The 576,716-nt window shown below is 45.0% G+C and overlaps 1 protein-coding gene across 3 annotated transcripts; it reads right to left on the bottom strand.

Annotated features, from left to right (window-relative positions):
- Positions 1-144,356: 144,356 nt before the first annotated feature.
- Positions 144,357-421,031, bottom strand: GULP1 (GULP PTB domain containing engulfment adaptor 1). 3 transcript variants are annotated; one of them, XM_054972475.1, is made up of 13 exons: positions 420,942-421,031; positions 309,597-309,723; positions 267,577-267,638; positions 251,868-251,929; positions 204,458-204,529; positions 197,047-197,145; positions 188,353-188,469; positions 187,236-187,328; positions 166,513-166,737; positions 161,661-161,799; positions 156,596-156,690; positions 155,185-155,195; positions 144,357-147,183 (listed from the first exon to the last, which is right to left on the bottom strand). In XM_054972475.1, the coding sequence occupies exons 3-13, from the start codon at positions 267,602-267,604 to the stop codon at positions 147,162-147,164; spliced, it is 963 nt and encodes a 320-aa protein (XP_054828450.1). In that variant the 5' UTR covers positions 267,605-267,638; positions 309,597-309,723; positions 420,942-421,031; the 3' UTR covers positions 144,357-147,161. The 3 variants fall into 3 exon arrangements, with proteins under 3 accessions (XP_054828450.1, XP_054828451.1, XP_054828449.1); XM_054972476.1 differs by lacking the exons at positions 155,185-155,195; positions 166,513-166,737 and adding an exon at positions 193,278-193,415 and having other exon boundaries at positions 161,661-161,724; XM_054972474.1 differs by lacking the exons at positions 155,185-155,195; positions 166,513-166,737 and adding an exon at positions 193,278-193,415.
- Positions 421,032-576,716: the final 155,685 nt, after the last annotated feature.

Here is a 576,716-nt window from a genome sequence, read left to right on the forward strand (position 1 = left end):
AACTACTTTTATGTAACCAATATGCTTCTTAAAAAATAAACTTTTATTTTGTTTTGTTATATCCCAGAGTAGCAGTCATTGTTATCTCCCATTCCTATCCTCAGGGCCACGTAGAACCACGAAGGAGCCTGATGCATAAACACGTTACCAAAGGGAAAACTTAAATAAAATATATTGGAATTTAGGCTGATTCCAGATGACTAACCTTAAGGCGTTTCATGCTGCCCTCGCACGAGGAAACGCGATATTTCGCATTTTCCCCGTCGCGATCCGGAAGAGGGCGGCATGAAACGCCTTAAGGTTAGTCATCTGGAATCGGCCTTAATATTCCTGGTGGCAGCTAACTACCCAGAAGGTGTGAAGGGAAAGATTAAAGCAAAATCCACCCTAAAGAAAGTGAAGATGGCACTTCACGGTCTAGGACTCGCATACCATCTCTCCCCATATATGCCTGTGTTTTAGTTACAGTTTTCCACTGCCACCTTCTGGTTAATCCCTCTTTAAAGCTGGTTTACCTGCCATCAGCAAGAGTTAAGTTTGCCAACCACCAGGCAGGCCTGGAGTTTTCCCAGAGTTACAACTGATCTCCAGACTACAGCGATCCACCCCCCTGAAGAAAATGGCAGCTTCGGGGGGTGAAATATAGGGCATTACATCCTCATTGAGCTCCCTCCCATCTCCAAACTCTCCTGGCCCAAAGCCAACCCAGAGTTGGCAACCGTAATAAGCACTTGTGTTTTTTCTGTGATTTCTCCAATTTTATGGAATAGGCACCTTGAGGAGGGGAGGGGAATACCATTCGTGGAAACTTTTAGGAGTCTCTGTAAGACTCTTTTATTCACAAAAGCTTTTAAGAAAGTGTAGGTTGCTGGTATTTTATTATTATTAGGTTTTATTATGTTGGGGGGGGTGAGGCTTTATTGGTTTTTGATGTTTTGATCGTGTATTGGATTTGAGTCCAGAGGCACCTTAGAGACCAGCAAGATTTTCACGGTATAAGCTTTCAAGAGTCAGAGCTCCCTTTTTCAGACTACAGCTACACACCAAAAACTATCCCGATTGTGTACACCTCGAGTCATGGGGGAAATGTAGGATATAAATTTTTAAATACATACATACATACATTTTAACACTCTCTTGGGTGGGAAGCCTGTATGTTCCTCCCACATGCAAAGTTTATTCCAGCATCCCCTCCCTCTATCAAGGTTAGGGTTGCCAGGTCCCCCGACTCCCCTAGTGGGAGATCAGGAGCCTGGCGCTTACCTTGCTCTGTTCCTGGGATTCAAATTTCACATGCGTGCACAGTGCGTGTGACCTCCTAGCTTGCTCAAGGATGTCACTTCTGGGAAGTGACATCATTGCACGGGTCAAGGGGGAGCCTGGGAATGCTCCCATGCTCACCAGGAGGCTGGATTGGCCAAAGTACACCCCCCGCTGGCCAAGTAAGTAGGGATGGGGGGAGGTGGGAAAAGGGGATCTCCCACCCTGGGCAGAGGAATGGCACCCCTAATCGAGGCGAGGGGATAGGCAGGTTTCGCTGCAGCTTGAAGAAAGGAGACCCTGTTAGCCAAAAGTACCGTGCCCTTCTCCCATAGCTACGGGCATGCATAAAGAGACAGATCTCAACTCCAAGTGGAGAACAACAAAATCCACAGGGCCTGTTAAAGACTAGCAGCTTTCTTTGGTTTGAGGAAAAGTTTTTCTCAGCATGGCGAAAGTTATACTTCTTGACTTCATCCTTGGAACTGACTGCAAAAAGAAAGAGAGAGAGAGAGAGAGAGAGAGAGAGAGAGAGAGAGAGAGAGAGAGAGAGAGAGGTAGCTCCGCCAAGTCCTTTAGAAAAGCCCTTAGTCTTGCTGAAACCAAAAGAGGTTTCTCTGTCATTTTAAAATATGTTCCCCTTCTGGTTGAGGATGAAGCTGAATAGATATAAGTATTTTTTAGTGATTTATGAACTAGTAGGAAAACCTTGGATTGGGAGTTTCAGCAAAACAGCCCTCTTCCAAAATGATCAGGACTTCGAGAAGTTTCAATAAAGGCAATGTTTATTCAGCAGGTTCACCAAAGCTCTGACCTAGCCATTATAAAGGAAGTCACACCTGTGAAGTTTATGCCCACCTCAGAATTTTTCAAAGGACAGAAGCCCCATTCTTTGCTACCACATATTCAAAATGAAAACACTAGTCAACGTTGTGGGTTATGCTAAGGCTGTATTAATAACCAAGACTAAACTGCAAATAATCCAATTTAACTTTACATTCAAATTCATTCATTTGGACATCCTAAGCAGCTCCCTGTGGGTTTGGGGAGACCCATTCTGGCCCAATACCTTGCTTTCCCGAGCCTGTACACTAAACACGTGCTGGGAGTTGTTATTCAATAACATCATTCCCCTATGTTGGTCAGCAGGCAAGTTCAAATGATGACGCAGAACATCAAGAAAATTCTCCCCTCCTCTCAAAACACTTGGACTGGTCTGCTCACGGTGTCTGATTGGGTCAGCTCTCACCTCACCTAGGGTTGCCAATTCCAGTTGGGGAGATTCCTGGAAATTTAAGAGAGGAACCTGGGAGGGTGGGGCTTGGAGAGGGGAGAGACCTTAGGGGGGTATAACACCACAGAGTCCACCTTCCAAAGCAGCCGTGTCCTCCAGGGAAAATGCTCTCTGTAGTCTGGAGGTGAGTTGTTATTCTAGGAGATCTGCAGGACTACCCCAACCACAGATGCATCACGGTTCTTACCCATCTAAGGCTCTCAGCAGGCCAAAGTCTAGACCTATTGTTAAGCCTCGTGCATGCCAGCCAACTGGGTGAGGATTTTGAAGGAGTTATCGATACAAGTGCTGGTTCTGCAGAGCAGATATTTGCCATGAGCTTTATACACGGGCTGCTTCCACACACGTTGGATAATCCACTATCAATACTCTTTAGTGAACATTTGAAACTGATTTTCCATGTGTGGAACAAAAAATCCACTTCCAAAGGATTGCGAAAGTGGATTGAAAGTGCATTATTCAACGTGTGTGGAAATGACCATGGTTTGGTTGGAAATGGGTGGGGGGGGGGGAGATTTTAACATTAGCCAAATGGTGGAAGCAAGGGAGAAAGAAACCAAAAAATTATGCAAGGTTCAGTTCAGAAATAAAGTTTTATATTTTCCCCAAATTAAAAAAAATAGTCCTTAAGCCTAATTTTGATGGAGTACCACTGATTTCAAAGATTGTGTACCATTTGCCATAGCCTGGAGGTTGGATCAAACCTTGCTTTCACTGATGGAAAGCAGCTGCTTCAGTGCAAGAGAGTTTCACCAGTTTCCCCTCCCTAAGCAGACCCCTACTTTGCCCCCCGCCAGTTCTCCCTAAACACTCCCTATTTCTCATGAGCATTTCGGGGCGTTTAGTGGGATACAGTGGATGGCGGAGGAGGGAAATTTCTATTCCATCACCATCAGGAAGCTCTGATTATTATATTTTAGATATAAGATACGGTAGAGCTTTCACCAAAGGTAACACAAATCCCAAAATTCCATGGTGCATGGGAATAAAAATTGGGGTCACAATAAATGAGGAAACATAGGAAGGGTCATAAAAACAATGAAACAGAGTGAACCGCAGGAAATATTCCACCCTGTGTTTAGAAACTGGAAGGATTTCACTCCATGTGCTTCTGAACTTCTTTTTCCAGAATTCATGTCACTGGGTAATAGTATGAAGTCACCCCATAATCTGATTGCTTTTACAGGAACCATAGTGAAGCGTAATATGAAAAACAGATTTCTAACTAGGCTTGAAGGGCTAAAATAATACTTGACCCAATACTTTCAGTTTTGGCACTATAATCCTTTTTCCTGTCAGCAAAACCAACCTGGTCTTACTGTCACCAATAGTAATAAGCAATTCCCCCCCTTAGGAGTAAAGGCCGCAGCCAGGTCTATCCTGTTGCTATGCAACCTCATTTGGAGATTCGCCTGAAAAAATTATTCTCCTCTAGATGGCAGCATTCTTAAAGATCAGCTACACGCAACCCCCCCCCCCCCCGCCCAATGTTTATTTTAATTTTTTTCTTTTGCAAGTGCGTGGGGAAAGAAGGAAAAGTTTCCCCCACCAGGAGGAAAATCAGCTTCAGGATGGCTTTTACCATGGACAAAATGGCAGACAAAGGCAAGGAAAGTCCTGTCTGTCGGTGTCCCACACCATTCCTTATTCAAACAATACCAGAGGTTATATTTGCCAAAGGGAAAAAAATGTCTTTTAAATTGAACACTGGGGTGGAGTTGGGCTCAGACCTTTCATTTCTTAAATGGATAAGATTAATGTACTTCATTTATACCCTTAGTGTGACTCGCTTTATCGAAACATGGACAGGATTGTGTTGCAAATTATTTAAAATCTGAATTAAGTGAGACTAAATCGGGGCTGGATAGCGTGCTTTCACTATGCTAGAGCAATAATGCAAAGTTGTGTGGACGAGACAATCCAGTTGCAAATGATTGCTATAATTCAACGACAACGCAAACTTCAACACTGTGGATACAAGAACCGGTTATACCCAAGGACTGCTGTCTCAAGAAATCACAAGTGAATTCTAGTGACCAAAGAATAAAGCTGTGGATCACCACTCTCGAGGCATTTGTTTGACTATTATTGTTCATTAGCATCTATATACCCTTAATTTTCCTGCCTATGGAGGTGACAGCTCCAAAAACTTATGAGCAATATATACACAAGCAGGGTTCATATCATGCTTTAACGTAAATCAATATTTGTTAGTCAGAATTCTCCTCCCTGGCTGAAACAGGAATAGTACAAGGACCAGAACTATGAAGTAATATTTGTGCACATTTAAGGTTCTATACTATAATAAATCATTATTCTAGGACTAGAAACAAAGCCTGTTGTAGGAAAAAATACAACAGGCTCTAGAAAGGGGAGGGTGGGCAGGCAGGCATTCGCTCCTCCTCCGTCACTGATTCCAGCTGGTGAAGGAGGGGGGGCATTGTCATCTGCTCCATGCCTGATCTGCCTGATCTTGGCCATATGAAGGTGGGCTTTGCTACCTGCTGCATGCCTGATACATGCCGAGTAAAGGGGGGCATTGGCTCCTGTTCTGCACCTGACTACAGCTGGGTGAAAGGAGGGGTGGCCATTGCTACCTGCTCTCCACTGGGTGAAGGGAGAAACGGGCATTGCCTCCTGCTCTGCGCCTGATCCTCTCAGGTGAAGGTGAGTGGTGGGCTTTACTACCTATTCTGCTCCTGATCCCAGCTGGGTGAAGGGGGTGAAGGCATTGCCACCTGCTCTGCTCCTGATTCCAGCAGGTTGAAGGGGGGCAGGCATTGCTGCTTGCTTGGCTTCTGACTCCGGCAGGGTGAAGACATGGTGGGCATTGCTGCCTGCTCAGTGGCTTATTCTGGTAGGTTGAAGAGGGCGGGCACTGCCACCTGCTCTCTTCCTTATCCTGGCTGGGTGAAATGAAGAAAGGCATTGCCTCCTGCTCTGCACCATATCCCAGCTAGGTGAAGGCATGAGGTGGGCATTGCCACCTGCTCCACTCCTGATCCCAAATAGGTGATGGCGGGAGGTGGGCATTGCCACTTGCTCCGCCACTAATACCAGCTGGGTTAAGGCAGAGGAGGGCATTGCCACCTGCTCCTCTCCTAATATGAGCTGGGTTAAGGCGGGGAGGGTATTATCACCTGCTCCACTCCTGGCCCCAGTCAGGAGAAGGAGGGTGGGCATTGCCATCTGATCTGCTCCTGATCCCAGCTGGGTTAAGTTGGGGGGTGGGCATTGCCACCTGCTCTGCTCCTAATACCTGCAGGGTTAAGACAGTGGGTGGGCAAAGCCACCTGTTCTGCTTCTAATCCCAGCTGTGTGAAGAGGGGGTGGGCATTGCCAAGTGCTCCACTCCTAATACCAGCTGGGTTAAGTCGGGGGTGGCATTGCCACCTGCTCTGCTCCTAATAACAACTGTGTTAAGGTGGGAGGGGAAATTCCACCTGCTCCACTCCTAATACCAGCTGGGTTAAGGTTGGGGGTGGCATTTCCACCTGCTCTGCTCCTAATAACAGCTGTGTTAAGGCGGGGCGAGGGCATTGCCTCCTGCTCTGCTCCTAATACCAGCTGGGTTAAGGTGGGTTTGGGCATTACCACCTGCTCCACTTCTGATCCCAGCCGGGTGAAGAGGGGCAGGCATTGCCATCTGATCTGCTCCTGATCCCAGCTGGGTGAAAGGGGGATAGGTATTGTCAGCTGCTCTGCTCCTGATCCCAGCTGGGTTAAAGTTGAGGTGGCATTGCCACCTGCTCTGCTCCTAATAACAGCTGTGTTATGGTGGGAGGGGAAATTCCACCTGCTCCTCTCTTAATACCAGCTGGGTTAAGGCGGGTGGTGGGCATTGCCACCTGCTCTGCTCCTAATACAAGCTGGGTTAAAGCAGGGGGTGGGCATTGCCATCTGTTCTCCTAATACCAACTGAGTTAAGGTGGGGAGTGGGCATTGCCACCAGCTCCGCTCCTTATACTAGCTGGGATAAGGTGGGGAGTGGGCATTGCCACCTGCTCCGCCACTAATACCAATTGGGTTAAGGCAGGGGGTGGGCATTGCCACCTGTTACGCTCCTAATAGCTGGGTTAAGAGAGGGGGTGGGCATTGGCAACGGATCCACTCCTGATCCCAACTGGTTCAAAATGGGGTGGGCATTGCCACCTGCTCCGCTGCTGATACCAGTTGAGTTAAGGTGGGGGTGGGCATTGCCACCTGATCCACTCCTAATACCAACTGGGTTAAGGTGAGGGGGTGGACATTGCCACCTGATCCGCTTCTAATTCCAGCTGTTACAGTGGGGGTGGGCATTGCCACCTTCTCTGCTCCTAATTCCAACTGGGTTAAGGTGGGGGTGAGCATTGCCACCTGCTCCACTCCTAATATCAAGTGGGTTAAGGAGGAAATAGGGCATTGCCACTTGCTCCACTCCTAATACCAACTGGGTTAAGGCGAGGGGGTGGGCATTGCCACCTGATCCGCTCCTAATACTAGCTGGGTGAAGGCAGGGGGTGGGCATTGCCAGCTGCTCCACTCCTAACATCAGCTGGGTTAAGTTGGGTGGTGGCCATTGCCACCTGCCTCATTCCTAAAACCAGCTGGGTGAAGGCGGGAAGCAGGCATTGCCACCTGCTCCCATCCTGCTCCTGGCCTGGACTTTCCACCATGGCACATTTTCTGGAGTCAGAAGTTAAAAAGCCAAAGCTCAAGGAAATAGAGATTGGGGTTACAATGAAACACCCTATAAACATATATAGATTGTCAATTTCAATTCCATATTACTCACAGTACATATCTGTTACAGTCCATTACATACAAATAATCACATAGTCCAGTTCCCAGTTGTATTTGCCATGTATAAATCAATCATTATTCAATGTTATGTCCTTTCTGTTTTTATGTTGCCTTTCTAGAGCACACAGAATCGCTTGGCAAGAATCGTATATGCAAGCCGCTTGTCTTCCACCGATGAGGTGAAGTAGAAGCAGTACTTCAAAGGTGTTGGCTACGAGCTTTGCTGGCTCTTTTGTTATTGGCTCATTACGAGTCTTGTCTTCCTCTGGCCAATTTTTAATTTCTTCCAATAAATCTTTTTCAAATCCAGGCTTCAGTGTACTCATTATGAGTTGGGTACAGAAACAGAAAGGACATAACATTGAATAACAAATGATTTATACATGGCAAATACAACTGGAAACTGGACTATGTGATTATTTGTATGTAATGGACTGTAACAGATATGTACTGTGAGTAATATGGAATTGAAATTGACAGATCTTAGCCCAACACTTTAATCATTACACCATACTGACTCTCTCAAATTACTGCCCAAAATCAATAGATGACAATATGGCCCCTTCCCGGCATGCAGCTACGCCGCTAAAGCTGGGGGCCATCAGTTGCCGCCCTGGAAGGGGGGAGGGAGGCAGCACCCCCCCCTTCCTATCAATCCAGGGTTTGGCTGGGAGGGCAGAGACAAGGGCCTTCGGAGGATGCTCCGCCCTTTCCAGTCGCAGGTGGGAAGAGGCACTCGGCCTGAGCAGAGCCCATCTCAAGCTCCCTCAGCCGAGCTCCTCTGAGGCTGGTTTACCAAAGGCCCTCCTGGTTATGCAGTGCTGGCTGCCTGGGAGAAGCTGTGCTATTCCCCTGCTTGCTCCCTTCAGACTCCAGGAGGAGAGCCAGGGCCCAGCGCCAGGCTCAGGGGTTTGGCAGAGGTTTTTTCTTATTTACATTTGGGGCCTGTTGTCCATCAGTCAGGAGGGCTGAGGCAGGGTGATACCAACGAAACTGAACTTGGTTCCCAGTTCCCAGTTCCTTATTCGCAGTTCCTAGTTCCTTATTCGCAAAGCCAAAGAAAAATATTGCGGGGAAATTGAAAAGCTCTGAACTCCAAAATGAAGTTTGGAGGGGCACATATTATACACATCCAGATTCAGCAGACTTGGCCCTCTAAGTGGACCTATACTGGGTCATCCTATGAAACCCAGATCTTGAGTTAACTGCTTCAAACTAGGGTGACCCCAGAACAATTCAGTAAGAAGAAAGGGGCGGCAGCTGCACCATAAAACATTTTTTAGATCACCCCAAATCACACAGCCCTGAACTCCAGAGATTGTCTCCTACAAGAGGACATGTGCTGGTTCTGATCCAGTCTTTATATCTGAAGCTCAAGCTCAAGCTCAAGCAAGCCTTTATTGGCATATATAAGAATATACGATTTTAAATACAGAAATGAGTCCATACAGAATGAGATTAAAATTACAGATAGGAATAGGGCAGCAGTACAGCAAAATCAGTACAGAATATTACTTGTCAGGGTGTATAGCTACGGCACTGTAGAGAAACTTTGCTACTATTTCAGTTATTTCCCCATCTGGGTTGTCAAGCAGAAACTGAACCTTAAAATCATCAGAAAGCTCCGAAAGTTGGGCTAATATAGGATGTAGAAGATCCCGGCGTGGCACCAGATAATAAGAGCACTGGAGAAGAACATGGGAGACAGTTTCAACACAGCCCATCAAACAAGGACAACACCTGCTATAATAAGAAATCCCATGAAATCTAACAGATAAAATGGCTGAAGGACGAACATTAAATCTGGCCAGAGAAAAGGCTCTACGTAGATTGGGAGCCAGGAGTTGGTAAAGGTATACTGCTGGGAAACTTACATTAGGAAAAATCCCCAAGTTTAGGGGAGAACAAGTTCTATTAGCACAACTACATAGAGTTTGTAACTCTAATCCCCCAAGACTGCATTTTATTTTTGAGAAGGCCTCAGACTCAGACAGCAGGGATAAAGAGTCTATAAACAAGTTCAAGGAACTTATTTTAGCTTTAATACAGGCTGACCAACTAGAGTTGGCAAATTCAGATAATGGCCAAATCCACATTCACTCATTACCCGCATGTTTTCCGGATATCTTCCGTTTGCCTCCAATCCGCGACTTTTTCTTCTCCGTTCACATTCCCACCTCCAATCCGTCTTTCTCGCGCGTCCCCGCGGTCACACGGCTGCTTGATATCCGTTTTTTTGGGCGGGACCTTTTCCCCCCGCCCTTTTAAAAAAAAAAATGGCGCACTTTTCCGTTATAACGGACATGCGTAATAAGGAAACATAACCAATTCGAAATATCAACTGAACAGTGCAACACGATTTGTCCGCATTTTATGGCGGGGGTTTTGAAAATATTATAAAAGGGGAAGTGTCTGGGAAAAAACTCTTGGTGGGTTTGAGTGGTTGTTTGGTGTGGTTGGAGTTGGTGGTTTTGGCGTTGGTGATTTTTGCGATGGATCCTATTCTGGCTCTCATCGGGCATGTTCTATTGATTATGATTGCATGCCAGTCTCAGATGCTGCTGGCCTACTGGCGGTACCGTGCCCAAAGACGCAGGGCTGTTGCCAGATTCTTGTCCAGCAATTCGTTTGCCACCTTGGCCATGACGCGTGCACGAAGATGGCGGCGCCAGCACCTACACCAGTGGTTTTTCCTGGCAGAGATGCAGGAGCCGAGGCAGCATTGGGTATACCCACGCAGCACGGATTGGTGGGAGAACATCGTGCTGCGACATTGGGATGACCATCGTTGGATTCGCGGTTTCAGAATGTCTAAGAGCACATTCTTGGAGTTGGTCACCGCTCTCCGTCCAAAGCTTCAGCGACAGAGAACAACCCTTCGTTCCCCAATATCGGTGGAGCGAAGAGTCGCTGTTGCAATCTGGTGGCTTGCAAGTGGAACCAGCTACCAGGTGACAAGTGACTTATTCGGACTGGGGAAGTCAACGGTTGCATCGGCGGTCGTAGAATTCTGCCTTGCCATCGAGCTCCAGCTGCTTTCTCGGACGGTAGTCTTTGGCGACTCTATTGGCCAGGTATGTTTTATAGTGAACTAGCATAATTTCGTTATAACAATTAACCTGTTTTTTTAAAAATTGCTACTAGGAAACCCCAATAAATACCCTCTTATAGACAGTGCTGTCCCCCTCCCCTCTGGTTCCACTGCAAAAAAGGAGCTTTTGGACCACAGGAGTCATTGATTGCGCTGCGTGTCATGCCACATTAGTGTAAAACTGGATGTGCAATTCTTTCCCATACAGTTGTGGAAAACTTTTCAAACTGCAGTAAACAGCTTCATGATTGTGCCCGTGGGACCTCTATGGTTTGTCTACTAGTTCGATCTTCATGCTAGCTGAATCTCATCATAACAATTCAACCATTATTCGAATTCCCATAAAGGGAAATCCCAATACATCCTCTCTTATTGCCAGTGTCCCCCCCCCTTTTCTGGTCCCATTGGCAAAATTGAGCTTTTGGACCACTGGAGTCATTGTTTGCACTGCGTGTCATGTTATATTAGCGTGCAACTGGCTGGACAATTCTTTCCATTTTAGTGTGGATAACAATTAATAATGAATTTGACAGCTTTATGAATGGCCCTATGGGACTTCTGTAGTGTGTCCAATTGCGCAATGTTAATGCTTGGTGTCCCTCACTCTCAACAAGCCCTCTGTAGAGAGACCACAGCATAGATTGTCGTTGACGTCCCAAAGCCATCAATCCGAGAACTACAGGCTACTTATTTTATTTTATTTACTCGGTTGAATCGGATCTGCATGACGGAGCAGAGAGAGACAATATCAATATCTTTCTGTTTTTCAATGAACAGAATGCCACTTTTATGGCTGCAATACAAAAAAAGGAATGAGTGACTGAATGATGCTACCATGTAAAAAATCCCCTCTCTAGTCCATGGAAAAATGTCGTGTACATATTGAATTGATGGACATGGCACAACCTAATAAATATTATTCAACAATGAATGTTCGCATTTTTTAATGTGCATTGCGTTCTAACATCGATGGCAACTGTCTTTGAATCAATTGACATGAGAGAAAGGACCGTTCCAAAATTGATTGGATGAGGTTTGATTTCTATTGGGGGTTTCAATGCATGTGAACACATTTCTTAACATGTTTTCGACCTCTCAAAAATAGGTGGATTACAGCATTAACCACTATCAAAGCATGGTATTGAGCAGTAAGGTTTGCTGTTGCACCGTATTCTGCTTTAACTGTTGCAAAAACACTTAACTGTGCTTCCAAGCAGTTCGCTGAATGTTTTTGAAAATTTGTCTCTTCCCCACCCCATCTATTCCAACAGATAATGGATGGCTTTCGGAGGATGGGGTTTCCTCATTGCGTGGGAGCAGTGGACGGGACACATATTGCCATTTGTGCACCCGGTGGCCGCCCAGAACAATATGGCAATAGAAAAAACTACTCCTCGATACTGCTGCAAGGGACTGTGGACCACAGAGGAAGATTTGTGGACGCAGAGATGGGGTGGAGTGGCAAAAACCACGATGCATTTGTTTTTGCCCACTCCGCCCTGTGTTCTGCAATGGACTCTGGCGCACTGATCCCCGGAAACCACTACATGGTGTTGGATGGGGTTAGAATTCCACCAGTGATTTTGGCTGACGGCGCATATCCCATGCGCAGATGGCTAATGAAGCCATATGGCCGAACAGCAACCACGGCAGCACAGCGAAACTTTGATCGGCACCTTGCTCGTTGTAGGAACGTGGTGGAAAGGAGTTTCGGTCGATTGAAGGCTAGGTGGAGGTGTCTCTCCCACAGGCTGCAGATAAGAGAACAAAATGTTATCGCTGTTGTGACTGCATGTGTGGTGCTCCACAATTTGTGCGAGAGCAAAGGCCATCCTATAGTGGGCGGGGGTGGATGTCCCGCACCTGTGCTACTGTCCCAACAGGAGGAGCAAGAGAACGTTGCCAACACCAGGCACCTGGCGTAGGGCAAGATGGTCCGCGATGCCCTTGCAAGACACATGATGGGAGGGATGGCCTCACGTTGAGGTTGCTGGTGTGTGTTGGCCAAACTTGAATACTGGTCCCTCACATGCAAACAAGGCTCAAGAAAAAAAAAATTATTAGGGTGACAAACATTCTTCCTTCCCCTTCACTTAAAATAAATCTCTCTTAATTTTTTAAAATTAGAAATAAAATTTTAAGATTTGACTGGGGGCATGGTATGGAAGGTGGGGTTGACTTGCCCTCTGAATTGAGATCTTTCCAGTGTGTTCACACAGTATGCTGCAGTTCGGTGCAACAACAGAGAAAACAACTGATATTCAGAAAAAGGCAGTCTTAGGCCGATTCCAGACGGCCAGAAATAGCGTTTTGCCCGCGCTATTAATCGCTTACCGGCCACGCGGGTATTTTCGCCTCCATCCGCTTTGTCTCGTCTTCATCCGTTCTGTGCCGTGCCGTTCCGCCTCCGCATGTTCGCATGGCCAAGAGAGGGACCCCGGGATTGGTTCTCTCCTCCCCGGCACAACTGATGTGGGGGGCCTTCATTTGTTCGCATCTCGAGGTTTTTTTTTTTTATTTCTTTCCCCCCGTTTTGCGCAAACGCGCAAACGCGCACATGTGCGAAGCCACGGCATCGACGATGCGGTCAATGATTGGTCCGGGAGATTCTCGCAAAGTACATTGGTCGATGGTTCCACTCTAGATTCTCAATTGCTAATCTGGTACGTGCTGACTGTTGGACCCTGAAATGGCGCCCGGGAGAGACCTTTTACTCGTGATGGCACAGGTGGTGATTCTCCTGCTGCAGAACACGGTCTCACTTTGCCATGCGCATCTGCAGCACATTTTGAGGCGGAGAAGGGCTGCCCAGCTGATTTTCCACAGCGAAAGATTGGGTGCAGCTTCACGTAGGTCAACTTTGCGAGGGATCCGTCTGCGGCAGCAATGGTATGTGCTGGCGGACACCAGAGAGCACAGAGACTGCTGGGTATACCCCCGGAGCCAGGACTGGTGGGAGCGCATAGCCCTGCGTGTATGGGACGACACACATTGGATTCAGTGTTTCCGGATGAGCAGGGGGACCTTCAATGAGCTGGTGGATGCCCTGAGGCCGACCCTGGCACGCCAGTCCACCAACATGCGTGAGCCCGTGTCCGTGGAGAAGAGGGTGGCGGTGACGTTGTGGTGCCTTGCCACTGGGGCATGCTACCGCGTTGCAGCGGATCACTTCGGTATGGGGCTGTCCACCGTTTCGGATGCTGTGCTGGAGGTCTGCTTCGCAATTGAGAAGCAGCTACTCTCGAAGACAGTGTGCCTCGGGGACGAGGTCGGGAAGGTGAGTGATGGCTGCAGGAGGGGCAGGCGGTTTGCGCAGGCTGGAACAAAGGTGGTTTGTGTTGTTTTCCATGTCCCCGATGGTGCGCTACTGCGCATTTCCAATCATGCGTGTTTCTGGTCTCTGTTTCAGATAATGGATGGGTTTACAGCGCTGGGGTTCCCTCATTGTGTTGGGGCGATTGATGGCACTCACATCCGCATCGGTCAGCCCCGTGGGAAGCCGGACCAATACGGTAACCGAAAGAACTACTCCTCCATCTTGCTGCAGGGTACAGTCGATCACACCGGCCGTTTTGTTGATGCAGAGGTGGGTTGGAGTGGCAAGAACCACGACGCCTTCGTCTTCCGCAACACGGCTCTCTGTGCTGCAATGGACAATGGGGCTTTTGTGCCTGGGAATCCTTCCCTGACAGTGAATGGTGTTTCAGTGCCACCGCTGATGATCTCGGATGGTGCTTATCCAATGCGCTGGTGGCTGATGAAGCCGTACGGAAAATTTGCTGTCACACCACAACAGAAATACTTCGACCGCTGCCTGGCACGGGCCAGGAACCAGGTGGAATGCAGTTTTGGTCGTCTGAAGGGACACTGGCAGTGCCTCCTCCATCGGCTGAAGGCCAGAGAGGAGAACGTGGTGACCATTGTTACCGCGTGAGTGATCCTGCACAACTTGTGCGAGGCCAAGGGACATGCAGTGCTTGGGTCACTGACGGATCCCACGCCCTTGACAATGCCCGGGGATGGACTGGAGTATGGGGAGAACGACAGGGGGATGCTTGATGAGGGGAAGAGGGTTCGTGACGCGATGGCTGAATTCATGTATTCCAGATGCGGACGGTGATGCCCTGGCTTTCTTTGGGGGGAGGGAAAACTCATATCCCAAAAGTGCCAATATTGCAAGGAAAAGTTTGTCCTGCCAATAAATGGTTGTTGTTGCAGTCGAACATTTTTCGATTTCCTTGTCCATTCCTGGGTGCGGGGGGAATGCAGACCTGGCAGGTTTTGGTATTGCCGCCTTTGCGCACTAAGTTGCATCCCTCTGCTACTGCGCAATAGCAGGCGAATGCGCGCTCCGTGCCACCACACGTTTTCTGGTGGGCCCCGCCATGACCGCTCCTCCTTTGGGGGTAGTGTTGGGGGGTGCTTTATGCGGGTCACCGGCAGTTCTAAGCCGGTGACTACAGAAAGTGGCAAAGCCGTATCAGTTACCCCCTTCTCTGAGTCGCTTGCGTGTTCCGCTTTGCGGAAATGCGCAAATGCGGCGATACACTCATGCTGGCAACCCTTGGGTGAACATTCTCGGGGAGTGAGGGAGTGATCGAGATAACATTAATGAAAAATACTGTACGCTGCTGCACTATGGGGGGGGGGGGCGCTGCCGCGGACCTCGGTGGAGGGGAATGCTGGGGGGCCGGCAGCAGCTGCCCGGCTAAGCGGAGCAACGGGTACCTGCACGGATTGCCGCTTCTAAAGTTGCGCATGCGCAGTCGCGCTTTCGCTCGTTAGCGCATATCCTTACACTCGCAGCTAAAAAAATGGCCGCCAGTAAGGGCTGCTACTGGCGGGATCTGGAGGTCGAGGCCCTGCTTGACCTCCTTCTGCAGAGTGGGCGTGCCAGCCGCATCATGGGCAGCCACCACCTGCCCACGAAGGCCATTTTCTCCAGGGTTGCCCGACAGCTGGGTGCGAAGGGTTGGCCCAGGACCGCGGACCAGTGCCGGTCCAAGTTCAAGCGCGTCAAGGCCGACTTCTTCGCAGCCCTGGAGCAGTGGCAGGGCATCCCAAGAATGAGCGCCAGGCCGCCGTTCTTTGTGGAGATGCGACGGCTCTGGGAGGCGGCTGGCAGGCCTAGCTGGGAGGACCGGAGGCAGGCAGGTAGGTGGAAGGGGGGTGGTGAATTGATCTCGGCCTGGTTGCAGTCTTGCCCTCCCGTTGGCGTTCTTTGCCCTGCCACATATTAGGGTATCAGTGGTGCTCTGTTGAGGCCCCCAGCACTGCCATCAATCCCCGGTGGCCATTCCAGAGAGGCCAATGATGCCCAGGTGGCACGCAGACTTCCAGGTGGCACGCAGACAAAGTCACAACCCCTCCCCCCCCGTCTGCCAAAGCGGCCCTGTGAAGAGTGCTCCAAAGAATGTTTTTTTAAGAAATAGCTGCCCCTGGGTCAAGTAGTTCTTATCTCTAGTAAGCGTTTTTAGGATTGCACCTGCAATACTGTGCACACATACTTGGAATTAGGACCCATTGAACTCAGTAAGACTTCAGCAAACATGCACACAACTGCAGTCTGAAGACAAGGTCACAACCCCCCCCCCCCCCGCGTCTGCCACAGCGACAGGGTGCCTTGAGGTGCGGAAGACCATTGTGCCATTGCATGCCAGCTGGGCACCAGAGATACCAACAACCCGCCCCAATCTCTTGCAGCTGCGATGAGGGCGAGGGCACGCCCCAGAACTGCAGGGCAACCCGAGGAGGTGGCAGAGGCGGAGGAGGAGGAGGCGGGAGAGGCCAAGGAGGAGGAGGCTGGTGAGCGTGGGCCCAGGATCCGTGAGGAAGAGGCGGAAACTATGGAGGAGGCGCATGGAGGTGAGAGGTGCTGCACAGATGATGGCAGTGAGTGCTGCAAGGTTGAGGGGGGTGGGGTCTCTGGCCCGTTCACTGATCCATCACGCCCCAATCTCTTGCAGCAGGGCAGGGGGAGCAAGGGATTCTGCCAGCCGAGCCACCAGCAGGCGAGGAGCTCGTGGGTCATGTGGAGGAGGAACAGGAATGGGAGGCGCCACCTCCACAGGGAGAGGAGTGGCTGGTGGAGATGGAGTTGGAGGGACCTGCAGGTGAGCGGTGAGCGGTCGTGCCGACATCGCCGCAGCTGTCCCGCGGCACGGCACAGTGCTGCGGCAAAACGTGTGCCAAGATGGGGTGGTGGGGATTGAATGGGGGGAAAGGAGAGGAAAGCGTGTGTGGTGTGGGGGTTGGGGCCCACGTTCTCACCCTCACAACGCCTCCTTTCCCATCTTGATTGCAGATGCACGGGGGCACGAAGGCCGTGGTGTTCCTGAGGAAGCAATGGAGGGGGCGGCCAGGGGCTCGGTCGTTGCCGGGCAGAGCGGGCAACCACCTTCCGCCGCGAGAAGGCCAACAGAAGAACTGGGTAAGAGCAGCTCCCGGCGCACCCTCCAGCCACCTGCGCAGCACCACAAATGGCCGTAATGTGCATTGTGCGCATTTGTGCGCAGCTGTTGTGAACCAACTGTTTTTATGTACTGTTAACAACAGCATATGTTTCAAATCTATTTATTTAAACGAAAGATCACTTGAGTACAGAGGCCCGCCCCCAATGCTGGATTAACAGCTGTTACCATCTTCTCGCTGTCCACAGTGTCAGCCCCTGGCGAGGGGACTCCCGCCACCATGGAGGAGCCCATGACGAGCCGAGTGGCGGCCCGTACACCGGCTTCCCAAGAGGGGAACAGCAGCATCCTTGAAGCCATCAAGGGCCTGGAGGGGCGGATGATGCTCTCCTGTGAGTGAGTCCATGACTGCCTTTCGGGGAGGCCTGAGCTCACACTGAGGCAGTCCTCACCTCTACCACCGAGCGACAGAGAATTCCGCACGCAGCTCTCTCCAAACCCCGGTGGTGTTAAAGGAGCGGCCACAGGATGGCAGGTTCCTCCCGGCATCTGCCAACTCCACTTGTGTTGGCAAGGGACAGACCGCTCCCTGACAGTGTGTGGCTTTATTAACCACTGGAGAACAAATTAGACACATGTGGCTGCATCTGTCCATGTGCCTAGCTTGTTTGCAATCTTAGGTTTTCCCCGGCTCCCATTTCAATTTAAATAACCCCCCCCCCCTTGGATGGGAGGCCTTCACCTATGAAGAGAGGGGCAAGGAATTCTAGGCATGATGGGGATGTGGGGGGGATGCGGGAGAGTCCCAGGCATAAGAGGCAGCGATGGAGTGTGGCGGGAACAAAGGACAGCAAGGGAGAATGGCCGGGAGTTCCAGGCATCAGGGGCAGTGGGGAGCATGGGAGGGAGGCCAACACATGAGGGGCTGTGAGGAGAACGGCGGGGAGTTCCAGATGTGAGGGGCAGAGAGGGGCACGTGCGAGAGTCCCATGCAGATAAGGGAGTGAGATTTGAACTGATGCATATCTTTGTTTTGTCAACAGTGAACACGCTGCAGGGCAGGATGGACACCGTCGAGCGCCTCCTGCTCTACCAGGGACGGAAACACCGGGCACTCGAGAGACGTGTGCGGGCCTTGGAGGGACAACTGTCCGCACTAATGCCAGCGGCCACCGAGCAATGATGGGACTTTGGGGGGGCGGGGGGTATCTGTTAAGGTTGAGTTTGTTCCTGTTCAGTAAAAGTTAAAGTTGAAAACAACGGTTTGATTGTCCGTGTTTTCTCGATAGGTGGAGGTGTGTCTGGGGTGGTGGGGTTTTGCGGTCTTCTGTCCGTGGGGGGGGGGGGCTGGGGGAAGGTTGGGCAGAGCTGAGGAAAAAGGCAAGACTCGTCTACAGGGTTAGCCGATCCCTGGACCTGCCCACACAGGACCGCTTGGGGACACCCTGCCTTGGCTGAGGATGGGGGGAAGGTTGCCGGATGATCGCCCCCTCATCCACCTCCCCCTCATTCAGCGCTGGAGCTGTGGGGGCGTTGGATTCAACCACCAGGGGTGGCCGCTCTGGAGCTGCTGCTAGCGGTTGCTGCATCCGGAGCATGGCCTGTCCAAGTGTTTGCAGCGTGCTGACGGCGGCACGCATCACCTCCAGGTTCTGGCCCCAAGCATTCTGAAACATCGCCTGCTCCTGACGGGTCACCTCCATGAACTCTTGGCGCCACCTCTGTGCCTCGGAATGCTGCCTCTGCCGCTCGGCGATATCCTCGCGGTGCTGAGTTTCTGCCTGGCTCATAATCCTGTCCGCAGCCTCAGCGCCACCGTGGGCCCTCCGCTTGCGGTTCCTTATTGCTGAAAGTCGTGTCCCAGGGGACAGCTGGGCCGGATTTGGCGGAGGGCTGCCTGGGGGGGGGGGTGGAGAAACAGCCAAGAGGTGAACACAAGGCCCCACCATTCCCCGGCCATGGTCCCCCCATCAAGCCCTCGGACCCCGAATTTCCCAGGCGTGCGGCATTGCAAGTGTGCAGTACCTGAGACGACGACGCCTGGCGAGGGCGGGCTGTTCTCCTTATCCAGATTGTCCTCCGTGCTGCTTCCCGAGGCGGACTCGTGCTCATCTGCGAAAAAGGCAACATTGTCAGAATGCACTTTGGGTTACCGGCAGAGGGCATGGCTGCACCGAATGCTTCCCGCCAACATGTGGGTGGGTGCCTGATGAAAAACACCATTGCTTTGGAAGAAGAAGTGCAGCTGCCACCGTTCCCTCAGAGCCCCAAGCAAGCTGATGCCGCAATTCAGGCCCACAGCGGGAGACGCATCCCAAGTGCATGCCTCGAAAGAGCACCACAGTGCTCTTTCTTGCCGTTCCATTTGCAGAAATCAATGATCAGCCCCGAGGATGGAGCACGCTCAGATAGACAGCCACTTGGGGGGGGGGGGTGAACTGGAAAGTGTTTGGCCATTAGGCCGACGCATTAGCAAATCTCATGCCATTATCTATTGTGGGCCACAGATTGAGGTATTGCTCCGGTGGCCACACTATCCTGTGCTGGATGGGCTACTCTTGGACGTGTTGAGAAGAATCAGTATCCCAAGCATTAATTTGGCACATCCACAACATGGAAACAGCTTTGCATGACACTGCATGGCTGTCCCCCCGACACCCCCTTGCCTCTCCTCAGCCCTGGTGCACCTGACCTTGCCACAACTCAGGCAATCGAAAACCAACACCGGTGGTCTCCTGCACAATGTGGACTTTCAAAGTACTCCCTGGGAGCAAGCCAGAACAAGCCAAACAAGCCACCATCATCGCTCCTGGGATTGCAGCCGCTTTTATTGGCCATGTACTGCCTGTCCTGCGCTTAGAGCCGACTCTCAGTGCGCCATCGCCCCAGAAACTTCAAACTGTTTTTGCCATCCCAGCGGGGTTTTTGGTGCCATCCCCCCCCCCCAGGACCCCCTGCAGTGGTTTCCCGACAAGCCGGCAGCAGCACGAGCACAAGCGTGTGTGACTGTGCCTGCGTGCTGTGGTGTCTTGGCCGACGAGTTCCCCCCCCCAAAACGCCCGTCCAATCGGGACACCAGTCTGCGGGGCAAAGGTCAGCGACACCTCCCGGGGTTGGATTCTCTGGGAGACAAAATGGCGGTCGATAATAAGGCCTCAAGTATTCAGTTCAGGAGGGTAGCACCAATGCAATTGCGCAAATGTGGAACATGGGGCCGGACACTGCTGCACGCCTTGAGGCTGATTGTGCATCTGCGTGCATTTGTGCATTTGTGCATTGGCGCGGTTGCGCAAATGGCGCCAGCCCCTTCTTTTAGGCTACATTGTGGCCTCAGAGAATCCAAGGGCTGTGTGCCTGACCAGCGGACTTCCCGGGGCCCCCCCGGACCCCCAGCAAGGGACTGACCGGCGTGTGCCCTGAGCCAATAAACAGAGCACCCACGCCCCACAGAATCCCAGGGTGCATAACTCGACCCAGCAGAGCTGCTGGCGCGCCCCCCCCGCCCCCCCGCCCGGGAAAGCACGGACCATTATTGCGGCGGATTCCCAGACCAGCCCAAGCAATTCCCGCGCCCCCCTCGCCTGTTCCCCCCCCACGTACCCGTTCCCGCCAGTCCACTCAGGGTCGCATCAGGATCTCCACCGCTGTGCAAGTGGTCATCGTCCACGAAGCCACCGTGCCCTGGGAACAGAAGTAGGGCCAGCCTCGTCATATTGCATGCTTTGATTACACCCCCGAAGCACCACCCCGGCAGCAACCGCGCTTGGACCCGGGCCCCCACCCACCTGATGGAAAGGGGGTCGATGTCCTGAGATCTTCCGCATTGATGGTGACGAGGTCATGGCTGAAGAGCTCCTCCGAGCCCTCCTGAAGCTCCAGAGGGCCTTCCCGGGCCCTGCCCTCCACCTCCAGCACTATACTCCGAGCCAGCCTCTTGGGGTTAACGCTTGCATCCCCCCTCAAAATGCTGTCCAGCTCTCTGAAGTACGGACAGGTTGTTGGCACGTTCCCTGAACGGCCGTTGTGGGCCATAACCTTTTTGTACTCCAGCCGCATGGTTTTGGTCTTGGTGCGGCACTCTGTAGCCGACCGCTTGTGGCCCCGCTCTGCCATCTGCCTCGAGATTTTTTGGAAGTAGTCCATGTTCCTGTGGGTGCTTCGGAGAGCTTCCTGTATCTTCTCCTCCCCCCAGAAGTGTAGCAGATCCACAATCTCTCTATGCCGCCAGGACACCCCCCGCTTCCCAGCCACATCCCCTCCACCGGCCATACTGCTCCCGACAAGGCGATATTGCTCTAGCACAAGCGTGTGTGACTGTGCTCGAGTGCTGTGGTTTCTCAGCCACCGAGATTCCCCCCACCCGCCCGATCACCCGTCCAATGGGCACGCAAGTCTGCGGGGCAAAGGTCAGCGACACTTCCCAGGGTTAGATTCTCTGGCAGACAAAATGCCGGCCGTTAATGAACGCTCAGGTGCGCATTTCATGAGGGTTGCAGTAATGCAATTGCGCAGATGCACAAAATGAATCGAAAAACCACGCACACTGATCATGATTATGCTTTTGCGCATTTGTGTAAATTCATGTCCGCAGACGCGCGATTGCGCAAATGGCTCCTGCTTTTTTAAAAAAAAAATGGCGATATTGTGGCTGGCCAGCCGGCCACCCGGAAAAGGGGAGTTCCTTTTCCCCCATGATGGATCGCCATGCTGCGGCAAAACCCGCCATGCCGTGTTCCCACTGTCCGCTTATATAGCGCGACGGAGCGCCATGGACCGCAGGTAAGCGGGGATGGCAACTTGCGGGTTTTAACGGGTCTTACCGCTTGAAAAGCGAAATCACTCGCTTTAATTTTGCCCATCTGGAATCGGCCTTAATTTTTTTTTTTTTTTGGGAGGAGAATAACAATGACATTATTTCACCTAGCCAATGACAACTGTGTTCCTCTTTAAGTTTTAGAACACCTTTTTCTGAATCATCAAAGCTAGTTTTCTAGGAAAAGAGGGATATTCAGATTGGGATGGCTTAACACATTAAAGAAAGCCACAACTTCCAGTTCGCTAGATGTACTTTTAAGACCAATCCACTTTATTTTAGAATTAATCTACGGGTACCAGAGTTCTCTTTGTCCGGTTGTATCTGACCAACAGATCTTTGGTTTTTGAAAGCTGAAACTGCAGCAATCTTTGTTAGTCAGAAAGGTGCTTCTTGATCCTGTACTATTTTGAAACTATACCCCAGCAATGCAAACTCCATGATCCATTGGCAAGATGCAGCAATGGTTAAACATCTTGGAGGATATAAACTCATAGATTGTCATAAGTTGCTAAGTACTTGATGGAGCGCAACACACAACACATTAGATGCAACTTGAAAACACCACATAATCTGTGGCTTGATTGTTGTTATTGAGTTGACAATCATTCTGACTCCCACTAAAAATCAAATTACATTTTCTCACTTCACATCAGAGAATACCTCGTTTTCAATTTATTATTTTTTTAAATGAAAAAACAAAGGTTCCTTATTTGGCAGATGGCATGGAACATGGGGTGAGGCTTGACCACTGAACTGAGATCTACGCTGTGTGTAGAAATTTCACTCTTAACTTGCAGTGATGGAGTCCTTGAATAGGAACACATGTTTTGATCTGCCCCAAAATCAAAACATGTTCATGATAAAAATCAATTTTTCCATGGGGTGCTTTTAACAGAGAACAGCCCCTTTAATTTGCAGCCGTGAACAACTTGAGGAAAAAGGGGGAAGCAATGCCATACAACCCATACCACATCCACTGACTGATCCAACCTGACCAGGGGGAAGCGAGGGGTTGAAAGAATGGTGAGGAGTGAGAGGGCGAAGGTGGGGATCATGGAAACCCGGAAGCAGCACACACGGTGCCCATAAGTGTGGTTGAGGGGCTGTCAGAAATAAACCGCCATCAGCAGCCTGGATCAGGAGTAGCGAGGCGCAAAGCCCCTCCAGGTTGAGCCGCTGCAGGCATGGTTCGGTGGGAGGTGGGCGGGAGTTAGGACCAGACCCCTTGTTGCTCTGGATTCATGCGTCCTCTGCAAGGACTGAAAAGGAGATTGTTGCAACAAAAAAAACCAAAATTGAGCCTGCATTGATGGTGTCAACAGAACTTTTTTTATGAACATGAACAAATCAACAATTGCGGCTCTGCACTTGGAGAAACACCAAGCCATCAATTACATTATCACAAATGCAATGATGAAACGTGAAGTTACAACATGTATGTTATTCAAACTTTAAATTTCAAAACTTCAAGAGTTCACACTGGCGAAAAATGGTATTAACAAAGCCTCGACATCGGATGACACGGCACAAGGTTCAGAGGGTCAACCTATCTCTAGGTTTGCCAACGCATGCCCTTTTGGTGTTGGACTGCTTGTTTGAGACAGGCAAAGGGTCTTGTGACAGCTGTGCATTTTCTTGCGCATCAAAGTTTTGTTGACGCTGACTGTAAAGCATGTCTCCAAGTGCTTTCAAAGTGTGTACCACATCAGTCATGACAGCAATGTTTTGTTTCCATGCTTGAGCAAAATTCTCACTTTCTGACTTTGCTTGTTCCAAAAATTCTTTCTGGATCCGCTTCTCATCTGCCTTCCACTCACACATGACCTCTCGGTCAATCCGCCACTCTGCGAGATGAGCATCGTGTTCCTGCCGAGAGCGGTTCATCATTTGGTCAGCCACTCCATATAGCGCAGCGTTCCGCCTTTTCCTGTTTCTGATTTTGCTTAACCTTGTCCCCGGAGACAGTTCTGCCAAACATGCGTTCCCTCCCCCTAAATGTGTAGAAAAAAAAGTGTGTTGTTTATCCACGTACAAACATTACACCACAGCCAGTTCTTGTCACAAAGCATTACATTAAGCATTTTGATGTTAGAATGTGATCCACACTGGCCCCAAGTAAGGAGGAAATAAGCATGACAGTAACACTGTGATTCCGTGTGCCGCAATTGAAAATAAAATTTTAAATGACATGTGTCAGAAAATTAGTCTATGCATAGATCGCCATGTACACCTGTGGATTAATCATCATAAGCTGTTGGGCTTTGGACACTAAGCATGTCTGAGAGGCTCAATTCAAGAATGCGCTCCACACAATTCTGTGGTGGTGTGGAGCTACCATTTTTACAAGAATAAATTTGTTTTCTGAGATGAGGGAAATCTTGTTGCTTAGGCTTTGTGAGGACATCCATCTTTGTTTTTCATACTGCCCATGAAGAGTCCACTCACCATTATTGTCGCGTAAACGATGGGCCAATGGAAGGTCAGATTCACTGTCTGCGTCATCCTCCACATTCGCACTTGTGGCATCGTTCTCTGCAAATCGAAGCGCATGACATAATGAGCACTTTAAAAATGCATAAATTGGATGAAAGAGTACACAATTTATCATGGTTTCTGCCTCTTCTGGATGTCTTCCATTATCCACCAACACCCGGTTTGTATCATGAGGGTGTTACTAGATTACGGTTTGAAGAACGATGTATATGCAAATGTTTTATTCTCATGGAGAACAGCAGAGGTGGAAATTACACCATTTTTTAAAATCTCCACTTCAGCTTTCTGTCCCAGAGGTTATTGATCCATGTGGGCGCTGAAACCCCAGATATAAAATTTCCTGGATTTGGAAATGGCTTCCAGGCGGAGGGGAAAACTGGAGGTCTGGAAGACTGGAGTACCTTAGTTCTTCTAAGGAAACTAATCTGCTCTGTGTCATAACAATTGTTTCACCAATTTACCATTTACCTTTGACTTGAAAATATTAATTATAGTTATTATTAAATGGCCATTGTAAAGGGAAAAGATCCATCCAGATTTGCTCTTAATCATTCCTCCTCCTAAACGTGTTATTCAATCAGTGGAGTCATATTTAGATTCCTGTTGCTGATACTTCCTGTTCAGCGATAAATTCTGATATTGCCATCCGTGGATGTATCAACACATATGTCTTTCAAGCACCCATACAGTATCACAGTATCACAATGGAATGTGCCAACGCTTATATTGAGACGTGATGGTGACCTGACTTTTGAAGAGGCAGGATCACATTTTCATGGTTGGCTGTATTCCCGACTAACAGAAACCATGTCTTATCTGGGTTGGTTTTCAGTAGATAAAAAATCACAGTGTCAGGGCCACACACAATTTCACCAAATTACTGTTATTCTTTTCAGTTTTAGGGAACTAAAAGAGACAATATCCTCAAGAAGTAATCTCGATTCTTAAACACAGTTTTGGCCCTCTATACGAACGCTCAATACTCACCCTTGTCTTCCAGTCCATCCAAGGTCCGGTCAAGGTCATCATCAGCTACATCAGTGGACGATGTGGAGTTATGTTCTGGTGGCACAATGAAACAAAACATGTTATTAGCTGAGAGTGATGGTGAGTATGCTCACATAAAAAGAATTTTTTGCGTCACTTTTAGGTTGTCAGGTGTGCACTTACGGTCAGACATGGGCGTTGGCGAAGAACTCCTCAACAGGGCAGAATCCACGGTCACCAAATCATGAGTAAATAACTCTTCTGATCCCTCCATGACCGGCTCCGGATAGTGCGTCTCCCGCCGTCCAAGATCCAAATTTAAGCTTCGTGCGATTCTTTTTGGTTTTACACTCACATCACCTCTTAGGATGCTGTCCAGCTCCCTAAAATATGGGCAGGTAATCGGTGCGTTGCCCGAGGTGGCATTGTGAGCGATCACACGTTTGTACTCCAAATGCATAGTCTTTGTTTTATTGCGGCATTCTAAGGCTGTGTGATGATGGCCACAGGAGGCCATCATCGATGCAATTTTCTGGAAGTTGTCCAGGTTCCTGTGGGAGCTCTTGAGGGCTTCCTGTATTTTCTCCTCTCCCCAAAAACATAGCAAGTCCAACACCTCACATTCCCTCCATGTGGCAGATCTAGCTGTAGTAGGTGCAAGGGCGGTCATATTCTCTAAAGTGATCGTAGTGCTCCTCTCCCCAAAAAATGGATGTTAAATAAAATTATTCCCTTACTGCTTCCAAAGGAGGCGCAAATACAATGATGTGATCCCCACTCGCTCTGCAGCCGACTGGAACAAAGTTCTCCTGCCGTTTGTTCAAGCATTTTGCAGACCATGCGCAAAACACTCTAACGGCTCCCATTCGATTCACCATTAGTTTTATCTATCTTGATATATCAAAATTTCGTTATGACAAAGTTTTGATGAAAAGGAAGAAATCGATAGACCTTGCAGAAGCCCCTGCGCTGTCATCTCTTTGGGTTGGGGGGGAGGCATGTTAAATTATGAACTGTCAGGTCGGTGTCCCAGCAGCAAAATTGCAATAGCCAAATTTAAGCAAATGCCGGGTTTTGCAACAAAGATGGGGGATGATTATAGATTTGTTGCAGTGAGGAATCAAACAGCATTCCCCGTGTCTGTCCTCCTGGCCATGGGTTTTTCTTTTTTTAAACGTGAAATGAAAAATTGAAACATTTGAGCGGGAAAGAAAGGCATTCGCCAGAGTTGATTTCCCTCTTTTTTGCAGATGAGCACGCCCTATTGGACAAAATTGAAACGACTGACCAATGAATGACCAGTAATTTCGTGCCGTTCTGTGGCCGTTGGTTGCTCGTGTTCAGTGTCTGCAAAGCATATTTCTGTAATATCGATCACACACGATAATGGCTGGACGGGCGAAAGGAGTCTTCTGGACAGATGAAGAGGTGGAGACCCTTCTGGACCTCATTGCACGCTCAGGTAAAGCTGAGCGTGTGATGAAGAGCACTCATTTGCCTACCAAGCTGATATTTCACAAGCTTGCTAGGCAAATGAGTGCTCGGGGTTACCAGAGGACCCCCGAGCAGTGTCGATCAAAATTTAAGCGTGTGAAAGGGGATTTTTATGGGGCGCTGGAAGCTTGGCAGGGCATTCCTCGCCAAAGCGGAAAGCCCCCCTATTTCACCAGTCTCATGCACCTCTGGGATCTTGCCGGAAGACCCAGCTGGCAGACCCGAAGACATGCTGGTAAGAACCTTTTTTCTGATTTGCGTTCTCTTAGTTATACTTAAAGGCTTCCCCTAAGCCTTTTTCAGGATAAATCGGTTCCCCTTAGATCTGTGATTGTTCTCTTATCTTTCCTTTTTATTTTCTGAAGTGCCGAAATATAGATTAAGTGTCAAGGTGTGCTAGCGGACATTAGAGACAACCAAGTATTAGAGAGTGGGAGAAGTTGAGTATGGCTGTAAATCTTTGCTTTCTCAGTTATGTGCATGCAACACATGCTTTTCCCTCCACATCAATATTCTTGGGGGTTTTTTATCAATGAAAAGGATTACTGTTTTGTTTGATTCTGAATGGCTTCTCTGATGCTTTGATTGTTTCCTTCCTAGCCATACTTCGGGGGAGAGTTGCAGCCCATCGTGCAGGGGAGGGAGAAGAGGAGGAAGCACAGGGAATTCCTCCACAATCACCAGGGCAAACCGCCCCTGAGGACACGGCGCTTCCAGGGTCAGATCAACCCTCTGGTAAGCATACTAGTAGAATTTCAACTCTGTGGAAGTCACAAGACACATGGGACAACATTGTAATAGCACATTGCTTTAGCATGGCTCTTCAGAACATATGTTGCGCTGTTAATCGACCTTCATTTATTTTTCAAGCATCGTATTTAATAAAATAGGTTGTGAACGTGTGGTACATTGTGCTGTTTAAACATGCATCTTCTTTGAGTATTTGCTTTCCGGGTATTTAAAATCAACAATTACCCATACATGCTGTGAAGCATCATTGACAGATAATATTTAATCATGCAATTTATTCTGATTTTTTCAGTGCCCGTTTTTCTTTTAACATTCACAGTTGAAGAGAGCGGCCAGGGTACGTCAGCGGATGATGTTCCCTCTACAAGTTCTCAGAGACACCCCCCCCCCAGCCCAATCCAGGAAGAGAAGTGTGGATGACATTCTCACCGCTATGGAGGGCATGGAAGGAAGACTGGGCGCCTCCAGTAAGTATTGTTGTGACAGGTGTAATCAACCCTTCACTTCAAAGAGTATAAAATCTATCCACTTCTCCACCTCTCCACAGTCACCAACTTGCAGGAGAGGATGACCACAGTGGAGGGACGTTTGAGAAGACTGGGTCGAAGGGTGACCGCCCTTGAACGGCGTGACCGCCAAACGGACAGTCCGGCACACACCTGAGTTGTCTTGATCCATGTAAATATGTGTTGATTGTTGTAAAAGGATGTAAATAGTTGATAATGGTTTTAAGTAGTTGATGGAGTTAATGTTACGTTTAAACAAAATAAAAAATTGCCTTTCTAAAATGATTTTGGTTTTCAAAAATTCAATTATTAAAATTTTTCTATTGTGACATCAAATTAATTTCTAGTGCTGTTTATTGGTGTTATGTTTGCAAGTCTATGGAAACAAGCCTGGGCAGCAGTTAAGAAGAAAAGCAATCATGCATCTTACTGTTTTAACTGTTATGAAAGTCATTCTTTGACATACCCTAGCCAGTGCCCCATGGGGGGGGGGAGGTGTTTGGCCAAGTGGAAGCAGGACCAGGAAGCATTTTAATAGGGCCAATTTTTTCTTCAACGTCTGCCTCTGCATAGCCTTCCCTTGCGTCCCGGAATACAAGTTTCAGCATACTTGGTATTTAAAAATAATTTTTTAATTTAAAGTAACTTGATTTAGTCAACTTATCAAGTTTTTTTCAGGACAACAATGTTTGCTTCAAATTCTGCAGAGATTCCTTCAAGACTGTGCGTGCGATTCTCAAATTTGTTTTTCCCTTTTTTTTCTGCATAAAATTTGGTATAACAATATCACAATATAATGATAAAAGGGTGTTCTCTAAATCGCAGTATCGGGGATATAGCAATGACTACACACATATTACGACCCCTTCTCATGGCAAGAATTAACGGACTGGAGCCACGTCTGTATATGGCGACTTTCAAAAATAACTATCGGTGTTGAGCGATCAGATGCCTTTTTCTTTATCCTTTACCTCGAACGCTCTATTTAACGTTATTTCGATATCGGACTTAGAAAAATTAAAAAAAAATTTAAATTCTATAAGGGCCATTGGAAGGACAGTCACTCCCCACCTTTCTATTTATAAAAAAACCAAATCATAGTTAGATACTGCATGATTGTTGGTTTTAACACTGCGAGGTCAAACAGAACCGTTCACAAACCACGAAGCACTTGATGGTTGGAACAGCCAATAGGAACTCTTGGAATGGCAGAAAAAACAGAGGAGGGAAAGGTTTAAAAAAAGACCCGCGAAAATTGCGGATTGCCCGTTCACGTCCACCGTGAACATCCCGCCTAAAACCCGTGCCTACATATTCGTGTAATATGCGGATGAGATGCGTTTGGCTGATCAGGTAATGTGACCGCGGCTCAGGATTGCGGGGAGAATGCGGGGAAAATGCGGAAAAAAAGGGGTAATGTGGATTTGGCCAATAGATGGTACTAGGGGGATCAGAATTAAAATGGAGTCTTAACCAACATTTGATGGATCACAATAATGTATGGATCACAGTAAATCACACAGCCCTGCAATCCAGAAACTGTCTCCAAAAAGAAGACATGTAGTGGTGTGAATTCAGTATGTATTTCTAGAACTAAGGCTTACTAGTTCACCTTTCTCCCAGTACCTGGGGATTAGCATCCCAAAGAATGCAATGAGATTCATAAACAACAAGCAGCAGCATCAACAGCTTTCCTTCTCTCCAGTCTTTTCAGCTAGCCCAGTCTTTTATTATATCACCTCTCCAGGTCATGGTGACCTCTTTTTTGATACACATCTCCCATGAGCCTTTGCTAAACATGCAAATTAACACCGCCCTAGGTACAGCTCAGTTATCTGCTAGGCTGGTCTATCTATGAATTTGCAGTCTAGATCCTAGGCCCCAAAGACTTTTTCCAGTGCAGGCTTACATAAGAGCCCTCTGCACCCCTAAATCCTCTTTGGATTACCCCGAATCACACAGCCCTGAATTCCAGAGACTTCCCCCCTGCAAGATGACATGTGCTGGTTCTGATCCAGTCTCTACTTTATGATCTCAGGCCTACTATTTCACCCTTCTACCAGAGCATTGTATGGGACATTGCTGTGAATAAGCAACTGGGAAATGAAAGAGGCTTGAGTGCCCCCAAATCATCTTTGGATCACCCCAAATCACACAGCCCTGAACTGCAGAGACTGTCCCCTACAAGACAACATGTGCTGGTGCTGATCCAGTCTCTAAATCTGGAGCTGAGACCTACTATTTCACCTTTCTCCCAGAACCTGGGGATTAGCATCCCAAAGAATGCAATGAAATTCATGAAGCTGAAGTTGGTTCCCAGTTCCCAGTTCCTTATTCGCAGTTCCTTGTTCCTTATTTGCAAAGCCAAAGAAAAATATTGTGGGGAAATTGAAAAGCTCTGCACTCCAAAATGAAGTTTGCAGGGGCACATATTATACACCTCCACATTCAGGAGACACAGCCCTCTAAGTGGACCTATACTGGGTCATCCTACAAAACCCAGATCTTGAGTTAACAGCTTCAAAATAGGATGCCCCCAGGACAATTCAAAAAGAAGAAAGGGGCGGCAGCTGCAGCAGAAAAAAAACTTTGGATCTCCCCAAATCACACACCCCTGAACTCCAGAGACTGTCCCCTACAAGAGGACATGTGCTGGTGCTGATCCAGTCTATACTTCTGGAGCTGAGGCCTACTATTTCACTTTTCTCCCAGAACATTGTATTAGAGATTGCTGTGAATAAGGAACAGGGAAATATAAGAGGCCTCTGCACCCCCAAATAATCTTTGGATCACCCCAAATCACACAACTCCGCACTCCAGAGAGTGTCCCCTACAAGAGGACATATGCTGGTGCTGATCCAGTCTCTGGTTCTGGACCTAAGTCCTCCTATGTGGCCTGCCTGGAAAAACCTTGCATTCGACATTGCTGTGAATAAGGAAGTGGGGAAGTATAAGCCCTCTGAAACCCAAAACAATCTTTGGATCACCCCAAATCATACACCCCTGAACTCCAGAGACTGTCCCCTACAAGAGGACATGTGCAGGTTCTGATCCAGTCTCAACTTCTGGAGCTGAGGCCTCAAATGTGGCCTGCCTCCAAGAACCTTGTGTTAGACATTGCTGTGAAAAAGGAACTGGGAAATATAAGATGCCTCTGCACCCTAGAACAATCTCTGGATCACCCCAAATCATACACCCCTGAACTCCAGAAACTGTAACCTACATGTGCTGGTTCTGATCCAGTCTCTAGTTCTGGACCTAAGGCCTCGAATTTGGCCTGCCTCCAAGAATGTATTAGACATTGCTGTGAATAAGGAACTGGGAAATATAAGAGGCCTCTGCGACCCCAAATAATCTTTGGATCACCCCAGATCATACACCCCTGAACTCCAGTGACTGTCCCCTACAAGAGGACATGTGCTGGTGCTGATCCAGTCTCTGGTTCCAGAGTTGAGGCCTACTATTTCACCTTTCTCTCAGAACCTTGTACTTTATATTGCTGTGAATAAGGAAGTGGGGAAGTATAAGCCCTCTAAAACCAAAAACAATCCTTGGATCACCCCAAATCACACAGTCTGAACTCCAGAGACTGTCCCCTACAAGAGGACATGTGCTGATCCAGTCTCTGGTTCTGGACCTAAGGCCTCGAATGTGGCCTGCCTCCAAGAACCTTGTATTAGACATGGCTTTGAATAAGGAAGTGGTAAAAATATAAGCCCCCTGCACCCCCAAATAATCTTTGGATCACCCCAAAGCACATACCCCTGAACTCCAGTGACTGTCCCCTACAAGAGGACATGTGCTGGTGCTGATCCAGTCTCTGGTACCAGTAGGGTTGCCAACCCCCCTTGATCTCCCAGCAGGAGACTGGGGCCTGGCTCTTACCTTGCAGGAGCTTGTGTGCATGCGTGCAAAGCCCGCCTGCGCTCCTGCAAGCGTGATGACGTCACTCTGGCCCCGTTTGGGCGCAGATTGGGCCCGTTGTGGGCCCGTTTTGGCATGGATTGGGTCCATTTTGACGTGAATTGGGCCCATTTTGGGCCCCTGTGGAGCGTGGGAGTGTTCCTGTGCTCTGCAGGGGCCCACAACGGGCCCAATCCGCGCCAAAACGGACCCGATCCGTGCGCCCCTACGGAGCGCAGGAGCGCTCCTGCGCTCCACAGGGGCCCCGATCCAGGCCCAAACAGGCCTGATCCTGGGGCGCACAGCTCCGCAGGGGGGCGCACATGAGAGGTGCGCGCGCCCCTGCTGGCCAGGTAAGTGGGGGTGGGGGTGGGGGCGAGGGATCCTGGGGGTCTGGCAGCCCTAGGTACCAGAGTTGAGGCCTACTATTTCACCTTTCTCTCAGAACCTTGTACTTTACATTGCTGTGAATAAGGAAGTGGGGAAGTATAAGCCCTCTGAAACCCAAAACAATCTCTGGATCACCCCAAATCATACACCCCTGAACTCCAGAGACTGTCCCCTACAAGAGCACATATGCTGATTCTGATCCAGTCTCTGGTTCTGGAGCTAAGGCCTCGAATGTGGCCTGCCTCCAAGAACCTTGAATTAGACATTGCTTTACATAAGGAAGTGGCGAAAATACGAATCCTCTGCACCCCAAAATGAATTTTGCAGGGGCACATATTATACAATTCCATCTTCAGAAGACTCAGCACTCTAAGTGGACCTATACTGGGTCATCCTGCAAAACCCAGATCGTGAGTAAACAGCTTCAAAACAGGATGCCCCCAGAACAATTCAAAAAGAATATTGGGGCGGCAGCTGCAGCAGAAAAAACTTTGGATCTCCCCAAGTCACCCACTCCTGAACTCCAGGGACTGCCCCCTACAAGAGGACATGTGCTGGTGCTGATCCAGTCTCTGGTTCTGGACCTAAGGCCTCCTATGTGGCCTGCCTGGAAAAAACTTGTATTTGACATTGCTGTGAATAAGGAAGTAGAGAAGTATAAGCCCTCTGAAACCCAAAACAATCTTTGGATCACCCCAAATCACACAGCCCTGAACTCCAGAGACTGTCCCCTACAAAAGGTTCATAGTAAACGCCATTGGCATAGAAGGCAAAGGATTTGTGGGAGGCCTCGATGTTCACAGCCACAGGGCCATGCTTGTATAGAGCAGCCTTGAGGGCCGTGGCATTTCCAGATTCCACACTGAAATAGCCAGAGACTTTTGCCATCAGTTCTGCTTGGCTGCAGTGACAATAGCCGTTCTGGAAAGCAAGTACAATAGAAGGGGGTGAAAAAGCTCCTGTAGATCTGGCTGTGATCCTGCAGTTCAGAGATTCCACCTGATTTTTAAACTGCCAGTGCTGGGTGCAAGGTATGAATCTAATGGGCTACCTGGGGGATCATAATTCCGTAGGAGTGCAGAGAAGCTACAGGTTTACCAGATCCCTAAAACAGTGATTTCCTACAGGGTGGTGCCCATGGGCACCGTGGGACTTGCCAATATATTCCCAGTATGTTTCCTGATGCCTAGTTGGTTATTCCCCAAAGTGTTTTCCTCCACTTCACAGAGGTAGGAGTTGCTTCAGAAGATGCCATCTCCCTTTGCATCTCAAGGGAGCACCAACTCAAAAACAGCTGTCTCCATCACAGAAGGATGTTTGGCTAAACAGCTCCTGTTTTGTAAAACCTCCCAGTGTTTTGTGATTAGACACAGCCATTTTGTGGTTGGTCCCTTCACTGTGGCAGCCATCTTGTTATTGGGCCTGCTACCTGTTCTCAGAATTGCCAAAGTGTCCACAGTACGGTTGCTTGGGCTGGCCTAGCAACCAGTGGGCGATGGGAGACCATAGCGGGGAGTCTGTTTTACCACAGAGTTTTGGCCAATTCCTATAGAGGTATGACATCAGTTTTGAGTTTTCCCAGAAGTGATATCACACTAGTAGCAGTTTTTATAATTTTTTTATTTTATTAGGGTTGGGAGGGGGGGCGGACTTGTTCTAAAGAGAAAACAAGAGGTGGACAAATTGTAAGTCCTAAGCATTGGATACAGAAGGGTGTAATAACTCTGATTAAATTGCACTGTTTTGGACAGATATGTACGCACTTGTTCCCAGATCACATGACTTTAGTTTGGAACATCCGATGCTGTGTGGCATTGTGGTTAGAGTTTGAACTAGGCCTGGCGAGACAAATCTCACCAGATAGTCCCTTCTGAAACAAATCTCACTGGGCAGTAGGGCTGCCGCATGCTTACTTTGGATGGTCATTCTCCTACTGAAGACCTCCCCTCCCTCGCTTCCACGCCTGGCAGGAAAACAGTGGGGAGTGGCAATGACACTGTGCTAACATCCCGTCCAGGCAAAGCCTCAGATGCAATGTCAGCGGATGCTCTAGAAACTGTATGGGATTAGCATAGAGTTTCTAAAGTGTCTGCTGACATGCTGACATCATGTCCAGGTTTTTGCCCTGATGGGATGTCAGCCTATAGCAGAACGTCAAGTCCAACTCTTGCCCTGTCCCCGAAGCTCCCAGGCACGCCGGGTGGTCTGATATCCCTGTTAGGTAACTCTGGGGCCAGTCACTCTCTATCTCCCTAACCTACCCTACAGGGTTGTTGCAAGAGGAGGGAAGGAAGAACCGTGTGTTTCTCAGCTTCTTGGGGGAATTGTGAGATAAAAATGTGTGAGGGCGATCTAGTCACTGGTGGACTCACCTGGCCCGGGTAAGGCCCATAGGACTCTGTGCTCGGAATGCCACCGTGTCTCATGATCCACTCGAACACATACCACTCCTCGCCGCCATCACAAGCATGGTTTCCAAGGCCCCAGGAGCAATTGATCAAAGCTTGCTGAGACAGCCGGAGTCAGTACTCCAGTACTTAGGGAAAGGAAAGAAAAAAGATTCCTTAGTCAGGCCAGCACCCAAATCGCCAAAGTTCAATGGACAGATCTCCAGGGCCGTTGCCAGATGGCTTGCCTGAAGCCGCTCCATGCTGCAACATTGTGGATCGTGCCGAGGAAAACACGAAATATCGTGTTTTATCGCGCGAGAAAAAGCGATTGTAATGATTCCAAGTAAATGTGTGCATGTGTCTTTAAATGCTTGGTTTGAGCTAGGTGAAGAGTGGGGGTGAGAGAGGGAAGAGTGAGTGATATGATTGGTTGATGACTGAGAGTGTGGGCGGAGTGAATGCAGTTTGAGACTGACAGTGCAGGGAGAAAGGTTTCAGTCAGAAGAAAGCAGGCTAGCTGTGTGCTGCCTGAATATGTTGAAGTGTTTTATGAGAGAAATATAACCTGTGTGGAACCTGAACTGAGCATGTTTGTGAAAGGACACTCAGTCAGGGAAAGAGAGGCCAGCTGTGTGCTGCCTATATTTGAAGTATTTGTGAGAGAACTATTGAGTCTAGTGAAGGAGGCTGTGTGTGAAGCCTTAGAAGAGATCTGTGTGAATGAGTCTATAGGAAGTTACTTTAAGAACTAAGAACCACTTTTATGAAACCAATACGCTTCTTGAAAAATAAACATTTATTTTGTTTTGTTATATCCCAGTGTAGCTGTCCTTGCTATATCCCATTCATATCCTCAGGGCCACACAGAACCACGAAGGAGCCTGACGCTTAAACACGTTACCAAAGGGGAAATTTGAATAAAATATTTTGGAATAATATATTCCTGGTGGCAGCAAACTACCCAGAGGGTGTAAGGGGAAGATTAAAAGAAAAATCTACCCCAAAGAAAGTACAGGTCATAACAAGTGGTGGCAGAGGTGCGATCTCAAACATCCTGAGGAGAAAATATTTTAAGTGGGATATAATAGCCTGGGAGGAGGGAATATTCTGAGAGAAAGGCATTCTGAAGGGACAGAAAGCCAAAGAGAGAGAGTGTTCAGTTAAATCCTATGAGGAATATAGAACTGTTATAAAGGAAAGAGACACAGAGAACTAGTAGGATTTATAAGAGAGAGCATAATCTGGTGAAGTTTAGTAAAATTGTAGAAGGAAATACAAGTAAAAGAGAAAAATGGCAGAGTTTATGGGGATGAAAAAGGAGGCTCTGATTCAGAAGTGCAGTGAGTTAAATTTACCTCATGAGGGGAAAAGTGTAGAAGAACTGAGAGTTATACTGATACAAAGCAGTGTGGAGCCTAGGAGTACTGCATCTGAGAGAAACCCTGAGGGAATGTATAATCCTAGTCCAGAATATTTAGAGTTTCTAAGAGAAAAAAACCAGCTTGAGAAGGAAAAGTTGAAAGTTGAAGCAGAACAAAAACAGCTTGAATGGGAAAAGCTGAAAGTTGATGCCGAACAAAAACAGTTTGAGAGGGAAAAGTGGAAAGCTGAAATGGAACTTAGAGTTCAAGAGATGGAAAGACACACCAGTTTGGAAGCAGAAAGATTACAATTAAAAAGAGAGAGACTTAAGAATGGGGACCAAAAGGAGGGAAACACTGAACCCAGAGCTGATTTACCTCGAGTTACCCCAAAAGATTTTATGGTGTATGTGTCAGGAGAAGATCCACAAATTTTCCTGTCCACGTTTGAGCGATCTGCTCCTAACTGGGAAATACCAGACACACAATATATGAAGTATTTACCCAGCTTAATTAGAGGGGAATTGGCTGAGATCTACAACACATTTCCCTCAGATAAACCTGTTGTTTATGCCGAATACAAAGAGGCAGTATATGACAGATTTAGGCTAGGTGCTGATTACTTCAGAAAGAAGTTTAGAAGCCTAGTGCCTCAGAAAGAGAAGTCATTTAAGTCTTTTAGTGCCAAACTGACAGACTATTTTGATAAATGGATGTCATCTGCCAAAGCTAACTCTAAAGAGGGAATAAGGGATCTAATGATTTTGGATCAGTTTTTATTTCAGCTTCCTTCAGAGATCAGACTTCTGGTTAAAGATAAACTTCCAGAGAATATCAACCAAGCATCAGAGTGGGCAGATAGATTAACACTTAATAGAGGAGGATGGGATTGCCGTGAAAAGAAAGACTGTTCTTATAAACCAGAGTTTAAATCAAGTAAAGGACAAGAGGGAGAAAGGAAAGGAACATATGAGAGAGGTGAGATTATAAAAAGTCAGGATAAAAATATAGAGAGAAACCAAGATGGAAACTGGAATGTTTTATATGTGGTCTGAAAGGGCATTTAGCTTACAAATGTCTAAAGAACCAACCCAAGCAAACAACACTTGAGCATGTAAGGAGGGTCACTAGAACTGACTCAGATGATCAGAGTGATGAAGATGATAGAAACTCCAAAAGCTCAACAAACACAAATGAAACTCCCAGTAAGAACACTGCCTTACCCATAAACACTGAAGAAACAGTCTACTTGTGTGGGGTAAAGACAGATAAGGTTGCTCAGGGTACTGAACTGAGAGAGGTGGTACAAGTAAATGGGAGAGATACTTTAGCCATTCTAGACACAGGAGCCTCAGTAACACTGGTCAGAGAGGATTTTGTTGATAAGAAAAACCTGATTCCAGATAAACAAATATCCTTGCAAGGTGTGTGGAGAAATTCTAAAAGAGTGCCACTAGCACAGCTAAAAATTAAATGGAGAGGAAAAGAAAAAGATTTTCTTGTAGCAGTTATTAAAGAACAGAAAATACCGGTAGTATTAGGAAGAGATGTAATGGGAGCAAAAGCAAGAATTCAAATATGCACTGACTCCAATGATTTGCTACAAGTTGAAGCCAGGGGAGCAGAAAACAAGCCCCTAGGTATCCTAGCAACAGACACAATTGATACATTGCAGGAGGGAAAGAGAAAGAGACAAACTCCTGTTAGTATTACTGCTGAAATGTCCCAAGAAAAAGGAGGAGGCATAAATAAAAACCCTGAGGAGTTTAAAAAAGAAATTATGAAGGATCCTGAGTTAAAGGACATAAGAGAGGAGGCCAGGCAGAATGAGAAGAATGCAGAAACAAACATTTTTGCATGGGAAAATGAGTTGTTACAGAAAAGGGTTACTAACCTAAAGCTAATTTGTGAAAAAATAGATACGTCACAGCAAGAAAACTCTTATCTGGATATAGAAAATAGAATGCCAAAAAAGACTCTAACTAGCCAGAGAAACCTCAGATTTCAACTAGAGTCCTTAGAGAAACAGAATACACAAATTGATGAAGAGAATTTAGAACTCAGAACAGTTGAATCTTTGAAGAGTATGAACCTCAAGATGGCTCAGTTACGATTAGAAAACAAAGAACTGGAAAGGGAGAAACAACAGCTTCAGAAAAGTCTAGAGCTTATGAAAACCTCTTTTAAGAAGGCTAAACGTTTAGAAGTCAGTTACCAAGGGCTGCAGAAAGCCCTAGAAAGCAGCAACAAAAAAATGCAGCATTTAGAAATGGTGATTTATTTTGCCTTTGTTGCCTTTTTAATTGTCTTTCTACTAACGTACAGAAGCTATCAGTCAATTAGAAACAGACTTTATGTTGGAGGAGAGAAGCAACTTGATAGTAAAGTTGCTGAACTGATTGAAGACAAATGGAAAGTACTAGAAAAGCTCAGCATGTGCAAAAAACAGTATAAAGAGTTAGGAAACTTCTTAAAGGATGCTAGCCTTCTAAGTGAGTCACCCAGTGCATCAAACATGAAGAGAGCATGTAAAGAACTGAGCTCAAACCCTGTTCGCAAGAAAGAAATAGACTGTTTAGGAAAGAACAGAATATTGATAGAGAAACAACCAGAAGAAGCAAACAGCGACCTAGTAGAGAAGGCCAAAGCCGAGATGACCTCAGCCCAGCAGTGGAACATCCCAGAGAGCGAGATGACCTCAGCCCAGCAAAGGAGGGACGCAACTTAAAGAAACCCAAGACGTTAAACCAAAAACCACAGAAGAGTGAGAAGTGGACTTAACTGGAATTGCAGAAACAATGAAACATTTCCTAAGCCAGAGGAAGCTGCACACAACTCTTGTGGAAAAGAGACGTGTTCCGCTTAAGGAGAAGGGGGGGGGATTTGTAATGATTCCAAGTAAATGGGTGCCTGTGTCTTTAAATGCTTGGTCTGAGCTAGGTGAAGAGTGGGGGTGAGAGAGAGGAAAGAGTGAGTGATGTGATTGGTTGGTGACTGAGAGTGTGGGCGGAGCGAATGCAGTTTGAGACTGACAGTGCAGGGAGAAAGGTTTCAGTCCGAAGAAAGCAGGCTGGCTGTGTGCTGCCTGAGTATGTTGAAGTTTTCATGAGAGAAATATGACCTGTGTGGAACCTGAACTGAGCATGTTTGTGAAAGGACACTCAGTCAGGGAAAGGGAGGCCAGCTGTGTGCTGCCTGAGCAGGTTGAATATTTCTGTGAATGAGAATCAGAGAAAGAGAGGCTAGCTGTGTGCTGCCTATATTTGAAGTATTTGTGAGAGAACTATTGAGTCTAGTGAAGGAGGCTAACTGTGTGTGAAGCCTTAGAAGAGATCTGTGTGAATGAGGTTATAGGAAGTAACTTTAAGAACTAAGAACTACTTTTATGAAACCAATACGCTTCCTGAAAAATAAACATTTATTTTGTTTTGTTATATCCCAGTGAAGCTGTCCTTGCTATATCCCATTCATATCCTCAGGGCCACATAGAACCACGAAGGAGCCTGACGCTTAAACACGTCACCGAAGGGGAAATTTGAATAAAATATTTTGGAATAATATATTCCTGGTGGCAGCAAACTACCCAGAGGGTGTAAGGGGAAGATTAAAAGAAAAATCTACCCCAAAGAAAGTACAGGTCATAACAGCGATATTTCGTGTTTTCCCCGGCACGATCCACAACATTGCGGCATGGAGCGGCTTCATGCAAGCCATCTGGAAATGGCCCAGGTTTATTAGTTGTTGCTATTGTACATTTAGGGGCAAACCCCACAAACTGTGCAACTAATGGTGTGCACAGACAGGATGTATGTGAATAGAAACAGGACTGTAGGTTAAAAGCTCCTTTGTATAGTGAAAAACAGATACCAGTCAGGGAAACTTGGATCTTTTCTTTGTTATGTTAGTTTTGTATGTGCGGGAACATTTTTCACAAGGAAGCATTCCACTTCCCTTCCCCATGGAAGTCTAAGTCTACAGCGTTTGTGGCTTTTCAGTTTAAAAAAGAGAGAGAGAGATGGGGGTGTCTATAAAATTATGCCTAACAGAAAAAGTAGTGACACAGAGAGAGAGAGAGAGAGAGAGAGTGACAGAGAGAGTATTTTTCTCCCCCTCTCATAAAGCTGTCACTCTGGCTCAAACGAAATGTCATATCTTATGTGAACGTTTGTCCTGACTCGCTGTCACACTCAAGAATGCAGTCGATAATTTCAGATCAACAAAAAACATTTTCCAACACAAAGCAGAATTAGGAAGTCACTACCCCAAGATGTCGTGTTGGCTGCTTACTTTATATGGCTTTAAAAGGGATTTGTGGAGGAAAACTCTCTCAATTGTTATTAGCCATGAAGGCTAAATGGAACCTCCATTTGGGGGGGGGGGGGGAGTGTGGCTATGAATGCTAATTGCTGGGGAGGGCTACTACTGCTGCTACTACTACTACTAGATTTATATACTGCCCCTCAGGACAACTTAACACCCACTCAGAGTGGTTCATAAAGTGTGTTATTATTATCCCCACGACAATCACCCTGTGAGGTGGGTGGGGCTGAGAGAGCTCTGAAAGAGCTGGGCCTGACCCCAGGTCACCCAGCTGGCTTCAAGTGGAGGAGTGGGGAATCAAACCCGGTTCTCCAGATTAGACTCCTGCCGCTCTTAACCACTATACCAAACTAGGGGCAGGGGGTTGGCCTTCGTGTCTTCTAATTGCCCACTGTGGGAAAGAGGTTACTGGACTAGGCAGACCTTTGAACTGATCCAGCAGGGTTGGTCTTATGTTCTCCCATGAGCAGCCTGAAGGGGAGTATGTCCAGAAACAGGTTCACCTGCTATCTGTGAGAGCTAGACTTGAAAATGTTCACTCACACACACACAGACATCCCTTATGAAGGCACGTAATGCAACAATTTTGCTGAAGCTGCTCTGGTCTGGACAGTGTTCTTCCTCTCTTCAAGCCTCTTGACTCTCACCTTGAGGAACAGAGCCCCTTCCAGGGCTCCAGTGGTAGCAAAACTCCAGCAGGATCCACACACGGCCTGGTCTTTGACAGGGGTCACAGCACCTTCCTTGGTGGCCAGGGAGAAGTAAGGACACGTGTTAACGCACCACTGTCACGATCTAATTTTTAAAAAAACAACCCTCCCCTAATTACACACACACATTTTTTCAGTGTGCAAATGGAAGAATGACATGTTTCTTATTCTTAAGCTAATAGGCAAATATGCAAACTGAGGCCTGGTTTTAGGATCACCAACTGGCCTGGTGAAAAACATCCTGTCCCTTTATAGAGGATTAATGGGATGTTATTTACTTGGTGCTAAGATTTACCTCCATGCCATGAAAAGCTTCAACTGCCATTTTCTATCAATTGTCTCTAACTTCTATAAATTAAACCTCGTTTTTGTTATGTGCCTACAAGTGGCCTCCAACCTATGGTGATCCTGTGAAGGAAAGACCTCCAAAACGTCCTATCATTAACGGACTTGCTCAGATCCTGCAAACTGGAGGACGTGGCTTCTTTTATTGAGTCCAGCCATCTTGTTTTAGGTCTTCCTCTTTTCCTACTGCCTTCCACTTTTCCCAGCATTATTGACTTTTCCAGAGAATCTTGTCATCTCATGATGTGACCAAAGTACAATAGCCTCAGTTTTGTTATTTTAGCTTCTATGGAGAATTAAACCTCTAGACAGGACATTTTTCACTACGTGTACGGGCTACCCTACCTAATGAGTACACATGCAAAGGAATAACATGGCAGAACCACAGGAATAGATTATCGTTTTAGTAGCCAGTGGTAGATCTGTGTGTGAACGAGTGAGCAACTGGCTCCATGCAATGGGAAAAAGGGCATGGAGGGAAAGGACTTTCTATGTGCAGGGAATTTTCTAGCATAGGTGCACATACCAAAAGGTACCCCTGTATGATCCGCCAAAAGCATCTGAAATTATGTCATCAATGCTACCTTCTCCAATCAGTGCCACCTGGTTTCTCAGAATTTATGAACCAGGTTTTTCATTTTTGAGCAAGACAATATTTTTATTGTTAAAGAAATTTAGGACCAGGCTGAGAACCTGTACCTGAGACGCTCGTATGCTTACCATAAAGCCTCCAATCCAGACTGTCTGGCAGGCTGAGGTCATTATAGCTCTGCGATGGGAAAGACCACCCATTATTGGGTCCGCCAGATTTTAACCTCCCCCTTAGCACTGCCATCTCCTCTGCGGTATGATCAGCCAGGTGGTTCACTTGGAGTGGATGTGCCTGGGAGGAAACAAAAAGGGAGCTGGAGAAATCATCGGCTTAAGACATGAAGCTGATTCAAGAACCACGGTGCTGTGGTGGCTAGAGGACTGGCCTGGGACCTAGAAGAGTCTGACGTTCAGTCCCTGTTCAGCCACAAAGCTCACGGGATGATCTTGGGCCAGTCATTCTTAACCTACCCGCAAAGGTTGTTGTGGGTATAAAATGGAGGCAGGGAGAACCACATACACGGTCCTAAGCTTCTTTGAAGAGTGGCAGATGACTCATATGATAGCAGCATCCTTTCCCATAACACATCCACTCATCCCACTATCGGCTTTGTTCCCAGGTTCTGCAGGTTTATATCGTAAAACCTGCAGAACTCATTTGTCCAGAAATGACAGCAAGACAAAAGAAATCAAGGCTGGTTCTCACATTGCAAAGTCCGTGCGGCCACTCCAAGCCCTTTGGATCAGCTGTAATGCCCGGGCACGTCCAGCCTGATCCAGATTAGGACCACGATGCTTAAACCTTTCCCTCCTCATGCCCCTTTTCTGATCTGCCTATTCCAGAGGACCTGCTATTCCCCTACTGGTGAAACTACTGAAGGCTATAAATCCGTTTGGGTCCTGTGACCCTGGGAATCAACTACCTGAGGTTGAGAAGGGACCGCTGGGGAAAAGAGAATGCAGCACAGATCCTAGGCTTACCGGTCCCCTGGTGAGAGTGAGGGGTCCCCTGTTTTCACCCTCCAACCCATGCCACCACTCACCTGGCCGGCGGGGGGAAAGGCACGGGAACGGGCCTCTCGGGTGCGCTCTTGGGGCAGTGTGACAACGTCACTTCCTGGGAGTGATGTCATCACGCCAGCCATGCTTCACAGTGAGCTGATTTGGGCTCCAAATGGGACCCATTTGAGGCCCAAAGCAGCCCTCTGCAAAGCCCGCACACACTCCTGTGTGTTGACGTCGCCTGGAAGTGATGTCACCAAAAGTGGTGTCATCACACAAGCGTGGGGGTGGCCGCGTGAAAGCGAGTGCCTTGTACTCACCCTCCCACTGGGAGAGAAAGGGGACCGGATAACCCTAACGGATCCAGTGTTCTTGTCCCCATGGATCATTGGGACCCACACTCATGATTCTGACCCCTTTTGTGGGCTTTTCTGACCCCTTTTGCCAGCCAAAGCTGTGTGTGTGGAGAAGTGGCTGAACTTAACAAAACTGGGTCTTGCTGTTTCTCATCCCTGCTGCTTCCGGTACCTCATGTTATGAATGAAGTTGTGCTTGCCTTGAAAACCCTGTGGGGTTGCCATAAGTTGGCTGCAACGTGATGCCACTTGACACACATGCGCGTGCACGCATCTCTGATGCATCTCTGATTTCAGCATTATTAGGCATCACGTTCTTCAATATCCTAGGCCCATTTTAATTCCTGTCCCCATGTCTCTGTACCACTGATCTGTTACCAAATTAACAATGATCTACATGAATGGATGAAAGAACAAACGAATAAATGAAGACGGCAAAGCTGAACTGAGACTCTCTCTACACAAGACATCTTATATGGAGACGTCAGGGCCAGATCTACGATTGCCAGCACCCAGGGCAACCTAGTCAGGGTAGTTGCGCGTGCGCATAGTGTGCGTGCGCTCCTGGCGCTGCGTGATGACGCTGGGGTGCCTCCCTGCCCCCACGACAAGCCGGCTGTCCTGGCGTGCCGCGGAGCTGGCAGCGGCGGCAGCACGAGTGGCTTGGAGGCTGCCTGCACCGTTCACCTGCCCCGCAGGACAAGAGGCAGCCGGCTTGCTGCGCACTCCTTGTCCTGGGGAAAGGCAAACGGCGTGGGCGGCCTCCCAGCCACTCGCGCTGCTGCCACCGCCCCCAGCTCTGCAGCGTGCCGGGACAGCTGGCTTGCCACGGGGGCGGGGGGAAAGGTGAATGGTGCAGGCGGCCTCCCAGCCTCCCGGGGCAGGCAAAAGGCAGTGCGGGTGGCTGGGAGGCCACCCACGGTGTTTGCCTTTCCCCAGGCATGCTCCTGGGGCTTGCAGCTGCGCCTAGCGCTCCTCTTTGGCAGCGCCGGGGGCAGACTACCCCCCCTGCCCCCCCGTTGATCTGGCCCTGGGAGATGTTCACGTTTAGGGAGATGCAGTGTTAGCCAGGAAGAGGGCTTGTAGATTTCATCTTCATCTCTGGGAAGGCTCTATCAATTTCACCTCTCTTTCAGAGAGGGGAAGATGAAATTAACAAACCTATTGAGGAGCAATCTCTGCCAGCTCTGTCTTTTTAAACTACTCTTCCTGGCTAACATTGCCTCTCCCTACCCTTGAGCGTCCCCATGTAAAATGTCTTGTTTAGGGAGACTCCGAGGGGAATGCAAGGCTCAGATTGACAAAAGCAATCAGAAGTGAAAAAAGCAGCCGCTTTCACTCTACAACCTGGAACCTGATACTGAATAAATACAGGGCCAGAAAAATGCCCCCGCCCAATCTTTTGGTTGGCTAGACTTTAATCTGAACTCTAAAGAGATATGGAGAGAATGCTCTTGTCGATATTTTGGTTCAAGCCATTTACCTATCTATCCACTCCCCCCACCCTTTTCTCCCAGACCTCAAAGCAACCTAGAAGGCCGTCCTTACACCCGTTCCCAGTCTGTCTGTACAACAACCCTCTGAAGTAGGTGTTAAATGACTGGCCAAGGAAGCTTCTGGGATAAGAAGGAATTGGAATTTAGGCCTCCAAATCCCAGAAGATTTTTGTGAGTATAAATAAGAATCCAGTTTTTCCCAGGGGGAAGAATAGTTAGGATAATGTCAGTCTGCATATTCTCAGAGACATTGTGAACTGCCCTTGGGGCAGTTTACAGAATGGAAAAAAAGTTTACCTTGTGTGATTCCTGATTCAGAAACCCAGTTGGAGAACCTAATCCACTTAGAGAGAGAGAGGACTCTCTCTAAACTGGAGAAATTTGGACTGGATGGCCTATTTATAATTGCACCCCTTGGAGTGGCTGAAGCTATCTGCTAGAAAATTCTCCTGACCTGCTATGTGAATAGCTTTTAGGGTCACCCACTGTTGGATTGCCCACTCTCAAATAAGGAGGAGCAAGAAACAGAGAGACTGTGCTTCTTATCTGTTGAAACAGTGCATGGACACTATACTCGCAGAGCAGATTTGAACACGCTTGCCGCAGACTAGGGGGAGATACACCTGCCAGGCATACTTGATTGCCCTTCATTCAAATACACTGATGTGGAGAAAAGCTTCCTCTGGGGTCAAGTTCTCTTAAACTTGGACTTGTCAGACTATGGCATTCCAAACCTGATAGTCTGCCTCACTCCCTTCTGCACGAAGACAAGGTCTTTTGATTTCACAAGTTTTATTGTGAAAGACAGCATTCAAGTCCAGATGTACATATTCCAGGATTAGAGATCCTGGACGAGCAAAGTATTGCTAAGAATGAAACAGAGTAAAGGTTGTTACATTTCACACTCCCGGAGCCCAGCCTCCCCCCCGAGTTCAAACAGCAGAACTTCTCAGAGGAGCGCTGAGCTGGCCAAGGTCGAGAGAGCAGATAAGACAGTATCCTTTCCCATGGAATCGGCTCCTTGCAGGTGTTGCCTGGAGGGAAAGAAGACTAAACACTACAGGATTAAATATGGCGTTACTTAGGTTAAAACAGTTTCTGACATTCTGCCCCCCTTAAGACCCCTCTCCCCCCAGTTTGTTCAGATATGCTTGATGGAACTGCTTAATAAGTCTGGGGGCTTTCACATGGATGGACTCTACCCATTCTTTGTACCCTTCCTCAAAGTCCTTCCAACGAACTAAGTAAAACAGTTTGTGATATCTGATTTTAGAGTCCAGGATTTCATCAATTTCGTAGTGCACCTGGTCATTGATCATGGTGGGAATAGGGGTGGCTGGTGATGGATGCCATTTATCTGGTGCGGGAGCCTTTTTTAAGAGGCTGACATGAAACGTTCGATGGACGTGGCATAAGTTCTTTGGAATATCGATTTCTACAGTCACCTGATTAATCACCCTTTTAACAGGAAACGGTCCCAAATATTTTAAAGCAAGTTTCTTGCTGGTTTGATCCATCCTAAGGTTCTTTGTGGATATGTATACCTTGTCTCCTGGGTGCAATTCCCATTGCTTTGCACAGTGGCGATCTGCGTATTTTTTATAGTCTGCTTTTGCTTTGTTTAGAGCGGTTTGGATGGCTGTCCATTGTTCACTGAGGGTAGTCCACCATTGATGCAGATCTCCCTTGGGTTGTTGTCTCTCAGGCAGTTCAAAGGGGAATGCTTTGCCATCGTAGCCGTGTACAATTTTAAAGGGGGTTTCACCGGTTGAACTGTGGACTGCGTTGTTATAAGAGTATTCAGCAAAATGAAGAAGCTCCGCTCAGTTGTCTTGTTGAAAGTTAATATAGCAGTGGAGGAATTGCTCTAATATTTGATTAGTTTTTTCCGATTGTCCGTCACTTTGCGGATGGAAAGCGGAACTGATTCCTTGTTCTATTCCAGTTAATTGTAGTAGCTCCCGCCAAAAGTTGGCAACGAATTGTCTGCCGCGATCCGATATCACCTTAGAAGGAAAAGAGTGCAGCTTCACAATGTGTTTCATAAATATTTCAGCTAGTTTCTTGGCGGTGGGAATGGTTGTACAGGGGATGAAATATGCTTGCTTGGAAAACAAATCTACCACCACTAAAATACAGGAGCAACCCTTGGAGGGAGGTAAATCTGTAATAAAGTCCATATAAATTACTTCCCAGGGTCTATTGGGGTTTTCCAGTAGTTGTAAAAGTCCCAGTGGTTTCCCTTTTCTGGTTTTGGCACTTATGCAGGTTGGGCATGAAGAAACATATTGGGATACATCCTTTCTGATCCCAGGCCACCAAAATTGTCTCTGTATTAAGTGGAGGGTTTTTAGGTAGCCGAAATGACCCGCAGTGCGGGCATCATGACAACGCTGTAGAATGTCTATTCAGAGACTGGCTGGTATATACAGTTTATCTCCTTTAACCCAGTCTCCCTCTGCCGTTTGAGACAATTTTGCTTTGGGCGCTCCCTCCCCTTCTTTTTCCACCTCGCTTTTCACTTTTGCTCTCCACCCCTTTTCTTCTGCTTGAGTTTGCGCAGTTTGGCTGCGAGTAGTAACCACTCCTCCTAGTTGGTGGGGAGTGAATACTGTGTCAATGGTTTCCTCCCTCTTGCTCTGATGTTGGGGCATGCGTGAGAGAGCGTCAGCTAAGAAGTTAGTTTTCCCCGGTAGAAAGTTGAGGGTGAAATTAAATTTGGAAAAGAATTCCGCCCATCTGAGTTGTTTGGCGTTAAGGCGTCTAGGGCTTTTTAATGCTTCTAAGTTTTTGTGATCAGTCCAGACCTTGAAAGGGTGCCTGGCTCCTTCAAGCCAGTGACACCATACTGTGAGAGCCACTTTAACACTTTAACAGCCACTTTAACAGCAAAGGCTGCTACATTCCAATGCCGTTCAGATTCAGAAAATTTTCTAGAGAGATATGCACATGGTTTGGCTTTTCTGTTTTCCCCCTTTTGCAGTAGCCCTCCCCCTATTGCCGCATCGCTGGCATTGACTTGTACTATGAATGGGCGATTTTCATCGGGGTGTTGTAAAATAGGCTCGGATGTAAATTTAGCTTTGAGTTTGTCAAAAGCTATTTGGCATTGTGGGCTCCAGTCTAATTTGGAGGTGGGTTTTCTTGCTCGTTCCCCTTTATCTTTAGTTTTGAGGAGCTCCGTTAGTGGAAGGGCAATTTGAGCAAAACCTTCTACGAAGTCTCTATAGAAGTTGGCAAATCCCAAGAAAGATTGCAATTGTTTTCGAGTGGAAGGAGTTTGCCAATCTTGCACTGCTCATATTTTGGCAGGATCCATTTTTAGCCCTTGCCCGGATATATGGTAGCCTAAGTAATCCAATTCCGTTTTATGAAACTCACATTTAGAGAGTTTGATAGGGAGCTTGTGGCACATTAAAGTGGTCAGCACTTCTCGCACCAATTTTACATGTTCTTCCTTTGTTTTCGAGTAACTCAACACATCATCTAAATAAACGACCACTCCTTTATATAAATATTTGTGCAATACTTCATTGATCATGGACATGTATACAGACGGGGCTCCAGATAAGCCAAAAGGCATAACAAGGTATTCATATTGTCCTAATGGCATATTGAACACCGTTTTCCATTCATCTCCCTCTTTAATTCTTACATGAAAATAGGCATCTTTCAAATCTAATTTGGAGAAGATCTTACCTTGTGCTACGACGTTGAGTAGGTCTCTGATGAGTGGGATGGGGTAGGCGTTGGTTGTAGACACAGCATTGATCCCTCTGAAGTCGGTGCATAGTCTTAAGCCTCCTCCATTTTCTTTACGAAGAGTACCGGAGCTGCATGAGGGCTATTAGCCGGACGGATGAATCCTCTTGCCAAGTTTTTATCAATAAATTTTCTTAGTTCTTCTCTCTCCAATGGACTCATGGAATATAGTTTGCCTTTTGGCAGACTTTCTCCCGGAATAATCTCAACGGCACAGTTGGTAGCCCGATGAGGAGGAAGACTGTCGGCCTCCTCTTCACTGAACGCTTGTTTCAGACCTCTATATTCCTTGGGGATGCAATTCAAATCCTCTTGAGTTAGAAGGGCTACATCTAATTGTGGTGGTTCAGGCCTTCCCCATTTGGGTTGCCAATAATGTTGAGTGCAATAGTTAGTATTGAAGTCCACTATTCCCTTTGTCCAGTCTATGTGAGGGTTATGATCCCATAACCAACGACTGCCGAGGATAAGAGGGTATTTGGCAGCTTGGCTGATTACAAAGCATCTCCTTTCCCAGTGGTTTTTCATACCAGTGGGTATGGGTTCGGTTTCTAACGTCACAGGATTCGTGTTGGATCTGTCCATTTGTTCAAAAATAATAGGATTTTCTAGTTCTCTAGTTTCCAGACCCAATCTGTTTACTAGGGCTGGAGCTATAATATCTCTGGAACATCCTGAATCAATCAATGCTTCTATGCAAATGTGCGTTTCCCTTTTTGGGTTTGTTAATATCACGAGTAGAAACAATATAGACCCTTTTTCTCTCACCTCGTTTTGGGTGATTTTCTTTTCAATCTGCCGTTCGGGTCTCTTTACGACAGATCCATCTCGTTTCCCGACTGGGGGCTGTGCGCTTCTTCTTCACTCTCAGGGATTTGAACTTCGAGTTCCATTAAAACTTCCTCTGCTTCCAAGCCTTTTTCCGGTTGAGCGTGTTTTGGCATTCCTCTTCCTCTGCTTGCTCTTGGAGCGGGGACGGGACGGAGTGGGGGCGGTGGTTGCCTGTATGCATGTAGGGCATTGTCCCGCAAAGTGTCCGCTTCAGCCGCATTGGAGGCAAAGTCCTTGTCTCCAGCGAGTGTCTCTAGCTCCACGACTTGGGGGGCCCGCGCGACCCCCTTTGGGTATTACTGATGTTCTTCTTGCCCCTATAGCTTGTTTTTGTTCTACTAACTGTACTTGTTGTATGTGGTTTTCGACTTCACAAGCTAGTTGGATCCATCCTAGAAGTGTTGGTGGATCATCCTGTATTAGGGCTCGATCCAGCAATCTGGGATTCATGCCCCCTTTAAACATCACAATTTTAGTCCCTTCTTCGCAGTGGGGGCATTTGGCTGCCAGCTGCTGGAATTTGGCCGCGTCATCTCTAATCGGTTGAGCACCTTGCCATAAAGTCTGTAATTCTGTGCGGGACCGATCCTCTTCAAGTGGATCTTCATATTGGCATAGCTTGCGCTTGTGTTGGCGATGGACCCACGCCTGATCCTGGCATGGACTGGGTACCCACTGATATTGGGTCACCAGCCGACACTTGCCCTTGTGCTACTGCCGGCACTTGCCGTAATTGAGAGAGGCACTCTCGCCTCTCTCTGGCCTCGTACCAACTCACCGATCAGGTAAATGGCTCGAGCTAATTCCTCCTCCATCGCTCCCATCCGCCCTTCCATCCGGCAGTAATATTCAGCGGCTTCTCTGGTAGCCCCATCTTCCCCTCTTTCACTGGGTTCCATTGAGTCCGGAGGGATATAGTCCGTGGGCCACGGCCTAACTGGCCCCTCTGCACCTCCGATCGTTCTCCAATCCTGGGTTATACTTCTACTATCAGAAGGCTGTGTCGACCCTACTTCTATACCACCTTGTAAAACTTGTTCCTCCTCAATAGTCATGCTGGCCAAAATCCCTTTTGTTAAGCCAGTAATTGCCGAAACCCCAGTATCCAGCACCTGGGTTCGATATTCCAACTGCTGAGTGTCCATTACCTGGCTTCAATATTCCAACTGCTGAGTGCGTCCACGCTCCCAGTTTTTGGCTGAGTTCACATCTGTATAATCCCAGCTCATAAGCTCTTGTCAGGTGGTCTCCCAATCCTGGAGATCCTCTGCCCCCCCGGGGTCCCACTCTTCCAGGTGGCCAGCATCTATATCCCACTTATACCAGGGCTGACTGCTGGCCCGTGTTTCTTCCGGAGTGCGTGCTGCTCTCCTTAGATCCCAGATGATGCTGGGGCCTTCTGGCTCCGTCAACCCGACGGTGCGTCTCACATCAATCATTGACCGGGAAAACATCGTCCCCACTCTCCTCTCCCTTGCCTCTCGAGGCCGGGAGCCCCACTGCCACGGAGTCGGCAGTGAAATCAATTGACTCTGATCGGTAACTTCTCGCACATTCGGTTGTGCACCTGCTATGGCCGGATTGGCTTGCTCCACTCTCCCTACGGGCACGGATTCCGTCTGGTTGGCGGGAGCTCCTTCTGTAGGAACTGCTGAGGGCAATTCGGGGGGGGGTATTCCGCCTGGATTCGGAGCCTCCCCCGTCCTCTCACTGGAACCAACGGTATGGAGACATCCCCCTCCCATCCAGGGTCGACTAGATAAATCAAGGAGTCCTCGGTATCCATTCTCCCTGGGTTGCAGACTCCAAAAAGTGATTCTTAGCAAAATGTTGGACTATGGCATTCCAAACCTGATAGTCTGCCTCACTCCCTTCTGCACGAAGACAAGGTCTTTTGATTTCAAAAGGTTTATTGTGAAAGACAGCATTCAAGTCCAGATGTACATATTCCAGGATTAGAGATCCTGGACGAGCAAAGTATTGCTAAGAATGAAACACAGAGTAAAGGTTGTTACATTTCACACTCCCGGAGCCCAGCCTCCCCCCCCGAGTTCAAACAGCAGAACTTCTCAGAGGAGCGCTGAGCTGGTCAAGGTCGAGAGAGCAGATAAGACAGTATCCTTTCCCATGGAATCGGCTCCTTGCAGGTGTTGCCTGGAGGGAAAGAAGACTAAACACTACAGGATTAAATATGGCGTTACTTAGGTTAAAACAGTTTCTGACAGACTTCATCCATATAAGCCCTCCATCCTGTCAGAGAATCATCTGCGTTCAGCGACACTTGTGAGGTGGGTGGGTGGGTGGAGCCAAATCGGGTGTCCATCATGAGATTTTACTGCTTGGTCCACCAGTGTAGAGACTGGAGAATGGATCTGGGGGTGGATAGCCGCTTGTACGGGCTGTGAATCTGAGGATGGAAGGTCCTGACAAACCAGTTTCAAATTGGGTGGTCTTTGTTTGCCATAAAGGGCATGAGAGTCAGGAATGCCGTAAAACCTAACAGTCTTTGTATGCAGTTTGCTTGTTTGAATCTGCAGCCCAGGACCTTGTGAAGGTAAAGAAGGTGTCTCAACATGACGTTGTGCAAATCTCGCACGAGAAAACGCAATCTTCTGGGTTTTTTGCACAATCTACTGGGTTGTTACGGGCAGAGGTAAGCCGTGTGGAAACGGCCCGTCTTGAGTGGGAGAAACTTGGTGAACTGGGGAGTCTAGAACTGCCCATTTTGATGTGCTGGGGAGTCTAGAACTGCCCATTTTGCTGTTATTTCTCTAGATTTACTTGGAGACCAGCAGGTGGAGTACTACAGACATGTGGTGAAGATGTTCCTCCCCAAACTGTGCTAGTAAAGCCAGTCATTGCAATATGGGAAAATTGGGCAGCCTTTCTCTCTGACGTGTCTGCTGCCATACATTTCATGAATACTCTGGGGGCAGAGGCGAGACCGAACTGGATGACCATGTACTGACCCACACTGGAAACCAGGGAACTTTATGACCACTTTATTTATTGAAACATGAAAATAAATGTCTTGTAAATTCACAATAACAAACCAAGAAAGAACATTGAGCAATAGAAGAACATCTCTGAGGACAACATACAAAACTTTTTGAAACTATCAACTGATTTAATGCTGGAAGGTCCACAGTAACAAACTAAGAATTAACACTGAGTAATGGAAGAACATCTCTGAGGACAACATACAAAACTTTTTGAAACTGTCCACTGATTTAATTCTGGAAGGTCCAAGAGAGAGTGGGAACCCCTTGACTATTTTGTTCTCGAGAACGTAATGAGAGAAAATGCTGTCAAAAAAAGGAGGCGGAATCTCCTTTATGGCATCTTTTGACAGCAAAGACTGAACTTCTGCAAAAAGCAGAGGAGAGAAGGCAGATCGGTGAGGGTGGAAAGTTCGGGGGAACTAATCTGAACTCCATACAGTATGCCTTGAAGTCGAGAGAGTCCATGACTCTTGAGTGATTGCTCCTATGCCTAGTGATTGGAAACTGGGCTGTCTGAGGATGAGGGGAGACAGGTTGTCAAAAACCTTTGTGGAGGGTCCTGGCTTAGGGGAGCAAGAGCTGTCCCTTGGCTTGCTCTTGAAAAACTTCCTAGGAGATTGAGAGGAAGAGGAGAAGGAAGAGGGATGAGCACTTGGAGAAGAGCAGTGAGGTTGGTGAAACCATATTGAGGGTAGCAATTATAAGGAGCATAAGGCCAAGAAGGAGGTCTGCTTCTCTTTGGATCAGGTGAAAGAAAATTTATACCCCAAGGACATGGCAGTGACTTTATCATCTTTGAACTTTTTAATGGCCTTATGAGGGGTGGAAGGAAGAAGATCTGGGACGATTGGGAGCTAGGGCTGCAGGCATGAGACAAGAATGGCACCTGATGACAATTGGAACAGGTCTGGCTCTGGCAGTGCAATCGGAAAGATGACCTGCAGTATTAATTTGCAGTTTGCAGAGCCACAGTGATTCCCCCTGGAGGACCAAGGAAAGCCTTTTCTTTTATTAGGGAATGAGGTCAAGGTAAGCAAGTATTTTTCTGAAAACGCACCTTGCAGCCGTCTCCCCTATCTAAAGCCGACTGGCGTGCCTGCAACCATTTCCCCTCTCCAACCCCCACCGCATTCCCTGCACCTCAAGCCGGCAGGCGCACACTGCGGCCGCTCCCCCTTCTAACACCCACCACCTTCCTTGCACCACAAGTCACCTGGCGTGCTTGCTGCTGTCTCCACTCTCCAACCTTGGCCCGATGCACACGCCGCCCCCTCCCCTCTCCAAACCCTGACACCTTCCCTGCATCTCAACCCACCCAGCACGGCCTGCTGCCGTCTCCTCTCTCCAGCCCCCGCTGCCTTGCACCTCAAGCCACTCAAGGTGCCCGCTGCCGGCTCCCCTCTCCAACTCCCACCGTGCTTCCACCTGGCCGGTGCATGCCACTGCTGTCTCCCCTCTCCAACCCCGGGCACCTTCCCTGTATCTCAAGCCACTCAGCGCACCCTTCAGCCATCTCAACTTTCCAGCCGCCATTGCCTTCCCTGCACCTCAAGCCGCGCAGTGCGCTCTGCTGCAGTCTCCCCTCCCCAACAGCTGCTGCCTTCCCTGCACCCAAGCCTCCTGAGGCGCCCCCTGCCATCCTTCCTCTCCAACTTCTGCTGTGCCTCCAGCCACCCTGCGCGCCCTGCTGTGGTTGCTCGTCTCCAACAGCTGCTGCCTTCCCTGCATGTCAAGTGGCTCGGGTGCCCCCTGCCATCTTCCCACTCCAACCCTTGCTGCCTTTCCTGCACCTCAAGCCACCCAGGTCAGCTGCTGCCGTCTCCCCTCTCCCCTCTGCAAACACCACCACCTTCCATGCACCTAAAGCCGCCCGGGGCGCCTGCTGCCATCTGCCCTCTCCAACTCCCACTGTGCCTCCAGCTGCTGGTGCGTGCCGCTGCTATCTCCCCTCTCCAATCCCCGCCACCTTCCCTGTATCTTAAGACGCTCACCGCGCCCTGTAGCCGTCTGAACTCTCCAGCCGCTGTTGCTGTCCCTGCACCTCAAGCCACCCGGTGCGCTCCGCTGCAGTCCCCCCTCTCCAACAGCCGCCACCTTCCCTGCACCTCAAGCCTCCTGAGGCGCCTGCTGCCAACCTCCTTCTCCAACCCTTGCTGCCTTCCGTGCACCTCAAGACGCCTGGGGCAGCCATTGCCATCTCCCCTCTCCAACACCCGCTGTGCCTCAAGCTGCCCAGTGCGCACCACTGCTATCTCACCTCTCCAACCCCTGCCACTTTCCTTTCACCTCAAGCCGCCCGATGCACACACTGCCATCTTCCCTCTCCAAACCCCGACATCCTCCTTACACTTCAAGCTGCAGGCACACCACTGGCATCTCTCCTCCCAACTCCAGCCACCGTCCCTGCACCTCAAGCCTCCTGAGGCGCCTGCTGCCAACCTCCTTCTCCAACCCTTGCTGCCTTCCGTGCACCTCAAGACGCCTGGGGCAGCCACTGCCATCTCACCTCTCCAACAGCCGCTGTGCCTCAAGCTGCCCAGTGCGCGCCACTGCTATCTCACCTCTCCAACCCCTGCCACTTTCCTTGCACCTCAAGCCGCCCGATGCACACACTGCCATCTTCCCTCTCCGAACCCCGACATCCTCCTTACACCTCAAGCTGCAGGCACACCACTGGCATCTCTCCTCCCAACTCCAGCCACCTTCCCTGCACCTCAAGCTGCCTGAGGCACCTGCTGCCACCTCCCCTCTTCAACTCCTGCTGCCCGCAGCCATTTCCCCTCTCCAAACCTCGCCGCCTTCCCTGCATCTCAAGCCACCCATTGCGCCCGCAGTCGTCTCCCCACTCCAATCCCCCCCGACACCCTCCCTGCACCTCAAGCCATTCGATGCACCCTGCAGCTATCTCCCCTATCCAGCTGGTGCCTTCCTTGCACCTCGGTCCACCTGCAGCCATCTTCTCTCTCCAACCCCAGCATCCTCCCTGCACTTCAAGCCACTTTATGTGCCCAGCAGCCATCTCCCCTCTCCAGCTGCCGCCTTCCTTGCACCTCAAGCTGCCCAGTATGCCCACTGCCATCTCCCCTCTCCAACTCCTGCTGTGTCTCCAGCTGCCCAGCGCTCTCCACAGCTGTCTCCCCTCTCCAACCCCCGCTGCCTTCATTGCACCTCAAGCTCCCAGTCACAGAATTGCATGACGCTGCACTCAAGTTGCCCAGTTCTGCCCAAATGGGGCAAAGTGGGCGGCTGTCCCCTTATCAGGGAGTGGGCAGACAATACAAGGACTGGCTGCCCTGCCTCTCCCCCCATCGCAATCAGGGTGCTGGGGAGGAGCAAAGCCAGGCCTGGCCAGTCTGCTCTCCCTCTGCCCAGATAGGGATGCTGGGGAGGGAGCACAACCAGGACCAGCCACTCTGCCCTCCCTTCACCCAGATCTGGATGCTGGGGAGAGGACAATGCCTGGCCTGCCTGGCCTGCCCTTTCTAGAGATCATTGTGTTGTTTCTCCACAAAGGTTTTGTTACTAGTTATACACATTATCCAGGCCACAGAGGTCAGCTCCAGGTTAGGAAATGCCTGAGGATTTGGGGTGAAGCCCGAAGGGGTGGCATTTGAGGGCTAGAGATGAGCAGGTTAATCTGCGGTTAAGTCCATCCTCCAGAGCAGCCACTTTCTCTCTGGATGTGATCTGTGGCAGTGGAAGGTCCATTTTTGTCCCTGGAATTCTCCAGCCACCCCCTCGACGTTCACAATTCAAGCTGGAAACCCTTGGTTCCTCCTGGTTTGCCCACTAAGTACTTCCTGTCCCAGCTACTCTTTGATCACTGAACTAGGATCTGTTGACACCTTAAGTAACCCTCCGAATCACTGCCACCATTAGCTGGTATCTGAACCATGGAAGAGATCTCGCTCCACTTCAGTTCTTTTTTTTTTTAAATAAACAACTTTTATTAATTATAAACAGAAACAATAACAATAAACATTAAATTGCAAATACACGGAGTAATATATTGGTTATACAAGCTTGCAGGTTTCGAAGAAAAACATTTTAAACACTTGCTTACTATAATTTGTAGTTCATATACCACAAGAATAAGTCACAGTATATTGGTATAGTTGGTTTAGTTCATAGTGCTAGACTTTCAATATATCTTGGTATAGATGGTTGGGAGGAAGTGTTTCAGTTTCGTCAATGAAATTTTAAAAAGACCACCATTTTTCATAATAGATGTCGAGGAATTAGCCGATAAATTGTCTGTTATTTTATCTATAATGAGCTGATTCCACACTCTGGAGTACCAATGGTTCAAGGAAGGTGGAGACTGGTTTTTCCAAAAATATGCTATTGATGATTTTGCTATGGCAAGTAGATTAGTAATTAAATATCGTTGAGGTGGTGGCACGTTTACCCCTTGCCATAAATGCAAAAAAAATAATTGGGGCTCCAGTGGTATGTCGTAGTTCGTTATTAATTTTATTTGCTTTAGTATCTCCTCCCAGAATGTTTTGATTTGGGGGCACTGCCACCAAAGGTGGGCAAATGTGCCTATACTTCCGCATTTTTTCCAACACATTTTGAGTATTTTGATGTGATGACAGATAGCTTTTTAGAGGTTAGGTACCAACGTGTTAAAATTTTAAATGACTGTAACTTTATATTTATTGCTTTTGAGTTTAGAGTGGGAGATGACCAGATTTCTTTCCATTGATCTTGAGAGATTTGCAAATCACAATCTTGTTGCCAGTTTTTTTGATATGCATATTGTTTTGGCTTGTGAAGCTGTATAATGATTTTATATATTTTTGAGATCAGCCCTCTTTTGCGGTGAGTATTCGTGTCTAAAAGTTCTTCAAAGTGCATTTTTGGAGCCAGTATTATGTCTTTTAGGTGTATTTTGTTTTTCATGTTGGTTAGTTGTAGGTATGTAAACCAGGGGATGGAAGTGTTCAGTTTCTTTTCTAGGTCAGTTTTTGTTACAAGGCCCATGGTTGATGTTATGTCTAAAAGGCGTATATTTCTTAAGAATGCCCATTGCTTACTATTTAGAAAGTTGCATCCTGGTGGAAACCATTCTTGGAAGAAAATAGTCGAGTACCGTGACACTGGTGGGAACAGTTTGTCTTTGTAATGATCCCATAATTTTAATAGGCCTGTCCAAAATGTGTTATTGTCAGTTTGAATAGGTCTGAGGCGCTTTTTGCACCATAATATTTCGTGGATCGACAAAGGGGAGTGTACTGTTTATAATACTTGTGACCAGATTGTTTCCTCCTTAGATCTTAGAATTTGGAGTATGATGGAAAGGTGGATTGAGTGTGCATACAATTCAATGTCTGGGTATTTAAAACCCCCATTATGAGGGCATTGTCGCAGTATATGGAAAGCAATTCTGGGTCGCTTGTGATTCCATAAAAAGTTATTAAAGATTGTTTGCCATTGTCTCAGTGTTTTTTGTGGTATCGATACAGGGATGATGCGAAAGAGAAAAATCATTTTGGGAAGTAAAAAAGATTTGATCAAGTGATATCTGGAGTACCAATTATGCTGTTGTTTACTCCATGTCTGTATTAGTTTCTTTATTTCTTGAATTGTTTGCATATGGTTATATTTCAGTAGGTGGTCCAAATTAGCTGGGATGTTAGTTCTCAAATAAGGAAGAAATTTAGGGTTCCATTGGAATTTGAAGTTTGAAGAGAGCTTGATTTTATTTGCTTGCGAGAGATTGATTGGCATAAGCATTGACTTTTGTATGTTGACCCTCAGGCCTGAGATATGTGAAAATGCATCAAGAGTTTTTTGTAACTGTGGTAATGAAGTATCTGGTTTTGTGATGTAGAGAAGCATATCGTCCACAAACATGCTTAGTTTGTATGATTTAGATGCAATTTTGACACCATGAATTAGTGGATCATTTCGTATTTTGTTAGCCAAAGGCTCTAGTGCTATCGCAAATAAAAGTGGCGACAGTGGGCACCCTTGTCTAGTTCCCCTTGTAAGATTTATTTCCAACAATGATGTATTATTTACCTGTACTTTAGCTGTAGCTTGTGAATAAATGACTTGAAGGGCTTGGCAGAATCTGGGACCAAAGTTCATATGTTGCAGCAAGTAGTGTAGGTATGTTGTTTCCAGGGTATCGAAGGCTTTTTCTATGTCCACTGATGCTAGTATTAAATCTGATTTTTTGTGTTTATAAGTGGAAATTATGTTTAGGGTTTTGTGGATATTGTCCATTATGTCTCTCCCAGTGATAAAACCGGACTGATCTGGATGAATATAATCTTTTATTATTGAGTTGAGTCGTTGGGTCATAACGGCTGTAAAAATTTTATAATCTTGATTGAAATGGGACGGTATGAAGCTGGATTAAGGTGGTTCCTACCTGGTTTTGGAATAATGATTATATTAGCTTCTTTCCATGAGGGGGGTTGATTGTTGGTATTTAATAGATAATTGCATGCTTCAGTTAGCAGTTGGATTATGGTTGTGCAAAAATTTTTATAAAATTCCGGGGGGGAACCATCGGGACCTGCTGATTTGTTGTTTTTTAAACCCTTAATGGTTGATTGTAATTCCATGTGAGAAATTGGGTTATTTAACAGGTGATGGTGTTCTTCTTTTAGTTGTTTGATGTGCTTTGAGTTAGCTAAGAATTTTTGTATTTCATTAATAGGGGGGTTAGATGAGGTATACAGTTTAGCGTAGAAATCCTTAAAGCAACATGTAATGTCTGTTGATTTGTGAAATATTTTTCCTTTTTTGTCTTGAATTGCTTTAATAATGTTAGATGCCTTTTTATCTTTTACTTTCCATGCTAGTAGTTTTAGCTGTTTAGGTGAATGAAACTAAAATTTTTGTTTTAGGTACAATAAGTTTTTTTGGATTTGGTTAGTTTCTACGGTCTCTAGAAGTTTGCGTTCGTGTAATAGTTTGCGGTAAATCTTATTGCTTCCTGTTTTTTTGTGTTGTTTTTCCAGAGAAGAGATATTGTCCAATATTGACTTTTTTTGAAGTTGTTTTGCTTTGTTTACATGGGCTGAAATTGATATCAATTGTCCTCTTAGGACTGCTTTGAGAGTGTCCCATCTAATGTGGGGGAGTATTTCCGGTGAATTGTTAATTTGTAGGTAGTCTGTAATAGACTTTTCAATTTCCTTGAAGGTGAGTTCTTTTTGTAATAGTGATTTGTTAAATGTCCAATGTCTTTCAGGCCTAGTTTGGGAGTTTAAAGAGAGTACGCATGAAATCCAAGCATGGTCTGAAGTAGTGATATTGCCAATTTGTGTATTAATTACATTGTTTTTTATGTTTTCAGTTGTTAAAATGTAGTCAATTCTTGCGTATGTTCTGTGTCTAGATGAGTAATAGGTGTAGTCTTTTTCAGTTGGATGCATTGTGCGCCAAATATCCAGTAAGTGGTATTTTTTCAGTATAGATGGTAATTCTGTGTCCTGTTTTTCCCCACTTTTTAGATGTTTAGTTTTTGATTTATCTAACTTGTAATTGCTGACATAGTTAAAGTCCCCTCCTATAATCGTTTCTCCCCGTTGGAATGTGGTCAGTTTAGTAAGAGTATCTTCAAGAAATTCTAATTGATTGGAGTTTGGGGCGTATATTGAACCTAGGGTTATTGGTTATCAATTGTGCCTTTTATGAATATGAATCTTCCCACAGGATCTATTAAAGTAGATTCATGTTGATAGTTAACTGATTTAGATATTATTATCGAAACTCCCGGGGATTTTGATGATCGTTTGGCATTGTGTTGTTGTTGGATCCATTTTGCTTTTAATAACGTATTATTAGAAGAATGGAAGTGGGTTTCTTGAAGGAGGGCTATATCGACTTTTTGCTGTGCCAAAACATTCAAGATTTTCTTTTGTTTAATATTGTTGTTAAGGCCTCTCATGTTGTAAGATAGTATTTTAATATTGGTTTGCATAATTAGATGAAGTAATTTCAATATATATTATAATATACCTTGATTATATAAATTTAGGTTCCGTCTGACAGATACAAATTTGTTTAAAGAGATGTAGGTGGCTTTCTTTTCCTTTGTTTGTGGTTGGGTTTGTACAAAGAAACAGGATGCTAGAGCTTAGCACTTACAATTTAGTTAGTATTAAATGAACTTATGTTGCTTAATGACACACAGGGTATTTCAAAAATGCTTTAGAAAACTCAAAACTATTAACTTTGTATATAGTAGTTAACAGTAATTATAAACTAACAATATATATATATATATGTATATAAGTTATAAGATCAAAGTACACATTCTATAATTAAAAATAAATATGCATCAATTCAATATATGGATAACAATCTCCAATCTTAATATTATGTTTGTATAGTATATAGTTATTTAGCACTTTGTTATAACACTCCTCAAATAACAGTAAATCTTAACTCAGCAAGTAAACTTAATAGAATAAAGATAACAGTTACAAAGCTATTAAAAATGCTGGGGAAAACTCAAACTGATAGTATTAACTTTGTATATTTACAATTTTTATAGATTTATAATTTTAATCAAAGTAAATATATATGTGTGTGTGTGTGTGTGTGTGTGTGTGTGTAGTATATATATATTGTTTTTGTTTTATTTTTATTATTATTTTCTTTTTTGTCACAAGGCTTTAAATTAATATATAACATATTATAACATATATAATATATATGTTATGTTATTATATAATGCAATATAATGCTCCACTGATAACAATAAATCTTTAACTCAAGAAATAAACTTAATGAAATATGTTATTATTTTTTATATTGATAAACTCTATATTTCTTGTTTCCCCTCTCTCCCACCCTCTACCCCCACTCCCTTCTCCCTCAAACACAAAGATTATTATATAATGCTATAAAATTCTTGATACAAACTAAACCTCCCTATACCCTCCCACCACCCCCTCTCCTTCCCCTTCCCCTTCCTCTCTTTTAAAATCCCTCACTATTATTTAATTAAGGATCTTCTTTTAACTAAAGCTTCACAACGTGTAATACAGAAATTGAAATCAACTATTGTAACTTCTAACAGATAAATTTGCTCCACTTCAGTTCTGAACCTCCAGGTGGCAGCTGGAGATCCCCCGGAATTCTATATGTGACCTCCAGGCCACAGAGGTCAGCTCCCCTGAAGAAAATGGCTCTTTTTGTGGGTGGACTAGATGGCATTATAACCTGCTGCAATGAAGAACCTCCTTAAACCCTGACCTCCTCAGGCCCCAGCCCCAGCCCCAAATCTCCAGGTAGTTCCAACCGAGAGCTGGCAATAGGGTGGTCTGTTTGAGGTTAGGAAATGCCTGAGGATTTGGGGTGAAGCCCGAAGGGGTGGCATTTCAGGGCTAGAGGTGAGCAGGTTAATCTGCGGTTAAGTCCATCCTCCAGAGCAGCCATTTTTTCTCTCGAAGTGATCTGTGGCAGTGGAAGGTCCATTTTTGTTCCTGGAATTCTCCAGCCACCCCCTCGACCTTCACAATTCAAGCTGGAAACCCTTGGTTCCTCCTGGTTTGCCCACTAAGTACTTCCTGTCCCAGCTACTCTTTGATCACCGAACTAGGATCTGTTGACACCTTAAGTAACCCTCCGAATCATTGCCACCATTAGCTGGTATCTGAACCATGGAAGAGATCTCGCTCCACTTCAGTTCTGAATCTCAGGTGGCAGCTGGAGATCCCCCGGAATTATATATGTGATCTCCAGGCCACAGAGGCCAGCTCCCCTGAAGAAAATGGCTCTTTTTGTGGGTAGACTAGATGGCATTATAACCTGCTGCAATGAAGAACCTCCTTAAACCCTGACCTCCTCAGGCCCCAGCCCCACCCCCAAATCTCCAGGTAGTTCCAACTGAGAGCTGGCAATAGGGTGGTCTGTTTCAGGTTAGGAAATGCCTGAGGATTTGGGGTGAAGCCCGAAGGAGTGGCGTTTGAGGGCTAGAGATGAGCAGGTTAATCTGCAGTTAAGTCCATCCTCCAGAGCAGCCATTTTCTCTCTGGATGTGATCTGTGGCAGTGGAAGGTCCATTCTTGTTTCTGGAATTCTCCAACCACCCCCTCGACGTTCACAATTGAAGCCGGAAACCCTTGGTTCCTCCTGGTTTGCCCACTAAGTACTTCCTGTCCCAGCTACCCTTCGATCACTGAACTAGGATCTGTTGACACCTTAAGTAACCCTCCGAATCACTGCCACCATTAGCTGGTATCTGAACCATGGAAGAGATCTCGCTCCACTTCAGTTCTGAATCTCCACGTAGCAGCTGGAGATCCCCTGGAATTATATATGTGATTTTTGGCATACTCATATGAATTTGTGACCAATTTTTTTTGCTTTAGGGCAAGTCCACCAAGGATGATAAAATGTTCCTTCATGTTGCTCACGTTTCCAACATTTGTTTGACGTCCCTTTACTCATTTTTGCTAATCTATCAGGAGACATATACCACCGATACATCATTTTATAGAAAAGGTCTTTAAATGTGTAACTCAAAGTAAATTTGAGCCCCTTTACCCACATATTTTCCCACTGGTCCATTGGTATATTATACCCAAAATTTTTAGCCCATTTTACCATATAATCTTTCACAGATTCTTCTTCCATTTCAAATTTCAACAAAAGTTTATACTTTTTGGAAATAACAGGTTCTTTATTTGTACAAATCTCTTTTTCAAACTCTGTCAAAGACCTATAATTTTTTATCTGACTTAAACCTTTCGAGAAGTTGAGCTTAGAAAAACCGTTAACGTTAATAACCTTTTGTGTTTTCAATTTGGTAAAGCTCTCAGCTTTGTTTTGCCATTTAATAAATTGTATGTCTATTAAGAAACCACAGGCAAGAAGATTTGTTCACTTTGCTGTGTTGAGAGGCCTCTGGAAAGCAAACTAGAGAGTAGCAAGTATTGCATGGGCTGGGGGCATGAAACTCAGGTGGGAGACCAACCTCTGCCTTCAGGTGGGCCTTCAGCTGTATGCTCATTCACCTTTTTAGGGTCAAACTGTATCTCATCTTGGAGACCCACAAACATTTCAAATTTTAAGGGCATAGTCTGGGGATTAAGACCACAGTGCTGGGTAACAGGGTTGGGGGTTACTCTTTCTTCTTAATGCCTTTTCTCTGTTATCAACTCTCCCCCCCCCCCATTGCCTTTTCAGCTTAAGGAAAGAAGGCAGGTGCCCTCTTTGAGATAACCCTGAGCTGATGACATGAGGCGGCTCAAGTTTGCCATAAGCCCACGAGGTCCTGCTGTGGTCCTGGGGCTCCTTTTGCTGGCAACCAGTGGTGGCTATGGACAAGACGACTGCTGTGGCTTTTGCCTGCCACCCCCACCCCGCACTCTGCATTGGTTTGGGTCAGCCCCATGAGCCAGCTGTGCTAGAACAGTTGCAGCTGGTATCTTTCTAAGTTGCCTTGGAGACCCCTAGATTAAAAGGCAAAGGGTAAATCTTTTGGATATATCAGTAAACTCCACAGTAAAGGGGCTGCTACCAGGGGAAGTGGAGAAACCTTGACCACCCTCTTTCCTATGCCTTTCCCTCTTGCAAGAAGAGCGCTCACAGAGGCACACTGGTTGAATTTAGCACAATGTGATGTTTTCGCACAATGGAGAAATGAGCAAAGGAGAGGAGATTTGGGCTGTCCATCTAAGGAGGACTGGGAGCTTTTGCTTCTTTCCGTGTAAGAGGCCACCTGCTTCTCCTGACAGCTCAGAATTGAGTGTGTTTACACCAACCTTTTGGTTAAATGAAGAGTAATCGCCATGAAATTGATGAATTGCTTGATTGAACAATTAAAGACAATTTAACTCAACCCCCAATTTAATTCAACCCAACAATTTAATTCAACTCCCAAACATCTGGACTTGCGTGGCAGTTAGACTGCCATTATTTTCTTCACCCCTGTGGAAAACAGCGGCCACTCCTGAAAGCGGAGACTGGACCAAAAAGCGCAGCTCTGTGAAAGGGGCGTCTTTCACGCGTTCCTGCCCTAAGTCGCTGTCCCTACCCAATCCAAATCTGCCCCTCTTGCCGAAATGCCAGACTTCCCACCACTCCCCTCCACCCACTCTTAGAACCACATTTGTTCTTACCCGCCATTTACTCTGCTGTCGAGTTTTCTCTCTCCTATAGACAGGCATTTTCGTGCCTGTCCTATCAACCCTGACTCGGTTAAGAGCCTGTGGCTGACTCCTGTTCAGTTCCTAACGGCCGTTTGAAGCATCTTTCACAGTTCTCCATTGCCATGGATGCCGGAACCCCGGAATGGTGACATCAGTGCCTGGAGGTTCCGTAGTTCCACCAGCTGGGCAGAAGAGGCTGATCTCTGGGGCCGGAGGCACCATGATGATCTCCGGACCTTAGAGTTGCAATATGGCTGTGAAAGGCTGGTGCTCAGCTCCACTCTCCCTCCGCATTCTGCATCCTTTCCTGTCTTCTCTCTGATGAGTGCTGGACCCACAAGTTGCAGCTTATGGCTGTTTTGCAGAGAGGAAATCACTACAGAATAAGTCATGGACAGCAATCTGCAAAAAATCATGGGACAAACACAGCCAATTGCAGCTGCCAATGCAGAGACAGCGTCCTGATGCCAAGGAGTTCCTGCTGACATGTGGAGCAGCAGACTACAGGCAGGGCTGAGGGAGGAAGACTTCATCCATTGCCATCCACGATGGTTGGGCAGCAGGATTGGGGAGGGAGGACCACCGGAGCGCTCCGCTAGATGTCTCTCTCTAGAGCGGAATTGTTGGAAGGCAAGGAGAGTGCAGAGCCTGGGACAGCCACAAGAGAACGTCCAACTGTACCTTTACTCAAGAGCTCACTAAGGAAAGACAGCTGTCTGGGAGACGGGAGGCACAATTTCAATTTCTAATGGGGGCACGTTGGCCAAAAGGCAACACTCCGCTTCTGCGAGGCAGCAACAGGCCGAAGGGCAGCAGATGAAGAGGCAGAGGGTAGACTAGAACCCACACCTCAGGTACCAAAGACAGAGAAGCAGCAAAAAGCAAAGACAAACATGACACAGGGAAAAATCTCAAGTGTGACCGGAGGTCAAGCAGGATGTCAGACTATGGATTCCCAGTTATCTAGAGTTCGTCTCCCCCCTTCTGCCAGAAGCACAAAGATTCTTGGTTCCAAAAGGTTTATTGAAAGACTATGCTCAAGATTGCAGGTGTCCATATTCCAAAGGCCCAAAGACCCTTGGCTGAACGAAAGCTTTGTTGAGAATGACACACAAAGTGAAAGTAGCAACACTTCAGGCACCCATTCCCAGCCTCCCCCCTTAGTCCTGTCTGCGAAGGCATGAGAAGACGCGGACATCAAGGTCGTTGGCCGGAACGGGCTGATAAGGACTCTTCGCTCCCATGGAAATGTGCGGCCGCCCTGGGCGACACCTGGGCCTGGAGGGAGGAAAGCTAAACAACTACAGATTATAGCATAAGTAATATGGCTGTGGTACTGACAAGGAAACTGACACTCTGACACAGGACCCTCTCTTTTTCCTTCCCATGTGGAGACTGAACACTGGGGCCTTGGATCCTCTGAGCTGGGGCCTTTCCACTGTGCCATCCTTTCCCCGGTGGTCTCCCCCTCCCAGCTCCAGATACCAGTTGGGCAGTGGCAGGGATGGTGAGGGTCGCCAAATGTGCAGAGAGTCCCTGCAAAAGGGAACGTGGGGTTTCCAGCTTGAGTTGTGAACCTCCAGGTGATGGCTGGAGATCTCCTGGAATCACACCAGATCCCCAGGCCACAGAGATCAGCTCCCCGGGAGAAAATGGGTGCTTTGGTGGGTGACGGCATTAGAACATGCGGAGTTTCAGCTCCTCTCTAAACTCTGACTTCCCCAGACTCCATCCCCATCCCCAAATTTCCGGGTATTTCCTAACCAAGAGCCAGCAATAGGGTTGCCAGTTTCAGGTTGGGAAATTCCCGGGGATTTGGGGTGACGCCTGAAGAGGGTGCAGTTGGAGGAGAGGCTCCTCTTCTCTGATTTCTTGGGCTCTGCATGATGGAGGAGGGAAAGGCCTTTACTCTGGACCACGTAACCTACAACCCTCTCTCTTCAGCTGCCCTCAGAACATCCCTTTGGTGGGAATCTGGGGTGTGTTGCACGCAGCCTAAACGACTTCCGATTTGGGGGATAAATAAACGCATAGGTCTCATGGATTCAGAGACTCCCGCTGCAATGAGATCACCAAAGCTTTTTAAACGGCAACACATTGTTAGTCTGTCAGATGTCACCGGGCTCCTGTTGCGATCTTGCTGCTACAGATGAACACAGCTAACTTTTTAAAAAACACCTAACTAAAAACATGGGAGTTCTGCAGCATCCCGTGTTCCAGAGCACTTTGCCTATTGTAGTCTGTACAGCAACCCTATAAGGAAGGCCAGTATCAGCCCTGGACATGTGCTGGTTGTGATCCAGTCTCTGGTTCTGGACCTAAGGCCTCGAATTTGGCCTGCCTCCAAGAACCTTGTATTCGACATTGCTGTGAATAAGGAACTGGGAAATATAAGAGGCCTCTGAACCATAAAACAATCTTCGGATCACCCCAAATCACACAACCCTGAACTCCAGAGACTGTCCCCTACAAAGGGACATGTGCTGGTTCTGATCCAATCTCTGGTTCCAGAGTTGAGGCCTACTATTTCACCTTTCTCTCAGAACCTTGTACTTGACATGGCTGTGATTAAGGAAGTGGGGAAGTATAAGCCCTCTGAAATACAAAACAATCTTCGGATCACCGCAAATCACACAGACCTGAGCTCCCGAGACTGTCCCCTACAAGAGGACATGTGCTGGTTCTGATCCAGTCTCTAGTTCTGGAGCTAAGGCCTACTATGTTGCCAGCCGGCAAGAACCTTGTGTTAGACATTACTTTGAATAAGAAAGTGGGGGGGGATATAAGCCCTCTGCCCCCCAAAGTGGTTCTGGTGCTGTGACCTCCCTTTTCGGCTGCCTCCAAGAAGCTTGTATTCGGAACACTTTCTCTCTCAAAGCAGCCCTGGTCTTGGGTCTGCTCAGAATTGAAGCCTGGACTAGAGTGTTAATTTTTATGCACTTTCCTATAATTCCCAGTCAGATATACTATAAAACCAGCACATGTCCTTTTGTAGGGGACGGTCTCTGGAGTTTAGGGGTGTGAGAGTTAGGGTGATCCAAAGATTGTTTTGGGATGCAGAGGGCTTATATTTTCCCCACTTCTGTATTCACAGCAATGTCTAATACAAGGTTCTTGGATGCAAGCCAAATAGGAGGCCTTAGCTCCAGTACCAGAGACTGGATCAGAACCAGCACATGTTCTCTTGTAGGAGATGGTCTCTGGACCACATGTGTAATTTGGAGTGATCCAAAGATTGTTCCGGGGTTCAGAGAGCTCATATTTTCCCCAGTTGCATATTCATAGCAATGTTTAATACAAGGCCTCATGTCCAGAACTAGAGACTGGATCAGAACCAGCACCTGTCCTCTTGTAGGGGACAGTCTATCCAGGGATAGGGGTCCAAGGGGCTACCTCCCGCCTGCCGTTTCAAGTGCTGCTTACAGCCACTCAGACCCCTAGCAGGCCTCCTGGAAGGATAGCCCTTAGCCCTCCTGTTGAGACTCACCGGTCTCCGCGTTCTTTTCCAACCTGGGGGACTCTGCACACACTTGGTCAGACACTCACAGACACAAGGCTTACACAAAAGGTGTTTATTACTTCAGAAGAATGTGTGCAAGTAGCAGGAACCACTCTACTCAGACACAAGCAAAGGGCATTTAAAACAACAAAAGCCTGTCTGTTGTAACTATAGCTGACTAACCTAAACATAAAGCTGGCTAACTTAGCATTTCTCTGAGGAAAGCTTGAGGCTTATACTCACTCACATACTCCTTAAACTATACCAGGCAGGTCTGGTCGTCAGGCCCGGCATAGAGCAAAAATCTCCCTCATGCTGATGGAAAAGTCGCCTGGAGCCACCTGAGGGCTGGGAGGAGCCAACCTCCCCCTCTCAGATTCCTAGCCAATCAGAGCTGCCGTCAGTCCGCGTTGCTAGGCGGGAACTGGGATAAGACTCCCTCGTTTCTCAAGGCCCCCCCTCTCGGCAACGGCTTGCAGGTGCAGTTAATTAGCTGAGCCAGACTTTCTGCTCCCAGGATGCTAAGCTAGAACTGGGCCTGTGGGAACTTAGAAGCCTGAACCAATACAGGCAATGGACTTAAAGGGGCTCTGCTAGACACAGTCTCGGAAGTTCAGGGCTGTTTGGGGGTTCAGAGGGCTTATACTTCCCCACTTCCTTACTCACAGCAATTGTTTCGGGGTGCAGAGGGCTTATATTTTCCCCACTTCCTTATGCACAGCAATGTCTAATACCAGGTTCTTGCAGGCAGGCCACATAGGAGGCCTTACTCCAGAACCAGAGACTGGATCAGCACCAGCACATGTCCTCTTGTAGGGGACAGTCTCTGGAGTTCAGGGGTGTGTGATTTGATCCAAAGTTTTTTTTCTGCTGCAGCTGCCGCCCCTTTCTTCTTTTTGAATTGTTCTGGGGGCATCCTATTTTGAAGCTGTTTACTCAAGACCTGGGTTTTGTAGGATGACCCAGTATAGGTCCACTTAGAGTGCTGAGTCTTCTGAAGATGGAATTGTATAATATGTGCCCCTGCAAACTTCATTTTGGGGTGCAGAGCTTTTCAGTTTCCCCACAATATTTTTCTTTGGCTTTGCGAATAAGGAACAAGGAACTGCGAATAAGGAACTGCGAATAAGGAACTGGGAACCAACTTCAGCTTTGTATGAGATTCATAAACAACAAGCAGCAGCATCAACAGCTTTCCTTCTCTCCAGTCTTTTCAGCTAGCCCAGTCTTTTATTATATCACCTCTCCAGGTCATGGTGACCTCTTTTTTGATACATATCTCCCATGAGTCTTTGGTAAACATGCACATTAACACCGCCCTAGGAACAGCTCAGTTATCTGCTAGGCTGGTCTATCTATGAATCTGCAGTCTAGATCCTAGGCCCCAAACCCTTTTTCCAGTACAGGCTTACATAAGAGGCCTCTGCACCCCTAAATACTCTTTGGGTCACCCCAAATCACACAGCTCTGAACTCCAGAGACTGCCCCCTGCAAGAGGACATGTGCTGGTTCTGATCCAGTCTCTACTTCTTTAGCTCTGGTCTCCTATTTCACCTTTCCCCCAGACCTTGCATTACACATTGCTGTGAATAAGGAATTGGGAAATATAAGAGGCCTCTGCACACCTAAATACTCTTTGGATTACTCCAAAACACACAGCCCTGAACTCCAGAAACTGTCCCCTACAAGAAGACATGTGCTGGTGTTGATCAGGTCTGTACTTCTGCTAGTGACCTCTTTTTTTTGGTGACCTCTTTTTTTAATAGGTTCTGGGAGAAAGGTGAAATAGTAGGCCTCAGTTCCAGATGTAGAGACTGGATCAGCACTAGCAGATAAGTGAGCTGTACCCATGGTTGTGTTAATTTGCGTGTTTTTACCAAAGCCTCATGGGAGATGTATATAAAAGAGGTCACCATGACCTGGAGAGATGACAAAATACAGGACTGGGCTAGCTGAAAAGAGTGGCGGGAAAGAGAGTTGCTGATGCTACTGCTTGTTGTGTTTTGAACCTCCTTGGCTTGCTGGGGCTGCTAATCCTCATGTTCTGGCAGAAAGGTGAAATAGTAGGCCTCAGCTCCAAAAGGAGAAATTGGATCAGAACCAGCACATGTCATCTTGTAGGGGACAGCTTCAGGAGTGTAGGGCTGTGTGATTTAGGGTGATCCAAAGGTTTTTTTTGGCATGTAGAGACTTCTTATGGTTCCCAGTTCCTTATTCAAAGCTATGTCTAATACAAAGTTCTGGGAGAAAGGTGAAATAGGAGGCCTCAGCTGCAGAAGTAGAGACTGGATCAGCACCAGCACATGTCCTCTTGCAGGGGGCACTCTCTGGAGTTCAGAGATGTGTGATTTGGGGTGATCCCAAGAGTATTTAGGCGTGCAGAGGGCTCTTATGTAAGCCTGTACTGGAAAAAGGGTTTGGGGCCTAGGATCTAGACTGCAGATACAGAGATAGACCAGACTAGCTGATAACTGAGCTGTACCTAGGGTTGCGTTAATTTGCATGTTTAGCAAAGGCTCATGGGAGATTTGTATAAAAATAGAGGTCACCATGACCTGAAGAGGTAGAATAATACAGGACTGGGCTCGCTGAAAAGATTGAAAAGGAGAAGAGCTGCTGCTGCTGTTTGTGGCTTTTGAATCTTTTAGGATTCTTGGTGATGATAATTCACAGGTTCTGGGAGAAAGGTGAAATAGTAGGCCTGAGTTCCAGAAGTAGAGACTGGATCAGAACCCGAACATTATTTGGGGGTGCAGAAGCCTCTTATATTCCTAGTTCCTTATTCACAGCAATGTCCAATGCAAGGCTCTGGGAGAAAGGTGGAATAGTAGGCCTCATCTCCAGATGTAGAGGATGGATCAGCACCAGCACATGTCCTCTTGCACGGGGCAGCCTCTGGAGTTCAGTGCTGTGTGATTTGGGGTGATTCAAAGAGTATTTAGGGGTGCAGAGGCCTCTTATGTAAGCCTGTACTGGAAAAAGGCTTTGGGGCCTAGGATCTAGACTGCAGATACATAGATAAACCAGACAAGCAGATAACTGAGCTGTTCCTAGGGCGGTGTTAATTTGCATGTTTAGCAAAGGCTCATGGGAGATTTGTATAAAAATAGAGGTCACCATGACCTCAAGAGGAGGTACAATATAGGACTAGGCTAGCTGAAAAGATTGGAAAGGAGGAGAGCTGTAGTTACTGCTTGTTGTTTTTGAACCTCCTTGGACTCTTGGGGATGCTAATCCCCAGGTTCTGAGAAAAATGTGAAATAAGAGGACTCAGTTCCAGAGGTAGAGATTTGATTAGAACCAATAAATGTACTCTTGTAGGGGACAGTCTCTGGGGTTCAAGGCTGTGTGATTTGAGGGGATCCAAATATTTTTGGAAGGTGAAGGGGCCTCTTATGGTTCCCAGTTCTTTACTCACAGAAATGTGTAATGCAAGGTTCCGGGAGAAAGGTGAAATAGTAGGCTTTAGCTCCAGAAGTAGTGACTGGATCAGAACCAGCACATGTCCTCTTGTAGGGGACAGTCTCTGCAGTTCGGGGATGTATGATTTGTGCAAAAGGGTGGTATGATCCTTGAGTGAATGAATCATGAGAGTTGCTCAGCTCCTCAAGGGGATTCGATATTGTGGGGATCCCCTTTGAGGTCGCCAGGGCCTGCAGGGGGCGCTGTCGCCAGCGTGGTCCCTCCCGGCTGGCTGATGCCACGGGGCCCGGGCCTGGGGCTGCCTCCTGCGGGCGGGAAAGGGGGTTAAGCAATCACCCCCCCTTTGTGCCCCTGCAGCCCTACCCTGCTGCTCTAAAGAGGAGGGGGGTCTGCTGCACCCGCTTCCCTCTCTCTCTCACTCCCTGTTCACTTGCCCTGCTTCTCTTGCCAGAGCTGGCGTCAGGTTCCTCCCAAACTTTTCCTGTTTGCTTGCCCTGCTTCTCTCGCCAGGGCTTGCGTCCGCTTCTCCTCTCTCTCTCTCCCTGTTCACTCGCCCTGCATCTCTTGCCAGAGCTGGCGTCAGCTTCCTCTCAATCTTTCCCTGTTCACTTACCCTGCTTCGCTCTAAAGACCCTGGACCTCCCCTCCGCTTTCCATCAACCACCACGCGCACACCCACACACACCACCACCCCCTGCTCTCGGCGTTCTGCCCTTTTATTCCCCCTTTCCGGTTCCTCCCCCCATCCTCGCCTTGCCTCGTCTGCTGATGGGCGTCTCCTCCTCTGGGTGCAGTGCGCGGCTCGCAGTCCCGCCCTGCTCCGCCCAGTCCTCCACCTCCTGGGCGAAGCAAAGGGCTGGCTGGCCCTGCCCACTGGAGCCGCTCGCGCTGCGGCGCCAAGCGTCCGCTGTGCCTGCTGGGCGCCCCACCGCCGGGCTGAAGTGTCTCCTCTGTCGTTGCAGGTGCGTAAGGCGGGGCGAGCCCAGCCTCGTCCCGACACACCTCCCCCTCGGCGCCGGGATGCCATCGGGCCGGTCCTGCTGGAAGATCCGCGACATAAAATCGGCGTCCATGTGCCGGGGCCCGGCCCTGTACTGGATAGAGAACCTAAAGGGGAGGAGGGAGAGATACCAGCGTAAGACTCAGGGGTTGTGGTCTTTCATTCTATGCAGCCACTGGAGGGGAGCATGGTCCGTTAACAGGGTGAAGGGGTTATTAGTCAGGTAGTACTGGAGCGCACCTATGGCCCACTTAATGGCGAGGGCCTCGCGCTCCACAGTGGCGTACCGCTGCTCAGGGGGTTGCAACTTGCGGCTCAGGAATAGCACTGGGGCAGCTCCCCTGTCTCGGTCCTGGGTGAGGACGGCTCCCAGGCCGGTGGCCGACGCGTCAGTGGCTAGGGTGAATGGCCTGTCGAAGTCGGGGTTCCAGAGGGTCGTACTCATGGACAGGGCTCCCTTGAGGTCCTGGAAGGCAGCCTCCCGGCCTCCCGTCCATCGTACCCGGGTGGGTTCCCCTTTCTTTAAGCAGTCGGTAAGGGGAGCCGCCCTAGAGGCGTAGTGGGGAATGAACCGGCTGTAGTAGCCCAGGAGGCCCAGGAACCGCCGCAACTGCCTCTTGGAGTGGGGCCGGGGTACCTCCGCAATAGAGGCCACCTTGTCGGGTGGGGGCCGTAGTCGCCCTCCTCCCACAATGAAGCCCAGGTATTGCAATTCCCGGAACCCCAGGCGGCTCTTCTTCAGATTGGCCCGCAGCCCGGCGGCCCTCAGGGCCTCCAGGATGGCTTTCGCGTGCTGGACGTGGGAGGCCCAGTCCGGGCTAAAGATGATGATGTCATCTATGTAGGCGAGGGCAAAGGTCCGGCAGTGTCCCAGGACTTGGTCTACCAGCCTCTGGAAGGTTGCCGCTGCCCCGTGCAGCCCAAAAGGCATCTGCCGGAACTGGAACAGGCCACGGGGGGTGGCGAACGCCGTCTTCTGGTCCTCCGGGCGGACGGGGATCTGCCAATAACCTTTGGTGAGGTCGAGGGCTGACAAATACTGGGCTGCTCCAAGGTGGTCCACCAGGGTATCCGCCCTGGGCATGGGGTACACGTCGAATGCCGTGACCTTATTCAGTTCTCGATAATCCATGCAGAACCGGGTGGAGCCGTCCGGTTTGGGTACCAGGACTATGGGGCTCCGCCAGGCGCTGCGGGATGGTTCTATCACCCCAAGCCGGAGCATGTCGTCCATCTCCCGGTCGACAGCCTCCCACTGCTTTCGGGGAATGGGGCGCCAGGTGGCCTGGGCTGCCTGGCCCGGTGTCGTCGGGATGGCGTGCTGCACCATGCGGGTGGACCCTGGCCGGCGTGAGAACACCCCGGGCACGCGGGCCCACACCTCCCGCAGCTGGGACATTTGCAGGGTCGTAAGGCCGGGGTCCACCTGCGGGTCTTCTGCTTCCGGGGCATCCAATGTCCACGGGAGCTCGCCCCCTGGCAGTTAAGGAACGAGAAACTGTGAATAAGGAACTGGGAACCAACTGCAGCTTTGTATGAAATTCATAAACAACAAGCAGCAGCACCAACAGCTGTCCTTCTCTCCAGCCTTTCAAATATTTAAAGAGAGCAATCATGTCCCCCCTCAACCTCCTCTTCTCCAAACTAAACATTCCCAAGGCCCTCAGCCTTTCCTTGTAGGGCTCAGTCTCCAGACCCCTGATCATCCTCATTGCTCTCCTCTGCACCCTCTCGATTTTGTCCACATCCTTTTTGTATTGAGGCCTCCAGAACTGCACACAATACTCCAGGTGTGGCCTGACCAAGGCAGTATAGAGAGGGGCTATGACCTCCTGCGATTTCGACGCTATGGCCCCTTTGATACAACCCAAGACTGAATTAGCCTTTTTTGCCACCGCATCACACTGACTGCTCATATTCAGTTTACAGTCCACTGTTACTCCAAGATCCCTTTCACATATACTACTGCCCAGAAGTGTATCCCCCATCCAGTATTTGTGCTTCCCATTTTTGTGGCCCAGATGTAATACTGTGCACTTGTCTTTGTTGAATTGCATCCTATTCACAGCTGCCCACTTCTTCAGAGTATTCAAGTCTTGGGTGTTTGCTACCCCTCCCAATTTGGTATCATCAGCAAATTTAATGAGCAGCCCTTCCACTCCTTCATCCAGATCATTGATAAAAATATTGAAAAGTACCGGGCCCAAAACCGAGCCCTGCGGCACCCCACTGGACACCTCCCTCCAATCTGATGAAACGCCATTGACCACCACTCTTTGAGTGCGGTCCTCCAACCAGTTCCCTATCCACCGAACTGTCCTATAGTCTACTCCACAGTCTTCCAGTTTGCCCATCAGAATGTCATGGGGGACCTTATCAAAAGCTTTACTGAAATCCAGATAAATCACATCAACAGAGTTCCCCCGATCCAGTAAGCTGGTCACTCGATCAAAGAAGGAAACCAGGTTGGTCTGGCAGGATCTGTTAGGAATCTAACAGGATCTGTTAGGAACCCACAAACAGGATCTGTTTGTGGGTTTTGTGTCGCCTGCTTGCCTTTTGATTATTGGCCATATTTGTGGGCTTTTTACAGATTATCCTGTGCTGGGAGTGACCATTTTGAGTGTGTCTCACGTGGCCTGCTTAGCCTCCTTGCACTGGTGGCCATTTTATAGAGGCCTCTACAGGCTGCGCAGTGTTTGGGCTGCCATTTTGGGGGTGCTGTGTTCCAATTGGGCTTTGAAGCTCTCAAAGCAGTTATTTTACATTACATTACACGTCATGTATACAATTAGGCAGTGGTGCCCATACCTAACCTTCTTTCATCCGAATAGCATAGGATTTTGAGATGGGTCCTGGTGGGTTCTGGAGACTGGTCCTGGTGTTTAGGTTTTAAGGCAGTGCCCAGTATTGCCTGCAGATGGAATGGTGCAGCTTGTTCCTCGGGTTTCCTCTGAGCTATGCCTCCAGGGAGGGCTATTGTTGCTTGGCAACCAGGTGGATCACCCCCAGCATCTGGTGAACCTATCACCAAGTGGCCAGCAGTCTCTAGGCTGGGGTACCAGTTGGTCTGTAGGAGTTCTGCCTGAGCTGATAGATCTCTCCCACAGTTTCGGTGAGCCAGTTTGGTGTGTGAACCAGTTTGGTGTAGTGGTTAGGAGCATGTGACTCTAATCTGGAGAGCCGGGTCTGATTCCCCACTCCTCCACTTGAAGCCAACCGGGTGATCTTTGGTCAGTCAAAGCTTTGAGGAGCTCTCTCAGCCCCACCCACCTCACAGGGTGTTTGTTGTGTGGGGATAATAATGGCATGCTTTGTAAACCACTCTGAGTGGGTGTTAAGTCATCCTGAATGGTGGCATATAAACTTTTCATTATTGTTATTGTTATTGTTGTTATTGTTGTTGTTGTTGTTGTTGTTGTTGTTGTTGTTGTTGTTATTAAAAAGGCAAGGGTGGTCCCCTGTGCAGGCACCGAGTCATTGCTGGCCCATGGGGGGACGTCGTGGTGCAGCATTTTCTTGGCAGACTTTGTGCGGGGTGGTTTGCCATTGCCTTCCCCGGTTGTCTGCACTTTGACCCCAGGGGTCTGGGTGCTCATTTTGCCGACCTTGGAGGGATGGAGGGCTGAGTCGGCCTTGGGCCTGCTGCCTGAACCCGGCTTCCACTGGGATCGAACTTATTATTATGGGTGAGTGGAAAGTTAAGGGGCTTGCCTCACACCCAGTGGCTGCCATTAGACAGCTTAGGCGCCTTTTGGTTCGCCAGTAAACCTCCAAGTTTGAAGTAAGCCCGGGCAGTTTTCGGGGTCACACGACATTAATGGTGGGCATGGGAGTTAGATCTTGAGCGTTAGTGCAGTGATGACTCAAGTCCTTAAGGAAGGGTCTGATTGACTCCGCATTAGCCACGGTGGAAGTGATGGCCGAGCTGCTACTTCTGTTTGTTGGGATGTGGGGTCCTTTGCCTCACTCTTGGTCATTCACCTGGGAGTAAGAAGCTGGGCTTCCCAAGGGCATAGCCCTTCCATTACAGGCCCCACAGATGTGCATGCAGAGGCAAGGTGGCCCAGTGCGCTCAAGGGGAGGAGCAGTCCTCCACCTCACACACTTGGGTTATAATGACTTTGGCTGTGGGGTGTGCCCATTCCGGTATAGCCTCAGGTAGATTGGCACACATAAGCATGGTGGCCTCATGAGCTGTAGGGGAAGAGCAGCCTACGTTTCATGTTCGGGTCAATCACTTGGGTGGTATGACTTTGGCTTGGAGGGTATGGCCATTTCCTTACAGGCTCACACAGGCTTGCAGCACCCAGGCAAGTAGTGGCCTGATGGTTTGAGGGGAGGTGCGGACCTCTGCCTCATGTTCTGGTCATTCACCACGTGGTGATGACCTCGGTTTGCTGGGCATGACCTTGGCTGCAGGGCATGGCCCTTTCATTACAGGCTCACACAGACTTGCAATGCATAGGCAAGTAGTGGCCTGGTGTGTTGATGATTGGTCCATAATGCTTCCGTGTCAGTGCTGTGGGAAGCTTGGGACTCGTTAGCCCTTGAGAGGGCTAGACGAAAGGCTAACAGAGCCATAGAGAAAGCTTTTGGGGATGGTATGGGCCTTTATTTGCCACACCTCCACATACTCGGTTGAATTTGCCAACCTCTGCTGAGGTAATTGGGGTTCACCTGGCCACTAAGGGCAAAGACATCATCCTCAGCAGGCAATAAAATTTTTATGGAGGATTTGCGGCAAGGGCTCCGGTTAGCCTTAGGCTACCAGCGGGGTCGCTGGAGCCTAAGCAGAGGCTTGGCCCTGGCATTGGCAGGTTTGAGTTTGAGATAGGGTGCGGGCCGGTGAGCACCCTTGGCACTTCCTTGTTGGTGAGAAGAGGGGCCTGCTTGAAGGGCTGGTACTGCTTTGATGCCTGCCAGTTTCAGGGGCAGGATGCCTTCAGGAACCCCTGTGTGCAAGTCCTTCCCTCACTGCTGTACAGCTGAGGTGTTCAGGAGCTTGAAAGGGGGGTGACCAAATTGCCTGGCTGGCCGGGTCCGCACCATCCATGGATGGGGCTCGCCCAGACAGGTCAAGGTGGCGGTCCAGGGTGGTCCCCGTGGCTTGACCTGTACTGCTTTAGGCCCTTGCCACTGTTCTGGCTTGTTCTAGTTGTATGACGTTAATAAAGTGGCCCTTATATCCAAACTTGGTGTCTGTCTCTTCATTCCGACTAGGGTGGCAATTATCCCCTCATGAATGAACCCTTATCTTGCAGTGCCATCCTAAGCAGAGTTATACCCTTCTAAACCCATTAGACTTAGAAAGGGACAACTCTGCTTAGGACAGCACTATCATGTACTTAAAAAAGCTCCAGCACAATTTGTCTGAAATGGATTGGCTCTTAGAGTGATCTGAGAACGGAAAGCCTCTTGGGAGACTCTATTGAGATTCAAGTATACCTAATAATAACAACAACATTCAATGTATATACCTCCCTTCAGGACAACTGAATGTCCACTCAGAGTGGTTTATGAAGTGTGTTATTATTATCAAAGTGTGTTATTATTATCACCCTATCAGGCGAGGCAGGCCTGAGAGAGCAGTGAGAAGTTGTGACTGACCCAAAGTCACCCAGCTGGCTTCAAGCGGAGGAGTGGCGAATCAAACCCGGCTCTCCAGATTAGAGTCCTGCTGCTCTTAACCACTACACCAAACTACATCTATTGGAATGCAGAATTCTTTTCCATTTATTTATACATATGGCCATTTTTGTGGCATTGGCTGCCCCGCTTTTTAATCCATGGATCATTCTTTGACATTTTCTAATAACATAAGAAATTCGTGCTGAATATCCTCCAAATATGCACAATGATGGGATGCCATTTTGAGACGTCCCATCTTTAGGTACAAATTAGCCTTTCTATTAAGACAGAAGAGGAGATCGCAGCACAGTTCCCATAGTTAACGTAGGACTTTACTGTGATCTGCATTCCATTGTACCATTTACAGTTTAGCAAATCTGGCATTCTTCTGAATCTATCCAATCAATAATAACTGCTGGTCTGACTGAATCAACGGCAGTTTGTACATGTCCCATTTTGCGCAACTCCACTGGAGCTGTAGTTTTCCATGCACAAGCTCAGCATCATTTATTTGATCTGACTGTACTCCTGGATGGAAATCAATTTCTCCTACCGCACAGGGGTACAAAGTGACTGCAAGACAGAAGGAAACAGAAATCCACCACTACAGCTCCTGCACAGCTGCTCAACGTGGTCCTTGAGCCATGTGTCAAACATCAAAGGCAAAACAGGGTGAGGTGAGGTGGGGCTCATCAGAAATCGAAAAAGGCCTGTTTGCCTGACAAACACGTTCACTGTGAAGCAGGCCCAGGTTTAGCTTTCACGTCTCTAGATTGACATCACTGTAGTAGACTTTGCATATTTGAGTGGCAGAGTTCACAACAGAGCAGTACCTGATGGATTGGAAACAGCAAGATTATAGTCCTTGAAATCATGTGTTTGCAGGCCAGCGCGGAGAATGGGAGGAGAGCTTGGAGGCAAGGCGACAAAATACACCAGACAACCATGATGGAGTTAAAATAGGCCACGACTTTATTGACTATGGCTCACAGAGCATTGGCGCTGCATAGGGCACCGATCCGAACATGGGCTGACCCGCCTGCCAGCCGATGACTGCCATGCCCCTTCAGACCCCTGCTGAGAGGGGGAAACCATGGGATGATAATTAGGGGGATACCACCTGGGTATGCACCCCTGTATGGATCCCCTGCCACCTGGGAGTGAGGCAGACCTGACAGCCCCCAAGCTGGGCATGCACCTGCCATGCCCCACTCCCCAGACCCCTTACGGGGATCCCCATAATGAGGAAACAGAGCTCACGGGCACTATTTCCCCCTGAATGGATCAGTGCCCAGTGCCCACACTGCCTGCTCTCTCCAAAGTTGTCATGAAAGGGAGGGCTGGGTGGGATGCCAGCATGAGCCAACTGTCGAGGGGCAGGGCTGCCTCCCTCTTAAGAAGAGGCAGCGGACCTGCACAGAAAGTGCGCGTTCCAGGTCCTCAGCCCTCTTCCCTGCATCTCGCAGCCCGGGCCAGCCCGATTTTATTGGCTGGCCTAGGCATTTGAATCTGGGCTGCACGGGCTCTGCTCCATTGAAGCTGCTCTGCTCCATTGAAGCTGCTGAAAGCCGCCTAAGAAAGCACCCTAAGATGCTGGCCACCATGCATCCTGCCCTCCTCCCGTGAGGTCAGCAACGGATCCCCCCAGCTAAGTCTGAGAGTCTGCATTTCCTAGAAACCTCAACCGGTCCACATGTGAACTAGGCTGCTGCAGAGGAAGAGAATCTGATAGTGCTGAATGAAGTGTTTATTTGTCCAACTTAGCAAAAGTAAGGTTAGCTACTGCTGGCCATTTTCTGGAGAACTTGGGCACTGGCAAGATTATGTCAAAGTCCAGCAGCAGAGTTTATTGTATGGTTTGTCTCAAAGACCTCGCATAAGCAATAATAACATTTGATTTATATATCGCTCTTCAGGACAACTTAATGCCCACTCAGAGTAGTTTACAAAGTATGTTGTTATTATCCCCACAACAAAACACCCTGTGAGGTGGGTGGGGCTGAGAGAGTTCCGGAAAAGCTGTGACTGACCCAGGGTCACCCAGATGGCTTTAAGCGGAGGAGTGGGGAATCAAACCCGGTTCTCCAGATTACAGTCCTACCGCTCTTAACCACTACACCAAACTGGCAAGAATTGATCACATAATGGGTGGTGGAGGTGGAGAGTGCCCTCAAGTCATAGCTGACATATGGTGACTCCCCCCTCCCCGGCAGGGTTTTCATGGCAAGAGACTAACAGAGGTGGTTTGCCATTGCCTGCTTCTGCAATCCTGGTCTTCATTGGAGGTCTCCCATCCAATTACAAACCAAGGCTGACCCTGCTTAGCTTCTGAGATCTGATGATATCAGGCTCACCTGGGATATCCAGGTCAGGGTGATGACATAATGTAATTTTATGTTTTGGGAATGTAAAAAGGATTCAGAAGTGCATGAAAATTGCCACATTATTCTAATAGAACTCAAATGGGGAACGTGAAATCTGTGTAATTCAATTATGTGGTTTCTAGCAGATAGCTTGCAGCACACTCCAAAGCAAATAAGAATGATGGAAAGCATGCTAGAGCTTCCTACATTAATAGGCATGGATATGTTTTGAGGATGTTTGCCAAGCACGGATACAGCAGCGGTCATACAAGGAAAGCCAAGCTATTCAGTGCTATGCCCTGATCTATATAGCCCTGGCAAGCCCGATTTTGTCAGATCTCGTAAGGTAAGCAGGGTTGGCCTTGGTTAGTTAATTGGATGGGAGACCTCCAACAAAGAGCAGGGTTGCAGAGGCAGGCAATGGCAAACCACCTCTGTTAGTCTCTTGCCTTGAAAACCCTAGCAGGGGGTTGCCAAAGTCAGCTGTGACTTGAGGGCACTCTCCACATTGGTGCTATTGAGTTTTTTTACTGTTGAGACAGGTTACCTGCTTGCTGTGCTCACCTGCATGATGACTTAGGTGCATTTTCCAAAGTTCAGTTTTAAAATGGAAGAAAAGGTGTACATCAAGCAGTTGAGGGCAGATGTCGAACGCTCTAAATGAAAGCATTTGCTGCTAAAACTGAAATGAAATGGCATTAGCACCATACTAAGGTGAGTGATATCCTGACTTGGATGTTCCAGGTACTTGATCTCATCAGATCTCGGAAGCTAAACAGGGTTTGGCTCTTGTTAGTACCTGGATGAAAGACCACCAAGGATGTCCAGGGTGGCTGCACAGATGTTAGCAATGGCAAACTACCTCTGAATGACTCTTGCCTTGAAAATCCTACAGGGTTGCCATAAGTGAGATATGACTTGACAGCGCAAGAAAAGGAAAGAAAAGGGAAAAAAAGGATAGTGACATCTTTCTAAGCCCATTGACTGAGGAAACTGTAAATAGCACTAAGCATACTTTGGCATTTAAACAAAATGAAGCATTCTGAACCAAGAAATAAAAGCTGAATAAATGATAGAACTGAAGACAAAGATATTTTCTAATTTTGAATAACTTACATTGTCCTCCTACTACTAACAGAGAAGTTCCAAAATATACACTAGACCTTTCATTCTTTTCAGCCAACCAATAGCAAGTTGATTCAGGTCCTCCTCTGACTTCGGTGGTTTGATCAGCTATGTCCCCACTCATTTCCAAGCCTGTAAGATTGGTAACTCTCTAGATACTAAATTAAGTTCCCATTTCCCAATAGTGTGTGTGTTCATATGAAATGGTCAAGAAAAACACAAAGCCTTGATTCTGGGTGGACAGAGAGGACTATTTGACAAGCCAGTCTGTTGTAGTGGTTAAGAGCAGCAGGACTCTAATCTGGAGAACTGGGTTTGATTCCCCACTCCTCCGCTTGAAGCCGCTGGGCAACCTTGGTTCAGTCACAGCTTCTTGGAGCTCTCTCAGCCCCACCCCACCTCATAGGGTAATTGTTGTGGGCATAATAATATCACACTTTGTAAACTGCTCTGAGTGAGCGTTAAGTTCTCCTGAAGGACAGTATATAAATCAAATGTTATTATTGTTATTAAGTACTAATTTGCCTCCGTGTGGATGGTAACCTCATGGGCAACTTGCTATCTGTAAAGGCCTGCCAAGTGGTTAGGAGAATTTTATCATACATCCTCAACCAGTGTTATTTGCCTTTCTCGGTGGGTCTCAAGGCAGATTACACAGAACAAGTCAATACAATCAACAGGATGGGACATCCAAATAAACAATGCAATAAAAATAGAACTTGTGTCGGGTCTGCTGCCCACAGTCCTTCCATGTTGTTTTTGCTTGCTGTACTTTTCCGGTAATATTTCCTGTGTGAGTGTTAGCAGGAGCAGCTTGGTTCCCGAGACAGCCTTATCTGAGATGGCTCACCACAGCGGCCTTGGGACAGCTCCTTTCACTTTCCCACCTTCTGGACCAGCTGGGTAGACACCGAGGGTGGGGGATGGTTTAGAGGGTTTGATATACTGTAGCAAGCCCCTAATACGTCATTCTCAACAAGAGATCTATGTACAGCCAGAAGCTTGCTTTAGCCTTTGGATAACCTATGGACACTTGTACTTTCTGAATATATAATCTCTCAATAAAGAACCTTTGACTCAAGAGACCTTGGATTTCTTGCTGCAGGGGGTGGGAGACGAAATCAGTATCCTGCTTTCCATAGACTGACAACTTGTAGAAATCTGGAAGAAACCAGAGGTCAGAAACAGAACGACGCAAAGCATATGCATCAACATGACACATTGAAAAAACCAGGAACTTGCTTACAGCGATAGTACAAACTATATATAGTTTACAGTCCCTAACCCTTTACCCCAAGCTTTTCTGAATCATTTTGTTACAATATAGTCCTATTTTCTGTGCAAAACCCCCTCTTGAGTAGCTCAATTTTGCATAGTTTGCAGAAAGGCAGGAGAAAGTGAAATCAAAGAAACGAGACTTCTAAAAATTTCCCAGACCTCTTGGTGCATTGTTTAAGAGGACAAAGATGGACCTTTTCTGAGGCGGTTGCCATGTTGTGCTTTCAGTGGCTTTGTGGGCCAGTTACCTATCTTGTTCTGCAGGGCAATGAAGTCAATTTTGTCATTTCCCCGCTTCCCTGAACATTTGGATGGCTGTGCATGTCTGGCAAGGCTATATAGATGGCTAGTTTGCTAAACATTTATGTGGTAAACTACCCCTAGAGAAATGGGGAACACATTTTATCTGATGTTCCTTGTATTTGTTAACTGGAAACAGATATCCTCAGATACTATTGGCGATGTCCTATATGTTTGCACAGTCATCAATGCGTAAAGAGCCCCTGGCAGAAGGTTAAATTATTCTCAGCACATTAATCTGTCAATCCCTCTTTGAATAATGGGGGCTTTTTTGAAGGTTCTAATTGCTCAGCTTTTCCTTATTTTTACTATGCTGTGTTATGACTCATTGAAGTGTTAGCTAACCCCCTACCCCTCCTACAAACGCGGCCTTCTTCTTGATTTTCTTCTCTGTTAACTTCTTAAAAAATCACTGTAGAGATCTCTACAGATACTCCCCCTCCCCAAGATTCAAAGCCACAAAGAGGAGGGGGAAAAACCTAACTTTTGTTTTATTACACGAACTGATCAGAAATGAACAAAACGTTTCCTGCTTTCCGTCACAGAGTCACTGTCTGACATATGAACGCATTCTTTTTCTTTCTCTTGGGAACTCCCTGGGCCAAAAAAATCTGACTTTCAACATGATTTTAAGTACATATAATAGAAGCTTTATTCTGCTTATTTGCTGTCAGTAAGAGTATTGTAGCCCATGCAGAATATTATGAAAATCACCTTTTTCTTTAATTGGTGTGATTGTTTTCTCATTTCATCCCTTTTTCATTGTCAGTGTTCCCGATCCCTTTGTTTTTTTTTACACCATTTAATTTGGGCCTCTGCCTGCTGATTGGCAGGCCAGGGAACGGGCACTCAGGCGCATCCAGCCCTGGTTGATGATGTGACTTCTGGTGTGACCTGGAAGTGATGCATTGCACCATGGCCGATTCTTTAACAATCAGTCCAAAACCTAGCAAAAACACTATCTTACGGACTACTAAAGAAAGGGCCCTGGTGCAACCCCCTCTTCAGGGCCACACCAGAAATGACATCATTGACTGGGTCTGGTCAATTCCCCTGGCCTGTCTCATCCCACCAATCAGCTGGTGATTAGCAGGCAGAATCTCACAGTGCCGGGAGATTCCCACCATCGGAGCGTACCTGGCAAGGCTATTTAATGTCATTGGATGCAGAAATAACATAATTGTGTGAATTTAACAGGTAAAAAACTCAAAGCAAGGAAACAGAAGATGGCATGAAACTAAAGCCTTGTGGGTTTGATTTGCACAACGGAGATTAAAACAAGAGATTTTCGAGCTCGGATGGTGGGGTAACAAAATTCAGTAGCGGACAATATCTTACCCGAAACTTTGCAGTGGATTTACAACACATGTTAAAGCACTGAGCCATAGCTCAGTGATAGAGCATGTGGGTTGCATACAGAAGGTCACAGGTTCAATTTCTACCTTACCCGCTAAATGGTTCTTAGAGCTGAGAAAATCTTCCACAAGAGACCCCGGAGAGTCACAGAGCAGACAATACTGGATTAGATTGACTAATAGCTTGTCTTGATATGACAACTTTATTTATTACAAAGGAGTTTGTATTCTTCACCGAGGTATTATCTTCTCATAAGAAAGTCATGAAGATTTCAAATCCTATTAGAAACTCAGAATTCCATTTTAAAAAGCCAAGATCTAGCAAACCCCTTTCTATGTAGACAACAGACTACAGCTCTGCCAAGTAGGCCCTGGGGCTTTTTTTTCTGTAGATTAACACCATTGATCCTCACAGTGTGGCAAACTCTTTTCAGATTTCTCCAAGCTTCAAATGCAACATGCAGTTTGATGAAGAGGAAGGGCTGGCTGCCAGGATCTCTTCCATGAAGATGCTGGCAGAAGACTTCTGTTTTAGAAGTCTGTGGTCCAAATATGCAAAGTGTAGAATTTTCCCATGAACCGTAGCAAATCTGAGCTTGCAGTAATATCTTTGTTACATTTTCCATCATTATTTGGCTTGGATTTTCTTCCCAGTTGTCTGGTTATTTCTAGTTTCCAAAATAATAGTTAAATAGATTCAGTTCCAGTTTTCAAATAACTGTTGGTTTGTTTACAGCTTCAGCTCCATGTGAATGCTGCTTCACAGGGCCTTTTTTCTGGGAAAAGAGGTGGTGGAACTCAGTGGGTTGCCCTCGGAGAAAACGGTCACATGGCCGGTGGCCCCGCCCCCTGATCTCCAGACAGAGGGGAGTTTAGATTGCCCTCCGCACCGCTCAGCGGTGCGGAGGGCAATCTAAGCTCCCCTCTGTCTGGAGATCAGGGGGCGGGGCCACCGGCCATGTGACCATTTTCAAGAGGTTCCGGAACTCCGTTCCACCGTGTTCCCGCTGAAAAAAAGCCCTGCTGCTTCACATGTTATTCTTCTGATATGGAGATTAACCTTTCTTTCAGAAATAAAGTGATGTTTCTTTTCTCCCTAATGCATCCATCATAGTGTCCTTTTGGCAGCTTGTAGACATATTGAAGAGATGTAAACAGACCCAACCTCTTTTTGCTTCCATTATCTGTTTTAGCAAGCAATATAAAGCTTTTTCAAATGGTGATTATTGAACTGATACTCTCTGGAGAGATCAGTTGACTGGAGATAATATATATATTTAAAAGTACAAGCTTGTTCTTGCTTCAGGCTTTGAAAAAGCAGCAACAACCATTCAACCAGGGCCCAAGAGCCATTCATATCAGTCGGCTTTTAAATATACCTCATACTGTGGCTACACTTATCTGATTCATGCTTGTGACTGATAAATAGAGGAGATCTTTATTGGAAAAAAAACCGAGTTGGCAACTCCACACAATGTTCAGAAGATTAGAACTGCCACCGTTTCTGTGGTGGAGTTTTGTGATATGAGCTTTAGAAAGTTTCTTTTTAATAGAACCAGAATTTGTGTATGCTTCCATCAACAAGCGATTGACTTGCTGTTGACTAATCCAAGCAGGCACCGGTGGTTTTCATGGCAGCAGGCGCGCTATCAAGAAATTAATGCTTCACATCTGCTTATGATTATCGGCAGCTGTATGACTGGCAGAGGCACTTCCCCTTCTGCTGCCATTCAATAGTTTCCTTCTTGTTCAGACACTCCTGATTTCCCTCTTCAAAGTTCCTTCCTGAACCAGGACTTCTGCCCATATCAGAGACAACCACATCCTTTGGGATGGTTGTTGTGGATTTTCCGGGCTGTATGGCCGGGGTCTTGGCATTGTAGTTCCTGACGTTTCGCCAGCAGCTGCTGGCGAAACGTCAGGAACTACAATGCCAAGACCACGGCTATACAGCCCGGAAAATCCACAACAACCATCGTTCTCCGGCCGTGAAAGCCTTCGACAATACATCCTTTGGGAGTTGTTCAGTTACACATGCCAGAAAAACATTTGCCCACATGCAATCTGTCACAACAGCTCTCAAGCCTGCCATGATGATGTTTATTGTACAAAACAAAATGCTTTTATCAGAGACTAATTATGTGCTTCCTATAGTATTTTACTGATTTATAGCTTATTCTCTCAGCCCCTTCTCAGTTCTTCTTGTCTGCTTGATTTGTTCGGGTAGTATATGTACTTGTATTTTTGCCCTTGTACTTTACCTGCTTTGACTAGTCTTTTGTTTTTAATAGTGTCTTGGTGAGAAAAACTTTAAATAAATAAATACATTTCTGCCCTCTGAGGGCTGTCTGGGTGTTTAGAGGCCAATCTTCTCCTTAGATCTAGTTCATAATGGATGATGCCTGTGTATCAGTGATTTTCTGACAAGAGGTCCATTCATGTGTATTTGGAAGAGGACATGGATGAAGTAATTCCTGGCTCCTGCCAAGTATTTTAAGAAAGTGGGTGGCCACCAGGTGAGGCTTTAGGACACTTGAGAGCTGATTGGCTGTGCAGATTCCACCACTTCACAAGAATCTTCACTGCGTGACTGAAGGTAAACTGTAGAGATGGTAGAGAATATCTTAAAGCTATATCTTCATTTTAGAAGGCATCCTGCTAAACAGAGCTTCTGCCTGAAATGTTGGAGGGTTCCTGTTAGTGTTATGCATGACCTCACTCCCTGACCTTTTGTGGATTGGCTCCACCTCCTGCAGCATCCATTTTGTGGTTGCGCCTCCTGACTTATGTTGGAATTCCACTGAGATGGATAAAAGATGCACCAGCTATGTGTGGAACATGCTGGGAGAGAACACTCAATTGGTAGACCGTGTATTACAGCCATGGGGGTGGGGTGGGTCTGTGTGTGTGTGTGCATGTGCCAATGGTACCAATTCCCACTTCTCCCTCCTGGCCCAACTTTCCTTCAGCTTCTGACTTCAGTCTTCTTTCACCAGCATTTTGGTCACTGCTGAGACTGTGAGCACATGTGAGTGACGAGGCCCTGAGCTCACCCACTCCCCTTTCTCCCAGCTGCTTCCCAGTAGGGTGGCCCTCCTGGTGGCAGGAGGGACCTGGCACTGACCTCATGCCTCGTGGGTGCTTGTTTTCAAGTGCACGTAAAGTCAGCACTTGAGTGATGACGTCACTTCGGGGAAGTGAAGTCATCACGCTGGCCACAGGCATGCTTCCACACTTCATGTGGGGCTAATTCTGGCCTGTCTGTGGCCAAAATTGACCACAGAGAAGCACAGGAGCACGCCAATGACCGATGCAACAATGTCACTTCAGGAAGTGATGTCATCACACCCCACCGGGAGCATTTCCGGTGCATGCTTTCCTGGGTTGCCTGCTGATAGCAGGTGATCTCCTGGGAGGCTTGCCACGTTCTGCCAATCACCAACGATCAGCGGGCAACGGGGCATACTCTCAGGAGATCACCCACCACCGGCAGGCAACTGGGAAGCCTACTTCTCAACCTGGCCCTGTTAGGAACAGAAATCGCTGCTGCATGTTCTCTGTGTAAGCTTCTTGGTGGGGGGAGGGGTCTGTCCTAATGGTACAGCATGATTGTCTTCGCAACTGTCTGAGGCCGGGGCAGAACACCGGCCCACATGCAGGCCAGACGGGCCCACCCACTCCTCCCACCCGTGGTCAGCTGGACACCCAGAGAAGAGCCCAGCCAAGACTAGGGTTGCCAGGCGACCCGTTTTCACCCGGACAGTCCAGTATTTTCTTGGACTGCCCAGATGAAATGGAATGAAAGTACCAGACACTTGGCTCCTCTCTTGCACTGATCTGTGGGGACAGAGGAAGGGGCAGGACCATAGAAGGAAAGCAGACAGTTTGCAAAGACCGGAGCAGTTGCAGACCTAATCAAGTGCAAGGAAGTAATTTACAAGCTCCAGAGCAGTTGTTAAGCAACCAACTCTCTGCAATGAATCCACCTCCTGTCCAGCATATCTCAGCTTCTGCAAAGTGTATCTCAGCCAGTGCAAAGCATAGTTCAGATCAGCAAGCTCAATTACAACCTGTACAAGCAAAGCTTTTCTACTTTAAAAGGGGAAACATTTCTAGTCCACAAGAAGGAGGGAAAGAGATTGACAGCTGTCCGCAGTTTGAATTGGCTAGGAGTGCTCTTTGCTCCTCCATTGCAAGGGTTTGATTGGAAGGAAGATGTGCCATTTCCAGGAAATTAATACAGAGGAAAAAATGTGCTTGTGTTGCATGGCTGGTAAGCATCAGAACTTGAAGAAAAAATAATGGATTTTTTCAGGGAGGACGTTTCATTATTGCAAGCATCTTGGATTTGTGTTACCATTCTAGATAATCGAGGTAATGATTCGAAACAGCTATTTCTATGTTTATTTTTGGCTCCTGTACTTTGTTTTGCACAGCCCTACTTGTGTTGCCCTCTGAGAGTTGTAGTTCGGGGAATAAGAACATGCTTCTTGTATGCCTTATGGACTTTAATGTAATAATGTGGCTTCCCTGCCCATCCTTAGCTGAGCTCTAGGGGATTTTTGGTTTTGTTTTTTATTAAGGTATACAGAGTTGACCTGAAGTGCCACCACCATCTTCTCAATTAGATTTCTTACACTTCAAGATTCTCCATCCCTCAAAACAAGCCTCCTTTAAACTCCTGCAGGTCAGGGGCACCCCGCTGCTGCTTTCTTCCCGTTCTCCACAGTGCGGCCCAAAGCATCTCTCACCATCTCTGCTCCTCATTTCCTCCTCACAACAGCCTTGTCAGGGAGGAGATGCCAAGAGGGAGGGACCAGGGAGCTTCCCTCTGGCTGAGCATGCTGCTGGATGCCAAAGGCTCTGCTGAGCCCTCGAGGCAGCTTCCCTAGACACAGCTTCACACACACAGTTGTGTGTGTGAAGACCTCCTCCTCCCTCCTCTCCCCAGCACTGCAAGACCCCTGCCCATCCACGATGATAGCTGGGGGCAGCATGATGATGTCACTTCTGGAAGTGATGTCATCAAACCAGGGCCAGGAGCACATGCATGCAAAGATCATTCCTCATGTGAGTACTGACCCCCTTTCCTCTGTATCCAGTATTTTTGTAGAGACCACCTGGCAATGACCCGTGCAAGGGGAGGTAGCGATAGATCCAGTGAAGGTCTCCCAACACCTTCAGAGGAAAGTGGCAGCCATCCCCAGAAAATACTGATGGAGCTGTAGGAATCCTGGCTGCGCAACAGACAAAGGGGCACCAGCTGTTGATGTCATCAGCTGGCGCCACAGGGACGCAAGTATCACTTGCTCCTGGGAGGCCTCCTGACAGCTTACAGGCTCCAAGGCTTTCACAGGTGGGAAGTAGGCCCCTCCCCAGCCCCTGACCAAGCCCAAGAGCCAACCGTGCCTGGAATCAGTCCAATATGTCTGTTTATGCCTCCTGTTCCCTTGACTTCAATCATTTATCATGCATGTTATTGATTTTGTAGTGTGTTATCCGCATGGTCTTGTTCAAAGGGTATCAGTGACACCCCTGAGCCTTCATTCTCCTCTGGCAGTTGTCCTTATCCATCAGAGTGCTGGATTCACACGAGGCAGAAGCCACTACCACAGAACATCTTCCCCTGCTGCATTTCAATGCAGGAAGAACATGCACAGGGCTAATGGCGCCATTCATTCTCAACCGAGCATTGCTCTGATAGCACGTGAATTCATTCTCAACCGAGCATTGCTCTGATAGCACGTGAATCAACTAGCATTATGCTAGTACAGCAAGCATAGAGGCAGCTATCCATGCATGTGGGAGCTGATTCACAACATATTGTGTCAGGGCCAGGCGAAAGGAAGGCAGCTGTTACTGAACATGCGGGCTTAATGGCCAGTCTGTGTTCCAGATCCAGAAATCAGGTCATGTTCACTTACAGAACAGCTGCTGAATGCAATCAGGATTGTATCGGGGTGTATGCCAAGAGAGGAAGAAACTCAAATTTGGGAAGTGGATGACATGAAGCAGCTGCTAAAACATGCTGTTACACTGGAAGAACTGATGCCACTTTAGAAGTTAGCACCGTCTTTGGGGATTTCCATCCACATCCTCCGGTTCTGCTTCTATATTGGTACCGATAATGCCAAAAGTCTACAATACATTTTTCTTGCAGAAAAACTGACCCCCTACCCCAAAGATTGCTCCAGGAGTTTTCTTCCCTACATCAGGTTTACATCTGGGTTACAACTGGATGTTCATTCAGAACTGAAGGCAGATGGAAGACAACCGTGTCCTGCAATTCAAAGCAAACAAAAGTGAATTCTTTTTTCAGTGCGTTACCCATGCATGGCACTCAATGAGCAATACGCTTAATAAGATAAGAGCAGAACTTCTTCGCCCCAGTCACCTCGATCAATTATTCAAGCACAGAGGATAATTTGAGTGCATGCTGTGTGTTAATGCAAGTTCTTTTGAGAGACAGAGGAGGCCAAAACTGATTCAAGGAGATTTCGAGTGGAATTATGGGATTATTATTCATTTGTAAAAATATTATGACAGGATGCATGGACTGGGGTATGTGAGTGCTGTGCAAAGTGCCTGTTGGCAAAATATCACTGATAACCTTCGCTTTGTTTCTTTCAAGATGACTTGGAAATTTCTCAGGGTACTTACAGGCTTTTGGGACGAATGAAATGATATGTCGGCATTGTTCACATCTTAGTGAGAAAACTGCAATTCGGCTCAGCTGTCTATTCATGTCTCACCCAAGATTATTCTTCGGAAAGACTCGAATTTGGCTCTTCCACTGCAGACCAACAAGGCTCCATACCTGAAACTATTTTCGGAAGGAAACAGAACTCTATTCCTTCACACAGAGATGATGTAATGATGGCCATTTTAGAGTGGCTACTCAATTTTCCTTTTATAATGTTTTTGAGTATTTCCTGTGTCCAGTTAGAAAGTGGATCTAGAGGAGTTAACCATGTTAGTCTGTAGTAGCAAAATAGTAGAGTCCAGTAGCACCTTTAAGGCTAACAAACTTTATTGTAGGATAAACTTTTGAGAACCACAGCCCTCTTCGGCATATGCATGGAAAGTGGAGAGGCCAGTCTTATGATGCTGCCACACAAATAGTCACCATTAGGGGTGTGCACATGAAATATATTTGGGATTCCTGAATATTCGGGTAAACCCAAAGAAGGAAAAAGTTTTGGAAAAAACCCTGAAATCCGAAGTGGCATGCCACTTCGGATTTGGGTTTCTAAGTCACTTTGGTATACTCCATAAAGATTTGGAACATACTGAAGTGATGGGGAGGGGGGAAGCTGACCCCCACCCTTAAACTCCCACTCCACCCTTTAACCCCATCTCCCCACCCCCACCCCACTTACCTGGTCAGGCTCCAGCCATTAATGCCATGCTGGCCAGCTGGCTGGCAGAGAAGGCCTCCCCTGCCGCTGCCATGCAGCCCCGGTCGGCATGGCCGGCTGGCGGAGAGGGCCTCCCCTGCCGCTGCCATGCAGCTGCGGCTGGTGCACACGGCCAGCAGAGAGGGCCTTCCCTGCTGACGCCGCAGGGCCTCCTCCTCCAGCCAGTGCCAGGTAAGTGGGGGTGAGGAGGGAAGGGTAGGGAATGAAAAAGTTTATAGGGCCCTGCTGCTTGTGAAAGGGCCCTTTAAACTTCACCCCCAGGGGCCCTGAATTTTCTCAAAGCATTAAGAATGCTTCGGGAAGCATGCTGGCCCCAATTCAGAAATACCAAAGCATTCCGAATCGGGCCCGATTTGGGTATTTTACCCAAATCGGATGCCTGAAGCGCACTCCCCAGTCACCATATTTCCTGAGTCAAGAACTCATGACCCCCTGCTCCCATAGAAGCAAACCAATAGCTTCAAGAAACAAGTACTAATATAGCAACATTGCCAGCTGCTCCTACAGAATTCCCTGGTAATGCCACTAACACCTACTGGTCGTGAGTCTCAGTGAGAAAGGTGGACTATAAATGACGTAAATAAATAAATAAATAAATAAATAAATAAATAAATGATGCAGCATGCCAGCAATATCCTTCCTTGTGTGTAGAACTGCATTTGATGGCAAGTATCTTACTACTCTGTGCACAGAAAACACTTTTATTTTAGTTCTGCTCTGTTCCTGCAGCCTCCTATGGTTGCCAACCTCCAGGTGGTGTCTGGAGTTCTCCCAGAATTACAACTCATTGCCAGACTACAGAGATCTGTTCCCCTGGAGGCCATAGCGACTTCAGAGGGTGGGTTGTGTGGCATGACATCCTTGCTAAGCTCCCTCCTTTACCAGGCTCTACACCAGAATCTCCAGGAATTTCCCAACCTGAGGTTGGCAACTCTCCATCTGAGGGTGTAGGATCACAGCATCTTTAACCTCCTCCTCAAGCACTTTGACACAATTCTGTTAAGTAAAATTTAAGATTCCCTTTTCCTTTCTTTTCTCCACTCCTTTCAGTTTTCTTGCTGTCTACTACAAAGTTTTTTAAATACAAGACAAGGAGAACAAAACAAAAGCGTCACATGCGACGATCAGTATTATTATTCTTGTTATGTTTATGGTTACTGGGATCTTGGTGAGAAATGTGGACAATATATGAATAAATAAAAAATAAAAATGGTTGTTGTTGTTGTTGTTGTTAAGCAAAGGTGTTTTAACAGTGCCTTGTATTAACATGCAGGAAGTTTTTAGGGGAATTAAATAGCAGAAAGTGTAGAGTAGAGATGGACACAAACCAAAATATGAACCAAATTTTGTCACGAACCAGGCCATTTTTTGGGTTCGCAAACTGGCGGTTTGTCAGGGCACATTTTTGACAAACCGCAACAAACCACTATAATTTTTAGCACTGTTTGTTTGGTTCATTTTTCAGATTGTCACTGCAGACAGCCTGGCGCTGATCAATCAGTTTCCTAGGCAATGGGGGAGGGGCTTTCTTGCATACCTTCTGCTGCCTCAGAAGTGACATATTCACGAACCAAACAAACTGGTTTGCAAACCGGGCAATTTCATGCTGGTTCATGGTTCATGAAATGCGACAAACCACAAACTGCAACAAACCTCCATTTGGTTGTTGTGGGTTTTCCGGGCTGTATTGCCGTGGTCTTGGCATTGTAGTTCCTGACGTTTCGCCAGCAGCTGTGGTTGGCATCTTCAGAGGTGTAGCACCAAAAGAAGCTCCATTTTTCAGGTTTGTGCCCGCCTCTAGTAATGAGGTTGGGATGCTATCACAGAAGTACAGAAATAAACTTCCCATTTCAACCACACAACTTTATTTAAAAAGAGGACTGATGCATTTTAAAATGCAAGATACATGCTTTTAAGATACTGAAAATGTATCAACTTAAATATTAAGAGGGAAGGAAAAATATAGTGGGTTGGATCCACCTCCTCCCCAGGCACAAGCACAATTCATTTCTGCTCATGAAATGGGTGTGGGGTCTACAACTTGAGTGGATTCTCCTCTCCACCATTCCAAGTCTCTTCCAACGGGTTCCCCAGCCCTTGGGGACAGCTTTTCTGGGAGTACAGGGGAGTGCAGCAGGAAAAGGCGGGCCGGGAAATATCTCTTCTGCAAGTGGTGATGCATTCATGGTTCTATGGACCTTGCCCAATAGATGTTACTAAAGCAGGTCAGGGTAGTATCCCGACAGCATTTCCTGTGATGTACACAAGACCATCTTCACCGACACCACTATTTAATAGTGAAATCACTATGAAATCTTTCATAGTGAAAGAATAGAAGTTGTCTGCATTTTCTGTAAATGAAAACTATTCCACTCACAGGAAGATAGAGATGGAATTAAGAACTGGGGGTGTAAATGCTGACACTTGCGCTGAGTTCTATATACCCTCATTTTGTTCCTTTTCCCAGCGGGTTTGGGCAATGGAAGAGGATCCTGAATATCGAATTTATCACTCTCTCCTACCCTAACTTTTGTGCATGCCAATACCACCTTGCCTTTTGATTTTGGCACGTAGCAAGAAAAACATTCAAAATAAAACATAGCGCAGTGGGAGGAGAAGAACCTGGACTTTTCAAATAATAAAACATTTTCTTGATTCACTGTTTTAAAGTAGCCTAAGCAGAAAAATGTTCTGGAAACAGGCTGTTATTGTCATGCAGTTCAAAATCTCATTTCCCAGCAAAGGGAAGCAAGCTGAGATCTCTGCAGCCAAATTCCTTCCTAATGTATCTTTCCCCTCTCTCTGCTATTGTCCTAACTATCACCACCATGTGAGTGGCTACCCCATTTTCTCTGAGGGTGAAAGGGTTTTTTTTTTCCTTTTAAAAAGTGCTAGTGTGGTGGGAACAATTGATGTAAACCACAAGATGAAAACGGCCCCTAGATTCAGCGCCGGAAGTGGGCCTGGCAGAAATCCCCCACAAGTTTTAACCTGACACATGATTGCCTCCTCAGTCCATGAACTCAGTCCCCTGAGTTTCCCCAACTTACCTATAGCCTTGTTGCCAACCTCCAGCTGAATTACACCTGATCTCCAGATGACAGAGATCAATTTGCCTGGAGAAGATGGCTGCTTTGGAGAGTGGATTCTATGGCATTAAATCCCAATGAGGTCCCTTCCCTCCCCAAACCCCCACCGTCCTCTGACAGCAGTAATTTCTCGCTCCCTTTGTCCTTTCTTTGGTGGTCTGGCTCTCTGGTCATTGCCAAGGCAGCCATAGGAGCAGCTGCCCTATTTCTGTCTTTGCATCTCTCTGAAGAACACTGAGGCATGTAGTTTTCTCAGAGAGAGAGAGAGAGAGAGAGAGAGAGAGAGAGAGAGAGAGAGAGAGAGAGAGAGAGAGAGAGAGAGAGAGAGTTGCCACCGTCATCTATGAAGAGGAGATAGGAGCTGCAAGAAGGAAAGAAACAGCCCTAGAAGAGCCACTGCTCTTAAGCGGAGGCAAGCAGATGACGATTTAAGCCAGAGAAGGATTTATTTATTAATTGCTTCTATTTACTTTTATTTATTTACTTTACTTTATTTATTGAAGTATTTATTTACTTTTATTTACTTCATTTATACTCTCTCCCCAATGGGGGACCCAAAGTGGCTTACCTCATTCTGCCGTCCTCCAATTTATCTTGTAAGGTTCCTTAGGCTGAGAGTGTGAGAGTGGCCAGCAAGCTTCCACAATACCGTGGGGATTCGAACCTGGGTCTTCCAGATCCTAGTCTAACACTTTAACCACTACACTTCAATGGCTCTCAATTATCATGCTCACTCTTGTACCAGAGCATTGTTAGTTGCCCTGGGTTTATATTTCAACCCAAGGGATTAAGAGTTTGACTGGTGGCACTAGAGACCACCCTTATGGGGGAGCGCCTGCCTGACCCCGCTTTAACTACCATGAGTAATGGGCACTCCTGCCAAGATTGGCCTTTAAAGAGAACACCTTGGTGGCCCTTGTACAGACATCTCATCCCCAGTCTCCCAAACTTGCTTAGTAGATCAGCAACATGCCTGGATCCACACATCCACTGCCCCCTCCCCTCCAAAGAATGTTTCCTTGTTCCATGGATTGTCTGAATGTTGCATTACGTCTATGGTATGGCTAAGCATGGCTAAAGCTATCCGGATTTCCCTGGCTTTGCAAACTCCAATTAAAGATTAGGAAATCTGACCAGCATTCAGTGTGGTTAGACCCAGTGCAGATGTAAGACCACACAATGATTAAAGCAATCTATGGAAGGGTGGGCAATTGTGTGGGTTAGAGCCAGAGAGGACTCCTGTCATTTTCCCAATCCGTTCACCATGTTTAGGAGTTTGAGAACATTATATCTGTACCAGGCCAAACTTTATTGCCAGCAGAATTGTACATATAATTTATAATATTTGTTCCACGAATGAATCACACTGAAGAGGAATGCCACTGTATGCTTCCCGCAGTGATTTACACTGCACTTCTAATAACTATGTCTACTGACGGCAACACTTTTTACAGTATAGAGTGTAGCCAGCAAGTGAGGCCAACATCACCTTTCAAGGTCCTTCCTCATCCTATTTAACAGTCCAGGCATTTCCACAGTTGGCGCCTTTGGAAAGAAGTGCCTAGTGTAACGGATGGTGAAATTCTGAATGTTTTCCTAAAGCAAACCACGCTCAGCCCCATGGGTGACACTGCATGGCATTTCACAGCAGGGATGTTAGAATAACATCCACTGATTTAAGAGCTTTGAAGGAAAAACTAATCAACATAGCTGTGGTTATTTCAAAGCAGTATGTGAAATCCAACTCTCTCCACCATCTCTCAGAGCACATTTTCCAGTCCAGATGTTTCGACTCCTACACAGTCCCCCAGTTTTTATATCCTGTTTCCTAGTAGGACACGGGCTTCGGCCTTTTCAGCAACAAGTATTAACGATCTGTAGCTGACCCTTCAATACAGAATGTTTGTGAATGTTCCAAGACGACTTATCGTGGAAAGATACACGTTATTGTATGGGGTTTTGGCTTTGGGTCTCGGATGTTGGAGACTGAAGTCCTAACCCGCTAGCTATTAAGCCCCTAGTATGGCAATTTGGGCAATTTACTGATTTGCAAATGTATCTCTGAGATGTGGGCAGAGTAGATCACATTGGACTGATCCTGAACCTTCAGGCTATGGCAGGAAACAAATGTAACAAAATGCATGAATAGTAATGAAGCACACAAAAAGTTTGATTTTAAGCAAAACTGATTTTTAAAAAAATCTTTTGAACAAGAGTGCTAGAAAACTATCCTAGGAAAAGATTATCAAATCTTTGAAAAGCAGAGACTGTAAAAGGCCTGGATACTTTTCAAGCGTGTCTCATTTTTTGACAACGAGTCAAAAGTAGCACAAGGCCAAATGAGGCCAACTGGAGAAGGGAGAAAGTTTGGATTAGAGGCTTCCTGTACGTGAAACATCTGTGCAGCAACGTCAGAGATGCTGTGACTGCCAGCTCACCTCCAGGTATTGATGAAGTGGGTTGGACTCTGCTTCCATTCAGTGTTCTGGGGAGATCTGGTAATACAGACACCTTGTTTAAACCAGACCCAAGAAGACTTTACACCTATTCTGTCATGGAAACAAGGGCCCAGTTTGCAGGACATGAGATTTCATTACAAGGAAATAAGTAGATGTTCAGGTTTGTGACTAGGCAATAACAAAACTATTAGATCATAGAAACAGCACAAATGGATGAAACCATGCAAAAACTGAAGAGGAATATAATGCAAATCAGGGCTCATTTGGAGGCAGAACGCGCCGGAATGGCGTTCCAGTAGATCTGAAAAGAGGTCACGTGGGTTTTGGCCCCACCCATGTGATTCCTTTTCCTCCTGGCTGTCCTTGTCTTTAGCAGCAGGCAGCAGAGTGAGTGCAAGCCGAGTGGGGGCTGGGCTCCAAAGGAGCATAAGCTGCTTTGGATTCATTCTGCTCTGCTGCTTTATTTTCATTTGTGACTCGTGAGAGAGAGTGTGCGTGAGTGAGTGAGTGAGTGAGTGAGTGAGTGAGTGAGTGCAAGCCGAGTGGGGGCTGGGCTCCAAAGGAGCATAAGCTGCTTTGGATTCATTCTGCTCTGCTGCTTTATTTTCATTTGTGACTCGTGAGAGAGAGAGAGAGAGAGAGAGAGAAAATGAGCGAGTGAGCGAGCGAGTGAGTGCAAGGTGGGTGGGGCTGGACTCCAAAGGAGGGTAAGCTGCTATGAATTCATTCTGCTGCTTTATTTTCATTTGTGACTTGTGAGAGAGAGTGCGTGCGTGTGTGCAAGCAGGGCTGGCTTTCCAGAGGAGGGCAAGCTGCTTTGAGTTCATTCTGCTTTAAGGAAATAGCTGGAGATTTTTGGGGAAAGAGGCCTGAGGGGTGGATGTTGCCTTCTGACACACTTCCGGTGATGTCAGGGGGTGTGGCATATGCTAATGAGTTATGCTAATGAGTTCCTGCAGTTCTTTTTCTAGGAAATGACCCCTGATGTACATAAAAAGTCAACTGATAGCCCTCCTCAACAAGATACCACATCTTTTCTCGTGGCTTATTGCATCACACAGACTATTTTCCTTCTCACTTTCCAGTAGTGTTGCCAATTCTGGCATGGGAAATTCCTGGGGAGTGGTGCCTGGGGAGGGCAGAGTTTAGGGACGTCACGCTGGGCTGCCAACATCCAAGTGGTGGCTGGAAATCTCCAAGCATTACGAATGAGCTCCAGGCCTTAGAGATCACTTCCCCTGGAGAAAATGGCTGTTTTGGGAGGTGGGCTCCATGGCCTTATACCCTGCTGAGGTCTCTTCCTTCCCCAAGCTCTGGCATCCCCAGGCTCTACTCCCCAAATCTCCAGGAATTTCCCAACCTGGAGTTGGCAACCTCAGTGGGCTATAATGCCATAGAGTTCACACTCCAAAGCACCCAATTCCTCTAGGGGAATTGATCTCTGTAGTCTGGAGACTTGTTGGAATTCTGGGGGAACTCCAGGCACCACTTGGAGGTTGGTAGGCCTACCTGCAAGGGGCTGTCTCATCAACTTTCTACAAAATGGACCAAGGAAGTATTTGGTTTTCTTCTTCTTTTTGCTGCCTTACAAATATGCCATTGAAATAGAGCATGGGGAATTATGGTTACCAACTTCTAGGCGGGGTCTGGAGTTTTTTCAGAATTACAGCTCATCTTCAGACAACAGAGATCTGTTCCTCGGCAGGAAACAGCAGCTGCCCCATGGAGACTCTGTGGCATCGGAAACCTGAAGATGAGCAAGGACAGACACGGAGTGGGTGGAACCGCTTTAATGTGATATGAGTTGCAGCCCAGATTTCCAACTTGGCAAGTAGATATTTGGTATACAATGCTGCAACAACACTGATCAAACTGTTAACAGGACATAAGAAGCGGTAAACTGATTGTTAAGCCCCCAATCCAAAGTAAAAATCATATAAGGATAATTTCAGAAGCATCCATATTTATGGATCCTAAGTGGGATTTCAATTCCTCCTGTCATTTCCACTGGTATTAATATTTTTATTTCAAAAAGTTTGTGCAGTCCTTTTCCTTCCGTATAATGAAATAAACCAGCCCACAGAGCCAGATAATTTACTTTATTTGATTGTTGCTCTGCAGGAAATGTTGTGTGTCCAGCTGCTGGCATGGCCTGTTTGATCACGGACAGTTTTCGTCTCTGCTACGGCAAAGGGCCCCAGTGGCCGACGTTTTTCGATCTCCAAGAAATGGGTGCCGCCATTACTCCTGCTTATTTGTAACTCCCTGCTTCGTTCTTCTCTCTCAGTTCCCCCAAAGAGCATCACATCCTGAACACGTGATGAAAATCAAAGCAAGAAGACTGGATCATATTCCAAGATAGTTCTGCAAAAGTTTATTGTTTTAGAGCTCGACTAGAACAAACGAGGAGGTGATAAATTTATCTGAAACCAGCAGGGATGTAAATCTGGCTTAACTTTGCACACTGCAATCAAAAGAGGTTGGGAAAGCTATTAGGACAATGCAAGCTTTTTCTGAATACTTTTCTTTTTAAAAATGGTAGCGTTTTTAAAACAGTGTTAAAAAATGTCATTCAGAGCAAACAGAAACCACAACTACCACATCTCGCAAGGATCACAGGATTCTTCTAGTGGTCCAGTTAAGTAATCATATTGCTGCTAAAAATATTATTTTCCCCAATCTGGTGTGGCCAGAGGCACTTCTGGCAGAGGAGAAACCTGGGAAGACTCTGCTAGCTTGCTAAGAGCAGTTGTATATGCTTAAGGCTGACTTTGTGTCTTCTTCTCCTTGCAGGTACTTAAGTCTGCATGTGGTCAGAGGTGTGAGCCTTTGGACACAAGCCAAAGGGCCCTTGGCTCTTAGTCCACTTTGTGGTCTGGGACTAAGGTTGCCGGTCCCCCCTGGGGGAGGGGGATCTCCTGCTCCCCCCTCCTCCTGCCCCCACTTTGTATGTGCGTGACCCAGAGAAGACCAGGTAGGTGCCAGGCCTCCCATCTCCCGCCTGGGGGGGGGGAGAACCTGGCAACCCTACTGGGGGCATAGCCAGACCAGTGCATGAGACATACTCAGGGGTCATTTCTTAGAAAAAGAGCTGCAGGAACTCATTAGCATAACTCATTAGTGCAACTCATTTGCATATGCCACGCCCCCTTATCGACACCAGAAGTGCATCATTAGGATAACTGATTTGCATATGCCACACCCCTGACATAACCTATCCTGGCTTTTTTGGACCCAATCCTGGCTGCTGCTGAGCAGAAGAGTGATCCACCACCCATCAAGAGGCCCAATCCTGGCCATTTTGGGACCAATCCTGGCTGTTTGGGGCCTGATCCTTGCCGTTTTGGGTCCAAATTGGGCTATTTCAGCCCCATCCAGGCCGAAACAAGCCCCAAATGGCCAAAAATCAGGTGAGCGGGGCCACCTGACATGTGACCTTTTTGAAAAACTACCGGAACTGCGTTCCTGCACGTTCCCCCTCAAAATGAGCCCTGGTCATACTCATGATGTGTTTGTTTCCTTTGTCTTGTTTGTTTAAATTATGTTGCTTGAATTGATTCTCTTGCAAATTTCTGTATATTGCTATGGGTTCCTTTGGGGAGAAAAGCAGCATATTTGGCTTGGGAGTACCGAGTCGCACACCTCTAGAATCTACATCTACCTCTGTATCTATTGTCCAGATCTTGTGAGGTTTGTTAGGGCTGATCAGAAGCGGTGTTAGATCAGCAATCTTAAGCAACATGTTGAACTGCTGGGTCTCCTGGGTCTATCATATTGAGAACTACAAGTCCCAGAATTCCTTTGACATAGGCAAGAGGGAGAGACATCTGGCGTTGAAAGGCAAAGTAAAGCACCATAAGACAATGGGATCCAGTGCTGCTGCTGCTTCTGGTAGTATGTGCAGGGCTAAAATATGTGTGTTCGGGTTGCCATCTCTACCCTGGGAAATTCTTGGGGATTTGGAAGTGGATACTGGGTACGGTGTGGTTTTTGGAGGGACGGGACCTCAGTGGGGTATAATGCCATAGATTCTACCCTCCCAGGTGGCCATTGTAGATTCTTTGCACAGTGCTAATGGCTGGAAGAAGCTGAAAGACGTTTCACCAAGTTAGCAGTCATCAAAATCTGCAGGTGTTCTACAACGGGCAAGAATGGTTAAGCCACCTGGCCAACTCGTCTGCTGAGTGTGAACTTGCAAGAGAAATTGACTTTGTCAACTAGTTCCTGATTTTGCAATAAAAAGAAAACGAAAGCTTTAACTAGCCTAATATTTGCAGGTATGTTGTTTTATTAGTGCATTAGAATTTTTTTTAAAAAGACATTGACAGGCTGATCTCTTTATAAGAGACCAAAAGTTACAAAATAGTCAGCAAACTTGTAGGACTTTCAAGGTGTTAGTATGAAACAAAAGTTGTAAAAGTGGCATTTCTCAGAAATGTAGACTAACAGTAATTTTGTAATTAGAGCCAGTTTAGTGTAGTGGTTAAGAGCAGCGAGACTCTAATCTGGAGAACCAGGTTTAATTCCCCACTCTTCTGCTTGAAGCTAGCTGGGTCACCTTGGGTCAGACTCACAGCTCTTCCAGAGCTCTCTCAGCCCCACCCACCTCACAGGGTGATTGTTGTGGGGATAATAATAACATACTTTGTAAACCACTCTGAGTTGGCATTAAATTGTCCTGAAGGGCATATATAAATCAAATCTTATTATTATTTTTATTATCATTTTAAAAACTTTTCATGGTTCACAAGATTGTATGTATGGGTTGAGGGACTTTGGTACTGGTGTGTGTTTGGGGGTGCATTTTGCCTCCCAAAATTATGCTTGGGCTCTGCCAGGAAACATAGAATCATAGAGTTGGGAGGGGCCATACAGACCATCTAGTCCAACCCCCTGCCCAGTGCAGGATCAGCCTAAAGCATCTCTGACAAGTATTCATCCAGCCTTTTCTTGAAAACTGCCAGTGAGGGGGAGCTCACCACCTCCCTAGGCAGCTGATTCCACTTTTGAACTACTCTAACCGTGAAAAAGTTCTTCCTAATATCCAGTCGGTACCTTTGTGCATGTAATTTAAGCCCGTTGCTTCGGGTCCTACCCTCTGCTGCCAACTGGAACAGCTCCTTGCCCTCCTCCAAATGACAGCCTTTCAAATACTTAAAGAGAGCAATCCTGTCCCCCCTCAACCTCCTCTTCTCCAAACTAAACATTCCCAAGGCCCTCAGCCTTTCCTCGTAGGGCTCAGTCTCCAGACCCCTGATCATTCTTGTTGCTCTCCTCTGCACCCTCTCGATTTTGTCCACATCCTTTTTGAAGTGAGGCCTCCAGAACTGCACACAATACTCCAGGTGTGGCCTGACCAAGGCTGTATAGAGAGGGGCTATGACCTCCTGTGATTTCGATGCTATGGCCCCTTTGATACAAACCAAGATTGAATTAGCCTTTTTTGCCACCACATCACACTGACGGCTCATATTCAGTTTACAGTCCAGTCTTACCCCAAGATCCCTTTCACATATACTACTGCCCAGAAGTGTATCTCCCATCCAGTATTTGTGCTTCCCATTTTTGTGGCCCGGATGTAATACTGTGCACTTGTCTTTGTTGAATTGCATCCTATTCGCAGCTGCTCACTTCTCCAGAGTATTCAGGTCTTGTTGAATTTTAATTCTGTCTTCTTGGGTGTTTGTTGGCAGATGCTCATCAAGAGCCAATGGTGTGATGACTGCAACAGCTCTTCTGCTCCCACGCTTGCCTTCTAAGTGTATACTCTGGTGACTCACAGCAACACTGGTAGTTTGTGATGGACTTTGTGTGGGTGGTTAGAATGGAAATTCAAACAAAATGGTGCTGGGCAAACCCTCATTTTTTTTTTAACAGAGGGGGAGTCAATCTCAGTTGTTTCTTTCTTTAGGGACAGGAAAGGTCAGAAGAAGCATCCTTCACGTCTATGGAGGAGGCAAACACCTAAATTTCTTCTCCAAGTTTAGAATACCAAATACCCACTCTCCCATTTCCAAGCTGGATCCAATGTACCAAGAATCCTCCAAGCTTTTCCTTTTTTGTTTCTAAATGTAGACTTCTACTAGCACGATTTTCTGCAGCTTTTGGTTCTGTCTGTCATTTCTCCTGCTGTCTCTGAATGATATGCACATACGCAAATTGGGGGGGGGGGGGGTTGCAAAAAAAAAAGCAGTCTTGAGGTCTTCCTACGTATTGTCACAGTGATTACTTTTCTGCAGTGTTTTATCAGTGTGCACACATGTTGGAAGCACAGACGGCTGAGAAAGATACAAATGCATTGGAGGACACTGCAGTGACTTTCTTCAATTAGTTTTAAAAATTAGAATTAACAAGGGCTGGAACTCTGTGTATAGCAAAATAAAGGAACAGAGCTGAAAATATCCATTCCTCTTAACTCTACAGTTAGCTGTTTATCTTTGCAAGACATCACATCAGATACAGAATGTGTTGTTGCCTGCTTAATTTATTGCTCTTGAATTGTTAATTTCTCTCTCTTTCTGCCACAAAAACCAGGACTGCATTGGCACCAATATTTCATGAAAGCTTGTTTCTTAGTTTGTGTTTGGGGATTTCCAAAAAAAAGTTTATGGTCATATCAGTCTTTTCATCTGGCCTGGTCACCCCCACAAAGGGAATGAATCTTCATCTCCATTTTTCTTCCATAGCCAAGTGCTTCATCAACAAGAAGGAACATTGGCACTGTTTCTCAGTCGATGTCTGTAATGATAATTGTGGAAAGAGAGCAAATGAGGAGGATCTGTTACCTTCCACTGCTCTGTGGCATCTGTAATGATAATACAAATACATTTATTTAAAAGGTGTGTAAACCTGTGACTCTCCTATAATAGTTAGTACTCAAGCCAGGGAACAGCAAGAAGAGAAGGAGTAATACAACATACCTAGTTTCTGCTAGAAAACAAAATAACATAAAATGCCTGCACAAAAGACACAATACCATCTAAGTGTTGGAACAGAAGTGACTCACCATGCCTTAACATTAGGGTGTGTGTGCTATTTCCCTCTTTTCTCTAGAACTAGGCTGTGTATATGTGTGAGGCCTCTCTCTGTCTGAGTTAGAAGCTTCTCTCTGACTCCTTCTCTTTCTGTGCCTTTGTTCTCTCTCTCCAGCTGGTCTTGCAAGAAGCAAGATGATTCTGCAGAGCTCTCCTGTATAAACATACCAGAGACTCCCCATGCTCTCATACTCCCTCTCACAAGCAGCCAGATTAGCTGACCACTTGTAATAGAGAATAGGTTAGTTTAAGTTTTGATTTTTCCTTTGTTACTACAAAAATGCAAAGGAATGTGAATCAGTTTCAATAAAAGTAAGTTTTATCAGTTGCAATATACTGACTTGGAGAGTATTTAACTGTGCATGATTCCATGCTTTCCTAACTGGGAAACTTTGCTACAATAACTAAAAAATATCCCTAATACCAAGCTTCTAAACCTGTTAAATTATCCAATCTTTCATACCTTTTATATGTCCCCAAACAGTTCTGACTTACAGCTGTTCCACAGTGAAAGGTTCTTCTCACACTTTCTGGGAGGCTGTTCCATGGTTTTTCAGCTGAACGTTCTTGGCACAGTGTTGCTGAGGGAGTCCAACTATCTCCCCAAGAGAGACAGAAACTTATTATTAAATTTATTATTAACCATAATTTCTAGAGGTGTGCATCAACAAAATCCCAAGCTGCAAAAATCATGAAAAAAAATTGTTTTTGAGCCTTACTTGGGACTCTCTGGAACAGAAATGTTAGTCTTTTTTAAAAAAATTATTTAGAAATAGAAGTTTTAAAAAAGCAATAGCAATAGGAAGTGCATAGAACCTTATACAGAATGCATTAAGCTATAATAGAAAAATATATAAAATAGATTTGAGTTGCATAAGAAATATAAACATAATATATAACAAAATTGAATATCATACTTTTGCAGCTCTACTTAAACATTTTATATTCAGCAAGAAATGCTACTCTTGGCTGATTGGTAGTCACAAAGACCCTCCCTCATTAAATACAGGTTTTTTCCAAGCTCCAGCGTTTACTAGCAACGTAGCATGAGTGCACATTTCACTTGAAACTGTATTGAATCTCAACCTTCCAATCAGATTGTTGCAAGGGAGGGGCAAAGAGCACTCTCAGCCAATCCCAGCGGGAGCTGCTATTCTGCTTCCCCCCCCCCCCACCTCTCCTTGTGGGCTGGAGAGAGACTTTTTTTCCTTAGGAAACTGGAAACTCCTAAGGTGGGAGGGGGCTTGCTCAAGGACCTGTAGAATTTGAATGCTTTGCCCAATTTGCTTGAAACTTGAGGGTGCTTTCAAGGACAGGCAGAAGGCGACCACCTGTAATTTTGGTGACATTTGGTTGAACAAAGACGACTCCAGCCTCCCTGGAAGTCCCCATAGGAAATAAGGGAAGTAAACAATGGTGGCTGGGGGTGGGGGTGGGGGGGCTGCACAGAAGCCTTCTTCACTTGCTGAAAGGAAACAAACAACAAACCACAACAAGGAAGGCAAATGAAGAATTTACAGTAGAAAGGTAAAAAAATATTGTCGGTCTCTGTAAGAGAGAAGTGTAGCTGCACAGAGAGGGCCTTATTTGAGGAAGTCTGTAAAATTGTTCAATCTGCTTGAAACTTCGGGGAGTGGGGTAGAGTCTTTCTACACAAGACATCTTACACGGGGATGCTCAAATTAAAGATCTTGCACTTGTTCTCCCATTGTGGATACACCTGCACTGCTAGGGAGACAAAGTATCCTTGACCACACAGAAAGTCAGTTCCTTGTGTAAGACGCCTTGTGTAGAGAGACTCTTAGATTAGAAGGAGGACTATGTTCTGTGTGATATTGGTGCTGTTGAGTACAAAAGCAGCTGCCCTTGAGACTCCAATTGGTCCCCCCTCCTCCACTGAAAAGAACAGCCATGATAATAATGAAAACGGGGGGAAAAAACTAATGAATTTTGAGTCCGACCTGGCAGTGTCCCACCAGAAAACTACACAGTCATGATAAACATTTCACTTAACAGCAACAGGTTTGAAAACATCACAAAAATTTTCTGGATGCACACTCTTATTAATTATTAATAATATATTGGTATTAATTATTACAGGAAGAGTTATGTCTCAGTGTGATAGTGCACAGACTTTGCATACCAGGTCCCTGCTCCAGTCCCTGGCATCTGCAAGTAGCAAGTGATGGAAAAGGCCTTTCTTGGCCTGAAATCCTAGAAAGCTGCCATCAAACCAAATAATACTTAGGAAGAGGAGCCTGGTTCAGGATATGCCATCTTGACAGGGACTTTTGAACTCCCACGTGTGCTGCTCTTTGGTAAGAGTTTGCAAACAATCTTTATTTGTTGTATTTTTTTTCATCCTGCCCTTGCTTCAAGGAGCCCACAATGGTGTATAAGGTTCTTCCCTCCTCTGTTTCATCTTCACAACAAGTTCATGAGGCAGGTTAGAATGAGAGAGTAGCTTCATTGTACAGTGGAGCTTGGAACCCAGGTCTTCCAGATCCTTTTATTGAGGCCAACTGAATGGACACAAAACATTCCGCAATCTTTCGAGTTTCTTTTATTGAGGCCAACTGAATGGACACAAAACATTCCACAAGCTTTTAAATTTCTTTTATTGAGGCCAACTGAATGAAAACAAAACATTCCACAAGCTTTCGAGTTTCTTTTATTGAGGCCAACCCAATGGACACAAAACATTCTGCAGGCTTTTGAGTTCCAAATGCTTCCTCGGGAAGAGTTGCAGTTTTTAAAAAAATAAAAGAGAAAAGCTAGAACCTAGTTTGACATTTTAATTACTACACACTCTGCCCCAGAGGAAGGAAGCCAAATCCCAGCCATGTAAAAGCTCAATTAACTGGTGAGCTACTGATGGAGAATATGAAGATGGTAACCAGAAATGTATGCATTGTAAACCCATACTGTATCAAACTGAATGGGCTGGCACAACATTGTCTGCATGTTCTCTGTTATATCTGAGATTCAAAGAGAGGAATACTTGGGCTCTAGCATCTGCATATCCAAAAATGACTCAATACGATTATTTTACATAGGGGGGTAAATTGCCATGACTTTGCCTCTGTTGCATTCGTGAGATTTATTGCAGTCACAAACCACACCCAACATTATCCAATTTATAATTAATCATTTAATCATTTAAACTTTCACAGAGGTTCATGCTATGGTTAATTAATTGCCTGACTTAACTGCATGGATAGTCATTGATAAAAGAGCTTCTGCTCTAGAAGATGAAAGGCACAGGGATGTGCATGCACTTTGCAGCAGACTGATTTGGGTCTCAAATGGGTCTCAAAATAATGCTCACGTTATTTTTACCCTTATGGATTTATTGATGGTGGAGAGTGCCCTCAAGTCATAGCTGACTTAGAGTGCCCCCTGGCAGAGTTTTCATGGCAAGAGATTAACAGAGGTGGTTTGTCATTGCCTACTTCTGCAACCCTGGTCTTCATTGGAGGTCTTTCATCCAATTACTAAGCAGGCTGACCCTTCTTAGCTTCTGAGATCTGACAAGGTCAGGCTCACTTGGGCTATCCAGGTCAGAGTTATGAATTTATTACAGGCAGAAAAAGCCTGAAGTGAGCAGCCTCCACCACATATGGGTGGCACCCTAAATGTTCTCTCAATACTTTCCTTTTTGAAAATGCACTGTTAGGGACGAAGTTTGCTGTCACGCATTGTCACGGGGACAGTTCAGGCCTGCGACTCTCTAAAACAACATGCATCGTCTTTGAAAAAAGGTTTTTGATTCAGTCCAGCAACCTCAGAGCAACCATTTCAAGAATCCTCAGTCACGCAAGAGACCATCTTTAGAACCTGATGGAAAATATCTTTGGAAACATTTTTGGCTTGGTGAGCAGAGTGCGCTAATAGACATCAAACTCAGGCAATTAATAATTTGCTTTGAAGAGTGTCCATGAGCAACAGTCAAGATCAATGCGGTCACACGAGCAGATGCTGGTTACTGTCTCTGTCCGTTTTGATCGACATAACTTGTTAGCAGTTGGCAGATCACCTAAGCTGTTTTTTAAAAAAATCTTAAAGAAAATATGGCTACTCCTCCATTCCAATTAACGCAGCCAGAATATTCATTCCGTGGAACATTTCAAGAACTGTTGATGGAATGAATACGTTCAACAGCATATGTTAAAAGCTGTTATTATGAAATTGTAGCAGGTTCACAAAGAAACACTTAATATTTTTATTGTCTTATGGCCCTAAACCTCACAGAAAACAGGTCAGCATCTCTGCAAGTTTAATCCTATCGCATTCTATTACTATTCCGTTTTCATTCTTCCCTTTCTTCCAAGAGCTCAGGGCAGTAAACAAGGTTCTCATCACCTCACAACATCACTGTGAGTTAAGTTAGGCTGAGTACGAGTTACCCAACAGGACTCATGGATGAGTAGGGATTAAAATAGGTGTATTCATAGATCCTAATTTGATCTCTGTCTCTCATTTGGATTAGTCAAGGTACTGAGTTCCTTAATTGCAGGTTGGAACTAGCTCCATTCACAAGTGACAGTCAAGGCAAGTACAACCCATGCATAGCGTATCCTTGATTTTTTCTTTATACTTGCATTGTGTAATCCTCATGTTACATTCAATGTATGTATAGCTGAATATGTGATTGAAATTGCACATTTATCCAGGTAGTGGCCCTGGGTTTCATTTGTAAAATGAAGGTGCATTGGCTTGTTCTTACAAACAAGTATATCATGAACATGTGTGTCAGTCTATGGAAGGCAGGATACTCTAATTTCATCTCTCACCCCTTGCAGCAAGAAATCCAAAGTCTCTTGAGTCAAAGGTTATTTATTGAGAGAATATATATTCAGAATATGCAAGTGTCCATAGATAATCCAAAGGCTAAGAGAAGGTTTGGCTGTACACAGAACTCTTGTTGAGAATGACGTAATAAGGCTGGTTACAGTATATCAAACCCTCCAAACCATCCCCCCCACCCCGTCTGCCCAGCTAGGATAGAATGTGAAAGTAACGGCTCCAAGGTCGCTGCGGGGAGCCATCCCAGATAAGACCATCTTGGGAACCAAGCTGCTCCTGTGAACCTGCAGACAAAAACAAATACAGCAAGGGAGGAAAGCAAGATGGAAGTGCTGTGGGTCATAGTCCTGACAATGTGGGTTGTATGTGTATTGACTGAAACATGTCTACAGGCTACTGTGTACACAAGAGTCCATCTCCAAGTCCATTAAGAACAGAGCCCAAACTCCACAGATGTTTAAGCCTGGCTAATAAAAAACTTGGATCAACAACAGACTTTTTGGAGATTCGCTGGTTCCATACCTTTTCTGTCCAAAACTTACCTTGACAATAGGAAAGGAGGACACAGGGGAGGCCTTGGAGGAGAAGACTCATCTTAAGGTAGAGCTCTGTTGCTGAGAAACGGATCGACGGCTAAGAAAATCAGGACTAAGTCTACTGTGTGGCAAGACCCCTAATTTCACCTGATGGATGACGCAGCTGACAAAAGCCCGTTCAGTTCCACTGGTGATTCTGCAAACAGCCTTCTCACCCCCCCCCCCCAGCTCCCCTGGCAACCTTCTCAGTTACATAAAATGAATGGGCCAAGGAAGTCAGTCTTTTTAGTCCTTGCCAGCACTGCTATCAATGAAAACTGCTTTGGAATGGGATAAGAGTGGTGTGTTTTCTCAGAATAAGCTCTAACACGGGCCAAGTTCCGGGGCAGGGGGGTGGAGAAGGAGAAAATAATGAAAGTTTCAAAACACAACACACATTTATCGAAAATAAATCTCTGTTATCTTTTATACACGAAACAATTCAAGAAGCCTGTATCCTGTCCTGAAAATGTCTTGGACGTTTGCAGATTGTCTCTCTGAAGGAACGGTTCTCTGCAGAACCCAACCTTCAATCTGGTCTTGCAAGATGCAAAGCTCCAACCCAGCCATAATCTGCCGCTTGCCTTGACCCCAAAATATTGGGGGTGAGGGGTTGTGTGAGCATTATTGTTGAGTACACTCTCAAGGACTCTTGAGAGTACTCAAAAAAGATATTACAAACCATTGATGTCACTCATTTGTTTTGGAACTCATTGACATGCCAGCAGTGGCTCTTTTGGGCACATGCCCGTGCTCCGGAAGGTAAGACCATTGCCCTGTAGGGCTTGTGGTTGAGAGGTGACCTTGCCTTGACACAGCCACTACAAGGACTGGAGGACAGTATAGGCCTCATACCTGGACGTAAAGGGCCTAACCTTTCCAACAAAGCTCCAGCTCTTCTCCACAGCCTCTGCCTTCTCATCTCAGCATGTGGGTGGCTTAGGATGGCATTGTAAAATATATTGAGTCTTGATTAAATTGCTATAGCAGTTTCCGTTGGCTTTGAGGATGTCACTGAGTATCCATTCATTTAGTTTATTTATTTATTTATTCAATTTATATACCGCCCATCCCCAGGGAGCCCCATGGGGAGCTCCATTTAGTTGGAGCCCCATGTGGAACATGGCAGCCCCTCTTACCCCAAGAAGGCTGTCCAGAGCTTGGAGTGGGAAGTACAGTCGAGGCGCATGTTGCTCCTTCCAAATGATGGGTACAGTGAGGCATAGGAGAGGCGGATAGCAGAGAGACAGGCCTGCTCAAGGAAGAACGCACATTGTCAAACAAGGAGCACGTCAGCTTTCTGAGCAGCTTAAGAATCAAAGTACAGCTGAGGTTCCACGGAGCCAACAGGTCTATTATGCGTTGGCATACAAGAAATGTTATTTGCAGTTGTAGTGTTTTCACCCTTGAGGCCTCATTTGGCTGTGGCTATAGCTGGCCTCTAATGCCAGTGTTCCTTGGCTACATTAGACTTCTGTTCTGCATTACCACCACGCATGTGGCACAAATCACACAAAAGTAGTTCAAAGGTGAACTTAAGCTTTCCAGTTCCAGAACCCTCAGCTTTCCAGAAATGTAAGAATGTGGATATATAGAGGTATATAAATTTAAACAAGCTGAATTATTTTCTTCTATGTCCCTCATTCTTTCTATCTAACTCCACCCTTCCTGCAAAGAGCTCAGAGCTCTTTCTCCTAACAGCTATCCTGTCGAGTTGGGCAGAGGAAAGGGGCTGGCCCATAGTCGCCCAGTGTTTTGTGGCTGAGTTATGGTTGCCGGCCCATGTCTGGCAAGTAGCAGGAGCTTTGGGGGGTAGAAACAATGGTACACTTTCTGGCAATTCCTAGAGCTACACTACATCACTTCCAGGTTTTCTGTAAAAGTGATGTTGTGGCACACAAAGTATTCTAGAACGCTGATTCTCAACCAGTGGTTCCACGTACCCCTGGTGGCACACGGATGTAGTCTAGGTGGGACACAGGGCTTTCATAACAATTACTTAGAATTTGCTCTCCCTCACTTCCATTGTTCACCTGCAACTGCAATGTGTCATCTCCTGCTGACCCTACCTGCCATAGATTATCCATCCCTATTTTGGCATTCTGTAATAATTATGTCTTTCTTGGAAAAAAATGGGCTAGTTGTTTCTATTAGAGCTGACAGTCCCCCGGTGGGAATGGGAGAGCCCCCACTTTCAACCTCTGTTCCCCGACCACTCACCTGGTTGACGGGGGAAACGGTGCAGGGAATGGGCCTGGGAGGCAAAATATCTCTCTAGCAAGCCTACAGCAGACTCGCTGCCGGTGGGCCAGACGATGTCACTCCCAGAAGTGACGTCATCGTGCTGGCCGTGGAAATGCTCCTGCACTTTGCTTGGGGCCAGGAACATGCCTGCGGCCAGTGTGATGACATCACTCCCGAAGTGACATGGTCATGTTGGTGCTGGGAGCGCACGTGCGTGCGTACCAGAAGGGTAAAGGGACCTGGCCTGGTTTGTCTCATGAGGGATGCGGGTTCTTTGACAGAGTGATTGATGGGACATAAGATAAGAAAGGCTGAGAACTACAGTCCAGCTCGCATGCACACAACAACACACAACGACACTCCCCTATTACTATATAACTGGAGGAGAAGAACAACGTGTTAAGCAAGCATCTGTGTTCAGCTGTTCATCAGTTTTTAAGTTCATTATAATGGCACCAAATTTGCACAGCACCCAGTCTTCCCTCTAATCTAATTAGCTTCTCAGTTTCAAGCAGATAGAACAAAAGCTGTCAGTTGTACAGATTTCCAAAATAAGTCCCGCTGTACACAGCCGCACTTATCCCTACTGTTGGTAATTGGGCTGAGTTAGGCCAAACAAGGCCTCTAAAGTAATTACCGTATTGAATGTTATGCATTGTTAGCTTCAGATGATGTCAAGGTTCCTAACACACTTCATTCTCATTGGTTACATTGCCTGCACTTAACCCTCATTGGGTACATTCATATGCGTCTTCATTGGGTACCTTCTGAAGGCAGCAGCCAATCGGTCCTCTCAAATAAAGACCAATCAGTGGCCTGTCTATCTTATACACTGTATACAGTTAATGCAAATGATGGTATTGTAAAGTACATGTTCTTATTGGTTGCTAGCTGTTCGTGGGGCGGGGTTTCTCTGTATATATTGAGGGCTTCTGTTCAGTCAGTGTGTGTCTGCTGTTGTCTGTCTGTTCTGGCTTGCAATAAAGAACCTTGTTTTGGCTGAAATCACTCTGGGCTGCAATCATTCTGACCTTCAGGCTCAGTACACAATACCTACTGATTTCTAAAATGGTGACAGCCTATAAGGAGAGCTCCGAACCAGGCATAGGCATAATTTCCTCATCTACATTCATTTCATTTTCCTATTCTTGCAAGAAAAAAAATCTCTTTCTAGTCCCAAAGAATGGGTGAACTGGGAAAAATGGAGGAGAATGGTAGCTCTTTGCAGCTTGGATTGGCTCTGTGCTCCTCCTTTGTAAGGGAAAGAGGAGTTCTCTGATTGGAAGGGAGAGATGTCATTGTCCAGGAAATCAATAGATTGGCTGGGAGTGCTCTTGCTCCTCCCTTGTAGGAGTCTGATTGGAAGGGAGAGAGGCCATTTCCAGGAAATCGATGTGGAGAAAAACGTGCTCAATCAAGCCGCGTTTTGGATTTTTGTCACCGTTCTGGATAACCAAGGCTTATAATTCAAAACAGAGATTTCCCGGTATATCTTCAGATCAGAAGTTTCATTTTGCACCCCCCCCATTCCTATTTAAATCAGAAAGCCTGAAAGATCACATGGTTGGTGGTTGTTGCCTCAGTTCCCAAGGAGGCCCCAACCATCTGCTATTTGGCAAAGGATACTGTAGATACTTTTCTATGTGACCTGTTCGTAGAAAGCTCCACAGAGCCACTGCCACAAGACTTCTCTCCCACTCAAGACAACTAGTCTGGTGAATGCTAATATATCATTAAGCAAAGTGATCGTGTGAAGGTTCAGCTACTTACTGGAAGGCAGCGTGGCTCTTAGGGATAGACAAGGAAGGTTTTTTGAGGGGGGGATGAGTAAAACAAAACCCTTCACCATTGATCAAGTAGGGATCAGTGCTAAAAACTAAAGACTGAACAGGAATTCCACTCCTGGGCCAAGAGAAACGCTGTCCTTTAAATAATATACCCAAAGCAGCAGCATTGTAAGCAAAATCTACGCAGCATTTAGGAGTAAAAGTCCCCCGGGGGTCGCAGCTATGGCCTTTGAAGAAGTATTCAGGCAAGCAGAGAAGTCTCTATGGATAGAGGGGGAGTCACACACACTGCTTGCACTCCTCCCCCTTTAGAAAGTGCACCTCGGAGTTTATCTTTCTAGCTCTCAAGTTGTAAAGTTTCGCCTTTGGCAGCCAAGGAGTGGCTCTGCCCCAATCCCCAAATATTTGTTACTTTGCCTTAGATATTAGGTTGGTTCCTTCTCACCCCTACAACTAAGAGGTACGTTAGGATTAGGACCCAGACACTTGGTCCTGCCATTAGTTTTGCATAGTGTGGCTCGCCTAGATATCAGGGGGCTGCTTCCTATCAAAGCCCAGTGCAAACCTTGCCAGGAAAAAATGAGGCAGAAGGTAGAAAAGCCTGGAGACAATTTGGAGAAGTATTTGCAAATGCAGGTTGCAGAATCCTTCTCAAGCTTTAGATTAGCAGTGCTCAGTCTCTGGGAAGGCTTGAAAAGAATTGCTCTCCCTGGGATGAATCGGGCCATGTACCACACTGGAGGAGGTGTGTACCTGTCGCAAAGGATGCCAGTGATACTTTCCAAGTATCTTCGACAGACCAGGCAGCTCGCCCCCTATCTTTTGACTTGTGACAACTACAGTGATCCAGGTAATGGTCACCTCTAGGCTAGACTACTGTAACGCATTCTACACAGGGCTTCCCTGGAACCTGATTCAGTGGTTACAAGTGGTCCAAAATGCGGCAGTGCGGGTCATCACCGGAGTGCCTTGCACTGCACATACAACACTGGTATTGCACCAGCTGCATTGGTTACTGGTGGAGTACCGGATCAGATTCAAGGTTTTGGTTCTAACCTATAAAGCCCTATGCGGACTGGGACCGGCATATCTATGGGACTGTCCCTCCCTGTATGAGCCCTGGAGGATGCTTTGATCCAGTGATGAACAGCTGCTACTGGTCCCTGGCCCCAGGGAGGCCCATTTAGCATTGACCAGAGCCAGGGCCTTTTTGGTCCTGGCTCCAACCTGCTGGAGTGCTCTGTCTAAAGAGATCAGGGCCTGGCTGGATTTGCTATCCTTCCGCCGGGCCTGTAAGACAGAACTGATCCACCAGGCATATGGTTGACACGCTGGGCCTCCCTGCCGGCCACCTAGAGATAGCCATGCCCCTACAAAGGGTATCTACCACCTAGCCTTTGCCATATATTTCTGGAGGTGGTTGGGTGGTGGTTGCTGGTGAAATCTGCTGCCACATGTCTTTTAAAATCTGGTGCTGTATCACCTGTTGTGTGTGTTCTTTTTTTAAAATATTTAAGATATTTAAAGTATTTAAAGTATTTGTACTTTATTTGTACCAAACAATTTGTACTTTGTACCAAACAATTTGTACTTTGGTTTTTAAAGTATTTGTATTTTATATTATTGTATTAACTGAAATCCGCCCTCAACCTGCTGATGCAAGGAGGTCGGAAAGAAATTGAATAACATAGACAGACAGACAGACAGACAGACATAGATAGATAGATAGATAGATAGATAGATAGATAGATAGATAGATAGATAGATAGATAGATAGATAGATAGATAGATAGATAGATAGATAGATAGATAGATAGATAGATAGATAGATAGATAGATAGATAGATAGATAGATAGATAGATAGAAATCAAGTGCTGGTGCAGTGGGTGGCATAGGGAAAAGGATGGCCGTTTCCACACAGCTTACCTTGTTGTGGAAAATAGCGAAATCTTGCACAAAATCACACGAGAAGACGCTGTTATCGCGTCTTCTTGTGCGATAACAGCGTCTTCTCGTGTTATAACAGCGTCTTCTTGCAAGATTTCGTGCAAGATTTCGCTGTTTTCCACAAGGTAAGCTGTGTGGAAACGGCTGATATCCGGTGAAGTGAAAGAGGCAGGGTTGGATCCAGTGATGGCACAGTCGGGGTGGAGCTACGCATGTCACATGTGGTAATGTGGCAAAGGTGTGGTCTAATATGCAAATCACTAATTAATATGCACCATGTCCCCTTTTATTACTGCCAGTGTATAATGTACAACTAACAATGATTATTTCACAGTTTCCGCTTATTGCACCAAACTGCTCATCATCCCAGTTGTTTGATACAGGCGCGATTGCTTTCTGATGTAGCCTCAAAGTAAACATTAATTTATTAAAGCAACATTTAGTTTGGGGACTGCAGATTCTGTTTTATACTAATGATGTTGTTTATACTAAAGAAACATAGTTGTGGTTTTGTGGTGATCATTACTGTGGCAAACATATGTGAATATGTTTCTGGTTGTATCCGCATTTGAACAAAGCTGTCTGTTCACAAGCTGTTCCTTCCATCTTTTTATCTTTAGCTACTCATTAAATACTTGTAATTAAAGCTGTGTAGATTTAGGTAGACTTAGGTAGATAATCAGCAAAACCAGAATTTTAGAGATTTCCTTCTCTGTATCTAAACTTCCAAGAGGAGAGTACTTTAAGTTTTTAGCACCATACATATGCTTCCAGAGATTTTTAAAAATATGTTTTAAAATATTTTTTCAAAGGTCTTTGATCAGTTATAGATAAAATCAGCATTTTCCAAGTTTTACAAATCTGTGGAGCAAATTCTCAAGCCTTTGGCCGTTTCCAGACGACTTACCTGGCTCCGGAACGTTGCGCCAACTTGTGAGGAAAACGCGAAATATCGCGTTTTCTCGCGCGAGTTTTGCGTGACGTCATGCGACGTCGCGCAAAACTCACGCGAGAAAATGCGATATTTCGCGTTTTCCTCGCAAGATGGCGCAATGTTCCGGAGCCAGGTAAGTCATCTGGAAATGGCCTTTGTTCGGTTTTTCTGACAGTCATTTTATACACTAACAGCCAAGTCACCCAGTGGAGATCAGCTGTAATTCTGGGACGTCTGCAGGCCCCACTTGAAAGTTAAAAAAAAGGAGAGAAATCACGGTACAAAGGAGAGAAGGTTAAGGAATAACCACTGTGGTAATTTAACTACGACTACAATTTAATCAAAGTTCTTTTAGGAAATACAACTATATCTATATACTTCTTTGTGTAAATATACAAAATTGCCTTCTCATCATACACCTATTCAAAAACTGCTAACGTTATCATAACCAATTGAGATTCACAAAATTATGTGCAGCCAAACAATTTTTTAAAGGCTTGCACAAGATAGGCACTTCAATAAATTGCTGTCTTCTGCACAAAACAACTCCCCAGAAACAGTCCAAGGGTGAGTGTTTGTCAATTGCAAAAGGCACAAAGGGGAGCCAGCTGATTGTAAATCCCGTTTCTGCCAAGATCTTCATCAAGTGTGTAGCCGCATCCCAAACAAATCTCATATGATTGCACGTAAACAGCATACCATCAAACCCCCATTTTCACTGAGCCTCCACATTCAAGCAGCCTTATTCCTTAATCTCCCCCCCCCCCCGCCACACACACACACTGGAAGGTTAGCAACCCTGCCAACAAAGCAAAGAAAAAGACCGAACTGTCTACATGAGGACAGGAAGGTCCTCTTTCCCCCCATAATGTTCTGCAGGGACTGCACCTGACGTCAACCTCCAGTTAGGGCCTGGAGTTCTCCCAGAATTACAGCTGCTCCCCAGACAACAGAGATCAATTTGGCAGGAGAAAATGGTAGTTTCAGAGGGTAAGCTCTATGGTGTACCATCAATTCTAGCTGAGCTCCCTCCACAAATTCCCACCTCCACAGGCACCTCTCCCCAAATCACCAGGAACTGTCCAGGCTGCTGTTGGCAATCCTATAAGAATTGGAGGCTTCCCTTTTCTCTTGAGGCGATGAAGAAATCAAGTTACATCTCATCTCCTTCCAGGCTGCCCAGTGTCTCCTGTCCGCTGTGGCCCAAACTGGGGTTGCCAGCCTCCACGTGGGACCTGGAGATCTCTCAGAAGTACAACTGCTCTCCAGACTACAGAGATCAGTTCCTCTGGAGAAAACAGCTGTTTTGAAGGGCAAACTCTATTGCATTTTACTTTGCTGAGCTCCAGCCTCTCTGAACCATGACCTCCCTAGAGGTCCCTGAACCTGTACCTCCAAGTTTCCCAGTCTGGAGTTTGCATCCTTAGGCCAGACTGACTTACAGGTCCGTGCTTTTAAGATACTGAAGCAGTGAAAACCCCATTCTTCTGTAATACCTCCTAAAAGTTAATTCTGCTTTGCAGCTTCTTCCTGTTTGGGGCCTGAAAAGGTAGGAGCGCTTCCTTCCTGAATCATGCTGTCCTTCCGCTGGCCGGACAGACTAAGTAGTGAGCTCTTGCAGTATCAACTTCACTCACTGCGAGAGATGCTAGTAGGGCTACCAGGTCCCCCAATGGAGGCAGGGGATCCCCTGCGCCCAGCCTCTGCCCCCTGCTGCCTCTCACTTGGCTGGTGTGGGGGGGAAGCCCAGGAGTAGGGATGTGCGCTTCGAGTTTCAGAAACCCAAATCAACCCCGAATCAAACCTGATTCAGGTAGATCTGTGATTCCTAAATTGGCTCCAACAGAGCTGGCCCGATTCGGGAAACCCAAAGCAGAGCAACCCAAAGCGATTCAGGTTGCTTCGGGAAGCTCTGTGAAGCCCTTTTCCCTTTCTGCGGCAAGAGGGAAGAAGCTTCAAAGAGCTCTCTTTCCATGGCTTTCAATTGATGGGAGGGAGAAGAGGGGAGTGAGAGAGGTGGGGGGGGAGAGGATTTACCCAATTTTTTTTCCTGCTCTAGGTAAACCAGAAGTAGGAAAACCGAATTTTTTGGGGTGGCACACCGCTACCAAGGAGGCAAAAAAATCTCCTGGGCCAGTGCACAGCAGGCATGTTTCTGGCAGTTGCAACAACATCATTTCCTTATATGACGTTATCGTTCCCAGGGGCGGGCATACTCCTGTGATTTACAGCGGCCCAAATTGTCCCCTGTGAAGTGTGAGAGCATGCCTGCTGCTAGCTGCAATGACATCAGCTCTGGAAATGACATCATTGTGCCCCACCAGGAGCCCCATCATCATGTCCTGCCAAGAAGATCTTCAAGGTAAATGCCAAGTCCGCCCCCTCGCCAGGAGGGTAAGGGGACCTGGCAACCCCAGATGCCAGGCCTTCCACTATAGCAGGCCTCTAGGCAATTCTCTTTAATGCCTACCAGTGACTTGAGCACCAGAAGGAGAGATTGGGGGGAAGGAAAATTGGGAGGGAAAGATCTGGTGTGCCTGCTTTGCCCTGGTGCAAAGCAGAAGTGAGAAGGGACAGTCTGGCATTTCCCAAAGACTGTACGGTAAAACTGTAGTTTCTGCAAAATGTAGAAGCATCCCTGTACTAACTTCATTTCTGGCTAGGCTTGCCAGCCTCCTGCCCCCACCTACTGCCCCCTGCCTCACTCACCTGACCAAGCACTGGGGTGGGGGGAGAAGCATGTGCACATGCTCCAGTGCTCCTACATCATACCAAAAATGTGAGTGCGTAGAAGGTGAGATCCCTGCTGTCCTCCCCAGCTCTCTGCAGCCCCGCTTGGGCCCCGGGGGGGGGGCCTGATAACCCTACTTCTGGGTGCACGGGGAGTTACGTCAGTACGTCAGTTCATCGCTGGCCATATCAGCACATCTACAGCAAGCACCTCCCGACCCAGACAGCAGGTCTCCTGTCAGCTACCAGGATGCAGGAGGGAACTGGCAGCCCTACTAACTCCTCATGATCTTGTGACCTTTGGCTCCCTGGGCACAGACTGGCTGGAACCATTTTGCCACTTCAAATTTTCTTTATATACATAACAATAAAAAACAATATCTTAAAGGGACAGTAATAGAGCTCACACTCATAGACTCAAAGAGGCCTCTTAGTGATGATACTTTAGCATTTCCCTTTCTGTTAGAACTGCTACAAACTGACGCAACCCCAGCTCCTAAGGGAGAGAGCAAGCCCGTTGCAAACAGGCTGTCTCCGCCAAGCTCAACCGGCCTCATCAACAGCTCCTCAGCCTGACCTGAATTGATCTACAGTTTATTGGCTCCTTTGGCTCATGACTGCTTCCAGGCAGCAGTTTCAAGACACCCACTGCCTCGTCTGTAGTTAGGGTTGCCAGCTCCTGGCTGGGAAATTCCTGGACATTTCAGGGTGAAGTTTGAGGAGGGGAGGGACATCAGTGGGCTATAATCCATAAACTCTATCCTCCAAGACAGCCATTTCCTCCAGGGGAACTGAAGATCAGTTGTCATTCTAGGAGATCTCCAAGCCCTACCTGGAGGTTGGCAAATCTGTCTGTTGTAGTCAGAGTTCTGGACTAGGAGCTGGGTGATCCAGATTCAAATCCCCACTCTGTAACGGAAGCTCACTGGGTGACCTTGGCCAATAGGGTTGCCAGTCCTGTAGTGGCAGGCGTTAAAAAATAGCTATCAGGCCTATGGCATCGTATCACTTCCAGGGAAAATCCAGAAGTGAGGTCACTCCTGTCTTGAAATCTTTGGAAACTCTATGGTAAAACCATAGAGTTTCCAATGATTCCTAGAGAGGACATAATTGCTGTGATTCTCTTGGAAGTGGCCTCATACCATCACCAATGTGCCACCCTCATGCCCCTGCCCCTCACTTTCCTGCTGTTGCCAGGCCAGGTATAGCATATCCCAGTGCAACCAACGTCACAGGGTTGTTGTGAGGATAAAATGGAGGACAAGAGAGTGACGTACACCATTTTGGGCATCCACTGTGGAGAAAAACATGGTATAAATGAAGTCAATAAAAAAATTAAAATGTGCGAAGGAAAGATGTAGGTGTCATCTGCATATTGGTGCCACCTCACCTGGAGGACTTTCCCCAGCAATTTCAAGTAAACATTGAGAAACATGGAGAGGCAGAAAAAACCCTGCCAGGAACCTTGATTGGCTGCCCCTTGTTTAAAGCATAATCTGGCTTTCCCTGTTCTCTCAGCCAATACAGAACTAATGGCTGCTTGTTGTATTAGAACGCCTTCTCAAGCTGTATTCTTAGTGTAAAAAGGCAGAAAGGGAAATGGTACTACTGTCCATTTAACTAGATGTTAAAATATGTGCTTCGGGGGGAAACTCCACTGCAGTCTGCTTGTCACTCTTCCCCTGCCCTGATCAGTTTCTTTCTGGATACAGATGGAGATGAACAAGATGCCTCGGCTTGTGTCGGGTCCTTCCCTAAATAGTGTAGTCTTACCAAGACCGGGGGAAGAGGAGCAGTGGGGGGATTCTCTCTCTGTCACTTGCAAAAAGCCTCTGCTTGGGTTTTCTTCCAGGAGCTCAGGAGGTGGATGTAACGGGAGGCAGGAAATCCAGGGTGGCTCTTTGCAAGAGAGAAAGAGAATCTGTGATGCAATTCTCCGCTGAGGAGAAGAGCGGTGGAGGGATCCTCTCTTTCCCTCTCTCGCCTGCAAGAAGCTTCCCCGGATTTTCTGCTTCATGTTACATCCACCCCACCCCCACCCTTCACTCTGGGAGGAAAACCCAAGTGGAGAATCCCCACCCCCACTCTTCCCCCAGTGGAGAATCACATGGAGTGGCTGTGTTTTTAAGACTACACTACCCAGGGAAGCTTGAGGAACCGGACACGTGAAGAACATGTGTCGGGAATCTTGTGTAGTTTGAATCAAAGCGTTTTCCACATGGAGGTGAGGTATTGTGGAAAGATGGCTGCCTGGAGTCCAGGTTTGGCACCTATGGCCTTGATGGACCTCCCTGGTGGAAACCAGCCCATTCCAAGATTTTTTTTCTGTATTTTTTGTTTTCTCTTTGTTCACACTGCATCATTTTAAATTGTATTTCAAATAGGATTGGATGTACATTTATGTAAATTTTTAATGTAGTTTGTACTTTTTTGTAAGCTCTTGGGGTCCCCATTGGTGAGAAAACCAGAACAAAAATCCCCTAAATAAAAATTAAATAAATGTTTTTTGGCATAGGGGTGACAGCAGAGAGGAGTAGGACTTGACTCTAAGCCAAAAAATTGCATTCACTCTTTGTGTGTGTGTGTGTAAAGGGCTGTTGAGTTATAGTTGACTTATGGCAACCCCTGCTGAGGTTTTCGAAGCAAAAGACTAGCAAAGGTGGCTCACCATTGCCTGCCTCTGCATATTGACCCTCGTCTTCCTGGCAGTCTCTTATCCATGTACTAACCAGGGCAGATGCTGGCTTAGCTTATGAGATCAGGCTAGCCTGGACCATCCAGGTTAAGACTGTACCTGTACAAAACCTAAATGGCCCACTGGGTTGTCGTTACACTCAACTGTCTGTACTATGGCTCCAATGGGAGACTAGGGAGTAGAGACATGAGGGGCAGCCATTGGCGTCAGTGTGACATCACTTCCAGGAAAGTTGGATGTGACATCGTGCTTCTCTAGGAATCACCAAAAACTCTATGTAAAACCATAAGAGTTTGCCACGAATCCTAGAAAGGACTGATGTCACTGCCAGGGGAAAGCCAGAAGTGATATCACACTGTCAACACAACAGACTTTAAAAAATTTGTCCCCTGCCACCTGGGAAATGCCTGTTGGGGCCTGGCAACCCTGGGCCGTTTCCAGATGGCTTACCTGGCTCCGGAACGTTGCGCCATCTTGCGGGAAAAACGTGAAATATCGCGTTTTCTCGCGCGAGTTTTGCGCGATGTTGCATGACGTCGCGCAAAACTCGCACGAGAAAACGCGATATTTCGCGTTTTCCCCACAAGATGGCGCAACGTTCCGGAGCCAGGTAAGCCGTCTGGAAACGGCCCTGGTCTGAAACATTACGTTGTTTGGGCCATTAGACCGCTGGAGTTTCTGCTCCTCCCCTTTCCCCACTCCTCATTCTACTTCTAAGCTTGACCTGCTCCTGAGATGATTGTTTGCTTGGTTTAACTATAGCTGGAAGCTGAGAGATTTCACAAAAACAGCTGGACATTTTTTATCAAGCAAAGGGCAGTTTACAGTTGGCTCCTGTCCATATGGCCTTGGCCGTTTCCGATTTAGCCTCTTTGGCAAAGACCTTCTGGACACGTTGCAGATGTTCTGGCCTCTCCTGTTGAGTTCAGCATTTCTGTTAGAAGCCAGTCATCCTCTTGGCTTTCTCACATGCAGACACATAAAACCTTCCTCTGTCTAACTATGTAGCATAAGGGTGACTTGTGGGTAAACTTAGCAAAGAATGGTGCAGATACAATCTGGCAAAGAACAGCTGCAGTGAGGTTAATTCACAACCCATTTGTTATTGGAGAGACGGAAATAAAGGAAACACAGTTTGGCTTTTACCTCAGGGCCAGTCGAAGGACTAGCACACTATTGATTCAGCATGAACTTGGATTCCAAATACTCTCCCCATAGATACCGGCATCCTTATGGCAAATATCCCATTGCCCTACCAGCACATGAATTGGGGTCCTCCTGTCACAGTAGTTCTGGGGGAAGGGCAAGGGGAAACCAGAGGTTCTGTTTCCCTGAAGCCATGTAGCTATTGTCTGCTCAGAAACAATTGCCCACAGGCTATCACCTGGTACCTGACAACACCTGTCTGAGGCAGAATCTGACAAGCCCCGTCTCTCTCTCTCTCTCTCGCTTGCTCGCTCGCTCGCGCGCGTGCGCGCGCGCGCACACACACACACACTCACAGAGTAATAGCTCATCCAGCTAAATATGCAGCCTGGCTTGTCTGGGAGCAAGTATATACGTATATATAACCTGGTCCTTTTATACCTGAGTGATTTGAGGATGGCAGGCTCTTTTAACACCTCAAGTTCTAACTTTATTTTGGAAAACATAGGATGGAGGGAAGATTCATATAATTACTGGAATGGGAAAAGGGGAGTGGGGAAGGATTTCATACATACAGGAGAAGACAAAACAGAACTAAAATGATACAGAAACCAAATGCAACTTGAACAAACTGCTTCCCTCATGTAATGGCTTACAGATCACAGATCCCAAGTCAAGTTGGCTTGATGTGGGTCTCTCCTGCAAGGGACCTCTTTGTTCTTTACTTGCTCCTGGGAAATGCAGCTGTAACTTCCTCTCAGGGTTGTATCAAATTTGTTATAGACACATCCCCTTACATGGATAGGAGATCTTTTCCAGCTCTGGTTGGTGCTAAGCTAGGGCTGGCAGTAGAACTCATGGGAGACTCGCCTGTGGTAATAGTAGAGCAATAACATCCCTGGCAATAAGATAACATCACTTCCGGCATGCCTAGAAGTGACATCACTGTATCATCAGTGACTCTCTAGCATTCAGCCAAAACTCTATGGTTTAACTATAGAGGGTTTTTTAAAACATTAAGACAATTAACCATATAGTTTGAATATTGCTAGAGGATTGCAGTTTGACTGACTGCTAGAGTATCACAGTGATGTCACTTCCAGTTGTGCTGGAAGTGATGTCATCATGATATGATGCCACCAATCCCTGCCCCCCCATTGTTCTCCCAGTACCCGAGCTGTGGTGGGAAGGTCAGCAGGAAACCCTATCCTTCTCTGTAGGACTTTGTGATTTGTTGTCCTATTCTTGCTGTTGCTGGAGACCCTGCTTGAATGCCTAGCCCCACATGTGAGGGAAAGCCCCTGCATATTTCTACAATAATTTTGCATGAGCTTGCAACATTTTTTTGGCTTTAGATAGTCATATTATTATAACTATAGTTTCTGATAGCTAGAGGACTGACAATTATTGGTGCTGTGCAGTTTTCTGGCGTCTTTCCTCCTCCATTTCCATTATATCACTACAGAAGATATAACAACTCAAAAATGTGTAAAAGCAGGGACTGAAAAATATCCACCGGGGAACATTCTTTTAGCACCTTCCTTCCCTGGTGCTCTGAGCAGGAGATCCATCGTTTCTGATATTGATGTTCTTGTCGGCTCCAGTTACTGGCCTTTTTCTACTGTGTAAAGAGAATGTTGGCCTGATTACTTCTGCCAGGCTGTTTAGGGAATTGAATATTTACAAGATTAGTGTACTGCCAGATTGAGGGCAGTTGGCGGGGAGAGGGTTGGCCTTAGTTGTTTATTTTCCAAGTTTCCGTCCAAAACCGTCTTATTGAGTCCAGCTGCAAAGTCAGCTCTTACAGATGGAGACCACAGTCCTTTCAAGACTATAAAGTGGTGTTTGTTAGGGCAGCTTAGACGGTCAAATCATAAGGCAGAAGATGAGAAACGTGTCTGGGCTAAGATTTTCTCGTGAAGAATAGTGCAATCCTATGCAGTCCTGATACCCCCGGAAAGCCCAATCTCACAGATTTCAGAAGCTAAGCAGATCTTGGTTAGTCATTGGATGGGAGACCCCCAAGGAAGCCCAGGGCTGCAGAGGCAGGCAATGGCAAACCACCTCTTTAGTGTCTTGCCTTGAAAACCCCACTAGGGGTTGCTGTAAGTCAGCTATGACTTGAGGGCACTCTCCTCCACCACATGCAGAGTTAGTGCAGTCTGTGCCCATTGAAAACAATGGAGTCACTGTGTATTTGTTAATCACAATATACGTAGAATATGCTGTGAGAGCTGGGGATAAAATCCTTAGTAAAGAGAAAGCCCATCTGTTGCTTGAAGGCTGCCATAAACAACGAGCAGAATCAGTACAACAGTTGTGAATGGTTTTGCTCCGCTGTTGAGAAAACTTACGATTGTGGTGTTTACCTAACACGAGGCCGACCCTTTCACCTTGATGACCATTGGCTGTTTTGCAGGCGGTGTTTCTGAAGGTGTTTCTAAAGGTACCAGAATTACTTATAGGAACGGGACATTCATCCTTTTCTGCATATGAGCCTAGAAATACTGCCGCAATTATGTTTTCTTGGAGACTCAAGCTGCAGTCCACAAAACACAGATGCAAGCACTATGTTCTTTCAAAATGATAATGCTTAATTTAGGATAGGTTTCATAGAGACACGCTTGTTTCTTGCCGAATGCAATATCCACTGGGGATTTATCAAATAGTTTACCGTGTGATTTAAAAAAAAATTAAACACTATATGGCTACATGGTGTATATATTGCTAAAACATTGTGACTTTTACCTTTCCATATCTTTTAAAGTGCCCTGACCTGGATAGCCCAGGTGAGCCTGATCACTTCAGATCTCAGAAGCAAAGCAGGGTCTGCCTGGGAGACCTGCAGCGAAGATCAGGGTTGCAGATTGGGGCAATGGCAAACCACCTCTGTTAGTTTCTTGCCATGAAAGCCCCACCAGGGGTCGCCATCTGTGACTTGAGGGCACTTTCCACCACCACATCTTTTAGAATAGTCAAGGTTGGGGTCATTACCAAAGAGTTCGGCAACCTGGCATTTCCTCCCTGGATGGATGGCAAGACGAACTAATCAGTGGCTGCTGATGTTGAGTGTGGAAGTATTCATCTGAACTATGGAGTTTCATTGATAAAATGGTTTGAAATGGTTCAAAGAAACCATTGGCCTTTTTTGCTTTTCATAATACCAGATACTGCTTATGAATCTAGAAAGATTTAAAAAATAGTCTCCATGAGGTATTATTTGCATTTATTTCAATTTTCATGGATATATTCAGGTTTTGGATATCTTGTTATGATTGCCTGTCTATTGTCTAATGAGAGGGTGGGATGGTGTATATTTTAATGTGTAAATTGTTCTCTTTTTTTGTGTGTGTGTGGGGGGGAGGTCCTTGTTCCTCAAGTTTATTTCATTTTGTGGAGTTCTTGCACAGGTGTCCACACACCCACGTACACATATGCACATTTCTTTTTTTAAAGCAGAATTCACGTGAGTCAAGGACATGTGTGGATAATGTGCATGGGTAATTATATCATGTTTTAACCTCCCACCCAACCTTCTACATCTCTAAATAAAGAGCTGGAAACAGAGAGAGGCCCAAAGCAGGTGGAACCGAGGTCTTTTCTCTGTAGCAATAGTCAGTCATTTGAGGGAAGGGCAAAACAACCCTGGTAGGTGGTAAAGCCAGCCATGTTCATCTGTCAAGAAGAGTCTTGGGCGTCATTTTCAGTTCTCTCGGCTGAAATGGAGCTGGTAGTCCTTAAGGTGATGCAAGACTCTTGGCTGTTTTTATCTAACTCGAGTTTCCCCTCGCCCTGCTTCTTGAAATCCTAAGCCCTTGTTCTTTGACTGAAGCTGCTGCTTTCTTGTCCCCTTCCCACCCTTCACAATATGTCATGGTTGGCTTGGTGTTTCTAAAGGAGAAAACAGGCTGACTGCACCTCTCCCCTCCCTTGCCTCTAGTCACAAGTCTCAGCACTTGGAGAATAGATGGGACTTAGCCAAAGGACGAAGGACGAAGGACTGACTCTTGCAAATGGTGCCAGTTTGGATAAGGGGCTGTGCTTTTGCATGAGCCTCATTTGAGTTCGGCCATGTTGGAATTAAGAACGTAAGAACACTGCTGTTACTCAACACATATCTGTGTAGTTCAGCTTCCTATTCCCCACCAGACACCCCCAGAAATCCTACAAGCTGGGCATGGATGCCAAAGAGCTCCCTTGTTGCCCTGTAACAACTGGTATTCAGGGTACACCATCTCTGGACATGGAGTTTCCATTTGGCCATCATCACTAAATAAACAGCCAATGACGGTCCTATCTTCTGCAAACGGGTCCAATCCCCTTTGAAAGCCATCTGAATTAATGGCTTTCATTAGATCGTGCAGCCAAGAAGTTTATTCTCGGAATCCATTTCCATGGCTAAACTCAGCTTGGATTCATGTCAAGTGATAAAACAGAAGAATGCAGCCACGGGACGTGTTTAAAATGCCTCTCCCTCCCTCAGTACACGTCCCTAAATACTCAACCATCTCAGATCAGAGGGCAGCCTCTCCTGTTTGCCACTGGAGACTCTGAGACATCGACCCAAAAAAATAGGGGGAACATTTCAGACAAATCTGCAGCCCCCTCCGGGCATATTTTCCACAGCTGTTTTGTGAGGGGAGAACGCCACGCTGTGGAGCAAACTGAGTTGCAAAGCCAGATGCGAAGAGATTTGCACATGGCTTGATATCCTCATTAGGCAGTACGTTGCCTGCCGTGTTTGATAACAAAATTGACGTGAAGTTTGGCACCCATACCTTGTACAGGGAACACTGAAAGCAGCAGAGCGGAACCACGTTTCAGAACAACAAACAAATGCGAACAAAACAAGGATTTGAAGGGCTGTTCGTATAGAGGATAATGTGGAGTTGTTTTTCACTGCCCCAGAAGGTCAGACCAGAAGAGTTTTTGGCTAAACATTAGGGAGAACTTCCTGACAGTTAGAGCAGTCCCTCAGTGGAACAGGCTTCCTTGGGAGGTGGTGGGCTCTCCTTCTTTGGAGGTTTTAAAGCAGAGGCTAGATGGCCATCTGGCAGCAATGCTGATTCTGTGAACCTCGGCTGATCATGAGAGGGAGGGCAGAATGGGTTACATCAGTACTTAGTTCTTACAGCTCCCTTCCACAATGTCCAGGGTAAGGCCGATCACCACCTTGGGGTCAGGTAGCAATTTCCCCCAGGCGAGTTTGGCTGGGGATCCTGAAGGTGTTTTGCCATCTTCTGGGCATGCAGTAAGGCTTGTTTGGGTGTGTGTGTGGGGAGGTAACTGTGAATTTCCTGCATTGTGCAGGGGTTGGACTAGACGACCCTAGAGGTCCCTTCCAACACTATGATTCTATGACTACAACACATCTTATGCCTTCATATGTCACATAAAAGGGAAGTCGATTTGCACCTCTGGCTACATTTCCAGCTGTGTACCTGAAATGGTTTGAGTGGACATATAAAAACTGGTTCATGACCCAGGCTCTCTGTCTTACTGTTGCCAACCTGCTATACTGATCACTTATATTATGAAACCGTCTCAACTGGCTTTGTGCTGGACCGGCTCCAGATCACTTTCTCGTCCACATCCGTTTGCTGATGTGGGAAGTGGCAGGCATGTTGGTGGTGGACCAGTCGTCCAGATGTGCCCAGCTCCCACAATGTTTTTCTTAGCAGCATGTGAATGGCTGGATCCCACTATTTGCATTCCTGAGCTACTCAATGTGTATGTGAGGGGGGGGGGATCACTTCCTCTTTACCACACACATGGCTCTTGTCCGTGCAGCAGAGATAAAAAGCAGCGGCTGACTCACCAGCAAGCGGAGTTGGCACCCGGGGCCGGACGGAGTGGAGGCGGGGAGAAGAGTGGAGGCACAGCATCCATCCCGCGAAGGTCCAGCCGCGTGGTCAATGCCATTATTGTCCGAGCATCTGAAGCAGCAAGTTTCACCCTCTCAACCCTCCGCATTTTCAGAGCTATTGAGGGGGCTCTGTCTCAACTTTATGGGTTGGTGGTTTTTTAAGGCATTGGGCTGGATCCCAACAGGGTGAGCAGGCCTGTGAGTGGCTCACCCCGACAGATCTGGAGGCAAGGGTCGCCAGGCGGAGCCGGCGATGGAACAGCACCTGCCGAGGTGCCAGCGGGAGGCTGGCGGGTGATGCATCGTTTTGGCAATAAGGCCTACGATGCCAACGAGGATCCAGCCCAGATGCCAGGCCAATGCTCCATACAGCTGTAATCAATAAAGTTGTGGCCATTTTCTAACCCACGCAAGTGTCTGGTTTGCTTATTGAGCCGTAATGCAGTTCAGCATAGCCCCTAGGTGACAAGTCACAGATAGGAAGGGAAGCAAAGGAGAAAGGAAGGAAAATGGAGCCTGTGTTTCGGTAGGAGCACGAAAGGAGCATTCAGTCCCTTTCCACCAGGGTGCAAATACGTAGCCTTGATCCGAGGAGCTATGGCTTCATTTCAGAACCAACACTAATGTTCAGAGGGTGGAGGATTTTTATACAACCCTACTACGACTGTGCCAAATCAGAATACAGAGAGCAGCTGAATTTTTGAACACTTTCTCGCCTCAGACTGAAAAACAGTTCATCAGGGAAAAGGCTACGGTAAAACTCCCGTCCACGTTAGTTTCCCCCCCACTAGCAATTCTATCTGTCTGTTTTGATTTCCTAGAAATGCTGGAGTGTGTGCTTTTTCTAAATATGTAGACCAGCTCTCCAGAGCATATAGAAGAGGTGCCTTCTAGGATCTTCCAGACAGCACCTTGCTGATGTGCAAAACATGGGAAGCCATGCTGTTGGTGTTGCACAGCTATCCTAATGCAATCATGTTAGCAGAGTAGCTTAGTCAGTGCAGCTAAGAGTGTAAACGCATGCGATTGAGATAATAAACTTACATGGAGCCTGCTTTGTTTTAGTAAGGAAAATAAGAGTCCTCTTATTTTAGGAACTCCACTTCGGAGAGGAAAGTGAAGAGATAGTGTCTACTCTATCTATCTAAGCTAGGATGCCAGTGGATACAGGAAGCATGTTTTGCCTCCATGGTGGCAAGATGGAGAAGAGCAAGCAAGTGAGGGAGAAGGAGGAAGGAAACCCCTGAGAGGAATAGGATTTCCAGCTCTGGATTGGGAAGTATCTGGAGATTTGGGGGCTGAAGACTGATGGGGGTGTGGTTTTGAGGAGGGCCTGGAGCTCCGCAGGTTATAATGCCACCCTCCAAAGCAGCCATTTTCTACATGGAAACTGATTTCTGTTGTCTGGAGATAAGTTGTAATTCCAGGAGATCTCTAGGCCGCACATGGAGGATGGCAACCTTAGCGCCAAACTACAAGTGACAAATTGCATTATGATGCACATGTGAAGGGAGTTGTAATGTTAGCCGGGAAGCTGAGTTTTAAAAGAGTTTGGAAGGCTTTGTCAATTTCCTCTCTCTACAGAGCCAGGGAAGATAGCTGCTCAGAGGGTTTGTTAATTTCCTCTTTGCCTCCCAAAGACTCTGTCAGTTTCACCTCCCCTTCTAAGAGATGAAGAGGAGATAATCAAACCTTCTGAGCAGCCATCTCCCTGGCTCTGTAGAGAGGGGAAATTGACAAAGCCTTCCAAACTAACATTGCGACTTCCTTCACATGTGCGTCCTTGTGTAGCTTGGCTCTTAAAGAGGTGCAATCCACATATCATAGGGATAGTTCCAGTAGGAAGGTGGGATACACAGCCCCTGACCTCTATACCTCTCTGTCTCTATTGCATGTCCCCCTCTATAACCTGAGAAAAGGGGAAACGTAAAGTTCTTCACTGCCTACATATCACAGGCCAGGGAAAATAACAAACAAAAGGAGAGTAAAGGCTATATTTTTAGCAGTCTGTGTTTCTTTGCTCTGGTTTAGCTGATGAAGGAAATGGTTGCATTATTGATAAGGGGAACAGATGGCTAATGGAAACGGGTGTGAAGAATAAGACGACCTGTGCCAACCAACACATCTATCAGAGTGCCAGTTTTTATAACTTATGGCAGAGGCAGGTGTAGCTCAGCAAAACCTTGCTTTGGTTCATTTTTTAAAATCTATTATTTATTTATTCATTTACGTCATTTATAGTCCACTTTTCTCACTGAGACTCAAGGTGGATTACACAGTATAGGGTTAATACAATCAGCGTCAAGTACATTTCAATACAATACCCAGGGCTTTTTTTCAGGGGGAACGCGGTGGAACGGAGTTCTGTCACCTCTTGAAAATGGTCACATGGCTGGTGGCCCCGCCCCCTGATCACCAGACAGAGGGGAGTTGAGATTGCCCTCCGCGCCGCTCAGCAGCGCGGAGGGCAATCTAAACTCCCCTCTGTCTGGAGATCAGGGGGCGGGGCTACCAGCCATGTGACCATTTTCTCTGAGGGCAACCCACTGAGTTCCACCACCTCTTTTCTCATAAAAAAGCCCTGATAATACCACAAGGTAAACAGATACAAGTTTAAAAGACATAGCATCAGCAAGGATCCAAGACAGAGTAGAAAAAATACTGGAGCAAAACATAATCAATTCTAGGACTAACATTAGACAACATGGAGCGATGGTTGTACATAGGAGTACATATTTAAAGCAGCGGATAATATATAAGGCAAAAATAGTGATGAAGTCTATGATCCCCAACTCGTTAGTGAAGCACCTGAGACCCCATCCCTACAATACAGCCCTCCCATTTGAGTAAAAAGCCTTCTTGAATAGTTCGGTTTTGCATCGTTTATGGAAAGTCAGGAGAGTGGGGGCTCTTCTGACTTCCTCAGGCAGGTCATTCCACAGGATAGGGGCCACCACAGAGAAAGCCCAGGTACGGGCTGCTGCTGAGTTCACCTGTGTGCAGCCTGGCACCTGCAGGAGACCCTGTTCAAATGAGTAAAGCTGCCATGGAGGAACATAGGGAGGGAGACGGTCCCGTAGGTATGCCAGACCAAAGCCATGAAGAACTTAACTAATACCTTGAACTCAGCATGGTAAACGATGGGTAGCTAGTGTAGGACTGTAGGATGGGAGTAATGTTCATGCTCCTGCTTGCTCCTGATAACAATCAAACTGCAGCATTTTGCACTAATTGGAGCCTCCTAGTAAACTTAGATCGGAGGCCAATGTATAGAACATTACAATAGTCAAGCCTTGATGTTGCCATAGCATGGATCCAAGTGGCCAGGTCAGCCATGTCAAGATAAGAAGCCATCTTCCAGGCTAGAGTGAGGTTGTAGAAAGCATTTTTTGCCACTGCCTTAACTTGTTTTTCTAGTAATAACGCTGGATCCAGTATAACCCCAAGGCTTTTAACTGAGTCTGCAAGGGTCAGAGGAACTCCATCGAAAGTGGGGAGTACAATGCCCTTCAAGATCTCTGCCTTCCCAACAAGCATCACTTCAGTCTTGTCTGGGTTCAATTTCAATTTGTTGTTTTTCAACCATTTCCCCACGGCTGTCAGGCAGCGATCTAAGATTTCCACTGAATCCTGTGGGGACCTGGATAGTGAAATATAGAATTGGGTGTCATCTGCATATTGATGACATCCAACTCCATAGCTGTGAATGAGTTCTCCTAAAGACTTTATGTAGAGGTTGAATAACATGGGAGATAAGATTGTGCCCTGCGGAACCCCACAAGATAGTTCCCATTCTGGAGATAGCTGATCTCCAATGACAACCATTTGAGTCCACTCCAAGAGAAACAATTTAAACCAGTCTAGGGCACATCCTTTGATGCTCATTTCTGTTTCTAAATGCCTCAACAGGATGGCATGGTCATCAAAGTATCAAAGGCTGCAGACAGATCCAATAGAAGCAGTAAGGAGGCATGGCCTTTGTCTATATTCAGATGGAGATCATCCACTAATGCTACTAGTGCTGTCTCTGTCCCATGCCCTGGTCTGAAGCCTGATTGGAAAGGGTCCCGAGCGCTAGAGTTATCCAAAAAGGTCTGGAGTTGGTCAGCTATTGCTCTCTCAATCACTTTACCCAGAAAGGGCAGTATAGAGACCGGGTGATAATTGGCCGCATTATTTTTGTCTAGGGATGGTTTTCTAAGTAGCAGATGGATAACCACCTGTTTGAGCTGCCAGGGAAAGGTGCCCTGAGTTAGCGATTGATTTACAATTGGCCTCAGTGGCTCACTTATGTGATCCTTACTTGAAGTTAACAGCCAGGATGGGCAAGGTTCGAGTGCACAAGTAGTGGCTTTCATAGACATCAAGATCTTGCTAAGATCTGTCATAGCGATTTGTTCAAAGCAGTCCAAATGTAAGCTGGATGGTGTAATTGTCATTTCTTCTATCTCGCTTGCATTGCAGCTAGCATCTAGATCAGAGTGTATTTGTGCTATTTTATCAGCAAAAAACTTAGCAAAGGCCTCACAGTTAATTGTCTGTTCTTGGGACTGTAAAGGTTCAGATTTAGGGGTTAGGAGGCATCTGGATATCTTAAACAATTGGGATGGTCGTGAACTAGCTGGCACAACAGTTGCCGAAAAATAACGTTTCTTTGCCGCTTTCATTTCCGCTTCATAGTTCCTCCAGTGGGTTCTGTAGCATATTCTATCTGCTTCTGCATGAGTTTTTCTCCAACACCTTTCTAAACGTCTTCCAACCCTCTTTAAGTCAGCCAGCTCCATGGCGAACCATGGAGCTGGTGTCCATCCCAAGGGCCGGAGCGGCCGATAAGGAGCAATGGTGTCAATGGCTTCAAGGAGCTTTGCGTTCCACGTTCCTACAGCAGCTACTATGGGGCATGTGTCTGGGATTCTAAAATCCCCCAAGGCATTTTGGAATCTAGAAGGGTCCATGAGCCTTAGTGGGCGAATCATTTTAACTGGACCCCCTGTTTTGTGGGGAGTTGGGGCTATATTAACTTTTGCCATCGGCAGATGATGGTCTGACCACGGTTCAGGCCGAACCGCCAATGTTGAAACAAGGTTTTCCCTTAAAGGCTCAGTGCAAAATATTAAGTCTAGTGTGTGGCCTCTTTCATGTATAGGGCCTGACAGTATCTGAGAGAGGCCCAGGGTTGCCAGGAAAGCTATAAATTCCTGAGCCGGCCTGACTTTGAACACTCAGCACGGATGTTGAAGTTCCCCAGAACAGTAAGTCTAGGTGTCTCCAGCACCATGTCTGCCAGCAGCTCTGCCAACTCAGAAAGGGGGCTTATGGGGGAGCTGAGTGGTCTGTAAACAAGCAGGATACCCCCAGTCTATCTTTAATTTCCAGAGATAGGAACATGCAGTCAATACCAGCTATAGCTTGTACTGGAGATCTACAGAAGTTGAAGAACTCATGAAGAATAATAGCAACCCCTCCTCCTCGGCTACTATAGTGAGGTTGGTGTAGGACCACATAGCCAAGGGGAGTTAGTTGGGACAGACACACCTTGTCATTTTCCTGCAGCCATGTCTCTGTTAGGCAAGCCACATCCATTTTCTCTTCCTGCCAACACCCCCGCAATGCATGCAACCTTGTTCCTAACAGATCTGGTATTGCATAGGATTAGTGTAGCAGGGGGGTGGAAGTGGCCCCATTGTCAGCAGGTGGAATCCTAGAGAGGTTGGATAAGCAGCGAGCATTACAGCTCAATGCTGGGTGCCTTTCATGAGTCCTGCTCCCATATCTACCAGCTCCCAACTGCGCTGGAATAGTAAATTTGCCTGACATTTTCTACCAAGCAAATAAGTAGTATGTAAGAAGCTCAGGATTGTACCCTACAACCACATATCAGAATATCACACATACTGCTGGTCTCAACTCAGACAACAATTTAGGGCTACAGTCTCCATATATTTACACAAGCAGTGTTGATCAGTTGTTGCAATCGTCTCAGAAGCAGTTTCTTCTCCTCTCTTGTCCTCCAACTCATTTAGCTGATGGCTGCTCCTGGGCTGCACTCCCCAGGCTAAGAGCTACGGGCCAAGAGCCCTTGTGCTCTCACCCTTTGGCTCACACCTCTCTGCCCAGTGCCCCCTCGAAATAGCTCTCCTAGCTTGCATTACCTGTGGGAAGAGAGGAGAAAGCAGGCTGGAGCTAGGCCTGTAGCCAAATGGCCTACAGCTGCAGATCAAAGGACTGTCTTGCAGGCAGCCAACCAGCCCTCAGAGGGGTCTCCTTCTGAGCAAAGCATCCCTGTGTCCCTTCAGCAACATCTCCTCACAAACAAGCAATCCTCTCTGCCCAGTGCCCCCTTGAAAAAAAAATCTAATCAAAGGAAACTATATGCGCATGCCTTACTTGTCTTACACATTTCTGGAATGCTACAATTTTACAACTCTTAAAAAAAAATCATGCCCATCCTAAAGACTTTATTTTTTTAATGACAAGATTGCTACAAAGTTTTCTCCTGCGGCCTAGACAATCTTACTAATTCAGAGGGAATCTTCTGTGGAGACTCATTGAATTCCAGATGTCTGTGACAAAAGGTTAGCTCCTCCCTGCCTTAAAATGTTAAGTACATGAGGTATAAGACCTCTTCATTAAAGCTTTAGGAGGGGGGAAACCACAGAGGTCTACAGGATATTGTAGGGAATTTAACAGAGGGCATTTTTAGGAATCTCGCGAGGACTAGAAAGCCACATTTTTCTATCCCTAATCGTTCTTTGAGAATGGTGGTGTCTCCATCAGCTCCAGGGAGGCTAAACAGCACAGGACATGGTTTCTTTGAATGCTTCCTTTCCCTGCAGGCTCCGTTTAATTGTTTCCATATAAAAATAACAGCAAAAGGGAGTTTTAAAAAAATAGCAAATATTCACATTCCGCAACTTTTCTACAGGGAATAAGGGGAGGTTTGCAAGCCACAGCTGAATATTCTGGTATCCTTCAGGGAGGTGACCTTTGGGATGTTCCATGTGCTCGAATATTATGTAAACAATTCAGAGAGGGTTTCCCCCCCCCCTTGCAAAATCCATGGTAGAGCATCCGCTTTGCATGCAGCAGCTCCCAGATTCAATCTCTAGCATCTAGAGGGAAATGAGCATGCTTGATCCTTGTCAGACCTTCTGGAAGAGAATTTCATTTTTTAAAATCAGAAAATATTGCTCAGAAGTGGCCATTGTTGCAGTGGGCATCTTTCAGCCCAAGTTAAGCATCTTTCCCACCACTTGCTGAATCAGGCAGGACAACAACAACAACATTTGATTTTTATATCGCCCTTCAGGATAACTTAACACCCACTCAGAGTAATTTACAAAGTATGTCATTATTACCCTCACAATAATCACCCTGTGAGGTGGGTGGGGCTGAGAGAGCTCTGAGAAGCTGTGACTGACTCAAGGTCACCCAGCTGGCTTCAAGTTGGAGGAGTGGGGAATCAAACCTGGCTCTCCAGATTAGAGTCCTGCCGCTCTTAGCCACTACGCCAAACTGGCTCTCCTTCTACTATCTCCTGCAACACTGCCAAGTGTTTTTAGAAAATGGGTGGGGCCAGATGGGGGCTTTTATCCAGCAAGACTTCTGACTGGCCACTGGGGATCTGAGTGGCTGTGCAGGTTTTTAAGGAGTTGCCAAAGGATCTTCACTGTGTGACTGAAGGTAAGTTGTGTGATTGCTGGAAAATAACAATATGTTCATTTTAAAAGGCATCCTGTTAAACAGAGCTTCTGCCTGAAATGCCATAAGTTACTATTAGAGTTATGCATGACCTTTCTTCTTGACATTTTGTGGTTGGCTTCACCTCTGTCAAGTTACTTTTCTTTCCTACTCCTTATCTTGGTTAGGACAATAAACCGGCATTGTGTTTTGCATCTGTCTTCTCTCTCCTTCTCCTCTGGAGACACACTGAACTTTGCCTGGATACAAACACCTAAACAATCAACCCAAGAGGGCTGTTTGGGTATGCACATAATAGGATACAAGCATCCTCTAACTGAGAGGCCTGTTTGGGTAGCAGACCCAAATATGTATCAGTTTAAAATGGATGTGGATTGCATTTATATTTCATCTTTCATCATGGAATCTATGATGGGACAAATCAGGTTCCAATGCAGCCTCCCAGACATAGTCGTCTCAGACTTGCTTTGCATCAACAAGGCTTCCGGGGCGTCCAAAGTTGTGCCCTAGGGCCTTACAAGCTTCTAGGAAATCAGACAAAACTGACTGAATTACCTCTGAATCCTACCCCTAGGAAATGTTTCTAGCATTCTCTGACCACAACATGAACCCATTATTGAGAAGAGCTGTTTTTTCTTGTGTTTATTCTTTGATGATTCTCTGTTGCCAAGGTTTCTGGAAGTCCAGACTGAATCTTAGCATGCCCTGTGGCTTTGAGATAAGTCCAGAGCATGATTTTCAAGGCCAACAATGCTGCACTGTAAGATCTCAGGCAGACCTTGAATATTGCCAAACAAGAACAAAGTCCCCTTTGCTGTCATTCCATCAGCTACAGCCCAAGGGTAATTCTAAAGAGCACAACAGAGAATCATTTCTCCAACGCGCACTCTGCGCCTGCTCCTCCAGCTCCTTGGCACAATGCAGAAAGGTGATGGCAGGTTATTTTCCAACTGGAGTAATGCTGAGATAAATTATCAGCTGTGTCAAACCAAATCAGCCAGCCACCAAACCCATCCACTAGTTGGATTAAAGATTTTTAGTCATTGGGACATAATGCCATTAAAGATATCATAAATCCAAGCGCTATGTATTACACTTGCTCTGACCTGGATAGCCCAGGTGAGCCTGATCTCGTCAGATTCAGAAGCTAAGCAGGGTCAGCCTCGGTTAGTAATTGGATGGGAGACCTCCAACGAAGACCAGGGTTGCAGAGACAGGCCATGACAAACCACTTCTGTTAGTCTCTTGCCATGGAAACCTCGTCAGGGGTTGCCACAGGTCAGTGGTTACTTGAGGGCACTCTCCACCACCATGTATTACACTTATCACAAACCAAAAAACACGTCATCTTGCTGAAGGTGCATTTAGATAAAATGAAAAAGACTCCAAAATGGTTTTGTACTGGAAGTGTACCTCTCAAAAGAATTTATAATAAGAAAGCATTCGTTAATTTTGATGAGTTTGAGCCCTGATTGCTGCAAAGGCACTCCACCAGCAAGTAGACCCTCCTGCCTAAGGAGACATTGATTGATGCCACCTGAATTATGAAGTAGTAGCAACCAGATGAACACACAGAGTTCCAGGTTGCTACTTATCACACCCCGCTGAAGAGGAGAAACTCTAAAAGGCCTGAGGAGATTCTTCCCCTCTGATGGAAAGCAGTTGCTCATATAGGGACCCAAGGAACTCCGTCATTGTATGCTGTGGAATTACTATTCCTCATTCGATGGCTAGGCCTGAGCTGACCTCCTGGCATAGGTATGTCTATCTGAAAAAGACAACCTACCACGAGGCTCTCAGATAGCTTTTGTCCATTCAAGAAGGGACGGCCCTTCTCATGTCCAGATAGTAACATCTTCACTCTAGGCAAACTTCAGATTACAGCAGACAGAGAGCAGAACCGGTCTCTATCCAACTACAAAGAAAAATAATGGGGATACCAAAGCAGGATCTGGCTGTAGCCTCCCATTATCATTATGTTAAGGAGAACTTAGGCAAGGAATTCAGGAACTCTGTGGACACTAAGCGCGAGGACGGTTTATTTATTTAAAAATTTGTACGCTACTTTTCTGCTCAAAATCGTGTCCCCAAGTCAGTGAACATCAAGTGTAGTCTTCTCGCAGATGGCTGTTCCAGATGGTGGGGGGCATCATGGTGAGAGACCGTGCCCTAGAGGAAGCCGGTTGCACTTGGCCAACAGATGGTCCATCTGACCTAATCTATCAAGGGGGAGTATGGCCAGGTGAAATAGTCCCTCGTGATACTAGTAGCCATACAGAGGTAAGCACTAGCACTTTAAATGGACTTCAGAAGCAAACTGGTAACCAATAAAGCGGCTTGAAAAGTTGCATAATGTGGGTTGCTGTGTTTTGCTCCAATTCAGCTTCAGGGGCAGCCTCACATGATGGCACTTAGAGCTAAACCAGACCAGATCGCTCCTCCCAGGGTTTGTTAATAATTGACAGAGCCTTCAAGGTAATTAACAACCTCTCTGCAGAACGATCTTTGTCAGTTCTGTAGAGAGGTGAAATTAAGAAACCCTCGGAGGAGTGATGTAGCCGGCTCTGTACAGAGAATCCTCGTGTAATTCGTCTTGTGTGGTTTAGCTCTTAGGAGCTCCCTGATCTGAATAACTTGGTATTCCTGGCCAACATTAGAAATGGTCAGAAAGTCCACTAAAGATTCCATTCCAGAAACCACCCAGAGCCATGCGATTTCAAGTATGGGTCATTTTTAGAGCCTTCCGCCCTTGCATAAAGGGGAAGGTAACACCACCTGAGACCTGAAAACATGATCTGATCATGGCAAAGGTTGTAACTCCAGCGCCTGAATCAGATCACCAAGAAACTGCCTGGCAGGAGAACCACTGGTGTGAGGCAATGAAAATCACAGCTTGGGCTGGGTTGCAAGCCAACACTATCCCAGCTGGCCGCCTACCCTGTCATTTGGAAGAGTAACCACCACGCTTTCAAACATGCTGCCTTTTGCTTTTGGTTAACCTTAAATGTACAGTTGTGGGCAGTTTCCTGATAGTGACTGATTGCACTCAGGGGGGCCACGGAATCCTGTGCACTTTGATTGTAAACTTAGAGGCCTTTGCATTTCTTTTGCAAAGCATTTTTGCTTAGTTGCTGATGAAAATTTACTTTTTGAAAGAACAAAGGAACGAACATAACTAACATACTGGGGGAAAAAAGCATACCTACTGAAATATTGACATTGCAGATTTTGCAAAATGCATCTTATAATGCAAATGAAACATTCCTTATTTGGGAAGAGGGCAAAGGAAGAAAGATGGAAACACCCAAAGGCATCATCATTCTGGGAGTTAGGCTGCATGAAGATGGGTGTTGCGCAACATCCCTTTGTTACAAAGGGTCCTAAGCATAATGCACAAGCCAGTTAGGTATGCAAACAATGTGCAGGGCATTTCACACATGCTTACTGAAGTTTAGTAATTATTTTAAAACTGTTGGCACATAGTAAAGTTTTGGAAGCATAGGTGCCCCTTTGAGAGTCTCTCTACACGAGACATCTGACACACTGAAGAACAAGTTGAGATGCAATGGTAGTTGGGAAGGGTAGTTTAAAAAGACAGAGCCAGCTTTGAAGGGGCTGTGAAATGCCAGAAGGGAAACTTCAGCCCATTAGAACCCCTCCAGGTCCAAGCCCAGCTCTGGAAGGTAGCTCCAGGCCATTTCCTTTCCTTGCTGCCCTCTGCTTGCAATCCCACACAGTTTTAGACTGGAGAGGGGAAATTGATAAAACCTTCCAGGAGGTAAAGTTGAAATTAACAAACACTCTTAGGAGACAAGAGTCTCTGCTGAATCTGTCTTTTTAAACTATGCTTCCTGGCTAACATTGCGTTTCCCTACACTTGATGAATATGCGCTGAGGTGTCTCGTGTAGAGAGACTCTGAATCCTTAAACATATTTTAAAGGATACAAGAGATCTTTTAGCTTGAAAGAACAACCTTTGCCTTCTTTATAAGAGGCCTAATTAAACAATTTATTTTTCATCTTAATTTATTTTTCATGAAGAGAACTCTACAATTCCCATCAAAACAGTCAAACATTAATAAATGGAAGGACTGAAAGCACCCTGGGTAGCATTGCCCTGTAAATCAGCTGCCGCTGAGTGTTGGAAGGGTTTTTGGAGAAGCCCCCTCCCCCGACCAGAAGCAAGGATAATTGATTTTAAGTATAGAGACAGTATCTTCCGAGAAGAGTAGCCACCCTTGGTGATTCAACACCCCCCTATGTACTAGCAGTTATTGGCCAGACCCCCCTAGGTCTCAGTCCCTTCATCTGTGAAATGAAAATTATAGTCATGTAGTTCAGAACGTTTTCTTTTTTTTAAAAGTACATTGTTAAAACATTGTTTAAAAGGATGGATAAATTTTAATGAATCCACATGGAGTGTGCAGATGAGTACCAGTCCACACTAGCTTGTTTGTGAACAACTTTTATGTTAAGGGCCATTTTACCACTGTCACTGGAGACAAGCTATGCACTTGATGTCTCAAGCTGTAGCACAGTGGTGAAGGGGTTGGGTTGTGGACCAGCACTCTGCTGGTTTGACTCCTACTGCTGCCATGAGCTCTGCAGGTGGCCTTGGGTAAGCTGCTGTCTCAGCCCCAACTCTGCAGCTGTATGGTGGGGATAATAACAACACTTTGTTCATTGCTCTGAGTGTGGCATTAATCTGTCCAGAAAAGCCGTATATAAACACAAGTTGTTATTATTGTTGTTGTTATTCAAGTTTCAGTAGTCCCGTAGCTGAACCTTGATTTGTTGAACCTAGCAATAATTCTGTTCCAGATATCTCATTACACACTGCCTGTGAAGTTATATGCAGAAGAATCTTGTTTGCAATGCCACTAACAGTTCTTTTCATGCCTGGAAAAGTTTTTTTTTTTTAAGGTTAATGACAGGATACGTTAAAATATATCACACCATCTATTTTGGCCAAAAGTTTCCCAAAGCAATGACACACTTTTTGAAGCACTGAATACAGCCCTTTTTTTGGCTTTGCTTTAAAACAGACATCCTCTGTGAAAATGTATACACTGCAGAACGTGAACAATAAAAGTTTAAAAATAACTTCAGCAATAAAAAAGTGGTGGAAAAATCTAATTTTTGCTCATGCAGTACCTGTGGAGATTACAGACTCAAATTCATGCCTTGAAACATGAAAGTGAACACTTTCTGAGGAAATCAAACACAGGAAAAGTACTTTATTTAATTAGAAGAAACAAGGCCTTGGAAATATGAAAGATGCCATGTTTATTTTATCAGTAAATCATATTGTAGACAAGTATATACCCCAGTCCAGGAAGGACTACATTCCTGCACAAGCAGGCACCTGGGCACTGGCCCCCTTCTGGTTTGGGGGGTTTCAGGCATGAATTCTTGGCTGGATCCCTGCCTTTGGCATTGGTTGATTAGGAGTCAACAATACTGACCAGTAGCTTGGAAGTTCCAAACCATCAGGTGGGCAGATGGGAGCATATACCTAACTCTGGACCGGAGCAGATATTTCTTACAAGTAATACACACATTGAGGTGCTCCACTTACCTTAGCCCTGCACTAAAACCTCTGTGCAGACAACCCATCTGCATGTTCACTCATCATGCAGGTAAGGAGAGCCGGCACGATTGTGCTGGCACGATTCCTGAGTGCACAACCGGGTGCAGACCCTCGCCCCATGATCAGAAAAGTACCAAAAGCAGCATTGCTGACCACAGGAAGGTGACATATATACGGGCGCTTCGGCTGTTTCCACATGTCCTTAAAGGGACGGCCCACTCACCAAACGCTGGTGGCTTTTCCCCTCCACTCCAGGTATCCCTATTTTCAAAACGGTGGCAGGCTGTTTCGCTTCTGTTTTTTCTGTGCCTTTTCTGGGAACGCACTTTCCACGGTCCCCGAAAAGGCACCAAAAAAACAGAAGCCAAACAGCCTGCAACCATTTTGCAAATGGAGACGTCGCCAGTGTTCCATGAGCGGGCCATCTCTATAAGGACGTGTGGAAACAGCCTTCCTCTGTGCAAATCACTCGGTAATCCCCTCCACTCCAGGCATCCCTATTTTCAAAACGGTGGCAGGCTGTTTGGCTTCTGTTTTTTCGGTGCCATTTCTGGGAACGCACTTTCCACGGTCCCCGAAAAGGCACCAAAAAAACCAGAAGCCAAACAGCCCACAACCATTTTGCAAATGGAGACGTCACCAGCGTTCCATGAGTGGGCCATCTCTATAAGGACGTGTGGAAACAGCCTTCCTCCATGTGTTCGCCCTGTGCAAATCACTTGGTAATCACATGAAAGTAGAGGGCAGGGCCATTGCACTTGACCTGCTCCACCTATCCATACAGTGAACAAACGTGGATATGAATGATCAATCTGTGTACCTGGGTTATACTTGAGGTCAGGGCCGGCGCGCCCATGGAGGCCAGGTAGGCGGTGGCCTCGGGCGCGCGGGCACTGGAGGGGCGCTGGAAGGGGTGTTGGGGGGTGGAGACGCGCGCAGCGAAGCTGGCATGACTTGGCTGCAGCTACTGCTGCAGCCAGTCAGCCAGCCCCTTGCTGCCACGACCGCTGCCACACACCCCAGCCGGGCGCAGCCTCTGTGCGCCGCTTGAGCCCCGCTGCCGCCGCCACACTTCCCAGCCGGGCGCAGCCTCCACGCACCGCCCCAGCAGCGGCTCGCAGCTTCTGCTCCCGGCTGGGGCGTGTGGGGGCGGCGGCGGTGGAAGCACGGGGCTGGCTGGCTCCGTTGCGTGCTCCTCCGCCCCAGCCGGGCGCAGAAGCCGTGAGCTGCTGCTGGGGTGGCGCACGGAGCAGCCTCCGTGCGCCGCCCCAGCCCCGGCTCGCAGCTTCTGCGCTCGGCTGGGGCATGTGGCGGCGGCAGCACGGGGCTGGCTGGCTCCGTTGCGTGCTCCTCCGCCCCAGCCGGGCGCAGAAGCCGTGAGCTGCTGCTGGGGTGGCGCACGGAGCAGCCTCCGTGCGCCGCCCCAGCCCCGGCTCACAGCTTCTGTGCTCGGCTGGGGCATGTGGCGGCGGCAGCACGGGGCTGGCTGGCTGGCTGCAGCTACTGCTGCAGCCAGCCACCCCAGCTCTGCTGTGCACTCCTCCGCCCCAGCTGGGCGTAGAAGCCGTGAGCTGCTGCTGGGGCGGCGTACGGAGCAGCCTCCGCGCGCCGCTCCAGCAGCAGCTCGCAGCTTCTGCGCTCGGCGGTCCTCCACACGCCGCCCAGCCCCCCTGCGGCGCGTGATGACGTCTGCAACGACGTCATCACGCAGTCCGTGGCGCGCCCGCGCGCACACGCCGCCGCGGGCGCCAAAACCTCTGGCACCGGCCCTGCTTGAGGTTCTGAACAAGGGTAAATGATTTCAAACATATAAAAGAAAGATGGCTTCTGATTTTATATTCACTTTTTACATATTTAGTATCTGTATTAAATCAAAGTTCTGTTTTACAAGGCAAAATTATTTAAAACATTTATTTGAAGCAAAATTAAACACAGTTGAGATTACATAGAAATACAAATTTCAACCAAAGCACTAAACCTTTTCATTAAAAACGTACTTCTGTATTGAATTAATTTAGGCATTCTTGCATTGATTATCGATCAGACAGAACCGATTTAGCAATTTGCAGAATCAATTACAATAAAAATCAGTAAAACAAAGATTTCTTAAAATGTGCAAATATCTTCTGAGTGTTTTGTTACCGTCGATAGTAAATGGACCCTAAATATATGCTTATTATGTAAAGCTTTTGTTTAAAGTACAATAAAAAATACAAATTCTATTTGTTTAAAAAAGCCATTAATGTGGCTACTAAACATCCTCATTGTACAAATTGCAAAATACTATATGACAAACAAAATTATAGACTTCTTTCTATGAAACATGGCCTCCTCTACTTATTAATGATCTCATATATATCTATATCAACAGACATATAGGGCCAGGATTCAAAGCAGGCTGTGGCACACAGTGGCTTTTGGGGCCTCCTTTTCTACTGCCGCTCCTACAGTGGTACGTGATCCTGCTCCAGGGTTTGCAACCCAAAGGGTAAGACCAGGCATCTTCCTATGCGCATCCTGAAGCATTCTATGCTTGTACGCAACTGCCATTGGATCCTGGCCATAGACATAGATATACATGCAGGCTGTCCAAATGATAAAGAAGGAAGACTTAACACAACGCAGAACGGGAAAGACTCACGAGGAGCCACATACCTAAGCAGGTACCTAAACTAGTAAAGAATCCCTAGTGCTTTGGCCATCTGCTTAAGTATCCTCCAAGGTTGGGTCTTAGCTTCAAGGTAATAATACTGCATAAATGTATTCTATTTTCTGTGTAAACCTCGCAATAAAAAGGTCAAAAAACTATATTTTGCAACCCAAGTACCAGAAAACTAGTTCTTTCCCCCCCACAAAAATAAAACCGCCAAAATAACATCTTACATTTCTTCTCTGATCCCTCCTTCTGCCTTTAGCCTTTTCAGTGAAAAGATAAGGATCCTGACAGGAGGGGGGAGCTTTCCCAGGAGTGAAGGTTGTATATTTTGATCAACATTGAGAATGAGTATGGCAACAATGGAAACACGAAGCGGATCAAGCGAATGCAAGAAATGTGCAAAGGACAATGTTCTCTTATTGCTCATTTAAAGGCTAGTGAAAAAATATGCATAGAAATGGCAGCAATACGCTGGCTCTCGGCAACCAGTTTCTGTGCTTGGTGACAAGCAACGATGAGCTAATTCACCCTTCTGATAAACTCCGCGCGACGGATCCTGTTCATTTGGATCTGAGTCTCGCTGTCCTCTGTGGGTGCTTCCTCCCAAGCAAGAGGGGAGGATTGCAGAGTAATCTTCTTCGTAGCAACTGTGGCCAAATTGTTCACCTGCAATTGTTGCTATAGGATATCCAACTAGATTAGTTTCCCGTTCATTCATAATAATTATACGAATTACGGTACGCAAAGCAGAGTAACCTTCCTTTATTGACGCTGCTTAGAAGGCTGACAGTGCCACCCTAAACAGGACTACACCCTTCGACATCTGTTGGCTTAAATGGACTTGGGTGTAACTCTGTATGGGATGGCACTGTAAATCCGATTTTCTTCAATGCAGAATTGAATCACGTGCCTTGAGAATATTCTCTGGGCTGTTAACATCGCAACGCACGCAATCACAACATTCCAGAGGAGGTCTGACTTCAGAAATCTTGGGCTTTCCTATCACAATTTAGGTAAATCATATTCAGGAGCCATGTATAAGGAGACGAGCTAAAGAGATCTCCTCATGTATGCTATGAATTAAACCTCCCTGAATTCAACAGGACTTCCAAGTAAGCACCTTAAGAAGTGGGCTGTGAGGTCCCAATCCTAAACATGCTCAGGTGCCCAGGCATGCTTACATATTAACATAAAGGAGAAAATAGACCATTCCTTATCGCGTGATTGCCACTTAAAAATGTACTTGTTTGAAAGAAATTCCTACAATTACAAGCATACTTTTGACTGTGAAGCAAACTTAGCATATCAAACCAGACGTGCTCAACATTGAACATTTTCAAACATTACTGCTATGCTTGTTTGAAAATAGTGATTGATTTAAAGCATTCAGGTGTTACGATAACCTGGTATGTTATTGTCCAGTCAACCTAGCAAGTGCATTCCAATCCAGTGATCCCGATGCACACGGGGGATGCTTCCATTTGCTTCGACACCAGCAAATGTTGTTCACACACAAATCCAGTTACAGAGAGGAAAGGGGCCATGTGAACAGAGCTTCTTGCAGTCATATGCAGCAGACATTCCAATTTGGGGGTCTCTAAGTGATGGTCTCTATGAAAATTAGGCAACTGTTAATTAGCGTCCAAGTGAGGCAACTGTAGTTTAAAATGTTGCTGTTTCCAGTGAGGATCTCAAAAGATATTGCCTGCCAACAGAAAGTGGTACAGATGGAAAGAAGTTCCCACAGCACCAAGTATAGCAGATGAGCAGCATGGCGTCAAAGAGATTTCGTATACAAGGGAGGCTCTTTACATTTGTACAGGGCTAATACTGGAGCCTATTTGGAGTTTACAGAAGGAAAATCTCACAAAAAATTAACGGGTTGAAAAACAATTTTTGGCACATTGACAGGATTTTTTTTTTTGTAAAACATTTTTCAAACATTTTTTGTAAAAAAAATCGATCATACAATTATTCCAAATTTTTGTTCTTGCATCAGCACCTGCTGTCTAGGGGATCGAGACAAAATACGGTGCCTTCCAGAGTTAGTCCCATTTTGAACCCCTCCTGGAACAAAAGAAAGAAAAGAAGGAAGAAAAAAATGGATCAGTGACAAAACAATTCAGTTCTGGGGGGCAACCCTCCCTTGTACTCAAGCTTGTATGTGGGGCTGGTTCCAGGGGTTCCCCTAGGACCACCACTAGGCCCCCCTTCTTGTTCTCCCACCAACCTGCCCCCACCTGCCCGTGCATCCTTCCTTTGCTCGCTTGCAAGCTCTCCTACCACCTGCACATGTCCTTTCCCTGATAGTGCCAAGTGGTGGGTGGGTGCAGCTAGGAGTGCCACTGCCACTGCCATCGGCAATACTGATGCTTTGTGCACCATTTTTTTCTGATTTGGCAAAATTTGGCTTTCCCAGATCACATTAAGGAATCCTGGATCCGATTCAGGTATCCAGATTTTTAACCCAAGTAAGTTTGGGGTAATTCGAGTAAATTTGGAGGGTCTTTAGAGGACAGTCAGGTGTAGGTTTCTTGCAAATTTGGTGAAATTTGCTTGAAAAATGATCCCCCTCCAGCCCCGCAGATAGCCCTGGGATTGATTTCACCATAGGGAATAATGGCCAAATTAATCTGAATTTCTCTGAACCACCCAAACTGAATCAGAGAATCAGCCCTGAATTCTGGGAATCCCAAATTTTCTGGGATCCTTGAATCCCAATTTGGGGGGGGGGGGTGTTGCACATCCCTATACATAATGTGTCTGGTGAGAAAGTTGAGATCCCTTTAGTCAAATCCACAGACTTCAGCACCAACATCTATGACCCTGAAGAGGGGAAGCAAAGCTGCTATGATGCTTTTAAGAAACTGGCCTGAACAAACATGACAACACCCTGTGGATGTCCAGCCACAAGCTGTAGACTGTTCATTGTGGGACAAGCTGTGAGAGATGTTAAGACCACGGAGAGCTAAGCCGGGACAAACCAGGGTCTTGGGGCCTGCCTGTGGAACCCTTCAAATATGGTGAGTAGATAATATAGTATATTTAAATAACAACATAACCAATGCCTCATATAATTTAGCATGTGGTACTGAATGATGAAGATCAATTAATTAATTAATTAATGTTAGAAATTGCATTTTATCTTTAAATGCAGGCTACGTAATTAATTAATTAATTAACCATGAAAGAGGAAGTACTAGAGAGACAGAGTCAAAGTCCTGAAGATCAAAGATAGAAGCTCAAATAGGCACAATCCAGTTTGTCCACTGACCCGCCAATTTTAATTGTTTTGATATAATTTTAATGTTTTTATAACGTTTTTACTATTTAAAACTGTTGTTAAACCGCCCTGAGCCCGTCTGACGGGGAGGGCGGTCTAGAAATGTGATTGAAGAAAGAAAGAAAGAAAGAAAGAAAGAAAGAAAGAAAGAAAGAAAGAAAGAAAGAAAGAAAGAAAGAAAGAAAGAAAGAGTAATATAAATGTTGGGGCCTTTCAGCCATGAGCGGTCATGGGCCAGTTTGTGCCACCCTCCCCAGTTCCCATGGCCATTCTAAGAGATCTTAAGATCACAGTTAAACAATTGTTTACGATGCTTTGACAATGTAGGCCTGAGAGTATGCATCTAGGTTCTTGTGTACATCTCCAAACATGCATTTTTGCATGTAAGCATTTTTATAGATAATCTCATTCGCACATGCTAGTGTTTTCTGTATAATTTTGATTGTTTATTTAATGTGTTCAAGGATAACTATAGTGATTGTAAATATAATTCTTAAAAATCAACATTGAGTGATCATTGTCTGGGATACAAGGTCTTCACTAAGACCTGGAATAAATAAACGTGTGACTTCTCTTCAGCCAGAAGGTGGCTGGTACTTATACTAAATGATCATTGAAGAGATGGGTTATTTTTCACACTGCCTCATTAGTTGTTAATGTGTTGCTTTAATAAGTCAAAGTGACCAGAGGTTTCCATGTGCCTGTTTTAAGTAATCCCTCCCCCCACACACAGATAGGAGTAATCTCTTCTCTCGCTGTTTTTAATATCTAACCCAAATCATAGGATGATGTCAGAACAGTGTGCCTCCTTCTGCCCCTGCCATTCAATTATCGGCTGCAGAGGTGGCACAGTGGGCAGGCACCATGGGAGGATATTGTGTGTATTGGGTATTTACAAAGAGATGTGAAGTGGCCACATCAAGCTTGTCCCTAAAACATGCATGCCCCAAGATATGGACAACGTGAGTTTTTGAAGAACTATCTTGGAACAGCTCTTTGACTATGAAAGTCATCTTTTGAAAGACCGAACCTCTTTTCGAAGTCTTGTAAAGTCTTTGGCATGCAATGCAGCGGCTGGAATTCACCCAGTTTCTGTATTCATCACTTTTAATGGGATGGATCCAATGACTCCTTTCCAGTAAGTTCCTCCATTAGAAGAAGGCTCTTCACTTAGTGGGAGAGAGCTCTTTAATCCAACATCACATATTTTATCCAGTAATTTTATGCAGAATTGGATCTTTAAATGCTAGTATTATTGGTATTAGTATTATTAGATGCTTTAGGCTGATCCTGCACTGGGCAGGGGGTTGGACTAGATGGTGTGTATGGCCCCTTCCAACTCTATGATTCTATGATTCTATGGTCCTGAACTACTGGCCTTGCCCAGCTAAATTAAACTGTACATGGTAAACCTACCTAGTAATTTATATCAAATCGAAATGATTCAACAGGATGATTCTCAGATTAAGATTTCAGTTCTTAAAATTCTGTCTAACATGAAATTTAAAGCAACCATCCAGGTTCAGTCTAAGGAATTATGTGGGAAGAGTCACAGTAGGACTTCGCCTTGAGGGAGGTGTTTTCCCTCCATAACTTCCTAATTGAGAATGAAATCCTCTTTAATATTTAAGATAGAAATTTAGAATAGATTATTTTTGTTAGGTTGTCTTTACTTTGAAAATTTCAATCTAATAAATAAAATTGAGAACAACTGAAAGCAATTATCAGGAGAAAATCACGAAGGCTGCTCCAAAACTAGAGCTAATCCCAACGCATTTCTTATTTTATTGCTGTAGGAAATGCTTGTGGGATCTATCTCTTGCAATAGGAAATACACTGTAATTAAAAGGCACACACCCCATATAAGAAGATACTTAAAGATGATTAATGTTTGTAGTATAACATGCCTTGCCTTTTTCTTTAGTGAAATCCCTTCAGACATTTGTGACTGTTAGGTGAAGAAGATCCATTGACATTCAAGCAGAAATATAAACAAATGTAGGGTAGTTCTGTTTGGGCAAGATCTTGCGCAACACCTAGTAGTTTCTATCGTCTATATATAGTACCTAAAAATTGATTGCACAAGATCCTGCACAAACACGATCCTGCACAAGATCCTATATGCAAAAATTCTGTGCTGGATTCACCAAACTGTTGTCTTTTCTAGTAGTTAAGGCAAATCATCTATCTGGGCAGCATTGTTTCAAAAAACTCACACCAGTATGTGAATCAATTAATAATTCCTGCTTGAAATTAGAAATGGCTTTAAATACAATTAATATAATGTAATATTAATGTAATATTAAACATGATGGTACAATCAACGAGGTAATTCTTTCCCTGGCAGAAATGATTTCATAGCAGTTTCATAATGAAACAAAACAGGGTGGGTCACCTCAAGAGTAATACACACCCATTGTGGGTGGCCCAGAAGGGTCTTGTCCATTCTGGTGTCCAATGTATTGTAGGGAATGTTTGAATTCTTTTTGTGTGCCATTCCAATCAATGCATCATTCATAGGATATGCCTTTTATGCATACTCTTTGTGCGTGAATGCTGGGTGCGGCTGTGTGAAAGAGGCACTGAACTATAACTTTCCCTGCATAACTTGCCAGTCCGGGCAAGGGCTTTTGGGCAACAACCAATGATGGGTGAGTATGTCTGAACTGAGATGTAAGGCAAGAGCCCAACAACACATGGTACCCATTAACCTTACTTACCTAAGTTTATAAATTCCTTGCTCAGCTATGTAAGTACACTGACTGCAAGGCGTAGGGGCCAATCTTTTGCAGAAGATTAAAGAGAGACCTATTTAATTAAACATACACTCTTTGAAAGAACTGGCAATTAGTGTTGCTAAGGAAAAATCTATTTCAACATGTCTGGCCCCCTGCATAACGGTGATGAAGAACGCCTTGCATTGTTCCAGCCCCTATAAACAATGGCAATTCGTCACGGGAAATAAAGCCCCACTTTCTGCCAATGAGATTTGAAACCCTTTCTGGTAAAATCTTCTTTTTAAAGGCTTTCTTCTTGAGTTTAAAAAATGCAACTAATTTCCAAGCTGGCTTCTTGCCTCAGCAAGCTTCTACAAAGGTCTATTCTATATGCATTATGCTCTGCTGACGGACTTGGATGGTCCTAAGACCACACAACAGAGATTTATAAAGCCAAACAATACCTATCTTCAAGAGCGGCTGAGCATGGCCTCTTGTGGCACTGCTTCACACGGTGATTAGATCTACATGGTTCTGCTCTGAGGTCCGCTGTCTACTGTGTTCTGCACAAGAATAATGGGTGACCCAATTTGGTAGAGCCCAAAGAACTGTGCAAGCAGTCCTTGTGTTTTATCCAGGGCTTTTTTTCTGGGGAAAGAGGTGGTGGAACTCAGTGGGTTGCCCTTGGAGAAAATGGTCACATGGCTGGTGGCCCCGCCCCCTGATCTCCAGGCAGAGGGGAGTTGAGATTGCCCTCTGTGTCACTCGGCGGCGTGGAAAGCAATCTCAACTCCCCTCTGTCTGGAGATCAGGGGGCGGGGCCACCAGCCATGTGACCATTTTCAAGAGGTTCCGGAACTCTGTTCCCCCACGTTCCCCCTGAAAAAAAGCCCTGGTTTTATCCTACATATTTCATATTTGATCTTTCAAGCAACCTTCTTATGGAGGACTTTGATTATCTGAGTGAATTGTTTGTTGTGACCTCTAATTTCCTCCCTTGTTTTTAAGTTTCAGGAAGTATTTCCCTCCACAGGAGCTATGGTGGGACATGCGTTTTCATTCAGAGCACCACCTGTGTTCTAATTTGAAACAAAAATGCCGCATTGTAAAAAAGGCACCTGACATAATATTAATTTTGGATAGTTCAAAACAAAACAAAAATTGCATTTTAATTTAGCATACAAAAAAACACCCCACGGTTAGCTGAGGCCAATGAAGTTATTTTAAATATTAATTTCCCCAAGGCCACATATACGTGAAACAACCGTGTCTTGTGGAGTATTCACCTGTTGCAAGGGAAATCTCCCCTGTTGGTTTGCTTTTTATTTTATTTTTTTAAATTAAGCTTGTCATTCCTTAAGGAAAAGAGGGAAAAAATCCCAGAAAACAGGAGGAGGTACATTTAAGAAAAGATGCTCTTTCCTGACTTCTGCAGCTGATGGCTTTTTGCACTCAGTAAGAGACTAGACCCCCTTTATATCAGTAACATCAGCAGAGCAACTGAGGCCTCTTTCCTCCATCTGAATGGTTGAAAGTTAAACTCCATTTGTGCATATTCTATATTTTGTGGGCAAATAAATCCAAACGCTACTGAAACACCAACATCGCTGTGTTTCAATATTTATGACAGATGTGTCACTGAATGTTTGTTTCGTTTATTTAAACTGTATTGTTCAAATAAGCTGTAGTAACTATATTATGGAATTTTTGTAAGCTTCTTGACACTCTTTCAGGGAGAAAAGCAACACAAAAAAGCCCAAATAAATTAATAAAATGCATTGTTGAATGTGCAAATGTTACATAAGGTAACATAACGCAGAAGTGGCCCCCAGTTCTACTGTAAAGGACTTTCACAACGTGTCTTTAGGGAGAGGAAAATATCGTTGTTCTAGTCATTAGTGTTCTAGAGACTACAGAAGCCAAAGGAAAAAAAATAATTCTAACAGACCCCCCCCCCACACACACACATACACACTTTGGGGCTCGTTTCTACAGACAATGTTAAAGGAGTATTTTTAAACACATCTAATTTTGCCATATTAATGATCTTGGATGCCTCCCTGAAAATGGAGGCACAGGTCACAGCGGTTGACAGGTCCTTTTTTCCATCTGCGGCAGACCAGGCAACTTGTCCGTTATCTGTCAACCTGTGATTAACTACAGTGATCCAAGCAACGGTCATCTCTAGGCTAGATTACTGTAACTCGCTCTACACGGGGCTGCCCATGAGCCTGACTTGGAGATTACAGCTGGTACAAAATACAGCGGCGCGTGTTATTACAAGAGTGCCAAATAAGGCACATATAACACCGTTTTTACGTGAGCTGCATTGGTTGCCAGTGGAGTACCGGATCATATTCAAGGTTCAGGTATTGACCTATAAGGCCCTGTGCAGACTGGGACCAGCGTACCTACGGGACCATCCCTCCCCATATATTCCCCAGAGGACCCTCCGATCAGGGGACAAACAGCTGTTGGTGGTTCCTGGCCCACCTAGCCTCGACTAGAGCCAGGGCCTTTTTGGTCCTCCTGGCTCCCACCTGGTGGAACGTTCTGTCTGCTGAAGTCAGGGCCCGGCAGGATCTACTATCCTTCCGCTGGGCCTGCAAGACAGAGTTGTTCCGCCAGGCATATGGCTGAGGCTGGGCCTCCACCAGCCTGAAAAAAAAGAGATGTATAAAATCTTAACCCTCCCTGTGAACGCTGTCCACCATCCTGTTTTAAATGTGTATGGATTTTATTGTATTTTAATATGTTGTTTTTATTATATTTTGTATTTTAATATGTTGTTATCCGCCCTGAGCCCGCTTGCGGGGAGGGCGGAATAGAAATTTGGAATAAATAAATAAGTAAAATATTCCCCCCTCAAGCTGGAACTGAACTCTCTAGGTACAGATCTGAGAAAAGATCTTTTAGAGCCCAGCAGAAGCCAGAGACTGTTGCTGGCAAAGTGGCCAAGGAGGAGGAGTTTTATGGTGGGTTGGGTGCTTCAGGAAGAGCTCATTTTTACTTTGGTTATATATTACAGATACTGCATAAACTGCTCATTCGAAAGGCTAGCCGTCTCTCCGGGGATTACAATTTTGCCTAAAACTGAGGACTGCAGAAGTATTTTCCTACTAAAAACCAACACAGCCTGCAGGTGGCGCTTGCCTTTTCACGCAAGAATGGGTCTTCTCTCCTCCATCCACCCACGAAGCAGAAGCTCTACCTGAGCCCTAAAGACACCCATAAGATGCTTTCTCCTTAAAAAGCACGTAGGAAGAATTGCCTAGATTGGGCACCCACACAACTGGGTGCCAGCAAAGAATGCGTATTTTCCACACAAGATTATCTCCCTGGAGAAGGGAAGATGGAGCACCTGGTCCTCTAGCAAACAGAAAGGACCACTGTGGCCACTGATACACGAACAATGGGCATTGTGACAATGCAGGGCCTGTAAGTCAGAAATGATATAATCATATCCATATTTTTATTTATTTACATCACTTTGGTGTAGTGGTTAAGAGCAGCAGGACTCTAATATGGATAGCCGGGTTTGATTCCCCACTCCCCCACTTGAAGCCAGCTGGGTGACCTTGGGTCAGTCACAGCTCTCTCAGAGCTCACACAGCCCCACCCACCTCACAGGGTGATTGTTGTGGGGATTGTTGAGTGGGTGTTAAGTTGTCCGGAATCGAATGTTATTATTATGATATAAATTGAATGTTGTTGTTATTTTTTATTATCATCATCATCTACCTTTCTTGCTGAGACTCAAGGCAGATTACACAGTGTAGAATGTATACTTTAAAATGTGTGTGTACATTGAGACACAGTAGAGTAATAGTCAAATAAAAGTGTTAATACCTCCTAGAAAGAACCAGCAACCCTCCCCCCATTTTTAATCTGATGAAAACTGAAAATAAAAGGGGGGCGATGAATTAAATGAACATTGCAGTGAAGAGAAGATAAATATAAATATTTTGTTGTTGAAGAATAATAATAATATATTTTAAAATATAACAGTTTCAATTTCACATATTTTGCATGAGATAAACTGAAACTCATGGAAAACAATATACCAACCATCGTTGACGCTGCACGCCCAGGGAAGCAGAAAGATAGAAGAGATATTAGAACATTAGGCAGATTGGTTAACATTATTACATCCCTTAGTTAATTACAATTTTCATACCTAAACTGAACATTAAACTCAGACAATATGAAAGGTATATTCAGCTGAGGCTCTTTTTCTATTTTGTTGTGTCTGCCAAGAATGCAGCGCTTTTTTAAAAAGTAATGCTTTTTACTGATCAAAATCTACTAGAATTTCCCCTTTGAAAGAGGTTGTTCACCTTGTGTTCATCCCTTGTGCACTGATATTTTGCCCAAAGATATGTTTAACTTCTGGTTTCGCTTTGTGGAGTGCTCAAATTATTAACTTTGAAAGTGTTTATATTCTTATGAATATAATGTCAGCCACCTGATGCAGCTGCTTCCATGTTTGTGGTAGGACAGCAGATGGACTTCCACCTCCCACTCCACACACACACACCCCTTGAGCCAATGCTGCCTTGGCTTCTTTCGCTTCTGCTCATGACCAGCAGTGACTGACAGCTGGGGAAGAATTCATGGAGGACATGTTGGAACAAGGAGCAGGCTCTCAGCAGGAATGAAAACAGGCGGTCAATAGCCAATTAAATGGATCAATAGCCAATTAAAACAGGAGAGATGGGGCAGGCGTGATGGACGTATCTGTTAGATAAGCATGGGTTTGTTATGCCTTTGGGTTGTGTGATGGGGAACACACTGAAGGAAGCTGCAAGAGGCTAAACCAGGCACAGGGACAGTGTCTTTGTTCTGAGATGCTTTAGGCTGATCCTGCACTGGGCAGGGGGTTGGACTAGATGGTCTGTATGGCCCCTTCCAACTCTATGATTCTATGAGCAGGATGCTGAAATGGTACATTAAAATAGAGTTAAGGATCGCAGCAATGCCATGTTTGCATGGATCTGATCAGTTCTTGCACTACTTGAGTGGTGGCTAGAATAAGCATGAGCCACACATAGATTCTGCTTTTTTCTTTTTTGCAGTGAGCATGTTCTTCCTCGACGATCTGCATAGGATTATATTTATATTGCGGTACTGAAAATCATACTCCTTAGTGTAGTTCTCATGAAATCAACTCTGCTTCCCTGAAGGAAGCACAAACAGGGATCTCAGGCCCACTTCCCTTCAGTAAGAGCTTAGAGAGTAACTGTGGTAAATGGCAGAGCGTAAAAACCTCTAGGGAAACTGAGAAACTGCTACCTTGTAGATGTCTGAAAAGCTGTTAATGACTGAATTCACACACGCCCTCCCTCCCGCGTTGGCAACATCAAACATTTCACGGGCTCTGATCACAGTGCCTGCTGCATGATCTAATTTCACTCTTAAAGAGTTCAGCATTTATACAGTAATGGAAACAATTTTCTTGCAATGGTAAATATTTGATCACCTGCATCTCATCTAGTTTGGACTGAATGTCTGGAGGGAAATCTCCGGCTCCGCAGCTAAAAGGGTCAAATGGTTCTGCTCCAAAAAGGTCTCTCTCTAAAAAGAATAAAAAAGAAGTTAGCATCATACAAGAGGTATGATTGTACAGATATTCGGACTGAAACCACCCTTGACTGAGTTATGTGATTCATTTCTCTGAAGATACCTGAAGGAGCTTTAGAAAGCTCATGCCCTGGAAATCTAGTGGGTCTTTTAAGATGCTACTGGACCCAAATCTTGCTTGTCTACTTCAGACCAACATGGCTACCCACCTGAAACTAACTTTTCTCTGAGTTTTTCTAGAACCACAAGGTGACTTTAAGTGGGGAGTGAAGGAAGTTCACATAGATAAGTGCTGCCACATAACCCTTTCACCGCCAGTGTTTCTCAAATGTCCTGTATGCTTCCCACCATTCTCTTCTGTGTTAAAAAGATGCTTTGAGCTAAAAAGTTATTAGCCCTCCTTTGGGTCAGATGCAGCTTGCCCCCCAAAACAGAGAGAAGAACAGAGGAAATCTGCAGTGTGTGTGATGTGATCCTTAAATGGCAAGATGACTGGAAAGAATGCTGGCTTAGAAGAAGTCCAAAAGGGAAATAATTGCTGCCAATGATATCTGATATTCCAGAAGGTTGGAGAACACACCTCTGAAGCACTGTGCCCCATTTCTCTCAAGAAGCAGCCGCCCAACTGCGGCTGATTCAGCTGTCCGTCAAGTCTGCTTTTTCTCCCATAAACAGACCGTCCCTTAGAGTTCATCTCAAGCCAATTACAGGGGCTTGAAGAAATCTCTCCACAAACCACAGACTCCTTTACAATAGGCTTGCTGGTAATTCAGAAACGGAAGCATACGAGAGCGATCCTTCTACTCACAGGTGCGAAACAAACAATTATTCTAGGTAGTAACTCTCAGTTTATTGATTTTTGGTGACAACTGTTTTTTTAAAGGCAAAAGAAAGCTCAGATGAAGAGGTGAGGCCTTGGCTTGAGGAGTATTCTCTTCCCAAAGAACTGAGCCCAGCTCAGACAAAGTTCTTTAAAATGGGTGGCTTCTGATCACCTCTTCAGGAATATACTATGGAGTGGATCTTCTTGACCTACGCTGTCTTAAACTATAGGATGGTAATATCAGAAGAACTTCCTTCTTCCACAGGAACCAACGCTCAGTTCCCTACGGAAGGTCCCCTTCTAGTTCCACCCTGCCTTTGTAGGAGTGGTGATATCGTCTGTCGGTGGTGCGACTGCTTTGGAACACTCCCTGCAAATTCACAGCTAGGTCTTGTTTAGGTGTAAGGCAAGGGCTATTGAATCCCCCCTCACAGCTCTAGCCATTATCCAATGCTGTTTCCATTCTCTCTCTCTCTCTTCTACTGCTGCAGGATTTGCTGATGTTTAGCTTATTGTTTGTTATTGTTTTATTTCTAAATAAATTATGCATGCATGTCTAAGATATCATTTATAAGATATCATCTCCCTATATTCTGGGAAGCAAGGCAGAGCATCTCCCCAGGTAAGTAAGAACAAGCAGACCAACATGCGGCCTACACTCGTTATTTTTATCTTTGTTGGGTTATAAAGGTAAAGGCAGTCCCCTGTGCAAGCACCGAGTCATTACTGACCCATGGGGGGACGTCACATCACAACGTTTTCTTGGCAGACTTTTTATGGGGTGGTTTGCCATTGCCTTCCCCAGTCATCTACACTTTACCCCCGGGAACCTGGGTACTCATTTTACTGACTTCTGAAGGATGGAAGGCTGAGTCAACCTTGTGCCGGCCCTGAACCCAGCTTTCACCAGGATCAAATTCAGGTCATGAGCAGAGCTTTGGTTGCAGTGCTGCCACTTACCACTCTGCGCCACAGGGCTCGTTATTTGTTGGGTTATAATGCAGCCTAAAGTGTTCTGCATGTCTCTGGACTAAAGGCACTGAAACTGCAGGGTTTCGGGGACCCTACCGCACCAAAACATAGGCAGATGGGAGAATCAAAGGATTTATGCAGGGAGCATTCCAAGATTTCCGTACATAGAAAATTAGGAGTGGGGAAGCTTTTATCAACTTCTTTCACATTAGTTTGCTCTTTTCTTAACTAGCATATCATGTTTCTTGAAAATGTTTTAACTTCAACCTCCACTCATTTTTACTTAAGGAACGAATCTGTGCTTTCTCTTATATTAAAAAGAGCATTGCCTCCCAGGCTGTCCAATACTCTCTTTTGCAACCCACATACATTTCTCATCACAATGTAATTCACAGTGTAAAACTGCGTACACTCAAACAGGAATGTGAGGGTGATTGTTCGCAGGCGCTCCCAAGACAGAAATCAGGTTCTCTGCTATATGCCTTTTTCCAACCACAACAATATTGCAAGAGGTCTTTGTAAAACAATGTTTCATGTGTAGTTATGATGGATTCAGAAGATCACGGTTTAAATTTGACACAGCGCTTTCCAACTTCATTTTAAATAATTTTAAAGCGATGACTGTATTTTCTCAAATAATGATCCAACTAGAGCATATTGTAATGGGAATGCACATTCAGTAACGCAGGGACCTGTTAACGGAAGCAAGATCTGCCAGAAAACAACAGTAGTTTACATTTATACAACACGAGTTGAGCATTCAGAGTTCCTTTTTGAGCAGTCCTTACAACAACCCTGTAAGGTAGGCCCAGTATTATTAGCCTTGTATTATAGACAGTTGGAGAAAAGATCACTAGGCTATTGGCAAACTCGTGAGCTCCCAGCTGAAAAGAGAGGTGAACCAGAAACTCCTGGGCTTAGACTCAGTACCTTAATTTATGGGGGAGAGACCCTAAATAGGTCTACTTGGAAGCAAGTCCAATTTTATTCAATGGTGACTGGGAAGCATTCTTAGGATCACAGCCTATCTTTATTTTCCTAACAGCATAAAAGTGCTTTGCAGGATCATCGCTGATCTAGTTCTTGTAGCATGGAAAATCCAGGCCGATTCCAGACGGCCCCCTGCCTTGCGAAACATCGCGCGTCATTGCGCGTCGTCGCGCAGAAAACGTGAAATATCGCGTTTTCTCGCGCGAGTTTTGCGCGACGTCGCGCAAAACTCGCGCGAGAAAACGCGATATTTCGCGTTTTCTGCGTGACGACGCACGACGTTTCGCAAGGCAGGGGGCCGTCTGGAATCGGCCCCAGAGTCTAAGAAGTCTCCAATCCTGCTTTGAAAGCGACAGATAATAGTTCACGTTGGAGTACAGAAGATCCTGCAGGGAGCAGCGAGTTCCAGCTAGGCAGGAGTAGGGGGGGTACCTTCTTTGAAAAGCGGCTCTTTGTTGTTTCTCCGCAGAATGCTATTCTTAGGTCTTCCTTCTAGAACTTTAGAGAACTTCTGAACTAGCAAGGCAGCTCTATGTTTATAATGTTACTTTTAATCAGTTCAGAGTCCTGACTGCACTCTGACAACAGTCCAGGACTAAGATTTCTAAAGTGGTTCTTCTTCCAGCAGTTATTTTTAAAAAGAGGCTTATTTAAAGCCCCATCATGTCGACTCGTTCATTGGGGGTTCTGGGATGTGTTCATTCCCGAGACTCTTCATTCAACAAGTAACAAGCGGACATTATGAGCACGTAGCACAAATCCTAATCTCTGGGCCCACTGTGGCCTATAGAAAGGTTTCAACAGATGAGCAAGGGGGGGAAGAAAACACCCGCCAATTTTAAAGCCAATGCATAAGATGTCATTCAGAGCTAGAATGTAGTTTCCTTGATCTATTAAAGGCTTTTCATTTTAAAAACCATCCACCCTTATGCAACTGGTTTGAACGCACATCAAAGACGCATCTCATCAGGAGTGTGAATGCCTACAACTGCAGACTTTGTTTCCTTCTCTATCAGCTACTACACAACTCCCCTGCTTATTTCCTTTGGAGGTTACAAAATTGCCAGAGATTTTCAATGATTTCCTTGCAACATAAATTGTACCTTTGCTTTGAAGATTTCATCACAAAGTTTTGGGGCAGTCTTCTTGAGAGATAGTGACTTGCCTGTTTTCTTTGGCTAGAAGGCATCACACGGAGCAAAGGTAGGCCTGGATTAAGCACCTCCCAGGACAGTCAACAGGAACCAGCTGAGCAGATTACTGTCCCCAGAGAGGGACAGGCATATGCTTTGAGATTTCCTAGGCACCTGTAATCCGGTATCGTCCTTGTATGATGTCTTAATTACAGGCACTTGAATTAATGGTGATAAAATGTTAACATATTTCTAAATGATGCAGCAACTCTTAACTACTACCACTTCTGGGATGCTTTGAAGCAGAGGACAACTACTATTAAGGTTGAAACAGTTTCTCGGACTGACTTTTTCTAAACAAACCATGCTCATAATATTTTCTCAGGTCACAAGAATATGGGATAACCACTATTTTTTTCTCTTTTGTATGGGAGCTAATCAGAAGAAATGGTGAGACATTAGCCTGGCTGAAGGTCTGGAAGAAAAGGGTTTCAATTACATTAACTGCTGGTATGCAACAACCGTCAAGTGACGTCACTGCATTAAGTCCTCTAGTACGCGTCAATCAATGTACGTTCGTTAGCAAGCGAAAGGGGAAAGGGTGGGGAGAAAGCACATACAATTAGACTTAAAGAAAAAGGAGGCATGGTAATTAGCACAGAGAACTAGTAATTCCAAGCAAAATGACACTGACATGTGTATAACAGTTTTGCAGCGAAGTTACTTACTACTTGAACTGGCTCCTACATCAAAGCATCAGGTGGTGCAAAATGAGGTGGAGAAACCCTATAATTGTTCATTCATTCACTTAATTTATACCCCACCTTCCTCTCCAATGGGTACCTAGCGGCATTTTCAATTGTCCCCCTCTCCTCCATTTTCCCCTCACAACAACCCTGTGAGGTAGGTCAAGCAATTGTTCAAGGTACGGTGCCCCAAAGCTGCATTTGGCTTGGCATAAAGATGCAAACAAATTGTCCGTGCTGTTTGGAAGAAAGAAACACCCGACGTAAGCGAAAGATTAGGTCAAGCATTGCACAACTTACTGATCTCTGCAGATCTACTGGGTACTGGTGGAGGCTGTGTGCCATTGCGAGTAGGTGTTGATGACTGGGGGGACATGGGAGAAAAGGGAACCATATCAAAGATGTCAGTGGAGGGTGATTTAGGTGTCACACTGCCTGCCTACAATAAGGACAATAAACATTAGGGTAATATTTCATATGACAAAAATCAAAATATTGAACTTTTTTTTTTGCATGCAGAAGATAACAGCTACAGCAACAAAGCAGAGCAGCATGCTATAACAAAGAGCCCACACAGAGGAAACAATTTTTACAGCCTGAGGTTTATGAGACATGCTGAAGTCTGCATACATACAACCCAGATTATTGCTCTGCACATTTTCATCATGTCTGGTGTACCCAGAAATAAATGGCTTTTGGACACAAAAGAGTGAGAAAAAAACCCATCAAGAGTTCTGAACAGAGAGATAAAATGCCAAAGATCCATTTAACAGGTCAGCAAGTTACAAATCAAAACGCACAGGCCTAACGTCTGAAATTAAGAGATATAACTTCAATTTCATTTTAAGTCCATCCAGTATAATAATAGGATTAGAACTCTGACAACTTGATGGAGCAGCTGTTCTAAAAACTGGGCCATTCTATGATAAAGGAGTCACTTGAATATCAGCAGGTTAACAGCAATGAATATATTCAGTCCAAAATATTATTTTTACCTGGCCACACGGTTCTCTGCGCTAAATCAAACCCAATCATTTTCACTTGCTCAGCAAAATATCATTTGCTATTAAATTCCTTTTGAGTAACAATCATATCTGAGACTCATTTTATCTTTAAGCAACACCATTCTAAACACAATATTATAATGCACAAGAGGTTGACGGATATTCAGCAGAAAAGCTAAGCAAGGTAAAATACACCCTCTTCGCAGGAAGTTAAAAAAATAACCTTAATTTATCAACATTGCAGGAAGCATACTTCCCAAACTCAAAAAACCTGAATTGTCTTGCAAATAAATCTCCAGCCTGGTCAGTCTGAATACAAAAGGCAGAAGTTAATGCCACGTTTTCACTGATGAGGGCCTCCTTCTTACCATTCAGGGCTTGCGCGTGGGCTCGTTTTCTATTGGTGGTTAGAACTTCAGTTGGGGTTTAGAGTATATTTCACAGTATTCACATTTTACAAAAATCTGCCCTTTGCACTATGTTTACCATGACCCACTATAGGAGTGTACTTCGAACTTTTTGAGAATCTATCCAACCTAGCCCCACATATATGATAGACATTTCTTAATGACGTCTGTATCTCAAATAAAATTAGCAAAATAAACCCCTCATGGGCTACAAATGTAGGTACAAAAATAATTATTTTTTTCCTGGTAGTTTCCCACAGGCTCCTTAGACTGATAATAGTATTCAGGTATTAGACTGATGTTGTGAACCTTGAAAAAGATGTCCAGACAGTAACAAGGATGCCCCGGCTACAGCTAGGCTACTCTCAATGCATGAGGACTGGATCCTGAGCTATGGCCTTTGAATGGGGACCTGCACTGTTATCCCACAGAAGCTCAAGTGCAGAAGGCTCTTCATCTCACCCATCGGCTCTTGGAGTCAGTCATCTTTAAGTGACAGTAGATTACTGGACTTCATAGCATCTGGAGAAACAGGAATTTGACTGGCAGGCCTATGTTCAATTCAGATTCGTTTTCTACAGAATGGATAGGATCATGGTTAAAACTAACAGTGAAATCCAATGCAGAGTTACTCCAGTCTAAGCCCATTGATTTGATTGTACAAATACAGGAATTTTGCCATATTTGTCTCATTCCCAGGAAAGGAGCTAATGTAAGCTGCCCAATTTGCCCGTGTATATGAATACAGTAAAATCTATTCTCCTTTAAATATTTTGTGAGAAGAAAGGTGGCCTGATATTATGCAGATGTGAATCTTTAGAACTGTTTTATATTATTAGCTCCATGTATTTCTAATGAAAGCACTTACATTGTTTTGAAACCTAAAAGTGCTGGCATCTATAGGTATATTGTTTTTAAGCCATCCTTCCTCCGAGGAACACATTTTTGACCCATCCTTTCTCCAAGGAACACAAGCCAGGTTGTTCTCCTCCACTTTGCCTTTGTAACAACCCTGTGAGGAAGGCCATTTGTTTATTTGTGTACAAGGATAGCCAGTTTGGTGTAGTGGTTAAGAGTGCGGGACTCTAATCTGGAGAGCCGGGTTTGATTCCCCACTCCTCCACTTGAAGCCAGCTGGGGGACCTTGGGCTAGTCACAGCTCTCTCAGAGCTCTCTCAGCCCTACTCACCTCACAGGGTGTTTTGTTGTAGGGATAATAACAACACACTTTGTAAGCCACTCTGAGTGAGCATTAAGTTGTCCTGAAAGGCAGTATATAAATCGAATGTTGTTGTTGTTGTTGTTGTTATTATTATTATTATTATTATTCAGAGTGGGGATGCAAATCTGAGTCTCCCAGATCCAGGTTGGACACTATAACCACTACACCACGCTGGTTCTCCTTAGGCTGAGAGAGAAACTGGCCCTAGAACTCCCAGGAAACTTCATGACAGAGTAGAGATTTGAACTCAGATTTCTTAAGATGCATGCAGACCAAACAGATCTTAAATGGAGTTTTATCAGTATTATGACTATAGACTCAGTTATTGATATTTACAATAAATTAATTTTATGTATTTAAAATATGTATTTACATATTTACACATGTATTTATATACCATATTTATAAAGGGCCCACACTTAAATACAAATAATTCTTAAATATTAAACATGCGCAATTCTGTCTAGGCTGCACTCAATGGTCAGGATGCAAAGAATCATTAAAATGGTGTCTGGAGTCTTAAATTAATTTTTACTTAAGCTTTTTCTTTTTTTGTTCCCTTTGACCTCTATCACCACCCATTATGTTTAGCTGCTAATTTCGTTGATTTATGATGGGATCTGCTCTTAATCTTTATAACTCAGCTCCTCCCTTTCCCCTTTACGCCGAGAATTTACTCTTAAAAGATCCATGGAGGAATTCACACCATATTCCTGCCTCCCTTTCACTTATAATCTTCCCCATAAGAAGAATTCTCAGTATGTTTTTCTCTTCACATACCTGAAGAAGTGAGCTGTGACTTATGAAAGCTCATACGGAAATAAAAGTTAGTCTTTAAGGCGCCAGTGGACTTTTGGAGTCTGAAGCTGCCTTTAGATTTTCCTTCACGTCAGCACCTCTCTGTGACACTAGAAAAAACTGAGGGGGACTTTTGGAAACCATGTGGGAGATATGTTAAGATGGTGGTGACAGGGTCATTCACTGAAAGAAGTTGCCAAAAAAAACCCTCACTGGGCAGAGCTTAAGTAGTTCTGTGGTTTGTGTCTGGTATAACTTATTTCCAGGTCCTTCCCAGTTAGCCACCGCTGGGAGGATCACTGGCAGCCAGAAGCAAGCTGCTGTCCCGTCACTGGAAGGTTTGCTGAGCTGGGACCTTTAGCAGCAACGGCAACGAGTCCTGGCTCTCCCAATGAGGGCCAAGCTACAAGTGACGAGTGACACTTGAACGGCCAGTGAGCAGACTCACGCGTATTCCTCCCTCCCTTGGCCCTGAATCTCAGCAGGCTGTGTGAGTGGCACTGGCAGAGCAGGAGGGGGCTACCTGACTCAGTTTCTCTAGGGCTGTTTTTAACATCCCAGCCAGTCCATTTCTGCTTACTTAAGTCAATGTTCCATGGATTCTAACACAGAAGTCTCACTGATCTCTGAACATGCTTTGAGGAATACTATGAAAAACTACCAAGGAAGATAACAGGGATTACAGATCTTTGGAAAGTGAAACAAGTCAGTATCTAAACGTCTTGACCGAAACTTTTGGAGAGAGGTTTTCATTTACATGTTGCAAATAGCTACCTACTCTCTCTTTTTCACTCTCTTGAGCACATAAATAAATGAGAATTGATTTTAAATAAAGCATGATCTTTTATTTTCAAAGAAATGCAAACTGGTGATACCCAAAGGAAGCATTTTTATTGAGTAAACCCATGCACAAAGCCACCATGTTTGCCAAGTACAGCCAACCGTTAATTGTAAATGAAAAAAGCAAGTTGTATCAGCCCATTTTTCACAATCAGGAAGCCTGCTGCAGCTCATCTTTGAAATAACAATGGGCATTCTTCATTTTGCACAGAGTTAAAACGAACTTCAATAACGCAAATTAAATGCTCCATTTCTCCTACTGATCTCCCATGCTTTCAGTGAAAAAAGGTGCCAATGCTCATATATAAAGTTGCACTGATTTCCACTCATCCCCCCGCCCTCAGGATTTGGGACATCCCCCCCCCCCCGCCCCGGAACCCGTGAGTACTGCCACAAAAGCCCTGGGAAATGTATGTGTCCAATTAGGATTCAGAGATTATACCTTTCAGATTGCTAATCTGAAGGCAGGAATTTGTCTTTCTTTTTATACCACGTAAAGCACCAGTGTAAATAAAGCTGTAATTATCATCTACCAACTGAGATAACAAAATAAATTTATTTTGAAGTAAGCAACCTTGAGCTCAATGAGACTCTTTTTCATAGAGGAATTTAGGTGCAAAAATCTTATTTACTTGGCCAGCATGGCCAACCATCACAAGTCATTTAGCACATGACTGTCAAGAGAATTCTTGAAATGTTGGAAACATACAGTATTATCTTTGGGCTATGACACAAAAGGTCAGAATGCCTCCATTAAGTGTATCTGGTCTGTCCTTTAACTACTGTACAAAATGTAGCACTCTGATACAATTCATACACAAGAAAGAAAGAGATGCTGGAGGGGGGAAAAGGAAAGAACTGGTTGAGCCCAGCTGGGTTACGTGAGGTCTCGGAATGCTGAATTCATGGACTGGCTTTGGAAGACCACTTTTGGAAGGGGGTGGCGTTAACAGTCCAGATGAGTGCCTGGAGCCAGGAGAGCTCATGGGAGTGAGTGTGATGGAAGAGATATCTAAACAAGGAGCGGCATCTTCAGTGCTACACCAGAAAAAGGAGGAGGGTCTTTGAAACAAGTGGAGGTCATAATCAGACTTTATGTGCAGCAGCTGTAAAGGAATCACAGAAAGAAATAAAAAGATATTCTAAGGAGTGATCGTGGTGAGAGAAGGAAAAGGGAAAAAGTTCTTTACAGCAAAAGAAAAGACGGTTTGCAATCAATATAAGAGCAAAAATTAAAGGATTATTTTAAAGAAGAAAAAAAAATCATATCCCTCAGCAAAGATGGGATCCAGTAGTGATAGAGTTTAACACAATCATTGAAATAAATGACATTTTACCATGTTTGCTGTGTTCATAAAAATTCCTGCATGTACTACATATATTTGCAAATCTTCATATCTGTAACAGGTTTACACCAAGTCGGCAAACATGGCTGGGTGGTTAAAGTACAGGCCAGTATTTTGCTCGATTAATACAACTTCATTAACTGTGTCTCTCTCAACAGCCATGAATACAAAACAAGTCCTGCATTGACTAGGCTGCCTCAGCTCCCTCCATTATTGGCAATAGGGTTGCCAGCTCCAACTTGGGAAATTTCTGGAGATCTGGGGGGTGAAACCTGGAGAAAGTGGGGTTTGTGGAGGGAAAGGACATTGGCATGGCATAATTCCAGAGAGTCCACTCCTGAAAGTAGCCATTTTCTCCAGGTGAACTGATCTCTGTGGCCTGGAGACCAGTTGTAATTCTGGGAGATCTCCAGCCACTACCTGGAGGCTGGCAACCCTAACTGGCAAATGTACAGTGTACAGCTAACATTTCACACATTAAGGTTCCATAAGTAGAAACCGTTATGTATCATTTGTAAGCACATGTGTGAATATAACCGATTTTTACTATAAAAATTAGACATTACCCTAGTGATAACTTATCCTCCCCAAAATCATAAATTCGAGGGAGAGGAATAATAAACAGAAAGCTAGAATCAAACAAGGGCTGATTCCAGACGACTAACCTGAAGGCGCTACATGCCGCCATGTTCCGGATTGCGACGGGGAAAACGCGAAATATCGCGTTTTCTCGCGCGACAAAACACGATATTTCATGTTTTCCCCATCGCAATCCGGAACATGGCGGCATGCAGCGCCTTCAGGTTAGTCGTCTGGAATCGGCCAAGCACAACAGTCAAAAGTTAGCTGTATTACTTAAAATTACTATACCACCAATTACTGCATTATAAGGAGAACGTTCTACCTGGGGACAAGAGTACCTTCTGTCCTGTTAGAGGCTTTAGAGGGTTTCTATGCTCTGCCCTGCCCACACATTGAGGCCCAAAGGGTGGCCATATCCAACCCGTGAACTCTTAAATGTGTTCACAGGCAGAGGGAGATACCCTATTATCCCTGCAGGCAGGGCTTTTTTTCTGGGAAAAGAGGTGGTGGAACTCAGTGGGTTGCCAACACAGGGGGCAACTCCTGGAGGGAGGTTGGTGCCCCTGGTACCACATGCGCACGCGCAAAGTGCACACATGATTCCAGGACCGCGCAATGACGTCACTTTGGGGCTGCTGGAACAAGGGGAGGAGTTTCTTAAAGTTTAAATCATCCTCAGGGGAAATGGTCGCATGGCTGGTGGCCCCGCCCCCTGATCTCCAGACAGAGGGGAGTTTAGATTGCCCTCCGCACCGCTGGAGGGCAATCTAAACTCCCCTCTGTCTGGAGATCAGGGGGTGGGGCCACCAGCCATGTGACAATTTCCAAGAGGTTCTGGAACTCCGTTCCACTGCGTTCCCGCTGAAAAAAAGCCCTGGCTGCAGCAAAGTTGACGCCCATGATGAGACTTTGGCTTTACAACTGATTGGATTCCAATTCAAAAGCTTCGCTACTTTTGTTTTCTTTTAAAAGATGCTATTTCACAAGGCGCTTGCTGCCAATGTATAGCCTCACCAAGGCAATGTCTTGCTTTCTTTGTAGTCATTGCATCTGTTGGCTTAGGGCCTGAAAGATCAACCGGTGGATTTTTTTGCTGTTCACCTTCATTCTAACTGGGTTTCAACTTGGGTATAAGACTGGGAAGGTGCTTTCCTTTAGTAATCATAATTAGATGAGCTCTGTGAGCTTGGCATAATATGATTTGAAGCAGAACGATGAAAAGAGTGTAACAGTCAAGCAGGCGAAAACAGTGCGGCTTTCAATTTCAAGAAAGCAATAAAAATGTTCCATGGGCAAAAAAGGGGGAAAACTTATTATAAAGGCTTATGCTATTGTGTAATATGAAAGTTCAATAGACTGCTATAACAAATTGAACTATTTCCATTTTCTGACAATCTAATATCTGACTATTTTGAGACAGGTCTTTCTACCTATTGGCTTAGTTCCACCATGATGTTTCTGGCAGGCTGGAGGGGCATTTTGGGGTACATTCTGGGCTGCAGCAGGGAGACAAGAAAGTCAGCACTGCAGGAAGAAATCCAAGGCCAACTTCCTCAGTCGCCTATGGCGAGTACAAAATGAACTTTGAGGGAGCTACCGGGTAGAAGGGTGCAGCTGTGTACGTATCTGCCATCAAGTCACATGGCAACCTCAGCAAGGGGCTTTCAAAGCAAATGAGAAGCAAAGGTGACCTGGCATTGCCTTCCTCTGCCAATAATTCCTTGGTTGTCTCCTGTTTAGGTACCGATCCTGCTTGGCTTCCAAGTTCTGATGAGATTGGCCTATACCACGCCATCTTCTCTTCCCTTCCCTTCCTACAGCTATTGATACTCATCTCCCCCCTTATCTGAGCAGAGAGGCACTGCTTCAAAATTCCTCTATGAAAAAAGTTCGACGTAATTCATTAAGTAGGCTAACATCTTTCCTTTAATTTTTTTTTAAAGTTCTACAACATGCTATGACGTTCCTTCATCCTTAAACCACAGAAATGGCACCAGAGGCATCTTAAAAAATCAAAAATAACTAAGGAATTTATTTACATTAGTGGGAAAATGTTACATGAAGTCAGGAGTTGAAGTTTTTTGAGTTAAAAGTTCAACATATATACATCTAGATTACTGAGTTTACATTCAGAACATGCACAGACTTCAGTTTTTAGGCTCTTCACTGTTACTGAAGGCTTCTGTTGTTAGGCTTTGTTTCCTTGGTTTCTTCCCCAAGCACTTGAGTATTCTTTCCTTCTGGGTCCCTCTCTGCACACACCAGTGCTACCCTCAACTGAATCTGGAAGTCCACCAAACCTGACCAGGGATTTCTCCTCCTTGTTTCAACTGGGAAGGGAAAATCTCTTCTCCTTAGATCTCCTCTTACTTCGGCCCATTTGGGAGTCTGTCCTCACTACCCAAACCTCCTGCCAACTTTCTCAGTTCTCCTGCTGGTGTTGAAAACTGCTTTCCCTGAGGACTCCGTCACTCAACTCTCCTCAAAGAATCTCTCTCTCTGCCAGGACTGGAAAAAAACCCTCCTCTCTCAGCTCAGACTACCCAGTCAGATGCCCTGGAGCAGCCACTCGAATCTCTCTGACTCTGAGAGGGACTGACTCTTAACAGTCCTGCAAATGTGTGTATTCAGCCCTTCCAGGCTTCTCTAAAACATGTGGTCCATCACACATGCCTTTCCTCTTCCTATCAGAAAGTGGATCATTTCTGAGACACTTTTCAGTTTTTTATTTTGTGAGGTAGCCAACAGGCAGCAACTCCTCAGCACTTTATGTAGCACCATCGTATTTTCTATGTTTTCCCTACTTACAGATATAACTTCTGTGACACCTCCTATACATTTCTTTGGGCACCAAAGATATAACTGGATGTGTGCCTTTCTGCAGTTCCCAGAGTTTTAAAAATTTAATTCTCAGATAGATAGCGGCTCAATCTGGATTATAACCATACTATGAGGGAAGGTGTGCTAGGCCACCCCATTTTACCATTTTCCTAACCTAACAGGCCTTGAGAGCTGCTACACTCTGTTGGGGAAACTTACATATATCCCTACCAGTACATGTACATTTCCCCGATGGGGCAAATAGTGGCTCCCTGTAGCCAACTCAAGTCACAAAATAGTCCTAGGGATCCACTCACCCTCCACCCCCATCAGTTCTAATCTGAATTTGGCTCCTGTGTGTCAGATCATTAGCTCTGGAAATGCACTTATCAGATTTGACACTAAGGAAAACAGCAGATAAAGAGATGGAAGAAAGGTTCTAAGGTAATGAATCCATACAAAAGCTAATAGTCCCCATAGTGAGTTCCCTCTTGGAAATAAAATGTGTTTTAATTGTATATGGTTGTAATCTGCCCTGAGCCTGCTAGTGTGGGGAGGGTGGAATATAAATCGAATAAATAAATAAATAAATAAATAAATAAATAAATAAATAAATAAATAAATAAATAAATAAAAGGCTTCACAACCAGGACACCAAGATTTCCCTCCTTTTTTGAACCCTTTATGGCAACAGGCCTTTCACATAGTTTCAGCCTATGTAATACAATGAAGCTGGGTTGGGAGACAGGCATTCTTGGCCTTTTCCGTCTTCTCTTAATTAGGACCGGGTGCAAAACTCCGCTTAATCTAAAGTCTTATGGAGACATAAAAAGAAATTACACATGGAAGTAATTATTTGGAAAAATTGTACTGCCCTCAAATAATCAGAAAAGGCGTCTGATTTAATGCCAAGTCAGAGCCAAAAAGGGAACAGCACACAAAGAGCAATGAAAACACTAGTTAGGAATCCAAGGGGCTAGGTATAAGAAATAGGCAAAATCTCTGTACCAAACCAAACAATCATATACCATGCAAGCAGTTCAAACACTAGCAGAAATTGTGCTTGTGCCCACAGAATTCTAGAACTCTTTGTCCCTGAGCAACTCAGTTAATGTAGTTGGACTTTTTACTTGTAGGAGGCTTGAGTAAAGCAGCTCAGTTCCAAAACTAATGATGGAAACCACGTTATAATAATCACATAGTTTTGATAATACCTCCTACATAATTATTCAGGAAATAAAAACAGTATTAGCCTATATTACAAGCAAATCCACTCCTAATGGATACATGTTATAATGATAAGTGGCTTTTAACAGCAAAGAGAGTTTTGGAAGCATTTTTTTTCTCTCAACTGAAAACATCTGAGCTCAATTTGTAGAAGATCAGAAAAGAGCATAAAAGAGAAATGAAAATATTTAGCACTTTCTCTTGAAAGTATTTCTGCCACATTAATTTAACATTCTCCTTTTACAGGAGAAATTTAAAGATAGAAAATATCTACATTATATTATAAAATGTTTATGTAAACTTGTCTTTTGATGGACAGAAATATATTCTAGTACAGTTAGTGACTCAGAAACCCGAAAGATCATTTTGAAAATTGAATACTAAGACAATCCTTTGGTTGTCTAAAAAGATTATGACTACATGAATTCAAAGTGTAATCAGTAATTTCCAAAATTGTACTCAAAGAATGTGTCATTTGTGTATCTGTTCAACCTTTAAACTTCACTGAAGACCAATTTCAAACTTCACGTTATCCCCACCACCACCCAAACCTGTTTATAACACTTTCTGTGGCCCTTGGCAATCCAACCCCAATGTCTATGACACTCAGGGCTTTTTTTCAGGGGGAACGCGGGGGAACGGAGTTCCGGAACCTCTTGAAAATGGTCACATGTCTGTTGGCCCCGCCCCCTGATCTCCAGACAGAGGGGAATTGAGATTGCCCTCCGCGCCGGTGGCACGGAGGGCAAGCTCAACTCCCCTGTCTGGAGATCAGGGGGCGGGGCCAACAGACATGTGACCATTTTCTCTGATGGCAACCCACTGAGTTCCACCACCTCTTTTCCCAGAAAAAAAGCCCTGATGACACGGATGCTTAAATTTCAAATGAGGGTTTAAACGCCACCTGAGAGATCTCCTCCATGACCCAAAGCCACAGGTGATAGATATGAATATCCAGGGGTGAAGGAAGTTTATTCTCTGTCTCGCATTGGTTCACAGACTCCTGACATAATATTCATACACATAGTCCCAATTAATTAATATGAAAGAATATCTGTAATCTTAATGTAGGAAGTCCACATTCCTTTTATGGGATTTTCTGACAAAATTATCGATATATTGAATGTCCACTGCAAAATACGCTGTCTCCCTCTGCTGAGCAAAATGTTTGTCAGTAAGGCAGCAAATTATTTTTCTGGTTGCTAATGCAATATCTTATGCAATAATCCTTACATGCTTTAGTGTTCTAAAACAGGGTGCATTTTTTTGTGACATGATAAGATAAACTGCCTGCCAGCAGTTGCCAAAAGCTGAACTCCTGACTTCACCCACGGCATGGGGAAATCTGGTGGGCTTTCTTGTGGGAGGATGAGACCTCTCATAAATATCTCTACAACAAAGATATTAGAAAGCCCAAGGCACCTATCTTTCATGGCTTCGCGTTAATAATCTCGCTGAGAGCCACTTCATATAGATACAAATGAAGCCCTGGATACAGTTTGGTCAGCTACTGCTTCCATTTGGGTTAGGCTCTGGGGAAAGACTTCTGGTCCTCCTAGCACGTTTTTCTTGTATGCCAATATAACCAGCAACTGATTTCCAGTCCCATGAGCAAACTTTTTTTTTTTTAACTGGTGGACCACAGGAAGAGACATGAATTTTTCCTCTTTACTCTAGAGGGAACCCTGACCTGGATAGCCCAGGCAAGACCTATCTTGTCAGATTGCGGAAGCTAAACAGGGTTGACCTTGGTTAGAAATTAGATGGGAGACCCCCAAGGAAGACCAGGGTCATTATGCAGAGGCAGGCAATGGCAAACCACCTCTGTTAGTCTCTTCCCTAGAAAACCCCAGCAGGGGGTTGCCATAACTCAGCTATGACTTGAGGGCACTCTCCACCACCACCACCATCCACTCTAGGGGAGGGTCTTTGGCTTTGCATCTCCTTTTGACTTTCTTATTCCATTTGAGAAAACAGGCAAGGAAGACAAATCATGTTGGCAGTCACCAAACTTGTGAATGTATGTGGAATGGCATGGAAGCAATTGTGTGATCACCAGTAGCTGGCAAAATTTTGTGTAATGGGTGTAAATATATGGGGGTATATAAATTGAATGTTGTTGTTGTTGACTCTCCCCTTCAAGAGGGAGACTGAGCCCAGAGCAGGACTGGGCTAGGTGCTGGTCAACTGAACTTGTCACCTCTGCTCCAAGGAGATCCAAGTGTCCACATCCCAATACTACTAAACCGTCATGGTCAGAAGGCGGACATATTCAGGACTGCAGAACTAATAAATTCTTTAACTGAAGAAGCACGACTCCCTAAAGGGATTATCATGGCATGGAGAAATCAGGCGGGTTTTTTTGGCAGAGGGATTGTATCTCTTTACAACAAAGCTAATCTATGGTGTCATATATAAAAAGCACCAATACTGTCACTGAATTCTAGTACTTATGTACCACTAGAATTACTAACGTAACAAATTAAGTGCTTTGTCTTAGCTAGCTTGCCCCCATTATCCAGACTTTCTGTTAAAAAGAACAGTAAAAATTTCTCTTAAATACTGGTTTCCATTAGATCAGCAATTTCATTATAGCTAGAGCAGTCCGCAGATCTTGGGTCTCTTAATGTTCCTAAAAGGCTTTGCAGTAATAGGGTATTTAAAAATTATGTGAAAAGGAAGGCCATTGAATTAGTTATGAATTTGTTGGCAGAAAGGTATTGTGGAAGACCGAAGACTCTATCTATTAGCAAATGGTCACAACACACAAGACACAACATCTATTTCAAAGTCTAAAATTTCATGGAAGGATAGAAGAAGGCAGGTAGATCTCTAACACCTTTCACCTTTAAATATTGGTTGAAGAAGCATCAATATTAATAAATTCATCAAAAAGACTGCGTATGAAATAAATGCACTGGAAAAACCGGTGCTGGAAGAAAAGAGGTAAACTGTTGGTCCTTCCCTGCTCCCTCGAAAGAACGTAACTTGGCCCTCAGAAGAGAACTTCATATTTGATAGGAGGGGGATCTGAAGAGAATGGACCAGAACTCCCTCGGCAGCCTCTTTCAAAAATCCTTCTCAAATAAGACGATCAATGGAACTGAAGTACTTTCCTTCTGCCCACAATGCAGCCATGGTTCACTCGCATGAAATTCACATAATAGACTTACAGTGAATTCCTTAGCAGAGTTACTCCAGTCTAAGATCACTGATTTCAATGGGATTAGACTGGAGTAACTCTGTTTAGGATTTCAATATAAATGTACTAAAATTCTCAGCACATAAAGCTGTTTTGTGTCAACTGTACTTTTGGGCTGAAGTTATTAACAAAGCCATTTTTTGAATGAACCATTTCTTATGAAGTGTGTGTGAGAAAGATAAAAGTACCTTTCATCTTGGCAAGATAGGACAAATCACTCTGGTCTCTACTTCTGATAGTATAAAATTGTAAAACACAAAGCAGGTTATGATTCCAATAGTCACACTCAACAATTCACGCCTCTTTACAAGTCATCAGTCACTGGAAAAGTGCAGTTCAAGACAAAAATTGAATACATAACTAACTGTTGAGGTTTTCAGATAAATTGCAAATGGGATTAAAAGCATTTCGATTTCATCTCCCAGGTAAATATCCTCAGGGAATCGATATTGAGATTACTCATGAAAGTCTAGGATTTCAACGGAACAAATACAATTGTAAGGCAGCGATTTACATATATCTTAAATCAAGGATATATTATGTATGGAGGATTTGTGAAAATTCTCTTTCCGAGAAGCACCAATTCCCTTACAATGATTTACAGAGTTGATTCCCACATTACAGAGTCCATGGCTCCCCACCTTGTGTCCTGCATAAGAGTCACACATGAGTTTCTTGATTTCCATGCAAGGGGGGGGGGCTGATTCAGAGCTCCAACCCCCCTCTCCCCCGCTTTCCTGACCAAAAAGAGGATCTAGGAATGCCAGTTTGGCATAGTAGTTAAGATAAGCTAATCTTAAGTAGTAGTTAAGATCAGCTAATAGTAGTTAAAATCAGCTAATCCAGCTAATCTGGAGAACCGGGTTTGATTCCCCACTCCTCTGTCTGAAGCCAGCTTCTTGGAGCTCTCTCAGCCCCACCCACTTCATAGGGTGGTTGTTGTGAGGATAATATGGCCCCTTCCCGGCATGCAGCTATGCTGCTAAAGCTGGGGGCCATTCGTTGCCGCCCTGGAAGGGGGGAGGGAGGCAGCACCCCCCCTTCCTTTCAATCCAGGGTTTGGCTGGGAGGGCAGAGACAAGGGCCTTCGGAGGCTGCTCCGCCCTTTCCAGTCGCAGGTGGGAAGAGGCGCTCGGCCTGAGCAGAGCCCATCTCAAGCTTGCTCAGCCGAGCTCCTCTGAGGCTGCTTTACCAAAGGCCCTCCTGGTTGTGCAGTGCTCGCTGCCTGGGAGAAGCTGTGCTATTCCCCTGCTTGCTCCCTTCAGACTCCAGCAGGAGAGCCAGGGCCCAGCGCCAGGCTCAGGGGTTTGGCAGAGACTTTTTCTTATTTACATTTGGGGCCTGTTGTCTATCAGTCAGGAGGGCTGAAGCAGGGTGGTAGTGGCAAAGTACTGCCCCCAGCCCTTGCAGGCCTCGGGCCTACCTAGGCACCTCTCTCCTCCTCCCCCCATTATACTTTATTGGGAGGACTTCCAGCATCAGCAGTAGGCTTGGCTGTAGGCCACAGGGGTGAGATGCAGCCATCTGAAGGGTGCATTAATTCATACTTTATTGCTACTGGCCTAGCAGGGTGGATGCTGGTAGCCCCCCTCCCCCGTCTAGGTTTTTTCCTTCCCCTGCCGTTACACTTACTTGGGAGGGAGTATTGCCAGCGGCAATAGCTTGGCCTAAGGACTTCAGGCAGCAGGGGCCATTTTGTGGGAGGGCTTTGCAGTTTATTCAGTGGGGTGCAGCCATTTTGAGAGTGGCACCCGGTGGCCTGCTTAGCCTCCTGGCAGTGGCGGCCATGTTGTGAAGGCATCTACAATATGCAGAGCTCTGGGAGGTGGACATTTTGAGTGTGGCATTTGTGTGGCCTGATTTACCTCCTGATTACTGGCAGTAGCAGCCATTTTAGTGGGGCTTTTGCAGTTTATCCTGTGGTAAGGTGGCCATTTTGAGAGTGGCACCTCTACTTAGCTTCCCAGCAATGGTGGCCATGTTGTGAAGGCATCTATGATATGCATAGCACCAGGGGTGGCCATTTTGTTTGTGGGCTTTGTGTGGCCTGATTTGCCTTTTGCTTACTGGCAGTAGTGGCCATTTTTGTGGGCTTTTTGCAGCTTATCCTGTGCTGGCAGTGACCATTTTGAGTTGTCTCTCTTGACGGCCTGCTTAGCCTCCTTGCACTGGTGGCCATTTTATAGAGGCCTCTACAGACTACACAGTGTTTGGGCTGCCATTTGGGGGGTGCTGTGTTCCTACTGGGCTTTGAAGCTCTAAAAGCAGTTATTTTACAGTACATTACATTACATTACATTACTGTATATTTCCATCATGCCACCCAAAAAGGCTAGTAGACCTCCTAAGGGCAAGCAGCCAGAAAATAGGCCTCCTGCAAAGCGGCCCTGCAGAGTCTTCCCTTGAGGATGATGAAGTGGCCAAGGGGAGGAGGGAAATCCTGGGCTATCAGTGTCTCTCAGTCAGGAGTTCTGAAGCAGGGTTAGGCCCAGCCCCTGCAGGCCTCCTGCCTATCTAGGCCTCCCTAACGGTTTTCTCTTTATTTGGAGAGTGTACTTAAAGCAGCAGCAGCAGTGAAGGCCTGGCTGAGGCTGGGGGGGGGGGGCAGCAGGGGGGCTTTCAGTCATCTGAAGAGTGGTTTGCTGCACGCTTTATTTCTACTGGTGTAGCAAGGCTCTACAGTCCCAGAGTGGTGACTGGTTAAACCCCTCCTTCTTTTTCCCTGCTCAGTTTTGCAGCCTGGGTGGCCTAAAGAGCTGTTTTTTAGGTTTTGTCACTCAGGCCTCCTAATGACATGCTGTGTTATTGCATCTGCTGAACTCTGCAATGCTGTCACGCAGGGCACTGAAGTCTAAGATGTGATCTGATCTTTCTACTAGATTAGCACAATTGATGGCCGGTAGTGGATCTGGCCTGGGCTGCTGTAATCCAGTCAGGTTGAGGTAACAGTGGATGATTGACAAGGTAGGTAAGTCCAGAGGCCCCTAGTGCTTGGCTGTGGGGGCTCTGGCGGGGAGGGGGTCAGGCAACAGTCTCCTGACTCCCATGTTCAGACTCCTGAGTTGTATCATCTTGGGTCTTGCCTTCGAGTTTCGCAGTTTAGCCATTGGGCTGTTACTTGACTCAGTCCTAAAGGGACAGCCATAAAGGGAGCAGCATGTTGGGGGTTAACTTTCCTCTTCAGGAAGTGGAGGAGAAGGATGAGGCGAACCTGAGGAGGGAGACAAGTAAATGAGACTTAAGAAGGTTTACTGCACCTGAGCCAGTCGGCTGCTGGCCAGCCTTTATGGGAGCTCCAGCAGCTGGCGGGGCACCGAGCCTTGTCTCCAAGGTGTTGGCACCGAGGAGTTTTCTTGGAGTCTATGCTGCCTTGGGGCCCAATGGCTTCTGGGTTGACACCTAGAACTGGTGTTTCCTTGGAGTTTCTACTGCCTTGGGACCCAATGGCCTCTGGGTTTAGTTCAGGGGACTGGTAGGCTGAGCAGTGGCCCATTTACCAGTCAGTATGGGAGTCTAACTATAAATCATATATGATTGGAATATTCCAGTCCTCGTGGGAGTTGGATTGTGGGGGAGGGAACTAGATAACCCCTCAACTCACTTCATGTATACAATTAGGCAGTGGTGCCCATACCTAACCCTCTTCCATCCGAGTGGCATAGGATTTTGAGATGGGTCCTGGTGGGTTCTGGAGACTAGTCCGGGCGTTTGGGTTTTAAGGCAGTGCCCAGTATTGCTTGGCAACTGGGTGGATCACCCCCAGCATCTGGTGAACCTATCACCAAGTGGCCAGCAGTCTCTAGGCTGGGGTACCAGCTGGTCTGTAGGAGTTCTGCCTGAGCTGATAGATCTCTCCCACAGTTTCGGCGAGCCAGTTTGGTGTGAGAGCCAGTTTGGTGTAGTGGTTAGGAGCATGTGACTCTAATCTGGAGAGCCGGGTTTGATTCCCCACTCCTCCACTTGAAGCCAACTGGGTGATCTTGGGTTAGTCAAAGCTTTTGGAAGCTCTCTCAGCCCCACCCACCTCACAGGGTGTTTGTTTTGTGGGGATAATACTGGCATGCTTTGTAAACCACTCTGAGTGGGTGTTAAGTCATCCTGAATGGTGGTGTATAAACTTTATTATTATTATTATTATTATTATTATTATTATTATTATTATTATTATTAAAAAAGGCAAGGGTGATCCCCTGTGCAAGCACCGAGTCATCGCTGACCCATGGGGGGACGCACATCGCAACGTTTTCTTGGCAGACTTTGTGCGGGGTGGTTTGCCATTGCCTTCCCCAGTTGTCTGCGCTTTGACCCTGGCGGGCTGGGTGCTCGTTTTGCTGACCTTGGAGGGATTGAGGGCTGAGTCAGCCTTAGGCCTGCTGCCTGAGCCCGGCTTCCACCGGGATTGAACTTATTATTACGGGTGAGTGGAAAGTTAAGGGGCTTCCCTCACACCCAGTGGCTGCCAACAGACAGGCACCCTTTGATTTGCCAGTAAACCTCCAAGTTTGAAGTAAGCCTGGGCAGTTTTCGGGGTCGCATGACATTAATGGTGGGCATGGGAGTTAGATCCTGAGCGTTAGTGCAGTGATGACCCAAGTGCTTAAGGAAGGGTCTGGTTGTCTCCGCATTAGCTGCGGGGAAAGTGATGGCCAAGCTGCTACTTCTGTTTGTTGGGATGTGGGGTCCTTTGCCTCACTCCTGGTCACTCCATTCTGTTACAGGCCCCACAGATGTGCATGCATAGGCAAGGTGGCCTAGTGTGCTCAAGGGGAAGAGCAGTCCTCCACCTCACATACTGGTCATTCACTTGGGCTGTAATGACCTTGGCTGCGGGACATGGCCGTTCTGGTATAGGCTCAGGCAGATTTGCACACATAAGCATGGTGGCCTCATGAGCTGTAGGGGAGGAGCGGCCTCCGTTTCATGTTTGGGTCATTCACTTGGGTGGTATGACCTTGTTTCACAGGGCATGGCCCTTTCCTTACAGGTTCACACAGGCTTGCAGTGCCCAGGCAAGTAGTGGCCTGATGGTTGAGGGGAGTTGTGGACCTCCGCCTCACATCCTGGTCATTCGCCGCGTGGTGTTGACCTTGTCTCACAGGGCATGGCTCTTTCCTAACAGGCTCACACAGGCTTGCAGCGCCAAGGCAAGTAGTGGCCTGATGGTTTGAGGGGAGGTGCAGTCCTCCGCCTCACATTCTGGTCATTCACCGCGTGGTAATGACCTTGGTTTGCTGGGCATGACCTTGGCTGCAGGGCATGGCCCTTTCATTACAGGCTCACACAGACTTGCAATGCATAGGCAAGTAGTGGCCTGGTGGGTTGATGATTGGTCCATAATGCTTCCGTGTCTGTGTGGCAGGAAGCTTGGGACTCGTCAGCCCTCAAGAGGGCTAGACGAAAGGCTAGTGCCCAGGCTAGAGAAAGCTTTCGGGGATGGTATGGGCCCTTATTTGCCACACCTCCACATACTAGGCTGAATTTGCCAACCTCTGCCGAGGTAATGGGGATTCACCTGGCCACTAAGGCCAATAAAAAATTGCCTGCTGAGGGAGCAAGGGCTCCGGTTAGTCTTAGGCTACCAGTGGGGTCGCTAGGGCCTAAGCAGAGGCTTGGCCCTGGTGTTGACAGGTTTGAGTTTGAGACAGGGTGCGGCCCGGTGAGCACCCTTGGCGTTTCCCTATTGATGGGAAGAGGGGCCTGCCTGAAGGGCTGGTACTGCTTTGACGGCTGCCAGCTGCAGGGGCAGGCTGCCTTCGGGAACCCCCGCATGCAAGTCCTTCCCTCACTGTTGTACAGCTGAGGTGTTCAGGAGCTTGAAAGGGGGGTGACCAAATTGCCTGGCCGGCCAGGTCCGCACCATCCATGGATGGGTCACACCCGGAGCTTTGGGGCTCGGCCAGACCGGTCAAGGCGGCGGTCCAGGGTGGACCCCGTGTCTTGACCTGTACCACTTTAGGCCCTTGCTGCTGTTCTGGCTTGTTCTAGTTATATGAAGTTAATAAAGTGGCCCTTATATCCAAACTTGGTGTCTGTCTCTTCATTCCGATTAGGGTGGCGAGAATAACATTTTGTAAACTGCTCTGAGTGGGTGTTAAGTTGTCCTGAAGAGAAGTATATAAATCAAATGCTGTTGTTGTTATTTGTCCCATGTCACAAACAATTAGGGAAACTCACAAGTTTTTATCTGGGTTTCCAAGTGGTTATGGGGAGGGGGATCCCAGATCCAACCTATGTATTCCATAATGTGGAAATGGGCCCTCACAGGTACCTTTTTCTGCATTTCATCTCCCACCAATAGCTCACAGCAGAGAGAAAAACCCTCTCTCAGCACATACTCTGGCACCCATTCTCCATTTTTACATGATAATCAGTCCAAGAGTGTATTGTGAGCTTTTCTTTGCAGGAAACTTCAGGATCCCTTTATTTCTTCAAGCTGCCCCTTCTAGGAACAGACCTGCTGTCATGTAAGTAGACAGATTTGGCCATTAAAGTTGTGGCCATCACTACATCCTCTGGCACTGACTCTACATTTTAATTACTCATTGTGTAAAGAAGTATTTCCTTTTGGCCAGAATCTATTGCCTATCCACTTTATTGGATGTCCTCGGGTTCTAGTGTTTTGGGAGAGGAAAAAAGTTCTCTGTTCACTCTTTATACAGTGAATAATTTTATAAACTTCTATCATGACCCTTCCTTTTCAAAACTCAAAAGCCCCAGGCTCTTCAGCTTTTCCTCATAGGAAAGGTGCTCCAATGCCATAATCATCTTGGTTGCCCTCTTCTGTACTTTTTCTAGCTTTGCCATGTCCCATTTGAAATACGGTGACCAGAACTGCACAAACCACCTACAAAATACATTGTTAGGACAGATGTTTCAGGCCATGTTTTTAAGGCCAGCTATGTCATAATCACCATCTGTTCACAATATCATAAGCCCAGCTATCAACAACTGGATGCCTTTGACTGGGCAAAAGAATGAGGAATCAGCAACGGTTGCAAGAAATCCCTGGGAAAGGCGACTGCCTAAGGAAAAGCCAGAACTGATGCTAGTTTAGATACTGGTTCAGATGGATAGCAAATGGATTTGGAGGAGCCTGGGGTTTGTGAATGTGGAAACTGTATCTCTGGACTGCAGAGTCAGCACTTGGTAACAGATATGGGAGGGAAAGAAAGGTCATACCACGGGGACAAGCATAGCACATTATCTAAACTGTTATGGTTTTGTCTTGCACAAACAATCTCCACATAATTACTCTGTCTTCCAGATGTAATAGCACCATTTATAACACAGTTTATTATATTCTCAAAATATCACTGAAGAGATACTAAGAAGAATGTCAAAGTTCTGATATATTTTTAGCAATATGCATAAAATTCTTATATTCCAATTCACCAAACAGAAAAGTAAAAACAACTAAACCAACTGCTTGTTTCATATTTTTGATATGAAATTGGAACAAAACAGAGCTTTCTTATATTGTATCTCAATAAGTTTTTGAATTTACTCAAGCTTATAGCTACATATCTTTCTAGAACTTCAAGTGGAATCACAGTCAGTGTTACTAGTGAGTAGAGGGAAATGTAATACTCTGTGCATAATGTAAGTAATTCATATTTCACATTGGTGGTGGACAGGCCATTCTCATAACATTTCAGAGAAGAATTACATCAGCGTTCTAGTTTGCTTTTAAAGAGAATCTTGGCACAATTCACCTGTAGTCTAGAATTACAGAACAACTCAAATTCAGTTGCGCCAGGGTCAGCAGTCCCTGCAGCCCTGAACAATAATTGTTACTGAAACCTGAAACCAACTTAGAAGATAATTTGAAAGCCAGTTTGGAGTCTGGTCCTCAAGTGCAACATCTGAGGATTTGGAAGGAAGCCCCAAAGCATTTAGAGGTTAATATATTTGGGGAGAGTTCTATGTTTTCCAATGTGTGGTAGTACAGCTACCTCCTCTTTCTGTGAGGACATAAGCCTAGGCGTGTGAGTGACCTCCAGTCTAATAACAAAAACTCTCAAAACTCAGAAGGAATTGTGGAGCTAGATCCTTGGATCCACAAATCCTGAATGCTGAGACCACAGTTACATCGTCTTAGCACCTTATAGGCCAGAAGAACTAGCAAGTTCAAATCCCACCTTTGCGAAAGAGATGAAAAAAAGACCTTTGTTAGGAAACCAGGAGCTGAAATGACCATTTCTGGCACTATAAGTTGTAGGAGGGGCTTCAGAAAATGCCCCAGACCTATTTCTCCCCAGTAAATGCCCCAGAAATGGCCAACATAGAATCCCAGGTCTGGCATCTTCTTGTTCTGATATTACTTCCACTACAGAGAAGTCAAATGCTGAAGCACCAAGAGCACAGCATCTCCTCTTTTTGATCCTCTGGTGCCTTAACAACTGAACTAGTGTGGGACACTAGAGACTTGGGAAAAGTATTAATCAAACTGTAGCTTCATGCACATTAGCACAGTTTTTGCTGAACAGCTATTGAAGAAATAAAGAAGGAATTCAGACACAGAATGTGGCAAAAACCCAAAGAGTGGTAGGACCCGAAGCAATGGGCTAAAACTACATGCGCAAAGGTACCGGCTGGATATTAGGAAGAAGTTTTTCCCGGTCAGAGTAGTTCAAAAGTGGAATCAGCTGCCTAAGGAGGTGGTGAGCTCCCCTTCACTGGCAGTTTTCAAGAAGAGGCTGGATGAATACTCGTCAGGGATGCTTTAGGCTGATCCTGCACTGGGCAGGGGTTGGACTAGATGGCCTGTATGGCCCCTCCCACCTCGGTGATTCTATGACCACTAACTCCTTCACTGAGTAATGTTCTGTGATAGAAGCACAAGGAGGGGAGACCTTCCCTGTCATCTCCTCCCGGTTGCAAATCAAGCTGCTTATTAAAGTTTTCTCGAGCCTTCTGTTGGAAACCAAATGTTTTGCTATTATAGATTTTTTAAAAAGATTTACTATAAGCAATTGTATAAGATCTATGATTAGGTTAGAATTAGATCTCGCTCTTTATGACAGTCCATAAAGTATCTCATACTTGTAACCCTTCTTTTAAACCACCTTTCCCCCTTTCCACAATTTCTTATTCTAGCAGAGACCCTTCCCCAAATGTATGTCACACATCATGATACTGGTCACACATTATTAAAATCAGTAAATTTAATACCTTGTTACATGAAAAATAACAGAGCAGACTTCCTGCTCTGGCCACAGAGAAGACTTCCTCCAGGTCATAGGATAGTGAAAATGGTGCTGGAGGGAAGCCTAAAGCCCACCCTCCCTTTCAGCATTTGGAGTGGCACAGAGCAACAGAGATGTTTTTAAAAGGGTGGTCCCTATGAGAACATGTGACTGAGGATCTCTCTACACAAGACATCCTACTGGGAGATGCTCAAGTGTAGAGAGACGCAATGTTAGCTGGGAAGTGTAGTTTAAAAAGAGAGAGCCAGCGGAGATCACTCCTCAGAAGGTTTGTTAAGGTCATCTTTGCCTCCCTGAAGGCTCTGTCAATTTCACCTCTCTCCACTAGGGTAGTTTAAAAAGACAGAGCCGGCAGAGATTGCTCCTCAGAGGGTTTGTTAATTTCATCTTCACAGAGGAGGAGGTGAAATGGACAGAGCCTTTGAGGCGGCGAAGATGAAATTACAAACCCTCTGAAGCGCAATCTCCACTGGCTCTGTCTATCCTCCTATAGAGAAGTGAAATTGACAGAACCTTTGGCTCTGTGCTTCCCAGCTAACACTGCATCTCCCTGCACCTAAGCATCTCTGTGTAAGATGTCTTGTGTAGAGAGACTGTGAGAGTTGGGTACTTATTACCCACTCATGTCACATGTAATGAGTATTTTTGCCTTAGGGGAGCATCCCCTTCATCACTCCAGCCCTCCCAACCTGAATGGCTACTTATCTGTGTGAGTCCTGTGAACCTGGAAATGAACTTTCCGGGTGTTGGAAGGGGAGCCAGGAACAGGGAGCAATGAAGGAAAACTCTGTATTATGTCCATGGAATGATTAGATACAGGTGGCTGTGTCTGAGGTGGAATAAAACTTTCCCTCCTGTTAGTAAAATTAAAATATTTATAGACAAGTTTCTTGATCTTGTGAAGAGACCTTGGTATCTTACATCCTCCAATTTCACATGTTCTGGGATCGACAGAATAATAACATAATAATAATAAAATTTGATTTATATACCACCCTTCAGGACAACTTAATGCCCACTCAGAGTGGTTTACAAAGTATGTTATTATTATTATCCCCACAACAATCACCCTGGGAGGGGGGTGGGGCTGAGAGAGCTCTGAGAGAGCTGTGACTGACCCAAAGATCACCCAACTGGCTTCAAGCAGTGGAATGGGGAATCAAACCTGGTTCTCCAGATTAGAGTCCTGCTGCTCTTAACCACTACACCAAACTGGCTCTCTACAGAATCTACAGAAGAACCTTTGAAGTTCTTAATGTAACATTGTTATAAAGTTACATTGAGAAAGCTGCTTTGAGAGAGCTTTATTTGCTGTTCTTGAGAAACAGAATATAAACGAGTAGATAATAAGTACGAGAGACAGACAAGAGTGTGCATATGAACATGTATATGTGTATGTTTGTTTATTAATAATTATGTAACACTCAGAAGATGTAGATGTGTGATGCATGAAAATAGAGGGAAACGAAGAAGGCCAGAAGATACCCAAGAGGAGAGGAGCTGGCATAGGAGAGAAAAGATAAGCCACATGGAATTCTTAGCAAAATGAGTGATAGTTCAGGAATGTCCCTATTACCCTTACCCAGTCAAGTACCAAACATGCTAAAGATGCGGGCGCATGATTGTGACATCACATTTCAACCAATATCACCTTCTGCCCATGCCATAAATCATTACAAGGTTGCTACTCCTTCCCTTCTCCTTGATGCATGACATACTTTATGAATTATCTCTTGATTCACATGGATTTCGGTGTGACCAGATTTGGTCACAAGTTAATAGTTTTAACTGAATGTGCAGTTTGGTTATCACTGAGGAGACCACAAAAATCTGAAATGTGGACTGTCACGGAAACAATTTATTAACCCAATTATATTCACTTTATCAATCACTGTTAACTAAGAAAGCTTCTCCATTCATCTAACGCTAAAATAAATTTAATTTTTTATGATTTTTTTTATTCCTTTTCATGAGGAGCAGGATTTCACAGATTAAATATAAACCATCACTGTGAATTAAACAAGAGAAAGCTGTATACAGGACAAAAAAAGGGGGGGGGCAAATAATTTCTTTGTCAATATTAATATTAATACACACAATTAAGAACAAAATGATTTAAAATGGAGCTATAAGCCTGCAAGGGAAAAACTAAGCTTTAAATAAAGAAGGAATAATTAATAATATAGGAATTTCAGGATGAGATTCCATTGCACAGAGAATACTTTAGGATTTTAGAAGTTATCTAGGTGCATTCTGGAACATTTAAAGAAAATCCACGATTTCCATATATTTGCCTCAATGGAATGGATCTGGTACAATCACCAGAAAATAACCGTTTAAACAGGGATCCCGGTCATTTGCTTTCTAAAATTCCGTGCCATCCGCTGCTGCTCACAGAAGTTAGCATCCTCTGAAGAACCCACATTTGTCCAATCCTGATTCTCAAACAGTGAGATGACCACGGGATTTGCACAAATGCTCACATGGAACCCCAATACAAATACGCTTGCTGGACATGTTAGGAGAAAAGTTATTAACAAGAGATGCATTGCCCATAAAAAGCAGACAAGTAACCGTATGTTTGTGACAAACAATTCATCGAAGAAAGTTGGGCGTTTCCAAATCCAAGGCTGATTTTCCAGGCAGTATTAAAAAGATGCCAACACTCCACCGTCCGAAATTGAAGCCCTTCCCTCCGATTGCTACTATGCAGGCACTCTGCAGTTTACTCAATAATTAAATGAATATACTCTGCCTTGAGTCAGAGGCAATTTATCTGTTCTTCTTTAATAAATTCTAGCACTGAAAAGAGCTGTCCGGGCTGAAGCCTGGTGAGCTCCGGCGTGGACTAACAGTGCAATCTGAAGCAGAGTTCAATGGACTTAGAAGGGTGTAAATCTACTTAGGAGAGCACTCAGATCTATTTGGGCACGCAGGGAACTCAGGTCAAACTTGAAGTTCTTCCCATCTTTAACTAAGCTTAGGATAGACAAAGAGGACAGATGCATTCAACAGCATTAAGCATAAAGATAATGGATTCGTGATGTGACTTTGAATCTTCCTCCTTTTGTCAAGTTGTCACAATCTTAGAGTTACTTAGCCTTAAAATCACTGTGTTAGTTAAGTTAATCAGAAAAAATATTTTGCATTTATTATGAAGCAAGGGGATGTTAGATACGCTTGCAGGAGCATTTCTAGAGGGGGAAAGCAAGGGTACTTACTGGTGATGAATTTACTTGGGTTATCCTTAGTTGGTTCTCTAAATCTTGTACTTTGTTTTTAAGCTCCATATTTTCTGTTTCTAGTTCTTGAATCTAGAAAAATACGTGTTTGAGAGGATATGCAGATTAATGAACCAATGTTATCCCCAGCAACCACAAATCTCCAAAATGAATCTAGAAAAACAAATAACCACGATGTAAAAATCTGGGTCATTGTTCAGTAAAGATGTTTCCATGAAATACGCTCAATCCAGTACGCATAACAAATTCTATTCTATATAGTCTTTTACTTATTAACAAATACAATGCCAATCATGTGTGACCAAACAAATCTGAATTCTGCAATGACATCGTGAGCCTAGAAAGAGCAAATTCTATAGAAGCATTAAATTGTTCTCTAAAAAGCAAACCTTAAATTCTGCATAGAATTGGGGGGTGGGTGCTGAACCAGCTTAAAATACTTGTTTGTGGGCTGTCAAAATTGTTGACTGATACAAACGAATCATTCCTATTATAGGAATATCATGCAAATGTAACGTTTAGGCATCTTCCCACATAAGGACGTGTTTGACTGCAGCTGAGTAAGCTCACAACTGAAAGTATTCAACTGGTCTGTAAAATGGTGCCTGACTTTTGTCCTCATTCATTCTGTTTCCAGTGTCACCAGTTACTGTCCGGAAAACTGAAGCCCGTCCTATCTGGCCAGCTCATTTCAGCTCTTGCTTATTTCCCACCTTTGATTTGGACATTTTCCCATCAAAATTTTCCAGCATTTTCAAGTTTATCTTTGAAGCTATAAAGCTTCACTATCTGCTGCTGACAAAATCCAAAGTGAGGATTCTGTGGCTGCTCTTTGGGAGCAATTCAATGAATTTCGTACTTGCGTACATGAACATAAAAGCTATGCACAACTTAACCATAATACTGAAATCATTCACCCGTAAGCAAATTAAAACTAAAATTATTTGAATAATGTATGGGTAACTTAATATATTTTGATATCTCTTATTTTACTTCTGTCAATAAATATTCCATAATGTTGGATGTCACTTTTATTTTGCTTAAAGAAATCTAAATAGTACATTATTTAAAGTAAGAATAAACCTCTGTAACTTACTCTTTTCTGTAACCCTGCAATCTGTTTTCTTGTTTCTACGTCCTTTCCACCTGATTCCAGAAATTTCCTGTAAGCCAGGTCAAATGCTTGCCCAATTGTTAAAGTTATTTCTTCAGCCTTTACATAAAACAAATATTACCATTAGTATGTTAATCTATTCTATGTAAGAGAGGAGAAAAGACCTGTATTTATTAAGAACTTACAACTTTAAGGATTGCAAAAAAATTTGATGCAAAATTGATTGCAAAAAAAATGCAAAGTCTTATAAGTTGTTGAATTAATGAAGAATTAATTATCCATATGATAATATGCATGTTGTTTATCAATATTAATCACTCCAAGATACCACCGTGCTTTTATGCTGGCTAGATTTAATGTGCTACCATCGGCATGGGTGACAGGAAGATACAAAAATATTTCATCTAACTGTAGATTTTGTCCCTGCTCTAATAAGTCAGTTGAATCTCTGGCTCATACGTTATTCCACTGTAGACTTTATATACAGGCACACCTGGATCTATTGAAACCTGTGTCGATTGATAAAATACTGTTTTCCGAACAGTAGACCCTCAGAATTCTATTGGCGGCAGTTGATCAAAACCCTACTATATCTGTAGCCAAGATTCTATGCTTTGCAATGAAAATAAAGACAGAGATTGTATCTTAAGCATAAATTGCTTGTGAAATGCTCATCTGATTAACAGCTGTACTAGACAGCTGTCAATGTATGTATGAGGAAATAGTATTGATGGTGTTTGTATAACTTTTCTGCCTGTTTTTTCTGCTTCTGTATGACTTCTGGGCTACAATAAAAAAATGACTGACTGACGAATGACTGTCAGGCCTGCTATCCGTAGCGACTCCATGTTGTATTCAGATGTTTACTCATGCTGTGATTTTCCAGTGTCTTTCTGCCCACAGGTTCGCAGCCAGCCAGCTGTGTTCCCAGGGAGGCAGGAAGGCCTTATCTACTGGGACTAGACATTAACCTTGAAGGAGGAGGATCTCTAGCCTTCCCAGGCTCCGACTGTAGCAGGGCAGTTCTGAGAGACGCTTTGATACATTGCCTTTTGTAACTAACAAGCCATTCTCAACGAAGCTTCATGGTCAGCCAGAAGCTTTGATGCCTTTGGACTAATTATGGACACTTGTACTTTGAACGTAATCTTTCAGTAAAGAACCTTTAGATTCAAGACCTTGGATTTCTTGCAGCAAGGGGTTGGGAGATGAGTTCGGAGTAACGAATTCCATAAACTGACAATGACAGTGGAACGCTGAAGAGTACTGTGTGACTTTTATAAGTAGCTATAACTCTGGTGAATTTTTGGGCGGCTGCCTTGAAAGTTAGTGTGGTGTAGTGGTCAGAGTGTCAGACCAGGATCTGGGAGGCTCAGGTTCAAATCTCCACTCGGCTGTAGAAGCTTGCTGGGTGACTTTGGGCTGGTCACTCTCTCAGCCTTACCTTCCTCCTAGGGTTGTGAAGATTAAATGGAGGAGAGGTGAACTCTGGGCCCTCATTATGGAGAAAGGCATGTTATAAAGAAAGTAAATAAAGTAAGTATACTTCAGAACAATCTCAGTTAATAGTAGATCTCAAACTCCATGCCTGATATCCAGAGTGGAACTTCTCCGGCTAAGACGTACTTGTTGTATTGCTTATTGCCATCTAGTTCCACTGCTCTGGCTGGACTGTTTTCAAGACTGCACTCCAGACTGTTTTCGAAATTCTTACTTTAAAGCATACCAGTTGGTATTAAAGCTTACAACTGGATGGTGGGGTCAAATTGACTTGGAGAAGTCTGGGAAAAATGAACAAACTCTTGCTCTGAATCTTCGGTAAATCCTTGTATTTTGTTTGCTCATCCCTGACATTGTCAGTTGCCCTATTGCTACAAGAGACGAATTACATGAGGACGTGCACGTGAAAAGAGTCGCAATGTTAGCTGGGAAGCTGAGTTTTAAAAGAGATCAGAAGGCTTTGTCAATTTCCCCTCTCTACAGAGCCAGGGGAAATCCCTCAGAGAGGGTTTGTTAGGCTGAATCCACATGTACTGGCATAGCGCTAAACTGTTGGAATGCCAGCGTCTTCCTGGCGCAATTTCTCACATCATCGTGCCATGAGAGTGGCATCGTGGCGCGATGATGTCAGAAATTGCGCTAGGAAGATGCTGGCATTCTGACAGTTTAGTGCTATGCTGGTATGTGTGGATTCAGCCTTAATTTCCTCTTCGTCTCCTGAAGGCTCTGTCAGTTTCACCTCTCCTCAAGGCACTCCCCCCGCCCCAAGGTTTTTTAAAAAAAGCTTTATGGGCCCAGAGGGAAAACAGAGGGAAAACAAGCCTGAGTCTTGCCCCCAGCCTCTGCAGGCTCATCAGCACAGTGCCAGCGTGCAGAGGAAATGTCCGTGCTTCTAAGTATTCTGCATGATCAGGAACATTTGGAAACGATCCTTAATCACAGGGAGGCAGCATATGCACGGGCACTTCTTGCACACACTGGCACTGTGCCGACGGGCTGGCACATCCACAGAGGCAGCGGTAGGGCAGTGTGCTCATGTGCTCAGGAGTGAATATAAATGGTTGAAGCTTTGCAATTGGTTTGTCTCTGTATTACATTTCCTGATGCATAAGTATCGTTCACTCACAGACGTGTGAAATGAAATGAAAGTGTTCTCACAGAACAGAAACCTGGACTGCTGAGTCGGAATGGCTGGTTTCAAACATGATGCAAAGCACAGTTTGCTGAGAGGTGAATGAGCTTGAGAGATCCCTGGGCTTGCATGCTCCTTCCTTCCACTTTTTCCTGTCCTCACGCACAGTAATATAATTAGTTATTTGCAGGTTTGCAGTAGACCTTACTCTGCTATATTACACACAAGCTATGGTTTTGTGGGGTGGGTGGGTCAGTAATTTGTTCCCATTTTGGAATCTTGGTTTGCACAGCTGATTCAGAAGACAGATTGCTGGTTTGGATGCAACAGCAAACTACGGTTTCCAGCAATTCCTGAAATATTAGTCTTGCCACGCACTATGAGGAGATTGCAGAAACCAGAAGATTTCCCCAGCTCATTCACACAATAAGCAAACCATGGTTTGCCATTAACCAAGACAGTGTCAAGCAGATTATATAACATGGAAATATGTTGTCATATGGATGGCGAGATGGGGATATTTTCTTTTGCCAAAGAACAGCAGTGCCTGGAAATTACGGTTACCAGATCCCCTTCCCCTCCCGGTAGGAGGGCAGGGACCCAGCACTTACCTACCTGGTTCTTCTAGGATCATGCACATGCACGGCCCCACACCGGTGCAATAATGTCACTTCCAGGAAGTGATGTCATTGTATAAGTCTGAGGAGCACATATGCTTCGTAGCAGGCTGATCTGAGCCCCCAAAAGGCCCAATCCATCTGGTTTGGGGCCCAAATTGGCCCACTGCAAAGCATGTGCACATTCCTGCATGATGACATCAGTGACATCGTTGTGCCAGCCCTGGGACTGTGCCCGGGAGACCCGTTCCCCTCCTTTCCCCCCAGTGGCCAGGTAAGCTGGGGGAGGGGGAAGGTGGGAGTGAGGGATTCCCCTCCCCCACTGGGAAAATGGGATCCCTACTGGAAGCAGAGGGAGAAGGAACAGGGGGGACACAGAATATTTAGTACAGACATAAAAAGAGGGCAACATTCAAATACTATTTTTCCTATTGCACCGAAGTTAATTTTGGCAGAGTGAGTATGCAGCAATTACTACTGATTAAAGGAATGCTTTATTCAGGATCTAACATAACTGATAGTCAAAAAAGAGACAGATCTAGCTACTTTGCTAGCTGAGAAAGAGTTCTTGAGAACTCTTGTTCTGAGAAGAAGTAGGATATTGCCCTGAAAGTTGCAATCTGGAGACAGACAAGGAATGGCGTTTATCAGGAAAGAAGTTACTGACTTTGCATTCTTATCTAACTAGCCTTTGCTGCCCTCTTCAGGATCTTCTTATTTCACACCTACCGTTAACTCCTGCCCAACTCTATAAACAATCCAAACCAGCCTACAGTGAACTGGAACAGATAACCTTTTCTCTGTTTCAGAACATGGCCTTTTCTTTATGCCTCATACTACATGACAACAAAATTCAGTCTGGGCATGCTCACAGTTTGCATGCATTACATTGTAAAGTAGGATGTAGTGAAAAATAGATACAGGTCCCTTACACATGCTGGGTGGCTTGTGCATGCACATTTGGACTTGGGGAGTAGCCCTGGTCGGGTACAATAGAAGGGATTCCTGCTTCAAGGAGAGACTATGGATAGTGGTCCCAAACTGGGGCTGCACGAGCACTAGCATGAGTTAGAAAGTTTGAAGAGTGCTGATGTGTTACATGGTGCGGAGAGGAAAAAAAGATTATGGTTTTGTTGCTGGATGGGTGAGGGAGGGAGAAGTTTTTAAATGGCAATTTCAGATGCAATGAAGTATGGGAATCGGAGAAAAGTAGTCTGTATTGTCCCAAGAAAGTATTACCAGTCTCAGGCCATTTCCACACACCCTTAAAGGGATGGCACACAAACGGAACGCTAGCAACGTCTCTGTTAGCAAAATGGATGTGGGTCATTTGGCTTCTGTTTTTCTCGGTGTCTTTTCTGGGACCGCGGAAAGTGCATTCCTAAAAAAGGTGCTGAAAAAACAGAAGCCAAACAGTCTGCAACTGTTTTGCAAACGGAGACATTTCGATTAATGAGGAAAGGCTGCCAGCGTTCAGTGAGCGATCCATCCCTTTAAGGGCATGTGGAAATGGCCATAGTTAAAATCCATTACATCACTGATATAAATTTGTAATCAAGTTGGCTTCAAAATATGAACTTCTGCTTTCGTCTCTCCCATCTTTATGAGAGTTACAAAACAAGCCAACAGCTCTTCTGCAGAAAATATGGTATACTTACACACTTTTCACTGTCAAAGACGTAGCACAAATGCTTGTTTGATTCCGAGTCTTTGCATATGAAAGTGAATATCCTTTTGTCGGTTTTGTCGTCAGCACAAAACGATATCCTATGGAGCTGGCAATTGTGCTGGACTTCCTGTAAATAACAGTCATGCAATTAGACTTAGTGTTGCATTTGGGGATCGGATCACCACCTGGCACAACCAGACACAATGAAACCAGACACAACTGTGTGTGTGTGTGTGTGTGTGTGTGTGTAAAGTGCTGACAAGACTTATGAGAACCCCCACTGGAGCCTGCGAGGCAAGAGACTAACAGAGATGGGTTGCCACTGTCTGCCTCTGCACAGAGACCCTGGTCTTCCTTGGCGGTCTCCCATTCAAGTACGAACCAGGGCCGAACATGCTTAGCATACAAGATCTGATGAGACTGGGCTAGCCTAGGCCATCCAGGCCAGGGCATTTGGGGATCAGATCACTCCATAGGCCAGCCAAAGGCAACAAAGCCAAACACAATTTTACTTGACAAAATAATGAGACAACCTACAATGCTTGTTTTGTCTAATAATGATTTTCCAACTTGTACACACAGCAAAACTGGAGTCTTAAAGACCAACAAGATTTCCAAGGTATACTCTTTCAAGAGTCAAGCTCCCTTTGTCAGATACGTGATGAAAGGAGCTTGACTCTTGAAAGCTCATACCCTGTACTCCAATCTTGCTGTTCCACTGCAGACCAACACAGCTACCCATCTGGAACTATCTTCTTGTACATAAATTCTGATAAGCTGCTTGGCTAGACCTGGCTGCAATGCGCACAATTATCTGGGTCCAACAGCCATGCTAGTCAAAGATGCATGTTCCTCAGCAAACCTTGAAAGGGCTCCAGCTCCATTTAAAAGACCCATTCACTGAATCACAGAAGAGTGATTGTGAGAACTGAAATGTCACTTTCTCAGATAAAAGGAATGAGATTTTTAAGTAAACAGTAAATAAGGGTTATCTAGTTTCATTTTCAAATTTTATTCAGAGGCATGTGAAATAATTCATGCATACAAAAACACACCCCTATTCTTCTGAAACCACTCCAATGAATACTGACTGCAGAATATCTGTGGAAGAAAAAAATGGACATGTGACCTGGAATTAAACTATCTTATGGTCTACAAAGTAGTTGGAGTGGTATCTTCTTTCATTCTCTGGGACCACCCGGCTCAACGACTTTAAACCAAATGGCTTCCAGCCATCTATGTCTCATTAATATGCCTGAACACTGCAGCTATATGCCCTGCTTCGGGTGCTGCCGCTTCCTGAGATTAGGGGGTGGCCATATTGTAAGGAAATGGTTCAGAGCGATGCTTTGGAAAAGGGATAGGGAATGTAGATTATACTACCATATCTGTTGCTGCAACTATGCTTCTACTGTGTAGTTCCCCTGTTGTTCAATATTTCATACTGAATTGCTTATGTTTTGTTTCAGCATTGTTTCAGCTCTGTATTGGAATTCTGCTTGTTTTCAAATTTCTTCAACCCATACCATATTCTATTGTTTATTGAATGTCCCAGCCATGGATCATATTGACTTACATGGTGTAATCCATCTTGAATCTCAGCAAGAAAGGCAGACTATAAACCATGTAAATAAACTTAAAAAATAAAAACAAATACATCCTCCATGTATGTGAATATGTCTGTGTCCAGCATCTGAGGCTCAGCCCCTGGACTTACCAGGAGGAGGGGACCGGAGGCAGTTGGGGGACAGCCACCCAGCCACCCCAATGGGCACCCAGGACCAGAGCAGACCAACAACTGAAGGGGGAAAGAGGCATCCAAAGCCACAGGAGGGCAGAGAAACACCCAAGCCTCAGTGAGTCAGGCAAGACAGGTGGAAGCCAGCTAGCCCCACCCTCTGGTGGGGGACCAGGGAGCCAGGCAGTGAGAGTGAGGACCCCCAGGAGGGGAGCAGACCTGAGGGAGGAGGCTCAGAAAGCAAGGGCAGTCAGCCAGCAGCCTCACCAGTCAGGGAGGAGAGGCAGCCAAAGCAGCACAGAGCCACACTCCAGCCTGCAGGCCAGCTAGAAGGCAGTAGCCTGGTCCAGGCAAAGCTAGGAGCAAAACAACCCCAGGTGGGGCTGCCTGAGGCACAATACAGGAAAAGCTTGGCGGCCAGCCAAGGAGGCACAGGTGTGCCTGCCCCAAGCAGCTAGTTCAGTAGAGAAAGCTTGGCAGCCAGCCAAGGAGGCATAGGTGTGACTGCCTAGAGCAGCCTGTAGAGCAAACCCAGGTGCAGCTGCCTGAATCAGCCAGGGCCGTGGCTAGAGTGCAGGAGGGGGGCATGGCTGACAGGTGGAGCAGGGAATTGGTGAAGGGATAATAGGGAAGTCCACCCACAGGGCGGGGTGGGTTGTGTAGGAGTGTGGAGGAGTTTAGGGAGGAGACAGAGATGGAAACTGAGCGGAAGGAAGATGAAGGGGAGAAGGAAGAGTAAGTCCAGAGGAGGGAAGGGGCCAGCTGTCATGGAAGGCAGCCGGGACTCTGTCAGGTTGAGCGGGCCTGCGAGAGGATTGAGAGGATGCGAGGGTGAGGTATACCCCCCCCTTCCACAGAGCAGGAGCCCGCATAATCCCTGATGGTTTAATCAATGGTTCATGCTGCACCTTGATATCCTATTACCAATGCCATAACTGTTTCTTCTGTTCAATTCTTCCACAGAATGATTGCAGGTGTTTATCTAGCAAACTGTAAAAACTTTCAGTCCACATGACCTTGTATACTGTTCACTCCTGTTCATTGCTATGTCTTGCTTTCCAGTGGCTCAACTTGATAGTGCAAGTATGCGAGATGTTCTCACACAGAGTGTTTGCCAAAATCATGTTTATTGTTGGGAGGGGGAAGGAGCAAATGTAGGTGTTAAGAAGAAGGGTTTTTCCAGATTCTTATTCCTGTCAGTTTCTACTCTTGCTGCTTAGATGCTTACCTTGCTTCTGAGTAGACCTAAGGACATATATATGGAAATGATTTGATTTCTGAATAAAACCATTTAACCAAGAGCCTGGATTTCTTGCTGCAATGGCACAGGGATCCGTCTACCAGATCCTGTCATCCGTAGCCTGACACGTTCCTCTGTATTTGTGTTGAATGTAACGTAAGAATTACTCAACACATGCGTTTAAAAAATCAAGTGTACACTGTTGACCGATTGTACATACATTTGATTTAAACTTATGAACAGGGCTTGACAAACAGCAGATCAAGTGGATACATGTACACTGTAGTAAGTTACCACTTGACTAAGTGGCACTATCTCTGAAGATACCTCTTTTCTTTCAAAGCAAGCACAATAACATCATAATAAACAGTCTACACTCCACACGGTTCCCAAGAACTTAAGATCATTGCAGGGGAGGAGAAGGAACCAGCTAGTCTTAGCATCTTGTTTCCTTGACAGGGCAAACAAACACCCTTGGAAAGCACATGACAAGGGCTTCCCCCCTTCTGTTGCCTCCCCAGCAACTGCTGTCCAGGAGCATAAAACTTCTAAACATGGACAGTCTGTTTAGTCCAGCACAACCTACAGGCATTGACAGACCTTGTTGTACAGGAATCTGACTCATTCCCTTTCAGAGCCATCTAAGCTAGCGGTCTCATCAAACTCCGGTGACAGCAAATTTCATAAATTACTTACACATTATGAAAAGAAATCTTGTTTTGCTTCTCTGTGTGAGAACATTAGAGAGTGGGGAAAGGATTTTTTTTAAATGATCCTTACCTTTGTTTTTGGATCTAGGATTTTCACTCCATATATTGAGATTTGTAACTCAACCTTTGGTGTTTTTTGTCCTTCAGATTTCTTGATATGTCTTGCAAACTGAAAATTTAAAAAAACCAAATAATTATGTAAGGATATGTATAATATAATTAGGTGCTACTTTGGGGAAGATTACAAGTTTTCTTTTAAAGTTTTCCCTCACATTATTTGCCAAGGTGAGGCCTTCCTAAGGATGCCACATCCGTCAGAGATAGGGCTATTTATCAAAAAGCTCATCAGACTTTTGGGGTGATAGTTTTACAGAATTCTATTTATTCTGATACACTCCAGATTTCAAAGCTATTTTGCTTACATGAATAGTGAAGACTGTCATTTTCTTTAGGTATGTAGTTAACAATGTTCATTTCAGATTTACGAATACCAGGGATTAAATAATTTATTCTTCTATACTGTATAATTTTTGTTGTTGTTCCCGGTCTTGAAAATTTATACAAACTGAAAAGTAAGCTATACATTCTTTGAAACAAGGAACAAATAAAGTAATAAAAATCTGAATATAAAAATCACTGCCTTTTGCTACAACCCCAAGATGCATCACCAGTAAACAGTAACCTGCAATTACAGTCAATTTTTTATTTACCAGGGTTGTATATGTCCTCAGGCCAAAGTACCTGAGAATCACAGCAGATGCACGATCTGGATTTGAATGTGAAAACAGCAGCTGCAGAGCCCTGATTAGAATTGTTGACATGGTGCAGGATTAGGAGGCAGGTTTAACTCTTTCAACCCTCTGGTTCCCCTAGCTTAAATAACCCTCCTGTAGGTGCTTGTCTGTATGAATCCCTCAGTGGGGCAATTAGCATCTCCCAGGGGAAAGGGCATTTGAAGTCATGAAAATGGCATGGGAGGAAAAAGGTTACCCTGAGCCAGCAGTCCAAAGCAGGTGCTGCTGAAGCTGCTATTTACCAATAGAAGTTGCATAAGGGTCCCATCCACAGCTCTTTTGGCATCCCGCCTGATTTGACTCTCCAAATAAGGAGTTCCCAATGTGACGCTCTTGGGTGCCATGACGCCTACCAACTCCTTTTCTGGTACCCACCCAAGGGTTTTTAGAATGTGGGTGGGGCCAGCTGGGGCTTTTACTCAGCTGGGCATCTGACCAGCTGTGCATATTTTAAAAAATATTCAGGTGATAGATGCCATCAAAGTGATGGCTTCATTCTCTCTCTCACTCCTCCTTCACAGTGTATTTTTTAAAATTAGCCTTCTCCCTTTGGGCTTCCTCTGTGTATGTGTGTGGCTCCACCTCTCATGGCAGCCATTTTGTGGTTGCATCCACCACATGGTATTCGAATTCCAAAGATGCTCTTAGGCTAAAAAGATTCAAGCATCTGCTCCATATTACCAGAATGAATGGACTGCCACCAAAGTCTTCAGCAATGGTCAGAACACTCTCAGTAGTTATGAGATAGGTGCCTTAACTGGAAGCATATGAAACAAGACTACATGTATTTCATATATTCCAATAGCAAAACTTTTATAAATGGCTCTAAGGTCAGCTGGAAGTCCTTCACTCATAACACATACATACATGTTTCAGAGATTTATTTTATTTACTTAAATGTTATTATTATTACTTCATTTATACCCTGCCTTTCTCTGCAACAGGATCCCAGAGTGGCTTACATCATTTTCCTCTCCTTCATTTTATCCTCCATTTTATCCATCTTCTATGTAAAGGATAATTTGGCCCCAAGCTGTGATTTATTTGTGACTTTTTTCATGGACAAAGTCTCTAAGCTCTGCCTGGAGAGGAGGTATAAAAGTTGAACAAACAAACAAATAAAATAGCCCTGTGAAGTAAGTTAGGTTGAGAGGGTGTGACTGGGCCAAGGTCAACTGGTGAGGTTCTATGATAAAGCAAGGATTTGAACCTGAGCCTCACAAATTCTAGTATGATACGCTAAACAATATGCCACAATGGCTTACTGGGGCAGTGATTATATAGTTAACAAGCAGAAGGACAGTGGGTTCTAGTGGCATTCATCCTCAATCAAGTGTTCAGTTTGGAAGGCTGGCTAAAGTGAAGCTGCAAAGGAACTGAAAAGATCTGAAGCTATCAGGTCTGAAGCGTAGGGACTCCTAGGATCGTGTTTGAAATTGCAACAGTTCCTTCCCCTACATTTCGCAGTAATCTCAGCCTTTTCCAACGGATCTGTATAAAGCAACAGTACACAATGATTTAGGGTCTGGCGATATTACGAATCCACTATGGATTGCTGATGAGCGGAATTCAATTTAGCCTGCTTCTGACTAGTGGGGTCTACAAGGGAATGGCCATGACTTGGTGTAGATTTGATGCTGCAAGGCATCTCAGGTGGCTTACTTGACTTGTGACCTTGGAGTGCTGCAACTGGTCAGAGAAGACAATCCCAAACTGGAGGGACCAAGGGTCTGACACAGTGTAAGGCAACTCCATGTTCTGTATCTTACAACTGCACTCAGCAAGGTTTGAGGTTTTCCTTCAGACTAAAGAACTGTCATCCAACTGAAATGGCTCTAAGGAGAAAGGCTCCTTAGGCTGGAAGAAGGCTTCAGACCTTGCTAACTGGTAGGATACAAGCCCATATATTCATATTCATTTGAAAACATGCAGAAATCCACATGGCCACCACAAAGTGAATGCTTGTGTGGTCAACGTTTTGCCATTCTTGAATACAGTACATCTGTTCTAATTTTTTTTCAAACGATAAAGGCACCATTCTATCTCCTTCACAGGGGAAAAGAAAAGTAATCACCAACAATGAACGTTTGTTGCACTTTGGGGGTCAGGGTAGACTTACAGAGGTTCATTAGAAAATGCTTTGAGAACACAGATTTAAATACACTTTTGATTGGAATCCCAGAAAATATCATTTCATAAACAAGAACAATGTACTCAACTAGGATATTCTGGAAAGTGTTTTATATAACATGCAAAAAAAAAATATTCTCTAGACTCCCCAGACATCCTTAGCAACTTTGGTGGGTATGATTTATACTCTCTCCCCCGCCCCATACTGACACAAAGAAACAGAATGCAACCCAAGTAAAAGGAAATCCAAACTGGTGGCCCACCATAAAGAAGTTGATAAAGTAATAAAGATGTATTGTTTAGTAATCTAAACATTGACGGACCCCACTATAATCCACTGCTGGTTAGCAGAGACAGAAATTAAATCCTGAGAGAAAAAACAAAGGGAAAATTAGGTTTGCCAACAGCACTAGTTTTGACTATAGAACGTTGGCTCCACCTAATGGCAAAAATAAAGTTGTAGAGCATTGTACGCTATACACAGCTCTTGGTGTACTGGAGGCTAAAGTGAGAAAACAGACACGAATCAATCCTTTGCTAGTTCTAGCTTGCTGAAAGCTTGCTTCTGCAACTAAATTATTAAGGAGCATTTCAACTGGGCACAATTTCAAGGCAGCTCTAGTTAACCAGGATATATTTGAGACAGAATTGCCCACAATAGACCAAACAATACTTCACTGAGTGCAAAACATCTGTAGTGAATAGCAGACTGAGGCACACAGTTATGTCCCAAAACACACTCAGCTATTTGATGAAACAAGGCCTTGAAGTTGGATAACAACCCAGAATACAAGTTGAACTGACCCCAAAGCTGTATTAGCTTCCCTACCATCCACAGCAGCCTAAATGTTTTAAGCATGTTTCATTCCCTCTTCAATTAATTCAGCTTTTTAAAAACTACTGTTGGGGTTTCATGAAACTTTGATTAGCATTTCTATTTTGAAAAGGGAAAGTGAAGAATTTTTTTCCTAATTAAGAATGTACAGCCAGGGATACACTTTCACGTTTACCATTTAGAGTGCTCATGGAGGGCATGCTTTAAGTGAGATTACAGAAATATTATGCTGAATTAAAGATAATTGAAAAGGGATGTTTTTTTTTAATTTACCAAGTAATGGTTGAACTGGAGATCCTTCTGTTTTCCCATGGGCTTTCCTACCTCCCCCCAAGCTCCTTCCTTCCTTCGATAGTTTAAGATAAGATTTCCAGCCTTTGTTGGTCATATAGCTTCTCTCATCCTCATCTTTTTGCGTGGAAAATTAAATGAATCTAACCATCTGCTCTAAAAGTAGACTACACATTTAAATTAGGCATAGAAAACATGCAGTATTGGCTCGGGGCTAACATAGTTCCCCTTTGTTTCATGATGGACCAATCGATATGTACCTTTTAAATATTATTTTAAAACAATTTTAGGTTGGTAGCTGTGTTGGTCTGCAGTAGAAAAGGAAGATTTGAACCTTAAAGACCAACAGGGTTTCCAGGGTACAATCTTTCGAGACTCAAACGTATCTGATGAACGGACTCTTGAAACCTTATTCCCTGGGAATCTCATTGGTCGTTAAGGTGCTACTGGACTGGAATCTTGATTTTTAGTAATATAATTTGCACAGCACACCAATATGAATAGAAAGCGCATGTCTCATGGGTGCTGCAGAAACTTCTTTTCAGAGATCATCTGTCAAAAGAGTTTTGGTACCTTTTTAAAGCATAACTAAAAAATTTCATTTTAACTGTCTTTCTGCAGCTTGGATAAAATTGGCAGGACAAGGGGAGTTTTTTTAGCTCAAGCATTTTAACAATCCCTTGACGCTGATATAGTCCAAGGAGACAATGATAGCAAAGGCAGATGCTTAAAAAAAAATCTTATGCGCCATATGTAATTTTTTTGATTGGGAAATGCTTACTGCTTTTCTGCTTCCCAAAAGTAATCTATTAATATAGAATCAATTTGATTCAAAATAATATTCACACAAGCACACAAGAAAGTCCAGTATTTTATAAAGTTCTAATTTAATGTAAAAAAGATGAAACTATATTGCTTATAATAGAGGGATGGATCTGTAATGGCCCTAATGCTACAAGGTCTCTCAGGGCCGAGCCACAAGTGACGAATGACACTTGAACGGCCAGTGAACAGACTCGCGTGTACTCCTCCCTGTTCGCTCGCGCTCCACTCGATCACTACCCTTTCAACTCAAAACTTCCAGGCCAGGGGAGAAAAAAAGTAAACTGAACAGTTGACACCTCTTTATTTCAATAGCTGAACTAAGCCATCAAATGAGCAGGAGGGGGGCGGTGTCATTGACATATTTTCTGTGCCTTAAAGGCCTGTTGGAATCTTGACTGTGTAGGAGGTCTAAGACAGAAAAACGTAAGTTTGCTTGTCAATTCCTCAGTGAAGCCCCAGGTGCTACATTTTGAAGGCCTGATTTTGTAGCTCTGCCCCACACAACATTCTTCCCATCTACCCTCAAACCTCTTTAGCATATAAATTAGAGCCATCCCTAAGGTCCTACAGAAAGCAAAATGTGAAGCAAATGATGAAGTTTCTTCCTCAGGCTAAACTTCTAAGGAATTTCTAAAGAAATAAACGAGTTTTTCGCAAGAGTAATAAAATGTCTTAGGGTCCATGGATCCACACATCCCACAAATTGTGTGCGAAGCCATATTACTCTCACTGGAATCTGAGCAAATTGAAAGGGTTGTGCCCACGTACTGAGATTTTCCTGTCTCCCCTCCCCAGTATGCCCCACATACTGTTTGGGGGGTGGGTGGGTCATCTGTCTCCCAGGAATAGGGTTTTTTTTACATGCTGGGCGCCAGAGGAAGAGAAGGCAGCAAACTGTTCTAGTGTTCAGAGACCTAATAATTTTTATAAAAACTTACTATCCGAATAAAACCCATTTCTCTAAGTGTGGTGGAGAGTGCCCTCGAGTCATACTTGACTTTTGGCGACCCCTGGTGGGGTTTTCACTGCAAGAGACTAACAGAGGTGGTTTGTCATTGCCTGCCTCTGCAACCTTGGTCTTTGTTGGAGGTTTCCCATCCAATTACTAACCAAGGCTGACTCCTGAGCTTCGAAGATCTAACGAGATCAGGCTCACCTGAGCTATCCAGATCAGGGTAGGTGAGATGTAATTATGTAAAATTCACGCCATCAAGAAAAATACGGACGTTCAGAATAGTAGAAAGTAGAGACTGGAAAACGGACTCAATGTCCATAGTTTTTCTGGCTTGATCAATACTGTTAATTACTAAAGGAACCTATGTCCTTGTCACATTCCTGAGAGAGCCTTTCAAAGCTTCTTTAATTCCGCAGTTCTAGGAGACTGAAATGCTCTCCCTCTGGTTGCTGAATATTGTCATTTTCGTGACAGAACCTTTGTTGATATGGGTGATCTGTTTGTCTTATGCCGAGAGCAGAAGAGCATGGTTGGTACTCAATGGCTCCACAGAAACCCTGTCCACAAGTTAACAGTGATTGTGCATGCAGTGTGTGTACAGTGTATGGGCACCGAGTGGCACTCCATATTTAGTCAGGTACTTCTCAGTTTCACTTGTAAGGTGAACACACATTGGTGCTTTCATATAAACAGATGTGTGCACATGCAGGCAGGATGTACATTCACCGTATCATGTGAACAGGGCTACTGTGGAGGATAAGCAACTAGAGGAGTCAAAGAGGGTATACAGCTCATCCTGTAACAGTACTGCCCATATCCATGGGGACAGAGGTGGCATCTGAGGTTGTTGCAAGGTCTGCTCTCTGTTTACATTGTTTTTCTTTACAGCCTGTCAAATATATGTCTGCCAACTGAAGACTCACCTTGTGCACCTGATGAAGTGGGCTCTAGCCCATGGAACTTATGCTGAAATACAGACTTACTTACTCGATACACCAAAATCCTTGTTTATTTTTGAAGTGACAGATTAACACGGCTACCTCACTAGAACTAGTATAGTGTGAAATACATGTGTAATGTTCTCCCTTGTGCAATGCCTGCCAAGTTAACACTTAGTTAAATGTTTAGAGGCTAGCATTTCAGAATATTTATGGAAGTCAAGATCTTGCTCTAAATTCTTTAACTACATAACTGTAAAATGATACAAGCATTCATATAATCACTTATGGTGGTCATTATTTATTTATTTATTTATTTATATAACAAAATTTATATCCTGCTTTTCTGCCCTCATAAAGGCTATCAAGGCAGCATTTATGGAATGCTTGTATTCTTATTATACCGAATAGTGCCAGTATTTGAACAAGATGTATGAATTTAGTCCCAGAACATTAAGGGATAATCCTGTTGTTAATTAATTGTAATGTTACTATTACAGTATTTATTAGATCATTCCAGTTTTTGGTTGATATTAGTTTACATATTGAAGAAAGGCTCAGCACCTTATATAACAATTCTGTGATGAAAATACAGCTGATTAAAATCACAAAACAAATAATAATTAAAATCACATTACAAGAGCTACCAAGGTATGTTTAGAACAGATCAATCATTGCTTGGGTTTATACAACATTTGAAAAGTCTTTCCTACCTTAAGCTTTCTAACAGCATCTCTCACAACTTCAGTACCTTTGGGCTGCTCCACTTCTGTACTGCCAAGAAACTGAACATATTGTAATTTGTGAGAAAAGTAATGAAAACCAGTTTGCTTTTTAAAATGCCTTTGAAATAACCCATCAGCATTTTTATTTGCCAACAATCAATCTCTGTAGAATTGCAAAGTATCGAGAAATGTAAACACCATCTATCAGATTAAATAAAAAAACATTTTATTTATCTAAAATACCATTTTACAGCCACTATAGCCCAGTGTTCATTTTCATAATTAAAATAAACTCCTACTCTGTATCATTACCATATTGGAAATGTTACATGCAACTATTAGGAATGGAAGAATTAACAACAGTTGATAAAAGGATTTTACCCCCCTCTAAATAAAAACCAAGTTCTCCCATATGTGGAGGCTCTGTAATAAAGCACAGAAAGTCTAGAGAATAGTATCAGATGTGGTATATCTGAAATATCCAGAATTAGTTTACCTTTTAGAGCTGTCATTTTCTTATTGAATTATATAAAAACAATCTATATATCTATGTAAGCAGGAGTATTAACTTTGCATATAGTGGCAAGAATTCTGGCAAAATATTGAGGGACAAACTATATAACCCAAGCAAAATAGATTAGTTAGGAAGGGTTTGAGAGGTAATTAGAATGATAAAATTAACAGTTTCAAAGCATAATAACAAGTGTCAATTCTGGAAAACCAGTCAGAAATTGCTGCTGCAGCCAAAGAAAATGAGTTGGTATATATATGAATCATACTAGAGTGTAAGAGTAGTTATTGTGTAGTAGTTATTGTGTAAGATTAATTAAGAGTATAGGAATTATTGTGTTTAATGTATTCCAAATATGTTGAAATGTTTGGTAGCAGGGCTTTTTTTCAGCAGGAACGCAGTGGAACGGAGTTCCGGAACTTCTTGAAAATGATCACATGGCCGGTGCCCCCCCCCCCGATCTCCAGACAGAGGGGAGTTGAGATTGCCCTCCACGCTGCTCAGCGGCGTGGAGGGCAATCTCAACTCCCCTCTGTCTGGAGATCAGGGGGCGGGGCCACCAGCCATGTGACCATTTTCTCCTAGGGCAACCCACTGAGTTCCACCACCTCTTTCCCCAGAAAAAAAAGCCCTGTTTGGTAGTATTGTATTTTGTATTTTTCTAAAATAATTTTTTTTAAAAATCAGGTCATGACTGAGATTTGGCCCTTCTCCATTACTGTCACTTGGAGAACCACAAAATTAACCGCCCCAACCCTCAAACTTTCTGTACCAGTACAGAACTTAGTGCCGGCACATCATCATAAATCATGGTGTTACTGGAACAAACACTTTGGGTCAAGGCAAACAACTGAAAGGCACACGACGGCTCACTGTTACAGGACTTGTAGCCCTGTTGATTTCAGTCAAAACAGGAATGTTTCACTAATGCATGCAGCTTTGAGTGGCAAAGGCCCAGTACATAGATGCATATGCACAACAGCCTCATGGGCTGCTCATAGGTGTCCAAGAGGCACTGACAGAAAGGCCTGGTGGCTTTCCAAGCTCTTGGCCAGAGGGCCCGTGGGCATCATATCAGGTTCTACTCTGCCACCTCCCTCTCTGCTGAACTGTATTGCTGTACATTCCCCAGCTCAGTCAACTAAAAACAAAGCCACACGGAGACAGAAAGGGTTGTGTTGCACATGACACTGTGTGACAGGATGACATTTTCTCTTCTCTAGGACCTCCCTCAAAAGTTAGCCATTGCATCTGTTATGCCGGGGTATGGGTGTGAACAGAATGAACTGTTCTGGGTAAAAAAATTAAACTGCTGTTTTTGCATGGACAGAACCTTGGAATGGGGACCATCTTCGTGGTGGCGGGTGTTGGCAGAGTTCAGGAAGTAATTCAATCCACACTTCGGAATTTCAGTCAGTCAAGCAAGCCTTTATTGGCATATATAAAAATATAAAATATGCCGACTGACTGACGGCACTTCGAAATTTGTTTTCAGTGAATGTACTGCAAAAGGGTTTTTGCAAAAGACAGTAACAAACTGCAGGCTATTAATGCAACAGTGAGGCCTTCAGAGCACAAACACATACTAACACACTGCAGAGAGGGAAAAACAAGAGGTAGATTGAACTGCAACTAGGGGTGTGCACTTCGGGTATCCGATTCGGGTTTTTAACCCAAATTAGGCCCGATTTAGAAAGATTCAGAAATACAGAAGCAGAACTTCCTGAAGCATTTTGTGTCACTTCGAAAAGCTTTGGGGCAGCCGGCAGCAGAACTTTACTGGCTGTTTGCATTTGCAAACAGCTGGCAAAGTTCTGAAGCAAAATCAAGCTTCCTGCGCTTTCTTAGGAGAGGGGAGGGGGGAGAAGGAGTGAGTGATTCACTACAACCACCTCCTTCCCCCTCCCATCTTGTAAAAACAGGAGAGAAGCTTGAATTTGCTTCAGAACTTTGCTGGATGTTTGCAATGCAAGCAGCCAGCAAAGTTTGTAGAGATTCCTGCCTAATTTACAAGATGGGAGGTATGAGGAGGTTTGAGTGACCAGACTAGGAGTACAAGGGGGAGGAGGGAGGGGGATCAGGGAAGGGAGGGGGGAGTTAGGAGTGTCCAATCCCACTGCTGCATCCTCCTTCCAGCCAATGGATTCTCTGGAAGGAGATGCAGCAGGGGATTTAAATTAGAGGCTGGCCTTTGGGCCAGCTTCCATTCTGTTCCTGGCCTAGAGAGACTCCCACTGCTGCTGGTAGAGACTCTCTGTCTCCATTTTGGCTGGACTGACTTCACCTGACTGACTGACTGACTGACTGACCGACCGACCGCCCGCTGGACTTCAGGACTGATGAGAGAGTCAGTGACTCCCTGGGTTTTCTCTAGGGGGGATTTTTTTTGCTTGTCTGGGTGGGGGGGAAGGGTAGGGATTTTTTTTTAAAAAAACCTTAATTTAAAATAATCTTTAATTTTTTGGTGGGGTGGATTCTTACCTGTGTGTGTGTGTGTGTGTGTGTGTGTGTGTGTGTGTGTGTGTGAGCGGCTTCTGACTGGGGCTTCTGACTGGGGGGGGGGAGGCTGGTCTTTATTTACAGTTTTAACTTTTCGGGGGTGGGTTAACTTTTTTTCCAGCTGTTGTTGTTGGTGGGGAAACTGTACCTGTTGTTTGTGTTGTTTTAAAGTTCACTGTTGGGGGTTTGACTTTTTTCCTGCTGTTGTTGTTGGTGGTGATGGATACGGTTCCTGTTTTGAGTTGTGTTGTTTATAAGTTCACTGTTAGAGGTTTAAATTTTTTCCAGTTGTTGGTGTATGTGTGTGTGTGGGAGGAAGCTGTTCCTGTTGAGTTGTTTGGTTTAAAAGTTTACTGTTGGGGTGTACAGAGGGAGCTTGCTTGGGGGTTTGGGTTTTTTTACTGTTGTTGTTTGGCAAATTTGGCAAATTTTACAGTTGGTGTGCTGTTGGTGTTTCTTAGAATAGTTGGTGTTTTACCAACTATTTTTTTGCTGCTGCTTTTGTTTTGTTGGTTGGGTGGTTGTGTTTGCAGTTATAGCAGTGTTTGACAAGTTTACTTTGGGTTTCTCAAAGAAAGTAGATTTGATTTAAATAGTGGACATGTGAGGTAGGCAGGCTAGTGGTAGGCTTCTGTCATTGACTAATATTTGCCTTCTAAAATGAATTTTTAGGAAACGAAGGCTAGTTTCCCCCATTAAATAGGTTTTTGTAGGAGAAGAATCAGTAAGAGTTAGGTTGGGTTCTGTTCAAATATAAATAGGCTACCCAATAGTAGCCCTTTAACTAGGATTTCCCTGCCCGCCTCTGGCACCCTTGGAGCCAGGCTGGCACATTTTTTGGAATAGGCTTTCCCTTAATTTGGGGTTTAGGGCCAGCTTGATTCCTGAAGAGGAATTCAGCTGTTTGGTGTAGGTTTAGGTTCACACATAAATGAATAGGGCCCTTCAAAAAGATTTCAGTGACCATCTCCAGTGACAGAGCCAAAAAAAAAAAAAGTTTAGAAATAGGTAGATAGATGATAAATTTATACTTTGGGCTAGGCTTTAGGGTTTATTTTTAAATCAACTTAATAGCTGGTAGGTAGTGTAGGCTCAAGGGGGGCGGAGCATGAGTGAGAGGAAAGCTGAGAGGGGCCCCAGGGGAAAGGCTAGCACTAAGTCCAGAGGGGTGGAGGGGAGGGGGAGTGCTGTGGCTCCCCCCCCACCTGAGCAGAGGAGGCCCCCCTCTGTGCTGCTGCCGTTCACCAGCCTGGCTTCTGGTGATAGGAAGAGGGTTTGCAAGGCCCTCTTTCCTGAGGCATCTGCTGGAGGGCCACCCCCAACCCAGGTGTTTGAAGCAGGAGCTGGCACTGGGCGGGGGCCTGCTGCTGAGGCTCCCCCTTCTCCAGCGGTTGAGACCCAGCTGCTGGAGGAGGGGCAGCATGTGGTGTCTCCTGGGATGGATGTCAGACATCCATCCTGCTCACCCCAGGGACCCATCGGATGTTGGAGGAACTGCAGGAGGAACCTCCTGCTGGGTGGTCCTCCCCTGTTTTCTCTGAGGCCAGCAGCAGGCCCCTCATGGCTGTGCAGGAGGAAAGGGTACTGGAGGAAGAGGAAGGGACTGTGGTGGAAGAGCTCACATCTCTGTCCCTTCATCCTCATCACTGACGTGGGGATTTGAGGGACGGCCTTGCAGTGGCTTGTCTCATTTCTCCACAGTCAGGGACAGAGGGTGGCACTGGGGGATAGGTTGTCCACATGCCAGTCTTTGGTGTGTGGTATCCCTCAGGGAGTGATACTCTCTCCCCTGTTGTTCAATCTTTATATGCGCCCCCTCGCTCAGCTGGTGTGGATGTTTGGACTGGGTTGTATCTGCTGATAGGCGATCGATCTGACTCTGCCCCTGATGCCCTGTTGAGAGCTTAGGAGGCTGTGTCTGGATCGGTGGCACAGAGCAGGATGAAGTTAAATCCCGCAAAGACGGAGGTCCTGTACTTGTGTCAGTCCTTGGCAAGTAAATCCCCAATTTCTCCACATCAATCATACAGGTGATTTGGTTGAAGTAAACTTTATTAGAGATTCATCAGGTTCAAGGTGCTCAGACAGTGAAATTGGCAGAAGTGATGTGTAGAGGAAAATAATGGTTAGTTACAGAGGAAAGTCCTACTCCCAGTTTAGTAGCCCGGTAAAATTCTGGCGCGAACACCAGAGACAAAAAGTAGCAAAGTTTAGACTACGATATGCAACAATATCAAGTGAGGAATGAAATCATCATTCAATGAAAGGCTCCCAGAAGTCTTCACAGTTTCAGACGACTACTGGGCAGCATACAACCCCCTCCAATGGCATGTATAGCTGGCAGGCATACATGACATACTGCTTCTTCAAAATAGAATCCTCCTCTTACATGGGTCCAAGTTTGTGAGGGTAAGCTTTGTGAAATTTGAGAGTCAGTTTTGGGGCGCTCACATCAGAGGCTTTCACCCACTCTTTTTGCCCCTCATCAAAATGCATCCAAAGTATTAAGTAACACAACACCCCTCGTTTTAGCTTTGAGTCCAGTATGTCTTTGATTTCATAGTGCTGCTGTCCATTCATGAAGGGGGGGGGGAGTTCCATGATGCCATTTATCAGGAGGGGGAGCTTTCTTCAGGAGGCTGAAATGGAAAACCAGATAGATATTTTTTAAGTTCTTGGGTAGTTTTACTTCCATTGTTACTTCATTTATGATTTTGATAAATTGAAAGGGCCCCAAGAACCTCCAGTCTAGTTTCTTGCTTGGTTCCCCCCCCCACCCCACTCCAAGTGTTTAGTAGAGATGTATACATAATCTCCCACTTGTAATTTCCAAGGAGCTGATTTTTTTTTTATCAGCATATTTTTTATAATCCTCTTTGGCTTTTTCAAAAGTCTTTTTAATTATATCCCATTGTTTTGTCAGTTTAGACCACCACTCTGGTCCCGGTTGCTTGGTTTGTGGGGTCTGGGTAAAGGGTATTGCTGTGCCTTCATATCCATGAGCCACAATGAAGGTAGAGGCGCCTGTGGATGCATGAATGGCATTGTTATAACAATATTCAGTGAAAACCAAAAATTTGGCCCAATTGTCTCGTTGATAATTGATATAACATCTCAAGAATTGTTCCAGTACTTGATTAACCCTTTCAGTTTGTCCATCTGTATTGGGGCAGTAGGCGGAGCTGAGCCCTTGCTCAATCCCCGCCACTTTCAATAGCTCCCACCAGAAGTTGGCAACGAATTGTACTCTGTGATCTGAAATTACCTTATCTGGAAATGAGTGGAGTCTGACTACGTGTTGCAAAAACAGGGTGGCCAGTCTCTTTGCTGTGGGAATCTTGGAGCAAGGGATAAAATGGGCTTGTTTGGAAAACAAATCTACCACCACCAAAATTACAGTTTTGCCCTTCAAGGGGGGAAGATAAAGTCCACTGAGACCACTGCCTATAGTTGGGAGGGGGTTTCTCGGGGCCGCAACAGTCCAGGCGGCTTACCCCCTCTCTTTTTCCCCATTAAGCACACTTGGCAGGCAGAAATATACTGGGAAACGTATCTTTTCTTGCCTGGCCACCAAAATTGCCTTTGGGTTAAGTGCAATGTTTTCAAGTATCCAAAACGTCCAGCTAACTTAGAATCGTGACATTGTTTTAACACTTCCCCTCTTAGGGTGGCTGGAATGTACAATTTCTCCTGCTTGTACCAGCAGCCTGATTTGCCATTTTGCAGTACCTCTTTGGGTATAGCATCCCCCTCCTTTTTGGTCTCCTTGTAGACTCTCTCCTCCCAGCCTGTGGGAATGGTGTCTTGTTTCACTGATTGGGCTTGGCTTCTAGTAACTACAGCCCCTCCCAGATTGGATGGTGAAAACACAGTGTCCACTACTCCCCACCCCCTTTGGCTTTCATGTTGAGGCATGCGTGATAATGCATCCACCAGGAAATTAGATTTGCTGCGGAGGTGCTTCAACATAAAATTGATCTTGGAGAAGAACTCCGCCCACCTCAAGTGTTTGGTGCCAAGCTTGCGCTGCGTTTCTAGGGCTTCTAGATTTTTATGATCAGTCCATACTTCAAAAGGTACCTTGGCTCCCTCTAGCTAATGTCTCCAAGTAGACAGTGCCAATTTAACCACATCAGCCTCTTTGTCCCAGATCGCCCAGTGGCGTTCAGTTCCAGAAAACTTTTTGGACGCATATGCACAGGGGTGTAACTTCCCCTCATCGTCAGCTTGCAACAAGACTCCTCCCATGGTAACGTCACTCGAGTCTACCAGCACAACAGACTTACAATTTTCATCTGGGTGCTGTAGGGCAGGTTCTAAGGTGAACAACTTTTTCAACTGCTCAAGATTTTCAACTCCACCATAGTAAGGTTTGGGGATCATCTTGTACTAGGGCCTTGGCTACTAAATTGGGGTTCAGCCCGGCTTGGAAAACTTCTGTGTTTATTCCCTCTGTCCAGTCACGCACCTTCGCTGCATACTGTCTGAACTCGGCGGCGTACTCACGCATGGATCGGTGGCCTTGCCTCATTCTCTTTAGCTTTGTCCTAGCCTGCTACTCTTCCAGAGGATCTTCAAACTGGGCTCTCAAAGCTCTCACGAATGCATCGAGGTTCGTCAATTCAGGGGCTTGGGCCTCATATAGGGTAATGTACCACTTGGCCATGGCACCTCCCAATCGAGAACCCAGACGAATTACCCGACTATGTTCATTCTGGAAGGTGTGCCCCGACTCTTGGAAAAATTCCACAGCCTGCACGATGAAGAATCCCAGCTCCTCAGGGTCTCCATCAAATTGCGCTTCTAGCTTCCACCACCCCTGTGGCTGTGCAGGAGGGACACCTGGGCTCCCTGGGAGCAGCACCAACGGAGGGGGCAGCGGTCCCAGGGCAATACTAGCGCTTGTGGTCCAGCTGGGGCCCTGGGGCGTAGGGGGCTGGCTGGTTGTACCCCCACTGGATCCCTCAGGGGCAAGGCAACTGACCTATCAGGCACTTGCAGGATACCAGTTTGCAGTCTCTGGGCCCTCCATGGTGGGATAATTTCCTGAAGTGCCGCATCTTCCCACCATGGCAGTTAAGACCTTGTTCGGGGTGCTGGCTCCAGAGAAATGTATAGGGACTTCTGCAAAATGTAAGTCCTTGGCAAGTAAATCTCCAAGTTCTCCACATCAATCTCACAGGTGATTTGGTTGAAGTAAAGTTCCTTGAGGGGTGCCCGAGCTCTCTTGTCGGTTCATCTCCATGGCCTTGTAATAGTCCTCCAATTTCAAAGCGTCCAGACTGGCAGAGCGGGATCGGCACCCTTTTTCTTCTTTGTTTCGAATCCCGTGGGATCGAGGCTCCTCGAGGTTCCTCCTGTGTCTCAATAGCCCCCATGTCTCCTCCTCCCTGAACAGGGTATCCAGCCGGGTCATAATTCTCGCTCTGTCTTGATAATCCAGTGAATCCCAATTTGAGCGCAGCCTCTCCATCAGCCGCCTCTGCTCGGTGGCAGGATCAGTCCCCCAAAGTATGCAGTTATCTCGCCTGTCACCTAGGCGTATTCCTGGTTCGTGCCCAGTGTCCCACCAGAGGTCCACTCTCTCTCCTATCGGTGCAGCCGCACCGAGCCCATGCAGTTAAGTAAACTTTATTAGAGATCCATCAGGTTCAAGGTGCTCAGACATTAAAATTGGCAGAAGTGACATGTAGAGGGAAAGCAGGGTTAGTTGTAGAGGAAAGTCCTACCCGCAGGTTAGTAGCCCAGTAAAATTCTGGCATGAACACCAGAGACAAAAAGTAGCAAAGTTTAGACTACGATATGCAACAATATCAAGTGAGGAACGAAATCATCATTGTTCTCATGGCAGATACAATTCCGTCTAGCTGCATCTGCCCCCAAGGTCAACGGCTGCTAAAGTGAAAGTATTTTACTTCAAAGGACAGATAACACAGTGAGTGAGCTTCTAAACAACAGGCAATGAAAGGCCCTCAGAACTCTTCACAGTTTCAGAGGACTACTGGGCAGCATACAACCCCCCCCCCCCCCCGGGCAGGTATAGCAGGCTGGCATACGTGAGAACTTGGGACGTGGGCTGTTGGAGGAGGCGATCCATCTCCAAGCCTTTGAGGGGGCACCACTTGTACCCATACCATCAGTCAGGAGTTTGGATGTGATCCTGGATTCCTCCTTATCTATCTGTGTACAGCCATGCCATGATTTTTTTATTGTTATGCCACTGATGCCACAGTATATTGAATGTTTAATGCTAACCTGATGTATTCTCTCCTTAGTCATGTTCTTTCAATATTATAACTGTTATTTCTCCAGGCCCTCTAACCAGGATGGGCCTCTCATGTTAGCTCACAGAACTATCCATCTCCGAGCTACAGATGACCTTGGAGACTCCAGATGCCTGCTACTTTGCCCAGACGCTAGGAACCTATTATTGTGTACTCACTGTTTAGCCATAACTATAAAGGGTTCTCATAGAGTTGTGCACCAAAATCCTGACAGTTGTTTGAGAGCGGGAAAATCAAGTATAAGAATGTTTATCTGCTTTGCCTTGTCACTTCTACCAAACTCTGTGATGGAGTTCAGACCTGAACTGTAAAGATCCTAATAAAAGCTTTTCTACTGGAATCAATGTGTGTTCACTGGAGAGGGGCTGAGGGGTCTACCTGCCAGGAACTGACAGGAGGCCCAGATCGTGACGGTTGCCCGTGCTGCTTTTTTTCCATCTTCAGCAGACCGGGCAGCTAGCCCCCTATCTCTCAGCCCTACTCCCTTGAGTAGGGAGTTGGACAGCTGGGTAGGCAAGGGCACCGTCACCATGGGATGCATGGTGACAGATGGTGGCCGCAACATGAGGGCAGAGGCACGGCAGTTGGGCCAGGAGCGCATTTACTGTGCAGCGCGCAAACTTGACCTAGAGGTGAAAGCTGTGCTTGGGTTGGGCTCCCCAGGACCCTGCAACTCGGGACCTCCAGTATCTCCTGCAGAAATGTCGGAGGCTCACGAGTCACTTTTCGCGCAGTGTGAAGTCCTCTCACAAACTGCGCCAGAAGCAGGCCAGGGCAGGCGTGCCGGAGCATTGCTGATCTGTGACATAGTCACTAGCTGGAACTTCAGCTGTGCCATGCTGGAACGCTTAGTGGAGCAGCAGGCTGCCCTCAAGGTGTGGCTCTCAGAGAGCGATGCTTGGAGGCAGGAGGGTGAGTTCAGCCAGGAGGATTGGCTCATCATCACCCAGACAGTGGAGGTTTTGAAACCCTTCAAGGACTTCACTGTGGTGGTCTCGTCTGACACAGTGACCCTGGGTCTGATCATCCCTCTGGTGCACATGCTCCAGAGTTCAATGGCCTCCTTTGTAGACCCAATGCACCATGTACAGACATTGTTCCAGTGGTGTGCACACTTGTGAGAAGGCTGCAGCAGGGCATAGGTGCCAGGCTAAAACCTCTCACAGAGGGAGTCGTACATGTTGGCGACCATGTGCGACCCGCGCATTAAGGGCACTTTCACCGAGTGGGATGGGAACCTCACCCAAGCCAGAGATGCCCTCTGTGCACGGATGAGGCGTAGGTAGGCCAAGAGGGGCTGCTTGTCATCAGAAGGGTGGGCAAGGGGCCCAGCCCGCAGGTCCCTCTCACGCCCCTTCTGAGTAGGCTCCCCCTACGGCCACTGCCAGGATGTCCATGGAGATGGAGATGCTCTGGTGAGCCCTCGGGCCCTCTGGGATCATGAGTCGTGTGAGAGAGGATTTGGTGGAGGCAGTGGTCAGGGACTACCTTGCGGAGCCCTGTGAGTTGCTGTCCACTGATCCGCTGAGCTACTGGGCCAAGAAGGAGGCCATCTGTCCAGACCTCTCCCTTGAGGCACAGCGGCTCCTCTCATGCCCCCCAATGAGCATGGAGAGCAAGCACGTCTTTTCTTATGTGGGCGATGTTGTCAGCTCACATCGCTCCCACCTTCTCCCATGGAGAGTCGAGTAGTTGGTCTTCCTGAAAGTCAAGTCTCGGCTCTTCAGTTTCTCAGGAGCGGGCTTCCAGAGTGAATGAGGTGAGCTCTCTTTGTGGCCTGCGTCCTCTGCATGTCTAGGACCTGGGGAATCGCGCTCTTCCCTACATTAAATGTAGAAGTAGAAATCCAGCAGGCGGAGGGTGGAGCTCAGTGGCAAAGGGAATGCACCCTGCAATTTGGCCTCCCCCTGCCCCAACAGGGGAAAAAGGCAAACCAAAACTGTCCCAGCTCCTGTGGGCACAAATTTATTCTGATAAATGAGAAAACAGGCCCCAGAAATGTTCATTGCCACTGGAGGGAGAGACAGGTTAGAGACAGGTTAGGTTAGGGACTCACACAAACACAGCAGGAAACTCAGAGAAGCAGCCAAACTAAGCTATGCAGCTGAGGAGAATGTTGTTAAATGTTGTTGTTAAAGTTAAAATGTTCATATTGAAGGGGTGAGAGGGGTTAGTAGGAATGGTGTGGGTGGGTGCCAGCTGATGATGACGGCCACATTCCAACACTGCCTCACAAGCAGTTTCCAGTTCAGCCTGAAGCTGGCAGGGGGTGGGAGTGTGTGTGTGTGTGTGGGAATCCTTCACAACTGTGCTCTGCGAATGTCATTGTGTTGTGCTTGTGGCCAGGTACTGTTCTGCTCTGTGGTGTTTCACCACTGGCTGAACTGAGAGCCCAGCTGCAGGAAATGACAATGGTTCTGCTGGACTAAGTTGCAAGAATGTCCCCCAGTTCAGTTTGGTTTGGGTGGAATGGATGTGTTCATGCTGTGTAACTTAAACACAAGAAATAAAATGTTTTGGTAAGTAATTCAGTGTGTGTGTGTGTGTGATTCTCTGATTTGATGATAGCTGTGGTCCTATCTAGGAGACTGTTGTGATGTGATACTAGTGTAATCATTTGCCTTTAATGTTGTAACTAAAAGCAAAAAAAAATTTTTTTGAACCTAACTCAATGTGCGTGTGACTCTCTGTTGTGAAGGTTTGTCCTCATAGAGAACAATAGAGTGTGGCTGGCCAGCCTGCTCTGGGGGTGGTGGGGAATTTGGGGGTGCATGTTTGTGGCTCAGGTGTGCTTTCCCAGGGATGAGCTTGCACTCGGGCGTGTGCCCTCCGCTGTGGCACCCCTGGCCTGTGCATAATTGCCCTGGGAAAGACAGTTTAAAAGTTCTCATCCTAGAGAACAGTGGAAAGTGGCTGGCCAGCCTGCTCTGGAGTGGTGGGAAATTTGGGGGTGCATGTCTTTGGGTCTGTGGGCCTGCTGGGGGGTAGATTGAAAGGGGGATTATGCCTGTGGCCATGGATGCCACATTCCACGTGTTCCTGCTGTGGGAGTCTGTATTTTACTACAACAGGACAAGAACCAATGGAGAGTGGCTGGCCAGTAACTGAAGGGGTCGTTAGTTTTTTTGGGAGGAAAAGGTGTGATTCTGAGGAGCTGCTTGGGGTGTGTAGTAGCCAGACTGTGGCTGTGGCCATTGGCAGCCACAATCTATGTGTTTTTGCTGTGTGGGAGTATTGCCCATAGTAGAAATAAGTGGTGTGGTGGGAGAACCACCTTTGGGCGGGGCATAACATACCCCCCACAAAGTGCTATCTCCCTGAAACTTGAGGAGGGCATGGTAGGACAGGTAGGAGCAGGTCCCCGGGAAATTGGGTGTATTTTGCTTGCAAAATGCCACCCCAAGCCACCCAGAAAGCCCCCTTGTTTTTTCCCCATAGGGAATAATGGAGAGTGGAGGAGGATGGGGTACCTTCTTTGGGGGCCATAACATGCTTTGGCCCCAAAGTCCAATTGTTCTGAATTTTGCGGGGGTAGGGAGTCGTTAGAGGAGGGTTAGGAGAAGGTCCTCATCAAATTTGGTATGATTTGTAAAGAAAATGGCGCCCCCCCCCCCCCCGGCTCCCAGAAATCTGGAAGCATGTTCTCCATTGAAACTAATGGCCGAATCTTTACGAAGCATACCCGAATCATTCCGAATGGCACTGCACACCCCTAACTGCAACAGAAAACATTCAATAAACCCTAAGCACTAGAGAATGCTCCATAGCTCCCCGTAGGCTACAAGTGGACTAAACTACTTTTTCTGCAGTATTTACAGTCACTAGACTCCTAGCAGGCTGTTGCTTTTCCAACAGCTGGAAACAAAACATACTATATTCTTGCAAGAGATTACTGTAGATTCAGAAGAGGTGATGGGAATGCATTATAATGAAATAAAACAAAATGGCAGCGTGCATTTCTTTAATGTATCCCAAATTATATTTCCATAAATAAGGAATCAGTATTAAATAATTACAATTCTTCCAGTCATCTAAAGTGCTGGGCATAATGAAGACATAATGAGCTGGAGCCAACAGTTGTTTTCATTGGCAAAATGATGACATAACAGTAGAACGACACTATCACAGGCAGAGGAGGGGGAACAATATTTGCTGATTCCCCCTTTTCATTACAGACCCCCTTACATGCTGTGAACTGCTTGTGAAAGTCCTCTGACCTCTAGATGAATTCTGGGGTGTTCAGAGAGCTCCTGAGACAGGTGTGTGTGTGAAAGTCTTGTTGAATGAGCTTTACTCTTCTCACAGTACTGTGGATCCTACCTATTTACTTTGACACAGATTTTATCAAATCTCGACAATATTTGTGGCATCACAGACAACGGGGTACCATTCAGTCTATAAAAATAAAAGATGTACAACACCTTAAGCTCAAATACTATTTCTATGCTGTTGTTCTGGGGAGGTACAACAATGCTATGAATTATGTTTGGGAAATCAGATCTCGGGGGGGGGGGGTGGTAATAAAATGCTCAAATGGCAACTGAGCCAAAGATGAGTTTCCTACCAGGAGATAAACATTTGCCCAAAGTGGCAGAAAAGGCAAGATGGATGACTATTTGGATAACCAGTGCTGGGCAATAAAGCATGGGGGTACATGCCCTCTAACATGATTGGAAGGTATGCCTAGGGTCCCACGGCATCACTTTCAAACTTCAGGATTGGGTGGAAAGAAATCCAACCATCTGGGGCAGAAAGGGTTAAAAGCAGTAGGAGTCTTGTCAAAGTCACACAAGCTTCCCCAAGTTCCAGTTGACCTGCATCCATCCCAACAGAGGGGATCTGAAGGTAACATCTATGTCTCTAAGGTTACATTAGAATTAAGCATTTTTATTTTCCCTTTGTTAGATCTGCCACAGCCTTTGGTGGTGGCAAAAAACAGAAAATACTGCAGGCCAATAGGAATTGCCCTTCCTGACACACGCACACTCAGACCCCCTTGTGGCTCTAACATTTTCTCTCTCTGTTTTCTTGATTTGTTTGATTAAAATCAAAGTCAACATAACCACGCTCTACAATATTTAGCCATTTATTGTGATCCTATTTCTCTCTAATTTTTCTGTCTCAAAAGATTAAAAAGACTCCCATTTTGTATGCCATATTCAACATTTACAAAATCTATCATGTGCACGTCAAATTCTGGGGTTTGTTTTTGCCAAATTCAAATTAGAATAATTTAATAACCTACAACCTGCATTCCAGCTGGCTCCGTTTCCCCAGCCCTTCTTTTATTATGCCTCTTCTTGTGCCTCCAAACTCAACAAACTGGAGAAGGAGGCCCAGAGGCAAGATGCAACGACTGAGGAGGCCACTGCTAGCAGCCAATCATCTCACCTCGGAAGGCCTCCAAAGAAGATCTCATCTGGCAGATAGCTTCAGAAGGGACCAGTTGGTCCCTTAAATATCCATCTCAGAAAATTCTATACACCATTTATATTATCATGCCTTTATCTAACTCTTTTTAACTATTCACTCCACCCACTTACACAAGAAAAATTGCCAAGGGTAGTCTTGGTTTCTACAATCATACATAGGGGCTTCTTTCACTTCTGAAGATCTCTTAATTTGTCGAAGGCTTTCACGGCCGGAGAATGATGGTTGTTGTGGGTTTTCCGGGCTGTATTGCCGTGGTCTTGGCATTGTAGTTCCTGACGTTTCGCCAGCAGCTGTGGCTGGCATCTTCAGAGGTGTAGCACCAAAAGATAGAGATCTCTCAGTGTCACAGTGTGGAAAAGATGTGGCAGGTCATTTATATCTACTCAGGAGGGGTGGGACTGAGCTGAGTCATCCTGTAAGAGTTTCCCAGGGTGTGGAATGCTAATGGAAGGAGGCTTCACTGTATCCTGAGGAGGTTCTTTTGCATATGGATTGGTGCTTGATGTGCTAATCTTCTCTGAAGGGCTATTGTCGGGTGTGGAGTGTTTTGTTAGCCTGGTGTTTTTCAGAACTGGAAACCATGCTCTGTTCATTCTTAAGGTTTCTTCTTTCCTGTTGAAGTTTTCCTTATGCTTGTGAATTTCAATGGCTTCCCTGTGCAGTCTGACAAAGTAGTTGGAAGTGTTGTCCAGTATTTTGGTGTCCTGGAATAAGATACTGTGCCCTGTTTGAGTTAGGCTATGTTCAGCCACTGCTGATTTTTCCGGTTGTCCAAGTCTGCAGTGTCTTTCATGTTCTTTTATTCTTGTCTGGATGCTACGCTTTATGGTCCCGATGTAAACTTGTCCACAGCTGCAGGGTATACGGTATACTCCTGCAGAGGTGAGGGGGTCTCTACTGTGTGGAAAAGATGTGGCAGGTCATTTATATCTACTCAGGAGGGGTGAGACTGAGCTGAGTCATCCTGTAAGAGTTTCCCAGGGAGTTTCCACACTGTGACACTGAGAGATCTCTATCTTTTGGTGCTACACCTCTGGAGATGCCAGCCACAGCTGCTGGCAAAACGTCAGGAACTACAATGCCAAGACCACGGCAATACAGCCCGGAAAACCCACAACAACCATCGTTCTCCGGCCGTGAAAGCCTTCGACAATACATCGAACACCTCTACGGGGAGGAAACATTCCAACAGACCCGGAGATTGGAAACACTTCGGAACAAGAAAGCACATCTACTCTGTTCTTTAACCTTTCTCCTACGCTGCAGGGACACAAGAACCATTCCATCTTTTCTCATAACAAAAAGAATCTTCAAAACCACACAGGCAAACCGCATTTATGACCGTCTAGAACAGGCCCTCTTACATGAGAGAATCCACACTACCCGCAGAGAACTTGCTGCCACAGACAAGGAGCAATTTTGCCTGCATATCAACACCAGCCATAAAATGAGAAGTCAGGATTGGGACAAGGTCGATAATCTCACCTACAGGAAGATGGAACAAGTTTTTACCAACCACACATCCAGACAGAAGCAGAAGTTTAACAAACTACAGGAAAAAAGACAGACAAGCCCAATGCTCGACAATGCATGCATTGTCATCAATCTGACAGACCGTCAACTCTCAGCAGGAGAAACCTCCATCTTGGCAAAGGGAGGAAACTTTGCAGTCACCCCCACCAGAATTCCTGTGGAAGACATCATTGCAAATGTAGAAGCTGCCATTCGTCATCTACCTGAAGAGGAAGCTGAGGAAATAAGAGGAGAGACAGCCAGGATTCTACGAAAGGCAAAGCTTCCCACCAGCAATATAACACGCAAAGAGAAAAATGCCATCAAGACCCTCAATGCAGATCCAGACATCATCATTCTACCAGCTGATAAAGGCAATGCTACAGTGATCATGCAAACAGAGGAATACAAAAAGAAAATAAAGGAACTACTGGACCCCTCCACCTACAAAAAACTAAAACGAGATCCCACCTGCAAAATCACCAGGCTAACAAACGCGCTGATCAAGAATTCCTCACTACATCCCGATACGCACAGAAAACTATGCAAGACAGAAGCACAGCCACCTAGACTATATGGACTCCCTAAAATACATAAGGATTCAGTCCCACTCCGACCCATTGTGAGTGCCATTGGTTCACCGACATATGAATTAGCTAGACATCTGGCAGATCTCCTGCAGGACCACATCGGGAAAACCTCGTCTTACATCAAAGATTCAGCAGATTTCATCAACAAAATCAGTTCTCTGAAACTCAATCCACAAGACATACTGGTCAGTTTTGATGTTGTATCCCTGTTTACCAAGGTTCCAGTAAAAGACACTATTGCACTTATTAATCAGATTTTCCCAGAGGATGTAACAGCCTTATTCCATCATTGTCTGACAACCAGTTACTTCCAATGGGATAACGAATTCTATGAACAGATAGATGGGGTGGCCATGGGGAGCCCTCTCAGTGTCAGGTTCAGTGGGTATATGAGCTGTACTGTCTCCATTTTCTAATGCTTCTAGTGTTTAAGTGCTTTCCCCACAGGTGCACAAGTTCCCAAGCAGACTTCTCACCGAACGAGACTGTTTTGTCTAACAACGTTCCACCCAAGATTGGCCTTGAGAGAGTCCAGCTTCCCAAGTCTGAAAGATGTTGTTTTGAGAACTGTGGGGGGAGGCTGGCTCAGCTGGGAACTGTTACTTTGTACCTCATGCTTTGCTCTTTATTGGTAACAATGCTCTTGTACCATCCTGGATCTCTTATTCAGGACAGTGGACTATAATGGGTCATTTCTACAGTAAAGTTTCCTTATTCAAACAATGGACTCTTGTTTGCTTGTAGAAGAGAACCTGTAAGAAGGATATTATTTAGCCACAGTCTGACACTCAGCCCAGTTATAGCAAACTTCTACATGGAACATTTTGAAAAAACAGCTCTAGAATCAGCACCCCACAAACCTAGTGTATGGTTGCGGTTTGTGGATGATACATTTATCATTTGGAGCCATGGGGAGGAAGAATTGATGGGGTTTTTGAATCATCTCAACAACATCCACCTGAACATACAATTCACAATGGAGAAAGAAATCGAGGGAAAACACCCATTCCTGGATACCTTGGTCATCCGCAAAGCAAACTTTCAGTTAGGTCACAAGGTCTACAGGAAACCAACTCACACTGATCGGTACTTACACAAAAACTCCAATCACCACCCCCGACAGAAAAGAGGCATAATGAAAACATTAGTGGATCGTGCAAGACGGATATGTGAGCCACACTTTCTCAATGAGGAAATTAATCATCTAAACCACGCACTTCAGGCAAATGGCTACTCCAGAAATGAAATCCGAAGAGCAATCAAACCCAGGATGAATCAAACAACCAAGGAAAAACAGTCTCCTACAGGAAAAGTGTTTTTGCCATATATCAAAGGAATTACTGATCAGATGGGAAAGCTTATGAAAAAGCATAACCTCCAAGCGGTATTCAGACCCACCCGAAAAATACAACAGATGCTACGATCAGCAAAAGACAGTAGAGACCCCCTCACCTCTGCAGGAGTATACCGTATACCCTGCAGCTGTGGACAAGTTTACATCGGGACCACAAAGCGTAGCATCCAGACAAGAATAAAAGAACATGAAAGACACTGCAGACTTGGACAACCGGAAAAATCAGCAGTGGCTGAACATAGCCTAACTCAAACAGGGCACAGTATCTTATTCCAGGACACCAAAATACTGGACAACACTTCCAACTACTTTGTCAGACTGCACAGGGAAGCCATTGAAATTCACAAGCATAAGGAAAACTTCAACAGGAAAGAAGAAACCTTAAGAATGAACAGAGCATGGTTTCCAGTTCTGAAAAACACCAGGCTAACAAAACACTCCACACCCGACAATAGCCCTGCAGAGAAGATTAGCACATCAAGCACCAATCCATATGCAAAAGAACCTCCTCAGGATACAGTGAAGCCTCCCGCCATTAGCATTCCACACCCTGGGAAACTCTTACAGGATGACTCAGCTCAACCCCACCCCTCCTGAGTAGATATAAATGACCTGCCACATCTTTTCCACACTGTGACACTGAGAGATCTCTATCTTTTGGTGCTACACCTCTGAAGATGCCAGCCACAGCTGCTGGCGAAACATCAGGAACTACAATGCCAAGACCACGGCAATACAGCCCGGAAAACCCACAACAACCATCTCTTAATTTAATTTAAAAAGTACACCTTCCAACACCGTTATTTTAGCATTCTAGAGACCTAAATTTTTGCATATTCATTCACTTCACACGATAGGGGTATGAGTTTTGTACATACAAAGCCAAATGCAATCGGTTTGAATTATAGTTTATATTGTTCTGTGTAAAGGGTCTGTACAAAACAGCAATCCTAATATTGTCTACAAACATGTCTCACACTTAAAGCAAACCAATTTTTGAATAGAAAAGGCTCTCTAGATTTGTGATGGGCAAGTGTTTAGATTTTTTTCACTGAAATACAATGAATTCTTTAGGTAGAGTGAAAGATCCAGAGGAGTTAGGCATGTTAGTCTGCAGTAGCAAAATAGCAAAGAGTCCAGTAGCATCTTTAAGACTGCATCTGACAAAGAGAGCTGTGGCTCTCAAAAGCTTATGCTACAATAAAGGTGGTTAGACTTAAAGGTGCTACTGGACTCCTTGCTATTTAGGTAGAGTGGATCCTATTTTAAAGGTATCAATGTACACATCCTAACGGTTTGTGCTACTGAACATTCTGGGGAAGAGCCAGAGAGCATCATCCCGACACTCAGGTCAATGAGCCTTTGTACCATTACAGCAACTTGCAGGAACAAACTGAAAGCAAGTGGTAGATGCACATTTGCTACCATCTCATTATGATAATCGTTATGACATACTGAGTTGACAATGTGTATTATTTTTGCTCATTTTCATAAGAAAGCCATTCTGCAGTTTTCATTGCCGTACAAACATGATACAAAATCAGAATTCGCTCTTTACACATGGATAATTTAGATTTCTAGTGGCCTTTTTGTTGGCTAATGGCAACTGCATTTGCCAGTGGCAACTGTAATGGTATTTCACAGGCATTTTGGAGACTGCAGAAAAGACTGCTTCCTCCCTTACTGTCCTGCCCTCCCGTTAACATCTGCCTTGCAAGCACTGCGCTCTATGCCCCTACCTCCAGAGGTGAGGCTGGAGGCAACCAGAGACAGGGGTTTTTTTTTAGTGGTGGTACCTTGCTTGTGGAATGCCCTTCCCCTTGGGGCTTGCCTGGCTCCTATGTTGCTTCCTTTTAAGCGTTAGGCCAAAACATTCCTGTCACACAGGCTTTTAAATAAGGAGATCATTTAACGCTATTTTAATCTGGAAACTGGTATTCTAAGCAGTGTGGGGTCTGTTTTTTTTTTAAACTATGTTTTTATTCTTGGTTGCTTTTTTAATGTGAGGTTTAGTCAATGTCTTTTATTGTTGTGTTTTTATTATTTTTATTTTGTAAGCCACCTCAGGCAGGTTCCTGGAGAGGTAGCACAATTTCTTTCTAAAACAAACAAGAAAGCAAGCAAGCAAGCAGGCAAATCAGATCTTCTGAGAGTGGTGTTGAGGTTCAAGTGGGAGCAAAAAACAAATGACTGTACTTAAAGATGCTGATTGCGCTCACTAATAACAGCAGAGTTATCTGGGTAATACCCAAAATCAATTTCCAATTACATGACATTGATTTTTTTTAAAATTTAGCTGGACTCAACTCTGGAACAATTAAAACTGTTTTACCAGAACATGACATGAATCCTTTCTCTTCCAGTAGAGAGCACTGCAGGATATTCTGCTCAGAGTCTAGAAACTGTTTTCTTATCCCAAACTTACAAAAGTATCCTTGAGATTTCCCAAGGACTTTTAAAATGCCTTTGAATCATTGAATGGTTAGAATGCTTAGCACAGAAGTAAAAACAAGGAACCTTAGGGCACCTTCAAGGCCATCAGGTGGAACACTTTTTCATGGGCTAGAGAACATTTTGGCAGATGTGTGATGTGTTCTTTGACAGATAGGTAATACCAGCACAGATACAGAGAAAAAAACTTGGCAACAGTTGAGACAAAAGGCCATGAATTGCAGGAGGTCAAGCCAGCCTGGAACAAGAGTAGAGTATCTCCTGACTCAACACGACAGATAAGAAAGTAGTTGGAATATTACACAGAAAACTTGCTGTCAACGAGTGATAAATGGGCTCTTCTCTTTCTCATCACAAAAGTTAGGAGGGAGATGATTTACAGCTAAAAGAAAGCTAAACATCCCCAGCCTTGTAAAGTTAAAATAATGATATATATAAAAAGCAGAGTTCTTCTTGGAAACCAAAGCTGGATGCCGAATTAATGGATTGTTAAGAACACAGGTTGAAAATGGGTATTGCAGATTTGTTTGCTATAGTCTGAGATACGTAAACACTGAAAGAAGATATATTTTATATATCAATTTCTCCAGATAGAAAAATGAAGTTGGTTCATGAAAGCTACCACCTTGGTAGCTGGCTGCTGCTCTTCTCAGCTGGACTGGACTGAAGAAAGAAGCAAATTCATAGACTCATAGAATCATAGTGTTGGAAAGGACCTCCAGGGTCATCTAGTCCAACCCCCTGCCCAACGCAGGAAATTCCCAACTGCCTCCCCCACAACACCTCCAGTGACCCCTGGTCCATGCCCAGAATATGATAAAAAAAACTTCCAGCATCCCTGGCCAAACTGGCCTGGAGAAAATAGTTTCCTGACCCCAAAGTGGCGATTGACATAACCCTGTGCATGTAAGAAAGAGCCACAAGAATTAAGCACTGATGTAACCCTTCCTGCCCTCCTTCTCATGGTCTGCCCAGGTTCACAGAATTCTTCCTACCTAATTTCAGTGTTTTGTCTCCCCCTAACCAGATATGCTCACATAAGCCTAAGAACATTTTTCTCTCACCCTTCTTCCCAGGAGCTTGGGGTAGGCATATGTGATATTCCCTTCCCTCTTTTATCCTCACAATGCTCAGGTAGTCTAGACTGACAGTGGATGAGTGGCCCAAGGTCACTTAAGAAGCTTCACAGCAGAGGGAGGGTGTAGACATGGGTGTCCAAGATCATAGTCTAAAACTTTAACCACTGCCACACACTGGCTCAACGGGGTTTTCAGCTTGGTTTGTACAATCTGAGTTTCAATGGGAATGTCTAAGCCAGGGAAGAAGAATGCCTGAAAGTCAACTTGGTGAGTCAAAGCCGACACAGGCCCTTTACACACCTATGAATTAAACTGCTATTCAGGCGCATTCGCCGCAGTCGCAATGGCTTCAACATGGCACCCCCATGTTCCACACTGTCTGAGGCAGTTTCAATCTAGCATCTTGTTTTTCATTTTAGGCTTTGAAGCCTTGGTGCAGTTTTGGGCTTTTGCGGGCTTTGCAATTCACATCATACTTATTTAAAAAAAAAAAACTTTGAGCATGTGTAGTAACACTGCAGTGTTGACCCACCCACCCCTCCCGGAGTTCTGGGGGAAAACATGTAGTTTTCGTGCTTGTTCCACTCTCATTTATTTATTTTTTAAGCCAGGAAAGGATTAAAATGCTGCTGCTTCATCTCCTCAGGGCAGCTTCCCTGCCGCTTTGTTTTCAAAGGCAAAACACTGTGCAAAACGCTTGGTTGCCTGAAACATGCCTGGGAGGGAGGGAAAAGCAGCCATTTAACCCTTTCCTGGCTTTTAAAGCCAGCGGGGAATAAGCAGCAATGTTAAAAATCGTTCCTGGCTTTAAAAAAGAAGCCAGTGGAGAAACAGCCTTATGACCCTTACTTCGCTTTACTGATAAAAATGGTGGGAAAGGAGTTCAGGGAGCTGAGGAGGGTGGGAGTGGTTAATTCCACACAGACCAATCAGCTCCCAAGGAAATGGAGAGGAAGGAGAAAAACAGAAGGAGAGTATTGAGTTAGCACTGACATTAATTGGGCCAGATGCAACTCGGCGGCGGCTTCAAAATAAAATCGCGGTATGTCCACAGGGGGGAAAACTGGAGATACCGCGGACAAACATTGGTACTGTGTCCCATGACTACCTTGCAAGTGTGAAACTTTTGCAAACATGGGAAGCCGAATAGATAACTGAAATGCTTTAAAGTCCCAGTGTGAAAAGGTCCACAGATCGGACAAAGATCGGACTGAAATATGTCCACAAACCAAGGGAGAGAAAAGTAAGGTGTACATCATCCTAGAAAGAATGGAGACAGTTATGGGTAGGTGAGAAGCATCACTGTAGGCATTGGCTGCCACATTTAAGCAGGAAAGCTACAGTGCTTGATCACCAGGACATCAAATCAAACAAACCTATTGTGTAAAGTTATATATCAATTGGGGTGTGTGTATGCTGTTTTACTGGGGAGGACCTCTGCAAAGTAAAACTGTCTCTGCAGCAAAGATGTTACAGAGCCAAGATGGCAGCCAGCCTGGAGACATGGAACTCAGCAGTGTCAAACAGCCTTCAAGAAGGGCCAGCCAGAGGCTCACTGGAAGTTCATTACTGAAAATGATAGCAAAAGCTAATCCCTGTTTGTTCCCACCGTCTAGCAATCTGGGGCACACTGCTTTTGAAAATGGCAGTTTCTGTTTTTTTTGCCAGTCATAGCTGAAAGCAAAAGCCACGATAGATCTTATATTTGTGAAATGACCTCACCTTGCTTGAATGTAATTGTGCTAGAGTCACAACCTGGTGGAGCAGTGATGCCCATTTTCCCCATAAATCAAGAAACCACTGTGATTACTTCAGAGCTAAAACACAGCAAAGGTTAACCTTCAAACTGTCAAAATAACTAGGTAGCTTACTATCACTGCATGTATGGAAGGTGTCATTCTCCATTCTTATCTGCTGTTATGGTTCTTTCTGGCCCCTAGAGGGATTAGTCCCAGGGTAGGGTTTGGGAAAGGGGGGCGCACTGAGGAAGGAAAGGGAGTTGAAATCGTTCCTCCTTGCTGCTCTATATGTGCAGCTCTGCTCTTATCACTCTAGCCTGCCCCCCCCCTTCACAGCTGTACAGATCCTGTGACTCCAGAAGTTGCAAAAAACTGCAGCAATGGAGCGAAAGATGGGAAAACCCTGCGTGCCTTTTCCATATGGATGCTACGACCCTGCCAACTGCGTTTTTCTTTTATGCTGAGATTAATCTTAAATGACACGTTCCAAGTTTTTGTGCAAAGGAAATACAGGTTGCTTCTGCTAAAACAAAAATCTCTCTTAGAATCAATACCCATTACAGCGGCACTACAATATTTTGCTTCTGGACGGATTTAAGATAAAAGCTCTAGAAAAGAGTGAGTCAGGGCCTGACAGCAGTCGTCAGAAAGCCCATGATTAACAACCTCTCTCATTTGCTTGGCATCTGTTAAAATGACAGCTGTAAACCTTTGTGAAGCTCTGACAGACAGGAGTTAAACCTTCCATGAATCAGTTTGACATTCCCAGGGCTGCAGCTGTAACTTCATAGGGGAAGTTACCCAGATCTTATCTTTTAACTGACACTGGTAAATTGTACGCAACTGTAGCTGTATACAGTTCCCCCATCCCCTGTGCCTTTCCAAATCTTCCAACAGATGCATGGATCACCAAATTAATGCTGATTGGTCAACTGTTTCTTAGCTGTTCTGATGCTGCAGGCAACTGATTTTTTTTACAATTTATTTTAACAACACCCCTCCACACACAGATATAATACAAATATGCAAACATCAAACAGCACATTTCTAGAAGAATTTGTTTGTAAGATATAATTGACCCTAGACATTTAATACACTCAGCCATCTGACTACCTACCATTTAAAAGCACCTCCTGAAAGTGTATCTGATTTCTTTGATATCTGCTTTTTAAAAGCGGAAGCTGCTGAGATCAGTTTGCTATGTCACAGGCGGCCACCGGCCAATCTTGGCAGTACTTGCCTGGCTTCTGCTCCAAACTTCGAGAACCACAACCATGGAAATAAAGTTATGGGTACCCAATGGAGTGACTGAAGTCTGGAAGTAATACGCATGCTCTGCCTACCTCCTGATCATAATTGAGCTGCGGCAGTCTGTACCAACGGGGATCTCCGAGTTGACTCTGAGGAGAGTCCAATAAGAGCGCATTTCGGTACTCTTGCAACCATGATGTGAAGCCAAGTGGCCAGATCAGTCATATCAAAATAGGCAGCCATTTTCCAAGCTAGACTAAGTTGGAAAAAGGACCTTTTTGCAGCTGCATTAACTTGCTTCTCTAGCAGCAATGCTGGATTCAGTATAACCCTAAGCTCTTAACGGAATCAGCAACGGTCAACTGAACCCCATCAAAAATGAGAAGCACTATGTCCTTCAAAATCTCTTCCTTCCCAACCAGTATTACATTGGTCTTGCCTAGGTTCAATTTCAATTTGTTTCCTTTCAGGTATTTGCCCACAGCTGTCAGGCAGCAACTCAGGACCTCTACTACCTCACCAGGGGATTTGGATAGCAAGATATAGCATTGGGTACCATCTATATATTGATGCCATCCAATTCCATAGCTATGAATGATTTTTCTTAAGGGCTTTATATAGAGGTTGAATTAACATGGGGGATAACACTGTGGCCTTTAAAACCCCGCAAGATAATTCCCTGAAGATAGCTGGTCTCCAATAGCAACCTTTTGAGTTTGTTCCATGAGGAATTAATTAAACTAGTCCAAGACACATCCTGATACCCAATTCTGCCTCCAAATGTCTCAACAAAATGGCATGATCTACTGTATCAAGGCTGCAGATAGATCCAAGAAGGGCAACAAGAAGCTTAGCCTTTGCCTACTTTCAGACAGAGGTCATCCACTAAAGCTGCCAGGGCTGTCTACACTACGTTGCCCAACTGAACCAGACTGAAAAGGGTCCAATACACAAGAGTTATCCAAGAAGACCTGTAGTTGGTCTGTTAGTGGTCTCTCAACCACTTTGCCCAGAAAGGGCAGATACTAGACTGGGTGATAATTGACCACAGCATCTTTGTCTAAAGATAGTTTCTTTAAGTAGCGGGCAGATTACTGCTTCTTTGTGTGGCTTTGAGTCTGATAGACATAATCTGGAAAGAAGGCCTCCCCTGAAAGGTTTAGTGCAAAAGATTAAGTCCTAGGTGTGCATTTATGTCATCGTGGACAAAGGTATGAAAATTATTTCCTTTTTACTAGAGCCAACACACTCAGAAATGATTACTAGTCCATCCACAGCTATGCTCAATGGCTTGGCAGTACCCCTCGATCAAGCCTTCCACAGATACTTGCAAGCAAGGGTGCAAAACTCTGTACTGCTTTACGCTCCAACCACTGGACTTTCTGGTTTTCATTCAGAAATAAAAATGAATGCTACTCCCCCATACTCAACTTTAACTTCTGCAACTTCATGAACTTCATTTTCTTTTGACAAGATAGAGTAGCAGCAAATCAGGAAAAACCTCTGCTCTTTGAATAGAGAACCTTAAAAACACAGCAATTCTTTTTGACTCTGAATTTCAGCAAGTCTTTTGGAATACATTTTGAAGTCACTAAGAGCCAAACTACAAGTGACGCCTTACACAGGTTGGACACTTGTCAGCTTACCTCAAGTTTTGATGGGAAATGTAGGCGTCCTGGTTTTACAGCTTGGCTCTCCATTACAGCTACAAGACCAGGATGCCTACATTTCCCATCAAAACTTGAGGGAAGCTGACAAGTGTCCAACCTGTGTCAGGCATCCCTTGTAGCTTGGTTCTGAAGTCTTGATTTTTAGATGGCATCTGGGAATACGGGTTGCAATTCTGTACATGTATAGGCTGCTTAAATCCCACTGAAAGCAACGGGATCTCAGTAGCCCAACTGCATGCAGGACTGTACTACTCAGATCCTAAGGCAGTTGACCCAAATGAGCTTGGGGAAACACATCGGGGGCAGGCTTAATCTTCTGTTCCGGGATGTGACCACAAACCAAATCCCCACTAGCTCTTTTTTTTTTTTAAAAAAGGGAGGCCCACTTCCTGACCTCTTGATATCGTATCTAGTTTGGACCTGAATCCCTGCCAAATAGCTTCAAAGGACCGTATTTATTATATGCTGACGGCGTGAGCCCATGCAAGTTCAGTATCATTCAGCTATTAGGTGCAGGCTCCGAAGCAAATGCCGGAACGGAGGCAGTCACTGTGGCTGCATTCTAACATGGCTGGAAGTTGGCTGGTAGATCTGCTGTTTCCAGATGTTTCAGAACAATGGGATCACCACTGCCTATGACAGTGAAATTCCAAACACATCCAGGTGGCTGCTAGTTGAAACAGAACACCAAATTAAAAGCTGACTGGCTTTATCCAGCAAGACAACTTTTACAATGGAGGAACTGGTAAATCCACTTAATGGAGAGAACAAAGGAAACTTGTATTTTGTCACAGCAAGAGAGGCATTCATTGTCCAAGAGGAGTGACATGACCATGAGAGCTAAGGGACATTTATTTGAAAGAAGCTACAATAGGGGAGATACCTCACGGAAATTGTCTTTGCTCCTGTCAATCCAGAACTGGTAGAAACAATCGAGCATGTTCTTTTCAGGGTGGATAAAAATCAATGATTTTTAAAAAAAATTTAAAAAATCAGATTTTTTGATTTAAATCGATTTTTTTATTTAAATCGGATTTTTTTTTATTTAAATCGGATTTTTTTTATTTAAATCAGATTTTTTTAAATAAAATGCTTTTTGAGGAAAATATATTACCATCCAAAGGTTATTCCATCATGAACTAAAGATTAGTTTTTAATTATGTAGAATAGGGCTGTATATGTTTAATTTTTTTGGTAAATAAATTCCATTAATCCATTCACAATGTCATGCTCTTCCAGAGGTTTTTGTAAGATTATTGGGCAGTTTCTCTGCTTACAAGATATTATCACAGATGCTTGGTTTTGCAGTTCTCAAAACTGAATTTGTGTCAGCTCAGCAGAGATCACATGCCTCTTCTTCACAGCAAAAATGTTATAACATGAACAGAGTTGAGAAAAAGACCTTAATCCTATTGTTCTACAAACCTATGAAGACAGAATCAACCCCTCCAGTGCTAAGTTTCAAGAAGTTCAGTGAATAGAAACAATATTTTTCTGATTGTTTGGAGTGGAATAGATCTGCACAAGAAGAAACTAAGTGTGAGGAGGGAGGGGCAAGCAGTACAAAATGAAAGTGAAACTTTTTGAGCACAATACTGCACAAGTCTTTGGATCTTTTGTGTGTATGACCTGAGGTTTATCACATTCTTTCCTTGGAGGAAAAAACCTATAATGGCAGCAAGCCGTAAAAGAGACCCAGTTTGGGAATACTTTAATGAAGTTCCTTTACCTATCGGTAAGGCAGGCATCTACTTGCATATTAAAGTTATACCAGCAAGAATTAGTCTTTATGTAGAAAACTATGATTTAAATCAAGCCTTAATGACTAGTGATTTAAATCGTGATTTAAATCAGTTTGATTTAAATCAAATCCACCCTGGTTCTTTTACATTGCCACCAATATTAGCAGGAGATCCAAATAAAGTACATCACACCAATTATTGCCACCTATCACAGCAGATCTAATAAATTTTATTCCGCTCTTCTTTTAGCTGATTGCTGTAATACAACTACTGCCAAGGCAGCAAGATTTTGCGCCCTGGTTAGTCTAATCAGATAGAATATCACAAATTCTTTAAAGAAATTTTAACAATATTTTACAAAGATTATCCATTTGTGTATATTGTTTAATTTCCTAGACATGTTTAGATATGTAATCAATGTATCTGTTATATATTATTGTATATGTTGCCTTAAATTCTGATCATGGATCGTAATAATAAAACTTGATTTAATTAGTTTTCTTGTCCTGGAATGAAAGTTTTTTTATGATCTGTGACACCATTTTCTTTCATAGACAATTATTGATTGTTCTTAAATTCCCTATGAAAAGTGTATAAAATAGAAAAAAGAAGCTACTAAACAGCACATGCTCATCGTGATGCACATATACGAACATTATCCTCATGAGAACACAGATCCAATGGGACAGGAAATGAATGATGGATTCCCAGAGCTGACTGGGATTTTTCTCTCTCACTCAGACCAATTTCATGGAGAAGAGCAAAATCCAAGTAATAAAAAGAGAACCCACTCTACTTACTGGATCAGGGAACTAAAAGTACACCAATTTTGATTCTGCAGGCTGATGCCTTTTCTAACATCATAAAACAACTGGCAAGTTCCGATGAGCTCTATTCCCCCAAAGTCCACTAAATTTACAATCCTGTGTTTAGAAGCATGAGAAAAGCACACTCCTGTGCTGCCACACATTGAAACACAATCTGAAAGTAACAGAAAGAAACCACTGAAATATTTTTAAATGCTTTTTTGGCACCCAAAGGACTCATTTTGAAGGAGTTTTGTTACACTGTTGATTTCATTCAGAGACCACAACAAACAAATGTGCTTCTCTCGGGTGCCCAAATTTTAGAGACATGGAGGTGTGCATCCATGGCTCTTAAAAAAAATGTCCCTCATGTTCAATCTCTACAGACAGCAGGGAGGTGGGGAAAACCTCAAAGTGCAACCCTGCCCTTTGACTGGTCATCAAGATGCTCACAGCCTGAGTTTTGATCCAAAGTTAAGTCCACTGGACCGAGTTCACAAGCGAAGTCCACCCTAGTAAGATTTTGTGATTTTCATGTATTTTCACTGGTATGTCTACAAGCAAAAGAGGGGGATGAGGGGAAGTGCCTGAATTCAAGGGGATGACCCAGTAAATTCTAGAGGATGAGGGAAGAAAGTTTGACTGCATCTCGGTCCCCTTACGCAGTAGAAAAAGGCGTAACGGGAGAGAAGTAGGTAGCCAAATGTCCAGTGGGGAAATAAGACGTGGCCTCAAGGAACAAGATGTTTGGGCTGTGCACTGTCAGAAGTTTATGGCATCAAAGACTCTAGGTCTGTTTTCACACATGTTGGACAATGCGCTTTCAATGTACTTTAGGAACTGCAACTGGATTTTCCTGTATGAAAGTGCATTATTCAACATGTGTGACAGCAACCTAAGAGGACTCCAGGTTCTCTCAACCAATTTATACATCAGATAAAACTTTGTTAAGCTTCTTGGTTTTTTTTTCATTTCAAATAAGAATACTTTTAAATTGAACTTTAAAAGTAAACATTTTACACTGAGCAGTTGTACACAGTGACAGGACAGATATAAATATGTATAAAATACAACCAGCCAACAGACTTGCCCCCAAGAAATACCAGTACAGAAAACTAAGCCTTGCTTTACTGGTATAATGTGGGTCCGGTGTCATTACAATTCATTGGCAATTTTATTAATGTTCCATTAGGTCATTGCATTTCTTTTCTTGTTTTCACATTCCATTGAGGGTGGAATGCGATCGATTAAAGCTAACCCCCAGTTTTCAAATGATCTGGGAAATAGCAGCCCTATACCATCTTTCTGCTTGACAGCAAAAAATGGATGTATCATAAAATGTTCTCAGGGAAGTGACAGGACACATTATGATAACATGCTGGGAAAGCTTTTCTGTGCCGGTGGCTACATCCTTTTGATGAAACACTAATTCATCATAAGCATCATAGGAGTAAGTCAGCAGAATGGGGCTTCGGGACTCTTTCCCAACTTACCAGCAGGAGGGAAAGCCTGTTTGTTTCTCTTCGCATATCCGTTACGTAAACCGGAACCACCTCTTTACTAAGCCATCACTCAGGGTCAAACCACACAAGACAAAATACACTTGAATTACACTCAAATATACTCAAATTACAAAATACACTTGAATTACCCGTGTAATTCCAGTGTATTTTGTCTCGTGTGGTGAGACCTTCACTCACTACTGGTTCCAAAACCTGCATTTATTATTATATTTTATCTGTGTCCCAAACTAAGTACATTGCCCTGAGCTTTGGAGAATACATTCCTTGTCTCGTGGCCAGTATTTAAAAATGCTCTTCCTAAGTCACAGCGTCCTTTAGTATCAGAATACACTTCCAAGTCTCTGTTGATTCTTAATTCTACTCCTTCCTCAGCCGAGGTCACCTTATTGTTCCCGCTTCCAACGCAATTACTATTACTGGCAAATCTCGTAGTAATCCATCTACTGTACCATTAGTCAGAACAGCTGTGTTATCTCCCACTTTTAGCTTATTGATTTTCCTATAAACCAGAGAGGTGAAAATCATTTCCTTTAGCATTATCTCAATACTTAGTTGCCAAATCAACTTTCCCTGTGTTTTTTAAAAACTTTGACAGTGGATTACAAATGCAACACTACACCTGAAAATGTCTGCAAAATACAGGATCGCATATTCTGGGCATTATTATTTCATAGTTTACAACTAAATTATCCTATAACTGGCAACATTGCCTGCTTCTGTGGTTTATTGCTGTAGGAAGACAGCAGTGCCACCATCCGGATTTGTATTAAAAAATTGAAGGACACCTGTCCAGCGATGCACCTGATCCAAATCATTTTAATGATCCTGCAACAAGTTATGAAAGAGTACAGACATTAGAGGTTGAGAATAAACAGAATATCACCAATACAGCTCTCTGCCCATGTTAGCATTTCTCATCTAAAACCTATTAACTTGGCGATGAGGATCTTTGTTCCCCTTATTCTGACCTATATTTTGGAGCTCCCCTGAAATCCCAGGGCTTGCTGAAGCCACAGGTTCAGAAGAAAAGCATTTAAAAAAAATAAGAAACGAGAGAATCATAATCTGGCTGACTGCAGATAAATGGCAACTGCAAATGGAAGCAGCCTGTTTCCATGAATCATGGATCACTGTTCTCAAGACCAATTTGGCCATGACTCCCCCAAGACCTTCCTGCCTAGGATGATTTCCAACCAAGGCTGGCAGGGTGATAACCCAGTTTATCAGGCGCTATGACCTTATCATGAAGGCTGAAGTATCAAGGAGGGCTCGTCTCCTCCTGACACATTTGCACTTCTCAGTTCTTGATACGAAGTACTGGTGTTCTTTTTTCCCACCAAGGGAAAAAAGAGGTCCCAGCCCATAACATCACTCTGCAGGAACCCCATGAGGAACTCGAGCCCTCCTAGAAACACCCATCTTCTAGAAGGCAGGTAAAAAGTGGCTCCCTGAGGCCCACCATTTTGTGGTTGGTTCTGCTCCCCAAACTTCTCCCACTGCAGACATGAAATAACCAGATCCTTTCTTCAAAAGCAAGCAGAATATGAATTAGTTTCTCCCGTCTTTTGAGCCATCTCACCACGTCCTTCCTTCCCTCCCTGCATCTTAGCTCATGCGCTGCTCAATCCTCTGCCAGTGGATTCCACCTTCCCCACAGCCTCTCCTCCATCCCTCACATTGCTAAGGAATTCTTGGGTCTCCATGACTCTCTCCTCCTTAGGGTTGCCAGTTCCCCTTACCCTTCTGGCTTACAGTGCTCCATCTTGTTCTTCGTGTTTGTGTAGGAAGTGATGTCATTGTGCAGGGCCCAGAAGCACTCCTGCACTTTATAGTGGGCCACAGCAAAGCACAGGAGTGCTTCTGGGGTAGCACAATGATGTCACTTCCAGGAGTGATGTTGTAGCGCCACTCCGGGAGCATGACTGTGAGGCCCCTGAGGCGAGTGGTGGAAACCACCTGGGATCCCTCCTCCTCCTCCTCCTCCCAACTGTATTTTTGCATCCCTTTGGGGGGCAACACAACCTTTCTCTGGCCACTAGGAAGGCTATTTCCTTCAAATAGCCATGAAGGAGTAACGCATTTTCAGAGTAGAGTGACTGTAATAGGACACTAGTTTAAAGTTTACTACAAATGTACACTAGGATTTTGCAAACACCCCCCAACCCCATGTTTAATTGGATTGCTGCAAGTAAATTGCTACTAAACTGTTTTATCATTTTATTTTTCTTTGTTATTCCGCATTTTGGTTAGGACAATTAAATTATGTTAGGAAGAATCTTTTCTGTATATTGTGGGCCAGAGTCCCACTCCAGCCCTATACATGCTACTGTTGAAACATATTGGAAGTCTTCCCTTTCAAATCAACCAATTTACCACCTTCTCTACTAGTCAAACGTACGCCATTGGAAAGAACTACAGCTCCCACTGCTTGAGAAACTTCTTTTTCACTGAGACAAACAAACATAAATACTTCCCTCTGCTATTACAACTGGTAGGATGCTGGACTAGACGAACGACTGGTCAGACCCAGCAGGCTCTATTTATGTACTTATGTTCAGGTATATATGTAACTTTGCCTGTAGAAAAGTAAGGCATTTCTACTTTTACATTGTATAAATATGCCAAATAGTATAACTGTATATTCTCAGTTATGTGTGTTACACACATACTCACAAACACACACAAAACATTTATAAAATTCTGGACATTTTGCACTCCACTTTTTCCTTGTTTCAGAAAGGAACCAATAAGTCCTAAGGTTAAGAGCCAGTTTGGCGTAGTGGTTAAGAGCAGCAGGACTCTAATCTGGAGAACCGGGTTTGATTCCCCACTCCTCCGCTTGAAGCCAGCTGGGTGATCTTGGGTCAGTCACAGCTCTCTCAGCACCACTTATCTTGTGGGGAGAGGAAGGAAAGGAGATTGTAAGCTACTTTGAGACTCCTTCGGGTAGTGAAGAGTGGGATGTAAAAGCAACTCTTCTTCTTTTAAGGTACAGGAAATAGGTAAAATTGTTGTGACCAACAATCACAAACTGCAGACCAGTGCCGAATGGGTAGAGGAGAGCTAGGGTGGCAAGGTGACAAAACACACCACACAACTGTGATGGAGTTGAAAAGGCCACAACTTTATTGATTTACAGTTCACGGAGTATTGGTGCTGCACAGGGCTCGGATCCAAGCACTGGCTGACCTGCCTGCCAGCCTATGACTCCCACACGCCCTCAGACCCCTGCTGAGGGGAGAAACCATGGAATGACAGTTTGTGGGATACCACATGGGCGGATACCCATGTGTGGATCCCCTGCCACCTGGGAGTGAGGCAGACCTGACAGCCCCTGAGCTGGGCATGCACCTGCCATGCTTCACTTCCCCAGACCCTTTGAGGGGATCCCCATAATAGGGAAACTGAGCTCGCAGGTGCCCAATGCCCAAACTGTCTGTCCGGGGTCTGCAGCCCAGCCCCTGGACTTACCTGGGGAAGAGAACGGGAGACCCCCAGGAGACAGTGGCCCAGCATTCCCAGCAGACAGCCAGGCCCAGAACCAGCCAGCCACAGAAGGAAGGGAAGAGACACCCAAGCCTCAGAAGGGGCAGGCAGAGGCCAGCTAGCCCCACCCTCCAGTGGGAGTCCAGGGGGGCAGGCAGGGAGAGTGGGGGCAACCCAGAGGGGGCCAGAGCAGACGGGGAGGGCAAAAACAGTGGGGACAGACAGCCAGCAGCTGGCCAAACTGAAGCCTTACCAGCCAGGGAGGAGAAGCAGCCTCAGCAGCTCAGAGCAACACCCCAGCCTGCAGCCCAGCTTGAAAGCAATAACCTAGCCCAGGGGATGTCAGTAGCTAAGCAACTCCAGGTGGATCTGCCTGAGGCATTCTGTTGGAGAAGAGGGGCAGCCAGCCAAGGAGGCTCAGCTGTGCCTGCCTTCAGCCATCAACTCAGTCAGAGAGGCTGGACAGCCAGCCAACGAGGCACAGGTGGACCAGCCCAGTGCTTCCAGCCAAACAAGCACAGGTGCAGCTGCCTAGGCCAGCTAGGGCCAGGGTTAGAAGGCAGCAGGAGGGCGTGCTTGGCAGGTGGAGCATGGCAAGGCTGAAGGGATAAAAGGGAAGTCCACCCACAGGGCGGGGTGGGTTGAGTAGGAGTGGTGGAGTGGAGTTGGAATGGAGCAAGAGAGTGAGGGGGAGGCGAGGAGGAAAGTGGATGAAGGAGGAGATCAAGGGGGAGGACTGGATCAGGTTGAGCAGGCCGGCGAGTGGACTGAGAGGGAGCCTGGGTGAGGTATATCGCCCCTCCTTCCACAGAGCAGGGTCCTGCAGTATCCCTGACACCCCTTTGACGTCAGGGCCAGGCATGCTGGCGCCCTGCCCAGTGGTGGCCGCAGCAAGCCCTTACACTGTCTACCCCACTCCAAATGTGTGACGAAAGGAAGAGCTGGGTGGGATGCTAGCCATGAGCCAAGTGGTGAGGGGCTGGGCCAGCTCCCCTCAACAAGGGCCGGTGGCGGACTGTGAGGAGTCCATGCCTCCCAGGTCTGCAGCCCTTTCCCTGCCCCTCGTTGCTCAGGCCAGCCTGCTCTGATTGGCTGGCCTCAGCTTTTAATCCATGGTGGCAAGGGCTGCCCCACAGAGACCACTGGGAGCCCTCTCCACCCTCCAAACGTGGCGGTCACCATGTACCCTGCTCCCACCCCCTTGCGGCCAGCAACTGAATCCCCCAGTTGAGTCTGGGGGCCAGTGTTTATCCAGAGAGTCTGCAAACTTGGTAACTTACTAGCTACTAATGCAAAGAAAGTGAAGGGCTTGCTGTAAGACCCTCCCTTACTACCATGAATTACAATCCCTCTCTGAGTTCTATAAGTAGCACAAATGAAGACATACAACACATGACAAATTTAAGTGTATGGCTAAATGAAGGTGCGTATGTCTGTAACAGCATTTACAACTGTGAATGTGAGCTGGGCTTCCAGCCACATTTGATCACTTTTTGAGTCCTAGTCTTTCTGAATGTTCTGTTATAACATTGTGAGTAGCAAGATTATGTTTCATTATAGGCCATGCAACTTACACAGATGCTTCCGTACTTTTTTAGCCCTGTGCAATCAACCATACTGCTCCGCTAAATCTCCAGTGAGCGAAAGGTTTTTGTGAAGTCTGAAGGGAATGGGAAGAAAAAAATGCTCATATTAAATGTGATGGCATACCCCAGGCAGGATCCATGCAGTGGCAATAATTTAAAGGGTAATACACAGAAGACTCACCGGAGGCCTGACCCATCTCCCAGGAAAATGAACTGAAGTGGGCTTGACTGCAATTAGATCAGGGCTAGGCACAAAGGACCAGCAAAGCAGCACTGAAGCTTTCAAGAACTGGCTATTTTATAAATTTATGTAACATCGATCACAGCAAAATATATTCTGGGCCGATTCCAGATGGCCCTCCCCATTGCGAAACGTTGCGTGTCGTCGCACAGAAAATGCGAAATATCGCGCAAAACTCGCGGTATTTCGCGTTTTCTGTGGGACGACGCGCGACGTTTCGCAATGGGGAGGGCTGTCTGGAATCGGCCCTGTATCATGCACTAGAATCCACACTCTTTGCCAAAAGGATTTCACCAAAAATGCAGAATCTGTATTCAGAGCTTCTGCATCGCACATTTCATCCATTTCATTCTTCCTCAGAACCTCAGAAGTATTTTTGCAAAGTTGTGTTAACTATTTGAAACTTCTGTAAGATGTTATACAACAGTTGTGACATATTTAATAGATAAGAGTACTTATCTCACTGCAGGTAGCAGTCACTAGCAAGTACCAAATCTGTAGTCAGTATTAGAGCATACCACCTCAATGATACCTACTTGGGTGGAATAATGGCAAGTTTTGTCTGTACTCTACATATCTAATAGTATCTTTTGAGTTTTGAAAGTCTCCAGGAGCAGAAACTGAGTGATGAGCTTATCTAGGAGCCAAACTACACGAGATGGCAGACACGTGTTCCTTGCGTGTTGGGTCCTGCAAGGTTCCCTGAGTAGTGTAGTCTTACAAAGAAAAGCTTCTAGATGTAATTCTCCACTGGGAGAAGAGCGATGGGAGGGATTCTCTCTCTCTTGCAACAAGCCTCAGCTCAGGTTTTCCTCTGGGAGTTTGGAGGCGAGGGGAGGGGGAATGTGACAGGAGGCAGAAAATCCAGGGTGGCTTTTTGCAAGAGAGAGAGAATTCCCCCCACCGCTCTTCTCCCCGGTGAAGAATTGCATCATGGATAATCTCTCTTGAAAAAAGCTGCTCTGGATTTCCTGAATTCTGTTATGCCCCCCCCTCTGAGCTCCCCAGAGGAAAACCCGAGCCAAGCCTTTTTGCAAGACAGAGAGACAGAATCTCTCCCATTGTTCTTCCTCTGATGGAGAATTGCATTAAGTGGCTGCTATTTGTAAGACTAGACTACTCAGGGAACATTGTGGGACCTGCCACACACCCGGGCATCTCACGTCATTTCCCTCTAGGAGGAATGGACTTGTGCAGTTGTGTACAATTAAAATCAACACAGTGGAGCATCCCATTAGCATCCCAATTACATGGCAGCAGACTATTTGAGTAAAAATTTTAAACACAGTTTCCCACCAGGGCACAGTTTTTATTGAATTTCTTCGACTCATGTACAACACTAAATTTGCAGCAGAATGTTCAGTTACTGTGCAAAATCATCAAAATCATGCAACATAATTTAAACATTGCAAATTAGAACATGGACTTTCAGCTGGAGGTATAGCAGAACTGTTTTCTGCACAAAGTATCCACTACCACTGGACTATCTAAACAGCCTAGCCACAGCCAGTTAAGTGACAGGAATACAACACCTAGAATTTTGTCATACTCACTTGTCCCAGTGGAAGCAAATGGACACAGAAAAACAGAGAAGTCACATCTCAACAAAGATTTACAGTGTTTTGAGGTTATTTCTTACTGGTTTGGGCACGCAAGCTAGAACATTAAGGAACTGTGAAGCAACCCCTGAGCATGTTTCTCTTGATGCAAGGAAAATGCCATAATGAGGGGTCCTTTCAGAGATGATGAAGGCCACCCCCATCACCAGGACATTCCTTTCCATGCTTTCAACGTCTAATCAAGGAAGGTATGATCCAGTCCAAAATGCACATGGGGCACACTCTATATATTAAGTCTGCACAATAAGAATTGGCATGACTACTAGGCAAATCTAGGTGATCACACAGGGCACCAGAGTTACAGGGACACCAAAATGCTTGAAATGAGTGCAGGGAGTGCTGCTTTATACTGAGTAACACTATAGGCCTATCTACCTGGGGTCGCCAAGAATATGGAGAAAAAAATTCTGTCCCTTTAATACAGGTTCAGTGGAATGCCTTCTCACTTTTTTCTTCATTGAACTGGAGGAAGGTATACCAAAGTCATAAATTGTTGATTGCTTGATTATACTGATCATGTTCGAGCTGTGTACAAATCTGTAACTTCTCAATGCAATATTCTTTTATGCACCAATCTAGGCACTTGCTATCTTGCTTGCAACACACTTAGCTGGATCTGAAGTACCGCAAGTTCACGAAATGGGATTTCCTCCTCTAACTTCTTGACAGCTCCCTAAAATTCTGCTCCTAACCATCAAGGGAACTTCACAAAAGGGTGACGTGTATATGTGTGTGTGGGGTGGGTGGGTGGGTGGATGGGAATCTGCAGTGAGTGTGGTGCATTACCCCAAACCACCCTCTTTTTCTGCCAGTGAACATGCCATTCCACATGCATATATGTTCTTATACCAATGGAAGAACACCTTCAAATTCAGCCCACTGCTGAAATAATGGTTAATTTGTATACCGCTTTTCAGGACAGATAGCCACTTAAAGCAGTGAACAAAGTCAGTGTTATTATCCTCACAGTGCAGCTGGGGAGCTGGGGCTAATAGAAGTGGCTTACCAAGGGCCACCTGGTGAGTTCATGGCGGTAGTGAGATCTGAACCAGCCAAGTGCTTCATGACAGCCCAACTACATAACTGCTATGCTACATCAGCATCCAAGAAAACACAATCAAGTTTTAAGGGGCCAAACAGAGAAAAAGGATAGAAATAGCAGGGCATGAAGCAGCAAAAAATCAAGGACTGATGGGATTAAAGGTAGTTTGAGCTCTGGGCACTGTAGGAAGCTGTGCAGCATATCCATTCTTCTCAGCAGTTCCTCCTTAGGCCTTCACTGAGATGGCTGCAATTCTGTGGAATGGCCCTATCTAAAAGGTCAGGAAGGATCTTCAAAAGGCTTTGTTATAAGCTCTGGAGGGCTTAGGACAGCAGTTACAGGTGGGAGATGTTATATCAATTCTGGACTGATTTGATCGATTTGATCATTGATTTGAATGGGAGAGTTAAGTAGATAATTTGCAAGGTTCTGCTTATAATTATAATTTTGTAATGTAACAAAAAATCTATTTATGCTATAAATAGCCTATAAAACTAAGCATAACCAAACAGATTTTTATGTATATTGGCCAGTTAGGTCCTTAGCTAGCTTATTGGGCTACGACTGAAAATAATGCCTAACTGCAGGGAAGACAGTGAGTTTTAAAGTTATGTGATGTCTACTTTGCTTATTTCTCACATGAGTAGAATACACTTAGAAAGCTTCCTTAGAATAAAATATTGCTTTCATGTGAACTTCATCTCAACAGCGCTGCACTAAAAATGTCATAAAATTATATCACTACAACTAAATTCAAATGTGAACCTGACGTTGACTCCTAAGTCAAAGAAATCATAACAGTAATTTTTGTTCAGTATTCTCTCTTTAACTGAAGTGCTACAGATACTTGTATGGCATGAACTATAATACCGATTTTGGAATGCACAGTCAAGATTGGACAACATTTAATCTGATGCTTATACACTGTGAAAAGCCCAAAGAAATTTCAGTTTAAAATTATATATGCATTTCTTACTGCTGAAATGTGCCTTTAAATGGTTTGTAAATGACAATATGTGGCCAAGTAGAATGTTTTTTTAATCAAGTATTTTAAACAGGATTATTTTCCCCATTGATTTAATTACTTACTAAATCTAAAGAAATTAAAGGGACACCTTTGAATTCAGCCCACTGCTGAAATAATGCCTCCAATAAACTTTGTAAAATCGGCCCACTACAAAGTGTGGAAGCGATCCCGGGCACTGCGCGATGGTATCACTTCCTGGAAGTGACGTCATTGCGCCACCCCCCAAAGACATCACAAAAGGTGAGTTCCAGGTCCCCCCTCTGGCCGGGAGGCTAAGGGGACCTGGCAACCCTAGTGGTGCAGGCCCTGCTAACATCTGCATTAGATTACTGCAATGCACGTTACCACGGGGTTGCCCCTTGGAGACTTTTATGCAGCTACAGTTGGTGCAAAATACTGAGGCCAGAACGTTGACTGGAATGGGTTGCTGGGATTGCATCACTCTGGTCTCGTTCCATCTACAAAGGCTCCCAGTTTGCTTCCAGGCCCAAGTCAAGGTTGTAGTATTGACCTTTAAAGCCCTATACAGCTTGGGGCCGGCATACCTAGATGCTTGCCTTCTCCCACATAAACCTACCAATCCACTCTGGCCATCTTAGGAGTCCCTGCTTTGGGTGTGCGAAGCAGCTGAGGCTAGACAGGTGGCAACCCGAGAAAGGGGTTGCCACCTGTGTTTCCGAAACTCTGGAACCCCACCCCCAGGTAGATGCACCTGCCTCCCGCTTCAGTTGTCTTCTGCCAGTGGGTGAAGACTCTTTTGTTCCATTTGGTTTATTCTCATCAGCTCTTATTGGCCATCCTTTCTGCTTGTGTTGTGTTTGTGTGTTTATATGTTTTTACTGAATATTTTAAACGCTGTTTTAATGCTTTAAATGTTTTGATGATTGTTGCCTTGGGGACAAATGTTTGGATGGAAAGGAGGCATAGGGAGGCATGTTTTAAACACAAAGTGAGTTCGAGAGCATTCCTAGGCATGTTGACTTAAAAACAAGTCTCACTATGTTCAGTGGTGCTTACTCCTAGGTAAGTATGCACAGGATTGCAGACTTCCAGTGTGCTCCTAAACAAAGTTATACCTCTATGAATCCACTGGAGTTGCTGGGCTTATAAAGGTGTAATTCTGCTTAGGATTGCACCATTAGACTATCCCTTCAGCAGTTCATAACATATATGCATCTAATGGAGACCTCTCTTGAATCTCCTCAGCTATTTTGCTGAAGAGCTAAGGCTGCTCTCCCTTCTAATATGGCTGGAATATCTAAAGTGGTGTGTTTGCATTAGATAAAACTTCATCAAATGGACAGTAAAATTCAAATGTAACTACTTAAAAGAACAGTGATGTGGCAGTGTGAAATGTTTTTAATGGCTTATCTGTATGTTGTCACTTGTACTTCATATAATTGGCACCTGGGGCTGCCAATTCTGGCTTGGGAAATTTGTGGAGATTTGAGGGCAGAGCCTTGGAGGAAGGAGTTTTGGGAGGGGAAGGAGCTCAGCAGAAATGTGATGCCACCGAGACTACTTCCAAATCAGCCATTTTCTCCAGGTAAACTGATCTCTGCAGATTAGTTGTAATTCTGGGAGAACAGGCCCCACCTGGGAGGCTGGCAACCCTACCTGTACCCTTAATACACACACTTAGATAAAAATCTTTAGTCGTACATGGATTTGCAGGCTCTTCTAGAATTCCCACTTCTCTAATCAACAACAAGCTTATCTGCAAGATTTACATTTTATTGGCTCCAGAAAGCCTTTTTAGAAGTTCAGGTTGAGGAGCATTCTTTCAGTTTTCCTAGAGAGAAAATTGAAAATCTCTGCTCAGCTGGAACGTTAGAGTATCTCTGGTGAGGGGAAACTGAAGCTTTTACACATATTTTATATTTTACATTGCACATTATATTATGCTCCCAGAGCCACAGTTGGGAAAGAAAGAAATCCTTAATACCAAAACCCCATTTGTGGGACCTAAATGAATATATTATTTGAAAGCTAAATTTGTTTAACCAGTTGCTGTTTCCTGCCATGGAGCCCAAGCAGTATGAATTATTACAAGGGAATACTCCTAAATGTATCTGAATTTGGCCTCATTGACGTTACCCACCTTGGAGCATCTATCTGGCCCTTGTCTATTTCTGTGTTCAGATGACTTTTTTTGTGATGATCTTTCGTTTTAAACAAATATGAAACATACGATTTCCAGAAATAGTCAATATATCATGAATATTACATGGCTCTGGAAAAAATGGATTTTTTTCTTTCAGAACTTGCTTGCTGCTTTGTACGTGTGAAAAAGCACACAAACGTCAAAACTCAACCTTATTTTCAGTAAACCTATTAATATATTTTCTAGCTGTTCTACAATAAGAACTACTACACACTGATGCTGTTTACTTACTGTCCCTTTTCCAATTTGTTATAGCCCAGAATCATTAAAACCAGTTCTTTTACCTTTACCTAGAGTTCCACCAATCACTTTCACAGTGCAAGACTTGTATGCCGAAAACTAGAAGTTCCAAATATGCCAGGTAATCCTATCAGCAGTAGTCCCCTCAAGTCCTGCTGACAGCAGTGGGCCTTGTCAACACTACACTGCAACCAACGCAGTGTTGGTTCTTGACAGCTGTACTACTGCCAATGTCACATTCTCCAGCTTTCTCATTTTTGTGGACTGTGATTTTCAACCAAGATGTGTTTTTTCAATGTATTTATATTTTTGAAAAAATAAATCATACAACACAATTTCAGTAATAGTATAACAAGATCATCAAGGATGAGCAGTTGAAGAAACCGATAAGCTATGTTGCTAACTCAATGCCAAAAATATTTTTAAAAGCTTGCTAGCTTTTAAAGAAACAAGTTATTTCCTGCCAACTGTTTCTTAATTGGAGCTGAATCAGGGCTGAATTCTATGCAGCCCCAGAAGATGAGGCTGAGGGAAATGGTTTTGCCCACATGCCCCTTTCCTCAACAGCCTCTGTGAACCTCAAAAAGGGATTATTGATGGACTTAAGTGGAAGAAAGCCCAAGTAACAAGGGCCAGCTGCATCGAGGGGAAGAAAGCACGAGAAAATCTCCCCTCAGAACTTCTCCCCTCAGTGATTTCACCTTCTTGGCGTGGCCACTCGTATCATGCTTGTCCCCCAACCCATGAAACCAGCTTTCTGAGACTCACATGAAGCCAATGGGGAAGGGGGATACGGGAAAACTTTTTTCTAGGTAGCTCTTATGCTGACGCTGCATATAATTCAGCCGTCAGTATCCTGAGAATCTCACCTTTGTTTCTTTTTAAGAACAACAGTTGTTAGGTTAGTGAAGGGTGAACTCCCTTGGTTCTGATTTAGAGCTGGTCTAATCAAACCATGTTCATTTGGAGAATGGTCTGCTTTATGCTGAAACTGACCGGGTCAGACCAATGGCTTCCCTGCCCCATCTGCCTCAACCACTTCATTGTGCAAACTGAATGGAGCAATACAGTGAGCTGCTTCTTGCTTCAAGCTCTAGACTCTACTACAAACATGAACAGATGTGTCCAAGGTCACTAGAGAAAGGGAAAATGTCATCCCCAGCTGGCTGCAGCCGCATACAGGGTATGCATCACATTGCAACATCAAAGAACTGACTCCTCCTCAGCAGATGAAGAGGACTTGGATGATGCTGAGCACTGTGAACATTCCAGAGTTGAGGCACCACCCCCACCCCCAAAAGCCTCCTTTGTCAAGAGACTGAGTCTGCTCTTTCATACTCATACACAGCCCTGCTCTCCTCCACAGACTTGGACCCAGAACCTTCCACACCAAATTCTGCTGCAGTATCTCTTCCTCAAGGCACACAAGGCTAAGAACCACCCTATCCCCTTTCTGTCATAAGCCGCCGTGGCACCTTTAAGAACTGGCAGCCTCCTCCTGCGGCGGGGCTTGCATCTCCACCTCCTTGCAAGAGAGTCCACTCATAACCTTTGCTGGAACAACATCTAAGCTACTGTACTGTTGGCTCCAGCAACAGCAACTGATTCACTGACCTCAGCCTTCAGCAGAACCAGGAGCCCTCCATACCATGCTAAGTATGGGGTGGAAAATGGAAATGAAGACAGATGGTGCTGGAATCAAAAGGGACCTGTTTGGGAAGGATTTATTCTGTAATGGATTTAGGAAGGAGATAGACTCAGGAAATTTACTGTTAAAGTCTACCCCCATCACTATTAAGGATGTGAATCTTGAACTCCTGTGAACTTGTGGATCTCCTGACAAAGATATGTAACCTTTCATTAACATTTGCCTCCATTCCTGAGACTGGAAAGTAGCTAATGTCACCCCCATCTTTAAAAAGGGTTCCAGAGGAGATCCAGGAAATTAGAGGCCTGTCAGTCTAACATCAATACCGGGTAAGTTGGTGGAAATCGTTATTAAAGAGAGAATTAGTAGGCACATAGATGAACAAAAGCTATTGAGGAAGATTCAGCACGGGTTCTGTAAGGGAAGATGTTGTCTCGTGAACCTGTTAGAGTTCTTTGAGAGAGTGAACAAACATGTGGACAAGGGGGAACCAATAGATGTTGTCCACCTGGACTTCCAGAAAGCTTTTGATAAAGTTCCTCATCAAAGGCTGCTAAGTAAGCTCAATAGTCATGGGGTAAAAGGACAAGTCCTCCTGTGTATCAAAAACTGGCTAATGAATAGGAAACAGAGAGTGAGTATAAATGGGCAATATTCACAGTGGAGGGTGGTCAGCAGTGGGGTACCGCAGGGCACAGTATTGGGTCCGGTACTTTTTAACTTGTTCATTAATGATTTGGAGTTGGGAGTAAGCTGTGAAGTGGCTAAGTTTGTGGATGACACTAAATTGTTCAGGGTGGTAAGAACCAGGGACGATTGTGAGGCACTCCAAAGGGATCTGTCGAGGCTGGGCAAGTGGGCGTCAACATGGCAAATGAGGTTCAATGTGGCCAAGTGCAAAGTAATGCACATTGGGGCCAAAAATCCGAAATATAAATACACAATGATGGGGTCCAAACTGGTGGAGACTGACCAAGAGAGAGATCTTGGAGTCGTGGTAGATAACTCACTGAAAATGTCGATACAGCATGCGATGGCAATAAAAAAGGCCAACACTATGCTGGGGGTTATTAGGAAGGGAATTGAAAACAAATCAGCTAGTATCATAATGCCCCTGTATAAATCAATGGTATGGCCTCATTTGGAATACTGTGTATAATTCTGGTTACCACACCTCAAAAAAGATATTATAGCACTGGAAAAAGTGCAGAAAAGGGCAAATAGAATGATTAAAGGGATGGAACACTTCCCCTATGAAGAAAGGTTAAAGCGCTTGGGGCTCTTTAGCTTGGAGAAACGATGATTGAGGGGTGACATGATAGAGGTTTACAAGATTATGCATGGGATAGAGAAGGTAGAGAAAGAAGTATTTTTCTCCCTTTCTCACAGTACAAGAACTCGTGGGCACTCAGTGAAATTACTGAGCAGTCAGGTTAGAATGGATAAAAGGAAGTATGTTTTCACCCAAAGAGTGATTAACACATGGAATTTACTGCCACAGGAGGTGGTGGCAGCTTCAAGCATAGACAGCTTCAAGAGGGGATTGGATAAACATATGGAGCAGAGGTCCATCAGTGGCTATTAGCCACAAGGTATAGATGGAACTCTCCATCTAGGGCAGTGATGCTCTGTATTCTTGGTGTTTGGGGGGGGGGGGAATCAGTGGGAGGGGTTCTAGTGTCCCTTCCCCACTGGCAGACCTCCTGATGACACCTGTTTTTGGCCACTGTGTGACACAGAGTGTTGGACTGGATGGCCTATTGGCCTGATCCAACATGGCTTCCTTATGTTCTTATGTGGAGAAAAGTTTCAAAGTATGTGGATAATGCCTAGTCAAGTCTGAGGAACCAAAGGTTCCTAGTGGTCAGGCTGTGTGCCCCACACAGCTGACTGCACTTTTCATCCCATGGTTAGTTATCATCTATTCCACTATTATTTATCATCTTCTATCCAATAGAAGGTGACATGATATAGTCAGATCTTGGAAGCTAAGTAGGGTCGGCCCTGGTCACAACTTGGAAGGGAGACCTCTGGGGAAGACTAGGGTTGCTTTGCAGAGGAAGACACTGGCAAATCACCTCTGCTCTTTACTTGCATTGAAAACCCCTTGATGGGGTCACTGTAAATAATTATGACTTAACAGCACACACATACATATATTCCATTGGGAGGGGAGGGGAACCCTGGATCTGAGCCGCACATTTAAAAAGAAAACCAGTAAACACAATAATCTTCATTACCATGCTTTTCAGTGACTAAGAAAAAAAATACTAAGAAACAATAGCCTGATTCCATGAAAATCTTTTAACTTTCAATTATAGTTAGCTGCTCTATCATACTCCAGAGTCCAGAATGAGCAAAATCTTACTTTTCACTCATTACCTACTTATCTTTATTTGTTGAAGTGCTGTGATGTGAAGGCTCCTAAGGCTGCGAAATCCAGGTTGGGAAATTCCTGGAGATTTGGGGGCAGAGCTTGGGAAGGGTAGAATTTGGGGAGGAAACTCAGCAGGGGGTATGATGTCATACCCCGCAAAACAGCCATTTTCTCCAGAGGAACTGATCTCTGTAGTCTAGAGATTAGCTAAAATTCCAGAGGGTCTCCATGCCCTACCTGGAGGTTGGCAACTTAACTGTTGGGCAGTTAACACACAAAAAGATACTATTCTTTTAAACCTCCACAAAAACTGTCATTGTGCATTCTTTCTGCTTTTCTGTATATATTTATCTTCATGTTGAGAACCACAGGTGCAACTGAGAGCCAATAAAACAACTATGAATATTACCAAAAAATCTCACTGCGTTGCTTATTGGAAGGAAAACTGGTCAACAGAACAAACTCTAACCAGGAACAACAACAACAGTGCTTATATACTGGTCTTCTAGACAGATGAGTGCCTCACTCAGAGCGGTGAACAAAGCCCATGTTTCTATTATCCCCACAATACAGCTGGAGAGTTGGGGCTGAGAGGAGCGGCTAACCCAAGGCACTATCTACCACACTTCTTTTGAAACCGTCTTACTCACAACCAGAGTAAGTGATGTGATGTGGTGCTGTTATCAGTATTAAGAAGAACTATCATCCATTGTCAGGGTGGCCCCTGCCATACTTTGAGGAGTTCAGGGGCGGGGGGGGGGGGGTACTGTTGCAGACCAGATCTGTGCCCTGCTTTAAAAGTGCCAGTGCAGTCTTGTGGGTCCAATGCAGAGTTGTGTGTGTTAATCCTGCCTGAGAAATGTTATCTGTGAGAGAAGCTCTGAGAATGCGGTTATCTGTGTTACCCGGGAGACAAAGAGGATCCGCGGACCTAGTCAAAACTATAATGTTGTTTACTTTCATTTTACTTTCTGCAGCTTATTAGAAGTGAACTTAGAGCTTAGTTTCGGGAGGAGTAGAGTGGGTAGTGCCTGAAGGGGTGGGTAGTGCCTGAAGAATTTAATTTAACAGGGGGAGGGGATAGCCATTCCTATCAAGAAGGTTCTTCTGTACTGAACTCTTCTTAGGTGATCAATAAAAGCTTTAACTCATGCAATGAAGTTACTTGAGATCTAAGTTGGCAGTCTCTGACACCCATCTGCAGTTTTCCCCCATGTAAGAAGGCGGGCGGCGGCGGGGCTCAAAGTCTCTGGGTTTCACTAGTAAAATAAACTTCCTTAAGTCAAAAGCTGGTTTACCTATCTTTCAAATCATGTATACAAGCTAATTTTGAAAAGGTCCCCCCCCACGGACCCCAGTTCAGACAACAAACGGCAATCAAATTATTTTGTTGAGTCCCAAATCCTTGGACCGTCAAACCACATTTAGTAGGTCTTGGTTTTTGCAGAAGGAAAGCAAAATCAGAACAGATATTTGCCAGCTGTCCTAGTAGGCAAGAACAAGTTAAGCAAGCAGAATTCATACCTTTGCGCTGTAGGGAATGTAGTGCTTTGATAAAGCCTCAGGAGTGTGCATCCACGTTTTGTCTGCAAAAGGGGAAAAAAAACACAATTCAGCCTTATTCACTGTCCTCTTATGATCCTCTTGCACGGGCATCTGTCTTTTAATTACGTCCTTGTAGAAACTATCACTTTAAAAGTTTTCCCCAACAGCAATGACAAAACATTATGACATATAATGACATAAACATAATATCGCAGGGACTCTCATATCCATACAGTATTCTTTCACTGTTCTAAGAGGTTCATATACACCATCAAAGAAATCTTTCAAACAAAAGAAGCATGCCCACATCTGGGAACTCATGTCATAATGCCCCTGGTCCGAGTGAATTCTGCTGTTTTATGTTTTTACAGTTTGCATTTTTATCTGTTGTTTTAGAATTCTGAATTGCCTGTCACCTTGAAAGGCAGTGCAGCAATGGAGAAAACCTTTCAAACAAGGATTAGGTGCTCCCTCACTCTTGTCTGGCAATAACAGGGTATCAATGAAGTAAAGAAGTACACACGTGTACGATAGACAAGCACTGTCTTCCCCAGACCACATACAGGGAGTGGCTTTTGAAAGGGCAGAATGAAGAAATGGGAACACACACCTTTCACCATTTCACACACCCTGGTACGTGACTGGGTGGGGTGATGGACAGGACCTGGAAGCCTAACCGTGTGATCTGGCAGACAAGGAGCTTGTTCACCATGTGTTTTTGGGATGCCAGCCAGTGGTGGGTAACCTCTGAGGGCTTGCCACCTCCCACGGATCACTGGCAGATTGGCAGGCAAGGGGGCAAACCCCTGGGAGTTTGCCCACAACAGGCAGGCATGTGGGAACCCTACCTGTCCTGCTGTCTGCTTGTACGAGACAGGTCTGATTGTGTTATTTTCATGGGTAACCAAAATTAGTGTTAGCTGTGCAGTGAACATGCAAAGGTTCCTTTAACACTTCCATTTTAACCCGGTTGTTATCCATTGCTGCCAACTGCGTTGTCAGAAAGGACGCTGGGTGTCTAAATAGTAAGTGAATCTTTTTATTTTCTTTTTTAAAACCTTGCCTTTAGACTTTTAATCCAGCTCCTCCTTATGTTACCTTAAACTTTTACCTCAGGAGGGCTCTGGTCACAACCAGCACTCTTCTTATTTCCACATATCACAAAACTTCAGGTGTTCTCTAGTTTACTTAGGCTTATTCTCCGAGAACACCTTCCTTTTGAGGATTGAACCGCACCGCTAACACCACCCGTGTTTGTGTGAACTATATAGTGCTGCCTTCCTGACTCCCTCAAAAACGTTTTTGCTGCCACCAAAGGCTTTTGCCTTAGACCTCCTTGGTTTAACTGGTAATGTAGGAAGACTTTGTTACAGATACGACAGAACAGCCAGCATGTGAGGGTGATTGTGACATTAAAAAAATATCCTTTTTTGCTTCAACAAAAATAGAATTTATTTATAAGGACATAAACATGATGGTTGTTGTGGGTTTTCCGGGCTGTATTGCCGTGGTCTTGGCATTGTAGTTCCTGACGTTTCGCCAGCAGCTGTGGCAGGCATCTTCAGAGGTGTAGCACTGTCTTTTGGTGCTACACCTCTGAAGATGCCAGCCACAGCTGCTGGCGAAACGTCAGGAACTACAATGCCAAGACCACGGCAATACAGCTCGGAAAACCCACAATAACCATCGTTCTCCGGCCGTGAAAGCCTTTGACAATACAATAAACATGATGGTTGAAAAGTACTGGAAAGAGTATTGGTTTCAGAATAGTTCTTAAGCTTGGTGGTTTTAAAAATAGTTATACTTACTTAAAGGTATATTCATAGAGCTAGTCACAAAGACTAATTTTCCACACACGTCTTCACTAACAGTATAAACTCTCATCTCATTTGCAAAGACACAGATTCACTCAGGCTTTCCCCCTAGAGTTCCCAGGTGCCTGCCAGTGGCGGGCAAACTCCTGGGGATTTGCCCCCTTGTCCGTCGATCGCCCAGCAATCAGCGGGAGGAGGCAAAATCCCAGAGCTTGCCTGCCACTGGCAAGCACCTCAGGAGCATGTACTGTGCATGCGCTCCCACCCATTGGGGCAGCTGCGGTAGCGTCCCCGTGCTCTGTTTGGGGCCAATTTAGGCCCCAATTTGTCTGAATTTGAGTCACGTGGAGCGCAGGAGTGCTCCTGCGGCTGACGCGATGGTATCACTTGCGGAAGTGACGTCATCATGCTGCAGCGAGAGTGCGTGCACACGCAAGGATTCAAACGTGGGTGGCGAAAGGTAAGTGCCAGGTCGCAACCCTCCTGCTGGGAGGATAAAGGGACCTGGCAACCCTATTTTCCACACAGCTTGCCTGACCTAGATAGAATGAGCCTCTTTCAGGCTTCCATACAGGTTGCCTGACTTTAAATAAATAAATTCTTTCTATAAGATACACACAGACAGCTCAAGCTCCACATAGATTTCCTGATTTGACCAGAATCCCTTGGCTGGTTAATTCTCTCTCAGAAACACACAGACACAGGCTCTCTCAGATTCCACATAATTTGCTTGATTTGCCCAGAATGGACACTTTTCTCTCAGTACTCTGACTAAAAACAGCCATTCACTCTGTTCCCCACATGGTACAGCCACCAACTAATCACATTATGCTTCAGTCACCTAGCCAGCCTCTCTTCTTCTTTCCTCAGAGGTCTGCATTTAAACTCACAGTAACAAATATTTTAAAACCCCACATTAACCAGCAGAAATAAAATATTCAAACTTAATTATATGCAAAACATTATAGTCATGCTGTTGTGCGGGGGTGGGGGTGGGGCTGGCTTCTTGAGCTGCCACCCACAGTGACATATTGAATCCTATATAGAGCCACAAGGCAGATGACATGAGTTTGGTCTTAAACAAAATGGTTGTCTTGACTTGCTGAAGCCATGTCTGGATTTAGCTGAAGGCTCCTTGGCATAGGACACTTTGCTCTATCTATGACACACACAATCAGCAGGTTGAAAATGTGATGCCCGTTGGAAAGCACAGGACCCTTCTCCAAGGTCAAAATCTGGACTCAATTTAACATGCCGCAGAAGCCTATTATCCTAGAAACTATCCTATAAGGCAGAGCTCAGCCCCCCTCTGGTGCAAGGAGCCTGGCACTGTGGAAACAGGTGAACTGCACCAGCAGAAGGCTCTTTACACTGGAGGAAGAGGACTAACCATTCGTGGAACAGAAGCTTTGGGGCCCAGTCCGTGTCTCCCCATGAATTCCAGCTACTACATGAAAAGGCTTTTCAATCATCTCCATGAAGCCACTGAAGACGTGTGAAATTCCAGTGGGGACCTGAATATTAAAAATAGCAGTTTCAAGAGGCCTTCTCTTTACAATGTCCATGCAGAGAAAAGCAAAAGAGAAGCAGAAATGGAGGTGGGGGCTGGCTGTTGACATAAGGGACAGCATCAATCGAGTGTCTGCCCCAACATAATGTAGTTTCAATGCAACAGGAAGGCCTGCTCTGAAATTCAAGACCCCCCGGGGCGGGGGGGGGGGGACTACATTAAGAAGTTCAGCTGAAGATTATGCAAAGGAATTTGGCAGTGGGTGTTTTCAATTTATTGGATGAATGAGTTTCACAATGAAATCCAGAAGACTGTGTTTCTTCACCCATTTCCCCTAAAATTAATTTTAACAGGTCTTCACAGCCCATCACTTATTTGTTTGTTCTGAAATAATATACAAAACTCAGCATGCCAAAACAACAACCTAAAAACAACTAATATTAAGATTACTTTGGCATTTCATAAATATAAAAAATAGAAATAAAGTACAGTAACTTAAATGACACCTTTAATAATAGCTAGCAAAAGATATAAAGGCCATGTTAAACCCCTATGGAGCCCAATCCAAAACTGAGCAATCCAAAGCTGTTCAAAACACATTTCACTTTTCCACTGAGATACTAGGACAAAAACAGGCTTACTTTGGTTGTTTTATGCCCTATATTATGGATTGAGATTTTATGTAAATGTTTTGCCCAAAGTATGAAAAGGGCACACCAGTAAAAGGACACAGGCAGCCCCATCTTGTGCTGCTACCTCAGTTATTGAGGGATACGCCCAAGCCCCCCTCTCCCTCCAGCTACCCAGTCCAGCTCAAGAGACAAATTATGCAATCCCAAAGTTGTCTTATGTTACTAACATATTAGTTGCCATTTAAATTTGGAAGAACAAATTACACAGACAGCTTTAGCAGCCCACAGGCTTTCCCCTCACACCGTATTAATAGCTGGGCCTGGCAGGTTCTCTTCAGAAGATGCTCCAGAAAATGAGGCTTATTTGACCCAAAGTGCAGGACTGGACTTCAGCACCAATGCAAGGGGGCAAAATATCATTTTATTCTAGACAGCTGGATCAAGGTGGGTTTGCGCTGCTGATATTGTTAGATCTAACAGCAACATTCGATACGGTCGATCATGACCTGTTGATCCACCGTCTTGCCGATGTGGGGATATGAGGGATGGCCTTGCAGTGGTTTGTCGCTTTTCTCCACGGTTGGGGACAGAGGGTGGCACTGGGGGAAAAGTTGTCATCCCACCATCCACTGGTGTGTGGTGTCCCTCAAGGGGCAATACTCTTCCCCTTGCTATTTAACGTATATATGCGCCCCCTCGCCCAGCTGGTACGGAGTTTCAGACTTGGGTGCCATCAATATGCAGATGATACCCAATTGTATCTGATGATGGATGGCCAGCCTGACTCTGCCCCAGATGTCCTGGAACGTGCCTTCGAAGCTGTGACTGGATGGCTGAAGCAGAGCCGGCTGAGATTGAATCCCATGAAGATGGAGGTCCTGTATGTGGGTCTGGGGTCCATGGGTGTGGGACTCGGCAACTTGTCCCTTACTTGTCGACCCATGACCTTACGACAGTGATCCAGGCAACGGTCACCTCCAGATTAGACTACTGTAATTCGCTCTATGCAGGGCTTCCCTTGGGCTTGATCCAGAAACTGCAGCTGGTTCAGAATGCAGCTGCACAAGTGGTTGCCAGAGCTCCAATCATGGCACATATAACACCCATCCTCTGTCAACTGCACTGGTTACCAGTTGAGTACCGGGTCCAGTTCAAGGTTTTGGTGTTGACCTATAAAGTCCTATGTGGACTGGGTCCAGCATACCTTCAGGACCGCCTCTCCCCATATGTTCCCTGGAGGTTGCTTTGATCAGCTAATAAGCAGTTGCTGATGGTCCCTGGCCCCAGGGAGGTCCGTCTACCAGAGGTCGTCTGGCCTCTACCAGAGCCAGGGCCTTTTCAGTCCTGGCTCCGACCTGGTGGAACTCTCTGTCTGAGGAGACTAGGGCCCGGCAGGATTTGTTATCTTTCCGTCAGGCCTGCAAGGCGGAGATGTTCCGCCAGGCATTTGGTGGGGGCTAGGCTGTCCTCTTGCTGGCCACACCACTGAAGACTGTCCACCACCCATGCAGGAGCTCATAAAGTGTAACACAGGTCATTATGTAAGAACTAAGCCCTGCGCCTAAAATGCTGAATTTTAATACTTATACCCGCCATCTGAGAAATTTTATTGCATATGGAATAATGTTTTAAAATATTTATTTATAATGTTTTTATTGTTTTAAACTGTATGGGGCTGACTTATGACATCAAATCTCAGAAGCTAAGGAGGGTCAGCCTTGGTTAGTGATTGGATGGGAGACCTCCAGCAAAGACCAAGGTTGCAGAAGCAGGTAATGGCAAACCTCCTCTGTTAGTCTCTTGCTGTGAAAACCCCACCAGGGGTCACTGTGAGTCAGCTATGACTTTAGGGCACTCTCCACCACCACTAAGTCATCATCCCTTTTTACAGGTGTATATATGCCATCCATGTTATTTTGACAATTCAACTTCATCAAGATAGGAGTGGGGCACGTATCCTTTGATGAGATCCTTTATTCTTCTGGTCAGATCTTGTTTTCATTCTTGCTCTGCAATGCGATGGAAAATGCCTGGGTGTTGGCTTGTTGGTCTCACTTGGAAATAATTCACCCCAGTCCAATAGCTATCCATCTTGCTGTGCTGTTTACTTCATCTTATATCCAAACAACATTTTGGCACAGTTTTAATACACTGAATGACTTCGATAAATCACGACTATTCAAGGTGGCAAATCATCTCTTGGCATTAAGGCTGGCCGTCAGCTAATCATCATGAGCTAGAGAATGGCATTTATCCATAATGCTGACGACTGTCTGTGACCTTTCTATTCTATATCTTCATTTGCTTTTTTGGCAATTTCTTAAATTTGTTAATTACCTGTGGACACTATACTTTGCTTGAATTAGTCATACTTCAAAGAAAGGTCAACAGACTATGAGATCTATATTTGCCAGGGGCAAGAAAAAATTCAGAAACCTTGTACAGGATTTACAGGTGAAGGATATTTTGCATTTATTTCTAGGGCTATTGACTTGAAATAAAGACACCCCTCAACCCCTTGAAATGATGGACCTCTGTTGGACGACGTTGCAACTTCATATATTACTGCCGGTGGCATATATTACTGCGGGTTCCACGCTAAAAAAAAAAAGACTCTAGGGAAATTTCACATATTACATTAAAGACTTGGCACTGGGCCTTAATGGTCTTTTCATGGAAGATATAGAAGGTGGTAGGATCATTCCTGGAATACCCTCAGTTCACACTTAACTTATCAATATCTTTCATCAAGCCTTACCATGGTACATGATCATCCTAAAACAGAAAATGAAGTAGAACATGAAAAGGAGAAACATACAGAAAATATTTAGCTAAAAATCATACAGCTTCTTCCGATTGCCAAATCAGAGTCCTCATTTAAGATTAGTTACTGGTAGACATGGGCACGGAACGGGAAAAAACGAACCACGTGGTTTGTTCATTTTCACGGAACACGAACCATGAATTAGCCAAACTTGAGCTGGTTCCGAACCAGTTCAAGGTTTGAGGTTCGAGGGAGCCCAGAACGGGCACCTTCACACTCACAGCCAAACTAAACAAGACTTTCCCAATGTCCAATACCCACCAAATTTGCAGGGGACATAGTCCTCGCTGTCCTCTAAAGCGCCCCCCCCCCAAGTTTCAGAGGGATTGAACCTTGGGAAAGGCATGATCCATGGGTCCCTCCCTTTCCTGTCATTTTCTCTTCACAGTGGCAAAAATGGAACTCTCTGGTGGAAGCTACTTTGAGGGGCTACAAACTGACCTTCCCAATGTCCAATACCCACCAGATTTGCAGGGGACATAGTTCTCATTGTCCTCTAAAGACCCCCCAGATTTCAGAGGGATTGAACCCTGGGAAAGGCATGATCCATGGGTCCCCCCCCCTTTCCTGTCATTTTCTCTTTGCAGTGGCAAAAACTGGAGTGTCTGCTGGCAGCTACTTTGAGGGGCTGGCCCTTTTCCTGGCTAGATGGGCCAGAGTGGGAGCTCTCTAGTTCACACGGACAGCTGCCAATCAAGTGTGGAGGCCTCAGATTGGGGGCAACCAAAAGACTGCCACCGTTGCCTGGGTGATGGATTGAATGGCACAAAGTGTCTGGCTTCCCGGACCAGCAAGGGAACGGAACGGAATAGTAGGAAAAGTCATTTGTTCTGTAAAAAACGTGGACCCATAGAAAGTGTTTCTTTGAAAATGAACCTAGCTGTTCTGTTCGGAATTTTGTTCCGTGGTTCGTTTCATGCCCATCTCTAGTTACTGGGCTTCTCACAGGATCTAAGGAGTGGGGGGAAGCAATGGCGCAGTGGAAAAAGGAGTTGTTTTATTCCAATATACTGCACCTACGCATTTTGCTGACGCTTCTTTAGAGGGTGTGTATAATAATATCAAGTGCTTTTCACAGCAACACTTTCTCTTAAAAACTATTGCTGGGAAAGCACCTGATATTATATTATATTATTATACAGACCCTTCCTGAAGAAGCATCAGCGAAAAGCACAGGGGCAGTATATTGGAATAAAACAATTTTTCCCACTGTACCACTTGCTGTTGTTCTTTGTTCCATACTTTGTTCTAGGAATGGCAACCAGCAGAAGTCTTGGGAAGGGGACAAGGGAGGTGCTGTCAGTGTGATGTCACTTTCAAGGAAAACCTGGAAGTGACATCACAGCCACCTAGGAATTGCTGGAAACTCTATGATAAAAACCTGTGTGGTAAAACCATAGAATTTTCCAGTGATTCCTAGAGAGGTGTATCAGTGCTGAGTTTTCCCTAGGTCATACCATTGGGGGTTTTTTTGGGTTTATTTTTCTCCTTCTGCCTCTTTGAGAGGTGGTAAGGAGAACAAGTTGCCAGTAGGACATCTTGTGTGAAACTAGGATTTCTAGGTATCCCACTACCTAAAAACCGTCATCTTCTGTCAATGGGGGCTTAAATCATATTCAATCTGTGTTTCCCAAATTTCTGATGGCCAAGACACACTTCACTCTTACATCTAAATAGGTTTACTTTTAAAATGTAAATGTAAGAGTCCACTGATCTCAGAGAAGGCCACCCTCCTATGTTTTTGCATGAGTCATATTCTGGGTAGCCCTCCTCTGAGAGCACATCATGTTGCTGTGTCTATATTGGTAGTGGTAGGCCATTTATTTTTAAAATTTCTATGTTGTGTCACCATTCCTCTCAAATATGGGCTCAAGGCAGATCACATAGATACAACCAAATCTCCACAGTAGGGCCTCGTAAACATATCTAAATTACTACACCAAGAAGGACTGACCGACCGACCACGGATGGCTTGAAAATGCATGCCTCCTTCAGACAGCCCACTCTGAAACCGAGAGTATATCTTTTAAGCAAAGGCTTTTCTGAAGAGGATGACCTTGCAGGTCTTACGGAAAGCTAACAGGAGCCACTGGTTCTTGCTTCAACTGGGAGCCAGTTCCACAGCATCAGGGCTACAACCAAAATACCTCTAGAATGGTTTACTACCTTGTTATGGGAAGTGACAGTAAAGAGAAACTGAGAGTATGAAAAAATTTGAAGTTCATACAGGGAGATTACACAAGACATGACTGTCATATTTAGAAGTCCAGGGCACTGGATTCTGGAGCAGTTCCAGCTCAGGGTTTACATATGGCTCTGGGTAGGCTGGCTAGGCAAGCTGCTGTGAAGGACTCTCGTAGGGTCCTTTTCTTTGTTTCTTCTGAATAAAGTTATAGTTGGTTTATTCAAGACAACCCTCAGCATATTCCTGAGAGATTGCAGTATCCTACAATGGCCAAACTGATCAATGCCACCCACTTGAGTTCAGATGGGAAGTACGCAAAGTCAGAAGAGTGAACTATGCAGACTCACCACCATCCCTTGTGGATAGTTCAGTTGGCTGCAAAGGACACTTAAATTCATCTCACAAAATACAGTTTAGGACTTACTGAGTTAGATCAGACATTTATTTCCATTAGTTTTCTCTAAGCTGGAAGGCAAATCACCAAATGCACGACTAATTTAGGGACATAATGGTGGTCAAGAAAACATTATTGAAGATTAGTTCTGTAATCTGGGAAAAAACTGATTGCCTTTCATGACCCTTGAAAGCATATTATGCTAGCAACAAAGCTTGCTGGGGGAAAAAATATAACAGGCTCTAGAAAGAGGAGGGGAGCAGGCGGGCAGTGCCACCTGCTCTGCTCCTGATCCCAGCTGGGTGAAGTCGGGGGGTGGGCATTGCCACCTGCTCTGCTCCTGATTTCAGCCTGGGTTTTCTGCCACAGCAGTGCTCTCTGGAGATGCACAAGGGTAGGAAGTGAGTTGTCTAGGACACGCTTACTCTTTTATACAGTAGGATACTCTTTAAGGTCATACATTGTTCCAGTCTTTCCTGTAATGAGGTGTGGAATCTGCCTCCCTTATTAGTAACCTTATATTATGAAAACAGGCTGTGGTTCAAGTGTTTCTAACAACTTTTAAATAAATAATATAGTTATCAGAGAATTAGGATTTCACATGATGGAAAAAAACTGTTGGTATATTTTAGTCTTCAGGTATGCATGGATAATTTCTCCAACTAACTATACCTGATTAAAAATAATTAATATGTAAGTGTTTTCCTGTCAGCATTCCGAGCAATGATCCACAGAGAAACAGAAGCACATTCTTTTGCCAAGATACTAAAAGCCTTATCTTTCTTGCACAGAATATCTTATTCTTTTGCAAAGTAGCAGCCCTTTATAAATGGATTTATCTGGTAGCTTATTAAAATGACAACATGTTTTTAATTTACTATTGGCAATAACATATTCAATTCCTTGCTAATAAGGCAGTAGCCAGATTTTCAAAGAAGCTTAACAATATTCAGAGTTTCAGGGGCTTGCATTGGCAAAAGGAAGTAATGTTTAAATGACACAGTCACACACTTCTCTTCCAACACAGTGCAATCCTAAACAGAATAGTAAAGAGTCCAGTAGCATCTTTAAGAAAAACCAACTTTATTGTAGCATAAGCTTTCGAGAGCCACAGCTCTCTTTGTCAGATGCATCTTTAAGGTCATCAGATGCATCTGATGAAGAGAGCTGTGGATCTCAAAAGCTTATGCTACAATAAAGCTGGTTAGTCTTAAAGGTGCTACTGGACTCTCTACTATTTTGCTACTACAGACTAACACAGCTAACTTCTCTGGATCTAATCCTAAACAGAGTTACTCCAGTCTAAGTCCATTGATTTCAATGGGCTTAGACTAGAGCAACTCTTCTTAGGATTGCACTGTTAGAAATATTTCTCTACAGTTGTTGTAAGTATGAAGATAAAAGGCGCCATCAGCTACCATTCAGTATATTAACTTGTTTATGATGAGAGCTACCTTAGTACGCATGAGGTGCAATCTAAGAAGTTCTAGATTCATGTATCTCCTCAGTTACAAATTCATTGGCTGATTTTTTAAAAATGTTCTCAGGTTCTTGTCTCTTTTGGTAGCCCAAGGTATACTTCTATCAATGAATTCCATCAGAAGTCCCTCAAGGACCGTGGAATTAAAGCTCTAAGACCCCTAATCATCCATAACAACCAGCTGCTCTTAAGCTTAGTCAACAGAGATGCTGCAAATTCCTGTTGTGACATCACAGCAAGTCAACCAATGGCAACACATGAAATGCATGCAGATAAAGCAGAGACTGGAGAGAACACTAAAGAAGTCTAAGGATAAAGGGAAAAATGAAGTGCACAGACAATCACAATCCATCACACTTGATGGCTTTTCCCAAGGGCAATAAGAGACTAATCTTTTTGCGCATGTGCGCACGCACACACACACACACACCATTTGATAAAGCAACAAAAGCTATTGGAAGATCTACCGACATTAATCTTTTTCTTACAGATCTCTGCATTATAAGAACACCCAAATCGGAGTGGGAAGAAACCGAGTTTTTATACACCATGCTTATCTAAGCTCTCTAACTGCAGTCCAAAAGCAATCAAAACAGCCAAACTTTACAATACCACCTAAACAGAGTTTTGTGAAAACATGCAGATTATTAAACTTTCAAATGCAGTCAAATTTGAATACACAGTCAAATCTGATATATGAAACACAAATATTAGCAGAGATGGTAACAGCTTATTTGGATTAGTTACCCCTCTGCAAAGTTAGGCATGTTGTTTGAACCAAAGAAGAAACCCAAAAGAAACCAAACTGGAGTAGAAATAGACAAAAGCAGACGACCTGAGACAGGGGTCAGTGGAGGAGGAACTAAGAGCCAAACTAAAAGTGACGTCTTACACAGGTTGGACACTAGTCGGCTTCCCTCAAGTTTTGATGGGAAATGTAGGCATCCTGGTCTTGCAGCTGTAATGGAGAGCCAAGCTGTAAAACCAGGATGCCTACATTTCCCATCAAAACTTGAGGGAAGCCGACTAGTGTCCAACCTGTGTAAGACGTCACTTGTAGTTTGGCTCTAAGAACTGTGCCAAGGAGAGTGTTCGCCACACTGCTCTTTAGAACTCTCTAGGATGGCTTATCCATTAGAACGGCTTGCAGCACATTTATTTGAACTGAATTGTTTAGTTAAAACATTTTTATCACGCATCGCTCTGCAAGAGAAAGGTGTGTCCCATTTTTCAAAGGGTTTGTTGTTACATTAATTATAATTGGGTTTTATTATGTTCAGTGAGGTCGGTGATATTCCTTTAGGAGGGATCAGTGGCTTAGAGCATCTTGATGTAAATACTGGATTTTATGGTTATCCATGACACAAATTTTACAGTGAATGTGTTCAACATCAAAGGTACCTGGGTTGTTGACCTGCAGTTTGGGTGAGCTGATCCCATATTTGTTCAGTTCAGTGGCAAACAGCTCAAATGACTTGTGAAAAGTTTTGGGGCTGCATACTAGCTATGTGTGCTTTTAGTTGCTTCAGCATGTGAAGGCAGCCCAATGAGAGAAGGCCTGGCTTATGACCCTGTTTGTGGCCTAGTAGGAAGTGCAAGGGCTTTTCTGGAACAGGCCAACCTCCGTTACCGGTCTGAGATCATGAGGAAGATGTTTTGTCCAGTACAATCCTGGTTCTTTCACTTTCAAAGTTTTTTTTTTTGTGGGGCTACTCACAGTACTGCACAACTTTATTTTTACATATTTTACTTTATTTTTTTAAGATGTGAAAAGCATGCAATAATAACATAATTAATTACATAATTAATTACATAATTATTACATTTGCCCTTCAGGACAACTTAACACCCACTCAGAGCGGTTTACAAAGTGTGTTATTATTATCCTCACAACAATCACCCTGTGAGGTGGGTGGGGCTGAGAGAGCTCCAAGAAGCTGTGACTGACCCAAGGTTACCCAGCTGGCTTCAAGCGGACAGTGGAGAATCAAACCCGGTTCTCCAGATTAGAGTCCTGCTGCTCTTAACCATTACACCAAACTGACAAGAGGGAATACAACACCCATGAAGCTTTCCAAAATCGCACAAGTGCAAAAACCCTCTTATTCCAAACAGATCGGCAGTCATAATGATGGAACAATAAACAGTAAGGTTTTTTCAGACAATAATTTGGCAGCAGTTTATATTATTTTTATTTATGAATGACTGATTCAACCAAGAATCTACACTTACATTAAGCACAAGATTAATCCCAGATTGTAGAAAGAAAGCTAACTCTGGTTACTTCATACTTTTAACTGGGATTAGTGCCCCCCATACACACACGCAAAGCGCAAACGACTACCACATTTCCCCACCACCCTCAGCTTTTTCAGGATCATGTGTGCTCTGTTTGGTGCTACACTGACATTTGATCAGTCGCTGGCCTCTGTGATTTCTATGGGATCCATACATTTTTGCTTCTTCTATGCTAAAGGGTATGGATGTAGCCTAACACCAGAACCATTTAAAATTTGCAAGCTTGCTCAGTATTTCCCATAGGACGCTTACAAGGAAATATCATAAAATCATGGCCTGAGAGATGCGTCTTCTCTTCCCCCCTCCTTTTTTTAAACCTCCAGCTTAACGAAGAATTCTGGAAGACTGGAATGCTTGCACTTTGTTTTGTGTTATTTCATCTGGTCCCAATTAAAATGCATTACAGGGCTTTGCTTTGGACTGATGTGGCTACACGCAGTCTGTTCCTGTGAAAGCTTTGCCTTAACTTTCTGGCCATCCTTCCAAAATCTGTGGGTAGTTTGCAGTACTATTCAAACCTGAAGTGTAGAATTATATAACAAATGCGCCTACACAGTATTGTTGCTGTTCTGAATTTGCACTGTAGAAGCAGACAGAAATGGGAAGCCAGGCAAAATTCTCAGCGCTTACACAGGCTTCGATCCAGAGAAAGGCAAATAGAAGCTCTGCTCGTGGAACAGGCCTTTGACACTCCCCCGTTGTGCTGCTGGCCTTGCGCTACCCAAAAACCCATTCCTGAAAGGTCATCATGATTCCTGTTAGAGATGGCATGGGTGGGGTGCAGTGAGAGGAAGAAATATGTAGAAACAAAAGTGCCCTCCTCTTGCCACGAGGAGGTGGATCCAATCACTAGCATTTCATAAAATGGACCAGAATTATTACTTCAACATTGCAGCCTGCAGAGTAAGCCACTGAGATAGTAGTGTTGCCACTGAGAAATTCATCTTAGCTAGCCACTATAGTGTATCAGCTTTCATACAAAAATCTCTCCACGTGAACCACAGCACAAATACCACTCCAGATTCCTCAACCACAGTTAAGTGACTGGGTCAGAGAATTGTATGCTCTGTCCCCCAGCCCTTACTATGATTCAAATTCCTCACTTTTTCCAATTGTTATCCTCACACAGTGCTAACCATGTACATTTTTAACCAGGAAGTGAAGCCAGTTGTACAACTCCACTCTAAACTAGCATCAGAGCGTCACGTGTGCACCACTCCAAAGTGGTAAATTCACGTAAGGTAAAGCTCATGCCTCAATAAAGTTGGTTAGTCTTAAAGGTGCTACTGGACTTTTTACTATTGTGTAAGGACTTTAGGGTCCAGTAGCATTTTAAAGACCAACTACAGATCCAGGGTATGAGCTTTCAAGAGTTAAAGCTCCCTGGGGGTTCCCTGGGAGCTTTGATTCTTGAAAATTCATATCCTGGAAATCCAGCGGGTCTTTAAGATGCTACTGGACCCGAATCTTGCTCTTCTACTACAGACCAACACAGCTATCCATCTGAAACTACAAGGACTTTAATATCTCAAGACAAATAATTATATAAAAAGTGGTTGTGCTTTGACCAGATATAATTCTACACTGTGCAGTCACAGAAGTCAGGAGTGCCATTTCCATTACTGTCAACAGGCAGTATGATGGACAACATAAGGACTGCACATGGAATATCACTACTTTACAGATACACATCTGGAGGAAAAAATGGCATGTCTAAAAGGCTTTGTTCCTTGTTTTTTAAAGAAAACAAAACATTAAAGGGATCTTTCTTATAATTCAAAGACAGCAAAGTCCACAAGCAATCTCATGAACAGAAATATAAACATATCACTCTGATGGGGGAAGAGGTTTAAACACGAGTTTAGGGGGGGTCTACGGAACACAAGTTTCAACACACACTTAATTTCTGTGCACGCAATTGGAGTGCAGCACATTCTACTGTTAAAAAGGATTTCAATGGGAACAAATAACAGAATGAACCAACAGCAGTAAAAAAGAAAGACTCTGCTTTTTCTAGATGCCATCTGCTTTATTACAAATGCAGGAAACAGAATCTGAGCTTCAACACAGACACTCAGAATCCCACTCTAAACAGAAGTCTCTTGATAACATAGGACTCATTTTAAAAGCAATTCTTTCCCCAGTTTTGACACAATTTGTCTGTAGTACTAAAATGAGGACTTTTATTCATAAACAATGTCTGCTTTTCCAATATAACAGAGATGTAAGGGATAATAAAGGCAAACCTCAAATTGATGCCAGATGGGAGAGTTTATTAATAAAAGCCCACTGCCAGATGCCTTTCAACAAAAACCTTCTTACAGAATAGTCAGAGTTGCTCCTGATTTAAAAGGGTGCTTTCCCAGAGTTCAGCTTCCATGCTGAATGTTTCCCAATCCCTTTGAACCCACTCTTGGAAACTTGCGGGGTGGCATCCTTTTATGGATCAATTTGCCATCCAGCGACACTTTGAGGTACGCCTCTCCTTGACTTCCTTGGTTCTCCTTTACTTTTTGTTTGTCCAGCACAATGCAAGTCAAACTGGGCTTACCTTTCTTCCTGCTAAAAGCACGATTCATGTTGAGAAATCACCCAATATGTGTGCAATTTAATCTAGAAAGAATACACATAAGTACAATTAAAAAGCATGTTAATTTTGCAAATGATACAAAGTTTCAGCTGTTAATGACACAAGACATTTTTTAAAAAAAACTTTGGAATTAAATCCAATTAACCTCTACTGAAGACTTCTGTGTTTTCAAAGTTAATTAAGTCTGCAGTCTCAAAACAGCAAAAACAAACCAACCCCAAACTGCCATGTTAACCATACTTAACTTGAGAATGACACAATGAATTATGTGGGATTTAAGTAAACATCCACAAGATCAGGCTGTGAATCTGAGTGCCAAATTTTGCAGTCTCAAACACATACTGATAAGCTCTTTCAGACAGAGGTTAATAGAAAGTGTACTTTTATCAACTGACAACAGTCCTCAAGCAATTACAAAGAAGCATGAAAATATACATTCTACTATATAAGCGTGTTCCAAACAACTCACTTCCTACCTTGGTGTGCCTCCAGAGGGTGCTGCTACAGCAGGAAACCAAGGCCGGGATCAGGAGCGGAGCAAGTGGCAATGCCTGCCCCTTTCCTTCACCCAGCCAGGATCAGGACCAGAGCAGGTGGCAATGCCCGCCCTCGGCCTTCACCTGGCCGGCATCAGGAGCGGAACAGGTTGTAATGCTCCCCCCGCCTGCCTTCACTTGGCTGGGATAAGGAGCGGAGCAGGTGGTAATGCCCGCCCTCATGCCTTCCCATGGCCAGGAGCAGAGAAGGTGGCAATACCCGCCCCTTGCCTCCACCTGATCAGGAGCAGGCGCGGAGCAGGAGGCAATGCCCGCCTGCCCTCCTTCCCCTTGCTAGAGCCTGTTGTATTTTTTTCCCACAATGGGCTTTGTTGCTAGTCTTTGATATTTATGCTGTTAGACATGAGCTACCATCTAGCATGTGCTGAACTTTCCCACTTTGGATGGCTCTTGGCCAATATGAGCAGTACTGCAAGTGGAACTATTGTACCTGATTTAATTGGAATTAGCTTTCATTTACTAATGGCAATTTACTTAAAATATTTATAAGTAACACTAAAATACTGCTTGGTAATAAGTTCTACATACAATATTCAGGCCTTCTAGATGGTTCTGGAAACTTCTTCACCTAAACAAATCTAATTATGACCTCTGTTTCCAATAGGAAAAGATGACAGCAAATCATTCTAGATGTTTAGGTAGCCTTCATTCAAGTTTGCTATTATATCGATATGATGGCATCCTGGGACTGCACTAATAATTTTAAAAGCAACTCAAGTAGATAATATTCAATAATGGGTGGTCAGTCCCCCAAACTCCTTTTATCAGCGTCAAAGCACTAATATAAACAAACCAAAATATTCATTAACAATAAGCTGAAATTTCATGTTGGTTTAAATGCACACAAACTACTTATTATGCACATAAAAAAGTTTATTATTCTGGAAAACTATTTAAAATTTTTGATTAATTTGAAGTCTCGTTTTTAAACGGTTTTAACTGTGACATGCAACATTTGTGAAAACCTGGGTACCATATCAGAACCATGTAACTGGAATTCATTAGCTTAATAGTTTACACAAGGTTTAAGATTAAAGTTCTCTAAGGAATGTAATATCCCAGATTGCTAAAGGACCATAAGATCAGCTGACAGCAGTCTTACTGTAAGTTCATTAAAGGTAAGTGGAAAACATTTTCTATATTTCAGGAAAAGTACAGCGGGTTCTCAACATTAATGAAAACAGACTCTGGCTTCAGCAGTTCAGTTAAAATTGTGCATGCACGCACACACAGAGACAAACACATCAGTATGTTGTCCTTGTGTGACACCTGATGAGTTGTAATCCATTCCCCTAGCATTGAGAGGTAGGAGTAAGGGAGGTTTTCCATCTGAGTTGCATGCAGTTCTGTTTGATGCACCATATCTTGCACAGATACCTGTCCCACTCTTGAGAGCGTCTATCAATTGCCCATCTTATTCAAGCCAGCTACCTTGGATTCCTCCTTATTCTCTGCATAGTGGTGGAGTGCTGTCTTTCCACATCCACACTAATCCTTCTGCCACAGTTGTGATGAGAGAGAAATGTTCAATTACCAACAAGCCAAAAACCAACTCTACACAAAAGTGCTCACTTGCAAAAAACAACCACCTAGAAAAGACAAAACCCCAGCTATTTCAGCCACCAACAAGGACTGACATTAGAAATTCCTTCCAGGGCTGCTTCCATGGCACCGCCAAAAAGAGACGACACAAACTGCCTGTTCCTTTGGATGAGATGGGGCTTTATGTAGGCCCAGTAGCCACATCTCTGCAGAACTCTGGAAAGATCTCCAGCCGAGCTGCGGATGATCAAGGCTCCAGTTCTCAGCAGTTTGAGGCAGATGGTAATTTCTGCCCCCTGGGTGGGGTGGGGATTCTCCCTGTGGCCTTCATCCTGGAAGAGGGGACTTGTAATTTTTAAAAGTGTGCTAAGTTCTGAAACAGAATAATCCAAGAAATAAAGGCAACAAGCCCAAGACGTTACACAGGCTTGTGCACATACCACAACGCCCCTCAAAATGCACTGTAACTGCTTCACTTCAAACCCTACAGTTTTGTCACCAAATCCTCACCCAGGACCATCACCCTAAACTTTTGTTGTCATTTCAGACAGCTAAAGCTCCTCGGTCCACAACAAGGGTCCCTAACATGGTGCCCATGGATACCATCGTGCCCACCGAGTGTTTTTAGAAAGTGGGTGGGGTCAGGTGAGGTTTCGGCCCAAGCAGGGCTTCTGATTGTCCACTGGCAATCTGATTGGCTGAGAGGATTTGAAAAACTTTGCTTCAGCAGCAGCTGCCGCCACAGCACAAGGATCTTCACTGTGTGACTGAAGGTAAGTTGTATGTAAACAAGAAAATATTTTGTAAACTGTATGTTCATTTTAAAAGACATCCTTTTAAGCAGAGCTTCTGCCTGAAATGATGAAGAATCACTGTTAGAGTTATGCCTAACCTCACTTTATAGTTGGCTCCTCTTTTTATAATTGCACCTGCCACCCTGTATCAGAATTCCAAAGCTGCCCACAGGCTCAAAGAGGTTGGGACCCCTGGTCCACAAAATCCAGTCAGTAGATCAGAAAGGAGACTTCTAACTGCCCCCTAGACAGGGCTTTTTTTCTGGAAAAAGAGGTGGTGGAACTCTGTATTACCACAAGTGCGTGCACAAAGCTTGTGCGCGCTCCCAAAAATGTGTGATGACGACACTCCCGGAAGTGATGCCGCTTCCCAGAGGTGCTTCCTGGAACCCAGCACAACGCATTACGACGAGATAACTGTTAGTAAGCTTGGAAAATTACACTATTATGAGAAAAGGTTTTTTCCTTTCTGTATCCTCTACAAAAAGTGAAATCTCCCATTCCTTTCCCCAAACATTTCATTTCTTTGGAATCATATTTTAAAATATGCAAGGAGGGGGCCTCTAAAAATCCAAAACCCATCTCACAAAACTAAATTCTAACAAATTTCCTCTGCCAGCGTAGAAAAAAAAATCCAAAATTCTTTCTCAAAATGCCACAGTCTGAAATTCCTAATCTAATGAATATTGAATTCTCAAATTTTCAGGGAGGGTTTTGCTTTACTGGAGCAATGCAAAATTAGATACTCAACTTTAGCTGCATTAGATTTATACTTAGTTTAAAATGGCTTTTTTGTTGTTGCCTGCCAACTCTACCTTACCAATGGCTAAGCTGCTGTGACATTGTGAAATGCTCATATATATTCCAATGTCCCAGACAAACAATATTCATAAAAACTTCCTTAACACCCATATGTCCACTGCAGTTTCAGTGATGTTAATCCGCTGAGGGTGGGGAGAACCATTTGAGTTACAGCCATTAAGACATAAGAACACCTATATGCTGAAGAATATATTGATGAAAGACTGGGACTTGGACTTGGACACAACTATCCATTCCTAGCATAAAACTGGAATAACCATAACTGATATTTTAACTAATACAAATAACCATAATTGATATATTTAACTAACACAGAACAGATTGCATTCATAAGCTATGGGAGCCATAATAATGTCAACTTCAGTCAACAAAAGAATGAAAGCAACACACACGCATGCACAGCCCCACCTACCCCCATGAAAAGAAAGCAGAATAACTAGGGTTGCCAGCCTCCAGGTAGTGGCTGGAGATCTCCTGGAATTATAACTGGTCTCCAGGCCACAGAGATCAATTCACCTGGAGAAAACGGCTACTTTGGGGGGTGGACTCTATGGAATTATGCCATGCCAAGGTCCTTTTCCTCCACAAACCCCACTTTCTCCAGGTTTCACCCCCCAGATCTCCAGGAATTTCCCAATTTGGAGCTGGCAACCCTAAGAATAACTCAAAGCAGCACACAGGACCCCACAACCCCATGAAAAGAAAGCAGAATGAAGTCAAAGCTGCACACATACACACACAGCCCCACCCACCCACACCCTCAATGAAAACTGAATGAACTCAAAGCAGCACACACATACACAGAAACCCCTGAATGAATGGACTCAAAGTAGCTTAGCCTTCCTCTACAGAGCCTCTGCCGGCTCCAGTTTGCTCTCTCTCTCTCTCTCTCTCTCTCTCTCTCTCTCTCTCTCTCTCTCTTACTCACAGAGGAATGGAAAGAAAGCAGAATGAACTCAAAGCAGCTGAACTTCCTCTGCAGAGCCCATGCTGGGCCCCAGCTCGCTTGCTCTCTCTCTCTCAATCACAGAGGAATGAAAAGAAAGCAGAATGAACTCAAAGCTGCTTAACCTCCTCTGCAGAGCCCGCACTAGGCCCGAGCAGCATCTGCTTGCTCTCTCTCTCTCTCATTCACTCAAGAAAGCAGAATGAACACAAAGCAGCTTAGCCTCCTCTGCAGATCCCGCAAGGCCGAATGAGGAAGGAATCACGTGGGCAGAGCTGCCGGAACGCCGTTCCAGAGTGTTCCCCCTCAAAAAAAGCCCTGCCCCTAGATATAGGAAAAGTATAGGATATGAAAGCTGGACAGTGGTGATTGGTGTTGATGACAGAGGACAGTTTGGAGGTCTTTCATTCATAGGGTCACCATAGGTTTGAGGCAACCTGACAGCACATACACACACACACACAGGTTAGGGTCAGCACGCTAATAACATCGTTCCCTCAGAATGTGAGTGAATGAAGTATCCATGAAGTATCCATACCATGACATATCCATCCATACAAACATCTGGGATCCAAAGAACCGCACGCCCACTTAGGTTGCTGAGGCAGCTTTCAATAATGGATTATTTATTTATTTATTTTTACTTATTTATTTATAGCCCCAAGGATCTGATATTCAAAGAAGAAAAGTAAGAATTCTCACAGGATGTGCCTCAAACCCTTGGTTTCGCATAATCCCGACTTTTATTATTTGGTATTTTAAAGATTCCCAGGTGTTAAAAGAATGTTGCTCAACTCGCAGTGAAGTCTTGCTCTTCTAAAGTGCATTCCTGAGAAACTTTAGAAAGGTGCTTAGGATAGTACAAGTTGGTCGCATCTGAAAATTCCTGCTCTACCACAAGAAGGATCAATTATCCTGCCAGAAGCAACAGCATATTCTAGAAGTGCAAACAAACAGCCCAAGAAAATGGCACTAGCATTCACTCTGAGTGCAATACTAAAGTTATACCAATTCCTGCCCCTTCATTCAAATCATTTTGTATTAGAATGGCCTGATTGGTAAGCATATTCATTTCTAAGGACTTATGCAGAATATATAAAGATGGCGTTAATTATTATTGCGGCAAAGCCAATGAAATATGGAATAGATCCATGAATATTTCATAATGAAAGGACTCTGTTGCCTGCATTTATTAACAACATGTGTTTAACAAATACACTTCCCACTAACTGACTCATCCATGGCTGTGTGACCTTATAAACATTCAAAGTTAAGTTTTCATCCATTCGGAAAAAAAATCTTATTAATATCTTCTTTGGAACACTACCCTAAGTGACATGCCATGCTCAGAAACCTTTGAGTAAATCATTCTTGCACTACTATTTAAAAATTGTGCTGCATATTTGCTTTGGGGGATCCAATTAGCCAGATATGATACAATTGAGATACAAGACCGATCGTACTATACAAAAGCACATAAACGTCACAACAAAGCTGATTTTTGTAAACAACAGCAACTGTCATTTAACTGCAGAAAAGTGGGCTGTAACGGAAACATTATTAAGATTAGCTCTGGATCCACCCTGGAGAAACAATTTCATGCCTTATTGATTCCATATGCATACAGCTTGACATTGATTACCAGAAGCTGGGAAGAGAGGTTTGCTCTACGCATACGCAGAGTAATCTTTGCTATTCAGACGTGAATGGAAAGCAGAAAATTTACAGATAGTGAAATATTGTTCAATTACAAAAGTTGTCAGTATCACAGATATTAATTTGAACCTTAAGTTTGCCTTACCAAAAGCTATTCTCATCCTCTATTCTAGGGATCTCCAATGTGGTGCCTGTGAGCGCCATGGCACCCACTGACACGTTTCCTGGCACCTGTAAAAAAAATTTAGAAAGTGGGTGGGACTGGGTGGGACTTTTGACCAGCAGGGCTTCTGATGGGACACTGGAGGTCTGATTGGCTGTGAAGGTTTTTGAAAAAAGTTGTTTCAGCAACAGCTACCACCACAGCACAAGGGTCTTCACAGCATTACTGTGCGTGCATGCAAGATAATATTGGAAACAGCATGCTCATTTCAAAAAAATGTGCTCATTTAAATGGAGCTTCTGCCTAAAATGCTGAAGAGTTATTTTTTACAGTTATGTATAGCCTCGTTCCCTGACATTGTGTGGTTGGCTCTGCCACCTGAGGCAGCCATTTTGCAGTTGCACCCACTACCCTATGTCAGAATTCCAAAGGTGCCTGCAGGCTCAAAAAGGCTGGGGACCCCTGCTGTATTTTTAAAAATCATATTCATGAGGATGAGAATAGCTTTTGGTAAGGCAAGCTTAAGGTTCAAAATAATATCTGTGATACTGACATCTTTTGCAATTGAACAATATTTCACTATCTATACATTTTCCGCGTTCCGGTGATGTCTGAATACTGCCCGATTACACTGTAGGTTTGAAGTATCTTGCTTAATAATATCTATGTAATTCCAACACTACAAAGCTCATGTTGCAATGTGACCACTGAGAAATACTCATGAAGTTCTTAGATTCATATACCATCTTAATATAGCATACACCACTTAACAGTTAATATACTTAAATTTTGATCCAAGACATTGAGACAGGGTATAAAAGATCCTGATCTAATATAATCCCTCATAATTACTTTGCAAGGCAGGTGAGGTTTAGAGATGTATGGATACATCCCACCCTCCTTAACAACAATAACAACAACAACATTCAATTTATATATCGCCCTTCAGGACAACTTAACACCCCACTCAGAGCGGTTTACAAAGTAAGTTATTATTATCCCCACAACAATTACCCTGTGAGGTGGGTGGGGCTGAGAGAGCTCTGAGAGCGCTGTGACTAGCCCAAGGTCACCCAGCTGGCTTCAAGCAGAGGAGTCGGGAATCAAATCTGGCTCTCCAGATTAGAGTCCTGCCACTCTTAACCACTACACAAAACTGGCTCCACAGCTACACCTTGTCTTTTCATATGTTGACACTGTGAGCCTGTTTTCTCCATTGTCACGGGTGGTATTTGTTTCTTGTATTTGTTTCTTTATATCATTTTGACCCTGACCTAGCTAGCCCAGGCGAGCGTGATCTTGTCAGATCTCAGAAGCTAAGCAGGGTCAGCCTTGGTTAGTAATTGGATAGAAGACCAACAAAGACCAGGGCTGCAGAGGTAGGCAATGGCGAACCACCTCTGTTAGTCTCTTGCCATGAAAACTTCACCAGTGGTTGCCATAAGTCAGCTATGACTTGAGGGCATTCTCCACTACCAATGTCGTTTATACGTCAAATGCAAGTCATGTTGAGATACGCATTTATACAGATTGAAAAAAATAGCATGAAGAAGCAGAAAATAGTATAAAATAAAAATTCATTTACACAAGGGAGAAGCAAATGTGGTTTGTCCAAGTTCAACAAGCAAAATGAAAAACGTGACAGCAATCCTACAGTGTGATCTTATGCAGGATTACTCCAATCTAAACTCACTAGATTAATTCTCCATAAGGCTGTACAGCTAATTAAGGTCAAGATAAGCTGCATTCAGATACAATAACCATGTGTTGTTTTCACAGGAAGGAGTCTTTGTAGTCCTCGGGATCATGAGTAAATATTATAATTTATATGCTGCCTGTCTTCCTCGTGGGGACTCAAAGCAATTTATCGCGTTTTCCCCCTTTTACTTTCTTATCACAACAACAGCCTTGTGAGGTACATTATGAGAGATTATGACAAGTCAAAGCATCCGTGAACTTCCACAGCAGAGTAAGAAATCCAATCCCCGTCGTCTCGGGTCCTTGTCAGACACTCTAACCATTATGCAAGCCATCTCTCAAGTGTTCTGTCCCCTCCTGCAGATTAGTAATTTTAGACTTCTTGATTCATGACACAGCACTGGTCTATTGGCCAAAAATGGCAAAGTGAACCATAAAAGGCTCACCAGCAAGGTAAAATTAAAAATAAAATCTGCATTTCAAAATCAATATAATTAAGACAGATTAAACAATGTGTTTTGACTTGCTGTCTTAATCAATGAGGCCATTACAAAATTTTATAAACAAACTTCCTTTATAAAATATATCCAAAAAACATAACCAATACATGAAGAGTTAAAATATCACACATGAACTGTTCAGTGAATCATGCCCAGGCAGCAATTCCCCACAGGCTTATTTCCAAAAAACCTTGGCAAAGACTAGATTGCAATTCCCGTTTAAGAGTAACTCACTTAAGTTATTGGTAAAAAGATTTATCTCCAAATTTGCAAGGCCCTCATACATGTATCTCAAGTCTAACAGTTGATAAAAAGCCTGCACATTGCTAAAAAACATCTTATATAAGTCAAATCAAACACAACATGATCCCCAAGAAATTGCAATGCATTCTACTATGGTTTGTTCTCTTGCCTACTAAGATGCAGGGCTTTTTTTTCAGGGGGAACGCGGGGGAACGGAGTTCCGGAACCTCTTGAAAATGGTCACATGGCTGGTGGCCCCGCCCCCTGATCTCCAGACAGAGGGGAGTTGAGATTGCCCTCCACGCCGCTCAGAGGGCAATCTCAAGTCCCCTCTGTCTGGAGATCAGGGGGCGGGGCCACCAGCCATGTGACCATTTTCTCCTAGGGCAACCCACTGAGTTCCACCACCTCTTTCCCCAGAAAAAAAGCCCTGGTTCTTCATAAAAATCAGCTGCTGAGATTGTAGCTTCATTAATCAGATTGGAACATTGGGGAAATGACTTTTGAACCCTTCCCCTGAGGAATACATCCTTTCCTTGGAGGAAGTTAAATCACATTGGCGGAGGTGACTTTCAGTGGAAAAATGGCCCAACGTGAAAAATCCAAGAGGCTTCTCTCTCCCGATGCCAATCTCTCCCTTCAAGCTGCAGCCTCTTTTATATTTTATACAACCCAAAGCCACCCCCTCCGCACCTAAATAATTATGGAACTACACATAATATGCGGTTCTGCCTCAAGGGAAGATGTGGATCCAGGCGATCTCTCATGTATCTTTGTACTGAGGAACCTTAGGAAAACCCAAGGTACATAGACAAATATAATAATATACAATTATAAAATATAAAATGTGGCATCCTCTTAATTTGGCATCTTAAATGTTTTACTGTTAAAGTGTTTTAATGTTTTGATATTCACCATTTTGGGGACCCTATTTGGGTGGAAAGATGGTACAGAAATGTTTTAAATAATTTGAATGATAATAAATACCTTGAACTTCTGAAGTATTATGCTACCAGAATTTTGTGAAAACCTACAAAATTGAACGTTCCATTCCGATTTTGCCTCTCAATTTACATAGCAGTACTGAAAAAATAAACTGGAGATTTCTGGAGCTGGAATTAACGTTCTTGTAAACAAAAACGCTATTTCAGAGTTCTGGTTGAACCTCAGCGCTTGGTCATACGCTTGGATGCACGCTGATAACGGAAGCCCGAACGGAGAGGAAACTAAAGTAGATCACAATAGCAATGATTTCTTTTTATTATTATTATTTATGTAAAACATTTCTATCTCATTTTTCCAAAGCAAACTCAGAGCGGCTAACAACAAGAACAAAAAACCAGAACTATGGTATATTCATAACAAGATAAAGTTAACACTCCCACCATAACAACAGACACAAAATTACCTTCGCATGAACCTCAGCAAATCATCAGTTTTACCACTCGCATTTTGAACTTCTGTGCCATTACTTGCTAAATTTGTATCTCATCCTTCCTTTCAATTTAAAAAGGTCGTTAAAGATGCATCTGCTTTTCAAAACACAGTTCAATTAAATTCACCATAAAATACACAACCTATAACTTGGAATCTTTAACAAGTATAATCTAGTTCATTCTCTTGATGGCGCACACTTCATCTTGTAATTCCTAGTGGGTTGGAGGTGAGTCCAATTGTATGCAGGAATGTTTTCTCTCTAATTCTCTACTGTTCATTATGCTTCAATGGGGATGGCTCATTTCAACAAAACATGCAGGTAGCCAATCTAACAGAAAACACCCATCACCTTCCTGGCCAGGCTAGTAAAGACAGTCCCCCCTCCAATAACAACAGCTGTCACATCATAACTCTCCCTATGCACATCTGAAGATGTTTAATTTGTAACTTTATTACTTACAAGTAGAGATGGGCATGAAACGAACCACGGAACAAAATTCCAGATGGAACGACCAGTTCGTAGTCAAAGAACCACGTGTTCTGTGGGACTGTGTTTTTCCGAACCAAACCAACTTTTCTTACCATTCCATGGCTGGATCGGACACTTTTGACGCCAAACACTCCCTTGCCTAGGCAACGGTGGCAGTCTTTAGGTTGCCCCCAATCTGAGGCCTCCAGGCTTCATTGGCAGCTGTCCCTGCCAACTAGAGAGCTCCCAGTCTGGCCCATCCAGCCAGGAAAAGGGGGGGAGGGTTAGAATCTCCAAGGCAACTGAGGAGATGCGCCTTCAGCAACCATGGTAACACCAATCTCTTCCTCCCAAACCATGTTAGGCAGGTTATTCTGCCAACCAGAGTGCTCCTGTGTTGTTCAATCTTGGCTTTTTCCATAAATAGGGGAAGCCCTGTGATTCCTGGTTTCAGTTTCTGAGTGGGAGAGGGAGGAGAGCTTTGTGGCTTGGTGGCTGGCTGTAGTGGGAACTTGGATCTTTGGCCCTACACTTCTGGAAGCTGGAAAAGGGGGTGAAAAGCCTCTTTCCTTTTCTCTTGCTTGCTGCTTTTTCTTACTGACTGGGGAGGTGTTTGGGGAAAGGGTGCTTTCTCCCTTTCTTCCCTCCATCCCAGTCTAGTGTTAGGCGTTTGAGTAGAACTGTGGTCTTGCTTGCCCAAGATTTTTATTTACTTTTATTTTTCTCCTTCTCTGCTTTTTGGAGGCTTTGGTTTCTGGGGGTTTGTGGCCTCCCTCCCCGCAAGGGAGCTTCACTTTTATTTGCTTTTATTTCTCTCCTTCTCTGTTTATTGGAGGGTCTCATTTCTGGTTTGTTTTGTGGGTCCTCGCCGCCCCCAGGGAGCCAGACTTTTCTGCTAGCTCTCTCTGTGCACTCGTGTGGTGTAGTGCAGTTTGCCCTTTTTCTGCACACCCCTTTAGTGCCCTTTAGTTTTCTTTTGTGCGCCTCTGCAGCAGCCAGTGCCAGTGACTGGGTGGTGTTTTGGGGGGGCTCGTGCCTCTGGTGCGCTGACTCACACCTGCACGGGGTTGATCCACTGTCTCTGCTGTGCACACCATCAGTGCCCACACTGTTTTTTGTTTTATGTTGAGCCCCTGTCCAGCTAGGGACAGTGTCTGGTGGAGGTGGTTTGGGGGGCTGCCTGCTGACTCACAACTGTATGGGTAGCTGTACTATCTGCACTGCAGGCTCCCCACTTGCTTGCTTCTCTAGTGCAGCTCGCATTTGATGTGCGCATGCACACTGTCAGTGCACACACTGTGATTTATTTGTGAGCACCTGTGTAGCCGGGGCTAATGACTGGGTGGAGGAGGGTTTTGGGGCCAGGGGCTCTTGCCCACTCACAGACTCACACACCTGCATGGTGTTGCTCCACTGTCTCCACTGCGCACACCATCAGCGCCCACACTGTTTTTTTTATTTAGAGCCTCTGTCCAGCTGCGGACAGTGACTGGGTGGAGGTGGTTTTGGGGCTCAACACACCCAACCCCAGTGTCAGGGCCGCTTCTTGCCACATCACTCCCTCACTGTTGAGTTTGTCCTCTATTGTCCCCAGAGGTTCCTCTCTGTTTTGGGCTTTTGTTTTACTGCACCACTATGAAGTGTTCCTTGCAAAGCAAGACTGGTCGTGGTGTGAAAAAGGGCAGAATACGTGGCCCATTGGAGGCTGGCAGCAGCAGTTCTGGGGGGGGGGGGGCGGGATCTGTCCGACAGCAGAGTCTCTCGCTTCTGATCCATCCACAGAGCCTGTGGCGGAGGCAGAAGCGGTCTCTCCTATGCTGCCAGGAGTGGACCTGGTGAAGCTGTTTGCGGAGGAGGAGGGATCTGAGGAGGAATGGGCGGGGTTTGGATCATCATCCCAGTCCTCTGCCTCGGAAACTCCAGGGACTCTCCCTGTCTGCAGCACACCCCCTACTCCCTCGTCACCATCTAGCTCCACGTTGCGGCAGTAATTCCTTCTATCTCCTCCCGAAGTATCACCTGCCGGCGCCTGTTTCGACAACTCAATTTGGAGGCACTTTCAAGTCCTTCCCCACGACCCTTGCTCGGCGTGGTGCCGTCACTGCGAAGTGCTAGTGTATAAGGGCACTGACCCCAAGCACCTGTCATCCTCTGCTCTCCGCAAGTATGTGCAGAGGCATCACCTGAGCATCTCACTTCCGCCACTACGCGAACCACCTGGTGGGTGGGAGAGGAGTCCAGAGCAGAGAGAATGGGGAAGGGAACGGGAGTCGATGGCCAGCAAGAAGACTGGCCATGAGGGTGCTGTGAGTGGGAGTGGTACGGCCAGGCAGGCTACCCTCCAGGAGGTTGTCCCCTCCGGGTCTCTAACAATGCCTAGCGTAAGGGGGAGGGCTCAGGTGGCATGCACTGGAGCAGTGGCGGAGATGGATCGCATTGGGCAGACTCCCGTTATCCATCATGGAGGGTGTGGGCTTTAGGAGGCTGGTGCGTCGATTCGCTCCCTGGTTCTCAATGCCATCACGGAGGACCATTGGCCAGCGAGTCTTGCCTGCCCTCTACCAGGCTGTGAAAGCAAGGGTTGTGAGGGAACTGAAGGGTGCCCAAGGACGGACCGTCAACTTCACAGCAAACCTCTGGAGCGGCCGTCATCACGGCTACCTCAACATCACAGCCCGCTGGTAGCAACCGGAGGATCTCCGCTGCCCCAGGGAGAGGTCGGATCCCCAGGAGGAGGTGGCCCCCTTGGCGCTGGGCTATAGAGTGCTCCTGCTGCAGGCAAGGGGGGGTGGATGAGGATAATACATGCAAGAACATCGCAGCTACGATCTACGATGTTCTAACCTGCTTGGGGTCCCCATTATGGAGAAAAGTTTGGGATAAACCAATATTTTTAAATTATTTCATAATGCAGAAAGCACCTCTTCCTAAAAATAAACTGCAATTGTTCTCATGTTTACAGTGCAACCTTATGCACATTTACCTACTTTCAAAGTAAGTTTCTAGGCTACCAAAATGAATCCACCAAAATGAATCTGAAGGCAACATGCAACATACAACACAAGGTCAAATCAATGCAACAATTATGCCCAGTTAATTAGAAATTAGTTAGCTCCTTGGATGTTCCGGATTTTGTAATCAGACAATGCATCTGCATGCACGAAACAGACATTCAAGCTCAAAACCACTGCAAAGACCTTTCAGACATGCTACTTGCCAACATATATTGCTGCCTCTTAATGAGTTGTGAAATAAATGGCGATGCATTATGCATTATCCCTCGGACGTTACAACTCCAAAAGATGCACAAAAGCCCAACCGTGAAAAAAAATAGACATTTGAAATTATTTCTATAATTTCTCATATAATGTTTCAGTGGAAATTTAGTTTTGAACAGATACAATCTCCATAAAGTCTTACTGGGAAAAAGAGAGGATCTACCTGTGATGATGTTGGTATATGGTCGCAAGCCTCCAGGTGGTGGCTGCAGCTCTCCCAGAATTACAACTGGTCTCCAGGCCATAGAGATCAGTTCCCCTGGAGAAAACAGCTGCTTTGGAGGGTGAACTCTATGGCATTACATCCCACTGAGGTCCCTCCCCTCCTCATACCCCACCGTCTCCATGCTCCAGCCCCAAATCTCCAGGAATTGCCTAGCCTAGACCTGGCAACCCTATGTTGGTGTGCTAGCAAGAAAAAGAGTTGAGGGCGAGGGGAGAGATTGGAATTCTGCATGGCCAGACACACCAGGAAGAAGCACAGCACCAATGCTTCAGCAGATCACCACAAGGGAACTGGCACCGGGTGCCTCATTCTTGAGGAAAAGCTTAGCAAAAAGACAGCATATGCTGGGCTCATCTCATAAGGCACTGAACCGCCTGCCTCTAGCTTTAAATCACATCATGACACACACATGTGTGTATGTGTAGGGGGGGAGAATTGGCTTAGAAGCCAGCAGACAAGATCTTACTTCATTGAGCTGACCTGCCGAACAGAAGATTAGGCAGCTTGATTAAATTATTTATGGTAATTCATATTTAAAAAATGATGTACCGCTTCTGTACCCTATTAGGATTATTAGCGTTTTTAGCATTATTAGCATTTTTAATTCCTTGAACTGGCATGCAATAAATCCTTCAGTAATTATTTAACTCTATTGCCCCCAGTGTAATATAGGATGTAGGTACTGCAAGGCTGCCCAGAGAACGGTGACTAGGGTTACTAAATTCCAGAGGCCTTCTGGGCGCCATGCCAACAGGGGGTTAATAAGCAGCATACCTCCTCTAATCAACCATCTTGCATATGACTGCTGAGTGTGTTGAATGGCCCGGAAGTAGCCTTTTGGGGTCTAGGAGAGAAGCAGCACTAAATAGCAACTACATTAAAAATTAACTTAAGTTGTATATATTACATTGAAGTCAACCTACAGTATTGGTTTTTCCCTGATTTGATAGACAGGTCTGGCAAATCAGTGTTCTCAAAGAGGCTTCTACCTTCCTTCCTGTGAGGTTCTCTGTCTGACATTTTATTTATTTACTTACTTCATTTATACCATGCTTTTCTCCCCAAAGGGGAGCAAAAGTGGCTTACATCATTCTACTCTCCTCCATTGTATCTTCACAACAACCCTGTGAGGTAGAATGTTGCTGGCCCAACGTCACCCAGCAAGCTTCCATGGCAGCATGAGGATTCAAATCTGGGTCTCCCAGATCCTAGTCCAACAATCTAACCACTATCACCACACTTGTATGCACAATTTTACACAGGATCCCATCTTTAGAAGATGAACAGGTGTGGAGCATTCCAGGAAGAGGACTGTCGGACATACTCATTTTCTACCCCCTACCAGACTAAGATGCATCCACGCCCTTCAGGAATCAACAGTTGCATTAGCAGAAGAGAACTGCTTGTTCCAATGGTGATAGGAGCAGAAGAATTCTTGAAGGCTAGCTACTGGGCAGCAGAAAGTAATTGACAGTGATGCTGGCAGAGGATCTCTCACAGAAAACGACAGCGTCACTTCAGCTAACCGTGGTTAGAACTGAGCAGAAAAAGGCAATGGTAAACCACTTCTGCTCATTTGCTTACCTTGAAAACCCTATGATGAGACAATCCAAAATGAAAGAAGATATAGAGCTGAAAGAAAGAACCCCCAAGTCAAGTGACACTCAATTGGCTACTGAGGAAGAGCCAAGGACAATTACAAATAGCGCTATACAACGATGGAACTGGATTAAAGCCGAAAGGACATCCAGTTGCGGATGTGAATAGATGCCAAAGGAATGTCCAAAGCTGTGTGACGCACATAATAGGAACATGGAATGTGAGAAGAAGTATGAAGCCAGGTAAGTGAGAAATCATGAAAACAAAAAATTAAACAGTTATACATTGCAATCCTGGGTGTGAGTGAATTAATATGAACTGACTCAGGACATTTTAAGTCAGAAAACCACAAAATCGTTTGCTGCGGAAATGTCAAACGCAAAAGAAACCGTGTTGCTCTAATAGTGAGGTGAGAAAGCACAAGCTGTTAAGAGCTACAACACAAAATCTGACTATTAACAATCAGACTTCATGGAAAGCCTGTTAACATAACCATCATTCACGTTTATGCCCCAACTACAGATGCTGAGGGAGAAGAAATCAAAAACTTTTATGCAAGTGTCCAAGAAGAAATTGATCATATACCTAAACAAGATATGCTAATAATCATAGGTGACTGGAATGCAAAAGTAGGAGACAAAGCAAAATCAAACATAGTTGGAAAAATTTGGACTAGGATCACAAAATGTTCATTGCTAACACATGCTTCAGGCAAAAAAGACAATTGCACATGGGGAAATCACCAGTTGACCAATACAGGAACCAAATAGATTACATAATTTGAAGCAGGAGAAGCTCTATTCTCTCCACTAGAACAAGAGAAGAAGCTGATTGTGATACAGATCATGAGTTGCTAATATCAGATATTAGAATAAAACTGAAGTGAAACGCTAAAAGAATCATAGTGCCAAAATATAAGCTAAATAATATTCCTGAAGAATTTAAAGACCATGTAAAGAACAGATTTGCAATTGATCGTGAACCATTGATAATAATCAATGAAAGGAAATAGAAGACAAAAAAGGAAGAACAAAATACTTATTTCACAAGATTTGAGAAATCAAAGGGAAATTCAAGCCACAGCTCGGGATGCTGAAAGATCAACATGGAAATACAGAATCTGATCAGGACAAAATAAAGGAAAGATGGAGATAATATGCTGAAGAACTATACAGAAGAAGTGGAAAGATGGAGAGATGCCTTTGAAGAAGAATCTTTTGCTGCAGAACCAGAAATCTTAGAAAATGAAGTAAAAACTGCACTCAAAGCAATTGGGAGAAATGAAGCACTTGGAGTAGATGGACTATGAATAGAGCCATTTATGCTACAGAAACTGAGTCCATCAAAATCTTAACAAGAATCTGTCAACAAATATGGAAAACAAAACAATGGCCCAAAGACTGGAAACACATAGTCTACATTTCAATTTAAAAAAAGCAATGCCAAAGAGTGCAGCAATTAATTTCGCATGTAATCAAAATGATGCTCAAAGTTCTACAGCAAAGACTCTTACCATATATGGAACAAGAAATGCCAGATGTTTGAGCTGAATTCAGAAAAGGAAGAGACAATAGAGATCACGTTGCAAATTTACGTTGGCTAATGGAACATACAAGGGAATTTCAGAGGAAAATCAGCCAGTGTTTTATAGATTACAGCAAAGCTTTTGACTGTGCAGATCATGGAAAGCTATGGAGAGTTTAAAAAGAAATGAGGGTACCACAACAACTGATTGTTTTGATGCGCAACCTGTAATCTGAACAAGAGGCTACTGTGAGGACAGAATATGGGGTAACAGAACAATTTCCAATTGGCAAAGGTGTTAGACAAGGATGCATATTATCTCCCTACCTGTTCAACCTCTATGAAGAGCATATAAGGAAAGCTGGATTAGATCTAGAAGGAAGTGGAGTGAAAATTGGTGGAAGGAATATTAACAATTTGAGATATGCAGATGACACCACGTTACTGGCAGAAAATAAGGAAAACTTGAAACGATTACTGGAGAAGGTTAAAGGAGAAAGTGCCAAAGCAGGACCAAAGCAGGATTACAGCTGAACATCAAGATAATCCAAACTATGGTATTCCCCATTGTTGGACAGTGAAAAAAGCTGATAGGAAGAAAACTGATTTGTTTGAAATGTGGCACTGGAGGAAAATTTGCAGTTACCATGAACAGCTAAAGACAAATAAGTGGGTTCTAGATCACATCAAGCCTGAATTCTCCCTGGAAGCTAAACTGAGGCTATTGTACTTTGGCCACATCATGAGAAGACAAGATTTTGTGGAAAAGTCAATAGAGCTAGGAAAAGTGGAAGGCAGTAGGAAAAGAGGAAGACCCAAGATGAGATAGCTTGACTCAATAAAAGAAGCCACGTCTTCCAGTTTGCAAGATCTGAGTAAGTCTGTTAATGATAGGACATTTGGGAGGTTTTTCATTCATAAGGTCGCCATATGTCAGAGGCGACTTGACGGCACGTCACACACACACATCCTGTGCAGCAGGAAGATATTGCCACGGGGTGATTTAAATGAAATGAAATCTTTGCATGCAGGCTTGGTTTTGCTTCAGTGAGAATTTAACCAGGTTCTACATGATATATTTTTGTATTAAATTTTAGGAAAGGGTTTTCAGAAGCTTCTGGTGCCTTAAAAAAAGGCAAGAAAGTAAGAAAGAAGCAGCACAAATAGCCAAACATTCCTTGAAGTTCTTGCAGTGCGGCTAAAGGTGTCCATGCAGATAAATGCAGACTCACGGAGATGATAATGCCAGGAACTGTTGTTGTTGTTTTTAAATTCAGCCACAGAGGGACAGAACCGTACCATGCCTCTTTAATTTCAGATCCTTTCTTATAAGAACAAAGTTCAAATTTCACATGTCTTTTGCAAACAGACAGATACTGGTGGGGAGTATTTTAAAATCGGCTTCTTTCAAGAGACATAGTGATTTTGCCATCTAAGTTACTGCACACTTGAGTTGGTCCTCATTGGTGCTGAAAAGACTGAAAATATTTCTGCCACCACATCTCCCGTCATGACTAGAATTTGTTGACACCTTAGGATCTTAAATTTGTCACCTTAGGATCTTAAATTTGTATCTGGGCCCTCAAACGGGAAATATTTTGTCCCAGTCCTGCTGGGTATTTATTCTACAACTAATCAAATGCAGGCATTACACATATCATTTAATTAACATGTCAGCTTTTCCTTAAAAAGAAAGCATCACTATCGTGGGCAGGTAATTTCCTCAACACCACAAATGTGAGTATTGCACATTGCTTATGTAACCCTCATGAGCTAGTCGGTCTAGCCCAGTAGGGTGGAGTCAGTGTCTTGAGCTGGGAAGCCAAGGTAGAGGCTGGTGACTGGGGAACTTGATAAAATGTTCCAGGCTCTTATCACCTTGAATAAGGTAATGGGAAACATGTATGTGAAAATTAATGAGTAAGGGCGGGCTTTAATGGGTTGTCATGGCAAGAGATGAACAGAGGTAGTTTCCCATTGCCTGCCTCTCCTGGTCTTTGCTGGAGGTTTCCCATCCAATTACTAACCAAGATCAACCCTGCTTAGCATGTTAATTAAATGATATGTGTAATGAGACATGACTCACCTGAGCTATCCAGGTCAATGCTGGCTTTAATGCAGTTTAGAAATACTACTGGAATTGTTATTACTGCAGGGCTGTAACTTTTAAGTCGAAGACTGAAGCCTGGGTTCCAGTTTATTTTTATAATCAAGAGGACTGTATTAAGGGACTCTGGCATTGATGGAACCCAAACGTTAAACTTTGCTCACTCTGAAGTGTTACCAAGAAACAACCAGTTGTTCAAGTGAATTCAAAGACCCTATTTGCTGGAAGTTTCTGTTCTTTGTTATACATGTGATAAAAAAATCTATTTGTTTTGTCATGACTGTTGACTTTTAAAAAATTCTTAACTTACAGTTGCCCTGAAAGTTAGAGGTAAGTGTGGATAAGCATTTGTTCCTTATTTAGCCCCATAGAAACCATAAAGAAAGAGGATACATTTATATCCCCGCTAGATGAGAGGCTGACACTTTTACACATCAAAGAGAAAAAGATCTTCTTGACCCAAGGCAGTTGCAGTCTGAAAGGGGAGGCCACAATGGGGAAGGTGATGGTGGTAAAGGTATGGGGAAACTACAGAGGTGGACCAGATCTTCATGAGTGGAGTTGAGGTGAGTGCAGACGTTGCTGTTCTGGAATCTCCAGCCAAAGCACGACTTTTTTTGTACTGAACACCACACAGTGCAATTCCTTTTGCATTCTTGGCATATCCCTTGAAGTTAAAGTCAACTTAGAGGTAAGTGTGGACAGGCATTTGATTCCATATTTGTACCTCACGATTGTTTATTTTCTTAGAAAAACAAGATGCAACTGTGCTGGAAACAAAAGAAATTTGTAGTTTGCAAAAAAGTAACAAAAAAATTGGCATTGACAAAAGTATCAGATATTGTTTGTTTATATCACACAAACTGGATTATCAAGTTTTTTATCAGGGTCATAGACAAAAAAAAAACCCTTGTAAACTTCTGCATGCTGCTTTATGAAACTTTTTAAATGACAGCATTCCTCGCAATTTATTGCTGTATCATTTATTTTATTTAAACTATTTACATGCCCAGCTTTCTCCTGACCAACTCAAGACAAAATACAATAAAATTGTATATAACCACAGTTAAAAACAAATTAAATACAAAAACAATAAATAAAAAATACATTAAAACTATCTCTTGTAGGAACATAGCCCATCATTGGATAACCTCAAGAGAACCTAATGTTTAACAATATCCATTATATCTATTCAAAGGGCCTACTTGAAATAAGTATGCCTTGAAATCCAGAGAAACCCACAGGGAGTGCATTCTCGTTTGACTAGCATTCTGCCGTAATGTAAATTATATTTGGCAACGCTTCCTTTTTGAGTTAAGAACAAATCCATATCCAATGCATGGAGAGAGAGAGCAGAGAGAAAAGGAATTGTTATTTTTGTTGAGGAGCCTTAGCTGTTTGCTTTGAGAGGAAAATTTTTGAAAGTTGTTGCCAGATGCCAAAAATTACAGAAGCCGAGTTTAGATTTTTCCTAAGAACAGACTAACAAAACAAAGTACTATACAGAATGAATTTGCAATTTAAATTATGTTTGTACTTACTCATTACTTATTTCTAACAATCCTTAAACAGACAGCTACTTACTTGAATTCCAAGCAGGCCCAAGTGCTAGAGAACAACCAATTGATATGCAATAAACTGCTTTTCAAAATCCCCCCAGTGCCTTAGATGGTTTGCTATGAAATGGGGAGGGTTGGTTGCTACTAGTACAGAAACACAAGGCTATTCCTCTCCCCACAGCCTACAGAATGAATTCTTTGGCTCTGTGAGCTAATCAAAAGTGAACTGAATTCCAGTAATACAGTGGGCTACTAAAGTTTGTCTAAAAAGTTTTCAGATGCAGAGTAGGCATTACCACAGTCTGTCTTGTTAAACGTAACACAGCTGGGACTGCTACAACTATATGCCATGTTGGCTGATTCCACACATGTTGGATAATACACTTTCAATGCACTTTATCAATCATTTGAGGTGAATTTTTTGTTCCGCACACAAAAAAATCCGTTCCAAATGATCTATAAAGAGGATTGGAAGTGCATTATCCAACGTGTGCGGAATCACTCCCCATCTGGTAGAGGTGCGCACTGGAAAAGTTTCTGTTTCAGTTTCAGATCTGGAGGTTCTGAACTAACTATGAACAATTATTGTTTTTTTCCAGCTGCGGCACTGCCAGCTGGATCTAATCCATTTCATTTTTTCTTTCTTTGCACAGCAGGCTTCCAGTGTCATGGGTCAGGCCGGGGTGGCATGGAGCAAAGCAGGCCCAGGCACCAGCCCAAGCAGCACAGTCAAGATTTGTTCCAAGGTTGGGGCACAGAGTCAGGAAGCAGTCAGTAGTTTGGTCTGAGGGACAATCCATATAGCGAGCTCTGGAGGTCTGAGGATCAAACACCAGCACATCTGAGGGGGTGATGTAGGCAGAGTCAAGGAATGGCCCAGAGAGTCACAGGAACAAGGCAAGGTCCAAGGCAGAGGCCGTGGCAACGGAGGGATTCTGATGTGTTGCTTCCACACCTGGCAGTTCCTCTTGGTTGGTTTTTATAGCCATGTGCTGAAAGGCCATGTTTGCAGCCGGCTGTTTGGGAGTTATCCTGCAGCTACTCATTGTTGCCATCAGCAAGCGGCTGGTGTTGGGCCAGGAGGAGTGCACTGTGCCTCCTCTCCTGTAGCTCCATTCTTGGCCTTTGTCTGCAGTGCTGTAAGAGTGTGGGAGATCCTGGAGGGCTGGAAATGACTGGCTGAGCTGCTGGCTTGTGGCTGGCTGTGAACCCCGATCAGCCTGCAGCTTCTTTTCCTACTTGCCAGCTTCTGCTGAGGAGTCCTCACTGTCACTGAGCCCTGGCTGGCCCATGATATCCAGGCTGTTTTCATACTGAATGGCACCAAAATCACACAGAACGTTGTCCTCTCTCTAAACCATCGACTCGACTTTTTCCTAAGTTTCAATGCACACACAACAATGGACCCTGAAGAAGGCGAGTGTTGTTGGGTGCACATGGCGACAAACTGGCTGGCTAAGGGAAAGCAGGGCGGCCGCAGCAGCATCAAAAACAATCCTGCTTTATGTTCACTTTTTTCTTTTTCTATCGTGCCAATAAATTATTACCTTTAGTGCCATGCTTCCTTGGGCATCTGACAAAGAGAGCTGTGGCTCTCGAAAGGTTATACTATAATAAAGGCGGTTCGTCTTAAAGGTGCTACTGGACTCTTTACTATTTTACTCCCAAGGAAGTGTCTTTAGAATTGTAGCCTATCACTGAAGTCTTCTGGGGCTTTTATCAAGTTTGACCAAACAAATCTCCTCCCCTTGCCCCCAGCAGCACTCTTCTTCACAACAATCCCAGGTGCCCTGATGGCAGGCGTGTGCGCTTGTATGTGAGAGACAGACAGACCAGTGCCTGGGTAGCGCTGCAAAACAAGCCAAGATGCACCCCAGCAGGTCTACTCAGATTTAAGTCCCATGTTATTAAATAGTGCTTACTCCCAGGGAAGTGTTTTTCAAATTGCAGTCTATGATTAAAGTCTCCCCCTTCCAAATGCTTCCAAAGCTGATAGGCGAGGAAGGGTCTCCTCTAGCAAGGACCTGATCGGCAGGGAGACAAGGCCACTGCCTGGGTAGTGGTGGGAGAAAGAAAGATGAACATGTGCTCATTCCCCCTTCCCACCAACAGAGTTAATTAATAACATAAGGGCTCTCTCCCCTTGGGATCCAATTGGTGAACGCTCTTCAAGAGTACAAGATGCTCCTGTGTGAGCCCAGTGCCTACTGCTGCTGAGAGGTATACAGCAAAAGAAAACACAAACTCTTTGGTGGGAGTGTGCCATTTCAGATGTAGTTCACAGTTCTGGAAGCTGCTTTAACAAAGTGAAATAATTTCTGGCTCTTCTTTTCCCAGTTTTGCACACCCTATCATCTGGATTCTTTCACATGCTTCGGATATATTTTGTCCAAGTGATTCTGGTCGGGATTCAAATGGGGATGGAATTGTCCTTAATTCCAATTCTAAATTTAATTCAGGGATACATGGAACGTGTAAATGAAATACTATACAATAATGTTAAGAGTTCATTATATATAAAATAGAAAGGACACATCAATAACTTTTTCAAAAGATGCATTTACAGAAATAAGAATTGGTTTGATTGTTTCTTTACAAGTTATTAGATATACCTCACATATTACTCATACAAGCAAGAGTAAATACACTTGTGTAAAATCCACTTGCAAAGCACAGAGGTGGCTACTTTATTTATTGCCAGGTGGTTATCTGTTTATTGTAGCAAAAGATTAAATCTGGTTGTTGTTTTTTTAATTTCTGAATAGCTTGGATTCTTTGACAGGATTTTGTAGTGAGAGCATTTTCAATGGCTTCCTGAATGCAAAGAAAAGCAGTGGTCTATAATATGCAGCTGGGAAGGTGCTAAGGAACAGTTAAGATCACACACACAAAACCTTCTGTCCATCGTTACTAAGGATAATGCAGGAAATCTACATTAGCAATCAAATCAGTAAGTATGCCAAAGGCAGCTCCAATAACTCCTTGAAATTTCGAATGGATTTGCCAGGTTCTATAAATCTTTGCATTTCTGGCAGTATTCTCATGAGCCAAAGTGCTGATCCAGATTGTAGGGGTTGCGGGGTGGGGGGGGAGAGGAGAAGACAGAATCAAAGAAAACGGGTACCTATGCAGATATACACAATTGAAGTAAAGCCATACAAAGCAGTAGAGCTACTGTAAGAATGATACAATAAATCCTCTCTGAAATTAGAAGCAGGACTGGGGCGTGTGTTCATGTTGGGAAGAAGGGCTTAACTGACAGGAGATATTACTGATACAACCAAGTTCTTTAATACCAAATTTGCTCAGAGTCACAAATAAATGCCGGCTAAAGACGTGAATGGTGACAAAGTCACACATGAATTGAATTGACAATTCGTTTGAGAAATCCATTTCAGGGACTCACTTATCTGTTAGTCACCAATACCACCCTTGGTACTGAACACTAACATGGGGGCTGATGTGGATTATTCTTCTGAGTACTACACATGGACTCACAAGGACTGTTCTTCGATTCCTACATCCACCTGACCAACCTTACCTCACGATCACATACACTCAGCAGCACTCACTCAAACTTTTTGAGTTCCCTCAAAATATCATGAGTATCTTTATCCTTTTCCTTTACACAAAAGGTCTGGACAACATGTCCTTGCATTTCTGCAGTTTCCCAGTATTCTCATCTGTGGTGTCAATGGTGTTTAAACAACTTGTGAACATGTGGAACTTTCTTCTCAGGGATTTTTGTCTGTCTCCTCCTGTCACTCTCCTCTACTAGCAGATGAAAAACTTTTCAATTTAATCTGGCACTCCCTCAATGATCCCTCCTTCCTGCCTATGTTTTAGTTACTGATTTGTCTTTTTAAATGCGTGTTTTGTTTTTGCTTTTATGAATTATTTTTATTATATCTTTTTCTAATAAAATTCTTTTAACTGTTAGCTGCTCTGGTGGCTCTAGACAGAAAGGCAGCATACACATTTGGTAAATAATAGACATGTAAGTGTGTGCATCCCCCTACCAACACCACCCATAACAAAGCTATTCCCCACCCATCCCCAGCTTGCTTGTGTAAAGTCTGCACATCCAACTACAGGTTCTGGAGAGGGCAGAGCAAACTGCGCAAAGACAGGAAAGAATACCAGTTAAACTGCTGAATTTTCTCTCTCACCATCTTTTCACTCAAACTATCATTTTTTTTAATTAAAACGTTGGAGACATCCAGGGATTTTTTTCAGCAGGAACGTGGTGGAATGGAGTTCCGGCACCTCTTGAAAATGATCACATGGCCGGTGGCCCCGCCCCCTGATCTCCAGGCAGGGGGGGGAGTTTAGATTGCCCTCCGTGCGGCGCGGAGGGCAATCTAAACCCCCCTCTGTCTGGAGATCAGGGGGCAGGGCCACCGGCCATGTGACCATTTCTGCCAAGGGTGATTTAACCTTTAAAAACCTTCCCCCTTGTTCCAGCTGACCCAAAGTGATGTCATTGTGCGGTCCTGAGTTCCATCACTGAGTTCCACCACCTCTTTTCCCAGAAAAAAAGCCCTGGAGACATCTATATCATGAGTCTGCCAACTGCCATCTAATCTGGCCCCTATCAAACCAGAAGGGGGGAAATCTTATTTGTGAAAGTTGATCAAAGAGTTTAAAAGTAATGTTCACATATCTCAGCACAAACTGCAATGCCATGCAGTTACCTGGCATACCTGGCTTCGTAGAGATTTCTGTTGGTTTTTTGGTTTTTTTTATCCTACAGGGTAACATCTCCGAGGAACAAAACACTATTATCTAGACAATTATTAAAAAGAAAAAAAAGTGAATGAGAAAGCATTCTTCAAGCCCTCTTGCAGTCTCTGAACTCACCTTCATTCCTCCTCTATTTAGTTAGTTATACTTATATTCCACTCTCCCTGCAAACAGGCTCAGAGCAGATCATATCACTAAACACACTATAAAGATAAAAACAAGGTAGTATAGCATTAAAAACTGCAAAAGTACAATTCAGTAAAACAAGCTGTGCACATATTGCACAAATCCCTCAACATCAGAAAATCCTGTAAAGCAGGAAGGTGCTGAATCTTTATGTGTTCGTTCACCTTTTCCCTCTGTTTTTCTTCCTATCTCACACACTCCCTCTCCGAAACAAAAGCCCGACAGCAGAAATAAGTTGCTTCTGCATCTTGACCCCAAAAATGCCCTAGCGGAACTCTGCACGTGTCTAGGCACCGATACCTGCATTTCTGAAGGGGATTCTGGCACAGAATATGCTCCTCTAGTAGATGCCAATGAGGATTTTGAATGCTGGGTTTGTTCAAACTCATGAAAGCAGCAGCTGAAAGTAAATGATCCATGGAATGGCAATCTTCCGCAGTACCATTATACTTTTATAAACAAAATTTTTAAAAATCCACCATGCTAAATGCTAAAGTGAGTGCAAAATGACAAAACTACGTTCTAAAAGCTCCAAGTAATTTATATGCAAGAATAAACTACTACATTTCAGCAGTTTGAGGGAGACTAGGAGGTGAATTAACACTCACTACTCATACTTTTAAATCTGCCTTTCACCTGGATGCCATATGCATCCATATGCAGCTGGCAGGGAGAGCTGTGGTCATCGAAGGCTTATACTACATAGGAATTGGATACTTTCACTGCTACAAACTAATACGGCAAACTGACTGCACACCAAAAGGAGATGTTTACATTTCCAAGCAAAGGAATGTTTTGACTGCCTCCATGCTAATTGCATTCTGTCCCCTTGTGATATATGTCCCCTTCTTTCTCCCCTCTCTCCCCTCCTCTTCTGTATTTGACCAGTTCGGATCATGCATCTGACGAAGAGAACTTGATTCTCGAAAGCTTATGCTACAATAAAATTGGTTAGTCTTAAAGGTGCTACTGGACTCTTTTTGATTTTGCTACTACAGACTAACACGGCTAACTCCTCTGGATCTATATGCATTTTGTATATGCTTAAAGAGGCCCTCTTCTTTCCTTTTCACCACATTCTCCAGAGGTTGATCATTAGCAAGTCGAAGGGCTTAGCTCTGGCAAGTCATGCTCAAATTAAACCACCATCATGGGGATTAGGGAAAGAATTGAAGAAAACCCATCATCAGAGATCATTGTGGTTTGTTGCCAGGTATGCTTCATGTGCCATTTAGGATTTCCAGTACTATACTGACTGAATTTTCAAGAAATAAAGGATGTTGAACCTAGAAGATCTAGAAAGACTGGCAGATTGTCACCAAAACAACCAACAGTATGCTTGTTAAAAAACACAGCATATTAAATGTTAATTATTCCTTAAATTACTTGCAGTCAGTGTTTCTTCTTATAGAAATGATTCTAGAGTGAATGACATTGTGATCTCAACAAGCGTGGTGAACTCATCACTTGAATCCAAGACCTCTGGGACAGGTACCAGTTTTCTTCCAAGAAGACCATCTCTTTAGAAACTGACAGGCTATGACGGCTGCATTACTTACACCCTACAAACTTTACATATTTTTAAATGCTCAAAAAGCCTGCCAGTCTATGGGGATCAAAAAGCTTTAGTTCCCAAAAATTCAGACAGTCCCCGGACTAATTTGAAAAACGGGCTATAACTGAAAGTGTGAAATCAGATAAAATAAGGTTGATTAAAATTCCCACAAAGCCCACAATGTATCTGACCCCCCCCCCCCCACTTTCTTTTACTCTACTAATTTGTAATCCTGAAAAACACCTATAAGGACTGATATCTTCTGGTTTTATTTGCTCTTTCCCTTACAGAATAGTAATGTGAGTATTCTGAGCTTTGAGCATGGAAGGGTGGTAGTCTAGGCGACTACTGAACATCTTTCTATTCTTACAATGCTCTAAGCAGGATTGACAGGAAATATGACTTCAATCAGCAAAATGTAGTTGTCCAAATGACAAAAGTGAATAATTATACTTTTTACTATTGTTCGGACTTCTTGTATAACAGTTTTTAGATCTGCAGTACAAAATTGGTTCATAGCGAGAGATTTGTGACCCCAAAAATGGGCAACTGGTTTCCAACAAGACTGTAAACAGCACGACAGATAAAGCAGAACTGAAAGATCATCACACAGAGTAGTGCAGGTTGTGTTTTCTCCCCTTTTTGTCTTCCTCCACCACACAGCGTGCCTAAATATAATTCTCTGGTTGAATGGATTTCAGAAAATATTACAACGTTTAAATGAAATAAAGTTTGAGGATGGTTTTTAAAAGTGCCTTAGCATACAGATTGTGCAGAAGGCAAGGTGGTCTTTTTCTAAAGTGGAAACACTTCCTTCTGGGGAAATGTCTAGCAGAGCCCCTTTAAGTTCATTGCCTGTATTGGTTCAGGCTTCTAAGTTTCCACAGGCCCAGTTCTAGCTTAACATCCTGGGAGCAGAATGTCTGGCTCAGCTAATTAACTGCACCTGCAAGTTGTTGCCGAGAGGGGGGGCCTTGAGAAACGAGGGGGTCTTATCCCAGTTCCGGCCTAGCAACGCGGATTGGCGGCACCTCTGATTGGCTAGGAATCTGAGAGGGGGAGGTTGGCTCCTCTCAGAGCCAAAACACGCGAGAAGAAACACCTAGGTTCAGCACGTGTTCTCTTACCTCAAGGTTTGCCGGGATCTGTAGGCGTCCTGGAAGCTTAAAGTTTAGCATTTACAGAGCAGCAGGAAGGGAAATACAGGCGCCTGTATTTCCCTTCCCCTTCCTGCTGCTCTGTAAATGCTAAACTTTAAGCTTCCAGGACACCTACACTTCCCAACAAACCTTGAGGTAAGAGAACAAGTTTAGCATTTACAGAGCAGCAGGAAGGGGAAGGGAAATACAGGCGCCTGTATTTCCCTCCCTGCTGCTCTGTAAATGCTAAACTTTAAGCTTCCAGGACGCCTACAGATCCCGGCAAACCTTGAGGTAAGAGAACACGTGCTGAATCTGGGTATTTCTTCTCATGTGTATTGGCTCTCAGCCCTCAGATTGTATCACGCAGCTGCCACCATATCCAGGGATAGGGGTCCAAGGGGCTACCTCTCGCCTGCCGTTTCAAGTGCTGCTTACAGCCACTCAGACCCCTAGCAGGCCTCCTGGAAGGATAGCCCTTAGCCCTCCTGTTCAGACTCACCGGTCTCCGCGTTCTTTTCCAACCTGGGGGACTCTGCACACACTTGGTCAGGCGCTCACAGACACAAGGCTTACACAAAAGGTGTTTATTACTTCAGAAGAATGTGTGCAAGTAGCAGGAACCACTTTACTAAGGCACAAGCAAAGGGCATTTAAAACAATAAAAGCTTGTCTATTGTAACTATAGCTGACTAACTAAAACATAAAGCTGGCTAACTTAACATTTCTCTGAGGAAAACTTGAGGCTTATACTCACTCACATACTCCTTAAACTATACCAGGCAGGTCTGGTCGTCAGGCCCAGCATAGAGTAAAAATCTCCCTCATGCTGGTGGAAAAGTTGCCTGGAGCCACCTGAGGGCTGGGAGGAGCCAACCTCCCCCTCTCGGATTCCTAGCCAATCAGAGGTGCCGTCAGTCCGCGTTGCTAGGCGGGAACTGGGATAAGACTCCCTCGTTTCTCAAGGCCCCCCCTCTCGGCAGCAGCTTGCAGGTGCAGTTAATTGGCTGAGCCAGACTTTCTGCTCCCAGGATGCTAAGCTAGAACTGGGCCTGAACCAATACAGGCAATGGACTTAAAGGGGCTCTGCTAGACAGGAAAAGAGTGTCAAAACTGAGTGTAGGTGTCACATTTCATGATGCTAGTTATATCTTCCCCATGCGTGTATGTAATGTATATATGGAATGAAGCAGGCCCAGGCACACTTGTCACATTTGACAATCCTACAAGAACATTTTGAACGAAGCCAGCATTGTGTAACGGTCAGAGTGCAGGACTAGGATCTGTGAGAACCACTTTCGAATCCCTTCTCTGCCACAGAAGCTTGCTGAGTGACCTTGGGCCAGTTACACACACGCAGGCTAACTTACCTCACAGGGTCACGGTGGCAATAAAATATGAGTGAGGTGAATGATGTTATCGACCTTGGGCCCCCACTGGGGGGAAAGATGGGGCATAGATGACGTAAATAAATAAACAAACAAAAATTCACATATACAAATATTTTCTGAACAGAAAACAGAAAGTTTACGTTAGCCCTAAGAATTCACATTATCCTAGTGAAGTACCTTTGGAACATAAGATATTTTAAACACGAAGATGTGTGTCAGGCTTTGGCATGGGTGTGGCTGTGCAGAGCGCCGGTGGGCCTGAACTACAGCTCCCAGGCACGGACAGGGACAGCACAGGTTCCAGCTCTGTGGAAGGAGGGGAGGTATACATCACCCTTTCCCCCTCTCTCCCACTCGCAGGCCTGCTCAACCTGTCCAGCTCCTTTCTGCCTCTGCTTCTTGCCTCGAACCCTCGTCGTCGTCGTCCTCCTCTCTCTCTCTCTCTCTCTCTCTCTCTCTCTCTCTCTCTCTCTCTCTCTCTCTCTCTCTCTCTCTCTCTCTCTGTGTCTTCCTCTCCCTTCGCTCACATACTCTCCTAAACCCTCCACTCCTTCACTAATCTCCTCTCTCACCACTCCTACACAACCCACCACGAGCTCCCTACTGAGCCTGCCTTTATAGGGCTTTCTTCCAACTTCCTCCCAGGCTCTGCCCTATCCCTGATGCCCTCCAGCTGGATATGCCCTCAGGTGTTTCCTCTCTCGTCCCAGTCTCCCTGCTCTCCTATTCTTTCTTGCAGGGTGGGGCTAGATGTAACCCAGCTGGTGGCACCCTCAGGTGTTCCTCCCTCATTCCTCCCTGGTGCCTTATCCTTTCCTGCAGGATGGGGCTGGCGGGGCCTTTCTAGGCAATGCGGCTTAGCCGTCTCTGCCTCTGCTCACGAGGAGCCACCCTGGCCTCCTGGGTTATCCCTTCCTGCAGGATGGGGCTGGCAGGGCCTTTCTAGGCAACGCAGCTTGGCAGCCTCTGCTCATGAGGAGCCACCCTGGCCTCCTGGGTTCTGGCCAGTTCCACAGGGTAAACTTTGCTGCTGGTTCCCCTAGGACTTGGGTAGGGGCGTCTAGCCTGTTTGTCCTGGCGTCGGCGTCCCAGGTAGGCGTGCGTGCCTCTTGCCCTTTAAGGCTTGGCTGGGCAGCACGTGCCTGGCTGGCTTCTCCAGCAGGCTCCTTTCCCCCCTCCCTCTCCACTGGCTGGAGCTGCGTCAACTCCTCGGGGCTCTCTGTGCCTGCTGCTGGGGCACCATCGGTTTGCAGGTAAGGGGTCTGTGGCAAGTCTGGGGTGCTGTCACCCCCAGACAGATGCGGTTATGGAAAACAAAAGCGATAACAGCAGGTTTAATGCGGCCGATTTAGATTCACTTCAGCTGTAGATATATGAGATCTGATCATGCTGATCAAAAACTGATAGGTTTGCTTAAGGAAGAATAGCATTGAATCTGGGCCTTGTACTAATTTAGAGACTTGACTCTGCCAGCAGAAACAAGTGCAGCCCACAGTCAGAAAATGAGTATGTGTGTGTGTGTGTGTATCTATATAGATTGTGTCCATGTATCTATATAGATTGTGTGTGTCCATGTATCTATATAGATTTTCAGTGTGCGACTTCCATTTCTGTTGCACTACAAGCAGTGCGTCTTCAAAGAGAGACGCACACTCATATAAATCTTATTTTGTGATTTCCCATTGCTGAACCCCACATTACGCTGCGCAGTACTGTTAGAGATCCCCTCAACTCTAGGAACAGATATTTCAAGGAATGTAGGATCCAAAACAGGAAGGGAGAGGAGGGAAAGTTCCACTCCACTTTGCAGTTTTGTGGATCCAAGCCACTCAAAATAAATATCAGAAGATTTTTTTTTCATTCAGTTAAAAATCGTATTAATTTAAAAACCATATTCATTAAATATATCAAGCTGTCCGTTGTATGACTGCCCCCATCTAGAGGATGGGTGCTGCTTGCTTCTTGGGGTGCTTACTAATAAATTTTTTTTTTATTTTTGCCCAGTCAGGCCCACCAAGGCACCTAACAGTGAAAACAAAACATTGTAAACATATCACAAAAACAATTAGAAGCAAAACTATACACCTATTAAAAGCATTTAAATCAGTAGTTAAAACACAGGGTTGGAAGGAGGGATCTCTGAGGGAATGCCAGAAGGGTCCAAAGGAGGGATCTCTGAGGGAATGCCAGAAGGGTCTTTGCCCACTGGTAGAAGAATAATTAGCCTAAACAAGCTAAATATAGAAGAGTTATCCAATTGCATCATCCGGTGAAGCCAAATTTGGCCTCCATTAAATGTGCATACACCCAGAGGGGCCAAAATAATACTGTGCAGATGGGCTCACTTCCTGGCCTCTTCACTGCCTTTTCATAGAATCATTATCTCATAAAATCATGGGGTTGAAAGGGACCTCTAGGGTCATCTAGTCCAACCCCCTGCATAATGCAGGAAATTCACAACTACTCCCCCCCCCAACTGCCACAGTGACCCCTTTTCTAGAACCCTGAGCAGTGGGTGTTTGTTATTTAGTCCCTGACTTATCTCAATTGTGAAAGAGGCTCCAAATAATTTTGTTCAGTACTTTCAACTTTTAATGATGTAACCTTGATTCCTACAGTACAATCCTTCATTGCTTGCTTGTGCTTCATTTTAAAAGAGGTCTTGCTATTTTTGTTTTTTCAAGCATCCTTCAACAGAGCACCTTCTATCATTTTGCAAGACATGGGAAGCCGAATTGATTAGAAGAAATTATTTTAAGTTAAAGTAATATAGATGCACACTAGAGGCCGTCCTTCCTGGCCCATTTCAGCTTTTCACTTTTGCTAGGACACTAAAACGCAGGAAGCAAGTACCACCTCTGATCTTTTAAACGTTCGACTCCTTAGATAAAAAGCTTCAAAAGGATTGTGTGGTGGGCTATCTTTTATTTCCACAGTATGGAATATTGAGCTTCTGTGCTTCAGAACAAATGTCTGCTGGCTAGAACAACGCTAATAAATCACAGGAGCCCAGAGGTGGCTTACACAGTGGCAGTCAGCTTGTCAATTAAGCCCTATTTGTAACTTTCCTGTTGGACCAAGTTCATTTAAAACTCCTAAACAGAACATCACTGGGACTGTGAGCAGCATTATATAAGCAAATAAAAACCTGGAAGGTCAATTACATTTCAGGACCTGACAGCTGTGTCAGGGGCTATAAATTCAGGGCTATTGTCCTGATGGGACATCTTCTGTTAATAGCCGCAAGGAATCCCAGGGTGGTCTGTCTTCACTCACTGTGTCACTCACAGTCAATTACCAGATGGGGATGCAGGATACCTGAGGAGGGCTTGTGGTGTGTCTTTTCTTCCCTCCCTCTTTATAAGGCAAAATAGAAAGGCGGCAGCCAAACCCCAAAGACTTTGATTCAGTGATAAGTACAAACCAGGCCTTGATCCTACTCAGTCTAAACAGAAAAGCCCTTTCCTCTTACAGTCTTATAAACACAAAACAGAACTGCTTTCCTCATGCCAACCAGCCACCCACCCACCAGCTCAACTTGCAAAGCTGCAGGCTTTGCTTAGTTAAAGAGTTGGAACAGTTCCCAATTGTGCCTTCACCTGAGATGACCACTGTCAGCCATTGGAGAGGCTACCAATTCCCCCCCTCACAATCAGGCACAAGCGACGGCACTGGTTGCTTTTCACAACGAACCACCTGTTCTGGAATCTTGGGGCTCAATTGGTTCACCTCTAAAGATGAATTACTTTGTCTTCAGAAAATCAAAGATTAAACCCCTGAGAAAAACATCAAAATTTGATGCTGGTGCCTGAGAAGTTGAAGCCTTTCACCTCTGAGCGACCTAAAAACGTGACTGGCTTGGTAAACCTGCATCTAGATCAGTGAATTATGAAAACCAGAACAAGTATTTTGCTACCATTTGGGAAAGGGGTTCTCCAAAGTTATGTGATTCACCTCTTTTATCTGCAAATTAACTTCCCTCTCCCTTCTGCATGTTCAGAAACCCCCTCTAATGGCCATGATGTGGGCTGCAGCTCCCTGCACTTCATTTAATACTGTTCTAGAAAGTTTGTGATCTACAGGGGCATCTTTCTCAGTGATTGCAGGAATGTTGGAATCAAGATGATTCTTCTCACTGGATACAGAGGAGGATTTTTACCAGCTACAGTGTATTTCAGACCAGGAAAGAAAATTCATATGAGATTGTGGCTATACCTTCCAAGAGAGCATCATAAAAGCTAACTTCCGCTTTCAACAGCTGGAGAAGCTATTGCTGTATAAACCGTTTTAATGCACTATCTATAAAATTGTGTTTTAGCTACTCTGAAATAGCAATTAATATTCCCTGCATTATTCATCTCTGTTTTACGGCCCATTACTGTTCACAGAAAGCCATAAAATTTATAACATTACATTTACAATTCAGACTGTTTACTTTCTGTATTTAAGAATGTCCTCTAAACATACTAGGATCATTTTAGGATCATTTTGGATGACCACACTGTTCTTTGGTACCAGCAATCATTGCTTTTTTTGTTTTTGTTTTAAAGGTGCTGGTACTCATAATAAGGTTGCTCCAATTTCCAATTCCCACCTCAGGATACAGGAAAGGTGCCAGTACTCAGCACTGGCATACACCACCGTAAAAAAAGCCTTGCCATCAACCATATTTCAGAAGCAAATGCCGCTAGCCTATGGCTGCAAACTTTTAGAAATAAAAGCAGGTAACTAAATAAATCCTTATCCAATCAGTAAAATCTACATAAGTATTTGGGAGTAATCATCTTACACAAATCTATTTTACAGTATTATCTTAATCTACAACTAAAAGGTTCTGTGTACTCCAAAAGCATATTATACATTCTATTAAAATTCCTTTAGAAGACGGCCCCTTCCAGCCAGATGCAGAGCAGCTTGGTCAGGGGCTGCGTTTGCAGCCCCATTAGAAGGGAAGGCTGACTGTGCCTTTCCCAGACATCCAGGGCTTTGCTGGGGTGGGCGGAGCTTAAGGCATATAACCCCTTCAACAGGCAGTTGCCGCGTTCGCTCAGCCCGCCCACCCTCCCTTTTGCAGTGCAGGAATTTTTTCTCTTCTCCTAATTGGCTTTCAAGGTGTGTGTGTGTGTGTGTGTTGGGGGGGGGGGTTGCCTACCTTGCATTGCGGGATGTGTTTAGTTAACTGGTTTGGTGGAGCTGTAAACAGTTTGGCCACTGGCAGGTTAGGATGGAAAATGAGCAGGCCGGTGACCCCCTTGGTACATCCTCATTGGTGAGGAATTGGGGTCTGTTAGGAGCGGCTGGTGGGCTATACGGTAGCCAGCTGCGAGGGCAGACTGCCATGTGGCTCCCCTGTACAAGTAAGGCCCTCCTGCTGTACGGCAAGGTGCTGCAGGCTTGGAGGGGGGAACCATTTGCCTGGCTGCCGGGTACAGCGATGCATTTGTATGTCTCACCCCTGGGGCAGTGGGGAGCTCGCCCAGACAGATCAAGGTGGAGTTCCAGAGCGACCCTAGGGCTTGACCTGTAGCTCTAGTTAGTTAGATCCCTTGCCGTAGTGACATATGGTATTCAATAAAGTGGCTCAATTTTATTCCCAAGCTTTGTGTCTGCCTTTCATTTCAGTGGGGGGGGGGGGCAATGTTTCTATCAGTCTTTGGCAGGTAGGTCCCCAAGCTCTCCACAGCAAACACACAGGTGTATTGGCTGAAGTAACTTTATTAGAGAGCCATCAAGTTCAAGGTGCTCAGGCAACTGGATTGGCAGAAGTGACGTGGATGGGGTCAGTAGCATTCGTTAGAGGGAAGGTTCCCGCCATCAGGATAGGGGCTGTTAAAGTTTGGGCGTGAGGGAGTGGGGGGGGGGGGAGATAGAGAGGAGAAGCTAGGTTTAGGCTACAAAGAACAAAGAATGAAATCATCTCAGTTCCCAAGAGGGATACATTTCGAGCCGGCCGCAGCCGGCCTTCAAGGACCCTTGCAAGAGGGGGTGGGGAAAGAGAAAGTAAATACTTGGAAGATAACCTACTGGCTTAACATCAATAAGGAACTTCTCATGTCCTCAGAGGACCAGTGCATAACACAGAATACATTCATGGCAGATAGGCAGACAGGCATATATGACAGTTTCCTTCTCTCTTTCCTCATCCAGTTGTAATGGGGAATATTTGCTTAAATCTCTCTACATTTTTCTTACACATGTAAGATCCATAATATGGCGATCTCCTCCACAGAACTTTAAGACTCTCCACAGATAACTATGCCCAAGTTTAAATACATCTCTTATTCCAGGGCAGGTAAACAAAACAGAAGTTGCAGCTGACTGACAGAAATTCCATTTGATTTTTTGCCCCAGAGAATTCCCTACACAAAATTATTTACTTCAGTGTACAAATATTATTTACTATCATCAGGAAGGTGGGGGGGGGAGTACTTCTTTCAGTTCAAACCCTCTCATGTTAATTACTTATTTCAGTAGACCAACCAGGTAGGTTCAAATTACCTGTGATCATGCCCAATACAGGCCAAAAGACTCCTCAACTTCTTCCCTCAGGAAGATATCAAAATGCCCAATCTTTACAAAATGCCCAATCTTTACATCCAAACACGTTAAGGGAAGAGAGAATGATGAAGGAAGTAATAAAATGAGAGGAGCAAAACAAAAGTTTATTTCTAGAATTTAGTGGATCTATTCATGCTAGATATAATGAAGCTCTAGACAGCTGTTGTAGCACAATGGTTAAGTAGCTTGGCTGCAAATCAGCAGTCTACTGGTTCAAATCCCACTACTGCCATGACCTCAGTAGGTGGCGGGTAAGCCACTCCTCTCAGCCCCAGCTATATTGTGGGGATAATAGTAACACTTACTTGTTCAATGCTCTGGTGGGGAACTAATCTATCTAGAAGAGCAGTATATAAGTGCAATTATTATTATTATATATTCAAATAATGTTGCAGTATACAAACTTTGGTATTGCCATGATATTATTATTTTAAAACACACATACAATCTTCACCCACAAAAAACACCCCCCAAACACCATAAAACCTTCAGGTTGCAGTAGCATAGATCAATATTGCCTGATCAGCTGAGTCTAGACAGGACAATCTTTTAAAAGCATCTGGAAGATGCCTTCCCTGCTCAATTATACACCTGATTTTGTCAACAGGAACTACAGGTCAAAGGGCACCTGAAGAATTTTGATGCAATCTGGCAGAAGAAACTTTAAAATACTCAAGTACAGGTAAATCAATCCCTCTACAATATCTGTAACTCAGCACAGGTAGTATTTAGCTGCTGCTAACAAGCTAGCAGGATCTTCCACGCTTCTCCTGCTCATGCATCTTGGCCAAAATTGTAGACTGGAAACTGGTCTATAATTGGCCAGCAGATGTTTTAACAAAGTATCTCACGATAGCTTCCTTTTAAGTTTACGGAAGTGGACTTCCGTAAAAGATGTATTTATAATTCTAGCAAGAGAAATCGTATTCTTACCCTGGCAACAGCCAAGAAGGGGAAGGATCTCCTTCTCAAACCCAAGGATCGTCCTGACTGCTTCAGGCAAGGAGATAAATCTGAAACTACTCCAGCAATATTGACAAGTGGCTACTTTCAATATCTCGGGCATATGTTAAACTTGTGGAAGCAGTTGAAATGGATGAGAGAGCTTTTATCAGTTAAGAAACTAACTTAGCACACCAGGCTATCAACCTACTCATATATCTTTTTTAGCAGCTTGGCTCTACCACAGAAAACAAGATTCTACAGATGCCATGTTGGCAGATAAGAATGCTTTCTTTGCCATCATCGCTACCATCTCTTAGGCCTGTAAATGGGCTCCTTTTTTCTCTCAAGTATCCCATTTTTTCCTCTCAGCTCCCTTATGTAAGGAGAGATGGGTGCCTTCTAGACCAATCGTGAGTACTTTAAGAAACAAATCTGTCCAGAGCCTTTAGCAGCTTGTTATACCTTGTCTCCATGGGCATCCACAGAATCTTTGTTGACACTCCTAAACTCACCAGAAACCAACTGGATCCCCTAGGCTTTGGAGGAAAGCCATTCTAAGTGGATTGCTATCCTTGCGAGAGGGAAGTGCAAGAACTAGCCATGCTGTCAGCAGACAACAATTTGCCAATTTTAAAGGCTTTGTTTCAATCCACTCACTCTCAGTTGCACCATCAGATAATTCCTCAGCGCAAAAAAGTAAATCCAGAATATGATCTTTCTCCTGGTTTCGGATCAATATCACTTGAGATAATAGCATGGTTGTCATGGCAGGTATTAAGCCCTTAATACACACTGACTAGGGGTGCCTCAGCATGGATACTGAAGTCTCTCAGATCAATCATTCTGAGGGTTCCTCAAAACTAAATTTCAGGACACCTCCACTAGATCATACAGGGAATCTATTAGGGAGCTCCTCTTTCCAAGTAATTTACAGAATGATTCCTTGACAACATATCTAACAACAGACTCTAGCATACTGTGTTTATGATGATACCAGTGTAACTGACTGAAACCTAGGTATTTTTCAATATCTTTTTAATAAAATTGATGTAGTTCCAGCTGAAAAACTATTTCAGAACAGTTCATGGCAGGTCATATAAAAAAATTCTGCAGGGGTTCTGCATCATTAAGACTTATATACCAATTTCTCTTCCAAAATCCAAAGCACCGGTATGTTTTCTCTCTAGTAAATAAACTTTTAGATTTGACATTAGATTTTTTGAAAAGTGTTAGCCGTTAACAGCAGCAAACAGAAAAATAAAGTATTGATTCAGCAAGCTCAAATATCAATAAAATAAGCTAGCGCATCAACCAGGCACCGTTCAAGCCTTGCTTTAGACTACAGAACTTTTAGAAGGAAGAACATAGCAAAACAGAAACGATCAAAAAGAAGGGGAAAACCAACTGCAGACATTTATGACCATAACCAGGTTATGTTAAAAGTCTTTAATGGACTTTTTCTTTACATGAAAAAAACTTCAACATTGTAGAGCTGTAGATTTTTCTCACAGTAGAGCCCATTAAAAGTTACATTGTCATTCCAATCTGTTGAGCCACCAAAACTCTTTATCTCTGTCCAACTGTTTAAGATTGTAAGTAAAAGGCAAACAGAGATTGATGGCGAAATGTTTAACACAGTGGCCCAAATTGATATCCCTACCAAAAATGTTTATTTGCACATCAGTCACAATATGACTAAAATCTGTAATAGTACATATGGTGGATCATCCTGATTATGGAAGACAATTTCTTTTTTATAAGACAGAATCATAGGCTCAGAGGAAATTTGTATGGTGGGATGGAAAAATTCATTTGCTCTGGACAAGTCCCCCGCATTTGGTTATATAAGCTTTCAGGAGGCGAACATCTCTGTGTGAACTATGGGAATGGCAATGGGAAAGGACAGGTCTGCCTAGCTCCCTTCTAGAGGAGCAGGGACATGAGATTCACAATTCTGCAAATAATAAATTATTAAAATAAATTATTCTATTATTTTATTTTATTATTTTAATATCAATGGAAATTTGCCCTTTGGAGCATTTCTTTTTATTGTGGTATCACAAAAAAGCTTTTGGCATTTTTGGTTTGTTGACTGATTTGCTTTTGGTAACTTGGATGTTTTCTGTCTAAAAGCCTTTGTGTGCTCTATAAACAACCCTAGAAAGTACAGTGAGTTGAGAGAAGCTGAGAGAAGACGAGTGAATTTGCCTCCTATCAGCACCAAGAGTCCATTTTAGCTCAAATTACTCTCTTCTCCTGCCCCATAAAACCAGCTTCATTCTGCTAGCATCAGCAGGCCAAACAAATATGTTTCCAGCCTTCAGAACTTCAAATGACTGAGAGCAACCAGTGGAGCAGGACTGTGACTAATTTCATCAACCTTAATGAGAAAAACAGTTCCAGAAAGAAGCCAAATTTCACTCTGTATCTGTCTATCATTCAAGGCCTCTTCAGTGACCACCAATTATCATTTGGTCATGAAAAGAACCCTAGCTGAGAACAAGTCTGACAGACCCAGTAATATAATTTGGACAGTCTGAAATAACCACAGAAAATCCTGTTTCACTGAGGTAATCAACAAGGCCTCTAAACACGTTTTCTTCATGCTCATATAACTCCCCTATCTATTTTGGAAATATTCCTAGACCCTGGTCTAACTTTCAGACCCCAGTTGGGCAAACAAGTAGAATACTTGACAGTCCACTTGTCCTCTCCCTTTCCAAGCATGGAAAGATTTTTTTTACTCAAGCTTCTTACCCTATAAATAGGCCCGGAATCTGTCCCCAAATAGAGCTTTTGCCAGGGCATTGCTTTGTACACTGTGGAATGCCCAGTCTGTACAAATATTCCAACTGCTCTTCTTTTTTCGATTATTTGTGGCCTGGACACTTGGATCCCTACCATGGGAACTGGATCATTGGCTGTACCTGCCTGGATAGGTAGATTTAGCCTCTGTCTCTTTATACTCCTACCTCCCATGCTTGCGTAGAACATATTCCACAGCCTTGAATATTTGTCTCTTAATAAGAGATTCCTAGCATTGGGTACTTGGTATTATTTTGACTGCTTGAGTTTGCTAATTATCTAGAGCCAAGCTGCATGACTGATTCCCTTCGATACACTGCATTTCTCATTTTACTCTGTCAGAATTCCCTCCAAACTTGTAGAGGCAGCAGCTCCTTCAGCATAGGAAGGTGACGGTGAACAAAGGACGGCTTGCCGCCTCAGGTTCCAGCTATTTTTGTATGGACTAGGAACAGCTGGGAAGGAGGCAACATTCATACTGACACATGCCTAGAGTCAACAACCGCAAGAGGCAACACCGGGGGTCTAACCTTTCTATTCATCTCAAGTGCAGTTGCCTGAGCAGCTATCATCCTTCAAGACACTAGCAGCCACACTGAGAGGTGATGCATACAAGTAAAGCAAACCACTTGTAATAGTTTCCCTAGGGTTAAGACATCAGCACATGGAATAGTCTCCGTCACAATTACCTGCCTAATGCAATGCACTATGGGTTCCCCATGAGATTTTAAAGAGCTCTGAGGGTCAGAATCTGGCCTGGAGAGCAACCTGGATTGATAATTAGGTGGCAGTGAGGAAAACTGACAGGAACAAGATGGTTTGCTGTTTTAAAGTGACCAATTATATTCACTATATTCATGGATATATTCAAAAAGGCACACACAGCTAAGGTAAATATTGAGGTAAATATCAAACAGTTCAAGTCTGGGGGTGGGTGGGAAGGGATACCTTTTTTCTGGCAGGATTATAACATATAAAATACAGCATTCTGCTACAAGACTCAGCAAAACTTGCCGATATATTGTAGCACCTCAGTTACTCCCAGAGTAAAAGTTCACCAAAGAGCTGGTCTTTCCCCAAGATTTAATTCCCACTTTTGTTCAACTGAACCTCGTCTTTCCCTCACAACTCCCCACTTGCAACCCTCAAAACCCAGCTAACAACTCCTCCCCCCATCAGATGTTAACCTGCTTCCCAGCCCTCAGCTCCTATTGGCTGGTTCAGAGCACCAATCCACTCTCACTGGCTATTGTGTTGCTAGGCTACATTTCTGGACTCTGCCATACCATTATAGATCTAACTCCACAGACCACCCAACACCCCCCATGAATAAAATGCTTTTCAAACAAGAGAATTCAAATATTCACTGGTCAATTATTCAAGGTGATTCATTATTTTGTCAGGGGATTTAAACAAATCCTGTAAGCTTCCACACGCACACAACATTATGATTTCCAAGTCTACTACAGTATAGAATTTGTACAACTGTATAGAATTTGTACAACAAACATTAAAAAATGGTTTAACACCAACTCTTACCGTGATGAGTCCAACCAAATATTCACCAAGGGTTAAAGTAGTTACTGGCTTTCATGGGAAATGTATCACTTGTTCATCATCACATGTCCTTTGTCTTCTGTTTTCCCCGTTTCTAGCATCAGATATGCTGAAAATATCAAATGGGAAAAGTCAGCCAAGCAGTTGGAAGGTCACTAAAACAAATATATTATTCTGATTTTGTTATCCTTTCCTCTCAAGACGGAGGATGCGAGGGATTATTAATTGCATTCAGTAGGATCACAGTAGTTTCTCACACTGTAAACATAAGGCAGTTTGCAACACTTAACACACCCTTGGTGTGGGTATTTTTTCCTGGATCTTGCTTTTCCAGCTAACATTAACAGGGCAAAAAGTACATTTTCTGCACCGTAGGTGATCTACTCATATTAACTTTCTTTAGAGGTCGATGTCAAGAATACAACCACTGGGCCCTCAATCTCTTTTAGAAGAAAAAATATTGGTCATAATATATCTTGTCATGTCTACAGCGACACTATTTATTGTGGAAATCTAGAGAATATCAAGCTATAAATTAAGCTGAAATGAAAGCCACTTACAGAATTTCAAATAAACTTTTATATTCATGTGGGAAAGAAAAATACCAGACTCTTAACACCATTTTAAAACAGGATATCACATCATCTATGAACACATAGATTTTTACTGTCATGACAAATATACATTAAAGTAATTTAGTGTAATCCTTCAGTTTGAGTTATGGATGGTTTTCCATTTATGTTGAAGATACCCTGACGGGAGTCTACAAAGATATAGATAATAGACTTTATTAATGGGTAGTTAATAGAAAATTCCACCTATCAAAAATTATTAGGAGCAGCCCAGACAAAGTAGTTAAGAAAGGAAGCTACAAGGCCAGAATGCTAATTCGCCAGCTTGTTTTATTACCAGAGTTGAAGAGTTCTTGAAAAGGGTGGAGATGTGTGTTAATTTGGCACTAAAAATATTCCCTCCACTCTAGACTAAGGCAACCCAAATTCTGCAGCAAGAAAAGCTGAATTTTGTTACCTACATACAGAGATCAAATCTCTCACACTTTCTTCCCAAACCACCATAGCTTGTTCTGCAATTTTAAATTTTATTTGTTACATTTTTACTCTGCCTTACTACATGGATCCCTCTCCTCCTCCATTTTATCTTCATGGCAATCCTGTGCAGATCAGGGTGGATAAAAATCAATGATTTTTTAAAAAACAAAAACAAAATTAAAATCAGATTTTTTATTTAAATTGGGTTTTTTTTAAATAAAATGTTTTTGAGGAAAATTCTATCTAAATATAGTTTTCTATTTAAGATACATTATAGTTCAAAGGTTATCATCAAGAAATAAGGATTAGTTTTTAATTATGTATATTCATGCAATGTTTAGCTTTTTTGATAAATGAATTCCATCAATCCATTCACAATGTCATGCTCTTCCAGAGGTTTCTGTAAGATTATTGGGCAGTATTTCTATCTAGAAGATATCATCACCGGTGCTTGGTTTTACAGTTCTCAAAACTGTGAGTTTGTGTCTGCAGAGATCACGTTTCTTCTTCAAAGCAAAAAGGTTTGTCCGGGGATGAGCACCCCAAGCGCACCAGACTTGCCACAGATCCTTTACCTGAAGACTAAGGGCACCCCGGCTGCAGACACAGAGAGCCCAGGGGAGGCGACTCAGCTCCAGCCAGCAGAGAGTGAGAGGGGAAAGGAGCCGGCTGGGGAGGCCTGCTAGGAGCACACAGCCCAAGCCCAGCTGAGCCCCAAAGGGCAAGAAGCACACAGGCCTACCTGGGGGGGGGGGGGGCTGAGACCAGGACAGACTGGCAAGAAGGCCTGGCCCAAGCACTAGGGGGAACCAGCAGCGACCTCCACCCTGGGGGACTAGCCAGAACCCAGGACGGCACCTCATGAGCACAGGCAGAAGCAGCCAAGCTGAATCACCTGGAAAAGCCCTGACAGCCCCACCCTGCAGGAAAGGATAAAAGAGCAGGGAATGAGGGGGGGAGGAACACCTGAGGGGGCCACCAGCCGGGTTGCAGCTAGCCCCACCCTGCAAGAAAGGAGAGCAGGGAGAGACTGGGGTGAGAAAGGAAACACCTGAGGGCATACTCAGCTGGAGAGCATCCGGGACAGGGCAGAGCCTGGGAGGGAGGAAGGGAGGGGGAAGATGGGAGAAGCCCTATGAAGGCAGGCTCAGGAGGGAGCTCGTGGTGGGCTGTGCAGGAGCGTGGTGGAGTTTGGGGAGAGGGAGAGGCTGGAAGAAGTAGGAGTGAGAGAGATGAAGAACAGGAGGAAGAGCAAGCCCAGAGGAGGCGAGAGGCTTTGGAAGGGGAGGAGAAAGGGGAGGCAGCCGGGACTCTGTCAGGTTGAACAGGCCTGCGAGGGGACTGGGAGGGAGCGAGGGTGATGTGTACCCCCCAACCGTTCACAGAGCAAGAAGCTGCACTGTCCCCGATGGCTTCCCAGAATCAAGGTCAGGCGTGCCAGCGCCCAGCATAGTAGCACCCATGGCAGAACCTGACAAGGTTATAAACTAAACATACACAGTGGAGAAAAAGACCTTAATTCCATTGTTCCTTTGCACATATTTGTACACACAACCAATCTCTTACCTCTTAAGTGCTGTTTCAAAAAATTCAACGGCTAGAAGACTGTTGGGAGTAGAATAGATCTGCCCAAGAAGCTAAGTGTGAGCAGTCATTATGTAGAAAAGAATGAGTCTTTATGTAGAAAACAATTATTTAAATCCAGTCTTGCTGACTAGTGATTTAAATGGTGATTTAAATCAATTCGATTTAAATCGTGATTTAAATCAATTCGTGATTTAAATCAATTTGATTAAATCGTGATTTAAATCAATTCAATTTAAATCAAATCCACCCTGGTGCAGACTAAGAGACAGTGACACGTCCAAGATCAACCAGCAAGTTTCACAGTGATGATTTGCCAGTGGAGAGTGAATAAACACAAAATAAGATGGGAGCAGCAGAGTTGTCCAAGAGAGATGGGGGAGGGGATGGTGTACAGCTGTTGAGCCAGAATTTGTTTTCCAGGAAAGGAGAAAGGAGGAAGAAATTCCTCTGGATGGGGTCAGGTCAGAATGTGGCACAAATGCCTAAACTGTAGAGTTTATCTGGTGGATCAGTTCTTCCAGATCACACTCGACAATGATTCAATACCGTTCTGTTATTTTAACAAAATAATTGCTGTTGCCTGTGTTGTTTTAAAAGGCAAAGCAAAATGTTACAGTCCCAAAGTGTCTCGTTTTGATTGTTTAAATGGTTCAATGACACTTTAATATTCTGGAGTTTAACAAGAATCCAATTAGGCTCTCTCTCTCTCTCTCTCTCTCTCTCTCTCTCTCTCTCTCTCTCTCTCTCACACACACACACACACACACACACACACACACACACACAGCTTTCCTATTCAAACAAATTTACTTTCATTTTCCCCAAACATAATTAAGATATATGAAGGATACGGTCTTTACAGAATATAAACAATCGCTAGCAGTAAGATTCAAATAATTCAATATTTCTGTAATACATGAAACAAGTTTTTAATTAAACATTTCATTTCCATTTCTAGATAAACCAACTGTTGCTCTGCAGCTGGAAGCACTACTCAGTGTAAACTTACGCAGAGTTACTCCATTAATAGACAGTAGGGCTGCCAGGTGTCTGGTCTGCACCCAGTCCAGTAGTTTGGGGGACTGTCCAAGGGAAATGTTCCCCAAACACCTGGTCCCTCCTGTTTCCAGGCAGCTCCTGAGTGCTGCCACCAGCCCAGGGAAGTGGCCAGCAAGTCTGCTCAGCCTCCTATGCATCGCCAGTGTCAGGTTCAGAATACTTTCAGGTATGCTAGTGCCAAAGAGACACCATTTTAATCCTTTCAGTATTATGAGTGCTTTCTTCACAGGTGCCAGGATGTTCCCAGGCAGCTATCTCCCAGAGGAGGAATGTTTTGGCTACCGCTGTTCCAGCCTCGAAGGACTTTCGCTTTCCGAGCTTCAAAGGGATTGTTATGAGAACTATGGGGGGAGGTTGGGCCTGCTGGGATCTGTTACTTTGTACCTCATGCTTTGCCTGTCATTGGTAACAATTCACACGTACCATCCTGAATATTGTATTCAGGCTCGTGGACTATAATGCATTCTTTCTTCAGTAAACTTTTGAAAACAACGGGCTTTTGTCTGATTGCAGAAGGTAGTCTGGAGTAAGGACATTATCTAGCCACAGTTCTGACATTTTGTTACCAATCACTTTCCAATGCCTAAGCCGGATCAGACGGACTCCAAAGCAGTCTCAGTCAGGGACCCTTTGTTTGATCCGTATGCCTCCCCCGGCTCTCAAGGATTGGAACCTCAAGGACCCGTACCAAGTGGCAACGGCTCCTCGGTTACTACGCTCTACACCCTCGCTCCTAGCAGTGCAGATACCCGGCCTAGAGCTACAGCCGAACCACTGTTTTCCGTACCCACCCCGACGCAGTGGGGCGCGAGACCAAGGGAGACGAGGGAACGAAGGGCTAGTACGGTGTTCACGCAATCACAGATGGACAGTCGGCGAAGTTTAGAGTCGATACCCGAGCATGCCAGCAGCCAACCGTGGCTCTACTGGAATAGGACAACCGAGCAAACGGAGTGGGAGACGTCCCGCCGCGGTGTCCTAAGCTGGGATTATTCAGAAATTACCCCATGGTCGGGGCAACCGGATGTAAGTGAGCACCATTGGATGCAAAGCAGAACTACTGACATTGACTCTGGTATTTCAGCGGTCACTGGTTGGCGAAAGGGATCTTAGCTGCAAGATCACAAGAAGAACAAGGCATGGAAGAAACTTTGCCTTGGCAACAGACGAAAGCCACGAGACCACATGCCGAATATGTGCCGTCCTCGCAGGCTACTGGATACACGGAACAGGAGGGGGAAAATCCCGACAGAGTGCAAGTTTTGGAGACCAGACTAGCAAGCATGGAAGAAAGTTTAGCTCACGCCGTTCACCTTCTGTCCATACTAGTGGTAGGGGACGGTGGGCGAGAACCGCCAGCTGGACTACCAGACATCAGTCAAAGTTTGTCTACCTTACAAAGCCTGGTGCCCCGTCCTGAGGGCCCAATTCAGCCGTGGCCGCAACAGCCAGATGAATCTGGAGATTCGGAGCCTGATACCGGGGTAGGACCCTGTCCAGAAGACCCCTGCCCGGAAGACCCTTGCCCAGAAGACCCCTGTCCTGAAGATCCGGTCGTGCCAGATGACGATGGAGCCGGCGGAGGAGGTGGGGAACCAGAACGTCCTACGGGGCCCGCTTCCCCTATAGTACCACCACCCAAGAGAGTGAGCTACCAGTTATACCGAGAGGGGGCACGCCGCGAATTATCCCGGGGACGAGCGAGACGGGAAGAGGCACCACTCCCCGGCCACACCAAACGCCGGGGCTGAGAGGGCCAATCCCAGGAGGAACTCCGGTACCTCTTCAGCCTATTTCTCCTCACCCATCCCCGTTACGACTGGCACCCCAAGGACCGATTCCCGCTCCTCTGTTACCAGCGCCCAGATTGCCGGTGCCCCGGGGCACTCCGCCAGTCCAGCCAGCACCTTTCCGGCCAGCGCCGCTACAACCCATACCTAGAAGGCCTCCCCAGCCGATCCCGGGGGGGCAACCTCCGCCTCAGCAACCTCCGTTGCTACCCCCGCCAACACCGCGACAACCTCCGTTACCACTCGCCCCGCTCGACGTCTACCCGATGCCAGCACCAGCTCCCAGACATGAACTTCCCATGGGCTGGGTGAAGTTGGAAGCTACCTTTGATGGAGACCCTTCCAAGTTGGGATTCTTTCTAGTGCAAGCGGTGCAATTCTTTAATCGATGGGGACATCTTTTCGGAAGTGAGGCCAGTCAGATCGAACACCTTGGATCGAGACTCCAAGGCAAAGCTGCAGACTGGTATGTAGGACTTTATGATATTGGTGCCCCCGAATTAAATACTCTCCAAGGGCTTGTAGATGCACTCCGAGCTCAATATGAAGACCCTCTAGAAGAAACTAGAGCCCGGACTGAATTGCAGTCTATTAGGCAAGGCAGTATGTCGGCTAGAGACTATGTTACGAAATTCCGACAACTGGCCGCTAAATGCCCAAGGTGTGAAGAATCGACCAAAATAATTTTGTTCAAACAGGGCTTAAACCCCAAGCTGTTGGATAGAGCCCTTATGCAAGATAATCCTCCCACTCTTCTAGGATGGATCCAATTAACTTGTGAAGTTGAAAACCGCATGCTAGAAGTCCGGTTAGTGGAACAACAGCAACATACGGGACAAAGGCGCTCCTCAGTTCTTGTCATAGGAGGCAGAGGTGCTGGATATGCTACTCGCGGCGCGAGAGATGCTAGATGGCAACAAGGGTTGTGCCTGCAGTGTGGCCAAAGTGGTCATTTTGCGGCACAATGTCCGTACCAGCCTGTGCAAAGACCTTCGCTCCAACTAAGACGTCCAGCCCCCGCAGCCTACCCGGCGCCACCGCGCCCAACACCAGCTCCTAGAACAGCGAGAGGCAAAGGAGCTCCTCGGAGAAACCCTCCCGAAAGAGGCTTAGAGCTGGAAGAAGTTATGGAATATGATCCAACAGCTCTAACCGGGGAGAATCCAGAGAGCCCCACCTCGGGAAACGAAATGGATCTGTCGTAAAAGGACCCAAACGGCAGATCAAACCTCAGTCAGTTCCTATTTCGAACAGACCCCAAGGGTCCATACTCTTCATACCGGTAACCTTAGTGAACCCAGACAGAAAAATGCACATCCGTGTGCAAGCTCTGATAGACTCGGGCTGCTCTAGAGACATTATTGCACCAGCCCTAGTGAATGGATTAGTACTTCCTGTTAAAGAATTGGAAACGCCTGTCATTTTTGAGCAAATGGATGGCACTAACATGAATCCAGTCACTACTGAAACCACTCCGGTCATAACCGGCATGGGACAACATTGGGAAGTAAGATCATTCGTTATTAGTGCCACTGCCAAATACCCCTTGATCCTGGGAAGCAGATGGTTGTGCAATCACAACCCCTACATCAACTGGGCAGAGGGAAGCATCACGTTCACCCATGATGCTTGCAAAAGTCATCGTTGGGATCAAAATTGGGGTAACAATCCTACCCTCACTGAGCCTGCTCTCCTCACCCAGGAAGAAATCAACCAAATACCCAAGCAATACAGAGCTTACACCCAAGCCTTCACAGAGGAAGAAGCTAATACTTTACCTCCTCATAGGAGGACGGACTGTGCCGTGGAAATTTTACCAGGCGCCTCGCTGCCCAAGGGCCGTCTATATACCATGAGCCCTAATGAAAGGGAAGAACTCTGCAAGTTCATTGACATCAATCTTCAAAGAGGATTCATTCGACCTGCTAACAGCCCACATGCTGCGCCAGTGCTCTTTGTCAAAAAGAAGGATGGGGGCTTAAGACTGTGCACGGATTTTCGGGGACTTAACGCTGTCTCTTCCAGCAACGCCTATCCCATCCCGCTCATCAGAGACCTACTCAACGTCGTGGCTCAAGGTAAGATCTTTACGAAATTGGATTTGAAAGACGCTTACTTCCATGTTCGTATCAGAGCAGGGGACGAATGGAAAACCGCTTTTAACACGCCCCTCGGCCAGTATGAATATTTAGTTATGCCATTTGGCCTGGCCGGGGCCCCCTCGGTTTTCATGTCCATGATCAATGAAGTACTGCATGAATTCTTATACAAAGGCGTTGTGGTGTACCTAGATGATGTTTTAATCTATTCAGAGACTGAAGAGGAACACGTAGAACTTGTAAAAAAGGTCTTGACCACTCTAATGTGTAACAAACTGCCCATCAAGCTATCTAAATGTGAGTTCCACAAAACAGAACACACTTATTTAGGCTACTGCATCTCCAAAGATGGCTTGAAAATGGACCCGGGCAAAGTACAAGCAGTACAAAATTGGCAAACCCCCGCTACCCGCAAAGAACTACAATCCTTTTTGGGCTTTGCCAACTTCTATAGAGAATTCATTGCGAACTTTGCTCAAATTACACTCCCTCTAACCGAACTGTTAAATGTCAGGTTCTGAATGCTGTTATGTATGTCTTTGCCTAACCGACTCCATATTTAATCCTTTCAGTGTTTAAGTGCTTTCTTCACAGGTGCCATGGTTCCCAGGCAGCTATCTCATAGAGAAGGATTGTTTTGGCTACTGCTATTCCACCAAGAACCGGCCTTGAAGAACTTTCGCTTTCCTGGCTTCAAAGGGATTTGTTTGAGAACTATGGGGGGAGGTTGGGCCTGCTGGGATCTGTTACTTTGTACCTCATGCTTTGCCTGTCATTGGTAACAATTCACATGTACCATCCTGAATATTGAATTCAGGCCAGTGGACTATAATGAACTAATTCTTCAGTAAAAACCCTTTTGGAAACAATGGACTTTTGTCTAATTGCAGAAGGTAGTCTGGAGTAAGGACATTATCTAGCCACAGTTCTGACATTTTGTTACCAATCCTCTTTTCCAATGCCTAAGCCGGATCAAACGGACTCCAAAGCTGTCCCGCTCAGGGATCCTTTGTTTCACCCGTATGTCTCCCCCGGCTCTCAAGGATTGGAACCTCAAGAATCTGTACCAAGAGGAACCAGCTCCTCTGTTACTACGCTCTACACTCTCGCTCCCAGCAGTGCAGATACCCGGCCCAGAGCTACAGCCGAACCACTGTTTTCCGTACCCACTCCGACGCAGTAGGGTGCGAGACCTAGGGAGACGAGAGAACGGAGGGCCAGTACGATGTTCACGCAAACACAGGTGGACAGTCGGCGCAGTTTGGAGTCAATACCCGAGCATGCCAGCAGCCAACCGTGGCTTTACTGGAACAGGACTACCGAACAAACAGAGTGGGAGACGTCCCGCCGTGGCGCCCTAAGCTGGGATTATTCGGAAGTCACCCCGTGGTCGGGGCAACAAGAAGTAAGTGAGCACCAGTGGGTGCAGCTTCAAAGCAGAACGATTGCCATTGACTCTGGAATATCGGCAATCACTGGTTTGGCGAAAGGAATCTTAGCCGCCAGATCTGAAGAAGAACAAGGAGTGGACGAAATCATTCCTGGTCTACCGAGGCCACGTACTGAATATGTGCCCACCTCGCAAGCTACTGGTTATACTGAACAAGAGGAAGTAAATCCTGACAGAGTGCAAGTTTTGGAGACCAGACTAGCAGACATGGAAGAAAGCTTAGCCCACGCAGTCCACCTGCTATCTGTACTCGTGGTGGGGGACGGTGGACGCGAACCGCCAGCTGGTCTACCAGACATCAGCCAAAGTTTATCAAACTTACAAAATCTTTTGCCTCATCCGGAGGGCCCTATCCAACCGTGGCCGCAACAGCCACCGGAGACGGGGGATTCTGATTCTGTAACCGGTGAAGGACCCTGTCCTGAAGACCCGTGTCCAGAAGACCCCCGTCCCGACCATCCAACCATTCCCGTGGACAGAGGAACCGGAGGAGGAGGTGAGGAACCTGGACCACCCCTGAGGCCCACGTCCCCTATAGTACCTCCACCCACGACCCAAGTGAATCAGCTGCCAAGCCTCCCGAGAGGGGATCCTCCGCGAATCATCCCTGGGACGAGCAGAATTGGAAGAGGGACAACTCCCAGGCCACACCAAACGCCGGGGCCGCGGGGGGCTATAGCGCCTCTCCAACCTATCTCTCCTCATCCATCCCCGTTGCAACCGGCACCCCAAGGGCCAACTCCTGCTCCTCTTCTACCAGCGCCCAGATTACCAACTCCTTGAGGCCCACTGCCAGTGCAGCCGGCACCCTTACGGCCAGCGCCGCTACAACCCGTACCTGGAGGGCCTCCCCAGCCGATTCCGAGAGGGCCTCCCCCACAACAACCTCAACCTTATCCTCATCAACCTGCTATTCCACCAAGAACCGGCCTTGAAGAACTTTCGCTTTCCTGGCTTCAAAGGGATTTGTTTTGAGAACTATGGGGGGAGGCTGGGCCTGCTGGGATCTGTTACTTTGTACCTCATGCTTTGCCTGTCATTGGTAACAATTCACATGTACCATCCTGAATATTGTATTCAGGCCAGTGGACTATAATGAACTAATTCTTCAGTAAAAACCCTTTTGGAAACAATGGACTTTTGTCTAATTGCAGAAGGTAGTCTGGAGTAAGGACATTATCTAGCCACAGTTCTGACATTAAAAACCAAAGACAAGGGGGACCAAGCCAAAAAACCGAGTGCCAAATTGCCTTGGACACCCGAATGCCAAGCAGCATTCAACCACCTCAAAACACAGTTTGTTTCAGAACCCGTTCTGCAACACCCCGATGAAAATCGCCCCTTTGTGGTGCAGGTCGACGCCAGTGACACCGCAATTGGAGACGTACTTTTGCAAAGGGGGGAGGACGGAAAACTCAAGCCCTGTGCCTTCCTTTCCTGAAAGTTTTCTGAGGCAGAAAGAAATTGGAATGTTTGGGAAAAGGAGGCTTTTGCTGTAAAAGCAGCTCTCACTACCTGGAGACATTGGTTAGAGGGAGCCTGTCATCCTTTCGAGGTTTGGACGGACCATAAGAATTTAGAGGCCCTACGCAGCCCCCGAAGACTAAACGCCAAGCAGCTGCGGTGGGCGGAGTACTTTTCTAAATTCAATTTCACGTTAAACTTTTTACCGGGCAAAACTAACTTTCTGGCCGATGCTCTATCACGCATGCCCCAGCACAAAAGCAAAAGGGAGGAGACAGTAGACACCGTCTTTTCGCCTACGCAATTAGGGGGTGTGGTGACCACACGCAGTCGCACAACCCAATCCCCCCAACCCGATCAGGGGTGGAGAGTAAAACTGAAAGCTGAAGTGGAAAAGGAGGGGGGGAACGTGCCCAAAGACAAACTGCACCAATCCGAACAAGGGGAATGGCTTTGGGGAGACCGCTTCTATGTACCCAAAAGTTTAAGAAAGGAAGATTTACAACGCTGTCACGATGCCCCTACGGCAGGACACTATGGGTACTTAAAAACACTTCATTTAGTACAACGTCAATTTTGGTGGCCAGGCATGCGCAAAGACATTTCCCAATATGTAGCATCCTGCCCCATTTGCCTCAGTGCCAAATCCCACAAAGGCAAACCACCAGGACTATTGCAACCTTTGGAAACGCCAAGCAGACCGTGGGAAGTAATATCTATGGACTTTATTACTGATTTACCCCTCTCCAAGGGACACAACTGTATTTTAGTAGTAGTGGATTTATTCTCCAAGCAAGCTCATTTTATACCTTGCACCACTATACCTTCCGCTCGAAAACTAGCTGATATCTTTCTAAAGCACATTGTAAAAATACATTCTTTTCCGTCAAAGGTGATTTCGGATCGCGGCGGACAATTCGTTGCCAACTTCTGGCGGGAGCTTTTACATATGCTGGGTATTGAACAAGGTTTAAGTTCAAGCCATCATCCTCAAACCGACGGACAATCCGAAAAAACTAATCAAGTATTAGAACAATTCCTCCGCTGTTATATTAATTTCCAGCAAGACAACTGGGTCGATTTGCTCCCAATGGCAGAATTCTCATACAATAACAGTGTGCACGCCTCCACAGGAGAGACTCCTTTCAAAGTAGTTTATGGCTTCCACTTCAAACCCTTTCCGTTTGATGCGCTCCCTCCTCCTACTTCAGCATCCCGAGACGTCACCGAATGGTGGGGGGAAGCAGCTCAACAATGTACTCAAATTAGAAAACACCTCGACAAAGCCAAACAGGATTACAAAAAGTATGCCAACCACCACCGTGCGGCTGAATGGGATTTACAACCTGGTGATCTTGTCTATCTTTCCACAAAGAATCTGAAAGTAACCCAGACCAGCCGCAAATTGGCTCCGAAATTCCTCGGACCTTTTCCTGTTCGTAAAGTAATCAACAAAGTGACTGTTGCCCTAGATTTACCAAAGAATTTACGCTATGTACATGATACTTTCCATGTCAGCTTGTTGAAACGAGCTCCTCCAGCAAACCAATGGCACACCTGTGCCCCTCCTATTCCAACTCTAATTGATGATCAGACCCATTACGAAGTACAGCAAATTTTGGACTCTAAATTAAAACGAAATCAGCTCTTTTACCTTATCAGGTGGAAGGACTTTGACTCTGGGTTTGATGAATGGGTGAACTCTGTGCATGTACATGCTCCTAGACTAGTCAGGGCATTCCATAAGCGCTATCCACACAAACCTGGGGGGGAAGCATCTTAGAGGGGGCAGAAATGTCAGGTTCAGAATACTTTCAGGTATGCTAGTGCCAAAGAGACTCCATTTTAATCCTTTCAGTATTATGAGTGCTTTCTTCACAGGTGCCAGGATGTTCCCAGGCAGCTATCTCCCAGAGGAGGAATGTTTTGGCTACTGCTGTTCCAGCCTCGAAGGACTTTCGCTTTCCGAGCTTCAAAGGGATTGTTATGAGAACTATGGGGGGAGGTTGGGCCTGCTGGGATCTGTTACTTTGTACCTCATGCTTTGTCTGTCATTGGTAACAATTCACATGTACCATCCTGAATATTGTATTCAGGCTCATGGACTATAATGCATTCTTTCTTCAGTAAACTTTTGAAAACAACGGGCTTTTGTCTGATTGCAGAAGGTAGTCTGGAGTAAGGACATTATCTAGCCACAGTTCTGACAGCTAGGGAGAGTGGCCAGCCAGATTGTGCAGCGCTGCCCAGGAAGATTGGCCAGCCCACCCAGCCTTGTGCATGGTGCTGGGGAGAGTGACCAGCCCGACCAGCCTCCTGCACGGCACCCAGGAGTGGCCAGCCAGCCTGCCTGGAAGTGGAGGAGGCACGATGACATCACTTCCAGTAGTGACATCATCACACCAGGATGGGAGAGCGCACACATGAGTAAAATTCAAAAGTCCCACGCCCATCCCTGTGCCTGAGGTCCAGTATTCTTCTGGACCCCATCTGGCAACCTTAATGGGCAGATGTAATTTTACATAGGATTTACTGATTCATAAGATAATTTGTAATAGAGGTGGATATAGGGAGGCTGGCCAGAATGGAGCCAGGGATCCCAGTCCTCTGGGGAAGAGGGAAATATGGCGGTGGGACACGGTCAAAGTGGGGAAGATCATGGAGATACTGAAAGGCTCGGTGCCCTTCTAACCTACGTCCCATCCTGAGACACGCAGGTGTTGGAGCTAGGGAAGTAAATTCCCCTTCGACGCTGATGTTGTGCAATGCCAGGCCCATAAACAATACAACCAGAAGAACCCTGCAGGATACCTTTGCAGCGGCTAATATGGACCTGGGATGCGTGACCAAGACCTGAGTGAGGGACAGCGAAATGGTTGTCTAGGGTGAACTGACCCCCCCCCCCCTTGATACTCGGTTCTTCATCTGTCTTGAACGGAAAGCTGTGGGGGAGGTGTGGCAATCCTTATCCGAGAGGCTTTCTCCAGGCCACTCCCCATCCCTGAGATCTCTGGCATTGATTGTGTAGGACTGGTGTGGAATGCCGAAGAAAGTTTAGCTATCTGCTTGGTGTGCCGTCCGCCCAGTGCACCAGCAGATACCCTGCCGTGCCTGCTAGAGGTGGTCGCTGGGTGGGCCTTGGGGTATCCCAGACTGATAGCCTTGGGGGACTTCAATGTCCACACTGATGATGCTGCCTTGGTGCACGCTGTGGACCTGATGTCAGCCATGGCAACGCTAGGACTTTCCCAATTTGTATCGGCTCCCACACATAAAGCAGGCACCACGCTAGACTTGATTTTCGGGGTGTGGTTGGATGTGGTTTTGGATAGGGTAGAGTTGGTGCCATGGTCAGACCATGCGGTCTTGAAGGCTCAGCTGGGGATGCCATGCCCCCCCCCCCCCTGCAAGGGCAGGGAGCTAATTTATGCTCGCCCATGGAGACTCATGGATCCAATTGGTTTCCAGAATGGTCTGCAGGAACCGCTGCTCCATGGCGGTTCATTGGATGAGCTGGTGGAGGACTGGCAAAGCTGGCTCTCCAAAGCCATCGACGAAATCGCACCCTGTCGTCCTCTTCGCCCCCACAGTCACTGAGCTCCCTGGTATATGGAGGAACTTCGGCAGAGCTAAGATGACTTGAGTGCATGTGGTGGCGATCTCCGGACGAAGAGGCAAGAACATCTTATAGGTCGCTTATGAAATCCTGTGTGGTGGCAATGAAAGCTGTGAAGAAGGAATTCTACACAGCTTCCATTGCATCAGCTAGCTCACGCCCAGCTAAATTGTTTAATGTGGTACGTTCATTGGTCTCCTTATTTGGTGGAGACCATCAAAATTTGAATTCGGCCATTAGCTGTGAGGCTTTTGTGAGCTTTTTTGCTGATAAAGTCCTGTCTCTCCGCCATGATCTGCCGGCCACAGTTAACACAGTATGTGAACTAGAGGCCCCTTGGCCGTCTTCAACGTTGGTGTTCGATCATTTCAGCCCTCTCTGTGGAGGAGGTGGACAGGATCCTGCAGGTGGTGAGGCCTACCACTTGCCTCCTGGACCCGTGTCCATCGTGGCTGGTGAAAGCCATGTTGGTGGACTACGGGACTCCTTGGAGGCTATTGTCAACACATCCTTGGGCTCCGGGGGTTTTCCCGGGGCACTAAAGGAGGCTGCGGTGAGGTCCCTGTCAAAGAAACCATCACTGGATCCCGCTGACCCACTCAGTTACTGCCCAGTCTCGAACCTCCCATTTCTGGGTAAGGTGATTGAGCAGGAGGTGGAGAAACAGCTGCAGAATTTCCTGAAAGAGACCTTGGCCCTGGATCCCTTCCAGTCCGGCTTCCGCCCGGGCCATGGGACCGAGACACTGATGGTCGCCCTCACGGACGATCTTCGCAGACACTTGGATCGAGGTGGAATGGCGCTGCTGATTTTACTAGATATTTCAGCAGCATTCAATTCGGTCGATTATGATCTTCTGACCCACTGCCTCACTGACATGGGATTTCAAGGGACAGCATTACAGTGGCTTGTCTCCTTTCTCCATGGTTGGGGACAGAGGGTGGCGCTAGGGGAGAAGTTGTCATCCCACTATCCACTAGTGTGTGGTGTGCCATAGGAGGCAATACTCGCCCCATTATTATTCAACATCTATATGCACCCCCTCGCCCAGCTGGTGCAAAGTTTCAGGCTTGGGTGTCATCAGTACGCTATCTTTTGACCTGTGACTTAACTACAGTGGTCCAGGCAATGGTTACCTCTAGATTAGACTACTGTAATGTGTTCTACGCAGGGCTTCCCTTGAACTTGATCCGGCGGTTACAACTGGTCCAAAATGCAGCAGCACGTGTCATCACCGGAGTGCCTTCTAATGCACACGTTACACCGGTATTGTGTCAGCTGCATTGGTTACCGGTGGAGTACCGGATCAGATTCAAGGTTTTGGTATTAACCTATAAAGCCCTATGTGGACTCAGTCTGTCGTATCTGCGGGACCGCCTCTCCCTATATGAGCCCCAGAAGATGCCTCAATCCAGTGACAATCAGCTGTTAATGGTCCCTGGCCCCAAGGAGGCCCGCCAAAAGTTGACTAGGGCCAGGGCCTTTTTGGTCCTGGCTCCAATCTGGTGGAATGCTGTGTCTAAAGAGACTAGGGCCCGGCCGGATTTGTTATCCTTCCGCCAGGCCTGCAAGATGGAGCTGTTCTGCCAAGCGTATGGTTGATGCTGGTTGGGCCTCCCCACCAGCTGACTAGAGGAAAACATGCCCCCCTACCCACCCAGCCTGTTAAATACTTTGGAGATGGTTGGGTGGTGGTTATTGGAGAAATCTGCTGCTGTGTGTTTTAAATATTTATGTGGTTTTATTGGCTTTAAAGTTATATGTATTTTAAATTACTATACCAATTGTAATCCGCCCTGCTAATGCGGGGAGGGAGGAATATAAATTGAATTAAATAAATAAATAACATTTCTATACGGCCACTCCAGAGCACCTGCTTGAGGCAGCTTCACTTTTAACTAAGATCCTAACACAAAATAACATTTCAAGCACGTATGATCTGTTGAAAGGAAGAAAAAACTAGCTAGCCAAATCAGCATAATGATCTTAGGCATTCAGTACATGAGCCCTGAGCAGTGGAACCGTTTATGGAATTAATCCTGAAGGAAGAAGCTGCAGCCAGGATAAAACAGTGCTGAAGAAGACACAGAAATTAACAGAAACAGCAGAGGTGAAATGGGCTCAGTTCGAGGTTGGGTGTCACATACAAAGCCCTTCATGGCCTTAGTCCCTCGTATCTATGGGCTTGCTTCTCTCCCTGCTTCACTCTCCCTGGCAGCTTCACTCACCTGAGCAGGACCGTCTACAGGTGCCACCATGCAAGTGGGCAAAACTCACAGCTGCGTATTCCCTGCAGTGGCCCCCAACTTACGGAATGGCCTGCCTGAATAGGTCAAGAAATCTGCTCTCCTCTCTTTCCGCAAACTATGCAGAAGCGAATTATTCAGGTGGGCTTTTTACACAGGTAATAGGCTGTACTGTAAGGGGATGGTTCAAAGAGATGCTTTGATGAGGGACAGGGACTGTAGACTATACTAATGTGCACTGCCTGTTACTGTAAGTATGTTTCTATTGCATTGCGTCCATGTTGTTGAATATAAGTCAAATTACTTATGTTTGTTTCAACATTGTCTCAGATTTCTGCAACATATACTTTATTTGCATTGTTATCAAATGTCCCAGCTGTTGATTGTATTGAATTATACAGTGTAATCCACCTTAGTCTCAATAAGAAAGGCAGACGATAAATAAAATAAATATATAAAAATAAAGGTCTAAAAGAAACATTCACACACACAAAAAGAAACTATTTTCTGGGAGAGGATTAGCAACTGAGCTGGATTCAGTCCTAATGATTCAAAGACTAGTTTCATCCTTCCATGTTTGGAAAATGAAGCAAAAATCTCACTTCTAAACAAATTGGCAGTTTGAAGACAAAATGGAGGTAAATCTACAAGGTACACTAAAATATGCACAACACAGAAAGCACCCCCCACCCCTACACACAGTGAAGTTGAGTTCAAACTTTGGTTGTGAGCAAATGTCTGACAACCAATAGGAGATTATGGGAAGGGAAGACTTACATTTTCATTGTCATTCAGACGCCATGATATCACTTTCATTGGTTTTTAGTGTGTCAAGTACACCAGAAAAATGGGAAAACAAACAATTCCCAAAATTTCATACATGTCAGTTAGATCTGCACTGACCTGGATAGCCCCAGGAGATTTGATCTCATCAAATCTTGGAAGCTAAGCAGGGTCGGCCTTGGTCAGTAATTGGATGGGAGACCTCCAACAAAGACCAGGGCTGCAGAGGTAGGCAATGGCAAACCTCCTCTGTTAGTCTCTTGCCTTGAAAACCCCAGCAGGGGTCACCATAAGTCAGCTATGACTTGAGAGCACTCTCTACCACCTCTAATAGGTATTACATCTGGTTCTTTCAGTTCCAGATGCCTAGTGAAAAATTAATCTTATTTTGCATTGTGCTAACAGCATCACAAACTGACTACTGCTTTTAAGCATTTTATTTTCAGCTACAGCCCATTTGAACTCACAGGCTGTCTTACTGAATCACTCTTTCGAATTCACTTCTATGCCAGAAATAAGTAGCAATGTTGTGATCTACGCAAACTGTGTGTTCCAAAAACTGAATTGACCCAGCTCATCATGCCAATCTTCTGTCATGGTGAGGCTCCTCATATGCTCACAACAGACGACCTGTTCAGAGTTCAAAATGAGCAGCATTTGGAGTTGTTTTGCATCTGAGCACCTGGCAGTATTCAGCAGGGCATTTGGCCAGGCAGCCAATGCAACCACAGGCTCACAGTTGACCGAATTGTTAGGATCACAGTTACAATTCCACGCACATGAGCTGCTTTCCTGCTGTTCGTCAGGCTGGCAGGTGGTAACTGTAGCTTATCGGGTCAAGCTACAATTCACAGAATTGCACAGAATTGATGGTCCAACTTAGAAAATTCACCAAACACACGGTTTGGAGGATCAGGCAGCCAAAACGGGCACGGAAGAAATACTAGAAAAAAGATGCCTATCTTTCTCCTTGTCCCAGCAGCACAGAGAAATCAATACAACCAAGGAAAGCACATCCAGTTTGTGTTCTTGGGGAATGGTTGGGTGGAAAGACAGCAGAAGGAACTGGAAGGGGGTCATTTTGAAAGAAGGAAAAATAGTTTTCCCTTTACAACTGTTTCAAGGGTGCCGCTCAGAATTTTTTATCAAGTAATACTTTCAAACAGAGGCACAATTCTCCCAGATTAGAATTCTTTTATTCAGAGACAATTAAAACTTACTCAATTACTGTTCCCCACTACTTGGTCTCTTCGGTGCTACTGGACCTGAATCTTGCTCTTCTACAGATCGACATGGCTACTCACCTGAAACTGTTCTCCTCTGAGTACTCTTGGTAAGTCCAAGCAATTCTGTGGGTTCTCTGAGAGTTTATAATTGCAAGCGAAGAACAACGGGATAATGAATGATTTCCCTTGGCACTCATAATATATTATCTGGAGGATCTGCCAGTAGAATGGCTGCAAGCATTTCCCTTTTCCTGCCTTTCACCAATAGCATCTTTGAAGTTCATATTGCTCTTAAAACCCATTTTTAAGGGGAAAGAAAAACCAAAATACTATGAGAAAGAAGCTTCCCTTCGTTCCACTCTGAGAATCTACTGAGCAGAAGAGAGTTTGTTTTTGTTTTAAACTTTGTGAAAGAAAATAAGTTTATTCCTTTGAGATTTATAAATGTGTGCATATAATAAATTAGTTTGTATCCTGAAGGAAAGCATATTTTCTTGTTGCCCTTCCACCAAGCATGCCTGTGCAAAAGAAAAGCCTCATCTCAAAAAAATTAAAAAATTAGAATCTCTAATTGTTGTTCCCTTATTTATCAACAGGCTTGTTTAAAGAACAGTGATATGCCAAAAACATCCATGTTGTATTTTGTTTTTTTTCAAAGTGGAAGAGATCAACAAGTGCACACCCGCACCCATATTACGGGGTAGCTTAGTATAACGTGTAATTTATGGATGATATTTAAGAGGCTCCTGCATTTCACAGACTTTCTGTATCATAAACAACTTCAGACATTTCTGTTTATTCCGCCCACGGAAAGAGTCAGTTTTATTAATGGCACACCTCTATCTCACTTGTTTCCATCCTGTTTTTGTAACCCTTTACCATGTACTTAACGACATATATCATGGAGCTACCATGTATGAATGCTGTTTTGAAGGATGGAGAGGGGCTTCGGCACCTCACGGATCTTAAGAGTTTCATCATTGTGACAGATTTAATCCTGATAGATCAGCAGTGCCATGTTACATTGCCTGTTTAGCAACCTCAGAGCGTGTCTACTGGTTTCCACACACATATTTCATTGGGATTTCAGGGTGTGTGGTGGAATGGGTATTGGGCTCCAACCAGAAGGATCAGGGCTTGTTCATCTAGGAAGTTAACTGGATGTCAGGGTCAAACTAGAGGGCATCCTGCTCGGAGTGAAGGGGTGGCTGCCCAGTTCAGGACCCCTGCCAGAAATGGAAGATGGAGCCTTTAGTGGAGTGATTTGGAGGCACTGATCCAGGGGCCAAGCAAAGGAAAAGGAAGGCTCACTAGTATTTGTAATAAGTGATTACAGAGATCCATACTGCTGGCCCCATTTGCCAGAGGCAAGAGTAGACTGACAGGGCAGGATCCTCACTCATCACCACTAAGGACGTTGTGTTCCAGTACCAAAATATGACTCTCGGATAGAATCAATCTCTCGGTCTGACCTATTCACAGGGAGGTTAGTAAGTCATTGTATGCCCTGAGATGTTTAGAAAGAGGACAGTAGACCCTTACTTCATGTGTACCATGCCTTTCTTCCCAATGGGAACCCAAACAGGTTTACATCATTTGCCTCTCCTACATTTTATCCTCACAACAACCCTATGAGTTAGGTTAGCCTGAGAAAGTCTGACTGGCCCAGCGAGCTTCCATGGCAGAGAGAGGATTTGAACTAGGGTTGCCAGGTCCCCTGATCTTCCTGGCAGAAGTGGGGACCTGACATCTTCATACATCCTCCCAGGGCCACACAATGACATCTATGGAAGTGACATCATCGTGCAGGGTGGGAGCTCTTCCCATGCTTCACAGCGGACCAATCTGCCCAATTCAGCCTAAATCTGCCCGACTGGGGCCCAAATCGGCTTATTGTGAAGCACGCTCCCACACTTCACAGTGAGCCAATTTTGGCTCATTTGGGACTCAAATCTGCCAGCTGCAAACCACAGGAGTGCTCCCAGGGCAGTGCGGTGATATCACTCCCAGGAATGATGTTGTTGCGCCACCCTGGGACCACGCCTGGGTGGTCTGTTCCTGCACTTTTCCCCTCAGCCGGCCAGGTGAGTGGTGGCGAGGGGGCAGGGGATCCCCACCTCCACCAGGGGACCTGTGATCCCTAATTTGAACTTGGGTCTCCCAGATCCGAGTCTAAAACTCTAACCACTACATCACAGTGGCTCTTCGGTATTCACAGCACTAGATAGTTAGAAAATATGCAAGGGTGTCTGAGATTAGCATAAGGGTGGTAACTTTCTAACAGGGTATTTCAAATTGCTTTCTGTCACAGTTGTTGGTGGGTAACAAGTGTCTGAAAGAACATCGAATTACTGGAGGTCAACCAGCAACACTTGGTACCAGAAGGGGCACATGCAGTAGGAATTTGCCCTACACATTCCTGTATGGAAACACAAGAGCTTGCTATGGCACAGTCATGAACGTATTTGCACCTTCCATTTCCCAACGGGACCCATTTTGTTCACATCGCTTCCATTTTACTGTCAAGACCTGTTGCCTCCAAAGAAACAACCCTCTGGCCCACACAGAACAAGAAGGGAGCGGTCTTGGAGAGGAAACAGGACGACACATGAGTCAGTCATGCTTGAACTGAGTGGGCATCCCAGGTGGCTGCCTAGACTTCAGCCAGTGCCTTCCATTCAGACTATTAATCAAGGACCTCCCAAGACCTCATTGTGTCTGTCACCATTAGCAGACCATGTAGCTGCTAGCATTTCCATTCCCTAAACAAAGGATTCATGCCCATATTTGGGCCAGCCACTGTTTTGTTTCCTGCCTTTGGACTTCATCCAACAATTCCAATTTGCACAGTGTAAACTGATTACTAAACCTCAATTCTTTGCTCCAGTTAACCCACCCCCACCATAGGAACACGTCTCTTTCTTATCTGGAATGATCCCTCCCCTTCTTTGGAAATTATTTCCAGGATCCAGGACCACCCTATCTCCCCTTTATCCATTTAGAATGCCTATGCCCCCCACTGTTGCCCTCTCTTCTCTTTCCAAGCCAATGGGAGGGAAGAATTGGCACCATCTCTAAAGTCTGGGTCTAACTCAGAACAAGCTCCATCACTCCCTACTATTCCTCTTTCCCAAACACAATCAGTCAAGGGGAGGCAGGGATGAGCATCAGGGAATCGTTCTGTTTAAGACCTCTCCTTCAATGCCACCAAGAAAGAAGGGGAAGGTTGCTGTCATTAGTATCAAGCTTCACACGTTCATTTTATAAAGCACTATGAACATACTCACATGATCTTCCAACAGACCAGTGTCTGTAATTTAACCTGAGGCCTCCACTGTAGAAGAGCCACCTTCCCGTGATATGGTTCAATACGGAAATTGAGGGGCAAGGCAGTGTGCCTTCAAGGCCCGGCCATGCTCACGGAGACATCAGCAGCGGCACAACAGAGCCTGAGCACAGAATGAGGCCAAGCTGAAATGAGTTTCCTCAGGCCTGATGTATATAAAGCTCAAAGTAATTCATCTGAACCAAGCTCAGAGTTCCTGCCTGTTGTATTTTGAGCCTTGTGCTTTACTCGAGCTAGCCCAATACATAGTATTGCCCATCTCTAATCCTACCAGCCCATTTCATGCTCTACAGGACAAAAACATGTTTTGCAAATGCCTGATTTTCCTGCAAATTAAACTAGGAAGCCAACTTAGTTATAGATTTTATGCTTTTTGATTTGTTATTTACACTGAGGATTGACTAGTTATTATGACTGAACTACAGTGCCAGGAAATTGAAGAATCATGTTTCTCCTCTATGGTAGACTAACTACCACGTTTGAACAGTCAATCCTAGCAGTCTGACACAATCCCTCTCCTAAAATGTCTCTGTGCTGATGTCTCTGTGCTCACTGGCAAACTTTTCTGAGAGATACTAAAGTTTCCTCTGAGGAAAGAGCTGGAGCTTCAGACATAACACTGAAACAAAGAAATGTCACCTGGAAGCCATACATGACCGCTGAGACATGCCTCTTACCCCTTTGAACATTACAGCAGAAATGCAAACTACAGGTGCATCCATTCACACATCAGCTCTCCTTACTTCAGCGTAACACGCACTGCCATTCTTAGCAAATCTAAGGACTTGACATTTACACTAGTTATTTTTTTCCAGTAAGCTTGCTTTTCTTCTATGTAGGCTTGCCTGTCTTAGCAAGAGGCACTGCCACGTTTCAGATGTAATGTCAAATCATGTTACTGAATTGCCAAATGAACCTCTGCTAAAATGCTGCCTCCCTATCATCAATCAACCGTTTATTCTGCAGTGCAAAACCTTAGTTTGATGTTCCACCCAAATTACTAAGCTACGGTTTGTGCACCCATTTCAAACTGGGATTGGAAAACGTGGTCCCTCAAATGCATCAGCAAACTTAGAGAGTGATGATTTTGAAGTTCCAAAGCAAGCAAGAAAAACACGCAATTTCAAGCAGCCTCTCAGATATGGAGAGTAAGAGAAAGGCCTGGAGACCTAATCTAGAAGTCTCAATACCCAGAAAAGCAGCCAATGAGGCTACAACTGGGCAATGAGAAACCACTTGAACACACAAAGCAAGAATGAAGCTGGCACTCATATTTAAGCACAGTAAATCAAGTCAGTAAAGCCTCTTAAAAATAAAGGTTTAAACCTTCTTGAAGCCCCAAACTTTCACCTCAAGGGAAAGACTATACTGTATTACAACAACACGCGGCATTCTTGTTTGTGCTTTGAGAGTGTTATATGAAGGACTGGATAAAGAAAAGGAATGTGCTATATCTTGACATCCCCTTGAAAGCTATCGTTTCTAAGCATTTCACAGACGAGTTCAAGGAAGTGGCATATTTTACAATACTATGAGGATATATGAAATGCTGCAGTGAACATACAATGATGAGAATAATCAAGGGTCACCAACAACATCTTCCAGCGAGAAAGCCATTCTGCTCTCAAGAGCACGGCAACTGCAGCCTCCAAAAACTTGAAAGGGAGAAAATGCAAAAATGAAGGTAATTTCTGAAACATTAACAGAGAGAGAAAGAGGTAACCATAGAACTATGAAGTGAATATTTTATTGGCTAAGAGAGAGAGGCACTGGTGGAATAATTAAATTGAGATTTGGGAGCCAACACCTACACAGTACCACTGGATCACCAAATCAATATTTAACTGTATTTATAACAATGTTAAAATGGGCTAGCTAGCCAGCATCTGTAACAATTGCTTAGCTTTTGCCTGGACTGTACGTAGGGTTCTCAGGTGCCTGCTGGTGGCGGGCAAACTCCTGGGGATTTGTTCCCTTGGCTGCCAATCTGTCAGCAATTGGTGGGAAGTGGCAAGGCCCCCCAGAGGTCGCCCACCACCACCAGCAGGCTCCCCAGGAACACTTGCAGCACATGCGCTCCCACAGAGATTGACGATGTCACTTCCACTTCCCGCTCTTTGTTTGAAGCCAACTTTGGCCCCAAATGGGCCGAATTGGCACCATGAAGAGCACAGGAGCACTCCTGTGGCCAGCTCAACAACGTCACTTCTAGAAGTGTCGGCATCACGCAGGTGCCGGAGCATGTGTGCACAAAGACAGAGAACGTGTCCAGCATGAGAGCCAGTCTGGTGTAGCAGTTAAAAGCGGCAGGACTCTAAACTGGAGAACTGGGTTTCATTTTCCACTTCTCCACTTGAAGCCAGCTGGGTGACCTTGGGTCAGTTACAGGTGCTCTTCTAGAGCTCTCTCATCCCCACCCACCTCACAGGGTGATTGTTGTGGGGATAATAATAACATATTTTGAAAACCACTCTGATTGGGTATTAAGTTGTCCTGAATTATTACTGTCCTGTTATTACTATATTATTATTATTACGTAAGTGCCAGGTCCCCTGCTCCCACCAGGAGGATATAGGGACCTGGCAACCCTAACTGAACAGTAAAGCTCCTCTGTCCTAAATTTCTGTTACATGACATTGTGTGTTTGGCGGGGGGGGGGAATGTGCTAACAGTATTATAAATATTAAAGCATTTCAATAAGATACTACTGCACTCATTTTGAGCTAACTTCTCCATATCAACGATGGAGCTGTTTGATCAATAATTCCCTCCTGCAAACTAGACTAGACTAGTAAGAGTTCTGGAGGTTCTGGGGTCTCCTTTGCTGCCCTCCTTCGTATAGTTTAGTTTGCTATATTTTATCGATTTTTACTGAGAAAGGATGTGGTTGGGCCTGCAACCAGGCAGCAGTCACCTTCTCACTTGCACAGTCCTGACTGAGGCTCTACTTGCCTCCATCACTGCTTCTTTAATTTCCTGGTAAGGACAGGAATTCCTCTCCCCCTCTTCTCAACTGTCCTAACAGTTCCCACTGAAGAACCACTTCACTGCCCAACAACGGTCTTTCTGACTCTAGAGTCTACTTTCTGCGGCCATCATTGCAACATACCAAAACTGTCAGCCAGGCCAATAGTCAGCAAGAAGCTGGCTGAGTCCTCAAGAGCCTGTATCAACCTGGAAGCCTATGGCCAGATGGCCTCTACCACACCCAAACTGGATAGGACCCAATAGATGCTACGCTAAAACCAAACCCAGCTATCAATGTGCTGCCACCCAGGATCCTTCTTCAAGAAGGGCTTAAAGTCATGATACAAGTAGCCAGTAATAAATCTTAGTATAGGACATGTGTGTCAGTCCTTGGCAGGTAGAATCCCCCAGTTCTCCACAGCAAACACGCAGGTGTATTGGTTGAAGTAACTTTATTAGAGATTCAGCAAGTTCAAGGTGCTCAGACAAGTACATTGGCAGAAGTGACGTAACTGGGGTTGGTGATGTTAAGTTATAGGGAACGTTCCCGCCATCAGGATAAGGGCTGTTAAAGTTTTTGGGCGCGAAAGAGTCAGGGGGGTTGTCAGGGAAAAGCTAGGTTTAGACTAGACAGAACAAAGAATGAAATCATCTGAGTTCCCAAGAAAGATATATTTCGAGCCTGCCGCAACCAGCCTTCAAGGACACTTCTGGAGGCAGCAGGGAAAGAGACAGTAAATACTTGTGAGATAACCTATTGCCTTAACATTAATAAGAAACTTCTCATGCCCTCAGAGGACCAATACAGAACACAGAATACATTCATGGCAGATATGCAGACAGGCATATATGACAATGTGAGAAAGAATCTGTGCTCCTCCAACACACAATATCGAGACCAGACTCTTATGTGGTGGCCTTCAACATGAAGCTCTTCTAATCATCCTTTCCAAGTGCCATTCTGACACTCTGCACATGTCCTTCATTAAAACCAACATCAACAGATTACTGCAATGCCCCCCTGTATAAATGTAGTTTCAACCTTGGCTGAAGACAATTTGTCCCATGATCACAATTATAAATGCATCCCCTGTCACAGAAAGCCACAGTAAATCTTGCTTAATAGCACAGCCCGGGCAAAGGTAAAAAGATAATTTTACCAGATGACTAACAGCCTTGTCCTTCAGACAAGCGTATCACTGCAGCACACAAATTTAGCGCCTTCCAAACAATTAAAGAAGAGGAAAAAGTACCTATGGCATTTAAAAGAACACCAGCTCATTCCTTCAGCCCAGCTTTCAAAGGATTGGGAAATAAGGTCTTAGTGGTTCAATTCTGCTAAACTCACCCAGGGCTTTTTTTCTGGGGAAAAAAGCGGCGTGGAGAGCAATCTAAACTCCCCTCTGTCTGGAGATCAGGGGGCGGGGCCACCAGCCATGTGACCATTTTCAAGAGGTTCCGGAACTCCGTTCCCCCGCGTTCCCCCTGAAAAAAAGCCCTGAACTCACCCAGTCACCCTCACCCATCTTAACAGACCGATAGTCTATAGTGGTTGCTTCGGATTAGTAATCAAGCATGACCCCATATTTACTCAAAAAAGGATGACCCTGAATATAAAACAACCCTCCCAAATAAGTTATACACAAAAAGGATTTTTTTTATTACTGTAGACACAGTTGTAACCGGTATGTGAATGTAAGTTGACCCCCTTTTTTCTTGCTGGCATACCAGAAAAAAACAACTGGTCTTCCTTTTGAGTAAATACAATATTATTAGAAAGAGTTAATCCTACTTCTTCATACTTGGCAAAAGACAGACCAGAAGAATTTCCCTACAAGCAGATCCAGGGGCCCTGCACCATTAAGTCTATCCTATAAATATTTTTTTTTAAAAAAAGATGCAAGTATCAAAAAGTGCTGGACTGTAAATATTTAGATAATAAAACGAAGCCTATTTTTACCACTATTTGAAGGTCAGGGGGAAAAAAACTTTAGTAAATGCTTTCCCATTCCAATTAGGATGAACTTATGCGCCTCATTCAATAGGCCTACCAGTATTTTCCATCTGGTGTTTGTTCCTGCCTAACCCTAATTTCTTCCACAAGCAGGGATGACTCAATGCACGTAGACAGATGTGTTTGTCATAAGACAGTTGCTGTATTCTCCAATTGGGTAAATTCTACCACAAACGCTCTAGGGCTTCCCAAACGTTAACGGCTTCCTCTGGAGTCTATAGCTGTTTACAGAATTGTTTGTCCAGTATCAGCTATGGCTCAGGACAATATGTGCAGTAAAGCAGTATGAAGTTTTTCAACAGCGTCACTGGTTTACCAAGGTATGGGCCTTTGTGAGAAACAATCAACTGTATTTACTCAAAAGGAAGACAACTTTCTTTCTTGGCTTTGCCAATGAGGAGTGAGCGTCATCTTCTGTTTGGGTATATATCTGGGGGGCATTCTCTCTCCTCTGTTACCTCACAGCCTTCTCCAGAAGCTGCAGATGCAAAGAGCGCCTCCCCCCGGTCGGTTTGCTGGCCTGCTTGAAGTCAGCAAGCTGGTGGGCTGGTGGGCCCACTACATGGTAGCCACAGAGCAAAAGAGAGGAGTGTGCTACCACGACTCACACAGAACTGACTCATTGCAGTCAAGCAAGCCAGAGGAGGGGAGGGGGAGACCTCTTTGTGCTCTGGTTCATAGAATCACAGGGTTGAAAGGTACCTGTAGGGTCATCTAGTCCAACCCCCTGCAAAATGCAGGAATTTCCCAAATACCGCCCCCCCCCCACAGTGACCATGTCCAGAAGATGGCAAAACTCCATCCAGGATCCCTAGCCAAACTGGCCTGGGGAAATTTGCTAACTGACCCCAAGGTTACGATCTCCTTACCCTGAGCATGTACGAAGGGGCTACGAGAACTAAGCACTGATATAACCCTTCCTGCCCTCCTTTTCATGATCTGCCTAGGTTCACAGAATCAGCATTGCTATGAGATGTTCATCTAGCCTCTGCTTTAAAACCTCTAAAGAAGGTATTATATATTGAGATTAACAGCTCTTTATCTCTTTATTGGAACCTGGAAGCAGACAGGCTTAACAGTAACTAATTTATACTTGCTGAAACCACAACTACTTTTAACAACAACCAATACAAGTAAGCAGCTAGAATCCTTCATTTGCATGAACTATATACAAAGTAACTACTTGCAGCACAGTGATTGGACTATAAGGCAACAGTTATGATTGGCTGTTACCGGCACAAAAGACCAATAGGCCTCAAGAGCTTTCCTTCCTAATCAAGCAATACATAACAGGAGAACCCACCACTCTCGAGGAAGTCTTTCCCACTGAGGGACCGCTCTGTCAAGAAGTACTTCCTAATATTTAGCAAAAACCCTTTTGATTTAATTTCAACCCGTATCTTCTGGATCATGCCAGAAGATACAGGGGTAGAGAGTGGAGTCTCTTAAATTCAGGGTTAGTCTTTTTCCCCCTCTTTGTTTGTTTTTGCAGAGGGAGGGGATTTTGTTTCCTACATTCAGGGTCATCCTCCTTTTGAGTAAAAACAGCATTTACTGGTATACAACATTATCTTATGTGTCCTATAATTTTGCAATACAGTAACCAGCAATGTAAAATTTCTAAAAATTCTGAAACCATAAAAAAAAGCCCTGGGGGATGTGTGGGTGGGGTTTGATTTGGGGATGTCTTTAAATATACTTGATATTTTATCTATTATTGTGCAGCTCTAACAACATCAAATGCATTGTTTATAACTTAATTAGGATACATCTATACTAAAGGATAAATACCCTGTTTTCTACAGGAAAAACTACAAATATGTCCTGTACTTGAGAGAGGGCTGCAAACTGTTGCACCTATACTACCTTTTGTCCTCCAGGAAGGAAAAATTAAAAGTTTTAAACAGAAAGCCTATTTTGTAGAGAACAAAAAGTGTATTGTTTGAAAAGAAACATTCAAGCAGGTTTAGCATTTTTCAGTATAAAGTTAAGCTTTATACTACGGTTGCCAGGTTTCCTTACTCTCCCAGTAGGAGGGTACCTGGCACTGACCTTGAAGATCTTCCTCGTCACTTCCGAGAATGACATTATTGCGCTGGCCATAGGAGTGCTCCCACATTTCTAACAAAAAATGTGACAACAGGTACAACATGGAATTGATAGTGATACCTCCAGGAACCACCATTGATTTTTTCCGTAGAGTTGTGGTGAATCCTAGAGCTGCCAGCCCTGCTTTATACCACTGAAAACACTGAACTCTTCAATAGTATATAATCATCATACATGTTAAAGCATATTACTTGTGTACAAAATTAATCACATTTAAACAAACATATCCCTGAAAATATATGTTTACATTATACATAGGAATTATCATGACCTAATGCTGTAGATTGTCTTTATGTAAAAACCTTCATATTCAGGGTTGCTAGGCTGAGCCTGGCAACCAGCAAGAGCGGAAGGAGGCGGGGACATGGGGAGTCATGTGACATTGCTGAGGGCACAACCTGGAAGTCACAGTGGTAAGCTCTAGGAACCACCACAACTCTACAGCAAAACTCTATGGTGTACCTGTTGTCACATTTTTTTGTTAGAAAAGGGGGCTCTGGCAAAGAAAACAGAGCAGCCCCTGGCTAAATGAGAAGGGGCCTCAACATTGCTCAGAAGGGACCTGATACCTCTTTAAGAGAGGTAAAAACAAACAAAAGAGCAAAATCAGGTAACGAGGATGAAGGGAACTGATATTTGGCCCAAAAAAATAATTTGAAGGAGAGCAAATCTGGAGAGACAGCAAAAAATGGATGGACATCATGACAGGACAAAAATACCAGCACTGATTAAAGCAAACTCACTAACAAAAAGGCTGACACTTATGCATAATTCATCCTTAAGAATTTGTAATTTGCTTAACAAGAGAAAGGGGAGAACTTTCCAAATGCCTTAGAGTGGAATCAAGTCAGGCTCAGTAACAATGTTTGTTTTTTCTTTAAGTAGTTTCATTTTCAGTAAAAGGTACCAATAGTGTCTCTGTTTCTTTATGTACATAACAGTATAATCCTCAACTAGGCCTACTCAACAATACTACAGAAGTCTAGTCAGTGGAGCTTTCTCCCGGGAAAGTGTTTTTAGGATGGCACTATCCAAGTAGTAGCGGTATGATGACGGTGTGACAGGACTATTTCCCTGACAATGAATAGCCATCAGTTTTTATCGCTGCATTTATTTTGCGCCCAAATTTCCTGCCCCGTGGCGGCAGCGGCCTGTGGGCAGCTGCCACGTCTGCAGAGACTACAGCAACTTAAATCATCTCATCTCACATATTTTACTCCAGGCTTTCCTCAAGTTTTCACTTCCACTGCAAAGCATAATGTGCTGATTTGGGCATTTTGAAGACTGCTATGGTGATACAGCAAAATAAAATGGATCATTAGGAATTAACGTATGAAAACAAGAGGACCGATTACTGCTCAGATATGGCTATCTTCACACACAGGAAAACCATTCAAGCAATTTTATGGCACAGCAACTGTAATAAGGGAGAGATCAATATTTCATTATGAACAGTGAATTCAACAGGGCTTTACATGAGCGCTGCAGAAAAGAGATTTTTTTATGCCTTCATAACACTTGGTTGCCTCAGTCACGAGTCCGACTCATCACAAAAAGAAATCAAACAGTAGATTTCATTCTGTAAGTGCACAACTCTAGTAATTCTCGGTGATACCACATCATTTGATCTGAATTGGTTCTATATTTCCAAATTTAGTTCCTTATTAATATTATGATTATGACACATTAGGATGTCCTAATGTTGATGGATATAGCACTTAACTTTTGATGTTGTTACGCAATGGACCTTGAATTTAAAAGTCCAACTTCAAAACGTGCCTATATAAAAAGTTACTCTGCAAAAAATACCTTATTTGGGTTTTTTTTCTAGGCAAGGCGGACATCCTATTCCAAATTCCTGATGCTTTTTTCCCTCTCTCTCTCAAACTGGTCAAATGACCAGTGAAGAAGCTACCTACCTACTCTGTGAGTATCTCAGCCACATTGGTAAGACCTAAAGACACGAGTTTCTCTCATCCAACTGTGTACAGAAAGACCTACAAGAAAGAGGCATTTCTCTGCCTGTGAGACTACTCGACTTGTAAGTGTGACTTCCTGGTGTCCATTTTTGCAGAAGGAAATTGCTTTAAAAAAAGTGGTTTCAAGTTGAGCTTCCTTTCCTGGAGGTCCAGACTTCAGGATCACTGGAGCCTCTATGACTGTTATGCAATGAACACTTACAAGGCCCAACACAAGCAAAAATGGAAAACTCCAACATTGCCCACAATGGAGGAATGGTGGATAAAAGTTTTGGAGTTTGCATCAATGGCAAAACTTACTCCACTGGTTAGAGAAAAGACACTGTCTACATTTTTGGTTGAATGGAAGCCATTTACAGACTTTTTACATGAAATAGATAATAATGATTTGATGATATCTGGATTTATGGATTTAAGAATCATGAACAATAGAAAAAAGAGGGCTCTTATGTTTAATATAGAATAAGCGAGACTGTGAAAACGATATTGTTGGGGAGAAAATTGGAACTTAATTTGTAGTTTAGTTTTTGTCATTTTCTTTTTCTTACCTTTATAAAACAATACTTTTATTAAATAAATATTTTTTTTTTAAAAAGAACCTAAAAAAAAGAACCAATGTCCAATACAAGAGATGTACCTTCTCAATTAACAGGAAAATGATGTAAGCTGTCAATTACTTCTCTGTTTTATTTAAACCTTTGCAAGCTAAAATAATTTTCTTATGTAACAGTACATTCTGCACACTTAACCTATTGCCTCAAAAAGTGGCGGCGGGGGGTGGGGGGTGGGGGGAGATGTTTGTTAACTGGGATCCTGATTCCATAGGAGTCAACAGAACACACTGAAATTACATTAAAATTATACAGCATTCAACTTCAAACTATACATTTAAATGAGAAACAGATGCTTATCTTTACAAGCAGCTGTTTGGGTTGCATGCCAATTACATCCCAAGAGCAGCTGTTAAAACATAAGATTATATACACATCTACTAACTAGTGAGAGCAGTTTTTAATTTTTTCTGGAGGCAATCTATGATAGCTTGACTTTAATCTTAAATCAGTTCAAGTTTCCTAACGGACTTGCCAAGTCCTTGATTCCCAAAATGCTCAATGAGTCCCACTTCCTTCTCTGCCTCCAAACTTCCATTTATAATTGACTTCTCAGATCCAAATTCTAATTACTGTTTCACTAGAACATCCATTACGAATGTAACATGTCACTGTGACCAGAAATTTAGTAATTTCAAAATCTCTAAACTTTGCTTTCTTAAAGACTTACAGCAAAGCTTTATTGCCATTTCCCTAACAAAGTCACATGGAACCATGTTTTCACAAATGTATTCACCTGGCACATGTGCTTGTCTCCCATTCACATGAAACTACTACCATGGATTAACTTCTGTGGATCCCCTTCTCTTATTAACTTTACTTTCAAAGGTATTTTAATTTCCACTGGGGAAAAAATAGTTGTGTGAACTCATCTGTCAGTTCTGAAAAACCAAGATCTTGGCTTGCAAAGCAGGCCGCTCTCTCACTCTTCCACTTCCATCCAAAACAATCTTGGAACCATGACATGAATGCAAGTGTCATGTCCCAGTCTGGGCTCAGTGAGAACGAGGACACCTCAGGAGGAGAGGGGCTTTGTGTAGCCAGCCAGGACTCCTCAGGAGAAGAGGAGTTCCATGTAGCCAGCCCTGACTCAACAGAGGACTGTAATCAGGAGCCGCAGCTGCTGGCTAATCGGAGCTTACAGCCAGCAGCTGAGGCAGAGCCACCAGTACTCTCCAGCCCCAGCACCACAGTGGAAGCTCAGTCAGGGACTGCCAGCACCACAGGGGAAGCCCCCCAAGTTTGCCCACGCCTAAAGAACGCCGCAAACAAAGGCAGAGGCTGGAGTGGTGGCGCAGTGCTCATCTCCTGAACCAACGCCAGCTGCTGGAGAGCGATGAAGAGGAGCAGTAGGAAGGAGCCCCAGAAGCTGGCTGCAATCCACGCCTTGCTATAAAAGCGGAGCTGAGAAAACTCACAGAAAAACAAGGCAATTTCCGGTCTATACTCAGAACAAAAAAAGTGGCAAGCCACCCGGAAAATGGAAAAATATCTCTGTATATAGGCATGAAACATGCAAAAATACCATATGACAAGTGTGTTCAATACATGTACAATAATAGACAATTAAGATTCTTGAATGTATCATGATTATATACACTGTAATATTATTGTACATGTACTGAACACACTTGTCATATGATACTTTTGCATGTTTCATGCCTATATACAGAGATATTTTTCCATTTTCTGGGTGGCTTGCCATTTTTTTTGTTCTGAGCTGAGAAAACTAGCAGGCGTGGAAGCAAAGTGTCAAACTACCTGCAATCACGCTGTGTAACTTGCTCATGCCTGCCTTTGGATCTGACACTATTGGCAACTGACCTTGGACTGGACCTGACCTGGCTCTTGGACTCTAGACTCACTCCTGGCGTTTACCTCATGCTCTGACCATGGACTGGACTTGGCTTTTGTACCTTGGATGCCCCCTGGGTTTTTGTGTGAGGGCTTAGACTTGGGACTACCAGCGTGGGCAAGCCTGGCCTGTGACAGCAAGCCTCAGATTGCTGCAACATCACTTACACATTGATTGATGTCATTCCTGGGTGGTGCGGAAGTGTTCTAGAGTGCAAGCACTGTGCAAGCGAGGCAAATGTTCCTAGCAAGCCTCCACCCCCCACGTGACCCTTCCATCCCCTGCTTTGAGCCCCAGGGGACGAGGCAACCTTAGTAGTAGGTGATCTGAAAGATCTCAAGCCAAAAAACCAGGAGAGCCACTGTCAGTCTGAGTAGACAACATTGACTCTGATGGTCAGTGATTCCTGACTGATGACCTGATTCCTCATAAGGCAACTTCACGTGTTGAAATTGGGTTTGGAAAAGGTCAAGCTACTTTGCAATTTTTAAAAAAACAAAAAAAAGTTGTTATATCCAGTTTTGAACTCAGTCATGAGGAGAGCTCCCACTGTTACTTCAACAAAAATGTATCATGGTAATTTATCTTCAAGATCAATTTCTGATTGAACTTCCTTTATTCTTTTGGTGTATATAATTATCCAAGTCCTTCCCGTTACCTAATTCTGTGAGATTTGCTTTCTGTCTGCTTTTTCTTAAGTTTGCAAGGGAATAGACAAACTTTTGCACACATTGGGAGGAGGAAGGGGGGAAACAACTGGTTGAATGTATATCTGAATGGAGAAAGATGTATCATCATTGCGTTACTCCCAGTAGACTGCAACCCTGATGTTTACTCCCATCCACAACATGACACAACTTGAACTGGATTGATGTGCATTTTGGCAAAGCCTAATGTGCAACATAAACAGGCAAAAAAAACCCCCACCCCCTTTGAGACTCCAGCCTGCTCTTTCTATGTGCATATCCAACATTTACTTCTTCCGCTCACAAATAAACACTACCGCAAGACAACAAAATGGAACTCAAACAGTGGTCCAACTAGCAACACTTTACATGCAAAATATCATCACCACACCCCTGTCTGCCACTACAATGCACATCAATTGTTGCAATTGCTTTTTCAGGGAAAACCAGAACCTTGCATATGCCCAAGCTGTTCACAAAAGGCCCACAGTAGACTGTGGCTACCAACATAATACAGCCGGAAAAACAAGAGCTGCATAGAAACAAATAAACAAGCATCACCATTTCAAAGAACCTTGAAGACTCCTTCCCTGGCAATAGGAAATCTCTTCAGAAATTCATCTGACTTCCCCAGGCGCTGGCTATACCCTTCCAGGTAATTCCTCATAACAATTGCAATGGTACTATTGAACAGTAACACGTCTATAATAATGTTTTAATAATGCAGTTGATCTGAACTACAACAGCATCAGTGCTTCAACGAGAATTCCAATCCAAATGGTCATGAAAAAAGCATTGCAAGGACTAGGGCAGATCCAACGATCTGCAGATGTAAGAACCTCCCATATTTCCATCCCTCCAGTAGTCCCTTCCAGCTAAGGGTCCCATTCCCTCAGTGGGGACAGGCCATCCCTGTCCGCTGCTCCCACTCCTGAACAATAGTGGGAGAAAAAATCCCACAGCATCATATGTGGTGTCTGGTTAAAAAACAAACAAACCTGGAAGTGTTATGAGTAGCTCTAGGAATTGCTAGAAACTCTATGGTTTTGCCTATAGCACTTCCTTCTTTTTTTTAACCAGAAGTGACATGATGCCACAGCTGGTTTTGTGCCCCCTCATGATGCCACAGCTGGTTTTGTGCCCCCTCATATCTCAACCCTCCCAACAGTTGCCAGCCACCGGTGAGCAACCCTAGTTTCAATCCCAGGAAAGTAAAATCATGGGAACCACAGATATGGACTGTCATGTGGATCAGGAGTAGGCTTCCCAGTTGCCCACTGGTGGTAGGCAATCTCCCGGGGGCTTGGCCTGTTGCTCACCAATCGCTGGCTATTGGTGGAAGGTATCAAATCCCTCGGTGATCACCCCTCACCAGCAGCCAACCCCAAAAAGTGTGTACTGGGTGCACTCCCAGTAGGGCATGACGTCACCTTCTGAAGTGATATCACTGTGCCAGCTATGGGCATGCTCCCACACTTTGCTGGGGCCAATTTTGGGCCCAAATAGGCTGAATTTGCCCAGTATAACGTGTGGGAGCATGCCTGTGGTTAGTGTGATGATGTCACTTCCTGAAGTAACATCATCGCACAAGCACCGGGAACACTGCACACAAAGAGAAAACTCCATGGAAGCACCAGGTGGGCATGCTTCCTGGAAATTCCTGGAAAGAGCAGGGTTTGAAGAGTGGAGAGGCCTCAACAGGTTATAATGCCTGTGGTTAGTGTGATGATGTCACTTCCTGAAGTAACATCAACGCACAAGCACCGGGAACACTGCACACAAAGAGAAAACTCCATGGAAGCACCAGGTGGGCATGCTTCCACACTTTGCTGGGGCGTATTTTGCCTTGAAAGGACTGAATTTGCCTTGTGCAATACGCAAGAACACACTTGTAGCTGCACTGAAGATGTTACTTCCCGGAAGTGATGTCATCGCACAAGTGCCAGGAGCACACATGGAAAAAGACAACTCCCAGGAAATACAGGAAATACCCTCCCACCAGGAGGGTATAGGGACCTGGTAACTGTAGTCAGGAGGAGCTGTACTGAGGAGAGGGGTGGAGGTTAAATAACCCTCCATTCCCTCTTCCATCGCCAGGCTCAGAAAGGATTGTTGCAGGGAGGGGGATCATGGGAAAGATCAGCAATCATCAGGATGTTGCTGAATCTGTTGATGAATCTCTGTTGATGAATCTCGGGATTAGGCTTCCCAGTTCTGGGCTGGGAAATTCCTGGAAAGAGCAGGGTTTGAAGAGTGGAGAGGCCTCAACAGGTTATAATGCCATAGAGTCCACACTCCAAAGCAGCCATTTTTCTAGGAGAACTGATCTCTGTCAGCTGGTGATCAGTTGTAATTCCAGATCTCCAACAACCACCGGGAGGCCAGCAACCCTACCCAGGATCCAACCCTCTGAGTGGCTTTTGAGTGTTTGGTACTCCCCTCTAACGGACAACCTGAGACTCGGACTTTTCAGGGTGAAACACTCCAGTATTATGCTGAAGTGTTTACACTCTACTAAATAAAAGTCCAGAGGCACCTTAAAGATTAACAACTTTTATTTCTATAAGAACATTATTGAGTCACGCTCAGTTCCTTGGCTATAAGGACATCCAACTGAAAATATAACTTAAGGCGAAAAATTTCAAGGTGGGGGAAGGGTTAAGGCAATAAGTGAATTACATCACAAACCTTTCAAGGATAAATTTGTGTGGGCAAAAAAAGCATAGAAAGGTAAATGTGAATCCAGTCATAAAACTGGACTCTCTCAAAGTGGCTTTTTGAAAAAAAATAAGGAAGAAACGTGCACCTGTTGATCCTGTAAGAATTTTAGCTACATTGTAATTCCACGTCTTTTCCTGGTTTTTGTTTTTATCTCTTCTACAATCTTAGTTCTAATCTTAGTTCAATCTAATGTTCTATACGTGGATGTGTTATATGGCCTACGGCTACAACTATAAACCAAACCAATGCCACATTGACGGAGTGAATTGCATCACAAACCTTTCAAGGGTAAATCTGTGTGTGGGAAAAAGATGAAGAAAGGTAAGTGCGAAACCAGTCATAAAACTGGACTCAAGACAACTCCCACTCAGAGTGGTTTACAGAATATGTTATTATTATCTTCACAACAATCACCCTGTGATATGAGTGGGACTGAGAGCTCCAAGAAGCTGTGACTGACCGAAGGTCACCCAGCTGGCTTCAAGCAGAGGAGTCGGGAATCCCAGGGGTCATTTTGAAGGGGAACACGCAGGAACGCAGTTCCAGCAGTTCTCCAAAGAAATCACATGTCAGGTGGCCCTGCCCACCTGATTTTTGGCCATTTTGGGCCCGTTTTGGCCTGGATTTGGCCCAAAATGTCCAGGATCAGGCCTAAAACAGCCAGGATTGGTCCCAAAACGGCCAGGACGGGGCCTCTGATGGGTGGTGGATCACTCTTCTGCTCAGCAGCGGCCCAATTCTGACCATTTTGGGGCCCTTTTCAGTTGTTTTCAGCTCCCTTTGCCATTTTGGGCCCTGAATGGGCAAGGATTGGGTTCAAAACAGCCAGGATAGGTGATGTCAGGGGGTGTGGCATAGGCAAATCAGCTATGCTAAGGACACACTTCCAGTGATGGCAAGGGGTGTGGCATATGCTAATGAGTTGTGCTAATGAGTTATGCTAATGAGTTCCTGCAGCTCTTTTTCTACAAAATGACCCCTGGGGAATCCAACCCAGTTCTCCAAATTAGAGTCCTGCTGCTCTTAACCACTACACCAAACTGGCTCCCCTTCCCTCCCCCACCCCTGCACTTTGTGCATGTTTCATCATATTAAGACAAGTCTGATATGAGAAGGAAAATTAACAGCAAATTAAAGTTAGGTCTTCTTTCTGATAATTCTGTGTTTTAAATATTGTAGGATGGGGGGGGGGGAAGAACCCTATAAATGTTATGTCAATAAAGATTTTCTTACAGTTTCAAAGGTGAAGGATTCAAGCCAATTTTACTTCATGATAACAAGGAAAAGATTCAGATGTTTATGTACAAAATTTACAAAGTTAAAACAAGATTACTTTAGCAGTCTGTTCAGCAGTTTTTATTATTGCTAGAGAACTTGGTTCTTGCCCGTATTTTATTTTACTTACAGATGCAATATGAAAAATAGTTCAATTTGCAGTCATTTTGAATCAGCGTGCTATATTAGGATATATTGCTTTTAATTTTCTCAAATTTACATACAGATCTGGGTATATGTGCAATATTACAATAATTGTAGACAAAGTGTTGAAATCAGAGACAGGATGCCAGCAAATTTAAATGGGTAATATGTAACGGGACACTGAATAAAATTAATCAATTCTTGTTACAATGTCACATCAAAACTAATTTTTATTTTGTGAATATTTATAGAGGTAATCAAGTTTGTTTTCTTTCAGCCACAACTGAGGGCCAGATCCCTACAACCAAGAAACAAACAAGGAAGCAGATTAAAAAACATTCAACATCCTGGCTTACAATCAAGTACTGCATAGAATAGACATCTGCAGGAAAACATGCACAAGAGCAATTGTCCATATCTACAACCAGATTTACGCTAAATCAACATGTCCCGGCATTGCGTTAAACTGTCGGAACGATAGCGTCTTCCTGGCACGATTTCTGACGTCATCATGCCACGAGAGGAATCGTGGCACGATGATGTCAAATTGTGCCAGGAAGACACTATCGTTCTGACAGCGCTATGCCAGGACGTGTGGATTCAGCCTTACCAGGTTGCCTGCCATGTCAACCTCCCATCTCCACTGCTCTGGTCCCTGTCCTCAACCAGCACAATAGCAGGCGCAAATCACACAATGTTGCATGACGCTATTCACAGTACCGTACGAGGCTCTGGAAATTCCCTCAGTCTCTATGATAAAAATCATAGAGATTAGTTGGAATTCCTAGAATGTCACATGCCATTAACTGGAAGTGATGTCACAGCATCGTGAAACATCATTTCCCTAGTCTCCAACCCCCAAAGGCTTCCAGCTGGCATCCCTATCCTCAACACAGTGCATGAAAATCAGGTACCCTTGAATTTGAGAAGATAAAAAACCAAAAACAGAATACATAAAACAAGAACAGCGTATGCATGCAGACTCTCTCTCTCTCTATATATATATCACAATATCTATAAACCACTACCAAATAAGGCAGAAAAACTGCTAACCTGAGCAAACGTTGCACTTTCTCAATCAGGGGTATCAGAGTTCTAGGCAACAATAGCCAACAGACCTCAGAAAGATTAATTCCACTCTTTAATCCAGGCTCAATATTTTCCTAATTCTTGGCAATAGACCATGAGTGAGATGCTAACAGAGCGGTACAAAGAATCCCATCAACATGATTCAGGAGCCAAGGAATTTGAAGCATTCTTTTCCCCCAGATTTATACATAACTAGGGACAAAACACGTAGCATTTGCCCCTAGAACAAAGTATTGCTGGTCTCTATGGATTTAAAATATTGCTTTAATTCCAGCCACTAAACGCTATTACCAAGATTACAGAAAAAGCCCTATAATTTAAAACACTCTCAACCTGTTACCTAAATAGCTTGTTGCTATTCACCAAGCACAGACATCCCAGGCAGATACAAGTCAGGTTCAGGAAGCCAGACAGAATTCTAGCACAAGGACCACCCGTCCCTCACTTACAATCCTCTTTCCAAGCCTTGCTTTCAGTGTTCCTGCCTGCAGTGGTTGTGGGCATTTTCAGTGGTGGCACCTCACTTTTGGTATGCCTTCACCTCACCCTTGAGGCTTGCTTGGTATCCGCTCTGTCCTTCTGCCTGTTCAGCCTGTTAACAGAGTGGTTCCATCTGTTTCTATGGTCCGCTTCAAAATTAGATTGCAATTCTATGGGCTATTTGTTGACTAATTAAAATATTTATATCCCACTTTTCCTCATGGCGGCTTACAAATCACAAATTTAAAACATGCTGAAATTACACCACCTATATATCTTGCTTATATTTTCTGATGTAGCTTAAATCTATTATTCTGTATTCTGTTCAAGATTCTTTATGCACTTTCAAATGTCTTTTTCTTCTTCTTTTAAATAAAGTTTTTTGAAAGAGAGAGAAAGGAAGGAAGGAAGGAATTACACCCCCAAATAACCCCCTCATCCCTAACAGGTAACTGCAGTCTACAGCTAGCTAGCAGAATGTTCTCGCAGCACCTCCTAATAATGCCTAGAGAGGGTATGCATCACCTTTTCAGGGAGTCCATTGCATGAGTGGGAGCTACAGCAGAAAAGGTACACACTCCAGGGTGCCAGACAGGTAACTGTAAATAATGGAAGAACCTGAAGATCAAAACTGGCACCCAGGAAGAAATGATCAGTCCTTCAGATATGTGGCCACCAAGCTGTGAAGAGCCTTAAAGGTCAAGCAGCACCTTGAATTGAACTCAAAAGCAAACTGGCAGAGCAAATGGAATTATTTTAAGATGCATGAGAAGTATTTATACCCTGACAACAATCCCGGACAATAAGAAGTCTGCCACATTCTGAATTAGCTGCAAATTTTTGTGTGGTCTTCAAGGGCAGCCCGATGTAGAATGCATAACACTAATCTCACCCAGGAGGTTACAGAGATGTGGATCAGCGTGGGCACACGAGTCGGGTCTTGGAAGGAAGAGAACTAGAGAGCCAAATGCCGCCGACAGAAGGCACGCCTGGCCAACCCACTTTTCAAACAATAAGGCAGGATCGACGAACACTCCCCCAGCATTTCACCTGCTCTGCCAATGTCAAAGGTCTCCTCGAACCTGATGCAAGTGAATCCAATTGCTCTAAAACAGCAGACTTCCTGATCAGCCAACACGCCGGTTCAGAGCCAGGATGGACGAAATCAGGAGACTCGGGTAACGAAATACAGAGCTGGGTGTCAACTGGTTGTTGACGACGCCCGACCCTAGAGCTCCAGGCAATCTCATTTCAGTGGCCTCGTGTAGAAACTGAACAGCACAAGTGGAAGAGCAGAGATGGGTGGGCACGCCACAGAACAAACCCCAATATGCTGAGTGATGCTTTCATACTGATATTTTATGTCTTTTTAACTATTTTTTTTACCTTGTGAGCTGTCTCTTCTAACAGCACCCAAGATTAACTCAAGAAGTTGTTTTCAATGGTGGGACTTAAAATGCTGAAACATTTTAAGTTAAAGAAGGTACTTCTCAAGATGCATTAACAACTTCCCATTCTAGAAGAGAATTTAGTGACAAGAACCCCAAAATCAGACCTATAGTATTTACAAATTAAGCTGCCTAAGCCATTCTTTTGCAGAGAAGAAAAATAATTACACCTATAATAAAAATTAAAGTTTCCAGACAATGAAAGATTTGTGCAAAACAATACATGGAGTTTCTTTCAATGTAATTTTTTTTAAAAAAATCATTGTCAGAGATCAGAAGTCCCGTTTGTACAACTCTCCTTGACTTCAAAAGGGATCCTGCAACTTCAACAAACTGAGAAATCTCCCTTATCCTAAAGGTCCTGGTTGAAGTCATTGACTAGGAAAACCTATTAGTCTTATTTTCTGCTGTTAAATCTTAGAAATACCTTAATTGGTTTATCTATGCAAATCAATACCCACAGTACTCAGCTCTAAATGTTCCAAATTACTATCTTAAAATAGCGGCTCCACAGTAATTTACTAAAATAACTTGTGTGTGTGGACTGGCAGAAGCATTGAACGCTCAGCAGGTAGCTAAGAACACCTGAATTCCCCTGTTGGACCAGGCCAAGTTCCGTCTGGTACAACTTCTTGCTTCCCACAGTAACCAGAGACTCGACCTCACAAATCAGTCCCAAAGGCCATCTACCTCTTACTCTTTGCAAAACATCTGTATTTGTAACTGATTCCTTTTCCTCAAGGCTGCCTGACTGCTGCCCGTCTCTTTAGCAGCAGGAAGTGGATGCAGCAGCCGGGCTGCTGGGGCTGGCTTTCTAAAGAAGAGTAAGCTGCTTTGATTTAACTTGCTTTACTTTCAGTCGTGGCTCTTGAGTGAGAGAGAGAGAGAGAGAGAGAGAGAGAGAGAGAGAGAGAGAGAGAGAGAGAGAGAGAGTGCTTGCAAGTCGGGCTGCTGGTGTAAAGAAGGGCAAACTGCTTTGATTTAACTTGCTTTACTTTCAGTCGCGGCTCTTGAGTGAGTGAGTGAGTGAGTGAGTGTGTGAGAGAGAGAGAGAGAGAGCTTGCAAGCAGGGCTGCTGGTGAAAAGAAGGGCAAACTGCTTTGATTTAACTTGCTTTACTTTCATTCATGGCTCCTGAGAGAGAGAGAGAGAGAGAGAGAGAGAGAGAGGGAGAGGGAGAGGGAGAGAGAGAGAGAGAGGGAGAGAGGGAGAGGGAGAGGGAGAGAGGGAGAGAGAGAGAGAGAGAGAGAGAGAGAGATGTTAATTTGTTCGGACAACTGTATGAATTTTTTTTTTAATCCACCTAAACAGGCCACCAAGTGCTACAGTAGATGTTTCTGCAAACCCACAGATTTGCGGGAAAATCTTAAACTTGAAAGAAGCGGGAATACAACGTAATTTTAAAAGTGTTGCCATCTCATTAGACTACCTCATGTAGGGTTACCAGGTTCCCTAGGGGTCAGACCAAGGGACAGGGGTGTGTGTGCCCACTAGTGTTGGGGGCCAATTTTTATCAAATTGGCCACACGTGTGGGGGGGGGGGCGCTTCACTTCCTTGGCATGCTGGGAATGATGTCATTCCTGGCACGACAAGGAAGTTCTCCAGACCACATAGGAACATGCTCCGGAGCTCCCAGGCCCACTCCCTGCACCTTCCCCCCCCCCGCCAGCCAGGTAAGCAGTGGGGGGGAGGCAGAGGTTGGGAGCAGAGGATTCCCCACCCCCAATGGGGGAATGGGATTCCTAACCTCATGAGACCTTGACAGTCATCTTGGATTGGTTAGGCAACCACAGACATTGCATTTAGACAACCTAAAATGGCTGCCAAGATCTCTCAAAACTGCCTCATGAGATTTCAGTCATTTATTCTATTTGGAACCTGAACTGAGTTGGAGGACAAGATAGGATAAACAGGAAGATTGAGGGAGAGGAAGTGTGAAAAGCGATAGCAGAATTTTTGTAACTGCACTCTGCTGCCAATTGTAAGTCCTCTACTACCATTTATCCACACACATTTCAAGAAACAAAACACAGCGATTACAGACGGAAAATGGGTTTATTGTTTATAGAATAAGCCCATGACACACATCACCTTCTCAAGGCTGAAATGTGTAACATTTCATTACATTAGAGAGCTTTATATATTTTCAGCACTGATTGTTTACAGAATAATTATTTGTTTACACTGCCTACGAACTCTGTAAAGACCCCCTTCAGCTCCACAGAAGACGGCAACCATTTTGAACTTTTGTGGGATAGTTTTCAAGCGTATGTTTTAACCAAAAGAACAAATACAGGACACCGCAGGCAGAAGAGAAGCTTCCCCAATGCGTGAGCGTGGAGTAGGATTGTGGTCATGATCCTTGTTTTTTTTTTTAAAAAAAGAATGGGTTACATGCATGTTTGTGTTATCATCTATGAAACGCTGATGAGCACAGTACCAAATGAACCAGAGTAAATTTGTACAACCACACTTGGTTTGCAGCAAACGAACATGCTGAATAAGTCTGCCAGCAACAGGGAAACGGGCTTTATTAGAAGCAGAAGTGAAGATACCGATCACTTTGCCAGAGTAGTTTTAAAAATGCCACATACTATCAACTCTCCATCGCTGAACAAAGGAAGCAAGCTGGATGACTTTGCTAAGTACACGGTTCACTGTATTGCACCAGAACCAGAAACACATTTCTTAGCAAGTATCAGATACATCTCTCTGTTCCTCTCCCTTTCCTGCCAAGGAGTATTGAGGATCCTGGTAACTCTGATGCAACGCTTTATGCAATTTTGTGGCATATATCAGAGTCAGTTCAAGTTGATTGACACTTACTTTGGGTTAATAACTTCTATCATATATGTCGCTGAACATGTCCTCTCATATTCATGATATGAGCTAGATTGGTGGTAATTGCTTGATGCCCGGGGTCAAAAATATTAAATGCGTAACCACACCAGCTGCTAAAAGATTCAGCCCCCGTTAACTCAACAACCTGATTATTGCCACAGTCAAGGAGACAGGACCCGTGCCACATCTATCACGATTGCATCCTGTTCAAAATGCCACAGCACGCTTAATTTTCCACCATCCTCATTACTTGTATTGAACTGCAGTTAGCCATAGACAAAGCTTCAGATACTAACCTTTCCATTTAAAAATTATTTTCTCTAACGTCCCATTATTGTTGTCCGCTTTAATCCATGCCCGTAGCTTTTCCATTCAGACTTAAAAACAAGACAATTCTTTGTGATGTCTGCAAAACGTATTGCTATTGATTTAGAAAGCTGTACTGAAGCAGAGAAAACTTGAAACACTGACTCAAAAATCTTTGGACTTTTTGTTTGGCAACAGCATAGCATGATTTGAAAACTATGCTAAAATGTTTTTCAGAACCATTCAATTAAAAGGGGGGGGGGAGGCTGTACAGTTTAGAGGTATAGGAATTGTTTTGTTTCCTTCTTAATATATGATTCTCTCCCCAAGCAGCCAGCATTCCACCACATTACTGGGGCCAAATTCAATGAGACACTAATAGTGTCATACTAAACAGTTAACAACCATCTTAAAATCCATTGACTTCAGTGGACTTAGATGGATGTAACTTTACTTAGGATGGCAATATATGAGAGCTAATACTGTGTTGCTACAAAGACAGAGGAAGGCAACTTTGTGTTCTCATGGTGATTAATCCTTCCCCTCTTTGTATTTTTTTAACCTTGCATCCCTCCTAAAGAATGGCTATTTGCCCTACAAAAGGAAAAATGCTTTTTCCAGTAGAACAAATGGAAGCTCTGGAAAAAAGGGCTAATGTCTCTCCAAATCACAGCCCCAGATGAATCAGGCATTTTATTTAAAAAGTGCCCAGAAGATCCACTCCTAAGACAATTCAGTCTTATACCTCATCTACAAACACAGAAAAGCAAGATGGTAGGACACTGGCTGAGGTAAAGTCAGTGTACCAGGGCAGCAGAGGAAGACCACATACTTAATTCTCCCCCCCCCATGTAAAAAAAAAAAAGAAAGAATTAAGAACAGCTTATCAGAAAGGAAGACACTATTGATTTGCATATTTTCCACTTAAAGGAGATTAATGTAGAGCTGCCAGTCCCCAAGTGGGAGCAGGAGATCCCACTCTCCCAGCCTCTGCCCCCCCCCCCGCCACTTACCTGGCCGGCAGGGGGAACAGGCACGGGAAATGGACCTGAGAGGCAGAAGACCTCCTGGGCAAGCGCACAGTGGCCGTGTGCCCAGAGGGCATGCTCCCATGCTTCACAGGGGCCAATTCTTGCCCCCAAGAGACTGAACTGGCTCAGCTCAAAGCACAGAAGCCAGCCCACCGCTGGTGTGATGATGTCACTTCCCAGAAGTGATGTCATTGCGTTGGTGCTAAGAGCATGCATGCACTTTGTGTGCAAGAATACAGACCTGACAATCCTAGATTAATAATATAAATAAACTTTGAAAAATGTGTTTTGCAGTGTGAATGCAGTCTACCGTTCATTCTACCACCTCTGCCCTCTATCGTCTTATTATTGCCACCTCATTCTGATCCATGCGGAGACCAGACCTAAGAATGCCAAAGAAGACAACCTGCAGCCAGGCTATGCAGTGGGGGGGGGGGGGAGGGTGTCTGATCACAATAGCTCCCATCTGTTTGGCATGCAGAAGGTTCCAGGTTCAATCCCCGGAACCTCCCTCTAAAAGGATCAGGTGGTGAGTAATGTGAGAGTAGACAATAGTAACCGTGATGGACCAATGGTCTGAGTCACTATAAGGCAATTCCATGTGTTCCTGTGTTCACTGAGTTCTATTGAACTCAGTTCTATTGAACTGTGTTCACCTCCATGTGTTCACTGAGAGCTAAGCTACAAGAGACGAATTACACGACGACACTCGCGTGAAGGGAGTCGCAATGTTAGCCGGGAAGCTGAGTTTTAAAAGAGATCAGAGAGCTTTGTCAATTTCCACTTTCTACAGAGCCAGCAAAGATTGCTGCTCAGAAGGTTTGTTAATTTCCTCTTTGCCTCCAGAAGGCTCTGTCAGTTTCACTTTCCCTTCTAAGAGGCAAAGAGGAAATAAACAAAGGGTCTGAGCAGCTGTCTCCCTGGCTCTGTAGAGAAGGGAAATTGACAAAGCTGATCTCTTTTAAAACTCAGCTTCCCAGCTAACACTGCGACTCTCTTCACATGCACGTCCTCATGTAATTCGTCTCTTGTAGCTTAGCTCTGAGTTCTATTGAAAAATTAAGGAGGATACCCCTGACCAGGGGGAAGGAAGCCTAACTGAATTCCAGACATGAGGGCAACCAGGGACAAATTCAACAAATTCTTCAAGAATGCCTTTCAAGTACACATCATGAATGCCCTTCAATCACTACAATTCATCTCTATGGGAAACATGAGAGTCCTACAAAACCCAGTCTCTTGTACTGGGTAGGGGGAGGCAAAGGCCACAGAAAAAGGCCCGATGGAAGGATGGATAATGATCCTATTCTGTCATAGTCATTTTTCTGATTGCCAAGACAATTAATTATTGATTTAAAATTCTGCTCCCAAAAAATAATCTCAGAAATGGATACAAACAAATCAAAATACAGGCAGAAGAAAAGATAATGTTGCATTTTCAGCCTCTATTCTTCTCCTAGGAATAATTCAATCCTTTCCGACACTCTCTCTTTCAAATGCAGAATCTCCTGGTTTCTGGGGAAAAAAAACTTCTGAAGCTCAATTAGAGTACAGAGAAAGTAATGACATTTGACAAGAGAGGGGCCTCTGCTACCAAAATGGAAAACTGAGTTATGAAACCATCTCCCAAGAAAGGTTTACGCTTGTACAATTTCATAAATGAATAAACGACATATATATATTTTCCGAAGGCTCTCATGCTGCACTGCTGCAAGACCTTACATTTTCTTCATGCTAAACTAATCTAAAACTGAGTTCAGCAACTAGTTTTGCTGGTGGGCGTTCTAATAAGGCAGACTTCCCACCCACCCCTCAAAATGACGTGCTGCTGTATCCCATTGCCTAAAATGCTACTTCTTCAAACTTTCTTCATATATTGCTGCCTCCTAGTTTTAAAAGCACAGAGGAGAGATATTTTTAAGGGAAGTTCCTTTGTTTTCCCCACCCCATATAGCTAATGAAAATTTTGGATCAACCATGCTGCTATATCTTAAGATACCAGCTACCAGAACAGACTGGAGTTCCCAAAGCTGATAATCCTTAGGGTATTCAGACTGGTGCTGGATTTTCCCCTTTTAATTTAACAGCATGAAGAGCAAAGAAGTACAGCAAACCAGGTGCGGTTTTAATGTTGGATTGGGATAGCAAGGAAATCAGGAAGTTAAAGGCAAATGAATTTTATTCTTCTTGTGCTGAAAAGGGGTTGTTTTTTGGCAGCTCAACAGAAAATCCACCTTTCAGTAACTACTTTCAAGGCAAAGTGATAGAAACTGCACAGGCCAAAGCGTTTAAAGAAAAAAGACTTCCACAATCAAGAAGGTACGCAAAAAAAAAAAAATCTATCCAGTGAACAAGAATTTTGTCCTAAAATCTCTTAAAGCTTCACCACTTCACTTGTAAATGGTGGAAATTTCCTGGAACAAGTATTTACCAGGTACTCTCATTAAGTAAAGTGCTAAGGACAAAACTAGATATGCCCCAGAAGGTATCTCATTAGCCTCTCTCGTAGTTTTTATAGAAGAAAAAAGCAGTCAGCAGGGGGTGGGGGTGGGAGATTCTGATCGAGGCAACACTACTGAGGAAATAAAAAGTTTTTGTGCCTCTCCTGATGCAAACCCTGATCACGTGAATTGCTTTTTGCTTCATTAGCCAGGGCTTTTTTTTAGCGGGAACGCGGTGGAACGGAGTTCCGGAACCTCTTGAAAATGGTCACATGGCTGGTGGCCCCGCCCCCTGATCTCCAGACAGAGGGGAGCTGAGATTGCCCTCCGCGCCGCTCCAGCGGCGCGGAGGGCAATCTCAGCTCCCCTCTGTCTGGAGATCAGGGGGCGGGGCCACCAGCCATGTGACCATTTTCTCCTAGGCAACCCACTGAGTTCCACCACCTCTTTCCCCAGAAAAAAGCCCTGCTCTTAGCATACCCATAAATTTTAATGTTTGTAATAAATCGCACCTCCCATACTCAGAAGCAGAGAAAGAAGATGGCTGCCCATACACACGTGGCCCCACCTTGTTGAATGGCTGACCCGAGGCGTTCAGGAGGCTCCCATGCTTCTGTTGTTCAGTAAATTATGTCAAACACAACTGCTCTTTACATGTTTTTTTTAAATATTCAGGAATGATATTTAGATTATAATTGTGCACTATGATTTAGTGTTCTTCAGCTTTAGTCTCGTTTTTGATATTAACCATTTGTGGTCTGTATCACAATCAGCTTCTAGTCTTATTTCAGCAGAAAGAATAGAGCTTCTCCATTTTCTCCTTCTGATTACATAATCTATTTGAGTCCTGTATTGGCCATCTGGTGATGTTTGATTAATATTGTGCAGTCAGACTTTGTATTGTAGCTCGATTGCTTGTGCCACTTCTTGCTTCGCTATCAAAGCGATACCGTTTCTTCTGTGTTTGTCATTTCCAGATTAACATACTTTCTAATTTTCTGACTGAAAATGTCTCAATCAAGTTCACTTTAGTTCACTCACATCCAGGATTACTATGTTTAAACATTCCATTTACCACTTTGAGCACACCTTAAGTCATACTACTTATATTCCATCTTCGTATAACAGGTGTTGCACAGCATTGGACTTCCATTTTTCATCTCTTCACATCAGCAACTGAATGTCCTTTCAATTTAATCCAGTTGCATTATTATTTATTTAAAATATTTATTAACCATCTTTCCACCAAAAAGGTGCTGAAGGCAGCTTACAATATCATTAAGAACCGTGCTATTCACACTTGTTCTCTGTCCTTCTCCAGTAGCTACGTGCCTTCCGAACTGGGGGCCCTGTCTTCCCACACTTCCCACAGTAGCTACGGGCCCTCCGAACTGGGGGCCCTGTCTTCTTTTGTTTTGGGTCTGTCTCATCACAGGGTTTTCAAGGTATGAGATGATCAGAAGTGGTTTACCATTGCTTTCTTCTGTGCAGTACTAACCAGGGTTAGCTGAAGTGTCACTGTTGTTGTCTGTGAAAGATCCTCCACCAGTGTCACCTTCCATTACTGCTGCTGCCCTCAAGGACCTCTCTGCTCCACTATTGGAACAATCAATTCTCTTCTGCTGATCAGCCAGTTGATTTCGGAACAGGGTGGATGTATCTTAGTCTGATGCCTCAGCTTTGACCATTCCACCTTGAGTTACTCCGCAAAGAGTTTAGACATTTGACAGAGTCTAAACCCCATGATGACATCTGATAGTTGCTTCCAAATTCATTCAGAAAGGCATTACATTTGCATTACATTTCCTACTTCTTTGTGTTCTCTACAATTACAGTATAGTTTTGACAAGAGGCAACAAGACACAAATGGTCAGAAGTGCCAGCAAAGGCAAAACCCCTATCCTGTTCTTATTTTCAAAAGTCAATAAACTGAACTAAAGTATCTGATGAATCTAAATTAATTACTTGGAAGATTGATATGCCACCTCTCCAGAGAACTGCTTGAGGTGCATCCACCAGTAAGAACAATTAACATTAAAATTAAAGTAACACATCCAAATCAAATTAAGCCGGTCATCAATAAAACCAATCTACCAGCCCCCAAATCTAGCGACACAAGAGCACAAAAGCAGCAGAAGAGCATAAAACCTCTGGTGCATTGAAACGGTCTTAGATATGAACAGTTTGTTTCTGGAAATGAAATGCATTTATTGATGCTGGAGGAAGGCGACCATCACAACAGGATTTACTCGCTTGAGAAATGCACACATTTCGTCTGTGGTAGGTTTAAACTTTAAATATTAATGGAGGCATGACTGTCTCCAGCACAAAACCCCGGAGGGTTCATGACTGATAGATACATTTAGCACTGGCCTTATAATGTAGTACCATCAAAGAGAGGAATGAATATACGTACAATGAACACATCAAAAGTTGACAGAGAGCTGGAAGAGAATAGCCAATACATCACGGAAAAATGGAAAACAGAACCAAAATCTCCTTGCACGGTATGGCACCCAGTATTTATTTAGGGTAACTTCTCTGCAACTGGGTCTGTTTTATTATGAGAAAAGACTGCTGGAAACGAGAGCCCTGCAATAGGACACAGTGGCAAGTGGCATGAGAGGGAAGTAGATGATCAAAGTGGTTTTAAGCAAGGACAGGTTTGCAGGCTGGGATATTTTTAAGCACCCGCTGGGACCTTCCATCTAACAAAATAAATTAGTCAATCCAGACCAGCAGAAGTTGTCTTGAAGTGTCAAGGAAAATCCCTTTGAAGGTCAAGCTGAGCCTGGAAGCAGGACCCTGCAGAGGAGAACTAGAATAGCTACCGATTCTGATGTAACAATGTGATATGTTTCTAATGAGTGGTGTGATACTAGGGCTGCCATTCCCCCACCTGGGGCAGAGGATCCCCTACTCCCAGCTCCTCCCCCTGACTCCACTTACCTGGCCAGCGGGGGAAGGGGTGCCCCTGGGCGCCCCTGGGCAGTGCACCCCCATGCCCCACAACGGGCCCATTTGTGGCCGAATCAGGCCTGGGGGGGGGGGATTCAGCCCTTTGGCGAGCAAGGGAGCGCATGCCGGGCCACCCTTTGATCCGCATGATGACATCACTTCCTGGAAGTGACATCATCACACATGCCAGGAGGAGATGCAACAAAGACTGCAGAGGGTTAAGTGCCAGGCTCCCAGTCCCCCGCTGGGGGACTCAAGGGACCTGGAAACCCTATGTGATACTGATGTAATAACATGTTGCAAGAGTGCAGGGCCAGGATCTGGGAAATTTATGTTCAAATCCCCCAATGTGTCCTAAGGCCTGCTGTGAGATTCTGGGCCCTCACATTACTTCAGCCTAGCCTATCTTTAAAGTTGCCATGAGGTTTGAGTGACAGGATATTCCAAGGAATCTGACTGGGTAGCAGGAGCTGAACAGAGAAAGACTTCTGAACTGGATGGTGGGGAGAGGGGAATCTGATTTCAGGCCTAGCTGAGAGGAGTCAATGATGACAGTTTCGGGATTCAGCCCTGACTGACAGCAGTATAACACAGACAGAAAAACTGGGAGAAAGTTGGCAAGGAAGTTTGGAAAATAGGCACAAACTCCCATTCAGGCCAAAGATAAAGGATAGATCTCTAGTGAGAGAAGAATGTCCCTACCCAGTCAAACAGGAAGTTAGCTCTGAAGAGTGAAGAGATCCTTGGTCTGATGTGGTTAGAAACTGCCTTTGGAGACCTTAACAGTCAGTTAACAACTCAAGACTGGTGTTTCAAGAAAAGGGTTTTGGGTACTGGAAAGATGTCACGGGCCTTCTGGAAACCAAAAGGAGTAAGAGAATACTCAAAGAAAGTGTACTAGAGTGTTTGGGAAACTACTGGAACAAAAGCCTCTGAACATAAAGATTTAAGTTAACTGTGAAGAGCTTAAGAAGCTCTCATTAGTCCAGAATCTAAAAACTAAAGTCTGGGCATGTACTGATTTTACCTCAGAGTTATCTATATTGATTTACCTCAGAAATTTTCCTCCCATTTATGTTAAATAAAATATTTTATTTCTGAATTTAAAAATGCCATTTAAGTTGTTTAAGTAAAAAAAGGGGGGATCATAACTTCTTCCTTTTATCTTCTTATACCTACTCACCATTCTGTTATGCCATCATATTGTGTTTGAGTTCCTCCTCAATTCCCGTTTAAGTAGGAAGCTAAAACTGCATTATTTTTCCGGTTATCCATCACGGGGAGTGGGGGGTGGGTGGGGAGCCCACGCTTGTAATACTGAATCATCCCCTTGATCAGGATTATAGATAGGGGTGTGCACTCGAAAAAGAGTCGGGTTTCCCAGCTCGGGTTTCCCCAAAGCAGGAAAACAATTCAGGATAAGCCAAATCCCAAAGCAGCAAGCCGCTTTGGGATTTGGGTGTTTAAAGCTTCGGGAATCTTTACAGAGCACACCGAAGCTCAAAGCAGCACTTTTCTTGTCGTTTGCAAAGGGCAAGAAAATTGGTGCTTTCAAATGCGCACTGCTTTTTTCAGCTGATGGGAGGGGGAGGAGGGGTCGCCTCCTCCCCCTCCTATCAGGTGAAAAAAGCAGCAGGGCAGGAAGTTTGAAATTTTTCTTGCTGTTTGCAAACAGCTAGAAAAGTGCTGTAGCTGCTGCCGCTTTGCCCAAAGCTTCCCGAAGTGATATGAATCGCTTTGGGAATCTTTGCTTCAGGATTCCTGAATCGGCTCAGCAATGCTGGGGCCAATTTGGGAATCCCGAATCTTTTCCAAATCGGGCCCAATTCAGGTTAAAAACTTGAATTGGAAACCCAAAGCACACATCCTGGGTTATAGATAGTCCATAATTTGAAAGGAACGTCCTTATATTCAATTATGCCTTATTTTAAAAAAATCATAGCTTCAAATGTTTACATGCACTTTAAGTGACCTCCAAATACATAAAAAACAGTTGAAACCAAATTCCTAGATTATTATCCAGCTATACCAGCCCGCCTAATCGATCTTGGTTTTTTTCAACAGCAAATGAAACACAACAAACAATTTCCCAGCTCCGGTTTACATGAATTTCCCCAAAACAGAAGGTCCACATAGTCAACCGTTCAACGTGGCCTTCCTTTATCATGGTCATTTATCAACTTGATGGAGGTGGCTAATTATATAGGTACATGTGAATTGTATAATTAGGTGGCTAATTATACAGGTACATGTGAACACATGAAGCTGCCTTATGCTCAGTTACACCATTGGTCCAACTAGGTCAGTGCTGTCTACTCAGACTGGCAGTGGCTCTCCAAGGGTCTCAGATAGAGGTCTTTTCATATCACCTACTACTGATTTTTTTAAAAAAGCAGGGAAATGCCAAGGATTGAACCTGGGACCTTCTGCCTGCCCATCTGATGCTCTACCACTGAGCCACAGCCCCTCCCACAGATAGCAAATCTTTGTCAAACTTACAATTAAAATTATCAGCAGTTCTTAAGAACGTGGGATGAGATGCAATCATCACCAACCATCACGCAGCACTGTCTACATGGGAAGAGAGGCAGAATGACAGTTCCATTTATCAAGTCCCAAGCAGAGGTGTCAGCCAGTGACAGCACTCCTGAGTTTTTATACCCGAATCAAATCTCATCAGCAATTTTGTCCCAGACAGAGAGTGATGAAGTCTGGTGCCAACATGAAAAAAATAAAAGCAGAAGGGAAAAATAAAAGGCGGGAAGGAAAGGAGCCTGAAGCTATCTTTTCAGACCAATAAACCAGGATTTTGCTCAGCAGTTGATCATGTTATTAAGCTGTAGATATTCAAAGGCAAAAACAAAAAGTCACATCAGCTTCCATTTTCTTTTGTCACACAGCAGTTTTTCTTGACATCTGCATAAAGTTTCAGTAGAGAAAAAGGAACCGTATACAACAATGTTTCTTTCTCTCCAGACATTTCTTCCCTTTTATCAAATAGTTGCTAGCTTTTTACAAAGAATTTAATTGCATCATCCTTTGTCTCCTTCCTCTGTTTGGAGGGCATCTTGTCTTCTGTTTGGCTTTTAAACCATGGCAAAATAACGCCTTGGAAACCTTTGGTGCAATGAGCTGCTCTTGGTCGGGAACAAGTTGCTAGAAGAGTTACTGAGGCCTGTGAGCTCTCGATCATGTACTATTCCACAGTACAAACAGAAGATACCAAGAAAGACAGAAAATGGGCTGATTGTATATCTGGGGTAGACAGTGGGGGATGGTGGCAAAACAGTTGTTAAAGACAACCTCCCTGGATCCCTGAAATGGGGGATTATAAACCAGTATCTCATCTCCCTTTGGCTAAGATGGGCTTTGACCAGTACTGGACGGCACAGGTTCTCTCAGCTCAAATGTGATTTCTGGCTGGGATTTAAGACCAAACTGTCTTGGTCTCCCTGGTCAACGGCCTTCACTAGGAGACACATATGCGGAATATAACCTTAAAGATGCCGTAAAATGCCTCAGTGATTTTCAGTACCATGGCAGTATCCTTCTAGATCGGCCATATAGATTGGCAGTAGAGGGCACTGCTTTGTAGTAGTTTCGCTCCCAGGAAACTACTGCCTTTCCTGTGGGAGCTTCTAGTGAGTTCCTGCAGAACTCTCCTGCAGAACTCCAGAAGTTTAGAGAGCATTGCCATCAACATGCCGGGGACATGCAACTTTATTTCTTCCAAAAGCACCCACAAATTCAATGAGATTGAGTGGCCCTGTTCTATATGTACATCATGACTTTGGTTTTATTACTGTACTGTTGCTTTAAAAGTGTATTTCTATGTTTTATTCTCTTCATTCCAAATTTTTAAACTGAAAACAAAAAACAGAATAGGCATTTTCTAAATAAAAAGGTGAGGCAACACAAGCAGTCCACCTCCCACCCTGGGTATGACCCATACATAAATGAAGGAGCAAAACTGTATCTCATTATTAGCCCAATCTAGTCCGATCTCAGAAACTAATCAGGGTGGGCCATGTTTAGTACTTGGATGGGAGACCACGACACATGTCCAGGGTCACTATACAGAGGCGGGCAAAGGCAAACAATCTCTGAAATCTCTTGCCTTAAAAACCTTACCAAGTCCTGATAAGTTTGCTGCAACTTGACCATACTCTCTACAAACACTGCAGCTATAAGTGAAAGCATTAGACTACATGCATAAGGAGTCATTTTAAAATGCCTACAATGTGCTTCTGTTAAATGGAATTTCAAGAGATGTGTAGGAAGGCTTCAAGCAACCACCTGCAATGATCTCCCAAGCACAAAATGCTCGTATTGTGGGCCGTTTCCGTCCTTCATCAACGCACCTGGATCATACTGTGTGGCTTCCTAGCACTATGCTGGAGCTGTTATTTCTTAATTCTATACTGAGGTGGACAACAGCAGACTTGCACACTGTGCTGCTCTTAGCAGCTTCCCTCACTAGAGCTTTTAACCCTGAAAGAGAAGAAAAATCCCTTATTGAATAAACAGAAGTGATGCTTGATTCAGCAGGCCTTGACTCAAAGGTGGAGTAGACTGCTTTGTATCACAAAGTCCCAGGTTCACACTCTGGCATCTTCACTACAAAGCGTAGCAAGAGCTCTCTCTGCCCAAGGTCATGAAGAACAACTGCCAAGATGATTCTGGGGTACGTAGTAAAGCAAAAGGGAGATGAAGGCCCAACGGACTCTCCCCTCCAGTGTTCTCCAGGGAAGAACCAGCCCACTCGCTGTAACTATTCATGACTACTAGATGGACAAAAAATGTGTGTTGATTGTAACAACATACGTGTATTTAAATGAATAAGTTCTTTTCACTTCTTTAAGTATCGCCAATTATTCTAACATGCTAAAATATTCCTCCGTTAAAACATATTTTTTGTGGTAGGTTGTTTGCAGAAATCTGTGCCATTAATAATAGCCTTTTGCTGTGTTCAATGTGTTTGTATTTTATACAAATCAGACAGTCCCCCCACCTCTCTTTTTGTACACATAGAAAAGGAAAACTGCAGCACACTCATGACTGCTGGGTGGGCAGGAATGCCCCACTCCCAGACCACCAAGAAAGGAAGCTTCACAGTAAGTGAAAACAAATCTTCCATTCTCCGGTGGTCAAGCAGGAGTGGGACATTCCTTACTATTGGGACATAACAAAGCAGAGAGGGTTAAATAAGTTTCCAGACTCAGATTGTGCGCTGCAGCACCCTCCTTCCAAATTCAGCCTCTGCTGAAGCTATCTTATCTATCTTATAATGTTTGGTGGACGAATGTACAGACTTCCAGGTGGCTGCCTTACAGATCAGTTCTAAGGAGGGGAAAGATCTATAAGCAGCTGAGGTGGCTGCCCCTCTTAAGGAGTGCACCTCAGAAGGGTCCAAGTCTCATGCCTTGTAGGCCAGGATAATACATCCCCTGATCCACCTGCTCAGAGTGGAAGTGGAAACTCTTTTTCCCATAGAAGACTTTCTGAAAGATACAAACATGGATTCAGACTTACAGAAATTTTTGGTTCTATCTATATAGAAACTCTAAGCAATGCCATTCCTTTTCCATCCTATGCTGGGGATTTGCGCAAAAGGATGGCAGATTAATCTCCTCCTCCCTATGAAAGGTAGAGTTGACCTTAGGGATGAAGGTAGGGTCTGGCTGCAGAACTACTCTATCTCTATGGAAAATACACAATTCCTTATCTACTGATAAGAGCATTCAGCTTGGATACCCTTCGTGCCGAAGTAATCCCCACCAAGAATAGAGTTTTAAAGTTTAGTTCCTTTAAAGGGCACATAGCCATAGATTCAAACGGTTCTTTAGACAAAGCCTTAAGTACCAGGTTGAGACTCCACGTAGGAAACCTATGAAACTGTGGATGGTTTAGTAGGGTAGTACCCCTAAGGAACCTTTTGACATGCGGATATTGGGTTAGGGATTTTCCCTTGCTACATCCCCAAACCGCTGAGATGGCAGCCATCTGGCTTTTCAAGGTGCTAGTGCTAAGACCCTTGTCTAATCCTTCCTGTAAGAAAGCTAGAATTTCCCTAACTTCTGCCTCCCCCAACACCAAGTCTGGAACACTTGCCAGGTGTTATTGTAGCTACTGGTAGTGGATTTCTTCCTAGACGCTAATATGGTCGAAATCACCTGCTCTGAATAGCCTAATTTCCTGTTGGTTGCATTCAATTTCCAAGCAGTGAGACTGAGGATCTCTGCCTGTGGATGCAGGAGATGCCCGAGTCAATAGGTGAGTTGTGACCGGCAGATGCCAAGGTTCCATGGTCAACAACCTGATCAGGCCCTGAAACCGTGCTGTTCTTGGCCAGTGAGGCACTATTATGATCACTTCTGCCCTCTGTTCTATAATCTTTTGAATGGTCCTGCTCACTAGCTGAAGTGGAGAGAACGCATACAGTAGACAACATGGCCAGTCGCAATTGAGGGCATCCATGCCAATGGCCTGAGGGTCTTTTAGTCTGGACACAAACCTCTGAACCTGGTGATTTTGATTGGTTGTGAAGAGGTCTATGACGGGCATCCTCAATATGTCACAAATCCCTCTGAAGATGTCCTGTTCAACCTCCATTCTGAATGGTCTGTCTTCCCCCTGCTCAGACTGGACAGTCACCGTGAGGTGTACTTTGCATGCAATGGCTCTCTGGTAAGGCAGACGAAACCTCTGGAGCAGTCAGGTATGAAAATATGCCCATTGAAGGACATCCTGACACGACACCATGACACCTGCCAGCTGTGCCAGGAACATCAGGTCCTGCTGACGGTTCTCGAGGATTTGGGAAATCATTGCTAGTATCTTTTGTTGTCTCTCCAGGGATAGGAACATCCTGTCCATTATTGTGTCTATCAGAATGCCCAGATGGACAATCTTCTGGACTGGTACTAGGTTGCTCTTATTTAAGTTGATGACAAAGCCGTGCCTCTCCAGGCACTCGGTGACTTTCGTGAAGTCCCTCCTTCACCTCTGGGGGATTGAGGGGTGGAAAGGCAGGCAGAAGAGCCTGCCTTTCAGATTGCAACCCCCCACACTTGATACCAGGGTGAGGCCTGCCTTAGATGCCATCTCCCGTTGTCCTCCCGCCGCCGAGGGAAAGGAGAAAATGGCAGGCAGCCCCCGGGAAAGCGGTGGTAGAGGAAAACTCAAAAGCGCAGGAAGAGAGTAAAGTGCGTCCGGAAGGGCTTCTTACCACCCTTCCTGCCGCGCAGTGTCCCTCTTCCTTCACTCGGATGGAGGCTCGGATTCCAGCCGTGGTCATGCAGAGCTGCAGGTGATGCCTCCTCGGCCCCTGCGTTGCTCCACCACACACCCTGAGGTAGAAAAGGAGGAGGCCCTTCTGCCCGGGTCAGAGAGAAATGTGCAGGAGCCCTCGCGGGAGCCATGGAGACTAAGCAAGCCCAGTGCATTGGCTCCGCAAATCACCGTCGCAATCCAAGGGGAAAGGGGACACTGAGAGGCTTGCCTTTCCCCTGCGAGCTTCTGGTGCCAGGATTACGCACTTGCACAGAGAGCAGCAGTTGACGTCCTGCACCCAGGCAGGGCCAGAAAAAACTGCCGAATTGAGGGAAAGCCCCTTTCCATCCAGGATCAATCAAAAGTTGACTGACTCTATGCTAGAGGAGGAGCTCCTTTCCCAATAGTAAAGAATGCCCCACTTCCACTTGACCACTGGAGAAAGGAAACTATCATTGTAATCCTAACATCACTTCCCTGGAAGTAAGCCCCATTGAATAGACCAGGGTAGGATTCTGGGTAACCTGAATAGGATGGCTCACTGTGTTGACCAGTCCAGGGTCTCAGACTGGGAGAGGTCTTCCCCAACCCCTGCTAACCTTCACAGAGTTCTGCAGTTTGCTTCATGCAACATCCTCATGTTGGAAAATTATCCTTTATCTTCAGTTAGAATATTATCCCTCATTTCTTTTCTTTTTTTTTAATAAAAAAATTTAAGAAGGTCTGCTTCTGTTACAAACACAGCATGTGCTGCAATGGCCAGTACGAAAAGCAGTCTTAAAATAAAATTATTGACATTTTCCCTTAATAATCACCAATATATGTATGAGAGGAAGGAAAAATAATACTTTACTGCAAGGCCAAGAGACCGTACTAGAGGAAAATATTGAACCAATATTTTGTGTGTTTATGTGTGTGTGCACATGCACGCAAACATGCACCTCGTCAAGTTGCAAGTGACTTATGGTGACCCTCATCAAGGGGTCTTCAAAGCAAGTGAGGAACAGAGGTGGTTTGTCATTGCCTTCCTCTGCAGAGGATCTTTCCTTGGTGGTCCCTCATGCAAGGGACCACCAGGGCCAACTCTGCTTAGCTTCCGAGATCTGACAATATAGGACTATACCATGCCTCATTCCCTCCCAATTAGACATATACCACTTGAAAATTACAAAGGTTCTCAAGATGGTTTACAAAATGACATGCAATCAATAAAATTGCCAAAAGTACCCACTGTAACAAAGCTACAGCAGGACGGAATAGGCCTTGTGATCGCAACTGCAACCCCCAAATTAATATTATTTGTGAAAGGTACAAAAATTTATTCTAGATTGATAACTACTATGGGGGATAAGAGAAAACATAGCTGAATAAAAAATATCCTATAGCTCTCTGTGTCAAGTTGCAATCATTGTCTATTTTTGTTAGAATTTACTCATAAATCTCAGTCCAAAATGCATTTACTGACAAATAGTATCGCAACCCATTAACTCAGATGTGAAGCACAGATCGCGGGGAAGGCAGGGTATAAATATGATAAATAAATAAATAAATAAATCTGCATCATGTGCTTGTGTTTGCTTAAGTGTGGTAATAATACACAAGACTTTCTCCTGCACTTTGGGATTTTTAGCCTAAAAATGTGTCTGGTATGACGGGAGTTCCCAGCAACTCTGCATAAAAGAGCACTTCTTGGATTTAGTTACTTACTCTGGTGTAAGTAGATTTTTGTTCCCATGCTGTATTTAGTTTGTTTCTATTGTTTCAATTTACATATTGTTAAAAGCTTTGGATCCAGAAAACAAAAAACGGGTCTTTGCTGACTCCCTCTTCTCATTGCAGCCCCCTGTGCCCCTTGAAGAGCTATGCCTGAGAGTTGGATCACTCACAACAGAGAAGAGCACGGGATGCGGCACAGGGGAGATGCAACGGGAAGGAGAAAAATGGTGGCAAAAATAGCTTACCCAAGCAGAAATATTCACAACAGGAGTTACTGAAATAAATAGAAGAGAAGTTCAGATTTAATTCATTCTAGGCTGGAGCCAGCAATCCTTGGGGACAAGGAATCTTCCTGTCCAGAGTCACATGTGACCTCAGGGAAGTTGATTCCTAGAGTCGCAGACTGTCCAGGTTGGAGGGCCTAAATGAAGGGGGAGAAAGGGAAAAACTGTCCTCTCCTCCCATCCGCTCTACTCAATTGATAGAAGAGTCAAGAAGAATTATTTTGTCACCTTTTCCCTTCTCACTGCAGTCTCCTGAATCACATGGCTGTTGTTCCAAGCGGGTCATACAGCCGTGGGAATCAGTTTACTTTGGGTTAGATAGGACTGCTGGGTGGAGGGAAGCAAGGGAATTTGTCAGAGCTTTCCACTGATGGATTATTGGACTCAATCCAATCATAAAAATGTTTCTCCCTGAATTAGAAGATAATGGAATAAACAACAAATATTTAAACATTTAAAACATTAAAATAGGATTTAAAATGCATATACAAATACAACGAAGAACATATAGACATATAAACACACAAACACACACAACCAGGGAGGAGGCCTGTTATGACCTGTACTTTCTTTGGGGTAGATTTTTCTTTTAATCTTCCCCTTACACCCTCTGGGTACTTTGCTGCCACCAGGAATATTATATTCCAAGATATTTTATTCAAATTTCCCCTTTGGTAACGTGTTTAAGCGTCAGGCTCCTTCGTGGTTCTATGTGGCCCTGAGGATATGAATGGGATATAGCAATGACAGCTACTCTGGGATATAACAAAACAAAACAAACTTTTATTTAGTCAAGAAGCGTATCGGTTTCATAAACGTAGTTCTTGGTTCTTAAAGTTACTTCCTATAACTTCATTCACACAGATCTCTTCTAAGGCTTCACACAGTTAGCCTCTTTCTTCAACTCAATATTTCTCTCACAGAAATGTTTAAAACTCCTCAGGCAGCACACAGCTGGCCTCCCTTTCCCTGACTGAGTGTCCTTTCACAAACACGCTCAGTTCAGGTTCCACACAGGTCATATTTCTCTCATGAATAATTCAGTATACTCAGGCAGCACACAGCTAGCCTGCTTTCTTCTGACTCTCATTCACAGAAATATGAAACCTGCTCAGGCAGCACACAGCTGGCCTCCCTTTCCCTGACTGAGTGCCCTTTCACAAACATGCTCAGTTCAGGTTCCACACAGGTCATATTTCTCTCATAAAACACTTCAACATGCTCAGGCAGCACACAGCTAGCCTGCTTTCTTCTGACTCTCATTCACAGAAATATGAAACCTGCTCAGGCAGCACACAGCTGGCCTCCCTTTCCCTGACTGAGTGCCCTTTCACAAACATGCTCAGTTCAGGTTCCACACAGGTCAAATTTCTCTCATAAACACTTCCACATGCTCAGGCAGCACACAGCTGGCCTCTCTTTCCCTGACTGAGTGTCCTTTCACAAACATGCTCAGTTCAGGTTCCACACAGGTCATGTTTCTCTCATAAACACTTCAGTATACTCAGGCAGCACACAGCTGGCCTCCCTTTCCCTGACTGAGTGCCCTTTCACAAACATGCTCAGTTCAGGTCCCACACAGGTCATATTTCTCTCATATACACTTCCACATGCTCAGGCAGCACACAGCTGGCCTCTCTTTCCCTGACTGAGTGTCCTTTCACAAACATGCTCAGTTCAGGTTCCACACAGGTCATATTTCTCTCATAAACACTTCCACATGCTCAGGCAGCACACAGCTGGCCTCTCTTTCCCTGACTGAGTGTCCTTTCACAAACATGCTCAGTTCAGGTTCCACACAGGTCATATTTCTCTCATAAACACTTCAGCATACTCAGGCAGCACACAGCTGGCCTCTCTTTCCCTGACTGAGTGTCCTTTCACAAACATGCTCAGTTCAGGTTCCACACAGGTCATATTTCTCTCATAAAACACTTCCACATGCTCAGGCAGCACACAGCCAGCCGGCCTTCTTCTGACTCCCCCTTTTCTCTCTGCCCTGTCAGTCTAAACTGCATTCGCTCCGCCCTCACTCTCAGACATCAACCAATCACATCACTCACTCATCCGTCTCCTTCACCCCACTCTTCACCTATCTCACACCAAGCATTTAAAGAGTCATGCACCCATTTACTTGAAATCATTACAAGGCCAATGAGAGTTTACTGGGGGCGTACCAGACAACGCTTCCGGCGCGGAACTTACCCGCGCCGGCGTTTGCGGGGCTGCAAAGCAGGAAGGAAGGCAGGACGGCTTTTCTGCCGGCCCAGCCCAGGCGCACGGCTCCGCAGCAGGCTGAGCTGGGTGGGTTTGAATAGCACAGCCGGCCAATCGGAGTCGCCGCCTGGGAGCCAATGGGGAGAAGGCAGTCAGCCAACCTGAAAGGGGAAGTTTTCCCTCAGGTCCTCCCCAAGGGTTTATAGGGCTGGGCCGGCTTCCGTAGCTCAGTCGGCTTCGGAGCAGCGGTCCCCGCCCACCCTCCACTTGAGGACAGTTAGAAGTTAATGTAATAGTTAGGATAAAATTACTGCAAGATTACGTCTGTATGAGCATTGAGGTTGCGCTTTTGTTAGCATTAATTGTCACAACTTGTTGGCGGTTTGGGCGTGGGGCACCGATCCTGTTGGGAAGAACAGTGCCGGCCGGCACTGTGTTCCCATAGATGGGGATCCCCATAAGGGATCTTGGACCAGGCTTGGCAGTGGTAAGCCCAGCTCGGGAGGCTGACAGACCAGGCCTGTGTTCAGGTGACGGGGGAGCCACACAGAGGCTACCGCCCAGTGTGACTCCCTTAACTGTCATCCCATGGTTTCCCCCTGCAGCGGGCCGGCTGGAGGGGTGAGGGGTCATCGCCTGGCAGGCGGGTCAGCCGATGCTGGGATCCGTGCTCCTACGCAGCCATAGCTCCATGATTCTGTAACCAATAAAGTTGTGGCCAATTTTCTCCAAAGAAGCATCAGCGTGTTCTTTCCTGCCTAGTGAATTCCTGCGATTCAGGCTGGTCCCGCAAACAAAAGTCTTCACCCGCAGGCGAAGACAATGACAGCAACAGAGTCTGGCTTGTTCCCATTCCCTCTCTACATGGTTTGGCTTATCTCTATGTGTGTTATCTATACTGGGCTATACATAAATACAAAGATTTTAAGTTACTGGGCTGATGCAAGATCTCACTCCTTTCTGAAAATTATACCTGCCCTTTCTACTTCTTTTAATTACATTTTTTAAAAACCAGTGAATCTGCACTACTATCCCACTAAATTACCACAATATGTGACTTTAAAATTGAAGCTTACGAAATGTTTATACTGCTTACAAATTAGAATAAAATATTCTATTGTTCTTTTCAGGTATTTTAATTATACTATCAGTGATTTTTTTAAAAAGTAAGTGCCTGAATGTGTGAGACCCCTGCTAAAACAGACGGCACTTAAACTCAACTTTGAAACATCAGTGATCTAAGGAAGACTTTCAGGCACAAAACTGAAGCAACTGTGTCCACTCAACCACACAGATTACATGGGATTTCCATTAAACTAAAAGGTTCTGCTCCTAGTGACACAGTCCCAGGAAGTCTGACTACTTTTTACTTGCTATTTCCAAAAACACATAAATCTAAAAAGACAGTGCTCTGAAGTTCTGAGATTCATCTTCCAAACTTTTTCACTCTCAAAAAAGCAACTCTCTGGAAAAAAAAGCAACGGGTTATGTAACATGACAAATTTCTCAAGCATGTTTTTCATGTCAGCAAAGATACTGGGCAGCTTCTTAAAATGTGATGTATTTCACAAAGAGTGCTCAAACTGAAGACAGACCATCAGGACAGATATAACTTTAAGGACACAAGAAACACTGATTTTGTCAGAAGCATACAGTAACAAAACTTGTGTGTCTGAATGACTACACTTATCTTTCATCCACATGGCGCTGCCATAAAGGATTCTTAGAGTGCATCAGCGCAGCATCTGTCCATGCTTGAATTTAGATAGTCCAGCATTAAACAAGAAGATTAAACATGGGAAGCAGAAGTGCAGCAAGATTTCAGTAGTGTGACAGATTCATAGGAAGGCTGAAAAGGCCACTGCTGATCATAGTCAAGAAGATACGCCACATGCTGCTGACTCTCTGACAGGAGGGCCATGTAAACGCCTTTATACTGTCTTGCTTACATTAATATTCTGAATCTACATCCAGATCGGAAGCTGCAAGTGTCAGAGCCAACCAAGCAACCACAGGAGAGAGCAGCCGGTAGAAATCTCACCCATTCCCAATTGCTAAATACATTTTTTTAAAAGTATTAATTGTGAATGCAACTGTAGGAATTCATCTGCTGTATGAGGAAGCCTGCCTAAATCTTTGTGACAGGTATCGCATTCTGTTCCAGAATAAGTTAAAGCTTCATAAGTTTAACAATCTACAAAGCGATCTGCAAGCAAAGCCCAATTGCACTATGTGAGATTTGCACCAATACATAGCCCGAGGAACATGACACGGCAGATCTGAAGGAGTTTAGGCACAAGTACTAAAGTCAATGCTACGCAAGAACAAGCAGATCCAGCCTGACCATTACCGCAGTAGTCCCATTGGTACTGTTTCCAACTGAATAAATGAAGTGAAATAAAATACCAGAGCAGCCCTGTGCTTCCTGGAGAAGGCAGCAATTAGCATTAGTGCTTGGAAATAATCCCAGCGAGTGTCACGCTGTCCTTTTGCAGGCAAAACAACTCCCACAGGGCGGGCTCCTTCATGTCGGACAATTTGCTGGTGTGGAAATCACAGTCAGGATTAACAACTGCCGGATCAGACATCCGATATTTCAGTGACAGATCTCCTTACTTCAAAACCTCTCAAGCAGCGCCAAGCACACCGCCCCACTCGGCAAGATGTCACTCGCTGGCAAAGCAACGTGCAATCAAAAAATAAACAAGTGAAAGGAAAGGCGCCTGACGGGCCCATTTGATCACAGAATACCGAGTGCTCCAGAGACCGGGATGAGCGACAGGGCAGCAAAATAACTGAGCACACGGCAGGTACCTTTGCGGGAAATGGTTTTCAGACCTCTGGCTGGGGACTAGACATGGTCTCCTGTCACAGTGGAGAGTGTGTTTTGACCAAGCAAGCACTCGGTTCAAATCTCAGTTTTGCCATGAACGCATTAGGCGGCCTTAAATACATCTCTCTTAGCCCCAATTCCATAATAAATATGGACATAAAAAACTTACACAACTGTTATAGGAATTATTAATAAAATAACTAGGGACCCACATCATCATCATCAATTTATTTATATACCGGCCTTCATCACAACTTAATACCACGCTCAGAGCAGCTTACAAAGTGTATTATTATCCTCACGACAATCACCCTGAGAGAGATGCGACTGACCCAAGGTCACCCAGCTGGCTTCAAGCAGAGGAATGGGGAATGAAACCCGGCTCTCCAGATTAGAGTCCTGCCGCTCTTAACCACTACACCAAACTGACTCTGAAAGAGTCTCTTTATATGGGGAGGAGCTGGCTGGCACAGTGGCATGCTTTGCATGCAGGAAGTGCCAGGTTCACTCTCCAGTGTCACCAGTTAAAGGGATCAGGTAATAGATGATGCGAAAGACTTTGACTTCAGATGCTGGAGAGATGCTGCCCATCTGAGCAGACAAGACTAACCCTGATAGACCAAACGGCCTGATCCACGACAAGACAGCTTCAACGGTTTCGTGATCTTCACATGCATCACTGAAAACCTCTGCACTGGATGGGAGGAGAGGAATGGAGCTCTCTTTTCCCCCTGCTCCTTACCTTGCTATGAATCTCTCTGCTTTTCTGTCCCATGACTGCAGCGCATGGTACAGAATAGTAGCTTAGATAGGCAAAATACCTGAAAACCTTCTGCTTTGTTCTGTCTCTGAAATGAAGCAAAAACTGAAATAACGAAATCTGAAATCCATCAAAAAGGATCAAGCAGCAAACAACAAAAAAAGTATTGATCTGGTGGGTTGGGCAGATGAATGTGATGGGTGACGCACACTATAAACCTGGTAGCACACTATTCACACAGTGTCTGAGGTGTTCTGCCTTGCTAGCACTTCCTTCCTTCATGGGCCGGGGAGGCAGTGCTTAGAAATAAGGATGGTTGACGTGAAGGCACTGCTCTCTTCTCTACCAAGACAGGGAAAGAAAACATGCCAGACATTTTGACTTAGACAAAGTCGTCGCTTCTCCCCCGTCCCGCAGCCCTCGCTCATCCCCCTCACAAAATTATCCCCTCTTGCCCAAAGCACAGCAAGGCGATTCAGGCCAGAATTAAATGCGATCCTGGCATTACTTTGCACTCACATGGCGGCACCTGGTTAAGCTGGCCTGCTGCCTATGCAAAGCAGCCAAACAGGCTTACCAGCTGGGTGGTATTACTGGCATGCTAATTAAGCACACAGAGCTGCTACTACACAGGTAGGAATCTAGTTTAATGAGGTGCTTTGCGAGGGCAAAATCCCACAAGGCAATGCTTTCGCTTCACAGCATCACGATTAAATTCAGCCTTGTTTGCCGTGGCTCTAGCGCCACCAAGCAAGCTTAGACCGTCTCCCTTCAACTATTGCAGCTGTTCTCTCTGCAACTGTTCGGTTTCCAACTTCTGGGACTTTTAAAAGTCGCTGGCCTTTTCTATAAACAACATTTAAAAACATATTCGCAACCCGGTTTGCCTCAACAGAAGTTGGTCTCGTCATCTTCATGCCTTCCCTGATGAGACCCAGTCGGTATTCTGGCCTCTGCTGGGACAACGGCAGAGCCAGGGAGCACGGCAGGCAGCGATGGCCAGACAGCATATAAAACCTTGCTGAATCAACTAACTTCAAACCATGTTTCTGAATCCTGGTTTGAGGGTGGCTTGCTAACTGCATGTAGTTTAATGCCACCCCAGTCCCACGTGCTATCCAAACCAAGCCATCAGTTGTAAGCGATCAATAAATGACAAACGGAGGTTGCGCTGCTTTCCTAGCATACATGCCTGCCCTAAGTCCCGTTCATTTACTCTCCTCGTCGCCCACTGCAGCTGACAGAAAAGCCAAAGCTGAGCCATCTGGAAAAATATCTCTGAATAAAAACGTGCTCCATTGTCTTCGGCAACCACAGTTCCAGCTATTCTAACACTCTTTCTCCAAAATGATCCACCAGGTCCCTTTGGGAACTCATCTCTCTTTCCAGGGCTTTTTTTCTGGGAAAAGAGGTGGTGGAACTCAGTGGGTTGCCCTCGGAGATAATGGTCACATGGCTGGTGGCCCCGCCCCGATCTCCAGATTGCGCAGAGGGCAATCTAAGCTCCCCTCTGTCTGGAGATCAGGGGGCGGGGCCACCAGCCATGTGACCATTTTCAAGAGGTTCCGGAACTCCGTTCTACCGTGTTCCAGCTGAAAAAAAGCCCCGTCTCTTTCCCAATATTATTTATTTGTTTATTTACTTACAGTTCACCTTTCTGAATGAGACGCAACAGCATGAGTTAGTACAGTCATTTTCAAGGACATTTTCAATAAACAATGTAATAAGATCTATAAATGCAAATTTGCCAGGATTTAAAAAGCGCAGAAATCCAGTACAGAATTGAAGAAATACTGAAATTGAGCATAACCCATTCTAAGACTGATACATTAAACAACACAGAACTACCCATTACGACCATACCCAAAGCAACAGAGAGCACACAGTAGCACATAATACTAAAGTCTATGATCCCTGTCCTCCTACTGATGCAACCCTCTGGACCACTTCCTTGCAGTACAGCCCTCCTGAGTAAAAACTCTTTCTTGAATAATTCAGTTTTGCATCATTTGTGGAAACCCGGGAGAGCTTTCCTGACCTCTTCAGGTAGGATGTTCCATAAGGTGGAGGCGACCACAGACAATGCACCTATACGGGCAGGTGTTGATTTTGCCCATGTGCAGGGGTGACACCTGCAGAAGGCCTTGTTCAGATGGGCGAAGCTGCCATGGTGGAACACAGGAAGAGAGGCAGTTCTGCAGACATGCCGGATCAAGGCCATGAAGAGCCTTGTAATGTGATAGCCAATACCTTGCAACTGGTATGTACCTAGTGGAGTGACTGCTGAATGAGCGTAATATCCATTCCTCTCCTAACGATAGCTGAGCTGCAGCATTCTGCACCCACTGGAATCTCCAAGTTAGCTTAGAAAGGAGACCTATGCACGATGCATTACCATAGTCCTGTTACAATGTGATGGATCCAGGTGGCCAGATTGGCTGGGTCAAGATAGAGGGCGATCTTCCAGGCTAGACTGAGGCTATAGAAAGTAGTTTTAGCAACTGTTTTAACTTGCTTTTCTGTGAGACGGGTTAGGCTGAGAGGGTGTGACTGGCCCAGCAACTTCCATGGCAGACAGGGGATCCAAACCAGAACCTCCCAGATCCTGGTCCAACACCCTAACCGCTACGCAGTGCTGCCCCCTTTCTGTTCAGAACTTCCCGTGTTGACCCATGAATCCATAACTTACAGCCCCAATGACTACAATGTTGTCTATTAGGAAGCATCACTTGGTACTCCCGCATTGTCTCATACCTGGAGAGGAAGATATAATTCATGCTGTACATATTCAGCCTCTTCTAGGCGACATCAGACCAGTTACAGTTTTCAAGGTACTTGGTTTTTATTTTAAAGCCTAGAGACAGCCTATTTCAAGGAACTCCTCTGTTTAGGATGCCGCACACATCCACTGTGATCTGGAGATGTTTTCCAGTCTTGCTAGTGTCCAATGCTATGACAGCAAGACCCCCCCATCTACATTATTAAGCCCCCTTCCACAAAATCTCCCATCATACTTTGCTTCTAGAAGTCTCCTCTAAGGTTCAAAAGTAATTTGACATTTCATACTGTGAGCTTTAAAAATATATATATTATTAGATATAAGAGCTCAACCCAAAGAAGCCAGGATTCTGCTCTGAGTGTTTAAATATGGTTGAAACAAATTTATTTTTCTTACTTGATTTACAGTCTGCCTTTTTAGCTGAGAGTCAAGGCAGATTACAGGATATAAAGTGGTTACAGCACAGGACAACTAATGAAATAGGAATGAAATAATGAAATGGGATTAAGAATTACAATAAAATGGAAGTAAGAATTACAGAATTAGAAATTAGAATTAGAATTAGAAAAGCCCAGTAGCACCTATACCTTAACACAAATTTTGTTAGTCTTATAGAAGCTTAGGGATGCCATTCCCCCACCTGAAGCTGCAGAGGCAGCTTCATGCGCTCAAAGCTGCGTCGATGCAGCATCTGAACTGGGGGTATGTGGGACCAATGGAAAGAACAGGACTGCTGTCCACATCAGAAGAAGTGATGCCAGGAAAGGGCACCTGTTGCGGTGTGGGGGAGCAGGAAGACCTAGAATGACCTCGGAAAAGTCAAGCAAAAGGAAGAACGCATTTTGCAAAACGTTCTCCCCACCCCACACACCCGCACCCAGATAAAATCAGCACTATTTAAATCTTGTACATTCGAGTGACGGCGGGACCTATGAGTATTATTTGCTAACTTTTCCATTTTTTCTTTTTTTTTCTTTTCTGGGAATTTAAGAAAATGTTGGATTCAGAAATACTGATTTAAAAGGTGTGGTATGATTACACTGTGTAAAGTGCTGTCAAGTCAGCTTACTGATAATACTCTCTAAAATTAAGTTTAATTATGTTATACCTATGCTGTGGTGAGCCAGTGCAGTGGTTAGAGTGTCCAAGTAGGATCTGGGAGACTCGGGTTCGAATCCCCACTCTACCATGGAAGCCCAATGGGTGAGCTTTGGGGACGGGAAAGCTGGGAAGACTGGCAATCATGGGATCCAACTCAGTGACTGCACTGACATCAGTGTTAATTGATACAGTAAAGCACTGTTAACCAGCACCTGCTTAACTGGAAAGCTTGGTTAACCAGCATCCCCCGAACCCTATCCAAGTTGCTTGCATGCTGCTGCCCTCTCGTCTGTGCTGAGCGGGCAAGTATTTGGGTCACTTGGACAGAGCGGCAGCAGAGGAAAAGAAGTTCTCCATGGGTCCCAGCCAGCTCTACAGCACGGCTGCCACCCCCTCGACACGACTTTCCTTTTACCTCCAGGCAAAAGCTTTATTCATTGGAATAACCAGATTTGGCTGGATCAGGGAAAATCCAGCTTTTCACCAAATCCCGGATCCAGATGGCGCACCCTCTATTCTCTAGCTTCAGAAAGCAGCCAAAGACTATTTTATTCAGGATAGCTTTTTAAATAAACTGCGTTTTTACCTTTTGTTTTTACGGTCTCAGTTGTTTATATTTTAATTTTAATTTGTTTTATATTGTAAAAAAACCCCTTGGTTTTGTTTATATTTTATACTGTAAGTTGCTTTGAACTCCTTTTTGATGGAAAGATGGCTAATAAATATTTTAAATAAATATATATATACTCTGAGCCAAAAACAGAGATACACACAGAGAACCTGCCTTCCATATATAAATCAAGAATTGTGGGCACAGAATGGATGGACGTTCCTCAATATCACCAGTGACACAGGCACAGAAAGCCTCTCCCCTGCATATACTGCTTTCCTTGGATTTGATACCAACCCCAAAGGAAAATGCTGCAGATACAACCACTGCAGCCACACAACAGGAGCCTGGCTGCGCCCTGCTTGAGCAGATAGGCTGCAGTGGGGCCCTTAGAGATTGCCAGGTGAGTTCATTAAAAATAGTGGACACACTTGATAAAAACTGGTCAACCCTGGGGGGATCACATCGCGCCGGACAAGGCAGCCTGCCAAGCAGGAGGCAAAGAAAGAGGCAGGTCCCGAAGTGCCAACACTGCCATGTGCGTCTCACACTACACCAACACTGGCAGGTGGCTCCGCCACCAGACAGGGCAGTTTAGTGATTCTGTGGCCCTCGGCAAAAATCATGGATGCCCTCCACACCTCCTTTAATCCCATACAACTCACTGATTTTAACCTACCTTGCAGGGTTATTGTGAGGACAAAATGGATTAGGTAAGAATGTTGTAAACCCCTTTAGTAGGGAGAAAACTGGGGTACAAACGAAGCAAATAATTTAAACCATTAGAGGACACACAGTAATCCCCCCATCCACCTCCATTCCTCGTCCTCTTCTCTGGAGTCACTGAAATTGGGGCTTCAGGGGAGAAGTTGCTGCTGCTGCTTACCAAGGGAGGGAGGAAGGCAAGGGGTAGAATGAGAAAAACAAGACTAACTCCCGGGGGTGAAAATTGCCCTCTGAAGTGATCTTGGGAACTGCTGCACTGATGGCGGAACAGTGGCAAAACCCGCCTCCCTCAGTCTGGTCAGCCATGACGTGAATGTCACCATGTTTGGAATGACTGTTATAGAGTATGATGGGGATTTAAGTTCTTCTTCATGCTCCCTTCCGGCACTCGCGTGGCCTGCCAGCTTTTCTGCAGCTGCCTCCCACGGAAACACAGAAAGAAAATCTGTCTGCTTTTTCCTAGATGAGAGCCAGAAAAGGCAGCCAGCTTGGAGGGGGTGGGTGAGGCAGGGCAGGCAAAGCAGCTCCCCAAGCGAGAAGGTGAACACACAACACAAATGACCGGAAGTTAACCGCCCACCTCAGAGTCATTCCAGCATTTCCATCCTTCCCCACCCAAGAAGAAAAGATGAAGGTTTCCCCACTCAAGAAACACAGTAGGTTTTTTTCCCTCTCCTTGAAAGGGAAAAGGACAGTTCATGTGTTGAGGTTCTCCCCCATACTACAGTAGTAAACATAAACAAGAAATATTTAAAAAGAGCTTTAAAAGTTTCTTTTTAATGAGAGAAGTAATTTGATTTAAACCATACAGATGCACAAAGATAAAGGATGGAGACATTATTTTAATTTATATTGCATTTACAGAGACATCCATGTCTGCTAGACATTCATGACAACAACCCCAAACGTATTATGTTTTCCCACTCTATCATCAGGCCAACGGATAGTTTTATTCATGAGTGAAAGTTCTGCAAATAAGAGATTGACGGATGTTTCGGAAAGCGTTCTGGGCTAAAATTCAGTTATAGCAGAAAAGAACATGCGCTCAGTGTCAAATGCGATGATAAAGCCATTATTCATCATTTGGGAAAAAATACGGTATTTACCTCACGTTTGGGAAAGGAATTTTTTAATACTAAAATGTAGTCAACCCCATTACTAGTGGTAGCAGTTTACAAAATAGTATATCTTTTCAGGATGGGTTTTTTTCATGCATAAACCTGCCAGCACATATTGTATTAACACACATTCCGATCGAAAACAGTGATGCTTATAAAATTTAAAGGAGAAAAAAATCAGATGGTGCTGCATCAAATTGTCTCTATCCTTACGCAAAACAGCAGCACAATTATTGCCCCTTAAGCCAAACTCGCTGCCGTTCTCACGCTGTCATCCGAAGCAGAGTTATACCGCTCTCAGTTCACTGAAGTCAACGGGCCTAGAAGGGAGTAAATCCGCTCAGGACGGCACTATTAATACCACAGTTTGTTGTTATGAGGACACAATCATCACTTCTTACGAGGACACAACCAAGCACAGGGAAAACACTTTATATAGAGTAGAGTGCCATCAAGTCACAGCCAGCTTATGGCAACCACTGGTGGGGTTTCCATGGGAAGAGACTACCAGAGGTGGTTGGCCATTGCCTGCCTCTGTAACCCTGGCCTTCGTTGGAGGTCTCCCACCCAATTACTAACTAAAGTCAGCCCTGCTTAGCTTCCTAGATATGATGAAATCAGGCTTACCTAGGCTATCCAGGTCAGAGCAAAACCATGCCCTCAAGTCATAGCTGATTTATGGCGATGCCTGGTGGGGTCTCATAGCAAGAGACTAACAGAGGTGGTGGGCCATTGCCTGCCTCTGCAATCCTGGTCTTCGTTGCAGGTATCCCATCCAATTACTAACCAAGGCCAGCCCTGTTTAGCTTCCAAGACATGATGTGCTATCCAGGTCAGGGTATATTATACCACAGACATAAAAAATCCTTTAAAAGCCACACCTGCTCGCCCATTTTCCAGAAACATCTGGCAGCTGCCAGGAAAGAGACCAATGGGGACCATGGCGCCTATACCCCTTCATGCTTACTCAGAGTGTTTTATACAATATTGTAAAAGAAAAGGGTTTCTAAAAAACAAAATTAAGTACACGTCTACATCTAAATCCACAATGTGAGAAGCTGAACCAGCCATGAAAGTTGTATTGCTAATTCAGTCTCACGATGACAAAAAAGCCATCTAATTTGAAAAAGCACTTTGCTGCCAATATTGGAATTTAATTTAAATGATGTTCTTTTGGGGGTCTAAAAATACCACTGTGATAGTGGCTCAAAGAACTCTTTGGGGATCCATATGATAGGATATTTCTAAATCTCTTCAAAATTAGTCACTGTAGCCCCGAATTGTCAGCACATTGAAAACTAGCAGAAGAAGACTCTAAGCTATTTTTCTCCTTAATTAAAATTGGATTTCTAAATCTGTCTAAATCTGTTCTAAATCAAAGTCACATTTAGATTAAAACTGCAAAAAAGTTTATTCTTCTGCTGCTGAATTTTACATCTGATGCTTCTGATCATGAACAAATGTATTAAAAATGTTATATGTGTAGATTAATGATGAAAAAAATCCTGGTCAAAAGCTCCATATACAATTTTTATATAGAAGTGGTGGCACAGAAGCAAGCGTTCTATATAAAATAACAGAATAATGGAACTGATTTAAAAAAAACTGCAAGAGAACAAGGCGTGAACCAAGCTGGGAGACCTGCAGTTCAAACAAGAACTTTTGTAAATCCCTGAGTCTTACTCATTTCATACATGGGCGGGCTTCTCCTAAGAGTTCTAAAGAGGCCTTTGGTCAATATGCACATAATATGTACTTTTGCCTTCCATTTATTAATGGCAAATGTAATTCCTTTGATTTCTGCTCTAGTCACTTTCTTTTTAAAACAATTATTTTGGAGTTGCACATAGGGTTGCCAGGTTCCTATACCCGCCTGACCGGAGAGGGCGCATGGCACTTACCTTGCACCAGTGGTGAGGTCTTCTTCACGAACGCATGCTCTATGCCTGTGTGATGACATCACTTCTGGAAGTGACATCATCATGCCAGCCACAGGAACGCTCCCGTGCTCCGAGCGGGGCGAATTCAGCCCGTTTGGGGCCCAAATTGACCCCAAGCGAAGCACAGGAATGCTCTCACAGCCCGCGCGACATCATTTCCAGAAGCGACACTGCCACACCTGTTGGGAGCATGCGCGCGGTGCGTGTTCCTGAGATGCCTGCCGGTGGGGGCCAAACTTTGGGAGCTTGCCACCTCCCGCCAACCACTTGTGGGTAGGCGGGCAAAGTGGCAAACCCCCGGGAGTTTGCCCACCACCGGCAGGCACCTGGGAACCCTACCAGCAGGAGAGAGGGGACCTGGCACTTAGCTCATGCCTTCTGTGTGTTTTGTCTTTGTGCGCGCACTCCCAGCACTTTTGTGATTTTGGCCTGAAATTGTGGGCCAAAATTGGCCCTGGCGAAGTGTGGGAGCACATTCATGGCCAACGCAACAACATCACTTCAAGAAGTGACTTCGTCGCACCCCGGAGGGAGTGCATCTGGTGTGCGCTTTCCTGGTTTGCCTGCTGGTGGCAAGCGATCTCCGGGGGGCTTGCCACCTCCAGCGGGTCAAACCCCTGGGAGATTGCCTGCCACCAGCGGGTCACTGGGAAGCCTGGTTGCAGAGACTGGTCTCTCTAATCAATATAAAGTTGAAAATTGCAGAGGAGATATGCAAAACCCATAAAAGCATTAGACTTGCTTAAACACATGGGTATTCACACTTTTAAAGATCGGTTTACTGCTGCTGTTTGTCCTGTCTGCTGTTTTACCTTCACCATTTTGTTATGGTGGTTATTGGTTCAGGACTGTTATGTCACTTTGCAGCCATAGCTATAAGAGAGAAAATCATGTCTACCAGTCCTCAGGGCACATGTTCTGCCCTTCAACAACTTCTAGCCAATCAGATTATGCCAAGTGTACTTGTTACTGTAAGGTAATGTAAGTGCCTATAAAAGCTTTGTTAATACCTCAGTTCAGGGTCTTTGAACTTCACTTCTTAGGCCTATGCCTGTATGTAAAACTTGTTCTGGTTTAATAAATTCTTTTTGGCCTTTTGACTCAAAGTTGTTTCCAAGTTCAGCTGACTGGGATAGACAGTGTCCTCTCAAATTCTCAGAACAATTTCCCACCAATTAAGACTTGTTTCCTTTCCTCTGAATGCCTCTGTCAGTGTGACACTACAGACACAATTACATATGGTCAGGACTTTTTTTCTGGGAAAAGAGGTGGTGGAACTCAGAGCCAAGCTACAAGTGACGCCTGACACAGGTTGGACACTTGTCAGCTTCCCTCAAGTTTTGATGGGAAATGTAGGCGTCCTGGTTTTACAGCTTGGCTCTCCATTACAGACCAGGATGTGCCTACATTTCCCATCAACATTTGAGGGAAGCTGACAAGTGTCCAACCTGTGTAAGGCATCACTTGTAGCTTGGCTCTCAGTGGGTTGCCCTTGGCGAAAAGGGTCACATGGCTTTTGGCCCCACCCCCTGATCTCCAGACAGAGGGGAGTTTAGATTGCCCTCCGTGCCGCTTGGCGGTGCGGAGGGCAATCGAAACTCCCCTCTGTCTGGAGATGAGGGGGCGGGGCCACCAGCCATGTGACCATTTTCAGGAGGTTCCGGAACTCCGTTCCACCATGTTCCAGCTGAAAAAAAGCCCTGCATATGGTTATGTTCCATTGTGAATGAGGGCAGACAAAACCCATGCAGAGTGAGAGCAGTGTTCCTTGGACATATGTCCTTGGTGACCCTGGCAAAACAGAGGCCAAATCTGTTTGGGGCAAGGGCCTTCAGGCTTTCTAGATTAACAAACTCTTTGGCCTGCTTTTGCAGCATCCCTCCTCAGAAAGAAAGCTACCAAAAGGGGGTATTTTTGATGCTGCCAATATTTTTATAAAAATTACCACTCCTGTGGTTCAGCCTTAATTGTCTTATTATTACAAGCTCAACTAACCACAAGGCATTTTTTAAAAAATCATTAAAAGCCACTTAGAACCAAAGCTGCCTTCAAATGCAAGAACCATAAAAGCATTAGACATGCTTCTCTGCACAAAAATCACCTACTACCGGAAGCTGTTCTTTGCATTTTTTTTTCAAAATAGGCATCATTATAGACACGTATAAGGCATATTTTGGCCATCTGGTGCCAATTTGCAAATTAAAACCAATAAAGACATTTCACTGAACTAAATCTATTGACTGACTAGTCTGCCTTTTCAGTGATTCAGTGATCTATTTTTTTAAAAATAAAATATATCATTCAGTCATGAACAACTATCTAAGAAAACATCTGTAGCAAAAACAGGTTTGCAAATCAATAATAACAGAAAGCCCAGTCATCAAACATGTTGGCAACAGCAACAACAACTCCATGTGCTAGTGTGAAGCATGTGCACTGCAGAAACAATCTTTTCAGGGCTTCACAAATACAACAGAGCCAGTTTGGTGTAGCGGTTAAGAGTGTGGGACTCTAACCTGGAGAACCGGGTTTGACTCCCCACTCCTCCGCTTGAAGCCAGCTGGGTGACCTTCAGTCAGTCACAGCTTCTCGGAGCTCTCCCAGCTCACAGGGTGTTTGTTGTTGTGGGTGCAGAGGAGTTAGCTGTGTTAGTCTGTAGTAGCAAAATCAAAAAGAGTCCAGTAGCACCTTTAAGACTAACCAACTTTATTGTAGCATAAGCTACAATAATAATGATAACACTCTTTGTAAACCACTCTGAATGAGTGTTAAGTCATCCTGAAGGGCGGTATATAAATCAAATGTTATTATTAACATCTGCTTTCCACATCATCTACCTCAGATTTTCTCAAGCTAGGGGCCAGGGGCCACCAGGATTCCTCAAGGGAACCTCACAGAACCAGGTTACCTCACAGAACTACCCAGAGACATGTTGACTGGCTGCAAGGAAGGAACAGTTCACAACCCTAGGAATTCTAACTGGCTGAATGGCATTAAGGAGACAGACTCGTAACAGTGTTGTCGCCATTGAACTAATTACCTCCAATGCAAAGGATATCAGTACAGAGATAGACACACACACACACACTCCACGCACACACAAACAACAGTAACTACATGATGCTTCTCAACAGAAGCAACTGAAGCAGGGTGCATGTTATGTTGATCTTTCCCTTCTTCTATTAAAGCTATGAAAAGTTTGGCCAGACCCCTGCCCACTCCCTACTTGGCAGCTCCCCACCACGGCAACTATGTCATTTACTGTTTCCGGGACACGGTCCTTTCCAATTAAGAGAGTGAGGATGTTATGGAGCAGGAATGCAGGAGAAGGAGTGCACGACTGCTGGCTCTGGGAGAAAACGCCTCTCTCCTGCGTCTTCTTTCTCTTGACATTTGGACCGAGTGGTGCTGGAAATTCAATGAAAACAGCAGCCTGATCAGGACCGCAGAAGGGAAGGCCCTCGTTTTCCAGACCCCACCCCACCCCCCAAAACGGGGACATGAAAACACACACACACACACACACACACACACACACCCCATGGCAGCAGCAGGAGCAAGCGGTGCAGGGATGGGTGCAAACCGTATCCGTGCACTCCCGTTTCCATGCCATTTGCTACTGCTGCTCCTCACCCTTAGTCTTCACACACACACACACACACCCCGTCACTGCCATGCCTGCACAAAAGTGCAGATGTGATAGGACTGCATCAGGATCGCACACTCTTTCCCTAGCATGCTATGCTGAAGCACGGCGCAGCAGGGAAAAGGGGAAGGCCCTCTGAATGGCTGAAGTGTGGGAGTGAACTTCTATAGGAGCAGCATTTTGTGCTACTTGAGTACACTGTCCAGCCCATTTGTGTCCCATTACATTACAACTTCCTACTCCTTTTGAGATAAAGAAAAAAAAAAGTTGGTTGTTGGGGGTTTTCCGGGCTGTATTGCCGTGGTCTTGGCATTGTAGTTCCTGACGTTTCGCCAGCAGCTGTGGCTGGCATCTTCAGAGGTGTAGCACCAAAAGACAGAGATCTCTCAGTGTCACAGTCACAGCTGCTGGTGAAATATCAGGAACTACAATGCCAAGACCACGGCAATACAGCCCGGAAAACCCCCAACAACCATCGTTCTCCGGCCGTGAAAGCCTTCGACAATACAAAAAAAAAAGTCATTGTAATGTGCAAGGAGTGTGCATGTTATGTGCCATCAAGTTGCCTCCGACCTATGGTGACCCCCCTATGAGTGAAAGACCTCCAAAACGTTCTATCTTTAACAGACTTGCTCAGATTCTGCAAACTGGAGGACGTGGCTTCTTTTATTGAGTCAAGCCATCTCGTTTTAGGTTTTTCTCTTTTCCTACTGCCTTCCAATTTCCTAGCATTTATTCCTAGCACTATTATGAGGAGTAGATATGAGTTTATTCTAATACATGCACACCAAGTGGGAAGCTGAAGCATATGGAAAATAAATTAGCACTTACCACATTAAACTATTTAATGTGGTTTTCCTTTAAAGATTCAGTGTCCATTTATGCATCTGAAATGACTTGTGAGGGGCACAGTAAATGAGACTATACTCGCTTACATCCAAGTGCTCAGGCTTAGCTGTGCATTTTCCACAGCAAATAGAATCAAAAGGTAGTAATATGGGAAGGGCAGAGGGATATGGAAGTTTTAATTAATTAAACTGCAAGTTTGCAAAATATTTTTTACTTGCAAACTAAACATAGGTGGAAATTTGAAGAATGCACAAAACCCTGGCTGTTTCCACACGGCTTACCTTATTCTGCAAAACAGCGAAATCTCGCGTGAAATCTCACAAGAAGGAAGATGCTGAGGAAGATGTCTTTGCCCTTAGTGGCCAGGTGAACCCCCATTACCTCGACAGAGGTTGGCAAATTCAGCCTAGTAAGTGGAGGTGTGGCAAATAAAGGCCCATACCATCTCCAAAAGCTTTCTCTATGGCTCTGTTAGCCTTTCGTCTAGCCCTCTCAAGGGCTAACGAGTCCCAAGCTTCCCGCCGCACTGACAGGAAGCATTATGGACCAATCATCAACACACCAGGCCACTACTTGCCTATGCATTGCAAGTCTGTGTGAGCCTGTAATGAAAGGGCCATGCCCTGCAGCCAAGGTCATGCTCAGCAAACCAAGGTCATTACCACGCGGTGAATGACCAGAACGTGAGGCGGAGGACTGCACCTCCCCTCAAACCATCAGGCCACTACTTGCCTGGGCACTGCAAGCCTGTGTGAGCCTGTAAGGAAATGGCCATACCCTGTGAGCCAAAGTCATACCACCCAAGTGATAGACCCGAACATGAAACGTAGGCTGCTCTTCCCCTATAGCTCATGAGACCACCATGCTTATGTGTGCCAATCTACCTGAGCCTATACCGGAACGGCCATGCCCCGCAGCCAAAGTCATTATAACCCAAGTGTGTGAGGTGGAGGACTGCTCCTCCCCTTGAGCGCACTGGGCCACCTTGCCTCTGCATGCACATCTGTGGGGCCTGTAATGGAAGGGCTGTGCCCTTGGGAAGCCCAGCTTCTTACTCCCAGGTGAATGACCAGGAGTGAGGCAAAGGACCCCACATCCCAACAAACAGAAGTAGCAGCTTGGCCATCACTTCCACCGTGGCCAATGCGGAGTCAACCAGACCCTTCCTTAAGGACTTGGGTCATCACTGCACTAACGCTCAGGATCTAACTCCCATGCCCACCATTAATGTCATGCGACCCCGAAGAACTACCCGGGCTTACTTCAAACTTGGAGGTTTACTGGCAAACCAAAAGGCACCAAAGCTGTCTGTTGGCAGCCACTGGATGTGAGGCAAGCCCCTTAAGTTTCCACTCACCCATAATAATAAGTTCAAACCCGGTGGAAGCTGGTTTCAGACAGCAGGCCCAAGGCCGACTCAGCCCTCAATCCCTCCAAGGTCAGCAAAACGAGCACCCAGCCCGCCGGGGTCAAATCACAAACAACCAGGGAAGGCAATGGCAAACCACCTCGCACAAAGTCTGCCAAGAAAACGCCGCAACGCGACATCCCCCCATGGGTCAGCAATGACTCAGTGCTTGCACAGGGGACCACCCTTACCTTTTTTAATACTAATACTAATAATAATAATAATACTAATAATGATAATGATAATAATAATAATTTACATACCACCCCTCAGGATGACTTAACACCCACTCAGAGTGGTTTACAAAGCATGCCAGAATCATCCCCACACAACAAACACCCTGTGAGGTGGGTGGGGCTGAGAGAGCTCCCAAAAGCTGTGACTGACCCAAGATCACCCAGTTGGCTTCAAGTGGAGGAGTGGGGAATCAAACCTGGTTCTCCTGACTAGAGTCACACGCTCTTAACCGCTACACAAAACTGGCTCTCACACCAAACTGGCTCACCGAAACTGTGGGAGAGATCTATCAGCTCAGGCAGAACTCCTACAGACCAACTGGTACCCCAGCCTAGAGACTGCGGGCCACTTGGTCATAGGTTCTGGGGGTGATCCACCCGGTTGCCAAGCAACAATAGCCCTCCCTGGAGGCATAGCTCAGAGGAAATCCGAGGGACGAGCTGCCCCATCCCATCTGCAGGCAATACTGGGCACTGCCTTAAAACCTACATGCCGGGACCAGTCTCCAGAACCCACCAGGACCCATCTCAAAATCCTATGCCACTCGGATGGAAGAGGGTTAGGTATGGGCACCACTGCCTAATTGTATACATGAAGTGAGTTGAGGGGTTATCTAGTTCCCTCCCCCACAATCCAACTGCCATGAGGACTGGAATATTCCAATCATATATGATTTATAGTTAGACTCCCGTACTGACTGGTAAATGTGCCACTGCTCAGCCTACCAGTCCCCCTGAACTAAACCCAGAAGCCATTGGGTCCCAAGGCAGCAGAAACCCCAAGGAAATACCAGTTCTAGGTGTCAACCCAGAAGCCATTGGGCCCCAAGGCAGCATAGACTCCAAGGAAACACCTCGGTGCCAACACCTTGGAGACAAGGCTCGGTGCCCCGCCAGCTGCTGGAGCTCCCATAAAGGCTGGCCAGCAGCCGACTGGCCCAGGTGCAGTAAACTTTCTTAAGTGCCATTTACTTGTCTCCCTCCTCAGGTCCACCTCATCTTTCTCCTCCACTTCCTGAAGAGGAAAGTTAACCCCCAACATGCTGCTCCCTTTATGGCTGTCCCGTTAGGACTGAGTCAAGTAACAGCCCAATGGCTAAACTGCGAAACTCAAAGGCAAGACCCAAGATGATACAACTCAGGAGTCTGAACATGGGAGTCAGGAGACCGTTGCCTGACCCCCTCCCCGCCTGAGCCCCCACAGCCAAGCACTAGGGGCCTCTGGACTTACCTACCTTGTCAATCATCCACTGTTACCTCAACCTGACTGGATTACAGCAGCCCAGGCCAGATCCGCTACCGGCCATCAATTGTGCTAATCTGGTAGAAAGATCAGATCATATCTTAGACTTCAGTGCCCTGCGTGACAGCATTGCAGAGTTCAGCAGATGCAATAACACAGCATGTCATTAGGAGGCCTGAGTGACAAAACCTAAAAACAGCTCTTTAGGCCCACCCAGGCTGCAAAACTGAGCAGGGAAAAAGGAGGAGGGATTTAACCAGTCACCACTCTGGGACTGTAGAGCCTTGCTACACCAGTAGAAATAAAGTGTGCAGCAAACCACTCTTCAGATGGCTGAAAAAACCCCCACCCTGGCCTCAGCCAGGCCTTCATTGCTGCTGCTGCTTCAAGTACACTCTCCAAATAAAGAGAAAACCATTAGGGAGGCCTAGATAGGCAGGAGGCCTACAGGGGCTGGGCCTAACCCTGCTTCAGAACTCCTGACTGAGAGACACTGATAGCCCAGCATGTCCCTCCTCCCCTTGGCCACTTCATCATCCTCAAAGGAAGACTCTGCAGGGCTGCTTTGCAGGAGGCCTATTTTCTGGCTGCTTGCCCTTAGGAGGTCTACTAGCCTTTTTGGGTGGCATGATAGAAATATACAGTAATGTAATGTATTGTAAAATAACTGCTTTTAGAGCTTCAAAGCCCAATAGGAACACAGCACCGCCCAAATGGCAGACCAAACACTGTGTAGCCTGTAGAGGCCTCTATAAAATGGCCACCAGTGCAAGGAGGCTAAGCAGGCCACCGTGAGACACACTCAAAATGGGCACTGCCAGCACAGGATAAGCTGCAAAAGCCCCACTCACTAAAATGGCTGCTACTGCCAGTAAGCAAAAGGCAAATCGGGCCACACAAAGACCACAAACAAAATGGCCACCCCTGGTGCTATGCATATTATAGATGCCTTCACAACATGGCCACCATTGCCAGGAAGCTAAGCAGAGTTGCCACTCTCAAAATGGCTACCCTACCACATGATAAGCTGCAAGAGCCCCACTAAAATGGCTGCTACTGCCAGTAATCAGGAGGTAAATCAGGCCACACAAATGCCACACTCAAAATGGCCACCTCCCAGAGCTCTGCATATTGTAGATGCCTTCACAACATGGCCGCCATTGCCAGGAAGCTAAGCAGAGTTGCCACTCTCAAAATGGCTACCCCACCACAGGATAAGCTGCAAAATCCCCACTAAAATGGCTGCTACTGCCAGTAATCAGGAGGTAAATCAGGCCACACAAATGCCACACTCAAAATGGCCACCTCCCAGAGCTCTGCATGTTGTAGATGCCTTCACAACATGGCCGCCACTGCCAGGAGGCTAAGCAGGCCACCGGGTGCCACTCTCAAAATGGCTGCACCCAACTGAATAAACTGCCAAGCCCTCCCACAAAATGGCCCCTGCTGCCTGAAGTCCTTAGGCCAAGCTATTGCTGCTGGCAATGCTCCCTCCCAAGTAAGTATAAGTGCAGGGGAGGAAAAAACCTAGACAGGGGGAGGGGGGGCTGCCAGTATCCACTCTGTTAGGCCAGTAGCAATAAAGTATGAATTAATGCACCCTTCAGATGGCTGCATCTCACCCCTGTGGCCTACAGCCAAGCCTATAGCTGCTGCTAGATGTACTCTGTCCCAACCAAGTAAAAAAAAGGGGGGGGGGAGGTGCCTAGGTAGGCCCGAGGCCTGCAAGGGCTGGGGGCAGTACTTTGCCACTACCACCCTGCTTCAGCCCTCCTGACTGAGAGACAAGAGGCCCCAAAGGTAAATAAGAAAAAGTCTCTGCCAAACCCCTGAGCCTGGCGCTGGGCCCTGGCTCTCCGCCTGGAGTCTGAAGAGAGCAAGCAGGGGAATAGCACAGCTTCATGCACAACCAGGAGGGCCTTTGGTAAACCCGCCTCAGAGGAGCTCGGCTGAGCGAGCTTGAGATGGGCTCTGCTCAGGCCGAGTGCCTCTTCCCACCTGCGACTGGGCAGGGCGGAGCAGCCTCCGAAGGCCCTTGTCTCCGTCCTCCCAGCCAAACCCTGGACTGAAAGGAAGAGGTGGTGCTGCCTCCCTCCCTCCTTCCAGGGCGGCAACTAATGGCCCCCCGCTTTAGCAGCGTAGCTGCATCCTGGGAAGGAGCCATATTATGTTTGGTCTCAACAGTTTTTTTAAAAAAATCTTCCCCTGGAACTTTATTTCTTTTCATTTCAGTCTTCTATTCACCCAAACATGTTGCCCACTTAACTAGCCACAAATAAAATATAGCTTTATTAATTAAGATATACTTTTGTCAAAAACCAACTTTGCTTCTCCACTGGAAACTTATACTCATTTATGGGCCCACAGGCAAATCTTCTGATGAATGGGATGCTTACTCTGGCTCTTACGGAACTGGGACATTGTGAATAAAGTCACTGAATTGCCTTTTAAGAGAGACTATCATTCATGTGGATTCAAAATGCTTACTATAACTTTTGTGAAATAATCGTTTGGGGCCACGGATAACAAGATTCAAAGTAATAAGAAAGATGCTAGTGTAATTTTATGGTTAATTTCATCTGACAAAGGGTGTTTTTACGCTCAAAAGCTCGTATCCTGTTTATCTAGTTGATCTTTAAAGTGCTACAGGACTCGAATCTTGCTCTTCTACTGCAAACCAATATGGCTACCCACCTGAAACTATCTTCATTGTTAACATTCCTCTAAAACAACTCCTTATATTAATGCCTGCGTCAATAAAAAGTCTCAACAGAAGTCCAGCAAGTATCAAGACTCAGGTGCAATAAGCCCTTATGGAAAGGCCTCAGATATCAGGAGGACACATGAACCATCAAAACATAATGCTATTTCACAACTTAACTAGACTTGTTTCTCCAACAAAGGTCAACTTTCTCTACCTTACCTACTTTTTCTCCATTAATCACCGTACAGGGCAAGTGACTGGTATCAACACTAAGCAGATACTCTTTTAACCGAGGTTTGATTAAAAAGACAACCATAGCTAGTTTGGATATGAATGTGATGAATAATCACTGTTAAGATAAACAAGGGAAGAGAGGGCACAGGGCTTACTGCCCATTCTAAATCTGTAGGCCTCAACGATTCGTGTGTGTGTCCACCCCAGTTTAGTGCTACCAGGTCACCTTACCCTCCTGGTAGGAGACAATGGGGCCCAGCACTTACCCTGATCTCTTCTCACGCGCACAGTGCTCCCAGCAGGTGTGATGATGTCACTGCTGGAAGTGACATTATGCACCCATCGGCAGGCATGCTCCTGCATTTCACAGGGACCAAGCATGGGAGCATGCCCATTGCTGAGCGTGATGATGTCACTCCCTTAAGGAAGTGACGTCGTCACAGCCGGCAGGAGCATGCCTGCTGCATGCTGGCCTGGGAGGTATTTTGCTTCCTGGGCCCATTCTCTGGGTCTTTTCCCCCCACCAAGCAGGTGAGTGGGGGGGGCAGAGACTGGGAATGGGGATCCTGCCCCCACCGGGGGGGGGGAATCTGGCTGCCCTAACCCCATTCGTAACTGGGACTCAGAGAGTTCTACAGACTGCGCCTCACTCGGCTATTGATCTTCACTGGGGCAACCCAAGCTGAGTTGCACCAGGCCCATAATCACCATTTTCTTTTGTATTTTACTTTTTAAAAACAAGTAAAGCAGGACACAAAGGTGTAGAGAGTTCTAAGAAAAAAGTATGGGGTAGGGACAGAAATATAGACATCAGTCGTTTTCATAAATGCTGATGGGTCTGCAGTTAACAGATAGTGTTAAAGGTAAGACTCAGTTTTAAAAGACCAAGGACTGCTGTCTTAGGCATACTGTTGGGATCACAAAGAAGACAAAGGACAAGAAGATCCCAAAAGACAATTCTGGTAAAGGGGGCAACTGATTCTAGTTTTGGGTCAGTAACTGAGAGCTAGCGTCATGCAGCGGTTAGAGTGTCTGACTAGGATCTCAGGTGTGAATCCCCCTTCGGCCACAGAAGCTTACGAGGCAACCTCCAGTCTAACCAACTTCACAGGATCATTGTAATGATAAAATGGAGGAGAGGAGACTGATGTAGGCTACTCTGGGTCTCCACTGGGTAGAAAGGTGGGGTATAAATGAAGCATATTAAAAACAATGTGCCATAAAAATAAAATGTCACAAAATCGCTAGTTAAGTAAGACGGAACAAAGTAATGAAATGCAGACTGCTTACAGAAGTGTAATTAGCAATAAGCAGCTTTTTACAAAGATCAGTTGTGATTAAAATGTTAAAAAATACAATGATTTAAAAAATTAACCTGCTGTACTGACTAAATCATCACTCTTAGATTTCCATCAACCTAAGACAAGCTGTTACTATAAAATCTCTCCCAATATAACTGTAAGTACCAACTCTGCAATTAAATAATTGTACACACAGTCAGAAATCCCACTGGTACATTTATAAATAATTTTTTGAGGAGTCTGAAAACTACCATACATACAAAAGGAAACCATCAGATATACCAGTGTGAATATACTGGAAATGTAACATTTATAGAGTATTCAAATAACAATATAATGATATATCATCTATGTTTATGTGATTAAATGCTTGGCAATAAAATGTAATCCCAAAATAATTGTGGTGCTTAATACAAAATGATAAACATGAACCATGAGAAAATGCATCACTTTTTGCTTCTCTTGTAGCAAAGCTATCCAGCTATCCTTATGAATCTTCAATCAAAGCAAGGATACAGCCCTGTAAGATTTTTACATCTTTCACAGCAAGGGAAAGATCACAGAAGAATGATGTTGTACATATATTCAGTACAATATATATATTATTTTTATCATATGTTCAGTCACCACTTCATGAGGGAAAAAGAAATGTCAGTCATGACTCTACATTATTTAAGTACAGCTTGGCAAAAGAAAAAAAAACGTTTTAGAAAACATGTTAATAGAACAACAATGGTACTTGCTGAATTGAATAAAAACAGTGCTTAAATGCAGTTTATTAAACTACTAACAAAAATGCCCCTCTTGATGGGCACGGTGAAACACCAAATAAAGATCAATTATACTGCAGGTGTCAGTTCCTGGCAGGTAGACCCCTCAGCCCCTCTCCAGTGAACACGCATTGATCCCAGTAGAAAAGCTTTTTATTAGGATCTTTACAGTTCAGGTCTGAACTCCATCACAGAGCTTGATAGAAGTGGCAAGGCAAAGCAGATAAGCATTGTTATACTTGATTTTCCTGCGCTCCTGCGACTGTCAGGATTTTGGCGCGCAACTCTACACGGGTCCTGTGAGAACCCTTTATAGTTATGGCTAAACAGGGAGTACACAATAATAGGTTCCCAGCGTCTGGGCAAAGTAGCCAAAACAGGCATCTGGAGTCTCCAAGGTTGTCTCTAGCTCGGAGATGCATAGTTCTGTGAGATAACACTGTCAGAGACTCTAGCCAACTGGAATGCCATAGTCTGACAAACACGAGAGACCCCTCCTGGCTAGAGGGCCTGGAGAAATAACAGTTATACTATGGAAAGAACCTGGCTAAGGAGCGAATACATCAGGTTAGCATTAAACATTCAATATACTGTGGCATAGGTGGCATAACAACCAAACGATCACGGCATGGCTGTACACAGACATGGCAGCAGGGGCCTATGGGATGAGTATCGCTTTGTACAGGAAGCCGTGCTGCCTTCTCCCCATACAAGCTGATTCCTACCAGCTGACATCAAGCTACCCAGCACACGGGCAAGAAGCAACTTTTGTCTCCTTCCCAAATAGTGAGATGAATATGGGCATTCAAGAGGCAAAATCACATACTTCCAACTACTGGCACAAGCCTCATGCGAGCCCAGAAATTATATGACAAAACTGGAGACTGGCTACGCATACCTTTCCTGGGCTCCAGTATCCCACCCCTCCACCAATTCATAGTGTCTTACAGAATCGCAAGGTTGGAAGGGACCTCTAGGATCATCTAGTCCAACCCCCTGCACAATGAAGGAAATTCACAACTCCCTCCCTCCCACACCACCAGTGGCCCCTGCTCCATGCCCAGAAGATGGCAAAACCCCGTCAGGATCTTTAGCCAAACTGGCCTGGGGGAATTGTTTTCAGGTCCCATAGATAAGAATATCCTTGCTTAAACTCAAACTAAAAGATTTCTGACTGTAGAACGCATTGTGAATGTATACTCTGAATAACTGAACAATTGAGGAGGAACACCCTCTCCCCCGGTGGGAACCAGGGGCACAAGTGGAGAGTCTGATTTATTTATGTAAGCATAGCATACTTTAAAAAGAAGTACTAATTTTATATTCCATCTTGTCAATATAAGATTAGTAAAATGTTTCCATAGGACTTTATGGTCTGGGCAGCAGGCATCAGGAGCCCCCCCCCTCCACCAGTTCAGCATTCTTTTGTGCTCTTTGCAGAGGTGGTTCCTGCCTCTCCAGCAGTGATGAACAGCTGTGGCAATGATGGCACAGAGGGAAAAGCTCAGGGTCAGTCAACTGGTGTAGCTGGCCATTCTTCTGCCATTACAGGGCAGAAGGAGCCATGAAAGAAATGGAAACCCATCCTTTTCTCAGAGACCAAATAGCACAGCTGCCACAAAAAGTGGGATAATGGTCTGGAGCTCCAGCAACATATTAATTTTTTAAAAATTATTTAATTTATACCCTGCTTTCTCTTCAATGGGGATCCAAAGTGGCTTACATTATTCTTCCCGCCTCCATGTTATCCTCACAGCAACCCTGTGGGGTAGCTTAGGCTAAGAGTGTGAGACTGGCCCAAATTCACCCAGCAGGCTTCCATGGCAGAGCGGGGATTCGAACCAGGGTCTCCCAGACGCTAAACCAGCACTCTAATCACTACCTCACACTGGCTGTCTCACACTACGCTGGCTCTATGCCAAAGGAGTCTTCCATAGTATGCCAACATAAATTCCCACTCTGGACACACTCAGACGTGGGAAACAGGTTATGAAATGTCTCTTTCCATCTGGATTAGTTAGTGCCAATGAGGGGGAAATTAGGGGGGCAAGCAGAGACCCTCCTCTCTTCCCCGACTATAGATGTTAGGCCATTCCTCTGATGTTTTGAAGATGCAAATGTAACTTCAAGGCAGGGTGACCCCCATCCCCTCACTCACATTATTTGCTGCTTTGACTGCAGTTCTCTTTGTGAAGCATTCTCAATACATTTCTTAGTTTAACAATATGCAAACTTATTAATGTGGGCTAATTTCCCTTTTATCTGATGATGATTACAGTCGGTTTAGTATTTGGTCTACTGCCGTACACAGATACCCCCAGCCATCTCTTCTCCTCTCCGCCCCCAGCGGGTTCAAAGGCAAAAGGGGGCATCAAAAGATCCTTCCATCCTGCCAGACTCTAATTTAATTCTATTCACAGGTCTAAAGACTCACATAAACTCTTATCCTTAAGCTTTCCCCCACCCTATATCCTTCAGCTTATCCACAGCTCCCATGAATTCACGCTTAAAGTTGCCAAAAAATACTTACTGTCATTTTTCCTTACTTCAAAGAGCTCTTCTATATAAAGAACAGCACAGCCCTCACAGAATGAAATACCTACCCAGCATATTCTGATGACCATCCCAGCTATGGCTCTTGATTAGAGATGGGCACAAACCAGAAAAAAAAACATTTCATCGCATTTCACGAACCACAAACTTTCAAAAACCTGCCCTGGTTCATGAACCAGTTCATTTGGTTTGTGAAAACATCACATTCAGGTCAGCAAATGGTCACTTCTGGGTCAGCAGAAGGTCCACATGAATATGAAGCTAGTTCTCAAGCAGGGGACATTCACAAACTTGATCTCAGAAATCCATAATAAAGGAGCCACCTCTCCAAAACTGCTCACTATGCACTCAACAGTAGGGTTGCTGGCCTGGCTGAAAATCCTGAATAGCTAAACTCACACATGCTTCCCCAGGTCCATTAAGTCTCTGAATGCCAGTTCAGAGCTATGGACCACACAGCAGTAACATGGATCCTTGAATGGGTGGTGAAGTGCTATAAGGCTTGAGGACATAAAGGAAATTACATGGAGCTCAAATAGAATACAAAGGGGATGTACTGAGGAGGTACGAAACCAGCAGAACTTGACAAGAGGATAGTAATGCATATTTGAGCAAGTTGCCCTCACTCAGATGGCAGATAAGGAATATGTTCAAGAGGGAAGGTGACAGGAGATAGAAAAGGGAGGGAATGAAAACATACCAAATCTGGAGGAGGGGTGTGTGTGACAACATATCATGTGCCAGATGTGATCGTGAGCAGTTCTCATGGCAAAGGTGTCTTGAGAGGGCTGATGAAAGCACACATTAGGGAAGGATTCTTTACCAGTTATGGAATAAAAAGAGGCACACAGAAAGGAAAAATCTTTTTCTTGGAAACAGGGGCGGTGGTAGTCCTGGACTAGAAATAGTCCAACCAGTAGAAGGTGGAGGTGGTTCTTAGGTCCAGGATAGAATCCAACATGTACCAAACCTGAAGTGGACTGAGCCAAGTAAGTGGCACTTTATGAAATCCCTCGGGCTGCCAGATGTTTTTCTATTGGGCATGTATTGGGAGTTCCACAATGCAGGAGGAATGGATTCTCAGGCATGCAAAAGGACCCAATTAGGATAAATGCCATGGCCACGATCCAGGATTCCACCCTCTGGTTGAAATTCCATTCAGTAGGCCAGATCAGAGAAGAGAGACACAGGTTAGGAAAAGCAGCTTTGAAGACCCCTGCCAACCAGCTCCAGCTAGCTAACAGATAAGCCTTTCGCCTTTTGTTTTGAGCGATTCACTACAGGACAATGGCGCACAGGGAGAATTCAGCCTTTTCTCTCTGCACCTCTTTCCTGACATGAAATGCTCCCAGCACAGGTTGGGGCAGGGTGAGGCTGAAGGCCCTTCTCCCTATGCGCCGTTGTCCGGGTCCAAACTGGACTTTAGGGATTAAGATCTGAGCTGAGCTTCTGCTTTTCTTGCTGGTGGTAATGTAAACCTGTTAATCTTGATGGGCTCCACCGGAAATAACAGACAGTAAACTAGACCCAAGAGAGTCTCCAGAAGTAGAACAAAAATCTCTAAATTGAATGAAACTAATTTTTATTTTGATTTTTTTATATATTACTCATCTCTTAAAGCGCAAGGTGCTAATTATGTGCAATATAATACATTCACAGACCACAATAAACAAGCCACTCTATAGGATAAACAGTAATACAAAGTTAATAAGAATTAAGCAGAATAGTTTAAATACTTATAAATAATCCTCAAAAAGTCCAATCATAGTCCAACTGCTGAAAAGTTCATAAATTAATAAGTTTTCGTTTTTTCTTTAACAGATGATACTTTTCGTTGCAGAAAACTCATGAAAGTGACCTCCAGGCGAGCCTGATCTCTCGTCAGACCTCAGAAGCTAAGCAGGGTCGGCCTTGGTTAGTAATTGGATGGGAGACCTCCAACGAAGAGCAGGGCTGCAGAGGTAGGTAATGGCAAACCACCTCTCTTAGTCTCTTGCCATGAAAACCCCAGCAGGGGTCGCCATAAGTCAGCTATGACTTGGGGGCACCACACACACAACATGTTGATTTTAATCAGAGTTTCTGCCTGAAATGTTGAAAAGCGACCGTGAGATTCATGCATTAGCTGTCTCCTTGACATTTTGTGGTTGGCTCTGCTTCCAGGGGCAGCCAATTTGTGGATGTGCCCATCATCCTGAAGCTGCCCACAGCTCAAAAGGGTTAGGGACTCCTCATCTATTGTTATTACAAGGAATGGTGGATATTGCATTGGCATCTCAACTGGTAATCTCTGCCCTGCACACAGCAATGCCTAAAACACTAATAGCCCCACATAAATAGCTGAAAAGAGCAAGAGTCCAGTAGCACCTAGAAGACTAACAAAATTTGTGATAGGATGTGAGCTTCTGTGACCTACGAAAGCTCATACCCTACCCCAAATTTTGTTAGTCTTAGAGGTGCTACTGGACTCTTGCTCTTTTCTACTGCTACAGACTGACTAACATGACTACCCATCGTGATCTAAATAAATAGTTGAAAGGTTAATAAAAAATTATTCAGATTTATTCATAACATATTAAATGTGGGTGCCTTGGGGGTTTTAATAACATTTCTGACCCTTTGGCTGAACTTCATAGCCCATTTTGCTCTACAGTAGTCCATTTAACACGCTACCATGTTATTGTGATGCAGTTTTCAAGAATGGAATCACATATTCCCCATTTCAACTTGCTGAGCCACCCAAGGAATTGATTGTTTGTGCTGGCTTTTATCTTACACATGCTTTTTTTCCCCCACTGGCCAACTCTTTCTCTGAATGTTGACTGGTTATAGCCTCTTTCCCTTCCCACCTGACCCCAGGGCATTTCAGAAATCCTGTCTTAAAGTGTAGCTGTGTGGAATGCATTATTAACCTGCACATTTGAAATTACTAGACACCCACAGACTAAATATGCTATAGCTGTAAAAAAGCTCCTCAATTTTCTGCTGCCCTATCAATGGTACTACTGTCAGATTCATAGATGTTCCACTGCTCTGGCATAAATAGATATTAAACATAACCATTACATGGATAGTGGAGGAGATTCCTGCCATCTGGCCCCATCAGGAAGGAAGAAATGAATAAGGATACAGAGAAAAGAATTATGCCTCTACTCAATAGCCCCTGAACTGAGGTAGAAGTATGATAAACAAACATCTTCTGTTTGGTGCAGTGGTTAAGAGTGGTGGGACCAGGTTTGATTCCCCACTCCTCCGCTTGAAGCCAGCTATCTCAGAGCCCTCTTAGCGCTACCCACCTCACAGGGTGATTGTTGTAAGGATAATAACAAATACATTTTGTAAATCGCTCTGAGTGTGGCATCCGGAAGGGCGTTATATAAATCGAATGCTGTTGCTGTTATTTCTGGATTTCCCCCAACAAATCCTCTTATTTACCCAACCCCACCAAAATCTTCACAGTGTATACAGTCAGTGGAGAGCAACAAGCTGAGCAGCCAACAATTACAAATTGTCAGATAAATCAAGGCACTTAGAAATGAATGTTAATCTTGCATACAAGCCCAATCTCGGAAGTTAAACAGAGTCGGCCCCGATTAGTACTTGGATGGGAGACCACCAAGGAAATCCAGGGTTGCTATACACAGCATGACCACCTCTGTTTGTCTCTTGCCTTGAAAACCCGGGGTGGTGGTGGTGGTGGTGCAATAGTTTGGATGTGACTTGATGGCACTTTCCATCACCATGAATGCATTTTTAAAAGAAAGTTCTCTCGGACTCAATGACACAGAGACTTACTGGAATATCCTTAAACAACACAATGAGTCTCTCTACACGAGATGCCTCGGTGATGGTTCGTCAAGTGTAGGAAGATGCAATTTTAGCTGGGAAGCATAGTTTTAAAAGACAGAGCCGGCAGAGATCACTCCTCAGAGGGTTTGTTAATTTCATCTTTGCCTCCCAACGGCTCTGTCAATATCATGTCTCCAGTCTAACACTTTGTGGGATCGCAAGCAGAGGGCAGCAAGGAATGGAAATGGGCTGGAGCTTCCTTCCAGAGCCTGGCTTGGACCTGGAGAGGTTATAATGAGCTGAAGTTTCCCTTCTGGTATTTCACAGCCCCTTCACACAGTTCCAATGTATAGCAAAGCCTCTGCCCTGCCACAATCTATGTCTTTTTAAACTGTCCTTCCCGGCTACCATTGCATCTCCCGACATTTGTTCTTCATGTGTCAGAGAAACTCAGTGAAATAGGATGCTAAGGGAAATGGGAGAAACACAGTATAATCACCTCAGCATTGATCAAAAACTACTAGAGAAACCCACAAATGAACATGTAAGCCCCTCTGAGTACCCAGTGTAGGAGAAAAGCAGGATAAAAAAAAGTTTAAAAAATAAAATATGTTGATATGCCTATGTATCTTAACAACAATCCAAGGCTACAACAGAAACATAATATTAGAAAAAAAGGAGACACACACACTTGTCTTAGCACTTACTGTGTTGGATGATGTCTCATTATTAGCAATGCAGTTGGTAGTCCTAAGGGTTAATCTTTCCCTACATTAATTTTTAGTGTGCTATGCATATGATTCAATTTCAGACTAAGACCTTGTCACAGAATATGCCCCTTAGCTGGGCTAGTCTTTCTTTGGGGAGGCACTGCAGGCCCAAGAAAGCACTGCAAGTATACCTCTCCTTCAGTACATCTTCCTCTTCTCATTTTCTCTCTTCGAAACTGAGAGCGCTGTCTTATTTATGAAATCAGGGACTTAAAAATGGAAAAACGAAGCAGCAGAAATTAGGTTAAGAAGAACGGTCAGCAAATTTATTCTAGTTTAACAAAATAAGATTGTCTCCCAGGACTGTCTACATAGAATTATACAGAGTACAGCTTGAGAGAGAGAACGCACATCATCTTTTGCAAATCCCCCCCCCCCAAAACTCCAAATCTCTTGCTAATGTAACAATGTTTAGCCTAGTATAAAGTAGCATCTAAAGCACTTGGGATGTATATATATTCTCTTGACATTCATTCAGAGCTCGCTGTCCCCAAACTTATCATTTCAAGCAAATGTCTCCGAACCAAAAGATACAAACTGGACAACCAACCGAGCCATCTCCAAAGAGATACTCCATAAGGATGTAAACAGTTCTTCCAGCTGAGTTTCTGCCTGAGCAGAGCTAATGGACACCTCTGTTGCACAACCTCGATTATTAGATTTTCCATTCAAAGGCTTGTTTCATTCGTGTGCAAAGAATACAAATGGAGCCTTGGACTTAGTAATGTAAAAAGGTGCAATCCATTATCTAGTGAGTTCACAGAATTTTGTATTAACCTAATTTGAGATTATAATCATTATCTAGCTTATAATGCTCACTGAGTAGGTTCCCCCAACAAACTCTTGTCTGGTATGGAATATATACGAAAATTTGTGAGGATACAGAGATTACCAAAGAGTCCCAGGAACTGTAATTTTCCAAGGCACTCAAATATTCAGTAGAGATGTAATATTTTCTGGAAAACTGAAACCCACCGAGTTCCTTATCCTTGGGATGCTCTCATGAACACGTTCCTCAGCGTCAGGAAATTTAGCTGTTTTCAACAACAGTGCATACTGCTTTTAGTTTTATGACTATGATGCTAGTTAACTGCACTGTGGCTCAAAGAAGTTTTATGAAGAGAGAGTGTACCTGAAGCCAGAAACAGAATAGCAACTGTGGGTGAATACATAAATAAGTTCCCTAAATAATTAATCCGCACAGGCAATCGTTCATCTGAGACTGCATAACAAACTATTCACAAGGAGATAAGACTGCAATCGTTAATTCACTATGAAGTGACCACCTCCTATTTAGAAGGTATGCTCCAGAATAAGTGGAGTGCAATTAATAATCCAATACTGATATAATCCCAAAAACTAAAGAAAGAAGTAAAATGAACCTTCCAAGAAACTAAGCTCCTGTTATTTGGGATAATGATTCTCAAAAGAAGTATTCAAATTGGTAGGCTGTTAGGCAGGGTGGATAAAAATCAATGATTTTTTTAAAAAAATCAAAAAAATCAGATTTTTTTTATTTAAATCGATTTTTTTGATTTAAATCGATTTTTTTAATTTAAATTGGATTTTTTAAAATAAAATGCTTTTTGAGGAAAATATATTACCATCCAAAGGTTATTCCATCATGAAATAAAGATTAGTTTTTAATTATGTAGAATAGGGCTGTATATGTTTAATTTTTTTGGTACATAAATTCCATTAATCCATTCACAATGTCATGCTCTTCCAGAGGTTTTTGTAAGATTATTGGGCAGTTTCTCTGCCTACAAGATATTATCACAGATGCTTGGTTTTGCAGTTCTCAAAACTGAATTTGTGTCAGCTCAGCAGAGATCACATGCCTCTTCTTCACAGCAAAAATGTTATAACATGAACAGAGTTGAGAAAAAGACCTTAATCCTATTGTTCTACAAACCTATGAAGACAGAATCAACCCCTCCAGTGCTAAGTTTCAAGAAGTTCAGTGAATAGAAACAATATTTTTCTGATTGTTTGGAGTGGAATAGATCTGCACAAGAAGAAACTAAGTGTGAGGAGGGAGGGGCAAGCAGTACAAGATGAAAGTGAAACTTTTTGAGCACAATACTGCACAAGTCTTTGGATCTTTTGTGTGTACGACCTGAGGTTTATCACATTCTTTCCTTGGAGGAAAAACCTATAATGGCAGCAGGCCGTAAGAGAGACTCAGTTTGGGAATACTTTAATGAAGTTCCTTTACCTATCGGTAAGGCAGTCATCTACTTGCATATTAAAGTTATACCAGCAAGAATTAGTCTTTATGTAGAAAACTATGATTTAAATCAAGCCTTAATGACTCGTGATTTAAATCAGTTTGATTTAAATCAAATCCACCCTGCTGTTAGGAACATCTTCCAGAAGGCTACGTTTTGCTCATTAACTCTTACATTAAGAATTAGGGTTGCCAGATCTCCTTACCATCTCGGTGGGAGGAGGGGACTTGGCACTCACCTAGAGGAGACCTGTGTGTGCATACAAAGCCTGCGCATGGGCGCCAGGCAGCAATGTGATGAAGTCATTTCTGGGAATGACATCATCATGCAGGCCCTCAGAGCACTCCTAGGCTTTGCGCCAGGCTGATTTGGGCTAAAGCAACACTATTTTAGACTGGAATCTGTTATTTTTAGCTATCAGGGTTGTGTTTTTATGGTGTACATTTTTATCCTGGGCTGGGTTTTTAATTAACATCTTTTAATGGTTTGTTTTTTATTATTTTTATTTTGTAAGCTGCCTCAGGCAGATTCCTGGAGAGGTTGACATAAATATTTTCTAAACCAATAAATAAATTCTGAAGTATTGCAGTGACCTGATTTGGATCAGTACCATGGCATGTGAGAAGAGAGGCTTCAATCTCCCCACCTCCACCATTTTCCTGACCCGAAACAGCCCTGGGAGCACGGTTTGCCCCACTGAGGATCTGCACATGTGCTGAATGACTGCTTGCACATGCAGCATCCTCAAAGGGAAAATAACACCCTAGGACCATTTCAGTTCAAGTACATGGCATGGCAGGGGGGGGGAGCTATACCACAGTCCCAGTCTGAACTGGGCCCCTACAGCATGTTGTTATTGAGTTGCCACAGAGAACTTGCACCAGCGATTCACTGGTATGGGCAGAGTTAGACGTAATGTCTAGTTTGGGTCTAAGCAAAGGAAGAATTCAGGAACACTGTGGCATGGTGTGTGTGTGTGTGACATTATTGCCTGCTACTGAATTCTCAAACACCAAATCAAAATTACTCCTTTCCAGGCTTTTTATTCCATCTCCCATTTTTTTTAAAAACCACAATAAAGCCAGTATGGTGTGGTAGTTAGTATGCCAGATAAGAATCTGGGAGATCCAGGTTCGACTTCTCATGGAACCTCATTGGGTGAGCCTAACCTACTTCACAGGGTTGTTGGGAGGATAAAATGGAGGCGAGGAGGATCATGTAAGCCACTCTGGGCCACCTCTGGGGAGACAGGTAGGCTATAAATGAATGAATGAATAATAAAATGAAACGGCAACGGAACTAACCACTCACCAACAGTGCTACAAAATCTCAACCGCAAGTTAAGAGGGCAAAGATAAAAACGAAACAGTATTTCTCTACCACTAAAAGCTCCAGAAAATTGACTAGACAGTGAGGAATCGTGGCCATAAGCAAAACCTCGAGGGTGGTGTTGTTAAAACATTTGTTTTTTAAAAACAGCAAGTACACACATACACACAATTTGCCAAGGTAAGATATATAAGCTAATATTCAGTGAAAGAGTCATTCTTCGGTGTGTTTTCTGCCGGTATATACTGTGTTTGTTCCATATATATCTCAACACTTGGGCAAGACCTCTCCTGAGGAATCTGTGTTATTTCTTCCTTCCTACTGCAGAGGCAAACCACTTGTGGAAGGCAATACCAACATGCTGCATAATTTAAAATAGTAATTTTGCTTGAACTATTCACTGAAACAATCCCCTCGTCTAGTGTTCACTCAACCCTAACAATGGCAATGTCCTGGAACGAATTACACCATGTCTAGAATGTAAAAGTCTAGGAAAAACAAACATTGGGAGAGGGAAGTCTTTTCCCCCAGGCTCAGTGTGGGGGCATCAAAATAACAAAACAACTGCTAATATAGCTTCATTTTCAGCAATATCAATATGAATATTGTAATAGCATTACAGGGGTGTTAATTTCTGAGTTTTCCCTCCGCTAAACACAACTTGCTTTGGCTTCTGCATGACAGCTCTGAAGCCCACGTTCTACATTTTCTCCCCCTTCAAGCCATTTCCCCATGTCAAAATAGCACAGAGGGAGTTTCACCCCACTGTTTTTACTGCTCCAGGTGCACAGAATACTTCACATGAAGCAGAAAAAATGGGGGGGGCAGACTCCCTCCTCCACAGGGGAAGGAGCCACTCCGTCCCTTGTGCTGGTGTTCTGAGGCGATTTGGGCTCGCCTTTATTTTTTAACAGCCATTCTCCAAAGCTTCTGTGTAACTGCAGGGAACTCGAGTTCCCCAGACCCAACTCTTCAAAAACCTGCACATCTAGAGAGACTCTGGGTCTACTGAAGTCAATGGGCTTAGAAGAGAGCAAGTCTGCTTTGGATAGCACTATTAAAAAACCAGGTGAAAAGGTTGTTCCAATGCAGGGTATATCTGTAACTATGCTTTGAATATTACATAATAGAAGGAGGCACAAACTGGGAAAATGTCGGTTCGTTGAGGTCAACAGTTCATCACGTTTCACGAACCATGAACCACCATAAACTTGTCCAGTTCATGAACCAGTTCGTTTGGTTCGTTACTTCCGGGGCTGCAGAAGGGCTGCAGAAAGCCCAATTCCCCCCACACACCCCGCGGCCTAGGTAACAGATTGATCGGCACCAGGCTGTCTGCAGTGAACTGAAAAATGAACCATACGAACCACTCTAAAAATCATAGCAGTTTGTCGTGGTTCGGCAGAAATGAGATCTGACAAACCACCGGTTCATAAACCAAAAACCGGCCCGGTTCATGACAAACTTTGGTTCATATTTCAGTTCGTGCTCATCACAGAATCACAGATTTTGAAGGGGCCATACAGACCTTCTTGTCCAACCCCCTGCCCAATGCCATCTCTATTACGTAGAGTATCTATACTTTTATACTTCAAAGATACATCAACAACATTAGTTTATGTGTTATACAGTGCACAAAGCACCAAGTGGTAAATAAATGCAGATGGTAAGACATTTATTTTATAATGTATCAAGCTTTTTTGTCTGTCTCACTGCCCCACACACACACAATGGATTCAGCTCGTCTGGTAACCTTGCGTTCCTAACTGTATGATACAACTTGGTGTAAAGTAAAGACTAAAAGTGAGGTCTTTCAATTCCTCAGGCTATTAACAGTGTAATCCTAAACAGAGTTAATCCAGTAACTGGAGTGACTCTACTTAGACTGGAGTAACTCTGCTTAGGATCGCACTCTTAATCACCTACAATACTTGCCGTACCGCGGAGCCTACACACTGGCTAGAATTCCAAACGGCACTGTTCTGGGTTGCAGGAGATTTCTTTCTTATTCTTTCACTGCTGGTTTAGGAGGCATATTATGCCAAAATATCTGTACTCCATCTGCAGTGTGAAATGATATAGCAAAAAGATCTTCTACCAAACTCTATGTGATGCGTAGAAAAGGTACTCTTTTCTTTAGAAAACCCAAGGTAGAACCAAACTGAGGAATGTAATCAGTAAGTTCATTCAGAACCACCATCGTAAGTGAAAGAGGTGTTTAAATTCTCCCCCCCTCCTTTTCTGTCATTTAACATTCACCCTGAGTTAAGAGGAGTTCTAGAGAATGCAAAAGCTCACACACATGCTGTATTGTGAGACTTAGTCTCAATAAAAGGTATCACAAAGCTTTCATCTGGGAATTTTGCTACGGACCTTTACGGCTACCTGCACTATTGCTACCTACCTACCTTTTCTCTGGGTTTTAAAGTCATGGAGGGATCACTATGCCATAAGGAACTAAGACGGTGTTTATTTGAAGTTGAGTGTTGCTTTGGGAATCTTCAACAGAATATAAATTACCATTCACTTCAGGGTTTTGAGAAGACTTTCCGGTCTTTGCCCCAAGTAGACAAAAATGCAGGGAAATTGATGGTATTTTGTAGAACAGTATTAAATACTAAGCAGAAGATTAAGAATGCAGAAATGAGAAGCAAAGTTTAAATAAGGTCAAGAACCAACCAGTAACTGTGTGTATGATTGTTTCTTTTAGGTATAAAGAGAACATACCACATTGGTTGAAGGTGAAACACAAAAGACATCAGTCAAACTGAACAAGACAGACTGAAGTAGAAAACAAGAGCAAGGAATCACTTTTTAAAATGTCAGCTTTTACAATGCTGAGTGTTTGACTCCCAAGTTAAGCAAAGGACGCCTGCCTGTAACGAACCTCTTTATGTTTCAGCCTATTGCTTAACTTGGATAACCAAGTTATCTATAGCGTTCTATAAAAATCCACATGGCAAACTTGGATTCCTCCAAAATTGGTCGGCAATTCAGCAGCTTTTTAGAATATCTTACGTTTGGAACTAGTTTGATGTCCTCTTGGTTCCTATGTTCTCCTTAACACAACCACTTAACACCCCTTCCTGTTTTGCTGCCCTGCCTTATCCGCCTTCCCCTTTGATTGTAACTGCCAATCACAGGAATCTTCTAACCCTCACGTCACGATCACCAATTTTGCTGCCTATCATGGAAGCACACCACAATCCCAAACTTCCAGGTCTCTGCAGCCAGAACCAGCGGCTCTTGAGATTTGGATCCCATGGCCTTTGGTTAAAGCTAGAGTACATGCACACAGCTTTAGGGTTTTTTTTTTAGCAGCTGTATCAAATAAAGGTGTTTTTCATCATAAACAAATATTCAGTCGTGACTCTGCAAAATTCCAGGTCAAGGGCAAGAACGAACACTTAACAAAATCAGCGTTGGCATTTGGGAATTGCATCACTGTGCTTTGAGAGACGTATTTCTGGCACTCAGATCTCTATTAACTTCATGGCCAGGGGCCAGAGTACCAAAACTGTAACCTTGTGGCAGAAGTTTAAGTGCCATGCCACATGAAAGATTGAGCAGGACACCCTGCCCCTGACTCCAGCATCAGCTTCTAGTATTGCCTGGCTATACCAGACACAGGGCTTCAGTTCCCAGTTCAGTCAGTCAATCCAAAAAGATGATGGCTTCTTACCTCGACCTGGCTGACCTGGCCACCTGGATCCATGCTATAGTAAACATCAAGACATGACTATTGTAATGCACTATACATTGGTCTCCCATCTAAGTTAACTAGGAGGCTCCAATTGGTGCAAAATGTTGCAACTTGACTATTATCAGGAGTGAGCAGGAGCATGAACATCACTCCCATCCTACAGTCACTCCACTGGCTACCTATCAGTTACCGTGCTCAATTCAAGGTATTGGTTATCCTATACAAAGCTCTTCATGGCCTTGGTCCAGCATGCCTACGGGACCACCTTCCTCCCTATGTTCCTCCATGGCAGCTTTGCTTTTCCGAACAGAGTCTCCTGCAGGTGCCAGCCTGCACATGGGCAAAATCGACAGCAGCCCGTACACAGGCTGTCTCTGTGTAACGGCCTGCCTCTCCTACCCTACCCTCCTAGCTTTCTGCAAATGATGCAAAACCAAATTATTCAAAAAGGCTTTTGTATTGTTGGGAGGGAATCTCAGATGCTTCTCTAAATGAGTTAGGGACCTTAGACTGCACCACTATGTTGCCTTATGTTGTCTTAAATATGTGCTCCTATGAGCTACCTGTGCTTCATGTTGGTTAATGTCAACCCTAGAACTGCTTATGTCCTGTTTCAGTATTTCTTCAACTCTGTATTGGATTCTTGCTACTGCTATGTCTTTGTAAACGTGTGTTTATTTACCCTATGGAAATGTCCTTGATACCGACTGCACTAATCTCACACTGCGTAATCTGCCTTGAGTCTCAGTGAGAAAGGTGGACTATAAATGACATATAAACAAACAAAAACAAACAAACAAAGTATCAGAAAGCCCTGAGAGGTCCAAAGGCATTGAGCTGGACACATTCCTCTAGTCACTCTCCTAGCAGAGGTTTTTATTCAGGGTACTCAACGCCATTTCAGTCCCCACAAGCAGATCTGAACAGGTAGTAAAACAGTACTCAATTATTTTTTTCCATATCCACAAGTGCCTGAAGTTGTACTGCCAGTACATGCTCAAGCCCTTTCCCCCAAATTGGAGTGAACCGGGGCTACTATTTCAGACAATCATTTTTTTCTCCCCCATACAACATATTTTATACATGATTTTTTAAGTTAATGAACAATATTAGTACATGACTGAACAAAGAACAGAAATACCTTATAGTACATGTAGTAACAGCGGTGAGAATTTTATTAGTGTCTTACTGGAAACGCCCAACAATACCCCTGCAAGAGGATCTAATAACGAAGATGGAAAACGCGGAAATGGACAAATTAACTTCATTAATGAAAGGATAAATGGAAGAAGACTTTTCTGTCCCATGGACCCCCTTCTACAACTGGATTAAAATTAATTATAAGGACTAGAATGTAGTAAATATATAAAGGCACTATTGTCACTTATTACCAGTAACCACAGTCGAACTCTTGGTAGGAAAAATATGATGCATAGATAACTAGAATGTTGATGTAAGCAGTCTAAATGACTTTTTCCCCTTCTCTTCTATCTCTCCTTCTTAACCTTCCCCTCTCCTGTTTCTACTTTTATGGGAAACCAATAAAATATTTTTTTTAAAAAACGAACAATATTAGTACACGTACTTTTATTCCACGTTCCATTTGTGCATAGTTTTTACTTTGAACAGCAACTCAGACTTCTAGTTGTAAAGTCTGTGTGAAGTTCAGCAAACTGAACATCAAATGTAGTATCCCAGATCGTTAAGTCAGCCGCATGGCTGAAAATGGTGCAGAGACCACAAATTCTTTTTTTCCCAGTAACTGTTTCAGCTAAATACAAAATGTAAACAATAATAAAGCCATAATACTTAACAGTCATGGACAACCAAACATGACCAATAAAAATAGATAGAAAATATATCTGCCTTATTCCGCACTTACAGTCCTAAGGATACATCCCTGCCAGTAAGCTCCACTGAGTAGACCTGAGCAGGATTCGGAGTAGACCTGGCTAAGAACACTCTGTTATTCATGCATGTAACGGCTCAACAACCAGAACAAGTGAAACTGCCAAGGAAATGAAAATATTCTAATTTGTATTTAGATACTTCCTAAGTAAAGTGCGTACTAACAGGTTGCTAGGACCATAAAAATATACATTTAAATTGAATAAAGCTTTTATACTACCCAGAGGGTACACTGTACCTAAAAAAAAAATGTTTGATGTCTTCACTAGCTTAGAAAATGATACACATACATTATTCACATAACTCAGCCTCCAACAGAAATCTTTTATAACCTACTCTGACCTGGATAGTCCAGGCAAGCCTGATCTCGTCAGTTCTCAGAAGCCAAGCAGGGTCATCCTTGGTTAGTAACTGGATGGGAGACCTCCAAAGAAGACCAGAGTTGCAGAGGCAGGCAATGGCAAACCACCTCTGTTAGTTTCATGCCTTGGAAACCCCAGCAGAGGTCGCCACATGTCAACTATGACTTGACGGCACTTTCCACCACAACCTGCAACCACAACAGGTGTTTGTAGGCAGGTAGTGGCTGGAACTGACACTAAAAGGCACTCCTTCTTCTCACCGCACATTTCTGCTTTGGTTTCTTCTCTGTCACGTAATAATTGCCCTCTGCCCCACTCACATCCCACACAAAAGGCAATCATCCCAGCCAGAAACAAGGGGCTGATTAGAATTATTTCGCAGAGCAGCATTCTCCAGGAGAGGGAAGGTGAAATGTCCGTGTTCTTTGGATGATACTTATAACCAGAGGCCTCAGCCAACGAGAGAGATCAGAATGATCAATAGATGACACCCGTGGAGACTTGTCGGTGCTAGTATTAAGCCGTAACATACCACTGTGTGATGATTAACAATTATCTTTTTCACCACAATTCTGTTTGAAGAACAGCAACCTCTTGCAAATTCCTAAAAGGATTATAAATTCAATTTTGAGAGACTACATGCTTTCATTAAGTTCAAATTAAGTTCAAATTTGTCAGGGACCAATCTGCCCTCATGGGAAGTCACAGGTAAACTGAAGAGTCTTATTTTTAAATTAGCCCTCGAAATATCAGAGGCCACAAGATATTTGCATGCAAAGGCATCGTTACAAAATGCATTCTGTGAAGCAAAGCTAATAAAGTCAATTAGCAGCAGGTTATTTGTAACTAATCTCAAAACAGCTCACCTCTAGAAATTCCTGTGAAATGTTCTTCCACTTTGAAAGACAAATCAAAATATTATATTCCTCTGAACCTCTGCATCGTGCACACCAATGTTGTGATTTAGCTGTGCAGACAGACTGCATTCGCAAATTGCACCACAGAGGCAAAAGTGGCTCACTCACACCAACTACAACCACTGTACAGGGCAGAGAGATAAGGATATTAGCATCAGTTCTAGCTGCAAAATTCATCCCCTACTATGTCACAACAGGTACAGCAGGATGGATTACAGAATTAAAAGTTTAACACTGAAATGTGTAGCTTTTTCCCTGCACAACGTTCCTCGTGACAACAGTAGGGAGCAAAAAAGGTAAGACCCTGTTATACAAAGACAAAGAACGCTCTTTTGAAGCACTCACATGTGAAACCGATTAAGAAGTACTGGAACAGGCTTGGCCTCTTTATTCTCCCTGTAGAAACGATCTCCCCCCCCCAACCCATCCTTCTTATTCACAGAAACCATGTACAGTTTAGCAATTCAGTACCTAAGAACCACGTATCCTTTCCCTTTACCTGTGTAATAGTGCAATTTACTCATCTTAATACCTTACCAGCATTTTACTTGTTGTTTTTTTACAAAACTGGTTACTTGCAGTTTGAATGGTACAAACTCACAATACTGGTAATATATCTACCACCAAATCTGGCATTGATTTCCTGCCCAGAAGGCAATAATAATCAGAACAAAAAGGATATTTTATTTCAAAACTGTTTCCTTCCAGTCAGAACAAACCACATTTCCTTGCCCCAAAACGCAGATTTGTTTCTTTCTAAAGGCAGAATTTCTGTCATCATGTTGGGTATCAGAAGAGAAACAAAAAGGGCGTAACAGAAGTTATATTAGTCCATCCTAGGACATATGACTAATCAATCCAAAGGTCCAACATTCTTTCTTGTAGCGGTTAAGAGCAGCAGGACTCTAATCCGGGGAACCGGGTTTGATTCCCCACTCCTCCACTTGACGCCAGCTGGATGACCTTGGGCTAGTCGCGGCTCTCTGGAGCTCTCTCAGCCCACCTCACAGGATGTTTTGTTGGGGGGATAATAATGACACACTTTGTAAGCCACTCTGAGTGGGAATTAAGTTGTCATGAAGGGTGGTATATAAAATTGAACGTTGTTATTATTATTATCTCCAAAGTGGGCAACTGCACTTCCAAGAAGCAGGGCGCAAGAACCACCACCTCCTATCACACACACACCACATTCCTTACGCCCAACAAACTGCTTAAATAACTAACTCAACAAAAACAAAGGTGTTTCAGAAAGGAAAATAACTAGGGCTTTTTTTCAGCAGGAACACGGTGGAATGGAGTTCTGGAACCTCTTGAAAATGATCACATGGCTGGTGGCCCCGCCCCCTGATCTCCCCTCAGCGGCGCGGAGGGCAATCTCAACTCTCCTCTGTCTGGAGATCAGGGGGCGGGGCCACCAGCCATGTGACCGTTTTCTCTGAGGGCAACCCACTGAGTTCCGCCACCTCTTTCCCCAGAAAAAAAGCCCTGAAAATAACCAAATAGGGAGCAGGGGACTGGCACGTAAGCTTTGGCCTTAAGACTACAGGAGCAGAGAAGAGTTTCCACACAGGAAGACCAGGTTCGTACCTCTTGTGAGCAGAGGATGGGGATACTGGCGTATCACTTGAAAAAGCATTAACGGAGACAGCAAGTTGGATCCCACAAAGCTCAAGATTCAGAGCACAGATGTCGATCCCTCCTGCCCTTTTCCTCCTAGTAAATCTGAAACCTAATTCTAGAAGCTACAAGACCCATGTGGACAAAAAGCTATGCAGCCTGGAGAACAGCAATGAAGAAGAGGAACCATTTTCCTTTATTACCAGTGGTACTTCCGTTAACACAAGGGCTCTGTTGTCTGGCCTCCCTTTCCTCACTGCAGCCCTTACCCAGGATATGAGCCTTTTTTTTGTCTTCAAGGATCCTGTGCCCTTTAGAGGTACCAACAGTTTCAGGGGAAGGAAGATATGGGAAAGAGATGCCTGACGCGGCCATTTTGTTGGATCCAACCTAAAGCATATGTTTCGTCCAGATAACCAGGGCTCCTCTTCAAGTGCAAGGTCTAACATTTGTATGCAGGGATACCGTTTCAAATATTATACTGAACATGCACAGGAGGTGAGGGTAGAACCAATGAACGTGCTCCTGCACAGCCCTGACTTATTGTAATATGAAGCAAGTACTATGCAGTTCATGGAAGCAAAGGGTGTGAGACTCCTGTTTTTGAGCTCAGCTCAGCCATAAGGCAATCCACTACCAAGCTCAACTCCATTCTTATCATCTAGAGGCAATGGGTTGGATCCAGCCAGCTTTCCCCTTCAGTCTTCCCCAATTCCCCTCTTTATTGTAGACCCTCTATGGCATTTGTACATGCAGATTTCATTTTTTGATGGGTAAAATAGGATCCTTCCTTCCTTTTTCACCAGCAAAAAGGTCCGTTGAATCCAGCTTGCTAACTCTGGCCCACTTCGCTGGTCTGTATGAAGACAACTGAGATGCACCTACATGAAGTTCTATCAATGCTTAGAATTTCTGGCAAGCTTTTCATCACCTGTTGGCACCTGAGGCTCCTCCACTGAAAAGACACACTTACACCTACACAATGCAGCATGCTAACCTAAGTAGAGCCATAGGAGTCAGCCTTGTGCTACTAACAGTCTCACAAAAATAACACATCGAGGATACACAATTTCCTTTTTATCTGCCTGAGAGTATTAGGCATATACGCTTCTCTGCAACGAGGAATGAAAGGCAACTGTTCTATGGTAACTTAGTAGCAGCAGTGGCACTTTTCAATATGATATCTGAAATACATAGATGGGAGCAGTCTGGGAGAAGCCTGATATCAAGACAGGTTTCTTTGGTACCAGAATTTATTTTTAAAAAGCAGACCAAGTCTTCCACTTCCAACAGGAAGTTATTAAACATCATTACATCAAAGCCTTTACAATTCCAAGAACCTTTAAATACATATCAGAGAGGAAGTACTTTCCTCCATTATTACTGCTAGCGTCACTGAAATAAATACCTGTCGGCAGGAACAACCAAAGCCCACGTCGTCAATACCATTTCATCAAGGTATCTGACACCACCGTGCATCTGACAAAAATGAACCCTGGCTCAGGAAAGCTGACGCAGTGATGTTAGTCTTTAAGATGCTGCAAGACCCTTTTGTTATCCAAGAATGCTAAGTGTTTCAACTCCCCAGTGGATCAGCCAGACCCAGATAGCCTTACACATCCTGCCTTAGCCCAATGCTCAAAGAACAGGAGGGTCTGCCATTTGTACCTTTTGTGAACCTGCTCAGCTCTCATATTTAAAAGTGCAGTGGCATGTATAATTTATGACTTGTTTGTATCTGAGGTAAGCATTCAGAAATGCAACTACTGAAAGCTTTAAGAAAAGAAACTTTACAGGAGTAACTTCCCTCCTATAATTTTCAGCCCATCTATTTCCATCTCCTTGCTTTCTTCCCCGAAATGATACATTTGCACAGTAGAGTTCTGCTTGGGGCCATGGTGCTATGCTGATAACAATAACATTTGTTTTATATACCGCCCTTCAGGACTTAATGCCCACTCAGAGCCGTTTACAAAGTATGTTATTATTATCCTCACAACAATCACCCTGTGAGGTGAATGGGGCTGAGAGAGCTCTGAGAGAGTTGTGACTGACCCAAGGTCACCCAGCTGGCTTCAAGTGGAGGAGCGGGGAATCAAACCCAGCTCTCCGGATTAGAGTCCTGCTGTTCTTAACTACTACACCAAACTGACACCCTGAAGACCCAGAGTGACGGGCTACTTCTCTCTCCTGCTCCCCACAGCCATTCCCACATAGCTCAACATTTTCCCTACATCATCACACCATAATAACAGTAATAACAGTGTGCTTATATACTATCCTTCTGGACAGATTAGTGCCCGCTCAGAGCAGTGAACAAAATCAGTGTTATTATTATCCCCACAATGCAGCTGGGGAGCTAGGGCTGAAAGGAGTGGATTACCCAAGGACCCCTACTGAGCTCATGGCTGTAGTGGGAGTCAAACCAGTAGAGTGTTGATTCGCAGCCCAACCACTTAACCACTGTGCTACACTATGGTCATCTTCCTGACTAATCAGGACATGAGACTAGAACAGGAGTCCGATGGCACCCTAAAGTCTAACACGAGTGATTCCAGCATGAGCTGGCGCTACCTTCATCAGCTGTGTTGAAATGTATATCTATCAGCCCAATTCCTATAACACGTTCATTTAAAACAGATGCTTCATTCGGTCAAAGTTAATGTTAAAGGCCAGGAAAGGGATCTTGCCTGACCACGCAAAGTGTTCTTACTAGGAGGAGATGACTTCTTCCATACTGAGCAAGGAAGCAAACATGCACCAGCATATCCATGCACTTCTGCTGCTACAGGGTACTAGAAAAGAGCAGGCAAACCGGATGTAGGCTCCTCAACTAGTTATGTCATCACCCAGTAAGAGAATCAGGCTCAGCTACTCTTAGTAGCAACATGGCGCTGCAGGACTGCAGCAACTCACAACCGTCCCTTCTCTTATTTCCTGAGTCACGGGTACCAACCGGGGATATTACCTTGGCTCCACTCCCTAATAGTAAGAAGATAATTCTTCCCTAGCTGGCGACAGCTTCTTATCACAACCTATTCTACCTGCTTGGACAAGGACCCAAATGGAACAGATCAGAAAACTGGAAAGTAGCCAGCAAAAGAGAGACATCCAAGTTCTCCAACGGGCTAGCAGCGAACAACATCTATGAAAAAAAGACGATGAGACAGCGAATGGAGGGGAAAGAAGCCATTTTGAAGATGGAGCTTAGCCCCACCCCCTCCCTTATCTCCACTCTCCATCGTCTCCACGCGGGCGCTGCACCTGCAGCCATCCCACAGTTATCCTTTGGTCCAATTCAAAGGAGAAAGCCCCGGGAGGCCCATAAGTTGTGCTCCGAAGGAATATCACGGTGTGCAGCTTCTTCCTTTTGAAGGTGTGGGGGGGGGGGGAGAGGAGCATCCATTAGGGAAAACCCTCAGCTCCTTATGCTGCCTGTGGCTAATGTGAACGGGGAAGCAAGCAACAAGCGACTGTCCTCTCCACTGTACGCTGCTTGCCAGAAACAACGGGAAGTCTCTGCTGGGAACGCTGGAGAAACAGCACAGGCCGTTTGGCTGACCCACTAAGGCAGTGTGTCTGACCAGAAACACCGGCTCACTGGATCAGCCCAACAGTCAGTGCTGTGCCTTGTAACATCCCCTGCAGGGGCTGCTGGTTTAACAAATCCATCAAAACCGAAGATTCAAACTAATGTTAAAGAGAAAATGCAAACAGAGAGAGAATCAGAAATCACTGCAAAACATTTTAGTCTCCCTCTCTGATGTTAACATCTAGGAACGAATGTCACGCCCATCACCATCACAATTAACCTTTCCGCTCCTGACCTCCTTTTCTGGAAAAGAGGTTGCAATTATCTTTTATGTAAGCCGTGGGCAAGTGGATCCAGGGTGAGCAATATCTTGCCACAGGGGCCATCAGCTGTTTTGAAAAAGTGCCACAGAGGCTTGACCCTGCTATTAAAAAACCCAACTCCCTCTCTCCTCACTTGTTTGCAATGCACTTGTGTCGAATGCCGGCTTGTTACCGCAATCTTCCTGGATGTCGCTACCCTACTTTACGGACCAAAGTCACACGAACACTTTTCTCTGCCTACGTAACCAAGATCACCTTTGCAAAACATTAGCATGCTCCCTTAGTCCAGCAGCGATGTCCCTTCTGTCCTCGGGACACCGAAAAGCTTTGACTGAGCCAGCAAGATTCTGCCGTGGTGGGACCACAGATCTCTCTGTCTAATATCCCCCCCCCCCCAAAATCACTCCCGGTACCCTCTGAGAATTCAAGAAACTTTCTCCCCCTGAGGTGCATACCACTTCAGGTGCACCCTGCCTACCAATCCTTTCCCTGCTAAAACCGGAGAAGGTTTCATCAGATATCCAGCAGGCGAAGTGTCGAATGTACCCTGTCCTTCCTCGAGGAATGCAGCTCTGGAAAGGGGATATGCACAACCCTCGTATCTACCTCCCGGAGGCAAAGCCGTTCTTATCAGCCTGGCATCGCTGGCCGTGCCCAGAATCGCTTCGGAGCTTCATTGCAGAAGCGACTGGCCAAACGGCAGGCGCGTCAGTCCCCAGACAATACGGGGGTCTCTATCTGCACCGAACAGAAGGGCAGCGCCGTGTTTCGTTCCCCCACGAGAGGTACGCGCTACTCAGGCCCGGATCCCCGGGTTACTGCTCACACCGAAGGCCTGCCCCAAAACAGCGCGATCCTAAACAGAGTTACTGCAGCCTGAGCCCACGGAAATCAATGGGAAATTTCCCCCAGACAGTGCAATCCTAATCAGAGTTATTCCGGTCTAAAACCACTCAAATCTATGAGCTTAGACTGCAGAAATTTTGCTTAAGGAGCCCTTCCGCCAAACATCACAATCCTAAACAGACTTACTCCGGTATAAGGCCATTGAAATCAATGGGTTTAGACAGGAGAAATTTTGCTTAAGGAGCCAATCCTAAACAGAGTTACTCCGGTCTAAGGCCACTGAAATCAATGGGATTAGACTAGAGAAATGTTGCTTAGGAAGCACTTTCTCCAAACAGCGCAATCCTAAACAGAGTTACTCCAGCCTATGCCCGCTGAAATGAGTAGGCTTAAACTGGAGCAACTCTGCTTAGCATCGCACGGGAAGGCCGCCCAATGCACCTGCGCGGCCCCGCCAGGCACACGCGCCGCCGCCTCGGGTCCGGCCAGCGGCTCCCATCAGCGACGCTGCCCCGGAGCCAACGCGCATCCGCCGCGGAGGAGTCAAGGAAGGCGCCCGACCGCCTCGCCAGACCCGCCCGGCGCTTCTGCCAAACTCCTGGCCCGGAGTCGGGCACGGGACGCCCCCGGCCAGCCCCAGCCCCAGCCCGCCGCCCCTGTTCCCCCGCGAGGCGGTCCGGCAAGCGGGGCTTCCTTCCACAGGAAAGCGCCGCGCGAGCCGCAGGCTCCGGCTGCCGAGGCCGGGGGAGGGTGCCGAGGCGAGCGCCGAGCCGAAGGCGGAGGGCACCCCGCCACCCGCCCACCCGCCCCGGAGAAGTTGCTCCGGCCAGCCAGCCCGCCCGCCCGCCCGCCCGCGGGGGCCTCCGCGCAGCCCCCGGCGCCAAAGTTGCCCAGCGGCGAGGCGAGGGGGGGCGGGGACGGAGGCGCCCCGGAGCAGCCCCCAGGGCGCCTCCCCGCAGGCGCACCAGCGCCCCCAGCCTCGCGCGCCCCCCCCCCCCCCGCCGCAAAGGGCGCCGAGCCGCTCACCTCGTCCGCGCAGCGCCGGCGGGTCGCGCTTGGCTGAGGCGCCCGCTCGTCCGCTCCGAGCCGCCGCCGCCTCCTCGGCTGGCTGGAGCCTCTCGCGGCCCCCGAGCAAAGTTTCCTGACGTCACCGGCCCGGCTGGCTTCCCTTCCCTTCCCCGCCCTGCCTCGGCTCGGCGCGGGGAGGGGGAGAGGGAGGCCCCGCGGGCTCGCGCCTGGCCGGGCGAGGCGCCTTCCCGGCTGCCGGTCTACTCGGAAGGAAGCCCCGGGGGCACTCCGCGGGCTTTACTCCCGGGACGGTCCCGGTAGAGGTGGACACGCTCCTGGGAAACTTTCTGCCTCTCATCTGGCCCAACGGGACCCCCCCCCCACCCCGCCGCACACACCGTATATAACTTACTTCCCTCCCCGAGTATGCACTCCCCTTAATTCTCTCATCTGTGCAGAAAGGTGGGCAGCGTTGCCCAGCGAAGGGGTCAAACTTGAGTGTGAAAACTGCAGGTTGTACCCAAATGAATTACAAGAATGCCCCTTGGAGACAATGTGCCCCCCCCAAATAACTCTTCCCCCCCCCCACAGTATACTTAAGAAGAGCCTTTCCCCAAACCTCTGGTGTATGGAGAAGCCATTGCCCAGGGAAGGTGTGCCAAGCTTGGGTGTGAAAACTGCAGGTTGTATTCAAATGAATTAACGAGAATGACCACTGGGAACAACATGCTCCTCCCCTATATAACTTATTTTTCTCCCCCTCCCAGTATATTTAAAAAGGGCCTTCCCCTAAACCTCTGGTACATGCTGGAGCAGGGTGGGCACTGACGCCCAGCAAAAGCGCCTGCCTTGGGTGTGAAATCTGTACTCAACAAATTAACAAGAATGCCCACTAGGAACAATGTGCCCCCCCCATATAACTTATTTCTCTCCCCTTCCCAGTATATTTAAGAAAGGCCTTCCCCTGAACCTCTCGTGTGTGCAGAAGCAGCGTGGGCACCATTGCCTAGCAAAAGTGGCAACGTCTGGTATGAAAGCTGTACTCAAACAAATTAATAAGAATGCCTGTTGGGAACAATGAGGGAAAACTGTTGCTTGGGAAAGCTGGAAAGCAAGGATGAGGGAGTAAAAGCTGGCTCCTCCACTGTTGTTGTTTTTACATAGAAACACTCCTCATTTCACCATCAAATAACAGTTGGCACTTTGAGCCTGTTTTCTCTATTGTTACGGGTGGTATTTGTTTCTTTTATACCACTTTATACCATTTTAATCCTGACCTAGATAGCCCAGGTGAGCATGATCTTGTCAGATCTCAGAAGCTAAGCAGGGTCGGCCTTGGTTAGTAATTGGATGGGAGACCTCCAACGAAGACCAGGATTGCAGAGGCAAGCAATGGGGAAACCACCTCTGTTAGTCTCTTGCCATGAAAACCCCATCAGGGGTCGCCATAAGTCAGCTATGACTTGAGGGCACTCTTCACCACCAATGTAATGTGATTAATCACACAAGATACTTAACAACACTATTGTAAGTTACTTATCTTCAACAATCAGTAACTGATCAGTAGCAATCAAGATGGCTGCCTTTCCCCCTCTTCCCTCAGATCCTCTCTCGAATAAGTTTTTCTCCACCAATCTCCATCCACTCAACATGCTGAGCTCTCAGATCTCCCCCAATCAGAGGAGTTGTCCCCACAAGTTTCCAGTTGCCTCACATGCAGCCCCTCTGTCTGAAGTTTGCAGTCCCTGCAAATCAGTGTATTGACCTTCAAATAAATGCTCATCTATCTGATGCCACTGAATAACTTGCATTGATTCCTCCCTCTGTACCTTGGTGTGAACCTATTGATAAATACCTGACTCCCAAAGAGCTGATTCTCAAATCTGCATGTGAAGAATTGCTGTTCTAAAGCCCAGTGCTGTTCCCTGCTTATTTCTAAAGATTTCCAAATAAATGTCCTAGCAGTGTCTGCCACAAACACGTCTTTGTGATCGTGGTGGAGGGAGATATGTGTGTCTGCTCTGCTCCCCCACAGCAGAGAAAGATTTTCAGTACAGCCCCTGGAGTGGGGTCATTTCAATCCATATGAGGAGAGGTGGGGTGAGCAAACTGGCAGGGAGGCAAGAATGTACAAGTAAAACAAAGCTATGGCAGCTTCCGGATGTTGACCTAATGGCCCACCAGAGATTCCTTAGATCTATGTTGGTGTAGCAGTTATAAAACTGATGCCAAGGTGCATGGGAAGATCTGTCCCAGCTTGTACCATCTGTGATCCTGTGCCCAGATCTGCTAACACAGTTCTCTCTTGAAGGGCACATTCCGTCCATGGCAGCCACTGCCACTAAAGAAATCCGTGAAATACGGAACTCCGTGGCTTTATAGATTGTAGCAAAGGGCTGGCATGGACTGGGGTGCTATGGGAGAAGAAATCTGACCTTTTCATGCCAAAGTTGGCAGGGGCCCAAATCTGCCACGTGGTCAATGGCTCAAAAGTCCTAAAGTCAGACAGCAGGCTCTGGGAAACGTCCTAAGCAAATAAAAAGATGTAGAAATTGGGAAACAAAGGAAAGAAGGAATACTGTAGAGGAAGAATATATGAAAAGAAGATAGTTTCAGGATGGTAGCTGTGTTGATCTGTAGCAGAACAGCAAGAATCAAGTCCAGTACCCCCTTAAAGACCAACAAAGGTTTCCAGGGCATAAGCTTTTGACAGTCAAGTTCCATTCATCTTGTATCTGATAAAGGAAGCTTATACTCGGGTGTTCTTGTTGATTTTTATTGTACTATTAGACTCAAATCTTCTTGTTAAGGAAAGAAGGAATATTGTTGTAAATCATAGTGGCCCTCAGGCCTAATCCATATTTTATTAAGCAGACACACCACTTGAAACAACTTTGGTATGAGAGATCCTCTGGACACAGCTGGTTGTCGCATATTCTTCATGATAATGTTCTGGGTGTCTTGGTGTGGAGATTGGCTGCCAGCTGCAGAAGAACGTGGCGGTTGGGTCTGTCAGACCTCACCAAGAGGCCATTTCAAAAAGTCTTCATTTGACAAGATAAATTCTGGACAGTCGTAAGCATGGACTGTTACAGGATGTTCTAGTACGGAAGAGAATGATTGCTTACTACTAGAGGTGGGCACAAACCGAAATATGAACCAAAGTTTGTCATGAACTGGGCTGGTGTTTTTTTTGGTTTGTGAACCGGCAGTTTGTTGGAGGGCATTTCTGATGAACCGCAATTATTTTGTTTGGTTCATTTTTCAGTTCGTCACTGCAGACAGCCTGGCACCGATCAATCAGTTTCCTAGGCAATGGGGGTGGGTGGGCTTTCTGCAGACCTTCTGCTGCCCCAGAAGTGACATAGTCATGAACCAAATGAACCAGTTCACGAACCGGGCAATTTCATGCTGGTTCATGGTTCGTGGTTTGTGAAATGCAATGAATCACGAACCGCAACAAACCGCCATTTTCCCAGTTCGTGCCCATCTCGACTTGCTACTCTTTGCTTCTCCCAGAAAAGCTTCCTATGTTTTGGGGGGTTTTGGCCTCAGGTTGCAGCCAACTTAAGGCAAGAAATGTTCAGAGAAGTTTTGCTATTGCCTGACTCTATAGGGAAGACTTGGACTCCCTTCGTGATCTCCTATCCAAGTTCTGACCAAGGCAACCCGGCTTATCTTCTGCAATCTGATTAGATCAGGCTAGCTTGGGCCTTTCCTATGTATCTAACTGGGAAGGATGTAGGCAGGGCTTTTTTTCTGGGAAAAGAGGTGGTGGAACTCAGAGGGTTGCCCTCGGAGAAAATGGTCACATGGCTGGTGGCCCCGCCCCCTGATCTCCAGACAGAGGGGAGTTGTGATTGCCCTCCGTGCTGCTGCGGAGGGCAATCTCAACTCCCCTCTGTCTGGAGATCAGGGGGCGGGGCCACCAGCCATGTGACCATTTTCAAGAGGTTCCGGAACTCCGTTCCCCAGCGTTCCTGCTGAAAAAAAGCCCTGAATGTAGTAATTTAAGGGAAATGATTCCAGCGTGGCGTGTTCCATTTAGTAGAACTCATTGCTCAGGCATTTCTTCATTCTGGGTAACCTACAATGCAATCCTAAGAGCTCTTCCCTGGGAGCAAGTCCCTTTAAATGAAATGGGACCTACTTCAGCGTTTAGGGTTGCTCTCCCAGCATTTGTGTTCCAGTGACTTCAGCAGGGCTGGCTTTGCTTCTGCAGTTAATACGCCCCCTCATGATTCACGTATTGAACTTCTGGCAGGGGTGGTGTGAATACATTTTATGTTATGCATGAGCCTAGGTTACTGTGCCCCAGCCTGGAATTCCGAGCTCGTGCCTGGCTCAGTCTCACAGTCTGTTTTCACCACCAGCGACCAAGAGTACTAATAAGGACAGATTACTCTGAGTATGTCCAGAATGCCTTTCAGTCTCTGTTCAGCAACTACAGGTCTCCCCACATGCTCAGTGCAGAACAGCAATCCTTGTGTTGGATCCCGGGTTCGCATATTATAATGTTCGGTGCATACCTCTGGAAACTGTCCCAAGGCTTCAATTAGTCCCAAATGCTGTCAGCAGGTTGCCCTTGGAGGTTGGCTATAACACCTCTGTGCTGAAAGATCTATCCTGACCACCTGCCTATTATTGGGAACAATTCAAAATGCAGGTGCGCACCTTAACAGGAACTTGCGTACCTGAAGGACTGCCTTCTCTCCTTCTGTCCCACTTGCCCACAAAGATCCCCATCTCTAGCCCTGCTCTTTGAACCTCTCCTACCCAGGTGAGGTGGGTAGAATCTAGAGGTAGGGCTTTCCTTAGCAGTGACATCTCATTTTTGGAATATCCTTCCCCTTGAGGCTTGCCCATCTTTTAGTTAAATAGAAAAGAGTTCAGTAGCACCTTTAAGATTAGCCAACTTTACTGTAGCATAAGCTTTCAAGAATCACAGTTCTCTTCTTCAGATGCATGGAGGGCAAGAAGAAATTGGTCAGATATATTGGTGGAGAGGGGAGGGGGGACTAGATGCAATCAGTAGCTTCTGATAATGGGATCAGTTTGCTTCTGATAACGAGATAACCATTCATAGTCTCTATTCAATCCAAGTCTGACTGAGTCAAATTTACATATGAATTCCAATTCAGCAGTTTCCCGTTGGATTCTGGTTTTGAAAGGTTTTTGCTGAACTACAGTGACCTTTAAGTCCTTGATGGAATGTCCTGGTAGATTGAAGTGTTCTCCCACTGGTTTCTGGATGTTGCCATTTTTAATGTAAGATTTGTGTCCATTTATTCTTTTGCGCAGAGGTTGGTTGGTTTGTCCAATAGATCGTTGAATTCTACTACAACTGTGAACATGATTATTGCTCCCTGCCTTGTTACAGGAAAACATTTAAAGGAGCCCTGAAGTAATGAGTTGGGTTGTATAGATACCTAGTGGGGGTTCGGTTGTTCCCATTGTTTCTGCCTCCCTCCTTACATACATTCAGCATAATTTCTAAAACGCGAATTCATGTGTAGGCAGCATGCACAGTATGTGGTCTCTGTCAATCTGCACTTACAGCTCTTTAAGTTATGGTAACATGCATGGTGGGCATGAGTGAACCCATTTCCTTGCCACATGGGTATTTTCATTTTGTAGAAATGTAATATGTGTAGGTTCTGACATAAATAGCCCAGGCAAGCCTGATCTCATCAGATCTCAGAAGCTAAGCAGGGTTGTCCTTGGTTACTAATTGGATGGGAGACCTCCACAGAAGACCAGGGTCACTATGCAGAGGCAGGCAATTGGCAAACTCCCTCTGTTAGTCTCTTGCCTCGAAAACCCCAGCAGGGGTCACCATAAGTCAGCTATGGCTCAATGGCACTTTCTACCACCAATGTGTGCAGAGTCCTACCAAATAATGGAGTGGATCCAACTATTCTCCAAGTAGCCTTCCTTCAACTTAAGAAGCCGTTCCTGCAGCCAGAGAGCCGCTTAAGTTGGAGGAACGCTCCTTAGATCAGAGGAAGGCTTCGAACTTGAGTCAAAAGGAAAAGTGGGTTATCAATCTTTTTAATGAATAAATAAACTTTTCTTAACAGAGTAGTAGGATAGGGGTAGGATCCATGCCAAGGTCACTGGTTACTGAATCGGTGGCCGAATTTTCTGAATTTTGTGATTTGCTGTCATTTGCCCCAGCCATACTAATAACATTTGATAGGAATGTTAACATTAAAAGTGACATTTATTTTTGCAACTGTTGTGTTCATGTGAAGCATACACACTGTAAACGGCACAAAAATAGGGCAATAGAGTTAAAATAAAAGGATGAATTGGGAAATGCAGTGACAAAAAAGGGACAAAACTAAATGGTTCTCAATGGCAACGTATTGCGCGGAGAGAGGGGAGAAAAGAACATCTTCATCTGCCTTTAATTACCTCCAGGTCTACAATATGCCCTCTACAGTAATGCAAAATGCCCTCTACTTTCCAATTCCCAACTATCCCCCCAGGGGATAGTAGTCTTAATGGCTTTTTTAAACAATACAAGTGAAAATGTTTTTTCTTAAATAATAACTATCCTGATAAGTCCAGAATCAACCATCGCATAAACCTGTAGCTAACTTCTTGCATCTAGAAACTTCAAATTATCTCTCAGGACTGGGAATTAAAAAACAAACTGTTCAGGTAATGAATTACCAATTTGGTTTCAGTTAGAGCTCCACACCGGCTGTTAGTCATTCCAGAGGGTGGTCTAAATCTGCTGACTACACTTTCCTTTTTTACAGCATCCTTTTTGTAGGCTCTCGCCCACCATATACATTGGGTCATTCTCTAGTGCAGCTAATGAAGGGCGTTGTAACATTGCTGCTCTTATAAAATTAGACCAGATCACTGGCACATGAAGGCTAACAAGAAGCAAGTGCTCTTAACAACAACAACAACAACATCATTTGATTTATATACTGCCCTTCAGGCAGGGTTGGATCAGGGGGGGCAGGGGGGGTAGCCTGCCCCTGGCGCCGCCAAAGAGGGGGCACCGGGCGCGGCTGCCAGCTGCCCAGGAGGCTGAGCGCAGGGTTGGGAGACCCTCGGCGGCCCCACCGATGGGGTGGCTTGCTGGCTTGCCACGCGCGCAGGACCTCCCAGCCCTGCACTCAGCCACCCGCACAGCAAGCCAGCTGCCCCAGCGCACACCCTCGCCACCGCCAGCTCTGCGGCTCACCGTGAGCTGGGGCGGCTGGCTTGCCACGCGAGCAACACAGGGCAGTGGGGCACACTAACTGCGCGGAGGGCCTCCTAGCCCTGCGCTCAGCTGGCCGCACGGCAAGCTGGCCACCCTAGCACCTGGTGAGCCGTGGAGCTGTCAGCAGCGAGAGCGTGCGCTGAGGCAGCTGGCTTGCCGCGCGGGTGGCTGAGCACAGGGCTGGGAGGTCCTGCACGCACGGCAAGCCCGCCAGCCGCCCCAGCGCACACCTGCGCTGCCGCCAGTTCCATGGCTCACCAGGCGCTGGAGCGGCCAGCTTGCCGCGCAGGCGGGCATGGCTCCCGCCCTGCGTGATGACATCACAAAAGTTATGTCATCATTCAGCGCCAGGAGCGTGCGCGCGCTGCGCACGAGCGGAGCACCAAAGCAAGGTTTGCCCCGGGCACCCGCGCGCTTGGATCCGGCACTGCCTTCAGGACAACTTAACAAGTACTTAGAGCGGTTTACAAAGTGTGTTATTATTATCCTCACGACAATCACCCTGTGAGGGGGGTAAGACTGAGAGAGCTCTGAGAGAGCTGTGACTGACTCAAGGTTACCAAGCTGGCTTCGAGCAGAGGAATGGGGTATCAAACCTGGCTCTCCAAGTCAGAGTCCTGCCGCTCTTAACTACTACACCAAACTGGCACTTTACTCACATGCAATGCCTCAGATCTCTTTTTTGATGATAGCTGCATGCTCAGCAGTGTTTAATTTCTAGAAAAGGTTGGCATTGGGATGAGGATATGGGTTAAATAGTGTAACAAGTTATTATACTGCTGTGTAAATATAGTACCCTTTTTAGCTGCACCCTTATCATGTTGCAATTATTTATGCATTTAGAGTATTTCTGTGTTGTCCCACCCCCTAGAGACCTGCCGCAGGCAGTGAGCAATACGATGTAAAACAATTAAACATTTAGATGTCAGCAAAACGGCTCAATAAAATTAATCCCATTAACAATAAAAGCCACGGCAAGCAAACCATCACGGCAGCAAAAGTCGACAAAACTAACAGTGTGCCCACAGCATAAAAACATTTTAAAAGGTGGGATGCAAACCATAAGATACTAAAACAGTCAACTAAAAGATGCAGAGGAGTTAGCCGTCTTAGTCTATAGGAGATCTATATAATTGCATTGTAATCACATTTTAAAATGTTGGATAGATGGACACAGAAAAATGTTTTGGGCACTTCCAGCTGCAGTACTTTGCATGTGATCAGAGGCTTTGAACATTATTGTGAAGATCATCTGCTCCCAATGTTCACTCTTCAGAGATGGCGATTTTTATACCTGCACTCCAGGTTTGGGTTTTTTTTGACAGCTGATGCTGACATAATGAAAATGACTGAGCCCCTTTTGAAACGCCCCCCTGCTGGATTTGCCACAGTTGCTAGCGGTCAGACTTAATGCCCTCCCCTCTTTTGGAGGGGAGATATGCTCATATCCCATACGTAAATCGCCTCTGCACCTGTCAATCTGGACTGGTAGAGACAACGGAGCATGTTCTTATATATTTGCCAGCATTATCAGGAGATCAGAATAAAGTACGTCACAAAAATTATTGCCACCTACCCAGGCAGATCTAATCAGTTTTATTCCATCCTCCTTCTAACTGACTGCTGTAATGAAATTACTGCCAAGGTAGCAAGATTCTGCACCCTGGCTAGTCTAACCAGACAGACTATTATAACTTCTTTTAAGAAATTTTAACAACATTTTAACAATTTTGTTTGTTTAAGTATATTGTTAAATGCTAGACATGTAATCAATGTATTTCTCATATATTACTGTATACTTACATTCTGATTCTGGATCGTAATAATAAAGAACTTGACTGAAAAGTTCCAGACTCCCCGGCCTTTCCTCATAGGAAAAGTGCACCCATCCTTTCATAATCCCAGTCGACTGCTTCTATACTTTTTTCCAGCTCCGCAATATCCTTTTTCAGATATGGAAACCTAACTACACATGTATTCCAAATGAAGCCAAACTGCAGCTTTATGCAATGGCATTAGAGAACTGGTAGTTTTATTTTCAATCTCTTTCTTAACGATTCCTAGCATGGAATTTGCCTCTTTCACCATTGCTTCACCTGGGGTTGACATTTCCACTCTAACCTCAAGATCTCACTCAATCACACTCTCACCCAGTTCAGACCCCATCAGCATATATTTAAAATTCGGATTTTTTTCCTAAATGCCGGGACTCAGTCTTGAATATACTTGGAAAAGCATAGTGGTAAAAGGCCTTGCTCGCTCCAAATCCTCTTGAGAATAAATGTCAAGGTGGAGTTTGAGTTTGGACTTATGTTCTATTCAGTGCAATCCTAAACAGAGTTACACTGTTCTATACAGTGCAATCCTAACCAGAGACTGGAGTAACTCTGTTTAGGATTGCACTGATAATCATGTCCTGAACAGGTGCAGCAACATTCACTCCAGTCTCTCCATCTTCAAAGAAGACGCTGCTTTAGAAAGCTTGTCGGTTCTCTTGAAAATGGGTGCAGAAGCTGAGCTGGGGATTTATCCTTGAAATTCAGTGTGTTGTCCTGAACATGCATCGCAAGACCTCAGCCTTCAAGGGAGTCTTCTGTATTTTGCATTTTCTTTCTCCCCCACTCCTGAAAATATCTTGTAGGAGTTCAGCTAGTAACTGAACTTGAATGAAATTGTGCCTTGAATGTGTGTGTGTGTAAAGTGCCATCAAGTTGCAGCGGACTTACGGCGACCCCGTAGGGTTGTCAAGGCAAGAGACTAACTACCAAGTTTAATTCTCAGTGTTCAACATAACGAACCACCAAACTGAGTTCCAAACAATCATGTTTGGAACTCTTCTCTTCTTTGGAACTCACTTCTCTTTTCCTTTAGCTGATAAAAGTGTACCTGGACAGTGTACCTCATCACTGAGTAACTACAGGGAGGGTCTACTCACCAGAGGAAGTAAACACAGGCCATGAGGTTTTGTACAAACCAAGCCTTACCCATTTCTGCATCAGAAGAGGACAAACATTCCTGACTCCTTTCTGAGTGGGTGTGAAGGAAATTCTGTGCGTTCCAGAGACTTTCCAGGTGGTTGGAAATCAAAACAGGTTGAGATGCTCAGAGAAAACAAACTGTTAAGAATAGGAATGGCTGCTATTTGTCAGTAATTGACACCCCAACCAAAATTGCAAAAAGATGGGATCCCTTCTATGAACTTTTGCTGTTGTGACCGTGCTCAGTACAAGAAGTGATAAATAGCTCCCTGCTCTGTGTCAGGATTATAGCACAGGGTTCGACTGCGTAGCTCTGTTTCCATTTGGCTGTTTTTGTATGATTCAAAGGAGGAATGTTTACCTATGGGTAAAAGAGGTGCGGGAAACACAGTATAGGACCATGCAGCAGCTGAAATAGAAAAGCTGGATCTTTGATACTGTACTATTTACGTTGATCCCTCTGGATAGGGAAAGGGATTGAATCCTGTTGGAAATGAGAAAGGCCTCTTCCAAGGGCTTGCTGAATTGACTCTTTGCCTTAAAGGACTCTTCCCCATCTGGCTGGCCGGTCCAAGTTAGAAGTAAAGCATGATGTGATTATTACTGTATCAGGAAAACTGACGACAGAGACCAGTTCTGTAGTTCTCACAGCATCTGTACCCTGCTGTAAAAGCCATTATCGGGCATGAGACGTTGCCAGCCAAGACAATTCCTTCCTGAGGAGAAAACTCTTCATGACGCACTTTGCTGTTTCTAAAAGTCAGTAACAAACTCCGTTTCTGCCCATATCAAGTGGCTACTGCAAAGGATCCCTTTGTGAAGGAACAACTCCACCCCCTGTTGGAAGAGGAGGATTCAGTGCTGTCCCTTTCCTCAGGTTTCAGAGGGGGACAAACCAAAGAGTTAGAGAGATAGAGAACACTCGGTTTACTGATTACTGCTCTGACTATCCTTTGATATGTAGATTGCTATTCTCAGGATTTCTTCCTCCTGACTTCCTCCCTCTCACTTCTTCTCTTTCTGGCTTTGTTCCAGGCAACATCTCTCTCCCTTCTCCTCCCTCCATCTTTGAAGCATGGAATCAGGGCTTGTCCTAGCATCCATGCCCATCCTTAGACTAGATAGGCAGACAGGATCTATCTCTTCTCCTTTCCTATCCTACAATAAAGAACTCTTATTTCCTTTCTGAGTATAAGCAAGTATATGCTTTGTTAATTTCTCTCCTGCACACACACCAGCCGGCAGAACCAGCTACACAACCACCTACAATCACACTTCTTCTGCTAAATGATGGAAACTACTAATGGCTCAAACATGGAATCCTTTCATTAGGTTTCTGGGGCCAACCTATGATTTAGGATTCTTTCCCCTCCTCCCAAACACACACCCAAGGAGGGGAAAGAATCCTAGCAGTGACTTTCATGGGCTTTTGTATTTTCAGTGAGTGCACAAAAAGTACATTCCATCACTAACTGCTGCTTCCCAGACAATGTGCTGTAATCTAATACGAGCACTAAAGTTAAGCTAAGTGCTTGCAGGGCCCAATACAAACGTTTAAAACATCCATACACCCCAACACCACAGTCCCTCAACCCATACATACAATCTCATGAACCCTGAAAAAAGTTTTTTAATTTTTTTTACTTCATTTAGACCTCACATTTCTTTCCCAATGGGGACTCAAAATTGCTTACGTCATTTTCCTCTCTTCCATTTTATCCCCACAACAACCCTGTGAGGTAGGTTAGGCCAAAAGTGTGTGACAGGCCCAAGGTCACCCAGCAAGCTTCCATGGCAGAGCAGGGAATCAAACCCAGGTCTCTCAGATCCTAATCTGTTACTCTAGCCACTACACCACTCTGGTTTTAGTTATGAAATTACTAAAAGAACTAACAGGTTGAAATTAAATCAAAAGAGTGTTCAGCTAAATATTAGAAAGAACTTCCTGACAGTTAGAGTGGTCCCTCGGTGGAACAGGCTTCCTCGGGAGATGGTGGGCTCTCGGATTGGATTTGAATGTCTTGTTCTGTTTACAGCTGCTGCCGCTCTTGGAAAGACGAACGCCACACTCAGCTCTTGGGCTCCCACAACAGCCCTGATTTGGGTTGCTGACAGCCAGTCACCTGCAAGCATATCAAAGAAGACCAGCACAGGCTGTTCCAACAGCTTGTTAGCAGGATGAGTTGACAGCATCATTGTTTCCATTTCCTAGCTAGGTTTTTTGTGTCTGATGGGGATGGATGGGAGAAACTATTAAGTGCAAGGAGTGGTAAAAGAAAGAATTATTATCCAAAGTATAGACTGTAGTCTGACTCCTCACCATTCTTTCTCCGTATGCGTCTCACAGTGCAATCCTGCACAGAATTAACACTCTTCCAAGTCCATTGAAGCCGAACCACATTGAAATCGATGAGGTTTAGGCTGCCCTCTTAAGGAGAACTTTCCCAGGAGTAAGTCTTATTGAATAAAATGGTACTTTCTTCTGAGTAGGCCTACATAGGCTTCCTTCTTTGGTGAGTTTACTGCAGATCAGTTCCCATAAGTAGAGGAAGCCTGACTGACATGCAGTGCAATCGTGGGCAGATTTACATGCTTCTAAGTCCATGGACTTAGAAGGGTGTTTAACTCTGTTTAGGACTGAGCTGTGAGATGTGTAAAGAGAGGAAATGTGAATTATTTATACTTCCTCCTCCCCAAATGATGAGTTTCTTCAGGAGGATGTGCACTGCTGTCTATCAGATGATGCCTGAAAAAAAAAGGAAGTGCAAGCTGTTCATGATCTCTTTCTTGCTTCTTTAGCATTGCCGGGTCCCTGCTGGCAACTGGTGAAGGTCTTGAGGGCTTACTGGGTCATGGGGGGCTCTCTAGTGACATCATTGTGTCACTGGCTACACACTGACGTCACTCCTGTGCACCCAGAAGTGACATCAGTGCATCACCAGGGAATGTCGGGGACGCTCTGGTATGTTTGTTTGTTTGTTTGTTTAAAATTTGTATTCCACCCTCCCTGCAAGTGGGCTCAGGGCAGATACCAACATATTAAAAATACAATTAAAATACGGTTAAAATTCATATTCCTTAAAAACAACACATTTAAAACAAGATGGTGGACAGCCTTCACAGGGAGAGTTTTATACACCCCTTTTTTCCAGGCCGGCGGAGGCCCAGCCTCAGCCATATGCCTGATGGAACAACTGAGAGCAGAACCACAAGTGACAAAAGGCACAGATTGGACACTTGTCAGCTCCCCTCAAGTTTTGATGGGAAATGTAGGCGTTATGGTCTTGCAGCTTGGCTCTCTGACTGCTGTCCAATGGACTTTTCAACTGTCACTTGTCCAACATTCCGCCAAGCTGCCTACATTTCCCGCCAAAACTTGAGGGAAGCTGACAAGTGTCCAACCTGTGCCTTTTGTCACTTGTGGTTCTGCTCTCTGTCTTGCAGGCCCAGCAAAAAGATAGTAAGTCCTGCTGGGCCCTGATTTCAGCAGACAGTGCGTTCCACCAGGTGGGAGCCAGGACCGAAAAGGCCCTGGCTCTAGTCGAGGCTAGATGCGCCTCCTTGGGGCCAGGGACCACCAACAGCTGTTTGTTCCCTGATCGGAGTGTCCTCTGGGGAATATATGGGGAGAGATGGTCCCGTAGATTCGCTGGTCTCAGTCCGCACAGGGCCTTATAGGTGATCCGGTACTCCACTGGCAACCAATGCAGCTCGCATAAGAATGGTGTTATATGCGCCTTATTTGGCACTCGTAATAACACGTGCCGCTGCATTTTGTACCAGCTGTAATCTCCGGGTCAGGATCAAAGGCAGCCCTGCGTAGAGCGAGTTACAGTAATCTAGCCTAGAGATGACCGTTGCTTGGATCACTGTAGTTAAGTCACGGGTTGACAGGTAAGGGACAGGTTGCCTGGTCTGCTGCAGATGGCAAAAAGAGGACCTGACAACCACTGTGACCTGTGCCTCCATTTTCAGGGAGGCATCCAAGATCACCCCCAGGCTCTTAACCCTTGGAACTGGCACTAATGGTGCCCCATCGAGGGCCAGGAGCTGGAGTCCCGAACCTAATTCCCCGTGGCTCAAGTACTGGACCTCCGTCTTCGTCGGGTTCAGTTTCAGCCGACTCTGCTTCAACCAACCAGTCACAGCTGCAAAAGCATGTTCCAGGACATCTGGGGCTGGGCCGGCCCGGCCATCCATCACCAGATACAATTGGGTGTCATCTGCATATTGATGACACCCAAGTCCGAAACTTCGCACCAACTGGGCAAGGGGGCGCATATAGATGTTAAACAATAAAGGGGAGAGTATTGCTCCCTGTGGGACCCCGGACACCAAAGGATGGCGGGATGACAATTTCTCCCCAAGCACCACCCTCTGTCCCCGACCATGGAGAAAAGAGACAAGCCTCTGTAAGGCAGTCCCTCGTATCCCCACATCGGCGTAGCGGTGAGTCAGAAGATCGTAATTGACTGTATTGAATGCTGCCGACAGATCCAATAATATCAGCAGCGCCGAGCCGCCTCAATCCAGATGTCTACGAAGATTGTCTGTGAGGGTGACCAGCAACATCTTTGTCCCGTGTCCCGGATGGAACCCGGACTGGAAGGGGTCTAAGGCTGAGACATCCTTCAGGAAGCCCTGCAGCTGTTCCACCACCGCCTGCTCAATCACTTTTCCCAGAAACGGGAGGTTCGAAACCAGGCGGTAATTGACCAGGTCAGTGGGGTCCAGTGATGGTTTCTTTAAAAGAGGCCTCACCACAGCTTCCTTTAATGGCCCAGGAAACCCCCTGGAGCCTAAGGATAGGTTAACAATGGCCTCCAGCGAGGACCGCAGCCCCTCAGCACTGGCCTTTACCAGCCACGATGGGCATGGGTCCAAGGGACATGTGGTGGGCCTAACTGATCGTAGGGTCCTGTCAATTTCCTCCCCAGAGAGTGGGCTGAAATGATCAAATATTGGCCCTGAAGACGGCCAAGGGGTCTTTAGCTCATTCACTGAATCAACTGTGGCTGGCAAGTCACAGCGGAGAGACAAGATTTTATCAGCAAAAAAGCTCCCCAAAGCCTCACAGCTAATATCTGAATTCAAAATTTGATGGCCTCCCTCTGGCAATGACCGAACCACATTAAACAATTTTGCCGGGCGTGAGCTAGCTGACGCGATGGAGACTGCATAAAACTCTTTCTTCACAGCCTTCACTGGCACCTCATAGGCTTTCATAAACGTCCTATAAGATGATCTTGCCTCTTTGTCCCGAGATCTCTGCCACACTCGCTCAAGCCGTCTTAGCTACCGCTTCTTCTGTCGGAACTCCTCTGTATACCAGGGAGCCCGTCTTTCATGGGGGCAAAGAGGTCGACGGGGGGTGATTTCATCGATGGCTTTGGAGAGCCGGCACTGCCAGTCCTCCACCAGCTCATCAAATGAACCGCTGTGGAGCATTGGATCCCGCAAAGCATTCTGGAACCCAATCGGGTCCATAAGTCTCTGCGGGCAAACATAAATCAGCTCACCGTCCTTGCAAGCGGGGGTGTGTGTGTGTGTGGCATCCCCAGCCGAGCCTTCAGGACCGAGTGGTCTGACCATGGCACCAGTTCTACTCCTTCCAGATCCACATTTAACCACATCCCAAAGATCAAATCTAGTGTGTGGCCTGCTTGATGTGTAGGGGCCGACACAAGTAGGGAGAGTCCCAGTGCTGCCATGGAAGACACCAGGTCTGCAGCCTGCACAGAGGAGGAATCATCGACATGGATGTTGAAGTCCCCCAGCACCATCAGTCTGGAGTACTTCAAGGCCCACCCCGCTATCACCTCTAGCAGGCGCGACAGGGTATCTGCTGGTGCAGTAGGTGGTCGGTACACTACACAGATAGCCAAATTTTCCTCGGCACCCCACACCAGGCCTACACATTCAATGCCAGAGATCTCAGGGGCAGGGAGCAGCCTGAAAGAGAAAGACTCTCGGGCAAGGATTGCCACCCCTCGCCCCCGACCTCCTATTCAGGACTGATGGAGGACCGAATATCCGGGGGGGGGGTCAGTTCTCCCAGGGCAACCCTCCCTCACCCAGGTTTCAGTCACACATACCAGGTCCACATCACTCACCGCAAAGAGATCTTGCAGCATTGAGGTCTTATTGTTTATGGACCTGGCATTGCACAACATCAGTGTCGAAGGAAGGTTCTTTTTCCTAGCTCCATCACCAGCGTTTCTCAGGATGGGCACCGAGCCATTCCATATCTCCGTGCCCTTCTCCACGGGCAGAACACTATAGTTAATCCATAGAGTTTGGTCCAAATACCAGATTATCTCCAGTATCCCTTGGCAAAGCGCTGACATCACTTTGGGGCACCCAGGGAGTGACATCAATGCACCAGGACGTGGTTGAGGTTCCATCCCTCATTTACTGCCTGCTGGCAACTGGGGGAACCCCTACCCTGACAGGGAAATGGTAAGCCTGTATCGCTTCCTACAAGGGTTAGAAGGGATTCAGTTCTGTGGTAAAAGTGACTTGCTTTCTTGCCTGTGACACCAAAACTACGGGAATCTCTCCTCAAAAAGAGACCCGTCCCTTTTTGCTGCTGCCTTCTGCCCGCAGCTGAAGACCTTTTTGTCTCATCTGACATTCCCTCAGTGATCCCTTCTTCCCGCCTTGTCTTTAATTGTTTTGTGTGCATATTTTATTGCATTTTATTTTGTGTATTTTAACTTGCTTTTAATTGTTTGGATGATGTGTTTTTCTTTGGGTTTAATGGCTTTTAAGATGTGATTTTATTATGCATGTTTTTATGTCAGCACCATATGTGGTATAGTGGTTAGAGTGTCAGACTAGGATCTGGGATACACGGGTTCAAATGCCTACTCTGCCATGGAGGGTCTCTGGGTGACCTTGGCCAGTCACACTCACACAGCCTAACCTACTTCACAGGGCTCTTCTAGTGATAAAATGGAGGAGAGGAGAACTGTATAAACTGCATTGGATCCCTGTTGGAGAAAAGGGCAGGATGTGAAGCAAATAAAAGTAAATAAATGAATAAATAGATTGTTAGCTATCATGGTGTCCCTGATGAGGGCAGAAAGGCAGGGTATAAATTTTGTAAACAAAAAAAAAAGAAAGAAAGTAGAGCCCTTGTGGATCTCAGCAGGTTATATCATCCTAGACTTTCCCTTCCAAATATTAGAAATGCTTGTATTTTGTTCAGTAGCAAAGTTACCCAGTCAGAAGTGTTTTCTCCAGCATTCAGTGTTTAATCCTCAGGTAATTAAATTGCAGAAAAATAGAACTTAAAGTTCATTGAGGTAGATTCCATTCACAGTAATATCTTGTAGAAGAAAGAAAGAATCCGAGTCTAAAGCATTTCATCCCCTATACCACTGCCAATTAGTTCAGCATCATAGTTGCAGACAGATATATAGATGACACCTTCATGGTAAGAGCTCTCAAAAGGTATATGGTTCCCCTTGGAGAGCCAAGATGCAAGAGAGAGAATCTCTCAGTGGAGACAAGGAAAGAAGGAGTAAGGAGGCATTCCACCTTTAAAAAAAAGAGAAGCAATTCGATTATCAGGAAACACACAGAGATACATGCAGCTCCCTCCAAAGTCCAAGACATGCTGTCGCTACACAAAAGTAGCCATTTTCTCTAGGGATACTGATCTCCATAGTCTGGAGAATTTATTAGCTGTCTTTCCACCTTAGAAAAGCTCAAGACCGCTTACACTATGAAATAGAAACAAACATAAATATACATTTAAAACATAGTTAAAATTACCTGTACAATAAAAAGGGGCTACGTCTATGGACTATACCCGTGGTGGCTAACCACTCTGAAGAACAGGACAAGAGAGAAAGCTCCCTTTGACCTGCTTTTAACAACTTGAATTGATTCATATTTATTCGTTGTCTTTTTGAAAAAGAAAGCCAGGCTATGTGTGTGTGGCAAATCATAATAAATGAGACACCCTTCTGAAAAGGAAAAAGATTTTAGTTTCATCTTTGGAGCTCTTTTGGAGGGAAAGGGGTAAAATATTTTTCAACAACTTCTGCAGTCTGTGATGATTAGAAATAAAAGACACAGAGTGTATTATTATATAATGGAGAAGTATGTAAATGCATGTAGCAGTTCTCTTTAATTTGATGGGAATAATAAAACTCAATTATTCAAGAGATAATAAAATTATCTTATATACTAATAGCCAAGTGGCCCTGATATGTGGATACTTAAATCTGGAGACTGGAGCCATGAACAGATAAGACAGATCTTCCTACATTGCTGAAAAATGACCCAGGTTTGCAGAAAAATCTGAAAACTAAAAAAAAAAAAAACATTGGGCAGTTAAACAAACCAAGATAATAAAAGGGGCACCTGTAGCTTTAACCAGATACCTTCAGTGGCTGTTGCTAGGCAACCATAACAGTTCAGTCAGTATTCCAGGCTTTGTTTCTGTCAATTATGAGGCAGGGGGAGGGGCAGGGCTCTTTCCAAGGCTGTTTTAGTCTTTGAGGGAGGACTCATTGGGGCCAAACTCAGAAGCAACCACTGGAGGACTTGACCACATGACTTGCATGACTCACCCAGGTTGAGTTGCCAGGTCCCTCAGGCATGAAAGTGGGGGAAGAGGTTGTGTGGGGTAGGGGACCAATCGGGAGGCTTACCTCACAGGCACATGCACATGCACTCCAGACAGGTTAAGCCAGGGGCTGATTGGGTAAAACCTGACCCCCAATCTAGTGTTTGGGGTCAATTTTTACCCAATTAGCCCCTAGCATGACCCCACACTTCTGCATTGTACCTGGAATGACATCATTCCTGGTGCAACATGGAAGCGTTCCAGAGTACATGGGGGGAATGGGATCTGTAGTACACTCAGACTTCAATGCTTGTAGCAGCCCCCTCAAAAGCCAAAGCAGCATAGTGGTTACAGTTTCAGAGTGGGATGTGGGAGACCCAGGTTCAAATTGCCACTCTGCTGTGGAAGCTCATTGGGTGACTTTGATCCAGTCACGTACTCCCAGCCTTTCCTTCCTCTCAGGTTTGTTGCGATGATAATATGGAGGCAAGAAAAATGATGTAAGCTGCTTTGGGTCCCCATTGTGGAGCAAGGCAGTATGTAAATGAAGCAAATTAATAAATATAAGTGAACATGGGGGGGGCAGGTAAAAAGTATGTTGTTCAGTGGGATTGAAGGAGAGAAGGACATAGGGGAAAGTGAGCAATGGTGGCTGCCAGGAGGAGGGGACAAGAAAATAGTTGGGGAAGGGGATACAGGGGAAAGTGAAGTCCCCCCAGTAAGTCCTTGTAGGTTCCTCACCATGCAACTGGGCCCGTCCCAGCTAGCAGTACACAACTGGGCCACAGGGGAGAGGAAGGGGGAAAGGTGGAGATGGGTGGGAGGGAGAGAGAGGAGCAGGAAAAGGGAGAGAGGCTAAAGGGGGGAGGGGAGGGAAAGAGGACATGGTGGGGGAGGGGGAAATGAGATGCCTCCCACAAGTCCTTGCAGATTCCCACTTGTTATATAAATAATGCACACTTAGTTTGAAATAAAGCCTTGAAGGTTAAATAAGATTAGACAGACAGAATGACAGATAGACAGGGGTTAAAAGTTGCACTTAAAGCTGGGAAATTGTGTATAAATGTCTCCCTTGGAAATAATTCACACGCCTGTAAAGGTTTTAGTACTTCAGACTCATTCTTTTTATTTGTCGTAGGGCCAGACATTGGAAGGAGCCACAGATCAATGCAGCCTCACCTTCTGCTCTGAAGCCAAGGCCTCCCGTCTGAGTTTTCTCCTCATTCCCAGCACTACACTGAACAGCGGACCTGATTTAGGACTTACATGGGATGGGAAACAATTATGGTTCCAACCTTGCTGTCCACAGAAGGTTCAGAGCTATTAAAAAATGGGGGCACGCTCTCTTTGGGGGAGAGCTGAAGGACTAACTCCAAGGCAAAGGTAAAGGTGCAAGTACCAAATCATTACTGACCTATGCGGGGTCGTCACATCACGACGTTTTCTTGGCAGACTTTTTAAGGGGTGGTTTGCCATTGCCTTCCCCAGTCATCTACACTTTACCCCCAGGAAACTGGGTACTCATTTTACCGACCTCGGAAGGATGGAAGGCTGAGTTAACCTTGAGCCGGCTGCTTGAACTTGGTGTCCACCAGGATCAAACTCAGATCAGAGCTTGGTCTGCAGTACTGCCGCTTACCACTCTGCACCACTAGCTCCAAACGGTATGCAAATACGTGATGTCAGAGAGCACCCCGTGCATTTTTTTAAAAAAAGGCACTGAAGAAAATCAAACAGGACCAGGAAGGAGAAAGATGGGGTGGAGCAAGAAGAAAAGAAAGTGTAATCCTTTTCTCACTGACTCCTTCATTTGTTATGCCCCCCCAACTCTTTCCCCCCCCCACATGGTTCCCAGAGCATGCTTGCCAGCGAGGCCCCTTTTCCACCGTGGCCCCCCCCCCAGACATTTTCACCAAAGCCGTATGAGGGCATCTTGAAAATTAGATGGCAGCTGCAGTAGATGTCTCCTCCAGAGGAAATTGTATGTATAATTATAATACATAATATATATAATTACCATGCTATAATGAAACGGATATGTTTACTGGTGAATGTTAGTTCTTGTCTGAGAGTGGAGCAAACAAGCCGACTTACCAGTCTGTTCATGTGCATTAGTTCCAGGGTGAAGTTACTTCTAAAGGTCCAGGTGAAGGTCCTTCACCCTCTCAAGGGCCTGACAAGGAAGGCCATCTTCTGAGTCTTGCAAATTTTCAGGACCTTTAAATTTCCCTTGTGGGCATCCTGCCTAATTCACTCACTAGACATTCACTAGATTTTATCTCACATTCTATGGGGGGGAAACCCCACAACTTTGTTATTATTTCATCAATGATCTTGATTGTTCAATGAAGGTATTTTAGAAAATAAGTAGGAGGACAACATCAAAACTAGCTTGGGGAATCTTTGAAAAAGCTTGCTTTATCTCCAAATCTCCATATCTTCTCCAGCTTAATAATAACAGCAACAACAACATTCAATTTATATACTGCTATATACTGCCCTTCAGGACAATTTAACGTCCACTCAGAGTGGTTTACAAAGTGTGTTATTATTATCCCCACAACAATCACCCTGTGAAGTAGGTGGGCCTGAGAAGGCTCTGAGAGAGCTGTGACTGACCCAAGGTCCCCCAGCTGGCTGCAAGTGGAAGAGTGAGGAATCAAACCCAGTTCTCCAGATTAAAGTCCAGCCACTCTTAACCACCACACCAAACTGGCTCTCACCTTGGAGTTGGCAACCCTAAATAAAGCAATTACACCAATGGGAGCCCAAATGCAGCCTGAATGGCCAGAAGCTCCTAGAGCAAAGGGAGGAAATTGTTGGGGATATCTTTCCAACTGTGCAACATTTTTGGCTTTTTTCTACCTGCAGGGATGACTGTGACCAGGGGCATGTGCCCTTGGGTGTGAGCTAACGGATAAAAGAATAGGGCTGCAGCCTGGAGGATTACAGTAGAGAGTCTAGTAAAGCAGAACCCACTCAGGATTTATCTATTGAAATTATGCTGTTCATTTGGTCTGGAAATTTCAGTAATGCATTTTGGATTCCTTGAGAGAAAAGCAGCATACGAATTCCTTAATAAGTAAATACAAAAACTAGCAAGCATTCAGGCTTCATTCAGGGCTTTGAGAAAACTTCTCCAAAGTTTCCATAGATATGTGTTTGGTCACTGATAATTCTATGTGGGTTGATGCCTGTGAACAGATTCAGTATGGCTTATGGTGTCTGTCCGCACTGTCGAGAAGTATGAACTGTATGATACAGTGTGCAACTGAAGTTTGTGATACTATGCTGACTTGTGCATTAGAACAGAAATAAAATTTCACTCGAACTTAAAATAAAATAAAAGCCTTGCAATGGAACTATCACTGGTTAGGAACGACTGCTTGTACAGCCGTCTGTTTTGAAAAAGGAAAACGAGAGCAAGTTGATGAGAGCATCCGCCTGGAATGTGCAGAGGGAGATGAGCAAATGGATCAGCCAGGCAGAGGAAGGAAGGGGGGAGAATCTGGTGGCGCGGAGGCAGAAAAAAAGAAAAAGTTTCTCCCCCACCCAGTGGTTTACATGAGATGGAATTAAAGGAACATTGTGATCAGAAATAATAAAGCGGCAGTCAAAGAGATCTGAGCACTGATACGAAGGTAATAATGATAGGATCTCAGGTAAGAAGAGAGACTTGATGGGTTCTGCCAAGACCACAATAAAAATTTTATGCAAGATTTTGCATGGCCGTAAAAACAAAACAAAAAACTCAGCATTGGAAACTTAATCATTCTGGATGCTACTGAAATTTCCTTTCCTGCTCTCTTGACTTTTTTTTTTAACGAAGGAGATCTGCGGACAAGTCTTATGCAAAACTACTCCAGTCGAAATTCCCTGACAGTCAAAGGGCCTCGCTTGGAGTGACTCTGCCGAGGATCCCACTCTCGGCTTCTTCTTTGCCCCTGGCTCTCCATTCCCTTGCCATTGTCTGTTTCCCGTTGCCAATTCCGTCCCCCCCCCATGTCAACTGAGTGATGCGCACACACCTTTCAGCACTGATTGTGCATCAGTTGCTTATGAAAGGCCACTCTCGTATAAATGGCATGACAGAATCAAATCGAGAATTTCAGCAATCAAAATGGGCGGGAGGGGGAGAGGTCACAATGACAACATCTAAGAACACAAAGAAATGGAAAAGGCCATCTTTGTACATTTCTATTAACCCCACGGCAGCCCCATGGCCCAAGCCCCACGGCCGGCAGGGGCCCAGGGAGGTAGAAGCTGCTGCTGCTGTGCGACTGCACAGGGTCTCCTCCTCCTCCTCCATGGGCCTGCTCTTGAACGAAGCACCCAGCCAGGATGATCTTCTGCTGGTCAGGTTGCTCCCTTTGCCACCGCCGAGGCCAGAGCGGCTCCTTCCTTGTCCCAGGCCCTCGCTTGCCCAAGGTGCCTGGCCCTTGCGCTGCCATGACTTTCGAGGCTTGCTGGCTGCAGGCAGCTGAGCCTTCCATGCCACCATGGGCCAAGTGTCGAGGGGCGGGGCCCAGTTTCCCATACCAGGGGCCTACACCGGATGTGCCTGGGTGGGCTCACCTGGCTCCTGGTCACTCCCCGTCCCTCCACAATATGGTGGCCGCCATGCCGCTTCCCCGCTCACCTCCCCCGCATCGCCCGCAACTCAGGCCCCCATCTGAGTCTCGGAGCCATCATTTCTATTAGTCAGAAACCAACAGTACTGTCCTAACTCAAGGGGTTCAGAAGAGTGCTTACAATCGCACTGTAAGTGTGACAGCTTCCACAAACCTTGTGGTGTTGAGTGCCCCCCTTTTTATGGGGTCCTGTGGGTTCTATTCTCCCACCCCAGAATATAACTCATATGTCATAAGTTAATATCTGTTAGAAGAGGAGGACTTGTCATGGTCCCTTTCCTCAGTTTTCAGAGGGGGGGGGAATGAAAGAATTAGAAAAAGGCAGAGAAGTCAGGGCATGTCACGAGTCATGAGTACCCACTCCTGTACAAGCCAGTAACATTGCTTGTCCAGGGAAGGGGGCCTGGGGGTTATCTCTACTCAGCAATTTATTTTCTGTGCTTTTATTACCATTTTTTCTAAAAATAAATGGAGAGTCAGGGGTTCTGGACAATAAACAGGGGAACACAAAGCATGGAAAACAAGCATTACATAAATTTACATTTGCAAGCTTAGCAAAATATATGTTATGCATAACAGCAAGCACAGAATATGTATATGTCAGTAAGTTAAAATGGAGTATAATTTCACAATTTTTTTAAAAAGTCCATAACAGAGTAAGAAGAAGAAAATACTTCCTCCTCCTCCACAGGAGGATTTGCCCGTTCCTCGAGGCTATCTTTCCAGGAGACATCCAAGTCTTCGGTCACTGCCTGGGTCCCTTCTCTTGCTCTGATGAGGGCATCTTCTCTTCCCTGCTCATAGCAGCTGGCATTCACTCATACATTACAGTTGGCAACTTCGGGATGGGAAAATTCCTGGAGATTTGGGGGTGGAGGCCGGGGAGGGCAGGGTTTCAGGAGGGACCTCAGTGGGGTACAGGGCTTTTTTTCAGCTGGAACGCGGTGGAACGGAGTTCTGGAACCTCTTGAAAATGGTCACATGGCTGGTGGCCCCGCCCCCTGATCTCCAGACAGAGGGGAGTTGAGATTGCTCTCAAGGCGATTTAAACTTTAAAAAACTCCCGCCTTGTTCCAGGTGACCCAAAGTGACGTCATTGTGTTGTCCTGTGCTGGCAACCCACTGAGTTCCACCACCTCTTTCCCCCAGAAAAAAGACCTGGCAGGGTATAATATATTTTATTTCCTAGACAGCTTGGCCTGCTTTCCATAGGAATCAGTGGGATTGGGGCAGATGGCCATTAATGCCACTGTGGGGGGGGGGGGAAGCTTTAACAGAGAAATCAGATTCTGTTTTCTAGACCATTGCTATGCCAGTTTTTCAGATGTACACCTACGATGCTTTAAACGGTGCTTTAAAAAATAAAAGGGTGAGTGGAACAATATTGTTTGCAAACACATGAATCCTCAGTGCCATCGCCAAGCACACATTCGGAGGAGAGGTGCAAGGTTTCCTCTGCGTAGTCTCTCAAACCACTCATAGTATAAACATATTCGTGCTGCAGAACACACAACGCTACTAATTCCGAATAGACACACGCACATTCCTCGTGCTGCAATTACAGGATTGTGTGCTTTCCCTGGAGGAAATCCTACTGACACTGACATGGCTAATGCCTTGCAGTTTTTGAAAACAATCCCCTCCTAGAGGAAGAGACGGGTCCTCGTCCATCTTATGTAAACAGATTAACTGGGGAAGAAGATGAGGCCTCCGGCTTTTCAAGCATTGTCAAATAAGCTGGGCAAGATTACATTCAAGACAAAAGAGAGGAAGAGAGAAGAAGGGAAGAGATACGCTGCAGCTTTGCAGATCGTTTTCCCTGGCATAAACTAAGATTGGCTTCTTAAAGAAATTTCAGTCCTGTATGGAGGGGAAAGAAAGCTGATGGGCAGGAAAAAATTCAGAAAGTGGATGGCGACAAGTGATTGGCCATGTGATGCAGCGTGGAACACACCAGTTCTTTCCAGTACTTTATGTACAGATATTTCGGCTCTGACCTGGAAAGACCTTTCAGAGTGGCTCCACCCTTTACATAATAAACATGACTGTTTACACTCCTATTTTCCATGACAAAACACAGAGCGGATAACATATTATACCCTGCCGAGGTCCCTCCCCGAACCCTGCCCTCCCTAGCCTTTAAAGCTGTTTACACACATTTGGGAACCTTGATTGGGCATACACACACAAGGGTGTTCAACCATGTCAGCTGTTAGGATTGCCAGTTCCAACTTGGGAAATTTGGGGGTAACGCCTGGGGAGGGCAGCATTTGAGCAGAGGAGGGAGTTCAGCAGGGATGTGATGACAAACCGTAGAGAAACCGATATAGTTTCCACTGACTCCTAATGTGGCCTGATGTCACTTCCGGGTTCACCCCGGAAGTGACATCGTGCTGTCAATGCAATGGTGCACCTCCATGTCCGTGCCCCCCAGTCTCCTGGTTGGTGCCAGTCACCAGCTGGCAACTCTCTTTAGAAATTCTGAATGTTTTAAATTCTGGATCCTTTTGATCATTCTGAATCTCAGTTTCGAACCCAAATTTCAATGATGATTCATGTCCCACGTTCACACCACCTGTCCAGTCTTCAGCAGTAGTCCAAATCATCACCTTTATGCTATCCTGAAGCATAAGTGGAAGTCATTCACAGGCCTGATCTCTCAACCTCTCCGCCTTGGAGCTCTTTCCAACTCCTCTGCTCACTCAAAAGTTGCTCCTGAGGGTCGGAGGACCCTGCAGAACAGACTCCAATGTACCATGGGGAGGGCATGAATGAATGAAATTCCTTTCTCTTCTTGCACCACTTGATCCACCAGCATCCTGCCCCCGGTTTCCATATGCATGTTGGAAAAGTCAAACAGACACTGGGAACTTGAGGAAGGTTTAAATAATTTGTTCACACATTTGTATGAAATGTGCAGTTTTGCTCTAGGTGACTTGAAGTCTTCTTTCTTTCTCTATAAATTGTATAAGTTGTTGGGCTTAAATTTCATTTATTTTAAAATTAGAATAACTTTTGATAAGCTTTAATTCTCTGCTTTGAAAAAATTCTGGGGATTTCGAATTTCCTTAGAGGGTTTTTTTTTTGTGCTTCTCTATCAGTTGTTTTACATTCATCCACTGAAAAGCACGGCACACTTTAAATTTAAGCACTCCTTTTGTCCAAGGCACAATTAGAGCCGCTCATTTAATATACAACCCGCAATAATCCAAAGTGGATCGTTTCTAATTACGCTTTTTTCCTAATTATGAAATTTATCTCAGCATTTTTCAAAGCCAAGCACTTGTTTTCTTAAGTCATGAAGCACAACTTTGTTATTTCCTTTCGACTGTGCAAGCCTGAAGAAACTTATTGAAGACAAACACGCTTACATCTATAAATGACTTCATGTTTTGTTCTCAGGCACATACGTTTTCTGCAACTTTTATTGATATCCAGCCCAAATCCCAGTGCTGTGGGGCTTGAGGACATAATCATTGGCATTTACATAATCTTTTACTGAAGGGCTACACTGTAAACATATTTTATAAGTTTCCAATGGAGAAGTCCACAGCAAGGAAAAGTTGCATAGTTTCCTGCAGTGGAAGATTTTTCTGTTCCTTTGATATGAAGCTATGAAGCCCGCAATATGTCTGTCTTGTTTATCCTATTAGGAACATGACTATTTGGTCTTCCTTTTTCTCCCCATTACATTTTTTTTTGGACAAGGTCAGGATGAAAATATACTAGATAAGAGGTGGGGGTGGACCCTTTATCTCATCTGCCCCTTCACTGTATCGCGTCGCCTAGTAGGGGATATTTGCTTGTGGAATGAAAATCCTTCATCTTGCTCCACAGCGAGGAAAATAAGTTACAGCAGGAAGAACTTCTGTGAGATTCTCTAAGGCAACACCAGTCCTCCCGCTAGACGAACGGGCCCAGCTTGGTCTTTCAAATCACCGCTGGAGAACATGAGCTTTGATGTCAGGATCCATTTATGATTCAGATGGCAGGCCTTATTAAAATTCATTCCCTCATTCCCTTTTGCAAAGGAGTGATCGGAAGATGGCCAGGCTTTATTGCTTTATAGCAATGTATATGTTATGAGTGACAACAGGGCTTTTTTTCTGGGAAAAGAGGTGGTGGAACTCAGTGGGTTGCCCTCAGAGAAAATGGTCACATGGCTGATGGCCCTGCCCCCTGATCTCCAGATAGAGGGGAGTTTAGATTGCCCTCTGTGCCGCTGAGTGGCTCGGAGGGCAACCTAAACTCCCCTCTGTCTGGAGATCAGGGGGTGGGGCCACCAGCCATGTGACCATTTTCAAGAGGTTCCAGAACTCTGTTCCACCGCGTTCCCGCTGAAAAAAAGCTGAGTGACAAAAAAACCCAACAACCTCAAGATCACATACCAGCATTTGTGTGAAGAAAGAGTCTGCTCAACAATATGAACTTCCTCCCTCTCTTTTATTCAGTTTTAAGTTTAACTTTCATAACCAATAGCCAGCCTGTAGGTGACAAGGCTTGTTTACATAGACCTAAAATCTAATTTTCTTTGATATTGTCACCCACTGACAGTATGAGAAACCTGGAATTCCAGAGGCCTGTTCCTCAGGTAGATTGCACTTTATCCACCTTCCAATGACTAACTTTGCATATTATGGATTCTTTATCTTTGGACTTGAGTGACTTTGTTGGGAGCAATATTTTGTTTATTATATGCCTCGGAATCAGGTGTTCTCATCTTAAGTTGCAATGATGGATTTTTGGTATTGTGATATGGATCTTTGTGTTGTATGGATTAATGCTTGTTTGCGATACACAAATCAGTTAACCTTTTGTACTCATTTCATAAACTGTGCATACTTTTTGATAGATTTTTTTCATTGCTTATTTAGAGCCAAGCTAGAAGTGACTTCTTTCATGTGGAGAACACTTGACCGGTCCCGCAAGTTTACTTGGGAAGTGAAGTCAGGGTGTCCTTCCTCTCTCTGTGAGAATCGCTGGCTGAAGAGCCAGAGAAAGCCGGCAGCAGCAGCAGCTATTGCAAATCGTTCCTCCAGTCACAAACCTGCTGGATGTGAGGGCCCCCAAAGACTGTTCTGGGGCGGGCAGCTGCTGCTGTCTCCCAGGGCGTCCTGCAGGCTGCCTGCTCCCAGAGAACTGCTCTGGAGAAAGCTGCCATGTCGGTGAAGCTCCAGTGGCAGCGAAAAACGGAGGGATCTGCTGCTGCTGCTCTAACACGCCCTTCCCCTGCTCCTGAGCTCCTGGAGGAAAACTGGAGTGAGGCCATGTTAGAGCAGCAGCAGCAGCTCCCTCTGCTGTTGTTGTGGCTGGAGTTTCGCCAACGCAGCAGCTTCCTCCAGAGCAGCTCCCTGGGAGCAGGCAGCCAGCAGGGTGCCCTGGGAGAGAGAGAAGCAGCAGCCTGACCCCAAATGATCTTTAGGAGCCCTTACGTCCAGCAGGCTTGTGACTGGAGGAACGATTTGCAAAAGCTGCTTCTGCTGCTGCCGGCTTTCTCTGGCTCTTCAGCCAGTGATTCTCACAGAGAGAGGAAGGACACTCTGACTTCACTTCCCAAGTAAACTTCCGGGACCAATCAAGTGTTCTCCTCATGAAAGAAGTCACTTCTAGCTTGGCTCTTAGTTAGTTTTTCATGGTGGATACACATATCCTTGCTTGCTTAGTCACTTACGTGATTCTCTTGCTACATGGCTCCTAGAGAAAACAGCAGCTTTGGAGGGCAGGCTCTTTGCTGAATGATACTTTGCTGAGGTCCTTCTGTTCCCCAAGCCCTGCCCTCCCCAAGCTCTACCCCCCAAATCATTAGGAATTTCTCAGCCCACAGTTAGCAACCTACACTGGAGGAGAGATGCCAGGATGAACAAGGACCGCACGTGGGGAGGGATGTGGGAAAGGGAGGAAGGATTACCTACATAAAAACAGCTTTTCCACATTCAGATGTAACTCTGACACCTAGGATTTGACTGGGCTGCTCCAGGTCTCAGGGAGTAAAGACATATTGGGTTTAGTAAACAAAACCTCTAGGCAAGCAAATCAGTGACTTTAATAAAAATATTTGCTGAAATCGCCTTTGATGGATAAAGGTACGTCTGTCATTCTAGCTCTATAAAAATACTTTACTACATAATAGGGTAAAAAGGGTACATTTGGTAGGAAAAACAACAGTTTCTGAAAACATCTTGATAGTCTCAACTAGGTCCTAGAGAGAGAAAAGCATAGACTGCATGGTCTAGTGAAGTAGTAGTAGTAGACTGTAGACAAAGAGCAATAAAACCTTAGTATACGTTGCTAGCTAATTGCCCCCCAATAAACTGGCTCATCCAGTGGACATTCCTGGATTCCCTCATTAAGACTAAAGACTCCCACTTTCTCTGGCAGGAACTTCTCTCAAAGTCTAAGTGGTCCTATGCTAACTAGCTATCTGAGTAAACAAACAGAACAAAAATTTAACTCTTTCATGACTGAGCATAGGGCATTTGCAAAGTTTCCAACAACCCCTTCTCAAGTTCTGAAGTTCAGGTCATGCAGATTCTTCTTCTTGTGTAGATGTTCCAGCTTCTCCTTCTCAGGTGGTTTGATGAGGGTACCTGCAAAATATAAAAAATTATTTAGTTTGTCTATGCCAAAGTCCTTGAGTAGATGGAGGATGAATTCCAGCTCATTGCAGGCTTGTGCTTCAGTGGTAGGTTTGGTTGCTAGACGTTGCCTTTGGCTTGTCCTGCTGTTCAGGTTGTTTTTAAGTTGCTTTCCCTCAGTGAGGTTGAGATAATCTTGTTCCATTGATGTGTCTATTCCTGTGGCATTCTGCATTCCTAGAGATTGTAGGAGGTTGAAGATTTCATCTTTCTGGCTTAGGAGAAAATTTTCATCTGCTAGTTTATCGATTTGTAATCCAAGACATTCACTCAGTTTTGTAAGAGATATTAAGTCCATGGCCGATTCCATACTACCTTAGCTCCCGCTTTTCTTGTGCAATGATTGCTCCATCTGTTATTGCGCATTCTTCGCTTGTTTGTCCACATCACCCTTTGAATAGCGCTTCTCCTGCGCAATCCGTTGATCACATCCCCTTTCAAAAAGACGGGTAAAGGGGCGGGAAAAACCCGAACGGCCCCGCGTTTTTTGTTTTTTTTAAAGGACAAATTGACGCTATATCAACGAGTAAGCATCCTGGTTCAATGGTACAACGACACCATTAATATAATATATTTTAAAAAATCACCCGAGACACTTACGATGAGCGCTCAGAACATCACAGCCTGCATGCTGGTTGAAATCATCCGGGAATGGGTGAGCGGTCACGATCCCCTACAGCAGCATCCCACAGCAGAGCTTCATTTTGTCTTTGGAAAATTGACATCTGTGCCTAACTCGTTGGCACAGTCCGTGTCAGGGCGTAACATGAGCCATGATTTCAGTATCATGTGGATGCACCCCCCCCCCAAAATATATAAATTGAATTAACATATGAAATTGTCCCTCTGATATTTGAGGTCTGCCTGCTTTTTTAAAATGAGATTAATATGATGAGATGTCACCATATCGACACGGTACTCTTTTATTTTTTTTAAAAAGGGGTGGGGACAAAGGCGGAGAATTACTCCTTAATTGGGAGGCGGGTCAAGAGAGGCTCGGAATTCAACGGAGGGCAGTTATTTGTCAAAAGATAACCTGCGGAGAAAGTGCAATGGGCTGTGGCGACGCCATGCCGAATTAATGACGGCTTCGGAGACGATGCATGTGAACAGATGAAGGAATGGCGCTGCGGAAGCGAAAAACTGCCGCGAGAACGATGGTAGTGTGGATTCGGCCCATGTCCCTACTCAGGTATTTAACAATTTCCTTTGCATCCTTTCTGTTTTCACGACACAAAATCAAATTCTCATCCAAGATTAGCAGGTATTGAAACTGTCCATTCTTTAATTTTGCAAACAGGCTTGGCTCTGCCCTTCCTGGTTCCTGGTATATCCTTCTTAACAGCATAGTCAGTTTCTCTTTAGAAAACCCTGCTTTGATTTTAAAATATTCAACATGCATTTCCTTATGGTTTGCTACACTGAGCATAGCCCTCATTGCAATTTGCTTAGAGATGGGTATTTTAGCAGCTTCAAAGTTAGGCTCAGGTTGCATACTTGCACACAGCTTTAAGTTTGGTGCCTGTGTTAATTGCTGACACTGACTCACATTAGTGTCCTCTGACTCACCCATTCCTGCCCCTTCTGAACCCTGGTTTTCTGCCTCCCTTTTGTAGGATCTTCACAGCAAGTTCAAAATATTCTTAAATATATATATATTTTCTTCTTCTAGTCAATGTACAAACAGTTCAATAAAGCTTTTGACTCAAGCCGAATATGGGATACGTGGTCTTTCAAAACTGGACAAAGCCTGATCTTTCACAAATGGGTGAAGCCTGACGGGCATGTGCCAGCATTATAATTCCATTTTGTACTAATCACTTTTTCAAAGGCTTAATAATTCAATAATCATCAATACAAAAGCATGTCAATCAGTAATGTCCGTCGCATATTACACCCACTGGAAACTGATTGACATATTTTGTCCAGTTGTCATGTCTGTCCCCCTACATCCATGTCATTGTTCTATGTATTGCTAATGCTGTACCTTAATGTCATTTGGCAAATACTCTAACCATCACTTTCGTTTCTCCAGCATCCTGAGAACACAGATGGCTTATCTCCTTCCTTTGAAGTTCCCAGGAGCGACCTTGCACTGTCTGGAATGTTACAGTTTAATCGTATGCCTTTTGTCCTGTCTAGGCTGATGTATAAACCCTGGAAGAAATTCCCAGGGCATTTCCCACGCAAACCTGTGGTCTAGGTGGGAGGGGGGAAATGATGGGTATTTAGAGATGTACTTTCTTCAAGTTTCTATTCCTGTCAATGGAGCGTATACTGCTTAGATGCTTTCTGGCTTCTGAGTAATTCTATGGACATATATATGGAAATGATTGGATTTCTGAATAAAACCATTTAACCAAGAGCTTGGACTTCTTGTTGCAATGGTACAGAGACCTGTCTACCATAGCCTGTCATCCATAGCCCGACACCAGTTTTGAAAGACCACATATCCCATATTTGGCTTGAGTCAAAAGCTTTATTGAACTGTTTGTACATTGACTAGAAGAAGAATATTTTGAACTTGCTGTGAAGATCCTACAAGGAATAGGTCTTCTGTCATCTGAAAAAAGAAATGGAGAAGAGTCATTAGACTATAAGTTTCATAAGGTTTATAGACCTACCTGTATTCAACCAGTGGTGTGTGTTAGTTTTGATCTCTTCTATGCATTGTTTATACTATTGCTGTAAACTTATTGAATTGCCGTATATCAGTGAATTCATGTATAGAAATTTACACTTGGAGCACTTGGCACTTTACAAGTACGTTAGTAATAAATTGTGTAGATTATTTTGTGAGCTCCCTCCAACAGGCTTGCCTTCTGTTCCTAGACAGACAGACAGACAGACAGACAGATGTTCTCTCAGTTGTGAGACTGACCACAGCAAGCTTTATTTTTTAAATCAACAGGCACCCTAAATCCTTTTCCTTTAATGTAGAAAAGATGACCTCTCTCCTTCCTCTCAAGTAACTTTCCATTCGGACTGCCTACGCGGATCATTTTATTCCTGCTGAAAGAATAAAACAACATGTTTATTTGCCTGGAGGCAAAGGAGTGTGTTCTAATGAATTTTTCAAACCAAGGCACCAGAGAAGCAGAAATCTAAACTGCCGACTTGCAGCTGTGGTCACTTCTATTCTGGAATTTTTATTTTTAAAACACAAATATTTTGAAGTGGAGCGTGCCTACTTCCCACCTTCCTAAAAACAGCTGTGTAAACCTGCGGGTTTGTGTGTTCTTTGTGCCTGTCTTTTCACTAACAGGGCTAGATTGTTAAAGGTTCTTTTAGAAATAAATCTGTCCCTCCACATTATTATTTTATGAATAATTCCTTCTCTCTCTACATGCTTAGTTAACAGTTTAAAATTAGCCTATTAAAATTAGCATCGTCGTTTCAGTTCTGAACTAGAGATGAGCCAGAATGAGGAGGGGGTACATCTTTTAGGTGTTTTCTCTTCCTGCAAAACTGCAAAGTGCAGTCCACTGTTCCCCCCCCCCCCCCAGCGTTCTTTTACGGATTTTTTTTGCTGCTTGTGCACTACAGAGAGAAGGCTCAGAATCCATCTAATAGCCCTTCAGGCTAGTCCCAGTTTTTCTGCCCCTACCGCCCAGAGAGATCCTGTCTCTCACTGGTATGCAGCCCGGCTGGAAGCCTGAAGTTGGGAAGTGCATGCATTTCCCTCCCCAATGTTCCTGCAAGGTGGGACACTGGGGTCTCTGGCCATTTCCACACTACTCACCTTCAATCAGAACGCCGTGGAACGTTGCAAAAAAACCACGAAAGATAGCATTTGTTATTTGTATACTGTTTTATCCTTTTTTAACTGTAAAAGTTGTACTCCGCCCTGAGCCTGCCTGGTGGGGAGGGTGGACTAAAAATCTAATCTAATCTAATAAATAAATAAATAAATTTTCTCACGCAAGTTTTCTGCAACATCACGCAAAACTCGCACAAGAAAGCACTATCTTCCGAGTTTTTTTCGCAGCGTTCCGCAGCATTCCGATTGAAGGTGAGTAGAGTGGAAACGGCCTCTCTTAATCTCTTGCGAACCCTCCAGTACCTGGGGTCTCCCCTTGTGTCTGGGCTGCTACCCAGAGGTACAGTTGTTCCCAAGGGGCATATAGTAGCACTAACTAATGGTTGAAGTGTATAGGAACAATCTCGGCAATGCTCTGTGCACACACACAAAGACAAAAGGAAAGGATCTTTTCAGAGACCAAACCACATGCTTTGTGGTTCTGAACCCCAGTATCCTGCCATTCTCCAGGTCCAACAGAAAGGTGTTACCAAATCAAAGAGATGGAGATGTTTTCACACTGGCAGTAAAGAGCAGCCACCCAGAACTGTAGGTCAGTTTTCCAGTTCTGCCTCATTTCATGACAAGGCCATTTTCACCCTCCTTCCTGAAGATAGTTTCAGGTGGGTAGCCGTGTTGGTCTGTAGTAGAAGAGCAAGATTCTGTCAAAGGTAGCTCTGACTGATGTAGCTTCAGATTTATCTAAGATGTCATTTCATTTTCCACATACGCATCATGCTAAATGACCACCCTCATTTCTATGCTAAGTTAGGCTGTTTCTACATGCCCTTAAAGGACGCCCACTCACCAAATGCTGGCAGCTTTCCCCCAGGAATCCAGACATCTCCATTTGCAAAACAGTTGCAGGCTATTTGGCTGTGGTTTTTTCAGCACCTTTTCTGGGACATATTTTCCACAGTCACAGAAAAGATGCCGAAAAAACTGAAGCCAAGCAGCTCACAAACATTTTGCAAATGGAAACGTCGCCAGAGTTCCGTGGTGAGCTATCCCTTTAAGGGTGTGTGGAAACAGCCTTTTAAAAAAGTACATAACACAAGCTCATACAGACTCACATCAGGAAAGCAAAAATCTGTGTTCATAAGAACCATGCTCTTTTCCAGACAAAATATTCCAGGGCTGGAAGTATATTTACAGTGCAATCCTGTACAGTGATACAAGAATTATCTCTACATGGCTGAGGAAGGACCCAAGGCTGAGAACAGGGCAGGAAATAAACATACGTAGCCCACATTTGTCTTAGTGTTATTACTAGAGATGGGCACGAACCGCATTACGAGCATCAAAAAACCCACGAAAATGGCGATCGCATGATCGTAACCCGGTGGATCGTGATTGTCCACAGCCAACGATCCAGCGGTCGGGAGAGGCCTAGATTGTAGCATTCGGGCTCGGTTCGGGAATCCAGACACTCAGGCGCCAGCAATCTATTCCCCTGGCAACGGAGCCAGGGGAATGCCTGAGCTCTGTCTGCCCTCCTTCTGTCACCCTGGAAACCCGAATGGAAGCCCAGCTTTCCTTGATCAGTAGGGCTTCCTTCCAACCACGGAGCTGCAAAGCAGTTACAAGTTGGGAGAAGACACCCAGGGGAGGGAGGGGGGAGGGGGTGTTCTGTAGCCATGGGCACTCCAATTTCATCCCTGCAAACCCTGATAGGCAGCTCTGACGGCCAAACACAGATCTCCTGCGTTGCTGAATGGGACCCATGCTTATAAATAGCCATGGGCTGGGAACAGCGGTGCGCCCCGCTGCGTTTTCCACGATCCACGACCCACGATCCGGGTTCAGTTCAGGGACGGGAGATGGTCGTTGCTGTTCGGGAATTCGGGATCGTGGTCTGCACCGAACCACAATCCGCTGGTTCGATACATTTTTTTGGTTCATGTCTAGTTATTACAACTAAAATACAGGATGCAATGAGGGGTGGTGAGCATAGAGGGAGAAGAGTTCTTTAGTCAAATTAGACCACATATAGAAAATAATAGAGCACCCCAAAAATTCCCTGACATTTACAACTGTGCTTCTCTGTATAAACAATGTCCATAGGAACATTATAGCCTTTCCCAGAGTTTTGGTTGCAGCCTTGCAGGGTGATCCTCTTGGCAGCATAATCAGGGCTTTTTTTCTGGGGAAAGAGGTGGTAGAACTCAGTGGGTTGCCCTCGGAGAAAATGGTCACATGGCCGGTGGCCCCGCCCCCTGATCTCCAGACAGAGGGGAGCTTAGATTGCCCTCTGCGCTGCTGAGCGGCGCGGAGGGCAATCTCAACTCCGCTCTGTCTGGAGATCAGGGGGCGGGGCCACCAACCATGTGACCATTTCCAAGAGGTTCCAGACCTCTGTTCCACCACGTTCCCGCTGAAAAAAAGCCCTGAGCATAATTATGCCCAAGATGGCAGCCATTGTCTATTAATCATTGTTCAAGTTGTCTGAATATCTTTCTTCAAATTCCGTTCAAGTAATTAAATCGGGCAGGAAAAAAAGTTGTTCTGGGGGAAGAAAATGCTTAACAAACAGCAAAATCAAAGCTGAAAATAATTAATGATCTTACAGCAAAATGAGATGTGAAAAAAGATTCGAAATAATTAATATTCTTGTTCTGCAAAGAATTTCTTTTGTATTCTTAACTTTATTTATGTGTTTGATGCTGGGGAGCCTGAGTCAGGGACTCGGAGCAGGAGGCAGGCACTTTGTTTTCACACTGTTGCTCATTTTTCTAATTTTGTTTTTCTCCCACGGCTGCTCAGAGTGTCGGCACGAAATACCAACTGCACCCAGAATCCCCTACCACCATTTTGTGGGGGGGGGGGCACTGACACCCCTAGTTTCAGGGCTTTATTTCAGGGGGAACGCAGTGGAACTGAGTTCTGGCTCCTCTTGAAAATACTCGGCAATAGTGCTTGAAAATAATACGATTTCAAAGAAACCCGTGTGTGTTTCTTCCTCATTTCCCTCTTGAGAGTTCCGCCACCTCTTTTCCCAGAAAAAAAACACCCTGCCGAGTTGTAGCCAAAGGAACTTTATTCCACCATAGAACGCATTAACATTTGTGCTGTATTTTCCACATTTATATTTAACTATTCTCAGACTTCTCAACCTTGTTACAGTTAGTAAGTATGTGTTTTTCATTGCTATTTGCTAGGGAAAAAAATCTCTGGTGAGCAGTGGGCCCAGTTAATGAGCTATATAACCTAATTATAGGTCCATTTGTTGCAACCATGAATGTAGATTTCATTTCATAGTAGGGATCATTAATGTCCTATCTGTAATATGTCTTTTTTCTTCCCAGGAAACAGCATGCGGGTGGCAAAGTGTTTATAATTTTTATGATCCCTAGTTAAGGATGTAAATATTTGACATTTTGATGTTTTGGTGTTTGGTCTGGCTCATATTTTTTACAATGGTGCAAATATTTTTTCTGCTCTTCTCTCACAGCTAAAACAACCTAGAATAATTGATGACATGAAAGATGAGTTGTATAGTAGTCACTCAGTGTAACAAACCAATGAGTTGGTTAGAGATACAGATACTCTGGAGAAATGATACCTTGTGATCTGAAATGCAGGAGGAAGGAGATGGTGGCCCTGCCTCTACTTGCCTTCCTTAAAGGATCTCTTGAAATAATTCTGGAAATGGCTTTTGGAATGCTCGATGCATCGTGCACAGCTGTATAAACCAAAAGTTAGATGTATTCAGGAGAACTTAAATCAGCGTCATCCTTTAATGCGCTACAAGCAACAGGACAGGAAAGCAATTTCTTTAAAATGAACGAATAAGAAAAAGTAAATAAGGGCCAGTTGACACAATTGGGAAAAGCACAGTCCTTTCTTCTGGGGGATTATATAATTTTTAAAACATCTAACTTTTGGTTTATACACTTCATCATGGACTATTGTTTTTGATACTCTGGAAAGTGAAAATTTTAGCTCCTACAAAAGCGAAGGTTATGGGTCATCATGATCCAGCAATGGAAAACTACAATGACAACTCATGCCTTCTTGATGGCTATAGAAAATGTAGCAAGGCCATTTGAGAGCCAGTTTGGGGTAATGGTTAAGAGCGGCAGGACTCTAATCTGGAGAACCAGGTTTGATCTCCACTCATGATGCCAGCTGGGTGACCTTGGGTCAGTCACAGCACTTCCAGAGCTCTCTCAGCCCCACCCACCTCACAGGGCGATTGTTGTTGTGGGGAAAAAGATAACATACTTAGTAAACTGCTCTGAGTGGATGTTAACTTGTCATAAAGGGTAGTATATAAATCAAATGTTGTTATTATTATAGAAAAAAAGAGTACCTGTAAGTTTCCTCTGTATATATAGGCTTCTAGATCTCAGTTGCTAAATTTGATATAGCAATGGGATTGCCAGGTCCCCACCCTTACCTTTCTGATGTCATAGTGCACGCCCCAATGGGCCAATCTCCCAAATCATACATGGTTCATACATGCAAGAGAATCAGGTGGTAGGACTAGTGTTGCCAACCAAGCCTGGAGAAACATGTCACATCCCTTTAAAAGCAGCTTAATGTGTGAAAATGGGCAGCTGAAGGTTTTCATAGCAAAGAGGTAAAAAATATCACCTGGTAAGTAACTTCTATTAAAGGGATGGGGCATTTTTTCTTCAGGCAGTTGGTAACCCTAGGTAGAATGCTGAGGTAATAAAAATGGACTGCTTCATTTCAAGCAGCAGTCGGAAGATCATGGAAGGTCACGCGCTGAAAAGCTCTCCTAGTTAAAAACTCCCTCCAAATAGCAAATCTCTACAGAAAGCAAAAGTGGAGGGGGAGTGGTAGAAACCCTGAAGGAGCATTTCAACAGGGAATCAGCTGCCTCAGTCTTAAGTCCACTCTATCACCCCAGTAGTGCTCAGGCACAAGGGGGGGGGGCGGAATCTGCCATCCTACCTCTAGCCCAGGGTGCTCCAGAGCTACTGGTCTGGAAGGTTCCATGGGGGGGGGGGGTCATGATTTCTCCCCCATCTCTGTTCAAAGGGCAACTCACAGTTACTTTGCCTGGATCCTTCCACCATGTCTGTCTGTAGTTATATAGCTAGCTGAGAAGGCAAACTTGATCTCCAGCTCTTATTGCTTTGTGTATGTTATTCAATCCAAACCTGCCCCCCCCCAGTTATGACCCAGGTAGGGGCTCACTTCCTCCGTACTGTTCTACTGCCACATTTCATGAAAAACTCCATCCTGTCAGAGTCTCTCCCCCTCCACCAAGTCCCATCTGCTCACAATCTATTACATACACTTGCTAAGGGAACTCATAAACTGCTTAAAAAACTTTCCTTCTGTGGCAATGTTGTATACAAGAGTGATATTTTAAAAATCTGCCTTGGGTTGTTGAAGAATTCTCAATTGCTGAGAACAAAGAAACTGGTTTTAAAACCATTGCTCCCTCAGTTCCTTTCAATTAACTCAATACCCCAGTGTAGTTGCTGCTGATGTTAGAATACTGCTTCTCCATCACTTTATTTATATATTGGTAGAATTTCTAACCAACTTGTCTCCCAAATCAGTCTCAAAATGGGTTACTTTGATGAAAATAACAACAACAAAAACCTTGTGCTTATATACCACTCTTCAGGACAACTTAATGCCAAACTCAGAGCTGTTTACAAAGTCAGTGTCATTATTATCCCCACAAACAGACACCCTGTGAGGTGGGTGGGGCTGAGAGAACTCTGAGAGAGCTGTGACTGACCCAAGATCACCCAGCTGGCTTCAAGTGGAAGAGTGGGGAATAAACTCAGTTCTCCAGATTAGAGTCCTACCAGTCTTAACCACTACACCAAACTGCCATAAGTCGCAACTGACTTATGGCAACTCCTCATGGAGTTATCAGAGGAAGAGATTTGGTTTGCCTTCCTCTACATAACAACCCTGATCTTTTTTGGAGGTCTCCCATCCCAGTACTAACCATGGCTGACCCTGTTTAGCTTCCAAGATCTAGACTAGATTGGGGTAACCTAGACTATTCAACCTGCTACACAGCTACAATGATAGTAGACAATTAAAACCCATAAAACAAACATATATAACCAAAAGGTAGGTAGTAATGTCCAGACTGCTGATTATTACCACTTTATAGAGCTTGCAAACAAAGCATAAGCCTTTTTACTAAGTTCAGGAAGGCTATTCTGTAAAATAGGAGCAGCCATCAGAAAAGCTCTAGATGCATCAGTGACTGTCCTTACTACCCTACAGTAGGGAATAACTAATAGGTGTTGGTCCAAGGCTCAGACCTGTCACTTAGGTTGATACTGGGAGAGCTTGTCCAGCAGGTATGTGGGTCCAGGATATGAATGCCTTTTACGATGCTCTTGCAACACTTTTAAAGGTAACAACCAGCATCTTGAATTCAACTTGAAAAGAGCTCAGCAACCTGTGCAGGGATCTCTAAATGGGTAATAGGTTTCAAATGGCTAACTCCAGTTAGGAAGCAGGCTGCTGCATTTGACATCCACTGACTTTCTGAACTGTCTTCAAGGGCAGCCCCATGTAGAGTATGTTACAACAGTCTAGCCTTCAGGCTACTGTCACATGGTCTAAGGAGGAGGCCAGTCTCTGAACTTGATGTAACTGACAGAAGGTACTTCATGCTGTTTCGTCAACCTTCTCTCTTCATTGATGGAGCCAGGTTTAAAACTAACCCTGGTATCTTAACTAAGACCAACAGGGACAAATGCCATTAAGAGTGGGCAGCAATGCGACTTCCTGTTTGGGATCCATGGAGGTCTAACGCAGCTCCACTTGCGGAGCTGACCGGACTGCCGTTTTAACCGGCCGGCGGGGTGAAAATAGCCCGCGGCCGACTGCTCTCAGGCGGGGAGCAGGCAAAGAACGCTCAAGACCCTAGGGTGAGCTAGATCTCGGACGAGGGGGGGCTCTACACAGCGAGTCTCCCCCCGATCCTTGAGGTCCCACCTTGCGACGGGTCGGCTATAATCTCTGCGGCAGTTTTGGGGCCAATTCGGCTGGCATAAGACCTACATACCCAAGCATCGATTGGGGGAAGAAGCTGAGAGGAGAACTTAAAATCGAAACAGCGATTACAACCCGAGAAAAGTGAAGAGAAGGTAAAGATCATTATCTTCTGAGACGGGACAGATTGATAAAAACAGAGAGGAAAAAAAGTAGATTTTTAAACAGCAACAGACTAGTGAAAAGGAGGGGAAGACTCGGCAGGAATCGAATTTAAAAAGAGACTAAGTTTAAAGAAGTTATTAAAGAAATGGGACTATTGTTTTGAATACCTGTGGCTTTGGAGCTGTGAGAAAAAGACACCATCGCGAGATCTGCTGTGGGAAGACGGGAGACAGGAAGTGCGTAATAACAATAGAGTGGCTGGAGAGAAGCGGCCCTTGCTGGAGGGCAGGAAGTAGGGAATCGCCATTTTTGAAAGGGGAAGGGTCGCGGCTTCAGCGGAAGAGGAAGTAGGCCATCTTGGATTACAAAATCATAGAGAAACCATAGAGAAAAGACGCCCGACATTTTGGACTCTTTAAAACTTAATTTCTATAAGAAGACCGGGACATTTAAAATAGAAAAACGTTAAATTTTACGCCACGGAGTTAAGGAAGAGAGCGGATTCGTGGGAGCGAGCTAAAGCAAGCCCCACGATGTCAAAAAAAGAGTGGCAATCGGCAATAGAAAACCTGGATAAAAACCTGGACAAAAAACTTTTAGATATGATTAAAGAACTTAAGGACACGAAATTGGAGCTGATAAAAGAGGTTAAAGAGGTTACACAGACAGTAAAATCGGAGCTGTCAGAAGTGAAAAAAGGTATGGAAACAATACGAAGTGAATTACAAGGAACGCAGCAGAGAGTTAAAACAGTAGAAGACGCGATGGAGAATTTAGCAGACACGCAACAAACAGAGATGAGATTGGTGAAGGGGAGAATGTCAGTTGCAGAAACTAAACATATGGAGAAGCAGCTACGTTTTCGTGGCTTGCCAGAAGTGGAAGGAAAGTCAGCGCAAGAACAGATGACTGAGGTGTTGGCTGAGTACCTGGGGAAGGAGGAGGAGGAAGTTGTGGCTATCCTAGATGTGGCATACCGTGTGAATTCGAGAATAGCAACCCAGAGGAAACTACCAAGAGATGTGATTGTGCAGTTTACAACACGAAATATGAAAGAGAGGATTGTGACAAAACAGTTTCAAGATCCATTGGAGATTGATGGCAAGACGATTATTATAATGAAGGAACTGCCCAGATCAGTGTTACTGGACCGGAAAAAATATAAAGTGCTAATTCAGATTTTGAAGGACATGAAAATCAGGTACAGATGGGAGTTACCGGAAGGAGTGTCCTTTGAGTTTGGAGGGGCCAAAAAACGCATCAGATCTGAGCGAGAGATGGAGCGATTTATTAAGGACAATGAAAAAGACTTACCAACAAGATCATGAGTATGGAGTGTAAAGTATTATCTTGGAATGTAAATGGACTAAACTCACCGAATAAGAGGAAAAATACTTTTCACTGGCTACTAAAACAAAAATGTGACATTGTTTGTTTGCAAGAGACCCATATCAGAAAGCAGGATGTAAAATATTTAAAATCTGGAAAATTGGGCAAAGAATATGTAGCGGCCTCCAACAAGAAAAAAAGAGGAGTGGTGTTGTACATAAAAGAGGAGCTACAGCCAAAATTTGTTATGAGAGATGTGGAAGCTAGATTTGTAGCAGTGTAATGTATTTGGAATTTAAAGAGAGTGTTGGTAGTCGGACTTTATGCACCTAACGGTGCAAAAGAAAGCTTCTTTGAGGATTTAAGGAAGCATTTAGACGATCTTGCATACGACCAGATAATTCTTGCTGGAGACTTCAATGGAGTGACAGACTTGGAACTAGACAAAAAGACTACAACGGCACAAAAGAAAAGAGGACTATTACCAAAGCTTTTTTTTGAGTTGATTCAACAAGAGACTCTTGAAGATGTATGGAGGAGAGAATATCCTAAAAGCAGACAGTTTACTTTTTATTCTGCAAGGCATTCTACATTATCAAGAATTGATATGATCTGGGCCTCAAAAGACTTAGCATTATGGACTAAGGAGGTAGAAATAATGCCTATGGTAGGCTCAGATCACAACCCAATTATGTGGAAATTTGGAAAAAAGAGAAAAAGGAAAGCATGGAGAATAAATGAGGACTTGTTACAGGAAAGAGAGAATATGGAAATACTGAGAAGAGAGACAAAGTTTTTTATACAATACAACGTGAATAAAGAAGTACCAACCAATAAAGTTTGGGATGCTTACAAGGCGGTTGTAAGGGGCATACTAATGGACTTAAATGGTAGAGCAAGAAAGAAGAAAGAGGAGAAAAGACAAGAGATTGAGGAGAAAATAAAAGCCAAAGAAACACAGCTAAAAAAGAGACCAGGGAAAAAGAAGGTATACCAGGAAATTAAAATACTTCAAGAACAGCTAACAGCAATGAGCAATAAAGAATTGGAGTGGAATCTCAAAAGACTGAATCAAAAAGCGTTTGAGGGTGCTAATAAACCTGGGAAGTACCTGGCATGGCAATTGAAGAAGAAAAGGGAAAAGAAGATAATAAATAAAATTTGCGAAGATAACAAAACGTATTTGGAGCAGGCTACCATTAGTAGAGCCTTTTATAAATTTTACGCTAAGCTGTATAATAAAAAAGAAGTAAACAAAGAATCAATAGCGTCATATTTGGAGAAAACCAAACTTCCAGAAATCTCGGAAGCTTGGAGAAATAAGTTGAATAGTGAAGTAACTGACGAGGAAATAAGTAAGGCAATACAATCTGCAAATCTAGGAAAGGCGCCAGGGCCAGATGGACTTACGGCTAAATTCTATAAGACAATGGCTAATGAACTGGCACCATTCCTAAAAGAGGTGATGAATGGGGTTTTAAGGGATCAAAGGATTCCAGAAACTTGGAGTGAAGCGAATATATCATTGATCCCAAAAGAGGGCCAAGACCTGACTAATGTGAAAAATTATAGACCTATATCGCTACTCAACAATGACTACAAAATTTTTGCGAAGATATTGGCGGAGAGATTGAAGGGGTGGCTCTCGGAAGTCATAGAGGAGGAACAAGCAGGCTTTTTGCCAGACAGACAAATAAGAGACAACTTAAGGACAGTGATCAATGCTATTGAATATTATGACAAGCGTTGTGACAAAGAGGTTGGTTTCTTCTTTGTTGACGCTGAAAAAGCGTTTGACAATTTAAACTGGGACTTTATGTTTGCCACTATGGAAAAGCTACAATTGGGAGAAAGATTCATCAGAGCAATTAAGGAAATTTATAGAGACCAGACTGCAGCAATTGTGGTGAATGATGAATTGACCAAGAAATTGACGATAAGTAAAGGAACAAGACAAGGTTGCCCGTTATCTCCATTGTTGTTCATTTTAGTATTGGAGATTCTGATGATACAAATACGTCAAGATGATGAAATTCGTGGAATAAAAATAAAGGACTATTCATACAAGGTCAGAGCATTTGCGGATGACAATGTTAATTGTAGAGGACCCATTGGAGAACATGCCAAGAGTGATAGATAAGATCAAGGAGTTTGGAGACTTGGCAGGTTTCTTCATTAACAAAAAGAAGTCAAAGATATTATGCAAAAATATGACTAAGCAGAAACAACAATTGTTAATGGAAACAACGGATTGTGAAGTAACAAGTAAAGTGAAATATTTGGGAGTCGAATTAACTGCAAAGAACATAGATCTATTCAAAAACAATTATGAAAAACTATGGACTCAGATAGAGAGAGACTTGATTAAATGGAATAGATTGAATTTGTCATGGTTGGGTAGGATTGCAGCAGTTAAGATGAATGTGTTACCAAGAGTAATGTTTTTGCTACAGACAATACCAATCATCAGAGACTCCAAACAATTTGAAAAATGGCAGAGGAAAATATCAGATTTTGTTTGGGCAGGCAAGAAGCCTCGAGTGAAAGTGAAAGTTTTACAAGATGCAAAGGAAAGAGGCGGAATGCAACTGCCCAATCTGAGACTTTATCATGATGCAATCTGCCTAGTTTGGTTGAAAGAATGGATGACATTAAAGAACAAGAAACTATTAGCCCTAGAGGGATATAAAAAAATATTTGGATGGCACGCATATTTATGGCATGACAAAGTAAAGGTCAACTCGATGTTCCTGCATCACTTTGTTCGGAGAAGTCTATACATAATCTGGAAGAAGTACAGAATTTATCTACAAGAAGGAACCCCTTTGTGGGTGGTTCCATATGAGGTGATAGACCCGAGAGCTGTTGATAATGAACAACAATGTTTAACGTATAAAGAAATAACTAAAACTGAAGCATCCAAACTTAGAATAAAGACACAAGAGGAACTATCACCTAACTACGATTGGTTCCAGTATAGACAGATCAGAGACTTATATAATTCGGACTCTGTAAAGGGAGGTATACGAATAGAGAATTCGGAACTAGAGCAGACCCTTCTTAAAGAAGATAAGAAAAGAATATCCAAGGTATACCAAGTACTGTTGAAGTGGTATACCGAGGATGAGATAGTTAAAACACAAATGGTGAAATGGGCTATAAACTTTAATAAAGAAATAACAATGGAGGCATGGGAATACTTGTGGAAAACTACAATGAAGACAACGACATGTATTAATATCAAAGAGAACATTCATAAAATGATCTATCGTTGGTACATGACACCAAAGAAGATTGCGCTAGGGAATTTGAATACTTCTAATAAATGCTGGAAATGTAAGAAGCATGAGGGCTCCCTCTATCATATGTGGTGGTCGTGTGAGGTAGCCAGGCAGTACTGGGGGGAAATAATAAGAGAAATGAGTGAAATTTTACAATTTCAAATTAATAAGAACCCAGAACTCCTGCTACTGAACTTGGGAATGGAGGGAATTCCAGCCCAACACAGGACGTTGATATTTTATATGACAGCAGCAGCTAGACTTTTGTATGCGCAAAAATGGAAAGTACAAGAAGTGCCAACTATTGAAGATTGGACTTACAAATTGCTGTATATGGCTGAAATGGACAAGATGACAAGAAAATTGAGAGATCTGGACTCAGGGCAGTTCAACACAGACTGGGAGAAGCTGAAACAATACCTGGAGAAGAAATGGGAGGTGGGAGGAAAACTGTGGCAGTTTGAGAACTACTGAAGTATTGAAGTAGAGGGGGGAGACTTTACCGGGGGGAGAAGAGATAAATGTGAATTAATAAGCAGTCAGATTAATAGATTGACATATATATAGATATATATAGGTTAACAAACAGAACATAGAGAAAATAATTAATTATAAGGACTAAATATAAGGAGCGATTAACTAACAATATTTTCTTTTTTTTCTGACAAGTTTTGTACCAAACTGAATGTCTGAAGATATAGATGGGTCAAATTGATTGACTACGTGAGGAGAGATATATAGAACTATTATAAAAAGATAGAATGAGTAATATATATAGAGAATAAGTCAAATTGTTTGATATAAACGAATGTATGATCTATATGGTTTATGATATATAGAAATACCTGAAATTGAAAAATTGGGATAAATTGTTTATCTAAGATAGAAACAAAGGCTTACAGTTTGGGCATATAATGTTAAAAATAGTTAAGGATGTACTGCTTAGAATAATGGAGAATATATATTTGTTTTAGATAGAGGAAGCTAATAAAAGTAAGGGAAAGGGGACAAAGGGTTGGAAAGCTGTTGGAAGTCAATAAAAAGGGGGGGGGGAAAGGGAGGGGGTTAGAGATGAAAAAATTGGGGAAAATTGAATGTAAATGTGGAAATAATGGATTCTAACCCAATAAAAATTTTTCAAAAAAAAAAAAGAGTGGGCAGCAATGCTTCTTCTAAGCTACGTCTCTACATTTTCCTATCAACATCCTCTCTGTCTTGTCTGGAGTAAGCTTCAGACTGTTCTCCCTTGCAATAAGAGCAAACTCCTCTTATTGCAAGGGAAGAGGCAAGAATTCAATTCAGGAACATGGACTTTGTTGGCAGCCACCAGCTGAGAGTCTCCAAAAGAAGGACAAACTCTAATACGTTCATTTAGCCTCAGCAGCAATAGCTGGTGACTAGTGCTTTCTCTATAACGAGTCCCTCTAGAAGGCCGAATGGATATCTTCTCAAGAACCTAATCTAATCTTAAACAACTTCTCATTCACAATAATGTAGACGCAGACTCTGGGACCAGAGCCTACAATAAACCTAGATGCCAACTCTGTCCCTACATTCACTCTGACTACATAATCACTGGACTAACAACATCAATTATATCATCTTGAGTTCATTCACAAGTCCAACTTCCGATGTTATATATGCTATCAAGTAGCAGCAATGCTCTTCCACTCTCTATTGTCAGGTTCAGAATGCTTCCCTATATGTTGTAACCAAAGTGACTCCATTTTAATTCTTTAAGTGTTCTGAGTGCTTTCTTCACAGGTGCCAAGATGTTCCCTAGCAGTTATCTCTCAGAAGAGGAATGTTTTGGCTACAGCTTTTCCAGTCCTGGGAAACTTTCACTTTCTCAGCTTCAAAGGGATTGTTTTGAGAACTATAGAGGGAGGCTGGGCCTACTGAGTCTTGATACTTTGTACTGTATTCTTTGCCTCTCATTCGTAACAATACACGTGTACCAGCCCAGATATTGCATCTGGGCCAGTGGACTATAACGGTTGCTTTTTTCAGTAAATCTTTTGAAAACAACGGACTCTTGTCTGATTGCAGAAGGTAGTCTGGATACAACTTTTATTTAGCCACAGATCTGACATCTATTTTGTACAAAATAAAAAATAAATAGACATAAATATTGATATTAAAAATCATAAAATGTCCTTGATATTGATTGTACTAATCTCACACTATGTAATCTGCCTTGAGTTTCAGTGAGAAAGGCAGACTATAAATGACATAAACAAACAAACCGTCACAAGAACATTTTAATTTTCCAGGACATTCCATAGCTGTCCTCAAACAAATAAGCTTTTTTAAAAAAAATTATTCACATAAAAATGTACACAAATATAAACACAATTAGACCCCTGGAGAGTGTAAAAGAACATACTAGCTTCAAACATAAGAACAGTTAAAGAGAAAACCAAAGCCTATAGTCTTTTCTCTGTGCTAAGAGCCTTCAGAGTTCCAAATAATCAAAGACCGGATTCCAATTTTTTTTGTAAGTGTTCTGTTGTGCATATACTGTAAGCTGCAGAAAAAAAGGATTGTGTACAATTTTCTCCAAAACACAAATCTCCCAAAGTTTCTCATGCCATCTATCCAAGGAAGGTCCAGCTCGATCAGACCAAAAGGCCACAATCATCAAGCGACCTGCTGCTAATAACCTAATTTGGAAATTAGGATTCTTCTCTTTTTGGGAATTTGGATATCATTCCAGATATCAAATATAAACAGCTTCTGAGACAAAGTTAGAAATTTCATGGGTAGATTACAATATGAGATTGCTGAACTTGAAAACATTCATAAATTCAAAACAATGGAACACCTGGAGCTGAATAGAGACATAGGATCCTTATCTCACTACCGATGCTAATTTCCTCCCTAATCAAGATGCATTGTACATGTACATCCTGATTCCCTGCTTTGCTTCACCCTGCCCATCTCCTGTCTGGGATATAAGAGCCAGGGATCTCCACTCCTCCTTGTATCTGAAGAGGAGAGCTTTGACTCTTGAAAGCTTATACCCCAGAAACTCTTGTTGGTCTCTAAAGTGCTGCTGGACTCATAAAGAACCAGCTCTGTAGATTATTTTACCATTCCAGTGCATAAAACAACTCATTCCAGAAGTAGAGATGGGCACGAAATGGGGAAAAATGAAACGAGCGTTTCGTGTTTCATCACATTCCATGAATCACAAACTTTCATGAAGTTGTCTTGTTTCGTGAAACAATAAGTTAGTTTCATGATTCGTCAGAACCCAGGGCACTTCAATGGCCCCCTTCGTACCCAGAGATGCCAAACTCGCAGGGAGACTTCAGCAGGCTCTCCTCCACCCACCCTCACCCAACAAGCCAGCAAGAATGCTCTAAATAAGAATATAAGCAAAGAAAATCAAAGGAAAAAAAGGTAAGCCTCAGTCAAGCTAGGTCCCAGAGCCAGGCAATGCCCTGAGACTGGGGTTGGATGAAGTGGAGGAAAGAAGGCATCCTCACCCAATGACCTTCCCAGCAAGGCCAAGAGCTGAAAATAAGGAAGAGGCTTTTCAGTCCTTTTATAGCAGCAGCAAATCCAGCCAAAAGCTCCCAATTCCACTGTCTCACTCCAAATCCCAGCAACAGGTCTTCCCTCTCCCTCTGTCTACTGGAACTGAAAAACACAAGGCAGAGAGCTGTGCCTTATATAAGAAATGCTCACATAGAGCAGAACAGGAGGTCTCTGGTTGGCAGACAGACCTGCCTAACAGGGTTTGGAGGGATGAGAACTGTGTTCCCATGGCTACAGAAGGCCCATCTCCTTAGCTGCCTAGGGGATTAACCCCCCCCCCCCTGCTCCTTGTGGTATAGGGTATAATGGAAGCTCTCCAGTTGGCAGGGAGAGCTGCCTATCAAGGTTATGTGGGCTAAGATTGGGGTTTCCAATGGCAACAAAAGGTCTGCAGACATTCTGGGCCTATGTTGCCTAGGGAATCAATGGATTGGTGCCAGCCTGCCTGGCATCACAAATCATTCATGTCTAAAACCCAAAAGTCGTGAATTTCGTGAAAACCGCAGCCCCACAAAATGTGTTTTGCGAAACACTAATCGGCCCGATTTGTCACGAAATTTGATTTGTATTTTGATTCATGCCCACGTCTATCCAGAAGGAGCACCACATGCTCTTGTCTCAAATTCAGGTAATTCTTCACATTTAAAAACATTGACCACATTTCCCAAGTGACATGGTAATATGTTGCAGTACTTTGCAGCATTTAAATTCAAGAAAAGCTCAAGTAGGATAACCTGGGCTCCTCCAGATCAACTGAGGGCCAAGCTACAAGTAACGAATGACACTTGAACAGCAAGTGGATTGAGTGGAGCGCAAGTGAACAGGGAGAAATACACTTGCTGTTCAAGTGTCATTCGTCACTTGTAGCTTTGCCCATAGTGTTGCTTTGTGCAAGCACAGATATTTTCCTGACTGCTTCTCCTTATACCCCTCTCTCTGCTCAACTCAAGAGTGCAAAGAGGAAACTTCTCCACTCACTCCTGCATATTATCGCAGTGTGGCTTGTGCAAACCTGTGGTTTGCTGAAACACTGCCACATTGGTATTACTACAAAGACTTTCTGTTGCATGTTTTACCATCAAACTTCAACATTTTAGAATCTTTGGGCTGCTCTAGTAAGCAAATGTTTTTTTAACAATAGGGTGGCAGGTTGGGAAAGAACCTTAAAATGTTTGATGCTCCATAGCTAGAGTTTCCATGAGACAAGACTGTAAACTAAAGCCTGGTACACAAGTTATAGTGAAAACACATATACATATGTGCCATCAACTCACAACAAACCTGCGGCAACCCCAACAAGGGACTTTCAAGCAAGCGAGAAGCAGTGGTGCTTTGCCATTGTCTTCCACTCTAGAATCTTCATTGGTGGTGCCCCCTCCGGCTTAGCTTCTATGATTTGATGAGATCAGGCTGTTCCGTGCTGCCTTTCCTCCATAATGCACACACATGTAATCCATGTATAATTGACATATGCTTATTACTCCCATTCTATGGCACTCCATGGGCTGCTTCTAGGGTTGTCAGGTCCTTTTACTCTCTTGATGGGAGAGAGGGGGACTCAGCACTCCCCTTTTGCGTGCACGCACTCCTGACACTGTGTGATGACGTCACTTCCAGGGGCCTCTTTGGCCAATTTTGTCCCTGTGAAGGGCATGAGCATGCCTGCTGTTGGGCGTGATGATGTCACTCCTGGAAGTGATGTCATCATGCTTGTGGAGAGCGTGCCCACTGCACACTGGCCCAGGAGGCTTCTTCCTGGGCTTGTTCCCCGGGGCCTTTCCCCCCTGCTGGCCAGGTGAGTTGTGGCAGGGGGCAGAGGCTGGGAGTGCCCAAACTGGGGGGCTGGCAGCCCTCGCTGCCCATGAGTTACTGGACTCAATTCAAGGTTTCGACTATACATACAAAGCCTTCCATGGCCTCAGTCCCTCATATCAATGGAACGGCCTCTCCCCCTATGCTCCACCGCAACAATAACTTTGCTCATTGGAGCAGGGCCTTGTGCAAATGCCAGCCTGCAAATTGGAAAAAACCAGCGACTGCCTCTACACATGCATTTTCCATTGTGGCCTTACTGAATGCCCCAGCTGATGAGGCCAGAAAGGCTTCCACTCTTTCACTCTCTGACTTCCCACACAAACTATGAAAAACTGAACTATTCAAAAGGGCTTTTCTACACAGATAAGGCTGTACTGTAATGGAATGGTTCAGAAAGATACTTGGTAAAGAGTTAAGGACTGTAGACTACAGTATATAATTGGGACTGTAGGATCCTATAGTGTAATTTTTGCATCATTTAATGTGTTGTATTAATACTTATGTTTTGCTTCAGTTCTGTTTATATTTATGCTTGGGTCCAGATTCCTACAATCCAAATCCTATTGCTTTGCCCATTGAATCTCCCATCCTGTTGATTGTATTGACTTTTTCTGTATAATCCATCTTGAGTCCTATTGAGAAAAGTAGGACTATAAAAACATAAATAAAACATAAATATATGTCCTGATTAGGGTTGCCAGATCCCCTTATCCTCCCAGTGGGAGGGGGGGGGTCCCGGCCTCACCTTATTTGTCCTTGGTGCATGTATGCGTCCTGGCCTGTGCAATAACATCACTTCCTGCTCGGGAGCACATGTGCATTTCACAGCAGGCCAGTTTGGACTCCAAATTGGCCCTCTGCAAAGTGCAAGAGTGCCCTTGGGGCAGCGTGATGACATCATTTCTGGGAGTGACATCACCGTGCCACCCTGGGTGCGTGCTTTGGAGGCCTGTTCCCCTGCCTCCCCGCCTCCGCTGGCCAGGTGTGTGATGGCGGAGGGGCAGAGGGTGGTAGCGGAGGATCCCCTGCCCCCACCAGAGGAACAGCAACCCTACTCCTGATCTCTGGTTTTACTTTTAAAGTAAATGTGAATTAGTTCTCACTTATAAACAAATGTGTACACGCACATACGGAATATACGTACGCATTCACAGTAACATGTGCTGGACTACTGTTACCTTATCTGACCTGCATTAGAATGTGAAAGGCATGGAGGGAGAAATAGAAAAAGAGTGAAAAATCCCTGCTAGCTATAACCTTGTAGTAGAGTACCAGAATGAATTCGGAAGGAGGACTGAGAGAAAAAGAAGCTAAAGCATCTACTTAGAAGGCTGACTGCGAAGAAGAAAGAAATATGCTGTTAAGAAGCCAACTCAGTTTTGTTCTTGTGGTTTCATATTTGACCTGAGATATGCTGAACTGTAGAGGCCTAGTCAATTGGGTGAACACCCTGTTTCCACCATCACGGTGACGGAGATTATTGCTCGCGGATGTATCCATTTTCTGGATAGAGTCCCCAGCTGTGTTCATGGCAATTCAGAGTGCTCATTATAAGCTTGGGGACACTTCCTCTTGTGAATGCTCTGAATATTTAATGGCCTGGAGTGGCTCTGAAGCCTCTTGCTTGAAATAGCGAGCAGTTCTTTCTGACTCACTTCCATTAATTATACACAACCTGGGTAGCAGGAGTTCTCTAAGTCTTCCAGGGGAAATTATGTGTCCCACTGAAGGTAAGTTGTGGCTTTCTGTATGGATTCTTAAAGAGGACATTCCATTCTGGAGCCCATTATATTTAATGAGACATGGCTTTGGATTATTGTGGTTTCTCTCACAAGTGTATAGATGCTTCACTGAACCTCACATAAGCATCAAACTTTCTAAGCTGAACCTGGGAATGTGTGGGGCCAGTATGAAAAATGTTGCCAGTCATATCCAACATCACATTCAACAGATGTTTCCCATGAGGAAGGACCACAGTCAAAGCTTATTGGCACAGAACTTTATATCGGGAGGTCCCAAGTTCAGTCCTTGGCATCTTTGGCTAGAAAATTTCTCAGACAGCTGGGGAAAGTCCCAGCATTAAAATCACTGCCAGGCAGTGTACTAGCCAAGGTGGGCTAAGAGTCTGACTCTTAAATTTGTTTGACATTTTGCTGATAGCTTTACTGGGCACTTTTCACACCTGCTCCCAGAACGTTGCGAAATATCGTGCAAAAAACACGGAGGATAGCATCTTCTCGCGAGAGTTTTGCGCAACATCGCGCAAAACTCTTGCGAGAAGACTCTATCTTCCGCATTTTTTGCGCGATATTTCGCAACGTTCCAGGAGCAGGTAAGTAGAGTGAAAAGGGCCCTGGTTTCTGCTGCTTGTTTTCCAGTCGAAAACCACAACTAAGGCTGAGAAACCAAAGGGTGTCCCCCCCAGTATCATGTCATCTCCAGTCTAGAGATTTCTGTGTGTAGTAGCAGATTGCCCAATTCAACAAATACACATGAATCATTTGATTTCTTATTACTTGTGCTTGATCAGAATGAAACTTTAAAAGGCTGAGGTGTTAAAACGGACAGAACAAGTTTAGACTGTGTGTGAAGAGTTTCCTTTAAAAAAAAAATGCTCCCCATGATTCTCGTATCCCTCTTTAGGTTTTCAGGATTTTTAGTTTCACAGACAAACTGAGTTTATTTGTTTCAATTTTCATCTGTAATATTTTTCTCTAGCAGGCATTGTAAATTTTCATTGCCCTGACACCATATTCCAAAATGATTTCAGGAGACATAAATTAATACTTGAAAATATATTGCCGAAGGCTTCCTCCTTGTTATTCCACCAGCATGCAGCCTATATTGTGATAAACTAAACATTCAAAATTTTAGATAATCTTATCCATCATTTGCTGCACCTTATAAAATGAAATAATGCACTCTATAATTGGTAACCTTTCCAGTGAGAAAGTAAAGGTCTGACTGCGTCATAAATTGCACACAGAAATTATTAATTTAATCTTGATTTAAAAATTTAAGGTGGTTTTGAGCTTCTCAAGGACTTCAGTTGAATTATTTTATTAACCGCCTTTTGAAGATTTTAGTTACTGATGTAAATGTTTCTTTAAAATATATTGCTCTGGTTGTTTACTAAAGCTCATAAACTCACTGGTTGTGTAGACTATCAAAGTCCCAACCTCCCACCTTCTCTTATCCGAGGCTGAAAATAACACTAGATGCCAACAAATATAACCTGTATATTTTATCTATGGCAGCATGATGCAGCTCAACTTTTAAAAAATCGTTGATTTCAAAAGGAGAGAGTTTAAGCACATGTTGAACTTTCAAACTGAATCAGTGCAACAAATATGCTGAGCTTTGGTTGGGTCACATGATGTCTTGTTAGAGATTCTCGTCCGGGAGATCCTAAAAGAACTTGTGATCATAATCAACTTATGAGCTCTTGTCCCCACCCCTGGCCAGGCAACCTTATCAATAAATTATTGCAAAGATCTGTGATGTCTTGGTCTCAAATGCTTTGTCACACTTTTACAGTGCGCACACGGAACACACTTCTTTAAGACTCTTGGACTTAATAGGAATTGTGTAGCACTAACCTCTGAAAAAGCAGACAAATGGTTGTTGTGAGGCAGTGGCATGTGGCATAGTGAAGTCCTCACTCCTTTGTACAAGCCGTCTTCTCTTAGGCCGTTTCTGCATGTCCTTAAAGGGACGGCCCACTCACAGCTTTTCCACTTCACTCCAGACAGCTACGTTCTCAAAACATTGTCAGATGTTTGGCTTCCATTTTTTCGGTGCCATTTCTGGAACTGCAGTTTCTCGCGGTGCCAGAAAAGGCACCAAAAAAAACAACAACAGAAGCTAAACAGCTTGAAACCGTTTTGAAAACGTCTGAAGTGAAGCGGAAATGTCATGTCTGAGCCCCATCCACGCCAATGTGAATGATCCTTCTGTGCTGAACCACTGTATCCTGCTGTAACTCAATGTCATTTTACCAGTGTTATAACTATTTCCTTCACAGGCTTCCACAGGTGTTTATCTGATGGACTGTAACAGCTTCCAGTGTTTATGACCTTGTACTCTCAGGCTTTGCTATGTCTTGTTTTCTAGTGACTCAACTTGATATTACAGATATGTGAAACGTTCTCACACAAGAAGAGCGCCAAAACCTTGTTTATGATTGGGAGGGGGGGAAAGAGCAGACTTGAATGCTAAAAGAGAAGTCTCTCTCACATGATGTCATTCCTATCAACTTTTACTCTTGCTGCTTAGATGCTTACCTTGCTTCTGAGTAGTCCTATGGACATATATATGGAAATGATCTGATTTCTGAATGAAATCCATTTAACCAAGAACCTGGATTTCTTGCTGCAATGGTCCAGGGATCTGTTTGCCATTTCCTGTCACCCATAGCCTGACAGGAAGAGCTACCCATGTTCGGTGACTGGGCCATCCCTTTAAGGACGTGTGGAAATCATCTTAGCCTCATTGGCTCAGCTTCAAAATGGAACAAGCAGAGGTCAATTTCACAGAGCTGGAATGGGGCAAATCATATAAGGGCTGTAAAGCAGTTGGTGCCCTACAGGTTGCTGCACAAACATTAGCAGATTTATTAAACCTAGCTTCCCAAAGCCAACAAGATGTTTATATCATTCTACAGTTTGCGTCAACGTATGTTAAAACAAGATCAAAACCATTCAAAATGCTATAGCGGGTGAAAGTCAAGAGAAGCATAAACCTGAAAAAAAAATACTGTGCTAAGTAGGACTTTAATGCATGTATGGTATATAAGTGCATGAGAAGAATTCTGGACACTTTAAAATGTGCTATACGTGTTTTAAATATTGTCATTAAGAAATGGGGCAGCTGATCTTTGAACAGCTAATTAACAGAGGTATGCAAAATCAGGAAAGCTACAGAGGTCATTTGGGATCATTTGTTGATCAGCTGGAATCATTTATTGGACTCTGTTATATAGAGAGGGCCAGTGTTGTATAGTGGCTTGCTAGGCAACGCTGGGCCAGTCACAGTCTCTCAACCGAACTCACCTCACAGGATTGTTGTGAGGAGAAAATGGAGGAGGGGAGACCAATGTACGCTGCTTTGGATCCCCTGACAGAGTCTCTCTACTTGAGATGCCTCGGCTTGTGTTCATCAAGTGTAGGGAGACGCAGAGCGGGACCACAAGTGACGCCTGACACAGGTTGGACACTTGTCTGCTTCCCTCAAGTTTTGATGGGAAATGTAGGTGTCCTGGTCTCGCAGCTTCGCTCTCTGACTGCTGTCCAATGGACTTTTCAACTGTCACTTGTCCAACATTCCACCAAGCTGCCTACATTTCCCATCAAAACTTGAGGAAAGCTGGCAAGTGTCCAACCTGTGCCTTTTGTCACTTGTGGTCCCACTCTCAGTGTTAGCCGGGAAGCGTAGTTTTAAAAGACAGAGCTGGTGGAGATTGCTCCTCAGAGGGTTTGTCAATTTCATCTTTGCCTCCCCTAAGGCTCTGTCAGTTTCACCTCTCCAGTCTAAAACTGTGTGGGATCGCAACCTGAGGGTAGCGAGGAATGGAAGTGGGGCTGGAGCTGCCTTCCAGAGCAGGGCTTGGACCTGGAGAGGTTATAATGGGCTGAAGTTTCCCTTCTGGCATTTCACAGCCCCTTGGGGTGCATCTGGTTACCACAAATGCTACAACCGTGACTGCTGTTTTTTGAAACAACACAGTGACAAGGATCATAGCAATAATATGTAATGACATATACGCACAATGCTGTTGTCGCCTGCATGTTCAATGGTTAGCCAGCTCTTGTTTAAGAAACAACAACCATGGAAGTTTTAGATGGGTCGCTATTTTGGTCTTCAGTAGAACAGCAGGATTTGAGTCCAGTGGGGTCTTAGTGACTCATGTCTGAGGAAGGGAGCTCTGACTCTTGAAAGTCTGAAAATCTTGTGGATCTCTAAGATGCCACTGGATTCAAATCATGCTGTTCCACGATCACGAAAGTTAGAAGAGGAATCTTGACTGTTCGAGTGTAGCCGTTCTCACCTCCCTGTGGCCCGCTGCGATTCTCAGGGTGGACTTATCCCGGTCGGTGAATGAAGCAGGCAAGTCTAGAGAAGCTCCATTGCAGGTGCTGCACCAGTTCTTGGATACAGCCACCAAGGCCAAGCAGATTGCAGTACCACCGTCTTTTAAGTATCAATGGGGTATATGGATCCTAATTGCAAAAAAAATAATAATCTTCCACTACATTTGATATTCCTATTAAAAAGAAAGGGTAACTGGGTTCATATGGGGGCTGCCAACTCCAGGTGGTGACGGGAGATCTCCCAGAATTAGAACTGATCTCCGGATAACAGAGATCAGTTGCCCTGGAGAAAATGGCTGCCTTGGAAAGTGGACTGTATGGCATTATATCTAGCCGAAGTCCCTCCTTTCCCTAAAACTCTCCCTCTCCAGGCTCCACCCCAAATATCTCCAGGAGTTTCCCTACCCAGAGCTGGCAACCTTAGTTCATATTAAATAAAACATCTCCCAGCTGGCTCCTAGAAGGACAAAAACATCTCTTTCCCAGCAGTTGTATCACCTGGCTTGTCCCGTAAATAAAACATTTCAACAAATGTTTTGAAATGTCAGCTCATTTGTTTAAAGCCCGTTTGACTCCCAGCTGTGAACTCTCTAGACTTCCCAGTGAAAGATGAAGACCTTGACCCTGAATTCTGTTTTATACGTAAGTGACGCATCTCATAATTGTCCTAACAATATTTTTAGACTGGGGTTTAGGTGGTATCGACCTCCAATGTCCTTTCCATATATGGCAAGTGAATCAGCTTGAAGAAATTTTAAAAAATGCTTCTTGGTGATTTAAAGCTGACATAAATCTCTTTGCCTTCTGGGACATGGTGGAAAGGAAAAAAAACTGCAGCTTTAATGCAATGACTAATTGCTGTACCTATTATGTGAATAAAATACTTTCGATGTTGGACTTATTAAACTAGTGATAGAAAGAGGATATAAAGTTGAACCCCCATTGGCTGAAATGGTTGAGATTAAATATAGAACATCATGTAATCAAGAGTTGGGCCAACCCCATCCTATGCCACCATTTCAGGGCAGAATTTTGGGCCACGAGTTTATGTTACCATGCAATGTTTTGCGTGTAATTAAGTTTGAGTTTTTTATTTCTGCTGGTTAATGTGGGTTTTTAAAATGTTTGTTATGGTGGCTTCAAAAGCAGGCCTCTTGTCAGTTCCTGGTAGGTAGATCCCTCAGCCCCTCTCCAGTGAACACACATTGGTTCCGGTAGAAAAGCTTTTATTAGGATCTGACAGTTCAGGTCTGCACTCCAGCACGGAGCTTGGTAGAAGTGATAAGGCAAGGCAAGCAGTTCTATGTTATACTTGATTTTCCCGTGCTCAAATAACTGTTAAGGTTTTGGCGCACAGTATACACGGGTTCTGTGAAAACCCTTTTTAGTTATGGCTAGGCATTCAGTATACAGTCATACATTCCCAGCATCTGGGCAAAGTAGCAAGAGCTGGCATCTGGACGCTCCAAGGTCAGTGCTAGCTGAGAGGAGCATATTTCTATAAGATAACAGGAGAGGCTCACTCTGGGTCTCAAAAAGTAACACTTGCACTAAGGAGAGAATACATCAGGTTAATGATGAGCATTGTGGGTTGCCAGGTCTACAGTTAAACACATCTAGTTAGTAAGACCAACACAATATGGATCATTCTATGGTAAGGTTCTGATCAACCAATTCTTTATTTATGGTCATTTGACCAATCATATAACACATTTACACTGAAAAAGAAAATTCTAGGCATACAATGGAGCAAATAAAACAATTTAAAATTAAGTTCAGGACAATATAATTTCTGAGACCTGAATATCACGAAGCAGTATCTGGCTACTGGAGACCAGAGATTTTACCTAATAATGGTGTGATCATCTCATCACACGCTTACTTATAATATGGGCAGCTAAAAACATGTGTTCTATAGTTTCCATCTCTTTTAGCGGGAAGGAGCAAAGCCTTTCCAGATAAGGGATTTTATTGTATCTGCCTTCCAATACTGCAGGGCCAAGCACCTTGCCACGGTGAATGGTCTTCTGAAACCATTTATTTCTAAGGATGTTAAAGAAACTGCTGGCTTCACAATATTTTGAAGATTTGACCACACACACTCATTTTGTAAGCTAGCAATATCAGTTTGGCGTTCTATATCTAACCAACCTGGCTCTGCCAAAATGAACTTAGAATTGTGACCACTTTTCTTTGCATCATGTAGGGAGTTACTCTCCCTGAACTTGTTATTTTTTGTATTGTCTGCATCGATCAAGCCTAACTTCAGTTAAGGCAGGACTAGATGCTATGCTTGTGTCTTCCCAATGGTTCTTTTAGATTCGACAAGAATAAACACACAAGAATAAACACACAAGTGTTGAAAGAAAATATATTTATTAAAGTAATCTAGAGAAGTATGGTTGTTGTGGGTTTTCCGGGCTGTATTGCCGTGGTCTTGGCATTGCCAAGACCACGGCAATACAGCCCGGAAAACCCACAACAACCATCGTTCTCCGGCCGTGAAAGCCTTCGACAATAATCTAGAGAAGTTTTCAGAAATAATCGAGTACAGAACAGAGAGTATACTTACACCCCTATACTGCTGTTGGGAACCCCAAGGAATGACGCTGGGCGGACCCCTGGTTTTGGCTAGCTGCACAGTGCTGCACTGCGCTCCAGCCGGAGCTGATCTTTGGTTGCGTAGGGGTTCTCTGAGACTTATAGAAAAGCTGTATGGCTGCCGCTGTGCACTTGTTTCCCCCTAGCTGGTCTCAGAGAGGAGTGACTTATTCAAGGCCAACCGATAAGCAATATGTGGCAAACAGCCTACAAGACCCCCATAACAAGTGCATGGTTTATCTCCCAAGCAGCCCACTCCCCGTCCACAATACAAGTACAGGCCATTCGATAAGGTGGATAGCAAGATGGGAAAACATTTTTTTAAGAAAGAAAAACATCTTATATTGCCGAAACAGAATGTTCGTGCCTGGTCTGCAAAGCACTCTGGGCACAAGAGGGAGGAACGCCTGCAGTTCACAATCGTCTTCTGCCTGTGCCACTACAGCTTGACACCAGGCTGCTGCAGAAAACGACAGCCCCGTGCCCTGTTCCAGTTCCCTTCTTCCTGTATCATTTAGGTATAATTACTTGCAGTGTTTACTGGGTTTTCTTCCACTTCCTGCAGCAGAAAGTTATTGCAATGGAGAACATACTGTGATGACATCAGAAATGGGCAGATGTGTCTACTTGGGTCTGTTGTTTCTGACAGTGTCTGATGAAGAATACAATATTTGGGTCTTCCCTAACTAGGGTTGACAGCCTCCAGCTAATAGCTGTAGATCTCCTGGAATTACAATTATCTCCAGGAAACAGAGATCAGCTCCCCTGGGGAAAATGGCTACTATGGCATTTAACTCCACTGAAGCCCAAACCCTGCCCTCTCCAGGCTCTACCCCCCAAACCTTTGGAATTTTCTAACCTGGACCTGGCAACCCTATCCCTAACGCCACTTAAGGCGATGGAGTGGGATTGATTTGTTCCTAGCCTAATTCACGTCCCTTGATTACAATGTAATACAGTTATGCTTACTTTCTACTGGATCACTTACAGTCAGGGCTTTTTTTCAGCGGGAACAGGGTGGGATGGAGTTCCGGAACCTCTTGAAAATGGTCACATGGCTTGTGGCCCCGCCCCCTGCTCTCCAGACAGAGGGGAGTTTAGATTGCCCTCCGCACCACTCAGCAGCACGGAGGGCCATCGAAACTCCCCTCTGTCTGGAGATCAGGGGGTGGGGCCACAAGCCATGTGACCATTTTCTCCGAGGGCAACCCACTGAGTTCTACCACCTCTTTTCCCAGAAAAAAGCCCTGCTTACAGTATAATCAAAACAAAGAGAAAAGGGAATTTAAATACTGAAATGACATGGAAGTGAATCGGATGAAAACCTTTGTCATAAATTTCAGCAGCCTCAGTTCATAGGATGAGATTGCTCACCTCTCTTCAGAGCAAGTGTGACCTACGTGTCACGAAAATGATACGGTGTCGTATTTCATTCACCCAGAACGATGAGACAAGAATATTTTTTGCTTAAAAAAGCAGCTTCGGGTCTGTATTGTTTAGAAGACAGCTGTGTGGATTGAGCAAATAAAAGCTGACCTTATTTCAAGAACAGAATGTGTTCAAGAGAGATGAACCCAGATACAGCTGAAATGGTTCAGTGACTCCTGTCAGATAGTCATAAATTCATCTCACAGGCTGCCTTCCCATAGTTAAATCATAGTTAAAGCGTTGATTCTAATCTGTTTTTGATTTTGAAATGCTGTTTCAAGATGTTTACTACATGGTATCTACATTTCTTTGCTTTTCTTCGTTTTCCTTGAATTTCTTCAAATCATTACAAGTTACTAGAATGCTTGAAAAACAGAATAAGCCATTCAGGGTGGGAAATGAAATGCTGGACCAAGTATGTTGACGTTCTAGATTAGTCAGACAAGGGATACATTACAGAGTAATTGGTTTTCACATGACACAATATATCACCGATTTCAATTTTATTCAGAGCTTTTACATTTTTGGTGGTTTGGTACAAATTACCAAAACTTGTGCCATTGCCCCTTTGATTTGTTTACTAGCAGTTCTGGAGGATCTGGAGATAGGTAGTCCCCTGTGCAAGCACCGAGTCGTTACTGACCCATGGGGGGACATCGCATCACGACGTTTTCTTGGCAGACTTTTTATGGGGTGATATATTGTCGAAGGCTTTCACGGCCGGAGAACGATGGTTGTTGTGGATTTTCCGGGCTGTATAGCCGTGGTCTTTATAAATGTGTAGCACCAAAAGACAGAGATCTCTCAGTGTCTCAGTGACTGCGACACTGAGAGATCTCTGTCTTTGGTGCTACACCTCTGAAGATGCCGGCCACAGCTGCTGGCGAAACGTCTGGAACTACAATGCCAAGACCACAGCGATACAACCCAGAAAATCCACAACAACCAACAATCAAATGAATGTTTCATGCTATTCAGAATATGATAGATCGATAGGTTGAGATTATGTTTCCTTTCAGGTCACGTAACAAACTATCAGAAAGACTCTGTAATCATATCTACATTGCTGAGGAAGAACATACCCAAGGCTGAGAACAGGGCAGGAAGGAAAGCTATGTAGCCCTCACTTGTTCTCAGAGCGCAAACTGACTGTACGCAGCAAGGCCTTTGTGTTATTACAACCAAAATGCATGATGGAATGAGGGGTGATGAGCACAGAGGTCACCAGGAGTAGGGAAGATTTGATAGTGGCTGATGTGGAAAGACTGAGGGACCTGGGAATGTTCACTTTGGAGAAGAGGAGATTGAAGGGAGACATCATTACGCTCTTTAAATATTTAAAAGGCTGTCACTTGGAGGAGGGAAGGGAGCTGTTCCTGTTGCCAACAGAGGATAGGACTTGAAACAAAGGGTTTAAACTACAGGAGGGAAGGTACTAGCTGGATGTTAGGAAGAACTTCTTCATGTTAAGAGTGGAATTCAGCAGTGGAATCAGCTGCCTGGGGATGTGGTGGGTTCCCCCTCACTGGCAGTCTTCAAGAAGCATTTGATGAATATTTGTCAGAGATGCTTTAGGCTGATCCTGCACTGGGCAGGGGGTTGGACTAGATGGCCTGTAAAGCCCTTTCCAACTCTATGACTATGTAATTCTATGATTCTATACAATAGCTCAGCACATTAGCAGAAAACTAGAAGTTCAGAAAGTAGACTAAGCAGGAGCAGACACAGTTTCACCAGGGTGTGATAGACATTAACATCTAATATAGCCAGGCAAGTTAGTAGTATAAAGCATGCTATAGTGGTTTAATAGCATAACGTGAATGAACAATATGGCCCCTCTTTCTCTCACCTCCTCCGGGGTGGTCTTCCTCTCGATCTGCCATTGGGGCTTCCTCACGACAGATCCATCTCGTTTCCCGATGGTGGGCTGAGCTCATCGGCCTCCAGGACCTGGGCTTCGAATTCCATGCACACTTCCTCCGCCTCCAAGCCTGTCTTGGTGCGCCCTTTTTTTGCTATACCCCGACCCCTGCTGGATCGTGGGGCCTGAGTGGGATGCGCAGGGGGGGGTGCCTGCATCCGGAGAGGGCATTGGGCTGCAAAATGCCCACTGTTTTCACATTGAAGGCATAGTCCTTGTCTCCACCGCATCTCCCGAGCTTCTCTCGCAGCAGGTGCACCCCGTGCTCCCCACTGGCTTGGTGGGGCTCGTCGGGTCCCTGTGGCTTGTTGTTGCTCAACCATTCAAATGACTTGGGTGTGATTTTCCACTTCGCAAGCCAGTTGAATCCACCCCAGAAGTGTTGGTGGATCATCTTGCATTAGCGCTCTGTCCAGTAACTTGGGGTTCATCCCATTCCGAAACAGAACAATCTTGGTTCCTTCCTCTTGCTGTGGGCACTTAGCTGCCAGCTGATGGAACTTGGCTGCATAATCTCTCACTGACTGGGATCCTTGCCGCAAAGTTTGCAGTTCCGTACGAGCCCGCTCCCCTTCTAGGGGGTCTTCATATTGGGCTCTGAGCATGGCAATAAAGGCTTGTAGACTTCCCAATTCTGGGGCCCCCGTATAGTAGAGGGTTACATACCATTCAGCTACTATGCCTTCCAGGCGGGCTGCGAGATGCATCACTCGGCTCTCTTCGTTAGGGAACAGGTACCCCCACTGATTGAAGAATTGCAGGGCTTGTACGACAAAGAACCCTAACTTATGGGGGTCACCGTCAAAGGTAGCTTCCAGCTTAATCCATCCCATTGGTAGTTCGCCTTCACCGGCTCCTCCCACGTCCACAGGTTGGACAGGTGGCCGACACGGTGCAGGAGGTATGCCTTGGGGATGCTGCTGAACCGGCGTGGGCCTCAGCAGCCTAGGTCTTGGTAGCGCTCCTGGGGCACCCGGATGCAGTTGAGGTGGCGGTGGAGCTTGGAGTCTCCCTTGCAGCCCAACCCCCCGTGGTCCTGGTTGTGGCCTCAGCTGCGGCAGTGGCGCCGGCCCTTGAGGTTAAGGCACGGCTGCCGCAGGGGTAGCAGTCCCTGGGCCCGCAGGGGCAGTTCCTCCGACGATAGGTGCCAGGGGGCCCCCCGCTGGAGGGACTCCTGGTGCTGGTCCTTGGGGCAATAACCCCCTTGAGCACCATTTCCGGTGAGTGCGACTCCTCCCGGTGGCGGTGGCAATTGGAGTGGTGGGCCTTGCGTGGGTGGGGCGGCGGGTCTTGTGTTGCCCCTGGCTGCTGACAACTCAAGTAACTGATGTAGTCCCACTGGGACCTGGGCCCCAGCGTGCCCAGCTCCGTCCTCTCCCTGGACCAGCAACGCAATCAAATAGGTGGCTTGTGCTAAATCTGCTTGCATCGCCTCCATTTGCACTTCCAGGGCTTGGCAGCGATCCTCCTCCTCTACATTAAGGTCGGGCTGCATCTCGTCCTCTCCGGGCTGCTGGAGCAAGCTCTCCTCCCAAGCTCTCTGTTGATGGTCGGCTCTCTCCATCGCCTCCTCCGTGGTTTGGGCTTCTTGAACTTGGGCTTGGAGACCAGATGCCGCAGCTGCCCCAGAAGGGACTGGGTCTGACATCTCAGTCACGCTAGCCACCCAACCTTTGGCAATTCCAGTCACTGCTAGAACTCCAGACTGTAGCACTTGGGCCTGCCCCTGTAGGGTGGCCAAACGTCCCTGCCTTTCGAGAACCTCCACCTCACTCTCCCAAGTTCCAACCGAATCGACATCCGCATAGTCCCAGCTCATGGGCTCCGTGCGTGGCGTAGTCCAATCTGGGAGACTGCCCGTTTCTTCTGGCGGATTCTCTTCCACCAGGCATAGCGCTGCCTCATCCCAATGATACCATGGTCGAGTACTGGCTTGGGTTTCTCTCGCGGAGAGAGCGGACCTCCTGTTGGTTTCCCAAACCGGGCCTCCTGTTGCTCCCAGGTCCTCCGACACCGGGGCTAAGTCCATCATAGAGCGGGAAAACATGGTGCCAGCACGTCTTTCCCTGGTATCCCGGGGCCACGGGCCCCACTGTCGAGGTGTAGGCACAGACATTATAGGGGTAAATCCTCGTCCCACACCAGTATCCCGGGGCCATGGGCCCCCTTGCTGGGGCATAGGCCCGGCCGTCTGAGGGGTAAATCCTCGTCCCACGCGGGTCCGGGGCCTGGCTCCTTCCCTGCTTGCTCGCGCCTGGTCATTCCCACCGTCAGGCTGTGTAAATGGCCCCTCACCCTCTGCGCCTGGACCAGATGGGTCTGTCGGAAGTAATCCGGTATCCATCTCTACCAGTTGAGGGGTCGGGGAAGTTAAAAGGGATTCTCCACAAAATGTCAGACTATGGAATCCCAGTTATCTAGAGTTTGCCTCCCCCTTCTGCAAGAAGCACAAGTTTCTTGATTCCAAAAGGTTTATTGAAAGGCAATGCTCAGGATACAGTTATCCATATTCCAAGGACTAGGAAAGTCTTGGCTGAACAAAGGCTTTGTTGAGAATGACACACAAAGTGAAAGTAACAACACTTCAAACACCCATTCCCAGCCTCCCCACTTAGTCCTGTCTGGAAGGCCTGGGAAGGTGAGGACATCAAGGTCGGCCGGAACGGAGTGATAAGAATTCTTCGCTCCCATGGATATATGCGGCTTGTGCAACACCTGGGCCTAGAGGGAGAGAACTAAACAACTACAGATTATAACATAAGAATATGGCGTAGCTTTGGCTTGAGAACTGACTAGCAAACTGACACTCTGACAAATATAGAAGATAAGAAAAACACAATATTCTTAAAGGAAGACATAGTAACAGTACATAAACAAAACAAAAAGACCCTAAAAACTAAATTACAGGTTGAGTTCCGATTTCTCCGCAACAAATATGTATCATTACTAATGTCTCACTTATAAATTAAACATGAGTCCTCTTTTTCCCCACTGTTTATAATTCTTAATCCATAAATCCAGATATTATCAATTCCTTATTATCAATTTCATGTAAAAAGTCTATAAATGGTTTCCATTCAGTCAAAAAATTAACTGATGTCCTTTCTCTAATCAATGAAGTAAGTTTTGCCATTGACACAAACTGCAAAACTTTTGTCCACCATTCTTCTACTGTAAGCAATATTGGAGTTTTCCACTTTTGCACATAAATTACTCTTGCTGCTGTGATAAAATATAAAAACAAAGTTCCAAAGCTTTTTTCCAACTGGCTGTCCATTATTCCCAACAAAAAAGTCTCTGGTTTCAACTGGATTCTAGTCTTCAAAATCTTCTGAATCAATGATTGTATCTGCAACCAGAAACTCTTTGCTTTCTTACGTGTCCACCACATATGGTAAAATGTCCCTTCTTGTTTAGCACATTTCCAACATACATTTGAAGCACCCTTACACATTCTAGCCAATTTTTCAGGAGTCATATACCAACGATACATCATCTTGTAAAAATTTTCTTCGCTGCTCAAACTTAGTGTAAAGTTCAACCCCCTTCACCACATATTTTCCCATTGCATTAATATGCCATGTTCAAATTTTTTTTGCCCATTTTATCATACGTTCTTTTACCTGCTCTTCTTCTGTTTCAAACCTCAACAAAAGTTTATACATTTTGGAAATAACATGTTCATCAATTGTATAAAAGGGCAATTTCAAATTCAGTTTTAGTTTGCTCAAAGTCATATTGACTCCTGTCTAGTTTAAATCACTCTGAAATTTGCATACAGGGAAACCACTGGCAGGCAGGCCCTTCTGCTGCTAATTCCTCTCTTGATTTAATTTTAAATTGACCTTGAGAAAATTCCAATAAGTCATGATAAGTTAACCATTTAGGTGGACTCACCAACCATTTCCCGTCTAAAATGAGCTTCTTGTGATGACAACCAGAGAGGTGTTTTTGAACAGAACCGAGGTTTGTATTTGTTTCATACTCTCAAAATGGCACGCCTTACAAAATGATTATTAAACTCTGCATTGGCCTTAACTTTGCTATACCATAGATACCCATGCCACCCACTTTGGATCACATTGGGGATGAAAGTGGCATATAAATGTATACATGTATACATACATACATAAAGACTGTGAAGAATTTGTAGATTCAAAGCAAAACAGTCAGAAACAAGTTTCTGTTTTTAAAAGGGGAAACAATTTAACAGGAAACAGATATTAAAACCCCAAAGCAGCATGCTAATTTAGCTAAAATGCACTCTGAATAGTAACTAAAGTCTGAACAAAATATTTAGACTGACACAAGTCTCAGAGACCAAACACTGATCAAACAGTTCTGGTACCAGTCCGTTCTGGAATCAGAACATTGGTCAAGTAAGTTCCAACCATGTTTCCACTATCCCTCCCATGGAAAAATAGTAATTTTATTTTTTTCTTTAAAAACATGAATCTCCGATCTCCAAATAAAATTGCTTGAGGCAGCAACACATGTTCCTGTATAGTAGGAAAGCTTCTGTTCAGATATAGAAGGTGACATCATAAGTTCCAAACCAAATCAGAAACCTTCTGGTTACAATTTAAGATCAAGCAAAAGGCCCAGCTGAGCCAAAGACAGCAGATGCCAAGTAGGAGCTGAGATTACCAGTGACCCAAAAATGATTGAAAGGAAAATCCTGCTTCCAAACAGAACAGCCTAAATATGGAATCAATACAGCACATGTGCAGAGTGGAGGAGTCAGCTCTGGCAAGCTGCTGAACCCCCTGCTGCTGTGAAACTTCTGTAATTGAGTATGTGCAGATTGTCCTTTCATCTTGTTAAGATATCTGGGAAAGGTAGGCCTTATCCTCAGCATGTGGTGGTGGAGACTGCTCTCAAGTCATAGCTGACTTACGGCGACCCGGATGGGGTTTTTATGGCAAGAGACTAACAGAGGTGGTTTGCCATTGCCTGCCTCACAACCCTGGTCTTCCTTGAAGGCCTCCCGTCCAATTACTGAGATCGACCCTGCTTAGCCTCTGAGGTCTGATGAGATCAGGCTCACCTGGGCTAACCAGGTCAAGGTATTTGCATCTCATGCAAATGCTTAAATTCTGCAAGGCATATGCAACAGCCCATGCTAATTTTGCGACATTCCTGGGTCACATGAGCTATAGTGTTCATAGGGTTGCCAAACCCTCAGGTGGTGGTGGAGACTTCCTGGAATCACAACTGATCTCCAGGTGACAGAGATCAGTTCCCCAGGAGAAAATGTCTGCCTTAGAAGGTAGTTTCTATGGCATAATACCTAGCAGAGGTCCCTCCCTCCCCAAACCCCACCTTCCCCAAGCTCCACCCCTCAAATCTCCAGGAATTACCCAACCCAGAGCTGGCAACCCTAGGTATGTGAATGTATGCTATCCATGTATTAGGGTTGCCAGCCTCCAGGCACAGGAAATGATTGTATTAGTGGTTACTGAAGAAATAATTGAAGAATTTGTACTGACTGTAGTCTTTGAAAAAGAGATTTTTGAAACGGGCATGATAAGGATCTAGACCACCCGTTACAGGAGTTATTATCACAGAAGAACTGATTTACTGCACAAGGGATAAGCAAGGACTCATAGAATCATAGAATCATAGAGTTGGAAGGGGCCATACAGACCATCTAGTCCAACCCCCTGCCCAGTGCAGGATCAGCCTAAAGCATCTCTGACAAGTATTCATCCAGCCTCTTCTTGAAAACTGCCAGTGAGGGGGAGCTCACCACCTCCCTAGGCAGCTGATTCCACTTTTTAACTACTCTGACCGTGAAAAAGTTTTTCCTAATATCCAGTCGGTACCGTTGTGCATGTAGTTTTAGCCCATTGCTTCGGGTCCTACGTTCTGCTGCCAACTGGAACAGCTCCCTGCCCTCCTCCAAATGACAGCCTTTCAAATATTTAAAGAGAGCAATCATGTCCCCCCTCAACCTCCTCTTCTCCAAACTAAACATTCCCAAGGCCCTCAGCCTTTCCTCGTAGGGCTCAGTCTCCAGACCCCTGATCATCCTCGTCGCTCTCCTCTGCACCCTCTCGATTTTGTCCACATCCTTTTTGAAGTGAGGCCTCCAGAACTGCACACAATACTCCAGGTGTGGCCTGACCAAGGCAGTATAGAGAGGGGCTATGACCTCCTGCGATTTCGATGCTATGGCCCCTTTGATACAACCCAGGATTGAATTAGCCTTTTTTGCCACCGCATCACACTGACTGCTCATATTCAGTTTACAGTCCACTCTTACCCCAAGATCCCTTTCACATATACTACTGCCCAGAAGTGTATCTCCCATCCAGTATTTGTGCTTCTCATTTTTGTGGCCCAGATGTAATACTGTGCACTTGTCTTTGTTGAATTGCATCCTATTCACAGCTGCCCACTTCTCCAGAGTATTCAGGTCTCGTTCTGTGAACTCTACGGTCATCTGTCATGTTTCATTGACTTTGTATTACCGCATGGTTGGAACATCGGGCGTCTTGAAGATTGAATGGCATTATAAGGACTGGTGTTTGTATGGTGCTAAATGAGCATTTGTACTTTATCCATATGTGCAATTAGAATGATAAGAAGCACTTTGAGCACGCAGCACTTTATTGTTATTAATGTAGAAAAGATATTAGACGCCTGAACAAATGTAATTTCTGACTTGTGGATTTCTTACATGTGGTTTTCTTCCTATAATATTAATTGAATCATATACGTGTGTAAAAGTTAGGAATAAATTTGTAGACAGAATTTATAACGTGGGTAATTAATTTCTTTGTATAGTTGGAGCCTCCAGGCGGTAGCTGGAGATCTCCCAGAATTACAACTGATCTCCAGGCAACAGAGACCAGTTCCCCTGGAGAAAATGGCTGCTCTGAACAGTGAACTCTATGCCATTATATTCCACTGAAGCCCCTCCCCTCCCCTCCCCAAACCCTGCCCTCTCTAGGGGCCACACCCCCCCTCCCAAATTTCCAGGAATTTCCCAATGTATACCAGCCTGTTTTAACACCACTGTAAAGTTGCTTCAAGTGATGGTATTTGTTCCTCGACCAATACACTCTAGTTGTAATAGTAACCTTTTGGGAAACTAAATTCTTGTTGAAAGCCTAGGGCAGCAAGCCTGACTCCAAGCCTGCAGAACTGGATTTTCACACTGTTGCCTCCCCCCACCCCCCACTCCAGCTCCCTGACACTTTGCTAAAGTGTATGTATGGGAATGGAACTAAAAAGAATCTGGAAGACTCCCCCTGACGAAGCTGCACGTGAAATGCGTAGGAGTTGTCCAATTATTAAAGATTCCTTTCTTGTGCACCAATTGCCTCTTCATCTTCATTCTGCCTTGGTGCAGCCCCCCTTCTTCTTCAAAATACAATATGATGAACAGTTAGAACATTCCATGAACAGATAAAATATAGTATGGTTATGGAAAATTTGAAAACAAGTATCAATCCAAACACAGAGATGAAATGTTTCTGAAACAAAGCATAATTAATTAACATGACATCTGTAACGACGTGGAAACAACCCAGTAGGAGAATATCTACATCAGCAGACAGCACCCAGTAGCATAGTCTATAGTCCCTGTACCTTACCAAGGCATCTCTCTGAGCCATTTCTTATGGCACAGCCCTACAATCTGAATAGAAAACCCTCTGGAATAATTCAGTTTTACATAGTTTGCGGAATGCCAGGAAGGTGGGAGCTTTCCTGAACTCCTCAGGCAGGCCAGTCCATAAGGTAGGGCTATCACAGAGTAAGTGCACATATTGACAGGTGCAGATTTTGTCCAAGTGCAGGGATGTATTTGCAGAAGGCTGTGTCCAGATGAGGGAAGTTGCCATGGTGGAATATAGGGAGAAAGGCGGTTGCACAGATACGAAGGACATTTATGTTACTGGCATATAACTTGTTTGACTAGTGATACGAGTGGGAAAAATTAATGTGTGGCAGTCTTTGAAAGAATTTACGGGTTCCATGGCTTGTAATATCTGGTCTCTATAAAAGTGGAGACAGAACACCTGTTTAGAAAACCAGCTTCGCACGTCTCAACAACCTGCTTCCTGGAACAGTTGGTTGTGTAAATTGCCTAGCTTTGTTCTGAGTAGCCTCACAGCTATGATTTGATAGGCAGTTTATGAAATCGACTTTGGCTCTCCTGACCGCATCACTCCTGTCTTGCAATAGCCCAGCAGTGTATTTTATGTGAAGGCATAAAGTGACCCTCAAACTGCCTTCAGAGGGTAACCAATTATAACCAACCAAGAATATGTCCTCAAATTTTCACAAACTAATAGCAGCAGATAGGTGATACCTTCTTTTTAATGACAAGCTTTGGATGGCCCACACATTTTAATATTTAAGCAGTGCTCTCAAAATTGTGTGGCAGAACAAGTCCAGTCACCTCCATTCTTAAGGATTTACCAGGTGTCAATTAGTACACCTGAAGATTAATTTCAAAGCTCTCAGAACCATAAGCATGATGAGCTAACTATAGTGGCACTTCGTAAGACCAAACAAAGCATGCTACAATCACAGTGTGAGAAAGCAAGAAGCTGCTGTGGTGGGAAGTTCCTGAGAAATACAGGGACTGCAAGTTAATGCCTTACACTGATCCCCTCCCCCCAGTTTCCTTCTGCTTCCTACCAGCCACAAAAGACATATGGCTGACTCCATTTTGTTTAGGTTATCCGTATAATAATAAACTCTTAATAGAGTTGCCAGTGCTGCCTCAACAAATATTGGAAGATTTTGAATGTGGTGCCTGGGAAGGACATGACAGCATTTCCAGGTGACACTCTAGGAATTTCCCCTAATCTTTGTGGTAAAGACCAGAGAGACGTGGGGAAATACTTTTTTTTTTTGGAAATTTTTTTTATTAGGTGAGTACAAATACAAATTAAATTTTTAATCAAAAACCTAAATATCACTTTTCCCCTACCCTTTCCCTCCCCCTTTTTCTCAGACTTCCAACAGCTTTCCAACCCATATCTTATTCTATAACTTACTTATCTATTCTCTCTATATATCAATATCTCCTATTTCCTTAATAGACTAATTAATATCCATTAAAATCAAATCTATTCAAGACTTAAACTTAACAATAATTAAAACTTCACTTTAAATGAGACGTGGGGAAATACCTGAAGCATCACAATGGAGCCATTTTCCAGGCATTTTTTCCCTGTGTTTCAAGTTCTTGAGGGCAGGGAATTGAGGCTGAGGACAAGGACTGACCCACCACAGTAGGCAAATGGCGAGCGTAACCCTTGGTAATTAATTCAGAATTGTCATCTTTGGGGTGAGTATCGAGAAGAGCGTCTTCATGATCTCCACCTTGTATTACCTCTTTCATCATCCTCCAACCGGCCTACCGGTCTGCCATGGCTTCAGGTCAAAAGTGGGGAGGATTTTTCCCATGTGCCCCCCTCCTTTTACCAAACCCTGTTCTGAGTTGCCTGGAGTGGGTGACCAGATGCTGCAGCATTGTTGGGAGATCTGGGCTTTTTTGAAGAGCATGTGGCAAGTCACACATGCTCTGCTGGGTCTTCTGTCCTCTTGCAAGAGCTCAAAATACAAACTGATCTGCCATATCAACAGTGAGAAATGGAGATCATAGATGTTAACAAAAAAGGGCACAATATGGGAGAGGTGAGGACTTAAGGTAAGAGGGAAGTAGATTGGCATCCCTAGTGTGATGACACCACTTCTGGAACAACGCAAAAGTGACATCATAGCACCTGGGGTGAAGCTCTAGCATTAACTCAGAACTTTATGGTTTAATCATAAGAGCTGCGAGTGAATGCTAGAGCGTAACCCAATATGATGATGTCACTTCCAGGTCATGACAGAAGTGGTGTCATCACACTGGGACCACCAATCATCTGCCCCCATTTCACCTACCCATCCCTCCCACTGCCCAGCTGAGTGGAAGCAGGCAGAGGCAGTCTTCACCATCAGCAGTCAATTGGCAACCCTACTGGGTAGCAGAGCACCCTCATTCCTCCTTCACCTCATCTGCTTTGCCCCTCACTTGCTTTGCCCCTCACTTGCTGAAGAAGAGCTTGCTACAGCCAGGAGGGTAAAAGAAAGTGGATTTGTGGCTGCTGCTTCCATCAGGAAACATAAAGGTCAGTTTCTGGGCTGCAACTTGCCTTCACATCACATCCATCTATCTTGTAAAAGAAATGCATCACAGTGAAAAGTAGTGCCAAAAGCTAATGGCGTGGAATAAACTGAGGTTCAGAGCGTACCGCCCCTGTGGGTTACCCTTTGTCCTTGATGGAGGCAGGATCAGGGGTTGCTCACATGACCCTTCCATATATGGAAGGTGAATAAAAGGCCTTGTAACCGACTTCCTTATTTAGTGGCAAGGCTATTGCCGTACTGCTGCCAGCTTTTGATCAGGGATGATGGATCACCTCTTAGCCTGCTTGCGAGTTGCCGTCATCACAGTTGAACATTTGACACACTGCCTGTGTTTAAGCGTTTGGTTTCGGAAAAAATAAATGACAACTGAGCATGTGTGACCCACATGTTGCGTTGCTACAAGTTGAAGACAATGAAAAGTTCTCGAATCAGATGAATTTTGAGGAGAAATTGGAATGTGTATTATGCAAGCAGGAGACAAATGTAGGCGATGTAAAAGCAGAATGAGAATTAGTCCTAAATGAAACATCTTGAATATAAATGTAAAAAGAAGTAGTTTTTTCAGCAGAATAATAATAAAAAAATATTATGAGATATATAATAGACTTTCCTTAACTATTTTGATATATTTTCCATTTGTTAAAAGTTATATTGGCTATGCAGAAGTGGCAAAAGTATGTAATATTGAACATGTAGCAATGATGAACCTAATAATGTAGTTGTAAAATGGATTAGTTATGACATTTGCAATTTAAAATGTTGTTTATAAATGTACCCTAATATAAGTAGGTATCATTGTATCTCATAGTCTTAAAATTTTTAATGAAAGGGATGTTGGGGAGAAATACTTTGTGTTTTATATATTCCGTTATAAACATTATTTCTGATTTATGCAATTATGCTACATAATCCCTTTTTTCCTTTCTGCATCCTCTTTTATTAGCATCCTGTTTTTTAAAATAAAAAATATATAAAAAAGAAAGTTTCTCAAATCAGCAAGGACTAAGATTTCTTTAAAAAGAAGAAGGCATACCATAGCCTTTTAATTCATGAGCAAGTTGTATCTTCTCTAACTGCTTTAGCCCTTTTTGAGGAGGCTGGAGGAATTTACAAGTTGACTACAGGAAACATTAGCATGGCCAGAAATTGGATGTAGGCAAAGTGAGACCAGGAAGGCAATTGGGGTGATCTACCCTGGAGTGCCTTGTGGTGTGTGAAAATGAGGTGTACTGAGACAGCCTGCGGACAAGAACCTTGTCAAACATGGCAATCCCATCTTTCTGACAGGGTACAGATAAAAATTACGTATTTGTTCACTAATAATTTTCTTCAAACAGCACTTGCAAAGGCAACCTAAGATTCATGTTTAGAAGTGGAGGAGTTAAAAATGTATAATGATTAGAGTCTCAGAGTAGGAGACCCACATTCTTTCAGTGCAGGATGACTTTGAACCAATTACTCTTCCCTCAGCCTAACCTAACTCACAGGGGCCATTTTCACATGCCTGTAACCCTCCAGAAAACTGCGCAAAACTCACGACATGATGGTGTCTTTATAACATGATTTCACATCATGATCCCGTTTCAATGGTGCGATTTCTGATGACATCATGCCATTAAATAGTATCATGACAGGAAATTGCGCTATGAAGATGTCATCATGCCGTAAGTATTGCGCGATTTTCCGGAGGGTTTCAGGCAGGGCTTTTTTTCAGGGGGAACACGGGGGAACAGAGTTCCGGAACCTCTTGAAAATGGTCACATGGCTGGTGGCCCCACCCCCTGATCTCCAGACAGAGGGGAGTTCAGATTGCCCTCCACGCCGCTGAGCGGCGTGGAGGGCAATCTAAACTCCCCTCTGTCTGGAGATCAGGGGGCGGGGCCACCAGCCATGTGACCATTTTCTCTGAGGGCAACCCACTGAGTTCCACCACCTCTTTTCCCAAAAAAAAAGCCCTGGTTTCAGGCATATGAAAACAGTCAGGGTTGTTGTGAGGAAAAATGGAGGAGAGAAGAACCACGTATGGCTTTCCAAACTTCTTTGACAAATAACAAGATTTTAAAGATATAGCAGAAAGCTGGAGTGTCTCCATGAAAAAGGACAGTAGGAACATTTCACACAAGGATCCCTCCAACTTTGGCACTCCATGTCTTAAAAGATCAGGAGGACATCTTCACCATATGTTTTCTCTTTTTTCCCCCTCCCCAATTTTCACAGACGGTCTCTGTGCAATTCCAGGATGTTTTCACTGGAACCACAGGCTTTTCTGGGGCTTCATGGTGCTTCAGTGGTCCTAAACAGACTAGTCCCCAAACTAACTTTAAAATTGCCTAGCAATAATTTACAGCAATATCATTTATTTATATCAGAGTGACAAGAATGTTCATTCAACCATACTCTTCTTTGGGGAAATGAAGAGTGAAAAGCCGCTGTGGTTGACTGAAGAGAACATCGCATTTGCTCTTGAGGAGGCCAGAGCCCAAATCCCCTTTCAGCCATGGACTTCTTTATAACATAGAGATCAGTGGTGACAATTTTGGAGGCATACACGCCACTAGCCACATTCAAAGACTGAGGCGGTGCCATTCCACCTTGCTTGATTTTGCTTCCCACTACCAAGATGGGAAGCTGGAAGTCTTAAATCCCAGAAGAAATGGGGAAAACGACGGTTCTTCCTATATCCCTTGGCCTGGTCTTCTCTAAGGCTTCCTGGCATGGCATCCCACCAGGAGACAGGAAGGAAGCCCACATGTCCTGGAGAAGCAGTCCCGGAGATCTGTCAGTCCCAGGGACTATAGGCTAGTAGTGGATCACCCTGAAATCATTATCCCATATTCTCAATTTTTTAACTTTTTTACGTTATCATGACATTCTTTGTTTGCAGGAAACCTGGATCTAGAACTCTAATCTCCCCATTGTGCAGGGCTACAGGGTCTATTCTGTGCCTGTGATTAAAGTACACTCGAAGGGATGGGGCAGTGGGGGTTTGGCTATTTTGATATCTGTGGACCTAAACATAGATATACAAGCGCTAGAGAATAACTGCTCTAATAATTTTCAGGTCCTACTTCTCAAAGGTGATCATTTTAGAAGTCTACTCTGTGTTAACGTATATATCCCCCCTAGGGGCTTATCACCCCAGAAAGGTGAGTGTATCTGGGATCTTCTATCTGATACGATGGATAGGCTATCCTCTCGATACCCAAATGCACACATTATTCTATGCAGAGACTTCAATGCGAGAATTGGGGCGAGCAAGTTTCAGGCAAGAGATGGTGTGAGCTCACATATTGTTACAAACGCCTATGTCTTAGAGTGCTCAGCAAAGGATTCAATAGTAAATAAGTTTGGCCTTAAACTAATGAAACTGCTTTCTCTGTCCAACCTGCATGTTTTGCATGACACCTCTTTTGATTCCACAGGGGGGGTCTTTTACATACGTGGCGGCATCAGGTACCAGCACTATTGACTACATAGCCATATCCCCTGATCTATTTAACCGGGTTTTTAACTTCAAGGTTTTAGATGTAACATTAAGTGATCACTGTCCCTTGAGACTGTCTCTCAACGTTAATGTCCTAGCGAAACCAGTACCAGACCTTGCTGAGAGCATGAATCCCAATCTTAGGAGGCTCAAATGGTCTGGGAAACTACATTGCATTATATCCAATACCTTGTCATCCTTGGAATTGAGTAGACTGAGATAATCTCTTTTACAAAACACCACATGTGATTAAAATCTTTGATGAAATTAATTTCCAGCTTAAATCTGTCTTAACAAATAACAGGCCTATGAAGTCGATATTCCATGCTCAAAGCGGTTGGTTCGACCACGAATGCAGAGCGCTTAAAAAAGAACTCCACCACACCATGAGACAGGCCAGGCATAACAGGGATAGGGCTCGGACCAGCAGTCTAACAATGCTTAGGTCCCAGTATGAAGCTCTAATTAAACAGAAGAAATTAAAACATGCTAAATTTCTCTGGAATGAGTTAGATCACGCAGTATCTGAAAGAAATGACTCACAATTTTGGGACTTGGTTGCATTCAAAAGAAGCTTGGTTGCATTCAAAAGAAACTACTGCCATATTGATTCATTTATTCCAGGCCACGTCTGATCTTCTTACTTTAATAAAGACTTCAGGCCTTAATATCCCCAACTAGAGGGAACTTGGACTTGCCAACAGGTTGTACATCAGGATTCTCTGGACCTGCCAGAATGGGCATCAGGCTCCGAAGCTGAAATTAGAGGACTAATTGCCTCATTACCCACTGGAAAATCTCCAGGTGAGGATATGTTACCACCTGAACTGTATAAAGCCTTCCCAGACTGGTGGGCCCCAGTACTGGCCAGGGTGTTTACTCAAATTAATGGTCCAGGCCTACTCCCCTCTGGATGGAAGCTGAGCATGGTGGTACCTATACACAAAAAAGGGGATAAATCTGACCCGCAAAACTATAGACCAAGAAGTCTACATGACACAGCAGCAAAACTGCTGGCAAAATTGGAAGATTGGGTGACCACAGAAAAAATAATTCATCCCTCACAAGTGGGATTTCGGAAAGGTCTTGGAACTATAGCCCACTTTTTACAAGCACATATGAGAAGAGGAAGCAGTATTCATTCCAATGTAGTCTAAAAATCACATATTTTGCTACGGTACCAATGACATTGATAATTATCTAATGACATTGATCATTGCCACCCCAGCTGGAATGAAGAGACAGACACAGGCTTGGATTAAAGGGCTGTTTATTAAAATGACCAATAACATAAAGCACGGCAAGAGTTAACTAGGCGGTACAGGTCAAGCCACGGGATCAACTCCGGACCTCCGCCTTGACCTGCCTGGGCGAGCCCCAAAGCCCCGGGTGTAGGCCATCTACCGAATGGCTGCAACCTGGCCATTCGGCACCTAACGCCCCAGCCGTCTAGCATGAGGGAAGGCCTTGTGCCTGGGGATCCCCGCAGGTGTCTGCCCATGTTATGGTAGCCGCCAAAAGCATACTGTGTCAGAACTGTGGCTAGATAAAATCCTTACTCCTTCTGCAATTAGACAAAAGTCCATTGTTTCCAAAAAGCATTTAATGAAGAAAAGGATTATTATAGTCCACTGGCCTGAATGCAATATCCAGGTTGGTACATATGCATTGTTACCAATGCTAGGCAAAGCAAGAGATACATATTAAATATCATAGCTGACCCATCCTCCCCCCACAGTTCTCAAAATATTCCCTTTGAAGCTGCAAAAGCGAAAGCTTCCCCAAGGCCGGTTCTTGGTGGAACGTCGGTAGCCAAAACAATGCTGGTCTGAGAGATAGCTGCCTGGGAACCTCTGCACCTGGGGAAGAAAGCACTGAACACTGAAAGGATTAAATATGGAGTCGGTTAAGCATAAGTATACAAAAGAGCATTCTGATCCTGACATTCTGCCCCCCCTAAGAAATCCCTCCCCGGTTTATGTGGATAGCGAGAGTGGAACGCTTTCACCAGCCTAGGGGCATGGACATGTACAGCACTGACCCATTCATCAAACCCAGAATCAAAGTCCTTCCACCTAATTAGGTAAAACAGCTGATTTCGTTTAAGTTTAGAGTCCAGTATTTGTTGTACTTCGTAGTGGGTCTGGTCATCGATTAACGTTGGAATAGGGGGGCCTTTGATGTGCCACTGGTTATCTGTTGGAGCCTTTTTTAGGAGGCTGACATGGAAAGTATCATGCACGTAGCGTAGGTTCTTTGGCAAATCTAAAGCAACAGTCACTTTGTTGATTACTTTACGCACTGGGAAAGGTCCTAAAAACTTTAAAGCTAGTTTTCTGCTGGTTTGAGATAATTTTAGGTTTTTTGTAGACAGGTAGACAAGATCGCCAGGTTGTAAATCCCATTCCGCCACACGGTGGCGGTCTGCGTATTTTTTGTAGTCCTGTTTGGCTTTGTCGAGGTGTTTTTTGATTAGAGTCCATTGTTGAGCTGCTTCCCCCCACCACTCGGTGAGAAGCTGTAGTTGGAGGGGGGAGCGCTTCAAACAGGAACGGCTTGAAGTGGAAGCCATAAACTACTTTGAAAGGAGTTTCTCCGGTAGACGCGTGTACACTGTTATTATAGGAGAACTCTGCTAGCGGGAGCAAATCAACCCAATTGTCTTGTTGGAAATTGATGTAGCATCTTAGAAATTGTTCTAATATCTGGTTAGTTTTTTCGGATTGTCCGTCTGTTTCTGGGTGATGGCTTGAACTAAGCCCTTGTTCAATTCCCAGTAGTTGCAAAAGCTCCCGCCAGAAGTTGGCAACGAATTGCCCGCCGCGATCCGAAATCACCTTGGATGGAAAAGAATGTATTTTCACAATGTTTTTCATAAAAATATCAGCTAGTTTTCTAGCGGAAGGAATGGTGGTGCACGGTATAAAATGTGCTTGCTTGGAAAACAAATCGACTACGACCAAAATACAATTATGTCCCTTAGAGGTAGGTAGATCAGTAATAAAGTCCATAGAAATAATCTCCCATGGTCGACTTGGCGTTTCTAAGGGTTGCAAAAGCCCCGGAGGTTTGCCCTTTCGGGATTTGGCGCTGAGACAGATGGGACAAGAGGCTACGTATTGGGAAATGTCCTTGCGCATGCCTGGCCACCAAAATTGGCGTTGCACCAAGTGGAGCGTTTTTAAGTAACCGTAGTGTCCCGCGGTGGGGGCATCGTGACATTGTTGTAAAACATCCTTTCTCAGACATTTAGGCACATAAAAACGGTTTCCCCAAAGCCATTCCCCCGTGGCGGATTGTTGCAGTTTGTCTTTGGGCGCCTCCCCCCCTCCTTCTCCACCTCGGCTTTCAGCTTTTCTCTCCACCCCTGATCGGGTGACGGGGAGGGCTTAGCGCGGCTGCGCGTAGTCATCACACCCCCTAATTGCGTAGGCGAAAACACCGTGTCGACCGTCTCCTCCCTTTTGCTTTTATGTTGGGGCATGCGTGATAGAGCGTCAGCGAGGAAGTTAGTTTTGCCTGGTAGGAAGTTTAAGGTAAAATTGAACTTCGAGAAAAATTCCGCCCACCGCAATTGCTTGGCGTTTAGTCTGCGAGGGCTGCGCAGGGCCTCTAAATTTTTGTGATCCGTCCAGACTTCAAACGGATGTCGGGCGCCTTCTAGCCAATGTCTCCAATTTGTGAGCGCCGCTTTAACAGCGAAGGCTTCCTTTTCCCAGACATTCCAGTTTCTCTCTGCCTCAGAAAACTTTCTAGAGAGGAAGGCGCAAGGTTTAAGATTTCCGTCCTCTCCTCGCTGCAATAATACACCCCCAATTGCCATATCGCTGGCATCGACCTGTACTATAAAGGGGCGGTTTTCATCGGGGTGTTGTAGTACGGGTTCTGAGACAAATTGCTTTTTTAACTGATTGAATGCTGCCTCGCATTCGGGTGTCCATGAGAGCTTCGCCCCAGGTTTTTTTGCGTGCTCCCCCTTGTCTTTCGTTTTTAACAGTTCAGTTAAGGGGAGCGTGGTCTGGGCGAAATTAGCAATGAATTCTCTATAGAAATTGGCAAACCCTAGAAACGACTGCAATTCTTTTCTGGTGGAGGGGACTTGCCAATTTAATACAGCTTGTATTTTCTCTGGGTCCATTTTCAAGCCCTCTGACGATATACAATAGCCCAGATAAGTGAGTTTTGTTTTGTGGAACTCACATTTTGAAAGTTTAATAGGCAGTTTGTTATTCATGAGTGTAGTTAGCACCTTTTGTACAAGTTCCACATGTTCCTCCTCCGTTTGTGAGTAAATCAACACATCATCAAGATACACCACTACCCCCTGGTACAGAAATTCATGTAGGACTTCATTGATCATGGACATGAAAACCGACGGGGCGCCAGTCAAGCCGAAAGGCATTACTAAGTATTCATATTGTCCGAGTGGGGTATTAAACGCGGTTTTCCATTCATCCCCTTCTCGGATACGAACATGAAAGTAAGCATCTTTCAAATCCAATTTCGTAAAGATCTTACCTTGGGCCACGACGTTGAGTAGATCTTTGATGAGAGGAATGGGGTAGGCGTTGCTAGCGGACACAGCGTTTAGTCCCCGAAAATCAGTACACAGTCTCAAGCCCCCATCCTTCTTTTTCACGAACAAAACTGGGGCTGCGTGGGGACTATTGGCTGGGCGGATGAACCCCCTTTGCAAATTGAGATCAATGAACTTCCGAAGTTCGTCTCTTTCGTTGGGGCTCATAGGGTATAACCGACCCTTCGGCAGTGAGGCCCCTGGTAAAATCTCCACAGCACAGTCTGTCCTCCTATGCGGAGGGAGCGTATTGGCCTCTTCTTCTGTGAAGGCTTTAGTGAATGCCCTATATTGTTTAGGTATTTGGTTAATTTCTTCTTGGGTGAGTAGAGCTGAATCAGACATAGTGGGATTTCTTCCCCAATTTTGATCCCAACGATGATGTTTGCAAGATTCATGGGTGAAAGTAATACTCCCTTCTGCCCAATCAATGTGGGGGTTGTGATCACACAACCATCGGCTTCCCAGTATCAGGGGATATTTAGCTGTGGCACTAATGACAAAGGATCTGACTTCCCAATGTGATCCCATGCCGGTTATGATCGGAGCAGTCTCTGTGGTAACCGGATTCATGTTAGTGCCATCCATTTGTTCAAAAATGACAGGTATATCCAAATCTTTCACTGGGAGTACTAGTCCATTAACTAAGGCGGGTGCAATAATGTCTCTAGAGCAGCCCGAATCAATGAGCGCTTGCACACGGATGTGCATCTTCTTGTCAGCATTTACTAACGTTACAGGAATGAATAGTATGGACCCCGGGGGTCGGTTTAACACCGGACCAGACTTACGTGTGATCTGCCGTTTGGGTCCTTTTACGACAGATCCATTTCGTTTCCCGACTCCGGGCTCTCGGGATTTCCTTCCCCGATCAGGGCTGTTTGATCGTTCTCAGTGATCTCCTCCAACTCCAGTCCTCTATCTGGGAAACTTTTTCTTGGAGCTCCCCTACTCCTCGGGGCAGCTCTCGGTACCGGAGAAGGGCGCGGTAGCGCCGGGCTGGTTAGGGGAGCTGGGCGTCGTAATTGGAGCGGAGGTCGTTGCACAGGCCGATACGGGCATTGCGCTGCGAAATGGCCACCCTGGCCGCACTGTAAGCACAATCCCTGTTGCCATCTAGCATCTCGCGCTCCACGTGTGGCATACCCAGTTCCCCTGCTCCCTCTCAGAGACAAAGGTGTGGAGGAGCGTCTTTGGCTCGGGGGTTGCTGATGTTGTTCCGCTAGGCGAACTTCCAGGAGTCGATTTTCAACTTCGCAAGTCAACTGTATCCATCCTAACAGTGTAGGCGGATTGTCTTGCATGAGCGCTCGGTCTAGTAATTTTGGATTCAATCCTTGTTTATACAAGATGATCTTGGTGGACTCCTCGCACCTCGGGCATTTGGCAGCGAGCTGTCGGAATTGTGTGGCATAGTCTCTAGCCGACATGCTACCCTGTCTAATTGCTTGCAACTCCGTTCTAGCCCGAGTTTCCTCCAAGGGATCTTCATATTGTGCCCGAATGGCATCCACTAATCCTTGGAGAGTTTCTAACTCGGGGGCCCCCACATTATATAGTCCCACATACCAGTCAGCAGCTTTACCTTGGAGACGCAATCCCAGATGCTCTATCTGACTGGCTTCGCTTCCAAACAGGTGTCCCCAACGATTAAAAAATTGCACCACTTGTACCAGGAAAAACCCCAATTTGGAAGGGTCTCCATCAAAAGTAGCGTCCAGTTTGACCCATCCCATGGGTAAATCCTGTCTGGGGGGTTGATCTGGCATGGGATAAACGTCCATTGGCCCCAGTTGCAGCGGGGGTTGGCGTGGATGGGAATACGGTTGAGGTTGGGGGGCCGGTTGCCTTGGCGTCGGCTGCGGGTGCAGAGGTTGTAGGGGCGGAGGGGCCACCGGCCCCGTTAGCGGTATCGACCCCGGAGACGGCAGGGGTCCCCTCGGTGTCGGCTGGCGCGGCGTCGGTCGGGTTGGCGCTGGTCGGGTGGGGCGAGGTCCCCTCGGCGAGGTCTGCGTTCCTTGAACCACCCGCGGCGTAATTGGTTGACTTGCTTGGGTTGTCGGTGGGTAAACTATAGGGGAAGTCGGCCCGTGTGGTTGTGTCGGCAAAGTTCCTGGAACCACCGTCGGTGTGGTGGGCTGACTCGCTTGGGTGGTTGGTGGAGGAATTATAGGGGAAGCCGGTCTGTGCGGCGGTTCTTCCTCCTCCTCCTCCGTCTCCTCGCTGCTGCTGGTATCAGTGGTTGCAGGCTGGTCTGGGTACCGGTCGTCCGGACACGGTTCACCACCTTCTCCCGTCAAGAGGGATCCCCCTCCAGTGGCCCCAATCTCCTCACCCGTTTCCGACGGTTGCTGCGGCCATATCTGGTCTTGCAAGTTAGCCAGACTCTGGCTAATGCCAGACAGGCCCGTTGGCGGGGCCCTGTCTCTGTCTCCCGCCACTAAAACTGAAAGCAGATGTACGGCGTTGGCTAGACTCTCTTCCATATTCTGTAGTCTGTTCTCCAACCTCTGTACTCTGTCTGTGGACTGCTGCAGATCCTCCGTATCCCCAGTAGTTGGAGGGATTATCGGGTGGTCCGTGCTCAGCGTCTGCTGCCACGGCAGGGGTGCTTCCACCCCTTGTTCCTCCTGCGACCGCGCAGCAAGTACACCTTTGGTTAATCCAGTGATTGCTGAAATCCCAGAATCAATGGCAATGGTTCTACTCTGGAGCTGTGCCCATTGGTGTTCTGCGACATCTGGTTCCCCCGCTCTCGGGGTGACTTCGGCATAGTCCCAGCTCAGAGCACTTCGTTGGGAAGTATCCCCTTCCGTTCGCTCGGCTGTCCGGTTCCAAAACAGCCATGGACGGCCCTCAGCTTGCTCCAGTATAGATCCCAGGCTACGCCGGCTATCCAACTGTATTTGGGTAAACATCGCGCTGATCCTCCGCTCTGTCGTCTCTCTGGGCCGGGCGCCCCACTGCGTCGGGGTCGGCACGCTGAACAATGGAACGGCTGATGCGCTGGGCCTCGTTCTCTCCGTACTGGGAGCGAGGGTAAAAATGGTTGTAACCGTAGATCCTTGTCTCCTTGGCACAACTTGAGAAGATTCCGAGCCTCGGGGACCGGGAGAGACATACGGGTCGAACAAAGGGTCCCGGGGCGGGACAGCTTTGGAGTCCGTTTGATCCGGTTGAGGCATTGGAAAGAAGATTGGTAACAAAATGTCAGAACTGTGGCTAGATAAAATCCTTACTCCAGTCTGCCTTCTGCAATTAGACAAAAGTCCATTGTTTCCAAAAAGCATTTAATGAAGAAAAAGATTATTATAGTCCACTGGCCTGAATGCAATATCCAGGTTGGTACATATGCATTGTTACCAATGCTAGGCAAAGCAAGAGATACATATTAAATATCATAGGTGACCCATCCTCCCCCCACAGTTCTCAAAATATTCCCTTTGAAGCTGCAAAAGCGAAAGCTTCCCCAAGGCCGGTTCTTGGTGGAACGTCGGTAGCCAAAACAATGCTGGTCTGAGAGATAGCTGCCTGGGAACCTCTGCACCTGGGGAAGAAAGCACTGAACACTGAAAGGATTAAATATGGAGTCGGTTAAGCATAAGTATACAAAAGAGCATTCTGATCCTGACATACTGCACTGATGGCAGACCCTGTTCCCAACCCCTGGAGAAGCGCCACTGGGGCTCACCGGCCCGCACCCTATTCCCAAAAATCTCCTGCCAGCAACTAACTAAACAGCAACACCCCACAATAACTCAGAACACTGCCATTAGTGCAAGGTAGGTGAAAAAAACCCTTTCCCAAAAGCCAATCAGGGAAAAGAGGGAAAAATTCCTACCTGGCTCTGTACCCAGCAGCCAGCTAATCCTGCACTAAAACAGGGTGAGGTGGGTGGGCCGAGCCAGTGAAGCAACTGACGCCGGGAAGCAGAGCCGCCTGTATCAGGCTCTTGGCTCCACCCCTGGCAAAGCCCTGTATGCCCGGGAAGGGAGCCTGTCTCCGTTCCTCCGGGTGGGGTGGCAAATGATGGCTCCCAGCTTGAGCGGCTTTATGCCGCTGCTGGGAGAGCCAAATTGTCGAATGATGCAAATGGCCCAACCAATTTGTTGAACTGGTTCTTCAAAACAAAACAAATCCAACTTTCATTTTACCACCAAAATCTCTGCATCCAAAAACTTATTTTCATTCCATCCAAAGATCTCAGTGCATTTATGATACTAGCAGCATTTTTGGAGATGATGAAGAGCCATTTGAAAATAAAAGACAGGAATTTATTTTGAGTAAGTAACAAAAGACAGAGGTAATCAGTACACAAAAAAAGACCTTCGCTTTTTCTGCCAAGGATGATTGATCTCCTGTCCTCTTCCAAGAGCCCTGATCAATGCAAGGATAATATAAAGAAGAAAGAAGTTTTTTAAAAATCTTGAAGGTATCCTGCTTTTTCATGGTTTTACACAGGGCTTTTTTTCTGGGAAAAGAGGTGGTGGAACTCAGTGGGTTGCCCTCGGAGAAAATGGACACATGGCTGGTGGCCCCGCTCCCTGATCTCCAGGCAGAGGGGAGTTTCGATGGCCCTCCGTGCTGCTGAGTGGTGCGGAAGGCCATCAAAACTCCCCTCTGTCTGGAGATCAGGGGGTGGAGCCACCAGCCATGTGACCATTTTCAAGAGGTTCCAGAACTCCGTTCCACCGCGTTCCAGCTGAAAAAAGGAGCCCGCTGAATTTGCAGCGGGCAGAGTGGTCGCCGTGTGAAAGACGAAGTGAAGGCGTTACACCCAGGATGGGGAGAAGCACACAGCCCACGTCCGGTCAGCAGCGTGGTGGGCGCCATTCCTCCCAGGACTGCGGCAGGAGCAGCGCGTTTCCCACCCACCCTCCGCTCAATGGAAGGGAGTAAGGACTGTCACAACTTTATGGGTTTGGCGGGTTTGTGGCATTGGGCCGGATCCCAACAAGGTGAGTCAGCCATGGGTCTGCTCACCCCGACGGATTGGAAGGAGAAGGCCACCTGGCATGTGCTGGCGAGGGATGACACTTGCTGTGTTGGGCCAGCACGGGACTGGCGGAAGATGCATCGATTGGCAGGATGGCCCTCGATGCCAACGGGGATCCATGCCCAGATGCCGGGCCAATGCTCCATCTAGCTGTAATCAATAAAGTTGTGGCCATTTTCTAACCCAAAACAGGTGTCGTGTGAGTCATTCGAGCCGGAACGCAGACTAAGATAACACATAGGTGACAAAAAGCCCTTGGTTTTACATTAAAAAAATGAACTTCAGACAACAAAATTTCAGAAGTTTGATTCAACACAAGCTTATGACCCACACACACTGAAAATTCCTTAAATGTGGGGAATAAATGCTATCTTTGGTGCCCATCATGAATGGGTTTCACAGAGTTTCCCTCACCTGTCAAAATAAGGTAGACAGCTCCTGATCTAGTGTAACATGGACATCTTAAAAGCATCCCAAGCCCAGAATTACTCCATCTCAGGGGGCAGAATACTGAGTCATTCTCTCTAGGAGCTTCCATACAGACAGCTCTAGGGATGTACAACTAGTCTGCATATCTGAGTATTATTCCTTAAAGAAATACCAAAACTTGGTATTGCAGTTAGCTAGAAAAAGAGTTTTACCCCAAAGAATGGATGTGTACTACTAAGAAAAGAGCTATCATTTTGCTGCTCCTTATTGTCTCTGGGCTGGACAGATTAGCCATTAAGGGCACTGGGAAGAGTCCTGGTGGGCTGATTACCTGGGGGCGTTTCTGTTTCGTCTTTGGTCTATATCCAGCACTCCATTTTAAATTTTACATTCTTAACCCGGTTGTAAGATTTATGGGCAAAGAAAGCACAGCTCCTATTATTACCAGTGCCCTGGCTTCTTTTCATGCTGCTTTGGTGTAGAATTCTAAGGAATTCGCTCCACGTTATTTTAATTTCATCTCAGCGTTCAGCATGTGCTAGGTCATGTTTGTTTTATTTATGAATTTTATTGATGGGGTGCTGTCTTTGATATTTATGTACCACTAAGGAAGGCCTTGGGGCCAAAACGCCCACATTTTGTACATATGGCTGTCAGTTGTACTATTATACCTGTAGATCAATGATTGTACTTTCTCTTTATGCAAGGTTTTAATACATATATGTACAACCACATGATGCTTTTATTCTAATCTATGAATTCCTACTAAACTTTATACTGGTGTTTTTAATTTATAATTTTAATTATTTTCAACTATTTGATATATATTTATTTCTGTTGTTCCAACCTCCTTGGTTACCCTTGGTTTGCACGGTAGTTGTTTTTCTCTCCCCTTTTTTGTTGTCTTTACCAGTAGACCCTGTTCCATGTTCTCCATGTTTACCATGTTCTCCATGTTTACCAGTAGACCCTGTTCCATGTTCTCCATGTTTACCAGTAGACCATGTTCCATGTTCTCCATGTTTACCAGTAGACCCTGTTCCATGTTCTCCATGTTTGCCATGTTCTCCATGTTTACCAGTAGACCCTGTTCCATGTTCTCCATGTTTACCATGTTCTCCATGTTTACCAGTAGACCCTGTTCCATGTTCTCCATGTTTACCAGTAGACCATGTTCCATGTTCTCCATGTTTACCAGCAGACCCTGTTCTCTTTTCTTCTCCCTCCATCAGGGAAGTGGGCCCAGGAGCAGGCGGGATGGCGCCTTTATTCAGGTTTTGGTTTTGCTTCCCAGTCCTCTCCTCAAAGAGACTTTATTCTCTTTGTAAGTACTTCATATTTATATAGAACTTTAGAATGTTTAATATGCGCTATGATGGCATTGGATCAGCAGAATGGATTTAACTGAGACTGAAGTCCAAATGTTTTGGCTGAGGGTGGAAATACATGTTGTGAATTACCTGGGGGTGCTCAAGTGCAGGATTGTATGTGTGGTCCTCAATTCACGTGCAGGCTGTTCCGGCTCAATGCACGGGAGCTCCCTTTGTGTGGCTGCATCTGCAAGTGATTCTGGAGGGCAAAGAGCCCATTCAGTGCTGGTTTTGCTGTGAAAACAAGTACTGTGGGCTCCTTTGACTAGCCAATTTGCATTTCTTTAAGATGTGAAAAACTGTCAAGATCTGCATTTCATGAATGGATGTGGGGAAAACTGGGATACTTTATTAGCAGTTGAGGAGGAACTGATATAGAACTCATGAATGCACTCAGGCAGAGCAAATTGAAGTGTGTCTGTGCGAACAAGTGCATGGAAAGTTGGGGGGCACATGAAATGAGGTACACTGGAACATCTCTAGGTACTTAGTAGCATACATTTTCACCCTGAGTCATGCTGAGAAACAATACCCTGAAGAACTTGGACTCCTCCAGAGATTCATGTGTGTGTTGATGAAGACGCATTCATTTAGAGGGGGGCAGCAGGCCTGGAATCATTACTGGAATAGTCTGCTGCTCCTATTGGAATGAATGAAACTGCCCTTCTGAAGGGGGACACCCTGTTCTCTCATGCTGACTACAGATTGTCGAATAAAAGTGAAAGCGGTATTTAATCCAAAAAAGCACACACAGAGGAATCTTGGGGCTCAGAGTCTCTCTACACAAGGCGTCTGACATGTGAAGAACACATGTGGGGAGATGTAATGTTAACCAGGAAGGGTAGTTTAAAATGACAGAGCCGGTGACAGGGCAAAGGATTTGCTATACACTGGAGCTGTGTGAAGGGTCTGTGAAATGCCAAATGGGAAGCTTCAGCCCATTAGAACCTCTCCAGGTCCATGCCCAGCACTGGAAGGCTGCTCCAGCCCATTTCCATTCCTGGCTGCCCTCTGGTTGCGATTCCACACAATTTTAGACTGGAGCAGTGAAATCGACAGAGTCTTTGGGCAGCAAAGATGAAATTAACAAACCCTCTGAGGAGCGATCTCTGCCAGCTCTGTCTTTTAAAACTATGCTTCCCAGCTAACATTGAGTCTCCGTATGCTTGACGAACACGCACCGAGGTGTCTCGTGTAGAGAGACTCTAAGGCCAGCATGGGAAATATGCTCTCTGCCTCAGCAGTCCTGCTTTTTCAGCCAAACTTAATGGAAACATGATGTGGTCACTTAGGAAAGGCAGCCTGTGCATGTTCTGAAGCAGTTTTCCTCCACATATTCTGAGGCTTAGCTCTATGAGCTCCATCATAAGTGAAAGGTTGGGTGAAAACCTCTATCCTGCCAGGAGACACCTAGAATAAGTATCATCTGGAGGCCCAAACTCTTACTACAACTTATAGATTAAATGGTTCCTGCTGGACTGTAGAGACTTGTGTATGTGTGATTTATACTGTTCTCATATCCTCACCTGGCCTCTAGGAAATGAGGCAGAAAGACTTCATGCCCCTAATCTAGCTACAGATTTTAATAGTAAATATCCATGGCCATTTATCTCAAGTGGGTCAAGTGGGCAATTATTAACCAAGGCTGACCCTGCTTATGAGATCTGATGAGATCAAGCTCACCTGGGCTGACCAGGTCAGGCTCAAAGTAGAGATACATCTTCAAACATGTCCTGAACATGCAATAAATAGCTCTGGCCAACAGTGATTCTTGAATGTGCGTCTGTCACAGATCTGTGAATGATTAAAGATGCAGCCAGTTTCTCTTTGGGCTTTCCATTACAGCAGCAAACACCTGTCTTTCCGCCCCTGATTAATACAGCCTCTCTCATAAGTGTGTATTGACTCTAAATGGTCTCTGATTTTACACTATGGCCATTTCCACATGCTCTTACAGGGATGGTCCATTCACCCAACACTGGCGGCTTTCCCACATGACTCCGTTTGCAAAATGGCTGCAGGCGGCTTGCTTCCGTTTGGCTTAGATTTTCCCAGTGCCTCTTTTGGGAGCACAGAAAGAGAAGCCAAATAACCCGTAGCCGTTTTGCAAATGGAGCCATGTGGATTCCCGGGGAAAGGCCACCAGGGAAGGGGCCGTCCCTTTAAGAGCGTGTGGCAACAGCCTATGTTTAAAATGTCTTATCCTAATAAGTCAGAATCAGATGTGCTATAGTTTTGTCCTTTCCCCCTCTGCTTTCCACACTGCTTTCTACGTAGCACTAGTTATCGAAAGCAGGGGATAATACCATCCCTGCCCTTAGCAGTGCTAGTCAAGAGGGTGATTGATCCTAGACCAGCTCAGGTATGGAGTGGCACATTTCACCGACCTCTGTCCTTTCCCCGCCAACTGCCTTGCTTTCCATTAAGCATTCATCACCCCCTGTTTTGCCTCCTTCTTTCATTAATTTCGATGGGCTTGGTTCTGCAGATGTGACCCATGAAATCATCTCCCCGGCTCCGTTTTCCTGGAAAGGGGAAAAAAGGGATCACATTTCATGGCTGATGCTAAAATGGTTTCTGTTGCCAGCCCCTCTATGACCTTGAGGTGTTGGAGTCATAAAAGCCCCCATTGCCTTACAACTCGTAAGGTTCACTCAGCCTTCATACATTTCACAAAAGCGCCGATGGATTGTCTTGTTTCATTTTGCCAAGACTGCAGCAGATGTCGCTTGTGTGAAACGAAGGAAAAGATTTATAGGCAGCACAATAAATTCCATATCCTTGGCTGGGGAGGGTTGAATTAATAAGTGGGCAATTATTTTTTTGAATACAGACCCACACATGGGCTGCGTGGTTCGGTATACAGCTGTCCGGGTAATAAACGGCTATCCTTTTATTGCTTGAGGTTCAGCGAAGGGAAGATTCTGTAGGCAAGAATCCGTTCAGCCTTCAAAATGGATCGTTTAAATCTTACTTGTTAGGGTTGTGTAATGCATTTGCACACCCGCTTAATATCAACAAGCTTGAGTCCCAGTCCCTGAAATGTTACCATTGAGTGTCCCCATTGTTTTCTTTGCTGGAAATAGACAGTGCTGCACAGACATGGCAAAGTGGACATAGGATGCTGCATGGATATAGGATGTAGACAGCTTTAAGAGGGGCTTCGACAGATTCATGGAGGGGAGATCTATTCATGGCTACCAGACATGGTGACTATAGGGAACCTCCACGTTCAGAGGCAGTGAACCTCTGAATACCAGTGCCAGGAGGCCTAAGCCTTTATGCTTTGTTACTGGCCCTGCATAGCAGCTGGTTGTCCATGATGTGAGACAGGATGGTGAACTAGAAAGACCACAGGTCTTATCCAGCAGGGCTCATCTTAGGTTCTTAATGCCTGTCAGGACTCAGGAGTCAGACCACAAGTTCATTTTCTTTTCTATTGTCTATTCTGACCAGCAGAAAGATGAAATGGGCAACTCAGCATGCTTTGGCCATTGGGGGGTGATGTACGTCTCTCTGTGTGTATGTGTATCTTTCTTGATAGTAAGGTGCTTCTCTTTGTCTAAAGTGGGAACGTCTCCTCCTGACTCCTCTGTGTGTCTTTTGGGAGATTTCTTCTTTCTTGCCTCATGGCCTTCCAAGTGGAAGGATGTATTCTTCAGCACTCCTGCCATGAAGCCCTTATCCACATACTTGCATGCAAGCATGACGCTAGATTAGCTGGCTATGCCTAATGGGCAAAGTTTGCTTTTAGATTAGGGTTCTTTCTTTCTACTCCAAGATATTGCCATGAATGGAATCTACCACAATAAATCATAAGTTCTATCTTTTCTACAATTTGATTGTCTGAGGATCAATTTCTACGCTTTGGGGAAAACGCTTCAGACAGAGTAACCCTACTACCACTCTGCTCCCAAACAAAATATAACTATTTATAACACAGAGGTTCTACAGAGTCCTTCCCAGCCTCTGGTGGCTATAATTTTGCAAGCCAAGAGTCCAGGGATTCAAATTGGTACCTTGGACAGGCAAGACAAGCGCTTAAGCACTGAGCTGTGAGATCTTCTCCTAGCGGATGAGTGGCGTAGGCCTGCTTACACACTTGTCTGTCTTTTGTTCTTACAAGTTTCTTGGATGATGACTGTCTTCCATTGCCACTGTGCCAAGGTTGCTTTCCCCCACCATCAGTCTCCTGTACCACAGTTGGATTCCCAGCGGAAGCACAACAGTGATGCAGGAAGTAAGAATGACATTGTGTGACTGGTGCTTTTTCATGCTACCAACACCACATGGCCAGATGGGGAGGAGGCTTGGGAAGGAACAAAGCTGCAGAGGTCAGATCTAACTTGGGCCTGAGCTATAAGGAGTAAAAAAATATCCCAGTCACTTAGTTACTGCCTTAAACTGTCCCATGTGGCAGCTTTAATGGCATTATGAGCCAGCTGTGATGATGAACAGGGCCTCAAAAAGACAGTAGTGGATCCTGGTTATGGCCTAAGATATGAGACCCACTTACTTGGTGTTTCTTTTGTTGAAGCAACTGGACATGTGGCTTCTACTTGAAACAATTTCTCACCATTGCTCAGACTCAGCTCTGAAGTAATTCTGATTGAATATTTAACCATTGGTATTTAGGGATGCCAGGCCCGTGTTTGGCAAAAATGGTAATTTTGGGGGATGAGACATGAGGAAAGTGACATTGCACAATGTGTTGATGTCATTTCCAGGAAGTGGCATCGTTGAGCAATGGCCTAGGAATTTCTCTGATATCTGTAGTAAAGAACGGAGATATTGGAGAAATTCCTAGTGTATAACAACCACCATAACCATTATGCTTATAGGCAGATTAGTGCCCTACTCAGAGCAGTGAACAAAGTGTTATTATTATCCCCACAAGACAGCTGGGGAGCTGGGCTGAGAGGAGTGGCTTACCCAAGGCCACTTATTAAGCTCTTGGCAGTAGTGGGATCATGTGACATCACCTCCTTCCACCACTTCATGGAGCAATAGGCGAGGACGGGGAACACTGGCAGGGGTTTGTCCATCTGTTGTGGGCAAATGGAAACCCTATTATATATACTGTGATTGTTTGATAAGGTCAGGAGTGTCTATACCTACTCTTTCCTCCAGTTGCTTTAGCAAGATAAGATTTTGCTCACATGCGGTGGATAGACTGCACACGTGACTTCCTATGTTGTTGACAATGGCACAACTCATGTTCATCTTGCTCCCAATCAGTGGCAACATGGGAAGCAGCAACAGGCATAGTGAATATAACATAAACAAGTATAAATAAATAAATAAATACAAACAAATAAATAAATGTCTGTGGCCTCTTCCCAAACTTATGCTGCCACCAGCTAGGTCCAAAGTGAGCCGCTTTGAGCTGCCATCTTCAACATCAGATTGTTACTAATTTAAAGCTTTGTATCTTTATTTTAATGCCTTAGCTTTGCTTCATTGCTCGTTTTAATATAATTTCATTCTTATTGTTTAAATTTGTTCGAACCATCTTTAGTTTTAATGATACCATCTCGATCGTTACCATGCTAAGAGTGTGAGAATCAAACATTTTAAATGAAATAAACTAAGTTTGGTTTAGAGTTTCTTTTTTAACCTAAAATGTCTCATCTATCTCTCCTACTAATATTAATTACCAGAAGAGGTGGAACACTCTTGAAAAATTATGACTTTGCTGTGGTGCAGTCATCGAGGACTTGAGAAAAATGGATTTCTGTGCCTCCTGATTTGAAACAAATGGGATGGACGGAGGAATTAGTGGGCATAATTCAGTTTAACTACAGCAAAGTGGCCGCTACAGTGTCAGACAAGACTTATCAAGAAGGTCAGTTAAGTATAGCTGCTGGGTGCAGTGAGCTAAGGATCCATTTGAACGGTAAAGGCAAATAATACTTACATAAAGAGGATAATTGGAAAAAAGAGAAGGCCTTTAAGGCTATCCCCGATCAATGTTTCAGTCATTAGTACAATAGACATTGAACATTGCTTTAGCAAGCACATGGATGAGTTCCTCCAGTAACATTTATCCTGCAGCAGGTTTACACTTCCCCTCTAGTTTTAAATCACTTGTCTTTTTAACTAGAACGGTTTAAAACAAAACCTGGGGAGATCTATTTTTCTATTGAACCTGATGGAAATCTGTCTAGGGCTGGGTTAGGGTTGCCAGGCTGAGCGTGGCAAATGACTGGCGGGCCGGAGGTGGGGATAAGGGTGTGTGCGTGTGAGATGCTGGCGATATCACCAATAGCACTAGGCCACGTCCATATACAACCCGGAAGTGACTGTGGGTAGCTCTAGGAATTGCTAGAAAGTTTCTGATGATTCCTTGAACTATCGTTTGTTGCTTCCAGGTTGTACCCAGAAGTGACAGAGTGACATCAGCAATGTGGCTGTTTTTATTTTATTTTTTTCCTGTATCTTGTCCGAACAGTGGGAAGCAACAGGGCTTGCCAGCAGCAAGACAAGCCTTGGTGCAAAAAACCATCTGATGAAAATGTACGCAATCACAACTTTTTCTGTTTAGCACAATTTTGTCTTATTATGGCTCAGTTAAGCAGTCTTTGTTGCTTTCATTCAAAACAACTCTGTTCAGTGGTACATGAAAAGGCATGGTAGATGCTTTCCAAAAATAAAATAAAATTTGAACATTGCATAACAAATGGATGAACATCCATAAAACCACAATAAATTACAGTTTAATTTAAAACCTCAGGAAAAACACAAAAAAGTTTAAACACTGTCAAAGATCTTCCAGAACAAGTAAGTCTTCCAATCATCCTGGGATGCGCACAGAGAAGTCTACAAACATACCTCTTAGGGATCAGGGTTTCCATAATTAGGGGCCACCTGCAGAGAAGGCCCTTCTGTCACCAACCACATATGGAAAGAGCAGGTTCCCACAGCAGGTCCCCCCCACCCACCCAATTCTTGTTTCTTCGAGCTCATAATCCCACTTAATTGGTGGATAATTGGTATTCTTCCCAGTAACCTTGCCTTGATCTACTGGGGCCAAGGAGGCAGCGCGACAAGGCTTTTCAGTTTACAAAAGAGACAACTAAGGGGAGACATGAGATAAAATTATGTGTGGCATGGCAGAGAGAACTTTTTTCTCTTTCTCCCAAATCTGAGAACTCGAGGGCATCCAGTGAAGCTGATGGGCAGTAAATTCAGAGTGAAGAAAAGGAAATACTGCTTTACACAAGTGATTAAGATGTGGGACTCACTGCCTGAGGATCCAGTGTTGGTCACAGGCAGAGACAGCTTTAAAATTTTAATTTAATTCAGTTTATTAGATTTCTTGTCCACCCTCCCCACGAGCGGACTCAGGACAGATTACAACATTATATAGTAGTACAATAAATTAAAATAACAATACACAATAAAAGATAAAACACACAGTTTCATAATTCCAATACAAAAGTTAAAACCACCATCTAAAGCCCAGCATGTGATAGTTCACCATAAAACCTTCCACACGCCAGCATCATGGAGGCAGGGCAGGCAGGTTGCCAGAATGTAAAACAAGCAGAGCAGAGGCCGCAGCAGAGAGGCCAACCGGGCAGTTCGCCCATGCCTCAACCACCACCGTAAGCCTGGCGGAACATCTCCGTCTTACAGGCCCGGCGGAACTATAACAAGTCCCGCAGGGCCCTAGACTCGACGGAGAGAGAGAGTTCCATCAGGCTGGAGCCAGGGCAGAAAAGGTCCTGGCACTTGGTCAAGGCTAGGGTTTTAGACAGATTTATGGAAAATAGATCTATCTGTGGCCACTAGCAATGGTGACTGAAGTAACTTCCGTATTCAGCGGCAATAAACATTTTTTCCCCCCGCGACAAGAATTTTTCTTTATTTAAGCTATAAACAGTAAACATAAAAGCTATAACCAGTAAACATAAAGGATAAAAAACACAACATTCTAAAAAAACACACTAACAATGCATATAAACGTAAAATAACAAACAAGACAAGTAGCTAGTAATAAAAAAGGAAAAGTACAGTTTAAAAAAGATAAGAAAAAGAAAAAAACTAAAACTAAACTACAAATTGAGTTCTGATTTTCTCCGCAACAAATATATATGGTTTTCAAAGTCTCACTCATTAAACATAAGAGCCCTCTTTTTTCCATTGTTCATGAATGGATTAAGCAGCAGTAAACATCTGGATACCAGTGCTAGGAGCAGAAGGCCTTGGCCCCTATGCCCTTTTGCTAGGGTTGCCAATTCTGGGTTGGAAAATTCCTGGAGATTTGGGGGTGGAGCCTGGGGATAGCAGGGGTTGGGGAGGGAAGGAACCCCAGTGAGGTATAATGCCATCAAATCCACCTCCCAAAGCTGCCATTTTCTCCAGCTGAACTGCCCACTGTCACTTGGAGACCAGTTGTAATTCCGGGAGGTTGCCAGCCTCACCTGGAGCGTAACTCCTGCAGCGTAACGGTTGGGCCACTGTGTGAGATAGGATGCTGAACTAAATGTACCACTGGTCGGATCCAGCAAGGCTTTTTATGTTCTCAAGGTTGGCAGCGGCCTATCCTTATCTAGAAGAGGCAAAATTCATTTAATCCCTGATTACTGTACTTCCGACCTTTGGTAGGAGCTCAATTTACATTTAAACTTGGAGCCATCAGTCTTTAGCATTCCTGACTTTAGTGAATGAATCGCATAAGAATGAAGAAGAAAGAAGCACATAAGACACCAGATTTGTATGACCTCAGCCCCTTGGCCTTAAACGGGTGTTTGTATATCTGTCTGCAGGACAACAGAGGTACCAAGTTCAATGCCATGCCAGACAAAAGAGCCAGGCATACTGGCCATGGCCAGGCATCAGGGAACTGCAGAGCAGCAAATACATTTGGAAGGAAACCCAAAGGCTTTGTATGGACCCCTTTCTATGAGCTCATAAACTTAACTAAATTTTGTGCTTAGTTTAGTGTTAGTTAAGTTGTACAATTTTAAAAATACATGGCAATATTTTAGAAAAACAAAGAAACAATGGACATCGAACCTTTGTATGTTAGCAGGAGGAACCATTTTAGATTATGCAAGACAGAGTCTTGCTACACAAGACATGTTACACGGGGACGCTCAAGTGTAGGGAGATGCCATGTTAGCCGGGAAGAGTAGTTTAAAAAAGCAGAGGTTGCACAGATCACTCCTCAGAGGATTTGTTAATTTCATCTTTGCCTCCCGAAAGGCTCTGTCAATTTCACTTCTCTACATGAGGGTAGTTTAAAAAGACAGAGCTGGCGGGGATTGCTCCGCAGAGGGTTTTTGTTAATTTCAACTTCACCTCCCTGAAGGGGAGGTGAAATTGACAGACTTCAAAGAGGTGAAAATGAAATTAACAAGCACTCTGAGGAGTGATCTCTGCCGGCTCTGTCTTTTAAAACTACGCTTCCTGGCTAACATTGCGTCTCCCTACACTTGAGTGTCCCTGTGTAAGATGTCTTGTGTAGAGAGACTCACATTCTTTGTGTATCTCAGCCTGCAAGGGAACTGTCATTCTTGATTGGCATCTGATACAATTTTTTAGTGGACTTGGGTGTTTTTGTATTTCAGTGAAAGAACAAGAATCAAAGACATGAATGGAATGCAGCCTTCTAGTGATCAGGCTGTAACTGTAGAGCTCGGAAGCAAAGTGAAGAAGCGAATTGTCCACAGGCGTCTCACAAGCATGCCCCTCAGAAAGGCTGCCAACCTCCAGGTGGGGCTTAGACATCTTCCGACATCATGACTGATCTCCAGATGACAGAGATCAGTTCTCCTGGTGGAAATGCAGCACCGGAGGGTAGAATATATACCCCGATGAGTTCCTCCTTTCCTCAAACTCTGCCCTCCGCAAGTTCCATCTCTAAATCTCCAGGAATTTCCCAACCCAGAGATGGTATCCCTATAACCAGACCTCAAAACTGGACAAATCTGCCTTCTACTCTCCTAGCTTTTAAAATTTTATAACGTCAAGCCTAATGAAGATTTCTGGTGAGCTTTTCAGCTTGCAGAGTATTTGTTTCTTTGTTTTTTTTATTGGTTGACTGATTGGTGTCATTTATAGTCTGCCTTTCTCACTGAGACTCAAGTCAGATTAACACAGTAGGAGTCCGTACAGTAGTCTCTGTTCCTTTCCCAAAGCATCTCGCTGAGCCGTTTTCTTTCAGCACAGCCTTATTATCTATTTTAAAAAGCCCTCCTGAATAAAGGCTTTCTCGTAAACTAAGACCATGAATATTTATTTGAAAATGCTTATATTTGGCACCTTACCAAAACAGGGAAAAGGAGGGGGAGAGGAGGAGGCCTCTGCTTCATCACTGCGCCTGATCTGTGGATGAGGCAAAAGATTGATTTTGCTACAAAAGGAAGTTTAAGGTCGATAAGAACACTTACCAGTCTTCCATTTCTATCCTGAAATAAGGCATTGTTCTTAATTTTTCTACAAGATAATAGTAAATTGAGCTATTAGGCTGCTTTTGTTATAGAAACAAAAAAAATCTATTCTGGAGGTGTTTAATGATGCTACAGGAACAAACGATTGCCTCACCTATGGCGAGAGGCCTTCACAGGCCATGGCATGGCTGAGCGTATGCTCCGGATTATCTCCTCAGAAGGCTCAGTGGGAGAAGGGCCCCCGAGAAGAGCACATGCTGCGGCCTGATTGGTGAGTCAGTTTAGCCACATCGACAATAGAGAAGGAAAACTGCATTTGCTTTAACATCACACATTTTTAAATCCCACCTTTACATACCAGATAGCTTTGAATGGCCTAAAGTGACCAGTTGTTTTGAGCCACCAAATTTACTTTTTATTTTTTTATTTTTGCTTCGTTTATACCTTGCCTTTCTCCCCAAATGAGAACCCAAAGTGGCTTACATTATTCTCATCTCCTCCATTTTCCCCCTCACAACAAACCCTACGCTGTAGTCCAGGCTGAGGATTCTTTGTGGATAGCCCAAAGTTATCCAGTGAACTTCCATGTCAGGGCAGAAATTGAACCTGGGCCACCCTAGGGTCGCCAGATGCCCTTAGTGGGAGGAAGGACCTGGCACTCACCTTGTCCTTCATGTTTGCACATGTGCCCTTCTGGGCTGCATGATGATGTCACTTCCAGGAAGTGATGTCATTGTGCAGGGCCCAAAAATACTCCTGCACTTCACAACGGGCTGATTTGGGCCCCAAACAGGCTTGTTTGGGGTCCGAGTGGGTCCAATGTGAAACGCGGGAGTCGTCCTTGTTTCTAACATCATTCTCCCAGCAGACATCAGTCAGATGCCTGGTGGGAAAGCAGACGCTCACCCCAATTGGAATGATAAATGGTCCAGTCAGTAGAAAGTTCTCTGAATTCCACTGAGTCATGTTTATAGAACAAATGCATTGAAAGGCATTTTCCAGCCTAGAACAGTCTGCGACCTCTATACGTCTTCAAGCTCAGTCTTTTGTGTAATTATGAACCTGCATGTAAAACAAACCACACAATTTGTATAGAATTGGTGCCTCAGTTGCCTTTGCTCACAATCTTTATGTGAACTGCTTTCCATCCTGATTCATGCCTTTTCAATAAGATGTTTCTCCATCTTTCAGAACTCCACCTTTCAGAACTCAGGTCTCCCTCCCAACAGCTATTTTTTGGCAAGGTGAGCACTCGATATTTATATACCACTGACTACTGTGATTGCTACTTGCCCACTGGCAGTAGGTAATTGCCCACCCCTGCAACATGTTGCCCACTGCCAGTAAATTTGGTGGGTATTCCAGCACTGCATAAGCTGTGATGACATTTCTGTCTGAAAATTGGAAGTGATGTCACTGTGTGGTGGTGACACTCTAGGAATCCCACCAATATATTTCTATTACTGTGTTAGGATTTGCCTTTGCTCAATGCCCTTTCTGAAGGGCACTGAGATTCTGTCTCTGCAAACGTTGCTGTGTTTTAAAGTTGTTGGGTTTATAATAAATGTATATTACCTTGGAAATGATAAAACCTTGAAGGTTTGCCTTTTGAAACAATTTCATAATTGCGTGACAAGCCACGGAAGTGCCGTCATTTATTGATTCAAATAACCCTTGACTCTGCAATTGGAAAGGATAATTTAGGAGTGGGCTCTATGTAGCCAGGGTTCTTATGAGTTACAATACAATCCTCACTCTCCTGAACTTTCTGTGTCCCTCCAGGAGGGGAGGATCCCACAGATCAGGAGGAGTCGATGTAATAGTAGCATGGATCCAACCATCCTCCAAGTAGGTTCCTCCAAACTATGGAGGCTTCTTAAGTGGCTCTTTCTTCAATAGGACAGCCAGTTAAGTTGGAGTAAGACTCCTTAGACTAGAGGAGGGCTTCAATCTTGAACTAAAAGGAAAAGTGGTGAATAAATATTTGAATAAATAAATAAAATTTGCTCAGTGGAGTGGTAGGATGGGGTTAAGATCCACCCTGTTGCCTCTTCTCTCCAACTTTTAGCCCTCCTAAAGCAAGCAAATAGGAAGGAAGGTATAGTGTGATCTCATCAGATCTCAGAAGCTAAACAGGGTTGGATGGGAGATCTCCAAGGAAGACCAGGGTTGCTATGTAGTGGCAGGCAATGGCAAACCACCTCTGTTAGTCTCTTGCCTTGAAAACCCCAGCAGGGGTTGCCATAAGGCAGATAAGACTTGATGGTACTCTGCACCACCAAAGAAAGAAAATGGGAAGGAAGGCTGCATGGTATAGCCCAATCTCATCAGACCTCAGAAGCTAAACAGGGCTAGTTCTGGGATGGGGGACCACCAAGGAAGACTCTGCACTGGCAAACCACTTCTGCTTCTTACTTGCCTTGAAAGCCCCTCGCTGAGGTTGCCATAAGCTACTTGTGACTTGTCAGCACGTATATACATAAGGCAAGAGGTAATCTTTTATTGTAAGAGATCTGCAGTTGACTTTGATGATATCCTTCAAATGCAGGATACCAACAAGTCACCCTTTGTATCTAATGCACAAAAACTGGTGAGCACGGTGCTTCCAAGCTCAGGGTAAGAAACAGGGGTCCATCACATTTTTATTTTCAGAACATTCCCATGAGGTGGGCTAAGCTGAGAAGTGCCAGGACGGACATATGGAAGGAGTTGCCCAAACCCACCCATTGAGAGGCTGGGTAAATGGGAAATTTAACACCCAGAAATCCATTTCATTATCCATTATCTCATACCAGTTCTTTGAAATTTTTAACCTTGTTTTTCTTATCTATTATAACTTACAAGAATTTCCCTGATGTTACATTCTGTGATCATCTGGAGAAAAACCTAGTCCTGATCTCTCTTTGATATTTCATTTGATAAAACCCTGCTTGGCATATTCAACATCTTAGAAAATATGGTGTGCCTCAGTTAATCCCTTTTAGAATAATGATATTTTTTGTGTATATCAATCCTTTTTTCCATTTCAGATAGAAATCTGAAGCCCTTGGGCCACTGCCTTTTTCATGTACTTTCTGATCGGCGCTGAATGCTTACTGAGTGTCAAGGGGTTTCCTTTGAACTGTTCGGGTACTAAAGTTTCGTTTATATGTTATATCAATGTTTGTGCAGATTTGAATGCGAGTTGCTGAACAAACTTAACCATGACACTGCAAATAACTGGATTGACAAGTGGTTCCAGTAAATGGTAATTTGTCCATTTTCGGTATTGATTGACTGTCCAGATTGAAGTTGATGCTTGAAACAGACCTAATTGTGGACTGTCCATTTTAAAGCAACTGGTATCCTCAACATTCAACATTGATCCAAAACTGTCAGCCCCTTCAAAATGTTTGTTCGCTGTAAGTTGTTCCATGCTTACAAAGGTGAACTGCAAAGGTTATAGGAGTAAATAATCTAAACTGCCAGTTCATATTTGCCTTGATCGATTACTCAGAATCAAAGGAACAATCAGATCTGTTACAGGTAAAGAAGAAGGAGGGTTTCATAACCGGACGATCATAACAATCTGGTGATATATAGAATTGCTTATGGAGCTGAGGACAAGGAAGAGGAATTGAGCGACTTCCTTTCAACAATGTCGGTCTTCGGTTCCCACAGCAGAAAAATGGTTAGAAAAAATATGGGACCACTATATACAAGAAAAAATACATGACGAATTATACCAGAGTGAACACTATTTGAAAGAAACTGATTTTATTGCAAAATGGTTACCATTCATTGAATTCATTTCCAATACAAATCACTCTCCACCTAAGCATTTACTTTTTGTTACTCAGATTTGAAGCAACGACTATCAAATAATTGAAAAAAAATGCTAGTTGTCTTTGTTTTAACTATATTGGCATGACGTTTATTATCTAATTTCCTTATTCCTGTATAAAAACTAAAGCATTTCACAAATTTCACATCTATGCATATAATTGTATATAGTTCACTAAGACTTTGTTGTTGTTCTATTTTACTTCTGTACATTGTTTTTGTTTGTATGGTTGGTTGGTTTTTTTTAAAAAATTAAAAAAAATTGTTTAAAAAAAAACAATGTCGGTCTTATTAACAAGATTGTTACCCCACCTTTCTGCCCTTATAGGGCCACCTAAGACAGCTAAAATTTTCTGTAGAGGCTCCCAACTTGTAAAATGGCCTGCCTGAGGAGGTCAGGAAGGCTCCCACACTTCTGTCATTCCACAAACTATGCGAAATAGAATTGTTCCAAAAGGGCATTTCTGTAAAGGAAACAAGGCCCCTCTATAACGGGATGGATGAAAAAGGCGCTTTTATAAAAAGAGCAGGACTCTGGTTATGTCACTGGATGTTTCATATATACAATATCTCTTTGCTAACTGTATTATCCTGCTCTTACTGCATTGCTTTTTCCATTCATCATAATGCCATTTTCTGCAATGTTTGACATATCACATCTAATAATTTTTGCTCTGTTTCAAATCTTTGTAATCCTTGCATTACTATGTTGCTTATTAGATGTCGCATCCTATTGATGGCATTGACCTAAATAGTATAAAGGGAAAAGGAAGGAGTTGGTGCAGAATGAATTTTCTCTGTAAGTGACAAGAACAGAATTAGTAGGTAGCAGGGTTGGAAAACCCTGTTTTAAAAGCTTGCAGCGAGAAGAGAATGGGTGGTAAAATCATGTTGCAGAAAAACAAAGGAGTGGGGGGAGAAAAGCAAGATTTGGGACTGGTAGCAGCTTAAAGACCAACTAGATTTCCAGCTTTTGAGAGTCAGTGCTCTCTTCTTCTCTTTGTCTGTTCTGACAAAGGGCCAAGCTACAAGTGAGGAATGACACTTGCCTGGCAAGTGAACAGACTCATGTGTATTCCTCCCTGTTCACTTGCCATTCACTTGGAGCACAAGTGAATGGCAAGTGAACTGGGAGGAATACACGTGAGTCTGTTCACTTGCCCGGCAAGTGTCATTCATCACTTGTAGCTTGGCCCAAAGACAGCTTGGTCTCTCGAAAACTTAACTCTGGAAACCTAGAGCCTAAATAGATGAGATGAAATACATGAGTCTCTGCGAGAGTCTAGAATTGTGTCTGTTCCTACCTACCTGTGTCTATTTTGACTGAAGTGAACATGTGCCCTGTAGTAGCTTTACATCTGGTCATATTGGCAAGTGTCCGTGGACCGTATCATTGAGTCACCGTTGTAGAGTGGCAATTCTGTTTTGCTTCCTTTTCCCTCTTCCCACACAGAAACACAATAAGGGACAGGGGATGGTTACAGGGGATGGTTTAAGTATGCTCAAGCTGGCAGTGCATGATGGGATACCATTCATAGAATCATAGAGTTGGAAGGGGCCATACAGACCATCTAGTCCAACCCCCTGCCCAGTGCAGGATCAGCCTAAACCATCTCTGACAAGTATTCATCCAGCCTCTTCTTGAAAACTGCCAGTGAGGGGGAGCTCACCACCTCCCTAGGCAGCTGAGTCCACTTTTGAACTACTCTGACCGTGAAAAAGTTTTTCCTAATATCCAGCCGGTACCTCTGTGCATGTAATTTAAGCCCATTGCTTCGGGTCCTACCCTCTGCTGCCAACTGGAACAGCTCCTTGCCCTCCTCCAAATGACAGCCTTTCAAATATTTAAAGAGAGCGATCATGTCCCCCCTCAATCTCCTCTTCTCCAAACTAAACATTCCCAAGGCCCTCAGCCTCATCTCATAGGGCTCAGTCTCCAGACCCCTGATCATTCTCGTCACTCTCCTCTGCACCCTCTCGATTTTGTCCACATCCTTTTTGAAGTGAGGCCTCCAGAACTGCACACAATACTCCAGGTGTGGCCTGACCAAGGCAGTATAGAGAGGGGCTATGACCTCCTGCGATTTCGACGCTATGGCCCCTTTGATACAACCCAAGACTGAATTAGCCTTTTTTGCCACTGCATCACACTGACTGCTCATATTTAGTTTACAGTCCACTCTTACCCCAAGATCCCTTTCACATATACTACTGCCCAGAAGTGTATCCCCCATCCAGTATTTGTGCTTCCCATTTTTGTGGCCCAGATGTAATACTGTGCACTTGTCTTTGTTGAATTGCATCCTATTCACAGCTGCACACATCTCCAGAGTATTCAGGTCTTGTTGAATTTTAATTCTATCTTCTTGGGTGTTTGCTACTCCTCCCAATTTGGTATCATCAGCAAATTCAATGAGCAGCCCTTCCACTCCTTCTTCCAGATCATTGATAAAAATATTGAAAAGTACCGGGCCCAAAACCAAGCCCTGCGGCACTCCACTGGACACCTTCCTCCAATCTGATGAAATGCCGTTGACCACCACTCTTTGGGTGCGGTCCTCTAACCAGTTCCCTATCCACCGAACTGCCCTATAGTCCGCTCCACAGTCTTCCAGTTTGCCCATCAGAATGTCATGGGGGACCTTATCAAAAGCTTTACTGAAATCCAGATAAATCACGTCAACAGAGTTCCCCCAATCCAGTAAGCTGGTCACTTGATCAAAGAAGGAATCCAGGTTGGTCTGGCAAGATCTGTTAGGAACAAAACCATGCTGACTTCCCCGGATCACTGAGCGGTCCTTCAGATGCTTACAGATTGATCCCTTTAAAATCTGTTCTAATATCTTCCCAGCAACAGAAGTCAGACTGACCGGCCTGTAGTGTCCCAGGTCATCCTTCTTCCCTTTCTTAAAGATTGGGAAAACATTAGCTCTTCTCCAATCTTGTGGCACATCCCCAGTCCTCCAGGAGGCCTTGAAGATGATGGACAGGGGTTCTGCAAGTTCTCTAGAAAGTTCTTTCAGCACTCTTGGGTGCACCCCATCCGGCCCAGGGGATTTGTATTCATCCAGTGCAGACAGATGCCTCTCCACAACCTCTCTGTCAATGTCAATTATCCACTCAGGTGTCCTGCCACATTTTCTACTATCTCTAGATGTGCCTGAGTTCTTCAGGGAGAAAACAGAGGCAAAAAAGTCATTAAGCCTCTCTGCTTTTTCTCTGTCCTGCATCAGAGTTTCTCCATCTACTCCCAACAGCGGTCCAATTGCCTCCTTTACCTTGCGTTTGCTTCTCACATATCTGTAGAAGTTTTTCTTATTGTAGCGAGCCCTCCTGGCCAGACCCAGCTCGTACTGAGCTTTGGCCTCTTTGATGGCTGATCTGCAGTACCTAGTAACTCTCATATACTCCTCTTTAGAGGTCTGTCCTTCTCTCCATTTCCTGAACATTTCCTTTTTCTCCCTTAGCTCTCTGTACATCCACATCGGTTTCTTGGAGCCCTTACCATGTTTCCGTCTTGCTGGGACAGTGAGGGCTTGAGCTTGCAAAAACTCGTGTTTGAGAAGGGCCCACCCTTCACTCGCTCCTTTCCCTTCCAGCACACTCCCCCATGGAATGACTCTCATCAAGCCTCTGAGTTCATCGAAGTTGGCCCTACGAAAATCTAACCTATGAGTCTGGCTATGAACTTCCTTGGCCCCCCACAGCAACTGGAATTCAAGGAGGACATGGTCACTTCCCCCTAAGGTCCCCACCACCTTCATCTTATCTACCAATTCTTCCCTGTTGGTTAATATCAAGTCTAGTATGGCCGAGCCCCTTGTAGCTTCCTCCACCTTTTGAAAAAGGAAGTTATCGGCCAGGCAGGCCAGGAAATTGCGTGATTCATGACGCTTTGCTGAGCCTGTCTCCCAGCACACATCAGGGAAGTTGAAGTCACCCATAATTACAAGGTTCTGATGTCTGGATACTCTACCAATCTGTTCAAAGAGGGCAGCATCTGTTTCTTCTCGCTGGTCAGGTGGTCTGTAGCAGACTCCAACAATAATACCCTTTGTCCTTCCTCCCCTTATTTCTACCCATACGCTTTCCACCGGACTGTCCGCCCCATTCTCCATAACTTCTTGACAATCAAGCCCTCTCCTCACATACAATGCCACTCCACCTCCTCTTCTACCCTTCCGGTTTTTCTTGAACAACTCATACCCATCCACTAGCACATTCCAGTCATGGGAATCATCCCACCAAGTCTCAGTAATTCCTACTATATCATAGCCCTCTGTTTGCAATAGAAGCTCAAGCTCTTCTTTCTTATTGCCCGTACTTGTAGCCTTGTACCTTTGTTTGACCTTTCCTACCCAGGTGGGTCCCCACTGTGTTCACTTCATCATTGAAATCACCATGTCGATCGTCCCCTGCCCCTTGCGGCATCAGTTTAAAGCTCTCCTGATGAAGTTCTCCAGGTTCATTCCAAATGTTTTCTTTCCTGCCCTTGACAGGTGAAGCCCATCATGTGCTAGAAGGCCTTCTCTAAGAAAACCTACCCCATGGTTCCATAACCCAAAGTGCTCCTGCTGGCACCACCAACTCAGCCAATGATTCACCTAAAGTATGGTCCGCTCCCTGCGTGTTCCTCTTCCTGTGACTGGAAGGATAGAAGAGAATACCACCTGAGCCCCCAATGTCTTCAACTGCCTTCCAAGAGCTTCATAATCCTCTTTAATTCTTGCAACAGTATTCGCCGCCGTGTCATTCGTTCCCACATGAATCAGCACAAACGGGTACTTATCAGCGGGCTTGATGAGTTTTGGCAGCTGGTCGGTAATATCCTGAATTCTGGCCCCCAGCAAGCAACACATCTCTCGGAATAGGCGATCCGGCCCAGAGACATGGCGTTCCATAGCCCTGAGCAAGGAGTCCCCGACGACTACCACCGTCCGTTTTTCCCCACTTCCATGTGGCCCTATCTTTGCGGTTCTCCTTCCACTCTCATCTTCGTCACCATCTCTAGCACTTCAAAACGATTCTTGAGCTCAAGTGGACTAGAGCATCTTCTTCGTTGACACCTTCGGGTTTGTACTGTAGATCTGAAAGGAGGCTCAGAAGGGAGATCGGCTCTTTCTCCTCCTCCTTGACTTTCCTCTTCTTGGCTGTGCGGAGCCCCCAGGCTGTTGTCAATAAAATTGTCTCCCTCCTTGATCTCCTGAAGGGTGGTGATCCTCTTCTCCAGGCTCTGAACCTTTTCTTCCAAAACTCTGACCAGCTTACACTTCTGGCAAGTGAATTCTGTCTTCTCTTCTGGGAGGAAAACAAACATGGCACACTCCATGCAGGTGACTGGGAAGGGGGCTTCAGTAGACATGATTGCCTTCCAAATATATACCTAAGAGTACCAGCAGAAACAACAGCAATTCACTCAGCCCCCAACAGCCCCACACAGAACTTAACCAGAACCACTCTCTAGCAAGCTACACAGAACCCACTCACCCTCAGCTTCTCACACAGTAGCTAGGAAAGGCAAAGGGCAAAAGGCAGAAAGACAACAACCCCTTACCTTCTAGCAGCAGCTCTCCACCATGTGGTCTTGCCTCAGCCCAGGTGCTTCTGTTCTGCCTCTGGCGAGGAGGAGCCTTTTGTTTCAAAAGGTCACTTCCTGCCTAGCCCAGCAGGGCAAGATTTCTGCATCTTGGAGGAGCACAGAAGAATCCTATGCCAGCATGAACATGGGATCAAGTGCAGTCTGGCCACGCTGCTGAGTATACAGGAAAGCACAAAGGAGACACGTGTAAGTCTGTTCATGTGTCATTTGTGAGTAATTCATCTCATGTAGTTTGGCTCCTAGTTGGTCTTTGAGGAGCAACTGGACCCAAATCTTGCTCTTCTACTACAGACCAACATGGCTACTCAGTCACTTGAAACTACCTTCAGAGGGGGAGAAAAAAAGAGAGATGCTAACAAAGGCTAAACATTGTGTTGTATCAGATTCACAGTAAAGCTAAGAAAAAGACAAAAAAGGAACAGGTTTCACAATAGTCCTGCAGACTTCTTATTGCTAAGAAAGTAATTTTTTACAGCAGAGTAGACAAATAATAAGGGGCTTAAGCCAGAGTTAAGTGAGCCCAAGTCATCTTTTGCTAATGTATGAAATCCTGTTGGTCTTTAAGGTGCTACTGGATTCATATCTTGCTGTTTTGTCTGTTGCACATTGTATTCTTCCATTTTAATAGGATCCAGAGGGCACTGGTGTGCAGGTGGGGGAGAGTGTTCTTGTGGTCCATCAAAGCAGCTAAAAAGGTCAATTTTGGCAAGAGATCCAAAGCTGATGTAAACCCCGTGAGCTAATTTAGTTTAGCCCAACAGGGCGAAGTTAGTATCTGGAGCCAGGCGGCTGAGGAAGAGGCTGGCTGCTGGGAGCCTGATAAAAATGTGCTCTTATCACATTTTGTTTGTGTATTGTGTTTGGTTGGTGTTATTACTGGGATTGTATTGTTCTTCAGGGTTGTGATTCCCCAAGAAGAGGATAGAAGCCTGGGTTCCAGTTGCTTCAAATAGGAAGGGTTGTGGAAAAGAACCCTATCGCTTGGTGGAATCCGACAAGTTGAACTGTTCACCTTGAGTGGTTTTCAGAGACGTTGTTGGCCGAAAGTTCTGTATGGTTGCACTTATGAGTTTGTTTAAAGAAAAGAAAAAAATAGTTGTATTGTACTAATTGCTAAAAGGTTTAAATTTTTTTCTTAATTTACATTTGTGTGAAATTTTGCTTCCTAAGCCCGATAGAACCCATACGAAAGAGGTTACATTGACAGCTGTCTAATAGGGATTTGTCTGGGAAGATCAACTTGGACATTGTAATGGATATGAAAAAGAGAATATACTGGGAAATAAAACGCAGAGCAGATGTTCCGCCTGTTAGGAAAGATACAGTGTTTTCTCTCTCCCGTGTGAATTCCATGTTGTTCTCTTTTCCATCAAAAGTAATTTGAATGCAATGGGCTGATGGAGAGTCTTCCCTCCCCTGCAAAATTACGCAACCACTTGGATGGCAAATGCAACCATCTAGGTCCATCTTTGCACTGTGTCCTCATTTTAAATATGTTGCTTTTCCTACTGGAGGGGTAGTTTCTTTTCCACCTTCTATCAATTCCCTACCGAATCCAATGAACACACAATGTCCTTTCCTGTCCTGACTAGACATGGACACGAACAGCAATATGAATGAAAAAAACCCATGAACAGCCCATTCGTCTGTTTGTGAACAAGCCGTTCGTGAGCCGCCATTGTAAATGAACAAGTGGTCGTTGCAAGCCTGGTTCATTGAGTTTGTCTGCTGTTTGTGAAGCCAGACAGTCAGGCACCTTCAATCAATTCCCTTCGCAACGGAGGGAGGGACTGCTTGAAGTCTGCACTCCTTCTGTCGCCCTGGAAACCCCACTCTAAACCCAACTTAGCTTGATGGGCGGGTCTTCCTTCAAAGTGCGGAGCTCCAAATTGGTTACAATTAGTTACATGGGAGCAGAGAACAGGAGGGAGGGAGGGGGAGGGGGTGTTCTGTAGCCATGGGCACTCCAATCTCATCCCTGCAAACCCTGTTAGGCAGTTCTGATTGCCAACCACAGACCTCCTGTGTTTCTCTATGAGATCTCTGGCTATAAAAGGGCACTGTGCTCACAGTTCTGGCTTTCATTTTCAGCAGGCAGTGGAGTGGGACAGAGCTGTTGTTAGCCTTTTGGGAGCGAGACAGGGAGAGTGCATTGGAGCTGGGATTTTTTCTGTGTGGTGGTGGGTGGGATAGGGATCTATCCCCTCTGGTTCGAGGGCTGCTGCCTGGCTCTGGGGCCAAGCTCAGTCAGCACCTTGGCTGAGGGCTCACACTGATTATTAGTGCCTGATCTGGTCAGGTCTGTGGGAGTGCTGGGCTAGGGCTCTAACCCCTCCCTCTGGTTCCAGGGCTGATGCCAGGCCCTGGGGCCAAGCTCTGTGGGCACCTCGGCTAAGGGCTCACCCTGATTATTAGTGCCTGATCCGGTCAGGTTTCTGGGAGTGCTGGGCTAGGGCTCTAGCCCCTTCCTCTGGTTCCAAGTCTGCTGCCAGGCCCTGGGGCCAATGTCAGTGGGCACCTTGGCTAAGGGCTCACTCTGATTATTAGTGCATGATCTGGTCAGGTCTCTGGGAGTGCTGGGCTACGGTCTACCCCCTCCCTCTGGTTCCAGGGCTGCTGCAAGGCTCTGGGGCCAAGCTCAGTGGGCACCTCAGCAACAGTTAGTGGGCCACGGTTCAGACTCTCCATATGGAGGCACTTTCGTGCCCTTCCGAATGACCCCCGTGTGGTGTGGTGCCATGTCTATGATGGCCTGGTGTGCAGGGGCAATGACCTGAAGCACCTGTCATCGATGGTCCTGACTAGGCACCTGAAGATGTGCACCCAAGCCTGCGGTCTCCGTCATCGGCCAAAGAAACATCCGGCGGGGGGAGACAGAGGGCTACCAGCTCCTCTGAGCCGGGATCAGTGGGAGGGTCACTGGAATCCACCCCAAGCAAGAAGCCTTGCCCTGAGGGTGCTGCCGGTGAGAGCAGAACAGTCAGGCAGGCCGCCCTTGGGGAGGTTGTTCCATCAGGGTTGGGGATAGTGCCGTTGAAAAGGGTGAGGTCAAGGGCTCAGGAGGCAGACATTCATGTTGTGCTAGAGATTATTGCCCTGCAAGGATTCCCCCTATCTGTTGTGAAGGGCGTGGGCTTCCAAAGGCTGCTTCAGCACTTTGCCCCATGGTTCTCCATGCCGTCACGGTGCACCATTGGGCGTCAAGTCCTGCCTGCCCATCTGTGCAAGACATGGTGCTCACCCATCTGTGCAAGACATGGTGCTCAGGGAACTGTTGGCCGCTAATGGCTGTATAGTACATCAACTCTTCCCACGAGCTGTTCCAGAGGCAGGGGGAGGGGGGAACACGAACACCAACTCTTTCAGGACCTGCCCACCCGCTGGAACTCCACCTACAACATGATATGTCATCTGGTGGAGCAGAGGGGCCCGTTGCAGGACATGCTGTCATCTACAGATGTTCTGAGGAGAGGAGCTGAGATGGAGCTCCATGGAATGGAGAGTCCTTGCCCAGATGTTTCGGATGCTGAAACCCTTTAAGGAGGCCACCGAGCTCTTGTGCGTGTACGAGGCCAGCCTGAGACAGGTCATCCTCCTGATCCACAGGCTCAACCAGTTCCTGGCCAAGGAGCTTGAGCACAAAAAACAGCTGCTCCCCAGGGTCCGGGACTTTGTGAGGAGGATCCAGGTGTGCGTGGCCAAGCGCTTGCATCCTCTGCACCATGAGGTGCCGTACCAAATGGCCTCCCTCTGTGACCCCCGGATCAAAGGCAGCATTGCCATGCGGGCGGGTGAGATGCAGCGCTGGAAAAAGGAGCTCTGCACAGCAGTGCTCCGTTTCCAGAAAGAGAAGTCAGGACGGAGGGGACCAGGCAGGGGCAACGGGCAGGTGGCGGCAGAGGAGGAGGGGGGAGGAGGGGGGGAAGAGAGGCTCGCCAGGAGAGACCCACCCAAATGGCCCCACTTGATCTCTGGGCCTTGTTGGTGGGCTGTGTGGTTGGCCGCAGCACGATGGGTGCGTCTCTTGCAGTGGAGGACTCGACGGGGGCTAAGGTGCGAGAGTACCGCGTGGAGCCCACTGAGCCCCCCATTCCAACCCTTTGGAGTTTTGGGTGAGTAAATCTGCCATATGGCCGGATCTGTCCATTGTGGCAACTAACATCCTGTCCTGCCCTCCCACCAACGTGCAGAGCAAATGGGTGTTCTCCCACCTGGGAGATCTCCTCCGTCTCCAGTGTGCACGTCTGCATCCAGACCTGGTGGACATGTTGACCTTCCTCAAGGTCAACCTCAACCTACTTGGGTATCCCTCCATGGATCTGGACCTACCTGGGCTCTGAGCCACCCCAAGTCTACTGTGGTTCTAGTCCAAGCTCCTCTGCAGCAGGCTCTAGCCCCCCTCAATTCTCGGGGCTGCTTCCACGGCTGGTAACCCTTTGTCCTCCTCTCTCAGACAAGTTCCCATTCCCTCTTTCAACCTCTCCCTCTCTGGATGGCACCAATACAACCCTTCCCCACGACTTGTCCTGCCCATCGCGTCCTCTCCCTGACAAGTTCGCGGACAGTCCCTTTTTCATCCTTGCCCTCTGTGGATGGAAACAATAAGACCCTTCCCAATGACCTCTCCTGTCCTGCCCGTCCTGTCCTGTCCGCAAAGATAGGAGGGTGAGTGCCACAAACCCACAAGCAACTCAGGCTTAGGCTGACCTTCCCCTACCCCGAGGTAAAACTTTTCCTCTTTAAGCCTGTGAAGCTGTATACTGGGCTGGGAAACCTCTGGTAGTGTGGTTGATGTTAAGCTTCAACTTTCCTTCTTGTCCCACCCTTAAGAAATGTTAAAAATGGTTACCCAGCCAAGTCTTAGTATGGGACAGATCAGGGGTTTGCGCTTCCCTTTAGCAGAAACTTGTACACAAGGCTTGGGGGGGGGGGTTCAAAAGGTAACAGAAGGTTTATTTACAGTAGGTTAAAGTCAAAAGGCAGGTAGGCAGGTGTTTGAACTGAAGAAACAAAGGTTTTGTACAGGAACTTCACTGTTGTGAGGCACAAAACACTTGGTATGACACTAGGTTGCTGGCTTCTTTCAGAAGTTGACACTGCTTCACAGATGTTACACTTTATATACTCAAACACAAACACAGCATGACTTTCTCTCCTCTCCAGACCTTAAGGTACTCCACTGAGACAAACCCTTCTTAGATACTGGGCAGGCATTATAGTTATGAGCTATAGCCCTGTTCCTGGCACTGAAGGAGAGGGTCCTTTCTACCCACTTCCTTGGCCCGCTATAATTCCCAGATCTCTCAAGTCTAAGCAGGAGTTAGTGCTGGTTTTTCCCACTTTAGTCAGACTAACAGTGCTTCACAAACATTTCTTCCTCACACAGGGGGTTCTCTGGCTGACCCTCTCTGGTCAAAAGCCGAACTCCAACTCCCCTTTCACTCCCTTGTTTACTCACCAACTCCAACTGACAGCTTCCCCAACATTCCACCCCCAACTGCCATTTCAGGCTAGCCACATTATGTGTGTGTGGGTGTGTGTGTGTGGGTGAAGGAAACATGTCAGTCATACCTCACTGACTGGAAATCTCAGCATCTGAAGCTGAGTCCGTCACAGTAGGTCATGCCAGCTGCCGCCGCCTTTGGGCACGAGGAATTACCACGGCACTGCCGCCGCCTTTGGGTCTTCCCACTCCTGCTCCGGAATGCAGCTGTAATAACCCCTTGTCCTCCTCTCCCTGACAAGGTCCTGGACATTCCCTCTTTCAGCCTCTCCCCCTCTGGATGGAACCAACATGGCCCCTCCGAATGACCTCTCCTGTCCTGCCCATCCCATCCTTTCCGCGAAGGCAGGAAGGTGGGTGATGTCAGCTGCTTCCACCTTTAACCATGAGGGACAGCTCTGCTGATAGGGTTGTACTGCACAGTGCCCCCCTTTCCATGGCACCTGCTGTCCCCTCTGAGCAGGGGGGAATGGGTCCCTCCCACCCTTTCTGTGAAGGCAGGAAGGTGGGTGCTGTCTGCTGCTGCTGCTTTTGGGCACGAGGGGCAGCTCAAAAGCTTTTGCTGATATGGTTGTGCTGCACAGTGCACCCCTATTCATGGGCACCTGCAGTTCCCCCTGTGCATGGGGGGAATGGGTCCCATGACTCACTTCCTTTCCGCGAAGGCAGGAAGGTGAGCGATGTTGGCGGCAGCTTCCAGTTTGACACAGGAGGGGCAGACAAGCCTCTCCAGCAGCAGTCTGTGCACTTCTTCAAGCTGGATGTTGGGGTCCTCTGTCCCGGTCCTGCGGTGCAATGCAGCCAGGAAGCCTCTGTCCTCCTCTCCCAGACAAGTACCTAGTCGCTCTTTCGACCTCTCCCTCTCTGGAACACTCCGACCCCTCCCAACAACCTCTCCTGTCCTGTCCATCCCATCTTTTCCATGAAGGCAGGAAGGTGAGTGATGCTGGCGACAGCCTCCACTTCGACACAGAAGGGGCGGACAAGCCTCTCCTGGAGCAGTCTGCACAATCCAACACGGTGGATGTTGGGATCCTCTCAGTCCTGCTGCACAATGTGGCCAGGAAGCCTCTGTCCTCCTCTCTCGTACAAGTACCTGGTCCCTCTTTTGACCTCTCCCTCTCTGGAACCACCCCAACCCCGCCCTGCAACTGCTCCTGTTTGTTCCATCCCACCCTTTCCGCAAAGGCAGGAAGGTGGGTGACGTTTGTTGCCACCTGTCACGCTGGGGCGGGTCCGTGGGCACAGTCGGTGGGGTGGAGGCCGTGCTGGCTGCCCCATTGGTGGGTCCATCCCCTCAGCTTGCCCAGGGGCTGCCCAGCTGACGCCACTTTAAGGTCTCTCCTCTCCGGCCCTTAGAGTGACAAGGGGGAGGGGAGTGAAGGTTCCTCCCGTGGGCCTCAGAATGGGTACCTTCCTTGGGTTAGGCACCAGGGGTGGCCCCTGGGTCTCCCTCAGGTCCCAGCTGAGCCTGCCCTTGACTTCAGGCACAGGTCTCAGCCCTCCCCACACACTCCTTATCGGCCGGGGCTGGATCCCTCTTTTATACCCTAGCCCCAGCCCGACCTGCCTTCCCACATTCCCCCACCCAGGATGATCCCCAACACCTGAGCCAGGTGCGGCCATAGCCGGTGGCTCCACCCCCGAAGCTGCCTCTGAGAGGCTCTGGCCTCTGTCTGCCCCCCTGGGCTCCGCCCCCTGCTGGGCCAGCCCAGGCCGATACGGCCCCGGGCGAATCACCAGTGGCCGCCAGGTCCCAGAGGGCGGGCCTATCCAGGCCACGCGCCGCTCGGCTCCTGGGGCGGCCGCATGTCCCTTTGGCTGGGTGCAGCAGACTGGCTTTTGGCAGCAGGGCTGGTGGGGCCGCCCTTCCTGCGGCCGGCATCGGCCAGCCCAGCTCTTCCAGCTGCCGGCTTGCCCCCGGGCTGGTGGGTGCCCTCCGCAACTCTGCTGCCGGTGGCCCCTCGCCCCGGCCTCCTGGCCGACCTCCGGCTCCATTGGCATGCCAGCCTGGGTGCACGCCTGCTCACGCCACTCCGCCGCTCCGCCAACCTGCGTATCTCCCACAGCCGGCTGGCCCGGGTGGCGAAGAGCCTCGGCCACTAGGTGAGTGCCTGCGGAGGTGAATGGGGGCCGCGGGGTGGGCTCAGGGTGGCTGTTCGTCCAGTGAGCGGCCTCGGGAGCCGGGGCCATCCCAGGACACCGCCAACGAGAAGCTCAGTGGGTTTCTTGGCTCATGGTTCGCAAATGTTGGGGTCCTCTTGGTCCTGCTGTGCAATGAGGCCAGGAAGCCTCTGTCCTCCTCTCTCATACAAGTGCCCAGTCCCTCTTTCGACTTCTCCCTCTCTGGAACTGCCCCGACCCCACCCTGCGACCTCTCCTTTCCTGTCCATCCTCTCCTTTCTGCAAAGGTAGGAAGGAGGGTAATGCTGGCAGCAGCCTACACTACTTACTGCCTGCATTGGTGAGGTGTCTCTGAATGGTGTGGATTCTGTGGAACTGCCGTCTTCCGTAGAGTGCTGATGCCGAATAGACTGCCGTGTCTGTGAAGGCAGGTCGGTGGGTGATGCAGGGGGCAGCCCACAGCTCCCCACAAGGGCACCTACCCGTCTGCCCACAACCCCCTTTCCTAGGGGAACCGATGCCTCCCCCACAACATGGGGGAAGGAATCCTCCACCACCTTGATGGCCAGAACAAGAGCTTCCACTTCTACATGTTAGGGGTGGGCCCCACCTCCCACCCTTGGTTCTTTCCTTCCAACTTTCTAATGATGGAATGATGTAGATATTTATGCAATCCACCTGTCTCCCCAATATCCCTGTGGTATCAGACATGGTATCTGTCTCTCCTTTCAATCCAATACAGGTATTCAATGTATCCAAGCATCCCTCTATCCTATACATCTATCCCATACAGCTATGCACCTATCTATTGAGAAACCTGTCTATACCATACCTTTATACCGAGGCGGAAAGTAGCCTCTGGGAGGCCTGGCGCGCGGGCACATAGGGGGTGCCACTGGCAAATGGCCACACACCCCGCCTCCTAGAGGGGAGGCAACACACCACCACCTCCCCGAGCCCACCAGGCCTGGCGGCCACTGACATCACCCTCCAAGCCTACGCCGGAAATATCAAGTTCTCTGAGGCCTGGTGGGCGGGCACATGGGAGGTGCTGCTGAGCGACCACACACCCCACCCCCTAGAGGGGAGGCAGCATGCCACCGCCTCCCCAAGCCCACCAGTTCTGGAAGCCTCCAACAAAACCCTACTTCTGACCTACACCAGAAATATCAATTTCTCTGAGGTCTGGCAGGCGAGCACCGGTGTGTGTGTGTGGCTCCGGTGAATGGCCACATCCCTCATCCCCTAGAGGGGAAGCAGCACTCCACTGCCTCCCCGAGTCCGCCAGGCCCAGTGGCCACAAACATCACACTCCTTCTGGCCTATGCCGGAAATATCAAGTTCTCTGAGGCCTGGCAGGCAGGCACATGAGGGGTGCTGCCAGCGAGCGGCCACACACCCTGCCCCCTAGAGGGGAGGTGGCATGGCACCATCTCCCCCAGCCCACCAGGGCTGGCAGCCACAAACATCACCCACCTCTATACCGAGGCAGAAAGTAGCCTCTGGGAGGTTTGGCGGGCGAGCATATGGGGGGTGCCAGCGGTGAGCAGCATCACCACCCACCCCCTAGAGGGGAGGCAGCCCGCCTTCAAATCCACTGCTTGTACACGGCGCCAAAGTCAACTGGTGGCTCCAATTATATCAAATGGGAGTTTCCTGGGGTTGTTGGGTTTGGGAATGTATATGTCCAAGATCCATATTGCAATCTTGACCAAACTTGGGTGATGGCTGGAAGAGAGCCTGCTGATCACTCCCTGTGAATATGGGCTCTCTGAGTCCAATGGAGGCCATTCTGGCCCCCACGAACAACAAACAACGAACATGTTCATTAACAGGACATGTTCGTTACTGTTCGTCTGTTCGTGTTCATCGATGGCAACGAACTACGAACAGCGTGTTTGGGTTTTTTTCCTGTTTGTGCCCGTGTCTAGTCCTGACTGCTCAGAAAAAAAAAACCCACTGGAAGAGCAAGCAACTACTTAAGAATATTTTTGGAAAATAAGCTGATAACATTTTTTATGTGACAGGAAATAAAATAAGAGAGGTTATCATTCTCCCTCTCGTTTTATGTCATTAGTTCTGTCGGGAAGGCATTTCTCTCAAGCCCCTGCCAGTTTAAGAATTCCATGACTGTATTGTTTGTATGAAAAATGTATCTCTAAGAAAATATAATGGCTTCCATCTGCCAGTTTAAAACTTAATTTATGGACGTCAGGCTTGGTTTCCTTACTTACTGGCCTAGCATTTTAATTTTCATGGTGGAGGAGACGCCAGAGCGTCTTTCCTTTCTCTCTGCGCATAACATAATGCATGAGGCGGGCTCTCCTCACAGAGGCCGTATGTGTGGTGACCGGGTGTGTATAATTTCTCCCCCCCCCTTCCTCTTAAGCCCTGCAGTGCTGCATAAATACTAAGCATTGTTGTCGAAAACTTCAGAGAAATATCCAGCAGGGTGTGTGCTTCGTGCCAGCATGTGCATCTCGCCTAGCAAGTATGCTCCCTGGTAGTGTTGTTCAGAAAGAGCCAGACCTGTTTTCAGACTCAGAATGAAGGTAGCATGGCATAATGGATCAGAGAACAGAATTTGGTCAGGGAAAACATGTTCAAGTCCTTGCTTGGCTATGGGGTACCCATCGGCTGGTCCCCTGGAGAAGGTTTCGACAAGCAGAGGAGAGGAGAGAAATTCTCAGGGAATTGTAATGGCCTTAATAGGTTTATTCAAGATTAAGTGGCTAAAAAGCAGCATAGTTACTATGGTTTTTTTTTTTACTTCAACATATTTTTAGGAATGTTATCAGCATGTCAGTCATTTCAATTAAATGAGATGGGCGTCTTTGGGAACTGTAGCTGCTACACAGGCATACGGTTTGTAATAACAGGACTCCCCATGTAGGAGAAGTGAATTTCAGTGCCGTCGTCATGAGCAAAGTTACACCTTTCAATGCCCATGAATACCGTTTCAGTTATCTATCAAAAACATGCACCACGTTTCTACAATACAATACAAATAAACAGGCAGAAACAATGGTGAAAGTCAGAGAAACAAAATCATTAACAAAAATATACTAGTTATAAAAAGAAACAAGTAGTGATGCTTATAAAAAAGAAACAAAACAATATTGTAATCAAGGGTAATAAAAACAGAAATCTGTACATTAAGATGGAATGCCCATGAATACCATGCCCACAAGGCCATGCCACCTGGTATGTGGACACCATGCTCCACAGATGTGTTTTAATGTTTGGGTGATGTGACTGACATTTTAAACCTAATTTATTTAATTTGTTTTATTGTATTTATTACTGCCTGTGATCTGCTCTGAGCCTGTTTGCGGAGATAGCGGAATATAAATTGAATGAATGAATGAATGAATGAATGAATGAATGAATATTCCAGTTGTCATGACAATACTATCTACAATCTCTGGACAGGTAATATCATACTGATTGGTTTAGAAAGCTACTTGGGAAAGGTTTAGGACTGTGGTCTGTACTACTGTGTATAGTTCATGCTGCCTGTTGGCCATTAAGGACCCTACCTTAATGCATTCATGTTAATACTTATGTTTTCTCTTCTCTTCTATTTTCAGATTTCTTCTTGACTCCAGATTTCTACATAGCATATCCTACTGCATTGTTCATTGAATATCTCATCCTCTTGATTATATGGACTTACTCTATGTAATCCACCTTGAGTCCCAGTGAGAAAGGGGACTATAAATAATAAAATAAAATAAAATTTATGTATTCATATAGCTGTGTTTTTCTTTTTGGCTGCCCTTCATAAAAGAGTATATTGGGTGATTTTTTTAAAAAAAAATATATTCTTTTTGCATGACATCTCCTTTTTTTTCCTTGTTCTTTTCTTCCTGCAGCTATGCAAGTGCTCCTGAGAAAATAATTGATTATGGGCTGGTTCCACAGCAGTCAACAGTGGCCCAATTTGCATTAATCACTAGCAGAGTTATAACTGTTATTTCCCCCATTTGTGTAGAATAGAAGCACAATTTCTGTGGTGTGTGATCTTTGTATCACTAATGTGTCACACCTTCAAGATGACATCAGCTGCCACAGGAGCCATTTTGTTTTTAACTGGGGACCTGCATAGGCCAGGAAAGCCTGATCTCATCAGAACTTGGAAGCAAAGCAGGGTTGGCCCTGGTTAGTAATTGGATGGGAGACCTCCAAAGAAGACCAGGGCTGCAGAGGCAGGCAATGGCAAACCAGCTCTGTCAGTCTTTTGCCTTGAAAAGCCCAGCAGGGGTCACCATAAGTCAGGTATGACTTGATGGCACCTTCCACCACCACTATTTACACCATACAGAATGGGTGGTATTTTCCCACTAAGTTCTATTTGTCCTGTGTGATATGTTACAAAACTATGTGTGAGGCAGTACCAAGCCTGAAATATCCATCAGAACAAGGATGTTTTGGATCTCCTTAGCATTTAGTGGCATGGCAAAGTTAGCAATTTTTCAGTGTAGAGAACTGTATATTCTTTCCTCCTGCTCCAAACAGTTCTTGTACAGCTGGATTATATTGCTAGTGGCAGCCAGGCAATGTGGTAGATAAATGGCCAAAACTTACAGAAGTTGAAGCTGTGCAGAATCTGTCACAATTATGAGTGGCTTACCATAGAGTTTTCTGTGAGTTTTCCTTGATTCCTAGAGTCCACCATCATTTACAAGTCAGGTTCTATTGTAAGGTTTAATGATAAAATTTGAAGACAAGCTTGAGAATGAAGCCTCATAGTATGTTGTTTTCAAAACTACAAGTGACTCACCCCTCAACCCAATATTGTATAGTGGTTAGACTGACAGACTAGGACCTGGTGGATCCAGGTTTGTATTCCTGCTCTGCCATGGAAGCTTGCTGGGATATCTTGAGCCAATCACAAACTCTCAACCTAGCTTACCTCACAGGATAATGGAAGATAAAAGAGGAAAGGAGAAAAATGTCACCTGCTTCCGGTCCCCATTGGCAAGAAAGACAAGGAAACATTGAAGAAAGAATTTATGGGAGTTAAGTTAGGCTCACAACCAGGGCTTTTTTCTGGGAAAAGAGGTGGTGCAACTCAGTGGGTTTCCTTCGGAGAAAATGGTCACATGGCTGGTGGCCCCGCCCCCTGATCTCCAGACAGAGGGGAGTTTAGATTGCCCTCCGTGCCGCTGAGGGGAGATCAGGGGGCGGGGCCACCAGCCATGTGACCATTTTCAAGAGGTTCCAGAACTCCGTTCCCCCGCGTTCCAGCTGACAAAAAGCCCTGCTCACAACTATCTGACTCGGATCTTTTGTTTTCAGTCAAGATGATCATGCTCTTCAAGCTCACAAACAGCATGTTTTATCTACAAGTAAAAGCTCATGAATAATAACAGTGTAAAGGACAAAAACAGCAGCTGCTGAGTGTACCTTGCTGATTAGTATGAAATGTCACTAGACTGCTGAGCATATTTAATCTGCACAGCACATCACACACAGTATATTTGGGCACCTCGAGTCCCATCACATTTGAGAATATGACACCAGAGCGAACACATCAGAGATTCAAAAGCCACTGTAATCAGAAACAAAAGGGGTCAGTCACTTTGAGAAAATGTCAGGCTGCCCAAGTTATATAACTTGTTACATGATTCCCGACTTCAGTCAAAATTGGGTTCCAAACAGCTCATAAAAACCCTAATCTAATCTGAATGCCAAAAAGTGTAATACAAAATGTTTCTCAAAGAGGAGATGGTTATTTGAGATGCATCCAGGCCCCACCTGGCAACCAATGAGAGACCAGGGGAGACCTGGGGGGCAAGAACAAGGGAGGGAGCGGCTTGCAATGGTGTGACATCTGTTCCAGAAAAAAAAACACCCAGAAGTGATGTCACGTCTCTCTAGGAATATCCAGAAAGTGTATGGTAAAGCCACAGAGTTTTTAGAGATTCCTAAAAGACATCACTTTTGGATTTTTCCCATAAGTGATATCAGTCCTCTTTAGGTTTTCCAGAGATTCCTAGCAAAGTGTGACATCATGATTGGGTTTTCCAAACTGCTGGTGGTGTTTTTCAAACAGAGTCTCCCAACAGTCAACAGAGTGCCGGTGGGCTATGCTCACTTGGGCTGGGAGATCTTTCACCCCACCCCCCAGTGGGCATATGGCAACACTAGCCAGACCGGACGGAGAAGTGCCTGTTGTTTTCTGAGTGCAGTGATGTAAGGTGCGGGGAGAACAAGATTCTCTCTCCTTACTTCCATTTTTGTTTAAAAATGAATCCCTCCCATCTCCTGCTTGGGACCTTGGAGAAAAAAGGAACAACTTAGTCATATGCAGAGGTTTTCGCGTATCAGGGCCCACTCTGCAAGAGAGAATTTTTATTGCCTGTAAAATGCGGGCCCTTGTTCCTATCTGCCTAAAATTTGACAGAGAAGATTTCCTTATTGATAGAAATCTATTTCCAATTGAAACTAATCAATGTACTAGCTAAACAAATACCAATCAGACCAAACATTTAAAAAAAAACTTACTGAAGTTTTTAAAAGCTAAAACAAACCACTTCAGTCTAATATCTATTCACTTAATGTAGTGGTTAATTTTTTGGGCTGAGAATCAGCACTCTGCTGGTTCAAATCCCACTACTGCGATGAGCACAGCAGGTGGCCTTGAGTAAGCCACTCCTCTCAGAGCCAAACTACAAGTGACGTCTTACACGGGTTGGACACTAGTCGACTTCCCTCAAGTTTTGATGGGAAATGTAGGTGTCCTGTTTTTACAGCTTGGCTCTCCATTACAGCTGCAAGACCAGGATGCCTACATTTCCCATCAAAACTTGAGGGAAGCCGACTAGTGTCCAACCTGTGTAAGACGTCACTTGTAGTTTGGCTCTCTGCCCCAGCTCCCCAACTGAGGCTGAGAGGAGAATAATAATTCTGACTTTAATAACAACAACAACATTTGATTTATATGCCACCCTTCAGGACAACTTAACACCCACTCAGAGCAGTTTGCAAAGTATGCTATTATTATCCCCACAACAACAATCACCCTGTGAGGTGGGTGGGACTAAGAGAGCTCTGAGAGAGCTGTGACTGACCCAAGGTCACCCAGCTGGCTTCAAGTGGAGGAGTGGGGAATCAAACCCAGTTCTCTAGGTTAGAGTCCCGCCACTCTTAACCACTACACCAAGCTTTGTTGATTACTCTGAGTGGGGACCTAATCTCTCTAGAAGTGTGATATATAAGCACAGTTATTATTATTAATGGAGGGTGGAGAGTGCCCTCGAGTCATAGCTGGCTTATGGTGATCCCTGTTGGGGATTTCATGGCAAGAGACTAACAGAGGTAGTTTGCCATTGACTGCTTCTGCAAGCATGGTCTTTGTTGGAGGTCTCTCATCTAAGTACTCCTGATACTGCTTAGCTTCTGAGATCTGATGAGATCAGGCTCTCCTGGGCTATCCAGGTCAAGGTATTATTATTAATGGCTGAGGTAAAATTTGATCAAAAGACCAGCTCAGCTGTGTACAGCACAATCTACAAAAATTCCAGCATTCTAACCCCTTTGATGCGTAGGATGGCACTGTTAGCCAACCAGCCATTGCTCTCAAGTAAGCGGGCTGATTTTTTTTTAAAAAAAGGTACAATTGTGGCATCTTCTTCATTAATGCTTGGAACGTGCCTTATATAAAACACTTTGGAAAAGGCACTGTCTATTTTATTATACAGCAGCATAATACAGTCTAGATTTGATTATATTATACTGTATTCCAAAGTGCAAACAATATTCCAAGGTTAATCAAACGTTTTGGACTCCTGTGGCGTGACCCCCCAGATGCAACCATGCATGGTATGTTGTCTAATTCAACAGAAGCATACACGTTCGCAAGATGTTCGTTACAAGAGCTCCCAAGCCTTCTCTTGCTGAGCTGCTCTTGCCATTCATTTTTCATCAAGTGACAATGAAAACCAAATCTGGAGAGCAAGCTGTTTTATTTGCATTTGGAAGTATTACTATTAAAATTTAAAGCTTTACAAAACCTTTCGGAGCCCCCTTCCTTCCAAAGCGGAGATTTACTGTCTAACATAAAAGTTGGGTTTCATTTCGGGTTGAAACTGAGATGCACGCTTTTGTGAGACAAGTAAAGCCCAAATGGAATACGTGATGCGTCTGAATAAGGTATAATGTGGGGAGGAGGCCATAATAAAGAGCAGAGCCGGCTGGAGCTAACGGACCTCATTGATATGTTTTCCAGAAGTTCCAATGATCTGCAAAGCAGCCAATCTCTACAAGGATACAGGCCACGGTGGGCCATTCAGAATTAAGAATGAGGTACAATTCACATCTGATTCTCTCGGTACTTTCTCAGCTTGGCCTCGTCAAATAATTTACACCACTTTGGCATTCAGGCTTGCCTCCTGGTTATCCCATAGCTAATATTTAAGATTTAATATTTAAAAAGTGAATGTGATTGACACATTATCTTTACTCTCTGAGTTTCTCATAGTGGCAAGTTACTCAGACCCTCACTTTGCATGCATGACACATCAGTGCGCAGGGCCCATTCATGTAGAGAAAGGACAGGGCTAAGAGCACTGAGGCCCCCTCTGTTATGCACGTTTGACTCATATGGGGACAGCATCTGTCAATTTATTTTAAAAACACGCATTCGTTCCATATTCCTCTTGGTTCAGCATCACAACCGTAAGATATACTTGTGCAGTAACTATAAAACAAAGATTACGGTCAACACACCAGAATATTTTCTTAACAGGGATCAGAGATTCCTGAAGTCAGTCAGGAACGGAGTGTTATATCCCAATAAAACAGCAACCACTCACTGCAGAATAATAAAAAAAATAACCAGACTGGCTCAGAAACTCAGCCAAACTCACTCAAATAGTGTGGCATTGCACACCTTATGAATTCTAGCCAGGGAAGGTATTCATTGTGGCTGTTCTGGGGCACTATTCCAAAGGATCTGCCCTACCACAGAAGGGGAAGAAGATCTTAGGGAGGTCAAAGATGCCACCCTAAAAGAAGGTACATTTAAAAGAAGGTGCTGGGCCAGGCTAAGATGGCGGGCAGACCTGTACAGGCACAAGATGTACTCACATGCAGTTTGTCTCCATGACTGGGAACATTTGTTCCTGATCTTTGTCATGGAGACACAACCTACTCATGCATTCATGAATAGGAGAGGGCATGAACAAAGTGCTTGCTCCTCCTTCCCTCTAAACATGCTGTCCCTGTAATACCAATATGTCACAAGTGTACTAGGAGTACAGTTTTAATGCAGTTATAGTTGCATTCAACCACTCACATGAAACAACTTATGGCCTGATGGAGGGGCCATCAAAAGACACATTTAGCTTGTTCAGTGTTGCCCAGAGGAGCAGCATGTATGCTTATCTTCTTGGCTGGAGAGAAGAGAGACGGTTTCCAGTTCATCAGTATCTTGAGAGCAATTCTAATATGCACATGAAGCCCTCCCATGCCATCATTTATTTCAAAAGAGGGAACCTCTCTGCAAATGGAACGGCACACACCTTCGGCAGCATCTGAGTCCAGGGAACTGTAATAGGGGAGTGGGTCAGAGAAACATGAATGATCAGCTCAATAGGGACCCTGAGAAAGCTGTTTAGCTGTTCCTTGACCCTTGAATAAGAGCTTTCTGTGTTATCACAAAACCTTTATGAACTCCCTTCATCTATCTTTCCTTCAGGGCTTTCGGCTTGCACTTCTCTGCGTTGGAACATCAAGGAGTCTTGCTAGATTAGGGAAGAACTGTGGTGCTTTGAAGGCCTCTTAAAGATTGTGAGTTCTAGCTACTCTTGCCTCTTTCTGTTCCTCTCCAAAGCTCTCTTGTATGTATACGTGTACCATCAAGTCACAACCGACTTATGGGATGTCCATCAAAGGGCTTTCATGGCAAGCAAAGAGCAGAGGTGGTTTGCCACGGCCTTCCTCTTGATCTTACTTGGTGGTCCCCCATCCCAGTACTGGCCCTGCTAAGCTTCTGAGATCTGACAAGATCAGGCTGTACCATACCATGCCACAAAGCTCTCTTCACAGCACGTTTGTCCCTGTTTTTTCCCTCACAGCTCCTATCTGGACTCTCTTTCTCCCTACCACTATGCCTGAACCATTCTGCTCTCTTTCATGCCCTCTTTCATGCTCATCTGCCATCATAAACCATGACTAACCTGAATGGTCTCATTGGCAAAGGCCCTGGGAGCAAGTGAGTTACTTCCAATCTCTGGACCACAGGAATGTCGCACACTCAAGAGGTCTTTGTAAGCATCTCAGAGCACATGGAACTCAGATGGTGCCAACTTAGGCCTAGTAAATGATTGAGATAGCAGTAGCAGACCAACCACAGGTCTTCTTGGTTAACCCTGGTGCCCTGGATCTTTTCCAGTCTGGCTTCAGGCTGGGCCATGGGATAGAGATGGCTCAGGTGACTTAATGGATGACCTCTGTCTGAATGTAGACAAAGGACATGTGTCAGGACTGTGACTCACAGCACTTCCATCTTGCTTTCCTCCCTTGCTGTATTTGTTTTTGTCTGCAGGTTCACAGGAGCGGCTTTGGTTCCCAAGACAGTCTTATCTGGGATGGCTCGCCGCAGCGACCTTGGAGCCGTTACTTTCACATTCCCAGCTTCTATACTAACTGGGCAGACAAGGGGGGGGGGTGGACTGGAGGGTTTGATATACTGTTCCAAGCCTTTAACACATCATTCTCAACAAGAGTTCTGTGTACAGCCAAAGCTTCTTTCAGCCTTTGGATTATCTATGGAAACTTGTATTTACTGAATATATATTCTCTTAATAAATAACCTTTGACTCAAGAGACCTTGGATTTCTTGCTGCAAGGGGTGGGAGATGAAATCAGAGTATCCTGCCATCCATAGACTGACAACATGCTTTCCTGTTGCTCCTTCTGGATCTATTTGCAGTCTTTGACATAGCAGATCATAGCAGATCAGGCCATCCTGTCGAGGCATTTGGAGGCATAAGTGGGTATTGGGGAACATGATCTGGCAACCCAGAGTTGAAAAAGAGCTAAATGTTGGAGGACAGGCCCCCTGCTTCCTGGTAGTATCTGGGAAAGAGATGTTTTGCCAAAGGTCAAATGGTTCTTTTGGGATTTAGAGGCAATGAAAATGCAAGTGTAGAAGAAAAAAAGAATTTATTCAATAAAACAAGTGAAATACAGAAAAGAAACGACTGCATGAATTCAACAAAGTAACCATCCAAACATACAAGAAATAGAATAACAGAGGAAGGATATCACACACACCCGTGACATCGTGCCTGGGACAAGAGGATATTAACAAACAGCAAGGTTCTTAAAGGTTACATCAGCAAAAAACTGTATAGCATAGCAAGGCATATTCAGCCTCTGGCATGAACTGGGGCAAGATGGAAGGACTGTGGTACACCACTAGACTCCTTGATATACAAAGGTCTTCCACAGTGTCACTACAGGAGAGAGCGGTGTAGCGTGCCTTTAGAGGGCCCGGGACAAGGGAAGCCCTTGCATGCGCAAAGTGCACGTGCGTTCCCGGGCCTGCATGATGACATCACTTACAGTGATGTCATCATGCAGGATGTGGCCACCCCCATCCACCACAGCTGCCCGCACCCTTTGGGAGGCCGCTTCCACCAATTGCGGCTGATGGGGCTGCCGGCTTGCTGGGTGCTTGCTGGGTGCTGAGAGCCGGCTGTTTCATCAGCTGCAAGCAGCGAAAGCGGCCTCCCAAAGGGCATGGTGGCGCGGGTGGCTGCGACAGAGCGGAGACTGCTCTGCACCCTTGGGAAGGCTGCTCACATTGCCCATGTGCTGATGGGGCAGCCAGCTCACTGGGTGCCGAGCCGGCCTTCCTGCAGTGGGCTGAGCACGCTGTGGGGGCACAGGGGGCTGCTGTGGAGGGGGCGGCGGCCGTGTGGCCTAGGAAGGCTGGCTCGGTGCCTAGCGAGCCGGCCACCCCATCAGCGTGTGGGTGGCACCAGCGGCCTCCCCAAATGCACGGGACAGTCTTTTGTGCCTCCCACAAATTTTGCGCCCAGGGTGACCGCCCCTCTTGCCCCGCCCCCACGCTACACCACTGACAGGAGAATCTGTGTTATGATTATAAAGATAAGGGCTAGCGTTGTTGCAGTCACGGCCTCTAGGCCCAAGTTGTGGTATATGTTCAATAAACCTGTTCAGTTGCTTCCTTTTCCCGTTCGAATTAGTTCTTTGTGGAACCTGGAATATCTTCCTGTTATAAACAGCTGCTTTTCCAGAGAACCTGCTTGATTTGGGCTTCCTGTTTAGATCTTTGACTGTAGCCTGCAGGCCAATTATCAGAATGGTACAGTTTTTGGAAACTACATAGCCTCATTGCAAACCTCATATTACTAGGTAGGCATTTTAGTGAAATGCAAGGTTAGTTTCCCTGATTGACTTTAAACCGCATTCGTTTCAAATAGATGAAAGAAATATGGTCAAGGAAGGGGAATTTTATGCATGAGCAGTCACGTTGTAAATTGCATTTAACGTAATGGGCAAAGATAAAAAAATGGAAGCAATTCTTGGCTGTGGAGTCCTGCTAAGACTATGACTCCATGAAGTGATCTATTTTAGGGTTGTGGAAGCTTGGGTATTACACACACAACAGTGGAAAGAAGCACATAGTCATAAAAGTGGAGAATGGTTAAGTTATGGGAAGCTGCCTTGACAAGAAAGATAATTAGTTAAATAAGAGAGACAAAATTCTATAGGGAATGATAAAAAGTACTAACAAATTTACATGGAGAACTAAAAAAATCTAGAACAAACTTGAAGAGTATTTAAGATTCATGGTGAAACTGAGGCCTTGGAGTGAACAACCTTAGCACGTACTACCCTGCAGCCAAATGAATGTGGATGGCTAGTTGGTTATACGATTAGGGCTGCCAGAGCTTTTGAGCATGAAAGTGGGGGAGAGGAGGTTTGTGGGTTAGGGTGGGCTGATGGAAGGACTCACCTTGCTCCCATGCGCTCCAGAACACTTTTCTGTTGTACTGGGAATGATGTCACTCCTGGCATGACACAGAAAGAACAGGTCACTCGTGGGGCTGCTTTGGTAAAAATCTGCCCCCAATCTAGCGTTTCGTGCCTATTTCTACTCAATCAGCCCCATGCTTGACCTGTCACTTCCACATCACTCTGGGAATGACATCATTCCTGGCACGATGTGGAAATGCTTGAGAGCACATGGGAGTGCGCTGTGGGGTTCCTTGGCCCATTCCCATGCCCCCCCCCAGCTAGGTGAAACTTAATGGGGATGGAGAATGGGAGGAGCTGGTAGCCCTGTGTAGAATTATGATAATTCTTCCTCCAGAGCTGCAGAATAATAATAATAATATAATAATAACATGCAATTTATATACCACCCTTCAGGACGATTTAACACCCACTCAGAGGTGTTAACAAAGTATGTTATTATTATCCCCACAACAAAACACCCTGTGAGGTGGGTGGGGCTGAGAGAGCTCCAGAGAGCTGTGACTAGCCCAAGGTCACCCAGCTGGCTTCAAGTGGAGGAGTGGGGAATTAAACCTGGCACTCCAGATTAGAGTCCCGTGCTCTTAACCACTACAGCAAACTGGATTTCACAAACATATGTGAAATATATATAGCAATATATATACCTAATCTCTAACTAAAATTAAATTCAGTTAAAAAAAGATCAAGGCAAACCATTAAATGTCACAAAACACTCCTATTCATTTATGTGAAATATTTATATACTATCACAGAAATCCAGACACATGAGTCTTTTGGTTCTTGGACTGCAGCTATAATCTATTTGTTAGTGTTCCAATGATAGCTGGAGATGAAATGGTACTTTGAAGAATCCTGATTTAACAATAATTAAACCAATTGTCAACTATTTTTATGTGATCTTTTATCCTTCCCGCTATTTTAAATCAAGAGACTGAATGCTTAATTGCCACTTTCAGTTTGCTTTCAGGAGCAGAAATGTCTGGAAAGACGATGGACTTCATGCTCGGCTGGATCCAGACATTTTGAGGTAATCTTCCCCGTCTGGTGTCAACACTCAGATATACACTTCAGCATCGCAATCCAGATGTGCTGTTTTGCCTTGCCAGACTTTGTCAGTATGGGGACATCAGAGAGTTGAGCACTTCTCTTTTTAGCCACTGTAACGATCAAAAGAAAAAGTCGATTCTTACCACAGATACTCAGAAGCCGCTACTGATGGCTGATTCTTAGGTGTGGGCCAAGTAAAATGTATGTTGTGTGTTGCACTTTTCATGTTTGGAGGCTTTCCTGGAATGCCCAACTGCCTTTATATATTCAAATGCGACAACGGAGATGTTCCTGAAAAGTCAGCTATGCCCAGGGCTTTTTATCAGGGGGAACACGGGGGAATGGAGTTCCAGAACCTCTTGAAAATGGTCACATGGCTGGTGGCCCCGCCCCCTGATCTCCAGACAGAGGGGAGTTTAGATTGCCCTCCGTGCCGCTGAGCGGCACGGAGGGCAATCTAAACTCCCCTCTGTCTGGAGATCAGGGGGCGGGGCCACCAGCCATGTGACCATTTTCTCCGAGGGCAACCCACTAAGTTCCACCACTTCTTTTCCCAGAAAAAAAGCCCTAGCGATGCCACATGTATTCCCCTTTAAAACAAGAGTGTTTTTTTTATTTGCCATAAAGAACGTCACTTGAAGGTCTCTCGTAGCCTATGATTGAATGGCTACAAATCTTGGCTTGTTCATTCCACAATTAAAATATTCTTTTCTTTCCTTGAGTAACATCTTGATTTGACCTTCATGCATACAAAAGTGTGTTAGGCAGGAGTATGAGTTGAAATGGTCTTATACGTGTGTGATTGAAAAAGCGGGGGGGGGGGAGCTGAAGTGTCCTTAGTTTAATCGAGAGGCTGCTCAAAGAAAGCTTTTTGGCTCAATCCAGTGAGAGATATTTGAAGAAAACCTTCACACACAGAAGTGTCTTCTGCATGGGAAGGGATTTTGCAGTTTCCCTGTTGCTGGTGCTGATGCACATGGAGCCGCAATGGGGCTTCCACAGGGCACATTTCCACAGTTTCCCATGCCCCAATCCCACACAGCAGCCATCCAGTCTTTACTGTAATCTTTCCCAAAACTTTGGAGCAAAGCAGGTTTGAGAAAGATCAGAGAAAAACTGAGGATACACACCAGAGGCGCATGAATGCACTATGATGCTGTGGCTCTTCTGATCTACACAATGCCACACAACTGTGTTACTCCTGTTTTGTGCCCCTCTCCAAGGTTCTTGTTCTAGACCTCTAGAATTCTAAGCCTTCATGGCATGTCTAGCTATGGGGTCAGGCTAGCCTAGTCTCTGTGTTGAAAAGACATTATCCAGCAACAGTCCTGCTGTATTTCTAGCTATATCGATACTACTATATTTTATGATGTTCCTAATTTTTCCTTAGTAAATTCTAACTTCTGGGCTTTTTTGCACAACTGTTTCAAACATCAGAGAGGTTCTTGCATACTTGCTCTACTTCTGCTTTGATCACACATTCAAAATTTTATGTCAAGTTGCATCAGGGTGTATTCTGTGCTCAAGTATATCTATCTGTCTATTCATTTATTTATGTCATTTATACCCTGCCTTTCTCCCCAATGGAGACCCAATGTGGCCTACATCATTCTCCTTGTCTCCACACTATCCTCATAACAACAACCCTGTGAGGTAGGTGAGGCTGAGAGCGATATGTATGTGTGTCTATGTGTCTCTCTGTGCATATATTTGTATATATGTATGTACGTAAAAGGTAGATTACATGCGCATGGTGATTTTACTGGCAACCAAGTACTGATGTACAGTGGTCTGAAAGTCTCAGTGTCTGTTGCATGTTGTGACAATTGCAGTTACCACAATGCATCCCTCTTAGTGAGATAGCTCACCACAAATGTCTTTTTCATGTCACTATTGTATTCCTCTGTCCTTGCTAGGTAGGCATCTAAACTATGGAGTACCAGTATTCAGAAGAACTCTGTGCATAGTTTCAGTTACCCCCCGCCCCAACTCCCCAAAAAGGATAACCAAGGACTGAAGAAGGGATATACCAGGGTAATGAAATGTTTCGGCAGACAGAACAACTTCCTTTCAAGGAAAATTTCAGACAATTGGTGCTGTTTTTTAACTTGGAGAAAAGATGACAGAAGACACAATAAAAGTTCATCATGAACTACGCAGAGTTGTGATAGATGGACTCAGCCCCTTCTCCCCTGAAGAACATTTGGGAAACATCCTCTAGATTTTGTAAAACATCCTCACCTTCTATATTTTGTGAAATATCAGCCAGATATTTTGCAAATAAGCCAGCCTCACAATTGGGCTGAGTTTGGGGTGATGGAATAGGCCCAATTCCTAATATGGGGCAATACTGCAGAGGGCATTGTGTGGTCTTGACTCCCTACCTTACTCAAGGGCATAGACCTGCCAGGCCTCTCGCTATGGCAGGAGGCCTCCCACCAGCAGTGTCATTTGCTCTGCTTCTGAGTAGTGGTGGAAGAAAAATTTAAAAAACAGAGATGGGGTGGGGAAATGGGGGGGGGGTAGCAATGCTAGGTACATCATGATGTCACTTCCAGGTAAAACCCGGATGTGACTTAGGGTAGCTCTAGGAATCACTGGAAACTCTATCATAAAACCATAGAGTTCCCAGCAATTACCATCGAGTTTCCAGTGATTCCTAGACCCACTTTCACGGTTTTCCCAGAAAACTGACATGGCCCAATCCCCCCCATTTCCCTACCCCCAAACCTCCTGCTGGCTCAAGTGCTGTTGTAGTGCCTCCGCAAGACTCTGAACCCAAATGTAAGAATGTGTAGCCACATCCCGAGACGCAGGGAACGATAGAAAGTATAGTTTGTTTACTTCCTGGGACTTCTGGACATTGAAAGCAAGACCCCTGGGAACCATGGGAGCTACATATTCCAGAGTTCCTGGTATCTTTATATAATATTGTGCTTACTCGTAGTTGCATCCAGTGCCTGAGAGAGACCAGCTACAGAACGTGATGCAAGCCATTACTTTCAGTCTTCGAAGTTTACAGGATTTAATCCATTTGTACCAGATTTGCACCTGTAGCCAAACTTGCCGCTGATGGTGAAACTAGCTGAATTTCCATTTTGCGTCATCCTGCTTGTTGCATTAGCTTTGTAGAGTGTTTTTTTTTTGTATTTCATTCCTTAATTTATGAAATCGTGTGTTGCTGGCCTATTTAATTCACTTGACAAAATGAAAATACCGGAGGACAAAAAGAAGAAGCAGAAGTCAATGGCATCAGTATCAGTGAAATGTCTTTTTCAATGCTTAATTCTATATATGCATCATGCCTGAAAGAAACAGCATTAAGCTTTTTGTTCATTTAAGTTAATAGCAGAAACGGAAACATAAGAAATTGCAAAGGAAATTATTTGCAGTGAGTCAAAGACCAAACAAAATATAGTTTCTTTATTAAATTTTAAAAGCATAGTACTCAGTGCTCCAGAACCTCTTGTCAACATAGGAAAGTTTAATTTATTTTCTTTCTGATTTTCATTAAAATATGCCCTGGTAAGCCATTGTCACTATGCAAACAACAGAGAGCGAGTTTAGTAATTTTCTCGGGAGAGAAAGCCTCCGACATAGGAATAGAGGGATTTTTTTCTAAGAGAGAATGAGAAAAAGTGGCTGCCTTGAATAAAGTAACACATAGAAAATCAAACTGAAAAGAGAAATCAAGAATACAAGATAAAGGGGCATGGTTAACCTATAATTACAGTTATTCATTAATATAGCAGCATTGGTGTATGTAGAACTGCAGAGAATTTAATAGGCAAACGTTAAGGAGATCCCTGCTGCTCAGGTGGCCAATGATCTAAAAGACATAAAAGGGGTTACCACCCACCAGATGGTGGGGAAAGACTTGGTAACTAGGGAGATAAATGATTCCATGTACTTAAAATTTGGTTACGTTAGTTCCATGTACTTAAAATTTGGTTACGTTTTGAAATTAATATTAAGGATTTAAGCCAAGGTTGTCAGTGATCCAGCAGGACATTTGAAGGATCACAGGTGGGGCACTGAGAAAATAAGTGAAAATAAGGTAAGGGAGTAAGAGAAGATGGGTGGAGTCCCCATAGGAAGCAAGAGACTTAGGCAGCTAGAGATGGCCATGAGGAAGGAAGGAGAGAGAGAGAGAGAGAGAGAGAGAGAGAGAGAGAGAGGGAGGTCATTTCTACATGCCCATAAAGGGACAGCCCAGTCACAGAATGCTGGTGACATCTCCGTTTGAAAAACGTTTGCAGGCTGTTTGGCTTCCGTTTTTTGTTGTTGCTCCTTTTCAGTGACTGCAGAAAGTGCATTCCCAGAAAAGACAGTACAAAAACAGAAGCCAAATGACCCACAACCGTTTTGCAAATGGAGACGTCTGGATTCCTGGGGGAAAACTGCCAGCGTTCAGAGAGTGGGCCATCCCTTGAAGGGCATGTGAAAACGGCCAGAGAGAGAGAGCAAGAAATGAAGAGGGGTGGGGGAAACAAGGAGACCAAGTGTATGGAGAATTTTAAAAGTAAAGTCGGGGTACCTAGGCTGGATATTTTATTTATTTAGTTAGTTTTCAAAATTTATACCCCACCATTCTACCCTCATTAGGGCCACCAAAGTGGCTGATTAAAAACATCCATAATAAAAGCACATCAACAAAACCATTAAAACCTACCAAAACATAATACTAAAACCAGGACTAAAATACTCATACAAAAACAAAAACAACAATTAAAGTATTGAGCAGGAAGGAAAAATCACTGAGAGAACCCCAGATGAATGTCTTTATCCTAGGTGCAAATCCCTGGGGAGAGAATTTTGGTGCCACAACAGAGAAGGCCCTCTCCAAGGTGGCCACCTGCCTAATATCAGAAGGTGTAGCACCCAAAGCAGGGCCTCAGAAGATGACTGTAGCGGTTGGGTAGGTTTGTAAATGACAGAGAATTGATTGAGAGTCACTGAAAGCATTAAGACTTCACATTGTTGGGCTGAGAAGAATGATGAATGGTTTAAGCAGTGGGATTGTGGAAAGAGGTGATAGAACTAGCATGCAGCAGGGGAAAGCCAGAGACAAGATGACTGTAGCAATCAAGACAGATGACACACCAGAGATTTATCAGAGGATGGACATAAATTTCTGCACCAAGGAGCACGAACTGATCCATTTGTTTTTGTGTTTTGTTTTGTTCTGGTCTGTTGCACACACGTTGGCTACTCATGCGCAAATGCACACTGGTCTTTCCAAGGGTCTGGAGCAGCTGTTTTTTTGTGCTTAACCAAAAACAGCACCAACCATTAGTTTGCCTCTTAGTCTAAACAATCCACTGAGTTTTTCCTCAAGCACAATAACACACACACGCACATACACAAAACAACAATGGAAGGCAAGTGTCAGAGGGTGAAGCAGCAGCATTGGGGCATTCCCAGCTTAGGAGAGCACTCCAACACATGCAGTCCAGCAACGTTAAAAACAATCCTGCTTCATGTTAACTTCTTTACTTTTCTATAGCGCCAATAACTTATTACCTTTGCATTCTGCTGTTGCCTTTTGGTTTCATGTTTCCTTGATCTTTGTTCCCACAATCCAAATCCTTGCTTTTGATGCTCTGCGATCCACTGAAAAACAGGGTATTCTCGCTGCCCATCTTCTCCATCGCCCAAGAGCAGGCAGGCAGAATGATTGGCTGAATTCCACCATCACACACCGCCAACAGACCTTTTGTGGTGGAGGCAGGCAGGATTGCTATTGGAAGAGGGAGTAGGTACATGTTTGGCATTTGACTCAGAAAAAGAGAGCGCCCTGAAAGACTATGGAAGCAATTCTAAACAGGTCTACTCAGATGTAAGCCCCATGTTATTCAATAGTGCTTACTCTCATTGAATCGCAGCCTGTGATTCAAGCCTCCCAAATGTTTCCAAAGCTGATAGGAGGGGAGGGGTCTCCCCTTGCAAGAACTGGATTGGCAGGAAGGCAGAGAATGCCATTTCCCAAGTAGCTATGGGGTATGGGGTGGGGAGATGCACTGATGCCATGTGCATCGGTCTCATTCCCCCTTCCCTCCAACAGAGTTAATTAATAGCATGTCTCTCTCTCCCCTTGAGATCTGATTGGCACTGTTCAGGAAAACAAGCTGCCTGCCTGCTGCTGGAAGGTACAAACCGAAACACACACACTTTTTAGTTCAAGGGACTTGTTACTATTTCATTTCCCAGAATTGGTTCAGCATTCCGGAAACTGCTTATTAAGCCAACCAGCAAGTTCTGTGTGTAATTTCAGCTCATTTTTTTCATTATGCACACCCCTAGAAACTAACCAACAAGTAGCGAACACCAGTTACCAAATGTAGGTTTTTCAGCTGCTAGCCAGTGGCAGGCAATTTCCCATCGATTCCTGTCTCTGTCTGTTGATCACTGGTGAACAGAGGGAGGAGACAGGCTGCCTGGAGATTGCCCACCATTGGCATGCAAGCCAGGGAAATGGATATGAACACGCCCATGTCCTCAGCTGATGACATCACTTCCGGCGTGACCTGGAAAAAATAGCATCACATTTTAGGAATAGGTTCAAAACATAGCCATGGGACCTGGTGTGATGCCATCACTTCTGGGTTGCACAGGAAATTATGTCATTTCCTGTCACCATGGAAGCATGTGTGTGCTGATATGTGCACAAGAACAGAAGAGGGGTAAGAATCTGCCACCCTCTTACCCCCCCAACACCCACTAATCAATGGGGGGACCTGGCAACCCTAATCAATTGCCAGATATATAATACATGTTGAAGTAGAAACATGCCCAGAAAGTTCAACGTGGTCAAATCTAATTTCCAGCAGCATTACTGAAAAAAAATTTAAAAGTTAGTTGAAAGCAAGAGTCAGGACAGCAGAAATGCTTCAGGATGATGTGGAGATATTTCAAAGAGATATAATCAATCTACACAGTAGGAAATGTTTAAAAATGAGCCAAGAGAATTCCAATGTAGTTAACAAGCAGAGTCAAAGAAGCCATAAAAGCTGCCTTGTGCATGCGCTCAAAAGTTCCTAATGTGACATTGTTGATTTTGTAACAAAAATATGTTCCATATTGAAGCGGGCTTCCTTACATGAGGGAATGGGAAAATAGCCAAAATAACACCATTTTTTAAAATAAGGGATGGGGCAGGGGATTCAGGAAATTACATGCCTATTAGCTTAATTTCTATGTCAAGTATGTCCAGTAAATTGATGGAAAATATGATGAACAATGGAATTATTAAAAACAAGAGGAAGCCTTATATGTATTAGTCACTGCATCTTGCATAGGGTGGAGGGGTGTAAATGCAAACCAAAAATTGTTCCAGCATTTGATACAGCAAAAAGAAAAGCCTTTGAAGAAGGTTGGCAATCCTTATGTCTGGAGACGAAAAATAAATTACAACATACAGGAAAGAGGTTTGTTACTAAGCAGTACAAATGTTGATCTGGCTGCCATGAGACATTCAAGACATCTGATAGCTTTCCATTGCTCAAGATGAACTCTGAAGCCATACCAAGCTCAACAGGGCTGCCAGTCTCCCAGTGGGAGTGAGGCACCCCCTGCCCTCACCTCTTGTTTTCCACCACTGCTCAGAGTGAAGGCAGGTGAAAAAAAATGGCCGTCAGACCAGTGGCATGATGTCACTGCTGGGAAAAACCCAGGTAATGTCATGCCTCTCTAGGAATTGCCCGGAACTCCATAGTTTTATCATAGAATTCCCGGTGATTCCTAGAGAAGACTGATCTCATATCTGTGTTTCCCCCAGAAGTGACACTATGCCATCACTGACAGCTGCCCCCATCTCCTGCTGGGAACTCTAACGCTCAGATAAGAACAGTTCCTGCTTATCTGTATGAATCTGAGGAACAGATGCAAAAATGTCCTACCAGCACCATACCACACACGCAAATCATTACTTGGAAGTAAGCATCACTATGCTTAGATATGCAACTCCCCTTCTCATTTTTATTTTATCTTGGAGGCCACTGTAGCGGAATTAAAACTAACACTTCATAATCCAGATCCAAGCTGAAGATAAATTATGTTATTTTATTTACCTTATTTATAGTCACTGAGACTCAAGGCAGATAAGGCAATGGCAACTCCTCCTGATCATTTACTCCACAGCTTGCTGTTCTTCGTCCACCTCAGAGCAGCCCATGCAGACGACAACAGGACACGAAAGGCCTCAGGAACTGCAGCTAATCTAGGGTTACCAGCTCTGGGTTTGGAAATTTCCAGAGATGTATGGGTGGAATTGGGTTTGGGGAGGGGCTTTGGGGGGGCATAAAATGCCATAGAGTCCACCCTCCAAAGCCACCATTTTTTCTAGAGGAACTCATCACTGCATTTCTGGAGATCATTCTGGGAGCTCTCCGGGCACCACCTGGAGATTGGCAAGCTTGCCTCTCTTTTTCCATTTGAAAGGACACATCCTGAGTCTGGCTTGAAAGATAACTGTTGTACAGATTGAAATCCATTGACTTCCTATTAAGTATCTTTAAGATTGGGATGTGGGCTATTTTTTCTAAACTTTTCCCCAGTTTCCCACCCAATTAGGACCCTCAACAATTAAAAAGACATTAGAATCAACTTTTAACAGCAATAATATATATATAAAACCAGGGCTTTTTTCTGGGAAAAGAGGTGGTGGAACTCAGTGGGTTGCCCTTGGAGAAAATGGTCACATGGCTGGTGGCCCCACCCCCTGATCTCCAGACAGAGGGGAGTTGAGATTGCCCTCCGCGCCACCGAGCGGCGCGGAGGGCAATCTCAACTCCCCTCTGTCTGGAGATCAGGGGGCGGGGCCACCAGCCATGTGACCATTTGCAAGAGGTTCCAGAACTCTGTTCCCCCGCGTTCCCCCTGAAAAAAAGCCCTGTATAAAACTAACAGTCTGAAAGCAAACAAAAAGGAGGGTCAGTAAGGGTATGCCAGAGAAAACAAGAGAGTCTATACCCACTGATGAAAAACTGTGGTCAAGTGTGGTAGATGTCTGTGAGGTGAGGTCTTACCCACCCACAAATCCCACCATAACATGGAGTCAAAAAGTAATGAAAATGGCCATATCAAAGAATCCCTAGTCAGAATTGTCACGGCCCATTGTACGATATGGCACAGTGCTCGTGTCTCATGTTTAAGCTGCGTGATGGGATCTAGTGACTTTGGTAGGGCACAACATGGCCATACTCTCTTCCGTTAGTGGCTAAGCCCCTGTTGAGGTGCTCCTTTGCCCCTTCCAGCGGACATAAAATCAGGCATACTGTATGAATGCGTGTTCTCTCATAAACAAGGACACTTACCACCACCATAATTGCACCTTCGCCACAACTGCTTTCATTTTTTGCCTCTATAACACACACCATTGCTTAGAGCCAATTCTGACATCTGAAATCTTTTCCATGTGATGAACTGAGCTGTTATTTGCAAAGATACTGGACACAGCCAAGTTTTTTACTGACAATTTGGAAGGCAAACCTCCACGTTGCTCAGTTGCTTTATTCACAGGAATGCTGTTTTTGTGGCCGTGTCTGTATCTGTGGAGGGCTAGTGCACATTGCATGGCCCATTCAAATACATCCCCAGGCACAGGCAGTGTAAAACATGCGGGGAAAACAATGTTGAATTTGGTCAGGGTTCAGCACCACATCAAAGAGCAGATTTGTGAGCCTCATTACAGGAAGTGAGAAGTGCTGGTTTTGCCTCGATTTTCATGTATTTGCTTACATATCATCTTTTGAAAAGTTTTTTATATATGACCTGGCCAGCCTGTTGATCGTGTTATTGGGCTCAAAGGAGCAAGTGAATTCATGAGTCAGTCCAAGCCAAGTGCCTCTCTTGCCAAAGTTGTCCACAGATGGCTCTCTGTTTACTGATTTTAATCATGCCCGGCAGGAGAAACAGGACTTTGGCTGAAGTCCTAAGAGCAGTTTCCTGGAAGTACGCCCCAGTGAATAAAATGGGACTTACGTTTGAGTAGACCTGCTTAGGATGACTCCCATAATCTCTGTAAGAGATGGGTAAATTCCAATTGGGATATCAAACTGGTATATTCCAATTGATATATATCCACTATTCAAAACATTCTTGATTGGGTGTCAGTCATAAAATGATTAAACTACAACACATAGATGTTTCAGAAGTATCATAAAAGAGGCACAATCTTCTCCCAGATGCATTACCCTCTACTTCTTAAATGTGATTATTACTCTCTAGACTTTTTTTATTTTCATACTAACCATATAAAGTAGGTTAGGCTGAGGACTTTACCAGATTTGTGCAGGTAGTTCCATTTTTAGAGGGACCTGTGATTTTTTTAAAAAGCTTAATCTTCAAGCAACAAGGCAAATAGCACTTTCCGGTGGACGCTACAGACTGGGAAAAATCTGGGGAAGGAAGTATTTTCTTCTTTATGCACTCTGGCCCTTATCTCAATTTGACACCCCCCCCACCCACTCAGTGTGGATGAAAACTTTGGGGTGCTTTCAACATGGAAATTCCGTGTAAGGCCCTAAGAAGAAGAGAGCTAGGGACAGCTTAATGGCTGCCCCATGCCAAAACTACACATACATATGCTGGTTCTCAGCATTCTGTCATGTCTGTACTCATACATCCACGCCATTGTCTAATGTTGACCTGATATTTTAATCCATTGCTGTTGCTGTACCTCAATGTCATATTGCTCCCATCATAACTTGCTTTCACAGGCCCTCTGAAGCTGCAGGTGTCTTATCTAACGCTTTGAAGCTCTCAGTGCTTATGACCTTGTACACTGCTCGCTCCCATGAATTACCGTGTTTCAACTTTAATCTCATGCCTTTTTAGTGTCTAGACTTGAACTCTGAGAAGTTCTTAGAACTGGTTCGCGCCAAAAGTTATGTTTTACTATTGGGAGGGGGAAAGGAGTAATTGTGCTCTATAATAGAATGATTTTCGCATGTCTTGATTATTCCTGTCAACCTGCTGTTACTGCTTAGTTGTTTACCCTGCTTCTGAGTAATTCTATGGACATATCTGTGGAAATGATCTGATTCCTGAATAAAACCTTTTAACCAAGAACCTGGATTTCTTGCTGTAATGGTACAGGGGATCTATCTGCCATAGCCTGTCATCCATAGCCTGACACATTCAGTCCCATTCTAAAAATATTCTTTCACACAGGACTGGGCAGGGATATGCAATGGGGTATGCGAGGGGAGGTTGGCCTACTTCTCTGTGGCTCCTCTTGAGTTCTGTGGTAAAATCTTGTTGCCTAGTTGCTGGGGAGGAGGAAATTTTTCAATTCGCCACTACCCATTGCAGCTTTTTTATTTACTTCATTTATACCCCACTTGTGTCCCTAGTAGGGATCCAAAGTGGCTTTCAACTTTCTCTTCTTCTCCATTTTATCCTCACACCAACCCTATGAGGTCATTTAAGATCTCAGAGCCTCTTACTTGGTTCTTTTAATCTCAGAATAGCTTTTACTTCACTTCAGTTTCAAACCATACCAACAGCGATGTTAGCTGGCTGTTACTCTAAAATACTCCAGGCCTTTCGCCACTGCATGTGTAGAGCCTGAGTTCCAGAAGATTTACCACACTATTTATTATTCTGTCTTCTTTATGTAGGATCCAGAACTAAATTCCTGGCAGAGTTGTTAATGGGTTTAAGCTTTTCTTCAGCTTCAGAGAAGCTGCTTTTCCTCCTCTCAGACACTGACCCATCTGTCTATCATGCTTTGCTAAGAAAATTCAGGCCAGAGTGAGAGTAACGATTTTACTTGATTAGTACTTTTTAGCCAGACCATTTTAATTGCTGATATTTGTAATTATGACTCATATATTTATGTAAGATTATTTTTGTTTCTAGATTGTAACAGCCTTTGGCCATAGACAATGAATTTTACTACTACTACTACTACTACTACTACTACTACTACTACTACTACTACTACTACTACCACCTAAAAAAAAGTACTGCCATGAAGGGATTTCTGAGGATTCCTGATAGCTGAAGTTTGTCAGTTTTACCTGCCCTTTGCATCCTTGCTTCACGTTTCCCAGCTTGCACAAAAAGTTGCACTTTCAACTGCATTTTTTTTCTCTTCTCTTTTCAATATGTGCAATAGTACGTATAGCCAGCCCCCTGATGATTATTGTTTCCCTGTAGAAATTATAGCAAAGATAATAAAACAGAAAGATAGATGTAGGTATTTGTTTGCAACATAGTCCTCTTGCAAGACTCTAGAGAGGCAGCATAAAAATCACCTAAATAAACAAACAATGGAATGACAGTAACTACCCCCAAATCTATCTTGTTAGGTTACTGTTGCAGCAGTCTCTTAGCTCCATCTCCATCCCTTCTCCTTCCTCACTTTCAAAATTGATGGGACTTTGGTTAATCAATATGTCCATACAAAATGTCTCGACTACACGTGAAGTGAACCCTTGTCCAGTATCAAAGAACAGGTCAACCACTGGTTGATGAAGAACTTTAAATTACCACCAGAGAACCTCTCTAGAATACTTGGACAGGAGTTCACCGTCGCCTTATCTGAGTCAACATTAGCGGCTTCTTGCTAATTCCACTGAAGGGGTGCCCTTGTATGAAAAAGTATTATACAGTTTCCATTGTTTAACTTTCAGTGTAGAAGTCCTTTTTCTCAAAAGCCATCGCAAGAGAATGGCCCACTGACAAAGAAATTGTTTAGCTCTCTGGAAAATGTATAAACCAGTAAACCACTACTCCAGAGACCTAATCCAGATTATTTCTTCAAAGGGAATTTGCACTATTAATTAGGTTAAAAGGAGAAGGGGAGAATGAATTTGTAATCCACTTTGGGGCTGCACTGGGGAGAATCAGCATCAATGGGATTGAAGAACAATTTTCCTTCATATAAGCTCACCTGCAGCATGAACCGTTTCAGTGTTCTTGATACGGTTGTGTGTGCTTGATACTGGCACACACAACCGTAGAATTCTCCTGCCTTTTAATCTAGTTACTTCAGGCTCTAATCTTTGCTGTTTTTTCCATGTGCTTATTCTCTCACTTTCCCTTAAGGATCCATTACTTTTGAACAGCCTCCTTCAAATCCGTGGTTTTTCATTTGGTCTCCCCCCCCCCCCCCAAAATAAGAACAACTCAGCATGACATATTGCCCAGAGCACTGCCCAGAAATAATGGAATGATTACATGGGTTTTGTAAGTTTCCCATAAAAGCAGAAAAGAACAATGGCAAAAAACGTGAGAACAACCTGATGATTGACATTTCTGCAGTCCCTTGAGACTATAATCAAATCAGGAATTGAGTATATTATTACTAAGAGCAAAACAGAATGGCAACGTCCTGTGTTGTAGTACATCAGTCACTTGGGATCGTTCTGAAATTCTCTAAAATTTGCATGAGTTAACAGGTCTTGTTTGTTTTTTCTTTATATAAAAATACATTATTAATGTTAGGGAAGAAAATACTTCAAAACCCAAGGCACTAGCCTCCCCTTCAAAACACCCGGGATTTTTCCAGCCAAGAAGGGTGTGGTGTAGTTAAGAGATGCTTTTAAATTCTCCTCATCCAAATGCCCCCCCCCCGGGGTTTGGGGTTCTGAATGACCTGGTCTTGTCTCCAAAGTGGGACCAGTCATTGTGTGTGTGGGTGTGTAAGGTGCCATCAACTTGCAGCCGACTTACAGCTTTCCAAAGATTTCCAAGGTAAGAGAAGAACGGAGGTGATTTGCCACTGCCTGCCTTTGTGTAGCGACCCGGGACCTCTTGGGTAGTCTCCGTCCAAGTTCTAACCAGGGGCAACTTTGCTTAGCTTCTGAGATCTGACAAGATCAGTTAGCACAGACCAATCAGGTCAGGGTGAACCAATTATTAGGAATCCTAAAATGCCCCCTTACTTTTTGAAATTAGTTTCTATTTGATTTTAAAATGCTTTTACTCTGCTTTCCCCCCCTCCAAAGCAGGACTTGGGAGATGTACAAAAAAAAGTCACACTAAAGGGCACGCAAGTACAACAGAACAACACAAAAATCTCTCACATGACCTGTGTAAGGTGGGGGAGGTCAGAACCCTTCCCCCCAGGCAGAGGTTCTTTTGGATCATCAAGGACAGAGGTGAGCTGAGCAAATGGACTTCCTCGGCCCTTTTTGGAACTCTCTCCCCCCTTGCTGCACCAGTAGCAAGTGGCATATGGGGCTGTGTATGCGCACTTTCTGCAACTTTCAGGTAATTTGCACCTTTTTTACTTGTATGTCTTAGCAAGTGTGTATCTATGTATTTTGACACAGTATTTCCAAAAAAAATCATGTTTTTTATCTATCTAATTCATGTTCCATCCATCCATCCATCCATCCATCCATCCATCCATCCATCCATCCATCCATCCAGATAGATAGATAGATAGATAGATAGATAGATAGATAGATAGATAGATAGATAGATAGATAGATAGATAGATAGATAGATAGATAGATAGATAGATAGATAGATAGATAGATAGATAGATAGATAGATAGATAGATAGATAGATAGATAGATAGATAGATAGATAGATAGATAGATAGATAGATAGATAGAGGGCTTTTTTCCAGCTGGAACACAGTGGAACGGAATTCCGGAACCTCTTGAAAATGGTCACATGGCCGGTGGCCCCGCCCCCTGATCTCCAGACAGAGGGAAGTTTAGATTGCCCTCCATGCTGCCAAGTGGCGCGGAGGGCAGTCTAAACGCCCCTCTGTCTGGAGATCAGGGGGCGGGGCCACCGGCCATGTGACCATTTTCTCTGAGGGCAACCCACTGGGTTCCACCACCTTTTTTCCCAGAAAAAAGGCCTAGATAGATAGATAGGTAGGTAGATAGATAGATAGATAGATAGATAGATAGATAGATAGATAGATATGCATATGGTCACTCCAAGATGGCTTTTTATTTTTGTGGTGTTTTAGTAATATGCACATGTGCGTTGTAATGTATGGGGAGGGAAGAGGCAATTCCTACAAGAACAGAAAGCTGCAGGCAACTGTGCATCCTCCTAGCAAAAGTGGAATTGAATGTGAATGAAAGATCACATAGGAGCAAATTCTGAGACAGTAAAGCAATGGTACAGGGGGAAATCGACTCATCCCAATTATATACTAATAAAGCAAAGTGGAAGCAGATAATGAAGTACTATATTGTTCCCAGTGCATTTCTCTGACCATCTCTTTAATAAAATAAAAATTAAATAGTTTCTCTAGAAACAATTTTTTACACACATTTGTCACTTCCTCTTAATTGATCTGAAGTCTGAGAATTTCTAAATAACAACAACAACAACATTCGATTTATATACAGCCCTTCAGGACAACTTTACAACAACTTAGAGCAGTTTACAAAGTATGTTATTATTATTCCCACAACAATCCCCCTGTGAGGTGGGTGGGGCTGAGAGAGGTCTGGAAGAGCTGTGACTGATCTAAGGTCACCCAGCTGGCTTCAAGGGGAGGAGTGGGGAATCAAACCTGGCTCTCCAGATTAGAATCCTGCCGCTGTTAACCACTACACCAAACTGGCCAATGAACTCCCACTACTCAAATCCCATTTCAAGAAGGTAAAAGTATGTTCTGAACAACACTTTCTTATTACTAATGATTTCCACTCAGAGAACAGTTTCACCTTTTGTTTCCACTGATGTTAGTTATTTGTTGCTTATTTTTTCTGTGGGCCATCTTTGGAGGGGGCGCTACTGGACTATGGTGGTGGTATTCAAGCCACTAAATAAATCCCATTTTCTGATGTCCATACTGGGAAGAACATTGCCACCACCATAAAGGTGGCACTGAGGGAGTGGACGGCTGGGGGGAAGGATTTGTCCGTGGCTTCATGGTGACGGACGTGGGAAGCAACATGTTGGCAGCCCTGAAAGAGGCATCCCTCCCAGGCCTGGTGTGCATGGTGCACCAGCTGAACCTGGTGATGAGAGATGTGCTTGGGCTGGGGAGCAAGCCAAGGGACAGCTGGGACGAGAGAATGTTGTGGACACGCAATCTGCTGTACAGCTGCTGCTGCATCGCTTTGAACTTCGCCCGCAGCACCAACTCTTCCCGTGAGCTGTTCCAGAGGCAGGGGGAGGGGGGACCACAAGCACCAACTCTTCCAGGACCTGCCCACCCACTGGAACTCCACCTACAACATGATATGTCATCTGGTGGAGCAGAAGGGACCATTGCAAGACATCCTGTCATCTTCGGATGTGCTGAGGAGGGGAGAGGAGCTGATCCTCAGCTCCATGGAATGGAGAGTCCTTGCCCAGATGTCCCGGATGCTGAAACCCTTAAAGGAGGCCACCAAGCTCTTGTGCGCATATGAGGCCAGCCTGGGACAGGTCATCCCCCTGATCCACGGGCTCAACCAGTTCCTGGCCAAGGAGCTCGAGCACAAAAAACAGCTGCTCCCCAGGGTCCGGGACTTTGTGAGAAGGATCCAGGTGTGCGTGGCCAAGCGCTTGCATCCTCTGCACCACGAGGTGCCATACCAAATGGCCTCCCTCTGTGACCCCCGGATCAAAGGCAGCATTGCCATGCGGGCGGGTGAGATGCAGCGCTGGAAAAAGGAGCTCTGCACAGCAATGCTCCGTTTCCAGAAAGAGAAGGCAGGACGGAAGGAACTGGGCAGAGGTGAGGGGCAGGCGGTGGAGAAGGAGGAGGAGGGGAGAGGGGGGAAGAGAGCCATACAAAGAGAGACCCACCAAAATGGCCCCACTTGATCTCTGGGCCTCATCGGTGGGCTGTGTGGTTGGCCACAGCACAGTGGGCGTGTCTCTCACAGTGGAGGACTTGATGGGGGCTATGGTGCGATAGTACCTTGTGAAGCCCACCAAGCCCCCACATTCCAACCCCTTGGATTATTGGGTGAGTAAATCTGCTGTATGGCCAGACCTGTCCATCGCAGCAACCAGCATCCTGTCCTGCCCTCCCACCAGCGTGCAGAGCGAGCGGGTGTTCTTCCACCTGGGAGACCTCCTCTGTCCCTGCCACACATGTCTACATCCAGACCTGGTGGATATGTTGACTTTCCTCAAGGTCAACCTCAATATACTTGGGTATCCCTCCATGGACAGGATCTACCTGGGCTCTGAGCCACCCCACGTGCACTGTGGTTCTAGGCCAAGCTCCTCTGTAGCGCGCTCTAGCCCCCCTGTTCTCAGGGCTGCTTCCACAGTTGGTAACCCTTTGTTCTCCTCTCCCAGTCAACTTCCCATTCCCTCTTTTAACCTCTCCCTCTCTGGATGGCACCAATATGACCCTTCCCCAAAACTTGTCCTGCCCATCACATCCTCTCCCTGACAAGTTCCCAGTCCCTCTTTCAACCTCGCCCCCTCTGGATGGAACCACTACGACCCTTCCCAACAACCTCTCCTGCCCTGCCCATCTCATTCTTTCTGCCTAGCGGGGGAGCACATAGGGGGTGCCTCTAGCGAGCGGCCACACACCCTGCCCCCTAGGGGAGGGCAGCCTGCCAATGCCTCCCCTAGCCCTCCAGGCCTGGCGGCTGCCAACATCACCCACCATAATGACTTGGCGGAAAGTAGCCTCTGGGAGGCCTTGTGGGTGGGCACATGGGGGTGCCACCAGTGAGCGGCCACACACCCCACCCTCTAGAGGGGAGGGAGCCCACCTCCACCTCCCCCAGCCCGCCAGGCCTGGCAGCTGCTGACCTAACCCACTTTCCGGCCTTAGCGGAACGTAGCCTCTGGGAGGCCTGGCGGGCGGGCACATGGGGATGCCACCAGTGAGCAGCCAACCCCCCCACCCCCTAGAGGGGAGGTGGCCCACCTCTGCCTCCCCCAGCCCACAAGGCCCAGTGGCCGCCGACATGACCCACATTAATGCCTTGGCGGAAAGTAGCCTATGGGAGGCCTGGTGGGTGGGCACATGGGGGGTGCCCCCAGTGAGCGGCCAAAACCCCCACCCCCTAGAGGGGAGGTGGCCCACCTTTCAGTCCACCACTTGTACATGGGGCCAAAGTCTACTGGTGGCTCCAATAGTATCGAATGAGAGTTTCCTGTTGGCATCGGATTTGGGAATGTATAACTCCAAGATCTGTATTGCAATCTTGACCAAACTTGGGTGATGGCTGGAGGAGAGCCTGCTGAACACTTCCTGTGAATATGGGCTCTCTAAGTCCAACAGGGGCCATTCTGGCCCCCACGAACTACAAACAACAAATATGTTTGTTAATGGGACATGTTTGTTACTGTTTGTTCGTGTTTGTCGACGGCGAACAACGAACAGCATGTTTGGAGTTTTTTCCCCATTCGTGCCCATGTCTACTCATGGCTATGTAGTCAGACAGTTATACAGATAGTTCTTTACACATTCTGAGAGGCCCAGAGTACAGAGAACAATAAACATACATGGCAGATAAGCAGGGCGCATCTGACAGAAACGAGTGTGAAAAGTTGAATAGTGATTTGCAGTAGGGGTTTCATGAAGATAACTATAATGTTCTGCCATATAAATAGTTTGTGTTTTGTTTCTGCTGGCTAATGTGGGTTTTTAAAAAATATTTGTTACTGTGGTTGAAAAATGCAGGCCTCTAAGGCCAGTAGGAGGGGACTGGATGGGTGAGTGGACTGTGATATAATCAGACGGTAGTTATACCTTAGGAGCGGAGTGGACTGCAGTTTTTAGTCAGTGCTGAGGGAAAGTTTAGTCAGTCAAGTTCAGTCTGTCAGAGGGTCTAGTTCAGAGAGTCTGTCAAGTTCAGGGAGTGTGTGTAGAAAAGCCTGAGTGAATCTGTATCTGTGTGGGTGCTGGGAGTGTTTATTCTGTTAGTGAAGAACTGAAGGAAATGTCTTCATGACGGACTCTATTATTTCTAACCAAAGTGGAAACGGTGTGGAAAATTCATCTCTGTGAGTGGTTCTGTAAATAAACATTTGAAGAACTATACCTGATTTGAAACCAAACTCAAGTTTGTGTTATGAATAAGGAGGCCCCCAGTGATAAAGGCAGACTAATAACAGCAACCACCACTCGCACTTATCATCTGAGTAAGTAGTTTAACTGATGTGGACAAAATCGAGAGGGTGCAGAGGAGAGCGATGAGGATGATCAGGGGTCTGGAGACTGAGCCCTATGAGGAAAGGCTGAGGGCCTTGAGAATGTTTAGTTTGGAGAAGAGGAGGTTGAGGGGGGACATGATTGCTCTCGTTAAATATTTGAAAGACTGTCATTGGGAGGAGGGCAGGGAGCTGTTCCAGTAGGCAGCAGAGGGTAGGACACGAAGCAATGGGCTAAAACTACATGCACAAAGGTACCGGCTGGATATTAGGGAAAACTTTTTCACGGTCAGAGTAGTTCAAAAGTGGAATCAGGTGCCTAGGGAGGTGGTGAGCTCCCCCTCACTGGCAGTTTTCAAGAACAGGCTGGATGAATACTTGTCAGAGATGCTTTAGGCTGATCCTGCACTGGGCAGGGGGTTGGACTAGATGGTCTGTATGGCCCCTTCCAACTCTATGATTCTATGATGCAGACCTGCCATTTAAGTACATAATGTCAGGGCTTGCCGCCGCTGCCACTGGGCGTGGCACTGGGCGGTCTGCTCCTGACATCATAGGGGGGCCAGGGATTCTGCAGGACCCTGCTCTGTGGAAGGAGGGGCGGTATACCTCACCCAGACTCCCTCTCAGTCCACTCGCTGGCCTGCTCAACCTGGCCTGCTTACCCTCTGCGTCCTCTTTCACTTCTTCCTCCCAGAGCTCTCCTCCAAACCTCCACGCTTGCATCGCACCGCTCTCACTCCACATCATCACTCCCTACTCACACCCACCACCCCAGGGCTCTTCCCAGCCAGCTTTTATAGGGCTTCCTTCTACTGTCCCACCCCTCTTCCAGCCTGGTCTTGGGCTGCACCAAGCAGTTGCAGCTGGGGTAGCTGATCTGGCCCCACTGACCAGCACCAGCTGTGCCTTGTTCCCTGGCTGCCCAGCCTCCCTGCCTTGGCTGATTGCTGCAGGCCTGTCCAGCTGCAGTCCCCTGGCTAGCAGCCCGGCCTGCCTGGCTGAGCTGATGGCTGAAGGTGGGTCCAGCTGCGGCTCCTTGGCTGGTTGCCCAGGGCTTCCTGCAGAGTGCCTCCAATAGCCCCACCTGGAGTGGCTTGGCTTTTGGCAACTCCTGGGCCAGGCTACTATTTTCTAGCTGGGGCGTGGCTTTGGGTTGTTGGGGCTGCTGCTGCTTCTCCTCCTCAGGTAAGGTCTTTGGGTGGGTGACTGCTGGGCCCCCAATCCCTCTGCCCTTGCCCCCTTCTGCCTTGCTTAGTCCCCTTTCCTTCCCCAGGGGAGTGGGACTCGCTGGCCTCCTTCTGTCTCCCCCTGCCTCCTGAGGCCCTGGGCCTTTGCCCCTTGCCCCTGGCACAGGCAGGTTCTGGCTCCATTTGCCCATGGGAGGGGTTGACCTGCTGTTCCCCGGCTGCCCCCTCTGCTTGCCAGTGAGACCGGTTGGCCTACTGTCTGCTGGCTGACCAGTTGACCTGCTGGCTGCTGGCTGCCCCCTCTGTTTGCCCGTCGGCCCGGCTGACCTGCTGTTCCCTCTTGTCAAGTCTGGGGGCTGGGGCTCAGACCCTGGACACATAAAACCTAATTTAACCTATGTTGCATCATCTCTTCATGTGGGGGGAATTGGGACAATAATCTTAATTTGTCCATGAGGTGATGCTTAGTGCTGCTAATGAACGGATGAGGAGCAATCGGGTTGAGAAGGACCTCTGATGGCAACCAGCAGCAGCTCTGAAGCCAGTTTGCTGGAGGGTCACAGGCATCTACTGTGAGGCAATGATAGAACAGAAGGGTAACCCGGTATCATGGCCTGCATTCTTGCTAGGTGCTGCTAGCTGTTGAGCAGCCATATGGCACTGTGTCCAAATGCCTTCTAGTAAGACTGTCACAATCCTTCTCTATCAATCACTGCTTTGAAGCAGAAGCCCATTAACTTCCAGCTGACTAACTCACATATTGAAAATGCTTGTAGCCCTGGAAAGCTGCCATTGCCACCAATTAGAGAACTATGCTAGATGGCCAATGGTCTTCCATAATAAAAAAAAAAGGATATGCCTGTCTATCCACTTGTCTGTCTGTCTGCAGCACATTAGAACATAAATCCTCAAAATTGGCCAACACCAGAGGAGGGCAAAATAGGAAAAATATTGAACTGTGCATTTCATGGTTTGTTGCGTTTCATGAACCACAAACTTTCACGAACTTGCCCTGGTTTGTGAACTGGTTTGTTTGGTTCATGAAAATGTCACTTCAGGGGCAGCAGAAGGTCACTTCCAGGGCTGCAGAAAGCCCATCCCCCCGTTGCCTAGGAAACTGATTGATTGGCGCCCGGCTGTCCACAGTGATTAACCGAAAAACGAACCGTCCTAAGGTTCGTGGCAGTTAGTCAGAAATGGGCTCTGATGAACCGCCAATTCGCGAACCACGAACTGACCCAGTTCGTGATGAATTTTAGTTCGTATTTCAGTTCATGCCGACCTCTAGCCAACACCTTTAGGATGATTACAGGAATTGCAGTGTCAAGAATGAAGGGAACTGGAGCATCCTGGCCCAGGTTATATTGAGAAATGCCTATACACACGTTATTTGCCATGGAAGCTAATGTTCTCTATGACAGGGATAAATAATCTGATAATATGTTACTGCAGTGATCTACAGGGTTAGCAAGCTGATCAAGAAGGTTAGACCTTTGGTATTTGACATAAGGCAGTGCTTTGGGCTTTCAAGAAAGGTCCAACTTGAAACCTTTCTTTTTGTAATAACAAATTTCTACTGCCTCTCCATATGGTGTCTTGGCAAGAGGCCTAAACAACTTAATTTGGATTATTTAGTATACTAAAAATTGTAATTATTAGATGTGGGTATATTGTCAAACCATCCTGGATTTAATTACAGAAGCAAGCAATCGATAGCTACTGGAGTTTTGGCCGAATGCCTTTGTTTCTTTTCTCTGTTTCCTGTGTTTATTATATTTACTAGTTTCAGCCAAGAAAGGGAGTGTTTTCATTCCAGACCCAGAAAGACACTTGAATCACAGGCGCTGTGGTTATGTGGGAAATATGATATGCCTTGTGATAAATAATATTCTTTGTTTGGATGACTACAGAGAGAATCTTGCATGTGATGCAGAGAGGGAGGGGATGCTAGACCACAGCTAACAATTCGGGATGCCATGAATGAGAAAGAAACAAATAATATTCTGAACCAGTAGACACAGGTGGTAAAAAACAAAATAATTTCTGTACAAACTAAAGAACATATCATACTATTTATTTTCAGATCCAAGAGGGCATTTCTAGAGACACCAAATGCCCTGGGCTGGCCAGTTCATTGTAGAGGTTAAGAGTGGCGGGACTTTAATCTGGAGAACCGGGTTTGAGTCCCCATTCCTCCAGCTGGGGGACCTTGACTCAGTCACGGCTCTTCCAGAGCTCTCTCAGCCCCACCCACTTCATAGGGTAATTGTTGGGGGGATAATAATAACATACTTACATAACAAACTGCTCTGAGTGGGTGTTAAGTTGTCCTGAAGGGCGGTATATAAATCAAATGTTGTTGTTGTTGTTGTATTAATGGGCAGGAATTTCTCCAGGACCTGTTTCTTTCCTGCAATATCATTCATTACTGCTGTTCTAAAGTGACTCCAGCTCTGAATTGATTGACAGACTAATCACATTTTGTTACTTAGGTCACAGTTGCAATTATCACAATGCACTATGACATTTTATTTCTCAAGGCTTCATGCTCTGTTTATCCAACCTCTTGCAAAAAGAGGGAACTAAGACCTCTTAGATGGTCTCCCATGATGACTCCGGCTGTGATTAATATTATGCAATCAGAGAAATGTAAAGATTTCCTTTATCAATTTTTGGCAGAAAGATGTTGCAAGTCTGATAGAAATATTATCCTATATATTAGAGCTTTTAAAGCCAGCTTGAATGAAACTGATAAGGTCCTTTAGGCCTGCGATATGAAATTCCTAGTTTGATGTTGAGTACAGAAAGTATATTAGGAAGATTAGGGCTAAACATCATCTAAATCCTCCAATTCATGTGTCTATTTGGCAGCTCCTATTTCATTGAAACATGATTTTAGGCTTCTGATAAAATGTAAAAAGTAGAAGGCCCTATGTAAGGGCTGGAAATTTCTTATCTCTGCCGTAAATAACAATGAGACACAAAACTTTGGAACTTGGTTAATAATGGCCTTTTGAGCAGTGTCGAATTTACTGTCATGTATTGCTTCTGTAATCTGGGAACATCTTGCTACCCTCTTTACACAAATCAACATTGCAGGAACAATTCCACCAATATGGAGACATGTAGTCCTAGTCCCTATGGATGAGATTGATCCTGCTTCTTATTGGCCCATAAGTTTGCCTTCAGCAATAGAAAAGCCAGATGCTGCTTTTCTCTGTCATAAGCTTCTAAAGCGGACAGAAACAGACTCCATATTATATCCTAAACAAGCAGGGTTTAGAAGGGGTGTATCAGTCCTTGACGGTTGTTTTGCATTGTATCATCTAGCTGATAAATATTTTTCTCCCCTGATGACTGTCTCTATGCAGCATTTATGGACCTCCGTGCAACATTTGGTTCAGTCCCCAAGAACGACTTTGGGCAAAATTGGCTAAGACATCAATAGACAAGACTTCTTTGGTTAATTTATAAACTATATGATAATCCAAAAGCACCAATTCTCTGCGGTTCAGGACAGTTCTCTGGCCATATTTCTCTTTTGCAAGGTGTTAAACAAGGTTGTCTCTACTGTTCAACCTTTATGCGATGATCCCTTACTTGCGGAAACCTGAATTCCTTGCTTCTATGTTCGCTAACTGCTAGATTTCTGTGCTTTTACACAGAGGATGTTCTGTTGCTATCTAGACTGGGCTGGATTACATAAAGTATTGAACACATTTATTAAATATTCTTCCCAGGAAGGATGATAAATTAATGATGAAAAAATCTAAAATAATTATTTTTAAAAAATATAAATCTTGTATTAAATAGTGGCTATGGATGATTAAGGAGGAACAAACATCCCATTTAAAATATCTGGGTGGAACGTTTAGCTACATTCTTACTTGGAAAGCCCACATTCATTCAGCAGTTAAGATTGCTGGGGTAAATATAAATGCTCTTTTACCATTTTTCTATTCTAAAGGAGGACAATACATTCCTGCTGCTATGGGGGCTCTCAAGGTTAATGTTATCCCACAGGTTTTATTTGGGGCAGGTATTCGGATCAGTGGGGTTTCTGAGATCATTGACTATCCACTTCTTCATTGGATAGCAGATGTGTCAAGGTATGTAGCAGGCACTGTGCTCCGAGTAGAGTTTGAGCAGTGCTTATTGGAGTCTAGGGCCTGGACAGATGCCTTCAGCTTAGGACTGAAGGCCCTTTAGTCACTGTCCAATAACCGAGGGGTGGGCGGGAGGCTTTTACATTGACTTAAGCAAAATCCCTTTAGAAGCGCATAGGGAAAACATGTGAACAATCAATGAGAGTTTCTTGGCTTCTCTCCTGCTGTGATTAAAGCTATGGGCTATATTGAAGCTGTAAAGCTGGTTAGCACACAGGCTTGTACAAGGAGCATATGTTCCACCTTTGTTACCCTAATAAGGGGCCTCCTTGTGAGTTGGAGGAATTAGCATTCAAGGAGCCACAGAGAAAAGGGGTAACAGGGATCTTTACCAAATGTATACCAGGATTGTTCTGTTAAAGAAACTCTTAAATGAACAGGCAGATGGTCTAAAGAAAGGGTTTCTTTATTAACAGAGCAATATTATTATTAACAGAAAGAAATGTCGGGTTCTGGCAGTTAGCTCCCCATAGTACTCCACTGCACACACTCCAGTATATGAGTTAAAATTACTTTATTAGAGATCCATCAGTATCAGCAAACACAGACAAGGGTATTGGCAGAAGTGACGTGTGCAAGGTTGGAGGGGTTAGTTATAGGGCAAGTTCTCGCCTTTAGGATATGGACGGTTAGGATTCTGGTGCAAAGGAGCCAGAAGGGGGGAGGGGGTTTGAGACAAGAGGAGGGAAGAACTGAAGGAGAGATGAAGTTATTTTCCATTCTCAGAAAGAAGCCAGCACTCAAGGACACATTCTCAAGCTGCTGTGAAAACGAAAGTAGGACAATATTTACCAGTCTAGGAGAGGGAGGATGTCTGTAGAGGCGGCAGCATGAGCAACCAGTGCTTTGTGGAAGGAAGGAGGCTCAGACATGTGTCTGAGGTTGTGCCTATGGAGCCAAGGAACATACATTTAGCACATGGCTGGGGGCAGGCTAGTTATAGTGCAAAACATACTGTGGGATAGAATTACGTCTTCTGCCCTCAAAACAAGAGCTCGATGGTTTGTCCAGAGGTGAAACAATAAAGTGGGAAAGGCTTGATTATACATATCCGGAAGGAACTGTAGGTGAGGAGGGTGCTTGATGTCCCGCGACTGCCAAATTGGAAGGGCTTATCAGGTTCCTGAATAACCCTGATTGGGAAGGTGGGTGAGGAAAGGTATGGAAGGGTGTTGATGAGATTAAGCAGGAACAACAGGAAGACCTCTTTATCTCACTTAAGTGCTCCTTCTGCTCGTGGAGGGGCAGCTAGTCCATCTGAATCACCTTCAGGTAATTTTCCAACTCCAGCTGGGGTTGGCATCTGTTCTGCCTGGCCAGGCAGTGTTCTGTGCTTAAGGCACATGAGGAAGAGGGGTTTATGACATTCAGGGGTCATTTTGTAGAAAAAAAGCTGGAGGAACTCATTAGCATACCTCATTAACATAACTCATTAGCATATGCCACACCCCTTGCCATCACTAGAAATGTGTCATTGGCATAACTGATTTGCATATGCCACACCCAGTGGCATCACCTATCCGGGCTGTTTTGGACCCAATCCTGGCCATTCAGGGCCGAAATTGGGCCCAAAATGGCAAAAAGGGCTGAAAATGGCTGAGAAGGAGCCCAAAATGGTCAGGATTGGGCCACTGCTGAGTGGGAGAGAGATCCACCACCCGTCAGAGGCCTGATCCAGGCTGTTTCGGCCCCAATCCAGGCCGAAACGGGCCCAAAATGGCCGAGAGTCAGGTGGGCAGGGCCACCTGACATGTGACCTCTTTGGGGAACTGCCGGAACTGCGTTCCTGCGTGTTCTCCCTCGAAATGAGCCCTGATGATGTTCCATATTCATAAATTATGCTTTCAGTAAGAAGGGGTATGATTGCTAATACCTTTGCAATAAGGATTCCTCCCCCTTTTACCTTTCTCTTGTATTTAAGC

Source organism: Eublepharis macularius, chromosome 2, assembly GCF_028583425.1.
Source record: "Eublepharis macularius isolate TG4126 chromosome 2, MPM_Emac_v1.0, whole genome shotgun sequence".
Classification (NCBI taxonomy): domain Eukaryota; kingdom Metazoa; phylum Chordata; class Lepidosauria; order Squamata; family Eublepharidae; genus Eublepharis; species Eublepharis macularius.

Excerpts from the sequence above, each read along its gene's own strand:
- GULP1 (XM_054972475.1), bottom strand. The coding sequence starts at position 267,604 with ATGAATCGTGCTTTTAGCAGGAAGAAAG. Across the intron at positions 204,530-251,867 it reads ACATTCCCTACAGCGCAAAG|TTTCTTGGCAGTACAGAAGT; the intron begins GTATGAATTCTG and ends CAATATGTTCAG. Across the intron at positions 188,470-197,046 it reads TCCTAGATCCAAAAACAAAG|GCTGAAGAAATAACTTTAAC; the intron begins GTAAGGATCATT and ends TTTTATGTAAAG.